This window comes from Gobius niger, assembly GCF_951799975.1.
Source record: "Gobius niger genome assembly, chromosome: 12".
Classification (NCBI taxonomy): Eukaryota; Metazoa; Chordata; class Actinopteri; order Gobiiformes; family Gobiidae; genus Gobius; species Gobius niger.
The window spans coordinates 25677794-26254509 of NC_136863.1; the positions used below are offsets into that span (position 1 = coordinate 25677794).

The window sequence follows — 576716 nt, forward strand, 5'->3', positions numbered from 1 at the left end:
ATAATATTATTTCCAGGGGAAATTGTTATTGTGACATGTTTTTGAGGTTTTTCTTATTTTGTTTTTCCATTGATCAGTTGTGATAGATGAAGGGTTTTTGTTTTTGTATGTTTATTGTACAAGCATTTAATGTGGGAAGCCGTTTATTAATTGGGACTGCTGCTGGTCAGAAGATGAAATGTTACTCGAGTCAAACACACTGCAAAAAGTAATCATGAAATAAGTGAAATTGTCTTGGAATAAGTACATTTGCTTTAGATTTGAGAGTCTAATTTCAAGAAATCCTCCCATGGGTCAAGATGTTTACACTTTAAGATTAATCACCTACAACAGTTTTATTTCACATAAATAAAGATTTTTCATCTAGTTTTGATTGCAGTGATTTCTTTGACCTTAATTTAAGTGTAAATATCATGCCCTATGGGTGAGGAAAGCACTTCTTTGGTCCTCATGGCTGGGAACTGACATCGCTGTAATAACACCTCCTGGTCAAAGACACTTCGTAAACAGCATTCCTATGTAGTTTTGGACCTCCTTTGCACTGCTTAAATAAAAGCCTGGCTCCAAATACTTTTTTTTATTTTTTTATTATTGGTTTGACCCATGTGACACCACTCGACTATGTATCATATGTTTAACCATGCTGGTTTTTGTTCATCAGAAATGAGAAGTTGAAGTCTAAATCTATGGCTCTGGAGCTCTTTGGAGGCTCACAGCCGGTCCTCCCGCCCCTTTTTGCACTTGGTAGTAGGAGATTGAGCAGCCATGTTCATGTCACAAGCCACATAGGATCATTACTATGAATGGGGCTGAATGAATAATCAATCTCTTATATACTATATCTCTGATCTTGCCCCATGGACAGATATCTTGAAATTAGACTCTCAAATGAAGGTCAAATATACTTATTTCAAGAAAATGATTCGTATTACAAGATTACTCTTTGCCGTGGGCCATGTAGGGGTTATACTGTACGGAAAAGGATTTTAAGCAAGAATATAGTACCTTTTTTTACTGAGCTGTTATGTTTTTCTTATACATACACTATGGGCTATTTGGATGTCAACAAATTCACATCAAACTGTTTTGGGGAACCGTTGGGAACCACCAACACTGACTTTTTTCCCCTCCTGCCTATGATTTCTAAAAGCCTAACTTTCTCACATGGCTCGCACAGTACTTGAATATATCACATATTTGCTCATAAAGAATAGGCCAAATCAAGATTTTACCACAATTTCTGACATATTATAGCTCCTTCCCTAGTACTTTGATTTTATTTATTTTGTCCAGGAAAGACTCCAAAGCCAAATCTTCTGTTTTGGTTTACAAACATGCTGTTAAAATCCAGCTTCTGTTTCAATCCACTGCATTTGTTTTCTTGAGATAATCTGTTTATGTAAGGAATTATTTATGAACATAATGGTGTAAAGTCTTATTTACATTAAAACATTTGTTTAAAAAAATGACTCAAAAAAAAAAAGATTTATTTCCAGGTTAGATCAAGGTGTTATAAGGGGGAGTAAATTTCTCAGCATATTATGTAAAGGGTGACATGTTCTGCTCCACGTTTATGAATAGTCCATGAATACCGACAATTGAATAACAACTTTATTATGTTATGAACCAAAAAAAAAACAACGTAAAACTGCGTGACAGCTCCTGAACCACAGATGAGGTGAGTTATGTCTGGCCTCCCAAATTCGGCAGATTCGAACCGGCCCTGTTTCCAGGCGGCATCTTTTGGATCACCACCAGGAGATGATCATTCTCTGCAAAACAAGAGCCCCCAAATATTTAGAAGAAGACAAACTTCCACTTCTGCTAATGAGCAATAAAGTGAAGTGGTGTGTCTGAAATAAAGCCCAAACTTTTCATGTTGTTTTAAGAGCCCACTTAGGCAAGGCATATTTATTTATTTATACCATGCATTTCATACACAAGAACAAGGTAACTCTATTTTAATAGTTTAAATAAGGAAGAGCCTACATTCAAACAGAACAACAGATATTCAGGCGTCTTGCAATTTCCCGACTTTTAACAAAAAGTACAACAAGCTGTTTGTGTGTGGGGCTGAAAACTAATCGATTATTGAAATAGTTGTGAACGTATATTGATAGATTAACCATTTCTCGCTCGGTGAGCCCAAAACTTCATAACAATGTAATGTAATGTAAAAAAAAAATGTAATTCTTAAGGATTCATAGTTTTCATATTTCATAAATAAGCTATACAATCTCAATAGTGCATTTTCCAGTTAGAGCAGAATGAGCCCCTCACTTGCCAAATCCTAAACCCTTTTCAGAAATAAATATATGGACTCTCTCACTTCCACAATTCCAGCACCTGTTCCCAATTAAGTTAGTGCGAGTACAGACTCCAGGTGTTAGAAGTTCTGAGCTTTCAAATAAGTAAGGGCATGTTTACATGCTGTGAAACTTGTGTTTGTTTCTCATTTGCAACTTTGTGCAATTTCAGTCTTAGTGCTTTTTTAACCACTAGGAACAGCCTCCGAACTTTACTTATAGGTACTTATAGGTACTCCATCGAGATATTTATAATTGACTATTGGGTTAGGTGAGTCAAAACTGTTTTTTAGACAAAAGGGAAATCTACCAGTATTTGACAACCTTCCTATTGCTCATGTGAAATCCTCTAAACTTACCAGGTGCCACCATAATCTCATGTATTTTGGTGCAGATCCTGAGGTAGGTGAGGCCATTGGTGGGGTCAATGTCTCTGACTGTGCTCCAGGCCTTCATGGTGAAGTTCCGCAGAAGGCCTGCAATGTGAGCGGTGGTGGAGTTGTCCATAGTTGTTCTGATTGGAAGGCCTATGGGCAAAAGAATCTTCAAATTATTCTATATAAACTTGACACTTGACACTTTTTGGAAGATTTACAAATGAATCTGACCTTCGGGATTCACCACAATTGTTCCTACGACTCCACCATGGGCTTCGATTCTCCTCAGTGTTTCCTCAACCTCAGCCTAGCATTTTCACAACAATAGTACAGAGATTAACCTCTTAACCCCCACCTGAACCGAGCACATTTTCTCCCGTTTGGCTTTACCCAAATCCAAAAAAGTAAAAAGCTTGAGAAAAAAAAAGCATAAAAAAAAAGCATCAAAAGCAACAAAAATGTGACGAAATTGCTGCAGAAACTCAACAAAAAAGTGACAAAAACACAACAAAAACACAATAAAAATGTGACAAAAACGTAGTGAAAACATGACAAACAAGCTACAAGAAAAGCAATAAAAAAGCAACAAAAACATGACAGAAACGCAGCGACAATGTGACAACATTTAAGAAGACTTTTGTAGGTCTTAGCTGTCAGAGAAGTCTTTAGATTTGAGTAAAGTCGAACTGGAGAAAATACGCTAAGTTCAGGCCGGGGGCAAGAGGTCGAGTTCAGGTAAGTGTAAATGTAGGTTCATTATTGGATCATTATCATTTTGTCTTATGACATAAGTTAAAGCCATGACTTAATACTTTATGGCTGCCAAGATGTGAGTGGTCCGCACTGTAGACCTCTAGGTCCAGGTCAAAGGTCAAAGTTATTTCTAAACTTCCCGAAATAGAAAATCAGATGTCATTTGTTTTAGAAATTGACCTTTAACCCCCACCTGAACCAAGAACATTTTCTCCAGTTAGGCTTTACCAAAATCTAAAAGCTTCTCGAAAAAAGTGTCAAAATAGCAACAAAAACATAAACATTTGACAAAAACAGTGATGGAAAAACAACAATAAATGACAAAAATGTGGCGCCATTGCAACAAAAAAGTTTGGATCAGTTTTGTAGGTCTTAGCTTTCAAATAAAGCGTTACACTGGCTGTAAAAATAAGCTTTTAGATCTGGGTAAAAAACCAAAATGCGATCAACAAGAATTCTACAGGCACATTCAGCCTATCAACAGTGATACCTGCTCCAGCCCGCGCTACTTGCCTACAGCTAACAGAACAGCAACAAAACATAAATAATTAATATTAATCATAAATATTATAAGAGTTAACGTTAGCTGGCTCAATAATACTTATTACTATACCATGTTTGCTGTCGTTAATATTTGACTTTTTCCGCTCCAGTAGTGTCTTTTGATGACGATTGAACAACTGTAAATACATCAAATATAGCGTTGATTTGAAAAAAAATACTATAATAATATTATAGCGTTAATTTAAAAACAATATTAAATTTCCAACGTTATGACGTTGTTGCTCCCGGAAGCGGAAGTCTACTGTGAGCGGAAGTGTCGTCTAGCCGTCATTGTGCTGCCGTGTTTCGGTACTGTTTATCTTCGTGAGAAAAATGCCGGATTTAGCTGTGGAAAACGTGGTCGTTCACCCTCTGGTGCTGCTCAGCGTGGTGGACCACTTCAACAGGTCTGGCCGGGGGGTTCGGGGGGATGGAGACGCTTTTTAGCTGAGCTTTTGTTACGGGACAGCCGCAGCTAGCTCTGCTGAGTCAGAGCCCCATTGACAATGAATGAGGACAGTTAGCTGAGGCTAGTTAGCTCTGTGTTCATAAACACTGCTGGGTTTGAGTTGATCTTAGTACTTCTAAATACGAGCAGCACCGTGTATAACTGTAGCGAACTGAGGTAACTTTACTTTGCTGTTGATGTAGCCACTGCTGACTCCTCCAATGTACTGTTTGTCCACACAGGATAGGGAAGGTTGGAAACCAGAAACGAGTGGTTGGTGTGCTCCTGGGATCATGGCATAAAAAGGTTCTGGATGTTTCAAATAGCTTTGCAGGTAAGTGTCCGCCACTGGTGACGGGATCCTGATGAACTGGTGAATGTTAAGATTATCTTGGACATTGTACGAAGCTACTTTTTCTCTCACAGTACCATTTGATGAGGACGACAGGGACGACTCAGTGTGGTTCTTGGACCATGACTACTTGGAGAACATGTATGGCATGTTTAAGAAAGTAAATGGTAAGTCTTGGCCTAGGCTTCTCCAAACAGTATTGTAAAAATAACAATGATTACCATATCATTACTTAGCTTTATCATTGTTTTTACTGTCATTTGTGTTACTCCTTTTTGGGGGATGTATACACTACAGTACATGAGTTTCAGTCATGTAATCTTCGATAATGTAAATACTATCTTGATAATGCTACTATGACCACATTGTGTATTTAATCCTTTTTGTTGTTTCTTTGTAGTTTTGTTTCTTTTGTACTATGTTCATTTTGTACTATTGTGAAATGTAACATTTTATTATATTGAGTTTGGGAGTAGGTGCTCATAAGCTTCGTGCTTCAGCCCTCTCCTATTGAGCAGAATGTACTGTACTGCTCAAATAAAGAAATGAACTAATTATGATGCTTTAATGTTAGTGCTTTTTCAGGTGCTCATTTTTCCACATTATTCGTTCACTGCATACTGTGTGCGTGGGAACCTGAAGTTGCCTGTCCAACTCTCCTGCTTTTTTTTATCTGTTCCAAAGCCGCACCGTCTGGAACTTTGTTAACAGTCAATCAAATAGCATTACTAGATGTGGAAAGTTTGACAGCCACTGATCTAGAGCTGCTTTCTTTTATGTGGATGACTTGACTTAAAAAGCCAATTTTAATCTGTAATCCTTTTTCACATCATGTTAGGCATCACTGTTATTTCATTGATCATTGAGGCTTCTTCTGTTTGTATTTTGACAGCCAGAGAAAGGATAGTTGGATGGTACCACACAGGGCCAAAATTGCACAAAAATGACATTGCCATCAATGAGCTCATCAAGCAGTACTGTACTAATTCGGTAGGTTTTAGACACTTTATAAAACTAGTCTTCATTGTTTTTTTCATCTCATTGTTGTGTTTGCCTCACAGGTATTAGTCATCATAGATGTAAAACCTAAAGATCTAGGCCTGCCTACAGAAGCGTACATCTCTGTGGAGGAAATCCATGACGTGCGTCCACCCCTGCAATATTTTATTCCAATCATTTCCATCATTTATATTTCAGAGATCTTAAAATGTATATTTTTGTTTGTTTGTTTTTTCAGGATGGCACTCCCACATCCAAAACATTTGAACATGTTACAAGTGAGATTGGTGCAGAAGAAGCAGAAGAAGTCGGAGTGGAGCATTTACTACGGTGAGAATCACGAGCCTCGTCACTAATACAAAATGAAAATCACTGTGGGCTGAAGCATTTGTCTATTCTCTACTTGTTTTTTGTTCAAATGAAGCATTCCCCACCACAGAAGTATTAACATTAGGCAGTGTTTTCCAACCAAACCCCTGTACACAAGTATGTACTGAGGTACTTGGAATCTTTTCAAACTGAAACCGAATACTTGGACTTTAAAGTATGTTTGGTACAAGGATTTTGTACACTAGTAATAGTTGCTACTTATCTGTCATCTGCTATGCAAGCAAACATATTTTTCTCCCACTGTTGTTTTTGACAGCCCTCTTAGTTTTAGTGTTGGTTAGGGCTGGGCGATAAACCGAATTAATGCGATTAATTAATGCTTTTAAAAACGGATGATATGTAGAATGGCTCATTTGCAAAATCGCCTCCATTGCTCCATGTCCCTTGCCATGCTGACAATTTAGCAGCGTTTCAGACGCCCCGTAGTGACTGTTTTTCGGAATGAGAAACCAGTGACTTTCTGATGGATCTCCACTGCTGATCCTCTGCTCTCCTCTCACTCTGAGCAAAGACACAGCATCATTTAAACCTGCCCCTTTCCCCTCGATTCTCCATGGAACGCTTTTGAAAACTATTGTATTGTAAATGGGGATGAAGGTTGACATGTAGCACGCTTTTGACAGTTTGCATCACAAAAGGCTGGCTTATTAACAGCGTGGTCTGCACATTCACCATTCACATCGTTCACATGCATCAACATGCTTTCTGCATTTATACCACTATAGTATTTAATTGGAGGGAAAAGACACTGTCCTGAGTCCCAGTGACATCGCTGTCAGACTCTGAGCATGGGGAGTGAGAGGGCACAGCGTGGGAGTCATGTGACTTCAGAAGGAATCATGTCTGCAAAGTAGTTGTAGTTTCTCCCCGATTTGTTATGCATAATAACGGGCAGATCCTTCAGTTCACTCCTGAGTTTTTTCCTGTGTTCTGCAGAGATATTAAAGACACCACAGTGGGCACATTGTCCCAGCGCATCACAAACCAAGTGCACGGCCTGAAGGGACTGAACTCAAAGCTGCTGGACATTCGCGCGTACCTGGAGAGAGTGACTGCAGGAAAACTGCCCATCAACCACCAGATTATCTACCAGCTCCAGGACGTCTTCAACCTACTGCCCGACGTCAATCTACTGGTGAGACACGAGCGTGAAAACACGCACTGATGTGTGGTAATTGGTAATATTTGTGTATATATACATTATAAATGATGAAGCATAGACATTTTACACAGACAAATGTGGCTTACATTTCATTACTGGGTTTTGCATGTATTGATATTAGACTCAATATATGTCATCTTTGTAAAAATACACTACCTGCCAAAAAAAAATAGCAATTTAGCAAATCAAATGGCTATGAGCTTCCAGTAGGCTCTGTGCACAGAATGTTTAGGCAGTGTAGGGTAAAGACTACTTCTTGCCCATATTATCAGGTAAAGTAAGATTTAAATAACGACAAAAGAAAACAATTTGTTTTCTTTTGTTATTATAGATCCAGCATTATAATAGTATTTTATTAAGCGACAAGCCCAGTGTGTTTCACAAAAACTTGTTTCAGATAGTGATGCTGAACATAAGCCTTTAGAGTTATAAGCACTGAAGTCTCCTTGTGAAGTATATACATCCTGTGTAACATTTTTAATATTCGTGATTATCCAGCTGCTGCTTGTGTTAAATATTTATTTATGTATTTCAAAAAGGCACGGCTCCATAGGCCTAAAGCGTATAAAGTCGTTCGAGCACAGGGCCTAATGGATAAACATGTTTAGTGCTTTGTGCTTAAAGAAAGCGGTCAGCGACTGCCTAAACATCAGAAGGACCAGGTTAATCCATCAATAAATGTGTTCTTTCTGATGGCACGGGCATGTTCCTAGAGGACAGGATTCATTACTCTGACCCGCTCCACAGAGCACCTGAGGCAAATCACTTATAACACCAGACTCCCCATATACATGTCTGTGTCCATAGAATCATTTTAATCATTTTGCATTCAAAATAACTTATATTTGAGCAACTTCAGCTTCCTGGTTGCTACACAGCGGCGAAGTGATCTGCTAGAAAATACTCCCTCAAAATGCGGTCATTCATGTGATGCAAGGTCAGTTATATTTCAAAAATGATTCCTCATGATTCTAACTGGGCCTGTTGGTCCCTCATAAGGGCGTCTGACCTGTTTGCCATGGGAGACAACATAGTAGCTCCCTGTATCATGGTAAAATGGGCAAAAACAAATAATACCATGACCTAATGGAGCAGATGAGTACAAAGTAAAGAGGTGGGTCTTGCTGGTCAGGCTAGTTGATTTGTGCTATTTACATGAACTGTAGATGTTTTCATTAAAATATGAACCAAACTTAAACTGCAAATGGTCAGGGGAAAACCTGTAGACTGAAGAATATACTTCTATATTGTTCACTAACACAACTCTTCTGCAATTTGCTTTTTTACTCCGGAATTCAAAATATTCTGGAGTTAAAACTATTACTACCTTCAGTTCTACTGTAAGCAGATGAATAAATGATCAGTGACCAATCCAAAACACAATGAACAATAATATTTTTTCTTTCCAGGAGTTCACCAAAGCCTTTTACCTAAAGACCAACGACCAGATGCTGGTGGTGTACTTGGCGTCATTGATCCGCTCGGTGGTGGCCCTTCATAACCTCATCAACAACAAGATTGCCAACAGAGACGCTGAGAAGAAGGAGGGCCAGGAGAAGGACGAGGCCAAGAAGGACAAGAAGGACGACAAAGACAAGAAAGACGACAAGGACAAGGAGAAGGAGAAAGAGAAGACAGACGCATCTAAGAAAGACGACAAGAAGAAGAAATGAGCGCTCGGTAACACAATAACTACACACTCTTAAAGTGGACATACTGTTTATGCAGAATGTGAGACTTGATATTTCACATGTTAGAATTTCAAATAAATAGAAATTACACTGAAGAACTGCTCTCTAAGCTTCTCGTTTCTCGCTTAGAGTGTGCTCCGCTGATAGAAAGGGAAATGAACCATCGTAAAAACTGAATAAAGCCCATCCTTTATTGCTAACAGAATTCAATAGTTTTATAATTAGCACTGTTCTAGCACATAGCAACTCAGACTAGGTACAGGGATGGTTCATGGCCTTTGAAAATGCTGAATAAAATTCTTGGTTCTATCTATTATGCAACAAATTCAGACAAGCAAAGTAAGTCAAACTGTTTTTGAAGAGGGAACAACCGTGGATCAAGGTTAAAAGGCCAAGAAGTCTATTTTGTATGATGTGTTCCCATTTAAGCATCTGTAAAACATTGGTAAATTCTTGATTCTACATTTACAACATGTTCTGAAAGCTTTTATAGTTTATTAATCATTACGTATTTAGATGTGCACCATCCTAGTGTCTGGGGGAGGTCAGGAAAACCAGCCGGACCATCCAGACCCACTTTCTTTCTTATCGAAAGAAAGTGGGTCTGGGCACGACTGGCACCCAGAGAATTAAAATAAACTACATCACGCTGATAGTAGTGTTTTTTCCCTCTGTTTTGTGGTTAAAAAACATAAAAAACCTAAACCAGTAGCCACTTGTGCGCTGCCATGTTTGATAGTGTCACTCTGCCTTTGTCAGGCCTCTGATCGACTACCAGTCATCATAAGTCATAGGAATATATAGAGGGAAAGTTGTATGGCCAGGCTGCAGTCTGCACTATAAAGATAATCACTATTTTGTGCTTAGCAATGATCTAAAAATGATGAGAAAAGCCTTGTGTTCAAGTATTTATCACTGGTTTTCTCGTGGTTACTCATACTTGTTGGTGTGTAGTTATTACCTAAGTGTTCTTTTTCCTAAGGCTCTCAAAGGACGCCCTCTCCATCTGGATCCTGCTCTACTTCAGTCCATATCCGTAATGTGGGTCTGAGGCTAAAAGTAGGACTCTATAAGGGGAGCCTGGTCATTTGAGATTTGGCCCACCGGTCGTTAACGGCGCTCAAAAAGACTCTATATCGAAGATGAGCTTCTCCTCTTTTCATCGCTGCCACACACCTCTGATCGCTTTTGTAAGATGGAAAATGTTTTTGTTTCTGTGATGAAATTGGGATTATATTAAAGTCTGTTCTTTTCACTGATGTGTTTGGGGTCGTTTTACTTTTTTTAAATGTGCCCGTTTGAGAGTCGAGACTACCGTCAACAGAGATCACTTTGAGTGTCTTTATGCGGCTGAATTTGGAAGTGGGGATTGTTTAAACCAAATATACAAAGTCACAAATGCCTTCTAAAAACTACTTCAATCCACTTCCTGTGCAGGGCCTTTAACCTTTAGTAACAGAGTTGCAAAAACATGTCTTTATTTTAAATGTAGATGCTGAATAAAAGGGAATTTGGCCCAAAGTGTCGCTACATGAGGGATTGTCCCGTCTAGTCTTTTATCAGAGCTGCTTTAGTAGAAGAAAAAGCATTTTCATCCAAATAATTTCCCAAAAGAGTCCTTTACCTGGATGTTGTGATCTGGGGCTGCTGCTGCGGTCAGTCAGGTCAAGGTTCAGCAACACTATGAGCCCAGACAATCAACTGATGACCTGCACATCTTGAATGACCAGTTTATTCCCTGATGACTGCACCAGCATATGTCAAGATGATCATGGGGCTCACATTGTGGAGCGTGAGATGGATCGGCCGCTGCAGAGTCCAGATCTCAACCCTGTTGAGAATCTTTGAGATGTGCCAGAGAAGGTTTGTGCAGATCTGGGTGAAGAATGAATCGTTCACACTGCACAAGCTTCTGAAACAAAACACCAGAGATAATCCAACCGAATATTGACGGACTTATCAAACACATGGATTCACTCACAGTGACCAGAGAAACCAAATGTTTTACCCAAGTATGAGTACTTTTTACTTTAAAATCAGTTCACTCAAGTAGAAGTAAGTGCTGTGTTATAAGGATCATGCACATTTTATGTTTAACGGATTATATGGAGTTGATCCTGCTCTCACCACAGGAGGCAATATTTATTATATTCAGAGACGGGTAATACGCAGTTACATTTACTCGAGTAACTTTTTGAAGAAACTACTCACTAGAGTAGTTCTGTCATTCACTCCTTTTTACTTCTACATGAGTAATATTGTAATAAAGTATCTTTTCTCTAAAAGAAAGTCACTTGTGCCGCCGCGCGTGCATTTCAATGTTACAAAAGCTTCATGTCGACATAAAATATATTGTGTCTCGTGCCCTTTTTTCTTACATTATATATATATATATATATATATATATATATATATATATATATATTCTTGTTTCAAGAAAGAGGCCTATGAGGATTTTCACTTTATTAGGCTACATGTTTTGTTTCTCATAATTTATATATCACAGCTGAAACATAAATCAGACGATTACTTTTTTTTATTTTTTTTATGATGATGATAAAGCGAATACTGTACAGTCACGATGCTGTAACCCTTATTTTTTTTCATTTTTTTTTTCACTGCGTCATGTGCAGATGCAGATCCGTCTTCCTTGGCCCGGCTGCGCTCTGTGAACACCACAGACAGCGCGCACACGCGACCTGGCTACGCGACCAGGCTACTCTCCCAAGTGCTCAAGCGCTCGTGTTTTTAAGGTTTCACGGCAGGTTCAGCAAATCAGATTAAGAGAGAGGTAAAGTGGCTTCTGACGTAACCAGTTTAAGAGGAGGAGGAGGGGGGAGGAGGAGGGGGGAGGGCGAGAGCCCGCACGGACGTGGGTTGGCTACAGCGCGCTGCGAAGGGAGAGCTCTTGAGTAGATAGCGCGAGGAGAACGGCAGAAACCCCCCGCCCCTTCCACTCTCTGTGCCCAGACATGTCTCCTCACATACCCCGCTGCCAGTGAACGCAACAGCCGCTGCCAGCATGACTTCGTATCTGCAGGTGAGGCGTTTGCTTTTTACGCATCCTTTTCTCCCCAACTTGTTCCGGTGGTCAGTGTTTCAGTGGTCAGTGTTTCAGCTCTTGAGCAGGTGGTAATTCCCACCTCGCTCCCTCCGTGTCTCCAGTAAACAGGTGGCTGAGTGCTTGGTTATCTGTCAGTGCCAGTGTTGTTTGTTTGGCGACTAAGTTGATGATGCGTCTTTTCCGTTGCTTTTCAGATTGCGGATGATGAAAAGGGCCACGAGTTGGATCTCTTTTGTGTGCCAAGACACTATGAGAACGATTTGGAAAAGGTTATCATCCCCCATGGCCTCATCATGGACAGGTAAGCCATGCAGCACAGAGATGGGATTTACCATGTGGCTCTTTCAAGGCCCTGTACCTGATTATTACTAACAAAGAAAGAGGCTGCATGTAATTCTAAGTTAGTTCTGGTCGCAGGGTTTGGTTTATAAACATAATTTTCCCATTGCTGACACGATTATGTAAACAACTACTAGCTGCTGGTTCACCATCAGTAAAAGGGTCCACCCACTGAAAATGAAAATGTTTTTTTTTTCTTTCTTTTTTTTAAATCAACAATGCAGTTAAACCAAAACATACGAGTCGCCTATGGTAAGTCTATGGAGGTCAATGTCATGGCTCCCAAAAGATAAAAAGCACCACTGTGTTTCAGCCGGTGGCCTTTGTCAGGATGCAAGCCAGCGACCCCACCCTCCAATCGAGCACCTGTTATTCTTTAACTACATGTTTAAACATATGTTTCTTACCAATTCCAAACAAAGAATGGACCTAAATAATCTGCAAATCTTAAATGAAAAATCACAACAATTAATTAAAATAATCTAGAAAAAAATCTCTGTCCCTCAGTTTTGTGTCATTAGTATCGGCATCACTTTCCAGGATTTGTAAAAGGGTAAAAAAAAAGTTAAGTTAAAAGCCTCTTTCTGGGAAAAAAAAAATCCCTTTTTTTTCAACTTATAGGGGGGGGAAAAAAGTATAGGACCTTTTAATGGGAGCCAAATGTTTGGAAAACGTTCCTTTCAAAAGTCTGTTCCGAAGGCTCCCGTATTCCAGAAGACTCTGATATCTCTGAGTTTGTGGAGGCACATGTTGGGATAAAGCTCACAGTGAGACAAGCCCTTTGACTTCACACTTTTCACATAACTAGACCCCACAGACACACAGGGGCCCCTGGCTCTCCGCAGAGAGAGAACGCCACACCACCCACAGACGGAGGGTGATGAGGAGACTGGCTGCATTATACATAAGTATTTGGTCAGGTTTTACCCGCTTTTTATTAGTTTTCCATTTTATTTGTGATGTTCCTTATTGGACACTAACGCCTCATTTACAGCCAGTACATTATGTCCACGGCCCGTTTTACGCACGTTACATCAAGCATTCTAGTTTACGCAGTGTCCGTACGTCTTTAATCCGTCGTGTAATAATGTAGCCTTTTAACCACATGGAAGTAAGTAATGGCAGCTTATTCTCTGAGTTTAAAATGCAATATAAGAGCTTGTAATTCCTAGATATTCAACTTCATTTTATAGGCTTGGTGTTTATGCGTTTACCTGCGCCACAAGAAACATTACATGGAGATTTAATAATAATAATTCTGTTTGAATATTAACGTAAAACCGCTAATAATACCACTGACTGCCCTTCGCTGATTGGTTCTCTCCACTTCCTGTTTGCTTGCGCATGTTACGCTGTAGAAATCAAGTGGATGCGGAGTCTTGAGCAGGATTCACTACTCTACCTACTGACGGAAAAAATAAAAAAGACATGGCTTAGTAGCTCTTTAAGGAAGCTGTAGATCCAAGATGGCCACTGTCCTAGGAGCATATTTACTGACGAGTACGTAAATAAAGGTTTGTGCTACAAAATAATAGGGTGACAGGGCTCTTTGCGGGTGCTGCTCTGCTGTTGTGCTGTTGTTTGGGTCCGCCGGTTAACTTGCAGGTTGTTTCTTTCACATTTGCACGCACACAACTGTCATGATGTCTCTCACTCTGAGGCCGCCTCGCCCAACCAGCCTCCTAACATTTGCATGACAAATCAATGCAAGCACGTTTCCAGAGCCCAGTGTGTTTACCATGGACACAGCTTTTAAGTTCATTCACATTAAAACTAGTGAAGTGACACATTCACACATTTCTATTTGGTCCAGTGGGAACTCAAGTGATGTCACAGCAATAGCATGGTAACAGAAGCCAAATGAGTATTTGTTTCACGATAAAGAAATGTATTGATTATTGATTATTGAATACCCTTTAATGCCACAGACACTAACTCTTAAGTTTAAAAGTGACTGTGAACCTTTTATATAAATCTTAAAATATCCCACAATGAAACACAACTTGGGGTGAAAAATAGGACTGGCACGAACGATAATGACTATATTGACCTATCAGTCAAGGGAAAGAACTTTTTGAGCAAAAAGGTCTTCAATAATATTTATTTTTATAATATTTTCCTGGCTCGAAAAATGGGTTGGAAATGCAAATAAATGTATGAGTCCAAAATGTGTTATGTCATTTATTGAACGATAAGTCGCTATAGTAATTTATACAAGTGTATTCCTACTGAAATATGGTTTCACCTCTTCGTATGTCACTTGTTGTTCCCAAGAATCGGTAATAAACATCGGAAAGCCTGGTGAATGCTTTCTGATTTGGGAAAAATCCTGTCTAACGTGCTGATGAATTTATTTTTGACTTCACAGGACAGAACGTTTGGCCCGTGACATAATCCAAGACATGGGAGGACACCACATTGTGGCCCTGTGTGTGCTGAAAGGAGGATACAAGTTCTTTGCAGATCTGCTGGACTACATCAAGACGTTAAACCAGAACAGCGATAAATCAGTGCCGCTGACGGTGGATTTCATTAGAGTGAAGAGCTACTGTGTAAGTAAGCCATCTTTCTCATTTGTGCTAATAGCAGTTTGGCAGAGAAGAGCGAAAACAATCTCACTGAGTCACAGTTTGGCCCCAGTCCATGCGGTGCAGAGGAAATGGACACTGGCACAAGCGTTTCAATTAGGAGTTTCTGAAAGAATTTCTAGCAGGCAATTTTCTTGACCAAATTTGTAGTGACATTTGCAATATTTGTTCAAAGCCTTGATTCACAGCACACATTGTAAACGTGTCCAGGAGAAGACTGAACTATTGCAAGAACCACATGCATTTCAGAGCACTTTTGTAGAGGGCTCCGTTCGACTACTAGACTATGACTAAGATGATTAAAAGTCTGTTTGCTGCAAAGGACACTATGTCGCCTGAATCATTGCAGTGTTTTTTACTTACGACCATCCTAGTTGCCTTTTTGATTTGAGCACAGTTAATGTTTTATCCCTAAACCTTCTTTTTCTGCCCTCTAGAATGACCAATCGACAAACAGCGTCAAAGTCATCGGTGGAGATGAGCTGTCCAATCTTGCTGGCAAGGTTAATCTCAGTTGTTTCAATGGGCTGATGTGAAGCTCAACAAACACCCGCACACGTCCAAACCCGCCCTGGTTCTAAAAAAATCACATCTTAGTATCAAGACAAGATACTAGATTCAAACATGGCTCAAAACATAAGTCCGAGTACAGTATGTGGACGAGGGTAAAAAGCTCTAAAAAGTCAATTATGCTTTTTTCCTCAAGTGTATGGAGAAAATGAATGCGTATTTAACTTTTGTTTCCAAAAGCGGGTTTTGAAAGGTGGGCGGGACTGTTGAGCTTTTTTGACGATCTCGATTCAAATTGCTGTATTTCTTTCCTTCACAGAATGTTTTGATTGTGGAGGTGAGCCATTTGTTGCAGAATTATACCACCAACACCACTACAGAATTTCTACTAAACCTCTTCTTTGAATCAGGACATTGTTGAGACTGGCCGGACCATGCAGACGCTTCTCTCCCTGCTGAACAAATGCAACCCCAAAATGGTTAAAGTGGCAAGGTATGTGTGTGTGTCCACAGTGGTGGTGTGAGTACTTGATAGTATCTCGGGGGTTGTTCATGAGTGAGGGACTGATGGAGCGTGAGATCGACAGACAGATCGATGCGGCGTCAGCAGAAGAGGGAGGGAGCCGAGTCGGGGGCAAAGCTCTCGATTTCCACCCTCATCTATAGTCATGAGATCTGGGTAATAATCGAAAGGACAAGACCATGGATACAAGTGACCGAAATGAGTTTACTCTGCAGAGTGGCTGGGTAGGAGCTCGGAGTAGAGCCGCTGCTCCTTCATGCCTAGAGGAGCAGCTGAGGATGGGGAGGTGTTCTGGGCATGTCCCATTGGGAGGATGCCCCGGGGAGGACCCAGGACATGCTGGTGGGTCCTTTACAAAAACAACTGTTACGTATATGAATAAAGGAGGCCAGAAGCTTTTTGTAAACTGGTTTTGGTTGGATGTCTTACTGTTTGAACACTTTGGCCCGAAGGTTCCAAGGTATTCAATTGAAATATTAAATATATTTAGCAGGTCCAGTTGCTCATAGCCCACAATTGCAGACTTACGGTAACAACTAAACTATTTTTTACATCTTTATTTAATTAACACACAAAATTTGGAGGGGAAAGGGAAAAAACAATGTTGCAGTGCATCATGGGTAATTTCATCTCTCCGAGGCAGCGGAGGATCCACAGGTGTCTCCCTCATAAATGAGCCGAACAGAGGAGTTGAGCTGCGAGGGGGCGAGTGGTCCAGGTGTATTGTCACACCACCTGGCGGCTCGTGGTGACGTGGATTGTGCCCGAAGAGGTCGAGACACCGAGGGTCCTTGGGGAAACGGGCAACAACTGTGTTCGTCTAGTGGAAACGCAAGCGTGTACTGTGGAGAGTCGATACGTGACAATGCGAGTACATAGATTGTGGTTGCTTATGTCTCTGAACTGGACCTAGGGACGCCTCTGGATCCTCTCAGAACAGCTGGAGCTAGTGTGTGGGACTCCCTGCTTAGACTGCTGCCTCTAGGACACTGAAAGAATCGAATTAAAATGGACAGACAGCCTTTTTTTAAATGTAGTGGAGTAGAAAGTTTTAAAAATAAAAGTTCTCAAAAAGAGTTGTCCGATTAGGTTCATTAGGTCTTCTGTTAATGATACTAAAATGAGGAAGGCCACAGTTGAAATAACACACAGGCCTGCTCACAGATCATCAAAGACTGCAGCTAAAGCCCCAATGCCTGATTTTTGTTTTGTTTTGTCTCCCAAACAATCAAAGCAAGAATGCACAGATTTTAAATTGTTAATTGTGGTTCCAAACTCATTCTTAACTTAACATCCCAAAGGAATGAGTTCATGAGGATGTTTCACATGAAGCATTAGCTGCTTAGCTACAGTAGTTCACCATTGATAACATCTTTACAACATTCTGGTATACAACACGCACGTTATTCCACTACAAGAAGAGATCAGGTACTTTACTTTGAGTAAATCCCTTGTCCATGGCTGTGCTGACTTGTAGTGAGGGTGAGCGGCGAGCACATGGCGACTCTAATGGGCGCGCTCCTCTGATGTATTCGAGGCGTAGTGTGACAGGAGCTTAAGCCTTAATCTCCTTGTGCCTGAAGTGCACAGGACTGGCCGTTTCGCGCCTGATTGTATCTGCTGTAAACCGGAAGCCCGTACAGCTGCGCGGGTTTCCTCTAATGCTTGTGTCGGCATTAATAAAGTCTATACTGCTGTTTTTGTGTTTTGAAATGGTGCTGGCGTTGTTATGTAACCAGCCCCAGCAGCTCAGGCACTATGTTGATTAGAGTATGAGCTGTGTGATTGGATTGGCCTCTCATTACTCACTAAGATAAATGATGTCCTTGTTTTTATAGTCTCCTGGTGAAGAGGACCCCGAGGAGTTCAGGCTACAGACCTGACTGTGAGTACATGGCACTTACCTAAATCCCACTGTGTGAGTATACAGCAGCACAAATGATCAACATGTATGTCACAAAATCCTCCATTTGAGATTTACACATAACCTAAAATATGATAAAGATCAGTATTAATCATGATTATCCTCATTTACTCACTAATGTAGCCCTGTTTTAGCCCTTGTCTTGAGGTAGTCTTTTATTGACAGAACATTCCATCAATTTGTTTCGTCATCACATTGTGTGTTGAGATGTAAAGTATTGCAATATTCCACATGCGGAGGCTCATTATTCCCACCCCAAAACCCAAAGCAAGGTTTAGGTTATTTGTAGAGCATAATTCAGTGCTTCATATTTTCAAAAGTGCAGATAAAATACTCTGTGTCAGAACAGGCTTCAGTCTGGATTTGAACGTAGTCAGAGTCAGCGACCCCATTTTGCCGGTCCGGCATTGTTGCACTCCCATATTGCGACGCTAGATGCGCCACACGCAAACAGCAGTGAACTTTGTGCCGCAGAAGGAGACCGGCACCGCACCACCCTCACCTCCCAGCACACCCCTCACCCCCACATGCCCCCCCCACCATGCAAACACAAACACAAACACGTGAACAAGAGATTGCAAATGTTGAAGCAGCAGACGCAGCAACAGTTAGCAGCTAACAGTTTAGCATTATGACAAAGGTTTACATAAAGATGGTGACCTGACAAACATGTGAGCGACCTGCTCCAATGCAGCTCAAATCCTCCTGAAATGTCTGTTTAATAATATCTACAGGAGCTGTCAGGTCTTTTTTCTCCTCATGACTACAGCAGCACTGAGAGGCTGAGGCGTTCAAGAGTTGCGGGGGGGAAAAAAGAGTTCTGTGCTGTAAGCTTAGTTCTAAATGGAAGTATTATGTTCTAAATGCCAAAAAAAGAGACTTTCATGAAATATTCCTCTGTCCCTTTGTCTTTTCTGCCAGCGTAGTATTTACTCTCACGGACAATTAATGAGTAAAAAACATAACATGCTATGACACCTGCAGTGGCGCTCTAGGGGCAAGAGTTAGTACTGCTTTAAAATAAGGAATTTTAAGTAAAACGCCAATGATTAGAAGTGCATCAACAGAGGGCGCTGTTTAATGTGAGGAGGAAGAACGACTTCCTCACACTTTGAAAAACTCTCATTCACAATAATATCCCTGGCCAACCATACACACTTGTTTCTCTATATATTTAAAATGCATTCGAAAGTATAGAATAAACGCAGAACAGTATGGCTGACCCATCAAACTGAAATAAAAGACAAAACACACAATGATGTCTTACAGACTGAGCCATTTTCTCCAAATACAGATCAGGAACTCTAGTCATGTCATCTTTTCCAGAGAAATGAAGTAGTGTTTCCTTTGGGATTACAGGGATGTTCAGTTTTCTGCTGGAGTTAAGCCTGGCACTTAGACATGATCACTGGCCTCACAGCCGCTGCTCACACTGTCACTGCTCACACTGTCGCTGCCTGCTGTTATGTAATGCTTTCAGGGTTAACTTGGATAATCTGGCTAAGATCGGCCCGCAAGGACAGCTGCTATAGGCATCGCTTCCACCTCCAGCTACATCGTATTAAAGATACACTGTGCAGTAAAAGTCACTGATGAAAAGTGCTTTAGTTTGATAATGCACTTCCGAAAAGCTGCTCTTGTGACATTGTGGCTTCAAAGTCCATATGACGAAAGGGTCAGGGGGTCGCTCTTGGTCTGCCTCCACCTCTGAGTGCAATGGAGAGGCTCTCCTCCCTCTCCAGTGGAGGGCACTGAGGGGGAAAAAAAATCACAATTTATTTTACTTTTTACTGTTTTTCCTCTTCACACGGGTACCAAGCTAAATATAAGCATAATCCTCACTATTATCATCAGGATCATTCAGCGAAAGAGGCGGAACTGCTTTAATAAGGATTACTTATTCATTTTTCTACAGTGCATGTATGAGTCTCATACATGTAAACATGCCACACCGGATTGTAGCCTTGGGCTAATTTCCATCCGTCGTCCCCCATGTGCACTCTCAAACACACTCATCCTGGCCTATTGTACATGTTTTTAGTGGTAGGGAAAACCAGAGTGCTTGGAGGAAACCTACGCAGACAGGGGGAGAATATGCCAACTCCACACAGAAAGGCGGGAAAGGCAGGTGGGAACCTGAACCTGGTCCAAACTGTTTTAGTTAGCACTGCAAGGTTTATCGATATCGAATCACAATCAAGGTTTCAACGACTGCAGTAACTTAACCTCAAGAGGCTGAGTAGTTCTTTTTCTTGGTCTCTGGCGTTTGAGTGATGTCACTGATCAGAAAAGTGGAGCCTCTGATCTCAGGTTCAGCTGCAACAGAAAAAAGGTCTGTTTCCCCAAATCAGATTCTAAAGTAGGGATGCACCAATACCAGTATCGGGTATCGGGCCGACACCACGTGCTTGCACTCATACTTGTACTCATTAATGAGGTCCCGATACAGAAACCGAAACCACATGACGTGCGGCCGACACTTCTATGGGGTGCGCTGAGGAGAGAAAATAACAAACTGTAGAATTGTTTAGTGTAATATTCCAATATTCCACATAGAGCTGACTTTATTACAGACGACACTCCCTAAATCAGAGTCTGTGTTTTATGCCCAGGGGCTTATTCATCTGAAGCTGCAGCAAAACAATGAAAATGCTGAAGCTACTGGATAAGTTACTATAAACACACGAGAAAATCCACACGGAGCTGAAGTAAAGGAGAAAAGAGACCATTTATTTGCAGTAATAAGTATCTCTCAATACTTTTGTTAAATAAAAATACATAAATGAATAAAGCACAAGCATTGAGGAGCTTTTGGACAGAGGGCCACATTTGGTCCCCGGGCCACACTGTGGGCACCCTTGGTTTAAGGTTGAGGTGCTTTATTTGTGCAACATCTGGACTTGTTTTTTCCTTTTTCTTCAAGCGCAAGCTGAGACAATATCTAAAAAAAAAGATCATTATAATATTGTATTTAATATATTTTACAGTGAAATCAAAACAAAATTCAAATGAATCTAAAAATGAGTGAATATAGTGATGCAGCTGTGATGTGAGTTCTCCACTTGTGCTTTTTAGACATCGGCTTTGAGGTGCCCGATGCCTTTCTTGTCGGATACGCGCTGGACTACAATGAGTACTTCAGAGATTTAAGCGTGAGTATAAAACGGGACGTGTACCGTTTTAAAAGCACATATCATTAATCATGCATGATGCTTTTCACAGCACATCTGCATACTTAATGAACAAGCGCGGGAGAAGTACAGAGTGTGACGATGGAGACGAGTGTGTGGACCCTTTGAAGCACTGTGAGGACCCTGATTATGTTTGCCGTGTGTTATTTATTTTTCTACTCCGTGTCCAGAGCGTGAACTGTGGGATGTACATAGCAATGGTCATCATATCTGCACCTCTGTGATGTTTAAATGTGGATATCATTTAATGTTCTGAATGTATATAAGAGGTTTAAAGCAGAGGTTTTAGTTTGTTCCTATTTATTTTATTTATTAGACCATGGAGAACTCTTTTCAGTTTTTACTTATGCCATACCAAGACTCTGAATGTACTGTATACTTGATTCTACATGTGTTTTCCAAAAAGAATCTGTTCTAAAGCAATAACATTTCTGTTTCAACCAAACCTGCTGCACTTCCTTGTGTCGCCAGAAGAGGGAACAAAAGCCCGGGAAAAGTTTTATTTATTTTATTTTTGTTGAAAAATATACAAAATTCACAGAAACAAGGCTTAACAAGGTTTTCGTTCTCAGTGTAAATAAAAATAAATACAAAAATTGTTTTACAGTGCAAATTAAAATCCGTGTATGATTCGTTCTTTGGTATTTTTCATCTCACAAAAAAATTCGAAAATCCAAATCAGTGGTTTATTTTATAGTTTTTATTTACTTGAAAACAATTTTAGTAAATCGAAAAAACGAATCTATAAAACGGGAATGTTCCTTATTTCTTTTAGGATTTTGGATTTTGTGCACTAACGTCTTGTGGTCACCGGAAACAGGTGCTCTGGACTATAACAGGCTTTCGTGGACAGCCTGGAACAGTTCTTAGGGACTTGGTGAGCAAAGCTACATGTCCAGTGGTGCGTAAAGAGCTGCGCGCTCATGGCGCCCACCCGGTGTGAAAACCTTTGCATACAGCTCAGTTGGCACAAAGTTTGCAAAATGAAGTGTCAAATGGAGCGCCTTTAGGCGCGAGTTCAACGGTTCAGAAATGTGTCAAGTCTGAAGGTGGCCGGCCTCTAATCGCTATGGGCCTGATGTTTCTCAGTGGCACGTCCGTCCGTCCGTCCGTCCGTTTTCTTCCGCTTTATCCGGGGCCGGGTCGCGGGGGCAGCAGACTCAGCAGATATGCCCAGACTTCCCGATCCACGCACACCTCCTCCAGCTGTTTTGGGGGGACCCCGAGGCGACACCAGGCCAGCTCGGAGACATAGTCCCACCAGCGTGTCCTGGGCCTTCCACGAGGAGGCACGTGCAATTCCTTTTAAAATCGAAAATACATTGAACGCAAAAGCACACGGACCATGTATTAATTTTGACAACATATTTTTATTTAGTTTTAGTCTTAGTCTTTTGACAAAAGTTTCATTTAATTTTAGTCGAGATGTAGTCAAGTTTTAGTCGACTAAAATTGCTAGTAAATTTAAACTTTGCATCCTATTTATTCTAAATATTTAATCAAGGTCCTCTACTTCATGGAGCTGCTCCCACTTAAACACATTTAAATGATATGAGGCTCATTCAGACTGTCAATTAGCCTGGCTAACACCAGACTAAAATCACAAGTGATATTTAGTCCCCAGGCTGTTGTGCAGTTCGAAATAATTCGAGCGCACACAGCAGCCTGGCGTTAGCCAGGTTAACTGTCAATAGACGTTTGGAGGATTTTAGTCTCTCCTTTTAATTTTTATTTAGTCTTATTTTAGTCGACTAAAATAGTTGACAATATTTACACTGACCGTTATTACCTAAAAAAATATTTTGTTACCAATAGGATTCGTACCAATAAGATTTTGCATTGGTGCTCCCCTGTTAAAAATCCAAATATCGTGTAAGTGCTGACCCTCTGCTCATGTGGTCATGGTATTGAAGAATCGATTAGTCATCTTTTCTGGGAATGTTCTTACACACGAGTATTTTAGAAAGACATCATTCTGTTTGTGAATAGAAAACTTAGAATAGATTTACAACTCAACCTTAAATGTAATGTTTGGTATTTATCTAAATACCCCCTATATAAGACATTCACTTGATAATAGACACTGTTGTATTTTTTTTTGTTGGCAATTAACCTTTATTGATAACGATGAATCATTTTCTGCGTCAACTCGAATTCCCGGAAGTGAAACAGTCTTGATTAGGAGAATTGCGCAAATTAAACTTTAGTGGATCTGAGTCTCTTGGCTAAAAGATAATTTCCAAACGCCATTGACCAGTGATCAGCATCTGGCTTTCGCTCTGCTCACGTTCACAGACACTTGTGCGCTCTGGCCATGTGACGTGCCGTTTACGCACGGTTATTCTAGGAGCGCATCTTATGTTTGCGCTCCTGTCACATGTGCACAGTGCGTTCTGTGGAGATAGCGCGGCTCGTTTCGGCCACAGTGCGCACTCAGACTCCGTGGTGCGAGGACAATAGTACCAGACTGGCATAAACAGATGCGTAAAGATGCCCACGGTGTAAGTGCCAGCGCCGACCTATAAGCCAGCAGTGCTGGGTGGATGTTTATAAGATACCTGTTCATATAGGTCTGTGAGCTGTCCAGCTGCTGACGCCATATCTGCCTCATAACCCAGTGACATATTGGCTGTTCGCCAGTTTGCTGAACTTACAGTCAGTTGTGCCCACAGTGAGGATGATGTCACAGACTGGACAGCCAAAATGATACTCTCGCCCCCTCTACAGAAAAGAGAATGTAAAGTTTGTAAAACGTGGACATTCATGAGGTGCACATGTTTATGCAGCAGCAGCAGCACTCAGCATATTTGTTTTAGCTCAAGGTAGCATTGGAATCCTTCTGTTATGCACAAACACCCACCAGTCCATGCTTTGACAAGCTTTACGCATCTGTGTCTGCCTGTCTGGAACCAGCAGCGCCACTTTTAAAGCTCTCCTGACACGTTTTCTGCGGGTTAATGAACCTGTCCCGCGTAAACGCATTGCCTTTTTGACGTCCTTTGAAATAGATTTCATTGAATGTGAATTGGAGCGGCCACTCTGAGCTGTGCGTAACGCGCGCCAGGGGCAACGTACGTTCCTCATAATAGAACCAATCCTATTTTTCCACGCGTGCGTTAAGCCTTTGCGCGATACATCGCCCTGTTTGGTCCCTGAGCCACAGCCTGTCAGGACTTTTCTCATGACCAAAAGACGAGGACGTACTAAACTTTTATTTGTCCTTTTTTTCCTCAACGAGCAAGGTTCACTTCCGGGTATTTGAGTTGACGCAGAAAACGATTCAACGTAATCAATAAAAGGTTATTTTTTGTATTTTGATGAGCTCTCTCATCAGGGAGATGATAGTTTTATTGTCCTGAGTGAGTCGTTCGTGTAGAAACCATGGATCTATTATAGAAACACACCAAAAATGATTTCCAGAGGGATCACAGCGGGGAAGTGACGTAGCCTTACGTCAGTGAACGCGGATGTTGACAGGTGTAGACACTATGAACATAAAGGAGAGGACTGTGGCCGCGCTCCGGCTGCTGGATGTTGGAGACAGGTTTGCTCACCTCGCTGTGCCTAAAGCTGCTGTGCTCATCCCTCTGTTCGTGAAGGAGCAGGAGCTGCACACACTCATGACTCTGCGCTCAATGACGGTAAACGACACACTTTCGGCTTCTTGAAACTGTTGAATGTTCATTTACAGCTCAATGTTGTGGCAGCTGAGGACCAACGCTGGAGAGGTGTGTTTCCCTGGTGGGAAGAGGGACCCCAGTGACAGAGATGATGAGGAGACGGCCCTGAGAGAGGCTGAAGAGGAGATCGGCCTACGCTCGGACCAAGTGCAGCTGGTCTGCAAGCTCACTCCGGTTATTAACAAGGTACCATCAGACTAAAGCCTCCAACCTGTCGCTCTCCTGCCCCACCGAAGCCTTTCTGGGATTCTCAACATTATGCCTGCATGACCCTCAGTATAACAACTTTTGTAACTGTAATTTTCAAATTACATCGTGATTTGGCGACCCCCAGGTTGGAGGTACCTGTAGCAAATATTATTGACAGTAACTAAACAATGTGGGTTGATAATAAAGTAGTTGTAGTAGCCGGCCTAGTCTTACAAACGTCAGTCACAAAGCTCAGTGCTTATGATCAGCATGAACACTCATAATGAATGCAAAATGACACATGTGTGATCATCTATTCTACACATACATGACACTGACCTCAAACGAGTCATCCATTTCTGATCTGGATCCTGGACCATGGAGTTGATTCACTGACACAGCATCAAGGTGAAAATGTCTCTCCCAAAGCAAACCAACAAAAGACTTTGGCACAACCAGCTGCCATGAATGTAAACCATAAAGAAAATATCAAAATCACAGTGAATAAAGCACAGCTCTGTTTCATGAGGAGAGTTTTGTAGTGATTGTTGTTTCTGAGACATGTAACGTTAGGCACAGTAAGGACTAATGTGGTTATATTATGATAAGGAGTAACTGGAACTTCTAGCCTCTCAATGTGCATTACAATGTTACATTACCCAAATGGAACTGTTTGTCTGTAGTTTTAGGTTGGGGCAGCAGTGTCTTATACCTTCGGTCCTTGTCAGGTTTGTTCATTTGTGGGTAAAATGCTGTGCACAAATAAGAGCATTTTGGTCCAAAGGGTCAGACAAACTCTGACTGACCTCTCCTTGTACCGTCGCTTGGAAATTTGACAATAATGCTTCTTCTTGACACCCAAAGAAACATTTTCCACTTTTTGATTATTCAGAGATGAAAATTAACTGGTAAAAAAATTAAATATATGTTTCAATGAATTGCACAGCTCTGAATTGCACATTTCTACTAACAAATGTACCCTGCTTCAGATGAAAAAAAAAAAGAAAATCAGATGATTGTAAAAATAAAAAGCCTTTATTAACGCATGGCTTATTGGGATAAAAACGCACCAACGTGTTTCAGCTCATACGAGCCTTGGTCAGGGTACATAGACACAGGTGTGAAGAGGGGGCTAATATAGGGCGGGGCCCATTAGACCCGCCTCTGACAATAGCCTTGCTTATTACAATAATAAAAAAAACAATAAAACGCAACCACAAATAAATGGAAAGTACATACCTGAAAATATATTTTGCAAGTAGGAAAGAGGATGTATGCAAACAATTTCACAATCTAGTGAGCAGATACTACACAACACCCACCTACATTTACATTTTCAACTGAATTATCACCACCAAAACACAGAAAAGGTGAGAAATCAATGTCATCATTTAAACCTGGCCAACATGTTTCCTTCAGTGTATTGATCCAAATGTTTTTCGTTGCAAGAGATGCTTCAGTCGGTCACCACCTCTTGAAAGGTTCAGAATCGTTTCAATGATCATCACCTTGAGGGAACTGACGCTGTGTCCAGCATTGCCATGGGATACTGTGGAGCTTTCTTCCATATTGCGAGCTTGTGTTCAGCAAGTCTGTCTTTAAGCCTGAGCTGAGTGTGACCAGTGTAGAAGCATCCACACTCCAAACGATAGACGACATACGAGGAGTTGTAGTTTGCGGGTTCTTCCTGTATGAATGTCCTTGAACGAAGCGGCTCTATCAACATGTGAACAGTGTGTACATTGTCCACATGGAAAGGTTCCATCGGGGAGTTGGAGCCAGGAGGTTGAGCACATTAAGTAATCGCATGATAATCCTGGACACAATGAAATCCGATAAATCCTAACCCAGGAGGAAAACCGTAAATGACAGGAAAGCAGGTTCAGAGGAACGGTGGCACCTGGTCCTCCTCACGTATGTACTGTGTGCTTGCTTTGCAGAGTGGCTTGATGGTGACCCCAGTGGTGGGCTTCATCGATGAGACCTTCTGTCCGAGTCCAAACCCTGCTGAGGTCAGTGCGGTGTTCACACTTCCCCTGGACGTCTTCACTCGGGAGAACCATCACGCTCAGCTCCAGGGCGTCCCTGGGCTGGTGGGGCCGCTGCACTCTTTTCACTACGAGGACCGGACGTCGGGCCGGCACTATCACATCTGGGGACTGACCGCGGCGCTGGCCGTGTTAGTGGCCGTCTGTGCACTTCACAAAAGGACAGAATTTGAAGTTGGGTTTGATTTCGAGAATCCGCTACAATTTTTTGAGCAGAACTTACTAAAAAGAGCCAGTAAGCTCTAACAGCGTCCATTTGAAATCACAATGTTAGAGATTTTTAACTTTTTAACCAATCAGAAGATATTTCTTGTAGTAATAATTCACCCTCATGGCTGTGAGGATTCTGGGAACCTTCCAATGTGACTCAGGCCTCTGTGCTCAGAGGCTGACCGTTATTCATCTCTAACTGAAGCACTAAACATTCGATTATGTTCTAATGATTTACAAGCATCAAGCTAAAGAGGTTTTTCTGCAAAATATCTTTTATTAATTGTTCCATTGAGGATAGCATGTTAAATGTTTTGACAAATGAAAGGTAGAAAGGTAAAAACATGATTACTTAAGATCTATTTTTAACGGATCGTTTCTGGTTCACCTCGTCCTATGAAAGTCTTTGATTTGCCACCACTTTGGGTGAAAAGATTTCGTAGTTTAAAAAAAAAAAAAGTATCATTTAAGATCAAGTTAAAATATTCAAATGGAGCCTGTGGAATAAAGAATCCCAGGCAGTTTTATGAAGTCATTTATTGTAGCAGCAGGATTACAGATATAAACAGAAGAGTATACAAATGTTCAGACCAAGGCAAAGTACATGTTAATAAGAGTTCAGAGAGTTTATGAGAACACACGGTTGACCTTTTTCCCCTTCGCCGCGGGGTCTTCAGGCTGGATACTAAAGCTCAAGCTGCACGGGACAGATATACAACAGAACTATTGGAGAATGAGAAAGCAAACTAAAGGAAACGTGAGCGGATGGATCACACGCACAAAAACGGCTCACACTATTGGCAAAACAGTTCATCTTTTTTTTTAATCACGGGAGCTCCTTTTTGATCAAGCGTTTCACAGCAACAATAGTAATGTTGACAAGCACATCAACACGAGAAAGCTCTCCTCGTCCGCCTTTGTCCCTTTCACCTCGCACGCACGAATCTCATGAGGCATTACCAAATCTTTGACGGGCAAACCCAGTCATCGATTCAGTGTCAGAGCTGCACTTTTTTTTTTTTTTACAGAAATAAATAGAAAATAAAAAAGGTGTCAAATATACTGGTGCGGTTATGCTTCGATTAGGAAAAAACATCCTGAATGTATTGTACACTTCTGGAAGGCAGTGTTCATTTTGCCGACATGTTTCCATTTAGTTTGAGGTGAAATTATGAAGAATATCCAGGTTTTTTACCTCTGATCTGAAAGGGGTGAAAGGATTTAAACAGTTGGCACTAGGGCGGCGCAACATGTCGCCTGTTCATTTGTTCCTGATGATGTTCCATTTCGCCCAGTTCTGGTCCCGATTTAAGATTTTCCCGAGAAGAAAATAAATCCGTTCAACTTCTGCTTATAATTACTGGAACATACATGTTCATAAGCACACATGGACTAATACATGTAACTGTACCATGGGCCAATTTCCAACCAATGTCCCACTTTTGCACAGTCTTTCCTCCTGGCCTATTGTACATGTTTTAGTGGCTGTGTGTAAAATCATATTGCCTTTTTTTTCCCCTCTTCATGTGGGCTAATAATGATAGTTATCATTTGCTGTTGGCAAATTCCATCTTGTTCAGGGAAAACGGTTGAAAACTAGCTTTAGAGCTAAAAGTGGTGCATTTACAGAAATGTTGATTAATGTGCACGGTCCCTGTTCAAATAAATGTAATTAAATTTAAAAAAAGATTGGGGAAACCTACACTGTAGTGATGTGCGATTCATGAATAAACCTTTCAAAACTCGTGAGTCACTTCACGGTTAAATTAGTTACTCTACCAACAGTGATACTTAACCAAACTTTATGCTAAAAGAGGATGAATATTTCTGTACAAAACAAGTTTATGCACTCCAAAGTCAGTATGAGTGAGTGACTGGGAGAACGAATCACTCTGTGGTTCAGTCAAAGGCACAGATATGAATCGAATGAATGAACTGCTAACTCCCCGCTAAGCTAGCATTGTGCTAAAGTCTAAGTTGTGATCAGTTCAGTCGAGAAAAACAGATATATTTTATCCCAAGATTGTAGATTACTTAAAATGCTACTTCATCCAGTTTTACATTCAAAGATAGCAGATTACAATCATTAACAAAGGTTGGATTTAATTAAGTTATGTGTAATTATTTTCGTACCGTAACATTTTCATTGGTTAAACAGTAGATTACATTAGACAGACTCTCTCACAACAACTGATTGACTTTGGTGAGTGACTCATTTGAACTTCACATCACTACTGCGCCGGCACAAAGGGGAGCCTGGAAACTCCACACGGTCCTGGAATCCAACACCACTGTGTACAACAACATTTCTCCTTCATATCATCTTTTTTATTATTCACAAAAACAAGAATTTGACTGATTAAAAACATGGTCGACAAAATGAACCCTGCTGGCGGGAAATGAAAAGTCGTAACACCAGTAAACACAACAGTAACGCTTCAGTTATCAAGGCACACAAAGTTGGGTCGAAAGCATCACAATTGAAGGTGAAGATCCCCCTGCAGTGCATTTCACAAGTATAGTATGTACACAAGGATTCTCCTTTAGAAACACACCGTGTTGTTCCAAAGGTTGTGTGCAGTATTTGTTACCGCCTTCAAAATGAACCCAGTGGATATTCTGGAAGTCAGGAACGAGTGTCCTGGAAATGGAACTAAAGTCAAGTTAAAGCCACACTGCAGAACACACCCAGGAATAAGAGTTAAGGAGTGATGCAACGGCTGACACTTGTATTGCACTTTACAAGCCTGTGTCACCAAGTTTCTCAAAGCGCCATACTAGTCATTATTCATTTACGCCAGTCTTTCCCAAGGGCGGCTGTGGCTGTTTCCTGAAGCGCAGCATCAGTACATTTTAGATCAGTGGTTCTCAACTGGGGGGCCTTTCCTGGGAAACATTTCTTAAAATATTTATCTGCTAAAAATTCACAAAATCATTCTTAAGTCTGTTAGAATGAGTTATTTTCAGTCATTTTAGCTTCATAGGATCATTTCAAGCCTATTCAAATATCATTTGAAGGAAAGTACAGTATTTTACATTATTTATAAACTCATTTCCACTGCATTACATCATCTTCCAAATGCTTTCTTTTGGAAATCCTCAATAGCATTCACAGTGTTGCTTGGCATCGCTGCCGAGGTTATGTTTGTGAGTTGCTCTTGTGACGTCGCTACTTATAACCTGGAATGTTCCGCAGCGTGGCTTTAAAAACGGAATAAACCTTGCCAATGACAGCACCGCCGCACACCGACCCCATTTCCCCCTCGGCCTCAAAATAGACTTTTCCCCAAATGAAAACTGTAATTGGTCCGGTGTTAGATGTCGTACAAGCGCCAAATCCACGCCATGAGGTAAAAAATACATTCATCAAAAGTCACAGGTTAGCTTTCTGTGTTGGTATATGGCTTCGAGAGGCATATTTCTGCTCGGTCACGACATGGATGTGCTCTTCAAACTCCCCTGCTGACCCAGAGGAATGGAATGCTTGGAAACATCACTACCGCGCTCCAACCTGGTCTACAGTTTATGGATGGTCAAAGTGCTATTCCAGATACAATGAAAACACGAAAACAAACGGCGCACGCACAACTTCAAAAAAGGTCACACATTTTGTAGGATGAATTCATTAACCGCAGTAATAGGTTGCGTTCACAATTTTTCCTCGTCATTTCAGATGGGAGGGCGGGGCAAAGTCTACAGGTGGAAGGGACTGGGATGTTTTTCAATTGTTATCCTGGTCTGGTCCTGATTTAGTATTTTGATTTTTAAGTCTGGTTTGCTCACACATTTTCTTAAAATAAAGACTTTTTCTAGTTTTGTATGCTCACACATTTGATTTAAATGTTCTGTAACACACTGTAGTGGAATGGTTTAGCCAAATATCAGTCATTTTACGATTCCATCCAAAATCGTAGTTAAAAACCGTACCAAAAGCCCTTTCTCTCTGATTTGGAGTGCATTGTAAATCCATTGTTATCATGGATTAGTAAATTAGTTCGCACTTGTTTCAATAGTTGGTTCGTAGTTTCACCTCGACGACGATCGCGCTCATGTGATATAAGTGCGACTCCTCTTTTTAATACTTCACATTTGTGCAGACCAAGAAGAACGTTGTGCCTGGTTTTGTTTCCTGTGGATAGGCCCAGTGTCAGTTAAGAGGCACGTTCGACCCTAGAGCATCTGCGTCATGTGAACACAACCTATTCCACTTCAGTACAAACGTGGATATCACTCACAGCGACAACAATGACACTCTGTGCTATGAGCAAAACCATATAGTACAAAAATAGTCTACATTTCCATACATGGATACAAAAGTCTACAAAAGATAAGTTACTCTAAAATGGATTACTATCAGTCAGTGGGTTGAAACAGGATTATGAAAATGAGATTATGAAAATGTAAACATGAGAGCTATTCTTTATCAAAAAACTGGCTCTTGATATTGCCAGGTTGGCTACTGATGCAGATATGGAAAATACAGCAGTGTTAATGTTGCCAATATAGAAAAGGAAAGGAAAGTCAGTTCAAATGATTGGAAATGTTTTTGAGAGATCACGATCCGTCAAACAAAGTACCGTATCATATTTACAGCGGGCTCAGGAAGTGTTCATATCCCTCCGGCTCTGCCTAATTATTATGTTGAAGTCTGACAAAAAATGTAAAAAAAAAATCAATGAATGACAGCGAAGTTCAATCACTACACCCAGTAATCCAATTTGCTTTGTTCAAACGTGGCGTCGCATGAGCACACACACCGCTCTTCCCAAACTAAGGTGTTTTGGAGTCTTTCTGTCTTGAATGGTGGTGCTTTTGTGTGTCTGGGTATATTTTTCTGTTCTTAAAATCAACTAAAATCTATGGTGATGTCGCCAGCTCCAATTAAAGTGACAGTCTGCAAGTTTATATGTTTTACAAATTGAATAGATTGCTTAAAATACACCGTGTGGGTCGGCAATTTGACATAACGTGTGTAATATTAACTCATTCTATTATTCCTAAAGCCCCTCCCTCTGCCGAGTTCAGTCAGTAATCAGGGCCGTCGCTTTGACCAATGAGACGAGCTTTCCTGTCAGGTCCAATAACGAGGGGTGGGAGCTTTGTCGTTTACTTCTGGAAGTTTGTTAGGAAGGAGTGGCTTTCTGGTCCGATCAGGAGGGGGAGGAGGAGCTTGATAGTCTGTAAGATTGCAAAGTGAGGAGAGAATGTCACTTTAATAACTACAGGCAGTAAGACCAAACTTTGGAGAATAAAGTGCAGAGCTATGAGCCCCTGAAGGCTGTAGACGTCTTTGGAGATCAAGCTAAACCACGCTTTGCTCAGTGGACAACAATGATCTGGACACAACCCTTTGTTTGTGCTTTATGGGAGCTAAAAATGACAAGAAAGCCAACTGAATGTTGATATATCGAGTCATTTTGTATTGAATTTAGAATTGGACGAGAATTGGAAAAGAGTTTTGGCTATTCTGTGAAGCTCTGTATATAATTTTAGTGTCAAACTGCTACATGATAAAAAAGATCAAATGAAGAGAGGTCTGAAAACTTTCTGAAGCACACACAAAAACACACACACACACACACACTGAATGTATAAGCTGCATCATTTCATCAGAAAACAAGTACAAATGAGTAAACAAGGATGAGGGCCTTTGCCACGACAAGCCGGAGACACAGGATTTCCAGTCGGGAGCTTTTTGGTATGCCTGGGCCCACCGCAACAACTAACTCTGCATACGACTCGCAAACATGTCCCGAGATGCTGACCCGCTCCTGAACATAGCACCGGGGGACGACGTCAAAGCGGCAGCCTCTATGTAACAGAACACCGAGGCAAACGTCAACTTCTATCACAACAGACTCGCCGAGATACAAGATTAAATAAGCCTTCATTTACACGGACGAAAGAATCATCTGCGGCGCCTCTGACCACGAGGATAACAGAACGACTCCATTAATAACACAGCTTTTGTGGGAATGGCCAAACTGGAACATGCCGACTACATAAGGACCAGAGAGCGGACATTCTATACAAAGTCTTGAAATCTTGAGTGTCAGGTAACATTGTGTTAAGCTTTTCTTCCAAAGATTACGGCCATGTAGGGCTGCAACTAATCATTGTTTTGGTCATCAATTGATCCGGAGAGGTCATGTTTTTTAACCACATGAAACTAAAGCGACTCTTAGTCACCGAGCATTAACTCGCACTTAATTAGGACCTGATTAGGGACATTCTGCTTTCTGATTGGATAATCGTCTTGAAAACAAAACCAAAAATGTCAGCAAATTCAACGTTTTGTGCTCAAATGATTAAAAACAACAGGCAGTTTGTTCTCAGGTCTGGGGAAAGTGAGAGATGAAATACTCACCAAAAGTCTTTAAATACTAATTAGGATTTTCATAAAAAAAAAAAAAAAAAAACCCACTACATTTCAGTGGAGTTCTTGCTCTGAATAATAAAAGTCAACAGATGATTTTACAAAACACCAACTAAAACAGCTGAGGATTATTTCAATAAGTGATTAGTTGTTTCAGCCCTACTGCCGGAGTTTTTTCTCCAGATTTAAATGCACATTACAGGGTACAAATTCAGTCAGGTCAGTCGACGTCTGTGGATGGATAGAAGGATTAGCTGGTTCCAGAGTTATAAAGTGCTATAGATAAAATGTTTATAAAAACACACAAAAGCTCATCAGGAACTATTCTTTTCCACAACTGACACAACAACAAAAAATTGCCAATGAGTGCTGAACCTGCCGGTAAAGCCTTAAACACTGGGAGATGCCCAAAGTGGCCAAGTCACATTATTCACGGCTGAAACTCACAAATGAGCGACACTTCCCAACTACTCAATCCTCTGTAAATCTTACTTATTTGCCTAGCTTACTTTGAATGTTTCTAAAAACTGCATTTTACCCCTTTGTATTTTTGCTGTATTAAGCGCTAGGCAATGTGGACAACATTCAAATAAAGTCGATTTGACTGTTTTTACTCTCAGAGTACACTTCAATCCAATTGCTGAATTACACTTGCAAACACTTGTACGCTTGAATAGATCAATTTTAGCCTTTGCATAAGTTAAAACTACAGGTCAGACTTGAATTCCTAAAGAGATGTGGCGTCTGCGTGTCATTCACACTTGAGTGTGTGTTTCTGTGAGTATCTTCACGAGCACCCTCTGCACTGCCCAAGTCGAACACCATGACACAACAAAACACTGCATTTATATTCAAAAGTTAAAAGCCATCATTACAGGCCTCTCTCATCCTGCAAGAGGGGTAATAATCAAGGCAAAGTACTCCCAAATATTCCACTTGACCGACAGTTCAAAAGCGTTTACTTTGGGCTTCAAGTGACCTTAAATAGAAAATCTTTGTAGCGTTGGCACAAACAGCTCACGTGTCAGTCGGTGTCAGCATGTGGACCTCCTGCTACTCTCTCCCTCCTCTCACTGCCCTGTGATACAATATGCATCACTGCTTCTGAAGGCTTTCTAACAGGTCTTCGATCTTATCCATGTTGGATGTTGCAGATATGGAAGCCTGCAGAGAGTTCTGCAGGTTAGTCTGGATCTGTAAGTTGGTCTGCATGGGGGTGCTCATGTTTGTGTCGATGGATGGCTGTAGACCCGGCTGCAGGGCAGACGGCTGGTTTGTTTGCATGGCTGTCTGCAGGCTGGACTGCATTTGTGCCTGAAGGGAGTTCTGCAAACCACTGTGAATGGTTGAGGCGTTGGAGGGCTGATCCAGCAGAGTCTGCATGTGAGAGCCTTGGGCCTGAGTCTGAGTTGTGCCCCCAGATGAGCTCAGCAGCTGGGAGTCTAAGAGGACAAGGAAAAACTTAGAAACACATCATTCACCGCAAAGCTTAACAAGCTTCAGGATCTTACCGTTCTGAAGGCCGAACACAAACAGGTTGGGCTGGCCCTGTGAGGCCACGTTGCCAGTTATAGTTGTCTGGAAAAGCTGCTCTGGTGGCCGCTGGCCTGGATTGCCGACGACACCAACACCTCCCTGAACCACAAAGATGGTAGGGCCACTAGCTGTAGCCTGATTAGTTAGCTCCTGTGAGCCAATCGTGCTCTGCAAGTTAGACAGTGATGAGGGGGGCAGGAACAGCTCCACCGGTTGGCTGTTCTGGACAGCACTGGAGTTGGACACCTGCATCGGTTGCTGCTCTTGGAACAGGGTTGGCTGTTGGTTCCCGCCTGACCCAGAATTGTTGCCTGTGCTCCCATCTTGAAAAGACATAGGCTCTGTGGTATCTGACTGGGACAGTCCAACACTAATGCTGCCTATAGGTGCAGGGCCCTGGGATGCTGTGCTGAAGAGAAGTGTCGCTTGTGAGTTCATATCAGCGGTGCAGAGGAGCAGTCCGGTCTGCTGAGGCTGGGCCACGGAGTTAGGCTGCGAGTGGTTTGCAAGACTTTGGAACAAGGAAGTCTGTGAAGTCTGCTGCGAGGTCTGCTGAGAGGACTGCTGCTGCTCCATCGGGGTGGACGGCTGCTGCATTTGGGAGATGGGAGTTTGGGGCTGAGACTGAAACATGGACACGGGCTGGGATTGGTTGGATGAGGTCTCCATAGAGGATATGAATGCAAGCTGCTGTGGCTGCTGCTGTTGTGAAGGGGCAGTGGGAGAGAGGTACAAAGTAGACCCAGCAGGAGGCGGCTCAGAGTTAAGGGTGCCGCTGGCCAGAGCAGAAATGGTGTTCTGCAGCAGCTGCTGGGTGCCCTGTGTTTCAGCCAGAGGCCGAGGAGACTGGAACAACTGCTGTGGGGGAGAGCTGTGTGCAGGGGGCTGAGAAGGGAAGCTGGTCTGGATAGTCAGCAGCTCTCCAGCCTGCTGTAACAGGGACACAGGCTGCTGCACCTGGGGCTGAAGCTGAGACTGAAGCTGAGGCTGGAGGAGCTCAGCCTGCAGCTGCTGATGGAAGCTCTCCAAGACCTGCTGCTGCTGTAGATTACTCAACACCTGGTTTTGCTGCTGCTGCATCTGCAGGGTGTTGAGGATCTGGGTCTGCTGCTGCTGATCCTGGATCTGCAGGTTTCCCAGCACTTGGGACTGGTTTTGTTGCTGAATGTTGTCTAGTATTTGCTGTTGCTGCTGCAGCTGGAGGTTGCTTAGTATCTGACTCTGTTGTTGACTAGGGTGTGGCATGTTGCCCAGCACTTGTGTAGGATTTTGTGGTTGAATGTTCTCCAGCATCTGCTGCTGCTGTAGTTGTAGGTTGCTGAGGATCTGACTCTGCTGTTGCTGATCCTGGAGTTGCATGTTGTTAAGAACTTGAGTCTGGTTCTGTTGGATGTTGATCTGCTCCTGTGGTTGCAGGAGCAGCTGTTGTTGCATCTGCATGTTGCCCAGCACCTGCTGTTGTTGGAAGTGCTGCTGCTGCATGTGCAGGTGCTGCTGAGTGCTGAGGGGGCTGTCATTAGTGCCCAGGCAGAGGCTGTTCATGTTCTCCTGGACGTGTTGCTGGAGGGACTCTGCGGACGGTGTGGGGCTATAGAGCACAGAGTTAAGCTGCTGCTGCTGCTGCTGCTGAGCCACGGCCGCCTCCAGGACCTGCTGCAGAGTGCTGCTGTTCCCAGCCTGGAGCTCTCGCACAGCCTGCTCCAACTGAGCCACTCCATCCTGGACAAACATGGACACTTGCGGCTGAGGCTGAGACGGCAAAGCAACCACCACCACTCCCCCACTGCTGCTGGACGCGTCAGGGGCAGTACTCTCCTGGGGCTCTCGGAGGAACTGCTGAGGGACCTCTGGAGTCACCGGGGGGATGGAGGTATCAGACACTGGGAAGGCCCCTGTGGAGGAGCCAATGTCCTGTTTCTGTATTGTGCTGAGAGAGTCCAAGCTGGGAAACACAGAGGGGGCTGGGGGCAGCTCTACATCCTCGGGCTGAAGAGGTATTGGATTTTGGAAGGTCTCAGAAACAGGATGAGGACTGGAACTGAGCTCTAAGCTCTGCTGAACAGAGCTCAGAGTGTCAGAGGACGGCTAGAACAAGCAGACAGAGTATGAGCTAGTGTCCAGCACAACAGGGACTGCTGTGAAGGATAGTCTCACCTTAAATACATCAGTGGGTGGGTGGCTGGACACTTCCATGGGAGTCACCTCCTGTTTAGACATGGGACCAGAGCCGTCCGTCCGCTCCGGGGACATGGACTTGATCTGCTCATCAAATATGCAGGTCTTCACCAATGAGGCACCTTCTGCTTTTACAGCCTGGGCCAAGTTATCAACTGGAAGTTACAAACCAATCAGTCATTAATTTCTGTCCTTTCACACAATGTGGAGAAAACATATTCTTTGACTAAATGCAGTGCGATATCATCAGTGGTGCATTTGGTTTAATGGTAGTACCTGAATCTGGAGTGTAGGTGAAGGTCTGGGCGTCATGTGATTTCCCCGCATTGGTCATCACAAATATCCCCACAGACACAGGACAAGTGATGGACAGGTCGTGAAAGGGAGGCACTGTGACGATCAGATGATTCTGAAAGAGAGATAGAACAGCGGACATGTTTAGAGAGCATTTGTTTATGGGTCCGAACGTCTCCCAGTGGCATGTACCTGATGAAACAAGTCCATGTCAATTTTTCCTTCAGCTTTCCAAGAATTCTCATCTGTAATAAGACATGAGAGGAAATGTGTAGAGTTTGTATTGAACCATATGATTTTTAATGTACATAAACACCATACCAGTAATATTTTCCTGGAAAATAACTTTTGTTCCTTTAAGGAAATTCTTTCCAATTATAAAAACCTCCTCTCCACCCTTCACGGAGCAGGTGTGAAGGCTCTTCTTCAGGATCTCAGGCACACCTGCAGGCTGGGCTGGAGATAAACAAAGAGGTTATATGTATATGTATATATATATATATATATATATATATATATATATATATATATATATATATATATATATATGCTCTTCATATGTACTACATATGTAATACACAGGACGCCGGCAGAAGCTTACTGCAGAGGATGGCTGAGGAGGGGACCTGTAGTGTGAGCACAGATCCATCGGGCTGTGGGATGCTGACTCTGAAGGCTAGTCTGGCTCGAGTGCTCTTCTTCTTAGATCCTGCCACTCCGATACGAGCTTCCACATCTGCATTACGGAGCTTCAAAATGCCGACGCAGTCCACCCTGAAACAAACAAGTGCACTACTGGAAATCTGCGCCATGGGCCTCTCCGACCAGCACCACACCCACACACACACACATGTTCAAACACACGAGTATAAGAATGTCCCAAAGCACTTACGCCAACGTCATGTCATTACTGGGCTCCAGAGGAATCTCTATAACAGTGGTGCCTTCAATGTCCACCTCTGTGCAGGCCGTGGTGTTTCGTCCGGTCACCTTACAGGCCTGGTAGAAACCATGAGGCTTTACACGACCTGCATCATTGGCCACAAACACCTGCAGAGTGACTGCTTCGTTCACACCTTCCAACTGGAGATTCAAAAGAGGCAGATGAATATTAATGTTACGTCATTGGCATTAAGCTCCATGAAAGCTTCAATAGTGCCCTGCATGACGTTTTCACACCTTGACGGTGGGAAAACCCTGCTGTGTGCGGTCTTTGACAGAGCCCCTGCTGCCTTCGGTCAGGTAGCGAGCGCGGTGCTGGGTTTCAGGTTGCACCAGGATCTTTAGCTCTTTGCCGTCACTTCTCTGAGGAAACTGCCCACACAGCTGACCGCTCTTCACTGCACTCCCGGACTCTGGACCACTGCATGACAAACATAGGCCATAAAACTCCAAACTGAATGCGAACATTTTGAATCAAAGTAGCCAATGAAAATGCACCTGTTCTTGTCGGAGCCCAGCTGCGAGAGGACGAAGTGAGGAGCTTTGGCACTGTCGGCGTCAAACACGTCCATACTGTCCTCTGGAGGAGCAGCTTTGGGCCCAGGCCGCTGGCGAGGTGTGCGTTTACGGGACTTTCGTGGAACCTCATTGTTGTCATTGTAGGACACGGTGCTGATTAAGCTGAAGTTGGACAGAGAATCGTCGGCCCACATGCTGCTGCTGTGCTCGGACTCTGCAGTGGGAGGTCCAGGTACGGAGGGTTCTTCTTGGCAGGACATCTGGCTGTCGTCAAACAGGTCCTCAGGAGGCGGGGATATGCTGAGTGCAGGTCTGCGTTTGGAAGGGGTGTTCTGGGCCTGCTGGACCCCCGAGCCCATGTCTGCAGCTGCTGTTGTGGCACTGCTGCTGGGCCGGCTGGAGGCAGGCGCTGTGCCCTCCATGGCCCCGTCTTCTGAGTGCATGTGCTGGGGGGCAGTGAGAAGCTCGGAGGGGAGGCCGGAGCATGGTGCTCCAACAGCTAGCGAGGAAGAAGTGGAGGGGCTGCAGGTGGAAGAGGTGGCATCTGCAGCAGCATACACAAACAAAGAGGTGAGTTCCAGATAACTACGAGCAGGCTCGCAGTCCCATTCAAGCAGCTCAATCTGTGCATGATTGTGTTCATTTTTTCCCCTCTTCCCAACTCTAACTTCAACTGTGGACTACGTTATACCCTCACTGTGCATGCAAGGGCGCTCAAGCATTGATTTAGTATTTTGAAATTAAAGTTGAGAAGGGTACTTTTGGTCCCACAATGTTCTGATTTTGGCAAAACCATTTTTAAAAATTAATGTGACAAAACCGGCATGCTTTGTTTACAAAAACAAAAGCAAGCTACAAATTGTTACATACACATTGCCAGAAAGAAAAATGTCCAAATCTGGTCAAACTTTCTTGTAAGCCAAATTTGCAAGCTGATAATGTGGCGCCAAATTGATTTTGCCAGAGCTGTCAAGGTTACACTAGTTTGTGCAATGTGCATTCAGTAGTTAAGTAGTTAACGCATGCCAATTGGAGGATTTGGTTGGGACTGAGCGTAGCCATGGAGACAGAATAAACAAGCCTCTGACCTATGGAGCAGTGAACTGCAGACCATTTTATATGCAGACACTCCCTGCATCAGAGGGAACTTCCTGCAATAAAAATGAGACAGCCAATGAGCAACAAGAGAGCTGATCATTCAAGACTCAACTGTCAGTAAGTGGATGAATTTCAAAAAATCACAGTAAAACTTTGGAATTGGATCATTTCCGGAGCCTGAAGCATGTGGACTTGATTCATGAGGACTGGATGTTTTGTAGGGCCTGCTGGGTCACACGTAGGGCTGAAACTACTGATTAATTATTCAAACAGTTGCCGACTCTTTAAGAAATCCAATGATCTTTTCCTGGTGTATAAACACTGAGACAGAAATTAGACTTTTTGTCTTAAAAGGTCGGGTACTTTTTTGGGGAAATAATGATGATCAATCAGTCACAGTGTGCCAAGATTTGAGAAAAAATATTTTCAAATCACATATTAGGAGCTTGTACTGCTCTTCCTGAAGTGAACTGATTCGAAGCAGTGCGACGGTGCTTGGTCATGTGACCAATGTGTTGAAACCTCTCTGTGTCATGATTGAGTCAAAGCGTTATATTGGCTCGATGCAAGTTCGTCAGTAGCTCAAAGTCTTTCAGCGCGACCGGATACATTCTAAAACAACTAATGTATTCTATAAACAGGCAACACATACACAAGGGGTGTGCGGGACACGCTTGATAGGGTTTATCTACTATCTGCCTGTCTACGACCTCTGTGTATGATTTGAGACGAGCTGTTCCAATTTTAGCATGTTGGCGAACACTCTGCCCTCCAGCCACAGGGTCAGCGCCGACACTTGCTGCACTGATGGTCCTTACTGGTCCTGGTTTCCCCCTTTTATGTGGGGCAGGTTCTCAAACTCAGGGAACACCAGCTACAAACGCTTGCATTCCCTGATGTGCTCTGACAACATTGCACACAATCTATGATTGCTACGATCATTCAAATCAATGATCATGGTGGCACAGCGGTTAGTGCTCATGCCTTACAGCAACAAGGCCCCAGGTTCTATTCCTTGGCCGGACGGGGCCTTTCTTTGTTTCCAAGTTTCCTTGCAAAATATGTACAATAGAATCTGAAGCCAGGACTCCCCTGGAAATTAGATTCTTCATCTCAATGGGGCATTCCTGATAAAAAATAAGGTCACATTTAAAAAACAAGGTTCTTAGGTTTCAAATGAGGAAGGGCCTGTTCACATATGGAGCTATAACCTGAGTTTGTGTCCTCATCTGCCTCTTGGAGATTCAGAGGTTCGGTGCACCATTAGCTTCAGAAAGTTAGAAGTTTGTAAAAATACTTTCCAACGCGGTCAATCGTAAAAAGAATCGGCGATTATCAAAATAGTTAGTTGCAACCCTACAATAACACAAGCACTGAGTTTATTATGATTATATGATCACAGAATAACCAATCCACAAGTACTTCACGTCCTGAAGCATGATCCAAGATCAGACGGATTTCTCCTGGGCTCCTGAGTCTGTCGGGCCGAGGTCAGCAGAATGTGATAATGGAACATTTGGATCAATATCATCATCTTTGAATAAATGACATATTTGATTGGGGGCATTTGTGTTTCTGTGTTCATGTATTTTTACTTTAACAATAATCTGCAGCTAATGAACTCTCCTAATAACCACATCTAAGTGAGTGTAATGTTAAAAAGAAAGTATGTGTTCTTGTATTGTGTATTTGCTAGTAGTGAGTGACCCTGAAGTAAACTGATGCATTTCTGCTGCAGTTTGGTTTACTTTTTTAATAGTTTTGTTTACCATTACGCTAAGGGGGCTGTTGCTTGTTGCCCACAAAATGGCAGATTTTGTCCATAATTAGGGATGCACTTATCCGATACTAGTATCAGATATTGGAGCCGATACTGGAAAAAATACGATATCGGGTATCAGCTACAAATATCAGTTTTGGCTCTCACCGTCTTAAAAACACAACTTTCATTAACTAAACCTAGGTGAATATGGACATACTGTACCTCAGAATTCTGAGTTAGTTTTACCCTCCGCAAATGTAATTTTAATCTCCATGCAAAATGCTACAGCTAGCAGAAGCATGCTAATGTTAGCATGAACTACTCAAGGCTGGGACAGAAACTATGATACAAATACCTTAAATAACCACTGTTGTCGTGGCCAAGTGTTTGTATTTTAACTTAAGAAATAACTGATCCAACATTGTTGTACTGATCAGATCACTTAATGTGAGTTTATATTCATGTAACCTAAAGCCTGTCAAGGATGAGTGATCCTTTGTTAAATGTTTATCCATTAGTTTGTCAATAGATATAAATGATCTGTAATATCATGACAATAAAATAATCATTTTTGATCTTAAAATGGAGAAAAGAGTCAATTAAATTTTTTACTCAGTGAAAGCCACTTTAAAGAAAGACTCTTGGTATCAGTAAATATCGGATATCGGCAGATACTCAAGCCCCAATATCGGTATCAGTATCGGAAGCAAAATCTGGATTGGTGCATCTCTAATGTTCAATCTTCATAATATTTCTTTGAATCTTCATGTAAAAATATGAAGATCCAGTTCAGGAGAAAGATGTTAAGGAAATGATGTTAAAAATCTATCTGGATTAAGAATCCTCTTATTTTCATTTTGTAATGTTGAATTTCTTTAAGCTTTGATCCTGACCTCTGTCATGAACATCATATTAACACAATAACATAAAACATTTAATAACCGAGGCCAGGTACACTTTATGCAATGTTTGGAGGTAACTGGATAATGTTCTGAAACAATGTTCCTTAAAGCAGAACTAAGTAACTCTTTCCCCTAGAGGCCATAAGTGCCACTGCAGGTCTCGTAGCATGTTCACTCAAACCTGGCTGTAAATACTGTTAAAGTGGCGCTAGCCCGCAGCTAGCTTTGCCTGTTATCTTCTTCTTTGTGATTCTATTAGTGTATATTGGGCCTCCGCCTTGGGAGCAGGGAAAGTTGGAATTGTGGTTTTCTGGCCAGAGACACCTCACTAACACAGAGGGACTACAAAAAGGATTTATTAAGGTAAACAAGTTACTTAGTTCTTCTTTAAATTGACATTCATTCACATTTAGAAAAGCAAAGACATTGTGCAAAAGCAAAAACCATCTCTGAAAAGAGAAATGACAAAACAGGCTGGGTTATTATTAAATATCACCATGCTTACACACACACAGTCGCACACACACTCACACTCCATTTCACTGAACATCAGTCACAGAATGTGTTATGTGAAAGAGAAAACATGAGAAGCTGCACAGCTTAACACTATAAGGCTGTTGGCTAGCTTTTTCACTCCAGAAAATTAGAAATTAGATCTTTACATATTCTGAAAATATGTTAAACCACTATGTTTATATCAAGTTCCCACGTGCAAAAACCCTGCAGTTTGTGAGAAATAGGTTGCGTTCATGTTCTAGAATTCTATTTCAGTCGGAGCAGGTGCCAATATAACTATGGGAGAGAAACAGCCACATTAGTCTTACGGCTGAAAGTCATTTCTACTGGCCAACATCACACACATGTTTTTGAATATTGTCTCCACATTTTGACGCCTTTCTGAGGAAATAATTAGACCATAGTTAATTGCTGGGTTGCAGGTTCTAGAATATGATGATGTCACCGGACCCAGCGGGGGGCAGGAGCCAGTTTTTCCTATGAACAGCATTACACTTCCACAAGTCGTAGCTAAAAAGAAAATGTATGGATTAGAAAAATGATCATTCATATCAGTCACTGGGTCCATGATCTCTCTGTACAAGACCAAAAATGTCCTCACAGACAAAATTATTTTTCCTCTATATAATAGTATAGGCCTTAAGAATGCTGTGATGTCACCTGCAACCCAGCAATAGGAGCTGGAGCTGTTTTTTGTTTCATGTGGATTGGCCAAGGAATTACAGAGAAACAAACTAAGACTAGAAATCTGCATGTTTTCAAGTTTTTCATTAACTGTTAGCCAAGGCCCTTAGCGTTAATACTCGGTTAACCATTAGTATGCCACTAACTTCTCGTGGACAAATGTCTGGGAGCGCTCTGGCGGTCTCTGGTGGTGCAAAAATGTATTACAAGTATTTTAAATGGCACGCCAAATTAAAGACGCGTTTTTTTTTAGCAGTTAATCGGTTAACCAAGGACTTTCTCTCAGAATAAAGACAGTTACCAATAATGGATTTTCAGACAATTTGGCACCCAGGGCAAGATTTAATTTTTACTTTCTTAGGTCTGACCTGACCTAGTTCTGACCAATCAGTGCATCGCAATGACGTCATAAAGAACGAAAGTTAATTTTTTGGCACTTTCTGAGAGCTAGCCTATGGTTGGATAAAGAACTCAATTTAAGTCATGCAAGGCTTTCTCTTGTTACGTCTACTGTCCGTGAGGAAGTGGACACATCATACAGATGTGTAGCTTATCTGCTTTAGGCGCCTCAGCCTTGATTATTCCCATTTTCAAACTTAACAAATATCTGTGTATAGAGCAGACTGTATCAGCAAGGACTGTGTCGGTCTTTATCTCCTTGTAAAGATGGAGGGAATTATACAGATATCTACAAGCAGACCTTTTTTTTCAATCAGTGATGATCCATGAGCTTTAAAAATGTGGAACAAAGTCCAGGACATTCAAATCAGAGCTTCTGCAGGGAAGAAACGACCAAATAAACAGGGTTACTCAAAGCTGAGTGGAGGAAGTGTTGTGTTTTGGATGAGGGAACATCACAAATAAGGACGGGAAATGATTGATGATTCTATCAACATCAATGCCCTGACCAGACCATTCCTCTTATCGATCCCTTTCTTTAGCACAGCACAGATCGGAGACTCTTGTTGGTGAAAGAAAAAAGGGTAAGTCAATCTGCTGCTGTGAATCTATAGGCCGGAGTCGCTAATATTTATATAAGATGCGGCGGCATGGCTAATGAAAGAGATGCATGATTCTGATGGAAATGAGAACTGGCTACAATTCCATCCCTCATTACTACATGGTTAAGTTAACAGCTCAAACCAGTCAACTCTGCATGGTATGTCCCCTTCATATCAAACTAAACTTTAACTACACTGCAGCAGTGCGCAGCGTGAGCCCCATTTCCCCGCGTTGTGGCTAAAGTGAACAGATCCCAGACCGTGGACCTCAGGATGTAAAGAAAGCAGCTCACCACAGGCTAAGGCGACCGAGGGGAGAGGGCCCGCCTCTCCCCCACTCTTCTGGCTCATGGAGGCTGCTTCTGTCTGGGCGCACAGCGGCTGGAGCTGGAGCTCTTTGGGGAGGAGGTCATATACTGACTCTGCCGTGAGGAGAAAACAGACATCAGGTGGTGAGAAATGCAAAGACAAAGCACAAGTCAGTGATGCTTGGACTAACTCGTCAAGAGGGATTTGTGAATAAATCGTCCCAACAGAGAGTTGTGCTCTATGTCAGCAGAGTTGTACTAGAGTGAACACAAGCCCACTTTGGCCCGATGATTCCCTCTGAGTCAACCCTCCAAATTTAAGTACTAGTACTTTATTTTTAAAAGGGGAATGCACAGCAGTAAAACAAGACAAACATGATTAGGGAAGTGTGGTTTCTTAGAAACAGAGCCCCGGTCATGGATATTTCAGCTTTGTATAGCAACAAGCATGTGTAGCAGTCATCTGACACGGAGCACAATATCCTACCACGACCTCACACAACAGCTGGGCCAAAGTGTCTCCCTCTGCACACATTTGAAATCCAATCGCTAGTTTTCATTGGAACTAGCTCATTGCAAACAGCGTAATTTATGGTATAAGGCATAATATTTATTAGGTTTAAAGCTGTCAACCTTGTAGTTTAGAGCTCGACAAACAGGTCCTGAAATGCATGGGATTCATATTTCAATCTGTCTAATGTTGTTCAAAATAGGCCACACAATGTAGTGTGCACCAACTCTCAATAAATTGCGATAATCTCATTGTAACTGGCCAACTCAGAAAAATCACAATTAGGCTTTTTCCGAAATCAACCGAAATGAACTGGCAGACAGTTCAAACCAGAAAGTGGAAGGTTGATCCATGATCACAATATGCTCAGGATTAATGGATTCCAAAAATATGAACCAGTGGAGACTTTAAAAAGTAAAAGAATGGAGGTTTTCTTCACATAAAAGCGTTTGGTGTGTTGGTGACGAAGCTAATTAGTCGTTCCATGGCTCTTTTCTGTCCCTCTTTATATTTTGGATTGGTTTGCAAGTCCCTAAAATCACAGATATGGTAATGCTAAAGTCATACATTCATTCAAAGCTGTATTGAGCAAACCCTCTTCACCCTTGCTAGTGCGTAGTGCATAGATTAATGCTGATCCTTAGACTTCCTGCTCGGTGCAGTTCAGGCTCATAGTGAAAGCTGTGGCTGTAGCTTTGGGCTTTGTCATTGGTCTGAAGACAGCTCAGTGTGAACGTCCTCCAGTCTGAGGCTGCAGACTCGGAGTAGGGCAGTAACTGAATAGCAATCACAATTAGGTAAAATCATCTCATTAGACTGACTAACCTGGAAAAAAGTCAATCCACAAATGCTAATGCCATCCAACTGCTCAAATCTCAGACTGGTGCTGTACCTGTGACTTTCCGTGGTCATGGAAATGCCTTATTTGATTAGAGATGTGATGTGAATGCACCAGCCACCAGGACAGGGATCAAGTATGCTAACAGGCTCCTGTGTGGAGCAGCTTAGGCCACTCATGAGGGAAGAAAAGCATCAGACCATTGCTCCAGCTGTTTCTCTGCCCAATATGATAGGCATTACAATGTTAAAGCAACAGATATGCTACATCACATCACCACAAATGCTCAGATGATCTGTGTAGTCGAGTGTCTCTACTGGCCAGACCAGGGTTTGCCCATGTCAACCAGGCACAAGTAACAAGTCATATAATAACAAAAACAAACACAAAACAACTGCTGACTGTAAATATATTTATAAAAATATACTGTATATTTTTTGTTCACTAAACAAAAAATGTTTTTTTTCTAAGACTGAGGCTGATAAGCACTGCCAATAATTTTAGCTGCTATTTTTGGCAGATTTTTCCAAATGTCTCTTCTATAATCCTGTGTCTGATGCTCCTAAATTGTAAAATGTGTCAGTGCTGACCTGTGACAGCAGCGGGTGCTGTATTGGGGCATAAGGCTGATATATTTCTGTTTAGTAGGTACTTTAGAGGAAGCTCTTATGGTTCTGAAATTATAAGTAAAAGCAGATATCGGCCGGCCGATTTTGAATTGTTTTTTTTGCCTAGCCCTACATAGAAATGATTAGAAAGCCAGCAGAAAGACTGATTTCAACCTATGCTTTAAACAATTGATGATCTCATCTTAAAACTACGCACTGGCACACTAGTTTTCCCTAAATGTCGAGGCCACACTACCATCCATTTTTACTCCCGCAGCTGGCCTTGGGTTTAGCTGGGGCAATATTCTTCAAAAAAAAAAAAACATGTTGTGGTTGTGGATGAAAAATGCACAAACTGAGTATTTATCTGGGAACAACAATGGCCGCTTTAATTACAGTCTTGAACACGCGACTGTATGTCCAGGCCAGAGGACGGACAATAGAGCTACTCACTGCTCCCAGACCGGAGCGAGCCTTTAGTCGGATTTGGCGCCTCCAAGCACAAATTAACTGAGGGGATTGAAATCTTGTTCAGGCTGGAATGGCAGAAACTGTGAGAAGTGCATTACGACATCTTTGCACATGATACTTGAAGGAATCAAATCAGTGCGTCATGCCTTATTCTTTTGATTGTTTTCAGATTGTTACTAGCAGATTTTTTTAAATAAAAAATGTATTCAATTCCAAGGAATGTTTACAAATGCACCATGCTTCTACACAGGTTTTTGATACAACTACAGAAAATATCTACCATCATAAACCACTTAAGTTGAATTCATCAAGTTATGGAAATGGAGTTTGAATAAGATTGCAGATGGTAAGTTATCTATATTCTTCTCACTAAACTAATGCAAGTTCAGAACATGTCTGTAGAGGTTGAAACAGCAGAGTTTGCTAATTTTCTGCATAATACTACCTTATGGAGAGATTATTATTATTATGGACATTATTACCCAAGTCATTTTGTGATTTATCAAATCCGATCCTTCAAATTGTGATTTCACTTGCAGCTGATCCTGCAGCCCTCGTGTTAAGCTACTCTAACATCTCAATCCGACCAATGCTGGTCATAAATCTTCAACTCTGGCATGAGCGAGTCAAAACGTAACTGAATCCCTCTCATCACTTTCATTACAATGTACAAGGGGTCTCAAATGGGCTCTCCCCTGCCTTGCTCCTCAATTACCCAGATAAAAATAAACAGCCATCATGTGATAGTGTAGTGACCATATGGCCAGATCATCGCCACATACCAGGGTCACTCACGAAGCAGCGGGTATATGCTCACTCCAGAGCCCCCCTAAACATAGCGGGCAGCTGAGAGAGTGTTCGAGGTCAAATAGCAGGAAGTTCAAAAAGCCCATGTTTGTCAACCACTGAGCGCACTGCCAACCTCCACCGGAGTGAGGAGAGGAAACGCTTTACAGTAGCGGCTGTCCAAAGAGTGTCTCAGGTTACCCTCCACTTCAAAATAACACGAGTGCAGCAGCCTCGGGGAGAGTTCTGATAATGAGAAGCATCTGACTTTGGACACCACTTTCAATGACTTGAAACCTGGTAAATACAAACATAAAATAATAATAAATAAGCAGGTAAATCCAATCGACCGTCATAATGAAAGATCAAGTGTTTTGTGTGAACTCAGGGAATCGTCCTGCTGCACAAACGCAATACATGGCTCCCAGTTCTTCACATTATGCATAATATATCCCTAAATAATGATTATCTCAATATTAGGGGGTGCAATATCCATATCCCGTGAAGCCACAATATTGCAAAATCAATCCATCTGACTGAGATTGACACGATGTTTGCGAACACACAACCTAAAACGTAAACACTTCGTAAGTTCAGTTTTGCTCATGATTTGTCTCCTTGCATTGTTAGCCCTGAATTGGCCACTCTTTCTCATAATTGTGCAGCCCTTGTGATAAATCTGACATTAAAAAAAGACTCTCCACCACATGACCCATTTTAAATTAAATTCTCTATTGTCTTCTTGTCCTGGCTATGTTCCTGTCCACTGTAAACCATCTATTAACTTTCCAAGCTGAGGAGCATGTTCAATTTAGTTTATTCTGGACCAAACACTATATGGTGAACTGGCTATAAAGCAAACACCTATGCACTCAAGTTTACCAGAATGCTGAAATTTAAACATTCAGTTCCGACCCTGGACTGGACTGGACTGATTAACCCTGTCCCCCCTTGAGCCCTGGTGAAAATGTCTGGACATGTCCCTGCTATAAATACCAAGTGTCGGCTGACACAGGTTATTAGGTGCCTTATATTTGGCACAAGAGGGCCTTTGATAAAGGGAGAGCACACTTGATACAAACATGAATTGTTGACATAATAACAAAGGCCCTAACTACAAAAGTAGAAATACAAACTACAAAGCAATCACACAGACACCAGAGTGATTCAATCATCGATACAAGCAGCTCTGCAGATTAAGCCAATCCTGATCACACCACGTCAATAAACAACAGTGCCTTTAGTCACACAATGATCACAACATTCACACACTGATGTTACTGATGGACATGGGTGCGTAGTAAGGAGCGCATGGCCAAATAAAAGCCCAGCATATGAGGACAGTGACACTGACATCTAACCAGCCAACCAGGTGGTCGCCAGACTGAAATGTGGCCAACCTACTAAAGCTAGCTAAGCTGGCTAACAGCAGAGCTAACTAAAGCTAGCCAATGGTTTCAAATAGGTTAGCAGTGCACACACAACGCACAACAGCAAAGGGCAGGTGTAATGTAAGAGCGCGCACATTCTCACCTTTGGAATACAAAGACTTGGGAGAATTAAGGTCGATATCCGTGCTGAGCAGAGATATAAAATCAGAGGGCATCGCAGCGCTTCATCGAGGGGAGGGGAAGCGGACAGTCTTCAGGAGAAACCACCAACTCAGCTCCAGGCCCGGATTTGTGCGATCTGTGAGCGGAATGTGAGCGAAGCCGAGATACGCCAGCATTGAAAAAACGTAAAGGCAACAAACAGAGAAGTTGTGAGTATAAACGCCCTCCACTGTCAGGCTCATGCGGAGGAGCCAGGCTCGTGCACAAACACGCACTTGTCTGAGCGGCTCAGCCCACCTCAGCGCCCTGCGCATGCGCAAACGGGCTGCCAAATTCCACACTGGCTTACGGCCATGGCAACATCTTCAGCCAGTGCACTACAAAGAACACATCTTCAGCCAGTGAACTACAAGGAACACATCCTCAGCCAGTGTATTACACAGAACACATCCTCAGCCAGTGAACTACAAAGAGCATATCCAGTGAACTACAATGAACACATCCTCAGCCAGTGAACTACAATGAACACATCCTCAGCCAGTGAACTACAAAGAGCATATCCTCATCCAGTGAACTACAAAGAACACATCCTCAGCCAGTGTACTACAAAGAACACATCCTCAGCCAGTGTACTACAAAGAACACATCCTCAGCCAGTGTACTACAAAGAACACATCCTCAGCCAGTGAACTACAAAGAGCATATCCAGTGAACTACAATGAACACATCCTCAGCCAGTGAACTACAAAGAGCATATCCTCAGCCAGTGAACTACAAAGAACACATCTTCAGCCAGTGAACTACAAGGAACACACCCTCAGCCAGTGAACTACAAAGAGCATATCCTCATCCAGTGAACTACAAGGAACACATCCTCAGCCAGTGAACTACAAAGAACACATCCTCAGCCAGTGTACTACAAAGAACACATCCTCAGCCAGTGAACTACAATGAACACATCCTCAGCCAGTGAACTACAAAGAGCATATCCTCAGCCAGTGTACTACAAAGAACGCATCCTCAGCCAGTGTACTACAAAGAACACATCCTCAGCCAGTGAACTTCAATGAACACATCCTCAGCCAGTGAACTACAAAGAGCATGTCCTCAGCCAGTGAGCTACAAAGAGCACAACCTCAGCCAGTGCACGACAAAGAGCATATCGTCAGCCAGAGCACAACAAATAACACATTCTCAGCCAGTGAACTACAAAGAGCATGTCCTCAGCTAGTGCACTACAAGGAACATGTCCTCAGCCTTGAGGCATTGTCATTTGATCCATCCCTGGATGGCCCTGGATGAAAATAGTTTGGACACCTCTGATCTCGAGGAAACCCATCTAGACAGTAGACACAAGGACAACATCCACACAGTCTGGGTAAAAGACCCCATGCCATACTATGCCATTTCAAACCATAGCCTTTTTATATTTCAGGACTCCTCTTCATTTCAATTAAATCTACTTTTTGTTAATAAAAAGGCAATGTTTTGAGTCCAACTAGAGCTAAAATGCTAAAATAAATTAAAATTACTGGTTAAAAAAAAAGAAGAACATTTAAATCGTTTATCCATTCAAATCCATTTTCATATAGTATTAATTTCCACTTTCTTTTTTAATCTAAATAATTCAACGTGCTTGCAGACGCCCTGGTTCAGTATCTTCAGTTGAGGCCCTAAACTTTAGAGTCATGATAAGGGCAATGAAGTAAAACCTGAATAATGTGCAAAAGAACAGTCTAAGAGTGTGAACAGGCTATTCATGATAAACTGAGAATAAAAAAAATAAAATAAAACACACACACTTCAACTATTATATGTATATTTTTTAAATTCAGAACACACTTCATACTGTTTTATTTTTATTTCGCCGCCTGTCAGTGGGAAGATCATGCGGTGAAAAACTCCATTTCCCATCGTCCCTTTCGGCAGCTGTCACCGTGTTGTTGCGGAAGTACCGGGAGAAGTCATTCGAGCCCAGTGTACTCGCCGCGCGTACTCTCTAGCCTGTGTTTGTTTACTCTCCAGCATCTCTCCGATGGCTGCTCTGAAGTACGCGGGCATGGACGACACGGACAGTGAGGATGAGCTTCCTCCGGGGTGGGAGGAGAGGTCAACTAAAGACGGATGGGTTTACTACGCCAAGTAAGTGCACCTGCTGCAGTCAGGACTTCTCCTCTCTTACCCCGTGGGAAACAGGGTGGACCACTTTGGAATAACTTTGTTTTTAGGTGTTGCCTTTACATATCTAGTAGGAAAAAAATACATACTTCAGATATCTTTGTAGACATTAATGGATTCATCAACTAGGAAACAAAAAAGAATGCTAGACTGCTTTGTTTGTCAAATTTGCTAAAACGGCTCCATTTGCAAAATCTTTTAGTCATTATTTCTATGACTGGGATCTGCAATCTTTCTCCTGAGCAATGTGTATGAAATAGAGGATACCTACAACCACCATTGACAAGCTAAGATGATATTTCAACATCGGCAAGGGAAATGAAGTCTTTCCTTTTGTCTTTATGTTTGCAGATTGTGTTGAAATGTTTTAAATTGAAAACTTCAAATATATTTCTTAGTTCTTCGCACACAATTTTGCCTATTGAACATCGCTGGAGAAAAGCAAACTGAAAGATTGCGATTGGAATCCTATTTGGCGCAAATATGTCCCTTTCATCCAGAAACCCTAATCACTTATATACCAGGAGACCACAGCAAATGCAAATAAAAGACAATGAATCAATATCGTAATTTTTGTCCTGACTGTTGGCACTTTCTCCAAATATTGCTGGAAGAGCCATACGCTGCACTCTGAGGCTTCTTTTGTGAGGTGATATTGCAAAATGAAATCTGACGAATAATCGTTGAATAATATCAGCTGGTCTCACAGCTACATGGTAGTGTGCCGAAGGAAGACCGTGCAGCCTCTGAGTGTAAGGCAATGGCTCCTGTCCTATAGAGATATCATGCAGTGAGAGCAAGCTGCTGCCCGAGTACATGGAGCAAAACCTGAAATATCTCTTGCTGGTCCAGTCTACGAACTACACTGGTAGTAGATATTGGATTTTTCTCACATTTTTTACCTGTATATAATTGTATTGTATTGTATTGTACTATTAGGGGGATTGCCATGTCGTCACGTCCGAGGCACTGGTGGGCAACGAAAATGTATAGAGTTTGTGAAATTCCACAGTTACTATAGAGATCGGCCATCTTTGCAGCTGTTAGCATACATTTCCATTGACTAACATTAGCTAAAAACAGTATAAAAAGTGGAGAAAATAGCTGTGGAACAACTCCGTTAGCTGCTGAGTTACTGCTGGTAAAACATCTAACACACTGTGGTGTCCAAGTGTTTTAATGTGAACAATAACCAGTAATACCTCCAGTATTTTAACTTTTAAAATCTCCATTAGTTTACATTTGCTGCTAATTCCATAATGCTTAGCGATATGACGTCACATCCCCGAACTCAATTATATAGATCAGTGGTCAACCTCCAACCGGGTCGCAAGACAAATTTAGATAAAATATACATATTTATATTGGCATATAATATAATATTTTATCGTAGCATGTGTGTGCTATTTTACCAGAATGTCTTTATTTGTTTGTAATTTGATGATTTTAAAAACATTTTTTTTTAGAATTATGTAGGCTAATAATCCTATTCCTCAAGGCTGAGAACCACTGATATAGATATTATTAGTTTTATGGCGGGTCAAAACATCGTTCGAAAAGAACATTGCTTCTGTAAAAGATGTGATTTAAATAAACAGCTCTTCAAGCTCGGAAATATCAGCTATTTGCCCACCAGTCACCAAAACATCAGATGAAAATCGCGGAAATAAACAATAACAGTGATCCTCCTATAATGTTGCCCATCTCAAGGGTAAAGGGTAGCATAATTGAATCATTTGGGCGCAGAACATAATGCTCGATTGTGACATGTTATGAGTTATTTTGCCATGGGAGTAGTCACATTCGACTGACTTATATAGAAAGGCTTTGGGGAGCTCCTTGGAATGTGGCGAAGAGCAAATTTTGCATTCTTAGCTCTGGAGTTTGGGCTGTTGTATCTGCCCAAAGTTGTCTTTGGTCTAAGCAAAATCCTCTTTACTTATTTTTAATGATCAATAACAATTTCCCTTCGTCTTTTTAAGCCATGATGACATGAAGACCCAGTGGGAGCATCCCAAGACTGGGAAGAAAAAACGTTGTGCTGGAGGTTTGCAATTTATTTATTTATTTTATTATGATAAATTCTGACAAATAGTGTTCGTATAACACATTCATAGTTGAATTCTACACATTTAGTCAGAACATAACTGGCCAATGTAAGGTTGATGCATTACATAAGAGCGGAGCATCTAGAGCTCAATAGTCACACCCTCTCCCAGTCACGTGTCGGGGTCCAACATGAAAAAAATCCCATGTATTATTAGCGTTGACTTTTCGAAAAAGTCAACTGTTAAGAGTTTAACATCACGGCGCTGGCTAATCAGCTATGTGCTATCTCACAGACATGAAACATACTGTCTAAAATGTTTTAAACTGCAAAATTATAAAAGTAATTTCGTTAATTTCATATTTTCAAGTATTGTTTGTTTCTTTTAGCCGGCGTCGTGCCATTAAACTCTTAATAATTGACTTTTTCCAAAAGTCAGTGCTAAAAATACATGGGATTGGGCGTGACTGTGGAGCTCTATTTGCCGCCCAACGGTGAAGGCACCGCCCACCTCCAGTCATTTTGAGGCTCCAGGAAGTAAAAATCTTATTTAGATTTATTAACAGTAAGACTTTATAAACTGAAAAGTCATCAACGCACTTTGCTGTGTTTTCAAATGTTTATTGTTTTGCCCTGTGCTGTCTCCTTGTTCCTGCTGCCCCTGGACTCAATCCTCGAGAGACATGGTTTATCCTTTCACTGATACGCGCATGACTGTCAGATCTTTGTACTGTTTCAGAAAAAAGATGTCTTCTCTTTAAGTTCACTCCAGATGTGTGTAAACAATGTTAAAGCCTAGATGGCCCTCCCTGTACCATTTGCACTTTAATGAGAGGTCATGGTATTTGGACACAAGTCTACTCTTAAATGACCGCGGTCATTGTCCAATCATACCTCAAAGCAACCGTAGCCAGACATTCCCACTCAAAAAGCTGCTGGAATACAGTGCCTCTCGAAAGTAGTCATACACCTTGGACTTTTGCACATTTTGTCATATTTACAACCCTAAACATAAAGATTTTATTTTGATTTTTTTACTGAACGTTCACACACAAGTAACAGACAACTGTGAAGTGAAAGCAAAATGATACATGATTCTGTTATTTTTCAAAAAATAGAAAAGTGGAAAGTGGGGCGTGCATAAGTATTCATACAGCATTTTCTGAGTGCATTAAATTGCTTTTATAACATTCCTAATGACTCCAAAACGTTCACACCTTGGCCTAACCATTAAATAGAGGTCACATGTGTGTAATCTACTCTCAGTTTAATTTCAGCTGTTCTTTTAGGACCTCAGAGCTATGGTCGGAGTGTATTGGTCACTAAACAACATCATGAAGGCCAAGGAGCACCAGAGAGGTCAGGGATAAAGCTGTGGAGAAGTTTAAAGTAGCGTTAATTTATACAAAGATTTCCCAAGATTTAAACATCTCCCGGAGCACTGTTCAATCCATCATTCAGAAATGGAAAGAGTATAGCACCACTGCGAACTTACCAAGGCGTGGTCGTTCACCTAAACTAACAAACCGAACAAGGAGAGCACTGGTCAGAAATACAACCAAGTTCCCCAAGATAACTCTGGAGGAGCTGCGAAGTACTGCTGCTGAGCTGGGGGAATCTGTACATGGGACAACTATAAGTCGTACTCTACACAAATCGAGTGGAAGAAGAAAGCCATTAAGGAAAGGAGGCCATGAGAAATCCCGTTTGAAATTTGCTAGAAGTCATATGGAGGACACAGCTCCATGTGGAAGAAGGAACTTAGGTCAGATGAGACAAAAATTGAACTTATTGGCCCAAATGCAAAACGTTATGTATGGAGCAAACCTAACACTGCTCATTGTCCTGAGTGCACCATCCCCAGTGTTAAATATACGGGGGGAGCATCATGCTGTGGGGCTGCTTTTCCTCAGCGTGGACTGGGGAGATTGTAAGAATAGTTGTGAAGATGGATGGAGCCAAATACAGGGACATTTTGGAGGAAAACCTGCTGGAGTCAGAAAGAGAACTGAGGCTGGGGCGGACATTCACCTTCCAGCCGGACAATTACCCGAAGCACAAAGATAAATCTACAATGGAATGGTTCAATAAAAACATATTAATGTGTTAGAATGGCCCAGTCAAAGTCCTGACCTAAATCCTATTGAAAATCTGTGGAATAATCTGAAAACTGCTGTTCGAGAGGCACAGTAACTACAGTGGTATGCTAAAGTTTGGGCACCCCTGTAAATGTTCATGATTTGCCTTTATAAATCATTGGTTGTCTGGATAAGAAATTTAAATTAAATCTATTATAGAAAACGCTAACTCAATGGCCGCCGCCTGGGCGCCGCCATGTTTGTTTCCCATACCGACTTTGAAGCTAAGCAGGGACGGGCCTGGTTAGGACTGGGATGGGAGACCGTTTGGGAATACCAGAAAGCCGCGGTGCTGCGGTGCTGCTGTCCGAGGACAACCCACCGTCACAAAAACGCGAGTGCACGAGATCTGACTGCCGTGCGTGTGCGCGCATTCACCCAGGGCGCTGTGTGTGTGCGCGCGCGTTTGTGTGTGTGCGCGTGTGAGCGTCCGTGCGTGTATGTGTGCGCGCGTGCATCCAAATAGGCCTGTGTGCGCGTGCGTGCGCGTGTGCGTGTGTGTGTGTGTGTGTGTGTGCGTGCGTGCGCAGGCGTGTATGTGTGTGCGCGCGCGCGCGCATCCAAACAGGCCGCTGTGTGCCATCGTCACTCACCCTAAACTGCAGCTGTAGACGCTCCGCACAGGTACAGGTACATCCTCCAAAACACATCTGCGTGTCTTTGTTTAAGTCTCTCCTGCCCAAAACCTGCTCCAACACGAGCCTCTAATCAAACGCGCTGCTCCGACTGATTTATCCTCCGTGTGAGTGAAAGCGAAAATGAAACTACAACTTAACGAGCGCATGGCCTGCCCTGCGTAGTTTTTTCCTTTTTTTTTCCTTTGCTGCTGTACCATTTGTTTTCTATTTTGCTTTCACGTATTGTGAGCCCAGAGGTACATTTTATTCTAAAGCAGCTTTGAAAGCATTGCCAATTTCATTGTAAAGTTATAAATACTGTCTAACAACGATCATTAGGCTATTTCATTTCTAAACCAACTTATTCTTTGTTTTATTGTACACTACCGTGATGCACCAAACCTCGGGTCCTGCACCGTGACCCAAACCGTTAGAGCTCAACCCCTCATATTTATCCATAATTATTCCACTCTCTCTTGAATTCTATTCCCTGAGTTTAGCATATAACATAGCATATTGTCGTTGTAGTTAATAAGAAAGGAGCACGGGTGCATCAAACTCTCCAATTGCTGTTTGTTTGAAATTATTTTTTGCCTTCATTATTTTAAACATTTGTCGTGGCCATAGTTTTTGGAATGGGTTGGGAACCACTGTTCTACAGCTGAACTGTGTGACGGGTTGGACTTTTCTTTGTAATCACTCATAATCTCAGAATATCAAATGTGGAGACTAGCGAGGCCCGGCCGAAGGCCGGGTCTCAGCTAGTATATCATATAGGAGACAAACCAAGTGATTTTGATAAGTGAAATAAAGTTTATATGAATTATGGAAACTGTGCAAGAATTATTTAAAAAAAATTAGGCATGTGTATAAATTTAAGCACCCATGTCATTTTATTGATTTCAATACCTTTAGCACTAATTATTAGAACTCAAAATTGGTTTGGTGACCTCAGTGACTCTTGACCTCCATACACGGGTGAATCCAGTCTTCAGAAAGGGTATTTAAGGAGGCCAATTGTAAGTGTTTCTCCTCTTTGCATCTTCTCTGAAGAGTGGCAACATGGGAGCCTCAAAACAACTCTCAGATGACCTGAAAACAATGATTGTTCAACATCATGGTTTAGAGGAAGGATACAGAAACTAAGTGTCTCAGAGATTTAAGCTCTCAGCTTCAACTGTGAGGAACTTTGTGAGGAATAAGAGACCAGAGGCACAGTTCTAATTAAGGCCTGGAGTGGCAGACCAAAAAAATGTCAGATAAGCAGAGGCGCAGGATGGTGAGAACAGTCACAGTCACAGACCAGCTCCAAAGACCTACAACATCATCTCACAGTCAACCACAGACCAGCTCCAAAGACCTACAACATCATCTCACAGTCAACCCACAGACCAGCTCCAAAGACCTACAGCATCATCTCACAGTCAACCCACAGACCAGCTCCAAAGACCTACAACATCATCTCACAGTCAACCCACAGACCAGCTCCAAAGACCTACCACATCATCTCACAGTCAACCCACAGACCAGCTCCAAAGACCTACCACGTCATCTCAAAGTCAACCCACAGTCAACCCACAGTCAACCCACAGACCAGCTCCAAAGACCTACCACATCATCTCACAGTCAACCCACAGACCAGCTCCAAAGACCTACAACATCATCTCACAGTCAACCACAGACCAGCTCCAAAGACCTACAACATCATCTCACAGTCAACCCACAGACCAGCTCCAAAGATCTACCACATCATCTCACAGTCAACCCCCAGACCAGCTCCAAAGACCTACAACATAATCTCACAGTCAACCCACAGACCAGCTCCAAAGACCTACAACATCATCTCACAGTCAACCCACAGACCAGCTCCAAAGACCTACAGCATCATCTCACAGTCAACCCACAGACCAGCTCCAAAGACCTACAACATCATCTCACAGTCAACCCACAGACCAGCTCCAAAGACCTACCACATCATCTCACAGTCAACCCACAGACCAGCTCCAAAGACCTACCACGTCATCTCAAAGTCAACCCACAGTCAACCCACAGACCAGCTCCAAAGACCTACCACGTCATCTCAAAGTCAACCCACAGTCAACCCACAGTCAACCCACAGACCAGCTCCAAAGACCTACCACATCATCTCACAGTCAACCCACAGACCAGCTCCAAAGACCTACAACATCATCTCACAGTCAACCACAGACCAGCTCCAAAGACCTACAACATCATCTCACAGTCAACCCACAGACCAGCTCCAAAGATCTACCACATCATCTCACAGTCAACCCCCAGACCAGCTCCAAAGACCTACAACATAATCTCACAGTCAACCCACAGACCAGCTCCAAAGACCTACAACATCATCTCACAGTCAACCCACAGACCAGCTCCAAAGACCTACAGCATCATCTCACAGTCAACCCACAGACCAGCTCCAAAGACCTACAACATCATCTCACAGTCAACCCACAGACCAGCTCCAAAGACCTACCACATCATCTCACAGTCAACCCACAGACCAGCTCCAAAGACCTACCACGTCATCTCAAAGTCAACCCACAGTCAACCCACAGACCAGCTCCAAAGACCTACCACATCATCTCACAGTCAACCCACAGACCAGCTCCAAAGACCTACAACATCATCTCACAGTCAACCACAGACCAGCTCCAAAGACCTACAACATCATCTCACAGTCAACCCACAGACCAGCTCCAAATATCTACCACATCATCTCACAGTCAACCCACAGACCAGCTCCAAAGACCTACAACATAATCTCACAGTCAACCCACAGACCAGCTCCAAAGACCTACAACATCATCTCACAGTCAACCACAGACCAGCTCCAAAGACCTACAACATCATCTCACAGTCAACCCACAGACCAGCTCCAAAGACCTACAACATCATCCCACAGTCAACCCACAGACCAGCTCCAAAGACCTACAACATCATCCCACAGTCAACCCACAGACCAGCTCCAAAGACCTACAACATCATCTCACAGTCAACCACAGACCAGCTCCAAAGACCTACCACATCATCTCACAGTCAACCCACAGACCAGCTCCAAAGACCTACAACATCATCTCACAGTCAACCACAGACCAGCTCCAAAGACCTACAACATCATCCTGCTGCAGATGGTGTCACTGCATCGTTCAACTATTCAGCTTTTCACTTTACACAAGGAGATGCTGTATGGACGAGTAATGCGGAAAAGCCTTTCCTCTGCACACGCCACAAACGGTGTGGCTTGGGGTTTGCTAAAGCACATTTGGACAAGCCAGCTTCATTTTGGAATAAGGTTCTGTGGACTGATGAAACTAAAATAGAGTTATTTGGGCAAAACAAGGGGCGTTCTGCATGGCAGAAAAAGAACAGCATTCCAAGAAAAACGCTTGCTACTATAGTAAAATGTGGTGGTTGTTCTATCATACTGTGGGGCTGTGTTTCCAGTGCAGGGACTGGGAATCTTGTAAAGTTGAGGGTAGCATGGATTCCACTCAATATCAACAGATTCTGAAGAACTATGTCCAGGAATCAGTGACAAAGCTGAAGTTGCGCCGGGGCTGGATCTTTGAACAGTACTTTGAAGTACAACGTTCTGGAACGGCCGTTTCAGTCTCCAGACCTGAATATTCCATTCATCCATTTTCTTCCGCTTTATCCGGGGCCGGGTCGCGGGGGCAGCAGTCTCAGCAGAGATGCCCAAACTTCCTGATCCACGCACACCTCCTCCAGCTATTCTGGGAGGACCCCGAGGCGACACCAGGCCAGCTCGGAGACATAGTCCCACCAGCGTGTCCTGGGCCCTTTCACAAGGTCTTGTCCCACAAGGACATGCCTGGAAACCTCCCGCGGGAGGCGACCAGGAAGCATCCGAAACAGATGCCCTAGCCACCTCAGCTGGCTCCTTTCGACATGAAGGAGCAGCGACTCTACTCCGAGCTCATCCCGGGTAACTGAGCTCCTCACCTGATCTCGAAGGGTGCGCCCAGCCACCCTGCGAAGGAAACTCATTCCGGCCGCTTGTATTTGCGATCTTGTCCTTTCGGTCATTACCAAAATCTCATGACCATAGGTGAGAGTGGGAACGTAGATCGATCGGTAAATCGAGAGCTTTGCCCCCCGACATCATCCTGCTGCAGATGGTGTCACTGCATCGTTTAACTATTTAGCTTTTCACATTACACAAGGAGATGCTGTATGGACGAGTAATGCGGAATGCAATGCGGGGACCTGAATATTATTGAACATTTGTGGTGCATGAACTGGAGATGTTTTGTAAAGAAGAATGGTCCAAAATACCTTCCCCCAGAATCCAGATTTGAATCTGAAACTATAGAAAGTGTTTAGAGGCTGTTATTTCTGCAAAAGGAGGATGCACAAAATATTGAGTTAATTTTTCTTTTGTGGTGCCTGAATTTATGCCCATCCCCATAAATCATATTAACTTTATTTCACTTCTCAATTATCACGGTGTTTGTGTCCTATATGATATATTTAACCGAAATTTCTTATCCAGACAACCAATGATTTATGAAGGAAAATCATGAACATTTACAGGGGTGCCCAAACCTTTGCACACCACTGTAAGTGCTACAGGAAACGTTTAGTTGCTCTGAGCAGAGCCTTCATATTGTTTTTTTCACTGCACTGAAGCACACAGGACATCGCAGGCTAAATATATTTTGTCTGCTAGACAGTAATGATTTTTATGTTCTCTCGCTGAGCCACAGCTTCACGAGGGAGACAAAGCCACTGCAGCCTCTCTCTCCTCTGGTGACAGATCTGAATCCATACTGGATTAACATAAGAACTTACATGGTGGTGCTAAAGAAAGACTAGTCCAGGGGTGGCCAACCAGTCAGAGACCAAGAGCCGAAATTTTCAACCATGATCCTGTGAAGAGCCACAAAGGCACCGACCATTAGCGAGATTCCGGGGCGGTAGTTTATTGTGATTAAATAGAATGTGACCGTTTTATTTAATCACAATAAACTTTATGCCTTTTTCTTTCTTTTTTTAAATAATTGTGTTAGATTGAATGGTTTTACTCCTCAACAAGATTGAAATACATGTATATTAAATGACATTTTGTCCTTTCAGCTCTGACTGAGACAGAATTAGATTATTATTATTTATTTATTTATTTTAATGCTGGGGTGTGTTTGTATGTGGGGCCCTGCCCACTGAGCCCCCTTCTCTGATCCGCCCCTGGCCTGTGCGCTCAGTGCCTGCAGCTTCGTCCTGACTGGACTGTGCAGAGAACGCACTCTACGCTGCACAAAGTTCATGGACTTTAACCAGGAGCCTCTGGAGGATCTGAGAGTCTGTTTTAAGTTGCATCTGTTACAGCTACTGTCACATGTGAAAGAAAAGTCATGACTTTGCGTATTTCCGCGTTACGATGTCGCGCTTCGCATCATTATGCTACATTAGAGCTCCGCTTTTTTCCATTTCCTAATTTTGATCTTTTTCTGTGAATATGTGGCCAAATTACATCAAATAAAGAGTAGCTGATCCGAAATCTGAAAAGCACAGAAGCTGATCCTAGTGCCACGATCTGCCTGCCTGTTGTTTAACCTACATCCCGCTTTGAGTGAGGCTGCACCGTGCAGCCTCACGGTGCAGCCTCACTCAAAGCTGCACCGTGCTGCCCGTGCAGGCTGCACGGGCAGCTGCACGGGCTGCCCGTGCAGCCCGTGCAGCCTGCACGGGCTCCTTTTACACGACGCCTCGAAAAGGAGAGAGATACGGACTCTCATTCATGTAGAGATGGAAACAGGGTCTGTAGGACGATGGTTGGATTTTTGGTCAAAGACTGTTACAGTTTATGGGAAATATTTACCAATTATTTTGCAAAGAGCCGCATTGTATTAAACATATCCAATCATGCAAAGAGCCGCACTCTGATTGGCCAAGAGCCGCATGCGGCTCGAGAGCCGCGGGTTGGCCACCCCTGGACTAGTCCACACAATGCCTGCCTGTTTTTGTTTTGCTTCTCACTCCCATTTTTTCTTGTTGCATAATGAACCTTGTTTTTCTTTTTCTAATATCTCAATCAATCCAATTTTTTGCCTTACAGATCTACCCTATGGCTGGGAGCAAGAAACGGACGAGAATGGGCAGATAGTTTATGTGGAGTAAGTAATAGTTCAGCAGCCAAACGATCTGTCCTGTAGACTGAAACTCTTATATAGTTTGTGTCGTTTGCAGCCACATCAACAAGAGAAGCACCTACTTCGACCCGCGGCAGGCCTTCACGGTGGAGGACGTGGTGGTGAAGCCTAAACGATATGATGGAAACACCGCTGCTCTGGAGATCCTGCAGGGTCGTGACCTCTCGGACAAAGTGGTCCTCATCACCGGAGGCAACTCTGGCATCGGTGAGTGGGTTCAAATGTAAAAACACTCCACTGGATGCGATTTCTATGAGCTTTTAACCATGCCGTACTGTTTTTTCCTTCAAAAAAATGTTCCACGCATGTTTAAAGCCACACTGTGGGCAAAGGGTGTGCATTGCAGAGTATCTTTTTTAGTTGAAACAACTAAGCCCTCATAAGATTTGTATCAAAGGTATTTATTTATCTGATTGTCAGAACAGTGGGAACTTCCTGGAAGACTGATAAATCAAACAAACTAAACTAGAGATGCACATTTCTAACATTTCTTTAACCTTTAGTTGGAGCCTGTAGTGGTCAGTAATAACATACCATTACATGTATACATGCTGTTTAATCCCTGTACAGAAATATAACCCTTTGTTCAAATATACAATCGTTTGAACAGGGCATTTAAAGCCTTGTCTGTGTGTGGCTCATGTGTGCATTAGATCAGGGACATATCATGAAAACATGAGTATTTATATCACCATTGCTATGAAGTACAGTATCTCACATACTTATGTACACCCCTAACATTTCTCCAAATAATTCATTAATGTATTTTCATGGGATGACACTGAAGTAATGACAGTACTACAATATAAAGTAGTCCGTGTGCAGCTTGTATAACAGTGATTTTAATGTCCCATCAGTATCTCAAGATGAAAGGATAATAGACTCTGCACCGCTGTTGAGCTCCCACAGAATTTATTTGGCACCACATGGTAACGTTTCGGGCGTCACTAACCCTTCGTCAGATGGACTAGTGACGTCTGACGTCTGACGAAGGGTTAGAAATGTTTCCGTGTGGTGCCCAATAAATTCTTTGTGAGTCTCTTATTCTTTCATCTAACGTCCTATCAAACTCTTGCACGCTACCAAACTCATCTCGGATGTGCGTGTCTATCCAACATCAGTATCTCAACAATCAATCAATCAATCAAACGTTATTTATAAAGCACTTTTCATACCGAAAGGTATCACAAAGTGCTTTACAGATTACAACATTTAAAACAATAAGCCTGGTGCACCCTCCCATATATATATTTTATATATTAGGACTAAATAAATAGATGGACATCATTTGATGCCTCGCCGTGAGTCTTTTTGTTGACTTTAGGAATAACTAGGAGACCCCTGCCGGAGGAGCGAAGGGGCTGTGAAGGTTCATAAGGTAAAAGCAGTTCTGAAAGATAAGAAGGACCAAGACCATTAAAACATTTAAAAAACATTAAAATAACTTTATAATCGATCCTGAAACACACGGGGAGCCATTGCAGCGATTCTCCTGGTCTTCGTCAGGACACGAGCTGCTGAATTTTGTAAAAGTTATAGATCTGAGATACTCTTTGGGAAGACCAGAAAGCAGGGCATTTACAGTAGTCGGTACGACTGGTGATAAAAGCATGCATTAGCGTCTCCTTGTTGGCCCAAGAGAGAATGGGGTGGACTCTGGCTATGTTCTTTAGATGGTAAAAAACAATCTTTGTGATATTCTTAATGTGTGGAATAAAAGTCAGCTCAAAGTCAAAAATCACACCCAGGTTCTTCACCTGTGAGGAAGGATTTTACATTATATTATGTTATATTAAACTGGTGGCACTAAAAGTGAGTATACCCCTCTGAGAAAATGAACAAATTGAGCTCAGAATGTTAATATTTGCTCTTTCCAGCAGTATTTTCCAGCTCTGTCTTAATCCTCTTGGCCGTGGATTTCACCAGAGCTCCACAGGTCTCCTCTGGACTGTTCTTCCACTCCTCTTTGACCACATCACGGACCCGATGATGTCAGAGACCTCGTGCTCCTCCAGCCTCTGTTTGGGAGGGCCCGCAGATGCTCAGTAGGGTTTAGATGGAGGGACATGTTTGGCCAGTCCATAACCTTTACCTTCTGCTGTGTCGGACTCGGCAGGGGTGGCCCAGTTCCCGAAAGGGGAGCATGTTCTGCTCCAGTACGGTACAAGACATGTTGGTATCATGGTTCTCAACAAGGGAATCAAGGGTCAGAGCATGTCAGTTTTCAGATTGATCTGCACGGCTAACCTCCTCTAAAGATGATCCACATTAAAGCAGATTGCTGAAGACAAGCTGGATTACCGGAGCCATGTCCTGTGGTCTGATGAGTCTAAGGTAAGCTTTTGTGTTCAGATGATGTCACGCAGGTGACATGGTGAGGTGAACAAAGACGATAGCCTCATGCCGACAGTTAAGCACGGGGGTGGGAGTTTCATGGTCTGAGGCTGAATGAGTGCTGCCGGCACTGGGGAGCTACAGTTCATGAAGGGAACCATGTACTGATCTCCTTCCTTCAGAAAATGGGCCACAGGGGCGAGCTCCAATATGAGAACAACCCCAAACACACCTCCAAGACGAGGAGCATCTGTGGGCCGTCCCAAGCATAAGCTGGGGTAGCACAAGGTCTCTGACATCACCGGGTCCATGATGTGGTCACAGAGAAGTGGAAGAACAGTCCAGAGGAGACCTGTGAAGCTCTGGTGAACTCCACGGCCAAGAGGATTAAGACAGAGCTGGAAAATACTGGTGGAAACACTGAAGAGTGACACTTTGAGCTCAATTTGGACTTTTTATTTTTATTTGGAAAGATCAAATGAGTATACATATACATGCATATATCAACAGAAATGTAACATTCTTTCCTTCATGCAAATTTTATGGGCATCTATTACCCCTTGCAATAGCAGTTTTATTACAATACAGAATACTCATTGGCCCGTACAAAAAAACAAAATATCGCTAATAAAACAAAATGGAACAAAAACAATGAAAAAGAGAAACTATGTACAATAATGGGGGAGCGCACGGTAGGAAAAAAAAACAAGAACAACAAGGAAGCTTAGAGAAGCTTTTGGTTGAGGCCTATCAGAGAAGTCACAAGACATCTGCTCTCAATGGGGTAATGTAATTGATCCATTTTGTCCAAATAGAATAAAATTGGACATTCTTACTTTTCATACCAACTTAATTTAAACTCCAGATCCATAACTTTTGTTAAATATTAACTTTACAGGACCTCATTTACATGCACATTTACCATTTCCATAGTTTTAGCCCCCAAATACCAATGCTCTAACCCTGTTTTTTAATATAATAAAAATGTGATTCTTGTTCACCAATGCATTTTCTGTCAGAGAAATCCTCTGTTTTTGAATAGGGATGACTATACAAATATAACATGGTCCCTTCTTATAACATAATTATACTCTGTATATACACTGTTGACATTGAATGTATTGAATCTTTATACAGTACTAGAATGGCTAAGGGGTTAGGTCACTGCGCCCCGGCAGGGCAACATGCCAGAAATACTTACAAATCCACAAACAAATGATTGTTAAACTGGACTGTTTACTTTGAACAAGCCGACTCCCTCATTTATTGTCAAACGCTGTACAGTATTACATCTAATCTAATCTAATCCTTTAGCTGTATTTCTGTATTAATGCCACTAGATGGTGCTGTTATCTTTGCAATAAGTCCGTGCACATCTCTCCCCCACACTCACTTCCTTCCCCTTCCAGATATTCATCAACATTAGCATCCACAATGATACACTTAGACTCTACAAATCACTGCGTAATGCCCAACATGATTGTATTGAGGTTCATTAGCAGGCCTGGATTGGACGTCATTGTTAACCATTATGAATAGTGGTCCATTTGCAGCCAGCTTATGCACGGCTTACTGTATAATGGGCCTGGAAGCAAATGCAGTTTCCCTCTCCTTTAGTTGTGCATATTTATTCTCACAAGGAGCTTTTTCTGAGACGGATAATGGTGGCATTTGAGGAAATCAAATACACATAAAAAAGCTAATTTAAAGTGATCGTCTGCAAGATGGCAAAATGAGGAGAGGGAGAGAGATTTCAAAAGTAAAAAATCAAGCTGAGATTTACACACGGTCATAACCAGGGGCCCCTGTACTTTTGATTAGGGAACTCTCTTGTTAGTAAAAGTAAAAGTAATAGTAATAGTAATAGTAAAAGTCCAGTATTTGAGAGAAAACAGAGAGAAAATGAACAGAATGACACCTATTTAAAAATTGATGTATTTTAGTTTGGGAAAAGTTTGTTCCCAGAGGTTTTGTGTGCACATATGACCTGCAGCCACAGACAAACTGAACGCTTCCCAAACTTTACTTCCTTTCTTTCCCACTGAGCAACAGCTGGAGGCGTTCCTTGTGGGCATTGACAAAACTCTGTAAGAAATGACCAATAGTCAGAAAGCAAGGACCGTACAATCCTTGACCCTTTAGAGGTCAATTAAAATCTCCTTGCTTGTTTTGATATCAGTGCATGAGCAGAAGTCATTTGTTTCAGATCTGCCTCATCTGTCCAGAAGGCTAGTAAAGCAACTCTGGAATATTCCAGGTTATGTTCTGTCCCACTAGAAAGTCAACACTGACACGCGCCTGGACCACAGACAGTGCTAGTGTTAGTTTTGCAGAGTTACAGCCAAATAAAGCCTCAGGTTGTCCATGTCGTCTAGGCCTACAGCGGGAACCATATGTTTACATACTCTTTATAAAAAAATACATTTGCATTTTTTCCTCACTGTCAGACCTAAAAATAATAAGTTAATTCTGGTTTCATGTCAATTAGAATAATAATAAAAAAAAAAATCTATTTGTCAAATTCCAGAAGAATGAGATAGAATTTTCTACAAAAACAAAAGTTTACATACATTTCATTAATATTTGGTAGCATTGCCTTTAAACTGTTTAACTTCAGTCAAGCATTTTGGATTTCCTTCCCCAAGTTTCTCACAATAGTTGGAGGAGTTTTGGTCCATTCGTCCAAACAGAACTGGTGTAACTGAGACACATTTGTGGCCACCTCACGTGTATTTTCAACTGGACTGAGATCAGGACTTTGTGATGACCGCTTCAAAACATTGACTTTGTTTTCCTTAAGCCTCTTTGTAACCAGTTTGACAGTTTGCTTTGGCAATTGTCCATTTGGAAGACCCGTCTGCGCCCAAGCTTTAACTTCCTGGCTGATGTCTTGAGATGTTGCTCCAATATTTCCACAGACATAGAGTTCTTTCTTCATGATGTCATCTATTTTGTGAAGCGCACCAGCCCCTCCCACATGCATGATGATGGTCATTATAGCCGCGTTTCTTTTGGAGTAAGCTCTTCTTCCTGCAGAGTTCCCTCTCAGCCCATGTCGGTACAGGACTTGTTTCACTCTGGATAATGACAAACTCTTACCAGGTTCAGCATCTTCACCAGGTCTTCTGCATTTGTTCTTGGGTTGATCTTCACATTTCAGACACAGCACATTCATCTCTGGGACACAGAACCCGCCTTCTTTCTGATCTGTATGATGACTGGACATTTACATCATTGTTTTAACCAATGAACCTGAACCTTCAAGTGTCTTGAAATTACACCCAAGGATGAGCCAGACTTGTGCTTCCAAGGTCATGACATCGTCATCTGGGCTTTAACAAAGTGTTTAAATTTATAGTAATTTTAGTGTAAAACTTCTGACTTTGTAAAAAGTAATATAAACTTGTGTAGAAAATTCTGTCTCTCATTCTTCTGGAATTTGACAAATAGAAATATTTTTTGAAAATTGTAATTGATCAAAAAAAAGAAAAGAAAACTAAGTTAATTCTGGTTTCATGTCTATGTCAAGTATATGCAAACATATGGTTCCTGCTGTATACGTTTGTGCAGGCGCTCCGTCAACCATTTACACAATTATCCATTGTAGTAGACACTTTCAAATATCTTTGTCTGGACTGGGTTGATCGACGATGTTTCTCAGTTGTCTCCATGGAGACGAGCTGGTGATGTCCCCCTCGCAGCGTAGTTACAAGTCAGGTCTGAGGCGAGGCTCTCACTGTAAAGATCCATGTTTTTTTTTTACTTATTTTTGAGCAATAAAAACTCTAGGGATGCACTGGTCCGATACTGGTATTGGATAGAGAAGCTGATCCTGGAAAATATTTCGTATTGGGTATTGGTTCCATATATCTGAAACTGAACTGATTTCACCAAATCAATCTCCGTCAGTATGTACACAACATTAAGAAGCTCTGAACCTGGAGAATTCAATCACTGAGGTATTTTTACCTCCACAAACATGTTTTTGATCGCCATGCAAAGTAGCAATGCTAGCCAGAGCATGCTAATTCACTTCTTACAAAAGGGGACCTTTCCCTTTTTCTCTCACAGTGAGCTACTTTTAAGGAAGTCTTGTGGTATCGGTTGGTATCAGATATCAGTAGATACTCAAACCCTCAGTATCGGTATCGATGTCGGTATTTGAAGCAAAAAAGCTGGATTGGTGTTTCTCTAAAAAAATACCAGTAAAAAACTTTTTTGTCTAGTGAAATGTTCCATAGTGTGGCTTTAAATACTCATTCTTAGCTGTTATGTTTATCTTACATTGATTCCTATAAATGTACTCGGGACGGACGTGCGAAAATACTAAACTCAGACCCAATGCACTGCACTTGAATGACTATGTGGAGAAACTGATGGACTTCTGTGGCGTGACAGCGGTTAGTGATTTTGTCTCCACCAGAGGGCAGAAGAAGCCTGTGTTAGTGCCTGTCCAAACCCACTAATTGTTTCGATAGCTTCACAAGTGCTGTTTATCCTACTTGAAAACTGTGTATAATGAGTACTGTTATCTCCATATAACATGCTGTCATGATTTAGGATTCGTGTTTGAGAAAGAATCAGCTTTTCTTGAAAATGGACAACACTTTTGGACTGTGGAAACAACTCTGAACAGTTAATAACCCACATTAGTATAACCTTTGTTTCACTGTAGCACATATTAACCATATTAAACACGCGGCCCACATAATTAAGTGCATTGTAATTGTAATTGCTATACTCCTGCCGTGCTCCTTTGACATTCCTCCGGTAAAATGTGGTTATGCCAATTGGTGGGGCCCACTTAGCATTTTAATGGCATCAATAGTGTTTTAATCCACGTGTCGAGGCCATTACCATTTTCTTCAATACTCATTCCGGGCGCCGGAAATGTGACACTTTTATTAGTAATGCCGCAGATATTATTTAATTAGGAAATTTACATCTCGGCCCCGTAATGCGTGGAAGTGTGGAAGCGTCCGTGCGTACATACATGAGTTTATTTATGCGTGAAATGTAACGGTATAAATGTGGAACCCGCTGGGAGGCAGGGAGGTAATGCGCTTTTGTCTACGGCCCGGCCCGGACACATTAGTCTTCCACTCCGCACGTGCTGCTGTGAATTAAAAAGCGGTGCCGGGGCCTGAATGGTGTTTTTAATTGTGATAATGGAAATGAATGGTTGTGCTTCTGTTCTCCCCTCTCCCAGTCACTCTCTCCTTATCTTTGCTTTTCTCGGGGCCCCTGTTCACCCGGACCCCGGCATTGATTCCTAAGCGACTTTGACCCAGCGCGAGCCGCCTATCCATCCCCATTACGCCGCCCTGGCCCGGCTCTAATTCCCCTTCTATCAACGAACAGCACGCTTATTTACTGGCCAGGAGAGCGCGGAACATCGGTCCTTAAAGGGCTATTGTCGCTCGCTGTGAGTCGGCCTCGCTCTTATGGGCTTTCTCTGAAGGAGGCTAAATACTAGGGCTGCACAATGTGGCGGCCAATTACACATGTCACAATATTAGGCAACGGAATATCCATATTGCCACAATCACTGAGAGTTTCATCTGACGGCCTCAAAACATTACCAAGTGACTTTCTTTTTTATGTAGTGGAACTTACTGTGTTGTAATGTTTTAGCGAAATATCACCATGATATTATGACGATCAAATAGAATATGACAGATGTGACAGTCAAAGGGTTAAAGAAACAAATGGAAGTCACATTTCAATTATTTACAGTAAAAGGAATAATAGCTAAATCGATTGCGGTGTTACGTCTAGTCAACTTCTCTTTAAATCCATCTTCTTTACTCACTTTAGACAACACAATGATTCAAGCATATTTAACAAAACAACCTGTAAAACAACTCTACATGTGATGTTGTTGATCCTAATATTCTTCAGGTTTTGTATAAAGCCAACAAAAAAATCTTGCCAATGAACATCCAAGAAAGAAGAAAGAAAAGGCCAGAGAAGTCAGTATAATCTGAAAGGCACAGACGTCTTTTAAAAGCCAGGGTAAATTCCAAACCGTCACAGTGACAGGAGTCAGAAAGAAATCAAAGAGTCAGGAACTCTCAAGAAACACGTTAAACCTACAATGTAAAGGAGGAATATTGGATTAATGAGATATTTGATTTGAACACACATGAAAATGATGCTTCTATATTTGCATATGATATATAATGTTCATAAAATATATCTGTAAATCTGTAAATATTAAGAAAGTTGGACCTGAACAAAGTAATAGACTGATGGAAAGTGATTGTAAAGTAACAAAGGGGCAGATGGATCTTCTCTTTTGTTCCTTTTCATTCAGGCTGGCTCGGATTATAGGAAGTTTTGATGAATAAATAAAATGACAAAAATGAAATGAACATTATCACATTACATTACAAAGGCCAATCACAACACAGTGCACAACTGGGATGAAGGATATTGGAGAAAAATTGTCTAATTTTTGTAGGCAGATATATCACAGTTAGAGTTGCTGTCTAGGTTTTTAACTGAAGTCTTCACAGTGCACATAAGCATGAACATGGAGATGGTGAGATACTGACATTGTGGTTTGTAAGTTGCAAGTTCATATTTCAATTGCAATTCAATAATCTTTGTATCGTGTGTAACAATGTAACAAAGCATTTGTCTAAAGCGTTTGCACCTTATTCTAATGTATGTTTATTTATCATCATTTTTGTTATGGTCAGCGTTATTACAATCACATATATCACATATATTTCAATACTATGCACACCCGAGTCGTCATTTAAGTAATACGTGCGGATGCATTGATGTCATTTGGAGATCCCTTTATTTTTAAAACACTAATGTCTCTCAATCCGTCACAAATGCACACTGTAGCTTTAGGACGTGTGTTTCAGTCTTTTAACTGTACAATGAACTGAAACATAAATTGTAAATCTAAATTGCATGAAGTTATGAAGGGGTGGGGTTATGTGTCCTGTTAGGGGCTCTGGTGGGTCGGTGGCCCGGTACCGGACAGGCAAACCCCTGCTCTAAAACATTCACCACTTTTAAAAGGTGATAATATGTGGATCGTAAATATTTTGTACAAAACCAACTTTGTACATTTACACAAATGTAACTTTGTAAAAAGCCATAAATGACAAGTCATTTTTCTGTTGGATATTCAGTCTGAGCACACATGAGACATGAGGTCACTAATATTTGTGCACGTCATAACTGACAGTTAAAATACTTCCATTCATACTGCTGAGAACTGTGAAACAATACCAATATAGTATCGGAAAAAGGTTTAGGTACTACTGGTATTGGGGAAAAAAGAAATTTGGGGTGTTAAAATGTTTTATTTGGCAATATGTCACAATACTACATTGCACGATTCTCGCTTCGGGGAAATAAACATTGCAGCGTCTCTTTGGTCCTGCATTTCACTCCCGCCTTAAACTCTAATTTGATACACAGATAGATACTTTATTCATCCCTGACTGGGGAAATTCAAGTGCCCAATAGTGTTTGCCACCCATAACCCATATCTAAGTACAATACAGATTAATATAAATAAGGTTAAAAGAGCTCACTGTTCTGACATTTAGATACATAAAATGTATTTCAGACAAATCTAATAAAGCTGTACTTGTTTATGGAGATATTTTGGGATCGTTTTGTGACCTATGAATCGTGATCGTGATAATCGTATCACCAGATACTAGGCAATGCACAGCCCTATCTTTTTTAGATCGGAGTTTTGATGCCTGTTGGTTCCAGGGACAGGAGTTAAGAAAGGAAAAAAAAAAGATGCAAATTTAAAAGAAATTGTTCTGGAAAGAATTTCACATTATTGTTCTGTTTTTTCTGGTTCTAGTTGACAAATATTTTAAACCAAGGTTAAAAAATGTAGTACTGGGTACTATTACATTTATTATATTATTTACTATTCATGCATTTCTATGATGTTATGTGCCAAAGTTTATTCCTTTCCGACCACCTTTGACTATGCATATCTCCACCAAAGCTCCGTCTCTCATTAATTCTCCTGCTGATGCCTTGTTTATTGTTTCATGTTGATATTTGTATGTACTAGATATCCAGCTAAACCCCTCCGCTCCGCTCTATCCAAATACACGCTCTAAATTCCACACTGTATTGTTACTTAATGCCAGAATAAGGAGCGCAGAGGAGTCCCGAGGCCCGCGCGCGGAATAAAACGGATTTGTTATGGAAAACTTCATCGTGTCCTACCAAATCTGCGGTGGCTTTGTTATTCATGAAAGGCTGCCGTTGTCCTGTGCTCGCCTTGATCCTGTCGTTGTGTTGGGAGGATTACCAGACAGGCCGCTGCCCTCCGATCGGCTCCGCGCCGAGGGAAGAAGGGAATCGTCGCGCAGATTAGAACTGGAGCCGGGCTTTGAGGCACATCATTAGATGGAGGCAGATTTGTTAAGCATAACTGCCATTAAATAGACTCCAAAGCCCTATGTTTATGAATAAGCTCCGCACACACGCGGCCATGCAGTGAGCTGCATGTTTTATTCATGTGAGATGGATAAAAAGATGTTTGGCCGTAATGTGCACATGCAGTGGACACGACTTCAGCTGGAGAGTGGGACCTGGGGTGAGCCTTAAGGAGGTTTACATGCGGGAGGCCATGGGATTGGGTTGGGCCCATGTCTGTCAATGTGAGCTGTAATCTACTGTCACGGATCAAAGTGTTACTTGGCACCCATATTGCTCTCAGAAAGTTGGTGCAATCTCACATGTTTTTGGTCTAAATCTGTTTATTTCTTTTATGCGTATAAGCAAAGTGCACATCTCATCTGCACATCTGTGGGTCAATCAGGTTCCTACATTTCGACCCCACAAACCACAGCGCCATTGAAACCTGTGTGCGAGTACTGGTAGTGGACTGTGAACGTTGAAGTATATTGAGCCATAGTCTGTCCAAACCCTGTCCCGCTCATTTACTGCACCAGATGCGAAGATTGCACAGAGCGCCACCCGACTGATCTAGTCTACAGTCTGTGTTTAGAAACCCAACATCTTAAGTGACATTTCTTGCACACATTTATTTTGTCAATATCTTGAAAAATCGAGGGAAGAGACGGGCGGATGGTCTGTAGGCCGTAGCAGACCGTAGAAAGTTAAGGAAGAAAGAGACAGGACATGGGATCAGCACAACAGAAATCAGGTTTCACTTTTTTAAGGTGCATTATGCAACTTTTATGTGAAAAAAGTAGATATTTATGCATATTTGACCTTGTAGTGACCCAGTGGCTGTACCAGTGGTCTGCATGGTGGCTTTCCTTTCCATCACAGTGGTCTCAAGGACGCTCCAGGATCAATTGTTTGGAAGGTTTTCACTGCAGACGGAGCCTCTCACTAGTGATGGGTAGATGATACCTCAGTGTGTGTGTCGCACACTGTATCACGCAGTGTTGGTAGGCTTACAGGCACCATCTGGTGGTGAAAAAGCATGGCAGCAATAAGCCTGATAAAAGCAAACTCGACACTGACTGAGCTCATTGATTCTCATTCACAAATATTGTGTATTGTTTATTTATATGGATCCCATTAGCTGAGAGCAATAAGCAGTCAGCTAGTCTTACTGGGCCCATTCCAAACAGATTTTACATGTTCATACAAAAATATGTATATGCAGTATTTAAAAAACAAATATTATAACATGCATATATATTTGGCTTAAAATGTACATAGATTTAAACATTCATGAAACTTTTAGGAGCAAACAAACTCACAAACATGACGTTTCAGATCATTTTTGAATAGTACCTTATTTCTAAGTTCACAAATTCCAACTTGAATACGGTTCCAGGTAGATATAGCTCTATAGAGAACCGTTTTCTTCATGAAAATAGTTTTAGGATGTTGTGTTATTATATGACCATTGGATGCCATTCTAGTATTATGCTTATGCAGACTTTAATAGGACAATTTGATTGAATATAAAAACAGGCATTTTGACTGATAGGCTGTTTTATATTAAGGTGCCCAATGTGACTTGTATTCTTTGACTTAGATTGAGCCATGACAAATTAGAATACTTGTGCTCTCTGTTAGTTTTAATTGAGCGTCCAAGGACAAGTCTCGCTGCCGTGTTCTGAACCACTTGTAGCTTTACTAGATCTTTCTGAGCAGCAGAGGACCACACTTCAGAACAATATGACAAGTGGCACAAAGTTAAAGACTTGGTAACCGTTTCCAAAGTGTCACGTTTCACATAACATTTTTTTTAAACTGCAATGGCACGTCCCATCTTATTAACAACAGCATTAATATGTTCTGTCCAAGAAAGACCAGACCCAACAGTTTGGCTTTGTCTACTTGTATACATTCCCCGGCAAGCTTTAATTTTAATTTCGGTCCATGTGTAAGTTTTTGCTTTGACCCAATTATCATGCCTTTAGTTTTATTAATATTCAGAACTAACTTGTTGCCTTTAACCCACTTGTACAACAGGTCCAGTTCTGTAGATAGAACATCATTAATTTTGTCACATGATTTAGCAGCGTAGTAAACCGTGGAATCATCTGCATATCTTCTTCATCTTCATCTGCATACAATGTCATGGATGCGCTTTTCATAGTGAAAGTTAAATCATTAATAAAAACAGAGAAGAGAAGAGGTCCCAAACAACTGCCCTGGGGTAATCCACATTCCAGAATTTTACTGTCAGACAGAAATCCATTGTGAAAAACCTTCTGAGTTCTGTGAGAGAGATAGCTTTTTTAATCAAAATATGATGATCTATTACATCGAATGCAGCACTAAAGTCCAGCATGACCATGATCTGTCATCTGTATAAGCGCCGTGCATGTGGAGTGTGTCTTCCTGTATGCATGCTGAAAATTTGTCATCATAAGTTGTTTGCCTTCAAATATATGCACACTTGTGAATGAATACTTTTCTCCATAATTTTGCTAAGTGCAGGGAGAAATATGAAACAAATCGTCTGGATTGAGCTGTTTAACCAGCTGAGAGTGAGAATTTAGAGAGAGGAAAACTGCAAAAGAATGAGAATTAATGAGAAGTATCACTGATACAACCTTCTAAATATGAAGTCACTGACCAAGATTTAATAAAGGATAGTTCCTGTGACAATAATATGACACCAGGAGTATTTGTGCTTTTTGTTTACCAGTGGATGTCAAGTCAAAAGACTAAACGTGACACAGCTCGGCTGAGGCTTTCCTTTCAGTGCATGATACTTGTATCGGTGCTTGGGCTTGTTTAGCCCATTACTACCTCTCACCAGAAAACTTACAAAACAATTGATCCTAGAGCGTTGTAGAGAACACACCGAAAACTAAATTCATCCAGGAATCACAGAGAAAAGTTTCCAAACGGAGTTGTTGTTCGATACAGTGGATAAATTGCAGCGTGTCAAAGTAACTATCGATACAGTGCTTTCTAGAACTTCTGCTCACAAATAAAATTAATTTAGATGTCAAATCTATGTGGGCAGGTGGATCTACATTAAAAGGCGCTTAGACTGGCCACAACTAAAAAAATATTGTTTCCTGGACACCTCCTTACGGACAAAAAAAAGGATTTCAGGACTTTTTCAACAAGTTAAAAATGGTCTTTATTTAAAGATCTGATGTGTTTACGGTCACATCAGAAAATCGGATAATACAAAACTCTGGGTGTAATGTGTCAATTCAAATGTGGATTTTGTTGAACTCATTGCTCAGCTCCAACTCGATCTTCTGTAAAAGGAAAGATGTCTTTAAGCTCTCCTCCTGACGCTCCAGCACAAATATTCTCCCAAACCCCTGAAACGTGTTGAAAATGCACTCTTACGCTTTATTGTTCCTTTTTCCTCGCTGTCCACTGCACGCCCGTCCGCCCCTCCCGGTGTCCGGCGGTCACGCCCGGCCCCCGTGAGCAAATCGAAGGAGAGTTTTATTTTAAAAGTGGCACTCCTGATGAATGTGTTTAGCAGCTGCGTAATGAGAAGCAGTTCTGGTTGGTTAGCCAAATTATTCAACTTTATTAACCTTGGATGAAATTTGCTATGCACGCCCAAACCGGTGCACCGGGCCTGCTCGGGTGGGGGGGGAGTGGGGGTTCGATAATGATTACAAAGCTAAAATAATAGGAGGCGCAGGATACATATGTGCTTAGTCTGTAGGTAAGTAAAACCAAAGGGCACGTGGACTTTAGAGGTAGTTTACCCATGAGGGGGAGGAGATGTTCTGGGGACTGATGACACTCACCTATTTGTGTCTGCTGTTCTTAAAGAGGGGGTATTATGCTTTTTTCAATCACATAGCACCAGTCTATAGCGCACTACAATGATGACGAAACCTTCTGTTGGTCTGTAAATGCAGTAAATTAGAATAACTGCCTTGTATAAAATTGCTCTCTCAAAATGGCTGTAGTGAAAGTCTTGAAATAGGCCTCTGTCTCTTTAAGAACCTCTGACCCTTTCCGACACGCCCCCTCCACACGCTGTCTGTGGCATCAGTGGGGAGGGGGTTCTGCTGTGGAGCAGTGGTTGGTTACTCGGCTGGTGACGAAAGCTCGGAGGCGTCTCCAGGAGGTGGGGGCGTTCCTAGGAGGACTCAGGCAAACCTATCCCTAAAATGGCTGCCATCAGATTACAGATTACTCAAAAATACGTGAATGTGCCAAGGCAACACTTCAGGCATGTTTTTAATGAGGGAATGACATAATAACATGATGTAAAGCTTGAAAAAGTCGATTTTGCATAATACCCCCCCTTTAAGACCTCTATTAGCAAGGACGTACTATATCGAGCATACTATAGAACCCTACGGGGCAAGCACTTAGCAGGGGTACTTGAAATGACTTCAGATTTTAAAAAGTAAAAAATATGAATTGAGTATTATTTTCAAAGGAAAGTATATTTTGCAATAAAGTATGATTCCACAGCCTTTTAGCCTTGTTTTGTACAGAACACACTGTACTAAAATGATCTTTGGTTGATCATTTTCTAAATAATTAGCAGCAGTCTCGACATAGAGGTGTACTTGAAGTATAAAACAAAGGTTCATGGAAACACATGAGACAAAATGTTTGAGGACCACTGGTTCTCAACTGGCTTGGCGTCGGGACCCACAATCCCCCTGGGATGCTAAGCTGCGACCCAAATATGACTTAGACTTGTAAGATATTGTATAATGCTAGATATTGCCTTTTCCTCAAAAGTTGTTGAAATTATGATAAAAACAACCCAATTTTGTGAGGCTCATGTAGTGATTCTAGACTTTTTCTGTACACAAATATTATATTGAAACCCATGACCTTCTTTTAGATCTTGACCCAGCCGTTGAGAACCACTGCTGTAGAGAGTGGCATAGGCCTACTCTGTCAAACTGCACCCAAAATTAAATGGGTGAAAATACAAGCATTTATTTTAAAACATGCATCTTTACTAGGGCTGGATCATAAAAAAAATAAAAATAAATCACGATTGTTTTCCTCATATTGATTGATCTGCATTTTTGATCAGACAGCATGATCCACTTGGTCCACTTGATTCACTTGATCCACACGATCCACACGATCCACACGATCCACACGATCCACACGATCCACACGATCCACACGATCCACATACGGCGCTAGTTTCCCTCTTCAAAGATGAAACTTAATGTCTCCACCATGATCCTCTGCCGGCTCCTCGCGTGTCTCTGTTTTACCCATTAGACAGGTTAGCGCGAGTTTGTATCTGATTTTACTCCTTTTCCCTTCACCAGATCCCGTTCCCAAACAAACAGGACTTCCTGTTTGTTTGAAAGGTGCTGCTGCGTCTGCGCCGTCCAGAGTCTATTCCATCTCTCTGCAGATGTGGAGTGTTTTTTTTTGGCTTTCTTTGTGTTCAGAGGGACGACAGTTCTTGAGATGATTTCGTTGTGCTTCCCAGATCCACTGGCAGTTGTTACAGAGGACTCGCAAAAAGCATTTTCCAAGATTAAAACAATCTCCTAAACTATGGATTGACGACAGAATTATTCCCATTTATTTAATTGAATGTGGGACATCCTGCAGCCCGACATGGACATCCTGAACTTATCCCCACTGATTGCGACGCGCTGTGGGATTGCTCACCCGAACACGTCCGTTTTATGATCCCCAAGCGGAAATTCTAAAGCTACAACTTCACTTCCCACTTAAAACGCGCTGTCACTATTTAGATTGTTAATGAGCAGCAGTAAATAGAGTTAATTGGATAGTAAAACGGCCGTGAAAGGCAGAGTGGCTCTGCGGATGAGCAATGGATCAGGCACCAGACATTCACACACAGCTCCTTTTTTAACACCACACTTTCTGCCAAATGGACTTCTCTGTGCTTTCACAGTGATATAATGCTCATGCCTGCAGTAGGTTTTCATTACATTCTTGCATATTTAAGATATGTATTTGAGGTCGTCTCCCTCTGAACAGACAAGCCTTTGGTTTCAGCCCCACGGCAGTTCAAACCAAGAAGAGCTACTGCGTTTTTAAAGTGCGAAAATGGGACCTGGAGCTGTGTTTTGAGCTGCTAACGCATGTTTGAGTAATCTTTGGATCTTCACCAATGACTGTTTTAGCATCGCGCTGACAGAGGTTAGCCCAACTTAAGAGTAGGCTCAAGACCCACCTTTTTAGCTTAGCTTTCAACTAATATCCTCGGGAGCAGTGGTTGGCTGTGGCTGTGTGGGTGCTGCCCTGTGGGTGCCCAGGTGGAGGTGTGGGGTCTCTGCCACGCCTCCTATGGGGACCCTTTGTGCCGATGCCCTGGCGGCTGCAGCTGGTCTGCTGCTCCCGGGGAGGACGGCGCCTCTGATGGGGTTTCCTCACCTTGTTCATCTGTACCCAGCCTTATGTACTTGATTTTGATTCTGTTGTGTGAGTGTGTGTGTGTGTGTAGAGGGAAGGGCAGGGGGTTGTAGGTGTGTGTGTATATGAGACCATTGTGATACCTGTAAATATTGGGAGCGTTGGACAGGTGAGAATGTTTTTAATGTCTTTTTAAATGTAAAGCACTTTGTGATGCACTTATAAATAAAGTTTTGATTGATTGATTTAGCTGGTGTTAGCATAACATTTGCAAGTTGCATACCTTCATAGTTTGTACTTAGCGGTTTCTGTTTTATTAGCCTTTGCACCTCTGAATGATTCCATAACCCCCACCAGAAGGCAGCATTTGCCCACATTTGTTCGCATCGCGGTTTACAAAACTTTAATGACGATCTGTACAGCATGCTCCTCTGTGGGGGCACCCACAACAACTGCAGTTGTGCCGTTAAGTGGGTAAAGTCGATATGTGCACGACGCACGTAGATCGTGGCGTGCCCAGTAGAGTCGTGCTATGTGGAATAGTGGCTTTCGAGCGCAGAACCTGCTCAGGACGTGTCTGGTGAAGGATTATGGGCTTTAGAAATGTGGAGGGTAGTTCTGTTTTCCTCCTTTGACACTATAAAGGAAATACAGCCTCAGCATGAGGAGAAGAAGTGAGCAGGATTGAATGACGTGAAATGCTTCTCAAGGTCTGTTTTGGACATTCGAGGGGTTGGGACTGCTGCACATACATAGCTCGTCCAGAGGGCTGGTGGGCTCCGACACTTGGCTCAAAGTCTTTCCCCGCTTCACCCTGAGCTGTCCTGTCTAATGAAGCCTACTGGCCAAATTGCCAATACATAATCCTTTAGAAAATACAGCAAAAGTTCACTTTGAACTGACTCGCTCTGATATCTGCACTTTCTCCTGGCCGGAAAGACATGATTTGAATTTATTGAGTATGTTCTGGTCTGTAGACAATCATGTTCAGTACGGGCATCCCCCTTTTGTGCCTTATTTCATTTGTGGCAAAGGGACAGCGTTGGAAAACCCCTCTGTAGTCTTAGAAGCGGCGGATTCTGAATGGACTTGTGTTGCTCCGACTGTAGAGCGATCCGATTGGAGCTAAATGCCTGTTTGGAAGCAGATCAGGAGGTGCGAGGAGAAGGCAAATAAACAGGTTTTAGTGACGAGGGCGGTAATGATCTTATTACACCGAGCCAATACACCTGTGTACGGGGGGAGGGCGGCGGGCCAGCCACGACAAACAAAGCGTGAAATCACTAAATCACACTCATTATTGTGGATATCACAGGGGCCAGGATCCTAATGTACCATGAAGAACATTCACTGCTTAATAGATATTTTCTACACATTTTTTATATGCATTTTTAGACGTTGCAGAGATTACACCCAGACCCATTTTCAACAAGCCATTTAGGGCTTGTTTTGTTGGGAGCTAAAATGAAGTGTGTTGTTAGTGGAGAGTAAACACGTGAACAGCCAAGCTTCCTCCTCCTCTGAGCTGAAGTCATGTGGATGTGTTTGATGTCACAATGTCAACACAAGCAAGATAATCATTCTGTTCTAATCTGTTCTATTGTGTGCTTTAATATCTTTTCTGCTTTGCTAAAGGAGTCCTGATGTGCTGTATAGTCTGCACCTGTAGACGGATCTGTGTTTGTCATGTAGCTGATGGATAAGCTAAATGACCCTCATATGACCCTCACCCCCTGTGCAGTATGTGCGTCTTGCAGGAGGACACTTCGCCCACAGTGGAGTGGAGTGTCTCATTACTTTCAATTAGTGCTGCACAAAACATTGCACAGATATTGATGTCGTGATATTAGCCCGTTGCAATTTCCATATCGCAAAGACGTGCAATATTTGTTTTGTATTATAGCATTATTTAAAGGTCCACTTTGCAACTTTTTAAGTAATTTAAAAGAAAAATATTAATACGTATTTGACCTTTCAGTGACCCAGCGGATGCTTGGGTAGTTAACATAGTGCCTTAATTACCATCACGATGGCCTGTAGGATGCTCAGGGATCAGTGTTTTTTATTCTGTATCCATGGTTACATATAAATTCCATACCGAAAACCTACCAGAAATCCTAAAAAACCTGAAATAAAATGAATCCTGAATCATCAGTGGAGCCACCGGGATGGAAAGCAAAGGCGCCAAGCTAACCACCCATACAGCTGGGTCACTAAAGGGTCAAATACGTATTAATATCAACTTTTTTGTTGTTGCAGAAAATGTTGCATAGTGCACCTTTAAAGAATGAGTAAATGGTATCAGTGGGTTTAGCGATTGTTGACGCCTATTCTCCTACTCATGTTGTTCACACGTGTCAAAAAAAGCCTGTGGTACTTTGATATTTTGCACATGAACAAACAAGGCGTGTGTGCGACTGCTGCTTGGAGAGCAGAGAGGGGGGGATGCTTTTATAGCGTAGTGGCACCATATTTTCATCAACCATCCTTGATATAGAGCGCACCATAATCACCCAGAATAAAGTCACGCAACAGCACGTGGAGGTGGTTATGTCCGTACTCTGCACTCTCCTCTGAGTGGAAAACTGCAGAGGCTTGAGTTCAAAAAAGCAGTTTTTCTGAAGAGAACGTGCATGTTTGTAAAAGGCTTCTGTAAGTTTAGCATTACACTGCTGCAGCACGAACGTCCGTGTACAGAAGAAGGACATGTGCCCTCTTCTGGCCTTTAATGTAACTGCATTTTATAATAATATCAAACATAAGGATAAGTTCTAGACACACACAATTAGTTTTTTTCAACTAAAAGACCCAGACTAAGACGTACAAATTAGTAAAGGCCTTAAAGCATGATAAAGGGCCTTAAATAGCCAAACGGCTCACTCCGCCTTCGTTATCCCGCGCCCACTGCCTCTGGTGGCGTGTAAAACAGCTTGTGGCGCGTGCCGTGGAAACCCTCCTCTGTGTGACCCCCATCATGTTCTTCCGTGGCAGAACAAGTCCCTTTACAGGCTGCCTGCGTTGTACACCTGACCACAAACCCACTGGAGCCGAGCCCCTCTCCACTGGCGGCACGCGGCGGCGAGGGCGGAGAGAGCGCCATTCCACTCTCGTTATTTCACAATTAATGTCAAGCCCTTGTTATTTGTCACGGCAAACACAAGGCTGCGGCGCGCCTGCCAGTGTCGCTGCCATATTCTAATTTGTTCTCCATTATGGAAAACACTGGCGTCCATTAATTTCACTTTCATGGTTTGTACACACAACAAGTGAGGGGGAGAGAGTTGTTTACAGCTCGGCCGACCCTTGTTCCGCGAGGAGACGAGGAGGAAACCGTTTTTGGGCTGTTGGCTTTAAACGAGACGCTACAGGAGAATAGCGAAACTTTTTCAATTTAGAGATATCCATTTGAAACTTCTGCTGTAGATTACCGACATGAATATGAGAAAGAACTTTATTGCAACTAGTTTTCTCTCATTTCACAATTTTAATATAAAAATAAGGCCTTTTATGTCTAAAAAGGTGACAAAATCTGAATAATGGATTGAGCCAGGTTTAAATGTGTTTATTTGTTGAAATACTAGTTGACTCGAAAAATGAAGAAAAGCTCCAGCACATGGTCTCACTCTTTTTTTTTTTACTGTAAAATAAAAGCCAGAAAAAAAACGGAAGGCAGCATTTTGACCATTTTGACCATTTTGACGGTCTGTCAAAGCTGAAAATATTCCATAAATGATGGAGAATTTTTTTTTTTTTGTATTTACAGGTGGAACTCTATATCGTTGAAAAGTGCATTAATTTCTGTAATTCAACTTAAACTGTGAAACTAATATATGACAGACTCATTACATGCAACATGAGATGTGTTTATTCTTTTGATTATTATGGCTCACAGTTTGTAAAAAAAAAAAAAATTAAAAACCTCAGAAAATTAGAATTTTGAAAATGGACTGCATGCCATTATCATCAAAATGATAACAAATGAAGGCTTGACATATGTCACTGTGCATGTAATGAGTCTGTATCATATATTAGTTTCACATTTTAAGTTGAATTACAGAAATAAATGAACTTTTACACAATTCTATTTTTCCGCCACACCAGATAGTTGCCATGGGATAATTTGCATTTGTTGCCCCCCACTCTGTCATTCATCCTGGCCTATTGTACATGTTTTTTTCTGTTAATGTAACCGCTGCTTGTGACTTGAAGTGCTCTGATGTGTATTGTCATAGAAGAAACGCCTAGCAGCCCTTTACATTTGTGAAGCCCGTAATCCCCCACTGCGGCCTGCAGAGGGCACTCCAGGGAAACTCCACATCCTGAGCAGCCTCACCTCTTGCTGTCTTTTGATCACGTAGATAATGATTCAAATGATAACGTATGAAGTATCAGTGCTGAGGAGCCACACACAAGGCTAACATGAAGACAAATGAAGGAAACCATTTCTGCACCTTGTTCACATGTGTTTTGTTTTTAACTGTTTTTAACCAAACACTCATGCGGTGTTGTGTTTTTTTTTTCTTCTTTCAAATGATCTGCTCTCAGTGCCGCCGTCCCCTTCATTAGATCTAATAAGGTGTTGTATCATTTCATTCCACGCTTGACTTGTCGGAAAGACCCCCCTCTTCTCCAATCCGACCGCCATTTGGACTTTTAATAGATATTAGTCGGCGACACTCTCCCCTCACAATTAGCCCTCCCAGTTCTGCATTTTAATGAAAATCAGATTAAGACGTATAATATAATTACGCTCGATATTAATCCGCGCGGTAATGTAGTCCCAGTTCTGTCAAAGCCAGCGCTACATGTGTGGAAGTCTACGTGGAGCCATAGCTAAACGGGCGCTATCTAAAGGACAGGGAAATGTCAGAGGAAATCAAAGTATATGGAAAGGGTCCAAGAGAAAGGGGAATGTTAATCTTGTGAATTAATTCCACAGATGGCTGAAACCTTTGTCATTTTCATTGAGGAATGTTGGAAGAGAACTGCTGGCGCCAAGATCTGATGGAAACATGTTCTCATCAAGTATTGATTCTAATATTGATTTAGTTACAATCCTAAAGACATTTTCCATGACATGAATTAGGTTTCTCTCAAGATGAGTGTCCAATCAGAAAGCAGAATGAGCCCCACACCGAGGGTTGCTAGATCTTATGGTTAGAATCAACTCGGAAATGAACATAAGGAGTCACACGTGATTTCCACGAGCCTTACCAGTCTTCATTTAAAGGATCTGTATCTGCTATTTTAGCCACCCCAAAGTAAAGTATAGGCATTTATATGATATATTATACCTCTTCCGCTATGGAGCACTATTTTTTGTGAGAAATATGAGTATTTTCTGGAGGTATTTTGCAAACCCGGAAGACAAGACGCTTCGATTCAGTTAACTCCGCCCCCTCTCTCCGAGCAGATCTGCCCATGCGTTATTAGCAGTAAAAGAAATATAAATATCACAGCAATAAGTGAAGTTACTTCACGATGCAGTTATAAGGAGCTGACATCTACAACACAGCTTCATAAATGGCCAACACACAAGCTAACACACACGGTAACACACACGCTAACACACACGCTAGCACACACACGCTAACACACACGCTAACACACACACGCTAACACACACGCTAACACACACGCTAGCACACAAGCTAACACACACAAGCTAACATAGGCGTGTCCAGAGTAGTTTAGAAAGAGCTCCTTCACATCCTTCAGTGCAAAAGATAAGATAAGATAAGATAAGATAAGATGATACTTTATTGATCTCACAGATGGAGAAATTGCATTCGATGAGAGAGCATCCGGCAGCAGCACCCATTCAGTGCGCACCACAAACATGACATCTGTTCAGATGCTCAGGGGTGCGTTTGTTTTCAGCCCTGACCTTTTTCTTTTTTCTTTTTTAAGCTGTTTTATAAGTTAAAATCAGGCTGTAAGGCATTACATACAGAAGTTGTGCTCTTCCTGTTTGACACTAGTGTCACAACTCAGTGGTTTTCCAGCAGAGGGCGGAGCAGCTGCTCAGAGAGCAGGATTCAGGAGGATTACTGAGAACTGCATGAATGAAGCCAAAAAACACTCTGAGGGTGTTTTTGATAAGGAAATAGCATAACAACATGGCTAAAAGCTCCAAAAAGTCGATTTTGCGTGATGTAGGACCTTTAACATATTTCAAATGAGGACCGTGTGACGCAGGAAAACCCAAGTTCACTTTAAGTTTTGATGCCTTTGTTTGAATCCACTGAGAGCACATTCTACAAACCTGATCTTTATCATTCAAACAAATCCATCCATGGTCGAAATACTTTAGCTTTTTATTTAGCATTTTTACAAAACCTGCAGCTTACACTTTATGTTGTGCAGTGCTTAATTTGATCCCCCAAATATTTGATCTGATATAATGGTGTTTAATGAGTTGAGTTGAGTGTTCCGGCAAATGTTGTGGCGTGTGCCCTGAATCTATCACTTCACACCAAAAGTGTTCCTGAAAAAAAAGTTCTGAAGTTGTGCAATATGGCACTAAGGGTGCATTCACAACCCTCTCTTGATCCGAATCCTGAATTGGATCGTTTGATTTGTGAATGAACCCTTCCTGGAACCGCCACCTTAACGTGTTGGAGGGGTTTGAGCACCCGAATGATCCCAGGAGCTATGTTGTCGGGAGCTTCGTGCCCCTGGTAGGGTCTCCCAGGGCAAACAGTTCCTAGGTGATGGGTCAGACAAAGAGTGGTTCAGAAGCCCCTTATGAGAGACCAACAGGCCCGGTCAGAACCATGAGGCCGTCCTTCTGTGGACCCACCACCTGCAGGAGGAGCCATAAGGGGCTGGTGCATTGTGATTTGGACAGCTCCAACAGCCGCCCCCACAACCCGGCAACGGACAAGTGGAAGAAAATGGATGGATGGATGGATGGATTTGTGAATGAAATCAACATAAAGAGGGTTGGCATGGCCGATAATTTAAGTCATTTATTTTTGAATCTCTCAGATAGCCTGTAGTTAAACATATGAAATAGGTGAACAAACTTGTGACCGATTTTCACTGCGATGTTTCTCATCTCCTCTGAGGCCGAGGGAGTTGTGAGAGGGCTCATTTTAAAGCTCTGACTGAGCTCTTTTCAGTGCTAAGAGATATCGGCCTTTTCATCGTCCGATATTGGCCGAAAGCCGATATTGTAAAAAACCCAAATATCGGCCCTAGTCTGTATCCCTCGGTCAGTGGGTTTTTTGACGTCTTAGCCTGGAGCACGTGGCCTTGCTCGTAGCCTTCTCATTTGTCTCATGTGAAGTAAAAACATCTCCTCGTCCGCTCCTCGTCTGCTCCTCATGATGAGTGCATTGTTGCACCGTGGTTGTCTGCCAGGGATTCAGAAGAGCAAAAAGAAAACAAAAAAAGAAGTGGAGTTTAATCGACCATTCACATAAGTTTCTTGATCAGAGCGCCCCCACAGGCGTGCAGAGGATTTCTCTACCTAAAATGATACGTGTGAACGTATAATTGTTGGTCCCAATGGAACCGAGCCTCAGGTGTGAATGTGGCCTATATGCCTTAAAGTCGACGTTGTCCATAGTTAATTTCGCCTCTATATTAGCAGTGATTAACAAGCCAAACCAGTGACCTCCTTTTGCCCGGAGTTTCCTTCGTGGGCATCGCTCCATCTCCAACTTTATCTCAAAGTCTCCCAACTAATAATTCAATCGGTTTCATCACTTCTGAGAGAAATGATTAAGTGCGAGACCACTGGGTTACTCAAATCAAAGAAATTATAAGGGAAATTGAGAGGGACTTGCACCACCCCCAGCCCCCTCCACCCATTTAGCCCCGACGCCGGGAAATCAAAGTTATCTAAAGAGGGGAAAGTCATCTTTGAACTGCACGTTTTTAATCATGTGTGTGTCTTTAGGCTTGGAGACGGCCAGGTCCCTGGCGCTGCACGGGGCCCACGTCGTCCTGGCCTGTCGAAATCTGACGCGGGGCAACAAGGCGGCCCGGCTCATCCAGGACGAGTGGGTGAGTAATTACGGAACATCTTCATTTCAGATCATATAGAGCTCCATACATGACCATGAGGCGAGCGTCAGCGCTTTACTGTCATGGACAAATGCTGTTCAGTAGTCAAACATCAATCCAACAGTGATTGAACCAAGATTGCTTTTAGGAACTGACGGTTTATTTTAGTACAGGGCATTCATTTGTGTTTTTTGTATTCAACAAAAGAAAAAAAAAGGAGACGGCAAAAAACAGCTGAATTTTTAAAGTCTCTCACATTAAATCTATGTCCAGCTATATCCATGAAAAGGCTTTTTAGTCTCTGGTGACTATTCTTATATAGAGAGGCTGGAGCACAGGGCCATTTTCATAGACTGGGACCACCCTGTGGTTGGGGAGAGGACCTTTAAGGCGAGGTGCTGCAAGTGAAAACATAAATCTTTCATGCAGTGGTCAATGTGATGATTTTTAGCTAGTTTTCATGTCAGAGTATAAAAAAAGACAAAACTTAATCCCGAACGATGCTTATTTTATGACGTGTTGTTGCTATCGAGGCAGAGCTATCCCGGAAGTAGCTACAACATTCTCGCGCAAGAATAGAATAGAAGAGAAGATAATTTTATTATCTACTGAGGTAGAAATTCATCTTTGCACAAATGTTACAAACTTTACAGTCTTGGACTTAATAATATTTTTTATTTAATATTTTAATAATATTTTGAAGGTTTTTTTCAGAGGGATTTTTTAAATATCTAATTCCTATCCTGATTTATTCAGCTTTGACCACAAAAATGATTGATTGTTACAGATTTTTACACCTACGATTAACTGATTAAAAAAACAAACACATACTGATTTTGGCCATTTTAAGGCGTAATATGTCTTATACGGAAGCATGAAATTACAGAAAACCTGCTGTACATCTTCAGTAATATAAAGCAGAAGTTTCAGACAGTGGGATGAAAGAATAAATACACCGTTTGGAATTTCTCACATTTCTGCCTAAATTGGTCACTAAATGTGGTCTGATCTTCATCAAAATCATAAGAATGAGTTCTCATTCACAGGAAGACAGGAATAAGTAAGTACACCCCCTGAATCTCACTAAACTGCAGCAGTTTTGTAAAGGTCCAAGATTCATCCTGATCGTTGTGAGCGTCTGATCTGCAACTACAGGAAAGCAGTTACTGCTGCAGAAGAAGGATCAGCAGATATTTAATACAGGGTTTCACTTACTTATTCACATGCTGTTGTGAATGTCTCAGGTTTTTCTGCAAAATATCTTGATAAACTTGTGAATTCATTTTTCAATTGATTTTGATTGATTTCCGATCAAAAAATTAAACTCTGGGTCCATCAGTGACTGAGTATTTTTCCAGTAGTGCTGTGGAGCATCCAAGAGCTCTTTCACAAACCAAAGTTGACGTTTAGACGCTCACAGTGATCAGGATGAATCTCTTTACAAAACTGCTGCAGTTCAGTGAGATTCAGGGGGTGTACTTGCTTATTCCTCCCACTGTAACTATATTAATTTATTTCCCTACTAGCTGAGACCCGGCCTTCGGCCGGGCCTCACTAGGCTCCACATTTGATATTCTGAGATTATGAGTGATTACAAAGAAATGTCCAACCCGTCACACAGTTCAGCTGTAGACCAGTGGTTCCCAACCCATTCCAAAAACTATGGCCACTACAAATGTGTAAAATAATGAATGCTAAAAATAATTTAAAACAAACAGCAATTGGAGTGTTTGATGCACCCGTACTCCTTTCTTATAAACTACATGGACAATATGTTCGCTAAACTCAGGGAATAGAATTCAAGATACAGTGGAATAATTATGGATACATATTAGGGGTTCAGCTCTAACGGTTCGGTTCACGGTGCAGGACCGGTGGTTTGGTGCATCACGGTAGTGTACAATCAAAAAAGTAATAAGTTGGTTTTGAAATGAAATAGCCTAATGATCGTTGTTAGACAGTATTTATAACCTTACAATAAAATTGACAATGCTTTCAAAGCTGCTTTAGAATAAAATGTAACTCTGGGCTCACAATACATGAAAGCAAAATAGAAAACAAATGGTCCAGCAGCAACGTAAAAAAAAAGAAAAAAACTACGCAGTGCAGGCCATGCGCTCGTTAATTTTCGCTTTTACTCACACGGAGGATAAATCAGTCGGAGCAGCGCGTTTGATTAGAGGCTTTTGGGCAATGTTTTGCGTGTACTTTTTTCGGAGACAAAGCTTTGGAGACGGAATACGGCCAGGATTGGATCTTATGCATTTGTCTGCGCCGCTGACATTACGCAGCACTGGATCCATAATGAACCACAGCCTCGGTCACTGCAGGAGAGACTTAAACAAAGACACGCAGATGTCATGTGTTTTGGAGGATGTCACTGTACCTGTGCGGAGCGTCTGCAGCTGCAGTTTAGGGTGAGTGACGATGGCACACATCGCCCTGTTTGGATGAGCGCGCACACATACACGCGCACACACGCACGCACACACGCACGCGCACACACACACACCCAAACGCGCGCGCACGCGCGCACACACACACACACACACACACACACACATCGCCCTGTTTGGATTCGCGCACACGCACGGCAGTCAGATCTCGTGCACTCGCGTTGTTGTGACGGCGGATCAGCCCCCGCCAGGCTTCCTTGTGTTCCCAAACGGTCTCCCATCCCAGTCCTAACCAGGCCCGTCCCTGCTTAGCTTCAAAGTCGGTATGGGAAATAAACATGGCGGCGCCCAGGCGGCGGCCATTGAGATAGCGTTTTCTATTATAGATTCACCTGCAGCGTCAGTTTTAAATGGAATGGAAACCATTGTACAGTTTGTCTAATCATCAAACTGATCAAAAGGCCTTTTTCTAGGGATGCAATGATAACACTTTTTCTCAAACGAGTACACGCCATCTTCTTCATACATACTTGTTCATAGCAGATGCTTATTAATTAGGTGCTAAAGCTTTATGTTGTGATTGTTTCTTGGGCCTCACTTTGCTGATTTATTAAAGGCCATATACCTGAATTTTCTTTTTGTAGGGTAATATTAATTTTGCTCCATAAAACTATGTTGTTAAAGTAGTAATTTGTGACAAAAAAATAATAAAAAAAATAAAGATAATGCGTGAAGTTTGCATTGTGTATTGATGGACAACCCAAATAGTCAATATGTGACGAAAGGGGTTTACCATAGTGTAAATTATTCCTAATTCCAGCTATTTTGCTTATCACGATTGTTTTTTGCAGTGTATTAGTACCAACATGTGATATCGAGTACCGGTACATTTTTTCTGTCCACATGGCCCGGCCCTTATTCTAAACCCAGCGTGTGTGGCGTTCATTATATTCCCTCCCTAAACCGTATGCCATTTATTTGTTCGGTCTTTGTTGTGTAAGGGTGCTTGGAAAAATTAGAAGAAAGTAAGTCATGTTATTATGTATTTTTCAGTAGGATTGTGCGCTTGACTCCTATTCTGTGGCCTACTTCCACCAGATCACATACACGTTATAATATCATTCAAAAGATTGTATTTGAGCTCCATTATTATAGTATTAAGTGCTGTCACCAGTTTGCACCAATTCTGTTTAAATACAGACTTTTTAAATGTTGAGGCGGTAGAAGTGGTTCAATCCTGGATCCCAACTGCAGCAACTCCCGGTCTCTGATTAAGTGATTAAATGATTGAGACTTAGAGTGATTATTATTATTATTATTATTATTATTATTCATTTGTAGGTCTATTTTCCATTGTTCAGTTGTTCGCCTTTGAGCTTTAAATGAGAGCAGCCGGTGAGCCTTGGACTGCCCCTGTAGTTGTGTGCTGAAGTGTGCTTGTCTCAGCGCAGATTTGGCGGTGCAGCAGGGCGACAGAGCGGAGGGGGGCGAGCGAGCCGGGGCATCTGATAATTGCGGAGATTATTGCACTAATATCTCCGCACTGGTGACGCGTCTCCAGATTTACGAGTGTGGGAAAATAAACAAGAGAAATGCAGTTGCCGGAGCAGAAAGAATAAGCCATTAGCCCGGGCTTGATTACAGCGAGCAGGACGTGGAGGAGGAGCCATGTGGCGCTCGCTGCTGATACAGAGGCACGGAGGGGGAAGTGAAGGGAGCCAGAGGAGATCCGCAGTGTTAAAACTCACCCAAGTCTCTAATTGAAGTATGCCCTGGGGGTGTCAGCTCTGTGAAATCCACTGTACCAATCTATTATCGCGGCCAGCGCTGTGTCTAAACGAGCGAGGAAGAGCTGTGATCCAGATACACGCGCTCTGCTCGCTTTATTTTTCTGTCGTTCAAACTTTTTCGAGGATTACTGCATGATTAAAGCCGTACTGTGTAACGCTTCACTCTCGTGCTTCATTCGGGGAGTGCTTGTTGTTGAAAAATACCTTAGAAAACAGGCTTCATTCTGATAACCAGCACGAATGGCGACACGCGTGTTGAGCAGATCATGAGAAGTGTGTTTGGTGGTGCTGTCACGATTGTTCAGCAGCTTTTGGTCACAGTTAAGTTGCATGAAATGTTCCACAGTCTGGTTGAACGTGTTCATTTGATGAGATCAGTTCACTCAAATTGGTTACATGTACTGTTATTTATTTCTATCTGTTGATGAATGCGTGATGCTGTTTGTATGTTGTGTTCCGTGATCATCACATGTTCTGCTGTTTTTCCACTACGACTACAGTATTAGCATGTTAACACATTGTGTTCAAATTAAAATCATCACGCTATTTCACATTTCCCTGCTCACTAAGATTAACTAGCGAATTAATTCATCCCAAATAATCACGTTTACAATTTGGTAGATTTGCAATTAAATCAGCGGTGCACAATTTATTTTGTCATCTGTAGCAGATGTTTTTTTCCTCAAAGATCTTTTTGTTTCACATTATATGGCCCTTTAATAATGTATTACATACTTGTTTATTGTCTGAAAATGTAATTATTTCAAAGCCACCCTCAGCTACTCCATTTTGCCGGCCTGGAATGGTTGCATTTCCACATTGCATCACTAACTTTGTCCCTCCTCCTAAACTAAGATAAGAGATATGCTCTGCTTTTAAAATAAGGCATTTTAAAATGGCCAAAATATTTTTTTTGGGAGGAGAATATGGAATTATGGATAGAGCCAGCTTTAGATGTATTTGTTTATTATCATATTATGTCATTATTATATGTGGATGCGATGATTTTCTTTCTTTGATATCAACAAATCCCTTGAAAAAGCCTTTGACTTGCACCATTACAAGACTGGAACGTTTCTGCCATCTGAGGGTGCTGCTTTAAGACTTTCTAATCTACGCTTTTTCAGTCAAGTAATAATAATAATGGTAATAAACTGCTAGTGTAGATTTGACTTTAGATCAGTTCACTTACTTCACTTACTAGAGCCTGAAAATGAAATAAAACAAGTTTTGCTTGCAGTGCCTTGGATTCGATTCCCAAAGGCTGAGTCTGAGGGGAATCTGGCGGTGTTATAAAAGCTAATGAATAAAAGTCACAATATCAGAATAGATCTTCCGGGGCGACATTATTAATAGACTAGGGAGAAGAATAGTGCGGGGGACTCATCTGGAAGATGATGGATGAACCGCGCTCGCCTTCCCGTGCTCGGGCGTTAAGGTCATTTTGATAACGCTGAACATTTTGAGCCCTCGCTGCACTGAGGGGTCATTGTATCTACTTCCAGGTCGCTTCCTGGAGTTCCCCTCTCTGATGCCAAGGGTGGAAGCCCTGTCCCAATGGCATGTGACCTTTGAACTACTGACTACTGTACCTGCCTATGATGAATGCAAACTGCAAACTGCCTTTACTCTTCAGCTGCCTGCGAGAGGAGCGCCAGGCTTTGACAGTAAAACACTGGGTCATATGGATAATAGACAGGTCACTCTCTCCACTCGGCCTGCACTGGAACAAACAACCACTGAAGTACTGCTCTGCCTGCACTGGAACAAACAACCACTGAAGTACTGCTCTGCCTGCACTGGAACAAACTACCACTGAAGTACTGCTCTGCCTGCACTGGAACAAACAACCACTGAAATACTGCTCTGCCTGCACTGGAACAAACTACCACTAAAGTACTGCTCGGCCTGCACTGGAACAAACTACTGAAGTACTGCTCTGCCTGCACTGGAACAAACCACTGAAGTACTGCTCTGCCTGCACTGGAACAAACCACTGAAGTACTGCTCGGCCTGCACTGGAACAAACTACCACTGAAGTACTGCTCTGCCTGCACTGGAACAAACAACCACTGAAGTACTTCTCTGCCTGCACTGGAACAAACAACCACTGAAGTACTGCTCTGCCTGCACTGGAACAAACTACCACTGAAGTAGTGCTCTGCCTGCACTGGAACAAACAACCACTGAAGTACTGCTCTGCCTGCACTGGAACAAACAACCACTGAAGTACTGCTCTGCCTGCACTGGAACAAACAACCACTGAAGTACTGCTCTGCCTGCACTGGAACAAACTACCACTGAAGTAGTGCTCTGCCTGCACTGGAACAAACCACTGAAGTACTGCTCGGCCTGCACTGGAACAAACTACCACTGAAGTACTGCTCGGCCTGCACTGGAACAAACTACTGAAGTACTGCTCTGCCTGCACTGGAACAAACCACTGAAGTACTGCTCTGCCTGCACTGGAACAAACCACTGAAGTACTGCTCGGCCTGCACTGGAACAAACTACCACTGAAGTACTGCTCTGCCTGCACTGGAACAAACAACCACTGAAGTACTGCTCTGCCTGCACTGGAACAAACTACCACTGAAGTAGTGCTCTGCCTGCACTGGAACAAACCACTGAAGTACTGCTCAGCTTGCACTGGAACAAACTACCACTGAAGTACTGCTCTGCCTGCACTGGAACAAACCACTGAAGTACTGCTCTGCCTGCACTGGAACAAACCACTGAAGTACTGCTCAGCCTGCACTGGAACAAACTACCACTGAAGTACTGCTCTGCCTGCACTGGAACAAACTACTGAAGTACTGCTCAGCCTGCACTGGAACAAACTACCACTGAAGTACTGCTCTGCCTGCACTGGAACAAACTACCACTGAAGTACTGCTCTGCCTGCACTGGAACAAACCACTGAAGTACTGTTTGACCTGCACTGGAACAAACTACCACTGAAGTACTGCTCTGCCTGCATTGGAACCCACTGAAGTACTGTTTGACCTGCACTGGAACAAACCACTGAAGTACTGCTCGGCCTGCACTGGAACAAACTACTGAAGTACTGCTCTGCCTGCACTGGAACAAACCACTGAAGTACTGCTCTGCCTGCACTGGAACAAACCACTGAAGTACTGCTCGGCCTGCACTGGAACAAACTACCACTGAAGTACTGCTCTGCCTGCACTGGAACAAACAACCACTGAAGTACTGCTCAGCTTGCACTGGAACAAACAACCACTGAAGTACTGCTCTGCCTGCACTGGAACAAACTACCACTGAAGTAGTGCTCTGCCTGCACTGGAACAAACCACTGAAGTACTGCTCAGCTTGCACTGGAACAAACTACCACTGAAGTACTGCTCTGCCTGCACTGGAACAAACCACTGAAGTACTGCTCAGCCTGCACTGGAACAAACTACCACTGAAGTACTGCTCTGCCTGCACTGGAACAAACTACCACTGAAGTACTGCTCTGCCTGCACTGGAACAAACCACTGAAGTACTGTTTGACCTGCACTGGAACAAACTACCACTGAAGTACTGCTCTGCCTGCATTGGAACCCACTGAAGTACTGTTTGACCTGCACTGGAACATCCACTGAAGTACTGTTCTCTATTTTTAGCTCTCTGAACCTCCCCAGCACAGAGCCTGCTTGGAGCCTGCTTGCCTTCCTGAAAGTTGCACTCGTTTTAATCATGTGTGAGGAGCTCCTTGCTGGTTTTCGCTCCACACTGTGTTGGTGATGGCGCTGGAGCAGACGGCCTAATGGCTGCAGAATGGGCTGTATGAGTGCGCTGAGAGCAGAGCCCTCCAGCAGGCTCATTAGGGGAGTTTAGAGTGGAGAGCCGGGATAAACATTTACACTATGATTGGCTTTTACAATAAGCTGGAGCTGGTTGCTTTTATTGGGTTCAAAGGGGGTGTTTTTACAGGCTGTGATGGAGCTGCTGTAAAACCTGGAGTGGAGCTGAGCGGCTGAATGTGCTCAGACTAAATGAGATTCCACAGTGTTCCACAGTGACCTGCACTTACTTAAAGCTCTCTGTTGGACTTTCTCTGCACTACAGCTACACTCTACAGTCACACCCAGTCCCACAGGCCTGTGGTCCATCTCTATTCCACTCACAGTGCCGCCAGGTTAAGTCGCTGGTTAACAACCAAAGTGTTGCCTTTGTGCCGCAGATTTATTTTTCCTGATTGCCTTTAAAATTCTGCTTATCTTTGAGTCCGAAGGCTCCCTCAGAGAGCTGTAATGAACTCCCCTGAGAGACAGCCCACTGTTTAGTGGGGCAGCCAAGGCCCTTGGCCCTGGACTGGAATACAACACCAACACACTAGCGCCATGCTCTTATTTAGTAAGTTCAGTCTTTTTATCCAAAATGCCTCTTTCACCCACTGCCCTCTGTACTGCTCATGCTAATGAGCCGCTGTGTGAAGGCCTTAATTAGCTGTGGAGGGCTATTAATATGGCTCTGTACCCCCATATTAATATGGCTCTGTACCCCCATGTCAGGTCTGCTCTGGAACCAATTAGGCTAAAGACAACAAGCTGCTGCTCGCCATGTCAAACAGCTGTCACGCGGGACGGACATTTGTATGATTGTATTTATACTGCACTTTGGTCAACTTTGTTGTTTTTAATAGTGCTTTATAAATATACTGGATTGGATTGGACACGGGATGGACATGGGGCCGACATGCAACAGATACCGGACAGAAAATAGTGATGACCTGTGCTCATCAATTTGGAGCCAGGTCCTATGTTTTAAACAAACTTACAAAAAAGAAATGTGGCGTGTGTTTAGACATACACGCGGTGGTCACAATGACAGTTCTGTGTTCAATTACCCGTTCAGAAGCAGAAACATCCGAGACTGAAATGTGAACGGCTAACAACATATGAAGTCAAACTTCAGGGTTAGCATTATGCATTTTAATCGTACATTTTGCTATTTGCTAATTGCAGCCATTCAAATAAGTTTGTTTGGGACTGTGCATGTTAATGAATGAGGTACATGCACTTGTGTAAATGTAAGATTACAGTAGTGAGTGTACTGCCTAAATGAAGGCAGTTCTGTTTCTGTTTGCCAGAAGCCTCCGTGTGGCCTCCACATGTCGTCTGGCAAACAGCAAACAGGATTTCTTATGGTTTTCTTTTAAAAATGCCACTCTTCCATAAAGGCCAGATTTGTGCAGTGTACGACTAATAGTTGTTCTGTGGACAGTTTACCCCACCTGAGCTGTAGCTCTCTGCAGCTCATCCAGGGTCACCATAGGCTTCTTGGTAACAGCTCTGGTCAGTGCTGTCCATGTTCGGTCAGTAAGTTTAGGAGGACGGCCGGGTCTTGGTAGGTTTGCAGTGATGCCAGACTCTTTCCATTCCTGGATGGTGTATTTAACTGTACTTTGAGAGATGTTCAAAGAATCTTTTTATAACCTAACCCAGCTTTATACTTCTCAATAACTTTATCCTGGACCTGTCTGGTGTGTTCTTGGACTTCATGATGCTTCTGCTCCACAATAGTCTCTAACAGACCTCTGAGACAATCACAGAGCAGCTGTATTTGAACTGACATTAGATTAGATTCTATTTAGTCACTAGGTCGACATGTGATCATTCAGAAATCATCAGGAAACTTCTGAAGGCAGTTGTTTGCACTAAAAGGAAAGGGGGGCCTATACTTTTGCTCATCACACTTTTCAGTTTTTATTTATAAAAAGAATTTTCTAAATCATGTATGAATTTCATTTCACTTCATGATTGTGTGTCACTTAGTGTGTGTCTTTCACATAACATTTCAATTAAATATATTTATGTTTATGGTCCATATGGCAAAATGTCCATACTTTTGCATACCACTGTAAATCTTGTCTAGTGGTATTAGAAATGCATATCCATATGCAGCAGTATAATCAAGAATGGCTGGTATGGGCTAGTATGCCTATTGTCAGTTCAAAAAGAACTCTTTTGGCTCCTATTTATTGACTAAATAAACTAAAGCATACAAGTTTTAATCTTGTTTTTTTCTGTTTTGTTATGAATCTGAAAAGTGTGGCCCCCCTTACTTCCAGACTGCGCCATTCCTCAAATTGGTTCGAGTGGCTCTCAGGGGAAGCGCCTCGTATTTTACCCATTTATACTTGTGTCTTTGTTATTTGCCTGCAGTGTGTCTGTATACTGGGAATACGAGGATCCCACCTCCCTAATGACCGCGGCGGCCGCGCTACAGCAGGATGAATGAAATCCAGGCACAATTGTTGTATGTAAATTTGATGAGAAAACTCCCCTTTCCAGTCTATTTATCCCACTTCCTCAACAAGCGACCACACAAAGCTCCGGATTTACGCTTAATATACCTCTGAGAATCCCTATACGTGGCTTTAGCGGCGATGCGGCTTGTGGGAATACTTTGGAGTGACTGTTAAAAGTTGAGCACCGCGTGGATATTCCGGTAGTAAGCATTTTGTGCACACGCTCCTGTGATTGTGCATGTATGTAATCTACTGTGGGTAGAGCCTATACGTATGTGCACTTAGAGTCCGCGCCGCAGCCACACACTCACGCGGCGCTCACGTGGGCTGGGTTTAAATGCTTCATTATGCATTTTGCATAGCTTTGGGACATGCATCACTCTGCCCAGACTGCTAATAAAGTGACCAGGGAGATGGGCCACCCAAATGAAGCCTAAAGTGCTACCACAGCAATCCTCTTCCTCACCTCTGCTTAGTTATTCATCTTCCTCTTCCTCACCTCTGCTTAGTTATTCATCTTCCTCACCTCTGCTTAGTTATTCTTCCTCCTCTTCCTCACCTCTGCTTAGTTATTTGTCTTCCTCCTCGTCTTTCGCTTCTCCTTCTCTTCTTACTCCTCATCTCTCCCTCACCTTTCTCTATTTTTCACTCCCTCTCCCTCACTCTTCTCTTCTCTCTCTCTCTCTCTCTCTCTCTCTCTCTCTCTCTCTCCTTCACTCCTCTCCCTCTCCATCACCCCTTTCTCTTCCCTCACTCCTCTCTCTCTTTCTCTCGCTAACTCATCTCTCTCAATCACCCCTTTCTCTCTCTCTCTCTCCTTCACCCCTTCCTCACTCACTCACTCCTCTCTCCATTTCCCTGACTCCTCTTTCCCTCTGTCTCTCCCTCCCTCTCCACCCTCTCTCTCTCTCCCTTTCTCGCTTCTTGCTCCCTTTCTCTATCTTTCTCTCTCTCTCTGCCTCAGTCCTCTCTCCCTTTCTGTCTTTCTCTCTCTCTCTCCCTCAGTCCTCTACCCCACTCACCCTCTCTCTTCCTCACTTCTCTCTTCCCCTCTCTCTCTCTCTTCCTCTCTCTCTCTCTCTCTCTCTCTCTCCCCCTCTCCTCCCTCCCTTCTCTGCCCCCTCCCCTTTCTGTGTGTCATCTCCGTCCAGGTGCTCTGTCTTCTGCGGAGGTGTGGCCGGATCCTAATTGCCTGGCCCACGTTGAACTATGGCTAACCGCTCCGTGTGAAGGAGCGCCGTCGGAAGGAATAATTTTGAATAAATCACATAGTTAGGGCCTGCTCTCGCCGTTTTCCGCCAGATAAGCACTTTGGCTTCACACGCCGAGGTGCCGTCGCTGCGATGACGGGTCACCGGCCGCGGGTCATGTCGGGGAAGATTGAAATGATTGAAATGATGTCGCTGCCACAGAAGGACGACAGGCACAGGAGGAATGTGTTACGGCACCTCTTTGTTGTTTGAAGCTGACAGGCCGCCATCGCTCAGCGGCACCTCTGAAGCGCGCCGTAGCCCTGGGACAAGCCCCCTTCTGATGATGAGTGGGATCTCCTTCACGCGCCTGTCCCGCTCCAGCCCACTATGCTTTTTATTGAAGTCCTGACAGGTGCTGACCAGTGTTCATTTTAAACACTGTTTCATTCTCTCATTATTTAGTGAAATACTTCTTCTTCTTCTTCTTCTACATAAAGCACATTTGGTATCAGTGGTTTGGTAAAGAAATGGTGGCAGGCTGCGGAGGTTTTTTCTCCTCTCTTTAAAGTGATAGGCTGTAAGTTTGCAAACTGAGGAGAGATAGAGTGAAATTTGAAAGTAAACAATCAATTCCTCCCCTCTTTTGCTGCGTTCTGTACTCCTTTGGAACTGGGGAAAATACTTTCCTCAGTTGGAAAATGCACATGAACGCTCTCTCAACTGGGGAAAACCACTGGGGAACTCCCGAGCTCCCCAACGAGCTTCCCGACTTCCGCACCCCTCTGCTCCTTTCTTGAGTTTAGTGTGAGCTGTCGTCATCCTCGGAGTAATATATTGCCTGAAATGCACGTGATATTATAAAATGAACAAACCAATGATTAGCTTTTGAAATGCCAACACCAAATTTAAATGGTTTGCTAGACTAAATATTAATGAATGATCAAAGACAGTTTTTATTTGATGACATTTTTCTCAGATTTTCTAAATTGTGAACTCAATTGACAGTCAGCATAATTTTCAAGTCTTTGTCTGTTAGAGGTTCATTTGAATGTGATTGAAAAAAACTCTCAATGATAACAGTATTTTTTTCAAAAATAAATATAATAAACAACTTAAAATGTTCCTTGATGTTCGGGAGACTACAGAGGCACCAGCAGCTTCAAATACCTGTCTGCTGCTTTGTAGAAGCTGTTCTCTTAATCTGATGTATTTGTCTGGCAGAAACCGTCCTCATTGTGCCTTTATCTGCACATACCCGTGTGTGCTCTGAATCAGCCACAAATGTTTTTGAATGTTAGTGCTTTCTTACTTTGACAAAAATGAAAGATCTCAGTGGACAAAGCGTCCCTGTCCTTCTCTGCTGAACTCTGCCAGTCTGGAATGTTCTTATTTTATTGAAGCCCTGAGAAATGCTGACCACGGAGAGACAAGGCCAACCTGCGTTACTTAATGTTTTAAATGGGGGGATTGGGCCAAATAAAGCGCGTGGTGCTGTGTGCCAAACAGGCGGCTAATGCTGAATACAGGAACCATCTGGCAGCGCAAACGCATTTATCTGCTATTAGCCAGAGCTCTTTAAGCGTCTTTAGTGTAATGTGAAGTGCGCAGTGTCCGTATGATGCTGTGGTAAAGTTCAGGGCACACACTTTGGCCTAATCAGTTGTAATTCTGTGTCTAGAGACGACAGTGTTTGAGAAAAGACAATAGTTGAAGATGGAATATTTCATTTTATTCTGGCCTTTTCCTCTGCTCTGGACAACTTGGCAAACTTAGAACCTAGAATAGAATGTAATCAGAATAGAGATTTCAGAATCTATTTTTTCAGGGATTTTCTGGCCCCAGAGGACCTCGTTGTACATGTTTTACAGGGGAAATCAGAGTATCTGGTGGAAACCTACAGAAAGGACAAGCACAGAGAAAGTTGCAGGAGTCCAGGCGGGCTGACCACCATGCACCACAGAGCCGCGGACAGAGCCAGGATGTAAACTGAACTGGGTTTAAACCAGGACTAAAAGCAGTGACAACCAGAAACACATCGGCTCTTTACCTTTAGCAAAAGCTCCATGCGCAGAGCCTGAAGTTACTGCTGTTGTTACTAAACTCTAGCTGCACCAAATGGCTGCACCGGAGGAGCAGATCAAAGATTGTTTCTGGAATAAGTGAGCGCTCACTCTGCATTAGCCATTTTTGGAACAGTTTTTGTAAATTATTAATGACCGTGTGAGCTCAGTGTGTTTAGAAAGGTTTATCTGAAATAAAACAGTGCTTGATGTGGATCAGTTACAGGTGACGCTGCTGCGGCCTGTGTTCTTTCTGTTGGGCTGTTTTCGGATTTTCTTCTGAACAATACTAAAATAACATGGGTATCGAAAAAAGTACTGTTAAGGCACTGGTACCGAAAAGCAGGTATCGTTAAAGTAGTGGTATCGGGAAAAAAAAACATGGTACCCAGCCCTACTCTTTACTGTAGTAGTTTTTGAGGATCTGTATTCTTTTTTTTTTTGCTGTATACTTATTATGTTTACTCCACCTCATTTGAGCGACTAATACTTTTGACTCAACACTACATTTCTAAAAATATCCAAAGTTATTGTTTCCTATATACTAATATATTAATATATTAATAAGGATTTGTTTTTGTTACAACATTGACATTTGCCATGTTCATCAAAAACACACCTGGAGCTGTGTTTGGAGCTGTTAGCACATCTTTGAGTAATCTTTGGATCTTCACTGGTGGCTGTTCTTAGCATTGCGGCGACAGCTCCCAAAAACCTTTTTTCCCAGACAGCTCCTCCTGAGGCCCGAAAGCTGCCTTTCCACAGGCAGGCGTGACTCTGCCCAATGCCTGGTCAACCCGGTCTGACCAGGTATACGTTTTGGCACTGACCTCTGGCTGTGGCCAACCCGTGGCTACTGTGACGTGAACAGACTGCTGACCTCTGAGGCAAACGAGGTTTTCAATACTTTTATTTTTTCAATACCAGTAGAACCGAAACCTTTTCTACAATACCATAGTGGTATCGGACAAAAATAAAAATGTAACGTACCCAGCCCTAACGGAGTGTAAGGAAGGGATAAAGAATTTGACAAAATAAAATAAATACCTGCAAAAAAGCATAATACCCCCTCTTTTTTATTTAGAACATTGTTGTTCACTTGACGAATCAAAAGCAGTGTTGACATTTTGGAGCTTTTCTCACTAATGGGAAAAGACACCTCTAATAATAATAAATTAATTAATTAATCCAAAGCCTTTATTTAGAGCTGTGGGACCAATTGGAATCAATTCATAACGTATCTTCAACCTTTGCAAATCCCAAATCCTCGTTGTTTAGTCACTACAGTATCCTTTGCAGAGATCAAAATATGTACGATTATTTAGTTTCAAATCTCTACAAGCAGGGCATGTGGTGTGCACAGTAACTAAATCATCACATCCACAATGCTTTGCAGGAAGCAATTTTCCCAACTCTTGCCTTGTTGGCAGCAGTGCAATATTTAATGTTGGTCTCGATTTAATTTTTGCCTTGTTATTAAGCCTCAATAACCCCAAGTTCCTCGAGCCCTCGTCAACTTTGCGTCCGATGAAAGTAAGTAAATTCCTGTGTTTCAAATTCACCATGACACAGAGCTAACACTGGTTTACAGCTTAATCAGTCTGCATAACTCCGCACATATTTATCAGAGAGTAAATTCATGCTGGAAGAATGGGCCCCAGACCCCATACATCATTATCAAGCCCCGCCGTGCGCCACTCCCAAACAAACGGACACACACGTCCACGTTTGATTAGAGCGCGGCACTCCGGCGGCACTAGATTAAAAACAACGTGTCTTCTCCCAGGTTCATAAATCAAGCGCACCGACAGGGGGGGACTCATTTGGAGAGAGGCGTGCTCAGGCCTCACGTGACGGATGCTCTGATGCATCGCATTTTTATCTGCCTCATTGCAATCGGCGCATATAAGTGCGGACCACCGATTAGGTACACGGGGGTTGTGTTTCGGGAAGTCCCTCTTCTTTGTCAACTTCTCCAGCATCTTTGTAATCTTCTTAGTCCACTTCCTCTTCGCCATCTCCTTTGCCATCTACGTACACATCATCTATATCTTCTTTGTCATCTTCTTAGATTAGATAAACTTAAGACTTCGTTTACCCAAAGGAAATGCAGTTATTCAGCTGCTCATTTTGGCGTCTTGTTAAATTTGATCCTTATAGTTATTGTTATCTTCAGTTTTTTGGGTGGTCTTTTTTTTTTCTTTGTCCAATTGAAACCTTGTTTACATTGCCATTTGTTTGGCTTTGGCTTTAGCTTTGGGCCTTTTGTATTTTTATTATTTATTTGTATTTTTCTTCAATGAAGGTTCTCGAGTCATCTTCTGTACTCTGTAGAAGATGACTCAAGAACCTTCAATGAAGATGGACAACTCCTGTACCACTTTTGATCATTCCACTTGGATAACCAGTTGCTGATTTGTTCTTTATGCAGTTGCAGGTATCACCGCTGACTTTTTTTTTAAGGCTTTATGTTGAGAGCCCATTCTTCCTCCTTTTGTGGCTTTTCAACTACAGAGCAAATGTATTTGTACAACTTCGACACAAAGTTTGCCTTTACAAAATAAATCTGGTTACATGTTGGTAACCATCTTGTTTTTGAGAGCGTTTTGTGTCTTTCGATCATTATCTGCTACAGTTGCTTGTTGTTCACAGCATGTTGTGAGACTTGATACATTGGAGAAACAGCGGCAGAGGCATCCAGCCCATTCCATAATCTCTGGGGCCTTTGTCCATGTTTCCCTTCCTCCTTTTCACACTCCTCCCACTGGACACTCCGTCATCATTTGCCCATACCTGCAGTTCTCACTTCATGTCCTTAGTAGGCCAGTGACATGACAGTGAGAGTCACACGTCCACAAGCCATGGCATATTTTCTCAAAGACGGCTAAGCTGTCTGAACAGCTGAGGAAACTTAAGCTGCTGACCAAGATGCTGGTGCAGTTCTACACGACCATCATCGAGTCCTCCATCCCCGTGTGGTCCATCCCCACTTCCTCCATCACCGTGTGGTCCATCCTCACCTCCTCCATCACCGTGCTGACCCTTCTCACCCTGGACATGGACTATTCACCCCTCTCCCCTCAGGCAGGAGGCTATGGTCCATTCAGACCCATACCTCCCGCCACATGAACCGTTTTTTCCCCTCCGCCATCAGACTCATGAACGATAACAAGACCCAATAACTCTGCATCAAAATCATGAACATAATAATCTGTTCCAGCCATCTGTGTTATGTCCACACACTTATACAATATACAATACACCTCCACATTTGTGAATACACTCACGCTGTTGTTCTGTTTCAAATTGTTGTTGTCTTTACCATAGTTTAAATGTAGTCTTATACTTTTACAAGTTTTCATAGTTTATAATTTATCTAAGTTATATGTTTTATGTTTCATGTTGGACGATCAACCGAAAATATGTCCTTGTTGTGAACCTGTTCATAACCATGGCAAAAAATACTATTCGGATTCTGATTCTAAATGTGTGAGTTTGACCCAACAATGGGACCAAATTATAAATAGTCAAGGCTGAATTGATCCCACAAATATTCCTTATCAATGCTCTAATGCAGTTTTTCCTTGATTGTGATATACTGTAGCTGTTGTTGTAGCTGCTGTTGTTGCTGCTGCTGTGAATACCTTTCACTTAACTCCATCTGATCATTTCAGGACATAATTTCAAGTAACAGTCTTTACAAACAGTGTTTTCTTGTCCTGATGGCATCATCCATTCTAATAGTTTGTCTTTCAAAATCCATCGCTCTCTATGGCCAGCAGAAGGTTTTCCTCTAAGTGTTCTGAGGAAAGAAAATGCAGCAGTTTACAAGTAAAGCCAGAGACACTGTGTACCCTGCCTTTCATGATAAAAACGATGCCTGTATTTTTTTTGCAACACAAAAACCTAAATAATCTCCTTGTCCAGATCATGTGGGTCTGATTAGTGGCCTCCGCAGTAGAAGCAGCATAATGCATCCATAATGTCTCTAACATGGCCGCGTGTTAGCATTGATTTTATGTCCTCCGTCTGAACGAATCACTACGTTACTTATTCCATGTATGCATGTGTTTAGCACGCTTTCACATTCTTTATTATTTGTTTCCAGCAATTCACTTTGGGTTGGGGAAATATAAGCAAGGTGCATGATGGTTAATTTGTTAGCGCTATTTAGGCCGTGCACGCTCTAAACAGGGTTTTAATGGCCTGTAAAATGTGGAGCGCCGCGGAGGTAATGCATGAACACACACAAATGCACGGCCCGCTCCCACTCACACGTCCAGCATTAACGGGATTGTCTTTCTAAGGGCGGCTTTGGTGTACACTTTATATCTCTGTTACTCTTCCAACAGTGGCCACATTAGAGACCAGCGTGAGACCAAGGTGAGAAGGGAAGTAAATTTGGACAATCATTTTTAAGTTGCCAAGACAGCCTAAAACTGCAGTTTTTTATGATAAGTTGTAACTTCTTGTGATATGGATATTATGTCACATTATTCAACCCGGAGAGACGGAGTAATTAGAGAGCTTTATTGCCATGTATGAGTGTAGGTTTTGGTGCTCAGACCCCGGCAGAAGACACTGGTGTTATGACTGTATGAGCAGGTTAGCTGAGCGTTAGAGACATCTTCCCCCAGAGCCTACACTGGTGGTGTAATGTGAGGCTGGAGAAGATGAGCAACAGGGGAATCCATGATGGGGCGGAGGTGGGTCACAGCACAGCCGTGGAGGCGAAGGGCTAAATGTGGAATCCTGGCCTGTGATTGGCTGCAGTGCTGGTGTGGCCGTGAAGCTGATAGGCTTCGGTGGAGTGCGGCTGGCGATGATGAGATGATTAGATGAAGGCAGGTGGCGTGTTAAACAAAGCTCTCTGATTGAATGTTGATTTTGGTTGTAGTTGTTGTTTGGAGTAAGCTCACAAGCTACTTTTAAAGATCTACAGCTTTCTACAGCAGGGTCCTGACTAAATTCACTGTTATAATGCCTCATCCTTAAGGATGACACATTCTTTTGACTGAAGTTTTCCATAACAGCAGCAGCTTTATTGTGACACATTATTAAAGTTTGTTTCTTGCACATTCCCTTTAGAATAATTAATTTTATCTCGAGTTTAAGGAGTATTCTTTGCAAACAAAATAACTTTTCCACATTGCAAATTTTGAAACACCAACACCATTTTTCCTGTCCCTTCTCTGCCCATATGAATGGAGGTCGCTCATGTTCCACCTTGTGTATACAGTATGTGTCTCTGCCCGTCTGCCCGCTCTCCCGCGGCCCGCTCTCCTGGACGTGTCACTTCACAGGTGTAATTTTCCCTGCTCTCCAACCCAACAAGTGGCACCAGGGGAGAGAGGCATATTACAGGTTCAAGCCTTCGCACTTCCCCCTGGACCACTGAGAGCTACAGACCAAGTGACCTGTCCGACCCCGGCGCTGGGAGCCCTCAGCTGTACGGGCCATTTCCTCCACACTCTAAAGTCTTTATTACAGGCTGTGGACCCGTTTGGTGGGCCGCAGGGCAATATCACGCCGCACGCTCGCCAGAGTAAACACGTGTCGGGGGGAGTTGGAGAGATATTGGAGCAGGGAGGTCCAAATCCAGAAAATATCAACTCACTCCAGCATGAAACCAGTGACTACACATAGACTTTTGACCTTGAAAGTTCCAAGGTTCTATGAGACCAGTGGTTTGAAGATATTCCTGTTGATCACGGTTTGGTTGTGCCAGATCTCTCACTATGTTGCAACATGTTTGTGTGAGCTCGCAGTGGAGGCATTTTAAAGGTACATTTGGTCATAGGCCAAATCCATTCTGTTAAGAGTTTATATTGTAGGTTATAGCTGAGTACAGTATAAGCATTTGAATCTAACATCTGATGAGAAGAAGCAGCTTTGGCCCTTGAGGAAGAGAATTGATTCTCGAAACATCGGCAACTATGCATAAAATAGAACGGTCCAGTTGAATATTATTCCATCTGTTTCATTTGACTATGAATATTACCACTGAAAATGAAAAACATTTAACTGGACAGAACACATTAAACCTTTTATTGCAATGATTTTTGAAGAACATGGTAAAACCAAATAATCTAGTGTTGAATGTTCTGCCATGTGAATAATACAGCGCTTATGGAAAAAGAGACACGTAAATGTAGTATATATTTGAAGGCTGTATGTAGGCCAGTATGGACTATTGAGTTATTAATTCAATATCAAAAGTGAGTTTATGTATCGTGACACTAGTTCTATTGCAGCTCCAAATTATTCTCTCCCTTAAAAGACCGGCCAAAGCATCAGTGAGGTAACACGAACACTTATTTATTTAGGTTTAAGTTTGTAGTGTGTACAGAGCCTCCAGAGGTAGCAGAGCATTACTATTAAAGTCAATGTTAGAAGAATAGAATAGAATAGAATAGATCTTATTGTCCACCGACTCCCTGGTAGAAATTCATCTTTAGATCACCGACACATAAATAATAGTAATAATAATAATAATAATGCATCAGTTTTATATAGTGCTTTTCTGGACACTCAAAGACGCTTTACATTGCACTATTCATTCAGTCCATACTCTGTGGTGGTAAGCTACTATTGTAGCCACAGCTGCCCTGGGGTAGACTGACGGAAGCGAGGCAACCAGTCTGCGCCATCGGCCCCTCCGACCATCACCAACCACCCACTCACACACTACATCCACTAGGCTACCTGGTGTTCCCTAACGGTCTCCCATCCAAGTACCGACCAGGCCCTTCCTGCTTAGCTTCCAAGGTCTGACGGGATTGAGCAGAGCAAAGGCGGTATGACCACAAGAGAAACAAGAGACTAGGACAATACAAACAGGCCTAGTAGAAAAATACATAGAATAAAGTAGAAAAAATAAAACAATAGAAATATTGTGAGCTGACATCAGCTATAGGAGCCAAACAGGAAGTCAGGCGCCTCCCAAGGAAGAGAACCTGGTGAATTTCAGAATAAAATCAGCTCCTGAGCTAAAACGGAGAAACATGGCCACAGAGGAGCTGTCAGAGGATAGAGCTGCGCTTTTAGGATTGGCTAATGAGTGTGATTTTATATTATTTCTCTACAGTAGTTATCGTGTGGAACCCTGTGAACTTGTGGCACCGGACTGGACTCAAAACTGCACCCTGCCTGCACCACATGGCCTGTCAAGATAACAAAATCTGAAGTTTGATATATTGAGCCAGGAAAATATGGTGATAAACGATATTATTGAAGTCCTTTTCATTCATCAGAAATGAACTCTTAAGCTTTGAAATGACAGAAAAAGCTTTGTTTTCGAAAAGTACTTCCCCTATCCTACAATAAATGTTAAATACAATGAAACACGATTTACTTTGGGTAGAAAATAAAGTACTACATTAGACAAATGCAAAAAACTGAACAGACAATAAATATCAAGTCCAAACATGTATTGTTTTATGTGTCATTTATTGAACGATAAGTGGATATAGTCATTATAGCAGAACGGCTGCCTGAGCATTGGCTTCAGAACTGATTAAAAGCAAATGTCTGAAAAGTCTGTTGTGCCGAGTTTTCTGATTGTCGCACAGGTACAAGAAAGCTGGTTATCAACTTGGTGTTGTATGTATTGTTACTGTGAATTTGTTTTTGAATCCTTCAAACCTTTTGAAAGACTAAAAAAGGCCTTGAGGATTGAGAGGAATGGGAATAACTTTAGTGAAATCCTCCGAGATCGGACTTGCACTCACACTGGTGAAATGAATTGCCCTTCAAACGCACTGCTGCGCTGAGCCACGCACAGCGCAATGGTTTTCACAGAAGCACAACATTTTTCCTCCTGTGATGATATCTGAGCGCTGTTTAATTACCTAACGCTGTTGTCTCTGCCTGTGTCATCCCAGTCGGCTCCTGTGTGGCACTGATGACTGATCAGTGTTAATTGGCAGCTCTCATCTCTCTCTGAAGGGCACAGCCTCCCATTACCGTACTGTCAGGACTAATTAGACCCAATAAAGCCTCACTCTGCCCGGGAAAGAGTGATGAGCGGGGCCGCCTCTGTCAGCGCCTGTGAGTACACGTGCTCACCGCCAGCGCGCCTCTCTGCTACAGCAATCCTGCCTCATCAATTTTTGGAAACCAAATCTCTGTTAGCTCAGGATGAACGTGCCGATGCCGGGGAACAGGAATGGCTATGTGCGGAGGGAGAAGAGGAGGGGGACCGTCGGGGCGGGGCAAAGGCGCATCCGTGCTCAATCTATTACATCCCACAGCGGCCCAGGGGTCGGCTCCGGCAAGACTGATTTAGAGCCATCAGGTTTGGACTCCATCACCCATAAATCCTGGCAGGAGACACTGATGGATGCGGGCCGCGGAGCTCCCGCACTCATGACGCGTGGAGAGAGCAACACGGAGAACCAGCGCAAGGTGTGAGGGTCACGTCAGCGGCCCAGAGGCGATCTGAGAGTGGGACAGGGAGGAGGGTGAAAGACAAGGCGTTACACAACAATAGGGACAATTTTGTGATGGTCAAATGAATTGTAGGAGAGATATATCGTCACTAGGGCTGGGTACAGTTAAACGTTACCGGTATGGTATAGGAAAAGTACCCAACAGGTGCAGGACAGCACTAAAGGAAGCTCAGATAAATATTTTTTTCCGTTTATGGATTTAGATGACAAATATTTTAGTATGGGTATTGGAAAAAAAGTTCAGGTGACGGTATTGAAAACCAAATATCGTTAAAGCAAGGAAAGAAAGAAGAGCAGTCCTTGTTCTGGGCTGAGACAAAACTTGAAGTCCTCTCCCAGAACAGAGACTATTCTTCTTCATCAATCTGTAAACAAACGGGTGAGTAAGTGAGCTCTATATGTCAAGGGTTTAAATGATTTCACCAGTCTGACATTTTGACTGCACGAGGGAGATGAAATTAGATAGCCCAGTCCAGTCCACAACTTCCTCCAGTTAAAGAGAGATAAAACAGAAACAGAGAGCGAAGCATCACCTCGAGGCTCTCACCAGAATCTAAAATGACAGGACAGTCATATACATTGAAATGTTCGAGTGGCTGACTGATATGGATGAGTCTGATTCTTTACTAACATTTAAAAGCAGACGTTTTTCATTGCTCCGTTTGTCATGAATAGACCAGTGTTTTTTTGATAAGCCAGTCTGTGCTTCGTTCAGCTGTTGATGCGTGCGCCCCGACTCTGAGCGCGTGATTGCTTTATGTAAAAAAAACAAACAAGGTTTTTGCCTCAGATAATACTTGGTTTCGGATCAAATCCAAAATCAATGATGCCCGTCCCCAGATCACAGTAAGTGAGTGTCAGATGCTCATGTTGAGTGGTGAGTCTGTGCAGACAGGTGACTGCTGCTTCAAGGTTTTAGTTTGCTTTGTGCTGTGCTTTTTCTTGACGGTGACTAACAGCTAGTTGTGTTTACAAAGTGTGTCACTCCCTGATGGTTGAAACGTCATCATAAACTTGTCCTTATGAGTTGCGATGTTAGAAATGCGTCAGAAGAGTTTGGAATGACAATTCAAAATGTCATTTTCTAAGTTTTTTTTGCTCGACTACACATTACTTCTGCCACTATACAGTATATGGCCCTCATTTACAATTACTGCTATTGAGCTCTGCAAAGCCTGCCTTGTCATCATTCTACTTAAAATCCAAGTTTAATGCCTCCCAAATTTCCCTGGCACACGTTCTAAATTTCCCACACTGCCCACTCTTTTGCAATAAGCTTAATAGCTCTCTATATATAACCGTGGCGTACTTGTGTGATTAATTTGGTGTCTTTGGCCGCGTCTGTTTTCGCTATCGTCCGAGGTGTTGACGCATGACAAGGATGGATATAGTTCATTAAAACACCTCATGATTACGATACAGCCCCTAATACCAGGAAATGCAGACCAGGCTAGACAGAAGCGGAGACACGCGCTCTTCTGGGCTATAAACCGGCATCCCAACGCACTGAAGGAAAATGCCCTGATTAGGCGCGCGGACGGGAGGGGGGCTGCGGCCTTAATCAAGCCCCCCCCGTAGTCAATTATGATATTGGTATGGGTGGTATGGTGACTAGGCCTGTGGGATCATCTGGCTTAAGTAGATACGGACGCGCGGGCTATTTGTATGGACGGGGGAGCCTCACAGGGGGGCCCAGGGAGTGCGCGCATGTCCGCAACTCATTTGCAAAATTCGGTTTTACTAGGTAGCGGCTAATGGAGATGAGCTCGCGTTAAGTGCCAGGGGAGACGCTCATTTTTACATCCAGTGGAAGCCCAAAAGGTTTCCGTCCGAGTGCCATTAGGGCGCGCTCCGGTCGGCTGGACGAACAACAGGCCGATCAATCTCCCCGCATGGTTCTTCATTAAAACTTTCCATCTGCATATCATTGGAATGACATCACAGCACATCATGTTTGTTGTTTCTTTGGATTTTGCATTTTAACAAGTGCATATTAAAACCACAATTGTTCAATTAGATTCAAAAGGCCATTACCCAAACGGCAGATTTATGCAGCATTTATTTCTAAATGAAAATATTTCCATATGGTCAGTGCTGTCCAAATACTCCCATTGTGTAGTTACAATGGTCTGGACTTTCAAAAACATCCCACATATTCTGGTTCTATACTACAGGGTAAACAGGATTAGTGTATATGACCCATGGAGACAAGATGCAATATTTTATTCATAATATTGAACGTTCTAAATTGGAGGCCCAAACAACACACCGCGTTCCAAGTTATTATTACAAATGGTATTTAAGATACGATTTTCTAAATTATCAACTCAAATGACAGTCAGCATCATTTTCAAGCCTTTGTGATTTGCTAATTGCGATTAAATGTTTAGTTGTTGTTGCCCTAGTTTGAGGTATGAAAATTCCACCCCGAGACACTGTGAAACACCACAACGATCTTTACCAAAGCAGTTTGGTCACAAGAGGTTCGTTTGCCCCAATATTTACCCATGTGAATCTTTAATCTGGGATCCAGAAGTTTGGAACTGATGGCCCGCGGGCCAGATCCGGCCGGCCAAACTCTTTCTGTATAATAATGGGATGGAATAGCCCTGGAGTCAGTAATTACGTAGGCAGGTAGATTCTTTGATTGATTGATTGATTGATTGATTGATTGATTGATACTTACTTTGATAGATACTTTATTAATTATTGACTGGGGAAATTCAAGTGTCCAAAAGTTGTGTACAATAACTAACCCAACCACAATATAGGAGATATTGGAGCTATAAGAGGTATATTGGAAATATCGGGGATATCTCAGCTATCTTGAGATATCAGGGATATCGGAGAGATAAGAGTTTGGATGCTAATTATCCATCGAGGTAACTAATTGTGTTACTGATCTAATGGGTGGATACAGCAAAAGGGAAGCCAATTACTTTCTTTTTCTCATTTTGTAACCAAAATGGAACTTGATAATCTATGGCTGTTCACTCTTTCTTCATGCTCTGACGTTCTTCCCTTATATTCTGACTGTTTCCACAGTAATATGTGCATTCATGTCCTAAAAAAGCCTCCTGTTATGAAAATGTATTGTTGTGCTGGACTACTGCTGTGTCCTCCGCTCTCTGCTTCCTAATTCCTTCACTTCTTCTTGTCCCACTCTCCGTGGCCCCCCCACCATCACCGCGGGGGCTACCTGAGGCCCCGGTGTCCAGCCCATTCATCACCCAGCCTCGGATCCTCTGCTTTGAGAGAAAGAGTGAGGGGAAGATGCATCCTAACAAACTCTATCCGCCGCAGCGTGGTGTGTGAGCGAGGCATGAATGCAGCCAGTGGAATTAATTGCAGCCCGTTACTGTAGATCAGCAAGTTTGCTCCGTTGGCGTGCTGATCTGCCATATGGCTGCCCACTAGGTGAACACTTTGATTAATGTTGCCCACTCCCCACTTTTTTCTGGAATATTTGATTCTGATAACTAAAAGTGAGCTGCTCATTAGAAGTCCATCCATCCTGTGTGGAGTTTGTCTGGATTTTCACTTGAGCTCTGTTGTCTCTACCTGGGTTGCTTACAAAGTCTTTGTGCCGAGTGAGTTTGAGATTAGAGCGTATAGAGACAGCTGGGAGTGCGCTGTGCTGGAGCCAGATTGGGAGCTCTGGGTATGTGTCCTGTGCACTTGATTAGGCCTCTGGTGTGTGCAGTGTTTGTCTATTAGCCTCCTCAGCCTCTGGTCCTCTGCTGTGCACCCTAGAGAGCCCCAGTGCACATAAGTGCACATATGCACACAGGCAGATAGTCCAGTAACAAGAACACAACACATGCTGCAGTCACAATATCAATAGGCCGACTGGAGGTAATAATGCCTTAGCAGGGTTCAGCCCTGAGACAACACTAACTAGAGGGAACTCTCAAGTGGAGCATTCAGTATCTGCAAATCACACCAGGCCTCTCCCATTACAGGTTAGTCACAGCCAGTTTGCGGAGCGCTGTCAGTGCCATCGTCAGGGCAGGTCCAAATAGCTCAGCGCGGGTCACAAGTTGAACTTTGTTTTGTTTGTGTCTGTAATGAGCAGCTGTATGAAAGCTATGCAGACGTGGATGTTTGAGCATCTATTACAATCACTCAGTGCTTTGTTTCCTCTCGCCTTTATGGCCTGTTCCTGCTGCTCCTCTACTGCGCTCTTGTTAAGTGTGGCCATTCTCCTGTGTTTGGATGTGGCCCAGAGGGCCCTTAGTGGGGCCGGGGGCCCGGCCAGGGGGTGCCCGCGCTCGGCTGCAGCTCCCACTAAATCTCCCTGATTACCTGGGGTGGCTGCAGCGTGATGGGGGTGTTACCAAGGTGCTGGGCTCTCCAAAGAGGCTGATTGAGATGCAAATGGAGGCCATAACTCAGAGGTAATGTCGACCTGAGCACCCTGTGCCTCATCCGTTCTGCTCACCTCACACTCTCACTGCCCCCATTTACTGGAGCAGAGACGAGGGCCTGTTATTGTCACTGTGTAAAGTTCCAGATTTATCTTCACAAGTTTGGGGACAGGCTCCGGACATGCTCCAGGCTGAAGAGGAGACCACAGCATTGATACAATCCTAATGAGTATAGTACAGAGTGTACATACAGAGTGTACATACAGAGTTTCAAGTTTCAAGTTTAATGGTTTTGTATAGCCCAATATCACAACAGAAGTCGCCTCACAGGGCTGCACCAAACATTAAGGCAATAAAACAGAGCAATAAATATGACAATTAAAAGTTCAGGTGAATCCAGGCAAATATAATGTCCAATAGGAGGTAGCGACGAGCGGCGCGGGTGTCCCCTGTCCTTAGGCTCTCCAGCACGGCAAGGAGAGAGTGTACATACAGAGTGTACATACAGAGTGTACATACAGAGTGTACATACAGAGTGTACATACAGAGTGTACATACAGAGTGTACATACAGAGTGTATACAGAGTGTACATACAGAGTGTACAATACATACCGAGTGTACATACAGAGTGTATACAGAGTGTACATACAGAGTGTACATACAGAGTGTATACAGAGTGTATGTCTGTGGACTGCAGTGTCTTGGACATGAACAGATGGACACAGTGAAGGGGGGGCTCCAGTGGAAACATGAGGGGGTGGAGTAACGCTCACTCCTTCGCTCAATTGTTCGCTGGATGCAAATTTAAATCCCTCCTATTATTTTAATAATCTGCCTTTTACTGCTTGTGCTCGGATCATTTGTTTGCAAACCAGGTTATTTGGAGAGGGAGGCTCGAGGGTAATTTCATGCTTTGGAGCATTTATATCTATAACTTAATGAAGAGCGGGCCTGTTGTTTCCTGCTAATACACTGCTGGAGAGGGCAAACTTTTTATTCCCCGTTTAGGAACCAGAGGGCAATAACGTGCGTGTTCTGATGAGTGGGTGGGGGGGTTGGACAGAGTGTTAGGGCAAAGGCCACGCTTAATAATCACAGCCTCTCTATTTCATAACTGCGTAACTGTCTCCCGTCAGTGGACACAGTATATCAGTGAGATCTGGCCACGGCTGCGCGTCTGTCGTCAGTCGTTTCGGGCCCCGAGTGGACACTGCGCTCCGAGCCCAATTGGATTGTACAGAGTCTTATTACATTGCGCGGGGGACACAACGGAAGCCTCGCTAATCTTGAGAGCGCGGCCGGCCTTGTTAATGTTGTTACAGCTCTTTTCGTCTGGGCCAAAAGGCCGGGCGACGTACGGTCCCCCTGTCACGTACCTCGCCCTCCGCATTCCCCCGCGGTGAAGGACTCCTGTCTGGGCAAATCCAATCAGTCTGCATGAATTAAACCAATAACTCAATTTGTTTACAAGGCATCATTTATTCCCTGTCAGGCCGCGCGCTCGGTCGACGATCCGCGGCTCGCCGACCCCAAGACCCACGCCGAGGTCACGCCGTGCATTTATTAAGCCGTTCACGACAATCTTTAAGGCTATTATCAAGCGACAAGGGGCTAAAGATGCATGATGTGAATCCTATTATTTCTTTCTGCATAACCTTGCGGGGGTAATGCAGAAATCACACGGCCGTGTCCACTGCCAGCCTTTACCCGTGCCTGTCCGCTCCCTTTTATGAATCATGCCCCATAGATTTATCAATATACATACGCATACCATCATGTTGTGTCCTTTAGGTTCCACCAAATAGATTGACCTACGCATAAACAGAAGAACAATGTTGGGAGACGTCAGTTATTTATTATGGATGCAGAGAAATGTAAGAGGATTTAAGGCGAGACACTGCAGGTGAATTAGATGTAGTGATATCAATTTGAAACTTGAAACTGCTGTAGATTACTGACATAGAGATATCAGTCATTTTATGTTTTCATATAAAAATACATTTTATGCCTAAGAATGGCCAAAATTGCCGTTATTTTTAGCGACAAAATAATAATATAAAGGATAGAGCCAGGTTTTTTTTGGGTTTTTTTTGTTTGCATATTAGTTTCTTACTGCCGTATTTGGTTCTCCCAGAAAGGAGATGACCAAATTTGGATGAAAGCATCATCTTGGGGGGCCTTCAGGACACGTGGATGTAAAATATGTCAATATTTGTGAATGGATGTGTATGAGAAAGTCTGCTTTGTGAGGCGCTGTTGTAGCTACTTTCTGGATTTCGCTAGAGACAAAATGTCATAAAATAAGCATCGTACACGTACAGGGTAAGTCATTCTTATACTCTGACATGAAAACTAACATGTTAAGGGAGAAAAAACTAGCTAAAAATCTCAACATTGTCTACTGTGTGAAAAGTCGATGTTTTCACCTGCAGCTTCTCTGTGGAGTCACTTTGCTGTGTCACATGTGGCATGAATAAAGTGGACTTAAACAGGATACACATGATAAGGACAGTGGAAGACCATCTGTCTAAATGATACAGTTTATAAAACAAACAAACAAATTGATAGGTAATGATTGTGCTGACAGAGGTGATATTACATCCTCTGAGTAGCTCTGCCCGAGTGAGGAAAATACCCAGCTGCAATTATTCTTAAGTGATGCTTATTTGTTTCATTTAAATTCAGTTCACTGTGCACATTCTCCACACATTCAGAGTCACACGCATTTCAGAGCATGTTTGGAGAGGGCTAACCCGGGGTTCTCAACCAGGGGTGTGGGGACCGCGGGGAGGACATGTGCACTTATTGAATCAAAACCACATTTGGAATATTTTCCTTGTGTAAATGAATTGAATCATGAGTGTTTTGGAGTTTGAGCTAAAATAACATTATTAAAATAATATGGTATATTTATATATATTATATGTGTATATTTACACATTTATGTGTGTGCCGGATTTCGAACATTTTTGCAACGCAGATTCAGGAAATTACGTAATTTTTTCTGTATCAGGTCAGGATTAAAAAAAGAAAAGTCCACTAAATCGGACACATTTTTTATATTGGGGCATATTGCAACCCCGGTCTCCCCCAAACTGTGGACAGACAGGCCCAAAGACCAAGACATTAGAAAGACATTACCCTAGTCCCTTGTCTAAATCAGCGCACAAAGCGTGTGTCTCACCGGCCTGGAGACTAGTTGGAGGCTCGGAGATGTGAAACAAACAGGTTTGATTTCAGCTCTGACCACATGGAGACTCCAAAAAGTCTCCACATGGTCTCAAGCAGCTTTGGCAATGTAGCAAACACTATTTGTTGTCCTTAACCTGTGAAACGTTTCTGTGACGTCCCTGTAATGTCTCCGAGACCTTTCAGAGACCATGTGGAGACTCCTCTGAAATGGAACTTGTTAGTTTACTTGTTACTTCTTACTTGTTAGTACCTGGAGACTCGCCTTATTGCCAGAGGAGACATGTCCGTGACCAGTGGCAACTCCAGTCTCCAACTAGTCTCCAGGCCGGATAGGCCCCTTAGACTCCATATTTGACACTGAAATGGTAAACAGATGCATTATTAACCTACAGCTTCAGCAGCTTTTCTAAGCCCTCTGTGGAAACTGTGCGTGTGGAGGTTACGCAGGATATTGCACTGAATAACTGCAGCTTTTGCAAGTTTGTAATTGTAACCGTGTTACATGTTGTGCCGTCCTACTTCGAAGGCCTTTGCATTCCAACACTTAACTGCTAATTCTAGCGCTCTTCATCTCTTTTCCATGCGTTCACGTTGGATCACATTAATACCACCTATTGTGTGTTTGATGATGACAGCCTGTAAGTGTACATCACCTCCGGTTACGTCCGCTCTGCTGCCAGTAACGAGCCGCTGCTCACGCACTGGAACTGGAAACTGCCGTCTTTGACTCAGGTGGACCGTCTCCTCTCCCCGATCATTCGCACGCCATTTCAAATGAGACGCCTCTATGGCGCAACAAAAAAGAAAAGAAAACGCCACCGTCTCTTGTTATTCCCCGCTAAACTATTGTGACACCAGCAAATGGCAAGCAGTTTGAAATATTGCCAAACAAAAGAGCTTTTAATCACAGCTCGGAGCCCGCGGAGTGTAAACGCGCTCCTCATCAAAAGCCCCCATTATACACTTACTCACTTCAAAAGCTCCCGCGCCTCCTAATTGCCCGATTCTTTTCTTTTTCAATTATGTTACGCTTGTGTTTTCATAAGGCCGACGCCAAAAAGAGGGTAACGGAATCAAAGAGCTTAATTCATAATCTCTCCTCGCGACAGTGTACATATGTGTAAAAACGTGCGTTGCTTACAAGCCCCGCGGACGGCGAGATGATACAGCGCCGGGAAGTCTTTAAACACGCAGGTTTAGATAAAGCAATCACATTACGGGCCGTGCTTGAAAAGAACATTCTTTTGCACTTGAAGAGGGTTGCCTCTTAGTGCTGACGCGGACAAATAGAAAGTTGTACAGGAGGGCTCAAGGAGGACTTTTTCTTTTTCCCTCGCTCTCACCGACTTGTTATTGTTATCTTACACCGACATAATCACCATCTAAGTCCGCGCTGCTCAACCAAGCCCCCCCCCCCCACGTCCACACACGGAATTGCAAAATAAGCTCGGTGTAAATATGTAATTGCCGGTGCTTATTCGGAGATCTGAAATATTAGGCAGCCAATATGGATCGCATTAAAATCCCGGCTGTTAGAGTATCGGTTACATTTGAAGACACGCAGGCAAAATGTGCAACGGTCTGCGAAAGTGGCGGCAGGGAGGGAGGGAGGGGGAGAAGCAGATGAAAATCTCCCCCCCGTGTCTCTGAAAGAACATAGACACATTATTGAAATAGAGTTTTGGATGTAAATCTGATCGGAGCGGAGATGAGATGGAGCGCTCGCAGGCGAAAGTCAGATTAGGATGTTATTACGGCGCTGACGACGTTAGCGGGGGTTTGACCTGCGCCGCGGTACGGGTACTAGTACTTACTTCAAATGAGACATGGAATGCAAAATCAATCTCTTTGAGCTTTTAAGCACGGGTTCCTCATCAAAAGCACAGGAGTACTTCCCTCCATCCACACGGTTTAGAGTAATCCACTTCAGCGTGGTTCTCTGCTGTAACCTGGATGAAAGGCCACACCTGAACCAGTGATCTTTGATTTGATTCATTTGCAGAAAGCAGGGATGCACCATAATATCAGCTGCTGATAATTGACTTTGTGACGCCATCACCCCATCATTTTAATTCTAAACTTAAATTGCATTGAATCTGCGGCTCCGCTTCGCTCTGCCCTGTCCCTGCTGCAGCCCGGAGCAGCTGCAGATTCACGACCACAGAGTCACAACAGCAGATATATACGCGACACAACGCTGTGCACATGATCTCCATGAAGGAAGAGCTGTAACTTTTTTACACTGAAGTCATCAAAATGTTCACTGCAACAATATGTGAAAAAGATGAGGAAACCAACGATCTGATTGGTTGTTCTCATGTTAGACACGCCTCTAATTCTCTGTGAACAATCTGTCTATATTTCAACCAGTGCTGCATCTATACATTCATTAGTATAACATCAAAAAACTGTGGAGGAATTATTAATAAAATAAGTCTCTGGTAGAGTTTATACATTTGAGTTTATTTAATTTTTTTAAATTTGAACATGGACAATGTACAATATACATGAACCTCACAAAGGACAGAGGCATTGTACCAGGTTGTAGCACTTGTGCCGTACCAGAGCAGGCTGATTTCATCACACAAAGTGATCGGTATCGGCCCAAAATGTTCATGATCGTACATCCCAGAAAGTGAACGTTTCACTGTTATATCATCGCGTCATCCACTGCAGCCTGAAGAGGGCGCTCCGCTCCAAAGCCTTATTATTACACCGACAACTTAGCACTGATATTTAACTACACTACATGTTCACTTTAAATCCCTTTGCGAAATCAATTCCTTCCATAAAGAACTATGTCTTTTAATCATGTATTTGTGCTCGGACTTCATGACTGGATGAATGCTATAGTTACATTTAGTACTAGGGATTTGTCATAAACACATAGTATTAACATTACCTGTTCACGCCGTCTTCTCCCTGTCAGAATCATCCGGATCACTGTAGCTGCGATCTTTGTCGGTAATTGTTGATATTGACCTAATTGGCGGTGGTGATGGCCGTGCCTGGTGTCCCTGGTGGGATGCTGCAGTATATGGGGCAGTATGGGTTTGTCCGTGTGTTTGTGTGTGCAATCGGATCCGTGCCCCAGGCCCCATGGCACTGGCCTGTCTGCATCCGAAAAGCCAACTCTGCAATTATGACGACCGCCCTGTCCTTTCCACTTCCCATCTCGTCCCTGCTCCGTGTGCCTGCGCCTCGGCTGCTCTGGCTCGCGCCGCACTTTCCCCTCCACAAACGGGGAAGTCTTTTATTATGTGGTGCAAGTGTGGCTTATGGCGGCACAGGTGCTGGGTTAGGTTTTGATCTTCTCCACAGATCGTGTGTTGTGTGATGTGTATTCAGATCAGCATGGCCTGGTGGCTCAGTGGTTAGTGTCGGGTGAGGCCTGTATGTGTGGAGTTTGCAGGATGGCCTCTCTGATAGATAGACAACAAACACAACTTTATCTGAATCTGCTGCTGAAATAACAACAGATAAGAGGCCAAACACTGTTTTACATCTAATTAGAATAGAATAATATGTTATATTCCTTATTTACTGAAAAAAGTGATATTTTTTGTAACTCTTTATTTTTGTAATACGTTACCCCCAACACTGTCTATAGTAGAGGGGAGTGAGGAGCGTGGGTGATGGGGGAGGGGGTGGTGATGGAGCAGAGCAGGGTTCACCTACTGATGAAAACAATTCAAAAAGACATCACTTAGGGCAGCTTTAAAGCTGATGTTTCCTGTTCAAACTGTGATATTTTTAGTCTTGGCCCAAACTTGTTTGTTTAAGAAACTCCAGAGTAAATGTAATATTTCTGTGTGATCAGGTGTTTAAAAAGAGCCTATAGTTTAGCAGGCTAAAATCAGATCAGTCCCATTATAGTGAAAAGGGCTAAAGCTCTGTTGGACCTGGAAGTGGAGCGATGACATCATCACTTAAACGTACTTCCCAATCATACCTCATAGCAAGCTTTGCTACTAGACATTCCCCGGATCTCCTTCCATAAAGACTGTTGTTTCTGCCCTGTCAAAGCCGATAAACCAGCTAAAAAACACCGGCCGCTAACTAGAGCCGCCCCCTTGTCGTTTGTTACTGGATTGGCCCGTGTATGGGTAAACCTTTGAAGCAAGGGCTTCAAAAGGTTGATTTGAATATTGATTTAATGGCTGCTCCCGTTATAGGGACGATAGTGAATGAATATGACAGAAATAGTACATTTATATTTAATCCAAATACACCTGTCCCCTCTCCGCTCGCGTTTACCCCGTCCCGTGTTTGGATACAGTGGATTCTCTCTTTGGAAAACCATCCCACGTCCTTCCTTCACCCTTTTCTTGCTCCCCTGCCTTGATTTGTAACTTGATTTCATGAAAGAGAGAGGAAAAAAACCCTGCAGATTATCCAGCTTTCATTAGGAGGGGAAAAAGCCAGTCTGTGTCAGAGAAAGAAGAAATCAATTTAATACAGACTTAACTGGAGGAAATTGCATATTCTGCCGCTATGTGCTGAAGCGGCACTTTCTCTTCCTCACCAGAGACCTGCCTCCCTATTAATTGCGGCGTGCGTGCGTGGCAGCGAGGACGCGGCGGTGTTTGTTTGTTTGTGTATGTGTGTGTGTATTGGGGGGGGGGATGTATGGGGGAGTGCGGCTGCAGACAGAGGAGTGTAAGAGTCCATGTGTTCAGGAAGGTCACTCTCTTTATTTGTGATCAGTGTATTCATATTCATACATGTGTTTAGCAGCCATGCGGGGACTGCGGTGGGAGTCTAACCTGGGACCTGCATGCTTGTATTTAGGGCTCTTGTTAAGTCATTTTGTAGCCCTGTAGTTTAAAGCTCTACACACATGCTCTGAAATGTCATTTACCCATTTGTCCATGCTCCAACGGCTGCATATCACCAATATTTCACCAATTTGCAATAATAGGTGACACTGTATCCAAGTATGGAGGACTAAGGGTGTCATTTACTCAGTATTTGAACATGTACAAACGCAGTAGAGTGTACTAAAGTGGAGCAAAAAACAAGTGCAGTTGATATTTGTGTTTCTAAAAAAGTCGCAGCGCAAACTTAGCGCATAAGACCTGATGAATATGTAAACAAAGGCAATTCTGCCCCAATGCGCGAACTTAGCGACGAAGAAAATGCTAATTTAGATCAATTTGAACATAAACATGAGAAATAAATGTATTGCATTTCTGTCATTTTCTATTTTCATATATATATATATATATATATATATATATATATATATATATGTATATATATATATATATATATATATATATATGTGGGGAAAAAATCCCCCTGAATAAACCTTCAAAATATAGTTCAGTGAAGTCTGTAGGTGCTATTCAAGTGGAGATGATGTCTCACTAATGTGAGACAAATGCTTTTGGAGAAAATGGACTTGAAATGACACTTTCCCGAATAAATCTATGGAGAAACATTGAATCAGTGCAATAATTAAACATGTTTTTGTGAAAACCTTTAAATGAAAATGAAAAGAAGAGACTAAAATCATCCAAACTTCACTGACAGTTTGAGCCTCATATCATTAAAATAAACCACACTGAGTGTTACGTTTTTTTGTTCTGGCTACATACTATGTGAAATTTACTAATTGCAATCATTCAAATTGTAATTTTAGTTAAATTGTGCTGAGTTTTGGTAAGTCTAATGAAAATGTAAATCTGTGTCCTGTCCCCAAAAGCCACATGAGCCCGAGGCGTGTGCTGGTGTGCGGTCGCAGGCACAGATCCAGGTGCAGACAGCGCAGATTGCTTAGTATTTATGAACAAACGTCATAATTGTGACAGTATGATGTATTGCTAACACGTGCCGCTGTTTCCCCCCCGCCTCCCCGCCCTCTTTCTCTTTTCTCTTTTGGCTAAAAATATATATATGTGGATGATAAAACGGAGTCTTAAAAGCTGATGACCAATTTAGTGTGGCGTGTTGCGGACAAGGTCGCGGGGATCCGACTTGCTCCCAGGCCTGTTCTAATCTACGGAGCAAGAAGCGGGCCTCAAAGTCATTCCTCTAATTGCTTTTATAAGGTGCCCTTTTCACACGGTGTCTTCCCTGCTCATTCACTTTCACCGCCATTACAGCCCCTTACCCCACACCTGCGCTGGTGAAATACCCCCATTACACGCACACCGGGGCCCGGGGTCGTCCGAGCTGGAGAAACATTAGGGTTTTCAAAGGAAATACTGTGCGCTCGCTCGCAGCTTTGTAAGTCGTCTTTGTATCTGGGAGGAAGTACGAGACTATACATCACAGCGCTTACAGGTGAGGCCTGACCGTGTCCAACAGGAGCCACATAGAGACAGTACAACTACGGCTACTCTGAAGGTTTTAAACAATATAACTGAACCTCTTGATAGTAAACAATGCAGGTGAGGCCTGACCGTGTCCAACAGGAGCCACAGTTAGAGTTAGACAGTTCAGCACAAATGAGAAGTTTACCTTCATTTTTAGCCTTACTTGCCAATGCAATGCTGTTAAGTGTCAATTTTATCAACTAAAACATGTTGTCATTTTCAGTAAGTCATATTTTTGTGGATTGTAATTAGACTAAACCGAACTAAAATTTAGTAAAGCTAAAGTAAAGGTAAAGCTGGGACTTATGGCTCCAAAACAGTGACAAAAACAAGGTTGACAACGCAGCAATAAAGTGACACAAAAATGTGCCGGAAATGCGACAATAACAACATTTTAAACAAAAACACGACAAAATGAGGCGTTACACTGGCCTATAGGCTGTAAGCTCGCCAGTCGAGACGCTTTTAGATTAAAACTGAACTGAAGAAAATATGCTTGGTTTAGGTGGGTTAGATTTTGTCACATTTATATGTAGCACTTTTCTACCTTCATTCGGCTCAAAACGCTTTTACATCAAAGAACCATTCGCCCTTCACTCTCTCTTTCATACACCAGTATCAGACACTGCAGTTTAGGCAGATGAAGTGTCTTGCCCAAGGACACAACGGCAGTGTGTCACCTCCAGGACTCGAACTGCCCACCCTCCGGTCACAAGATCACGGTCACCCTGGTTAGGCCCTCGTCATAAACCGGCCTGGAGGTGTTTTGTTTGAGTTAATCTCCCTGTTCCCACGAAGACGAAAGCCCACACTCCGGTGTCTGTCACGCGGAGGCTTCCCCTGTTCCAAAGTCCTGACGCCTTCACCAAACCCTTTCCTGATCCTAGCTTTCTCGCGCTCATTTGCATGTTTGTTGGTCCTTTTCGTAAGCTTCATTTTGCACAGCCCTGATGTACAAAAGGAGGAGGTGTGCCCTCTGCTGGCCGGTTGAATAAATACATTTTCTAATGTCGACAAACAACAGGGTATTTTATTTAGACATTTCTTCAGTGTTACTTTCAGTTCTAACTTCAAATATCCAGACAAATTCTCGAAGCCTGATAAGCTCTGACCGGTCAGGGTCCTGCCATTTGACTTTGCCACATATGAGTTTTACGGTACAAAATGACAGCTGTGGTTGTCAGAATTTACCATTCAGGAAAAGGATGTAGCCAGAATAAATCAATTGCATGAATCAGCGGATGTGACGACACCTGTATTCCAATTCACAACATTTGAACTGAACATAAACTGACGAGAGACTCCACTGTTGGTTGAACTACAACATAGCGGTGCAGCGAGTGACGTAACCTTGTCAATTCTCTGTGACGGTTGTGAGTGGTTCAGCCTCAGCCGCCAGTCAGTCACTTGCTTACCCTGTGTGTCCAGACCCAGCGTCCTTCGCACAGAAAAGAAGGTGGGTGTGATTTACCAGGCTAATTGGGACCCACCTCCAACCGGTCATGACAAGTATTTAAATATAGGCCCGTTTTCGTGTCTTTGACCTTGCAGTATAGTATTTCTTCAGAGTTCTATTGATTCAAGCTTTGATCATGAGGTTGACTCTCAAAAGTATCAACATTGATTTCAGGTAAAGACCCACAACCCCCTGAAAATGGTCCTGGGACCCCTCTCTTTAGGTGTCTGTTTATCCCCCTGTGAGCGGGACAGTTTCTGAAGGATCCATTCAAACTTTCCTCCCCTCCTCCTCCCTCTCTGATCCCGCCCTCTGCCCTCAGGGGCGTGGCTACCTGTAAACGTTTTGATTTCTTAAGTGTTGGCCCCGGCTGCGCTGCGTGTTCCGGCGTGTGCGCGGGCCGCGGGGGTGAAAGTGTGCGCAGGATAACGGCCCGGCTGGATGAGATTGAGCCTAGTGCATTAAGACAGTGTATTATTTGGCCGTTCCACTCGCTCGCGTCCATTAGGGGCGGCTGCCGTGCTATTAAAGGGGTCAGGCGAGTGTGCGTGCACGTCGTGGCCGCGGTCCCTCTCATGTGTGCGTTTGGAGGCTTTATATCGAACAGGACGGGCTCGCTCCCTCTAATACCTCTTCATTTTATTGGATTGGATTGCCCCAGTTCTAATTGTATTAGAGTGCCGTCCCTCCATCTCCCACCCAGACCCTCCATCTCCATTTGTCTCTCGTGAACCGACCACGTCACTGCACCTCTGCACCGCCACAGCCCCCCCACCCCCAAACATCCGGAAGGTTCCCTCCGCTCTCAAAGTCGAGGAGGTCAGACAGCTGTTGACTCGGGCTGTAGGAGAAGACTGTCGAGGGAGAGGAGGCCCAGCCATGACCTTGGTGTGTAAAAGAAACTTCACCAAACAGCATTCAAAGTTATTCAATGAAAAGTGCCAAAATCAATCAACTGTCCTTTACAGGCATTCAGTTACATTCAAACTGGCATTAGATCGGACATCAACATTCTGACATTGCTCAACAATTTGCTCACAAGTTTCCCGTTTTGTCCAAAATCTTCCATCTGATGAAATGTTTTCAAATCTTAAGAAATAAAATATGCTGCAATTTTGTTTTGTGATGAATTTGCCTTGCTTCTGCCTGTATAAACCCAGTTTTAGACGTTTCAGAGCGATGCTCCACCTGGGGCGTTGGGACCCACCTTTACCCTACAATGACAAGCCACGATTCTTTCATATAATGTAAACTACTGAATTTCCCCCATAATGATAATTTACAAAAACTAGTTAGATAATGATAATGAAGATAATAATATAAACAACCGATACCAGTCACTTTAATAGACCCTCGGGCAGACATATTGAACCCACACTGTAGTATCACGTTTGAGGGTTCTCAGAGCGGTCAATGGTAGCCGCTTTCTCTGTTATTCCTGAATATATATCGACACTACTTTGTCCCTGTGTCAGTATCTCTTCAGTGTAAAATGCCTGTGTACTTTAGCATGTTATGAAGCAGTTGTGGAGCAGCTCTTTTCCAAAGACATGCAGTATATCCTTGTTTTCACTGTTGGATCAGTGGGCGTCTCTGATGACTGTATCTGTTGGCCAGTGCTCAGAAACTCTGCACCAGAGAATACAGCGAAGAAGAAACCCTACTGTTTTTGGCCAGTTGCTTCAATGGATTATACAGCACAGGCTAGAAGGGGTGAAGAACGCGGAGAGACATTCAGCAAACTGTCAGTTGTCATATCTTTATTTTTTAAATTAGCACTATAGAGTAGCCGTTAAAGTGAAAAAAAGAACGTAAAAACAATCCATTCGAATGCTTGAATACACAAAAAAACGACGTCAGAATACCAAGTCAAAGATACAATACCCATACTCATATAGTATTTACACTGTAGTCAGTGCAAATACATTCATTTATGTTTGAGTTTGTTTTTGTACATGGATAATGTTGTGGATGAATCCAGAAGACGGATCTGTCCGTTCCATACTTTAACTCCGTATCAGTTGGTAGAGAGAGATATTCTACAATACAGGTGCAGTTTTTTAGCCGGCCTAGTAGAATCCAGGTCAACCTGATAATTATGTGTAAAATTATGTTTTATATAAGAAGGCCAGTCATCTTCATACAGTGTTTTAATTCAAAGAAACAAAGGACTTAGAGCAACTTAGAGCATTAGGTTGGGAAATAGTTTATGTGGACAAAGTTCTTCTGTAGAATTTATATTTTGTTCAGCTAAGTAGTGAAGGTATTTCCCCGTACAATATTGACGTAATTTAAATAAGGATATATAAGCTTGTAGTGAAGTGATAAGAGACATAAAGGATTTACAACGTTTCTTTTATTACATTCATTATGTCTCCTTGTTTACAAAATGTTTCTTAAGGTTCTTTTCGAAAGACACTAGGTATGACAAAAAAGTCTCCTGACGTGCATGATGCGTCTTTTATGGGATGTTCTTCCCTGGGATGTCCCATAAGTGACGCATCATGAACGTCGGGAGACGCCTATGATGAGGACGGAAATCAAATTCCCAGTCTATCGAAGCATGTAAGGTATTTGAACAAAACTTTTTGTTATACCTATTGTCTTTATAAAAGAACCCTAAAAAACGTTTCTATTCTTACTCATGATTCCAATGGACTTGATAATCTTTTGGCAAACTTTTTTGACCTGTTCCTTCCAGCACAGTTTATTGTCAATCAGAACTCCTAAAAACTTGTAATGTTGTAAAGATCTGAACAGTCACATCCCTTGGAGGAAACGGTTTGTTTTTCTAATAACTCCTTAAAGCTCTGCAGCACTAAAGTATTAGGGTAACTTATTGCTAATCATTTTTTATGGACAGAACTTTGAAGTTGCCGATGTCTGTCCCTGCCAGAGTCCAGTTAAAGAGTGTTTTGATGTAGGAGGACAATTCCATTAGGTTAAAGAAACTGATTGTCATCATCCATGAGCAGAGTGAGCTGCTGTTTCTCTCAGCCCTCCTCAGCTTGGCGCGGTCCGTGGTTGTTGCACACTCAGCGCTTACTGCAGAGTTAACCAGAGAAGCTTGAGCGCCTCTCACTTTCCCTTCGCCCTTGAAGAGAGCGCGGACCAGGAGTTGTCAGCTCCTCATAAAAACCTTTGAACGATTGCGGATTCTTCTCTCCCCTCTCCGTCTCCGAGCCCTCTTCCCTTTTCCTTTCCCCAAACCCGACCATCTGTCTAATTGTTCACCTCCATCGCTTTAATGCTTTTTACATGCTTTCGACCCCCCCCCCCCACACTTTCCAGGCAATAAACTTTATTTTCTTCGCAAGACTTGAATCGGCAGGGGGAGGGCGCGGGGCAGGTGTTGGATTAGCTCCATGCCCTCCTCCAGCCCTCGGTCCTCCCTCCGCTCTCCCATTACTCCCCCTCTACCGGCCTGTCTCTGGAGAGCAGGATCCGTGTTTCTCAAGCTGCCGCGTGCGCTCATCTTCTGGGCCGGTCGTACGGCGGAGCAGCGTCCCCCGTGGAGCTGGCCCTCCATAGGTCCACTAATGATCACGCTCTAACCGCTCTGACCTTGGTCTCGGTCCGCTCCCACGGTTTAGCAGAGTCTTAACCAGCGGCACGCCTCTCGTGTGTGGGCATGCAAGTGTTCTGTGTCAGTGCAACAACTCTTTGCTGGATCTTGGCGTCAAGAAGTTCAATTGTTTGGCTGGTTCAGGATTCGTAAAGATATGACATTAAATCTCACCTTTATCACTCAGTGCAAGTACCGACTGCTCCTGTCATGCTTTTCACACGGAATTGTCTTTTCCTTGTACACATACCAGGCACGTTTCCTTTCATCCTAGTTTTTTTGGGTCCTGTCCTAAACTTGCAGTTCCTCATTATGTGTTCCCAGACTTATTTGATTGTTTCAGACTGGGATGTTTTTTTCTTGTATAGTTAACAGCAAAAGTACTGGTTCTCAAGCTGCTCTTCCGTTGGTGCTCATGATCACCTGCTGCGACTTGAGACATGAATCATTTTAGCTAGAGATCATCTCATTTATCCTTTTTTTTTTTTTTTTACCGCGTTTAGGTTTGGTGTTTTTCTGACAGTAAACGTCATGAAATGAGGACTCCATGAAACCGATCCCATCTGCCATCCTGCATTTTCTTTTGTTCTCACGCTCACATTCTTGCCCTCCCATCTTGTTTTTATTTTTCCGGTTTGTACACGGTTCACGCCCACTTTAGACTGAATTTAGTCCAACAATGGTCTGTTTGAAACCCGCTTTGTTCAATTCTTTAAACCCGCACACTCAGGGAACTGACAGATCATTTCTCTCAACCCATTGATGCAATCAGACATGGTTAACAGAGCAATATTAAATACATATACAGTAGGGGGCAGCAGAGGGAGGGAAGTGGAGAGTTCAGCTTCCTCTGCAGTGTTCTCCCTGAGGCAGGACTGACAGCTGTGAGATGGAGCGGTCAGTGCAGCCGCTCCAACGGGCCCTGACCAGATCATTGTTGTTCCACAGTCAGTGAGAAGAGCATTGGTTAGTTTGATCTCCACAGGCCTTTACTGTCGGGACAGGCGCTGGTGTGGGTCTCTGCTGTTTCCTCTGGCTTTGTTTGTTTTTGTCTTGATCCAGAACCGATCACATCCACATAACTTTTCATCAAGGCCTTGTAGAAATTTAGTTTTGCTCTTTAGACCAGTTGTTTTCAGCTCAGGGCACTTCTACACATACTTCCCCTGCACATTGTTTTGTTTTATCTGCACTATATCATGTGTTATGTGATCATGTGTCTCACAGCTGTTTATACTATCAGGAACATTGATAGGATGATGCAGGTTATGTTGGCCACAATTACCTTCTTCTTATTTAATAATCCATGAAAGGCTTAATTCTTGTCAAGTGCCAAATTCTAGGCTCAATGCCTAAATGCCTCCTTTTCAAGTCGCATTTGAGGAAAACATTGTTGACACGTTTTGAAAACACTGTGCTGATCGATCAATATCGCTAATTATGGCGCGAGCGTTTAAACAGCCCTGTTTTCAAATTGAAGACTCAAACAGGATGTCTTTCTCTGGGAACTCGCTCCGCTTTGTCAAAGGCGCTCGACAGTGCGAGAGAGAATTGTCGGCTCTCCACAGATGACCGCTGTGAAGCCACACCCCATGCTTTATTCCAAAGTAAATCGTTGAATTCATTTGGTTGAAAACCTCTGCTTTAAAACACAAAGACAAAACTCCGCAAAAAACAATCAGCAACATTCCAATGCACAAAAACAAGATGAAGCCATGGTAACCAAGTCCGGACTGATCTTGATCCTGGTGAAGGTGTGACAAGTCTGAAAACTGCTGCTCTGTACGAGTTCATGGCATGTGTGCTGCAGCCTAACCCATTTGCCATCCGCTTTGTACATTTTGTTTGTTCTCGCTCTATCCCGTTGGCTGCGCGTCCCGGCGGTTCAGTCGGACAGTTGTCTCCTCTCACCTGTGATTACCGCGTGTGCACATCATACACGCCTGTGCTCTGTAATCATGTCACCGCCATAACCGCCACTTTAATGTTTCGTAATAGCATCCGTGTAATGGTATGGAGTGGCATCAAGAGGATCATTCCGGCTGAGATAATGGAGCCGTGCCTTTACCCTTGAGCACTGGGTTTGTGTACGCGAGTTTGAATTCACTCAGAGCCACTGAAACGCTGGAAGAACGACTCGCCCCAAACCCTGCTCCAAACAGGGCCGTGTGAGCTGACATGTGACGGAGCGCCGTCCCGGGAGAGCAGGGTTTGGTGGGCGGGCGAGCGAGCCGACAGAGTTCCTTTGGGATTAGCCGGCGGGAGGATGAGGAGGACAGAGAGGGACGGGGGTTCCCCGGGCCCAGCTGGAGGTGATCTAGTGGGAGGAGTGGGTCCAGCGGAGCGTTCACCTATCAGTGTCCTCTGTGGTTCCGACTGAGCGTAAAGGAAACATGAAGGTAGAGTCAGTAAAGATGCAGAGTTACCAACAGGACCAGGCGTATGTGACCTTTTTGACCCTTTAACCTGGTTTTAATGTTGTTCCTTCGTCAAAAAAATCTGAAGTAGAATTTCTCTTCACTCAGTTTTGAGTCATCCTGTTTAATTTGGTCTTTTCTTCTTCTACTGCTGCGCTCCCATCTGTACTTTGGGGATTTTTGTTGCATCTAAACGAAACAGAAAGCACATAAATGACTCCATTCAGAGCAGTTCTGTGCTTAAAGTGTGGTTGCTAAGTTGTTACTGTCCTTTGTTTGTCTCCTGTCTTCAGAAGCCTCTGGCTCTTGTGGACTCTGCGCTTTAGGACCTTGTTACTCACTGTGTTTTCTTGGATGCTCCGCAGACTGAGAGCTGCTCTCACTGCAGCACAGCAGCAGTAGATTGTTCAGAGTGTGAGTGTGTGTTAAGCCCTCTGCCCTGCAGCACAAAGCAGCGTTGCACAGTAACACAGACTATGATGAATATTGCGCCTGTCTTCCTCTCTGTGTAAATGCACTTATGCATTCACTTCTTAAGTCATTTATCTTTCCCTGCTCCTGTGCCGTCCTCACCCTGTCTGCTAACATATGGTGGAAGACGCACAAACACGGAGCAAAGAGCTCCTCACATCACACTGTCGGCTTCAGGAATCCTCACTTTTGATCACCTTCTATATGAACGTGAACAAAGAGCTCAGGATTACGGATCACACTTATATATGCAGATATGTGGAGTATATGACGGTATTTTACATTGTTTAGATCAGTGTTTCTTAATGGGTGGGTCAGGACCCAAAAGTGGGTCACGGAACCCTTTGTAGTGGGTCCAGAAAGCATGTCTTTCAACAATATTATAATGACTGTTATTTGTTCATTTTTATCATGATTTCTGAATTTTAGGTTTATGAAGCAATAATTTGTAAGGAAAATAGACTATCTTACATTAGGTATAACACATTCAGTTCTGATCTTATAAAAATATTAGTGGATATGTTTCCTTCCCACTACCCTTTTGTTAACATCTCTACACTTGTTGTAAAAAGTGTGATGAAATGGCCTGGGCTGAAATGCTTTTTATCAGTTCATTGTTTGTTTGTCAGTGTTGTATTAGAATATTTTTGGTATTTCTATATTTTTTTATTCTGTTTTAATTTCTTTTTTAATTTCTTTTTATTATTTGTATGTACATACTGTAAATACACTTATGCCCTTTAAAGATTTTATTCGTTATATATAAGATACCTGTAGTTACTATTACTTCATTGCACATTTGCTGTCTATTTTGCACCTCCTGTTTCTTGAGATCTGATGGAACAAGGCCTATCTTATCTTCAAACAGAGAATTCCATTCATTGGGCAGAGCTCATTGGTCCTTATGCACAGTATGGTTGCATACTGAAAGCTCTAACAACGCCGTTATGTTCTGGTGAAATGGGTCACTTTCACATATCGGACTCGAGTCAGGAGAGTTTTATTCACTTGTGCCCCTGGGGTTTTCAGAGTTGTCCGATATGAAGCTGTCCTTAAGCGTCTGCACTTGTCTCCGCAGCACAAAGCCCGTGTGGAGGCCATGATGTGTGACCTGTCCTCCCTGCGCAGCGTCCGAGACTTCGCTCAGGCGTTCAAGGCCAAGAAACTGTGAGTACTTGATTCTGAACAGCACATTCATGATCTGAGCCTCGATCCTGGCACTGTCAGGGTCCTGGGTTCCATTCCCAGAGGGGGTGAGGCTTTTCTGTGTGGAGTTTGTTTACAGTAGGACCAGGAGAAGAGGATTTCAGGGAGATTTTGCTGGTTGAATAAATAAATGGTTGTTTTCATCGTAGACATGAATGACAATATTTATCCCCATAATGATCTACATTATAAGATTGCCAACTGTGTTTTCTCCTGAGCTACTTTTATGTAATAAAGAACTACTTATGAGTGGATCACTTATGCAACTATGGGCGACTTGGTGGAGTTCACCCTGGAGAGTATGTGATTCAATATATTTAAATGTTGGCAGATGTCTTCAAAATGTTTAAAGGAGCTATATCATGCTATTTTAGCCATTCCAAAGTTAAGTATAGGCATTTATATGATATATTGTACCTCTACCATTATGGAGCACTCATTTTTGTGATAAATATAAGTGTTTTCTGGAGGTATTTTTCAAACCCGGAAGACAGAACGCTTCGATTCAGTTAACTCCGCCCCCTCTCTCCGCGCATACAACTTTACCGTAATATAAATAAACAGCAATAAGTGAAGTCACTTCACGATGCAGTTATACGGAGTTGACATCTGCAACACAGCTTCATAAATGGCTAACACACATGCTAATATGCTAACACACAAGCTAACCCGCGTTTGGACTGACTCACCCTCTGCTCCATCGTTGTTTACATTATGGGATTCGCGTTGGTTATAAAAGTTAATCCACTTTGATTCTGGCGAAGGTTCCCCAAACATCCATCAGAGACAGTCACAGAAAAACAATATTTTGGCTGATAGTCGCTGAATCCCGGAGAAAAAAACAGCTGAGTGGCCTCTTCCTGAAAAGGGTTGAATATAAACTCCTCGTCCTCGTAGCCAAACGCGCTTCTTTTTCTCCGTGACATTATCGTTAGTTAAGAATAAATAACAGCTGTGTCCAGAATAGGTAACGAGCTCCATCTTCACAGCTGCAGCGCAAACATGACTGATCTGTTCAGACGCGATGTGTTTGTTTTGGCCACAGCTGACCTGGAAGCACCTCGGGCACATCCTTTTTTTTTTTTTTTTTCTTTTTTTTTTTTTTTTTTTTTTTACTCTTTGTTTCTCTCTTATGACAGAAATAATGAAAACGCTATTTTACAAATTAAAATCAGGCCGTAAGCATAGAATTAAGACATTACATTACAGACGTCGAGCACTTCCGTTCCGTTGTTACGACACAACTGAACACTCAGTCGTTCACGAGGAGAGGGAGGAGCAGCTGCTCAGAGAGCAGGATTCAGGAGTATTACTGAGAGCTGCGTGAATGAAGCCACAAACCACTCTGGGGGTGTTTTTGATAAGGAAATAGCATAACAACATGGCTAAAAGCTCCAAAAAGTCGATTTTGCATGATATAGGACCTTTAAAACAATGTTTCTCATCAAGCGCTGACTGAAAGGGCTGGAGAGGGAGAAGGAGAGCTACTGCTCTATAATGATAGAAGATAACAATTTTAGAAGAAATGACCCCAACAAACATTGTATATAAGTTTATTTCTTTCAATAATGTCACACTTGGTGCTCCCATTGTATCCTAGCACTAGAAACTTCCCTGGCCTTCAGAGTCTGTGTTCAGTGGGGTATGAATGTGTCAGAGATGTTGTGTGACCCAGCAGAGATAAAATCCTAGACCCGTGTCATCACATTAACTTCTGAAGTCTGCAGGTCCCAGGATTTGGATATTGGAGACATTGCCCCACTGAAATTAACTTCTAACAAGAAACATTTTGTGTCACTGGCAGCAACGGCAAACGGGAGATGTTTCCTAAAGAACGGGAAACAGATACAATGGGCGGGTAACCTTTATCCTTCTGTACAGATAAGGTTTGACATACGGCCAGAGGAAGGAACTTTTGAACTCAACTGGACTTGATGTCTTTGACGACAATATGTAACTATTAAGTGTCAGAAATGCTAAATGAAGGAGACGTATGTGTTGGCTTTGCCTTCACTGGTGACAACAGTCAAACGGAGGGAAGCTAAACCAAGTCTTTTTACGATAAGGACTTTTCTGAGCCTCGGGGCATGTGTGTTTGTGGATTCCACTTGTTGCAGCGTGAGCAGGATAAAGTTTGAAGGGTAAATCACCTGAAAAGACGGGACGCACGAATAACGAGTAATGGCAGCAATAGCTTTGACTTGGGCATTTGCATGAGCAGCCGAGTGAACTTAAGATGAACATGTTTTACTCTTGTTGATCCATGAGACAAAGGGTAAGGGCTGGATTCCAATGTTACGCCAAGAACGTATTTTGTTTGTCTATTTCTCTGAGCTAAAGCGACAGGAATAACTCTGGACTCAAAACAAATGTGTCCCTTCCGGGGTTTGACCGGGGCCAAGTGCCTTATTCATCATATTTACTGAGAGCGAGCGGACGTCCCCTGTGTGGGCGGCGGACGGCATATGGAGCGGCCCCGGGACACGCGGCGGATCTGAGCGAACGCGGTCACTCCTCGGCTCTTTTGTGGTGGTCAGCAGTGTGTCCTGACCGGTCACGCCGCGCCTGTTCGGGGTCGTGCCGTGTGTCATTGGGCTGGGTGTGTGCTGGTTGCAGGGTATCTGGGGGGGGGGGGGGTCCCGCGGGAAGGCCAAGGCAGTCGTTGCCCACAGCTGCCCTGGGGCGGGGTATGGCCGTCCAGGCTCATGGTGTCCCCTAAACTGTCCAGTCTCCTCTGTCTCCTCCCACGCACAGGAGGCGTTCTGCTCCCTCGCTCAGGACAAGTCACACCTCAGTTGTGCTTTACATACGAATGAGAATAAGAGAAATCCTTCTCCATGTGACAGGAATACAGAACAAATGAGTTTCTTCTACGGAGGGACAACATTGATCTAGTCTCCTTAAGTATATTGTAAAGTCAGGCATTGTGGGAAATACACTGTGCATCCAATTATAAAACATTTGTATCAATTTCATGAACTTGCAGCTAGTTTTCTAACATTTCTGTGACAGTCACCCTGAAAAGTCCCCCTGCAGGTTTGGAAATGTGCCGATAAGAAGAACTGAGATGCTGCTAATACATTAGGAATGAGTTTGGACCACAATTAACACATCATTTAGTGGCTTCCTCGGGTATAGGGCCTTTATGTAATACTACATTAAAATGTAGAAATCTAATGCACTATGGAACTTTTCATGTAGGAAAATGTTTTTCTATTTGTGCGTATTTGAGCTCGAGTGACCCAGCAGCTGTATGAGTGGTTTACATGGCACCTTTACTCCAGCTTTGAGAGTTTCTGACCTTCTCACCAGAAAACCTACAAAACTATTGGTCCAGGAGCGTTGAAGAGGCCACCGTGATGAAAAGCACCATGCTGACCACTCATACACCATGCTGACCACTCATACACCATGCTGACCACTCAGTTTGCATAGAAAGTTGCTCAATGCACCTTGAAAACAGTTCTCTTGAAGATGTGTGTCACCCCTAATCCAAATCCCTATGTCAGGAGAGACCAGGTGTTTATTTATTGTTGTGGAGAAACAAAAAAGTCCAGTATAGATTTAAAAAATAAATACAAAATAATGCACATTTTGAAATTTAGAATGAGTGAAGAAAACTATTTAGCCTTAATAAATGATGCATTTGCATTCATTCATCATGAATGAATGCTAATGTTAGTTAAGTGTGACTAACACTTAATAACTTCTTAACTACTACAGTTTATGCCAAGCTCATAATGAACAGTTCTTCACATACTTGATTCATTCATTGTAGTTGTTAACACATTGAGTGTCGAAAACGGAAAAACTTGTGTTCGTCTTTTTTAAATTATTATTACGAAACTAGACACTCTATTACCCCTTATGTGTGATTTTAGTAACTCTGTGATGAACAGAGGTGAAATAAATGACGATCAAAAACTTGTGAAGAGTCACATCTGGACATTTTATATATATTATTGTGTTTCTTTTCTCTTTTTTAGTCTGAGGGGTCGTGGTGTTGTGAACAGCTGTAAACCCGACATTTCTCTCACGCTCTCTGGAGCCCGTTTGACAAAGCATGGAAAGTTGAGATTTTAACGTTTCTCTGAGTTTTAAAAGAAAGGAGAGTGTTGCATAAACCCCCCGTTTTCTCTGAATCTAGAAAAAAATCTGTGATTTTGATAAAACTAGCCTCTGTTCAGCCTAGGATTTTCACTTCCGGAGAGCTTAGATTCTCGTCTTTCAAATGAGCCACAGCATGTGTCCAGAGCTATAACATAGAATATGCTGTGGTGCTACAAATATCATGAAAAACAGTCTGGATTGTTGGCGCTCTACAGCTAAATCCCAAAACAGCGCGGCCTCACTGTGTTAAAGGAACAGGCCACCGTTTTTACACACTGACATAATGTTCTTACCTGAGCTTAGACGAGTTCAGCGTTAGCATTTATCCTCTCCTCTGCGGACGCCGAAGTACTCCTGGTATTATTCCGCCTTACAATATAGTTCCCCTTTTTATCCGCTTAGAAAATCCACATTGTTTAATTTTGTATAACTATACTTGGATCGTGTAACACTTCACGTAACCATATTTAAATGTGGAAAACGTAGAAGAGCTTGGTAGCTTCTATCTTCACCTGGTTTGGAGCTATAGAGGAGAGGGGGAGAGGCTAAATGCTAACGCCTCTGTGCTGTGTTTACGTGACTGAGGGCACGCGTGAAGACCAGACAGGTACAAATGAACTCGTCTAAGCTCAGGTAAGAACATATCTCACCGTAAAAACGGTGGCCTGTTCCTTTAAGTGTAACTAATGAATTGTCCGTGATTAATTAAGTGTTAACTCATCATTTATAAAATATGGTGTAGTTATTATAATGTGTTACCGAACCCTTCTTTGCGTTCAAAGTTTGCTGGCCTAAGGTGTTTATTTTTTATTTTTTGTAACACGAAAGCTGAGCTGTTCCTGATATAGATCCTCTTCTCTGGGACAGTCTTCCGGAGCTCTTCCCTCACTGTCCTCCTGGTCCTGGTTCCACTTGTCCCTCCAGACGGTGTGTTTGTAACACTTCTGCTCCTTTCCTTCTCTCTGTCGTCCCTCCCTCCCTCCTTCTCTTTTTTCCGCCTCCCAGTTTTGGCACGGTTGTATTTCTTCATTAGGCCTGCTGTTTCGGGGGGGCTGCAGGGGGGTTCTCGTGGGACGTCAGAGTACATTAATTCTCATCAGAGGCTGGGAGCTGTGAGCTGTGAATGGCACTTGGTAGCTTGTCTAAGTCTACCTCCGCCGGCGCTCCTATTACGGCACGCATGTCTCCAGGCCCAAATGCATATATGTTCACCAGGACAATTCACAGTTTGTAAACACGGGACTATAACGCTATGCGGCGGCGTGTCATTGACGGGCGCAGTGCAATCCAGACTCCTTTCCCCCCGTTTGAGCCGCTTCCCCGGGTGTCGTTTTTCACTCCCCTGCCTTTAAGTGCTTCACTCGGCGGCGCTTTTTGTTCCATTGACCCCAGTTGGTGCTTTAATTGCCTGTCCTTTGAAATGAAATTACCTGGATATTGATATGGCGGAGTGTGTTTCAGTGGGATGTGACGGATGGGATCGGGTCTAATGCAATTTACACTCAATAATTAACACGTCGTTTGTTTCCTCTTCGCTTTTTACGGCTAATATTCCATTATGGATCAAAAATGAATGATGATTAGTAAATGTGGACTAATCGCGTTGAGCAGTGGTTCCCAACACGGGGCCGGGCATCTCCAGAGGGGACACCTGGGACGGCAGGGTGAACCCAGAGCTTTGTCTGATCAGAGGGTCAGGTTAAAGGAGAGATTATTTTAAATAAATGATATTGTAGACATGTGATTAGGGAGAAAGAAGTTTAGGAACAGAACACACGCAACACACAAGCATTTGTGGTTTGGGCTGATACTCGTGACGGAGTTGTGTTTAGTGGTGATTGCTGCACCTTTTATAAACTACTATCACTGAGTGATTGGATCATTCAGTGATCAGGGCACATTGGGGTGCCCAAATATCTGGATGGGTGCTCGAGCAGCACAGCACCCATGAGATTGGCACCTATGTCTGTGTTTTGCTTTGACTTGACTTGGAAGCTGCACGATGTAATGAAACCCACAGGTCTCACCGGATCAGGACCTGGATTTAAATGGGATTATTTTGATTAATACTTGACTTACGGCTGTGCTATTATCCACAAGTCTATGGAATTATGGAAAGTAGCATCTTGAAGATGGGTCTTTTAGCAAGGCAGAAGGTTTAGAAAAAAAGCGTTAGCTCCTGGCCTGACGTGAGACAACGGCCGTGATGATGTCATCATCCTGCGACTTGCAGGCGTTAGTGCAGGCCTCCAGGGGGCAGATGTGAGGGCACAGAAGATTTTTTTACAAAGAGAACACACTTGATATACTTCATAGCTGTCAAGAGTCGCGTTTTGGCCGGGAAACTATAGTATTTGACCCCACCCTGGAGCGTGGTCGTGGTCCCATCACCACGACCACGCTGGGTATTTCCCTTATTTTCAAATCCAAAACTATGTACTATGTGTAAAACTATGTATGTATGGATCCATACTTTTGGACTCCAAAAGTATGGATATACTGTGCACTTTGCAAATCGTAATATATGTTATTATATATTATTTATTATATATATATATTATATATATATTATATATATATCATATCAATGAATAAGTCAACAAATAATTGTTTAAATAATCGTGATTTCAATTATTACCAACATAATCGTGATGATTATTTTTTGATAATGGAGCAGCCCTAATCTGTGATTAAATGCCATTTTGTTGGAGTTACTTTCAGGTGTAAAATGCCCTGACTTGGACATGCTTATCCAGTTCATTATTTGATTTCTTTCCTTTTTGGTTTGTAATGTGTTTTAGTTTTTACTGTGCTTTCTTTCACCCCTTCATACTGTACAGTACACTGCATCATTGCCCACTTTACTGCTCGGATTTCCCCCATCTCCCTCCCACCAATAAAGCCTCGGCGATAAGGACCGGTCCTATACGCCTGGCCCTCGCCCCGTCTCCTCCACACCGGCCCGTATTATCACCGCAGGTCAAGGGGTCTCCCCCGCGGGGGTTATTCAGAGTAAATATATAAACGAATGCGTCCCCGTTTGGTAGTTAACGGGCTGGTTGAGATTGCACAGTGCTGCCGGGTTTTAAATGCGGATTGGGGGAGTGAGCGGCGCGGCTACAGGCCTATTAAAGACATTCATTAAAGCAGTGCTTATGAGAGAGGGACTAACTGGTGGGCAGTAGAATTAACAGGCCTTTTACATCAGGAGCGGGCTCACTGGAGGACCATCGCCGCGGTCAGGCTGTGGAGGGAAGCTATGGCCGCATACAAGTTGCTTATTGGAAGTTCGGGCCAAATTAGGGACATTTGCTTCAATGAAATGCTCTTTTTGCTCATTAGAATAGTGTCTGCTATACACGCGTTTGGGGCCATTGTGACCAAGAGGTTCTTTTGCACTTCTTCTACACTTGGTGATCTGTTTACGACACAAATATGTGCAGCGAACCTTCCTCCTGTCTGTGTCTTGATGTAGCCACACCTGCCCTGGGCCTGATTGCTGGGAATGTTGCTTCCAGTCTACGACAATGCCTTTATTTACTACATTAACACATATAAGCAGGGGGTTTAAGTGTCTTGCCCAAGGACACAAGAACAAGCAGCAAATCTCCCTTTCTCTTGGTGCGGCTTTTTGCCTTTTTCTGTGAACTGCATTAGTGGTTTCTGTGTTCCACATTGTTTTATTGGATACTTTTGCACGTCTTTGCAGTGTTTTTGTGGAGGTTCAGTGGATGTTTTTTTTTACTGCAGAGAGTCCATAAGAGAGGTCCTGAAGAAAGCAGCTTTAGAAAAGTAACAAACTAAAGACATTTTAGACCATTTGAGCGAATGGACGTTCACTGGAGAATAAATCCGATTAACTGCAAAGCTCTTCCCAGAAAATGGTGAAAGACTGTTTTGGAGCGGAGGGAGCTGCGCAGGAGGAAGAGGAAGGAGGAGGTGGAGCTGACCAGTGCAGGACGCCACGCTCTGAAACAGGGACAAACCCAGTAGGCGCTGCACCGTTTCAGAGGATCACTGAAGGCAGTGCCACAATTTTTACAATTAAGTTAACAACAAAAGATCTTATTGCACTCAAAATTACAATAACAAACTCTTTATTTACTTGAAATAAAACGGATGCTACTTTTATACTTATAGCCAGACCTTAGTGTCATCATGATTTAAGTGTAAATATCTTGCCCCATGCACAGATTTCTTAAAGTTTGTTACTCAAATTAAACTGACCTAATTTAAGAACATTTTACTTATTTGTAGATTTTTTGCTGTCGGAAGCCCGACCAAAGGCTCTAACCACTGAGCCACTACCACCCCACATATCCCGCAGTCTCATAATCCTCATAAAGCAGTGCATCCTGGCCTTTCTCCAGTTATGGGCACCATTTTACACAAAGCAATCTCAGCCAAATTACAAAAAAGGGAAGCACATCCAGGTATACTTACACGTTTTCAAATAACATGTCTCTGTTTCTTCTCTGTGTAGTTAGTGGTTGTGTGAAGCCATTTATGGTCAAAGAACTGAGTTTGCTATTTATAAAATCATAATGAAAGAAGAAAGTACCAAAGTGACCCTGATCAGAAGTTTACATTGCCCAGTTCCTAATACTATGTATTTCTTTAACATCAATGACAGCTTGGAATCTTTTGTGGTCGTTGTGGATGAGGTTCCGTTCTCGGCCCATTCATCTTGGCAAAAAGCCTCCAGTAAATTCATGGTCTGTCTTACATGGACTGCACATTTGAGCTCTCCCCACAGTGGTTCAATGATATTAAGGTCAGGAGACTGACTTTTTCATCACCTTATTGACAACAAAAAAGTGCACCAGACCTACTGTGAAATATGGAGGTGGTTCTCTGATGCCACTGGCCACTGGTGGGGAGAGCTCAAATGTGCAGTTCATGCAAAACAGCCCATGAACTTTGCTTTTTGCCAAGAAGAATGGGCCGCTTTACCATCAGAAAAAATAAAGAAAAGACTCCAAGCTGTCATTGATGTTAAAGGGGGCAACACACAGTATCATCAGTCTTGGAAACATTTTCAAAAAAATCAATCCAATTCTGCCTGAGTATGTCAACTTTTGTATTGTATTTCAAAAACAAGATTTCTGGTATTTGGTTGTAGAAAAAAGAGACAAGGTCAAACTTAAAGAGACTAGATGCAAGTTAGTCATTTTTATACTCACTACTGCCACCTCAGGTCTTATGTGTAATTGCAGCTTCTATATTAAAGGGGGGTATTATGCAAAATTGACTTTTTCAAGCTTTACATCATGTTATTATGTCATTCCCTCATTAAAAACATGCCTGAAGTGTTGCCTTGGCACATTCACGTATTTTTGAGTAATCTGTAAAAACTCTGATGGCAGCCATTTTAGGGATAGGTTTGCCTGAGTCCTCCTAGGAACGCCCCCACCTCCTGGAGACGCCGCCGAACTTTCGTCACCAGCCTAGTAACCAACCACTGCTCCTCAGCAGAGCCCCCTCCCTACTGATGCCACAGACATCGTGTGGAGGGGGCGTGTCGGAAAGGGTCAGAGGTTCTTAAAGAGACAGAGGCCTATTTCAAGCCATTCGCTACAGCCATTTTGAGAGAGCAATTTTATACAAGGCAGTTATTCTAGTTTACTGCATTTACAGACCAACAGAAGGTTTGGTCATCATTGTAGTGTGATATAGACTGGTGCTATATGATTGAAAATGCATAATACCCCCTCTTTAAGCTTAAGCTTAAGTGCATGACAGCACTTCAGACCCGAAATAACAACTTTTTGAGTGACAGTGCAGGATTTTAGAGGCAGTTGTGTGAAAAGGTCTGAGCTCATTCTACACATTAGGACATGGATGGAACATGTAGGGGGAGGAAAATATTTAGTTTTAGCATTTTAGAAATAAATAGCTTTGAAATCGGGGTTGTAAATGACTACAAATGAACATGGAGGCGATTTATAGCCTTGTCTATAATTCACTGTACCATAAATCAAACCTGATGAAAGTTCATGATATAGTTTATCATAAAACAATTCAAATTCTGTTGAAAGCTAAACAGAGAAGTCTCCAAGAAAGTGCAAAAATGCTTCAACAAAAGAGATATAATTTAAGAGATGATTGCAAGTGTGTTCTACCAAAAGCTCGTAAAGGGTGGAAACAAAGATGTTTCTCCAGGTCACAAGATTAGAATTCACACATGTACTAGGGAGGACTGAAGAGCCAGACGCAGATCACCTTACCTTAAGTCAGAGATCGAGAATATGAACTTCTTTCTTTAAGTATCTTTGATCGTTTAAAAAAAACATCAAAGTGAAGGATTTTAAACAAAGGAACACTGACCCTGGCCCATAGCCGCATGTTAAAAAGAACTTTCCAACTTCACCTCTGAATAACAGTTTGAGGGCAGAACTCTTTCCTTTAGCTGTGCCGGATAATATTATTCTGGTATTATTCAAATGCGATGCAGCGACGCCCCGCCTTGTTGTGTTTTGGTGCGGTTGAAAATGTGCTGAGCTGGGCGTTCTTTAAGTTGACTTGTGACTTGGTTTGTGCTCTTTAATGAACCTTGTGTGTTCGTAGGCCTGAAGGTGATCGTACACTACCCTCCTATGTAATAGCATGGGATGGCTCATTATAGCGAGGCATAACAATTCGCACATTAATTTTCCAGCATCCAGTTTTTAATTAATCTGGTAGGCAGCCTTAAACACAGGGTACACAAATTGCCTTCGGCCTCATAATTAATTCTAATGGAAGGAATTAAAAATTGGTGGGGTGTGTTTGGATTGTTCGCCTGTGTTACTGCGCTTTCGAGTTCGCTGGAGCGGCGCTGTCACCTATACAAGGATCTCTGACCAATCTGCCTTGGAGAAGCACACGAGCGCACCGAGCACTGAGCTCACACCAGAGTGGTCACATTCCAGAGACGTCCAGACATTTGTGCAGGCAATAGTGGTTAAAGCGGCTGCACAGGCTGTTTCCTCTGCGTCCTGGGTTCTTTACTGATTGATGTCAAAGCAAAAGGCACTTTCAAAATTAGAAGGAAGATTGGTGGATTGCTCTGATCATTCCAGTGCTTTTCATTTAGACAGTTTTACACAAGGTGTTTTACATGAACTGTAGAGAGCAGAAATGCCTTTGCTTTGTTTTTCATTGGCCCAAGAGGTTTAAACTTTTAAAAAGCATACCTGAGATTGTACTTCCCTGTCTTACACTTACTATTCAAGTTACTATTATTCATTTCTTATTATTATTAATAATGTGGCACCTCCACCACTGAAAAGGTTTGTCCAATGAACCTCTGATCAGATGGTCAGAAGAGGTGAACTGTCAATGACAAACAAATCAAAACCAAAACCAGCATTAGGACAATCCGCATTTTCCTTTAAAACAATCTGAAAATGGAACAAACTTCCAACTGCTCTAAAACTATGCACAGACTTTAAACGAAACAACACTTTCTGGGACCTCAGGCATGTCCGCATTAAAGAGACTAGATGCAAGTTGGCCATTTTATACTCACTACTGCCACCTCAGGTCATACGTGTAACTGCAGTTTCTATATTAAGCTCGTGCATGACGGCACTTCTGACCCGAAGTAACAACTTTTTGATTGACAGTGCAGGATTTTAGAGGCAGTTGTCGTGAACAGGTCTGAGCTCATTCTACACATTAGGAGATTGTTGGAACATGTAGTGGGAGGAAAATGCGTAATTTTAACATTTTTAAACTCCATATAGCCCCTTTAAAGAAATAAAGCAAAAAAAAAAACTTTGCACCTGAGAAGGGCAGGAGATGGGCATAGACTATTGAAGAACATGTTTTCCCGTTGATGAAATGTGCTTTATGTTTTAAATAAAAGGTATAATAGCACTGCCTGTAAATATTATGAACAGTATTGTTTACTTTTTGTACAGTGTTTTGTAATTGTCTCAAGGATGGAAATGAGCTAAAATCTGGTACAAAGCATCTTTTCATACTCTGATGAATGCTCCTGTACATGGTCCCTGTCAAATACATGAAATAAAATGTTGATGTATTTATTGACATAGTGATGCTTTTATCAGTTAGTGCAGGGATCGCCAACCCAAGGCTTTCTACATCTCTACACGCTTGATAACTCAGGTTTTAGATGCATTTTCTGTTTGTTCTGAAAATGCTGAAGACGATCTGCCCACAGTTGGGTTGGTCTGTTCCGCCTCTCATTAGTCAGATCATTAGTTGCCTTCACAGACATTTATATTTAGCGTAATCCACTCGAAGAACAAGAAGTCTATTCTCGCCCCTGAGTGAGGTGCGTTCATACCCTCTATGGTTGGGGTCACAGGAGGAGTGTGTCAGCAGCCATTACCCCTCGGCTCCTGGGCGAGGAGATGGAGGAGAGTGCTTTCCGGACTGTTGCTGCTGTTGGAAGGCTGCCAGCTGTGTTCTGTAGCTACAGCAGAGCGGAGCCGTGGGGAGATGCTCTCCAAACCTCTATCATATCAACACTAACAAAAGGAGACGCCATTCCCAATTGTTCCTGGTTTATTCCCCTCAGCTTTGACAAAGGGGAGCGTTGAAGAGATGGCTGCATTTGAATGACTCGCAAAGCCTTGTGCATAAGTAATAAAGCATTCTCAACAAGATCATGTAAGAGCTGGAAAAGAGTTGAACATTTTGATGATGATGATGATGGTGATCTCTTTCATACAATTCATTGTCATTTGCCGTGTCTTTTTTATTTTTACTACTTTATTGACCCGTAGGTAGGGCTGGGTAGACACAGGGAGAACAAGCAAACTCTACGCTGAGAGGCCTCACAGAAAACCACTCCGCCATTATACTGCCACATGCTTAATGCTCTCGAGGGAGTGTTTTGTTTTTCACTAATACATCACAGACATACATATAGCATAAACATTTGTATGAACTGTTTTGTAGCCGTATCCTTGGAGTCTGAATCTCTTTTGCGTCTCCTCAGGCCCCTGCACATCCTGGTGTGTAACGCGGCCGTGTGCACCCAGCCCTGGAGTCTGACGGAGGACGGCTTGGAGAGCACCTTTCAGATCTGTCACCTGGGCCACTTCCTCCTGGTGCAGTGCCTGGAGGACGTGCTGCGGCGCTCGGCTCCGGCCCGCGTGGTGGTGGTGTCTTCTGAGTCGCACAGGTCAGTGGCATGGTTAACTGCAGGTTGGGGTCGGCATGCGCCAAAGCATCGAATCGTCTGAGCCCACAGTTTGTTTTAATTTGAATCATATTTCCTCACTCACATCATATCCATGAGTCTTGTTTTCTGGTTGAGACAGGATCAGTTTGAAACTTTGTGTGGAGAGGTCTGTTGCCATCTTTTTTAGTCAACCCGGAAGTCCCTGAGCACCTTAAAGTATTATTTTAAGGGTGTTCACTTCAGTTTATTCAGTTACTTAAAACGTAGTATAACACTAACCCTGTTTGGCTGCCTGACTTAGTCCTTGTGATATGAAGACTGGTACTGCTCCATAGAGATTGGATTTTAAGGTGGAACTAAAGGGCCTATCTCGCCGGCCTGCAGACTAGTTGGAGACTAGATGGAGACTCGAGTTACCGCTGGTCATGAAGATGTCTCTGAGACGTCCCCTGGAGATAAGGCGAATCATCAGGTAGTCTCCGTGAAAACGAACAGGTTCGATTTTAGCGGAGACTGCAGTCAACCAGTTGTGTCGCAAATATTATTTGTTGTCCTCAACCTGTGAGACGTTTCTGTGACGCCCCTGCGTGTCTCCGAGACCTGCTGGATAGCAAGGAGATCTCAAAGAGGCGTATGGAATCTCTTTGTCTCACAGGATGAGTACAACAAATGGTATTCACAAAGATTGCCACAGCTGCTTGAGACTGCATAGACGTCTCGGAGACCTCTCGGAGGCTACATGGAGACTCAGGACCTTAACAGAGTAAAGCAATGACAGCAATGTGCATTTACGACAGCACGAGAGGAGACAGTTGTAGATTACTTTTGTAGAGCATGGCAAACAAAATCAAATATGGATGTTTTGGTTAAAAAACCTCAGACCCACAGCCCCCGTAGTGATTGTATGACCTGAATATAGAACATCAGTGTGAATTCCAATCTCTATGGAGCAGTACCAGATAGCATAGTACCATGATCCCACTATAATTACCCAACCAAAATATAATTATTCCTTTTGTATTACATGTTCTCATGTACATATGCCAGCTAAACCTTTGTGGTATACAAGTCACATTTTGAACAGTAACCTCCAACGCTTTTAATAACCGTTTCAACAGAATGACTCTGTGTCTTGCCTTAAATGTGTAATATTCCAAAGTAGCGCAGTGGTACAACTCTGGGGGCTCAGTCATGCAGTACGAGCGGCTGGTTCCGCCTCCAAACGGATTGATCAGACTTAATGTGTATTGTCAAACATGACAGCCTCACTCACTGAAAACTCATTTCCCTCCACACGCTGTCACTGTAAATTAAACGTATCATCAACATGATGGATGGACTTATCAGCTAAAATTTACTTTGATCAAGTACGTGCTCCTTCTGTGTGACCCCCTGACTCAGCCCTCTCCTCCTCTTTCTACGGTTTCCCCACTCTCTCCTTCTCAAAGGCCTGGCTTACATTCTAGGAAAAGCAGCTTCCTTGATTCTGTCGTGATTATTATTTTAAATGACTTCTACAACTGACTAGAGTTCTACTGTACTGTATATTCCTTTTTCATGCACACACCTAATTGGGCGGCAAACCAAACGTCAAGACCTGTTGGATAATTTGGTGCGTTTATACGTAATAACATACTGTAGGTATTTAACAATATTGTGAAAGCATTTGTAAACTGTTGGGGTTTACAAGGATTTCTTTTGTCTACAGTACAAGGACTTTCATCTGTTTGCATCTACCTGACATGAAGAAACTACTTTTGGAAAGTCTTATCACAATATGTGCAGTACCATCCACTTGAGCGTAATCTATCTCCAAGTTACAAGCGTTTGTACTCGCCCTGCACTGTCTATCTTGTACGCAGTAATCTACAGACCACCTAATACAGTGCCTCTCGAAAGTATTCATACACCTTGAACTTTTGCACATTTTGTCATGTTTACAAGCCTAAACATAAAGATTTTATTTAGATTTTTTAACTGAACGTTCACACACAAGTAGCAGACAACTGTGAAGTGAAATCAAAATGATACATGATTCCGTTATTTTTCAAAAAATAGAAAAGTGAAAAGTGGGGCGTGCATAAGTATTCATACAGCATTCTCTAAGTGCATTAAATTGCCTTTATAACATTCATAATGACTCCAGAATGTTCACACCTGGGCTTAACCATTAAATAGAGGCCACCTGTGTGTAATCTACTCTCAGTATAATTTCAGCTGTTATTTTAGGCCCTCAGAGCTGTGGTCGGAGTGTATTGGTCACTAAACAGCATCATGAAGGCCAAGGAGCACCAGAGAGGTCAGGGATAAAGCTGTGGAGAAGTTTAAGCGTTAAGTTACACAAAGATTTCCCAAGATTTAAACATCTCCCGGAGCACTGTTCAATCCATCATTCAGAAATGGAAAGAGTATAGCACCACTGCCAACTTACCAAGACACAGTCGCCCATCTAAAATATTAGATCAAACAAGGAGCGCACTGGTCAAAAATACAACCAAGTGCCCCAAGATAACTCTGGAGGAGCTGTGAAGTCCTGCCGCTGAGCTGGGGGAATCTGTACATGGGACAACTATAAGTCGTACTCTACACAAATCTGGCCTTCATGGACGAGTGGAAGAAGAAAGCCATTTTTGAAAGTAGGCCATAAGAAATCCCGTTTAAAGTTTGCTAGAAGTCATATGGAGGACACAGCTCCATGTGGAAGAAGGAGCTTTGGTCAGATGAGACAAAAATTTAACTTTTTGGCCCAAATGCAAAACGTTATGTATGGAGCAAATCTGACACTGCTCATCGTCCTAAGTGCACCATCCCCAGTGTCAAATATACGGGGGGGAGCATCATGCTGTGGGGCTGCTTTTCCTCAGCGGGGACTGGGGAGATTGTAAGAATAGTTGTGAAGATGGATGGAGCCAAATATGGGGAAATTTTGGAGGAAAACCTGCTGGAGTCAGCAAGAGAACTGAGGCTGGGGCGGAGATTCACCTTCCAGCAGAACAATTGACCCTAAACACAAAGCTAAATCTTCAATGGAATGGTTCAATAAAAACATATTAATGTGTTAGAATGGCCCAGTCAAAGTCCTGACCTAAATCCTATTGAAAATCTGTGGAATAATCTGAAAACTGCTGTTCACAAACGCTCTCCTTCTAATGTGACAGCGCTTGAGTTGTTTTGTAAAGATGAATGGGCTAAAATGTCAGTCTCTACATGTGCAAATCTTGTAGAGTCAGACCCCAAGACTTGCTGCTGTTATTGCAGTAAAAGGGGGTTCCACAAAGTATTCATTCATGCTGTATGAATACTTACGCAAGCCCCTCTTTTCGGTTTTCTATTTTTTGAAAAATAACAGAATCATGTATCATTTCACTTTCACTTCACAGTTGTCTGCTACTTGTGTGTGAACGTTCAGTAAAAAAATCAAAATAAAATCTTGACAAAATGTGCAAAAGTTCAAGGTGTATGAATACTTTCGAGAGGCACTGTATATAAGTTACTCTGTAATTTCACCGAAAACTTTATTAAATAAACAAACAGGATGGAGTGGCACAGTGGCTGAGTGGTTAGCGCTCTAGAGCTAGAAGGTCCCAGGTTCAATTCCCGGCCGGGGCCTTTCTGTGTAAAGTTTGCATGTCCTCCCTGTGTCTGCGTAGGTTTCTTCCAGGTACTCGGGTTTCCCCTACCACTATAAACATGCTGGTCAGGTTGGCCCACAGTGACAACGCGCAGAGTCGCAGCGGCTCAGCGGCTCAGGACTAACCCAACGTCTGATCTACACAGTTTCGTTGTACAATTGTATAATAGCAAAAAGAAGTTATTCTTTTTCTCTTCTTGAAAACAATGCTTCCATTTGCCCTGATATGTCAAATAAAACAAAAAACAGCATTTATTTGGGGAGTAAAAAACTTAGTTTTTGTTGTTCCAATCACCATCATCAAACACCCATGTCATATTTGTGTTGGTGTTGCTATAGCGATGACGAGAACTCCCTATTTACTCTAATGGAATAATTGTAAAATTGCACATTTTTGCCAAATGGGAGGGGCAAATGGAAAGATTGTTTTTCTGGCTGCCCATTTAACAAAGTGTCCACAACTGTTTGGTTTTTGATACTCTCCACAAACAATGAAATCGAGACATAGTAAACCTGACTAAGTTGAGAAATTACTTATGAAATGAGTTTCTGAGTTTTTGAATTCATGCCCAAATAAAATATTGATCTATGGTGACTTTAACATCCACTGATCATTTAGCACAACATTCTTCTGCAGTCCTTTGAGCTCATCCAGTCAATCACATGTCCCACACACCAGCATGGACACTCTAGATCTTGTAGTTTGTCATGGACTGCCAATGTCAACTAATGAAGTTGTGGACATCTCCCTTACTCCACTCTCATCCATTTGGAAGTCAGTCATGTTGGCCTCTTCTACAGCAGGTGAGCAGGTTTGCTGCAGTACTTTAAGACTCCTGTGGAGTCTCTCGGGCGTGAGCACCCATGCTCAGATGACTTCCTCACCCCCTTCCATTGTGTTGCTCTCGGATCCTGGAGGAAGGATAGGCTGCAAGTGTCCTTAGGGATATTCACAGACAGTCTTGCCACCTACCAGAGAACAGTACAGGAAGCAAAAGCTCAATATCTAATATCCAAACTGAGGGAACATGCAGGCTCTTCACTGGCTCCCAATCCACCATCCTGTCTGGGCCCTGCTCTTCAGAACACACGTCTCAGGTGGTGCCACTCTGTAAGAAGTGGGGTGATCGATCACTGAACTGTCCATCTTTAAATTACAGCTAAAGACACATATTCAGACTCAGATTCAGATCTTTGTTCCTGCAGAGTCCATACTATCGCTGAAGGACCCAGGTCTTTAAAAGTGAACAAACAGCTAGCGTATGAGCTACAGAAGTTTGAGACCTACACATTTCTTCTTCTGAAAGACTGAACAGGCACCAAGAACCCCCCACACCTGCAGCACAGTAGAGGCATCACAAGAGGAGCTACAGGAAACAAAGAAAGGTACAAAGGAGAAGATGGTGAAAGGAGGAAGGAGTAGGTGGAGCTGACCAGTGCAGGATACCACGCTTTGAAACGGGGACAAACCCAGGAGGTCGGCCCACAGCGGCTCAGGACTAACCCAGCATCTGAACGCCATTTCAACGTACAATTGTACCATGACAAATAAAGCACTAACTTACTTACTTAATATATTCAACAGTAACTTAAGTCGGGTTCAATAGTAGAAGGACTGGAGAGTCAAATATGAAGTGCTAGACTCAGACCAGAGCCCTGCGTGTTAGAGAATGGTTACACAACGCTCAGGCCTGACATCTCCAAGTGTTCCTGTGCCTAAAAGCGTGACCGTATGTGTATAGCTGAAGTCATCGATCCCGCCCTGAGCAGTCAAACATCCATGCGTGCCGATTGATCGGAGCGCGGCCGGCAGACTGACCTGAGACAAGTCATTCCAGCACATCATATACTGGCGTCATTTCTATCGGGGCTCGCAGTTGTGTTAGCAGACAGACATGCATGAGGGCGCAGTCACCGGGGTCACAGTCCTATTACACGCCGCCGCGGAGGAGCGAGCGGGAGGGAGGGAGCAGCACGGCCAAGTATCGACAGCCTCTGATTGATGCGACGCTGCAACAACTGTGACTTTGGGGAAGTTTGGGGAAATTCAGGAAACCAGGCTGAGATGACTGAGCCTGACTGCGGCGGATAATTCTTTTTGCCCTGAAACTGGACTGTTTGGTTTGCTTAGGTGGAGGCTGTGGTTCTCCACTGCTGTAGCTTCAGGACGTAACTTAAACGGATCACCACAAGTTGTGACCCAAGTAAAGAGATCCATTTCAGGTAGTAATAAAAACGATTGCAGTTCGATTAGGTCACAGTTGGTCAAAGTACACAACTTCCTCACACAGTGTTTACAGCTGACTCAAGTGTTGGAATGTCCAGGTTTATGGGGTAAATGTATCATTAGCACGTGTTGTTTTACCATTGTGCTGAGTTTAGATGTAGCCTATATAGCTCTTCCAAGCACACGCGCGTCAGGCTGGGACAGTTTGATGAAAATGATGCAGCAGCAAAAAGCAAGGCACTATTAAATACCAAGACGAGAGCTTCTCACTAACCTGACGAGCGTCGGGTCAATTAGCTGCTCCTGGGCCACTTTAGTTTCAAACTCCCGTTTAGTTTGACAGACAGAGTTGTGTATGTCAGTAAGCATTTTCACATGTGTCCTCAGGGGCTCAGTAACAAAACAAAACATCAAGGGCCATTTCTCCACAGTAAACCCTAATTCACGTGGTGCACCTCCGTCTGAGTGGGCGCATCTGCAGAGCAGCTCATGAGTTCACTTTGAGTCGAGTTGGCAAATTGAGACCCCGTGTTTTAGGGTCTGGTTTGATTTCATTGGGTCGTTTGATTTTCGTTGGGCCTTGGCAGAAAAAGCACCACTTTGTAATTCCATATAATTACTATAATGATAAAGGTGTTTCTATGGGAACAGGACAATAATCAAAAATTGTCTAGCTACAAGTTTGTTAAACAAGTTTCACCAAGTAAACCTCATGCTGCATGGCAGTTTGAAGCTCAGAACCTGGAGAACGCAATCGTTGGTTTTAACCTCGGGCAAAATGCCGGGACTAGCATCAGTATGCTAAACCTAGCAGTAGCATGCTAATGCTAACGGCAGCTAGTCAAGGCTGGGACAGAAACTATGATACAAACACATTTGTAATGGTCAGATCAGTTTATGTGAGTTGTTAATATTAGTGCAACCTAAAAGCCTGTCATGTAGCCAAGGATATTTAGTGTACAAATGTCCAATCCTTGTTTAATGTTTTTACATTAGTTTATTGATTAAAATAATTGATAAATGATCTCTAACATTTAATTTGCTAGAAAAATGAAAACTGTGTTGATCTCATACTGGAGAAAGGAGGAACATTCACTTTTTCACTCGGACAAATACACTTTTTAGAAAAGGTCTTGTTATTGATTAATATCGAAAGATACTCAAACCCCCATTATTGGTATCGGAAGCAGAAAACCTGGATCGATACATCTCTAGTAACCACTCAACAGGAATGTTTTAAATAAGTCCGTCCTGTGCCCTGCTGTCACGGTTCAATACTGACATAGTTTACAGTTTAGAACATAGGTGTCCACACTTTTTACATTGATGTCCACACTTTTTACATTACAAAACCCCCCAGTAGAAGGCCTCCCCTTCTACAGCCTAAAACACTGTCCTCATCAAACCCTGATTGAGACTTTTCATCTCTGCTATGATAGATATTTCAGTGTAGAACTATTAAATCAACTGTTTATGCTTCAGCTTGTATCAGTCTGCAAAGAAGTAACCTTCAGATGTGTTCATCCCATATATTCCTGTTAAATCCCGTTAATACCCATGGAAAATGTCCCCCTTTGAAAATTCCTGGAAATTTGCAATCCTACTGACTGCACACATCATAAGGAAAAGGCAAAAGAATACTCTAACTACTTTCAGCTTCCATGCCACCACACCAGGATAGTTCTTTACACAGTCGTCTTGTCCTCAGTCACTGGTCAGAGCTGACTGGAGCTGGTCAGGGAGAGTCCGCAACAGAAATGCTCTAATCTCACGTGACATCTTCCATTCTGCGCAGCTCATTTCAGTCCGATATTACCGTCATTGAAGCCAGCCCTTTTTGTTTGTGTTAGCTTTATTCACTTAGCTCACCCTCCAAAGCCAGTGTATGACCTTTGCCCTGGCAGCATATTGTATTCCCTAAGCCCCTTGTTGGCCGCTAAAGCACTGACCTCTGGGGGACAGGCTAATGGCTGGACACTTTATCAGTTCCCAGCACAGGGGCTTACAGTGGGATTGGGCCAATACACTGTTACTGTCACCCAATTCCAGGAGATCCAAGAGGAAGCAGTATCCCCCACAATTTGATCATTTTTGGACTTGGAAAACTACCCATCCTTTGCCAGTCAATACAGCATTTTCATTACACTGAGTGAGGTGCAACACATCACTGACTATGACCCACTCCAGTAACCAAACTGTGGATGTTAGTGAAGGGAAAAGCATCTGACATATACATCTCTCAAATAACCTGAAAGACATATGGAGAAATATGGAGAATGAGATGTATATTTTGTGGTCATCTACATCATAGATGACCACAAACTGATGAAGAACTTTTTTGCAACGCAGAATCTGAAATGATCATTTTTTCGGCATCAGGTCAGGTTTTTGTACAAAGTAAAGTAAACTTGCGTATCAAATAATCAAAGTGCCTGTATTGTGCAGAATTCATAAACTGTGACCAACACACGCTGGTTTGTAAGCACAGCTGCTTTGTACTGAAATATCTGCACAAAGGATGTTCCAACCCAGTCTCCCTCAAACTGCAGGACAGACAGCTCCAGGACAAAGACATTATAAAGACAATACCCTCATTTGGCCAATTGCTAAAAATTGGACCTATATTCAGCACATCAACATGGTCATAAATCATTTCACAAAACTTTATGGCAAATTAGTTTTAAACCAGTGTTATTTGTACATGATATGCATATCCTATATGGATTGAATAAGATAGAACTTTATTGATCTCACAAAGGAGAAATTCACTTGAGCTGCACAAACATTGCACAGATGCACACATTGCATCTCATTTTAGCTTTATACTTTACACCAGGTGTGTCCAACTCATTTCGGTTGTGGGCCGAATCCAGCTTCCTCGGCAGGGCGCGGGCCGCATTTAATGTTAACATAAAAATACTTCTGAGAAAACATGTTTCCAATAAATGAATAATAATGAGCTGTGATTTTAAAATAAAAACCCAACAGGACTGTTAAATAAATAAAGTACAGTATTAAGTAGAGTACACTGTAGTCATTATTCATGGACTCCACACTCACTCATGGGCCACACTGTGGCCACAGCCGTCCTGAGGCAGACTGACCATTTACCACATAGCTATAATGTGTTGTTAGGTGTTCATATCTTGATGTCTTGTTATTTCAGTGCCCTCTGCTGGACAAGTGTTGTATTCTTTCTCTTTTTTAATTTAGGTTGCCCCCTTGTGGCTGCAATGGGCATACTGGTTATTTCCTTTAAAGGGGGGGTATTATGCAAAATCAACTTTTTCAAGCTTTACATCATGTTATTATGTCATTCCCTCATTAAAAACATGCCTGAAGTGTTGCCTTGGCACATTCACGTATTTTTGAGTAATCTGTAAAACTCTGATGGCAGCCATTTTAGGGATAGGTTTGCCTGAGTCCTCCTAGGAATGCCCCCACCTCCTGGAGACGCCTCCGAACTTTCGTCACCAGCCGAGTAACCAACCACTGTTCTTAAAGAGACAGAGGCCTATTTAAAGACATTCACTACAGCCATTTTGAGAGAGCAATTTTATACATGGCAGTTATTCTAATTTACTGCATTTACAGACCAACAGAAGGTTTGGTCATCATTGTAGTGTGCTATAGACTGGTGCTATGTGATTGAAAAAAGCATAATACCCCCTCTTTAAAAATGTATAACTCCGCACAGGAATGCGCAAGAGACTTACTTTTTTTTTTGCCATATTCAGGACATTTTGCTCTACAAGTGGGCCGGATTAAATCATCTCGCTGGCCGGATTTGGCCCGCGGGCCGCCATCTTGACATTTCTGTTTTACACTGTCGTCAAGTTTCTTTTTTTCATCATATTCGTTATCAATCAATCAACTTTTATTTCTAAAGCGCTTTATGACAACCAAAGTTGACCAAAATGCTGTTCATAATAAAAAATACAATTTAAGAGGCAGAATTTCATTAAAAACAGACAATTTTCACTTTCACAACAGTTGCCACAGAACTTTGTGTCAAATGCACGTTTAGATGTTAAGTACAAAGTACCAAAAGCAATGAAAAGAGTTTTGCCCTGGCACTCTCTCTCTTTCTGAATGAAGAATGTTAACTTACATAAAAACATCAATATAATACAAACGAAGCATTCCAACAGTCGGCTAATAAGTTAATTTAATTTAATTTAATTTAGACTTTATTAATCCCGTAGAGAAATTCGTCTCTGCACTTGACCCGTTTTTAATGCTGCTCGGGGTGACCTGTAGGAGCAGTGGGCAGCTAACGTGGGCCAGCGCCCGGGGACACATCTTCAGATGACTAAGCTAATGGTCAGAAACACCTTGGGGAAGGTCGGGGACACCGATTCCCCCCCGGAGGAAATCAACGCAGACACGGAGAGAACATTCAAACTGCACACCGAAAGGCCCCGTCCAGGTGGGAATCGAACCAGGATGTTCTTACTGTGAGGCATGAGTGCTGCACCATCCATGTTCATGTGTCTCACCACCTGAGGATAAAAACGAGGGAATGTGCGGGACGACTCGGGTCCTGCACAATGGTCACAATGCTCATTGTACAGCTCCTGTATCTGAGACTGCATGGAGACATGTTCAAGTCCATATAGTGTCAGCATGGTCTCTGCGAGGCAGGGAAAGGCATGTTTATACTGCACATTTCATACACACGTCCTTCAAAATACTATTGATTCCAACATTGATCAATAGGCAGACTATCTGAATGATCAACAGTGATTTTCGACCCACTGAAAGACTCAGGGCGTTACCGAGTCACTGTCGGACCTGGGATTGAACCCCCCCCCCCCCCCCCCCCCCCCACATCTACACTATAACAGTAACTGATTTAATTTGACTCAACTGTACCCAAAATGTCACACAGCTCCTCTCACAATTACATGTACACCCTTTTACAATAACGGCCCCAAAAGTGCCCGTGCAGATTTATCAGCCTCTCCCTGATGAAGCAGTTATGAAGTCGCGGCACATGAAATGAAAAGCCCGCAGATGTTGTCATTTCGCCGGCCGACAGTAAACACGAGGCAGCCAGCTTGTAAAACCACAACAAGGGAAGCAGGTGACATTTTGATTGGTTGTTTTGTAATGACTGGATGAATATGTAGACTGTGTTCCGCCGGTGCAGAGTCTGAGCACGTGCGGCGGCGACGCATAATAACAACAAGTAGTGTAATGTTTAGGGGCCTTGTCAAACATCTGGAGTTTAACAGCTCTGTCGCAGGCAATTAAAGAACATCATGTCACGCCTTTGATTTGTACGCTAGCAGCGCCGCACATCTGGCAGCGCGCCCCTCTACACAAAGCACCGACTGTAACTGTAACTACTGCGAACTCAGGGGCACAGACGAGCGAGAGGGGAAGCTCACCTGACTGGGCTGATAAGATGAACCACACAAGTTTATTATACACACATACAAGTAGGGCTGGGTACCGTTAAACGATGGTGGTACTACTGGTATTGAAAAAGTTTTGTCAGGAACAGCATTAAAGGAAGTTGTTTCTGATAAATACACTGCGTTCCAAATTATTACGCAAATTACATTTTTCTCTGATTTTCTAAATTGTAAACTCAAATCAGAGTCAGCATAATTTTAAACTGCTAGAGGATCATTTGAATGTGGTTGAAAAAATCTCCCAGTGATAACATTATTTTTTTTTATGCAACTGTTTCAATACATTTTTAAGCTTGTAATTAACTGAAAATGGAAATTTGTTGAATTTGTAGCATTAGGAGGTCATATTTACTGAAATCAAAAGCTATTTCAATCAAAAAATATCTTAACAGGTGAAGTTAGATTTTAACATAGGAGCCCTTCTTTGAGCAGCTTTAAAATTACTAAATCCATTAAATTTGTGAGTTTTTGGAGAGTTAAAATAGCTGCTGTTTGGATGAAAACTGCCTCCCACCCTCATAGATGTTTTGCTTGTTGAGGCTCCAAAGGTTCTCAATAGGGTTGAGGTCAGGGGAGGATGGGGTCCACATCATGAACATTTCAGTTTGCAAATAAAAATAGGATAAAGATTTTTGGAGACATATCCTGTGGCCTGATGGAACAACAACAACATGGACAATGACCCAAAGCAAAATGTCAAACTGGTTGCAAAGTGGCTTAAGGAAAACAAAGTCAATGTTTTGAAGTGGTCATCACAAAGTCCTGATCTCAGCCCAGTTGAAAATGTCTGGGCAGAGCTGAAAAGACATGTGCACCAAGGTGACCACAAATGTGTCTCAGTTACACCAGTTCTGTTTAGAGGAATGGACCAAAACTCCTGCCAACTATTGTGAGAAACTTGTGGAAGGAAATCAAAATGTTTGACCCAAGTTATACAGTTTAAAGGCAATGCTACTAAATATTAGGGAAATGTATGTAAACTTTTGGCTTCGTAAAAAGTAACAAAAACATTTCTAAAAAAATTCCATCTGTCATTTACTGGAGTTTAGCAAATAGATATATATATTTTTTTTAAATTCTACTTTACCTGAAAAAATTAAAGTTAATTCTGGTTTGAATGCAATGAAAAAAATGCGTCAATGTGTCAAGTATATGTAAACATATGGTTCCCGCTGTATGTTGCCAAAAATCAGTAAGCAATGCACTAGGTGTCACATTTTCCCCCCCGACTAAAAAAAGGGAGGATATTATGTCAAATCTACCTTTTAATCCTTTCTACCACTTTGTAGTGTTGCCTCCACATCAAACACATATCTTAGAATTGCATTTTAAATCTTGAATGCATGTTTGAGTAATCTTTTATTCTCTCCACGACTGTTGAGAGTGCCCTGGCGCCTCTCGGTTTCTTAGTACCAGGAAATGCTCCCCTTACCTTCTGCTCCGTAACACAAATGCTTTTCCTTCCCAGATTCACCGATCTGTCAGACACCTGCGGCAAAGTGGACCTGGCCCTGCTCTCCCCGCCGAAGACAAACTACTGGTCCATGCTGGCCTACAACCGCGCCAAACTGTGCAACATCCTGTTCAGCAACGAGCTCAACCGCCGCCTGTCTCCCCACGGGGTCACCTGTAACGCAGTGCACCCTGGGAACATGATGTACACCTCCATCCACAGGAGCTGGTGGCTCATGACCTTCCTCTTCACGCTGGCACGGCCCTTCACCAAGTCCATGGTAAGTCCCAACTCTTTGACTCTTCTGCTGCTGTGGGGGGGGGGGGCGATGGCAGCGGTCCTCTCTCACTGCGCCCAGGCGGGGCGGCGGAGTATCAGAGATCACCTTTAGTCAAACTAGTGGCTGGAATGTTGGAAGGTTGTGGATCACTTGGAACTGTTTGGTTTCACTTGGCTTTTCTTGCAGTTAATTGGAACTGACTTGACTCTGGTCTTTGTTTGGTGTTGTCACATGATCAATTAAATGGAAGGTGAAATCAAGTGACTTTATAATAATGTTACCCTATTTTTGTCCTGTATTTAGGATGAAAATGGAAATGTGGATGAAAGTTGACAGGTTGTATGAAGCTTTTGACAGACAGATTCCACCACAATAGGCAGAAATGTCCTCATTGTGAACATGACTTCTCCCAAAAAGCGGCCGCTCTCTCTCTCATGACTTCGAGATTGTTTTAAACAGCACATCTGCACATTAATTCCTCAACATGCTTTCTGTGTTCATAATGCTATGGGATTACATTGGGGAAAAACAATCTTTCTGAGAAAAGATAAGTCACATTTTTGTATTTGAACATAGCATAGTTGTATGTAGTATAATATTTAATAGTACATAGTTTTCACCTTGATGAATAATAATGACCCACTTCTCTTGGTTGATCTCCAGGCCATTCTGACTGACAGTAGATCCTGAGCCCAAAAAGGTTGAGCAGCCCTGCTTTGAACAATATTTCCATTCATACTGTTGTACTTTGTGGTTGCTTCCTTGCCATCTTTTTCAATTACACTATGTTTATGCTGGAACATTTTTCTTTGTCCATAAAGATTAACGTTTGAAATTCCTCTGCTGCTAATTGTAGCCATTTACATGACACCATCGCTTGATAAATTTTGGTCCCCATTATCCTTTTTTTTTTCTTAATCATAGAGAAGAACTGCGAGGCCAAGCGTTTTTTTGAGGACAGTTTTGTGACTTATCAATGTATTATTAGTCACCAGGAAGAAATCAGGGCTTGCACAGTCATGGAAATCCTGGAAAAGTCATGGAATTTTAAAATCAAATCCAATTCCCTGGCCCTGGAAAAGTTTAGAATTGGTTAAGTCATGGGAGAGTCATGGAAAACCTCAAGAGAAAATCTGTACAAACCCTGCTTTATTTCGGTTTAGCCCTGACGGTGCACTCCTCTCGGCTGCTCCCTGGAGTTTGCAGCTGGAGTAGAGGCAGAGGGCAGCGTTTATGTTTATGTTACAGATGTTCAGCCGTTTGCTTTGCTCTTGCTCCTGTCTTCGTTTATTTAAGTCTGGGAAAGCCGTTTGAAACCTCTCCCCCTGGTCGGCCCTCTCCTCTTCTGTGTGCCGCGACTATTAGGTTACTGTAAATGCCCCACGCTGCTGTAGAGCGGCGCACCCAGGAGGACGGAGTTCTCTTCCCATCAGGACAGGCCGTTACATAAATGGGCCTGGTTTTGGTGGAAAGCTGTCGAGAGCACAGACTAAACACATTCAGACTGTCCTCCCCAATCTCTTTTTCATTCCGCTGTGTTGAGAGCAAATACATGATTTTTCTTTTGGACACCAGTATATGTTTGTTAATATTTTGAATATAATGTTATAAGGCCAAATTGAAAATACACTCTTTTTCAGCACTATTTCCTCATATTTGTCAGGGCTGTCATCATTTCTTGAGGCCCAATAGCTTTTGTTCTGTGCACTTTGTACCTGTCCAGCACTGCGGGGCGCTGATGACTGATTTATAAATGTGCTTTATAAATACATTTGACCGTGACGACATATGGAGATGATGCGGAACATGTTTTTCCACAGGCCAATGTCTTTGAACGTGTGTGAAATAGAAACAATGTCAGTGTTAAGTGACAAATTTAGTTACGAATGGATTTATTATGGATTACTATTTAAGATGATAATGTGCAGAATAACTTTGAGATTTGAAGACGTTCCCGTTGCTTAACTGGCCACAGAACATTGAGGTTTGATGATGAATTGGGCCAAAAATAAGACCGGACAAAAAACATGAAATCAGCTGATGTTCTTTATTATTTTGAATTTAAAATAATAACATCGCTTCATTTATTACATTTTTTTTTTTTTACTACACGTGTGGTCCAAAAAAGACATTTCCCCTCATTCCTCATTCAGTTTAATGGAGTGGATACCAGTCTTTGACATGAGCTTTTGTGGCAATATAAAATATACTTGAACTGGTGAAGACTTGGTGGGAGGGGGGGGGGGGCAGATGTGTGTGATCAGGATGTTTGACAGAGTTTGGAGCGTGCATGTTGGTGTGCATTTGTCTCACTCCTCTGTGCGTCTGGTATAAGAACAGCTCCCCTTTAGGCGCTGCACCTCTGCCTAATATATGCTTTACTTCTCTATTACATCCTTTCCATTAGCCGCTCTTCACACTTTATCACGGGAGTGTTTTGACTGAAGGGAGACTTCTTCTTATCCATCATGTCTGACAGACACGAGGCCGCAGGCTGTCATTTGTCTCTGCTCTGCTGGAGTGAGAGCCCAAAGAAGCGCTCCTCAGCACCTTTCGCAAAATGCCACGCCAAACATTCGCCGCAATCCAACTATATTACTGTCACAGTCTTTCATTCAGAGGGAGATCTTCCTCCATCACTCACTGCCTTGTTTAACTGTTCAGTACTGATGTAGAAACAGACTGGTTTAACCGTGCACTGGGGCTGGAGTTGAGGTACTTTCTGTATGTAGCACATAGTTAACAACTGATGTGGATTAGCCCTGGACGCAGGATTCAGATTGCTGATGAATGTCCTCTTTTAACTCGGACAATTCTTGATACATGTTTTCAGTGAGAACTTTAGCTCAGAAATTTGGGGATTTTTTGCCAGATTAAAAACTGTCAAAGCACTTAAATAAACATATCTTTGGTTGAATTAACAATGAGTGAACTATTTCTCACCTATTAAAGCAGTACTAAGTAACGTGTTTACCTTAATAAATCCGTTTCGTAGTCCCTGTGGGGGTAATACAAGTGTTTATGGGATTGGAGGGTCTTTCATCTCCCCCTGGTGTCTCTGGCCAGAAAACCATGCTTGCAACTTGACTGCCACCGGTGCGGAGAAAGCAATACACACTAATGTAATCACGAAGAAGAAGCTAACATGCTAACGGGCAAAGCTAACTGCGGGCTAACGTCACTTTAAACAGTATTTACAGCCAAGTTTGAGTGAAAAAAAATATTTCCATTGTATAATTGGATGCACAGTAACCCTCTCTCCCTTCGTCTTAGTAGTATTTGCTCTCCAAGACAATTAATAAGTTAAAAAATCGTAACTTGCTACTACACCTGCAGTTGCACTTATGGCCTCTTGGGGGAAGAGTTACTTAGTACTGCTTTAATTCAATTCTATTTTTGAACCATACAATATGTATTTGAATAATGTCTAACACCTGAACCATTCCACAAGTGTGAGGCCCCATAGTCCTGTCAAAACACCACTTTCCAAAACTTAAACTCTGCTTAAAGGGGCTAGATGCAAGTTAGCCATTTTATGCTCACTACTGCCACCTCAGGTCATACATGTAACTGCAGCTTCTGTATTAAGCAGTGCAGGATTTTAGAGACAGTTGTGGTGAACCGTTCTGAGCTCATTCGACACCTCAGGACATTGTTGGAACATGTAGGAGGAGGAAAATAGTTAATTTGAACATTTTTAAACTCTGTACAGTCCCTTTAACACTCTTTGTAAAAAACGGTGGAACAAACGGAAAAGTTTAATAATATGATAGCTCAAATCCTGACAGACACTGACCAATACTGTCCGAGGAGTGGGCGGGGCCTGTGTCCGACTCTGAGCTGCATTAAACAGAACAGACCTAAACTATAGAGCAGTCTCTACAGATGGACACAGGCTCTTAAAGCGGTGCAATGTTGTCATACTACACAGTTGGTGAATGGAGATTCTGCACTTTATGTCTGTCTCTAAATAAGAATGTTTTCAGTTGTGTTAATTCCCTCTTCATTTGCAAACATTCCAATGATTCCCATGAAAAATTCCGACAACAGCTAAGCCACACATGCCTTCTATTGTTCTGGCTAATGGACGATGCTAAGCTCTTCCCAGACGATTGTGAAAGACTGTTGTGGAGCGGAGGGAGCTGCGCAGGAGGAAGAGGAAGGAGGAGGTGGATGTGCTGACCAGTGCAGGACACCACGCTCTGAAACAGGGACAAACCCAGGAGGCTGCACTGTTTCAGAGGATCGGAGGAGACTGAAGGCCGACAGGTTTCCTCTGGGTGCTACGGTTTCCTCTGCCTCCGAAAACATGCGGGTCAGGCTGACCCACCGTGGCGGCACGGCTCAGTCACAGCGGCTCAGGACTAACACCTGAACACTATTTCGTTGCACGCTTGTACAATGACAATTAAAGCGCTTGCCTACTTGCTTACACTGCCCTATAGGCTATGTGAACTTTTCAAACTGGAGAAAATGCACTTGGTAAACCAAACTATACTCACATCCTCAAGTTATCGCTTGCTCTTACACACTTTGCCATAGTTTCTTTGCTTTGCGTATGTCTGAGCCAAATGGGCGTGTGGAATTTCCAATGCAATTAGCGAAAGCATTCCATCTCCACACTCCACTAACTTATCTCAACTCAACTGTTGGTAAATAACGATTGGACAAAGGTAGATTTTGCAATTAAAAACACAACTTGCTGACACCGCGATTAGCCAAAAACTCTGAATCCGATAACGACCTCACGCAGACTAAAGTGAGAGCTTGATAAGCCCCACCCCCTCCCCTCGCTAAGCTGTATCCCTCTTTAAGAAGCCCCCCCCCCCGCATTAAGAGCTTAATAAAACAGTGATATTATTTCCGTTATTGGTTGCGGGGATATGAAGATGCTATCGCTCTAATTGCCCGCGCGCACGCTTCCGGGATCCGCTGAGATTGTTGCGGGTTGCAAGCCTAAGCAGAAAGCGCCTCCAAAAAAACCCCCAGCAACAACACCAAAACAATCAGGCGCCCCCCGTGGAGTGCAGTGTGCAAATAACCCGGTGCTCATTTAAAGCAGCGTTTTGATTTATCTGCGCACAGGTGAGTGATGGGCTGAGAGAGGGAGAGGTCTTATCAGCGCTGTGAGGAAGTCGGGGATTAAAGCATGATCGCGGTGTAGTTGGAGGCCATGTTATTGGCTGGTACCTGAGCGTCTCCAGGGCAGTGTAGAGGTGAATGTATGTGTTTATTACTGTGGCTTATTAAAGGAAATGCCAGGGTTTAAAGGCACACTGTGCAACGTCCTGGATTCTGTTGTCAATACAAACCAGGCTCCTATAATGAGTAGGGTGAGGGAACCGTTGAACGACACCAGTATGGTATGGGTCAAAAAATGTAGGTTCTACCGGTATCGATAAAATGAAAGAAAAAACAAATTGATGCTGTTGGTCCAGGGACAGCTTTAAAGGAAGTGACTTTGTTGTTTCAGCTCAAATAAATGATATTTTTCCCCATTTATTTAACCCCCCCCCCCAATTTACCCCCAAATTTTTTGCCAATATTTTTTTTTTACACAATTTTTCCTTATTTCCTCCACATTTTTTACATTTTGACATTGGAGATGAACCAATATTGTAAATGTGCAGATCTTCCACACTGTTTTCTGGTTCTAGGCATCGGTATTGAAGACCAAGTATTGTTAAAGGGATTGCTTTAGCCATTCGAAAAATGAATGAATGAGAGTGTGTTTGAGAGTGCACATGGGGGACGACAGATGGAAATTAGCCCAAGGCTACAATCCGGCGTGGTGTGTTTGCATGCATGAGACCCATGTATGTTCATTAACATGCACTGTCCCGACCCAATAAAGCAATAAATACAATAAATGAATAAATAAAAATACAAGCTTGTGAAATCCACATGAGCCCTACTAATGAACAGCTTGACACAGTAAAGTTGACTTCTGCAGTGAGTAATCAAAGACTGGATTTGGATGAGGACCTAGCCTGTTTAAAGTGACAGTCTGCAAGTTTAAATATTTGACACATTTACACAATTGAGCACCCCTCCCAATGCTGATTTCAGACACTGATCACAATCACTTTGACCAATGAGACGCAGCTGTTGGGCTCGTGCTTCACAGCTAGAAGGTCCTGGGTTCGATCCCTGGACAGGGCCTTTCTGTGGAGTTTGCATGTTCTCCCCGTGTCTGCGTAGGTTTCCTCCGGTCTCCCCTGCCACTAAAAAGGCTAAGGCTACAATCCGCCATCGCGTGCTTACATGCATGAGTCATGTATGTTCATTAACATGCACTGTCCCGACCAAATAAATAAATAATAAACCTTTGTGAGCTTTCCTGTGAACCGGCCGGTCAGGTCCTATCAGGATGGGAGGAACTTGACAGTTTACTTACTCTCTCCTCACTTTGCAATCTTACAGTCACTTTAAACCTTTAGCTGCCTTTAGTCACATCTCCATGGAGACAGTGTCAGGTCTGAGGAGGGCTAAGCTGCTCACACACCTTTGTTTGGTATTTTTTCAATTATTTCAGTATCTGTGAAAAAAACCTTGTATTTTATTTATTGGGTGAAATGTTTCACGCTGTGGCTTTAAAATCTAAAAATAAGAAAACAATACTGATATTCTTCAAAATAAACCTCCTTTTATGCACCAGTTTCCATGTAATAGTTTCCATTATTATTCCAGTTAAAGGTGAAAGTCTGCAGTTTAAGCACATCTTTGTTGTTTCATTTCAAATCCATTGTGGTGGTTTTTAGAGCCAAAAACATAAGGACACATAAGGATTGAGTCACAATTATTGCACAACCCTAATTCAACTTTGTATTTAGTTATGAAATTCAAACAAATATCCACAAACAAATTCATCTCTCATCATTCTCCACTTTTCAGTCGCCCTCTCTTCAATGTGCCATCTCTCTTCTCTTCTCTAATCTTTTATCTTTTACGCCTGACTCTCCAAACATTTGTCATTTGTGCGTCCTTTGTGTTGTGGCTTTTGACTCCCCGCTCCCGAACTTGCTCCATTAGCAGAGAGCACGGCCCACTCGGCTATTGATGCGCCGCGCCGATTCCGTTTTGCTGAGTTGAGAAAGGCATCTATAAAGAGCCATGACATTTTAATCAGCCAAACTATCTGTGGCCAACATCGCGCTCCCTCCCCACGCCTCCATGTGCTTATCAGGGAGATGGTGCGAGCCGAGTGTGTCCTTACTGCCATCAGCCCGATACGCGCCACAAGGATCGGCCTTATCAAGCCGCCACGCTTTAGATGGAGCTGTTAAATGATTGACACGGATCTAAGAGGACTCATCTCATCGTAAATAATCATAAGCGCTGGAGAACTTCCTATCTCAGGAAAACTCTGTCGACTTTGAGATGAGATGAACACTTGAATCATTTGATCTGGTAAAATAACATGACTGTCTTATCTTCTCTTCACTGGCTGAGTGGCAATCGCTTTCTTTTTTGCTGGTTCCTTTCTTCCATTCAAAGTGTTTTCATGTTTCCTTCATTAGCACACAAACATGCACAATGGGCTTCTCCCACTCCAGACCAAAGTCCAGGCTGATGATCTGCTGATGGACGCCCAGGATCACCCTCTGCTGCTGTGAAGTACATATATAGTTATATGGGTGAACACTTTTTAGTTTGCACTGTATCTTAGGCTGGAGATTGGTTGTTCTGAAACTTTTATTTTAGTTTTTTAAGCAGGAAAAGAATTGAAACAAACCTCATCTGCCAGCTGAATTCTCCCAGTATTTGGAAGTTCACAGACACTTCCAAACACTGGGAGTGTCTGCTCGCACTGATTTGCTAGAATTCAAACCATCAGTGGTTTGAACCAATCAAGCTGCTGCTCCATACTCACAAACACAAAAAACCTAAATCATTTTTGGATTTGCTGTTGTTTTGAGTCTTAGAACAGCCCTTCTTTGCTGTGATTGGCTAAAACGAGACACGCTTAATCCAATCAGCTATGCACCACAGGTTTGTGCTCTTCCCCAATCCCAGATTAAGATCTGTAACATTAATCCGGCTCATGCCGGGTTTCACAGTGATATCCATGTGCCAAATGTCTTAGATCACCAGGGAAAGCTTTGATATTCTCCATTAAGCAAAATGTATATTTATGTAGAACAGTCTTTTCTAAGCAGACAAAACTCCTGGACTCATCCACAGCCGGCACAGAGTGGAGTAAAGCAGTTTTACATACTGAAATATGTTCTTACCTGAGCTTATAACTGTCTGGTCTTTGTGCGAGCACTCTCACGCAAATGTTGTTAGCATTTAACCGCTCCCAGCAAAGGTATAGCTCCAAACTGGGGTGAGTTTGAAGCTACCAAGCTGTTCCACGTTTTCCCTATTTAATTACTTACGTGAGCCTTTACATGATCCAAGCCTAGTTACACTAAATTAAACATTGTGGATTTTCTAAGCAGATAAAAAGGGGAACTATATTGTAAGGCGTAATAATCTTGGAAGGAGTACTTCGACATCCGTGCAGTTATATCTTCACTTTACTGTGCGGAGGTCGAACTACTCCTGGTATTATAACGCCTTACAATATAGTTCCGTGAAGACCAGACAGGTACAAAAGAACTTGTCCAAGTTCAGGTATGAACATGTCAGTATGTAGAAACGGCGGCCTGTTCCTTTAAACACGGTTGTAAACAATGGCTGCTGCCTGTTGGTATGGGATCATCTGTAGTGGAGGCAATTGAGTGCTTAAATGATCTAAATGAATCTGGTGAAACTGTGTGGATGATTATATGAGAAGCCTGATTAGTGAAACAGTGGTATACCATGGTTCGATGACCTCCAGCGTTCTCCGTCCTGACTTCCTTGTTAGTCTCTGTTGAACTTGGTGCAGCCCATGTTTCCCCCCGTCCCCGACATATGCGGGGCCCATACATCCTATTATGTGCTGCGCGGTGCTTATTAGTTGCTGTAACCTTTGTGAAGTCGTGGTCCCGTCGCGCTATATCGTCGACCCGCTGACATTTTGTTGATTGACTGATGACTCCCTCATGATGGCCGTACCCCCAGGCCTGGAGCAGCTGGCCCCAGAGCCTATACCCATCCAACCTATAGCTTCACTGTATGGCCAGACAGAGCCGCGGTGCCATCATAAGGGGGGGCCGCCTCCCTCACCCCCAGGGGCCCGTTTTCAGCCCGCCGCGCTCACTTCCTTAGCGTTTTAGCGTGATTATTTTCCCGCGGATCACGCCTCGGGCAGCAGGCCACCTTTTTACATATGCACAGGCTGAACTTTTGACCAGCGCAGGCGGGATTAGAGCGAAGCGGTGCAGGCGGACTGTGGGGGACACTCCAGGGAGCGCTCCAGACATGCTTTTAGTAACGGGCGCGTCATTAGCATCTGAGCGTCGGACATATTTACACTTTAAAAGTCAATCTGAATGTTTTGATTTTATTTTGAAATGACTGTTTTAGTTGAAAAACGTCCTTGAGTTTTCCAACCAACCTTCTTCTTCCCATGTAAAAGTGTCAGTGATTGAGAGGGAAAAAAAAACATTTCATGACTTAACATTTACACTCATGGCTTGACTTCTGTTGCCCTGCTGTGACATCATCTGCATACCCTCTATGAAGCTCTATGAGTAAAGTTGTGATCCAGAAACAGGACCTCGTTGTCTCTGCATCATTTAAGACCAAGCGAAATGAAAGCGCTTTGGGGGAGGATTAGTGGATTGTTGCCAGTGTTCATGTGATTTAAGTCTGACCATCATCTGACCATCATCTCATCATCAGGAGTTTGTAGTCTATGCCAAAAGTCTCCTCTGTTTCTCCTCTCTGTCCCCTCTTTTTCTCCTCTGTGTCTCCTCTCTTTCTCCTCTCTGTCTCCTCTGTGTCCCTCTCTTTTTTCTCCTCTGTGTCTCCTCTCTGTCTCCTCTCTCTTCCCTCTCTTTCTCCTCTCTGTCTCCTCTTTTTCTCCTTTCTGTCTCCCCTCTGTCCCCTCCCTTCTCCTCTCTGTCTCCTCCTTTTCTCCTCTCTTTCTCCTCTGTGTCCCCTCACCTCTTTCTCCTCTCTGTCTCCTCTTTTTCTCCTTTCTGTCTCCCCTCTGTCCCCTCCCTTCTCCTCTCTGTCTCCTCCTTTTCTCCTCTCTTTCTCCTCTGTGTCTCCTCGGTCCCCTGTCTTCCTCCTCTCTGTCTCCTCTGTGTCCCCTCACCTCTTTCTCCTCTCTGTCTCCTCTCTGTCCCCTCTCTTTCTCCTCTCTATCTCCTCTCTGTCCCCTCTCTTTCTCCTCTCTGTCTCCTCTGTGTCCCCTCACCTCTTTCTCCTCTCTGTCTCCTCTCTGTCCCCTCTCTTTCTCCTCTCTGTCTCCTCTCTGTCCCCTCTCTTTCTCCTCTCTGTCCCCTCTCTTTCTCTTCTCTTTCTCCTCTCTGTCTCCTCTATGTCTCCTCTCTGTCTCCTCTCTGTCTCCTCTGTGTCTCCTCTCTGTCCCATCTCTTTCTCCTCTCTGTCTCTGTCTCCTCTCTGTCCCCTCTCTTTCTCCTCTCCGTCCCCTCTTTCTCCCCTCTCTTTCTCCTCTCTATGTCCTCTCTGTCTCCTCTGTGTCTCCTCACCTCTTTCTCCTCTCTGTCTCCTCTCTGTCTCCTTGGTCCCCTCTATGTCTCCTCTCTGTCTCCTCTCTGTCTCCTCTGTGTCTCCTCTCTGTCCCCTCTCTTTCTCCTCTCCGACCCTTCTTTCTCCCCTCTCTTTCTCCTCTCTGTCTCTGTCTCCTCTCTGTCCCCTCTCTTTCTCCTCTCCGTCCCCTCTTTCTCCCCTCTCTTTCTCCTCTCTATGTCCTCTCTGTCTCCTCTGTGTCTCCTCACCTCTTTCTCCTCTCTGTCTCCTCTTGCGCTCCCTCTCTGTCTCCCTCTCCTCACTCCTCTGTGTCCCTCTCGTGTAAAGTGCTTTGTGACCATGTCTGTGAAAGGCGCTATTCAAATAAAGCTCTATTCTCTTCTCTTTATCCCCTCTTGTGGCCCCCGTCCTCTCACTGTTATGTCTTCTCTGTCTCCTCTTGTGGCCCCCGTCCTCACCCCTGCTGTGTCTCCTCTTGTGTCCCGTTCCCGTGAGGAGCTGCCAGGTCGGGGTAATGGAGTCCTGCTGGTGATCAGGAGCTGCAGCAAAGTGGACACTCCACTCTCACTTTCTGCTCTGGAATTAAAGGAACCATTTTGTGCCGCACTGACCTTTCCTCTCTGCAGCCTGTTATCATGTACCGGGAGCAGGGTATGTTTCAGTGTAGACTCCCTGATGGTCCATGTTTAGATCCATTTGTCATGGCTAATGCCTATTTTGGCCCCTGTGGCTCCACTTTAAGCCTGATTTAGCGCTAGTTCTGTTTTGGTTTAATCCTGTTACTGATTGAGTTTAGATCTGGTGGTTCTCTTATCCTTTATTTGTTTCATAGGGACAGTGCATAGTAATGAGCCTCTACAACGTTTGTGATGTAAAAGTGACAGATTAAAGCAAAGACTATTGCTTATCGTTTTTGGTACCTATTGAAAACCATTTTGTTCTTTGTCAGTTTTCTGTAGTTTCGCCGCATATCATACTGGGTTTTAGTAACACTGCGTATTCTTTTTGGTTTTTTAACCTTTTATACCATAAAGCAGACATCAAAACAAAAATAACCAACAATAAGCATTTATTTCAAACATACAAACTGAAATTGGAGTGTTTTATACACCTGTCGTCCATTTGATCATTTCTAACCTATAGAGCTGCAAAAAATTGCAACATCACTTAAGTCTTCGACTGACTGAGATCCACACATTTGTTGCAAACTCTGCCAAAAAACAAACAATGCATTGAACATAAGAATTTGTGGAAGTTCAGTTTTAGTTTAACATGTCCCTAAAGGGGCTAGATGCAAGTTGGCCTTTTTGTACTCACTACTGCCGCCTCAGGTCATACGTGTAACTGCACCTTAAGCTCGTGCATGACGGAACTTCTGACCCGAAGTAACAACTTTCTGAGTGACAGTGCAGGATTTTAGAGGCAGTTGTGGTGAACGGGTCTGAGCTCATTCTACACATTAGGACATGGCTGGAACATACTGGAAAATACTGAATTTTAACATTTTTAAACTCTGTATAGTCCCGTTAAACATGTCCTAATTGAGTTCATTTTTAGTCTTGTTTTGGTCCTGATGTCGTGATGCCTTGTTTTGACACCATTTTCTGAAAAAAAAAAAAAAAAACGTGTTACTTATGATTTGTGTTTAGTTAGAATGGAACCTGTCGTGTTTAGTGAAATATCGGCATAACATTGTTGTCGATATTATGGCACAGCCGTTACTTTACATTACATATATTTTGGTGTCCTTGGGCAAGACACTCCAGAACCAACTTGGTGCACAGTGACTGAAGACCTTTCTTCTTCCTGTATTAGCTTGGGTTGTTTGCAGGTTCTCTTTCAGTCTATATGGATGTTCGTAGACTACGTTCAGACTGCAGGCTGAAGTGACCCAATTCAGATTTTTTTGCCCCCGCGTCCTGTATCTGATCTTTTGTGATTTCAGATTGAACGGCCAGATTTATCTGACAGACACGTCATAGATGCTCTGCAAATGCCATTCATTCTGCATTAAAGTAGGCGGGGGAGTTTGGAAATCTAAATGTGCACTTGTTATGAATGAAGTTGGCGCACGTCGCCGCTCACCTCCATCTCCAGGCCGGGACTCCACAGCGGCACGATTCTCGTCCAAGACATTGATGGCTGCCTCTCTACCTTCTTAAAATGATTTGGTTCTTGATGTACTGGCTCCGTTAGCTTCTGAAAACATTTACATTGCCATATTCAAAGTTTTCTGTTTACTTCCTCAAGTAGTAGAGAGCCCTCTATTGCACATGTATCTGCCTGTACATGCCTGTATGTGATGTCTGAACGGGATGTTGAGACATCACATACAGGTCACATTTGAGAGTAATATGAACAATCTTGCAAAAAAATCTGATTAAAAAAAAAAATCTGATAAAAAAAATAAATCTGATTTTTTTTTTTAAATCGTAATTGAGCATGAAGACCTGCAGTCTGAACGTAGCTGAATGCTCAGAGTCCAGGCCTCTTCCTTTGGCTTGCTGTTAACTACCTTCACTCATAAGTCATGTGATTGCAGCTCTGTGGATATCACTGAAACAAAGAGGCAAAAGAAAAAGAAGTGGATAAAAACATCCAATCCTATTTGGCTGTATTGACATGTGCGTTCCCGGCCAATCCTGTTAGGGGATTATTGTCCGCGGAGATACCATTTCATTAAAGAAAAGGCACACATGGCTCGGGGCCTGGTTATGCGCTCCGCTGCGCAGGGAAAGTGTGTAAATGCTTTATTGTGGATGAGTTGATGTGATGGAGAGCGTGTCTGGATCAATAAAGAACCAATCAAATGCTGACAGTCGGCTACTGTACGGAGTCAGTCAGTCAGGCCCCGCGTGGCTGCAGCTCGGCGTGACGAGGCGGGGGCCGCGGCCCGGCTCCAAACACCGCGCTTTAGGTGAGAAACGGGAAATAGGTGTTTACGCCACATGAGAAGTCTCTGGCAAGGGGAGGTTTTCGAGGAACGACTCAACCTCGACTCCCAAACCCACTGCTATGTTTTAGAGGACCTACCTCCAGCACAGGGCGATTTATTGCAATTCAATTTGCAATTTTAATATTTTATGTATACCCTGTACATTTTATTTTGCATACCATTGTCATCGAGCTGCATATAAACTTCTAAAACTCCTGTTAAACATCATGGTTCTCAGTTATTTTATTTAAGCTTCATCAGCAACAAGTTACAAATCTAAAAAACATGCTTAGTTTTAATCATTCTGTGATAAACATGGCGCTCTCACACTCTTTCTCCCTATTCAGAGACATGAATAAGTGCATGTTAAGGTGAAGACCTTTTTGGGCAAGACACATGCAGATTGGCAGCATCCCCTCTCTCAGTCTACCCCGGGGCAGCTGTGGCCACAACAGTACTATGAGTCGCTTTTCCCCCTCTCCGCCATCAGACTCATGAACACAAGAAGAACACCCAATCACTCTGTATCCGACTGCCATAATAACCTGTTCCAGCCGTTTGCCCTGCTCTATGTCACTATGTGGTCTGTCCACACTCAGATCTGCTGCCAACACTTCATGTATCTGTAAATCCATTCACGCTGTTGTTCTGTGTTACATTTTTATTTTATATTTTCATGCACACTCTTATGGTTTAGTTTGAAAGTTTTTTTTTATAGTTTACTGTTTATCTCTATCAAAGGTTTTTCATGTTTCATGTTTGCACCAAAGAAAAGGTCCTAGTTTGTGAACCTGTTCCCTGACGATAGCAATAGACATATTCTAGCTCTGATTCTGAACTGAGGCTTGTAAGGTTTAATGCAAATGTAAGCCAGCGCAATTTACTAAAAGCATTTTTAATTATGAAAATTGTGAATGAATTATGATTTTTATGCCATTTTCTTTTTAACAACACTGTGTTTGTGATAAGTTGCTGCACATGTGGTTTGCTATTAGTCCAAATAATGATTTTAAGCTAATATCAGTCATTTCAGCAATCCATCATTCCTCATCTACTCAAAGTGTCGTTACAGTGGTAAGAACTGTCAGTTAAAGTCTCGCCCTGAGCCAAACATTTGACCACTGTTGCTAAATAATATTTCTGAATGAAACATAACACATCTGATATTATAGAAGTAAAAATGACTATAAAAAGACGTTCCTGCAGTGGTGTGAAATTGCCCTGACTGTGTCCTCCCTGGTTGGGAGCTACTGCTGTTATCCCGGGCTCTTCCAGACTGCAGACGCCTCCGGGAGGCCATTAAGAGCACGCCTCCCCAGCTGCGAGTGCACGAGTCTGGGCTGAGCGCGAGAGAGGGTCGGCCTAAATTACCCCAGAGCAGCAGGTCAGAGTTAGCCGGACACCGCTGTCAGGGGAGAGGCGCCTTAATGGAGGAGATCACAGCGGGCCAAAGAGCGGCGGCACACCACACCACACACTCTTTAGGTCTGCTCTCTTTCAAAGCTATTACTGTGATCTGAGACACTCCAGGAAACCTCACCAACAACTGACCTGGATCAGTGTGTCGCTTCATTCACACTGTTTGGAGTAGTATTGTTCACGTCAAGTGTAAAACACTCGAGCCACGAATACCTGTTGCGTTTATTATGGCATACTTGATTTCTTAGCATGCTGCTGGCAAAAAGTGATGGCTTCTGTAGTGTTTTTCATGACATCTCCCACTGCAAACAAGCACTTTCTTTAATCAAAACTATTTGAGGCTGTAAAATGTCAAGGTGCCCAGAAGCAGACCACAATTATGTACACGTAGACCTCGGCCTAGGCCTGATGTCTCTCCTCTGCCCCCCTGGTCTCTCTCCTCTGCCCACAGTCTCTCGCTCCTCCGCCCCCCTGGTCTCTCTCCTCTGGCCCAGGTCTCTCTCCTCTGCCCCTGCTCTCCCTCCTCTTTCCCCCTGGTCTCTCTCTCCTCTGGCCCTGGTCTCTCTCCTCTGGCCATGGTCTCTCTCCTCTGGCCCTGGTCTCTCTCCTCTGGCCCTGGTCTCTCTTACCTCTGCCCCTGCTCTCCCTCCTCTTTCCCCTTGGTCTCTCTCTCCTCTGGCCCTGGTCTCTCTCCTCTGGCCCTGGTCTCTCTCCTCTGGCCCTGGTCTCTCTTACCTCTGCCCCTGCTCTCCCTCCTCTTTCCCCCTGGTCTCTCTCTCCTCTGGCCCTGGTCTCTCTCCTCTGGCCCCGGTCTCTCTTACCTCTGCCCCTGCTCTCCCTCCTCTTTCTCCCTGGTCTCTCTCTCCTCTGCCCCCCTGGTCTCTCTCCTCTGCCCACAGTCTCTCTCTCTCTCCTCTGGCCCTGGTCTCGCTCCTCTGCCCCCCTGGTCTCTCTCCTCAGGCCCAGGTGTCACTCCTCTGGCCCTGGTCTCTCTCCTCTGGCCCAGGTCTCTCTCCTCTGCCCCTGCTCTCCCTCCTCTTTCCCCCTGGTCTCTCTCCTCTCCCCCTGGTCTCTCTTACCTCTTTCCTCTGGCCCTGGCCTCTCTCCTCTGGCCCTGGTCTCTCTTACCTCTGGCCCTGGTCTCTCTCCTCTCCCCCTGGTCTCTCTCCTCTGGCCCTGGCCTCTCTTACCTCTGGCCCTGGTCTCTCTTACCTCTGGCCCTGGGCTCTCTCCTCTGGCCCTGGTCTCTCTTACCTCTGGCCCTGGTCTCTCTCCTCTCCCCCTGGTCTCTCTCCTCTGGCCCTGGTCTCTCTTACCTCTGGCCCTGGTCTCTCTTACCTCTGGCCCTGGGCTCTCTCCTCTGGCCCTGGTCTCTCTTACCTCTGGCCCTGGTCTCTCTCCTCTCCCCCTGGTCTCTCTCCTCTCCCCCTGGTCTCTCTCCTCTGGCCCTGGCCTCTCTTACCTCTGGCCCTGGTCTCTCTTACCTCTGGCCCTGGGCTCTCTCCTCTGGCCCTGGTCTCTCTTACCTCTGGCCCTGGTCTCTCTCCTCTCCCCCTGGTCTCTCTCCTCTGGCCCTGGTCTCTCTTACCTCTGGCCCTGGTCTCTCTTACCTCTGGCCCTGGGCTCTCTCCTCTGGCCCCGGTCTCTTACCTCTGGCCCCGGTCTCTCTTACCTCTGGCCCTGGTCTCTCTCCTCTGGCCCTGGTCTCTCTTACCTCTGCCCCTGGCCTCTCTCCTCTGGCCCCGGTCTCTCTTACCTCTGGCCCCGGTCTCTCTTACCTCTGGCCCTGGTCTCTCTCCTCTGGCCCTGGTCTCTCTCCTCTGGCCCTGGTCTCTCTCCTCTGGCCCTGGTCTCTCTTACCTCTGGCCCTGGCCTCTCTCCTCTGGCCCCGGTCTCTCTTACCTCTGGCCCTGGTCTCTCTCCTCTGGCCCTGGTCTCTCTCCTCTGGCCCTGGTCTCTCTCCTCTGGCCCCAGTCACCTCTCTGGACCCTCCTCCCCCCCACGGCCTGCGCTCTGTCGTGACACGTGGCTGATGGACTATTTTTCAAATTGATTTCAAAAATGTACATAAGCAGGCGATCCCCTCGCCCAGATTACCTATTGATTTTTAATATGAAAAGCTCATTATATAAGCAGGAACGGCAACACAAAAAGCTAGCCAACCTTTGCATAAATCCTTTAATTGAATTTCCAAGAGCCCGTGGTTCTACATTTTTTAATTAAATCCATTTCTTTTTTTTTTAAGGCGCGGCGTGTAATTTGCATGCTGCGAAGTGGGTGCTGTCCCAGATAAAGTGCCATTGATCCTTATTAAGGCTCACCTCTGGGCGCGCTGAAAACCAACCGCACAAATGAAATGTGCTCACGGTGCATACACTTATTGCCCGCATGATAGGATTAGGAGGCAGGAGGAGAACGAGGGCAGGCTGGAGATATAGACGGAGGAGGAGGGGGGGGTCCTGATTATTAATAGTTGTTCATATTAATGTAGTAATTCACCTCTCCTCCTCTCGGATGACACTGTTTATATTTACACTCGTGTCCAGAGTTCTCATCAAGCCCTCCGCGGCTCGCTTCTGCTTCTGCGGGTATTTCCCAGTTGTGAATGTTTTTGAAGGAAGAGTTGACTCCTCGGGGTTCAGCTCGCTATTTGATTTTGATTTTTTTGTGTGTCCCGAGCAGGCATGGTGCAATTACCGTAATGTTTCTAATAAGATAAGACCAAGAGCACGCATTTATTAAACCGCTCTATTTAGCTACACTTAGAGGAGGGACTTATGTTTCAACTCCTCAAAAACAGACCTGGAGTATCACTATTCTGCCTCACTCAGAGTGCACTATCCTGGTTTGCTGTGGTTGCTTCTTCCTCTACTGATCAAGCGCTGCGATCGACACTTTGTGGATTATTTTGCGCCGTAGATGAAAGGATAAAACGGTCGTCTGCGTTTTGAAATCCAACTTTGGTATGGTTCTGGACAGCTGCTGCGGCGAAAGTTTGACTGTTGTTACCACTGCTGCCTGCAGGGGGAGTTCAAAGCCAAATCTACTAACAGGGTTATACAGAGACTTCAATAACAATACATGATTGAAACTGAACAGGATTTATTGGGGAACACTTATGTAGCATAAGCATGATTGGATTAGGCTTCAGAGTGTCCTGATTATGATTTTCAGCTGGGTCAATATTGTAAAGTATAAGGACTAAACTCAAGTGGTTTTCTTTGAAATACCATCTCGTGTCTTTGTAGCATAGGTATCTCCCTGACGTTCTTGTTGTGTGCAAGTATCTCGCCGGGTTAAAAAGGTTGGAGACCCCTGCTGTAGACAAGGAAGACCTGTTTGTAAAGTCTTCTTTCTGTTCTGGGTCACCTGAGCATGTGTCAGTTTGACTTTGTGTTTGCTGTGGAAAGACACGGCTTTACAGCCCTAAACTGCACCGTACCACGTCCATGGAAAGAAAACTCAAGTGTCCTTTAGGTGTAGTACTTAAAGGCCATATATAGCTGATTTTTTTATTACATACAATGAAGGAGGAAGCCGTTTCATTAAAATGTTTGTTGTGTCCAAACTCTAACTTTCCTATTTCTTCACATGGGACGAGTTTATTGGCACGCTCGCTTGAGAGTTCATGAAAATGATGCAAATGCTTTCGTCCCACTACAAAAAACATCAGGCCTTTAACAAACTTTGAAAATGATCCCCTATTTAGACAGCATACTGTTCCCCCTATCAAATACATAAAGGGTGTGTGACGTCAAACAGCGCAAAGCTTTTTATTTATTTTTCCAATGCCGGGTGCCCATAGTTTGTCATTTCCTGTAGCCTTATTGTAATAAAGTTGTGCATGTCTGGGTATCACTCGTCAGACATGCCTCTGGTCATCTCCAATCAAACCAGTCAGGACGATTAAGTCTCATCCTCTGGCCGTTAAAGTGCACTGAGCACATGTGGACTCATATGCAGCCGTCAGAGCCGCCCCCCCCCTCTCCTCTGTGTGGTTATATGCACACGCTGGAGTGGATCAATAGAGATTACCCCCTGACCCCGAGCACATACTTATAGGCCGCTCCGTGGTGCTCACCCATATCTCATCAGTTTCACTTAAACACCACACCTCACTCAATAAGGCAGCACACGCTAATTCATTTCAGACAAACCTGAGAGGGCCTTTGCAGCACGTGTGCAGTTCACACACAGACATATGGACTTCCGAACGTACAGCGTCAAATGTTCCAATGGGAGGGACATGAGTGAGGGACAATAAGCTCTGGTGCTCTTAGGCTTTGGCTCCGGCAGGTGGAGATGTTCATGATCCGGAACAAACATAACTGACTTTCAAGTCCTGAATCAACTTTTCTTTCTCGATTGTTGATAACTGTTTAGAATATTGTGATAACGATGTTACACAACAAGACTTGAAAAATACTAAATCAGGACCAAAACAAGGCTGAAGTAGAACTGAATGAGGACTACAGCTAGGGCTGCTCAATTATAGAAAGAATAATAATCACAATTATTTTAGTAATAATTGAAATCACGATTATTGATACAATTATTTGTTGCCTTAAAAAACTTTATTTTGTTAATCATTTTTATTTTAATTTTTAAAAACAACTATGGACTACATTTTCTTTGGACAATAAACTTTTTTTTTTTTTAATATGCTCACGTTTCTAAACTAATCCTACTGCTCCTGAAGAAGAGTTTTAGACTTTTCTACTAAACAAAACCAGTGCCTGAGCAAAGGATGTCGAGTTAGGAATAAAACATATTAGTACAATATTATTTACTGTTCTGTCACGCTGCGCTGGTGTTTCAGCTGATCAGACGCGTCACACAAACCGCGCAGGACGTACTTTTTGCGCTTTGGATGGACTAGCGGGAGGGCATCCTTAATAGTCGTTTGTTCTCGATTATGCTATTTTTGTGATCGTCTAGTGTAATAATCGAAATCGTAATCAAATTTCGATTAATTGCACAGCCCTAACTACAGCTGAACTACATGGGTGAATCTCAGTCAGATGAAGACCTCAGCTCCTCAGCGATGGCCTCCTTTTGTAAAAGGCTTTGTAATTTTGAATAAATCACAATTGTTATTATAAAAAAAAATATTATCAGCCCTCGCCGACCACTCTACCCAGACCAAAGAGGCGCTATTGCAGAGCCAGTCACCTGTAATAACAGTACTATACCTGTATGTGTAAAATTGAGCTGTTCCGCACAAAGCCATAATGGTTTTCAAAAAAAGTTTGAATAATTATGGAAAGTCTTGGGATGTTTATAAGATAAGATCGGACTTAACTGATCTCACAATGGAGAAATTCACTTGGGGGGTGCAAAATAGACAGGAAAATGTGCAATCAAGTTATAACTAATCTTATAAACAACGAACAAAAGCTTTAAAGGACAAATAATCTCTCTCTCACGTGTCATCACGCTGTCGCATTACTCTGACTCAAACTTAGGTTTTGGACCAGAACCAGGAATGACTGTGCGGATGATGGAGCGACCGTTAGCTTGATTCAAACATTACGCACAGAGTCAATTGTGGAATGAAATGGCTACATCTGCGATCAACAAATTCAAAGTGACATAATATGTCCAGAGCGTTTGTGTGTTGGATGTGGCGGCTCTGCTCCCGTGTGTTGGAGCTCTAGTGCTTTGTGACTCCAGTGTCTGCTCCGCGGCGGCTGCACCGTCAGCACAATGCAGCGGGAGTATTGACCCACGCCTGTCCTCTGCTCTGCCTGCTCCGTCCTCCGCCTGTCATCCCTCCATCTCTCTCACTCTCTCTTCTCTTCTCTTGGCTTTGACCTTTCCAAGACATCAGAAACATTTGACAAATTCCATCATCGTTGGGCGGAACAGTTGAGTTTTTGTCACTGGAGCCTTTTGTGACCGTGAGGACAGTGAGCAGCTGTGGTGATGGACATGAACCAAAACCGTGGCTATTTCATTGGCCGTCACTCACTCTGAGCATGACCAGGAGGGGGCGCCGCATCTGTCTGAGTGATGAGGGTGGACTTTATTGGGTGGCCATGGTGGCACAGAGGTTAGTGTGTTAAACTTGCAGCAAGAAGATTCAGGGTTTTATCCTCAGGGTTTCCGCGCGACATTAAAAGTAATTAAATGTATTGTGACCAAATTAAGGCCTTAAATCTCATTAAAAAACAGATTCAAACATTGATGATAGTCTACAAATGTTTGGTTGTAGTTTTGGCTGAAATTGACCACATTTTTGTGAAAACATTTCCCGTTTTATCCAATTCTCTTTCCACTGATTGATGAAATGTTTGCAAATCTTCAGAAATGAATTCTGTGCTGATTAAAATATAGTATCTGGGCATTAAATACTTTTGACTTACATTGGACTTGTTTCTGCCTGTATAAACCCTGGATCCTGGTCCAAAGTGCAGAGTCTGCATGTTCCTCTCATGTGTAGCTTTCGTCCTGGCACTTTGATGTGTCCACCACTGAAAATATGGATATTATAGTATGTAGCAAATGTAGTATGGTTCCCACTGGGGTCAGGACTTGACCTGAAGTTCTAGTTTTAAGTTCAGGCTGCTCTGTTGTTTTTGATTGTGATTCGCTAAGATGAGGTCTGCTTGGGGCTGAGGACTGTTGTTTTTTCGATACCACTTTAGTGATACCTGCTTTTTGTACCGCTGCCTTAGCGGTACTTTTTCCGATTTCTATGTTATGTTAATTTTATTCAAATAACCTGGGTATAAAACAGTATCGTTCAGGACGTCCTAAAACAGCATAACAGAAAGAACACAGGCCGCGGCAGCGTCACCTGTAACTTCATGTTTTGAGGTTTTGACAGTTTCCCCAAGAGAGAAGGGACATTATTACCTCCTGAGCTGCAGGGACGGACCAGATCCACCTCAGGACACCGTTTCTTTCAGCTAAACTTTTCTAAACATGAGCTGCGCTTGATGTAAAAGCAAAAGCCCTTCACACTTCAAAGATCTTTACACAGTGAGCGCTCACTCTGTCACTAAGGATTTACCAAAACTCTACCAAACATGTCTAATACAGAGTAAACGCTCACTTTTCCACAAACTATCTTTGATTTCCTCCTCCGGTGCAGCTAAACTGAAGTAAACAACAGCACGTAAGCTCAGGCCTCGGGTCTGTCGCTAAAGGTCAAAAAGGCCTGGGGCCCCGTCGTTGAGATGGATGCGCGTTCCACGGAGCAGCAGGTGGCTGTTTTCCTTCAGTCGAAAGGGATCAACTTTGACTGTAGTGACATTGAGGCCTGCCACACACTCCTGAAAAGGAACAAAGCGACTAGCAAGCAGTCATAATACGCTTTGCAAATAGAAAACACAAGATTGCACTACTGAAAGAAGGAAGGAAACTCAAAGGCACGGATGTTTATATTAATAAACATCTGACGAAGAGCGACGCTGATATTGCAGAAAGAGCGCGTTACTTCAATCCTAAACACATGGTCCATGAGCTGTAAGGTCTACATCAAGCTTGATGGCCCACCTGAAGAAGCTAAAGTGGTCGTCGTGAGGAAAATTGAGGAACTGGATCAGTACTGCTAACTATGACCAAGTGTGAAGGTAAAGAGTCATGAATATACACCATTCACATTTAGAAGGACTTGATAATAATCTCACATCCTGCTCCTCTTTGCAAATTGTCCTGCCTGTGTTTCTTGAGAGCTGATGTAACAAGTGAATTTCTCCATAGTGAGATCAGATGGCTGTGCTACAAAGCTGGATTAGTTCCTCTGACCCGGGTTGACGAACCCAGAGCTTTTGGATCAGTGCTACCACAAAGCACCTTATTCAGTTTGTGAGGAGTCAGCGACAAGCGGCCAATCACAGAAGGGAGTTCATCTGATTATCAGAATCTGTCACTAAACTCATGGCAAATCATATTCTACAGTGTGGTAACGCCTTTGGAAGCTGGGACCTTCTTCCTTTGCCGCTGTGCCACCTTGATACGGTGCACTTGACCTTCTCCCCTCTCCTCAGCGCTGCAGCTCCCCTCCTGAAGCCGTGTTCCTCAAACCGTCTCCGAACGGCAGCCTTTGATTTCCCTCATTTCATTTCATAATCCAATCAATCAGGCTAAAACGGCGCACGTGTGTCCTGGGCTAACCACTCGGGCATACATATTTACACAGCCCGCCACCCCGACCGCCTCCTGGGGCTCAGACCACTCGGCGTGTTATTGATCGCGGCGCTGTTGCATGTTGTGCTCAATCATGTGTTCCATGCGTCTGCCGCTGTCCTCTCCCACCTGGCCCATTAGATTAGGCTAATGCATTCCACCCATTGATTAGTCATTACGCATCAGCCAATGGCGCGCCTGCCCCCCGACTCGGCTCGCCCCTTGACCTGGGGGCGGGGTTGTCACGTGGGTTACCTAGAACATGTTTAAGATGGAGAGGAGTTTGTATGTGTGTCACAAATGAGATGCTGGGCATTTTCTGACCATATACATGACGATATTTAAACCATGGGGCACTTACCTCCAGGGCCGTTCCTAACCGCAGCTTCCATGGCCTATTGTTGGATCAGAGGCACAGTGATCCCCTGCCAGAGTGGCCTCAAATTGATCTATGTGTTTTTCTATTTAACTTTTGTCATTTGTCATTTCATTTAATAGTGACATTAAAATATATACTGCTAAGTTTGAAAGATGAGCATCTTGCCACTGTTTGTTTGTTTTAACAATATTTGCAATCACCATCAGGCCATTTCCAGAATTAACAGAGAACATTTACCAATGGGTGAAAGTCAAGCAGAGTTAAATCAAGTTGTTGGTGCTGCCCTCTAACTACTTCAGGTTCCTCATGTGGCCCCTTGTAAGAATGTACAGCCCTCCCTGACCTAGATCTAGATCAAGTCCTGACTAAACCAGGTCTAAAATAGATCTAAAATTGACTAAAACACATTGAAAACCATGCCTTGCATCACTAAAGACTTTCTAATTGAATTGAATAAATTGCTTTTGACTCTGAGTAGCACCTGTGGGACCCGGACCACAGCTTGAGAACCACTGCCATTGATGATCTGTAATATGAGGTTAAACAGCTCTGCATGTTTAACTATTGATTTGGCAGGACTCATCTTCAGATGCCCCTCCTGCTGCCCCAGCCACATGTCCAGTAAAGTGACCCCATCAGCCTGTGACCCTCTGGTTGTTGTGTAAAAGCTCAGATACAAACTTTATCAGCAACGTTACCAACTCCATCCACAATTTTAACTACTGAGAGTGATAATCTGTAACAGAGAAAGACTTTTCAAGTGTAAATGATCAAGGCCCCTCCCCCTTCCTGCTGATTGGACCTGACAGGCCAGTTCATAGGAAAAGCTTGTCTCATTGGCCAAAGCTATGGCACACACGATCTATTACATTTGTAAAACATTTCAACTATCACTGGATTCAGCATGAACCAAGCTGAAGGTCTGGAGTCGGGACTGTGCTCATGTCTGTGACAGGGAAGACATATTATCAAATGTGTTCTGATCTGATGCATTCGTTTTTACTGTTTGTCCTCAATTGATAAGACACTCTTCCTGAAACGTTTTTTGTTCTTGAGGATACAATTCTCAAAACATGTGAACTCCCCTGTGATACCGTCCACTATGGACGAGTCCAGAAGATTCAATAAGAGCATGGCCCTTCTGGTGTTCCTTCAGTAATGTGTATTCCAGCGTGCGTATCTGTGGGAGCAGTCTATTACTAAGTGGAAACCTCGCATGTACTGGGTGTGATACATGTCATGGCAAGTACTTCGACCGAGCTGTGCGGGACACAAGCTCATGGGGACTTCACATGTGTCAAAAACAACTTACAGCCTGGCTCCAAAGACTTTTATTGTTTCTAATACAGTTTCCTCCCGTTACAGGGCTGGAAACTGTTTTAAAAGTAGTAGTTTGGTGAATAGACGAGAGTAAAGCCGTTGTCCGTGGCCTTTTTGTCTGAAAGGGGAGTTGAATCCACACGGTTCTCATGAGCACAGTTACTTACAGTAATTCTGGTTCTCTGAATGTGCACAGTCTAAAACAAATTGGGTTACTCACAGGCTAATTCTCAGTGGTAAGACTGAAATAACCGTCAGGTGCAGGTTTCAGTTATAATCAGCGGTTCCCAAACTGTGGGTCAGGGACCAGAGGTGAGAGAATGGGCCCATTTGCCATTTTAAAAAGTGGGGGAAATAGACTAGTAGTAGTCCTAAATCCCAATGTGACAGTGGCTTAGTGGTTAGTGGTTCTCACACAGAGAATTGAGGTCTGTATGTTCCACTTCGGCCCTGCACTACTGACCAGTGGAACTGTTATTGACCGTAAATGGATTTGCTCTTCGTCGAGTAACCATGGGATGCGTGCTGAAGGGCCCCCGTGTGGATTTATGCTTAGGGCCCCAGAAGGGCCAGCACCGGCTCTGACTGTATCAAACAATTGAGAATACATACAGTATAACATTCAATGTCATCGTAAAACAGTCCGAATCATCCTGAAAATACATTTGAATGTTATTCCCATCACCCCCTCTGTCTCTGTTAGATTCACTTTAAGACTTCGAGGCTTGTGCTGATTTGAACACTTTTAAACCTCTTAACCCCCAACTTAACTTCTCAACCGGAGAACTACGGTATAACGCCTCATTTGAAAGCTAAGTCCTACAAAACTGATCTAAACTTTTTTGTCACGTTTTCGTTGCACTTTTTAAAATTGTTTTATTGTTGCCTTTCCCGTTTTTGTTGTTGTCCCTTTTGTGTTGTGTGTTCTCTATAAGTGAAAGGAGCCAGATGAAGATGTCTGGTTGGATAAAGTAGAGCCTGGTCACCACTCCTCTTCCTCCTCCTCGTCCTCCTGTCTGTCGACTCCCTCTCGTTAGGGCACGCCCTCCCTGAATGATCTTTTATAGATATCCTCCGCTCACCCGTGCACCCCAGCTCACTCCGTATGGGCTCGCAAACTAATGACGCCATAATTTCATCGATGTTTCTGGAATTGAACACAGAAGCAAAGTGCTGTCTTAAAGCGTGAGGTGCAAAAGTGGCCGATAAGAAAGGATCCGTCCACGGCGCCAACATGTACTCTGAAACGCACTTTAATTGTTTTATTCTCGTTCACAAATCTCCATCTCGGCCTGACAGATCTGACTTGTATTGCCGACACCGTCATCATTTGAATTTATCGAACACTGTTTTTTCCCCCAATGCACTGGCGTTTGTCAAAGAGTCGAGCTTTTTCTCTTTCTGTTTCTTGTCATTTCCCCCTCTCCCTCTGTGATGCATTTTTGTGTGTGCTGCGCGATTCGGTTCTTCAAAAACTTTGCAGGAAATGTCGGCCCAGATCAAAGCGGCGAGAGAGAGAGACGGAGCAGTTGTTTCATTAAAATCTGCTGCGTGAAGATGGACGGATGTTCTTTGATGAGACGTACATACTCACGTTCCTCTTCTTCCTCATTTCTCTCTCTTTACTTTCTCTTTCCTCTCTCTGCCTCCCACTCTTTCACTCTCCTCTCTTGGCCTTCTCTCCTCTCTAAGTCGCAGTCGGTTCTGCAGTTCCAGTCGTCCTGGAGGTGTGTTAGGTTTGGAGTTATGATGTGAATAACAAACCGATAAAGTAGCTTTGCCCCTATAGTCACAGTCTTTGACGGAGTAGTTCAGGGGCTGCACTCACCAGTAACACTTACACACAAAAACTGAGTTCAAACATTTCGCTTCACAGAATCTGAATCTCTCATTTTTCTGCGTCAGTTCAAGTTTTTGTGGGAAGTGGATTCTTTGGGAACACTTTAGATTACAGCCCGCGAGTTCTCGGTACATGGAGCAAGAATTAGTAATTACACATGTAAGTACAGGTAATTAAATAATCAATAATTACTTATAGAATCAAGTGCAGGGTTTATTAAAGGTGTAGTTGCAGGTGTTTTGGCCGTCATCATGTGCCAGATTTATATAGTTTTATAAATTAAGGGAAATGACTGCAAAGTTAGACACCTTTGTTACACATACACCTTCATGTTGTACTTCTTTGTTACACATACACTTACATGTTGTACGCCTTTGTTACACATAGACCTACATGTTGTACTACTTTGTTACACATACACCTACATGTTGTACTAATTTGTTACACATACACCTACATGTTGTACTACTTTGTTGCACATACACTTACATGTTGTACGCCTTTGTTACACATACACCTACATGTTGTACTTCTTTGTTACACATACACCTACATGTTGTACTACTTTGTTACACGTACACTTACATGTTGTACTACTTTGTTACACATACATCTACATGATGTACTTCTTTGTTACACATACATCTACATGTTGTACTACTTTGTTACACATACACTTACATGTTGTACTTCTTTGTTACACATACACCTACATGTTGTACTACTTTGTTGCACATACACTTACATGTTGTTCTACTTTGTTACACATACACTTACATGTTGTACTACTTTGTTACACATACACTTACATGTTGTACACCTTTGTTACACATACACTTACATGTTGTACACCTTTCTTGCACATACGCTTACATGTTCTACTTTGTTACACATACACTTACATTTTCTACTTTGTTACACATACACCTACATGTTGTACTACTTTGTTACACATACACCTACATGTTGTTCTACTTTGTTACACATACACCTACATGTTGTACTACTTTGTTACACACACACTTACATGTTGTACTACTTAGTTACCTATACACTTACATGTTGTACTACTTTGTTACACATACACTTACATGTTGTACACCTTTGTTACACATACACTTACATGTTGTACTACTTTGTTACACACACACTTACATGTTGTACTACTTTGTTACACATACACTACATGTTGTACTACTTTGTTACACATACACTTACATGTTGTACACCTTTGTTACACATAAACTTACATGTTGTACTACTTTGTTACACATACACTTACATGTTGTACTACTTTGTTACACATACACCTACATGTTGTACACCTTTGTTACACTTTGTGCATCTTTATTGAATCTTGTACTTGTGTAATTACTTCCCAGTAAATCAGATGCCTTATTTGGTATCAGTTTATTTTACACTACCTTGATACATTTGTACCAAACTAAATGTAGTACAATGTAATGTGCTCTGTAACAATGTGTAATAACTTGTACCTATGGGTTAGATACACAATGGAATAACTTGTATTAGTACTGTGTAGCTACATAAAATAAGAGGACATAATTCTAACCCTAACCTTAAGCCCTAACCCTAAGGGTCTCGTGTCCTATTACATTATGTACTTACAAAGTACTAATACAAGTTATTCCATTGTGTATCTATCCCATAGGTACAAGTTATTACACATTGTTACAGAGCACAGTACATTGTACTACATTTAGTTTGGTACAAATGTATCAAGGTAGTGTAAAATAAAGTGATACCAAATCATGTGATACATTTTTTTATTGGGTGTTGCTTTATTTGAGTAGTTTTCATTTGAAATAATATTTTAACGTACAAATTAATTTTCTTATAAACATATATTGCAATAAATAATCCACATTGACGAGGGGTGACTTTGATTAGGTAAATGTTCAAATTCAGGGCTTGAACTTTGGCTTCCTCTTCCTCCCATCTTTACCGTCCACCTCCTCTGTTTCTCTTTTCCTTCTCTTTTGCTCGTGTTTCTCCCTCAGGGTCAGTGTGTGATTTAACACTGACCATAGAGGAACCAGGTCTGTGTAAAGATGTCCAGTTCCACCTGCAGTCCCTGGACCACCGGGCTGATGTGGTGTCTGTGTGTTGGACTCAGGGTTGCAAAATTCCGTGAATTTTCAACGTGGGAAATTTGCCTTGGGAATTAATAGGATTATATGGGAATTTATTTGACATTTATTTAACCAGGAATGTCCTCCTGAGATTATGGCCCCAGAAGGGAACCTATTGTACATGTTTTAGTTGTAGGGGAAACCAGAGGAAACCTATACACACACAGGGGGAACATGCAAACTCCACAGACAGACAGTGACGGCTGAATTTAACCAAACTAAATCATCTATCAATCCCAGCGCTGATTAAAGAGGATTAAACAGGATGACCTGACGATATGACACTTGTGACATCACTCACATGCATGTTTTATGGTTCTAAAACATCATTAACAGGTAACTCATAGTTTACCATTTGTTTATTCAACAAAAAATTGCAAAAATATCATGTTTTTTTTTAAAGCATTTTTCCTGTTTTTTATTTTTGAAAATTCCCAACATTTCCGTGCTAAAGTGCCTCATTGAAAGTTTCCGGAAATGCATCAGGAATGTCCCGCCCCTTTGTAACCCTAGTTGGACTGGACTTACTCACTGAAACATCATCATGTTCATACATGTGATTTACAGCTGAAACATCCTGGTCCTATTTTTTCTTACTGCTGAAGTTTATCAAAAAATTTGGTCTAAAACACATCCGACAACAGTTCTGGATCAAATTGTTTGGTCAAAAGTTGTGTCAAAATTCTTTGCAAGAAAAGAAAAATAAGTCTATTAAAAATCCAGTAAACAGCCTCAGATGGGCCGTGCTGCTCCCATGGGGACTTCCTCACTGTTTGTTCCTCTGACTCTAAGTCCTGCGCTACATTTGAGACGCTGCTTTCTCCTCTAGATCCTCTTCTTCAGTGTTCTCTCCTCTTCCTCCTCCTCCTCCTCCCTCTCTCCCAGAAAAAGAATTACGGAACGCCTTTTGGGTCAGTGCTCTTTATGGAAGTACATTTATGAAATACTTTACTCCTGTCTGTCTGTCCAATTCCCTCCCTTTTTTTCCTTCCACATCGTCTAATTGCAATAAAGCAGCGCGGGGTCAGTGCCTCTTCAAGGTGAGGGGAACTGTGTATGTCTTTTTTTCTTTTTCTTTTTTCAATCGCACAATTTCTGCCCCGCTCACACAAAAAAAAAAAAAAGAAAAGAAAAAAAATCCTCAACCGTACGACTGCCACAAACGAGCCGCCTTGGCCTCCGTGTCCTTGTGCGAGAGCCAAAGGGTGCTCCATGGGTGAGTGCCAACACCCGCGCGCCCGGTGGGAGAGCCCTGCCGAGGGTGCCCGACGCCAAGGCCTCACATCACGGAGGGAGATGTGGAAAGGAGAGACAGACGCCGGGAAAAGAGAGTCATTAATGCTGAGAAATAACACACAATATTAGTGTGACTTTTTATCAAACCGTTTCATCTACACAGTTTGTAAATGACCTTCACACCGGTGTAGTGTCAAAATAACGACAAAAGAGGATAAAAAAAGAACGTTTTAAGGCTGTTGTTTGTCTCAGATGGAAGACCTCAGTGATTTAAGGAAAACCTTTTACCTTTTTTCACATGTTGAATTTCGCACTGATTCAATGTTTCTCCATCGACCTCCACTTTAGCACCTACAGACTCCACTCTTGCACTTGACCACATATTTAAGTTATTTTTTCAGACAAATTGTTTAATATCTAATTCCTTATATATTCCTTAAAAAAAAACGTTTAAAAAAACGAGGCAGAATTTCAATATTTACAGATTTGTTTCCACTCATAAACTGCTCATTTTCAGACTAAAGTAGAATCTCAAATCCCCTCTGAAAGAGTCTTTGTAACTAAAGCTAAAACAAAATAAAGCCACACATTTAAACCTGACTCTGAACATTCTGCAGGTTTTGTAGCAGAAAACTTACATACATTTATGTCTCATGTTTAGTCATTCATCCACAGCACAAGTCTCAAACAGATATCTCTACATTTCAAAAGTTTCCCTGTTCACCTGCAGCGTCTCGCCTTCATTTAGCTTCTTTCTTATGGATTTTACATCATCTGATATTTCCATGATAATAATGAAGCGACGATATTGGAAAGAATCCAGAGTTTTTAATCACAGAGGAAGAGGAGAGTTTTATAAGCTGATGTGTTGGAGTTCATGTCTCTGTGAACGGGCACAAAGTCGTCTGTCTCAAGATGAAATGACATGTTTGTGAAAAGAGCTGTGCACTTCTGCAGTATTGTGCACTTCCAGTCCATTTTTTTCTTTCTAAACTGAGTGTCAAAACAAGAACAACTCCTTCAGCTTCTGTGTCCATACTGTGACATCATCTGCACATCTCTATCACATAAAACAACCCTGGTGCAATTTTTTTTTTTCTGGCAGAGTCTTAACTTAATGTAAATTGCAACAAAATAAGTGAAGTTAACACCTGAGCCACGAGATGTGTAAACCAAACATTCTTCTTTTGTCACAAACACACACATGTGTGTCACAGGGTTACAGGCTCTTTGTCTGCACGGAGCGCTGACTGTCAGTACCGTTTAGGGCCAGTTGGGGGCGTTGCAGTTCAACTGACAAAGCCCTGTGGTTGTGAAGGAGGCGGCCGGCACCGCGGCCTGTCACGGCTGGGACAGTGTTCAGAGGAACGGACAGTTCCTCTTCAGCAGATCTATTAAGAAAAAGGCATTACCTTTTAACCCCCACATTTTCTCCAGTTTAGCTTTACCCAAATCTAAAAGCTTCTTGATAAACGCGTCAAAATAGCAACAAAAACGAGACGTAAATGAGGATGAAAACACATCAAGAAAAGCGACAAAGACATGACGCAAAGGCAACAAAACAAAAGCGATGAAAAAGTGACTAAAGAGCAGCAAAAATGTGAGGAAAATGAGACAAAAAAGCCACAAAAGGAGTGTCAAAAACATGACAAAAAGACACAAAAATGTGAAGAAAATGCCAAAAAAGTGAATATTAACAAAAGTCCAAAAAGCGACAGCAACAACGTGAGGAAAAACATCTGTTCAGATCAGTTTTGTAGCTGGCCTGTAGTCAAGAAGCTTCTAGATTTGGGTTAAGCTGAACTGCAGAAAATGTGCTCAGTTAAGGTAGGGGTTAAGAGGTTAAGGAACATCAGGACTTTTAGCTTTTCTTCAGATTTTTGTCTGAAGAACATTTTAATCGTGCGAGTTTTTACTTGAGATAAATCAAACCAGGTTTTTTCCTCCAGTTCGTCTTTTATTTGATTGATTTTGTCGCCTTTTTGCTTCATCCCTTTTCTCCACATTACACGCAGACCCACAGAAACACAGTCTCCTCTCAGTCGCTTCTCAAAATAAGCATCAAAACAGCGAGGATGAAAACACAACTATAAGGTGACGACAAAAAGCCACAAAAGAGCAACAAAAACGTGATGAAAAAAAGCACAAAAAGGTCTCAAACACAACAAATAAAAACTTTGAAAACACAACAAAAATGTGACATAGCAAAGAAATGACCCTTCATTTTGTCGGCCTTAGCTTTCGCATGAGACATGACACTGGCCTATAGGCTGTAAGCTCCAGTCTAGAAGCTGTTAGATTTGGGTAAAGCTGAACTGGAGAAACAGCCTCTCCCTGTGACTGCAGCATGACGGTGTTTTCCCTGTCGCGTGCCTCTCCACTCTCCGCTAAAGAGAGCGCCTTTTACCTGCTCCTAATTGATTGGGCTCTTTAGACGCCGGAGCGAACATCCGAGCGCTGCTATTGTTTGGAAAGGCCTTTGTTGATGAAATAATTGTGGCTCATATAGACTGTAAAACGCTGAGCCCGGCTGTCTGCTGCTCTCCTTTTGCATATTCATACACCTCCTCCCGGAGCCGAGGCGCTAACATGTCGCGCTAACTGCTCAAGCCCAAATGACGAAACCAAAAAAAAAAAAAAACAGCATGAATTTTTTTGAAAGCTGGGACGTTAGGCGTGAGGTGAAAGTGTTGTGGCTCGTGCTGCTCCGGCGTGCACTCTGCCTCGGCTAACATTGACCCCGGCTAGATGAATATTAGATGAAGCAGCAGCCAATATGTGAATAGCTGAGTTCAGGACGCCAACGATTTTAATGGCAGCGAGCAGCCATTAACAGTATATCTGAAAATAGACAGAGGATTTTCCATAGATCATTAATGACGGGAAATCCATCTCCCCCCCGCTCCCCTTCCTCCCCCCCTTCCTCCGGCCCCGACATAAATATCGCCTTTCTGCCCACTTTCTTATGCGCTACTTCAGACGTGTCATTTTTTTATATGCCGCTTTATACCCGGCTCTTACAGGTACGTCCTCTTTCTACCGTTACACAGCACCGGTGTGGTCTCACTACTGGTGCTCAAGAAATCAAAGCATCGAAAGCGGGTCATGAAATAAAAACAAATACAGTTTGGATGCTGTTGGTCCAGGCACAGCAGTAAAGGAAGTGACTTGGTTGTTTCAGCTCAAATATTTGTTTTTGCCTCCCAATTTTCTTGTAATTTCTGCCATTATATTTATTTTTATTTTGTTTCCCCCCCCCCCCCCCCCCTTTCCCTCATTTTTTTCCTCATTTTCCCCAAAATTTCTCCCAATCTCTCCCAAAATGATTCCCCATTTCTCGACATTGAACCTGATGTTGTAAATGTGCAGATCTTCCACACAGTATTGTGCTGTTAGGTATCGGAAAAAAGGATCATTCAGGTATCGGTATTGAAAACCCAGTATTGGTAAAGTACTGGTATAGAAAACACTGTGACAGTCCCCAGCCCTGCTTATGGAGCTTTGTTATACAGTGTTTATGTTTACTTTTTATAGTGAGTTTTCAATAAAAAATACTTGTGTTTGGCTTCTACTTTGACTTTCATTTCACAGCTCTCACTTTGCAGAGCTGTATCGGGATACATATCGTATATCGATATTTAACCTAAATATACAGTGGGGAAAAAAAGTATTTGGTCAGTTTCACATAGACATTCTATTGGATTTTGGCCAAATACTTTTTTTCCCCACTGTATATGACTTTTGGTCCATATCCTTAAATCACATCAATTTAAATCACTTTCCTGCGTCACTTTATCAACCACTTGCACTATGATGTAAACACTGCTGACACTGACTCATGTTTTGCTCCAAATGATCATTGATAAACTGTGCTCTGGAGGACGGCAGAGGGTCATGTGACCCAGCCTTTCCATATTACAGCTTACACACTCTGTGTGCTGTTTCAACATGTCTACACTGGTCTACATCATTTTATTTGAGCATAATCATTACATTTGAGTTGTTTGGACTAGTTAAGATGTAGTTCTGAGATGTTTTTGACTCAATAAGTTTTGACTTGATTCATTTCTTTCCCAGTGGAGTGAGAAAATTGCTCTTGTCCCATTGGCAGCTTTACTTTCTTATTTCAAGCAAGATGTATCTTAGAACCTTGGTCTGATTAGGAAAAAGACACTGAAAATGAGATAAATGTTCTCAGTTCAAGTCATTTAAACCCATGCTTGGCATTTACTGAGTGTACATGAGCGTTAACGTCTGGACGTCAAATGAGGTGTTACTCTGGCCGAAGTTTGTAGATTTGAGTAAAGCTGAAGTGAAGCAAATGCACTGGGTTAATCCAGTGGAACAATAAAGTGTGAGTGTTGTGTGTGTCAGCCCTCAGCTCGGCCGATATTAGAATAGAGATTGCTAATGTCTGTTTAGTATATAGTGCACGTCCCTCCTCCCATATTCCTTGTTATTCTACTTTAGTGCTGTAATCAAGCTGGCCTTGCCAATAAAGTTTATTGTACGGAGCTAAGTGTCAATAGCGCGCGTGCAGCCGGGGCAGAGAGGTCTCTTTAATTAGAATAGGGCCGGGCGTGCGCGGCTGCACCCCGACATGACTCTAACCATCTGAGACCTCCGGTGCCACTCTCCATTCCACACAGGCCCGCTCCCTGTGAAGTGTATGAATCGGAAAATCATAAATGCGACATCAAAAGTGTTTTTTTATGAGCAAATCAATTGTAGCTTTACATGACTGCCGAGCCTTGATGTTGGAATCTCGTCCCGGCAAACAATAATCCCCTCTATATGAAATATTGATTAGAGCGGCTCCCTCTCCATGGGATTGTATTAAGGTACAGTTGTAAAGGCTTTATGATGGGGCCCGCTGTTGACAGGGGAGAACTTAAAACATAATGGTGTTTTAGGCACTTATCAGTGAAACATTGGACGGAGATTTGTGGGCTGTTGAGGCTGCTATTGGACGTGTTGTAACTATTTTCTCTTTTGATTTTTGAGGCCTGAGCTGAAAAGCCACGTGAATAAGAAACTATTGTTCGTACATACGGTAAGATGATTCTACTCAAGGACAAATATAAACCTGTTTTTATAATGCATCAGTTTCCTCAGGATAGATTAACAACTGATCACAATATCCAAATAGCAAGAAGCCACACTATCAAAGGTGTGCTGGGTGATCGTGAGAGTCCGGGCGAATCCCGACACAAGAAATACTGATGAATTACAAACGCAATAACCCAGACTGCTTTTTACACATGTTTACAGACAATACACACTATTTTTCATGTAAATCTACCATTTAATGACAAATGACAAACAGAAAAACAACAGACTACTATGGTTGATCTGCAACAGGGAGATACCGTTTGATATTGAGCAGGAGTTGATGTTGGTTGAGTCTTGTGACCATTAAGTGACTCTTTGACTTTTCTTGTATTTCTGTCACATTGTTTGTGTGTTTCTGTATCTGCCTAGGGACTTCGGATGTAAATTAGCCCTGTGACTATAATATTTACGTCTGTTTTTGTTTCAGTGCAGATGTTCATGTGCATTGTCCCTATAAAAAAATAAAACCAGTAGTATAGGCTGCTCTATGAAGAGTGTGTGAGTGAAAAAGACCAGGTGGTTCTAAAAAGTTACGTTCAGAAAAGAAAAGCATAAGCGAACCATGTGTAAAAATGGACAAACAAGATACTTGTATGTCATGGTCAGCTGAAGCCGGAGCCGGAGCTATGTACTTAGCTTACCATAACTATTTAGTGAATAAAGATCCCCTTCCTGTGTGTGACGTGCTTTGAGCGACTTGTGTCGTGTGAAAAGCACTTTACAAATACGACGTGGTGCTCTCAGCTTGTCGTTGTGTCCAGTGCAAATATAGTATAGAGTGTGAGTAAAGGAGTGAATCGTGGTGGTCGGAGAGGCCAAGGGAGATTGGCTGCCTTGATTTCGTCCAACTGCCCTCAGGGCAGGTGTGGCTACAATAGTAGCAGAATATTGATATTAGCTGAATATTAACTGGTCTCATTAAAGTGCTTTAATACGGTCCAAGCACATTAGTCCATCATACTATTACCACACTGAGGTCTTCCATCAGAAAACTGCACATGGTAACTTAACCTGCAGAACTTCAGTTTCTTTATTTAGTTCCAAAATGGTTTAACATTTAGCTAGGTTAACAATGTTCAAGACACTTATCAAACATAGCCATTTTTCTTTCTCCCTTTATGCACCTAATGGTCCATAACACATCTGCATGTACTTGAATGTCTCACAAGTGTGTTTTAAGCCTATGAATTGTAGAGCCAGTGAAGGCATTTCAGTTTCCCCATTAATTCATCCAAAAGTCCTGAAAATTAACAATTGCATTAATTGTTCAGAATCATATTTTCGTTCAAAACGGTAAAACTGATCCGCTCCATGTTCTTATGACAGTAAAAAAAAAAAAATCCCTGTTAATCAGTTATCATTGCCTTCAGGTGCTCGTACATTTCCCCCGCTGCTATCCGCTCCGTTTTATCTTCCCCCTCACAGGCCCGTTCCAAAACTCCCCCACCAATATGCAAAACCGCCTTTTCCCCGATATGAATTCACTGATAAAGGGGCAATTTGGACGAAAGGGGGTACAAAATTGCGCGCCGCCCCTCCCACTCCCGAACAACAAACTGTGGCGGCGAGGGGGCGTGCTCGCCGCTTCAATCAAGCACTTAAAACACAAAAAAAGGCATTTCCCATTACAACGCGGCGGAGATTAAAGACAGATAAAGCGGCGGCGGGGGAAGCGGGGCAGCCTTGACCGAGCGCCCGCCTGATAGTGCGAGCTCGCCTGTGAGTCGGCGGACGACAGGAGGGCAGCCCTGGGATAAACTCCGGGAGAGGCAGAGCAGATGGAGCAGTAATTTGCGTGGGATGTGGTAGATGGGGAAAACATGGGCGCGTGTCAGTGCTGAGCGATGCCTCCCCGTTCTGAAAGGAATCAATTTAGGGCGGGACGGCGTGCATACAATAATTGAATATTACTGCTTACTATCTCCTCCGCTCTGCTCCGCTAGTGCTCTCTCTACGGCATGGGGGGGGGGGGGGGGGGGGGGCACGTATGCAAGAGCGAAATGGAGGTTAGGGCCAAACACCGGAGTGCTTCAAGTGCTGTTCAGATAAAAACCGCAAATCATCTCCCGAGTTGTAAATGTGAATATGGGGGAACGAGCCTATATCTTTCTCGTGAGCGGCGCAAACCCGACGCCGCTGTCAATCGTGTCTTGCACGCTCAATAATCGCAACTGTTAATCAATGGGCCTTTAAATAAACATCGACCAATCTTACCGGGTTAGCTGTGTATTGGTTTGCATTAGGCTTAAGTAACTCAATGAAACGGCTTGTTTGGAAAGACGGATATCGCTGGAAAGTTTTGCGCAACATCCCCTCAACAAACTGTCTTTGAACACCTCATCATGGGGATGCAGGTTTTTAAAACTTCCATTAAGTAACTTCTTAAAGCAGTACGAAGTAGCTTGTTTCCGTTAATAAATCCTTCCCGTAGTCCCTCTGGGGGTCATACAAGTGTTAGTGGGATGATTGGGGGGTCTTTCATCTCCGCCTTGTGTGTCTGGCCAGAAAACAACAATTGCAACTTGGCTGCCACTGGACCGGAGCCACCAATACACACCAATGGAATCATGAAGAAGAAGCTAACAGGCTAACGGGCAAAGCTAACTGCGGACTAGCGCCGCTTAAACAGTATTTACAGCCAAGTTTGAGTGAAAAAAATGATTTTTTCCATTGTCTAATTGGATGAACAATTTATCTCTGTCCCTTTGTCTTTTCTGTCAGCGTAGTATTTACTCTCACGGACAATTAATGAGTAAAAAACTCAACTTGCTACGACACCTGCAGTTGCGCTTATGGCCTCTACGGGCAAGAGTTACTAAGTACTGCTTTAACCCCCGCCTTAAAGGAAAGGCCACCGTTTATTCATACTGAGATATGTTGTTACCTGAGCTTAGATGAGTTGATGCGTACCTGTCTGGTCTTCGTGCGTGTGCTCAGTCACGCAAAACGACCAAAGATGTTGTTAGCATTTGGCCTCCCCCAGCATATTCCTATAGCTCCAAGGAAGCTATCGGAGGGCTCTGAAGGGCTGGAGAACAAGGCTGAAGTGAAGTTAGAAGCTACTTTTACAGGCACAAAGACCAGATAGGTACGTATGAACTCGTCTAAGCTCAGGTAAAAACATATCTCAGTATGGAAAAACGGTGGCCTGTTCCTTTAAGGTGGGGTTTAAGATGTTAATAAACACCTGGACTTGTCCTCCACAGGTGAAGGAGTAAAACACTTGAAAAAGGTGCTGCAAATAACAGCTGAAACAGCTCCAGGTGCAGTATGTTAAGGGAACATCATCGTATTGTTGGGAAAAGCCTGATAGAGGTTTTACACTTTCATATTTCGCTTTTAAAATGTGATGGATTGAGCTTGACTACGGCGTGACAAATGACGATACACCCTTCCCTTTGACACACACTGATCATCTCGCTTTTACTGTGACTCAAAAGTCTGAAAACGAGCCCCCCAGAGAACTGTTTTATCCGAGTGATCGATTGCCATCTTGTTTTGATCAGACCTAATCTTTCAGTCATGAGTTCGGATTCATACTGTATCCAATGTACACAACTAAACAGAGCAGCAGAAGCTCTGGAGGAGAATGTTCAAACTATTATTATTACTTACACAGGTTGTAACTTCAAAGGGTTCATATACCGTTATCGCCGTGCTTATAGTGCTCAGTTTCAGTGTTTGTTTTGGTCATTTTGATCCGACTGCTTCATCTTTTCTCCTTCTTTTGAGCGACAGGGACGTTTTCTATTACGGCGGCTCGTAATTGGTCGTTAATCGATGAAATCAACTCTAATTCGCTGGTTAATTTGCTCATAATTCCTGTGTGCAGATGTTCATTAACTCTTTCAGATGATATCGCCCTTGTCTCCATCAGTTAATCACCTCTGAATGGAATAATCACGCCGCGCGGTCGGGACGCCTTTCATTGGAGCAACCCGCGCCTTAATCTGCGGCCCACTTCTTCTTCTTCTTCTTCTTCTTCTTCCCCACCGTTCATGCTGTTTGGAGAAATGCATGTGCTTCTTTGCATGTGTGTTTTGTTTGCCGGCGCCTCCACTTTGGGCAATATTCATCACTGTCTGATTTAGCGGCGGGCGCTGGAGCTCCTCCGTACGGCCCGGGCTCTGCCGATCCGCCGCATTTGTCTCTATTTCTTAATGGTATTTCAACAGCTCCTACAGCATCAGCCATTTCTCATTTTAATGACTGCAGAAATGAGTGTGTGATCGTGCGCTTGCATGTGTGTGTGTGTGTCTGTGTGTGTGGGTACATGTGCCCGTTCCCCCCCCCCGGGATACAAAGATAGAACGTCCGTTTGTTCAAAAAAATGCCGTCAACAATATTTCTTTGCTGGAGTAGGAGTTCTGATTGATGCGGCTGCGACTTGTGGCCATTGAAGTGACTACTGTTGGGCTGTGATTGAAATTGGAGTCTTTTTTTTTTTTTTTTTCTTCCCCAACACAGATGACCCCCCCCCTCTTCTTCCTCCTCTTCCCCACTTCACACACTCCCGAACGCTTCCTACCAGATCTGACAATTACAAGAGGGGCTTTTAATCAATGTGGAGCGCCGCTCGCAGTGATGGCAGGGAGGAGGAAGGACGACTGATTACGCCTCTCAATCTTTAGCTCGAGATGTATCTTTGCTTATTTATTTTTTTTGCAGCGACTCTTTAAACAGCCCCCTCCTCCTCCACCTCCTCCTCCTTCGCTTTCTCTCTCTCCCTCTCTCTTTTTCTCTCAGCGCTTCATGTTTTGACTATTAGCTGACATGCACACAGGGAGCATTGCTCATCTTCCCAATTTCTGCCCCTCCCTCCCCGCTCCTTCTCCTTCTCCGGGCCCATGTATAACTATTAGGCGACACGCTCTCGGGGAGGGGGGGTGATGAATATTTTAGCAGCCGCAGGGAGGGGCTGTGTGGAGTCCGCCTCCTCGGCTTCTCACAACACGGCTAATGGAGCGGAGTGAGTGTTTTCGCTGGCGGGACTTGGCGCTCCGCTCGGGGGTGAGTGCTCGGGGGTTAGTCAGCGCTACAGGCCTGGCTCTGGTGGCTCTCCACCGGTTCACTTAGGAGAGAACACAAGGGCTCCACCCAAGCTAACTGTTGAAATGTTTAAGTGCTGTGTCAGTGTAGTTCTTTATGTTTGTGGTGTTGGAGTTTAACATAATCCAAGTATCCCACAACCCAAGAAAAAAAAACTCTATGGTACGGTGCCAAATTTAGCCAGAAGTTTCTCTTTCAGACTAGCCTGTTAGCTTTCAAAAGATTGATGTGACAAAAATCTATTGTTCCTGCCAGTGAAATGTTTAATATTTCATGTAAAATACCTATTTTTCCTCATCATTTTAGGATTTTTTATACCAGATTCAATAACTCTGTCACAAAGTATGTGCGTCACAGCCTTTCAAATGAAGCAGATCAGGGAAAAAGGAGGTTTTGGATTTGAATCCTGGGACCAATGGGGCAAGTTCAAACAAATATGATTGGTTATGAGCCAAGGTAAACTTTAAGTAAAGAAGCACTGCCCTATTTAATGTCTGGGTGTCAGTAGAAACCCTCCTGGAGTATGGCGTCTGTATTGAATTAATGTCAAACACAAGTTGGTGTTTATGTCACAAAGTGAAGGATTTGACCCCAGTGTATTTTTAACTTACTGTAAAAAGTATTACATTTACTTTTAACTTTAAAAGTTTCCCCACAGACTCCATCGACAGTGGCGCAGATGGTAGAGCGGGTCGTCTCATGATCGGAAGGTCAGGGGTTCGAATCCCACCTCCTGAAAGTGCACATTGTCGTTGTGTCCTTGGGCAAGACACCTCACCCACATTGCCCCCAGTGTCTGCGTACATTGGTGTATGAATGAGAGTATGAATGGGTGAGTGGATCCTTGCTGTAAAGCGCTTTGAGTGCCTAATGTAGGTGGAAAAGCGCTATATAAGTTGAGACCATTTACCATTTACATCCAACATCTTGAGCCAGGGTCGTTTTTGAATGACCTATTGCTAGAGGAGAAATCTAGTGTGCAGGTTTTATATTGATGACGGAAAGTTGATTATGATAATTTAAAGTGCACTCACCGTCCGGGAATAAAAACACACACTAGCGAGACTCGCCCTCGTCTTTAACTGGTCAGCGTTTATGCTTCAGGTCAGTGCTCTCCAGGACAGTTTCACTGTGCGCTGTCCAAACTGTTTTTCCACCCAGGGCCACACGGTGTGAAGGGCCAGTGGTCAGTGGTCAATACTGTGAACATTTCCGTCTGGGTGCATTTAGCAGATGTTTAACCTAAGCCCCACACCTGTATTAAGGAACATTAATGCTAGATCTTTCTCGCATTACAATATTTTTGAGGCTATAATCTTTCAGTAAAAAGTACCAACTGACAACAATGAGCCAGTGGGCCACCAGAAAGTGCTCCAAGGGCAGGTGTCCAGTCTACTTATGAGCTAGACTCGGCTAATTCAATGTAATGCATACTTTTAGATCGTTCTTAATGAATAGGAAGGAAAGGAAGTTGTATTTAATGAAAATCCGCATCAATTTCAGCGTAATGATCCAAATTTCAGTAGTTTTGATTAGTGAAGATGTAACTGGGCATTTGACCAACATTACTTCCCTTGTTCTGAGATGTTTCTGACTCCTTTCAATACATTTAGTCTTTATTTCAGGTCATTTGAAAGAAAATTGGTCTCATACTATGGCCAGTTGTACTTTGTTATTTCAAGCATGATTAATATCATTACCGTAGTGCGACAATGGAACGAAGCCACTAAGGATATTTCTCCTTTTTGTTTCTATGGTCGGCACGGCAACAGTTTAAATGGTTTGCCTCTATCTATGTCACTTCCTGTCAGTGTCTAATAAGAAAGTGAAACTATACATCACCAAAATCTCCAGTGCAATTATGTTAACTACTTTTCAGCAAAAATTGAGTCTAATTTTTCATATACACTATAAGTCAATTTGTAGCATTCTGACAACACTAGTGAGTGAGTATTTTTCCTAAACAGCTCCTGCGTGGGGCCCCTTTAAAGCCGCAGAACCAGCCCCGGTGCCACCCCTCAGTCCTCGCCTCTCGTTGCCCCCCGCCTGTCCCCCCCCCGCCTGTCACCCGTCTTCCTGGTGTCACTCCCCCCCCCCCCCCCCCCCCCCCCTCTCTAAAAGCCTGTGCTCATTAGTCTAACACTTGTCTCTCCTGCTCCTTCGCTCGTCCCTGCGCCGTACAGTAAGAACCCCCCCCCCCTCGCTGGGTGTGTGTTGGTGTGCACGGGGAATCTTTACGCGGCGGTTTAAATCATGATGCATAGTCCGGGCTGCGCTCTGGCCACTGTCATTAATCAGTACAGAGGATGGGGGGGTTGGGGTGTATCTGCTTTTTATCCATCCCTTAAATCAGTCACCGCAGCTATCGGCAGGCCCTTCCTTTACCCCTCCAACCCAAGACGAACCCTCCCCTCCCCTCCCTCCCGCCCTCCCTCTGTCGGCCGCTCCCCCCCCCCCCCTCTCTACCCCCACGGGCAGCTGATTGAAGTGGCATTGTTTGGGAGACAAGCGGCGCTCAATCAATAGGCAGTCTCGCTAAATTACCGTTTGCATGAAAAATGAACGGGGCTCCAGCGGGCGACCCTGCCGTGAGCGGAGGAGTTCAGACCGGGATGGAGGTGGAGGAACGGGGACTACAGATAGCGGGGACGACGTGTGTATAGACTCAGGGGGAGGGGAGGGGACGAGGGGGACGAGGGGGGGGGGGGGGGGGGGGGGGGGGGGGGGACAAAGTGGGCAGGTAATAGAGGAGAGGCTGTGCAAAGGAGAGACCACCTACAGTTGTAAAGGGAGAATGGGGCGGAGCGTGGTATTGATCAGAGCTTGTTAAGGATTTCATCGCTGTGGGCTGAGTGCGACCCTGATATGATGCCCCCCCGACCCTCAACTCTGACCTTCCACTTTCCACTTTCACCCTCGCCTGTGACGGCTGTCTGCGCAAATTGATTGTTTGGATTTTTCGTATTTTCATCGTGGAAATTCACGTTTTGAAATACTGAAGTTCAAGGTGTAAGATAAACTGAAATCAAGGGAACATATATGCACATGCTTAGGATTATTGGTCATTGTATTTTTTCCCGAGCACTAAACGATTCATCGGACAGAACTAACTTTGGTTATTACACATACAAATGGTGTGTGTTTGTGATCCAGTTGGACCCAGTGTAAAACAGAGGGGGTTCAAGGCAAGACCCAGGTCCTTAAAAAGAGATGGTCAAAGTCCACCTCTGGCTCTCTCCTCCTCGGGTCCACCTCCAGTGTCCGGCGGCTGGCCCCCGTGCTTTGCCCTGACCCCTGGCTATTAATCATGTGTGGATCTGTGTTTACCCTCACTTCAGCTCTCCAGCACACAGGCACCTAGAGGGGCAATTAGAGAGGCACCACCGCCCCCCCCCCACACCACCACCACCACCAGCCGCCGAACCCTGGACCCCAGCGCCTCCCCCTCCTCCGCACACACACACACACACACACGTTTTGACTTCTGCTTCCAGTATTACCACGAAAGGATAACGGCGGTAAAAGTAGAGCTGCAGGATAATCTCAATCAAAGGAAAATTGCATCCCATAAGACGGAAGACATTAAGGACCCTGAGCGGACCCAAGCGATGCTCATACTTGCAAGTTGTTTTCCAATTAACAAGCCAAAACAGCTGCTTCAAAGCCATCAAAACCAAGGATCACAAGCTTAGATCACGGTGCACAGTTTATCACTCGTTATGCCCAAGGATGATGATGATCCATGTGTCCCTCAGACGGAACCACACCACATACTAATCTAAAGCTGTGGTTAAAGAATGTACTTTAAAACCTTTTCTTCCAGTATTTAATTATTTTTGTATAAAAATAAATGTGCTTATTTCAATTTGTAGTAGTTTGGCTTACATTCAAGTCAAAAGGGATTCCAACAGTCCAAAGTAAAAATCTAATGTGAGGAGTTTGTAGGCACAACGGAGGCTCATCAGCTACGGACCAAAGCACAGCAAGAAGGAAAATGCTTGGATCAAAGGTGAAATGCTTTTCTACCTGTTTGGCTTGTAAGATAAATCACGTAGTTCTCACACAGCTGGTCAGCCTCCGTCATGCCTTTAAACTCTTAATATGACTCTTTCTGGTCAAAATCCCAACGGCAATAATAAATGGAAATTTACTCTTCAGAGCTCCATTAAAGGTGCAGATGTGGATAGAATAACTGCATCTTCAGAAGGCCATCTCTCGGTAGGACACAGTCAAACAAGTTGTTTTGCCCAGTTCAGTTTGTCACTGCCCCTTTAAGAGCGCGAGGAAGTTAATGTTCAAGTAACAGGCCACCGTTTTTTCCATTGTGAGATATGTTCATACCTGAGCTTAGACGAGTTGATGCGTACCTGTCTGATCTTCGTGTGTGCACTCAGTCATGCAAGTATACGGAAGACGTTGTTGGCATTTAGCCACTCCCAGCATATTCCTATAACTGCAAACTGGGATGAAGTTAGAGGCGACCATGCTCTTCCAGGTTTCTCTATATAAATACAGTTAGGTGAAAAGGTACACGAGCCAAGTATCGTTACACAAAAGTAAGCATGTTGATTTTCTAAGCGGATAAAAAGGGGCACTACCCCAGTTTGCAGCTATAGGAATATGCTGGGAGTGGCTAAATGCTAACAACGTCTTTCGTCTTTTTGCGCGACTGAGCGCACGTACAAAGATCAGAAGGTTACGCATCAACTTGTCTAAGCTAAGGTATGAACATATCTCAATATGGGAAAACTGTGGCCTGTTCCTTTAAGCAATCTCAGTGCAGTCTAACTGAAAAAAGAGAAAAGATTGCTGCTGTTTCAACTTACAGCTGGTTTGATTTTTTATTAATATTGTCTAAATATAAAGTTTACTTTGTTCTTAGTACTTTTTACTCAAGTTTCATTATTTCACTTAATTAAGACCACAAAATCTAGCACTATATCGTGAGACAGAGCTGGCATTATGGTTCCAAGCCTAAGTAAAGGTTGGGCACGGTTTAAACCTCTCTTAAATGCACTCGGGTGAATGTTTCACTGCACTGACCCTTGGATATGCAGACCTCGATGTTTGGACAGCAGTGTGGAGAGCAGAGAGGTTCTGTGAGGCCAGTATACAAGTTGTTTGATCAAATTCAGATTTTAGCAAATAAAAAAGCAGTATGCCGTCAGTGACCCATGCACTCTCCAGCCCGCTCCCTGACCTATCCCGTCCTGGTGTGAGAGAACAGAGCGTGCTGTATTGTTTGTATTTACTTTGAAAGCGCAGTGCCGGTGGTCGGTACAAGTGGCATCTCACGGCGCGGCTCTCTGCATCTCTACGGGCCCCTTCCGGAGTTCAAGTGTTGTATAATGTTATGTTGTGATGGTGCGTGTTTCCCGCGCCCACAGGGGATAGGCGCACATGCATTAGTGTAAGTCGCACGGCCCGGGTCTCTCCCACTGTACATATTCTAATGGATGGTGTGTGTAGCATGTCAGCCACCTCATCATGTAAAAGCCTTCCGCGTACACGAGGGAGGGTGTCTGGGAGGGCGAGCAGGTAGGCATTAGGCAATATAATGGTCCCTATTTTTACGTGGCGGGATACAGTTGAAGAGGCGACGCTTAGGAGGCTTTCAGAAGAGCAGACGCGCAGGTGGAGGGGGAGGCTGAAGTGGGTAAGCGAGAGAATCAAGCCGATTGGACTCGATTGGACTGTTGCGCTGTCTGGGAGGGTATGGCTGTGTTGTTCTTATGGAAATTTGACACTTTTTTTTAGACAATCTATTTAAAATGTTAAACCGCTAATCAGATCAGATTCCCATTGTCAGTGAAGGTACATTCACAAACCATGGGATTTTTTTATGGTGCAACTGTGCAACATGAAACTTAAACTGTAATACAATAAATATAAGTCCAGAGCATGAGAGGGAAAAATAGTCAAAACATTAAGGGCCCGATTTTGTGTTTCTAAACACAGGCTTTAGACTATAACGTTCTAACTATAATGTCATCTTCAGCTTCATCCGCCCCTGCGCCCTGGCCACGCTGCCACTGGTGACTGTGTGTTTGCACGTAAGCTGTCACCCTGGTCTGCGCTGACACTGCTGTTGCACCAGGCGCTCTGTTCTCTAACTCGCTGTTATATTTTGCATCTGCAACTTCTATAGGTACTTCATGACAGTGATTCCAAAGTGGGGGTCAACTGCTACTGAGGCAGTGTGTCTTATAGGGTGTCACAGTTGTTTACGTTTAGTGTTTGGGGTACCAAGAGAATTATCCAATCAGAAAGCAGAATGAGGCCCAAACGTTTGGCTCCTATGACTAAAACCAGTTTGAAAGTGAACATAAGTCTCTCCAGCTTCTACAATCCCAGCACCTGTTCACAAACAAGTCCTCATCAGAGCTGCTGCAGCCTCGCTAAAGCTCTGACTGAACTCTGTAGGTTCTTAGCTTTCAAATGGTAAAATGCTTGTTCACAAATCTGTGATCATTGGGGGGGAAGGAAGTGGCGCTTCACTGGGGCGTTAAAAAGCATGAAGTCATACAATGAAATGTGCCAAAAAAGAGGCCTTAAATGTCATTAAAAAGCTTGTAAACATTTTCTTTTAACACAAGAAGACTTAGTGAACCTGTTTGGGTCATTGAAAAGCACTAGTCGGATTCACACCAGTGTTAAATGTTTCGTGGAGATGAATGCCATTGTTCAACTATTTTCATTGCATAAGTCCAAAAACACATTCAGCTGCAATTTTGGCTGAAATTATATATAATGTTTTGCTCCAAAGTTGCCTACATTTTTTAAATGTACAGTTGTGCATTACCCTGGCAGAATGTCATCATAGGCCATCATTGTCCTTGTTGACAACAAAAAAATGCTGTCAACAAGAAGTCAACAGAGCATCATCTTCTTACCCCAGTGGCAAATACATTTATCTGAAGTAAAGACAGAATGTATTGAATCAAGTGAAATAATCTAGTCAAATGCCCAGCGAAATCTTAACTACTCAAAGCACCTCAAATGTAAATTATTACACATTTTTGGAGTGTAAATATAGCACATACAGACTTTTCACATCTTAAAACGTAGTGTCATACAGATGGGTCAGTCATATGTGGGTCCTTCATTTCTACTCAAAGTACCCCCATAAACTCTAAAATGCAGCCAAGTGGTTAGAAAATGATCTGCTAAACTCCGATCTATCTGTATTTAGTTGTGTATTGTGAAAAAGAACTCAAACCATTTACTGCACATTATTATTAAAAATAATATCCAAAATTTGCCTTTTAAGATCTGAAATATTTCCATGCCTCCCTGCTCGCGTACCCCCTGGGCTCCTCGTGCCCCTGGTTGGGAAACATTGGTGTAGGGGATCAAAATGTGTCCTCTACAAACAGCCCAGTCATGCTGTCTGTGGTCGGTCTGCCTGTGCTGGTGTGGAGCGCAGGAGCAGCAGCGGCAGCGGCAGTGGCAGTGGCAGTGGCCGGCCCTGGGCCCTGGGAGGTACTTAATCCTGCCCTGTATGACATGTGTGAGCTCAGGGTATTGTACTATATGTTTGCCTCTCACTCAGCTGTACTTAATGTAGCCCATAAAGGCAACACAACAATAAGCTCCGCCTGGCACTCAGGCCACCATTCCGCACTAGACTAGGCCGCTGAGCAGGATAAATGACGTCTATAAAGCTGTCACACACACACACACACATACACAGTGGAGCGTGCACTGACTAGAGAAAGTCCTCTTCGGCGAGCGGGCGGCCGTCCACTGTGTGCATGGAGAAGTTTGTGTGAGGTAATAAGCGGCGCGCCACTCGTAAAAATCTGAACAAGAAATATGGACGGACGGACTTGTTATCCGCGGACACTGGGAGGATATTAATGCCGGCGAGGTGTTGATGTGATGCGCCGTTATGCATCTGCGTGTCACTTCCATCCGACACAATCCTTCTTTACTGTGCTGCCCAGTGTTTAATCAGGGGCCCGAGACAAGTCCCTAATGTCCTGCGCCTCCCTCCAACAAGACGGACGAGCGCGGCAAGTGAAGGGAGGCCATCAGGTACGGAGAGAGCGCTCGCTTTGACGATTAAAAATGGAGTACACAGTCAGAGAGAGCGTTTGTTCACCGCCACGTTGACCGTCATGCAACAACAAAGACCGACACGTGACAACCCCACAGCCACCCAGGAGTCCAGAAAAGCACTATAGAAAACCAATGCACTGTTGTTATTAAATAAAAACTTTGTGCGTATTTGACATTTAATAACCCAGTCGTTAGCATGGCACCTTTATTTTCCATCGCAGAGGCCACTTTGATGCTCCAGGATCGAGTTTCTGGTAGGTTATTCATTGCTGACACCAGAAAACCTACAAAACAATGAATCCTGGAGAGTTCTGGGGACAGATCTTCCGCCTGGCGCAAAGACAGTCTTAGTTGAAGCAAGGTTTTCAGTCTTGTGCATATTACAACTTTGCACGAGTGCTTTTCGCCGGTAGCCTAAGGGCGTCGCTTAGGGAAACAAGTGGGTCGGCAGAGGCGTGTACTACAAGCACCGCACTCGCTGCATTCTCTTCGCTCGATCTCCTTTAAGGGTGCTCTTACACTTTCTTGTCCATCCAAAGCATGTGGCACGGTTGTTCAATGTGCAGACGCATGGATACAAGCAGGTGATATGAGCGGCTGCATTTGTTACGCTATTATAGTGAGAAAGGCCTGTATCAGTGCCATTGTGCTGCGTTTACCTCCTGAAGAGGTATGACTGAAGAGAACGTCCGTGGTGGTCGTCGTAATAAGCCTTGTATTTCCTTGTTGCATTGCTGCTCCTCGTGGGAGGAGCACATTTCCCAAACTTTCATTAATTCAACTCCTCCAAGAATCCTGTAGCGCAACTATTCCAATAAGCTACTATCTCCTCACAACTGGCTAAGAGGCTGGGCGGAGGGACAGCTTTATTAAGCATCACACATATTATTAAAGGGGCTAGATGCAAGTTGGTCATTTTTATACTCACTACTGCCACCTCAGGTCTTCCGCGTAACTGCAGGTTCTATATTAAGCTCGTGCATGACGGCTTTGTGAGTGACAGTGCAGGATTTTAGAGGCAGTTGTGGTGAACAGGTCTGAGCTCATTCTACACATTATGACATGGCTGGAACATGTAGGGGCAGGAAAATACTTAATTTAAAAATGTGTAAACCCCGTATAGTCCCTTTAAGCTTTTGCGGGACAAACTACACTCAATTACCCACCCCCCACAAAAAAACAACCCCGCAACCCACCGCCTTCCAGTGGTCTGGGGAAAGCATAGGGAGGCGGAGCTACAACATTGCCATGTGAGTCTGTCCACACCCCCTGTCAGGTATGGGGGTGCAAGACTGCAAGGAGCGCCACCCGTCTGCGCAAACGTCTGCTCTACAGCTTGCACTAAGAATCACAAGTTCCGGCCATAGAGTTCTCCGTGATGGAAAGTAAAGCTGCCATGTTAACCACCCATGCCAAAGGTCAATAACGTACAAATGTCAAGTTTTGTTTTTCTTGGATGAAAAAGTTGCATGATGCACCTTTAACCCGAAACAAAGGGAATCCCGGTGGTAGGTGGAGACTGGAATCCCCAGAAGAAAAATACAGACATGGGTGGAAGGGGCAGACTCCACACTGAAAGGTTCCGGGAGTCAAACCTGAGCCACGTGACGGAGCGCCCTCCTCGTGGTGTTGATCTGTCAGAGCCGACGTGGCCCTGACAGCATCATCTCGCCTCCGTGTTGCCTTTAATGATTCTCCTCTTAAACATGTCATGTCTCCTGTTATTTTCCTCCTGCAGCGTCGCATATAAAAGGAAATAATGCTGCGTGCAGGTTGGGGCGGGACGCAAAGTTGATTCTGATCAAAATGTAAATGTGATGTAAATCCCAATATTTATTCTTGCTCTTAAAAAAGCTGAAATTGAAAAGGCTAAAGACATTATCTCTGTATTTTTATATATATATTTCTTTTTTACATCGCCCTTATTTGGTGCCAGCCGCGCTCTCTCTCCATAAATAAAGCGGATAGATAATAGGCGTCAACCGGAAAGCCATTTTCATTCTTGATATTTATTCAAACACTTTGCGGCGTGTTTATACAATCCGCGGTATTAAAAGATTGATTCAGTTTGATGTTTGGGAATAAAATGCAAACAAAAAGCAGATGCCGGCGTCTTCCCCCTCCCTTTGCCCTCCTCTGCTGCGAGAAGCTATTGTGGTTCGGAGTTCTATTCTCGGTGCTGGAGGAGCTTCCCGGAATCACTCACCGTAGGTAGACCGCTGCGCCGTGTATAGCGCTAATACTGTGTGGGTGAGAGCGCGCGGCTTAAAGCGGGCGCCTCTGTACATTTGCACCGTATGTCCTCATTTTACTCAGCCTAATGGCTTTGTAGAGCTGCTGCCTACCACTGAACCTGCAGACTCCACTGTGTATGCGGTGCATTATGAAACAGTGAGGGAGCCAGCGCCGCGAGGAGGAGACTTCTGTACGCTGATTTTTTACTGCGTGTACTGCGGCTTTTCATTTGAATTGAAATTGTATTATTTGGAATTCTTGAACTAAAATGGTTTTAAATTCTCTTTCACAAATTATGCACACTGATGAACTAATAAACAGTTAATGAGGATAAAACATTTCACAAACCAAAGTAACCGTGTCAGTCCTGTCGATAATGGCTGTTCTGTCTTTGAACGTTGACACACCTCACCAATCTCAAGCTATATTCATGGTCACAATCTCTGAGGTTTAGCCTATTGTGCATGTTGTGGTTTGAGAGAGGAATCCCTGACGAGCGGAACATGCAAACTGCACAAAGAAAGAGAGAGCGCAGAGGGCTGTGAGATTATTGTTGACTAAAGCGGCTCACAGTGCAGTGATCAAGTCTTTCATGGCAGATGAACTGCACTTCTCCAGTGGTGATTCATGGAGATGTTGGAGCCACTGGAGGCTTCTGATGGGTGTCAGAGCTTTGGGTTTGACTCAGGTCTTGTTCCAGGCTCATTCACTTTATATTCATATCATAAGAAATGGCTGTTATCAAGGTTTTAGCCTTTTCTTTCACTGAGGCTCGGTTAAATTCTCTTTACTAGAATTTAGTTTCTCTCAATCCATTTATGCAGAAAAACAATGTCAAATTCATATGTACACAGCAGGGGCAGCAGAGGGAGGGAAGGGCCTGGTGGAGGAAGTCAGAGATGGACAATCTCCTCCCTGAGGCAGGACTGAAGGCTGCGAGATGGCGAGGTGTCTCTCTGAAATAACTCAGTCCACTCTGCCACAGGACGGTCCAACGGGCCCTGTCCAGATCATTGTTGATCTAAAACACAACAGTCACACTGTCTACAGAGAAGAGCCACTTCAGATGTCCAGTGTTCAATGGCCTACCGTTGGCGTGTGGTTGTGGTAGTTGTTGACATCTGGGTCAGATCACAGCCCTTTACTTTTTATCAAGCACTTTGCTTACATTTAAAATGTGCTTTTGTTGACTCAAGTCTGGCCAAAACTTGCCTTCAGTCCACACAAAGATGCAATGAAACCACAGAAACATCAGAAAAAGGTTTTTGGGTTGATTAGCATGCAAGAACGTTTATGCATACCCAAACACAGAAATCATAAACCCAAAATAGAAAAGATAAAAAATCCCCGGCAGTTGACTTTGATTGGCCGTAACAGCCCCACACCCCAACCCTCTGTCGAAAATACTGTTAAATACTGTTAAATACTGAGTTCATTACTTATAGCGCAACAATAAAAATACCACCTCCACTGAAATAATTGGCCTTATTTGCTAACTACTTTCATTTACCTTATTCTGTCTCCCACTTAACGAAACATATCGCTATATTAAGTCGTTCCACTTATTAGCGCGTCGGACACAGACACTTAGCAATTACCGCGCGCTAATTAAAGGAAGGCATATCTCCTCTGCCCTTAATGGCTGTTTGCTCATTTGTAGGACAGATATGAAGTCTCTCAGTGTGGGGGGAGAGGGGTCTAAGAAGGGGCAAAATTGCAAGGGGGAAGTGGCAGACAAGTAACAGACTGGTACAAGCGTCCTTCGTGTGATTGAAATGAAATTATGCATTCCCTCCATCACCCCCAGTCTATTGTGCTGGTGATGTGAGGGGGGAGGTTATCCTGCGCTGCCCCGGGTACAAGGGTTTATCGCTATAATGTGAAGGGGTAAAGAGCAATTTGAATATTGCCTCTTGAGTGTAATGTTTGTGGTAAATTGTGTCTAAAAATAGTTCAACCATGAAGCCTGGTTTATGACTCAAAGCAACTGGCCTCCCCTGGTTTGAATCCCATCCCACTTTGGTGCGTGGTTTCAACCTCAGCTGTCTTACTTTTCATGATCAAAGTCATTATTCAACTCCAAGAATATAATTAGCAAAAATAAAACAGGGCTTGCTGTTAAAAGGATAACTTACGACCCCCAAAATAACTTCGCCAAGAACTTGGGACCCCCATCTGTAAAATGTACTTTGTTTTTTATTTTATGTTTTATGTGCAAAACATTTATTTATTAGAGAGCGAAAGTTATTAAATTAAATCAATTATGCCAAAACGAAAACCTTAAAAGTCATTAAAAAGCATTCAATCAGATCTGAAACTGGCATAAAATCTAAATTTCTTAGGAAATATAATTTTTCCTTGGATACAGAATCCATGAGACATTGCTGAATTATTTTACTGCAAACATTCGTCAAAACAAAAAACAAAACAAAAAAAAGGTCTTAAACTAATTCAACTGCAGCTCTGACTGAAATTTGACACAACCTTTTCCTAAAAAGTTTTAGTTTTCAAGATGTGCCACAAAATGCCTGTTTGATTGAATGTTTACAAATCTTGCAAATGGAATATGCCAAGATGTTTGCATTTGTGGCATTAAAATACAGCATTTAGGCTTTCAAATACAGCATTAAAAAACATTGAATTTAACTTCCTGCTGCCTGTAGAAACCCGATGACCACACCATAGCTGCAAGGGGTCCCCCAAGAAGTGGTGCTTGGGCTGCTACTATTCACACTCTATCCTCCTCTTGCCAACGAAAGGCAAGATGTGACCTTACTCCAACAGAACACTCTCTCATCCACAGGTGTAAACAGAAGGAGTGTGTGATCCAGGCCTTTCTGAATCTTTGGAATGAGCGAGTGTTTCTATCAGGCCGTCTCCTCCTCTCCTCACCCCGCCCTTCTGCCCATGATGAGACATTATCCCGGAGCTAAGAGAGCGGGGAACTTAATAGCACACCTGAATGGAAGGTGTCATATAATCAATGCATACAGCCTGCATTACGCACTGTCAATGAGCCTCCATCACACTCCAGCCCAGAGAGGGGGACGGGAATATTAACTGAGTGAAAGAAGGCTTGTTATCAGCTGAAATTAAACCACCCGCCCTCCAGAGGTGCCCTTTAACAGTTTCACTGTGATGGTTTTCTTTACAAAAAGGCTCAGAAAAGGCAATTAACGTCTGTTTAAAGCTTGTCACGCAACATGGGTAATAGTATGGTAAATATGTTAAGGTACAACGGTATGATCATCTATTAGAAAGTGCTATTGAATACTTCAATACATTTCATCTGCATAAAACATTATGATTTGTCACAAATAACATGTGTCACTGCAACAAGGGCTTGTTTCCTGGTTTGATGAGACTGTGTAGGGTTTGCATGTTTCCCCCAGCATCGAAATCAACGGTTGTCCACTGGTGGGTCAGGACCCAAAAGTGGGTCGCGAGCCTTTCCCCAAAACATTTCTTTTCATATTTAGGCACAGATACAGTGTAGCATCACTACTTCAGTCTGTTGTTAAGTTTGTTGTTTCAGCTTTCCAACAACAATATTTTACATTATATTTTACAAGTCTAAGTCGTGTTTTGGTTGCAGCTTGTCACCCCAGGAGGATTGTGGGTCCCGATGCCAAACCAGTTGAGAACCACTGATCTAACGAACATGCACAATCTATTCATTTTTATTTATATAGTGTATCTGACCTTTATTAACCAAGTAGGGTGAGAGATTGCTGTGTTGTGTGCTGTTATTCGCCACTGCTTCTGGCAGGTTTCCCCCATGACACAGAAACATGGGTCAAATGCAGAGAATTACACTAACCAAAACAAAAGTCTTCACTACAAAAAGATCACACGCTCTAACATTTGGTTGAGCCGCCTTTAGCTTTGATTCCAGCACATTCACTGTGACGTTGTGTCAATCAGCTTCTGCAATGTCAAGATTTATTTCCCTCCAGTGTGTCACTCATTTTACATCACAAGCTCGTATTGATGATGGGAGAATGTGACCACCACACAAAGCACGTCACAATGATTCCTTATGGGGCTAAGATCTGGGCTCAGTTTGTCCCTCTATCCTTGTTAGTTTTACAGCATGAACATGGCCAGTCTTCTGAGAACTGGGTGAAACCAAACTTGCTCCAAAGTAGTGTTTTTCTGCTGCGCGTGCCGTCGTCAGCACACTCTAATCCCTGTGGCCTGTTGTGTTGTGAGCTTCCCGGTCTAAAATGCCGGACTGCATGCTGATGCGTGCTCCCGAGATGTTTGCGCCGAACGCTCTTTGATACACACAGACTTTAGCTATGCAATTTCCCCCCCTTTCTGTGTGCGTGTGTATTCATGTAGGGTTTATTAGAATATGAAAGTGTTGGTCCGCCGCGCCGGGGTTAGCCTCTCCGAGCGCCCCCTCTCCCTCTCTTGGCCTCATGCATTAGACATGAGGGGCTGGAGAGGAGACCAGTGCCAGGGGAGGCCAGCGGCTTGCACCAGGAAGCTCCCTTTAAAACAGGACTTTCATGTCTGTTTGGGAGCGGGTGGTGGTGGATGCAGAACAGATGACGCTGTGTTTTCAAAGTTTTCATTTGGCTCTTTAAACTTAATTTGTGTTTTTTGCATCAAATGAGGAAAAATCCTCAAGTTTGTAGCTCTTACCTCATGTGGAGTTTGCAACTTAAATGTTTCTTATAAGCTTGTAAAGTTAAATAAATATCATATCAAAATAGCATCACAGTGGCCAAAACAGTCCAAGTTTCCACCTGTTGCAGCGTCCTGGGAAGTACGGAGCACTCCAGCCTCACAGCAAACCCAGGTTTGATTCCGAGACCGTACAGCCAAGGAGGAGTTTGCATTTTAGACTTTTGACTTTATCAACCCCAGGGGCAGATTGTTTTCACATACAGTTTATGTTTGACAATAGGACAGACAGAACAACAGAACATGCAGTAGATGGGGGACACTCATGCAGGGCCTGTTTTTAAGAAACACAATGGCTGCTGATCAGAGCCTTCCCGTGTTTGAGCGTCCTGTACTTCCGTCCTCAGGGCAGAGGCAAAGGTGAACATGAAGGGGGGGTGGAGTCCGGTTCTTATGGAGAATGTTCAGATCTTTGAGGTTTGGTGTGGGGAGTCCTATGATTTTTGCTGCAGTGTTTGTTTGTTTGTTTGTTTGTTTAGAGTTTGGTTTGGTTTTTGACAGCAGATTAAAGAAGACAGTGGAACAGTACAATATGACATTGATATAACCGTAGCAGCAGTGATGGGGCGACATTAAGACCTTTTCTTTTTTGAATTTTTACAATGTGTTCTTAATTCCTTGTTCAACCTAAAACACACACAATAGTCCTCCAGTTTGGTATTGAAGAACTTTTTCCCATTGACAACCACACTTGTCGTTAGCACACCAATCTTGTTCTTTTAAAAAAATTAATTGATGTGCAAGTTTCTTGAATTTCTGAGTGTAAAGGTGCCTGAAAACTGTAAAAAAAAAAAAAGGAACTGTATGTGAGCTGATGCCCACTTGTTATTGTTATCAGTTTTATTGTTTATTGATTGACTGCGGAATTCTTCCGCAGTCAATTATTGGTTTTCATGTTCTTTATTATTATTCCTCTTCCATCTTTTTCCCGATTTTCTAGAGCTTTCAGCACCTTCATGCTTTGTGTAATTTATGCAAGTTATGCATCAAAACGTTCCGCATGTTGAGGAGAAGGGTGCTATTACTTTTGGGACTTCTGCAACTTACGTTTTTTGCGCAATCGGCCAAAATGTCGGAGATTTTTCCCATTGACTTATAATGGGGCTGCCGCAAATCCATACTTTTCTGCACTTTTTTCTGCATTTTATGCAATTTCTGCACTTTGTGCATGTTCAGCTTCTGCAACTTGTGGGTTTTGAGAAAAAATTGGCCTTCTGGAGTTTTCCGTTTTTTTATACGAGAGTTTGAAATTTTTGCATTGGTGTGTATGGGGGAATCCAGCCAATGGGGAGACTCCAGGCCTTTCAGCCGTTTGTGCAGCTTCTGCCAATCAAGCACTGAGGCCATTTCAACAGTTTGACCAGTTTATGGAATTTAAAAGTTTATGCAATATTAACCATTTATGCAAATTAACCACTTTATGCATTTTAAACCGTTTATGCAACTTAAGAGTTTATGCCATTTAGGATTTATGAATTCTAAAGAGTTTATGCAATTTACATAATTTATGCAAATTAACCCATTCATGCATTTTACCACTTTATGCAGTTTATACAGTTTATGCAACATGACATTTTATGCATTTTACCAGTTTATGCAAAATAGATTATGCAAATTAAGCAATTTATGCAATTTGAACAGTTTATGCAATTTCTGCATTCGCTTCCCGCAATTCCGCAGTCAATCGCAATGGCGCAGCATTTCTAGTTTATCTATGTTTTGTGCTGCTTACTTTCCTTTTCAGCAGACATTTGCACTGCCTTTTTGATTAAAAAAAAAAAAAAAAAAAAACCTTGACATTAGCACTAGTCAACTAAGAATATTTGGATCATATTTTGGAAATGGTAAAAAGACTTTAGCTGGTGGACAAAGGTTGATGTCCTTAGAAATAAACAGAGAAGTGGACGTTCATGACCTTTTCATCTGGAGATGGTTTGGTCTGGTGTCCATTGTACTGACTCAGAGGCGGTTTTACGGCCTCTCAGTCCTCCTCACTCGGCGTGTCCAGTGAGCAGTATGAGTGGGCCCTCTGTTTCCTCACACTGAAGCTGTTGTCCTTTGTATCAGACAGACAAATCCCAGACTGACCCCACACTATGGTCCTATCAGCAGCAGCTCAGAGGGACAGGCCGGTGGCTCCGACCTCCTTCTTAAAGGCTGTGTTCAAACTGCAGGCTGAAGCGACCCAAATGTCATGCTTCTGCCCATGTGCCCACGACCTTCATCTGGTCTCTTCGTCATGTGTCCTCAGATCAGATTTGGAGTTTGATGTTCTCCTTGTGCCTGTGAAGGTGTCCTCCAGGTGCTCCACTTTCCTCTTCCACGAAAGCCACGTGCAATAGGCCAGGATGAGTGAGCGTGTGTCTGTGAGTGTGAGTGTGAGTGTGGGGCCACGGATGGCAGTCTGCCCATGGCCACAATCCCATGTTTGTTCTTCTTTCAAACTCTGAAGAAAAAATCAGGACTACAGAGAGCCAACACATATTGTTCAAGCTATGTTCACGTGAACCTTTTTGAGCCATGGGTCGGACTGAGTACTACTATAAGAAAGAAATAACCAAAAAGAAGCAGCCCTATTCGCACCTTTTAATGCAGCGGTTCCTAAAGTAGGGGTCAGGACCCCTTGGGGGGTTGTTAGGCTTTGGAGTTTGATGATTTCAGAATGGAATAAAACGGTAATGAAAAGTAGTTTAAGGGGCAATTCCTTTATACAATGGGGTCCCAGTCATGAAAAAAAAGCTTTGGGAACCCTTGTTTTAATGTGCTGCTGTTCCCTGTTTTAAAGCAGTGCATTTAAAGTATGGGTGGCTGTTCTCAGATCGAAAATTTGGGACATTTTCCGGCACCCCCCCCTCCAAGATGGGGTCAAATATGGTAGTTTCACGGCTAAAACTGGACACTTGACAGCTATGCAACCTCATGGCAACTGCCATAGAGGATGTGGCCTTTGTTTGGGCCGGCCGGGTGTTTTTATTTAGAGCAGCGTCACCTGGCTCCTGGGTCTTAGTTTGCCCAACTTCATTTTACAGCTTTCTACCACAATGTTTTTGCTCATCATGCTCTTGTCGAGTTTTGAATCACTGGCGCGGGTTTGACTAATCTTCCTGCTCGTACATTGCTTTTCTCACAGCTCAACATAAGAAGCACCAAAGGTATTGTGGCACAGCTCTGCTCTTTTTTACAGAGCAGCAACATGCAAAAATACCACCAAAGCTTTGCTATGGCGGCAAAGCAACACACTACTCCTTCTGATGCTAACACCACTCAGGCATCAGAGGTTTGGAGTGGAACAGAGATAAAGGCGATTTGCAACGCTGAATACTTATTTTCTGTCAATTTAGCATTTTCTTTCCAACAGAATGAGAGTGATCAAGATATGTTTGATGATCCAATTTCTGTATAGAAACTTTTATTCTTTTATTTCTTTACATATTCTATCCCATATATTATCCCATTCACTTATACCGTCAGAGTAAATAAAATGTGTATTTAAGGGTAATTTGACTCGTAATGTGGCCCCACTGGTTCTTGGGAGTTGCTTGGTCCTTCATTTGACTTGCGAGCGGTGACAGGCTGCAGTCTCAAATTGAGTTTAGGATAATATGGAGGGCTCGTATGAACATTTATTGCTGATGGCATTATAACAAAATGATATATATTCCTCGGTATGCCTCAACAGGGCCGGGCTAGGGTTACAGAAAATAGAATTTCTCACAAAACAGCATCGTTTATGCATCCAGTTAGTCCAAGTCAGACTGCTGAGGCATCATATTAACTTCAGGTAAACATGCAGCTCGCCTCAGCAGCAGGGACGGATATAGATTTTGTCCTATATTCTCATGGTGCAGGCAGGACGTATAGAGTTTGTAGAGAGGAAAGTCTATGAAATATATGAAATATCTCACTGTTTTGTAATACCTTATGCAAAAAAGTAGTCGAACATTTTGTAATAAAGGGTGACAGTGGGCCATACACCCGCTGTCTTTTAGCCACAAGGTTGGTAGTTCGATCGCAGCTCTGACCGGTGCCGTGCAGTTTTGACTGTCTGGGTGGTGTAAGTTTATACTCAAAGAGAAATGTAGTGATAATGGTATATTTGGCAAATAAATATAATGTAAATCTTAAAAAAAAATATATATATATATCCCCATTTTAAAACAAAATAACTGCTGACTGTGAATATGTGCTAAGGCACAATATGTCTACTACTTATAGTTCTGTGCTAAAGACAATACCTCAGAAGTTTGAGAGCTAACATCTTTTCCCCCTTAAACTAAAGGAGATTGCCTCAAGGGGAGGTATACCATCTAGTCTGGCAACACAGACTGACACAGGTGTGGCCTATGGGTCCTCATCTACAGCTGTGTATATAAGACCAGTGCTCAGTCTCAAAGACCTAACTGATGATGACAGTTGGATGACTGTTGAAACGTTTTAGTTGATACAACAAATCAAAATAAAAAAGGTCCAGTTGAAATATTAAATATTTGAAGCATGTATGTTACCAGGAGGAAAAAAATTAGCTTACATAGACAAATGATTAATACTATAATAACGATTTTGTGAAAATATTAATCGATTTCATTTTGACCAACATGATTTTTAAATCAAATCGATTTTTTGTCCAGCCCTATTTTCCCACCACTGAGTATGGTGTTCATGAATAATGGCCCCAGTGTGGCGCTTTCAGAAACTTGGCAACACAAGCTTGTAAAGCGCAACACAAGTGTAAGCCATTATTATTGTTATTATTATGTTTTAACAAAAAAAGTTGAAATAGATTCTTCAAAATGGGGTCCTCAATGAGCTTCACGATGTCATCACAGAAATGGTTTGGACCAGGGCTGGACTGGCAGAAAAAAACAGGTCTTAGACCAGCCCTCTATGAAATCAGTCATACCATAGATGCTGATGTTTTTTCCAGTGGGTGGGGGTCAGGATTGATCTCACAAACTCGTGGTTATGAGCCCCGTGCTCTACCTATGGAACCGCCATTATCCATTTTAGTGAGTATGTTAGGTGCTACTCTGAAGAGTTTGAGAACCACTGACATAGACAAATGTTTCTAGGCCTCAATAATACGTGATCTATAAACTGCATTTCCACAATAACCACTTCCTTAGCATTCCACGGAGCTACAGTAAAACAGGACTTCACCAGGCGCCTTGCTCCCGCCCCGTGGCTCTCTCTGAAATCACTTTCCCCTCCTAATGGCTGACCTCTTGTAGCCGTTGTAGGGTGGTCCCACACTGCCCCCACCCCACTGGCCAGGGGCTAATGTTCAGCAGGCACCCATCCAGACAGGGGCACTCCGGTCACCCCTGACCCTGGCTCCCCTCGCCTCACCTGGGTCAGCCCGCAGAGGACGGCCCCAGACAAGATTAATGGAAGTCACTGCTGGAGCTGCTGTGTGTGTTTCACCGAGCAGGCGTGCTACACAGAGGGTAGTGCTACATCGATGCTTTTATGGTAAGGTTCAAGTTTACGCTGAGGAACGCTGTTCACTTTGAATCTGTTACTGGCTGTCGTATGGAGCGGGTTTACTGTGTGTAAATGTGCTGCCTATGGCCTGATCATCGTGCTTCTTCATGCTGCTGCATCATTTCCTCACATAGTTCCAGCCTATAAATGAGTGTGTGCTGTGAGGTGAATAAAGCCATACAATCACGAGGCGACATCGAAACGTGGCACATACATCCGCCCGATGAAAATGCACTTGTAAGATGAAGTTATGAAAAAGTGCCTCTTGACCCAACCCACCTGCACCTGATGTTTGATCTCTCAAAGAGATGTCTTCAGGTAATACTTTACTCCATTCGTGCAGTTTCAAGGTAGTGTCATTTTTGACGGCTGTGACGCTCTGATCTGGACTTCCTGGATGTTGTTGAGTCATAGATGAAACATGAAATGGTCCTCCTCCTTTTTACAGCCGCACAATCGAGCTCTGTGCTCAACATGTGCTCATAGCTAGTTTTTCACCATGTTATTTCCACTGCTGCCTGCAGAGGGAGCTCCAGGCTAAGCCAAAATCCCAACCAGCCAAGTTGATTGACTTTTACTGTCTTTGATTGCCTTGGCATCATGTCAAATAGAAAAAGGACTCCCCTTTAAAAGAGATTCTTAATCTCAGTGGGACTTTCCTGGTTAAATAAAGATAAACATATATATATATACTGTATATATCAATGTTGTGAATGGTTTAAATCCTTGTTTTTGCACGCCTGACCGTTCTAGGGAGGAGGAGGAGAGGATTTTGCCTGTCAATTTTATTGTTACAAAGTTGATAGCGTTTCAAGAAAAATAAAGACAGAAAGCGCAGCAGTAGATGGAAGCGAACAGGATCACTCTCCAAATGCTCAAACCAACATTTTTCTTCTTTTCTATCTGGGATACAAATGTATTTATTTTGCATAAAGTTTGTGCCACTAATTACACCTCACTATAAATCTTCCCGGAGTTTTCATCAGGTAAAGCGCGGCAGGGCTTATTTAGCAGCTGATTATGTCGCTCCACATGGTGCCTGCTGTGCCTCCCTTCCTCCCTCCTTCTTCCCCCCTCTGTCTCCCTCTATCTTCCCTCTCTCTCTCTTTCCTCCCTCACTCTCTTTCCTCTCTATCTCTCTCTTTCCTCGTCCCTCTCTTTCTCTCCCTCTCTCTCTCCTCTTGCCTCTCTTTCTGTCTCTCTCTCTCTTTCTCTCTCTTTCTGTCTCTCTCTCTCTCTCTCTCTCCTCCTCCCTCTCTCACCCCCGATGTGCGAGGAGTTGCTAATTCAGCAAGGTCCTGTGTTCATTCTCAAGGTGTCCTCTGCCGCCTCTTTTCTGAAGGCCCTTTTAATGGATTGGCCTGATATACCTTCCAAATGGAGCACTTTGAGCCGCGTTAATTCGCTTTCTGATAAAGATCCCCTCCTTTTTTTTTTTTTTTTTACCTTTGCCTTTCTATCAGTCTTTTCCTCCCGATATGAAGTACACAAGGAAGGGCAGATGAGCACCAAATCCCCCCTCTGTGTTGGGAAAATGCGCCGGTTTGTGCGACGGAATCAGTTGGGATTCTCCATTGAGGTTGGGATGAGGGGAGAGCATTGTGGACTCCCTCCCCTGACCAGGTCGGTGTCTGGGGGGGAAATTGGAGCCAGTCGTTCCCGGGGGTTATCGGTGGGATCTGGTTTAGCTGTCAAAGCTGTCAGGCCCTGTGAACTCGGGGGCAGGCACACACACACATGGTACAGTGCAGTAAATCAGCAACAGTAGCTCGCACATGCATACAGTTATCGTGGGCATTTTTCACTCTGTGCAGTGTGTGTGTGTGTGTGTGAGAGAGAGAGAGAAAGATCAGTGTATAAGTGTATTAAAGCAGCTTTGTTATTTCAAATAGTAAAATGAAACTGTCCCGTTGGCTATTAGATGAGAAAGGTAATGCACTTCTCCATTCAGCCATGTCTGCATTGAAACTTTTCCAGTGAACAATTGCCAATGTGGCACCAAAAAAAGAGTTGCCACCAAAAAATAAAGATCCCACACATTTCGTTGGAGCAGCACATCTCAATGGGGTTAAGGATGTGTCAGGTTCGTGACTGATGAATGGGCTCATGGTTGGATCAGTAATGGGCATAAAGCTGACTTTGGCGCCAGGGATGTGGAGGAGGGGCAGTGGGGTGGGCAAGTATTGTTAAAGATGATTTAGTTTTTTACTATATCAAGTTGGAAGTGGAATTGAAACTTGAGTCCCAAACCTCCTGCCAGCTCTTAGACGAGGCTTCTTCAAGTGGTGGTACAGGAGTCACTCTGATCTCATCAGTCCGTGAAACCTTTGAAAACTCTGGGCCCAATTTTCCGTCTGGCACAACTACACAAAGTTGGAATCTTGTGTAAAAACAACGGTGCGCCAGTGCTTTCGGAGGTCATGGCGTTGTTCAAAGAAACCATGGTCGGCTGAGGTGCGGTGCATTACAATCAATAAAGACAAAGTCTCCCCTTCTTCACATTAACATTGCATGCAGTCTTGTGCATCTTATTAAACGCTCACAGGACAAGCTACAAACTATTTCTCCTACTGTGAGTTAAACACTGTCCAGCTCCGGTAAATATCGTCCCGCTCTAGCATCAACATTAAAGAGTGCAGGGCAAACATGATCAAAACACCAGCACGTGAACACATTAGCGGATAATATTTCATTATTTAAAGGGGCTAGATGCAAGTTAGCTAGTTTTCACTCACTACTGCCACCTCAGGTCACATGTGTAACTGCAGTTTCTATATTAAAGGAGCTCTATCATGCTATTTTAGCCATTCCAAAGTTAAGTATAGGCATTTATATGATATATTGTACCTCTACCACTATGGAGCACTCATTTTTGTGATAAATATAAGTGTTTTCTGGAGGTATTTTTCGAACCCGGAAGACACAACGCTTCGATTCCGTTAACTCCGCCCCCTCTCTCCGCGCATACAACTTTACCGTAATATAAATAAACAGCAATAAGTGAAATTGCTTCACGATACAGCTTCATAAATGGCTAACACACATGCTAATATGCTAACACACAAGCTAACCCGCGTTTGGATTGACTCACCACTCTGGTCCATCACTGTTTACATAGTGGGACTTGCGTTGGTTATAAAAGTTAATCCACTTTGGTTCTGGTGAAGGTTCACCAAACATCCATCAGTGACAGTCACAGAAAAACAATATTTTGGCTGATAGTCGCTGAATCCCGGGGGAAAAAACAGCTTCTGAGAGAGTGGCCTCTTCCTGAAAAAGGTTGAATAAACTCTGTAGCCAAACGCGCTTCTTTTTCTCCGTGACATTATCGTTAGTTAAGAATAAAGAACAGGTGTGTCCAGAGTAGGTAACGAGCTCCATCTTCAGCTGCAGCGCAAACATGACTGATCTGTTCAGACGCTCAGGCGATGTGTTTGTTTTGGCCACAGCTGACCTGGAAGCACCTCGGGCACATCCTTTTTATTTTTTTAAATATTTTTTTTATTTTTTTTTTATTTTTGTTTCTCTCTTACGACAGAAATAATGAAAACGCTGTTTTACAAATTAAAATCAGGCCTTAAGCATAGAATTAAGACATTACATTACAGACGTCGAGCACTTCCGTTCCGCTGTTACGACACAACTGAACACTCAGTCGTTCACCAGGAGAGGGCGGAGCAGCTGCTCAGAGAGCAGGATTCAGGAGGATTACTGAGAGCTGCGTGAATGAAGCCACAAACCACTCTGGGGGTGTTTTTGATAAGGAAATAGCATAACAACATGGCTAAAAGCTCCAAAAAGTCGATTTAGCATGATATAGGACCTTTAAGCTCATGCATGACGGCAATTCGGACCCAAAGTAAAACTTTTTGACTGACAGTGCAGGATTTTAGAGGCAGTTGTGGTGAACAGTTCTGGGCTCATTCTACACATTAGGACATGGAGGAACATGTAGGGGGAGGAACATACTTAGTTTTTAACATTTTTAAACTCTGTATAGTCCCTTTAAGCCTCTGGAGGCCACTTACTGTGGCAGGCATGAAGCTGAAGATATAATAGCGCAACACCAAGGCGAGATCGGGCTCTCTGTCTTTAGATCATTCCTGAGCCAGTCTACACATGTGAGCTTATGTGTCTTGATCAATAGTAGTTGTGTTTACAGTTTTCTCACATTGGTGATGTCTGTCAGTATTGAACACCTTGTACTTCTGGACACTTCAGGTTAGGTTAGAGCTGCTGAAAATGGCAGCGCTGGTAGATCATGGATTCCTGTTGTCTCAACACAGTCTTTGACCGTTATTTTGCACCTTTTACGGTCATCTCACTTCTGACAACCCTGTTGGCAACAAAAGGTTTGATTGTCCCAATATTTGCTGCATCCCTCTGACCAGCTTTTGGTCAGACAATTTTTGACTTTTCAGAGCATTCTCAAGTGTTTTGTTCCCCATCCCATTATTTTCTGTTTCAAAGCTCAAAGTGATATTTCACCTTTAAGAACAATAGCCGACATCTTGAGTTTGTGCGTGGCCCGTATGTTTAACATGATATAAAATGGTCTGCTCTGTTGATTTAAATGTAGAACCAAGGAACCAAGTTGAGCGGCATGAGGACATTTTTTGTGGAAAATCTATCTCTACCAAGTCCACTTTACTGCACACACACACACACACACACACACACACACACACACACACACACACACACACACACACACACACACACACACACACACACACACACACACACACACACACACACACACACACACACACACACACACACACACACAACACACACACACACTAGTTATAATTACAGCAAGGCAATAACTCCGACCTCTTCCACAGCACCTGCACGTGCCGTACCCGTCCAGGGCCTGCCCAAATCCTGCGCCGCGCAAACAAACACCGCACACATGCAGACTCCTTCCAAATTATGGAGGTATGCGCTGTAAGATAAGCAGTACATTTTTGGACAGCCTATTACCGGGCGCGCGGCTCATTCAGCCCGTTAACCCCCGTGACGCCGGGGAGCCGTGCCGCCTTCACAATAGAGCCGCCGTGACCTGCTTGCCCACTCGAGTGTGACAGCATTGTGCCGTATTCGCCGCCGGACTTGAAAACTTCTCTTTTTTTGCCACGGCCCTGAGTACAAATTAAACATCATGTCTCTACACAAGTGCTTACATGGACAGATTTTTATGAATAACTTCTTCTCCCCCATTTCCCCGCGCCGTAGCTGGAGGGAGCGCGCTCAGTGTCTCGCGGCGTTCTGATGCAACGGATGAACCCTCCCCAAAAAAAAACTTCTCTTTTCCTTTTCAAACAGTCTCTCTGTCTCTTCGGGCTGTGCCTTTCTTCTTCCCCGTCCCCCTCTGTCTCTCCCTCCCCCTCTCCCTCTTCGTTCGTTGACTGGCCGACAGTGGGACATGCGGAGGTTCATGTTCTTTGTCCCGTGGTGGACATTGAGAGACAGAGTGAACCTCTTGTCTGTTTGGTGAAGACGCGATTGTCCCGTCAGCGCCTTGTGCCGCTGTGGGGAGTGTTGCCACAGCGCGGTGCTCCTTCCACTTAAAGGAACAGGCCACCGTTTTTCCATACTGAGATATGTTCTTACACGAGCTCAGACGAGTTGATACGTACCTGTCTGGTCTTTGCGCCCGTGGAAGAGCGTGGTCACTTCTCACTTCACCCCCGTTTGGAGCTATAGGAATATGCTGGGAGAGGCCAAATTCAAACAACATCTTTGTTCATTGTGCGTGACTGAGGGCATCAACTCGTCTAAGCTCAGGTAAGAACATATCTCTGTATGGAAAAAAGGTGGCCTGTTCCTTTAAGCTGAATCGGAAAGATCCAATGAAAGACCTGTGGGTGTTTAAGTAAATGTAGTTCTCGTATGTACTTGGGAGGAAGAGGAAGGAGGAGCTGGAGGAGCTGATCAGTGCAGGACACCACGCTTTAAAAACAGGGACAAACCCAGGAGGCGGAGCACTGTGTCAGAGGATTACTAAAGGCAGTACTCTGGTTTCCCCGACCTCCAACAACATGCTGCTCAGGACTAACCCAACACCTGAACGCAATTTCAACATACAATTGTACTATGACAAATAAAGCACTTACTTACTTAGTTCTTATGTTGTTGTTTTTTTTAATGTAAAGTTGTTTTTTCTGCCAAGTGCTCGAGAAATACACTTTGATTGATCGACAGGTAGAAAGTACAAAATGAATTGTTACTTATTTGTGCGAGACGTTAAGAAAAATAATGTGATCCGAGACCGCTGGCCGTCGGAAAGTCCAGTCGGAAGTCAGTCTTCTGCCTGTGTAGCCCGTAAGATATTTTTCCCATATCATTCAGTCGTCTCGTCCATTATTAAACATGTTTGACTTCTCCATCCGAGTATTAGCTTTGTCACGTGACCCCTGGCCTCTCCCCGATTGGCCGCCCCGTCCGCTCCCCCCTCTCGTCCCCCACACTTATCCAACTCCAACACCGTGTTTGATGCATTTTTAAACAGCTTTGGACGCAATTTTTTTTTTTTCATCCCGAGTTTCCAGTCGCCAGTAGATCTAATTTAATCAGCGCGCATACTTAAGCAACATTAACCATCGTCTCCGCTCCCTCTCCGGCCACTTAACCGCCGCGAAGAAGAAAGATTGGGTTTTATTTCCGCACATTTCCCCCCCGTTTAGACTCTTTCATCTGGCACTTTAAAGAGACGGTCATTTGTCATGTAATTACCAGGCTCTTTTTTTTTTACATTCAAGAGCTGTTAGCGGCGCAGCGTGTTAGCGGAAACATGTACGACCATAATGTGGATCTGCACTTCTTTATTCTCAGCTCAAAGATCAAAGGGGGGAATGGTGCTGTTTATCTAGGGGTTAGGTGTGTGTTTGTTGGACTTCCATATTTTCCCCTCTCAGCATTCTTGTGAATCATCTAAAGTTTCAGATTGTCACTGGATAGTTGAAGGAGTCAAAAGAGCGGGATTTGATTTAATCATTCACATTTTTGCAGCTCCAGAGTGTGCTGTCCCCTAATCGCCTCGCACCCTCGCCCCATGGTTGTGTGGTAGTGTAGCTGTGAGAGACTCTGCTCTGGCGCCCCCTCCAGTAACCATGTAGCAGTGTCTGAGTGGTTTGGGTAAAGCGAACAATGTCAGTGTGGTTCGAGCGGAAAACTGTGGTTGTATAGAGCAGTCCACTTCCGGTCACATGTCTGAGTCCAGATATATTTCGAGTAAATATTGAGAGTTTTTGACAGCCATTGTGCAGATATTTTACAAGAAAGAAAAAGCTCAATGCTTGAAAATAAACTTTTCAGTTTATAGACAAAACTTGAATTGAACCATGTTATCTGTCCATGAGTTAGCACAGAGCTGAGCGTCACTGTGCTTTTAAACTCTTAAAGGGACTACAGAGTTTAAAAATGTTAACATTATGTATTTTCCTCCCCCTACATGTTCCAGCCATGTTCTAATGTGTAGAATGAGCTTCGACCTGTTCACCACAAAATCCTGCACTGTCACTCACAGAGGTGTTAATTCGGGTCCGAAGTGCCGTCATGCACGAGCTTAATATAGAAGCTGCAGTTACGCGTAAGACCTGAGGTGGCAGTAGTGAGTATAAAATGACCAACTTACATCTAGTCCCTTTAATATTTGAATGTTTCAAAAAATCAAAAATAAATATGGTATTTTACATTTTTACACAGCTTGGAGTTTGAAAATGTGAGGAAATGTGAAGAAATACTGTTTCTAAACTTATCCATGTGAACATTTGGAAAGTTAGGAGCATGTTTGGACCGCAACAATTCACTTTCCCAGAAAACATTTACTTTAATATTTATGTACAGATCATAATTTCAGCTTTTTTGCATTCTACAACATTACTTGAGGAAAAAACATAAAATTACATTATGTTTTACTCGTGTTTGAGTTGTGGCTTGTTTGATTGTTGAGAACCACTTATAGAACCTTTCTGACCTCGTTTCGTACTGACTGGATCTACTGCTCATATGCATTGTGAAGTACACATTAACTGTTGTTAAGTGTCTGCACTGCACATTCATTATTTACTGCTGTGGACTGTTGTCCCAAGTGCACTGTTAGATCTTTACATACTGTACCTGCCAGCTCTGAGACAACCTGCCTTGACAAACCCAATGCATGTTGCTGTTATTTGTAATAATCCAGAAATCCAGGGTCACAACTCGGTTTTGGGGCTTTCCAATGATGTGTAGCAGATGGAAATCTGTTAATATTTGGAGAAGTTATGGAAATTTGAAGTTGAGGACCCAGAATATTTCAAAGCAGAGAAATTGGCTTCTAAAGTTTGCAGAGTTTTCCCCGCTCTGCTGCGCATGACAATAGGAAAAATGTGCCGTCAAAATAGGTTTGCAAAAAGGTAATAATAAATAAATGTCTCTTGCATAAATCCACTTCCCATCCAGCCTGTGGATGACAACTAGCAACATTATCCCAACACACACACATGTGACCAGACCAAAAACAAAACACAAACAAATCCAACCCACTGAACACACCACGTTAGCTTACAGCACAGCAATGGCCTCATCAAAAAGCAAACAGACATGATGGCGCAGCGGCCACCAGCCAAAATAAACAAACTTTCACTCACCCGTCTGAAGTCACCTTTGCCTGCCTTCAGCTCTGCAAACTCGTTCACTATTGTGGTATCCAGTTTCCTCGCTCAGTTAATTTCAATGTAGAATATGCAAATCCGCGCTACATCCTTCTGTCTTAAAACACCCTCTGAAGGAGCTGACTCGGGAAACGTAATGGTCAGCAGGGGGCGCTGTGCATCCTAACAGCCAGGACATCATCAGTCGCACTGGAAAAGTTAGCCTGGAAAAGTTCACTTGTTTCACTCAGAAAAACAAACCTCTGCAGTAGGATTCGGCTCTTCAGGGCCCCCGACAGCCACATGGAGAAGCGTTGCATGCACTACAATTTCTCTGACAAAACAAGACTTTTCCAACCTGAAAAACTGATCGACAATAGGCGTATGTATAAAAATGCCTTTTTTTCGTGGCCTTTGTTCGCTAAAGCATGTGTCAACAACGCAAACCAAAGCAGCGGTGCCTCCTCCTCCCCAGTGTGCAAATACACACAGACAAATCAAGCCGGTTTGAACCTAAAAGTTCTCAACTGCAACTTCTGCAAAAAAAGCGCAAATCACAAATAAATAGAACGGTGTGCGAGCAACTTTCTTGACCAGACTGACCGCTGGTCACTGACAGTAGACTGTCCTTGCACGTAATAACTCTGACAACGGCAGCAGTACCCTAACCCTAACCATGACATTCGTCTCACCGTGCCCTCCTGCAACGCGTCCGGTTTGACACGAAACCGCTATTGCCGTCTTCGGTGGACAAGTCTTGGACGTGGGACGGTTATTTGGCGGAAAATATCCGATCATAAAGTGCTCCTTCTCCTGCGCACTTTGACTTGAGCTTGTAAAAACAAGCAAAAAGTCAGAACGTCAGAGCCTGTGAGGTCAGAGCAAATTTAGTCACAGATGTTCAGCCTAAAACTCTACTTATTCCTAAATACGGCCACTTTGGCCGGAGGTTTCAGAAAGTTAGTATTTTGTATTAGGGCTGAAGTGGACGTCGAAGTCTTATATCTCTGGTATGTTGGCCTATAGTGGCCGTGAACTGTAACTTTTCCCTCCTCCCTGCCCCTGTTCCCCCATTCTGATGACATCGCCCCCCCTCAGCCAAGCCCTGTCAATATTTAGACAGTACTGGAGTCTTGTAAAATGAACCAATCCAGGACGTGTGCGTGCGGGGAGGCTGCTGACTGGAGTAATGATGCCTGACTGTCTGCTGCTGCCGCTGGGGAAGGAGACCCGCTTCACCCCCTTCCACTGCCCGTCCTGCTGCTGGAGCAGCTCGCCTCTTCCTCCGGTCGATAAGTCTATGTTCAGTTAAAGAGGCATCTGATTCCAATAGAATAACACCGGGCTTTGTTCACTTTGCATGTGTGTCTGTGAACACGACAGAAAGAGCCGTGTAGCTTTAGGCCTGAGGAGGAAGAGGAAATGTCGCTATTGATCCTGCACTGTCTTCCAATCAAATCTTTGTGGATTTGCTTTGTTCAAACTCGTACTACTCCGCCTGGGATCCTGGAGGCCGAGGTGGGCTAATATATATACTCAAGTAAGAGTAACATATCCTTTACTTAAGTAGGAATGAAAAGTAGTGATCCAAATAAGTCAATTATTGAAAAAGTACTCAGTGAAAATACTACTAGAATACTGCATAAAAACAGGATGTAATTGGACCAATAAAACATGAAGCCCCACGAGGAGACTGTTGTTATATTGATTTTTTACAAAAATAAATTAATCGATTGATAATCCATCAAACCATCTCCTTCCACTTTATCCGTCCGGGTCGCGGAGGCATCAGTCTGAGCAGAAATGCCCCGACTTCCTCCAGCTGTTCTGGGGGGACCCCGAGACGACACCCTCCAGCGTGTCCTGGGTCTTCCACGAGGCCTCCTCCCAATAGGACATGCCTAAACACCTCCTGAGGGAGGCGACCCGGAGGCATTCGGAACAGATGCCCGAGCCACCTCAGCTGGCTCCTTTCCACGGGAAGGAGCAGCGACTCTACTCCGAGCTCCTCCCGGGTAACTGAGCTCCTCACCCGATCTCGAAGGGTAGTAGTGTAGAAGATTGAATAGTGTAGAAGATTGAATTAACCAACTGGATGATCGAGAATTTTGGTTAGTTTTGGTAAAAATACAAAAATATAGTACAAAATTAGATACACAAAAATGAGATGAGATACAAGAAAATGAATTAAAGCTTACATTTTCATTTGGTTTACACACTTTGGAAAGAGTTAATTAATCTTTAAGTGAAAAATCTTCATTTTGATGCACAAAAGAGATGTATTTTGTTAATTCCTCATAATGATTTATTTTTATGTTTTTGTGTTTTTGTCTTACAATCACAATTTTCTAATTTTTTCATGTTTTGTGTCACTGAATCAAACTTTTATACTCTAACAGTAACTCACTACTCAAGATTACTTGAGTGAGATGATTTTAAAGTAACGTTCCTCTTAAGTGAATATTTGAGCTACTCTCCGTTCTCTGTGTATTCTACTATGATTCCGCCGTATACCTGAAACCCAGTGAGTCCGCTGATACTGTACCTCAGGAGCACTTTTGTTCCCTCCCCCTAAACTCCAGCTCCTCCCGTTCTACCTCGAGTCTCCCGTCCACACGTCGGCTCAAAGTCACTCTGGTTTTGTATCCCCCACGTTGCCGCGGCGACGCACCGGCGGCCCCTCTGTGACTCTTCCCCCAAATGGGCCTTAGCCACATTAGCATCAGTATAGCGCTACCATCCGCTGTAATGGAATGGGCCGATTAGCGCGGCACAATGAGGAGCGACTGAGCGAGGGCCCCAGAAGGAGAGACGCAAATGTCAACCCCCCTCTGCCGCCGACTGTGGAGGAAGTGAGAACATCACAGTAAAATATGGCCTTCGGGGACGTGTATCGGCACAAATATATGGGGCGGGATCACACAGCGGGGAAAGGTTATGGAGAAGACAATGGAGGGGGAAGCGTGTCCGATTAGAGTTTTGGTGGCTCTCTCAGGCCTTCTGAAGGTGAGCGCAGAAGCAGCAGGAGCAGGATTTCGACTTCACCCTTCTTTCCTCCAGTGTCTGTGTACATTGGTGTCTGAATGAGAGTGTGAATGGTTTATTGATGTAAAGCACTTTGAGTGCCTAATGCAGAAGCCTAGTTTTAAAATGATTGTTTGCCCCATTTTCCCCAATCTTCCCCCCCACATTTTTCCTTATTTTTGTTCTTCTCATTTTTCCATTTGTCTAGCACTAATATTTTTCCTGTTTTCCTCCTAATTTTCCCCCAATGCCTCATCCAGCAGTTCAGAATTTTTGCCCCATGTTTCCCCTCTTTTGTTTTTTTTCCTCCCAATTCTCACCCATATTTTCCCAAATTATTCCCCATTTTTCACACATCTTGGAGATGAACCCAATATTGTACATTTGTAGAACTTCCACATATTAGTTCTGTTTTCTGCTTCTATAGGTGATATTTGTATAGGTATAAAAAAAAGTATTGTCCAGGTTATCGGTATTGTAAAAAAAAATATCGTTGAAGTACTTACGGTACCCAGCCCTACATGGCTCACAAACTGTGATACATTCAGTGGTTCTACAGGTCACAGGTCACTTCATTGTTGCTTTAGTGATGCATTTGAGCTACGTTGTTTTCTGGTTTATACATGATTTTAAACCAGTTTAAATGTTTGCCGTTTACAAAGGGCTTTTCTGTGGCTTTTGCAGACTGACAATCTCCAGCTTATGTTGTATGTTGTCTCAAAAACAGCCCGTAGTACTAAAGCATTTTGCATTTGAACAAACGAGAAGCTTAGTTGACAGAAATATTTAGTTTTAGTCTTATAAACGACTTTTGATTCACGAAATGAACACTGGCCCTGACTTGATGTCCGTGGTATTGGACAGGTCAAATATTTTATGAGCTGGTGAAAAACATGGAGAAGGCCTAAGGAAATATTTGACAGATTCCTCTTTACATTATGCTGGGTTTACACATAGGCTGGATGTGTATCGCAACATCACTTATTGCATCTTAACACGGTTCTTAACAGAATGTTTTGGCTCAAAAAAATATTTCCCAAATGTCACAATTCACCGTCCTTTGGTGGAGTTCGTAACGGAGCGCGTCCTTTGGTGATGATTAGTGGTGATTCGTAATTCACAGAATTTGTAGGAATCACTGTTTTCTCTCACTTTTTCTCGCTGTGCTGATGGACAGGGCAGTGAGCAGCAACAGGCTGAAGGGAGCAGCAAATTCAGTTGAAGTTGTGCCTTTTTAAAACACTAAGAGGACATTTAAACAAGCGTTACCTTTCAGCCTAAAGTCCCCCCCCCCTCACTTGTCCACTTGTTCTGGCTGCCGTTGGACTGCGCTGCTTAGGCCCTATACCAACTCTTCACGCCACCGGCAACTTCAGCGGAGCAGATTAAATGAACACAATGATTTTTTAATCAGATAACCTCCGCTCTGAATAGATTAACCTTCCAAACAGCGGGCCGGCTCCCTCCGTCTTCCTCCGCCCTCTCAGCCGCAGACACCGCCGCCGCTCCAACAAACCTTCATCTTCATTACCTGCTTTGATTTCGGCGCTAAAGGAAGAAAGAAATGCATAATTCAGGTGCTTTGAAGTAGCTGCACTATTACTGACAACATGTTAGCTTTAATCTTACGGGCCCTGCAACATTAAATATTTAGCCATTCGCCGAACAAAGGGTGGACCTCGGCGATGCCTTCTGTACACCTCTTTGACTTTCACTGTCATGTGCACTCAACGTCCCCAGTAAGAAGCAATTAATTTTGGGGGCTAGAAACGGCTCCGACTGCTGAAGTGCGGGGAACTTTGACTTGTTTTCACACTTTTTTTCACTTTGTTATTCCGTCCCGCTGCGAGAGGCTTTAAAGTAAAGTGCTACCGTTTGCAGAAGTGGGTATGGGTGACCGGAAGGCTAACAAGTGCGTCTGTCTGTCTGTATGTATGTCTGTATGTCTGTCTGTCTCTGGGCTTTTTGTAGTTTTGTTTCATCGGCAGTGTTGGGCAAGTTATTTTCTGATTGTAATATATTCTTTATTAGTAGTTACAGGTTTAAAAATGTAATGTGTTTGTACATCTTACTGTTTCAACAATGTAGCTGAGTCACATGGACGTAAACGTGTTTCTCGCTGAGAAAACACAATTCTTTGGATGGTTCTGGTTACTTTTGGCCCAATATAAACTGAAAATAGTAATAAAGTCACAGAGCAAAAGTACAGTCAAAGATTTCCTTCACTTTGTTTTGACGACATTAGCTACAGGCAACAGCAGATCTTATTCACCAGTGTCCCACTTGATTTGGTGCTGCATTTTATTTGGGGGAGTTTGGCATTGTTTCATTTATACAGCAAGACAAGCCATTTAAATGCTCTTGTAACTCCAGTTACTTAAATTGTACTGACTAATAACTGACCGTATTTTGTTTGAGTAATATGTTCGATTCCTCAGTTACTGAAAAACTTATATATATATTTTTTTGTAACTTGATACTTTTGTAACACTGTTCATTGGTTATACACTGGTGCCATTTGATTTTAGAAGAATCAACACAGGGAGAGTTCATCTTCCTGACAGCCTGGTGAAGTCACCCTTTAGTCAGTGGGACATGTCTCGGGGACTCTGAGGTTACCCTGTCCGCTCTGCCATGGAGGAGTCGGTCCATTTACATGCATTAGAGTGCATGTTATTCATCACATGGGCCTGCAATTTGACGAAGTGTACGTAATATTCAATATTTAGACTTTTGTCTAAAGTCCCTCCCTTTGCTGATCTTAGACACCAGTCAGAACCAGAGACGAGCTTTCCTGTGAACCGGCCTTTTCAGGAGGTAAGAGGGAGAGAGCTCGATTGTTTACTTTGAAATACTTTCGCTCGCTCTTTATTTTGCATATTAGGACAGGTCCAAATAGGAGGGGAGGGGGCAGGACTTGATTGTTTAATTTTGCTCCTCTTTCTCTCCTCATCTTATAGATCACTTTAACAGATCAGCGCAGTAAAGTCAGGCTTTTATTATCTCTTATCTCCAAAAAAACCTTTTGATCTTTTAAACATTTTGAACGAGTCATGCACTCACGCCCTTCACAGTAGGTTATTTTATTTAGTAGTAACTATTCCCAGCTTGTCCAGAACATTTTAGAAACTGATTTTAAGATTGTATTGTTTGAAAGCTTTGAGTGGACTGCTATCTTTTATTTGTATTATCATCTTTTATTCTATTTGTATTTATTGTTTTGATTAAATTTTGTTTGCTTTTTGTTTTGTGAACTTTGTAAATGACCTGTTTAAAAAAGAAAAAACTGGTTTAGTCCTTTTTGTTCATTTTCTTTGTTTCTTTGTTGATTATTTGCCAGATACTGTAAGTAAGACCAACAGCCCTTTGTTTCAGTCCACATTTGCCCGCGGTCTGGAATTGTCCTGGGTTTGCCCTTTGAGCTGGGGATTTGTTGATGGTCTTAATCATTTCTGGACTGCATCAGGCCAAGCGCTTTAGCAGTTTGTTTTTCAATTCCTGGTTGGGCTCTCTGAAGGAAAATGAGACAATTACCCAGTCTCATAATGTTGTTCCACCCCCCTCTCCCCTCCACCTCCGCCTTTATGATTAATTACTGTGTGAACATCATGTGCCGGCTGAACACAAACACATCAGAGTGCGTCAGTGTTAAAGAGTGTAGCTACATGGGGGCACACATGCTCACTTCACTTGCACTGTTCTGGCCTGGGGAACAGATCGCTGCGGTAATAGGTGCGCAGTATTAAACCTGTGACTGATGCTTCTGTATGTAACAGCTCGGTGTGCCACTTGGTCAGAAGAATTAATATCCACTCCTGAGTAAGCCGGGTCCTGAGCCACACAGAGGAATTGTAAGGAGTAGCCCCGGGCCAGGATCTGCCTCAGTTCCCTGAGAGCCCTGAGTGCTGCAGCGCTGCGACTAAAGTCATTAAGATATAAGCTGCTCCTCTCATTGTCTGTGCTCTGCCTCACTGCCTTGTTCACTCCTTCAAACATGTGGCGGCCGCAGGGAGGGACTGCTCTATTGATCAGAATAAAGAGCGGGACAGTCCTCGGTAATCAGCTCGGGCCTGGCTTTATTAACAATTGATGTGGTCGGAGTGGAGATCAGGAGCTCTGTGTGTTTACGTGGGTGACCGGCGTGAACAAGATGGAGCAGGGCTCGGTGCCGACAACGCACTCACTCTGTCCGTCTGCAGCCATGGCCGGTGTCTGTGCGCATGCATTATTAAAGACTGCTCATTCCGCCACCTTTGAAATGAATGTGCTCCAATCCTCTCAGGAACTGCTCATGGATGGTCTCTTGTACCTGTATCTGACCATAACATCCACATGACGACCTCTGACTATAGCATCCCCATGACTTTATCTCTGACTGTAGCATCCACATGACGATCTCTGACCAGAACATCCACATGACGATCTCTGACCAGAACATCCACATGACGATCTCTGACCAGAACATCCACATGACGATCTCTGACCAGAATAGCCACATGACGATCTCTGACCATAACATCTACATGACTTTATCTCTGACTGTAACATCCACATGACGATCTCTGACTATAACATCCCCATGACTTTATCTCTGACTGTAGCATCCACATGACGATCTCTGACCAGAACATCCACATGACAATCTCTGACCAGAACATCCACATGACAATCTCTGACCAGAACATCCACATGACGATCTCTGACCAGAACATCCACATGACGATCTCTGACCAGAATAGCCACATGACGATCTCTGACCATAACATCTACATGACTTTATCTCTGACTGTAACATCCACATGACGATCTCTGACCAGAACATCCACATGACTTTATCTCTGACCAGAATAGCCACATGATGATCTCTGACCATAACATCTACATGACTTTATCTCTGACTGTAACATCCACATGACGATCTCTGACCAGAACAGCCACATGACGATCTCTGACCATAACATTTACATGACTTTATCTCTGACTGTAACATCCACATGACGATCTCTGACCAGAACATTCACATGATGATCTCTGACCAGAATAGCCACATGACGATCTCTGACCAGAACATTCACATGACGATCTCTGACCAGAATAGCCAAATGATGATCTCTGATGATAACATCCACATGACTTTATCTCTGACCATAACATCCACATGACTTTATCTCTGACCATTACATCCACATGACTTTATCTCTGACCATAACATCCACATGACTTTATCTCTGACCATAGCATCCACATGACTTTATCTTTGACCATTACATCCACATGACTTTATCTCTGACCATAACAGCCACATGACTTTATCTCTGCCCATTACATCCACATGACTTTATCTCTGACCATAACATCCACCTGACTTTATCTCTGACTGTAACATCCACATGACTTTATCTCTGACCATTGCATCCACATGACTTTATCTCTGACTGTAACATCCACATGACTTTATCTCTGACCGTGACATCCACATGACTTTATCTCTGACCATTACATCCACATGACTTTATCTCTGACCATTACATCCACGTGACTTTATCTCTGACCATTACATCCACATGACTTTATCTCTGACCATAACATCCACATGACTTTATCTCTGACCATAGCATCCACATGACTTTATCTTTGACCATTACATCCACATGACTTTATCTCTGACCATTACATCCACATGACTTTATCTCTGACCATAACATCCACATGACTTTATCTCTGACCATAGCATCCACATGACTTTATCTTTGACCATTACATCCACATGACTTTATCTCTGACCATAACATCCACATGACTTTATCTCTGACCATTACATCCACGTGACTTTATCTCTGACCATAACATCCACCTGACTTTATCTCTGACCATGACATCCACATGACTTTATCTCTGACCATGACATCCACATGACTTTATCTCTGACCATTACATCCACGTGACTTTATCTCTGACCATAACATCCACCTGACTTTATCTCTGACCATGACATCCACATGACTTTATCTCTGACCATGACATCCACATGACTTTATCTCTGACCATTACATCCACGTGACTTTATCTCTGACTGTAACATCCACATGACTTTATCTCTGACCATTGCATCCACATGACTTTATCTCTGACCATAACATCCACATGACTTTATCTCTGACCATGACATCCACATGACTTTATCTCTGACCATTACATCCACATGACTTTATCTCTGACCATTACATCAACATGACTTTATCTCTGACCATAACATCCACATGACTTTATCTCTGACCATGACATCCACATGACTTTATCTCTGACCATAGCATCCACATGACTTTATCTCTGACCATAACATCCACATGACTTTATCTCTGACCATTGCATCCACATGACTTTATCTCTGACCATAGCATCCACATGACTTTATCTCTGACCATGACATCCACATGACTTTATCTCTGACCATTACATCCACATGACTTTATCTCTGACCATTACATCCACATGACTTTATCTCTGACTGTAACATCCACATGACTTTATCTCTGACCAGAACATCCACATGACTTTATCTCTGACCATAGCATCCACATGACTTTATCTCTGACCATAACATCCACATGACTTTATCTCTGACCAGAACTTCCACATGATGATCCTCATGACGATCTCCAACCTTAACATTCTTTGCAAAGGGTCAGTTTGCCCAGGCCTGGCCTAGTGGGTTAGGCTGCAGCACATGTGCTGCACACTGTTCTGGCCTTGGATTGGATGTTTCTCTCTGCTCTTCACTCCCTTTCATCCTTTACTGAATATATAATTAAGCCAACAGGCAAAAATAAGTCTTTAGGAAAGTTTATATATATCTCTTTTACATAATGTATATAATGTATTCAATAATTATCTTAAACATTGCAACAGCTATAATTTGGTGACATATTGTGCAGCCCCAGTTCTAATCCAATAATCTCTTTTTCTTAATACTTTGTGAAACAATGCCATCCAGCCCTGAGATCCCATTGACTGCATGCTTTCATCTCCCACTTGAACTCGGTGTCAGCCCCTTCTCCACGTCCCGCCCCTCTGCTCCCTCTCCCCGCGCCGGAGTCATTGTCGGGTGCGTCCGTGTTTGTGTGCAGCCACCCTTGGGCAGGGCATTTTTCTCCTTTCAATAGCACATTGATTTCCTGTATGACTTCATCAGACTAATACCCGCTTTGCCTCCCCTCTCTCTCAATGCCCAGAATGCCAGTGTTTCCTCCCAGCCATCAGTCAAAAAACAGCTTTCCCTCGCAATCAATGCCTGCTTTGAATCCAACCTGACTTCCGACCAAACCCATGAAAATACCCCATACAACTTAATAACCATCACCACAAGAGATTTTATGAAGGAAAACTTGACATATCTTGCTTTTCCATTTGCGTTGTTTGTCTGCCGGGACATCGCTTTGGTTTAGGCCTAATCTCTTCCTTTTGATATTGCCAAAGCCCCCATAATCTCGGTAGATATTTCAATGCAAAGACCCTAACAAGATGGATTCCCCCCAAAATAACATATGACAACAAGCGTGTTTTAAAGCAGGGCCAAGGAAACTCCCGGGAACGAATGCGCTATGTCTATGGAAGTACAAGAGTTCAGTGTATCCCGCCACTTATTAGCTTTAGATTATTGCACAAAAACATGCCTATGCACACTTGGGCAGACCAGTGAACCATAAATGATAATGCACTCGCCGATCCTTATCAGAGCGGTTCATGAAGTGTCAGAATGTAGCGAGATTGGACGCACAGAAAGAGGGAGAAAAAGCTAGTTATCCTTAACGCTAACATGCAGATTAGAGTCATGCTGGGTGTAATTGAAGCGCGGCGCTTATCGGAACAGTCAGAGGCCAATGGAACTTCCCCCGGTGTTATGAATAGGGCTGTGTTGGAGAAATGAGGATAAATCTATGCAGGAGTCTACGGGGAAATGCTAGGAACGGTAGAGCCGCAAAAATCTGAAATGCCGTGGCAATTAACCAATAGCAAAAAGGCATTGGGTATTATTTAGGTATTTCAACCTTTTAGCGAGACTTCTAAAAACAAGCTCAGAATTGTATGTGACTTTTATAGTATTAGCAGTAGTAACATAGTATGATTATAGTATTAGCATATTTCAATCTTGACTCAGATATCAATGTTCCGGAACTAGTTTAAAGAGTACACTGTGAATTAAATCTTAAAGGGATGCAAGTTGGTCATTCTTTACTCACTACTGCCACCTCAGGTCTTAAGTGTAGCTGCAGCTTCTATATTAAGCTCGTGCATGACAGTTCCACATAGCGTGACCCGACCGCGCACGCCACGATCTACGTGCGCGTATCGACTCTACCCCGCACACACTTCTGTTTCCACCACACACACACCTGCATTTGTTGTGGGCAGCCCCCCACAGAGGAGCACGCTGTACAGTCATTAAAACTTTTTAGAGTCACGATGAGAACAAATGTGGACAAATACTGCCCTCTGGTGGGACTTATGGAATCTTTCAGAGGAGGCAAGCTGTATTAAAACAGAAAAGAAACCGCTAAATACAACTATGAAGATAAGCTACATGCAAATGTTATGCTAACACCAGCTAAAGCTGTGCAAACAGCGGCTAAATGCCAATATGGGAAAAAAAAACCTTGTAGAACAGCCGTATGAACAGCCAGAGGTTGGTCCCAAAACCTATACCTGGTCAGACCTGTTTGGCCCTGGCCTTTGTTATGGAAAAGATCGACAAAGCGGGTGAAACAGCCATACGGCTGACATGCGCCTGTATGTGGAAAGACACCTTTTGAGTGACAGTGCAGGATTTTAGAGGCAGTTGTGGTGAACAGGTCTGGGCTCATTCTACACATTAGGACATGGCTGGAACATGTAGGGGGAGGAAAGTACATAATTTTAACATTTTTAAACTCTGTATAGTCCCTTTAAGACTATAAAGAAACAAGTAAAAAGTAATTGGTCAAAGTTGACTTTAAATTTAATCAATAAAGCAATAAATAAACAAGAAAAGTGTAACTTAACTTTGGATGCACCGACACCAACACTGGTTTTGTTTTGAACAATCAATACTGAATCTCTGAATCTCCAGTTGTATTTTTGTTCAAGGTCAAGTTTACAATATTTTCTAAAGCACATTTAAAACAACATTATTGCCCAAAGTGCTGTACACAAAAATACATGTATATAATAAAGCAATATTAATTTAAAATAGACAAAAATTTAAGATGCGAATACAAGTACAAAACAAATACCAACAACACTGTCCTGCTCAGTTTTGATTAAAAGCCTTTGCAAACAGGTGGGTTTTCAATAAAGACTTAAAAATGACTGAAGACTGGGCTGTCCTGATATTTATGGGCAGACTGTTCCAAAGCGCAGGAGACGTGATGGCCCGGTGTCCGCTGGTTGACAGCCATGACCTCGGGACATCTAATAAAAAATATGGAGATTGAACAGACTGAAGCTCAAAAAAATATAGAGGAGCCGTCTCATTTAGGCATTTAAACACCAACGTCAACATTTTATTATTAATTCTCTGTTTGGAGCAAGTGTAAAGGGGCCAACACAGGGGTTTTGTGCTCAAACGGTTTGGTGAGCAGACGCCGCAGCGTTCAGTAACAATGGCAGGCGACAAATCGAGCTTTGGTCCAGCCCACAATACAAGGAGTTGCCACAATCTAAACGGCACGTTATATTATTATACTATATAGATTTGTGGTAGATAGTCTCAGCATTAGAAAGTTAGCAGCAGTACTAGGATTGCCTTGTGTCCAAAATGAGTGGTATAAATAAAGTTGCCTTGCCTTGCCTGTTGCTAGTTTTGCTAACATGAGCTTTAACTCATCAAGGCTGGTTCAGAAGATATGATTGGATCACACAATCAAATAATATAATTTGTGGCCTTTTTCCTGCATTTTAGTTTTGGAAGGGGCTGTTACAGAGTTAGAGATCGCATATTTGCAGTACATCATTTTAACATTGTTAAATGTGAATTGTATTCTATCTAAGCTAAAGCGACTTAGTGTGGGAAAAGTCCTGTCATCTATGGTGAATGTTATTCCCAATCCGTTTTTCTTACACGGACACATGATCTATTTTAAGCAAAGTCTCCTGGAATCGGTTGGGAATTAGGTGTGGTCATCAGTAGGTAATCAAAAAAGCTGTGTGGATGCTTTGTTCTGATGTTATTGGTGAAATGACATGTAGTCTGAATGCATACTTGTATTGCTAATTGCACAATATAAGCAGCGGCTTTTCCCCCTCCTCTCCTGTTCTTCCTTAGAAACCTCCACTCTTGTGTCCGTGAGTGCAATCTGCAGATATAGGGGCCCTGCTCTTTATGACGCTGCGCCACTTCTCTCACTTTGGATTTGGGCTGTAAAAGTTTATTCCCTTTATGTTCCTTAACTGCCTTTAATATCAGCTCATAAACCAGCAGCAAACAGGCCACGGAGGCTCGTCTAAGGCTCACACAACGATAACTCTGCCAATTAAAAGAGACACATTGTTGGTATAATGTTCGCACTTCAAAGACATTGCCGAAGTCATTGTTTGCATGTTTCATTCACACGTTTAGCGATTCCCTTTTTTTGTCAGATTCCAAACAAACGAAAATCCTAAATATGAACTCTCGACATGGGCAACTGAAATTGAAAAGCGTTCCCTCCATATGTCTCCCCTGTACATAATCCTGAGCTACTCAGAATCTATGTACTTAGTGAACATGTCCCATAATCGCAGTGAAGCTTAAATTGTCAACTGGTCTGGGTATGGCTGAGTTGAGGACGTTTCGCTACTATTCACAGAAGCGTCTTCTTAGCTCTTGAGGTCAGAATGTGACACTGTACCCAAGCTAGAGCAACTACACCCTCACGCAGTGTCACATTCTGACCACATGAGCCAAGAAGTTTCTGTGAACAGAAGTGAAATGTCCTCAGCTCAACCAAACCCAGGCCAAACACTCCGAAATTCGAGCGCGTAGGTTTCTTATGAATCCAAATTTTAGTTTCTCTCAAGCCCTTGGTGTGGGGCGGTTTGGACTTCCTGGAGAACTTTTCACACCATATTGTCTAAACATACAGCACTTTTTTTAATTTTTTTTTATTCAAAAGGAAGGAATCCACCGCTGGCTGATGGAATATCCTATTGCCCCTGGAATAGTAGGAATAATTAGCCTCCCATGACTCATTTGCATAGACGTGGTTAATTAATCCTGCCCCTCCCTTCAGCCCTGTGAGCGGGGGCTGTGTGGAGTGCCGCACTGTAGCTTGGGCACATTTGAAACGGGAGACAGAACTTTCAACCCGACTTCACTCCTGGATGTGTCAGTGAGCCTGGGCTAATGACAAGAGCGCGTGAGGGTTCTGAGGAGACTTCCAAACCATCATCCCTCTTCATGTGCAGATGGCTTGCAAATATTGAAGTTGTGGAAACAGAGATCTCAGTTGCATGGATAGTTTTTTGGGGTTTTGCCAAATGTTTAGTGGAAGATGCAGCGCTGGAGATGATGGCTCCTTACAAAGATTGGACTGCAGAGTTTGTAAATGTTTTGAACATATTTGGTCATTTTGCATCATCCTTTTCAATACCATTTTTCTTACCAATCTGATACTGGTGTTTGGTGACTGTAGTGGCCCATACCAAGCCTATATAAGCCATATGGACCCCCTCAAAAATGAGATGCTTCCTCTCAAGGGGCATTCCAAAAAAGACTAAAGAAAAAGTTTGATACCACAGAGTGACTAAAAACAACAGTGAGAGGACACTAAACTCTTTAAGCTCTTTACGCAATTGTCCCTTGTAAAGTGCTTTGTGACTATGTCTGTGAAAGGCGCTATACAAATAAAGTCCATTCCATAAACAAAGTCTGTGCACTGTGTGCTTCTCGATTCTGCCAAGTTTTGCTTTAATTTTTAAGAATAAAGTTCCAGCTCCAACAGTTTGGACAAACCATAGATTACCAGTTAATAATTAGAGGGTAGCCAGTGTTCCATTCAGCCCCCTTCCTTGTGATGGTCCCGAGTCGTCTGTGAAATTTACATGGCTGCTCAGTCATCTCCTTTTCCTTATAAGGGCAAAAAGCCGGATGGAGCCTCCACAGAGCCAGTCAATGCACTGAGAAGGCTTCCACTTTTTTGTGCTGCTGTACAAAAACCAGCATGGGCAAAAATATGTTAGCGTGGTAAGTCCCATTAGAATCCTGTTTACCAAGTGTCTTTTGGAGTCGCCCCTGGCCAACAAGGGGGTGGTACTACAGCAATGTCAGCTCCCCACCATGACCAAAGAGAAGTGTGTTCCTCATTAAGTTGCAGTTGGTAGCTTGTGATGGAAATGACACTACATAATAGTGTTTTTGACAAACAATGAATACACTGAAACAAAATGTATTGTGGTATATACAGTACAATAAAGATTGTAGTCACATCCACATTGAATGCACTGTTATGGTGGATGGGCGGTCCAATATGAAACCACAATATAAAAGCACATTTGAGAGCCATATTTCATTAATAAAACATTTTTTCAGAGCTCTTCTCAAAGAGGACTCATTTTGGGAAATTAAAAAAATATGAATAGTATTTCAGTTTGTTCTTATTTGTGCCCAGGGCACACATTTCCTCATAGTTGTAGAATTACTCTTCGATATAATCTATGGTATTGGCCTAACATCTGATACCACTACTATCAGAACAATTACTCAGACAAACTAATGCACTGACATGTCTTTACCTTTGAATGCACGAGCAGATAAGGTCTTGTTGTATTTTGTTGACAGTAATTTCATAAACTGTCATTCTATTTACATGAGTCTAAATATCAAAGAAGGTGCCCATGTTTTAAAAGAAATGTGTTCTCTGCATTGGGCCCATCCTTCTGTGTTGATATGGCAAACGGATCATCGCAGCCCAGTGGCCTCCCGGTTCTTGATCCGGCTGTGACCAGGGAGAAACCTACTCAAACACAAGGAGAACAAGAAAAGTCCACACAGTCCAGGCATCATTGGGAACTTGTTGCTGTGAGGCTAACCACTATGTTCCACACCTCCTTCTACTACAGCCCTTGCTCTAATAGAAGGCTGCTGTCGCTCCTACACTCTTTCTTCCCTCCATTAGTGCTCTGCTGCTGGGATGACCTCCTCCTCCTCTCGTGTCAGTCTGTGTAACCCAGGACAGCAGCCTGAGCGAGGGAAGAGCAGAGGAGAACCCGCTGAGCCTGATTGGAACAAGCACCTAAATCTGCGGCAGCGCTCACTGTGATGAGAACCAGCGTTTGCATCAGCCGCCGCGGCTCTGAAGAGATCTAAGAAGGCCCTTACATCATCTGCATATACAGGCCTAGTGCCGCCTTTTCTCAAGGGCAGATCCAAACTCAAACACATTCACGTTTATTAGGGATGCACCGATTCCGAAGCCAGTATCGGGGACCGGCCCAATACCTTGTGCTTGTACTTGTATTCATACTCATTAAACAGTTATGGTTTCACACTGAAAGTGGACATAATACATGATGGTAAGACACTGCATTTTAAGTTTGGAGATATTAAGTTGGAAACAAGCGTGAGGAAAATGTGTTGCAAGTTTTCTTTCATTTCACTTTTTCATATAAAAAACATTTTCCAAATAAAACTGGCCAAAACAGCTTTTTTTCACAATGTAAATAATGGATAGAGGTACATTTCGCAACAAATTATTCGCAAAGATTTTTTTCTTCAAAAAAAAAAAAAAAAAAATCCCCCTCTCCCGCTCTGGGGAGAACCTCTGCCGGCTCAAGACTTCATCAATTCCTCTTGAAACACCAACATTTCCTCCCATTACCGGAGCGCAGCGCTGGGGTCTGCTCTCTCTGCGGCCCACACTGGGGAGGTGGAGGAAAAATTAGATTGGCAACACTTTTTAGCTCAGAGCACATCCCTTTCCCCTCCTACTTTTTTTGTAAGTCGCATTTTATCAAGGAAAAAAATGTAATCAGGCTGAAATGCTTATATTTACTCATAAAGACACATTTCCTCACTGTCAACCAAGCACATAATGCTACCTCGGCCTCTCAACTACACTCTCTACCTCCTTTAACCTGCCATTTCCTCCTCCTCCTCCTCCTCCTCCTTCTCCTCCTCCTCCTCCTCCTCCTCCTCGGTAGAAGCATCATCCTCCCCGGGCTCTTTATCTCTGTCCCGCCACTATACTGTCTGGATTCTGGACCCCAAAAGGAGATATTTTCCCCCGGGCAAATCCCTCTTTAGTCCCTTTTCTAGTGTCCAGGATTCCATCAGTAATTACGTTTTAGTTTTGCAATTGGACTGCCAACTCCACAAGGCCAACTCTGTCACGGTACCCACTAACACCACACTATAGATATGCAAAACATTACCGCAATGGTACATTGACATTTTATTTGCTAATACATCCTAAAGGTACGTACACACCTAATCGGACAAAACGTGCTGCCATTCCTATTTGGACGCTTGAAACACTTGCCGTCAGCCGCTCGTATGTGTTCACTTCAGGAGGAGCCACTGCGGTAAAGAAAACTTGTTTCCTGATTCTTTGCTTGTGCTTTGGTGACAGTGGAATAATTTGACCTTTCTCTGAGACTTGACACAAACCTGGCCTTTTTCCTCCCTCCTGCCTCTCCCGGATATTATTTCAGTATGTTTGGGTTTGGTTTGGTTTGATTGTGTAGTACTTGACTGTCCAACCTCACGTCATGATAAAATCCCTTTGGAAAAATGTTTTTAATCCAGTGGCTTCTTGACAGCGTCCGCTTAGCAGGCGACAGACACCGCGTTTTTCAAACTTGAAGGAGCAGCGACTCTACTCTGAGCTCCTCCCGGGTAACTGAGCTCCTCACCCGATTTCGAAGGGTGCGCCCAGAAACTAACTTCGGCTGCTTGTATTCGCAAATCTTGTCCTTTCGGTCATTACCCAAATCTCATGACCATAGTTGAGGGTGGGAACGTAGATCGATCGGTAAATCGAGAGCTTTGCCCCCGACTCAGCTCCCTCTTCACCACGACAGACCAATACAGCGACCGATCCGTCTGTCGATCTCACGCTACATCCGTCCCTCACTCGTGAACAAGACCCCGAGATACTTGAACTACTCCACTTGAGGTAAGGACTCCCCACCGACCTGAAGAGGGGAAGCGCCTTTTTCCGGTGGAGAACCATGGCCTCAGAGTTGGAGGTGCTGATCCTCATCCCGACCACTACACACTCGGCTGCAAACCACCCCAGAGCAGCTGAAGGTCTGAAGGATTTGTTGAAGCCAACAGGACAACATCGTCCGCAAACAGCAGAGATGAGATCCTGAGGCTCCCAAACCGAACACCCTCCGGCCCCTGGCTGCGCCTAGAAATTCTGTTCATAAAGGTAATGAATAGAACCGGTGACAAAGGACAGCCCTGGCGGAGACCAACACGCACCGGGAACAGGTCTGACTTACTGCCGGCAATGCGAACCAAGCTCCTGCTGCGGTCATACAGGGAACGGACAGCCCTTAGCAGAGGGCCCCGGACCCTATACACCCGGAGCACCCCTCACAGGGCACCACGAGGGACACGGTCGAACGCCTTCTCCAGATCCACAAAACACATGTGGACTGGTTGGTCTCTAACTCCCACGAACCCTCGAGCACCCGATGAAGGGTATAGAGCTGGTCCAGTGTGCCACGACCAGGACGAAAACCGCATTGTTTCTCCTGGATACAAGGTTTGACTATCGGCTGGATCCTCCTCGCCAGCACCCTGGAGTAGACCTTACCGGGGAGACTGAGGAGTGTGATCCTTCTGTAATTGGAACACACCCTCCGATCCCCCTTTTTAAAGAGAGGGACCACCACCCCGGTCTGCCAATCCGGGCGCCGACCACCCCGCGCGATGTTGCAGAGACGTGTCAGCCACGGCAGTCCTACAACATCCAGAGACTTAAGGTACTCAGAGTGAATCTCATCCACCCCCGGAGCCTTGCCACCGAGGAGTTTACTAACCACCACGGTGACTTCAGCTTGGGTGATGGGCGAGCCCCCCTCCTAGTCCCCAGCCTCTGCTTCCTCATCGGAAGACGTGACGAGGGGATTGAGGAGATCCTCGAAGTACTCCTTCCACCGCCCGACAACATCCCCAGTCGAGTTCAGCAGCCCCCCACCCGCACTGTAAACAGTGTTGGTGAAGCACTGCTTCCCCCTCCTGAGCCGCCGGATGGTTTGCCAGAATCTCCTCGAGGCCGACCGATAGTCCTCCTCCATGGCTTTTCCAAACTCCTCCCAGGCCTGAGTTTTTGCCTCTGTGACCGCACGAGTTGCAGCATGCTTGGCCTGCCGGTACCTCTCAGCTGCCTCCGGAGTCCCACAAGCCAACAAGGCCAAGTAGGACTCCTTCTTCAGCTTGACGGCATCTCTTACTTCCAGGCGCCACCACCGGGTTCGGGGATTGCCGCCATGACAGGCACCAGAGAACCTTGCGGCCACAACTACGAGCAGCCGCATCGAATGGAGGAGGAGAACATGGTCCACTCGGACTCCATGTCCCCAGCTTCCCTCGGAATCTAGGTGAAGCTCTTCCAGAGGTGGGAGTTGAAGACCCCACTGACAGAGGGATCAACCAGATGTTCCAACAGACCCTCAAAACACGCTTGGGCCTGTCAGGTCTGACCGGCTTCCCGAGTGTCTGAGACACGCGGCTGGAGATCAGATGACACAACTACAAAGTCGATCATCGACCTCCTGCCTAGGGTGTCCTGGTGCCACGTGCACTTATGGACACCCTTGTGCTCGAACATGGTGTTCATTATGGACAAACCGTGACTAGCACAGAAGTCCAATAACAGAACACCACTCGAGTTCAGATAAGGGAGGCCGTTCTTCTCACTCCCTTCCAGGTCTCACTGTCGTTACCTACATGGGCGTTGAAGTCCCCCAGTAGAACAATGGAGTCCCCAGTTGGAGTAAAGGCTCAGATGTAAAGACGGGTTATTAGCTCGGGTGTAAAGGTGGGTTATTAGCTCGGGTGTAAAGGCGGGTTATTAGCTCAGGTGTAAAGGCGGGTTATTAGCTCGGGTGTAAAGGCGGGTTATTAGCTCAGGCGTAAAGGCGGGTTATTAGCTCGGGTGTAAAGGCGGGTTATTAGCTTGGGTGTAAAGGCGGGTTATTAGCTTGGGTGTAAAGGCGGGTTATTAGCTCGGGTGTAAAGGCGGGTTATTAGCTTGGGTGTAAAGGCGGGTTATTAGCTCAAGTGTAAAGGCGGGTTATTAGCTCGGGTTTAAAGGCGGGTTATTAGCTTGGGTGTAAAGGCTTGTGTGTAAAGTCGGGTTATTAGCTCTGGTTTAAAGGCTCGGGTGTAAAGTCGAGTTATTAGCTCGGGTTTAAAGGCTCGGGTGTAAAGTCGGGTTATTAGCTCAAGTGTAAAGGCGGGTTATTAGCTCGGGTTTAAAGGCGGGTTATTAGCTTGGGTGTAAAGGCTCGGGTGTAAAGTCGGGTTATTAGCTCGGGTTTAAAGGCGGGTTATTAGCTTGGGTGTAAAGGCTCAGATGTAAAGACGGGTTATTAGCTCGGGTGTAAAGGTGGGTTATTAGCTCAGGTGTAAATGCGGGTTATTAGCTCGGGTGTAAAGGCGGGTTATTAGCTCAGGTGTAAAGGCGGGTTATTAGCTCGGGTGTAGAGGCGGGTTATTAGCTCGGGTGTAAAGGCGGGTTATTAGCTCAGGTGTAAAGGCGGGTTATTAGCTCGGGTGTAGAGGCGGGTTATTAGCTTGGGTGTAAAGGCGGGTTATTAGCTCAAGTGTAAAGGCGGGTTATTAGCTCGGGTGTAAAGGCGGGTTATTAGCTCAGGTGTAAAGGCGGGTTATTAGCTCGGGTGTAGAGGCGGGTTATTAGCTCAGGTGTAAAGGCGGGTTATTAGCTCGGGTGTAGAGGCAGGTTATTAGCTCAGATGTAAAGACGGGTTATTAGCTCGGGTGTAAAGGCGGGTTATTAGCTCGGGTGTAGAGGCGGGTTATTAGCTTGGGTGTAAAGGCGGGTTATTAGCTTGGGTGTAAAGGCGGGTTATTAGCTCGGGTGTAAAGGTGGGTTATTAGCTTGGGTGTAAAGGCGGGTTATTAGCTCAAGTGTAAAGGCGGGTTATTAGCTCGGGTTTAAAGGCGGGTTATTAGCTTGGGTGTAAAGGCTCGGGTGTAAAGTCGGGTTATTAGCTCGGGTGTAAAGTTGGGTTATTAGCTCGGGTTTAAAGGCGGGTTATTAGCTTGGGTGTAAAGGCTCAGATGTAAAGACGGGTTGTTAGCTCGGGTGTAAAGGCGGGTTATTAGCTCAGGTGTAAAGGGGGGTTATTAGCTCGGGTGTAAAGGCGGGTTATTAGCTCGGGTGTAAAGGCGGGTTATTAGCTCGGGTGTAAAGGCGGGTTATTAGCTCGGGTGTAAAGGCGGGTTATTAGCTTGGGTGTAAAGGCGGGTTATTAGCTCAAGTGTAAAGGTGGGTTATTAGCTCGGGTTTAAAGGCAGGTTATTAGCTTGGGTGTAAAGGCTCGGGTGTAAAGTCGGGTTATTAGCTCGGGTGTAAAGTCGGGTTATTAGCTCGGGTTTAAAGGCTCGGGTGTAAAGTCGGGTTATTAGCTCAAGTGTAAAGGCGGGTTATTAGCTCGGGTTTAAAGGTGGGTTATTAGCTTGGGTGTAAAGGCTCGGGTGTAAAGTCGGGTTATTAGCTCGGGTTTAAAGGCTCGGGTGTAAAGTCGGTTATTTGCTCGGGTGTAAAGGCGGGTTATTAGCTCGGGTGTAAAGGCTCGGGTGTAAAGTCGGTTATTTGCTCGGGTGTAAAGGCGGGTTATTAGCTCGGGTGTAAAGGCGGGTTAGAAGAAGGACTGACTTCTCGCTGTTTGTTTGATATCTTTATCTTAATCTCTGCCCCGTGGACACAAGAGCCCTTTCATCTGGAAAAGGGGATTATTTCACTCCGATGGCCGGGACACACACAGGGCTACACGCCGCATGGGTACACAGCCTTTTATTCCCACTTAATGTAGATTTGGAGCGTTTTTCCGCACATGACTTTTTAACTGCTAATGAGACTGGAGATGCGTCTGTAGATTGGCTTTTACCAGTCATGCAGCAATTACAGTACGTCCTCATCGAGAAACAGTGGAGTAAATCATGTCATGTCCCGTCTCCTAATCAGAGCGCCGTCTGTGAAGCAGCGCAGAGCAGTTTAGAGGGAGACGTGCCAAAGTGGGGAGTGTGTGCGTGAACTCTCATTTGAAGATAACTTTTTAGTGTATGTAAAACTGCATCTACTACTCCCAGGTACTACATGTATGTATGTGAGAAGGTTTGTGAGCGTTTGACACTTTCCTTGTACTACGTATAATGGGTTAGTGATATAGAATACAAGAAGCTTGGACTTGACTGTATTCAGAAGAAACAGTTCTTCAGAGCTTTATTAGTGTGATCAGAGAAGACAGTATAAAGGGACAAACAAGGAGATGGTGAAAGACTGTTGTGGAGCGGAGGGAGCTGCGCAGGGGTGTGCAGAATCTCAGCCCCCACAGTGGGTCGCGGGCCTAATGTAAAGGACTGTGGCCTCATAAATAACGGCTTACGCTTATTGAGCTTCATCAGCCTGTGTCACATGTTTCTCAAAGTGCTACATGAAGTCATTATTCTGTCACTCCAAGGCAGTAAGTTACTATTGCAGCCACAGCCGCCCTGGGGCAGACTGACCATTTACCACATGGCTCTGATATGCTGATTATATCCTGATCTCTTATTATGTCAGTGCCCTCTGCTGAACACGTGTGGAATTCTTTCCTTTTTTAAATTTAAGCTGCCCCCTAGTGGCTGGAGTGAGCAAACTGTTATTTCTTTAAAAATCCATAACTCTGCACAGGAAAGAGCTAGAGACTTTTTTGACATGCTCAGGAATTCATGCTTTTCAAAGCGGCCCTTGACCTGGACACATGTGCTTTAAGGGGCAAAAGTATAAACAATAAAAAATTCAATTAAAACAGATTATAATTTGCTGATGGTAACATGCTAGGGCTAACGTCCATAGCCGTTTTAGCAGGCTCAGTGCATAGAGAGTTTGTTTTGATTTGTTATGAAATCAAGGTTATGACTGTACTACAGAAAGCTATGGCCTCACAGCATGATCCAGTATGATTTTCCTGTCATGTATTTCTACAGTTCTGGCACATTTACAATGATGTTTGGCTGCGTTTATCCTAACCTGTGGCCATTCTCACTTGTCTGCGCGTGCACACTGGCAGCTTACCCTCCACTGTGACCCAGCACCTATTTTTTGAGTCATATTTCTGAAATAGTCTAAAAGTTTCTGAGTGAAGTTCATTCTAAACCTGCAGGCCTTTACTCGTAGCATTAAAACTACCCTTGAGTTTAGCGTTTTTGCCTTTTCGGGTCCTGTTTTCCCCTGGTGTAGTGGAGCCGACTGAGCGACTGGCATGTCTGTCATTGAGTCTGCGCCCTACATCGTACACTCACTAGTTTCCTTGTTTGGAACACTCGGTTTTAAGCCCCTTCACACCTTCTCAGTCATTCTCCTCCATGGCACTCTGAACTGCACCAACTAATTACAAATCCGCTCTGTGACTGAAGGTACTCTCACTCTCTCTGTACGGATTATCTTTTAAGTCTGAACTGAACTCATTTCCCGTCATTCCTCCTTTTCCACTTTTAATTGTACAACTCTCGATATCACTAAGTGGAGGCTGCGCACTCCAAAGCCTTCTCCCCCGTACCAGTTTTAAGACCACTTTCATGTACGTCCTCCTCATCCTTTGGTTATTAGTTTCCATGTCCGCGCCGACAAAAAAAAGCAAAAAAAAAAAAAAAAAGCAGGCCGACGCGTCTCCCTTAGGATTAGGCTAAGCTTGACATTACCGCCTCTATGTTTGTCCCGATGCGTGTTTAAGCGCTAAATCATTCATACTTCCCTTTGCTTTGCTTTTAATTGGCCCTCTTTCCGTATTTGCCAACATGCCACCCCTGTGCTTTTCATGGAAGTCTTCGCTAACGCCCGCTCCGTCTGCCCCTCGCCACAGTCTCCGCCTTTGCTCTCAAACTTGACCCTAATTGATTGTAATGAGAGCCAGCTCCAAAGGCCGGCCGCGGTATCCCGTGTACGGTTAGCGGCTTTGCTCCTTCATTTGTGGTGTTTTAGCAGGAGAGAGCGTGTCTTTGTGAGGAAGCGTCTAATGTTTGCTTGGTTAAGGCTTGAGAGGCCCTAGGAAATACTGCCCTGTCGCTTTTGAGGAGCCGTGTCCAAGAGAACGTGCCATGTGGACTTTGCGTCAAAGGGTTTTATTGTCAAGAATGATTTTTGAAGGGATTTGCGATGTGTCGTCATGCAGAAGAGGGGAGAAAAAGAGTCAGGAAGTTGGAATGCAGAGTGTGGGTTGGACTCACATTCATTAGTTCAACGAATGTGAAAACAAAAACTGCAAATCTAAAAAAATCACTTCTGAATGAGGCAAAGGAGGACTAAACAACAAGGACTAACAATAAATGTTAGTAAGCAAGAAGTGGAGGCTCCAAACATTAAGTCCATTCTTAGTTCATGATCACTTTGTGTCTGTAAATGTTTTTTTAGGTATGACTTATAAAGCGTTAAAATAGTTTATATTTCAGAAAAATGTCAATTACATGTTTGTACTGTATGTTCAGCTGTAATTCTTGGGTGAGAAGAGTGCATTTTGAACATTTGAATGTAATTGGTGCTCAGAAGGGCCAGTGATGTTGATATCAGCCACACTTTTAATTGCAAAGGTCAGTAATTGACTCATTTTACTGACTTTTGTCCGAAATGATATGGAGATATTGTTTGTGTGTGATGTTTTGCTGTAGCGTCAAATGACGTCGAATGACTTCCGTGTTACGTGTCCAGGATGTTGCTCTTCCATTGAAACCGTATTAGGCTTTCTCTTTTTTCATCCAAACATCCCACTATGCGCAGGGCATCTAGACATAATGAAATTCAAGATTCAACAACAGTTTATAAAACTGTTCAACAGTCTCCTCATCACGCCGCGGGGAAGAACGCATAGATTTTGTGTATTGTAGCTCATTTTGTTCACCCCAAACTGAACACAACGCAGCCATTAACATAGGATAGTTAATGGGTGCCCCCTACCTTGAATACGGCACTTTGAAAATTGTTTATACAACATTGCCAGTTTGTTCTTAACACTTTATCAAACAAAAAATTCTATTACAGTCATATCATATTTTAATAGATGTGGGCGTGGCCAGGCTAAACGGCACCACGATTGCAAGATTATCTTTTATAATTCGCACGTGCCTTGTCAGATTGAGTTAAAAATTGTATCTTTTCTAAACTGGATGAGAATACATCTCTATCAATGACAGTGCAGATCCATGCTACGACCCCAACAGAAAACGTAGCCTCAGACTCGCCACTGTACCGACATGTTGATTCACTCCAGACGAGAATGACCTGAGGACCTTGGTGTTTGCTGAGTCGCCCTGGGTAAAAACCTTCCATATTACTGTCAGTAACTCCCGGGACGTCAGTAAAGTTGACCTTTCACCTGAGTGCCCTCTGTAATTCTAATCCTGTGTGAGTAGGGCTCATGTATGAATGTGTTTAAGTGGTGACGGGATATTTGCTGCCACTGAATGTAAATGCAAAGAGACTTTGAGCAAAAAGAAAATGGCATATATTTATATATATTTGAATAATCATTGTAATTCTTTGGCCTTTTTTCATGCAGATAACTCTGTCACTAAAGAAATATTAACCACAGTCCTGGTCAAAACATCTGCAAATGAACGAATAAAAGGCAAATAGCAAATACAATAGGATCTTCCACCTGGATATTAAACAGTGCGTCATGACTGAAAACTATTCCCAAACTTCATAATATGTTGGAAACTGGAGTGACTTTTCCTTATATGGCCCTTCTCAGAAACCGCTCCATGTGACAGGTTTGTTGGTATGTTATTCACGCTGACCTCCGTCAACATACCTGCTGAACCTCTGCTAATGGACGACCTCTACATGATGTCACCACGCTAATTCATAACAAATGCCATTTTTCTTTGGCTATCGAGCGCCGATATGATTAAACACTGCAGTCAAAGCCAACTATCAATCTGCGCCTTCATAATCAGCGCTAAAGGCATGGGGCAATATGTGGCATAATTAATGGGCATGCACATGCACACGCACACATACACACACATGTACACGCACATGTGGACTTATGAGGCTGTTCTGATGGACTCACTGTAGCGGGCTGTTTACATGCATGACAGGTCGGCGCCTCTGCACATATACAAGATCAATGGTTTTGCGGAGTGGCATGCGTTTAGCTTCCATGTAAATTGCAACATCCACCTCTGAACCTCGCAACTACAGGGTCAACATGCTAATCTGGCAAATGTAAAGGTCCCACATTATGCTACATTGACTTTTGGAGCTTTTAGCCGTGGTAATGCGGTTCCTTCATCGATACAAAGTGTTGTGTGTTGTTTTTTTAGATGTTTCCCCCTTCCAGTGCTGAGAAGACGTCATTAGATAGCAATCCAGGAAATGCTCCTCCATTTTCTTGAAGTCAGTACTCTACCACTCAATACTGTATGGTGGCTGAGTGGTTAGCACTTTTGCCCCACACCAAGTGTTCTGGTTCAGTTTCTGTGATCGTTCTTTGTGGAGTTTGCAAGTCCTCATGGGGGTTTCACTCTGGGCTTTCTCCCATCAACCCAAAATATCCTCAATAGGGTAGATCCTCCTGCAATGTATTCACAAATCACGATCATGAACGCAGCTCAAGAGCTGGTTTCTGTGCTTCTAAGGTTAATGACCACTTTCTTATTTGATGACATTTGGCCTCATACTCACAGAAAAAGATGAGGAAATGAATAAAGATGAGCACTAACAAAGCATATGATGTGAGGTGCAACAACGTAACCCTGAAATATGCAAAGTCATCGCCTTTTCTTTCACAGTCCTTGTAAATGTTGTAGATGCCACATAAAGCTGAAGCTCAGGCGTCTTTCCGCGTCTCCTGATTAAAATTTGTGAACTTTGTGCAGACAAATGCCAGGTTCTTTCGGCCAATCGGACGAGGGGGCTCAGTGGGCAGGGCCCCAGTCATAAACATACTCCAGCATTAACTATAACAATAGAAATAAACAGTAAATGGGTAAATCAAATGCTGTCCCAGTCTGAGCAGAACTGCAGCAAAGGCCTAGTTAGTTCAATTTATTTTAATCTCGGAATAAAACCAGTAAGTCTAATATAGTACTTGTTACTAGAGTACAGTGAACAGCTGGAAAAATACATCCTTCAAAACATTTCTACATCACAGACCTTTATTTTCATTCAATCTCCATTCAGAAATATATCAGGACCTTTTTGATAACAATGATTGTACATTAATGCAATAACTGCCAGGCATAAAGCTGTAGTTTATTATGATTAAATATATTTTGTGGCTTTTTACAGGATCAAGATTGAACAAGGTTGAAGGCTCTTCATTATAGTTTAAACACTGAGATATGGTTAAAGTGAAGGGATTTTATGACGAGTTGTCCAAAAATCACAATTTGGGATCTCTTAAGAACTTGTTGACTCATCTCAGATCTGAACTAAAGCATTTTTGACGGATAACTTTGATGGATGATGGGTTTTAAGTGGCGCGTCGATGCGGCTGAGAGCTTTCAGACCTTGGGCTTGGGACCGCTATCGATCCATTGACTTATGGATTAATGGACGAGCTGAAGATAGTCCTGAGAGGAGGCAGGGGGGACAAGTCGGAGACAGGATGGAGGGAGTGACCTCTGCAGGAGACATGCACCGAGGAGACCAGGGGACGGGGACAGGACATCGACCTGTCTGTCAGGGTCTTAGACAGCTCATCACAGCTCTGGAGGAGTCGATGAGTTCAGTGGGCATTTGGATGGTCTCAAGCATGGGACTTCTTTACCAGTGAAGAAAGGGATCAATGAAACAGTCTGGCACAATGGTTCAGCATAATTGTGGCTTATAAAGTGACTTTTGGGGGCCTTGGCATTGATACTTACATTTATAACTGAAAATAAGGTGTGAGCAGTCAATTTAGTTTCAATCAGATACCAAGTATTACAGGGTTTGCAGGTGATGTCACAGTGTAGGAACAGCATGCCAGAAGAAGCCAAATGATTTTTTCCATGTTGCTATTTGTTTTGAAATGTTTTCACGGACAACACATTCTCCATTCAAATGCATTGATAAATACTATGATAAACACTGAAACACCATTCAAATTTAACTAGCAATAAAATCATTCAAATCAGACCCCTCCCCCGCCCACCACTGACCCCGCCTCTGCCCAAAAGTCACTGTAATAAAAGGCCTAATTTGTTCAGCTGCAATATTCACAGTCAAATGCTAAAACTACACATAAATATAATATAAATAACTATTTACAGACTGGATTTGGCCCATGACCGTCATGTTTACACCGTCTGTTCCAGCCTTAAACAGTCACTGCTGTCACATTTAGGAGCAGAACAATGCATTAATACAAAGCACCAAACTATGTGTCAAATGTACCTTTAAAATGCCTGCAGATATATTCATGAGTCCAGTACAAACAGTAAACATGTGACTTTACAGTTGGCTTTGATTTCAGTTCAGTTTTTGAGAACTTTAAGTAGAAAAACTGCTTAATATCCGATGCTAACTGACACATAAATGAATGGAAGCGGCTAGGCTAAGCTGAATGGGTCGCTAAGCTAACGTTAGATACACTCACAAATTCAACAGTTTCAAAACGCCAGCTCCTTTCACATGCTCCGGCAGCAGAAGTCATGAGTCATTGAGAACTACATTCATGGTTTTTAGTTTAATAGAGAGTTATTTAGCTCAAGTAAACGTTTTGGGCACAGCCGCAGGTTTGACGACTGTGCTGTGGCTGCGGTGCTGAAGGACCTTGCTCTGTTAAACGTACAGCAACACCGTATACCTGGATACCTACTTAAATGAATAGCTTTGATACTACTTTTAGTATGGATTTAGTATCGAAGAATACATTTTTTTTGCCAGCCCTAGTAGGAGTTGAGGTCACACGGTGGTTGCGTTGGCGGTTGCGTTGGCGGTTGCGTTGGCGGTGGGCAGATTGGTGTCATGTCACGGCTCTGCTCCCCTGCCCCGTGCACTGACGCTCTTACCTTTACTTTTATATACATGTTAACCGGGGGCCGTGGCGGGGACAGGGGGCCAGATCAATAAATCTGAGCTCGTTGTGTCCCCCATTACACGACGCCCCGCACACACCAGTGGAGCCGGGACGACCCTTCCCCCTGTCTTACCTGTCTGCAGAAGTAAACACATGCATTTAAATCAGCCGCGCTAACCAAGACAAATGATGTTGTATGTAATATTTTGCTATTAACATAAAGTAATATAAAGTGAAGGGCAGCGGCGTGTGCGGAGGTACAGGCTAATGTCCCATATCAGGTGTGGACAATGTCACGGCTGCATACTGAGCAGTGTGCGTCCTTCTGCCCCGCTGTGCTCTCGCAGACTCCTTTCACTCCAAGTGCTTTATTAACCCCTGCGCCCTCTGCACTGCCACGGCCTCCTCAACGCACCAGGTATGTACAGAAACAAAGAAAAGATCACAAGCAGGAGGGTACTGTCCATCCACACTGGGACCTCTGCCACATTAACAGCTTTTCCCTCTGCCGTCACAGTCAGGAGCACTACATAACCTGTTACCTGTTATTCACATTCATCTGCTGTCTATTATATTTTGTACATTCAGAGTTTTGCTAATTTTCCCAGTTCCTGAATGTGATTCTGATAACGATTCTGATTATTCCATCTAACAAACATTTTACACCCTGGCATTCTCTCACAGTCTCCCAACCTGGTGCTAACCCGACCCTACGAGCCTACTTATACTACCTACTTCTACCAAGGTCTGACATCTGAGGATCTGCATTCACATGGGGCATGGCCAGACTCAGACAATTTGCTGAATACCTCTCCCTCTCTTAACATTTTGTATATCGCCAGAGAGAACTCACTGTTTCACATAGAGGTTGACCGATGTGGGTTTTTCTCAGGCAGTGCCAATGTACATGGCCGATATTGACAAAAATCTGCAGATTCTAAAACAAAAAAAGTCTATCTGTTTTGATAATAGATATTGTCTGTTGAGAGAGATGTGCTGCAGGTGCTGCCTGGATGCACTGCGAGCTTCATCATGGCAACAGTGAGTGGACTTTTCACTTTGGTCCATTTCTGTGTAGATTAATAATGTGCATTCCCTCTATAAACCCTGAAATGTTGGGCAGGAGCCAGATAATTAGACTGCATTTTCTCAAGTGATACAAAAAAAAGGTCCATACATTTCAAAGTAATGATGATGATGATCCCCAAAAATATTCACAGCAACAATCTTATTTGACCTGCCTCCCATCTTTGTTAAATATAGGCCTTAACCTGTTATCTGCCATATTAAGGTTAGGTTTAGAGATATTTTCTCTGATTTCTGCATATCCCAATATTGACAGGAGAGCTAACAGCCTACAGTGTGACACCTCTCTGAGTTCTGTGTGAGTGAAACACGACTTACATCACATTTGCCGTTCCTGACCCTAATAATCTGAACCCCTGATCAGGGTTAATAAGTGAAAATATTTAATCATGATTAATACTTTTTTATCTTAAAGGTGCATTGTGTAACTTTTTGTGCAAACCAAAAAAAGAGTTGATATCAGGGATGTTGATATTATATAGTGACCCAGCTGTATGACGCCTTTTGCATCATCGCGGCCTTAGGAACAATCATGTTGTAGTTTTTCTGTAGGTTTTCTGGTAGGTTTTTACTGCTGATTGAACAGAAAACCTACCAGAAAAACACAAAAAAACATATGACCCTGGAGCGTCTGAGGAGCCACTGCAATGGAAAGTAAAGGCGCACTGCTAACCACGCATACAGCCTCTGGGTCACTGAAACATCAACTATGCACTACTATCAACTCTATTTTTCACATTAAAAAGTTACATAATGCGCCTTTAAGATTGTTTCGGGCTAAGATAAGTACATATACGATAAACTTGGGCCACTTGACCACTGAAATGACCAGTCACTAACCAGCATTCATGAACCATCCTTTCATTTTCCTTCATTAGTGGCATCATACAGTGGAGGACTCAGGTCTGTCCTGTTCCTGAATCCCGTTGCCCCGATTGTGGTCCCGGAGTGTGTGACAGCGACTGGGGCGTGTCCTGTACATATGTGTATATTCCTCCTCTGTCTCTGAGTGAAGCACATGATAGATTCAAGCCGCATCGACGCTGACACCGTGACAGCTAGAGCCCCCCATGGGCCCCCCCCGGTACATCCCTCTGCAGCACGCTCATTTGTTAGCACGCCGCTGTTTGCGTCACACACACACACACACACACACACACACACACACACACACACACACACCCCACTCTCCATTTGTGATGATTACTCCGGCGATCTCACTGGCTCTATAGCTTTCCCGATTGGATCCACCGTAATCTTCCGTATGAGACGGCGAGCGCTATCTCCGTCGCGGCTGGAAACGCCGACTCAGCCGCTATGGCCGCACACATGCACGTATATAGCGCTTTAGCCACGCCGCGCGGCCCTCTCTGGCTCCCGCGCGCCGGGGGATTTGAGGCCGATGGTTTCAGGTCACCAGTATAGTCGCTCGACTCCAGGATGCAGCGTCAGCAGGAAGCGTGCCATCAGAATGAGCTTTAGTGTCCTTAACTCCATCTGCTCCATTCACACCGGCCGCTCAACCAAAACACACATGAGGAGAGAGAGGGCCAGCGGTCAACTAAAGTGGACACATCCTGCGCACCAGCGTCTTCGCAGCATTCTTTTGGGCCCCGCGTCCATTTCAGTTGTTTTACTTATATTTTAGAAACCACGGGTCAGAGCTGTGTCGGCCAAGAGTTTGAATCTGCAGGCAACAGTTGGACTGAGAAACAAAAATGCAGAAAGTACAAGCTTTAATTTTTAGCAAACAGCATGCTAACAGATCAATAGTGCCGTACGGAACACACTTTGAATGCACAACCGCTAAAAACGAGTCTGGTGGTGGATTAAGGAAAAAGGAAAAGGTGGAGAATAGTTCCAGGATCTGTCTAATACACAATAAAATGCAGGTCTAAAACGGCATTGAAGTTTCAGTAAACTAAAGTTAACAATGAAGATAATAATAATAATTTCCTCTTGGGCTGGTGAGTTGTGGCTTCTGGAGGATGACGTGAAATACAACGACAGGTATGTTTTTGATGAGGGAACAGCATCCACACTGGTAGCGAGGATGCCGCTGTTTACGTGCATAGACGTGATGTGAACAGTGGAGCTAATAAACTGACCAACGTTATGGGAAACATCACATATGGCAATGTATTTTACTCCAACTAGACATCTGAAGTCCTTCCCGTGAAGGAACCAGAGTCAAATCAAAGTAGTGGAAGAATTTAAATATTTAGGCCTTGTTTTGGAGCCAACATTCAGCTTTAAATTCAGCTTTCTGACACATACTGTCTGTCTATCTTTAGACTCATTAGAAATACACTGATTCATTATGCTGCAACAATGTATGTGGAGTCACTGATTGTCTTTCATATTAATGACTGTGCTTCATGTTGGTCCCAGGCAAGTGAGACAACAGTAAAAACCTCTCGAATCCCTTTACAATCCAGCTGTTAAAGTGCTAGATACAAAGCCAATGAGATCAATCACTGTCTGATCCTTGGAAAATATAGCATGTTTAACTTTGACAATTTATTTGTGTTGCCCAATATGAGAAAAAAATTGAAAAATCTTGAATAATGCTGCACCTCCAAAATGGAAAAAATGTGTCCAACTTTGTTCTGAGCAGACGACCCGGACTTCCAGGTCCACGAGCCGCGATGACTGCAGAGTATGGCCTAAACGTAGCTCAGCCTTTGCACAGACAGCCTTCTTAATCAAAGGCATTAAAGAGCTGAATAAACTCCCACAGAGTCTGAAACTTTCCTCTGACCTGAAGCCTTTGCAACACAAGGAAAGTGCTATTGCCGAACCCGCGGTGTCAGCGCTGATAACTGTGAACGTAATTATGACCTTTAGGGATGTTTTATATAACATGATTCTGTGTAACAGGTGAATGGTCGAATGAATGAATGTTTGGGTGTACATTACCTGCAGGAGCTTCATCGATGTGAAGGTCCCCCGAACATGCAAACTCCACCAATATAACAACAACTGGGATTAATAATGATCATGAAAGAACAATCTGGGCCTCTGCATCAACAAACCCTCTGTCAAACTCCATCAAATTTGGATTTTTATTGCAAATTCCAGCCACCCTTGCATACATTGTCCTTTAGAGCCGATCGTGTGATGCTTCATCTCAACATCTGTCCGTAATCCGCCTCCTCATGTTTCACATTTTGGAAAGCTAAATTGAAGCTGTCTGCTCCGGAGCGTCCCGTCAGAGCCGCTGTACCCCCAGCAGCCATGTCTGTTTTAGCCCCTCGCTCTCCCTTTTGTCTGGATCAAACATGAATATTCATTTATCAAAGTGCGGCCGTGTTGGCAGCCGCCGCAGTCATGTCTGGGGGGCTCATCCGTTATCGCCCCCTTCTCTCTCTCTCCGCTCTCTATCGCGCTCCTCTGCACATCTCCGATACTTCAAGGACGGCGCCCTTTTTTTTTTTCTTCCATTTCAGATCTATTATAAATGATTCATCCAATATTTATGAATATTTTAAACTTCCGATTAAATTACTTTGTATCTGTTTAGCGTTACATCTTTCTGCGCCAGAGACAAAACTGTTGGAGTGTTCTTTCATCCTCCTAGGATCACTTTGAAGTGCCACAATTAAACCAATGTTATTTCGGCAATCATCCGGCAGCGAGTATGTATGCAGTTTGCACCGGAGTGAGAGTGTGTGTGTTGGTGTTAAGACATAAGAGAGCAGCTAAGGCCTCTTTCTTCCTCTTTCAGGACCATTACCTTTCATTCCAATCACAGGAGGAGAGCCCAGGGGAGCGGACAGGGGGGGAGGGGGGTGCCTGCTATACCGGGCCGTCCTGTGGAATGCATACCATAGCGACGGGAGGGGCGCGGCGCCATGCTTTGGTGATGTAGTGGGCAGCGTACGTGTGAGAGCGGTTTTATGGCCGCATTATCGGGACGTTATGCGCGATCCTTTATTTGTTGCCATTTAGGAGGCAATGGCTTTTAAATGGCGTAAATGTTTACAATGAATCGTGAAGCATTTTAATGTCTCCCGCAGAAGGAAGCGCGGGCGCGAATTAGCCCCGACGCGCCCCCGCTATTAATTGCAATAAGATGCACTTAAGATAGCGGGCCGCGGTGACGGCGCTCGCTAATGTGCTCGCTCTGAACAGTGCAGGAGGGAGATGTGCTCAAATTGAACACACAATAACTTGATCGTCACTCAGTGTAGCTTTATAATCACAGTGGAAAGGGAACTTGTTCATATTTTCCTGTTTCTTTTAAAAGGGCTCTCAGCAGCTTCGAGTGGGACTGATGTTGTTACGTGTGTGAAGGGTCACATGCCACAGCAATCTGGTGTTTGTATCAGTCTTGTTAGTCGGAACCTCTGTATCAGTTTCTCTGTGACCTGTTTACTTTTTTGGAGAAGCAATGCCAACGTTTTTCCGATCGTGCGTAATCATGTTTAAGTTTGTGTCGCGCTTCGAGCTTTTGTCCTTTAAAGGAACAGGCCACCGTTTTTCCATACTGACATATGTTCTTACCTGAGCTTAGACGAGTTGATGCGTACCTGTCTGGTCCTTTTGCGTGCCCTCAGACATGCAAAACGACCAAAGATGTTGTTAGCGTTTGGCCTCTCCCAGTATATTCCTATAAACGGGGTGAAGTTCAAAGCGACCAAGCTCTTCCACGGGCACAAAGACCAGAAAGGCAGGTATCGACTCGTCTAAGCTCAGGTAAGAACATATCTCAGTATGGAAAAACGGTGGCCTGTTCCTTTAACAAATCTATTTCTATCTTTTCCATTTTTTTTCTTAAGTGTCCAAATAGAGAAAATGTTCATGGTTCTAATGTCAGCCAATCACAATCTGTTACAGTCAACCAATCACCTCACAAGTCATTCACATCCATTCCCTTTCAGACTTTGGCAGTTCTAGCGACTGGAGTGAACTGGCAGAGTTGGAAAAAAAGAAAAGAAAAAGGATTTTACATAAATGAAATGATTAGATTCCACTACATGCTCTGCTCCGCTGTAAACCACCAACCAAAAACAGAGACAAACGTTTATGAGTGAAATCTCCCAATGCAGAGTAAAGGGACGAGCTCAAAACAACGAAATCTTCATTCTTGATACTACATACTTTTAATACAACCCAGCGTCAAAAAGTGACAAAAATGGCTGAGTGTGATTTTTATTTCATTTTTTAGTATCAAAAACCTTACGTGTCTGTGATTCTGGCTAGATCAGGGTGTCCAAACATTTTTTTCATCGAGGGCTGATGATGATAAAAATGATAAAATTATGTATTTTCCTCTCCCGACATGTACCAGCAATGCTAATGTGTAGAATGAGCTCAGACCTGTTCACCACAACTGTGTCTAAAATCCTGCACTGTCACTCAAAAAGGTGTTAATGTGGGTCCGAAGTGCCGTCATGCACGAGCTTAATGTAAAAAGGTGCAGTTACACATATGACCTGAGTTGGCAGTAGTGAGTATAAAATGGCCAACTTGCATCTATCCCTTTAATGCAGCTCTGTCACACTTTTTTTTTTTTTTTACTTTTTGACATATAAATCAAGTGGAATTATTAAACTTGCAGTAAAAAGCACCACACTGTGTGCCACATCAATGAGAAGGCTGAGGGCCCTCAAAAACTGGTCTGAGAGCCGCATTGGGCCCGCAGGCCGCACTTTGGGCACCACGAGCTGTACTGTTGGCCAAATCCTCAGCTCCATTTGGCCCGTAACCATAATAACTTCTGTTTTCTCATGTAATTAGCTTCTGTCACTACGCGGTCACCTCTACAAGAACAACTGTAAGTGTGTGAGTCAGTGTTAATTTCGTCGACTAAAATATTTAGTCTTAATTTTAGTATTTTTGACGACTAAAATTGGACTAAAACTAAATTAAAAGTTTTTCGTGAGATTAAAACTATGACTAAAATGTCCAGATATTTTAGTCGACTAAAATAAGACTAAATAAAAATGAAAAGGAGAGACTAAAATCATCCAAACTTCTATTGACCGTCTGAAAGAGCCTCAGATCATGTAAATTCACTGCTAAAGGATCAGCTCTGAGCTTTGTTCATGTGGAGCAGAAACATGAAGCAGAGGAACAAGATTAAATATGATTATAATGAATATTATCAATGCAAAGTCCACTAAATTACTCTTAAATTTAGTCGACTAAGTTGACATGAAATTTTAGTCGACTAAAACTAGACTAAAATTAAAAAGTTTTTTTTTGACTAAATCTCGACTAAAATTAAATTACATTTTAGTCAAAAGACTAAGACTAAAACTAAAATAAAATATGTTGTCAAAATTAACACTGGTGTGAGTGGAGCCACATTGGATGCAGAGCTGCCTGAGATTCCACAAAAAACTGTCACCAAAGTGGAGGAAACTCTTTCTGGAACTCTGGCTGCATAGTTGACCAGGGAGTGAATACGCTGAGTGTGCTCTTCCGTATCTCCGCGGCCGGGGAAGTGTGTCTGACGCGGGGCTGATCAGTGGAGAAAGTCGATCAGGAACTCATAGATCTTGTGTGAGCCGCTCATCGATCCCCCTCTCCTTCTCCCATCATTGTGATCATCCGCACACACTCGCATAGATTACTGATGATGGAGAACCTACAGCAACTTCTCTGCATTCACGCCGCCTCTACATGCGCCTTTCCCCGCGAAGGCATGACGTCAGGTTAGCGGCTTTGCTCGGCTCCCATCCGGACTGCTGGAACACGAAATGCAGCTACTGTTAAAGTGGCTCTGCTCAGTTCAGTTCCATTTATTGTCAATCGTAGCACATTTAGGGAATCAACCTAAAAGAGTGTGGGCAATATGGCAAATGTTTCTACCAGGATTTAGGTCACAATTTGGATTTGATCAGGATCGATGTTGTTCATTGACTTTGATGGGCGACTTCAGCTGGTACATGAACACCCACAGTCTGGCAGAGTGAATTTCTAATGAAGATCTAGTTGCACTCAGCATGAAGGTCGGAGCGCTGAGGGTCCTGCACAGCTGAGAATATTTTGTTGGAAAAGACAGTTTTGGAGTGACTGTGTATTTTTAACTACATTCAAATGTATGTGCTCTATCTATTCCATGTTCTAAAATGTGCTTATTCACAAAAGTAACACAAAACTCAACTTTTCATGTGAATTAAGGCCTCTACAATATTGAGTGTTTCCATCGTTTGTTCCTTAACCTCTTAACCCCCGCCATTACCGAGCATGTTTTCTCCAGTTCAGCTTTACCCAAATCTAAAAGCTTCTTGAGTTTACAGCCTAGAGGCCAGGGTAGCGCCTCATTTGAAAGCTAAGACCGACAAAACTAATCGTAACTTTTTTGTCTCGTCACTGCTTTTATGTCACATTTTTGCAGCATTTGTATCGTGTTTTCGTCTCTTTCTTGGTCGAGTTTTGCTGTTTTGGTTGTTTCTTTTTTTGTCACTTTTTTGTGTTTTCATCGCTATTTTGCTTCTTTTTCTTTAAGAAGCTTTTAGATTTGGGTAATGCCAAAGTGGTGAAAATGTGCTCAGTTCAGGTGGAGGTTAACACATTGAGTGCCAAAAACAAAACAAAAAAACTCTTTTTTTATTTTTATTTTATTATGAAACTAAACACTCGAATACACCTTATGTGTGATTTTGGTAGCTCTGTGATGAACAGAAGTGAAATAAATGATCATCAAAAACTTGTGAAAAGTCAGGATCTAGACATTTCATATTATTGCGTTTCTTTTTTTTTTTAGTCAGAGGGGGCGTGGTGTTGTGAACAGCTGTAAACCCGACACTTCTCTCTCGCTCTGGAGCGCGTTTGACAAAGCAGAGCGGCTTCAGGTCGGAAAACAGTTGAGATTTTAACATTTCTGTGAGTTTTTAAATGGTTAGAATCGGACCATGGACGGCTGAGAAACATCCTGTTAAAGTCTTCAATCCAGAACCAGGCTGTTTAAATGCACACGCCATAAAAAGTGATTGATAAAACGCGGTGTTTCAAAACATGTCAACAATGTTGTCGTTGAAAAGTTAATCAGAAAGGAGAGTGTTTCATAAAACACGCAATATCTCAGTTTCTAGAAAAAAATCTGTGATTCTGATCAAACTAGCCAAGTGAATAGTGAGAAGTGATCAATAAAGTCCTGTCTCCTCACGCATACCACAAGTTACAGGTCAAGGAATTTATACAAGTCAAAGAAAATCCTGAAGCATGGACTTTTCTTCATAATATTAGGCCTGTGCACTGTTTTTCCATACAAGTTCTTTAACGATACTTAGTTTTCAATACCGATGCCTGAACGATACTTTTTCCGATTCCTGCACTACAATATTTGTCATATAGAACCATTAAACAGATTAATAATGTTAATTTATTCCTTTTTTTTACTTTTAGATGAAACAGCTACAAAAAGGCAGAAAAAAACTTTCTAGTTTTATTCTAGAAAGAAAAACTTTATTCAGAAAAAAACTTTCTAGTTTTATTCTACTTTTGTTTTGAACATTTTCCAAGCTTGATCTGTGAAATGACCATAACATTTGGATTACAGCGTCGTGCTACACGTGGATACCAAACATGTCAATATTTGTGAATGAATCAGCGTGGGAAAGACCAGGGAGCGGCACAGACATGTTGGAGTCATTTCCTGGATACGTTTGGGCTGTTTAAGGACGTTCAGGAGGCCTTAAAGCCACACTGCGGAGCGTTAGGTCACATGGGGAGAGCGTTAGGTCACATGGGGAGAGCGTTAGGTCACATGGGGGAGAGCAGGAAGCCGCTGAAGCTGTTTGAGAGTCCGTGGTAACCATAGAAACGCGGTGGAGGTGTCGTACTTGCCGGCGGTGGTCGAGTCGAAAGTGAAGCCCAGTATCTCGGTGTTTCTCATCAGCGTCACAAAGGTGTCTGTGTTGCGCACGATGAAGGTGAAGACGTACAGGCCTTTGAGCGGCGCCATGAACTTTCTTGAAACAAACAGGAACATCTCAGAATCTTTCTCTAGAACGATGATGAAGCCAGAATTTAACGAACATCAGAAAAATGTAAAAATGTGCTGCAAACATCGACAGTTACATCGGTTTGTCACTCAAAAAGAGAATTGTCCTGAACAGACGACAAAATGTAGAAAGAAACAAAAATGTTTTCCCAATTTTCCATTTCTCAATTTTTTCTTTGTAAATTTTGCACTTTTTTCTCAGAATGTTTCCTAATTTTCAGACATTTTCCCAATTTCTAAATATTTTCTCCCCATTTTAAAACATTTTTTCAACATTTTTCCCTAATTATTAATTACAATTTTTCTATTTATTTCTGTATTTGTTTTTTGTTTTTATACCAATTTTCCACATTTCCCCCCACATTTCTTGACATTGGAAATAAACTCTATTTTGTAAATTTCCATCACTTTGTCGCTCCAGCCTAATTCTGCTTAACATTTTGATATTTGGGCCGGCCGCCGGCCCGGGTCTGACTGTCATACCAAAGAAGAAAAACATTTGTTTGTTTTTTATGTACTTCAATGCTCCCACGCGGGGCGGGTCACAACATTATCTACTCTGCTCTTTTAGCTTCATAGGTTGAGCACGCGACTCATAACCACAAGTTGGTGAGATCAATCCTGCGTCAGCGTCTATGGTATGACTATGGTATTATGTTGTTGATTCACAGATTCAAAGTGATCGTTTGCACACGATTCTGACAAAAAACCTAAGTGCAATTTTTCAGATAAATACTGCGATTCAATTTGCGATTTTTATATAATGGTTAAAATTAAGAGTTACTTTTAGACTTTAGTTAAACAACATATACTGGCTCAAAGTAAAACATTAGAACAACATTAGTGATGGGCTAAACGAGCCGAGGCACTGAAAGCAAAGCCTCAGCCGAGCTGTATCATCGAGCATCACTTTGAGAAAAGTCACGTGACCGACACAGTCACTGTGTCATGTTGTATCATGTCGTGTCATACGCAGCGAGCAGCAGGGGGCGCCAGTTGAACGAGAGCATCAACTGGCTCATATTGTCATTTGGGATGTATGTCCCACACGCCGATCCCGGGCTCGAGGGCCCGGCCTGGGCTGCCCAAATCTTTGGGCACGAGGCAGTTCTGCCTGATAACAAAATTATACAATAGATAGTGTGTAAAGCACAAGAGCCGTAGTTTTCTTCTCTTTCATGTCCATATTAAAGTGCAACGCAAACACAAACTGATGGCCTCGTAGCCTACATGAAGCCTTTGATATGCTGTTGGTGTAGCTCTGTGAGCAGAGTGTCCGGTTAGGGGACACAGGTTCGTGAGTTCGAATCAGATAATGGCCTATGGTGGTTTAGTCTTTTGACTTGATCCACTGGTAACAAAAACAGAAATATTTCAGCTGCCATATTGTGACAGGCACCATCCTTTATTAAATCTTGGTCAGTGACTTCATTTTTAGAAGGATGTTTCACTGATGCTTCTCATTAATTCACATTCATTTGTTTCTATTCTCGTTATAAGGAGCAGATAATAATCTACTTCTGGACCACCTTTCCTGCCCAATTTTTGTCCCAAATTTTTCAAAAACTATTTCCCTTTTTTTCCCCAAGTCCTCTTTTCTGAAATACGTGTTGAGTCACTTTGCGGCGTAAGCTTCAAACAAGAGTGAACGGCTGAAGTTTGGGACAGGTGTAAAGGAGCCACAATGGGAGAAATATTTGGTGAATCACCATCTAAAATCATCTCAGTTTAGCATATTGAGTCATAATGTAAAGTCCTACCATCTCTGTAAAGCAGTCATGATTCATAATAAATAAATAGGCTAATCACAACACTTTCACTAATGCTAACATGGCTAATGCTTGCACAGTTAATGCTGGCGTGGCTAATGCTAACACAACTAATGCTAATGCGACTAATGCAAACACGGCTAATTCTAGCGCGGTTAATGCTAATGCAGCTAATGCTTACACATGTGATGCTACTATGACTAATGCGACTAATGCTCACGTGGCTAATGCTTACACACATAATGCCAGCATGGTTAATGCGGCTAATGCTTACACACATAATAATAACACAGGTAATGCTAGCGCAGCTAATGCTAATTCGGCTAATGCCTACATTGCTATTGCAGCGCTCAGTGTGTGCTAGAGCTAAGATTGGGCCCAAAAAATCAAGCCCTCCAGGAGGTGGGGGCGTTCCTAGGAGGACTCAGGCAAACTTATCCCTAAAATGGCTGCCATCAGAGTTTTTTTTACAGATAACTCAAAAATACGTGAATGTGCCAAGGCAACACTTCAGGAATGTTTTTAACGAGGGAATGACATAATAACATGATTTAGAGCTTGAAAAAGTTGATTTTACATAATACATTTAAAAGGTTAAATGTAAAATCTTCAAAATTTGCATGAAATCACTGCATGGAAATGTAGCTTATGATTGTTAAATCTCAGTCAGAGCTCCACAAAAACTGTTCAAGTCTGAAAGAACTCAGCTGACTTAAACACATTACCAAAGCATACATGAAATGATGATGACTGCTTTTTCTATGATTCACACAGTGGCTCTGCAAACCTTGAATCCTTCTACATGTTCTTACATCTTGTGTGTTTTCATCTATAATGACGGATTAAACGTGTTATTACTGACGTGCTTTGTTCTCCACGTGCTGCAGTTTGCTTATGTGTGAAATGACTGGCTTTGTAAAGAAAAGTTCCTGAATGACTGAGAACACGTACCCAGGTGAGTGGGCTAGTTTTGCATAATAACATGAGCGCTCCAGTGAAAGCCCATAGACCCTCAGACGCTCACCTTTTGTATATTGGTCCCCCCTCTTAAGTAAATGTAATGCGTGTGTGTGCGCTGGCCCGGCACTCTGACATGCTGTAGGGTGTCACCGGTGATGTGTGACTGTGGGTCGCCTGGGTGACACCTCTGAAGGCTGATTTACTAAAAGGACAAGCGCATCAGAGCACAACGGAACCACTCATACCTCATCTTGTCAGGGGGAAAAAAGGGCCTCCTCCTTCCAATTCTTTACCCAAGACACCCGGCGCATCCAAATTCACTCCTTAACTTCGCTCGTCTCAAAATGTAAAGCCACTATGGTTTCTATCAATACGCCCTTGTGCCTGTAAGTATCCCGATCGATAGCCATATGATTATCCATGTAGGAGAGGTATAAATGATTTAAAACAGCCAACCAGGGGTGACGGATGTTTGCTTTACGTATTGAAGTTGCCGTCAATAACGAATGCATCTGATTAATCCGTCGACACGTCCGCACGGGCAGGGGCTCGGAGGGAAGGGGCTTCAAAAAAAGAAAGGGGCGCCTCTCTCTGGGGCGACATGACAGTTATATCTGAAGACGGGGGATGAATGGAGGTTTCACGTGTAAGTCGTCCGTCGATAACTGAGCGGATACGCGCGGCGTGCTGCAGTCAATAAAAGATGAGACGCGTCAGATCTGCCCCGCCGCGGACTGGTGGAAATGTAGCAGGAAGAGCGCACTTCCTTGCTCCTCCCTCCCGTCGTCCTGTCAGCCAATCACAGGTCACCTTTGCATCTCAAGCGGTCGCCTCCAAAGCGCTTCATGAGTTTGTTTCAGGAACAACCCCAGCCTTTCCTCTTGAGCGTGACCACAATCTGAAAGTTAAGTTATTTATAGGTTTGCCACTTATGTGTCCAGAATTGTTCCTATATTCAGAGGTTGGGAGTCAATCTAGAACAACTTCAAATCATGTCAGTGTACGGAAAACCACTAATGGCTGCCTACGTTCCACTGGGTCTCCAGTTGTTCCTCTTAGTTGGTCTTTTGAACCAAAATGCCTCAAATTTGAGTTATCACTAGTGGTGGGACTCTATTAAAATGTTTCAATCGAGTTAATTAAAGATCTGTAATTAATTAATCGCAATTAATGGCATTTTATTCGTAACCAAAAACAACTTTTTTGCACCTAAATTATTCAGTAATTATATAGAAACATGAGTTCAACAACAAATGTAAGTATTATTGTTAATCTGTATAGTTATTCAAGTAACAGAGGCAAATGTATTTATAGCTATTTAGCTTTCACGTCTTTTTAGAAACTCTGATCACTCATGTAACTTGTTGAGTTCATTAAATAGTAATAACAATAGGACTGGGACAAAAAATCGGATCGGATTTGGATCGCAATACTTTGTGCTGCAATACCAATTATCTACTTTCAATAGTTTTGTTTGGAGGCATTTTCATCCTACACTTCTACACTGACACAACTGTCAAATGGCATTGGGTTGATAAACTTTTGACACGTGACTGTTTTCTTTTTACAAATTTGAAGGTAAACATATAAAAAATAAATAAAGCAAAAGGGCCATAAAGCAGCACCTTTAAGTGTTCAACAATTGCTGTAAACATGAATCAAAGTGCCATTTCTTATCTGACGAGGGTTAGGGTTATTGTTGCTCAAAGTGAGCTGGCTGGAGCGTTTGTTTGAGGCTAATGCTAACATTAGCATCGAGGACATCTCTGTGTTTGAGGCTAACGCTAACATTAGCATCGAGGACGTCTCTGTGTTTGAGGCTAACGCTAACATTAGCATCGAGCGCGTCTCTGTGTTTGAGGCTAACGCTAACATTATCATGGAGGATGTCTCTGTGTTTGAGGCTAATGCTAACATTAGCATGGAGGACATCTCTGTGTTTGAGGCTAGCGCTAACATTAGCATCGAGGACGTCTCTGTGTTTGTCCAACATGTTTTACATTGAGATGGTATTTTAGTCTTGAGTAACTACGGTGGAAGGAGAACTCTTTTTAACACAACCTGCACACAGCAGTACAGCTGTCTATCGTCCCATCAGGATGTTTTTAAAACTAAACTGAGCCCCCAACGTCTCCGTCCATTGCTGTTGTGGGCGGATGTGTGTCAGATATACTGGCGTACCAGAAACACGCAAATAGAAAGGTTCCGGCTTGGGGGGTAAATCAGGGGAAACAGAATTAATTGCGTTTAAAAAAATGTACGCGTTAAAATCTTTGTAATTAATAAATCAAAATGAAGGCGTTAAAGTCCCACCCCTAGTTATTACTCACATGTATCGTTTTAGTCTTGTTTTACACAAACTCATAAAGGTTTTAGTCAGTTTCATTTTAAAAACAAAGGAATTATGTGATAAGTATTTCAACAAAATAATTTGTAAAAGTGGATGAAGGTTGACAGGTGGTATTAAGCTGTCGACAGACACCACAAAAGGCAGAAGCGTCATCGTGAAAATGACTTTTCCCAAAAGCGGCACTGTCCTCATCCTCTGAGAATCGCTCCCAGATATTTATTAACAGCGTCTGCAGCATCATGCTTTCTGCGTTTCTACTGCAGAAGTTAATATTCCAGTTAGATGGATCACACTCAGACCATGGACCTATTAGGCTCAGACCGGAGTGCGGGGAGAGTGAGGAAGTGTGTTAGTCATGTGACTTCTCTTTGTCTCCTGTAGCGGGTGTGTTCTCCAGTTCCGTGCTTAAGCCCTGGTTTTAAACGGTCTGACGAACCACTTCCCCAGCTAGCTCGTCACCATATTTTTGGTACTGTAATGAGTGTATAACTTACCATTAAAAACAACATGATGATGTTTCTATGATCAGACTGCTGCATAACAAAATAGGAATGATAAAGTCGTGAAAAATCCAGTGTATAGTCATCAGTTCCTAAGCAGCGCTCCTTTAACTCTATCTTGTTGGTGAACTTAGCAAAGTCACAAAGTAAATGTGCAGAAGGCTGTGGTGACCGAGGATGTTCCATACAGTCCTCTCCCACCTGTGTGTGCGGACCACGGCCCGATCTTACCCACATCATTTGCTCAATGACCTCTGCTTTCAGCCCATGATGGATTGTATTGCACTCTTAGACATTAATTTTCCTGAACCAGGCAAAAAAAAAAGCTTTACTCACCGGAAGGGCCCGTGTTGGTACAAGGGTAATTCTGTAGAACAACATCCAAGACATGATTTAAGGGACATATCAAAATATTAAAGCAAAATCTACTTTTTTCTCATCTTTCCCCCCATATTAATCTTGTTGTAATAGTGCTCCTTTGTCCAAAACATATCTGGAGTAGTATTTTACTCCATTCATGCATTGTGTGAAGCAGTTTTGATGACCTGTGACTGTCATGTGAAAAGATCTGTACGGAAACAACCCCTTCCCTAAAGTCAACAGCTTCACTCCATTCTATGCCCGAGCAGCCATACAGTAGTGCTCAAAGGTTTACAGACCCTTTAGACTCTTTTTCAAAGATTATGAAAGATAACACTAACATTTTTTTTGTCCTCTCACAGTTAGTGGTTGTGTGAAGCCATTTGTGGTGAAAAAAACCGTGTTTGCTCTTTTTAAATCAAAATGAAAAAAGAAAATACCAAAAATGACCCTGATCAAAGGTTTATGATCCCGAGGAATGGGCCACTTTAACCTTCTCCATAACTACCACAATAGACAAAAGACAAAGACAATCATTTAAAGACACCCATTTACTGCATGTCTGTTTCGAAAATGAATTACCACGATCTATCCATTTTTTTACATCATTTCTTCAATCAACTTCTTGAACTACCTTTCAAACTTTATGAAAAAGTCTGAAACCCCGTTTTTGCACAGAGATTCATGCAATGAATAAATGGCGGATCATTAGAGCGATGACAGGGACAGCGGTCAGCGCACAATAACAACAGCACAGGTGTCAGATCCGGGAGGACGACAGGTCTGAGCATCACAGGAACACAGACCAGTGCTTAGACCAAGCTGTTTGTGAGTGGTCCTTTTTTGTCCTGATGGAGAGCTTCATTTTGGCTGCCGGTAAATCCAAACCTCCAGCTACACCACCTACACACTGGGCGGATTGATACTATAGTATTGATATATTGATACCAAACGGCTACTTTTTAACACATTGAGCGCCAAAAACAGAAAAACTTGTTTTTCTCAAACTCAAAACTAGACACTCTACTACACCTTATGTGTGATTTTGGTAGCTCTGTGATGAACAGAAGTGAAATAAATGACCACCAAAAACTTGTGAAAAGTCAGGATCTGGACCTTTTATTTATATACATTTTTTATATATCTTATATATTATGTTTCTTTTCTTTTTTTTTTAGTCTGAGGGGGCGTGGTGTTACGAACAGCTGTAAACCCGACACTTCTCTCTCGCTCTCTGGAGCATGTTTGACAAAGCAGAGTGTCTTGAAACAGTTGAGATTTGAACATTTCTCTGAGTTTTTTAATGGTTAAAATTGGTTCATGGACGGCTGAGAAACATCCTGTTAAAGTCTTCAGCTGTTTAAATGCGATCGATCTGCGGCAACACACGTGTTTCAAAACGTGTCAACAATGTTGTAGTTGAAAATTGACTTGAAACGGAGATAATTAGGCATTTGCCTCTTCCCATAACGTTAGTGTCTGAGAGAGGAGGAGAAGAGTTAATCAGAAAGGAGTGTTTCATAAAACACACAATATACAAAAACAGTGATTTTGATCCAAACTAGCCTCTGTTTAGCTTAGATTTCTTAGGAACCGAGGCACGTAGATGACCCCAAAAGTATCAGTATCGTATTGATTCCAAATAATGTGGTATCGCCCATCACTACTACACACTCACATTTTGGAGCTTTTAAACACCTTGGATATATATTAGTGTAATCACTGCCACCCCTCAGAAGGCACCAAAATATGCCTAAGAAGCTGTCCGTCACTTAATAGCGTCCGTGTGAAACATTTGTTCCGCTGCCTTTAAACTTGCGCTGCTAAATGAATTGACCAAAATTGTAGAGAAAGTTACTTTACGTTTACCTTTACACCAATAGTTCGTCGTCATGAGGATGTTGCTGCGACCGAACATGACATTCAAGTGCATTAGGTTTATTTGCATGTGGTACTGTATAGTGACAGTTGTTATAATTGTTGTACTTCCTATTTTTGACACGTGTCTGTACACCCGCCCCCCCCCAGCACATTCCTCCCTTCAGTCGGACTATGGTCTTGTTTCTGACTCTTAGCCGCTGCTCGTACTTACCTCCAGCCTCCAAAGGCACGTTCAGGTAAAGCTGCAGCTGCTGTCCCCTCGGTGCTGTCTTCTCATTAAGGCAGGTAATTGAGCTCAGTCACTTGCACCTCGGCGGGTCGGACCATTAGAGACGCCCCCCAACCCTACCCTCCAGTCCGACAAACTCGCTCTGAGATGGGGTGGGGGTGGGGGCGCCGTCTTAATTATGTCACCCTTCCACTCCTCCTGCCTGGCTGACTGCTCGACCGCCGCACCTTTGGGTTACTCACCGCTTACGCTGCTAAGACAGAAGGGATAATTAGTGTACGGTGATACGGCAAAGGAGTAAAGCAGAGGGTTAAAACCACACAACGGAGAGAGGGGCTGGAGCGGAGCGAGTAGGCAGCCGCGTCTTGTCGAGCAGTTCATCATTGTGTCCCCGGTGACTGTGTCTGTGGCCTGCCCCGCTGTAGCTATAATAAGACATAAATAAGGAACAAGCCCGGCTTATCTTCGCTGAGGACCCTCTCCTGGCTCCCTGCTCGCTGCACACACTGCACACACAGGCGTCTTTAAAGGGTTTTCAGAGCCCTATGTTATGCTAAATCCACTATTTTTTTTAAAGCTCTGGACCATTTTGGAAATGTATATCCCCATCAAAAACATACTTGGGGTAGTTTTTGTTTCTCCAAAAGAGGAGACATCGCTCTCCAAACATTTATCGTTTATGTCGCAGTGCCCGCATTGCTTTTAAAGTGGACACATTCAGCAACATTATCCAGCGGTAATGTTTTTTCCTCATCACAAACATCCCTGGTGTGGTATTTTACGTCATTTTACGAAAAGGCAAAAAGCAAGAAAAATGTGCCATCAAAGAGAAAAAAAAAATAGGTTTGCAAACAGGTATTATATAAATAAATGTCTCTAGCATAAATCCACTTCCCATAGAGCCTACCTCTACAGCAACTAGCAACACCATGACAACTAGCAATTTTATCCCAACACACACACATGTGACCAGAGGGAAAGAAGAACACACACGGTCATTAGTGCCCTGGACAATGACTACGTTATATTATCCGTAACCTGCACACACAGCTTATGACCAAAAACAAAACACAAACAAATCTAACCCACTGAGCACACCACGTTAGCTTACCGCGTTAGCTTACAGCACAACAATGACGTCATCAAAAAGCAAACAGACATAAAAAAAACTTTCACCCATCTCAAGTAACCTTTGTGTGCCTTCTGCACAGCAAACTCTGCTTGATCACCAAATCGAGTTTCCTCGCTCAGTTATTTTCAATGTAGAGTTATGCAAATCCGTGCTATATTTCACGCTTTTAAATATACCAATACTGTTATCTAAAACATGGTGAGGCTTCTTTGTGATCTCAACTAGAAGATTTAGCAAAAAAGCGAAAATCAAATAAAAATCTTCTATCTCGATTTGTGGGAAACTGAGTCAGCTGACTTGTGTCCCTGGTTCTCATGATGGGGCACATTTTTAAAATGTTCAGACACTATACGGTCTCATAGGCAGCAGCCTATGCTGTAAACAAGAAAGCAACAGAAATGTGACAAGAAATGTGACAAAAAAGGCAACAAAATAGCAACAATACAGCAAGGAAAAAGTGACACAAACTTGACATAAAAGAAAAAACGACAGAGAAAGCCACAAAAAAGCCAGGCAAACATGACAAATAAGGAAAGAAACGTGACAAAAACTCTACAGAAAGTAGCTTAAACATGCCAGAAAAGCAACAATAACACAATAAAAAAGCGACAAAAAGGTCATGAAAAAGTTTAGATCAGTTTGTTAGGTCTTAGCTTTCAAACACTGGCCTATAGGCTGTAAGTCTCAGGTCAGAGCTTTTAAATTTGGACAAAAAGCAGTCGGTTAAGGCGGGGGTTAAGAAGTTTTAAACCAGACCTGGAGTTGTTTTCATGTTGGAGGAAGCCTGCTTGTTTCCACCAGAAAGCATGCTGGCAGCTATCACATTTAGCCTGATTTAAACTGCCTCACTCCCCTCTTTATGAGTCCAGATGAGTTTTAGGCTCAAGAAAAAAAGGAGGATTCATCTTTCGTCCTTGCATTATTTAAACGTATATAAAAAAACACCCTGTCCTTGAAACTTACACTTGTAATTGCATTTATTTCTTGGGAAAAAAACTGCAACTTCACCCACCCTTTTTGTGGAAAGCACTTTTATTTTCGCTGTAGAATGACTTAACACTATCGTGTGAGAATATTTGTCCCTTCCATTGCTCCGTTTTGTTAGCACTACAGATGGTTAAACTCCCTGCACAGCTCTCTCCCTTTTGTTGACAAAGACCCTCTCGGAAGCGCCATTATTAATGTGTATGTTTAATCGCACCTTCATTGGGGACTGGAATCTCTATTTTTCCCTGTTGTTTACCCAACCCCCCCCCTCTGCATGCCTGACGTGGGACTGCCCTGCGCACTGCTCTAGTATATGTGCGAAGTTGCGAGGGGAAAGGGGGTACGCCTGCCTCGTGCCCCTGGAGAATGCACTCTTTACACGGGCGCTGCTTGTTCCTGCATCATTACCTGGAGTGCAGACAAAGCCTACTTATGTGCCCCCCCCCCCTCCACCACAATCCGGCAGATTGCACCGTGAGAGAGACCAGCGCTTGGGGGTCCGGGGAGAGCCCGACAACACACAGGAACGGGGCATGGGAAAACGGCGGAGAATAGATTTATGAAATGAAGCATTCCACTCCGCTCTATCCGCCCGCTGCGAGAAACACCTTTATAAATCACCGCGCGGAAAATAGAGCGTTTGGGCGCACTCTCGGCGGTGGCGCGCTGACTGTTTGTGTTGTGGCGATGCCGCATGTGGGAGGAACATAGCGAGAGGTGTAAAACTGTATGGCTTCACTGCGGGGAAACCAGCTGCATTTTTATTGTCATATTGTTTGTGTAGTATAAGCCAGTGAGATGACATAAACATGGGAAAATCAGATGGAACAAATAGTTCAAAGACACAAGTCATCTAGAGTCCAGTCAAAAAGGAAACATGCGTCCTGATGGGACATGAAGTTATTCATTCTAATTGATGCTTTATTGAGGCATTTAACTTTAGGGACATTATTTATATTTTATTTCTATATTTTAGAAACAATCGTTCCCAAAGTGATGCGCATAAGATCGACTGTAGAATAAAAAAAAATGAAATTAAACCATGCAATCGACTAGAAACATTAAATAATCTTAAAATAAAAACAATTAATAAGTTACAGTAAAAAAAAAAAGGTCAAGTATGTTCTGAGGTGGTACTTGTTTGGTTAAGTAATTTATATTCTCAGGTGGTACTTGTTGGGCCAATTATATTCTGAGATGGTATTTGTTGGGTCAAGTATGTTCTCAAGTGGTACTTGTTAGGTCAGGTATTTTTTTAGGTGGTACATGTTAGGTCAAGTATTTTTTAGGTGGTATTTGTTTGGTCAATAATTTTTTAAGGTGGTACTTGTTTGGTCAAGTATGTTCGGAGGTGGTACTTGTTAAAGGGGGGGTATTATGCAAAATCGACTTTTTCAAGCTTTACATCATGTTATTAAGTCATTCCCTCATTAAAAACATGCCTGAAGTGTTGCCTTGGCACGTTCACGTATTTTCGAGTAATCTGTAGAAACTCTGATGGCGGCCATTTTAGGGATAAAACGCCTGATTCCTTCAGGAAACGCCCTCGACCTCCAGGATACGCCTCCGACCTTTCGTCACCAGCCGAGTAACCAACCACTGTTCCTCAGCAGAACCCCCTCCCCGCAGTGTCTAGCCCTAAGATGTAAACAGAGTCATCATGGAGGATTAGCTTCATGTGTTGTGAACCGGAGCCACAGCAGACTTTTACAAAGACACACATCAGTGTTTCTGTTACCGAAACACCCAGGATTAAAACCGGTGACAAGAACACCTATTTCAGTGTCTGGTTCTGCGCTGGGCCTTGATGATGCAGAGCCTCCGGAGAAAGCTAATGCTAAGCTAAACCTCAAGTCATCACGTGAAAACGAGAGATATGCACACATAAAGTAAATAAAACCACCACACACATAAAGAACCGTTTAACAATGATCACACACGGAGCCAGGCTTGTTGATTTGGAAGTTTATTGCTCACATTTCATCTACAATGGGTCATAGCCAAGTGGTTTTCTCCCGGAGCTAACAAGCTAGCCGCGACAAGCTAACGGGAAAATTCACTGAATACAAGCAGCATATTATGCATTGAAAACGTCACTAAAACAGGCAACTGCTTGAAGCAGCCTTTATGATGATGACACACGGAGCCTCGCTTGTTGATTGTGTAGTTTATTGCTCACATTTCATCTATAGTGAGTCGTAGCCGAGTGGTTTTCTCCCGGAGCTAAGGCACTATTAGCCGCGACAAGCTAACAACCTTAACCTTCACAACATTCATTGAAAACAGGCAGCATATTATGCACAAATAACGTCAATAAAGCAGGCAACTACTCGAAGCAGCCATTACGATGATCACACAATGAGCCTGGCTTTACACATTTGTGGTTTATTGCAGACTTTTCATCAACAATGAGCTGTAGTCGATTATAACAAGCTAACGGGTAACCTCGAAAAAACATTGTCCACCTGCACAGATAATGTCCGTCTTTTGAATCGTATGGGCTCCTGCAGATCCTGGTGTCGTCCATGGGGGTATAGTTAGAGATCCATAGGGCATGGCAGATGCAAAGAGATAGCCTCCAAACAGCAGTTATTTTTCAGGCAAGAGCCCCTTCCAAGCGTCCGGTGTGGAAGGTTCATCTCCAAATAATATCCTGTGTGGCCATTGTTCACAAAGTGATAAACAGTAGGTCCTTTCCAACAATAAAAATTAAAATGCACCGATCGTAGTTTCAATACTGTTGAGACAACGAGCGCAGTGTTGTTGTGATGCCACAGACAGCGTGTGGAGGGGGCGTGTCGGAAAGGGTCAGAGGTTCTTAAAGAGACAGGGGCCTATTTCAAGTCATTTGCTACCGCCATTTTGAAAGAGCAATTTTATACAAGGCAGTTCTTCTAATTTACTGCATTGACAGACCAACAGAAGGTTTCGTCATCATTGTAGTGTGCTAGAGACTGGTGCTATGTGGCTGAAAAAAGCATAATACCCCCTCTTTAAGTGAAGTATGTTCTGAGGAGGTTCTTGTTTAGTCAAGTAATTTATGTTCTCAGGCGGTACTTGTTGGGTCAAGTATTTTCTGAGGTGGTACTTGTTTGGTCAATAATTTTTTGAGGTGGTTCTTGTTTGGTCAATATTTTTTTGAGGTCGTACAGTATGCTTGAGGTGGTATTTGGTGTGAAGCATTTGAGAACTATAGAAGGAATAAAACCCGGGATAGAACTGGACATGCTAATGTACTGTACATAAGGATACATAAGGATAATAATGACAGAAAAGGTCAAACTGCAGTGAACTTGAACATATTACAAGTAAAACACTTCAGTATATCCCTTGTAACCTGTCAATAGTACTTTCACATAATGCTTTTTGAAAAAACATATTTATTGAGAATTTATGAGGTGTATCTTACGGAGCCGCTGGAACAGTCTTCATTTCATTTCATTTCCACCTGTAATCTCTGGGCACATGGAGTATAGATTAGTTGAAAGAAGACATGGATAGAGTTTGAGAGCACAAAGCACATTGTTTACTTGTATGAAACAGGTGTGAGACCCGCGGCGGTGCTGCAGAGTGGGTACGGGGGGATGTTTGCTTTATTGTGAGCAGTCGGCCCTGAGTATCTTCACAGTGACAGGATCGGGCCAGATCTGCTCTCACGCACAGAAGAGCTCACCTGAGGAAAAACTCCCCTCTCTGCCTTCGTGCCTTTGAGCCTGCGCGCTCCCCCCTGTCTCCGACCCAGACACACATCCCCCTGAGCTGCTTTACTCACTGTGCTCCTTCTCCACTTCTCCGCTCGCCCATCTGTCTGTTTCTGTACGGCGCAGTGTAAAGAATACCCTGTGGGAGGGCCGTATCTAAAAACAACAGCAGCTCACTGCAGCAGGACATGCCTCTACACATGTGCTGCTCTCCCAGATATGGGACACTACATCGAGGTGTGTTACATTGGGCCTCACACACTTCCTCAAAACCACTTGAGGGCACAAGCATTTTCATATCGACTGTCACTTTTTCTTCTTCACTGAGCACCTTGCTGTTTAGTTACCAGTGTACGTGTTGACTTTAACTGTAATCCAGAACATGAATGGGTGACATGTCATTCTAATGCCATCAATAAAATGCACCTGTGTCCTTTGTCCATATCAGCAACAGTAATATTTATTAAGTTCGATTAGAATCTTGATATGCCACAGCTATGAGGGGGGGTGAAGTGCTCACTATCAGATTTAGACAGATTTGTGAACAATATCTGTCAGAGAATGACTGAGAAACGTGTCCAGGAGGAGCTACAGTGAAAACCATGACATGAAGCCAGAATTTTAAGAATGATTTCTGTTTGTCAAATGCCAGAAGAATGAGAGATAGAATGTTCTAATTTTTTATTACCTTTTACAAAAGGTTTTGTTAAAACTTTTGGGTTTTTGCAAAACTGTGACATATGTCACAGGTTTAAGTTCAACCTGTGACATATGTCACAGGTTGAACTTAACTTTTTCACAAAATGATACAAATACAATTTAATATGCAAGTAAAAATCAGGATAAAACATACATTGAAAGGCTAAAAATAAGGCGTGCGTTAAGGTACTAGTCAGTCTGGTCGGTCTCTATAGGAGGGGGGGTCCGGCCGGCTCCGGGAGGTGCTGTGGGGTGTACCTTGGGGCACAAGAGCCCGTAAAGCCTACCGCTTTTGCTCAATCCCGCCGGGCCTGTACGGGGGAACATCCTGGCCCCCACATGCCGCTCCCTCACCAGCTTCATGCAGTCCCTCCCTGTTGCGCATGGCAGCCACTCCGTCCTCCTTGGCACTCGTCCGGTGCCCACTTCCTGCGCCTCGTCCACACGTGCTCCTTTTGTGCATGGCAGCCAGTCCTTTGCTACTACATGCAGGTATGCATCTTCCATGGTAGCCTTGCGGCCCGTGCATCCTGGCTCTGGGACTCCTGTCTCCTTTTTTCTCTCACTTCCGCCTTTTCACTCTTGGCCGCACGCCACAGGTGCGCTGATGGTGCTATTGGACAACAAAAGCCAGGTGGTGGTTGGCAACCATAGACTGTAGAACTAATCTAAACTAAACTGCTTCTGCTCACCCCTCTCCGTTTACCATAATGACCACGTTCGAAAAGGGAAATCATGGCAGATTTACAGACTCCTCCTACCCAGCTCTGATGGAGCTTGTTCCTCAAAAGTTCAAAAGGGCGGGATCTTCACTGTGGACTTGGCCCTCACAGGGCGTGTAGTTTGATCGTAGCCACGGCTGCGCCATTAGCTCTAATGCTAACTGCCTGACGATCAAACTGCGGCCCTAATTAGTATATTAGATGAATGAAATGTTCCTTACGAAAACCCACCTGGTCCCTTAATTGTAACTAACTCAAGGCAGTGATATTTGTGTATGTAAACTTCTGACTTTGCAGAAAATAACAAACTTTTTTTTCACTCATTCTTCTGGCATTTGACAAATATACATATTTTTTAAAATTCTAATTGACCCAAAAAGGCAAGTTAAGTCTGGTTTCATGTCAGACAGTGATAAAATAAATGCAAAGGTGTCTTTGTATGAAGTGTATGAAAACATCTGGTTCTGTGTGCATTGCAGGTAATACTCTAGTAGATGAACTGCACGACGCTTCTATCAATGAGTTTTAAAAATTAAAGTCTACTTCAATGATATGGTTGAGTTCTACAGCAAAACTGGTTTTCTATAAGTGAGTTGGTATCAAACCATTTAAGTGGAAATAACTTTCGGGTTTAAGAGAGTTGTGGGGGAACACATCAATGTACATTTTTGGTTATATTAGTCTATAACATGAAAATGCCCATTGTATAGCCTCTGTATTTGTGGCTGCCTCTGCTGTTTGACATTAAACTAATACTGGGCCTTCTCAGCTGCAGAGAGCACTGTGCGTGGTGGTCAAAAGCCACAGGATGCTCCGCTATACACTCATGTTCCCTGTGTGCCAATGGGCAGAGCCCCCAGAGCATCCACACCATGAGCCCCTCCCCATGCTCCCAGCCTTTCCCCCCAAACATGAGGTGAAACTAAAGCCACAGAGTCCCAGTGGAGCATGGAGAGAATGTGTCTGTAGTTGTCTCAAGTATTCTGGTCAGCTGACTTCTAAAAATCCTACGCTGAATCATCTCAGGCCACTTGATCATTTTATGAGAGAGAATTAAACCAGATTTCTTGTATACAAGTCCGCGGGATCTCTGAGTCTAAACCCTGTGCCGCTCCCCTGCTGCTTTTATACACCCTCTAATAAAACACAGCTCCGTGTCACTCGCATTATTCAGCCCACCGCCCCTTTAAATGATCCAAAGATGTATGAGGCCATCTGTGGGCCACAATTAAATACCCACCCCTTTAATTCCGCTGCACGCTACATTAGCACCCTCTGCCCAAAGCGCTGCAGAAGCGTCGGGGGAGACTCGCATTCAGACGTCCGACTGGAAATGTCCCGTCGCACTCGTAAAGACAAAAAAGATAAACTTATATTAGCAGGCAAAGTAGGACGGACTTATTCAGTTAATTAGCTTTTAGGCTTTCCAATGCACTTGACAAGAGGCGTACGTTATATAACAAATTGAATTACCGCTTTCCGATTTTGAGACATGCCGCGCTCAAATAAAAAAAAAGAAAAAAAAAAAAAGAAAGAAAGTCTGGGAGCCAGTCGCGCGTGGATCCCGTCTCGACTCTTCAAACCACTTATTCTCTGCTGACCCCTTCACTGACAATCAGTAAAAGTGCTCAATGAAACGCGGCCGCTGTCTAACGCTCGCCGCCGCGCTCGCTTATTTGATATCACTTCCGTCTGATTGCCTTTCACTGTGGCGCTCATAAAAACCCTCTCCCCGGACGCTCCTCTCGCGTCGCCCCCCCCCTCCTTTCGCTCCTCCCTTGGATCTAAAGAGTCCCATTTCCGACGATCTGTCAGTCCTCCCATTCATTTCCCTCTTCCACAATGTATTCCCTGGCTAAATTGTCTCCCGGCGCGGCGTTGCGTTCCCCCGCGCATTGAGCGGGCCGGCCTTGTGTCTCCGGGAGCTAATTGTCTCATTCAGGGGACTTAAGGATGCTAGATGGGAGCGAGATGTGCTAAAGAGAAGGATTGTGAGAGCATAGTGTGACTGGCAAATTACATCCTTGGCCTTTCTATGGTGGGCAAAGACTCTTAATAAGCTCTTGATGCGGCGAACAGCAGGTGAATAGTTCAGCGGGTGTACGGCGAGGGCTGTGAATGGGAGAGGACGTGGGTTTGGGGCAGTGTAGAGAGCTAAGTAATACGATGGCTTAAAGCAGGCTTTGTCATGGAGGACAGGTAAAGGGGTTAGCACTTCTGTGTAAGGGATGGCTGTTTGATTACATAGGCCAGCAGCTAGCTATTGTTTTGATCATTTAATCAATCAGTTCTTTTCTTCAATGAATCATTGAATTGTTAGTTTGCGAAAAGTGTATATGTACTTTTAAATCAAATCCCACTTTAGACACTGTGGTTTAACGTTTTTGCCTTTTTTAGCTAAGACATTGATTTAAAATGTCTTTCTCACGGTTGAGCCCAATTTTCGAGCTGGTTCAGCCCAAGTTTAGACTGTTGTGCTCTGGTTTTTAGGTGGTACTTTGTCTGAAAAGCTTGAGAAGAGTACTGCTCTACACTGCTCTACACTGTGGTGTTCAATATTTCATTTTAGTGCAATCTTTCCTGCAGCGATATATGGCACTGTGAAGTTTCTGATGGTGACAGGTCTAGTTGCTTAGGCCACACAGGTAGATAAGATTTTGAATTTGTGTTTATTAAAGTGGTTATTGAGGTTGTATCCTTGGGCCAGACACAATTACGTGCTGGTGCTTATTTTACCAAAGCTGGCAAGAGCAACAAACAATCGTAAACTTAACTTTATTATTATGATCATCTTGTCTGCTTGTCTGGTCTCGGCTACATGTTATCGAACGGGACTCGCAGCTGATTTATCTGTGTGCTAACGCTCTGAATAGTCCTAGAGTTTATAATAATGAAGCAGAGAGGAGCGTGCATCCAGAGCCCATTGTGGCGCCTATTTCTGAACATTTAGACAACTTTATTGGGAATTACGTCCTGTTGTTATTACCTTGACACAGAAAAACAATGTAATGCCATCCACCGGCTCACAGCAATACTGCCTCATGATTGTCTACAACCACGGGTTCAAACACATCTGCACGAGCGGTACAGGATGGATTCTCTTGTGTTTGTGAACTCACAAATATGCCACAGATTCAACTGTAGGCAAGGTTTTATTACACCGCCAAGAGAACGGCTATTGCAAGAAACTGTGAATCGACGTTGAATGTTTACAATATAGACAAACTGGCGTATAAAGGCCTTACGAGGTCTGTTGGATCACTCTGAAAGGCTGAGTCGCACCTGGAGCTCATATGGCTACTTAATATGCGGAAAACAGCCTATTTATTTATTATTACAGTTATGACTGTACTACAGAGATGGTATGGCCTTATAGCATGAGGCCTAGCACGGTGACGCAGCGGTTAGCCCTCGTGCCTCACAGCTTGAAGGTCCCAGGTTCGAGTCCCACCTGGACAGGGCCTTTCTGTGTTCTCCCCGTGTCTGCGTAGGTTAGTGGAAAAAATAAACATGTGCAATAGGTTAACCCTCCAACCAGGTGTTTCTGACCACCAGCCTGGCTCCACATCATGGAGATGGGTCCCCCAAGCCCCTGGTTCGCTCACTGCTCCTACAGGTCGACCAGTGACATTGAGGATGGGTCAAATGCAGAACAAATTTCTCTAGAGAGATGAATAAAGTATAACTTAACTTATAACTTAACTAACTTATGTGATACATTAAGATGCTTTTAGACTAATTCACCTGTCACACAAATATTTCAACAGTTTTGTCTCATGTACCCTGATGTTTGACTAACATGTATCCTAACCTGTGGCCTGTCTCAGTGTTCGCATGGGCATCTAGCCTCAACAGTGACTGAGCAAATGGAAGTGAGGAATTCACTCATTCCACACTTTGTGGCAATACATACGTATGTATTCTAGCCACAGCTGCCCTGCGGATAGTGCGGCTACAAATCAATGCCAAGAGACCCTTTGACCACCACCCGCTGGACATTCACAAGGTAGTATAGACCGGTACAGGGTGAAAAGGGTTTGAAGTCGGGAATTGAACTCACAACAGAGAGGCTGGCGCAGTAGCCCCATGTCTGCTGTAACGTTAACCCTGCTTAAACATGTGTCTTTTGTGCTTTTCAAATTGAAGATGTCTTAACAGCTTACGTGCCACACTAAACATCCGTCTGTTTCACTTTTACCCGAAGCGAAGCGTGCCACATGACTTTGGAAAATGGGAGGGCAAGTGTCTCTCGGAGCGGCAGGAGAACTCCCCTATCAACCGGAGCCACACTCCGCCGTCCTGCCATGTCGACAGAAAGGGATTAGCCAGCCAGAGACGTATTGAGGAGGCTGGAATGAGTTAATGCAGTTAACCAGCAACCCGCTTATTCTCAACCTGTCTTCCCCGGCTTGGGAGAAGAGATTGGAAAAGCTGTCTCGCCACGGAGCGCAAAATGTAATCGGAACTATGCAGACTGCGGACACTTGAAAGACCATGCTTCCATATATGCCTCTTTTCTCTCTTCCCACTGCATCGTTTCTTGTTCATATCTCCAGAAAGAAGGGAATTTGAGGAAGAAAACACAGAAATGGGGGAAAGAAATGTAGAAATAAGAGATTGAACCGTGATAGCGTTCAGAAATCGAGGGATGTTTACATAAGGGAAATATTCCGAATCGTGTTTGCATTTGTTTTATTGCGTCCTGTGACAGTAGCTTGATCCCCTGAAGATAACGTTAGGGGCGCAAAAAATACCAACATGCAATTCATTTCCCCTTAACCATCTACATAGCGCTCATACGAGTCTCATTTTTTTTTACCAGGCTCCATTTTCATTCACATAATCTGCGTACCCCTCTTCAAACTCGTCCCTGGACACCCGGTTACCACTACACCCTCGAAAATTCCATCTTTTGTCAATTTTGTTACCGTGTTTCAGGCAGATGCGTTCTCGTGGACACCTTTGGCTTTGTTTCTATGCATCATAATGGTATGGAATAGTGCAGAAAAGATATAGATATAGATGGCCAGACAATGTGCTCGGTGGAACAAAAAAAACAACAACAAAATGATTTCCAATGGCAATGTTGCTTTAAAACGTGGCTCAAAGTGTATATTGCCAAGCTCTATTATGTTGATAAGCTTGAACAAGTCAGAATCAGAATTGTTCTTTATTGCCATGGTTATGAACAGGTTCACAACTAGGATTTTTTTTCAGTTGATCGTGCAACAAGAAATATAAAACATAAAACTGCTTCTTGTAAACAGCTTGGTTGAAAATCTTTGAAAAAGCATGTAGTTTGGCAGGTCAGAGAAGCCTTCTGGTAGTATACATTAAAACGAGTCTAGAAATAAAGGATACATAAGGGCTGAAGATGTGGGCTGGTGTTTCATTGTGTTCTCTGTGTGACGCACATCAGAATGTGGGCTGGTGGTTCTCGATTTTCTCTGTGTGATACATATTGGTGTGTGAGCTGGTGGTTCACAATGTTCTCTGTGTGACACATATCAGAGTGTGAGCTGGAGGTCCATGGTGTTCTCTGTGTGATACATATCAGAGTGCGAGCTGGAGGTCCATGGTGTTCTCTGTGTGATACATATCAGAGTGTGAGCTGGAGGTCCATGGTGTTCTCTCTGTGACACATATCAGAGTGTGAGCTGGAGGTCCATGGTGTTCTCTGTGTGATACATATCGGAGTGCGAGCTGGAGGTCCATGGTGTTCTCTGTGTGATACATATCAGAGTGCGAGCTGGAGGTCCATGGTGTTCTCTGTGTGACACATATCAGAGTGTGGGCTGGAGGTCCATGGTGTTTTCTGTGTGACCCATATCAGAGTGCGAGCTGGAGGTCCATGGTGTTCTCTGTGTGATACATATCAGAGTGCGAGCTGGAGGTCCATGGTGTTCTCTGTGTGACACATATCAGAGTGTGAGCTGGAGGTCCATGGTGTTCTCTGTGTGACACATATCAGAGTGTGAGCTGGAGGTCCATGGTGTTCTCTGTGTGATACATATCAGAGTGTGAGCTGGAGGTCCATGGTGTTCTCTGTGTGATACATATCAGAGTGCGAGCTGGAGGTCCATGGTGTTCTCTGTGTGACACATATCGGAGTGTGAGCTGGAGGTCCATGGTGTTCTCTGTGTGATACATATCAGAGTGCGAGCTGGAGGTCCATGGTGTTCTCTGTGTGACACATATCGGAGTGCGAGCTGGAGGTCCATGGTGTTCTCTGTGTGATACATATCAGAGTGTGAGCTGGAGGTCCATGGTGTTCTCTGTGTGATACATATCAGAGTGCGAGCTGGAGGTCCATGGTGTTCTCTGTGTGACACATATCGGAGTGTGAGCTGGAGGTCCATGGTGTTCTCTGTGTGATACATATCAGAGTGCGAGCTGGAGGTCCATGGTGTTCTCTGTGTGACACATATCGGAGTGCGAGCTGGAGGTCCATGGTGTTCTCTGTGTGATACATATCAGAGTGTGAGCTGGAGGTCCATGGTGTTCTCTGTGTGATACATATCGGAGTGCGAGCTGGAGGTCCATGGTGTTCTCTGTGTGACACATATCGGAGTGCGAGCTGGAGGTCCATGGTGTTCTCTGTGTGATACATATCAGAGTGTGAGCTGGAGGTCCATGGTGTTCTCTGTGATACATATCAGAGTGCGAGCTGCTGGGTCATGGTGTTCTCTGTGTGATACATATCAGAGTGCGAGCTGCTGGGTCATGGTGTTCTCTGTGTGTGCTATTGTACTGTCTATATAATTGCAGTCTTTGCAATTCACTATTGCACCGCTCCATTCCAGAAGTTACCTCTGCTCGCCCCACAGGCCAGGAGTGGGGGGATGGTGAGGGTTGTTGTGGATGTAGGGGAGTTACAGGGGGATAGAGGGGGATACAGGGGGATAGAGGGGATCAGCGGCTGCACACGTGTGGAGGAGGTGGGCTTCGCGAAGAGTGATTATAGTGGGCCAGCGCTGCCAGCTCTGATAAATGACTAATCAGGAGAGCAGGGCGCCTCAGGAGCCCCTACCACGGGCTCACCCCCAGACACTACAGTACAACAGACGCACCCGGACACAAAGGAGGAAGGCCACTGGTAGAACTGAGGCTGCTTCTCGTTCATGAACTTCCTCAATCTCTTTCATGCTGGCTCCAGAGGCTATTCTACATGTTTTTAGTGGAGCGTCCAGTGAAAACCTGTGCAGACATGGGGAGAACGTGCAAACTCCAGACTGTATTGTAATGATAAATGGCAGAGAGCAGATTTTTAAACTTATTTCCTGTAACTTGTCTCCATCAGGTGTGTGGAGCCAATGTAAAAGGCTCTGTATGTTTGTATGTGTCTGTTAGGCTTCACTAAACAGTTGCCAGACGCTGCACAGCAGTGGCCCACTGATCATAACAGGGTGCCTCCAGTGGCATTGAAGGATTTGTCAGGTGAATAAGGCTTAAAAAACCCAGGCGAAATTGGTGAAACACTGATTTTGATAATGCAATGAGTTTTATTTCAGTTCAAGCGGTTTGATCTCATAATCCATTGGTGACAAACATTAAGGTGAGACCTCAAAAACATTGAGATTTTTGATGTTTTTAATGTCAAAGCAAATATAGACCAGACTCACACTTTATGGCATTTATTTTATGAGGTTTTGACGACTTGTGCCTTTGGATTTTGATTTGATCATTAAATGTTCGTTGCATTCCGTCGTGCCCGACACCATATCCATTCACAAAACCTATTGTTGCTGAGACCGTTAACTTTCTCATCCAAATATCCTCTTTTCCTTTGTGGAAGACACAAACTGTAAGAGTCCGTACTCCAATAGCACATACTTACACATATACATAAAAATTAAAAAGTAAAAAATTAACGCCAGTTTTCTCAAAATTAGTTTTTCATTACAATTTTGCCAAACCGCCCTAGTCTTGCTCTCACAGACACACAATTTTCCAGTCTCCGACTTAACAATAGTGGGATTTTTCAACATCTTATTCTTGTCAGATTTATTGAGCACCCTAAAAGCAACATATTTGAATGTTAGATACTTACAAAAACTAAGCAATATCTAAAATCCCCAAATCTTTGTGACTTAACACACTGAGTACCGCGCTGTTTTGGGGATTTAGCTGTAGAGTGCCAACAATCCAGACTGTTTTTCATGATATTTGTAGCACCACAGCATATTCTAGGTTATAGCTCTGGACACATGCTATGGCTCGTTTGAAAGACGAGACTCTAAGCTCTCCGTAGGTGAAAAACATTTAATTCTACGTGCCTCAGTTCCTGATAAATCCAAAACTAAAGGCTAGTTTGGATCAAAATAACAGGGGTTTTATGAAACACTCTCCTTTCTGATTAACTCCTCTCTCCAATTCTCTCATCTCTGGACGGACACTAACGTTATGGGAAGAGGCAAATGCCTAAATATCTCCGTTTCAAGTCAATTTTCAATGACAACATTGTTGACACGTTTTGAAACACGCGTGTTAGCCTGGTTCTTGGATTGAAGACTTTAACAGGATGTTTCTCAGCCATTCTTGGACCATTTTGACCATTTAAAAACTCCATCACTCCATCAAATTTCCATCACTTTGCTTTGTCAAACGCACTCCAGAGAGCGAGAGAGAAGTTTCGGCTTTACAGCTGTTCGCTACGCAACACCACGCCCCTCAGACTAAAAAAAAGGAAGAGAAACGCAATAATATATGAAATGTCCAGGTCGTGACTTTTCACTAGTTTTTGATCGTCATTTATTTAACTTCTGTTCATCACAGAGCTACTAAAATCACACATAAGGTGAATTAGAGTGTTTTTGGCACTCAATGTGTTAATATGTCAACAAAATAAAATCATAAATACAAACCTGGCTTTGTCTTCTTTCTTTTTTTAAATATTGGTGCTGAAAATATAGACAATGGTCATTTTCACGGATGTCTTATTTTTATACAAAAACATAAAGTGAAAGAAAACTTCAAATCGATTTCTTCCCTATCCTCCTGCAGAATCTCGCCATAAAAGCCTGTGTTAATCCTTTTAATTTGGTAGATGATGAAGTGGCGCTTGCTGCGTTGAACAAACAGCGTATGCCTGGCTGGTTCAGTCCAGTCTGGCTGCGCTCCATGATAATGACCAGGGGACGGGCGAGTAGGAGGCTGCGCTGACAGAGCTGTTGTATGGATGTCTCTGTGTGCCACGCTCCATTGGCTCCACAGCTTGGCCCCGCCATGAGAAACCACCGCCACGCAGCTAATAGTGCCACGGGCCGGGTCAGGAACAAGTGGGAGGCGAGGAAGACCGTCTAGGACAAGCGCGGTCTCTAAGCGGGACAGGGCGGAGGAGTGTCTGTCGCAGAGGCGGGGGATGGGCTTGGGAGGTCTCCGAGGGACGCGGTCGGTGCAAGTGCAAGGACGGCCAAGTTAGCTCCGGCGTCCCCGTTGTCCCATTGTGCGTCCTGCATCAGCCACGCCGGGACACAAAGTCACTCGCCTGGCCGGATCACCTACACGGCTTCTGTGCTTGGGACAATTCCTCCAGTGGAAGTGTTCAATTTATACAGTCCGTATGGCCAAAGGTGGACATTAACCTACACAGGGTTGGTCCACCTCCCGGCGCGGCAGCGGGCGAACATTAGAGCTTTAAGTTGTTGAATAAGGTTGATTATGGAACTACAGTCAGTGGGAAAATGCTTTAAGATATGGCTTTATTGAGCTCATAAATTCATCATTTCACAAGAAAGCGGCAGATGATGACAGAAAATGAGGTAAATTTGCAAACAAGTTGCAATAATAATAGAAGGTATAACGGTTTCTTATAAGGAGCAGCGACTGGTATATAGGTATTTATTTACTTATTTATTTCATCAGGCAAAACAACAAATTCATTTTCACAATGTTGGCCTGAAAATACTTAAAGGGACAGGGAAGGGGGACACAAAACAAACAATTACAACTTATACGGTAGATAGAAATAGACAGGGAACTAATTTCAGATATCAGTAACACATGAGTTGCTCTGGGAAAACTGAAGGAAACTCCACACAGAAAGTTTCCTCTGGCTTTAGGATCTGAACCTCAGACCTTCTTGCAGCAGTGCAAGAGCACCAACCACTGTGTCAACATGAAATGGTGGCATTTGCAGCTCACCAATTAGGATTATTCAGAAAGTTCTAATCGTTCCCTTTTTGGATGAGAAGGTTACTAGTGAAACATTTGTGTGGTAAATGTAAATTACATTTTGCCAACTGGCACAAAATCTGAAAAAACAAAATTTCAGGTTTCAGAAGACATGTGTTTAGCTCAGGCGAGCGCAACATGCTTGTGGTGGTCATTTTCCGTGGGAAAGTCCAGAGAAAGACTGCGCTGATGTGTTGACGGGACAATGACAGAGATCCTCTCTGCAGCAAGAGGAGGCTCACTCTACAACTAGTGTTCCATAATATCAGACACAGCTTGATGTCGGTCATAGCTCGTCTTTGGTCGTACGGCGGTTCTATTTTAAATCTTTGTCCATGTCTCACTGCACGACCTAAGACCTACGATTTTCAGCTACAACCTAAGTTTTTTCTCATGAGTGATCGTACGTCGTGCAGTGTACACCCGCCATTAAACTTCAGCCAACAGACGGCCCATGGGCCACTTCCGGCCCGCGAGATGATTCAATCCAGCTCACAGCTTGTATAACATTCCTGAGTATGTCCATAAAAAAAGGGTCAGTTTTTAGCCAATTCCTGTGCGGAGTGATGAATTGTTAAAACATAACCACAATGCTCACTCCAGCCACTAGGGGAAGCCAACATAAAAAAAGGAAAGAATTGTACACGTGTCCTTCAGAGAGCACTGACATAAGAGTTCAGGATATAAACAACACATTATAGCCATGTGGTAAATGGTCAGACTGCCCCAGGACGGCTGTGGCTACAATAGTGGCTCAGCACCACCGAGTGTGGAGTGAGTGAATAATGACTACAATGTAGCAGAAACTTGTGACACGGTAGCTCAGCGGTTAGCGCTCGTTGCTCACAGCTCGAAGGTCACGGGTTCAATTCCCACCTGGACGGGGCCTTTCTGTGTAGTTTGCATGTTCTCCCCGTGTTTGCCTAGGTTTCCTCAAGGTACTCCGGTTTCCCGTACCACTAAAAACATGTACAATAGGCCACGATGAATGAGTGTGTTTGAGAGTGCGAATGTGGGACGATGGATGGACATTTTTATGAGGCTACAGTAATTTACTGAAAAAGGTTATGTCAAAAGTATTTTCCCAATTAAAACATATTCTACTGGAGCTTGTGTTTATGGACCCCAGCAACACACTGCCTAAATATTTTTGCCCGAAGGGAAATGTACTTGGAGGCCCCTGCTGTCGACCCTTTAAGTGTATGTTTTGGTCTGTGGTAAATGGAATACATTGCCCCTGATACAGAAAAGTACAGCCTTTTTTAAACAAGGAGAATCCGCAGAAGAGGGATTTGAATTCCTCCTGAACGCGCTGCGCGGAGCCTCATGCAGCAGCAGCGGCGGATAGAGATGACATCCAAGCGTTCTAATTTGTATTTCACGCCCAATCTGTATCCGTGCCATTCCCGCGGCACCGGTCGGAGCGCGGGAAGTGCAGTTTAAAGCCATCCCCTCTGCCCACCTGTCACTTCTGCGTAGCTCCGAGCGCGTTTCTCTCCCGACTCTCTGTCCGGGCCAATCAGCTCGGGCCTCTCCCTGATGCCCCGCGATGCCCGTGTCCGCGGCGATAAGGCCCTCGCCGATCCCGCCATCTGATTGGATTAGCCGGCCCTTTGAACAAGCGGCTGACTGGCTGTTTGCCGGCGGGATGCAAACGAGCTCCTTAAGAGAACCGCCAAGGAGTTGACCCTCATTGGCCCTGACAGAGCGGACAGTGGCGCGCGAGAACGCCAGGAGGGGAGAGAGAAAGGAGAAAGGAGAGTGTATCTGTCTGCGAGTGTCGTTTTGGAGCCAGACTCCCGGAGAACCGTCATGGCGGAGCACTTTACATCAGTGGAGCAGTGGAGAAAAAAAGTAAGAACCACATTCCCCAGCAAGAAACATTCCATTGCATTGAAACAACATATGGATACTCGCTCGGGCTGGGTACTGTTTATTCCATACCAGTGCTTTAACGATACTTTGTTTGCAATACCGATGCCTGAACGATACTTTTTATACCTATGTAGAGTCGCATGATTTTGTTCAAAAAGAGAAATTCTTCTGAAAGGTATTGTGTCAATTTACATTTTAAAACAAATGACTTGAACAGCAGCAGAAGTACTTGAGCTCAGACTCCAATATGAACTGCTTAACTAATACAAGAATCCTATGTATTTTAAACATGAGCTCCAAAATACAGGCTTATTAGCTTTTACACCCAATAAATCCCTGGAGATATTATGTACACCTCCAGCCCATAGGCCTGTATGTCTCCCCATTCAAGCGGCTGCCTCGTGGTTAGCCTACAGACGAACGCAGAGACCAGGCCGTTTATTTGGACGGACCACTGACTCAGCAGAGCTACAGCACCGGCCAAAAGAGCCCAACGCAAACCCAACCCAGGCTCAGCAGCAGCAGCAGCCAATCAGCTAATAGTGTAATGTTTATGATTGTGCACATCTCATCACATTGCGGGTCAGGGGTCTCCTATTATGCAGTATACCTGACTATAGGCACTGCTCGTCTCACTCACTGAACGAATCCAATTATCTGCGCTCATCTGGAGTGTTTACAAAGGAAAAGAAATGGAACAATTCAGTGGCAGGTCCAGCAAAGGCTTTTATAGAGGGAGTCGATTATATTTCATTTGAGTGTTTCACGCACGGTATGGGTGCCAATGGGGCTCGAAGTCAGCGTGATGCCCGTGTCCTTCCAGGCTTTGTGAAGGCCCCTGCACTAGGGCCCTGGTATAACGCATGATTCTCCATATTGCCCGTTTTGGCTCAACGGTGGCCCTACTTTACTTTAGCAGTACCTCATCTAAGGGTTATTGATTGACTGCGGAATTCTTCCGCAGTCAATTATTGGTTTTCATGTTCTTTATTATTATTCCTCTTCCATCTTTTTCCCGATTTTCTAGAGCTTTCAGCACCTTCATGCTTTGTGCAATTTATGCAAGTTATGCATCAAAACGTTCCGCATGTTGAGGAGAAGGGTGCTATTACTTTTGGGACTTCTGCAATTTACGGTTTTTCCGCAATCGGCCGAAATGTCGGAGATTTTTCCCATTGACTTATAATGGGGCTGCCGCAAATCCATGCTTTTCTGCACTTTTTTCTGCATTTTATGCAATTTCTGCACTTTGTGCATGTTCAGCTTCTGTAACTTGTGGGTTTTGAGAAAAAATTGGCCGTTTGCAGTTTTCCAGTTTTTTTATACGAGAGTTTGAAATGTTTGCATTAGTGTGTATGGGGTGAATCCAGCCAATCAGGAGACTCCAGGCCTTTCAGCCATTTGTGCAGCTTCTGCCAATCAAGCACTGAGGCCATTTCAACAGTTTGACCAGTTTATGGAATATAAAAGTTTATGCAATATTGATAATTTATGCAAATTAACCACTTTATGGGATTTAACCAGTTTATGCAACTTAAGAGTTTATGCCATTTAGGATTTATGAATTTTAAAAAGTTTACGCAATTTACACAATTTATGCAAATCAACCCATTCATGCATTTTACCACTTTATGCATTTTATACAGTTTATGCTAATTTGATTATGCAATTTGAAGAGTTTATGCAATTTCTGCATTCGCTTCCCGCATTTCCGCAGTCAATCGCAATGGCGCAGCCATTGCATTTTTATTTATGTTATTACCTGTGCAGCTTTTATCATAAACCATACAAAACTGCCATAAATGCTTTTCTGTGGTCACAGATGTGTGCAGCCTCAAGGGCAGCTGTGGCCATATATGTAACTTTAAGGAGGAATCCCCTTACCGTGTGTGAAGCACTTCCATTCTGGACCCACCTGAGATGAATGCTTTTGTAGGTTCTTGTATAGGTTTAGAATCCTCTTTATGCTAATAAGTTGGTTGATGTTATATTGCAACTAATCTCCAAGTTTCCACAATCCTTTTGACTGAATGAAGAGGTGAAAGTGCAGCAAAACCAAATTTTATTCCTTTTCAACACCATGAAAAAAATGTCTACCTACACTATAAGAGTTGTACCATTTCTGTAATCAAAGTTCCCTGATTTGGAACAGTAAAACCACAACGGACATTTTGTAAATGCTCTTTTCCTCACACACGGGGGCTTCATTTATTGTTTTTTACGGGATTAGATGTTTTTTTTCTTCATTATTTTTATTATGCAATTTAAAAAAATAGCACAATGGCAGGGCAAACAGACAACTGGTCTTCCATCCAAGTAATAGCCAAGAGTAAACAATGTCCCCTGTACAATAGGGGGAGGGGAAAGAAAACCAAAATGTACATTCTCCTTCAATTTACATACAACGCTTTTTCTTTATGACACATAAGACAAGGGACAATGACAAGACAAACAATTTAGACAAATAACACAAAAGACTAAACATACAAACAAGACACACAAAAAAACGGACACAAAAGAAAAAAAAAGGAACCCACCAAATTAATAATACTAATAATAACAGTAATGTCTCATTCATTCACACACTCACACACAAATGCACACGTTACACTGGTGGTGCTTCTTTGAATGAACTGTAAAAGAAAAAAAGGAAAAATGAAAAAGTTTAGCATTACAGAGTTAGAATTACCAACCACTAATAAAAAAAGAAAAAATGAGTTAAGCAGAGCTAGTGTTGGGGCAGTTACAGGGCATCAAATATTGCTTTCCACACAGAGTTGAACTGTTTTTGTTTATTATGGTCTACTGACATAGTTTTCTCAACGTTTAAATAATATTTCATTAAGTTTTACCATTTATCCAACCCTGGGGTATCTGTGTTTTTCCAATTTTGTAACAGCAGCTTCTTATAGACTAACGAGGAAAGTATTAATTGCCATCCCATAGGATATTTCATTTTTGTCACATTTTGGAGTAAGCAGGCTTCTGGTGTGAATACAAATCTCTGCTTTCAGATGTTAGATTTTTTATGGGATTAGATGTTATATATTCCTCGTCTGCTTCGATATATTTTAATGCCTGGCTTACTGCACATGGTTTTAGTGTTAGAGAGATCATGTTATCTCCACAGAAAGGCGATTGAACCCGGGACCTTTAAGCTGCACAATTTGATGTTCAAAAGTATATGAGTTTTTTTTTTTCAAATATTATAATTTTCTACAATTTCCTCAATTACTAGAATGGATACATAAATCTTTACACATTAAATTGTATTGATTGTTCCTATTTTTATTCATTGAATTTGACACTTGCCTGATTTCAAACTTGTGCCATCTCCTTGTGTTGGCTCCATGAAGACAAAGCTCCCGCTGCTCCGTCGGAGCTGAATTCCCTTTAGCTGCATATTGGCCGAGGGCCCATCACATAAAGAGCCGTGTGAGTGATATGGAGCAGCTTGAAGGAATGGCCGCCTGTTTTACTCGCTCATGCGCACTCACACATGCGATATGACCCCATCCTGCCATCAGGAGCAAAGTCAGGCAGGGGCCGTAAGTCATGCTAGATAAATCCTGCTTTTGTTGCACCCAGACAAGGTTGTTTTGGGTCTGTGGAGCGCGGGAACGCTTTTAGAGGTCAAATATTATGCAAAATGGACTTTTATGGCGTGGTAGTTGTTATCTTGTTCCCCGATGAAACACATACCTGTAGTCATGTTACTGTATATGTACAAAGGCTTGGTAATGCTGAGGGGTGTTCTTTAGCAATAGGACACTCATGACCAAAGCAGATGTTTGTATCGACTCTATAACGTGATCCCATTTGTGAAAAGAGACATGTCTTTTTCTTTCGGTTTGATGACTTTAGAAGTTTGTTGACAATGGAAAACTCCTGTACAACCAAGATCTAACATATACATTGTATTTTGGCTCATTCATAATGATTCCCCCTTGAACGGACAGCTCTGAATGAGTCAGGAGTCTGGGGTGTCCTTGTGCAGTGTGCAATGAGCACTTGTTACTAGAAAGAATAGTTTTTTATTGTCTGCCAAGGTAGAAAGTCATCTCTGGCTCACCCTCACATTAAACCACAAGACTATGGACAATACAAACATGCCCAGTAGAAACAATACATAAGTAAAAAAACATAGAAAAATAATACAAAAAAAATATTACAGAACATTTCAGTCCATTTCTGTGGCGATTGTGTTTATGTCGCTGCTTCATTTAGAATTCCCACAGTGCAAAAGACAAAAGATTTCTTAAACACAGCCTTTGTAGCCAGTGGGACTCGCCTCCTAGAGTTCAGAAGCTGAAACTGAGGGTTCAGAGGGTGAGCGGAGTCAGTGTCCTCTACTTGTACAGCTCAGGTCTCCCCAAAATCTTAGAACCCATAGACACCACCCTCTTCAGTCTGTTTTTTGTTCTGCAGGTCATGTGACTGTACCATGCAGTGAGGTGGAGTGTCAGAACTCTCAACAATGGATTTGTACAGATTATAGAATGTGTGGACTGACCCGATACTGCTGAGTTTTCTCAGAAGGTCCAGCCGCTGAAAGCACTTTTTGAACACCTCCTCAGCGTTGATTTGGAAGTTGACCTGGGCATCTAAGATTGTGCCGAGGTACTTGAAAGTCTTCACTATCTCCACACTCTGACTGGTGAGTGACACATAATGTCAATTTGTGTTGTGATTGGAGCAAGATGTTGAAACAAGTTCCTTGGTTTTGGCCACATTCATTTGAAGCTGACTGCTGTTACACCAGTCTTGTAGGGCTGCAGGAGACCAATTAGCGCCATATCATCTGCGTATTTTAACTATTTGAATATAGGGTGTCATTTATTTTAAATTAATTGGTATAAAGATTGGAGAACCGGCAATAACTTGTTGCCTTGTGGACATCCAGTGCTCAATGAGCTCGTCTGATGTGCTGTTCTTGACACAGACCCTCAGCGGGCGGCAGGAGAGGAACTGTCTAATTCATAGAATTAGTCCTGAATTAACGTTGAGGTTGGCAAGTCTCTTGAAAAGGATATGAATCTGCATTGAATTTAAAGCCGAACTAAAATCTAAAAATAAGAACCTAGCATATGCCTTTGCCTGAGTGAGATTTTGTGCAGCAAAAGAGTGTGTCTTGTAGAGTGGCCACTAAAGATGTCACGTGGTTGGCTAAAGGTGCGTGCACACCAAGCGCGGCTCACACGGCAGGCGCGGTTGATTCCTGTGTATTGTCAATGGGAAGTGCGTGCACATGTGCGGTGATGAGTGTGCGTGGCGGTAGGCGTGGAAGAGCGGTGGGAATCACCTCGTGACATCAGCAGGTGGAACAGACTGTACTGGTGTCTTGTAAAGAGAGACTGAATGTGTTTTAGATGAGAGACTGACACATGCATGAATGAGAGAACAATGTTGTAATATGGCCAATACTCTTTAAGTGTATAGGCAGCGCGGCCTTTCCCTCACCCCCTCACCCCCACACCCCCTGCGCTCCTCCCTGGGGGCGGCTTTATCTGCCAATTTCCTCCTCCTTCAGCGGAGCTCTGGGGAGACCGTAATGGCGCCATGTTCCCTGTCAGTCAGATATTTAAATGCAAACCGACCATGAAAGTACGGCTGCACAGGGCCGCGTCTGTGTCCTTGCTACATGCTCCACTCCCCCACCCTCACCCATCACCCACCGCCCTCACCCACCACCCAGTCCAGGCCTGGGGAGAGAAGGGCGCAGACTGGAGCACACTGCACACTCAGGACCACAAAAAGGAATAATGCAATTTGAATTAGTCAAATAAATCAGTTTAGGGATTAGAAGAACTAATTTATACCAGACATATTACACACAAGGCAACTCGACGTGCCTTAAATAAACCCCTCTGAAAATGATGAAAGGGCAGATGTCGCCCTTTACGTGGCACCTCATTTACTTCATTCAGCATTTAGGCGACATCTTTTGAAGCTCTTACAGGACAAACTACAATCGAAACACCAGAGCGTGCCCCCATCCCAGTGTGTGTGAAGCAGATCATTTTACAAAGCGCCCTCCGTCAGTGCCAAAGTCTAATCCACAGTCTGCGTTTAGAAACACAAGATAGGGCCCTCCATTTGTTAGCGTGCAGCTGGCTAAAAATGGTGGCTTGTATGTTGTTTTGGTCACTAACTGCATTTGATGCGGGTTGCACATGCGCTGCACTCCCGCCTGCAGGCTCCTGGTGTCGCCTGGGGAAGGGGGAAGTCGGCCTCCATCTGCAAGTGTAATATCCCCATCAGGTTTTAAAGCTGTTTGCCTTGCAGATTTGATCAAGGATACTCAAGGATGCAAATGGAGGCCCAGACTCCGGGAACCCTCTGTCCACAGGTCCATTGATTCATGCTAAACCGGCCTGAACCTCGCCCCGTAATCACGCACTTGACTAAACTGATACTGTCCCGAACGGAGAGGGACGGAGACACCGGGCGTGTGTCGTTTAAGGGCAAAGCATTCTGGAGAAAAAACATGGTTTATTGAACTTTTTCAATAAACCAAGAACACATTTTGATCTTATGTTCTGTGCTGAAACATCATGGACTAACTGACTCTCATTAGGAGCAGATTTTACATGGACAACGGGAGAATCCAAAATGTTACACAGTGTGGCTTTAAATTGGATCAATAAAACACATAATCATAATAAAGTGAAAATTTATATATATATATAATGCGTGGCATTATAAAGCATTAAAGTGCACATGACAGGTTTTAATGCTTTTGAAAATACAACTTATTTAGATGGATAATTATCATTCTATATCAGTGAAGCAGCAATTTTAATGAAGAATGTTGGGCAGAAAAGTTATTTTTATTTAATTTTTTAAGCTTCTGACAGGAAGTGACAGACCTGTCCCTCAGTTTCTCATTATGTTTAGTCCTGACTCTGGGACAGACCTCTCTCTGAGGTTCTCTCTCTGTTTAGTCCTGACTGGGACAGACCTCTCTCTGGGGTCCTCTCTGTGTTTAGTCCTGACTCTGGGACAGACCTCTCTCTGGGGTCCTCTCTGTGTTTAGTCCTGACTCTGGGACCGACCTCTCTCTGAGGTTCTCTCTGTGTTTAGTCCTGACTCTGGGACCGACCTCTCTCTGAGGTTCTCTCTGTGTTTAGTCCTGACTCTGGGACAGACCTCTCTCTGGGGTCCTCTCTGTGTTTAGTCCTGACTCTGGGACAGACCTCTCCCTGGGGTCCTCTCTGTGTTTAGTCCTGACTCTGGGACAGACCTCTCTCTGGGGTCCTCTCTGTGTTTAGTCCTGACTCTGGGACAGACCTCTCCCTGGGGTCCTCTCTGTGTTTAGTCCTGACTCTGGGACAGACCTCTCCCTGGGGTCCTCTCTGTGTTTAGTCCTGACTCTGGGACAGACCTCTCTCTGGGGTCCTCTCTGTGTTTAGTCCTGACTCTGGGACAGACCTCTCTCTGAGGTCCTCTCTGTGTTTAGTCCTGACTCTGGGACAGACCTCTCTCTGAGGTTCTCTCTGTGTTTAGTCCTGACTCTGGGACAGACCTCTCTCTGGGGTCCTCTCTGTGTTTAGTCCTGACTCTGGGACAGACCTCTCTCTGAGGTTCTCTCTGTGTTTAGTCCTGACTCTGGGACAGACCTCTCTCTGGGGTCCTCTCTGTGTTTAGTCCTGACTCTGGGACAGACCTCTCTCTGAGGTCCTCTCTGTGTTTAGTCCTGACTCTGGGACAGACCTCTCTCTGAGATCCTCTCTGTGTTTAGTCCTGACTCTGGGACAGACCTCTCTCTGAGATCCTCTCTGTGTTTAGTCCTGACTCTGGGACAGACCTCTCTCTGAGATCCTCTCTGTGTTTAGTCCTGACTCTGGGACAGACCTCTCTCTGAGATCCTCTCTGTGTTTAGTCCTGACTCTGGGACCAGCTGCTGACCTGTCCCTGAGGGTCAGAGCTGAGATGCTCCCTTAATGGTTTGGTGTTTGGTCAGAGCTGTTGTAAACTGTGTTCTCTCAGCGATGTAAACTTGCTCCAAATTGAAGTTACAATGCAGTTTTATTACACCATAAAGTGAAAATGTGATTACATTTTGAACTGTTATTAAATCATCCAGTGTTTATTTCAAGATGCAAACCTCCGTCAGTCACTTAGTTTGCGCGGCATATGTTCCCTCAGTGTCTTCCTCTCCCGCTGTAATAATCACTGTGACAATGCCCATCTGCAGAGCGTCCTCCCCAGCCTCCGCACGCCGCCTAATCCACCCGCTAATAAATCTCTGTGCCCAGTTGGCCATTTTAGCTGTTTGGCACGGGGCACAGTAAATTCACCCTCCCTAATTACCCGACTCCCTCCCTCCTCGTTGGTTCTCCACGGTCGTGTCTCCGCTCGCCGATCCCTCTCTCCCTCTTCGGTACATATGCCCGTACACCTGGCTCGCATCGTTACCTGTTTACAAATGACCAGGCTTGGCTTCTGCCGACTTCAGCACCTCTCCCGCCACAGCGTAGTGCATCTCGGAGGCCGCGCTCGCCTCCCCTGTGTCATAATTAGACCTCTGAGCTCATGTTTGCTTAATATCATAATCCGCCACACCTGCATCGCTCACCGCAGAGTGCTTAGGCAGAGCGCTTCCTTCCATCTGCGCTCAAACCACCGACCCACCGGCCTCGCACACTCTGGAAATGGGAATTTGTCAGAAGTGAGTGCAGAGGTAAGAGGTGGGAGGCTCTAATGTAAACAGAAGTCAGTGCCATGCAGCTCCATGTAAATGGGAAAGTGCCCTGGTATTAGCTCAGTCGGACAACTCGCCACTAGCTCAGGTTAGGGCGTTCAATTACCTTTGCATAATGATGTTGTGCCCATGGGCAAAACACAACGCTTTTGTATAAAAAAGAGGCCGTGTGTCCAGAGCCCATATGCAGGTGTCAATGATTAATTGACACCTGCATATGATTTAATGATTTAATATTTGCCAATTTAGTCATCCTGAAGAGGAGCTCACCTCCGGTGCTGGAGGACGTACAGAGGCTTTACTAGATCAGACTAGTCAGGTGGGTCAGGTCTACTCAGGTCTATTTTAGAACTGTATCGACCCGGTTTGGTCCTAATTTGACCTCTATCTAGGACTGGTAGAAGGTAGATAAAGTATTTTATGGGCTGGGTTTTCAAAGTATTTATCAATCTGATCTGTTTCTCTTTATGGATAAGATAAGCTTTTGTTGATCTGGAGAAATTCACTTGTTACATTGAGCTCTCTACATTCAGCATGTAGTTCACCATACGGTAAGCGTGTTGAGGACACTCATGTGGAAATGGGAGAGGGCTGCGTGAGTACAGCATGGTTTGTGCTTGGTACATGAGCCCCTGGGACAGGACCTGGACAGTGTTAGGTTTTGGGCAGGCCATTTGTTTCATTTCCTTATTTGAGCTAATCAGGAGAACTTTCAGTGTGTTTTTACACCAGTCATACCTTCAGTTATTTCATACCAAACTGGTGTTTAACAGTACCCAGTCCTGCTTATTTTGGACCATCAGACTACTACTCTTCTGCCGACATCAAACACCTTTGGCAACGTTGCAAACTGCTGTATTAAGTCATTTGACTTTCATTTTAAAAGTTATTACAGGCTGATGTGAACAACTGGAGCTCATTCCCTCACCAGACCATTTTCAAAACACACACCGCCATCACACAACTCCTACTACAAGTGACTGCTTAACACCTGCTCTCAGACCCTCCCTCCCTCTCACTACGCCATTCCCAACATGCAAATGCATTTTGTTACTCCAAACCATCACCATGTGCCAAGGCCAAAGTCAGATCTAGAGTGGATCCCGGCTCGTCCTCCACACCCCTGACAGCCGTTTGAAATGCCTATTTTAATATCAATAAGAGAGGCAGGCAGGCCGGGCTGCAGAAACCGTTTGGCACGGCTCGGCTCGGGAAGGATCTGCGGCTTCCATCTAGCGCCCGTGACAGGGTGAGGTAATTATGTCTGTGTGGCGAGAGTGGGCTTGCTGTTTGCCGGCTGAATAATGATAATGCGGTGAGTTTTAAAGTGCCATATCTCGCGCATGGCGTAATGAAAAGTACTTTTAATCCGGCCGGGGAGGAGCGCAGGGCGGGGGAAGAGGAGTGGCTGGGAGCAGATGGTGGAGGTATGCTGATAGCGCTCAACTATAGAGACGACATAAGTGTGGAGATGTGGGGAGGAACAGTCAAGTGCTTTGGAGATGTTTTATAAGTGGAGTGAAGGCTGGATAAAGGACTCCAGGTTGGCCCTGTCACGATTGTTTTAGTATGTTCGAAACATTTGGATATAAAAATGTGTCTGTGATCAGTGAATTTCCTCCGAAACTATAACTTCCCTCTGCCCTGGTAAAAACAGAAGAGTGTTGCTATACCGGTCAGGCCCACTGGACTCTGTGAAGTACGATGTTAACATCCACAAGCTCTAAGGCCCTGTCCATACGAAGTCAAGCTGAGGACCAAACGCAGAGATATTTTATCAAACCAGTGTATCGTCCATAAGAGCCCGGCTGTTTGTGGGTCTGTAAACGAACATTTTCCAAACTAGGTCCCAGAGTGGAAAGATCTCAAAACGCTGTTTACGTGCCGCCGTTGTTACAACGTCCCCGCAACTTTTACTAAAGCGATGACATCACAGCTCCAGAGTGGAGTCTGTGATCCATAATCTACTGACCTAATAATGAGTTTTTCTCATGGATCTATGATGGTTTGACTCCGCTCCTCTTTGCTCCACTGCAGTCCACAAGCCACAGGTGACAAGCAGAAAAACACCAGTCAGTCTGTGTTTTTGGACTGACAGTAAAAGTCACTGACAGGTTTTTCTGCTTTAGTCCCGTTACGTCTGAAGAACAAACTCTCCTCCTCGTCTGTTTATGTCACGGGCACGAACGGACTGGTTTTAAGTTTTTAGTGTGTTTTATGGTGCATGTTTTTAAAGTTGATTTTATACTAAAGCAAGCTCGTTGCCCTGTTTGCCTACCAGACACTTGATTGTGCAGGGGATATAAAGCGGAAGCGGGTTGGCACAAAAGGGGGAAGAGACAGAGGACACGGTGCGGAGCAGGAGGCACAGGCCGCGGTGGCGGCATGGCATGGGACGGGACGAAGGATTTTATAGACTGGCACGAGAAGGAGGACGGATTGACGGCAGGAGCAACGGGGGGGCCCGTGAATGAGGCGCGGCGGACAGTCGACCCATGTGGACGCACACATTTACTGAGCTGCTTCATGATTACAAAGAAAGTTTCTGAAAATATAAGCGTTCTGTCTTCGTGTGGATATATCCTAAGTCAGTGTGCTGGATCAAAAACAATGCAGTGAAAAAAGACAGGATAGACCCACAAAGTTTCTGCAGGTGAGAGCAATTAAAAAATTAGGGAGCAAATCAGTTGTGCGGATCAAGTACCAGTCTCACCAGCCTAGAGAATAGGAGATCTCAAAGAGACTCTGTATGTCACAGAAACGTCGAGGACGACAAATAGTGTTTGCGACACTATTTGTTGCAGAAAACTTTGAACAGATGACTTTTAGTGGAAAAAAATCCAGGCAATCCAGGCGGTCTCACCTGTGCTTGAGACTGTGTAGACCTCTCAGAGACCATGCGGAGACTCGGCTGAAATCAAACCTGTTAGTTTTCACCGAGACTACCTGGAGACTCGCCTTATTTCCAGGGGACGTCTCGGAGACATCTCCGTGATCTAACTAGGCTCCAGGCCAGGGAGAGAGGCCCTTTGTATGCGTGCAATCAGTCTGAGTTGTGAGATGTTGCGGAGACGGCTTAACAACTCTCTGGTGAGCTAAGCCCTTACGCTCACATCCATCATGGACAACACTTCTCACCCACTGCATGGGACTGTAGAGGAGCTGCTCCTTCAGTGGAGACTGAGGCACCCTCAATGCAAGAGGGAGCACTGCCGCAGGTCCGTGACTCACACTGCTGTCATTGTGTATAGTAATTCATGTGCAATAACAGCTGAATATGCAAAAACCTACAGTCAGTGTCACTTTATCAATCACATTTCTTACAAATAAATTACAATTAGCAATTATCTCACAATATGTTTCAAAATGTTATTGGGTGCCAGCGTGACGTTCTTGAATGTGTTAATTCATCTCAGTAATAGATTTTTGCTTATTCTGCTGATGCCACTTTGTTCCAATTGGTTTCTTTTTGCAGTAGAACGCCTGGATTTTTTTCCACTAAAAGTTTTGAAAATTATGTGCTTTAGGGCTTCAAACTCATTGATTTATTGGCCATTTTCTATTATTATTGCGTGTTTTTTTTTGGGCAGATTTTTTTCACGCTTGTTTATCCTTTATATACAGGAAGTTGGCTGCAACCCCAAAGCCTTAGCTTCACTTAGACATCAACATCACTCATGTCCAGCGATCATCTAAACTCTGGCTGTGTCCTAATCACTAATAAAGGAAGATTTATTAGTGATCGATGCTCATACTCATAAGTGTTTGGCGCAGGAGGGGGAAGATTCTGTATGTCATAAATAAATAACACACAGTAAGTTATGTAAAGAGATGCACATTGTCTTCGTGGAATCATTTTGGTCATTTAAGGCGAGACACGGCAGGTGACAATATAGATCTTTCACGCAGTGGTCAATGTGGAGATTGTTACCTGGTTTCTCCCTCAACATCTTGGTTTTCATGTCACAGTATAACATTTTTTTTAATGAATACATACCCCGTGATGCTTTTATTTTATGATATTTTGTCATTAGTAAGGCGGGATATCCAACATCGCTTCACAAATATTGACATATTTTATATCCACATGTCCTGAAGGCTCCCAGAGATGACGCTATAATCCAAATATGGTCATTTCCTGACCAGAGGAATATACTCTCGCACACGTTACCAAATTTAATTTTCTCAAAATGAGGTTTTTGCTCCACTCATGCAACAACCTACAGACTCTAAAATGTACAGGCTTGGACTTAACAATATTTTTGAAGGTTTTCTTTTTTCAGATGGACTATTTAGTAACTAATTCCCAGCCTGATTTATTGAGTTTTGAACACAAAGAAATTGGCAAAATTAACAAAAAAAAAGCTTAGTAACTAATGTTGAAGCAAAATAATACAATACATTTAAACCTGGGTGTAGGCATTATTTAGATTTGGTTGCTGAAAATATCGGCTATTTTGACAAATTTTTATATGAAAACATAAAATGACTAATCATACTACATCAGACTAATTATAGTTGCAGTTAAAAGTACAACAAATGAAAGTTACTCGAATGAAAGTTACTTAATGGTTGTCCATATTGTCACCTGCCTCTGCCAGTGCAGTGTGCATGTGTGTGCATGTGTGCTGGTGTGTGTGCGTGTGTGTGCGTGTGTGCTGGTGTGTGTGTATGTGCATGTGTGCTGGTGTGTATGTGTGCGCGGGTGTGCTGGTGTGTATGTGTGTGCATGTGTGCTGGTGTGTGTGTGTGTGTGTGTGTGTGTGTGTGTGTGTGTGTGTGTGTGTGTGTGTGTGTGTGTGTGTGTGTGTGTGTGTGTGTGTGTGTGTGTGTGTGTGTGTGTGTGTGTGTGTGTGTGTGTGTGTGTGTGTGTGTGTGTGTGTGCGCGTGTGTGCTGGTGTGTGTGTATGTGCATGTGTGTGCTGGTGTGTGCATGTGTGTGTGTATGTGTGCTGGTATGTGTGTGCTGGTGTGTGTGTATGTGTGCTGGTGTGTATGTGTGTATGTTTGCATGTGTGCTGGTGTATGTGTGCATGTGTGCTGGTGTGTATGTGTGTATGTTTGCATGTGTGCTGGTGTTTGTGTGCATGTGTGCTGGTGTGTGTGCTGGTGTATGTGTGCATGTGTGCTGGTGTGTATGTGTGTATGTTTGCATGTGTGCTGGTGTTTGTGTGCATGTGTGCTGGTGTGTGTGCTGGTGTATGTGTGCATGTGTGCTGGTGTGTATGTGTGTATGTTTGCATGTGTGCTGGTGTTTGTGTGCATGTGTGCTGGTGTGTGTGCTGGTGTATGTGTGCATGTGTGCTGGTGTGTATGTGTGTATGTTTGCATGTGTGCTGGTGTTTGTGTGCATGTGTGCTGGTGTGTGTGCTGGTGTATGTGTGCATGTGTGCTGGTGTGTATGTGTGTATGTTTGCATGTGTGCTGGTGTGTGTGCTGGTGTATGTGTGCATGTGTGCTGGTGTGTATGTGTGTATGTTTGCATGTGTGCTGGTGTTTGTGTGCTGGTGTGTGTGCTGTTGTGTGTGTGCATGTGTGCTGGTGTGTGTGCTGGTGTGTGTGTGTGTATGTGTGCGTGTGTGCTGGTGTGTATGTGTGCGTGTGTGCGTGTGTGCTGGTGTGTGTATGTGTGTGTGTGTGCCGGTGTGTGTGTGCGTGTGTGCTGGTGTGTGTGTGCGTGTGTGCTGGTGTGTGTGTATGTGCATGTGTGCTGGTGTGTATGTGTGTGCGGGTGTGCTGGTGTGTATGTGTGTGCATGTGTGCTGGTGTGTGTGTGTGTGTGTGCGCGTGTGTGCCAGGGGGAGCCTGTAAGCCTTGGCACACAACATGAGCTCTGCCATTAGAACCATTAGGAGTGACTGACAGCCTCCCTTGGCTTCAGTGCAGTGGCAGAAAACTTTACACACACAGGCCTTTGTTTCTTTGTCAGGATGTGTATGAGGTAACCTGGCCTCAGCCATCTGTAAACTCCGGTCAGTTATCATTTCCTACATGTACGTCTGGGTCTGATCTCAGTGGCTGCGTTACATCGGTTGAATTTCAACCTACCGGGGCTTGTAGGTGACGTCAAGCATTTGCACCGCATTTGCTGGTTGTAGTTTGGCAATGGCGGCGGATACGAAAGCAATGGAAGCTCTTCAATCTGTTCTGGCTCAGCTCCAAATATCCAAATATCCAGAAATTAAAAATGAAACCCTGGAATGTGCAAGGAATGTCCCCAAGAATTATGATAGAGTTATGATAGATAGAGTTCTGTTAGAGTTATGATAGAGTTATGATAGAGTTATGATAGAGTTATGACAGTTATGATAGAGTCATGATAGAGTCATGATAGAGTTATGATAGTTATGATAGAGTTATGATAGAGTTATGATAGAGTTCTGTTAGAGTTATGATAGAGTTATGACAGTTATGATAGAGTCATGATAGAGTCATGATAGAGTTATGATAGTTATGATAGAGTTATGATAGAGTTATGATAGAGTTCTGTTAGAGTTATGATAGAGTTATGACAGTTATGATAGAGTCATGATAGAGTCATGATAGAGTTATGATAGTTATGATAGAGTTATGATAGAGTTATGATAGAGTTATGACAGAGTTATGATAGAGTTATGATAGAGTTCTGTTAGAGTTATGATAGAGTTATGACAGTTATGATAGAGTCATGATAGAGTCATGATAGAGTTATGATAGTTATGATAGAGTTATGATAGAGTCATGATAGAGTTATGATAGTTATGATAGAGTTATGATAGAGTTATGACAGTTATGATAGAGTCATGATAGAGTTATGATAGAGTTATGATAGTTATGATAGAGTTATGATAGAGTTATGATAGTTATGATAGAGTTATGATAGAGTTATGATAGAGTTATGATAGTTATGATAGAGTTATGATAGAGTTATGATAGTTATGATAGAGTTATGATAGAGTTATGATAGAGTTATGACAGTTATGATAGAGTCATGATAGAGTCATGATAGAGTTATGATAGTTATGATAGAGTTATGATAGAGTTATGATAGAGTTATGACAGAGTTATGATAGAGTTATGATAGAGTTCTGTTAGAGTTATGATAGAGTTATGACAGTTATGATAGAGTCATGATAGAGTCATGATAGAGTTATGATAGTTATGATAGAGTTATGATAGAGTTATGATAGAGTTATGATAGAGTTATGACAGTTATGATAGAGTCATGATAGAGTCATGATAGAGTTATGATAGTTATGATAGAGTTATGATAGAGTTATGATAGAGTTATGATAGAGTTATGATAGAGTTATGATAGCTGCTTCACTCACTCGACCAAACGCTAGCAGAAATCACATCCAATTGTTTCAAAGGAGTTCACCCACTTGATAATGGTTGTGAAGGTCCAGACCCTTGTACGAAACGCAATGAGTACGAGGGTCTGGTAAAAGCAGGCTATGTACGAGTGGATTACAACAGAGTATTGTGCTACGATACTGCAGCAGGAGGGTAGTTTGGGGTCGTGGTTAGCCTGGAGGAGCAGTCTAGGGTTTGAGCCTGCTCCTCCTGCTCCTCCAGCTCCTCCTACTCTTCCTGCTCCCCCTGCTCTTCCTGCTCCTCCAGCTCCTCCATCTCTTCCTGCTCTTCTTGCTCTTCCTGCTCCTCTTGCTCTTCTTGCTCTTTCAGCTCCTCCTGCTCTTCCTGCTCCTCTTGCTCTTCTTGCTCTTCCTGTTCTTATTGCTCTTCCTGTTCTTATTGCTCATTCTGCTCCTCTAGCTCCTCCTGCTCTTCCTACTCCTCTAGCTCCTCCTGCTCTTCCTGGTCTTCCTGCTCCTCCTGCTCTTCCTGCTCCTCTTGCTCTTCCTGCTCCTCCTGGTCTTGCTCCTACTGCTCCTTCAGCTCCTCCAGCTCCTTCAGCTCCTCCGGCTCCTCCTGCTCCTCCTGCTCTTCCTCCTCCTTCAGCTCCTCCTGCTCCTCCTGCTCTTCCTCCTCCTTCAGCTCCTTCAGCTCCTCCTGCTCCTCCTGCTCTTCCTCCTCCTTCAGCTCCTGCTCCTCCTGCTCTTCCTCCTCCTTCAACTCCTCCTGCTCCTCCAGCTCCTTCAGCTCCTCCTGCTCCTCCTGCTCTTCCTCCTCCTTCAGCTCCTTCAGCTCCTCCTGCTCTTCCTCCTCCTTCAGCTCCTCCTGCTCCTCCTGCTCTTCGTCCTCCTTCAGCTCCTCCTGCTCCTCCTGCTCCGTGGTGGGCCACGACAGACACTAATGACTTTACAGCCGGTTAGCGCTGTGCTTGATATGTTGCACTTAATTATGTGCTTAGTTCAGTGAAGCGTGTACTTTCTAGTGAGCGTGCATGAGCGTTTGACGTCCCTGAAAAGAGAGAGGGGTAAGAGCACGTTTTGGAAATAAGTGGCATGGCACTATATGAGGACAATGACGATGTTCCATAATGGCCATCAATATCACAAAACAGGATGTAATATTTTAATAAAGCATTTCAACACAGTGTGTTCAATCGAATAAAAAACACATACGTTTCATAAAATTGAGTCAAAACAATTTTAGATAAAAATTTTAAGAAGTACATTTCATGTGATGTGAAAAAGATGACGAAAAGCCACTTTCCCACAAGAGAAAGAAACTTAAGGCGACAAAGTGACTTGTGCGACCTGTCTCTTATCTTTTTATGACAACTAACTTTATTTCTTATTTCAAATGCATCCTCAGCCCATTTAAGTGCTCCTAAATCCGGCACATGTGATCCATACCCTGTAAACGCCCATTGTCAAATGTTACATTGGACATTACCTGAATGTTCACAGATTCAGTTGAAATTGTTCAAAACCAACAAAATGCCTCTAAAATGTGACTTATTACTGGTTGGAGATGCTTGCCCTAAACTGTCCTCCACCGAAAAACCGATAACATTGGATCGGTTCTGGGACGTTATGTTCTCAAAATGTGCATGTCACGCTGCCATGAGAAGGTTAACCACGCTGTACTGTGAAACTGAAAGTTTGTTTCCACAAAGTTGTTCCCTTTTACTGCCGGAGGAGGGCACTGCACGTCAAAGCCGAGGTCTATAAAGAATGGTTTGAAGTCTGTTTTTTAGCCCCATCTGCAGGACATGTCCACTCTAAAGGTAAACCGAGAGCCGCGTCCAGACCATAGACTTAACATTGATAGACCTCATGTGCTCACTCCTCCCCCATTTACATTATTGACTCCAGTCGAGAGAGAATCTATGACAGAGCATGTTCCAAAACAAGGACAAAAAGGTGGGAAACTCTGCTCCAAGGCCTGTCAATCAAAGCCCAAAGCTAAAACTTTGAAAATAGATATGGCACAAAACCAGAGTGGCTGAAAAATTATACTTTCCTCAGTGTTGTCGCTGGAGTCAACTGTAGTTTTAGAAATAAAAAAAGTCTTAGGAGCCAACCTTCTGGAGTCGTCAAGAGGACCAAAGAAAAGAACTTTCCTCGCCTATTGGTCCAGACACAAGAGCAGATACGCATTTAATTAGAAATATGCATTAAAAAATTCCAAACTTAAGACATTAAGACGCTCCTTCTGAGCGCAGACTAAGTACTTGCTCAAAAGTATCCCTTCCCTTGGCTGCCAACTGCATTACTGTAACAATGCTGGCCATAACTCACACGGCGCTCCTATTCCCACAGAGCCGCTTTCACCTGCAATTACCACGGAATAATTTGGGAGACATTTTATTACCTCGCCTGACTTAGAGCCTGGCTAAGTGTAATCGCGTCTGCCCTGGCCTCTGCGCCATCTGTATGCAGAACCCCTCTGAGCAAAAAAAGAAAACCATGCTCTCGCCGCGCGGGCACAATCCTATCAGCTGAAATATGCTTAACCCTCTCTAATAGGGCACTGATGTATGGCCGCTATATTTGTCTCCATAACTTAGTGAATCTCTCGTGTGTGATTCATAGATCAATTATGTAAAGAGTCGCCATTGTCCAAACATTTGTTCCTGTTGAAGTGCGTCTTTGCGCATAAATCCATCACGCCTGATGACGGGGTATGTTTTAATACACGGAGAGCGGACGGCTGACAGGCCCACGCGGCATGGAAATCATCTTAATCTTAATTCTCCTCAAATCTCTTCCATTGTTGACATATATTACATGTCCACGGGCCTCTTGGGAGGTATTGCACAGGTGTATTTATGTATAGTGTGGTAGAATAGGCAAAAAGTATTAATTCATGATACAAACACTGGTGTTCTTGGCTGAAATCGAAACAAGAATGTACCCATTTGTAAATGTCCCTGTCAAAGAAATTAATAAATAAATAAATTGGAAGGACTTGGAGAAACGTGATGAAGCCGTGTTGGTCTTTTGGGATACTTAGAGACGCCATCTTTGGAATTGCCCATAAATGTTCATGTTTGAAGCAGCCAGAGGGAAAACAAAGAAGGGAAAAAGCCATATCTCCACCATTACTTTCTTTACCATCAACGTATTATAGGATGGTGTTTAATGGCTCGACTGAACTTGAGTTAGCCTTTAGCTCAGGGAACACTTTTAGATGTTAATTCATTTCTTAAGTAAAATCTCCGGGTGTGTACATTCAATCATGATTTCTAAGGAGGCTTTGACCTAATGTGGTGGATGGTTGACAACAGCTGAAAACTGTTCATAATTTGCTATGTTTGGTGGCAAATGCTAAAAATACAAAGAGGAGGCTAACTGACTCTGAAAAGTTGCCTGGACTAGCCTGGTTGCTAACTGTGGCTCAAACAGCCCTTAAATACATAAAAAAAAATACATTTAAAAAACGGACAATGCTAACTAGAGAGCTAATGTTAGCTTCATGCTACATATGCTAACGTTAGCAACGATTTGCTTTGGAAAAAAAAAAAAAAGCATACACATGGACCCGAATTTGGCTTGACTTTATTTGTGTGTGAGAAATAAAACAAATATATGATTCCCATGAGAGGTTTTCTTTACTCTCAGCTAGGCCACGCCCCCTTGTATGATCTGTTTACCACCTGAAAATCTTCACCCTCAAATACAATTAAAGACTCACCTTATTCATTGTGAGACACATATTTACATATGCATTTATGTGTTTCTTGTCATGTCTTTGTTTGTGCTTAACAGTTTTTTCCCCTCGGCTGTAATTTTGTATTATGTCTTAAGTTGTACTTGTGAAAGGTGTTAAAACCAGTTCTATTATTCGCTGCATTATCTTCTGCGTTATGTCAGGATATTTTGCACAACATTTTCTCCTCCTGCCACAAAGTATTGATGTATGACCTCAACAGTCCCCTAAAAATAAATTGTTTTGAAATCCTGGGACCAAATGGGCCAAGATCATGAATTTGTCAACTCTAACTCTAACTGGAAATAATAATTAAAAAAGGACACAAATGGAAATGCCCTCCTCGAAAAGGACTTCCATACTGAATATTTTGGGTGTGTCAAATCGTAAATACATATGTGTGGACTATGTTGTGAAATTATTGGTCTAACTTGTCACATGCACTTGATGAGGTTTTACTCATGGGTTAAGTCACTAATAAGTTGGGTATATCTTCAGTGCTGTTTAAAACCAAGTTGTGATCGTATGATTGAGCTGTTTTTAAACCTACCTGTATGTTTAACATGAGCCTGTATATGGATAACATGGGCCTGTATATGGATATTATGAGCCTGTATATGGATAACATGGGCCTGTATATGGATAACACGGGCCTGTATATGGAAAACATGGGCCTGTATATGGATAACATGGGCCAGCATATGGAAAACATGGGCCTGTATATGGATATTATGAGCCTGTATATGGATAACATGGGCCTGTATATGGATATTATGAGCCTGTATATGGATAACATGGGCCTGTATATGGATATTATGAGCCTGTATATAGATAACATGGGCCTGTATATGGATAACACGGGCCTGTATATGGATAACATGGGCCAGTATATGGACATTATGAGACTATATATGGGTGATATGAGCCTGTATGGATGCATTGTTTACTGTGTGTGACTCAGTGCCGCCTCAGTGAAAGGCTGCATGCGTTGTTGCCCTGGCTGATGATGTTTTCACAGGGCCGGGAGTCGCCTTGGCTTTGACGTGTAATCACACGCAGACGAGATCACTCTGACTATAACTGCAGAGCAAAGTGGTTTCAGTTCTATTTAGAAGTGTTGGTTCATGTGTTTCGGCTCCATGGCTGCTGCTTAGGGCATGAGGGGACAAAAGATGAGACGAAATAAGCTTGATTGCTTGACATTGGAGATTGTAAATGTGCAGATCTAACACACTTTATTGTTCTGTTTCCTGGTGCTTGATTGCTTGACATTGGTAATTGTAAATGTGCAGCTCTTACACACTTTATTGTTCTGTTTCCTGGTTCTAGACGACAAATATGTTATTATAGGTATCGAAAACCAAGTATCGTTAAAGTACTGGTATTGAAAAAAAATGAACAGTCCCAGCCCTGACATAGAACCTGTAATGTTCCACAGTGGGGCTTTAATCACATTGTACTGTGATGCCTGAATATCAGAATAGCTTCCTGTGATACTGCGTGAACACGTCTAAAGAGTATGTGCCAACATTACACTACCCCCTGTGTGGAGAGTGACAGACTCTTCCAGGGCTTCCACCCCTCTCTCTCCGTGCTGTTTGTCTTTGGGGTCACATCCCGCCCTTTAACCCCTGACCCCGTTCCGTCAGCCGGCCGACACCTCCGCCGGGCTGACAGCTCCCTAAGCCCGCTGACCTCGCGGCCCAGCCAGGGAGTGAGAGCGAGGCAAAGAGAGCAACGACCGGCGACCTCTTCGCTGAGGGGAATCCGTGTCCGCGCAGCACGAGAGGCAGCTTATCTGTTTGAGAGGACGGGACAGAACGGGCATATTCCACTGATGGGTTATGAGAGAGAGGGGATACGAAGGCCGAAGAGCGCGGGGGAAAGGTGAGCTGGCACACCCTTTCAATACACCAAACTGATTTATTCAAATGAGGCTCTAGAGCTGTTTGCAGCCCTGCCAAGAAGGTCAGCACTGCTCCAGCTTTACCACAACATAAACATAAAACCTTCCACATCACATTGTTTGTTTGTTTATTTCTTTATCAGGACAGTGTACAATTACATTATGCTCGTGAGCAAAGCTGACCGTATCAGACTGTAGCTTCTCAAGCCATACTGTACATGTTGTTGTGAATATCAAAAGACAAGTGCCGTCCGATCCATCCAAATGTCTATGAAGAGAAACTTTTCAGTGTTCATTGGCCTGTTGCATTAGCATTTAGTTTTTGTCATTCATCGCCAGAAATCAGTCATGAATGTTGAGACCTTTGGAGATTTGACTTAAGATATGAATGAGCACAAAAAAGTGTGTCTGGGCCAAATGCTAACTCATATTCAGTTCAGTTTGTGCTTTTTGTTTATTTGTTTATTTGGTCGGACAGTGGGCTAATTTCCATCCGTGGCTGGTACATATCCATTCTCCTCATATTATGCTCATGATAGAAACAAACTAAGAAATGTTAAATATGTCTTGAAACTTACATGCCATATCCCACATACTGGCTTCTCCATTCCTTTGAAAAGGGTTAGAAAGTTCAATTCAGCTCTAACATAATTCCACATTTGTAAGAACAGGCTCAGAGCTAACGTTGTTTCTGTGACTTCTACTGTAAAAACAATATGTCAACACTTTCAAACCAGGATATAGGACCTAAGGTACATGGTGAAGCCAACATTAGTTACAGTCACATCATTGTTAGTTTGTCTGGTCCTCAGGAGCTGTGGGAAAAATGCACATGAACCCTTGAACAACTGGGAAAAGAACTCAGAACCTCAGGTCCAAACAAACACCGATTTGATCATTTATTGTTTAATGTGAGTTTTTTAGTGAAACACTTCTCCTTTCATGACTTTACTGTCATCCCGGGGTTGGCAAGTTTATTTGGTGGAGGGACGATTTTCTTCTCTGTCTTTCTGTCTCTTTAAACATACAAAAATGAAGCTGTATCTTCTGAACTGACTTTGACGATACGCATTCTTCCAGTCAACACTTTGGCCTCTTCACACTCCCGATAGCACAGTAGGACCACTGCCCCGTTGTTTTGAATGTTTAAAGAGGTCGGCGTGTAGAGAAGACAAATAGCCATGATGAGGCGCAGACGCGTGTTGCGAGGGGAATGGTCTCCGAAGGTAGCAGAGCGATTGGACGTTAGGACAAACACGGGGTGAACCTGCTCGGTGGAGGTCACTCTCTGCCTGAGGAGACAGCGGCTTCAAGATTAGCCCCTGCACTAATGGCCTGTACTTGCACACACGCACACGCACACACACACATACACACACACACACACACACACACACACACACACACACACACACACACGCTTGCTTGCATACAACTCCTTCTGGGACCTGGTACTTGTGCGAACACTGCCATGACTCCCATATCCTATTTATACATCCTTTGCTGTACATTACAATCCTATTTAGCTCGCCCTGCCTCCTACACAATCCTATTTATGGACTCCCGCCCCGTCCCGCAACCCTATACAGTACACCTACCCCCCCACCTGCTCTCCCTCTCTCTCTCTCTCCCCACAATCCTATTTGTGTGCCCCCCTTCTCCCGTATGCAGGTGCCATCCATCCAAAAGACTGCCTACTGGGTCTATAAGCTCTGAGCGTGTTGTGTTTGCTAGCGTTGGCCGTGCTAATGTAATGTGGAGGCTTGTAGAAAATCACTTCTTTGATGTATCAATCAGCACATTTGCACCAGGGGGAACAATATCACATCGGTTTTACAACAGCAGTATTTAAAGCAGGAGTATTGTGTGATCATTTCAACCACATCTTGGTAGATCCTAAAACTACTCTACTATAGCCCTTTAAGGCAGATGGAAACAGATTTTTCACGCAGTGGTCAATGCTGAGATTTCTAGCAAGTTTTCATCTTAGTTTTCATGTCAGAGTATAAAAAAGATTAAACTTATCCTTTTCAGTGCTTATTTTATGACGTTTTCTCTCCAGCAAGCTGTAGATTTCTGGGAAGAATTGCGCCACAGGAGCTGTTTTCCCTCTCTTATTCATTCACTAATATTGACATATTTTGAGTGAGTGAGTGGTGTGTGAGGGAGGGGGGGAGCCGCCGATTGCACAGACTGGTTGCCCCGCTTCCGTCAGTCTACCCCAGGGCAGCTGTGGCTACAGAATGAATAATGACTACAGTGTAGCTTTTTGAGAAACTTGATACTACATTCTTGTAAAGCGTCTGTATACGGGGGAACATGATGATAAGAAAAAGTGTCTGCACAACCAAGTAGCTCCCAAAGAGTGTTTATTACTTACACCGCATGTAACGTTTCAGGCATTGGCCCTTCCTCAGACAAGACATTCCTCATGTCTTTTTCTCAACTTCATAGTCTACTTTTGTCCTGCACACTATTTAGATTGGATGATGAGCCATCATCATTATTTCTCCCTGTGTCTGCGTAAGTTCCCCCTACCACTAAAACATGTACAATAGGGCAGAATGAATGTAAGTGTGTTTGAGAGTGCAAGTGGGGAACAACAAATGGAAATTAGCCCAAGGCTACAATCCGGTGTGCAGTGTTTACCATGCACTGTCCTGACCAAATAAATAAATAAAAAAACATATTTATATCAGTAAAGTTCAGCAAACGACACCAAATTGTCAAAATACTATTTTTAACCAACTTCCCCCGTTTGCTCACTTTCCAAAGGTCAAAGCGCTCCTCCTGATTGCCCTGAGGTTCATCCCACCTCTGATGTAATCCTCAGTTCTTTTGTGTCTGGCCATTTTCTTTTCTCGCTTCTTCTGTTTTTAGTCGTGTTCCATTCTCACCTGTCTCGGTGACGGGCCTCTTATGCTCCATTAGTGTATGTTTAACCAGGACAAAATGCCTGTCCACATCACAGCGCTGTCTCCGCACCTGCCACTCACGCCACGTTATGAAAGCCGCCTCATTCCGTTTGAAGCTGCCAGATGAAAGGTTAGCGGAAGCCGGGAGCTGTCAGCCAAAATTGTGGGTATGGCCCTCCTTGCTGGAAGCTCCGGGGGTTGGGGAGCGAGAAAGAAGATGTAGTCACGCCTTCATGGAGAGACGTTGATGGGATGGGACGGCCGACTGCTGGTGCCTATCTGAGCAAATACAATGGAAGGCCCGGATCTCCAGTGGCCTCTGCGGGGAAAGTGCATGATTGAAGGACTTGAAATGTCGAGATGATGAGCCTGCAACTTAACTTCAGCAGCCGAATGACGCAACATTACAGAGCATGGGTGGAATTATAACGGCTTCATCTGTCGGAATAATGGAAGTTGCATCAAAGAAGTTTTAAGGGTTCGCACAATGCAAGGTCACAGTCCACATTGTTTTTCCCTTTAAGCAGGGGCGTACTTCTTGTTTGCATTTTTGTAAAGTGCCTCATCGGAGAAAAGGATCAGAGACCAGTCAGAATGTTATTCTCAGCATTTGACTAATTCTCGCTCCGACTAGGCAATCGACCAGGAACAGTGCGCAGGATCTTGTTCTAGAGGTGGGCCTTCATAGGGGCACAGCCAGTCACTAAGAGCTTGTTTAAACAGAATTAAGAGTAGAATTGAACAAACTCACTACAGCCACGGCAACAACTTTATCGTTTTGAAATTGGTACCTTGTTCATCGTTCCTTGTTGGCTTTAATGTGACGTACTGCATGAAGCGTGAAACAGGACAATAAAGCAAGTTTCCATTTGGTCTGGACTGCTCGGGAGCTGCAGGTGAGGCCAGGGTGCATTTATCTGTAAGTATGTGCTGGTTTACACTGGTCAATAGAGTGCCCATCAGGGATGCAATTCTCAATATAATATCGAACCATTCCTAGAGGAGTTCTGATGGGCTCTACGCGATAGTTTGATCCATAGGCTCCACCTATGTATGGCCGTCGCTGGCTCCTCCAGAGCTGTGTTCTAAGGAAAGGGTTAAGCCTGCTGTCTATTGCAGAAGCAGAAAACATCACTACAGAGGTGTTGCTTCTAAAATGTAGACTGTCTCCAAGGCTTTTGGAGGCACTGGTGACAATGTTTTACCGTGTCATTCGATGTCTTGTGGAACATATGTGATTCATCGTGTAAATGCCGTGGCCGTAGGGACCAAGAATCTGAACACAATATTTAGAATGGTTTGTGGTATTGGGAAAACCTTAAGACTTAGCAGTCAAAAGAAGTGACCAGTATAGGGCCTTTTCACCTCTACAGTAAAAAAAAACATCCCCAACTGTGCAGTGGATCGTCGGCTGTAGTGAGCACGACACAGGATACTGAAGACAAGTTGCTGACGCCATCGTGGTTGAAGAGTGCGGTCGCTACTACGGCGTGTCCCAGCACGTGTTGGTGGTTGATCACCAGTCTGAAGAACCTCCACGAGGCGCCATGGTGAGGGGTGATGCCAGACGCAGCACACTCAAGGAGTGGTCCCAGGAGGTAGGAGACCTGCACATGGGATACTGCATGAACCGGACGCAACAAGACACCAATGGAAGCCGTGACCTGTTCCATATCGCAGCTGCAAATAGGACTTGTATTTTTTATTTCAAGTCATAAGGGTTTTACATAGTTGAGCCATTTGGTAGAGCTGTGCAGGTGTATCCGAGTGAGTAACTGAGGGGAGAGGTTACTGCTGCTGCTGTGGACAAGGAGCAGCTCGGACATCAGAGAGGGACAGAAGGAATACCCACTACATACAGTATGTTTTATAGGTAAAACACAATACGGCAATTTTAGTCTCTATGCTGCTCGTGAAGCGTAAGAGATCTAGAACATTCTTAAACCGAATAAACCAAAATGTCTGAATCACATAAAGTAATCCAATATATTCAAATATATTTTCTCAACAGGAAGGCACAAATCGTATCAAATCGAGTCAACATTCAATTTGGATTGTGAGAGAATTGAATGGTATCATCCTGCCCGTTAGAGCCATAGGTGGACCGAGTGCTGTTGCTGTTTAGAGAAGAGAACTCACCGTTTATTTGTATGTTTCCTTATTTAAAGTAAAGGTACTGCCTATTTCAGCCCCCTCTGCCTTTGTCCACGCTTCCCCAGCCCCGACCAGTTCCCCCTCATGCTAGATGCGAGGCGGGGAATTTGAGAGCGGTGATATATGATGTATTCCGTTTGGCAGACATTTTTATCCAAAGCCCGGAGAGTGAAATAGTGTGACTGAGCTGAATTTATTAATCATTCAATTAGCTAAATGTTCCGTCTTGGTGTGGTTCAGATGAATGGACTGTCACTGTTTAATGCAATCTAATTCTCAAGAGAGATGCTGTGGACTTAACTGCTCGGCAACTCTTTCATTTCTCCCTGTATTACTCATTCCCTGCGATGTTTTGTCATGCGAGCTTGATTATTTTTCCCCGTCCCGGGCCAGTGGGGAAATGTAGAGCCTATTGCAACAGTTCAAGTGGCCTATGTATCTTGGCCCATCCTTCTGCGGGGTAGAGTCCTCCTCCTGTGTGTCTTTGGTGAAGACAGCGGGAGCAGTCGATCGTATCGCACTATCAGGCCAGTTCAACTATAAATTACCTGCAGCTAACAAAGCGTGCTGCCGTAACTATTACACGGGCAGTCAAAGTCACCCCGGCCACACGGCACACACACTTAAAGATGGGCGACCGGAGGGAGAGGTCTAGGGGGAGGTTTGTTGTTTAAAGCAGTGGTTCTTTGCTCAGTATACCTTTGAAACCCTTCAACTTATTATGACCCAAATAAAAGTGCTCAACCCTGTTCTAGTATATTTTTGTCCAAATTCAGTGTGTGTTCATGAAATTCAGTTTATTTTGAATAGATATTTTTCACAATTAAGACAATTTATCAATGGTGTAGAGGACACGATTTTTTTAACCAATTTTTCACACATTTACCCCATTTTGACCCTATTGTCAATTTTTTCACTTACTTACTTTGTCTCCGTTTTTTCCACTTTATTTCATAATGTTTTCACATTTTTTCTTCCCACTTTTTTCTCCATTTTCCCTCGAAGCCCCCCCACCCATGGGGAGGGGGGGCAATATTTTTATATCAGTAGTACCTAAACTCTACGCTACCCAGCCCTACCCGTCTCCACTGTGCGATGGTTCATAGAGTGAATCGTAGCGTCGATCACAGTTTGTTGTCGCGAGTTTGCTTAGCTGAGGTGAGATGACTTTCATTTCCACGGAAAAGTAAAGGCTCTGTTGACTTTGACTCTGGCGCCACAGGTGCTAGCCTGGCTGACACCAGTCTGCTGTGTGCTCGAATCATTTGGAACTGCACAGCAGCCTGGGGACCATGGCCGACCATGGACGGCAAGATGATGACACGCTATTCGATATACGGAAGCTTGTAGTTTCTTTAGGGATAATAATAATTTTTTAAAACGTTTATTTACGGATCCAACATGACAGCAGACGCCATCTTTCGATCAAGCTTTAGACCGTGTTCTAAATAGCTAAACTCTAAACTTTACAGCGGTCGGATATGTCATACGTTGTCCGATGCTATGATACGATTGGCTATGACTACTGCAGGCACATATGAGAGACATTCCAGTAAACCCAATAAACGGCTATGGACGATCGCAAACCACACCTCTCCTACGAGAAAATGAATTACTGTCTATCTGCACGACCTATAACCGGCGTTTTTGAGCTACAACCTAAGATATTCCTCACAACAAGTAATTGATCTCAGAAGGCCCAAATCAAAAACGTACACCTGGCTTAAGGCCTCGCTGACCACAGTCCCACAACACTCTTTGGAATCCTGACCCACCAGTTGAGAACCACTGGTTTAAAAGCATTGATGCAATAGAGATCGATACAGTCTTCAAACTGCATGGAATTCCCAGTTAGTATAAAGTAAACCTGGTTGACTATAGAACATTGCTCAAATATGAATGAAGCAAACAAAGTAGAATGTCATGTGTTTCTGATGACCATGGTTAATGGTCATAAAACCCACTTGCATACAGTAGTAGCTTATCCTAAGCTCTTCCATCAGAGCACTGACAGGCAAAATCGTTCGCCGACACTCACTTTCTAATCAACAAAGTATAAGATAGAGATGTTTTTAAATGATTACCAAATATCAGCAAAAAGAATAATACTCCTGTGTTAAACTATACCAACGGGATTATCCCATCAAACTAAGCAATTAGCGAAACATGAAAACCTGTCATACGCACTTTAAGATATTACTTAGCAGGTAAACTCCGGCTGTGCAGGCAGCCCCGCCTCTCGCTCCATGGCCATGGCTAATTGCGGCATGTTGTGTGCCCCTGAGGTGAGTGTTAGCAGCAGGACAAATGAGAATACAGGACGCCATCTGCCCACGGAGACACTGCCTCGCCCTCTCCTTGGCCCTTACCCCATGGCCTCTTCCTTTAGTCTTAAAGTTGAATCTGTAATCTTTACCACTACTTTTACCCTCCCTTTTGTCCTTCTACATGCTATATCTGGTCATTGTGTCCTAACATGTGTGGCTTCTCTCTGTTCTCTCTTCAAGTCTGGCAGCTTCAGTAGTTCTGCTGCAACGGGTGGCATGTGGTAAAGTGCAGGTTTTCAGTCTGATTTGGGCCCATGTGGGGATTTTCTGGGTGGAGTCCCCCCTGAAGCTAATCCATGCACAATAGGCTAATCCTCCAGCTAGCAGATCCAGACCATGAGGAAGGGTCCCAGGGGCTCACTTCTCCTTAAAGGTGGTCCCAGTTGTGAATGTTGGGGTCAAAGACAAGTCCAGACCTAGTTACCATCGGAGCCCAGTGATGGGCTCCTCAGCCTCAGTGGTGGACCCCTGCTCAGAGCTCCTCACAGCAGACTCGCAGACTCTTCCTGGTGAGATCCATAGGCGCTGACACAGAAGGTGACCCTCAGGCGGTAACCTTGGAGACCAACTGTATTAAAATGAATTTGAGTGGAGGGGTTGTCCTGACAGCAGCATAATTACACGGCGGAGCATCAGTGCTAATTTATGCAGGTTGCATTGAAGCGGTCAGGGGTGTGAGATGGGGTCAGCTGGGCCCACAAACACACATGTGCGTGTGCACAGGGACAGATACACACACCCATGGATCAGCATACCAATGCACAGAGTAAATACAGCAGGTGAGGCAGCACAAAGGCGCTCCTACAGCAGGTCACTGCACTGACCAATGCAGGACAGGGAGCTAACTCTCTTCCATCTTCAACCACTTGTTCAAGGTCAAGTCGGCCTGTCTGAGGAGGAGCAGCAGCTCTACACCGAGCTCCACAGAGCTTCAAAGCTTCATTGTTGATCATTTGATTTGAGTTCAGTATGGCCTAATGTTTTCTCTTCACTGTGTGGTCAAACCACATTTCATAATAATGTGAAATTTTCTGCGTGCCTTTAATTCTGCCCTCAGCTATATCTTTTTGATTTTTTTTTCAGTAGGTGTCAGTAGTGCTGCTCTGTGCCCTGCTCTGTGTTAGCCGCCAATGCTAAACTCTGACTGTGTTAGCCACTAGCTGTTGCAGCTTCTGCTGCTTCAAACATTTGTAAAGCACAGGGGGGAGAAAAGGCAAAAAGCAAGAAAAATGTGCCATCAAGGAAAAAAAAAAGGTTTGCAAACAGGTAATATGTAAATAAACATCTATTGCATAAATCACCTTCCCATAGAGCCTACCTCTACAGCAACTAGCAACACAATGACAACTAGCAACATTATCCCAACACACACACATTTGACCAGAGGGAAAGAAGAACACACACACGGTCATTAGTGCCCTGGACAATGACTACATTATATTATCCGTAACCTGCACACACAGCTTACGACCAAAAACAAAACACAAACAAATCCAAATCACTGAACACACCACGTTAGCTTACCAGCACAACAATGGCCTCATCAAAAAGCAAACAGACACTGGCACAGCGGTGTTGTGACAAGTTTATTCAGCTAAGCTGGTCGCCACACTGGCGTCCTGTCGCCGGGTCGCCTGCTGGGCCTCTGACTAAACCAGGTAGAAAGACCGGTTTCTTCCTGGACTCCAGACGAGGCCCTTGCACCTTTAGACAATAGGCCCCAAATGGCCCATCTTCTCAACATCACAAAGATCTCTTTCTGCCTCCAAACGCCACCCTGATGCATTACCATGCAAAGCGCCTTTTGTTTGCCTGCATTGACATCTCCAACTGTATTACCATTTCTATGTGTTTGTGTGCTTCCCTTTGTTGTGTGACCTACTGTATGACCCCTGACATGCTGCTCTGTCTTTGGTGTGCTCACCTTTATAAGGTGATGCCAAAGCTGACTCGGGCAGACCTTACCATGAACTCGCGTTATGTGTAACACTCTCCGCATTGCGTAAAATACTTCACATCTTGACTAGACAAATATCTCTTAAGCTAAACTTTCACTCACCCGTCTGAAGTACCCATTCTGCTCTGCAAACTCGTTCACTATTGTGTATCGGGAAACGTAATGGTCAGCAGGGGGCGCTGTGCATGCTTACAGCCAGGACATCATCAGTTGCACTGGAAAAGTTTGTTTGTTTGTGTACTTTATTGTCCCCGTAGGGAAATTTGTCCTCTGCATTTAACCCATCCTTCGATGCCACTGGTCGACGGCAGTGCCGCGCCCGGGGACCCATCTCCATGATGTGGAGCCAGGCTGATGGTCAGAATCACCTGGCTGGAGGATTCACCTATTGCACATGTTTTTAGTGGTAGGGGAAACCTGAGTACCCGGAGGAAACCTACGCAGACACGGGGAGAACATGCAAACTCCACACAGAAAGGCCCCGTCCTGGTGGGAATCGAACCCGGGACCTTCTAGCTGTGAAGCGGAGGCGCTAACCGCTGCGCTACCGTGCCGCCTGGAAAAGTTCACTGGTTTCACTCAGAAAAACGAACCTCTGCAGTAGTATTCCAGCGTTAGCAGCAGGGCCTCTGTCTGGCACATGGGGAAGCGTTGCATAATAATGAAGCCACACAAACACCATGACACGATAAAACAAGACTTTTTCAACCAGAGAATTTAAGCTTTTAAATATACCAATACTGTTATCTAAAACATGGTGAGGCTTTTCAAAAAATACCCTTGTTTTTCCATTTTGAACATGAGTTGAGTTTATGGCAAAATGCAGTTTTGATTGTCGAAGTCTTATCTCGAAATAAAGAACTACAAATGGAAACTTCCAGCTTAACCATCGAGGATGTGTTTTCTACATTGTTTGAAAGATTCAAACCAAACCACAGTCTAACATGCCCCTTTCTCTCAGTCTCACTATAGATTACTATAGTCCCTCTGTGCTAATTAGGAACACATTAACAATAATCCATACACAGAAGAATGCTAAAATGACTCCTGGGTTACAAGCGTACAGCAGTTAGTCAGAGCTCTCTGAAGTGTGGGTCAGGAGTGTGGGGAAGGAGGCGAGGAAAAGGGGAAGACATTGATGTAAGCACCGCTCTCTCCACTGTAGCCATTGTGACCAAGGGCACACTAATCTATGCCATTAGCAGATCCCGGCCACTCTCATAATGTTACCGCTAGCTGCTCTCGTGTGACGTGTTCTCGGCGTGTGAGTGTGCAGGTAATGGCACTCGGGCTTCTAGTTGCTCTCCTGTGAAAATGACACGCTTCTGCCAAATTAATATCATTACGATCAGAGTTTAATGGGCCAGCGTCGCCTTCTTATTTAAAACGGGACATCCCGGAGTCGACCTCCAACGTGGAGTGAGGAGGGAGGGAAGGAGAATGGCTTTGGATGGAGTGGATGAATGAGGAGAAGGGACTACTTTTTTACGCTTTTACCTTGCTGCTGCTTGGGTCAGCGCGAGGTTACGAGTGCTCTTTGGAGGAAAAGGGAAGTTTGCAGGCAAGTGTGCCATCGGGTCGCTGCGGTGGGGAGCAGTGTAGCAGTTATAAACAAACTCTTCATGAAAACAAACAGGAGCATAGTTTACCAAAACCAGCCAAAGGTGGCTTTAGTTTGTATTTTCACCTCACAGCGAGAGGGTTCAGTCTCCAGCTTGTGTGTGGCAGTTCGGAGTTCTTCCAGGTGCTTTAGTTCTAGTTTGCAGAGAGCACCTCCAGAGTGTTCTCAAGAGCTGTCGAGATCAATACAGTTCTGTCTTATCTTAACTCTTTGCCTGCCAGCCCTTTCCTCTGAAGCCACCCCAGCCTGCCAAGATCTTCCCTGTCCAACAACTCTTATAACCACATGCTATGTACTGAAATAAAGATCCAAGTCTACCTTCATTCAAAGAAAGGATTTTATTGTAAGTTTAGCGGTTACTTTTTAATTGAAGTGTAATTGTAGTTTTCATCAAAAACAGTCAATTTTAATCAAAAAGTGGAGAAATGTTTTGAAGTATTTTATACACCCCTTAACCCTAAAGTGAATTGCAGCTTGACACTTCATAAATGTAACTGTGAAATATGTTTAACAACTGTAAAAACATCTGAAATGTTTAAAGGCACCATTTACCTTGCATTGGGTTTACAGGCATTTCTCTGCCCGAGTTCACAGACTTTTTGTTGGTGTGATGCATGTGTGTAATGGGACACACATTTCTGACATAGCATGTCTCTTTAGGCGGCCCTTTTAACAATCTCACCCAGTGTCTCCTGGATTGTCGTCCAGATCGTCTGCGTTCTCAAACTGATCTGACTCTGATCCTGTCTCATCGAGTCTTGGTCTTGGGTCTGATCTGGGCTAGCTGGGCCCTGTACAAGGCCGTGGGAACCCAGGGTGCTGAGGGCGCTACAGCACCCCCTGGTGGATCGTCTATGCATTACAGGCAATAATAAATAAGTAGGAAATAAGCAAAGAAATAGCGTTTTGGGGGGCAATCTTGTCTCTCAGCACCCCCAGCCAAAATATCTTTCCACGGCCCTGGCCCTGTACATTTGGCATTTCCATGATGGAAATGTCTGTTACTGGCACTCAAAGAGTTCATAGAATTCCAATAGCATAGTGCTTACACATGTAATATATTAATTACATGGAAACACCAGTAGAGATTTCACATATATTGTTTTGCTGCTTCTCGCTCTTGTTGCAAGTCTGGAAAACACAGGAGGTCTATTTAAACTGACCAGTGGCCAAGATTTACATTTTGACAATCACAGGAGAACATGCAAACTCTGCACAGAAAAGCGTCACACGGCTCAGAAACGGAAGCTTCTTGTGTACGGCGAGAGTACCTCATCACAATGCCACCCAGGGTTTTCAGGTGTCCACCCACAAGCTTCCCCAAAAAGTGTCCCAAACACATCCATTCACCGGGGTCTCGGTCACAGAATCTTTCCCACAGAGCGAGCAGCTCCGACAGCCTTACATTTGTGATTTCGTCTTTGGAAATTGGGTAGAAGTTATATTAAATATTTTCCATAGAAAACAGCGACTTCCAAAACCAAAAAGCTTTTTTCATCCGTGGAAATGTTTCACAAGTCACTCCAAGCCGCTGGAATATTTCAGAACTGGCAACCCTGATGCCACCCAATGGGTCAATTAAGTTATTTTGTGTAACCCAATATAACAGGGCAGCATTAAACATCAAAACTGTGAAACAATACGCAATATGTTCCCCGCCCTTAGTGCCCCTGTCCTACGCGGCAAGGAAAAACTCAAAAATCCAGTGGGAGAAAAGATAAACCTCGGGTAGAACCACAGAAGGAGAGATCCGCTCCCATGGACGGACAGGCTGTAGATAGACCCAGGGCTGATGGGAGTCCCTCAGCAGAACGTCCAGTTTTTGTAGGAGCTGCAGTTCTCGTTGTCCAGTCGGATTTGGCTGAAGACCAACATGTTGATACCACGCTATATCAGTTGTGTGTGTTGATAAGATAATATTGGCAACGTGCTATTTTTTTTTTTTGACCGATTGGGGATTTACTTCATGGATAACTTTTGTGATTTTTTTTTTTCTATTTAATCTTTTCTCATCTTTTTTACTCTATCTTGTAATCTCTGTGACATTAGTTTGGCCTTATTTCCAGTTTCTTAGTTTATGCAAAAGTGTGAAAGAAATGAGAAAGAAATCAGATTACATCTTTTATCAGATGATGCTGTTTACGTGTCTCTTCAATAATCTGAAAACCTTTTGGCCTCCATGGAGTCGTAGCCAGTGTTAGTACCATCCTCAATTGTGATGGAATGTTAGTTTCTCAAACTGGTGGTGTTCGTGCTGTTCAGGACACAACCATCACTTTACATTCTCTTAACCACACATCTTTAACAGAACCATTTTTTCACCTAACTTTCACAGCTTCCCTGTTTCTATTTCTTGTTGCTGTCCCATCCCTCATCCACCAGACGCTGCTTGAACGTTGCATTTCGGCGTTCCTTAACAATACCGTTGCTCGTGTGTTATACAGAGTAGGCCTTCGCTGCTCCCTTCCTCTTTTTTTTCGGGGACTCTTTTTACAGTATTTTACCGTAGGTGCAGTGCCGTGCTGCGCGGGTGTCATTCGTCACCAGGAGTCAGCGGTGTGATAATGAGTTAATTTGGGAGAAGTGCTTGCCGTGCGCGCCGGTGGAGTCCGCGCACGGTGGCTGGAACACCTTCACTCCCGGGTGCTCGCGCGCGCGCTCCTCGGGTTTGCGTGCGAATGTGTCAGGTTGCCGCGGGAGACCAATTAGCTGGAGCATCACTGAGGAGGTGGCCCTGTTACACCAGCTCATCACACGGACAGCACGGCGCAGCTCATAATAGAAACACACTGACACTTATAGCGCGTTGACCATATGGAATAATGACTGGAGTGTGTCAAACTGTCAGCCGCTAGTCACCGCGCCCGACCAGGTGTTACCAACTTAACCAACTTTTGTGAATTAGGGCCCTATCTTACCGCGCCTGAATGGTTGTCGTTAGCGATGTGTAACTTTGCACTTGAGTCTTGCTATCCTTAAAGTGGGAATATTGAAGTTGGATTGTATCTATATATGAAGTGCAAGAAGTGGAGTGGATTGCGGCAGGCTTTTTGTGGACTAAACATGAGGAATGAGAAATGTATTGTTACTATGAAGTAAGAGGAAACATGGCGTCGATTACACTGGTTTACAACAAATATGGTGTTTTGTGAGTTGATATAGGACAATGTTGATGTGCTGAATCCAAAAATCACATTGGTTTTACCTACGGGCATGGTAGTACAGTGGCAGTTACGGCTCGAAGGTCCTGGGTTCGATTCCCACCTGGACGAGGCCTTTCTGTGTGGAGTTTGCATGCTCTCCCCGTGTTTGCGTATAGGTTTCCTCCGGGTACCCCAGTTTCTTCTACCACTAAAAACATGTACAATAGGCCACAATGAATGAGAGTGTGAGGGGTGACGGTGGCGCAGTTGGTGCAGCGGGTCGTCTCGTGATCGGACGTCGTGGGTTCGAATCCCAGCTCCCGCAAATGGGCGAGACACTTCACCCTCCTTGCCTCCAGTGTCTGCGGACATTGGTGTTTGAATGGGTGACTGGTTCCTTACTGTAAAGCGCTTTGTAAGTTGAGTCCATTTACCAGTGTGTTTGAGAGTGCAAGTGTGGGACAATGGATGCAAATTTAGGCCAAAGCTATAATCCAATGTGGCGTGTTTACATGTATGAGACCCATGTATGGTAAATGGTCTCAACTTATATAGCGCTTTTTCACCTACATTAGGCACTCAAAGCGCTTTACAGCAAGGATCCACTCACCCATTCATACTCCAATGTACGCAGACACTGGGGGCAATGTGGTGAAGTGTCTTGCCCAAGGACACAACGACTGTGTGCACTTTCAGGAGGTGGGATTCGAACCCCCAACCTTCCAATCACGAGACGACCCGCTCTACCATCTGCGCCACTGTCGCTGTATGTTCATGAACATGCACTGTCCTGACCAAATGAACAAATATATATATATATATATATATATATAATTATTTTTTTACCCCTCAGGCAAAACATGAAAGAGACAGAGCGCAGGCATCATGATCACTGCTGGACACTGCTGCTGATCATTCCAGAAGCTCCAACAAGTGAAAGTTCAAGCATTTGAACATTTATTGTATGAAATATGTTTAATAGAAAATTTATTTGTATGTAAATCTTATTTCAAAGGAAAAAAAAGAAAAAAAATAACAACCCCAGATCCCATGACACAGAAAAAGTGATAATTTTCTGATTCTGCATTGCAAAAATGTTCTTAAACAGTCATACATCTTACAAAAAGGTTTATTTATTTATTTTCAACCCAGTGTTATCATTATCACATTTTAGGTCACACAACATCATCACTATTAAAATACCTGAGGTCTTCTGTCTGACCTAAGACACAACAATTTTTGTGAAGATTTAATAGAACATACAGTGTTAAGCGGGTTCAGTAGTACATCTTCAGAACAGTTATCGGTAACACTTTATTTACACGACCCGTGATTCTCTGTAGCTGCCTAATGTAGCACAATGTAATGTGCTATGTAACAGTCTGTAATAACCTCTACACTTGTGCAGTCCTACTTTCCACTACAGCATTTACTGAGTGAGTGACTGAGTGAGTTTGGAGCAGGGTTGGCAGCGTTTGGCATTTATATTCTGCAGCATTTTCATTTTCATTCATTTTGAGAAATAATTGCACAAAAACAAAAACATATTTTTCTATTACTCTAAAAACACAGGACATATTGTGTAAATTCCTCTTGATAATGTCGTTTCATGATGCAAAGTGCTATATCTCGTAAGCTGTGCCCTCCTCAACCTTGCGCCGCCTCTCACTCCAGACCTCCATCCTCCGAAATTTAAGCTTCCGTCCAGTGATCAGGTAAAATGGGAAAAATGCAGATGACGCCCAATAAAGCAGGCCACCTCTTCATGTATAATTCACGTCTTTTACGGCGGGGCTATGCTAAAGGAGACCCATTTCCAGGGACAGAAAAGCCCCTTTTTAAAAGCTAATCCCGGTGCCAGTGTCCTGCGCCTTTTTACGGCTCCCCTTTTAATGAATAGGTGTCCAATAAGGCCTTTTATTGTCTTAGCATATGTTGCTTTTATTAGCTGAAAATAATTAGGTTGTGCGGATCACTTCGGAAGTCCTCTCGCAAGATGGGGAATGAGATAGTTTCACAGTGGCTGGGCAAGTCCTTCTCAGTCCTCTTCTGTCGTTTTCCCCTTGGATGCCTTGTGTCCTGCCTCTTCATCTCCCTCCCCTCGCTACCTTTCCCTCGCCGCCACCCTCTCTCCTGCTACTTCCCCTCCTCCCCCATCCCTCCGTCCTCTGCCGTCGTTTCTTACACTCTATTGTCTGCGGTGGGGTATGGCGGAGTGCGCATTAACACCTGGAACAATGGGCGCCGCGGCTATAGGCTGTTGATGACTGACACGTTCGTGATCTTATCGGCACAATGGGGGGAAAATTAAAAAAAAAGGGAAAAGCGCATGTTTCTAGAGTGGGGATTTGTACACGCCTTTGTGCTGTCGTCTTGTCACTCCTACATACTTTTGTTTTCTTTGTACGTGGGGAAATGCGGACTGCGGGAGAACATGCAGGATGGGACAGCTATATGGACAGTGTGCTGACAGTAAGCCTCGCGGTGTTGATATATTGTTGCATTCTTCAGGCTTTTCTGAATACGTTTGGTCACCTTGGAATCAGTGCTAAGTGGGTTAGAACTTAAAAAATAATGAGTTTGGGGAAAGCGGTTAAAAGTAAATGTCATTGCTATTTTCTGAACATTCAGAGTCAACTGAACCTGGCACATGGGGGAGTGGTGCAGTTTAAAAAAAAAGTTAAAAAGAAAAAACCTGAAAGAAATGCTTTGTAGTGGAAGCTAATTGAGGGCTGGAAAGATTAAAAGAGAACATGTTATACCACAATTAAAAGAGAGAAAAGTTTGGCATTATAGGCAAAACTATGAATTAATACAGACATTTACTTTACTTTTGACCTCAATTCACAAATATGTGCTGCTTTCAGGTAGGAATGATATGAAATTATTGAAAGTATGGACAGAACTGCGGGATTGTTTGGGTAGGGCCACGTACCGTTAAACGATACCGGTGCGGTAGCGGGAAAAAAAGTTTTGGTTCTATTCAGGTTGTGGAGATTTTCTCACTACTGTGTGTGACAGAGTGTGCTTCTGTTAGAATGCAAAGGAGTAGGCTGGAAAATAATAGTATACACTGCGTTCCAAATGATTGTGCAAATTGTATTTCTGTGCCATAAAGGTAAAAAAAAAAAAATCGTTTTTCAATGAAAATCATGGATGGTGTTGTGTCTCAGGGCTCTTTGAATCACTGACATTAATCTCAGAGACCTGGGATGATTAGTTTTCAGGTACACCCAGTTAAGGGAAAAACATCTGACAAAGGATGTTCCTCATTATTAAGCAGACCAACATTTTCAAGCAACATGGGAAAGAAAAAGGATCTCTCTGCTGATGAAAAGCGTGAAATAGTTGAATGCCTTGGTCTAGGTATGAAAACCTTTGATATTTCGTAAAAGATGAAGCTTGATCATCATACTGATAAGAGATTTGTGGATGATTCAGACACACACATGTTTGCACAATGAGGACAGTTTCTGCCAGACAAATACATCAAGATTAATTGAACAGCTGCTATAAAGCAGCAAACACATATGTGAAGCTGCTGGTGCCTCTGGAGTCTCCCGAATGCTGCAAATTATGAGTTGCATAATAATTTGGAACAATTTTTTGCTATGTTTATTTAAAAAAAAATGCTGTTATCACTGGGAGGTTTTTTCAACCACACTCATATTATCCCTTAACAGTTAAAGGCTTGAAAATTATGTTAACTGTAATTTGAGCTGACAATTTAGAAAATCTGAGAAAAATGTCATTTGGAACACGGTGTAAATATAACATGGGAAAAGGTGAGCTTAATCAAAAAATAATATGGGTAAAATCACGATACGTATTCAACATAATAATGCAGTCACCTGCCCTCACGTAGGCCCCAAAGCCTCAACTACTACATGGGACTACTGCTACTACACATTAATGGACGCATCTCTCACTGTCAACAGAACTGGAATATAGGTGACTGCTCTACTTGTAGAATAGAAGGCCAACCATCAACCAAGTAAACGTAAAATAGAATCAGCATAACGTGATTGGAGATGATGGATCTTCCAAACATTGTTTTTCTCTTTTCTGGTTCTAGACAGCAAATATTTAGTACAGGTATCTAAGTGCTGATATTGAAAAAAAAAAAAGTGTAGTGGTTAGCCCTTTTAGATTATCTATCTATCTACCGATCGATCGATCAAAGTTTATATATATACTGTAACACTTTATAACAACACAAGGAAGACCAAAGTGCTTATTATTGTAATATAACCATCAAGATGTGTTTGAGATGACCAAATACTTGCAGCAGTGTAGTAGCCCCTCTTTAGAACTGTGGGATCATGATGGAGACTGTACTCAATGAAGTGAATGGGTATGTGTTGAATCCCACCCAAGGCCCATAGTAACTGTGACTGGGTGTGCTTTGGAAGGTGCTTTGACTCTCTTTGTAGGAATAATTGTATTTTTGATAAACATTATTTAAAAAAGAGTAAAAAGTGATATGTATACATCTTTTGCGAGGAAAGCATGGGATAGTATCCAGATACTGCTGAATTTGCAAAATGTTACGCGGCTTTTACAAAAATAAATGCAGTTAACGCTATATAACAGGCGAAATTCATTTACCTTCAAGACTCTTTATTATGACTATTTCCCATGAGGCCTCAGCGCGTCTGGGCTTGATCCTGTCTGTTGAGTAATGGCCCTGAAGGGAGTAGGGGCCCATCCCAGGACAACGATGGCGGATGACAACTGTAAACAAAAGGCTGCTGTAGATTTAAAAGGACATGGATGACGTAAAGGAGAGAAATGGCTGTGGAAGAGTGTGTCCATGGTGTTAACGCTCCTCCAGAGACACCGCTGCCTCTCGGTCAGTGTGAGCCCTCATCTCCTGTGCAACGTGGGTTCTGATGCTGCTCCGTGACATGATGGTCGTGGAAGAAGGGCCAACAGTGAGCCTCGGGACGTCGAACATGCAACATACTGTGGTGTGTATTAGGAGTACTGTGGTGTGTATTAGGAGTACTGTGGTGTGTATTAGGAGTACTGTGGTGTGTATTAGGAGTACTGTGGTGTGTATTAGCAGTACTGTGGTGTGTATTAGCAGTACTGTGGTGTGTATTAGGAGTACTGTGGTGTGTATTAGCAGTACTGTGGTGTGTATTAGCAGTACTGTGGTGTGTATTAGGAGTACTGGTGTGTATTAGCAGTACTGTGGTGTGTATTAGGAGTACTGTGGTGTGTATTAGTAGTACTGTGGTGTGTATTAGCAGTACTGTGGTGTGACCGAAGGCTGGCTGGCTCAGGGTGACGGAGGTGACAGAGGGGTGACAGAGGGGTGACAGAGGGGTGACCGTGGGGTGACTGAGGGGTGACTGAGGTGACTGGGACCATGGCGTGGGTGTCACTGGCCTGTGCGCCCAGTGTTTGAGGAGCTAATCTCCGCTGCTGCTGCTCCACTGCTCAGGCTGAATAGAGGCGCAGCTTGTTTATCTGTGAGAGCAGCGCGTTACCCTGGATCGTCTGTGCAGCTGAGCCGTCAGCTCCAGAGGCCCCTGCACCGAGGGCCACGCGCTGTCACTGAAGGGAACCCCACATATGATTATTCTCACAAGCAGATACCTCCATTTTGAATTTTTGTTACTGTTCTCTACAGATGGAAAACACTTTTATGTAAAGAGATATTTGCAAGCATACGTTTTATTCAATGCCTCTCATCTGTTTTTGAAAATGAACTCTTCATTTCTATCTTTGTGGTGTTTTCTTCTGGAACATCAGTCGGGTCACTTGTTCACTCTCTCAGGAGCGTCGGTATTTAACAGGAGACTGACTGTGTGTGAGAATGTGTTTATAGAGGTCTGATGCTCAGGGTAAGCAGAGGCGGGTCGTACTCAGTGATATTCACTCAAATACTTGAAGTAATTGTACTTTTACAAGTAGTTTTTTAAACAGTACTTCTACTTGAATTAAGTATTAAAATGAAGTATCTGTAGTAAAAACAAATTGTAACTCCTGCTTCTGTGAGCAATCTTCATTTCTTCATAACAATCTCTTTTTATATGCTTTGGTGGTATTATCTTTGAAAATATTGCTATTTCCGCATGATTTCATGTTTTGTTTCTCATCATTTATGTCTGCTGAAACAGTGAGTACATTTTTTGGTATTTGTATAGACTGTACCTTTCTGTATTAAAGAGCAAAGAACTTCCTCCTTTCCTTTTTGGAAACCTGGCTGTGTGAGCCATGGCCTGGGATTGGAGGACTCGTTTCAGGCTCGGTCCTGGTTGGCTGCTCACCCCTGGTCCCTGATTGGGGCGGTGTCTGTACACCTGCCCCAATCACCCACCTGCTGCAGCCACGCCTCTATAAGGCCCCGCCTCTTAAAAGCCACGCCTCTTAAAGGCCACACCTTGCAACACTCGGGGCGCTGATCTTTGTGACCAGTACGGCATTCTGTGATGGGCCCCTTCAGGTCGTTTTGGACTTTGTGTGTCCAGGGAGCACTCGTGTGAGTTTAGTTTGTGCCACTTCTTGAAACGCTCACTTTAATGTGACACTTGCTGTGCTTAGTCATGACTTTTTGGATTTGTTAGCACACGTTTGTTGTCTTAGTTTAAGTTACATTCTTGTTAACCTTTTGTAAATAGCCTTCATTTGGTTATTTTTTCTTACTCTCTTGTTCACCTTACCTTTTACATCACCCTTTATTAAACTTTTTACATCTTGGTATTTGTTGCAACTTAATCCTATATGAGCTGAGTTGTTAAGTCAAGACCCACAACGAGGGAATGAAATGTGTTGCTAGTTGCGATAGCCATAAATAAAAAATAAAAAAACCAAAACAAATAATAGTAGCATTTTTAATCAATTTGTTGTTTCATTTCTACACTGAAATTGTAAAGTTAATCGCGTTCTGCTCAATCTGTTGCCTAGTCATGAGTTCACAAACACGAGAATCCATCTTCAGTGGCCAGTCAGGTGAGAAGGGGTATTTTACATTTCCCCACAGGATGGTGCTGGGAGATCTGCTGCTAAGATCTGATTTTCTCAAAACTAAATACTTCATGGATTTTGTGGCAGTTTGTTTTGAGACTTGGCTGTGATTGGCTAAAACCGGGTGCTCTCCATCCAATCAGCAGCTCATGTCCTGCTAACACTTTGTTCTCTCCTCGAACCATTTAATCCAGCCATTCCAGATTGATATGACAGGATTAGGGTATGTGTAATATAAATAAGGCTCTTGTTGGTCAGCTACAGCATTGGGGAAGGAATAGCGCCTCTTGTGGCAGAAACTTCTCATTGTTGGGAATTTAGATTGAGCAGTTGAAGGCATTCATTAGCTGCTTAAGCTGTTGGTAGTGATGTGACGTTCATGACCGAGCGGCCCTTTTGAACGGCTCTTTAATATGAACGGTTCGAACCGGATCTCACTTATGAAAAGAGCCAGATCCTTTTTCATCCTGTCAAATTGACCCAGAACTCCTCCGGATTTAAATGTTCAGTATAAATTAAAAAGAGCCAGTCTTTTGAACGGCTCTTTGAAATGAACGGATCCCAAAGACTCGGCTCCCAGAAAAGAGCCGTGAATCCCATCACTGCCAGCTTGTTTCTTGAGATATCATTTGAACAGTCTCATGCATATCATATTCATTTGTTAAAAAGAAAAGAAACAGAATAAAGAATCATAACTTTGTCCAAGATAAGAGGCAGAGACGGGCGGCGTGTGTTTCACTGCTTATTTATTAAATGTAAAATATCTTCATCACAGATTAAAAATCAGACACCTCCATCGATTTGAAACATCACAGGTGGAAATAAAAACATTCCTGAAACAGAAGTACAGACCCTGTGGAGTCCCCGCTGTGAGGATCCACCACTGACAGAGGGCTGAGGCAGGACCTGACCTCCTGCTTTGACTCCCGGCTTCACCGCACACACCGTTTACACATGTTTATCCATACAATTCAACAACAACACCGTGTGTGATATATGATCTGACTGGGCAGTGACAAAAACGTCTTAGTCCAATTGGGTTATGTCCTCTGGCCGTTTACATCGCTGTGCAAAAGCCTCTGAAACAAAAATGGACGACAGTGTTTTTGTGATTGTGAATAAATCAACGTTACATCTGCTGTCACTAGACTCGCATTTCCAGACAGTAAGACACATTTTTCAGCAATGCCACCTAGAATGTCATAAATGTTTGTCATTTCTCTCTCTGTATTTGGGGAAATGTTGCGCAGTATGGCTTCAATTTGAACACGCTGACGACCACAAACACATGACTTTTGAAACAAGCTTTTGCACAGTTGTATGGCCAGATCGCTCATTGATTGATTGATTGGCTGATTGATTGATTGATATTTTTTTTTTACCCATCATGCCTCAACCCTCACTCGGCTGCACTGACACTGGGCACACTGACACTGATGGGACAGGCAAACGAGAACCACCCATAGGAAGGAACAACAGGACGACTATTACACTGTCCGAGAGAGGATATTGCCTGACAATAAGACCAAGTTATTTTTATGCAACGTTTTTCCCTTTTTTTCTCCTTTTTATATCATTATTGTTTTCTTTTTTTTCTTTGTTTTTTTAAGTGCATGCCATTATGAGAATTTGGAGGTTATAAAAGTACCTGAAAGGATTGCTATTTTCTTTTGTTGCATGCATAGGTGAGTTTTGCGTTCGTTATGTACAATGCTTATGTACAGGACTGGGTCAAAGAAACGGGCGCTCTACAGAAATGAGGTTTATTTACATCTGGGTCAAAGGTGGACATGCACAAAGGTAAAGAAACCCATTCGGAGCTTTCGGGGACATCATCTGGAGGGCTGCAGCCTCAGTGGTGTGGTACATGGCAACATGGCAGTTCTGTTTAGTTGAAGTAATGTAGAAAGTCGTGTGTAGTTCTCCTCTTGAAGAGGCCAGTTTGGATCAAAATTACAGATTTTTTTCTAGATTCTGAGATAATGTGTGTTTTATGAAACACTCTTCTTTCTGATTAACTCCTCTCTCCAACTCCCTCCTCTCTGGACGGACACTAATGTTATTGGTAGAGGAGAATACCTTGATATATTTGTTTCAAGTCAGTTTTCAACGACAACATTGTTGACACGTTTTGAAACACACGTGTTATCTACCGCTTTCGCTAATCATCACATGTGCATTTAAACAGCCTGGTTCAGGATTGAAGACTTTAACAGGATGTTTCTCAGCCGTCCTTGGACGTTTTTAACCATTTAAAAACTTTAAAACGTTAAAATCTCAACTATTTGGATCTTTCCATGAGAAGCCGCTCTGCTTTGTCAAACGCGCTCCAGAGAGAGAGAGAGAGAGAAGTGTCGGGTTTAGAGCTATTCCCTACACAAAACCACGCCCCCTCTGACTAAAAAAAGAAAAGAAACACAATAATATATATGAAATGTCCAGATGTGACTTTTCACAAGTTCATTGTGTTCATCACAGAGCTACTAAAATCACACATAAGGTGCATTATAGTGTCTAGTTTCGTAATAAACCCCCCCTCGTAAAAACGAGTTTTCCCGTTTTTGGCACTCAATGTGTTAATGCCAAATCCGTGTTCGATAAAACATCTGACTTGTAATTATCCCAAAAATATTGAGTTGCCTCTTGTATATATATATATTTTTTTTTACGTATTTTTCTTTGTTGTATTTAAAGCAACACTAAATTTAGCACAAGGAAAAGAACATTCTTAAAGCTAGCCATGACATCCTAACAGCATAACATGGTGCGTCAGTATAAAATTAGATTGGTTTAAAAAACAAAGAGTTCTGTGACTGATACAGATGATCTTTTTACCTACGTAGCTCTAACATCATCGTCATGTCAGTGTACTCACAATTTTCAGGCTATCACAAGCTAGCATGGCATAGCTAGCATGACAAGCTAACATTGCAATTGCCCCAAGCTGTGTCTAATTTTTTCTGTTTCTGTCATGTCTGGAACTTACAAAATGAACTTTGAATTGTTGGTTACATAGTGTTGCTTTAAAGAAATCATAATGAGTGAAAAGTGCAGCTCCGATGATGTCACGGGAAAACCCACGAACAGGAAATGAAGACACCAAACAAATTACAGCCAAAGAATAACAACACGGCGTCACATCTTTAACCCTTTTTGCTTTTGATACGCTTTTCAACAACGGATTATTGCGAGATTCTGTACAAGGAGATCGTAGCGAGAGTCCGTGAGGTCACTGGTGTGTGAGGAAGACTGGACAGGGGTCATTGCTTATCGAGGGAACATAGACGTGGTGTGCACTCCTTTGGTCGGCCATATTGCTGTCGTACACGGCAAAAAAGGAATATGCAGATCCTTTTGTTGTAAAAGAAATGTAAATCACTGGACATGTTTAGATGTTTCTTTCATTTTTGTATTTGTTTTTTTGTTTTTTTTACTTTTTTTCCCTCACCTCCAAAAGCCAGGGTCTGTTCCCAAGCACATGGGCTGCAGCTTTAACGCCAAGGCTAGCTGCGTGTGTAGTAGTTTTTACCTGGGTGTCACGCAATTACCAATATATCCAATATGAATATTGTAGAAACGACTCAATAAAGGTTTCTATTCACAAAGACCACAGTATCACATGGTGTTACTTGATGATGTGAAGCGTGCACCCACATGTTCAAACTACTATTATTTAGAAAGACAATTTGACTGATATTCCTTTTTTGCAGTTTTGCAGAACCCAAGTGGAAATCTTTGTATTGCCATAGCTTTGAACAGACACCACCAACACCACAGATGTGTTTAGCGTAGGTACACCAATGCACTGGGTCACACTTTGCAGAAGATGCAACAAAAAGATCATTTTGTACAGACTCCATGTACATGTGAGCGTCGCTCGTGTGTGCACATGCTCATGCTCGTATGGCTCGTGGAGCTTCCTGCACGTACTGTATTAAACCTCTTTTATGCTCCTTCAAGGGAGACTGCTGAGAGAATTCCACGCAAAAATGTCATCTCTGACGTGTGTCCCTTTCATATTAAGCTGCATGTAATCCTTTTAGGAACATTTTTAAGTGGCATAGTTTTATGCAACATACAGGAGGAGCTCTGGTGCGATGGGTGAGAGTTGAAGTGCATAGTGCCATATCTGTTGAGGTGTGCACAGTTCAGAGACAAACACTTATTAGTTTATTCTTATGTGTCTTTTATTTAGCCAGGGAAGTCCCATGGAGATGTCTTGGCTCCTGGGGGACCCTATTGTACATATTTTAGTGGTAATTGGAGCACACGGAGGGAGCGTTCGAGTTCAAGGGGCAAAGACTCTGGGCCCAGGAGTGGAACCTGGGACCGTGTGAGCACTAACACTGACTTTGCAGTTAACTGGAGGAAATTGTGAAAGTTTTGCTTTTTAGTTGAGGAAGAGTACTCTTAAGTTACTCCTCCCAAAGTAATGTTACTCTTACTTTAATAAATACTTTGTGTCCTCTACCAACCTCTGTTAAGATTTATTGCAACTCATACAGTGTCACAAAGTGAAGTCCTTAATGCACCTAAGATCCACGTCAGCCGCTAAATTCATATTAATGTGGAAGACAGAAAGTGTTCTCCGCCTCGCGCGACTGGATTACGGACTGAAAGTATTTTACGACTTATTTGAACTGCGCCGGACGCTCACAAACTGCTCTGAAAGTCAGCCGAGTTCAAGGGGGCGCCGCGGAGTCACAAATCTTCAGTGGCGCGTTCAAAAGGCTGGCGTTTGAGCCGCGGCTAAATCAAGATGGCCTCTGCCAGCGCGCGAGGGGGATGACTGGAATCACTGGCCTTATGAAGCCGGGGCGGCGGGCTTGGCATTTGCGCGTCTTTGATAGCGCTTTGACACGTGCCGCGGCGGTTATCGGCTCGGAGGCAGGGGGAGAGGACACAGTCATTTCATGTGCTGTTTACTCGCCTCTCTCATCACCGCGCAGACTTCAAACACGCTCAATCTGCGGCGGCCACGCGCGCATCAGGCGGCAGGACGCCCGCCCTGGCACAACTTTACTCGCAAACAGAGCCACAAATCTGCGTGTTTGCAGTTCTCCTGTGTGTGTGAAATGATTAAGACATCTGCACCCGGTGTGCGCTCGTTTACATCTGCCATAGGAAGCGCTTCAGTCGTTTCTACACGTGCGCTCATTAGGTATGCGTGTATGTCGGCGGCGACTGTGCGCGTGCCAGAGCTGACACCTCCGCATTTCGTCTCCTGATTGGAGAAGAAAAGTTTTGGAATCGGACAGAACGATTGATCAAAAGTGTAATGGTTGCAATTATTCGCCTGGTTATATTTTGGTAGAACATCGTTTTAATCCTTTTCTGCTGAAAACAAAAGCACAAAGTCCGGACATTTTGGGCCAAATTTGATCCGATCTGCCAGATAAAAAAAAAAAAAAAATCTAAATTGTGGTGAGTGTCACTTTATTTTACAGGACCTTGATACATTGTACATAACTAAATGTAGGACAATGTAATGTGCTCTGAAACAATCTGTAATACTTGTACTACTTGTACCTAGGGGTTAGATACACAATGGAATAACTTGTATTAGTACTTTGTACGTACATAATGTAATAGGACACGAAACCCTTTGGATTAGGGCTTAGGGTTGGGGTTAAAGTTAGAGTTAGGTCTTATTACATTATGTACCTACAAACTACAAATACATATTATTCCATTGTGTATCCAACCCATAGGTACACGTTATTACAGATTCTTACAGAGCACAGTACATTGTACTACATTTAGCTAAGTACAATGTATCAAGGTACTGTAAAATGAGTGTTTTGTCAGAAGTAAAGAAATTCCATTAACCTCTTAAGCCCCGCCTTAACCAAGCACATTTTCACTAGTTCGGCTTTACCCAAATTTCAAAGCTTCTTGACCTGAGAGTTTACAGCCTATAGGCAAGGGTTTGTCTCATTTGAAAGACCTGAGCTCTTTCCTGTTTGCGTTTTTTCACATTTTTGTGGCTTTATTACAGTTACATTACAGTAAAGAACCAAATGCGTCCAAATCGCCACAAAAAAGTAGTGAGAACGTGACAAAATGTGGCAAAAACCCTGTAAAAAGCAACAAAAGCGATTCAAACAAAACAAGGACAAAGCTTAGATGAGTTTTGTCGGTCTTAGCTTTCAAATGAGGCATTACTCAGGCCTACAAGCTGTAAACCTCCCAGATCAAGATTTTTTTTTCAATTTGGGCAAAGCCAAACTGGAGAAAATGTTCTTGGTTATGGTGGGGGGGGGGGGGGGGGGGGGAGAGAGTTAAAATGTAACAGCAAATTCAACACTGACGTTGTAAATCCAGCGTTCGCCCCCCCCTGCAATACGCCTTCTCCAAACGCCATTCAGCCCCAGTCCGCGCAGACGAGTGTAAAAGGGAAGCTTTGGCAGGAGCGTTGAGCCCCATCCTCCACTTGAAAGCTCCGCGTCTGAGTGAGCTAGTTATGTGTGTAATTCTCCATGACATGTTTATTTTGCACCTCTTTAAACTTTCTCCTCCAAAACGCCCAGTCCCCCCCTTTCGCCGAGAAACACCCCGCGCTAATTACCGCTCGAGCGGGTTGTGTCCAAAAAAAGACGACGCGAGACACTGAATGGAAGAGGAATTGAAACGGGGGGGAGAGCGTGACTGTGTTATGACGCTCACGTGGAGAAGGGACGGATTTGGAGAGTGCGTGTGTGTCCTGACGTGGATGAGTGCGCTTGTGTTATTCTGATGATCACTGTTGGGAAGAGTGACTTTAGCGGCATCATTGCACCTAAACCTATTAACCATGTCGCGGAGAAATCAAAGCTAATAAGCATAATAACAACAAAAGGAAATGTCCCAAACACTGTCGTTACACAATATGAGTCAGTTACCCAATATGAGTCAATGTCCGTTAGCCGTTAGCATTTCTATTGTAGCCTCAGTTCGCGATCTGTTTAAGGTCAGTCGAGACAGCACTTTCAAATCATTGTGCCTCCTGCAATGTCCAAACAAACGAAATGCTACTCTGAAATCACTTCGCCTCCTGTTTCCTCTTTCTCTGGTCCGTTTGCTTAGGACTGGTCGAGTTTCAAAATATGCTTATGGCAAACGATATGAAGATCTTTTCCTCGAGCTGTGACGACTCTGAACAATGCACCCTGATCATGTTTTAACGGTGAACTTTGAGCTACCTGCGCCTCGCGGTTTTATATTGGCAAATAAACTGAATCGGAGCAGTTGTATTCGATCAGTCATTTCGTTTTTTTGCGGAGAGACTTTTGGGAACTTCGCTCGTGAGTAAGTTTTCCTGTACACTTTAGCTGCACGTTTGGCAGCTTCTCATAAGCTCTGACGTGAAATGACATTGGCGTTTTAATTAGGCATGTTGAAATGATATCACATGAACTACCTCCTTCATTTAAAAAAAACAAAAACAAACGTATATCATGAACTTCTCCTCTCCATTTCACATTGGGACAACCCCGTAAACGAACGCAAAAGATGTTACATAATGACACGTTGGAAAGTTGTCGTTTTTCCTGGATATTCCCTTCTCCTCGCGGCTCAGACGTGGTCCCATACAAGTCCAGTAGACAAATAAATAAATATAGTGTTTGTATATAAATATATGTACACTTTTTGGAGCTGCCGTTTCCCCCATGGAGACAGCTCTTTGTCACCCTGTCCCTGAGGTGACGTTCGACCTCAGCGGACAGAGCCCCTGGTCCACTTGTTGATGTGTCAGTCCTTCCTTTGCTTGCTCACTTGGTGTGTCCTTGCCTCCTCGGTGGCCGCCTCAGTGTGTCCTCGGTGTGCCTGTAGTCCCGTTCCTCCTGGTTCTCCCGCCACCTTGGTTTGATCACTTGTCGCGTTTAGAAGTTGGTCCATGTGCCAGTTTCGGGTTTCCTCGGTCGCTCCGTTGTCCCCTCGCTGCCTTGGTCACTCGTTCCCAGTGTGGTCAGGAAGTCAGTCTGTGGTTTATCTCCTCGATCACTCACTCTGTTTCAGCATCTGTATCATCTTAGATTTGAGCTAAATGTACTTAATTAAAAGAATGTCGATGGAATCTAGTAGGTTTGGTCTAATATCGTGTTGATAAAAAAAATGCTGTGGAACTTGGTCGTCTTTGAGGGTTAACAATTGTTTTTCCATTTTCTCAAAAACGTACAAGTTGACAGTTATCTCTAAGGCTAATGACTCGGGCTGGGTAACGTTAAACAATACCAGACTGGTATCATAAAAGAGAAAGTTAAAGGACTACCAATATCGAAAAAGTCATTTCCTGATGATTTTGTAAATTTGCTGATCATCCACGCATTATGTTATGTTTTCTGGTTCTAGACGACACATATTTGATTAATAGGTATCGGAAACCAAGTCTCGGTATGGAACAAGTGTAACGGTACCCAGCCCCATAGCCATGGCTGACATCTTTTATGGGCTTTCTCTCCCGGCGTTGGCCTCCTTCACTGACTCCTCTGTCTCTCTCTGCTCTTCTGTCCACAGCAGCAGGGAGCGGCCACCACAGTGTACTGCGGCGTGGCCCCGGAGCTGGAGGGGCTGGGGGGCATGTACTTCAACAACTGCTTCCGTTGCCTGCCCTCGCTGCAGGCCCAGGACGAGGGCAGCGCGGCCAGCCTGTGGGAGCTGAGCGAGAGGCTGGTGTCGGAGCGGGCCGGCGGGGTGCAGGCCCTCTGAACCCAAAGAAGAAAAACCTCCAGTCTGGATACGGACAACGCTATTTACAGACTTAAGAAATGAGGGGTGGGGGGGGGGGGCTTCGGGACTGTGCGGTGGTAGTTTACAGCGGAGGCCGTGGACGCGGGGGGATTTTTGTGGGACTTCTTTTCATTCGTTGTATTTAAAGCAACACTAAGTAGATAGCACAAGGAAAAGGGTGTCTCTAAAAGCTAGCCGTGACCTTCTTAAATCATAACTTGGTGTCGGTATAAAATCAGACTTGTTCAAAAATATTTGCGAGAAGCTTTGGGAAACAGTTCCGTGACTTGATACTAATTCGCTTTATCCCTACGTAGGTCTAGCATATCTTAAAAACTACACGTAAAATGCCCTGTTGTTAGCGCGCTATCACAAGCTAGCGTGACATAGCTAGCTAACATTACAACAGCCCTGAGCTGTCTCTAATTTTTTGCATACGCTTCTGTCCTGTCTGGAGCTTAGAAAATGAAGGACATTTTACTTGTTGGTTACATAGTGTTGCTTTAAAAGAAATCCTTTCACTAATTAGCATCTGTTTTAAGTGCGCTGTAGCTAACGTTTTCCCCGCAGCTCTACTTTGCTAATGTGGACGTAACAGATGCGTGGGCCGTAATCTGTGAGCGTGTAGGTTAAATGAGGACTAAGAATGGAGGATACATAATAAACACTTAAGGATTCTTAATGTCTATGTACAGAATTCAATAAGTTTCAACTCTCTGCAAGGTCCCGACGCCTTTCCTGTACAGTATTTACATAGAAAACGGATGTTGGGGGGTGGTGGGGGGGGGCGTGTGCTAATGTGTCTGCGGTGTTTCTCGAATGTCGTTTATAAAGAAGAGGTAAGAGTGTCCGTCCGTCTGGAGAGGTGCGGGAGATCTCTTTGTCAGTCCGTCGTTAGCGAAGGAGATGGAAGGAGTTGAACGGCCCTGAAACGTGCGTTGTGGGGGGTTTTGTGCTTTGTGGCAGTCCGGATGCCGCAGGTGGTGGTGGTGGTGGTGGAGGAAGAGGTGGTGGTTGGTGGGATCTCTGTAAGACAAAAATGGGGGGAAATTCAATTAATAAAAGTGGTTTTGTACATGGTTGTGCGTGTCTTTGTTAAAGGAGGAAAAAGTTAGAAAAGCCATTAGGATTTGGCCGAGATGCTGCAACTGTAAAACAGAGAATATACTTGTACTGCAGTAGGCACTCTGGAGAAGATCAACTTTTTCTAAGAAGTTTTTTTTTTTTTTTTTGCAGTCAAGATTTTTGAAGAAGTGTAAGAAGAAGTGAGCGATACACATCCCAAAAAAGGAAACTGACAAAACGATAGGCTTAGACCAGCCATTCCCAAAGTCCAAATCATCAAGATCCCCTTATTTATCCAAAATGATCTTGGGGCCTCCCTAAATAACAATTTATTTTATTCAACGGAAATTGTTTCATTTTACAGCTAAAATAAAATTTCAAAAAGCAACATCTCTCAATGACTGTTGGCTCAATATTGGTTTAAAGAAGTACATGTATTTTTCCTTTCAAAATACAGTACAGGCAAAAAGTTTGGAAACACTTTTTTCATGTATTCGTTTTTCCTTTCATTTCAAAATTGTGGCACTATGGTAGATTCTCACCGAAGCCGTTCATTTATGAGTGAACACATATGAAGTTGACATAAATTCTTCCAAATGGCCGCCTGTGGCTTTGATCACTGCTTTACACTTTTAACATCTGCTCAGTGAGCTTCACGATGTCGTCACAGAAATGGTTTGGACTTCTCAAACATGTTGAAAACTCTCCACCTTATGAAGCTCATGGAGAAAATGCCAAGAATTAAGGGCGGCAATTTTGAAGAATTTAGAATATAAAACATGTTTGGAGTTTTTTCACCTGTTTTTGTTTCCGTCATAATCCCATGTGTTCATTCATAGTTTAACGTCTTCAATGAGAATCTTAGTGTGTTCACAATGTTGAAAACAATGAAAAGCCAAGACATAAAAAGTGTGTCCAAACTTTTGGCCTGTACTGTATATATTTTCCCCCCCGTAGTGCCTCTGAGGCCCCCACTTTGAGAACCACTGACTTAGACAGTTTTATTTTCGGCACATTTTCTGTAACACGTTCATTTGTCGAGGCAAGTGACAATGCTTTACAGAACAATGAAGTGTGAAAGTGGCCCAAATGAAATAAAAAAAAAAAGCGAGGAGTACCAATAATCATTCGTACATCTGAGCCAGAGTCACACATGGAGCTGCAGAAAACTGTGTTTAGTCCTGGCTCTATATATTTGTCCTTTTGAACAAAATATAGACAGAAAGATTACTGCAAAGTTGTTTTTGATAGTTAGTCACATGATCATTGCTCGCATCTTTTGCATGTCTAGGAGAAGTTTAGAGAACACAGAACAAGTGTACGTTTTTATTATTGATTAGGCTGCAGTTCTGCCATGCTTTTGATTAAGTTTGAGTTTAAGTTTAATGGTTTTGTATAGCCCAATATCACAACAGAAGTCGCCTCACAGGGCTGGATAATAATTAAATATGTATATGAACACCAATAAAAACATATTTTACTGGAGCTGATATATTTTGGCCCCCAGGGAAATTTACTTAGAGACCCCTGACATAGAGGGTTAGCTGATTAACTGCTTCTCATCTCCACATTTCTCACATCAAAGTGTCTCCTTCATCCACAAAGCGCCTTTCCCCTCACACGAGCCATGTCCGCCGTGTGCAGTCAGGCCCTCAGTGAAATGAGTGGGAAAAGTGCCATGCCTCGTTCACTTGTTCTCCGGCTCTGTCTGTCCAAACTGATACGGGGCCTCATAATCTCTTTGTCCCCAGGTGCCTATCACTGTCCCTTCTCACCACGCGCAGCACATGGACCTGGGACTGAGGCGGCCGGTGTACAGCAGAGCGCATGTACCGGCTGCACACGCGCAGAAAGCCAGAGCTGCTGAATGGAAGGGCTGTGAACTACACTGAATGAAGAGGATCAAGGAAATCAAGGACATCTGACCCCTGTCCATGGTGCTGAACAGCTTCATTTGTACTTCCTTAAAGTGTGCCTGTCTGCTATTCCAAAGGGGCCGCTCACACCACTTCAGATTTCAAATTATACATTGCTTCAGTTTGTTATTGTTTGACCTTTTTTAACCAGGAATGGGCCACTGAGATTAATAATGTCCGTGATGTTTTTGATTATAAATCCACTTTGCTCCTGGATTAGGGCCCACAAAGTCTCAGTCAGATCTCAGTTTATAGTAGTCATGTAAATGGTAAAAATTAAGGCCATCATTGACCACATTTAGCAAGCACATGCCATAATGTGCATGGTTCTCTCTGTCAGAAACTTTGATTGTTTTTGGTGAGAGTGGAATAGTTTTACTACCTACACTTTATTTAACCTCCTGCCTCTCCCGGAGACTGGGAAATGCCACATATCTACCCTCCTCGCGCAGTGCAGCTTCCACGTGGTGCCTCCAAACCCCCCCCGGCCTGAGCAGCAGCAGACACGCGGCCCCTGCAGCACACGGGTTTGTAGCCCCTGCCCGACTGTGAGGAGATTTCCCGGTTTACGCATCAGTAAAAGCAGCCCACAAACCCGACTCATATAAACAGCTTTGTGTGTGTTGGAGTGTGTCTGTCCAGCCTCATGTCATGATGAAATCCTGTTTCAAACATGTTTGTAATCCAGCTCTTTATTGGTCGATGTGTCGTTTTCACGAGTTTATTGAAGCGTATAATTCCTCTGATGGGAATGACAGGGAGTCATTTCATACAAACACAGCCCTGACACACAGACGCCTCGGTCAGACTGCACCTTCAGTCTGGGAACAACAGGAGGTTAAAGTCTGGGACATAACCACATTCAGTGTGAATAAAATCATTTCAGCTGCTTCTTAAAGCAATAACTCTTCTTTAATATATTGTGGTAAATGATTCCATTCCTGCATGGCTCCAAAGCAATAATACTTTAGTTAGTTATTGTAAACAATCATCTATTTTCCACCCAGTACCAGGTGAGTTGAGTACCAGTACATGCATTTTCTACACAAACAACTGAACAATAATCCAACTGAGACAGAACTAGACTAAATGACATATGGGATTAAATGTTAAATATTAGGTCAATGTTTAGAACATGTTTTAATAACCGCAGAACCCCTAAACGCTTCACCTTCTCTGACTGGTTGATAGTAAAAAAAAATGTACCAGGTGGTGTTGAGTAGCCCACTATGCCAAAGTTACATCATTACAAGCCCCCTGTGACTTTGTCTCTTAAAGTGCGTTACAAATAAACTCAAAGTGAAGAGGCTGCAGCGTAACAAAGAATCACCACCTGACACTAAGCATAAGACACCACCGCAAATCATCTGTTGTGAGTTCATAACCTGCAGACCACGCCTCCTTGAAGTCCGGGTTTGGAAAACCAAGACAACCCAGTGCATCTCCGCACAGAAAGGCTCCACACGACAGCCCAAGACATTTTTTCCCATTTTGTTTCTGTCATGTAGCACTTTCCAAACCGGCCGTCCCGCAGACCAGGCCCACAGCAGTAAACCCTACACGCTGCTCCTCCAGCTGACGCCGTCACGTCTGAGAGTGGCTTCTTCCGACCCACTATAGAGCGGCCCCCCATCCCCCTGTCCTGCTGCAGTGGGTGTGTCCTGTGCACTTGGGGAGGGTTCTGTCTGGCTCGCAAACAAAGCCCCATTGATCAGCCTTATCGGAATCATCTGATAGCTAATCAATGCACTACACTTCCTCGGAGCCCCGGCGGGACCTTGATCTCCCGACCCCGGCCTGGAAACCCACCCACCGCTCTGTCTGTCCCTCTAAGGCCAACTCACCACACATTTACCCCCATACTTATACTCGAGTAACCGTCTGAAGATGTTATTGAGCCACTGGGGCCGGGCTGTTCCCCTCATGAACTGATAAAATGCTGAATGTGTAAGGGGTAAAAGTAAACAATTACTTTTTATGTTGAAGTATCAATGCTCTGGAATTAAAACAATTTAGGTTAGATTTTCAGCTGTGAGTGTCAAAAGCTTCATGTTGACAGTTCCAAAATAAAGCTTGTACACAACTGAGGAGGCTAAAAGCATTATCATTACTGTCACAGTGCTTCCATTACAGGAATAGGCCACCGTTTTTATATACTGAGATATGCTCTTACCTCACTTTAGCCAAGTTAATATATCCCCGTCTGGTCTTTGTCCGTGCGCTCTGCCAGGCAAACGGAGCACATACGCAGCCTCTCCCACATGTCACATAGCTCCAAAAAAGCACACGATAGAAGCTACCAAGCTCTTCCACGTGTTCCCTATTTAAATAAAGTTACGTGAAGTGTTTTCATGCGAAGTATATTTACACAGAAATGTAACGTGTCGATTTTATAAGCAAATAAAAAGGGGGACTATATTGTGAGGCGTAATGATACGAGGAGCAAAACGTCCGCGCAGTAACTCCTAAAGACTTCCCCCGCTCACTTCCGTCAATAACCTTTAGGAGTTACTGCGCGGACGTTTTACTCCTCGTATCATTACGCCTCACAATATAGTCCCCCTTTTTATCTGCTTATAAAATCGACATGCTACATTTCTGTGTAAATATACTTCGCATGAAAACACTTCACGTAACTTTATTTAAATAGGGAACACGTGGAAGAGCTTGGTAGCTTCTATCGTGAGCTTTTTTGGAGCTATGTGACATGTGGGAGAGGCTGCGTATGTGCTCCGTTTGCCTGGCAGAGCGCACGGACAAAGACCAGACGGGGATATATTAACTTGGCTAAAGTGAGGTAAGAGCATATCTCAGTATATAAAAACGGTGGCCTATTCCTTTAAGAATCAGAAATGTAATAGAATGGAGTCCAACAGCTATGACAGGAGTGCTCAATGTAATCCTCATGGTTACGCATATTAAGTAGTCATGTGCTCCATGTGTGTGATTAGAGTCAAGGCTTCACAATAATACAATAGATCTGGAAAGGCCTTTCAATACCAACAGTTCTGAAATAATTAACGGATCATTTATTTAACCCCCAAAAATATGAATGCGTTTGGTGGTGGTGGCTGGTGGGGGGAGCTCGCCATATGACCGCCCAGTGGTCAATGAATGAAAAAATGTGATTGAATTGCCCTGTCCTATACCACATTCATCATTTTATTTAGGCATTTAAGCAATTACTTGGTACTTGGATGGCTACTTTTTATTCTCATAAACATATTTTTTCTATTTTTTCACTGACTCAACCTTGCTCCACAGTGTTTAGTGTAATTTGTTGCTTCAAAGGCTATTTAAGGAAAACTTCTTCCCACCAATACATAGCTGGCATCTGCAGCTGGCGTTCAGTCTGTACTATACAACATTTACACATTTTTACTCAAGGATGTGTTGATACCTACTTACAGGCCTGATTTATGGAGCTTTAAAAACTAAAACATGGGGTTTGAGTGTAGGCTATCAGTCCTTACCCACTGTTGTCACCTGTACTGGATGTTTAGAGTAGTGTGTAAGTCGTCACCTGTACTGGATGTTTAGAGTAGTGTGTAAGTCGTCACCTGTACTGGATGTTTAGAGCAGTGTGTAAGTCGTCACCTGTACTGGATGTTTAGAGTAGTGTGTAAGTCGTCACCTGTACTGGATGTTTAGAGTAGAGTGTAAGTCGTCACCTGTACTGGATGTTTAGAGTAGTATGTACTGGATGTTTAGAGTAGTGTGTAAGTCGTCACCTGTACTGGATTTTTAGAGTAGTGTGTAATTCGTCACCTGTACTGGATGTTTAGAGTAGTGTGTAAGTCGTCACCTGTACTGGATGTTTAGAGTAGTATGTACTGGATGTTTAGAGTGGTGTGTAAGTCGTCAGCTGTACTGGATGTTTAGAGTAGTGTGTAAGTCGTCATCTGTACTGGATGTTTAGAGCTGTGTTTAAGTCGTCATCTGTACTGGATGTTTAGAGTAGTGTGTAAGTTGTCATCTGTACTGGATGTTTAGAGTAGTGTGTAGGTCGTCATCTGTACTGGATGTTTAGAGTAGTGTGTAAGTTGTCATCTGTACTGGATGTTTAGAGTAATGTGTAAGTCGTCATCTGTACTGGATGTTTAGAGTAGTGTGTAAGTTGTCATCTGTACTGGATGTTTAGAGTAGTGTGTAAGTCGTCATCTGTACTGGATGTTTAGAGTAGTGTGTAAGTCGTCATCTGTACTGGATGTTTAGAGTAGTGTGTAAGTCGTCATCTGTACTGGATGTTTAGAGTAGTGTGTAAGTCGTCACCTGTACTGGATGTTTAGAGTAGTGTGTAAGTCGTCATCTGTACTGGATGTTTAGAGTAGTGTGTAAGTCGTCATCTGTACTGGATGTTTAGAGTAGTGTGTAAGTCGTCATCTGTACTGGATGTTTAGAGTAGTGTGTAAGTTGTCATCTGTACTGGATGTTTAGAGTAGTGTGTAAGTCGTCATCTGTACTGGATGTTTAGAGTAGTGTGTAAGTCGTCATCTGTACTGGATGTTTAGAGTAGTGTGTAAGTCGTCACCTGTACTGGATGTTTAGAGTAGTGTGTAAGTCGTCATCTGTACTGGATGTTTAGAGTAGTGTGTAAGTCGTCATCTGTACTGGATGTTTAGAGTAGTGTGTAAGTTGTCATCTGTACTGGATGTTTAGAGTAGTGTGTAAGTTGTCATCTGTACTGGATGTTTAGAGTAGTGTGTAAGTCGTCACCTGTACTGGAGGTTTAGTGTAGTGTGTAAGTCGTCACCTGTACTGGATGTTTAGAGTAGTATGTAAGTTGTCATCTGTACTGGATGTTTAGAGTAGTGTGTAAGTCGTCACCTGTACTGGATGTTTAGAGTAGTATGTAAGTTGTCATCTGTACTGGATGTTTAGAGTAGTGTGTTAGTCGTCATCTGTACTGGATGTTTAGAGTAGTATGTACTGGATGTTTAGAGTAGTGTGTAAGTCGTCACCTGTACTGGATGTTTAGAGTAGTGTGTAAGTCATCATCTGTACTGGATATTTAGAGTAGTGTGTAAGTCGTCATCTGTACTGGATGTTTAGAGTAGTGTGTAAGTCGTCATCTGTACTGGATGTTTAGAGTAGTGTGTAAGCTGTCATCTGTACTGGATGTTTAGAGTAGTGTGTAAGTTGTCATCTGTACTGGATGTTTAGAGTAGTGTGTAAGTTGTCATCTGTACTGGATGTTTAGAGTAGTGTGTAAGTCGTCATCTGTACTGGATGTTTAGAGTAGTGTGTAAGTCGTCATCTGTACTGGATGTTTAGAGTAGTGTGTAAGTCGTCATCTGTACTGGATGTTTAGAGTAGTGTGTAAGTTGTCATCTGTACTGGATGTTTAGAGTAGTGTGTAAGTCGTCATCTGTACTGGATGTTTAGAGTAGTGTGTAAGTCGTCATCTGTACTGGATGTTTAGAGTAGTGTGTAAGTCGTCACCTGTACTGGATGTTTAGAGTAGTGTGTAAGTCGTCATCTGTACTGGATGTTTAGAGTAGTGTGTAAGTTGTCATCTGTACTGGATGTTTAAAGTAGTGTGTAAGTCATCATCTGTACTTGCAGAGAAGAAATGTGCAATGAACATCATAACAGTTGCACAGGGAAGTGTAGCAACATCAGGAATATAACAGCAGCACTCCACAGTCGATGGGACATTTCCATCTTAAAGTCACAACACACTACTTTGATGACCGTGTTAGCCAGAGAGATGTTTGAAAGTTCACACTATTCTAAACAAATGATCCAGCCAAAAAACAAGACTACATAAGATTCAAAGTCCACTTGGTTCTATTTTTTTACTCACACATGTCAACAAAACAAACCCATTCATTTCAAATCTCTTTCCATTAAGGGCAAAACACACTGGCGACATATCGCACAATGCTTAACGCACGCGTGGAAAACAAAATAGGATTGGTTCTATTTTGAGGAATGCGACTTGTTTATCAAAACGCATCAAAAAGACAATGCCAGGTTTCCTCCGGATGCAACGGTTCCCTCTACATCCAAAAACATGCTGGTCAGGTCGGGCCCACAGTGGCTCAGTCGCAGCGGCTCAGGACAAACACCTGAACACAATTTAATTTTACAATTGTACGATGACAAATAAAGCGCTTACTGACTGACTGACTGACTGACTGACTGACTGACTGACTGACTGACTGACTGACTGACTGACTGACTGACTGACTGACTGACTGACTGACTGACTGACTGACTGACTGACTGACTTACTTACTTACTTACTTACTTACTTACTTACTGATTTAATGTGTTTACGCAGAGAAGGGTCATAATCACACAGGACACGTGGCCAGTGTGTCCTGGGTCTAAATGAGATTTTCTCCTATTGTTATTTTTTTGCCATTGCTGCACCTAAAATGTTGTTTCAAAAGCCGGAACAGAGAAAGCTTATGATGCATTTTTGTCCTACATTTACTGTATGTTATTGATCTACAGCCAAAGCTTCAGAGGGACATCTCTGCATTCACGTTCTCCTCCTCATCTGCAGCGTCTCACTTCAAATCGAGTTAAACGTTTGAGTAAATATTTGGCCTTCTCCGCAGAAAGGCTCAAAGCAAACAACCGATATTTTAATTAGCCCGATTTACGCGCCATTTTTCCCTCCACTGACTCCCCTTAATTGTTTACGACTGACCGTTTCGCTCTCCATTATAGTTTTTATTTGACGAATCCCGCCACTCGAAGAATAATTATGAGGGGATTGATTCCACCGTGGCTTTGTTCGTCTCCGGCGTTCGGGCGCCATTGACGAGAGGAGTGCCATGTTGCCATTTCGCCCGGATATATTTAACGATCTCAATCAATGTTACAGCTCTCTCTGGGCGCGGCTAACTCGATAAATATCTGCACCGAGGAAATTTAGCATCTTAACTACCTCGCCCGGCAGGACCACCCCCCTCGCCCCCGCCGCGCCCCGCGCCCATTCCTCTCCGCGGAGGATGACATCGTGATTAAAAACTGCTGATCAATTTTCATAAAGTACCTGCAGCGGAGTCAATGGAAATATTATTTTCTTCCAATATCAGTGCGAGTGCTTGGCTTGCACCCGCTCCACTCGGCTCGGCTCGCTGTTGTGCGCGGAGCATTAAGTTAATATCGCAGACACAAGTGAACAAAGAGCCATTTCCAAATGACTTTCCCCCCGACTCCATCACACGCAATTACGCTCCTTTTAATATAGGAATAGATGCCGCGTCTCAATTAAAGGGTGTACTGTGGATAGATTTCAACGATTTTAAATGTCATTTGCCCTCCTACCGGGACGCAAGAGCTTTCAATTTGCATGGCATGTTTCATTTACGAAGGTGCGGAGATTGATTTTTTTTATTTTACTGTATGCTGTAATAATCAATATAATATATAACTCTCCAGTAAGTGTCGCTTCATAGGGCACAAGTAAATATTGTGGAGAAATAAATAATCAGCATCATTCCTGTCCAGCTACAAGACGAGCTGTGCATGTTGGGAAACATTTGCTCGGAAAATAGTAGTAGTAGTTTATGTCAATGACAACCTTGTTTGTCTAGCAAATTTAACAAACAAAGTGCAATAGAAATACAAACATGAAACAATAAACCCAGACATTTCCATTATTCCATGTACACTATGACTGGAAGGGTTTATGCTGAAGTTAAAACTTATTATGCCTAAACCGAAGTATTTATCCAGTATTATCATAGAAAGGCCTGGGTGTCGAACCCAACACCTTCTGCTGTGAGGAAATAGTGCTAAACCGCTGTGCAACAGGGCTGCCAGGTTAACTACAGACGACAATGACGCCTCAGTGAGTGGCTGATGTTCACCTCACACTGATCGGAATCAGATTTCATTGTCAGTGAACAACGTAGGAATTGTCTGCAGTGCAAATGTCCAATATGAAACATAAACCTGTAATAGAGATAGTAAACGATGACAATGTTAAAACTATAAAAGGGCATGCATGAGAATAAATGAAGATAAAAGAGTATACACAGAGTGAATGAATGTACAGCATTAAGAAATGATGTTTGTAAAGGCATCAGTGTAAACTCCCTTGTCCTGGGTCACTGGCTATGTTTATGGGTTTTGGATCATCACATTTCCAGGTGCTCCAGGTATGGGAAGAGAAAACAAACAGAAGCAAGAATGACCAAATCAAAGCATCACAAATGTCCCACTGTCATAATCCAACTGGGCTCCTAGAAAAGGTTTAGAAATGTGTTCAGTTTTACATGAATCCCTTGAAAACACTCAGCATTTACTCAGCAGTAAGTCAGGACGGGACACAGACAGGAACAAACAAAGCATAAGCCCTGGAGTTAATAATGTCATCATAACTGAAGTCCATGTTATTGCATATTTACATCACTTACAAATGAATGAAAAACAACCCTAAACCAACTATCTACTTTCCTGGATATGAAGTAAGCTGTAAGAACTCTCCTACGAAGTGTTCCAGTCAGCCGGTGTCGTTAGACGCCTACATGGATGAGATTTAGCTTCCAATCCCCTCCCTGATTGAGTGAGCATGTTCTCTACCAAACTATTATATCCCCCTGCAGATTTTGGCTACGCGCAATCCATAACTTTATGTTTTTATTGAATCCCGGGTACGACACCTCGGAGGAAATCCTCTGCCTCCACCGCGTCCTCGCTGTGAGACAGCCTGACCTTGTAAACCGCCGAGTTATTTTAACCCTCCATTGTGTACGTATAGAGGAGAGAGAGAGAGGGGGGGTGGGGGGAGCGCCTGCCTGTCACAGCGTTCAAACACAAAGAAAAATGAGCACTTGGACTGAAGTACAATTATTAGCCCCTGTCTGCAGATTCATCACTCGGTACAGGGGGGAGAGGGGGGGAGAGGCGCGAGGGACGGGACTGAACTGCTGCACTGTATGGGACACGAGGGAGGGGCACTGGGAGGTTCTTAAAGGGACTGTGTGTAGTAGATATAAATGTGGAGTATCTTCATTGCAAATGTCAAAACATGTCGTCTTTCCAACAATGTTACAAAATGTTCAACAGCGACTTAAAGACCCGGATTATGGAAAACACACACTCTGGTGCAGTGATGTCATCGCTTTAGTAAAAGGTCCACTCAGGGACCTACTTTGGAAAACGATCCTTTACAAATCGCTGGTTTCGTCTGGATTGAAACAATATTTTTTTTGCATTTAGTCCTGAGCTTGACTTTGGCTTCAGAAAGTCAGGTTTAGCTTCTGCCTCCGGTTTCCCCAATAATTCCATACCTCCCCTATCATCTATTCTATCAAGTCCCTTAGTCAAGAGCTAATAATACTAACATATTCCTTATTCCACTTCAGATCTCAGGCCCTAAACCTTCATCATGTGGGCGTCATCGTGTTGCCTGTAGTTGTGCAGGTTTTCTGTTTACCACTCCCCCTCACTGCGCGCTGACACGTGTCAACACTCTGTATTTCGGCAGGAAAATAAAAGGCCAAGGAGACTGGAGTGAGAGAAAGGGAAGGGGAAATGAAATAAGAGGATTTGTCAGGGCTGAGGTTGGTGGTAGTAATAAAGAGCGCTAATCTGCAGGAGAACGCTTGGCTGCACACGGACGGCTCCCTCCATCGGGCCAGCGCAAGGTCAGGTCACCCACGACACGCACAACACGCAGCCACCGCCCGCCAACCCATATTTACCCTTCTCCTACAAGTACAAGTGTTCTCCCCCCTCCATTTACTCCTATACTCAAGGCTTTTAGGTTCATATGAAGATTTCACCTTTCTGTATCGGCCCCTGGAACACACTTACTTTCTGTTCCAAAGCAGCGCTCACAACAAACCATTCAAATCCTAGAAGAAGCAAATTAGCACCATGTTTCTCAAATCCTGTATCGTTCAGAAGGAGAGAGATGAGATGAGATGTTTGTGACCAAATTGGATTTTGTTTTTTGTGCAATTTTGCCAAGATGTAACTGAACAAATACTAGAAAACAGCAGTGGAAAAATGTCAAGTGAAAGGTATTTTTCATAATTGTAGTTTTATTTTATTTATGGTACACATACCTAAGGAATCCATTTCTGCTGTAAATATTAATACTTTAAATCAAAAGGTGTGCCTCTAAGCAATGAGGTCTCAGATAATCAGAGTGTTCTTCTTAAAGATGTACAGTAATAAGCCAGTGAGTTAGATTGAACAGATCTCATTACAGAGCCATATATCCCATCACTTTAGAACTTCTCTGTAATCAACAATGTTCAGAGCTTTCGCCTGTTGATTTGGCCGATTATTGAAGGAAACCAGAAATGGAGTTCCAGTTTTTGACAAAAGAGTCATGTCTTTGAGAAATGACTTCAGTGGTTTGCTTGGTGCAGTCGAGCAAATGACTGAGTAGTGAAGCTCTGAGGGGTGTTAAAAAATGCCAAATGGTGTCTCCATATTGTAGAGACAAATGGTTTGTGTAACTTAATGTCTAAATCAGCAGCCCAGTGAATGGCCATAGGCTGAGAACAGCACAACTGTAACAGTCCATTATGAATGATGCTTTCCTGCCCCCCCATCACCCAACACGCCACTGGATCCACTAAATATATCACCAAATATCTCCATATTAAAGGTGCATATGCAAGGGGTAGAAATGGGAGATGGGTATGGGAGAAAAAAGTTGATATTAGTGTATATTTGTCACTTGAGTGGTCAGCATGGCACCTGTGCTTTCCATCACAGTGGTCTCTACAACACTCCAGGATCAATTGGGTTTCTGGTGAGAGGGTCAGCAGTGAAAACCTTCCAAACATCTGATCCTGGAGCGTCCTCGAGACGACTGTGATGTAGTAAGTAAAGTCACCATGCTGACCACTCACTGGGTATTATCAACTGTTTCTTCCACATAAAAAGTTACATAATGCACCTTTAAAAGAAGCTGTAATATACTAATGCAAAACTGTCTTCCATCTGACTGAGAATTGGCACAGCTGTAATACAACCTTCACTTTCAGCCTTCACTGTAACAACATGAGGATAAATAGCAGAGCATGAAAACTTCCTGAACCCAGTGTAGAAAAGGCAGAATTTGATCAACACATCCACTTAAACTGCAGCCTTTCATTTTTCATTGTGTGATTTCTGACCTCTTGGTTTTACCCATTTCACGGTTGTCTGTCTCTCAGGGGCGTCATCTCCAGCGTCAGCCGCGTCTGCGCTGAAATCTCATTTTTCTCTGCTTCTTTAAGTGCCCTGGCCGCGTGAATCAATAGCTCTCAAAAGCGTTACATAAATACATCTGTCATATAGACTCTCTGGTTAAGGCCGACGCCGGCGAAAGAGGATCTTCTGTCAGCCATCGGCGAGGACAGCCATATGCAGTCATGCGGTGTCATGCGGTGTCATGCGGTGTCATACGGTGTCATACAGTGTCATACGGTGTCATGCGGTGTCATGCGGTGTCATGCGGTGTGACCAGGTGTGTCGGGCAGGAGAACGCTTGTTATTGAGCCGGGCTAAATGACGCGTTACCTGCTGCAGAGCTTACTTAGCCCCGAGCCTTCTCTGTCACTGCTCTGTCACCGAGCTTATGGATGTGAGCGCTGAGAGGGCTGAGGGTAGTGCTGAGGGTAGTGCTGAGGGTAGTGCTGGTATGAAAACACATTTGTCCAGGAATGATTTGGTCAAATGGTCAAAAAGCACAATCCTGACCTCAACAGTAGTCGGGGGCTGCGTCTACATTTAACCAGTCTGACATTTGGACTAAGAGATTGAGAAGAAGCTTCTGAAGGCTGAAGTGGAACGTCCAAATCACTCAACTCAGTCCAGATGACAATATTTAAAAATCTTTGACAAAACCACATTGGCTTGCACTTGTATTGCGCTTAACAAGCCATGTTTCTCAAAGCACCACATTAGTCTTTCACTCCATACTAAGTGATGGTGACAGGCCTGTGTGAGGCTCAGACAGAGGTATGACCCGTGTGAGACTCAAACACAGGTCTGACCTGTGTGAGGCTCAGACACAGATCTGACCCGTGTGAGACTCAGACAGAGGTCTGACCTGTGTGGGGCTCATACACAGGTCTGACCCGTGTGGGGTGCAGACACAAGTCGGACCCGTGTGGGGTGCAGACACTCTTGATAGGGGCCTGGTGATCGAGTCCCTTTATGTTCATTTCCAAATGGTTTTAGCTCATTGGGGCTCATTCTGCTTCCTGATTGCCTAATATCTGATCAGAACATGTTTAACTGAGCTCGGGGGACACAGGGAGGTCATGTTTATGAATTATCTACACAAATCTTCCTTTTTCCTTTCAGACACTGAGGCTCACTTAAGGACTCCACTCAGAGGCCGCTGCAGAAAGCTTTGAGCCGATAAGGGACGACTGGGACGGACAGACAGTGATAGAGTTAGATAGAGAGGACAGAGGAGGGACCAGTGTCCTCTTCTGACCCTGTCCACTCTGATGGAGCTCTATCTCTGTCCAGCTACAGCCTGGCTCACACAGTGCGATCAGTGGAGATAATCGTCCTGTAGGCAACGAGCAAATGCAAGTGTCTGAGGTTAGACACACAATTGAGACAGAATATAGATGATTACAACTTTGCTTTCAGTATCACACGATCAAAGTGCACATCTCAAACACATCCAGGAGCTTTAAACTTTGAGAGAAACCTGAAATATGAACCTCCAAACTAAGACATGCATTTCAGAACATTTGTAGAGCTCTTACTGTAACTACAGGTTTAGCCGCTTTGAGACAGGTTGACCTTAGACGATGTCAACAAATCATCCCATTTTTTTCCACAAATTACTTTTATAATACACCCTGCTACCCAAAGCCAAGCCTAAACATAGCATCATCGTCCAAAAACACAGGAACACAGGAGCGCATATGGATATGAAGCACAAAACACAGAGAACACGGACAAAGACAAGGGAAACACAGGGTCTAAATACACAAGGAAAAGGGAACAGGTGAAACACAGTAGGGCGGGGCAGGTAGTCAACACAGGGGAAGCAAAGCAAAACCACAAGGACAGGACAGACAGTGACACATCTGCTCAGACCCTATTCTCTATACACAATTGTTTATGGTTACAGCAAAGGCTTTTGTTCTTGTTCAAAAAGTCCAAAACTATTTCTACACTCCATAATCAAAGACAGACCGTCACTCCAGGCCCAGACCCAGACCCTCATGTCGCGGAGTCGTTCATTCAGCGCACCAAATGACTCTTCCTACTTTACCTGTGCGTAGAGCTGGGAACCGTTAAACAACAACAGTTTGGTACTGGAAAAGTGTTAAAAGCAGGAACCAAAAAAATAAAACAGCAACATAGTGTATTATCTTTAGATCCAATTTTTGATGCCGCTGGTCCAGGGACAGCATTAAAGGGAGGTTAAAGTGTTAAAATTCAGTGTTTTCCTCCCCCTACATGTTCCAGCAATGTCCTAAGGTGTAGATTGAGCTCAGACCTGCTCACCACGCCTTTCAGTCACTCAAAAAGTTGGTACTTCGGGTCCAAATTGCCGTCACGCACGAGCTTGATGTAGAAGGTGCAATTACATGTATGACCTGAGGTGGCAGTAATGAGTATAAGATGGAAGAACTTGCATCTAGTGACTTTAAAGAAGGTGACGTGGTTCAAATACATTTTCTTAAATACAATTTGAGAAAAATGCATTTTTTTTTCTATTTGAATTTTTTTGCCCCATTTTTTTTAACTCCTTTTCCCCCTAATTTTTGCTCATTTTGTATTTAAAAAAATATCCCAATTTCCCCCATTTCCCCTAATTTTTACCCAGTTATTTCCCAAATTTTCCCTGCCCCTTTTTCCCCCCTTCCCCTTTTTTAGTAAAGGTATGAAAAAAGAAGTCTCATTCAGGCATCGGTATCGTAAACCAAGTGTTTGGACCTGCCTGCTGCACAGCCTCAGGACGGACACTCCTCCATAAGCGCACATCTAAACACTATCACTATCATTACCATTGGACTGTGTTTGATGGTGGCGCTGTAGTGAAGCTCTTAATGGTCCCCCTGGCAGCTCACCAAAGCTCCGGCTGGAAACCTTTGATGCTCATAAATTACAGCTCAAAAGAATGCAAAGAGTGAAATGGTAACAATATCCCGGAGGTGGCATGTTGACACGCTGGGATTATTTACGCTCGCCTCATCAGTCAACTCCGGCAGACGTTTCATTTTTCCGATTTCGTTCATTTCCAAATTGCTCCAAATGCAGCGAGTTCGAGTGAGGCGAGACTTATGGGCTCGGGGTCCGAGAGGCTGTGATTAATAAGCATGATTTATCAGTTCTTTTGGAGGCAAAGAGGAAAAGGAAGGAAAAAAAAAAGTTATGATGTTTTGGAGCGCTGCCATGATGTGGCCTTCACAGTCTTTCTCAATAATTGAACGGAAATAAAGTGCGTCCTAAACATACATCATAAATCACAAAGAGATGAATTAGGTGGAATTGGCCGTATTAACAAACTTTGCCTGGTGGGGGAGTCCATTGGAGTGGACTTTGTTTCTCGGTTTCTTTCCTTTTACACTCAACAAAAATTTAAAAGCATTTTTAATGGGGTGAACTCAAAGACATACAACTTTTACTGTAAACACAACAGACCCATTTCTCTCAAATATTGTTCATGGATTTTCCTCTGTCAAACACTTCCAATCATTCACTTCTATTTCTATCAAACATAACATTTGTTTCCTACTTTAAAACAGTGTTTCTGTACTCTTTAACACCACATGACCATTTTTTATTGAGCATGGGACAGAGATACAGTGAAGTCTAACCACTGACCCCTGGTAATGAATGAAGAAAACAAAGATAATACGGTTAAACAACACGATGTTTCAAAGAAATGAGCTCATTCTGCGATACGAGACTCAGGCCCTGTCCACACGAAGTTAAGCTGAGGACCAAACGCAAAGATATTTTGTCAAACCCGTGTATCGTCCATACGAGCCCGGCGTTTTGGGGTCTGTAAATGAACATTTTCCAAACTAGGTCCCAGAGTGGAAAGATCTCAAAATGCCGTTAACGTGGCGCCGTTGTTAAGGCGATGACATCACAGCACCAGAGTGGTGTCTGTGATCCATAATCTACTGACCTTATAATGAGTTTGACTCATGGATCTATGATGGGTTGACTCCGCTCCTCTTTGCTCCACTGCCGTCCACAAGCCACAGGTGACAAGAGTCAAAACACGAGTCAGTCTGTGTTTTTGGACTGACAGTAAAAGTCACTACATCTGAAGAATAAACTCTCCTACTCATCTCTTCTGTAGATCCTAAATCCTTCAATCAGTTTCATTTTCACTGTTTACATTCCATGTAAGTTTACTGCGTATGTGCCTGTACTTCTGGTTCTATTATCTGTGTTCACACAGGCCTGGAGGATGAATTGGGCCGTTTTCACAGACCTGAGTCGACGACGCACACATTTACTGAGCTGCTTCATGATTACAAAGAAAGTTTCTGAAAACATTAGCGTTGTGTCTTCCTGTGGATATAGCCTTAGAAGAGATAAACCAATCACAAACAGTGATGTGATGAACAGTGTCCCACATTCTACAGTTCGATCAATGAAAATGTTGCTCCTGGTTTTGCATTGGTTGATGTAGAGCTGTGCTTCTCAATTATTATCTGTTACGCCCCCCTTAGGAAGAAGAAAACATTTTGCTGTTTTGGCTAGTTTAGTTTTCATGCCAGAATTTCAAGAAACTAAACCTGTTCGATGCTTATTTTATGACGTTTTGTTGCGTTTTGTTGCGAGCCAGAGATATCCAGGAAGTAACTCCAGCATCGCGCCACAAAAGCCAGTTCCCTACCCTTATTCATTCAGTAATATCGACATGTTTGGTATCCACGTGTTCTATGGAAGGTGCCCGAGATGATGCTGGAATTCACATATGTTCATTCTATTGTAAATATGCGAATATTGCTAAATTTTGGAACTGTTTTCAATCCACTCTTTAACAACATCTCCAGGTTTTTGTCACAGGGATTTTTTAACATCTAATTCCTGCCTGATTTACACGTACAAAAAACATCTTTGGATCTAATATATCAACAAACAAAAAAAACACAACTTTAGATCTGGTTCTATCCATTTTTTTTGATTTTGTTGCTGAAAGTATCTGCAATTTGGTCCATTTCTATGCATGCAATGTCTTAGACGAAAACATAAAATGACACCAAACATTTTTTCTTCTATTTATATCACTAGCATGTTCAGCAAAAGTTTCTAATGGATTTGACTAGTTCCCCATCTTAAAAATGTAAAAAATGTAAAATGAATAAATGAATCCCTTTAAGCGTGGCTGCTTTCCCCCCTTGAGCCTGACTGTGAGCGAGCGCTGTGTGTGCTCACCTCTCTAAACCCAGCAGATTAATTACCAGTCTGTGAATCAGCGGACAATTAATGAAGTCGTCCGCGGTAACGAGAGCGTGAGGAGAGCGAGAGCGAGCCCGACAGACGGCCCTCCATCAGCCCTTCGCCCCGCGCTCAGGTAATTGCTCCCCTCTCCATTATAATGCACTCAGCCAGGGGGGGAGCACACCGGGGTGAGGGGCTCCGGGAGGCAGCTCAAATAAGAAACATCTACTCCAAACTTTTCCTGTCCATTACTGACATTTTCATCTACAGTAATTAGTGGGTTTATTCAGCTGATATTCAGTTGCTGGAAATTGGATTAAACGGAAAACCCGTTTTAAGCGTTGGGCATTTTTAATCACTGCTTAAACATCACTTCAGTTGCAAACTAATACAGGTGAGTACAAAACTGGACTGTGCTCTTTGTTTTTGCAAAGGCAGTGACTTGAAGCTTCGACTAGAGGGGAGTGGGCTGTACTGACAGTTTCAGTGTTTCAGAAGAAGACATTTGTAGTTCATAAGCTGCTGTTTGTTTACTTTTATAAAGCTGCTTTCTTCAGGACCTCTCTTATGGACGCTCTGCAGTGAAAAAACCCACCGAACCCCACAAAAACACAGCAAAGTATCCAGTAAAACAATGTGGAACACGAGAAACCACAAAAGCAGTTCGCAGTTCGCAGAAAAAGGCAAATAACGCAGCTGTGCCAACCGAGCGGGAGGTTGCTGCTTGTTTACACGTCACCATGTCATTACAAAATTTACATCAAACATGTTTACCCTTTTTTCGTTTCCTCCCTAACCCCATGTGTTCATTCATAGTCTAACGTCTTCAATGAGAATCACACAATGGGAATGGGATCGTTCAGTGATGATGTCATCGCTCCAGGTCCAACGGAGCTTTCGTCCTGTTCGCTCTAATGGGATTGATCTGATTTTAACCCCTTGATGCCTGAATTTATTTCCAATTATATAAAACATATATTACCAGTGTTTTTAGGTTTACATTGACGGAGCAGGAGCAAAATGTTCAACCTGAAATGTGTCAATTATAATGTAAAAATAGAAGAATAAAAAAAACATCTATAAAACAAATTTATAAAACAACGTTAAAGCTCGTGGGATAAAAGATATTTCATGTTTTTTGTGTGGTGTGGTTGTGTTGTGCATCTGGTCTTGGGTTATGGTTAGGTTTGTGCCTGGGTTAGGGTTAGGTTTGGGGTTAGGGTTAGGTTTAGGTTTGGGGTTAGGGTTAGGTTTAGGTTTAGGTTTGGGGTTAGGGTTAGGGTTATGTTTGTGCCTGGGTTAGGGTTAGGTTTGGGGTTAGGGTTAGGGTTAGGTTTGGGGTTAGGGTTAGGGTTATGTTTGTGCCTGGGTTAGGGTTAGATTTGGGGTTAGGGTTAGGTTTAGGTTTGGGGTTAGGGTTATGTTTTTGCCTGGGTTAGGGTTAGGTTTGGGGTTAGGGTTAGGTTTTGGGGTTAGGGTTAGGGTTATGTTTGTGCCTGGGTTAGGGTTAGGTTTGGGGTTAGGGTTATGTTTGTGCCTGGGTTAGGGTTAGGTTTGGGGTTAGGGTTAGGTTTTGGGGTTAGGGTTAGGGTTATGTTTGTGCCTGGGTTAGGGTTAGGTTTGGGGTTCGGGTTAGGGTTAGGGTTAGGTTTGGGGTTAGGGTTATGTTTGTGCCTGGGTTAGGGTTAGGTTTGGGGTTAGGGTTAGGGGCTTGTGCCTGAGCTGGTCTCCAATGAAGGAGGTCTGAGTCATGAAGGTGCAGAGGAGAGAAACTCTCCTTCAGGATATTCTGGAGGGTCTGCAGTGTGGCCATGTCCCGCCTCTCAGGCAGAGATTGGATGAGTTTTTGCTTTCAAGCTGGTATGTCGTGAATTAGTGAAACACGGTGTTAAGGGGTAAACCTGCCTTTAAACATCTGATCACACAGAAATAACATATTTGTTTTCTTTAGTGATGCTGTTCTGACATTAAAGGGACTATACAGAGTTAAAAAATATAAAAAATTAAGTATTTTCCTCCCCTTAAATGTCCTAACGAGTAAAATGAGCTCAGACCTGTTCACCACAACTGCCTCCAAAATCCTGCACTGTCACTCAAAAAGGTGTTACTTCCTCATGCATGAGCTTGATATAGAACCTGCAGTTACACATATGACCTGAGGTGGCAGTAGTGAGCATAAAATGGCCAACTTGATTTTTTTTTTTCATTCATTCTTGGAGCTGTATTATTAAAACAGTTTCTGCCCTTTTATCTGTTGTTATTTCAGCAGGAGATTCAGATAAAGTTGTGTTTTTGCTGTTTACCTATGGAACCGTCAACAGTTTGGACCCGGCAGGAGCTTATTATTGTTTTGATGTCACACTTCAGCCCTATAGCGTTGTAAACAAAGGAAAGCCGATATATATATATAAAGTATCTCCTAACCTTTAAATACCTTAAAATTTAAGAAAGAGTGGAGTAAAGAGCTTGAACACATCTGTTAACTGCTAAGCTAGTATGTTCCATTCTGGTTGATTGTTGTGGAACTCTTCTCTGTCCCCGAGCTCCACATGTGCTGCTCTCCACACAGACACCGACACAGAGGTCCATGCCCTGCCTGACATTTCAAATCTACTTCAGATCTGCAAACACTCCCTCCACAGGCTCTGCCGCTCAGCTCTGCCGCTCTCTCCCCTCACATGTGATTGGTGCATAAATCACGCTGACATCAGCAGGTGCCCTCTCTCCCTCCCTCACTCTTCCACAGGGGGAGTTTAGGGGATAACACATCTCTCTTTTATCATTCCACCGACTTTCCCTGACATTTAAAAAGCCATTAGGACACTGAGCATTCACACTGATGTACATTTCATACAGGGCCTGACCCGCCCCTCGTGCTCCATATGTAGTAACAATGCCATTCACTACTGGGAAGGCTCTCAGTCATCCAGGCGATTCCCCGTGTTGATTAAGCCACTATACCTTGAATGACAGTCAGGTCAGAATTCAAGATTAAGAGCCGAGAAGGTTTGAGAGAGGAGCCAAGCAAAAGGCAAAAAGCTTTTCACACCAAGTTGATGTGACGTTCGGGACTTTTGAGTGGCTCTTTGATGTCAAAGACTTGGGCCGGCTCTTATTTTTTAGTTCAATGTTTTTCTGTCTGTTTTTATGCAGTTTTGCACAAATGTAAATGAACAAACACAAGAAAAAGCATAGAAAACGCACATGAGCGGAGCAGGAACCATGAGTAAAAGGCTATTTGACTCTGTGAGGCACTCGTGGCCTCTTTGCCTGAATTGTGGCTTTTATCTACATGACACACATTTCAAAGGTTGTCCCCGAGAACAACAGAAGATACTCAAGAACCATGTAACTAAACCGTCTACATCTCCATGGGCCTCTCCTGCAGCTCACCTTCCTCAGACATCTGGTATCAGGCACAGGGGTAGAGGTCGATCCAGTGAAGAGGTCGGCCATAACCAACAACCCTCTTTCTATAACAGACCTGAAAAGCCTCCAGAGGTTTCTCAGGATGTTCAGCTGGCCGACATCCCCGCTCCCCTACACCATCTGGAAAGGAAAGACGTACCCTGAGCTGCTAAGCCTGGTTTCCAGGGTCACTGTGATGCTCGTGAAGTGGGCCTGGGAGCTGAACTCATGCAAACATGATTCCCCTCCAGTAGAGCTCTCCATGGTGCTGAAATCTGTTACTCCGGTGTATGCTGTGAGAGTAGAAACATTTCCTACTTTTCCTTCTTTACTGACCACAGCGCTCTGGCCTTGTCATTCAACCATCCCAAAACATCATCTCAACACTCGTTCAAGGGCACTACAAGAGAGGTTACTGTAATTCTTTGCTCCTGAAGGGAGGTATGTCTTGCTGTTCCCAAAATCCACTGGCCTAATTGCCAAGCTGGCTCTAATAAATTGCCATCGCACAAAAGTTTGATCCAAGATCAAGACCTCAGAACCTCCACTGACCAACCCAGTGCTAATCAAAGTGCACAACCTCTGTGCAAAGCCGTTAAAGGACTGATAAATGAGAACTGCTCTTTTAAATGAAAGGATCCCAAATATTTGGCTCCCACTAAAGAGCCATAAATCCCATCACCAAGCACCACCTCATGATATATTGGACTGTTAAAATACCATCAGGCCTGTAATGATCAACTCAGGATTAAACTGGGGCTAAATTTGAATAAATTATCCCCAAACTGAGTGGAAACTGTATAAACCAGAAAAACATCCAATTTAAATGCTTGTTAAACCATCAATATCACAAATGTTACCGGACATCACTGGAATTTCACCATAATAAATATTTCAGAAATAGCAGGTGTCCAGTGGAGTTCTCCTGTAGTAATCCGTCTGCAGCTCTTTTCCGTGCCTGATAAAGAGAACGCTCGTGTACAGCTAAGGTGCTGAGCTTGTGGAGTGTATCGGCCGCTTGGGGCCCGCCTTCAGATCGATGAAGTTTTGGTGTGTTCCCTCCTGTCTCCAGCCGTGACCAACACACACTAAGTGGCTTCTGCTGCTCTGCGAATGACAATTTTCATTTACATTTCATATACTGTCAACTGTAAAGTATAATTTGGAATTTAGAGCAGTATTTAGTTAGGCCGCCTTTGTACAGGGCACTTCAAAATCAATGGGGAAGTCATTTATGCAGGTTTGGGTAACGCTATAATCTGGGCATTTAGAGACATCAATTTGAAAGTTGACTTAAATATGACAAATAAAATGTATGGCAAGTTTTCTGCCATTGTGTCTTTCATATGAAATAATACCTAAAAATGCTAAAAAAAAATAAATAAAACTGACCCGGAGATATTGTCCCACTAGTGTAAGGAAAATGCATTTTGAGAAAATGGCCCTTGAAATTATAATTACCCGAATATATCTATGGAGCAACATTGATCTTAATAATCAAGTACGTTATTGTGGACATGAAGTCGTTTTTGTTTCTGAAAAAAAAAAAAAAACACTGTAGTGTCTCCCCTTAAAATAGTAAATTAATGATTGTGAATGGCAAAAGGATTTCCTCGACAGGTTAAGAGTGATGAAGATTTGTGTAGTGATGGGCATTTGAGCACTGAGGTGGGCGAGAGTTCCTTTATGTTCGTGTCCAAACTGGTTTTCACCATCGGGAGTGTGGGGCTCATTCTGTTCTCCAGAACCAAAACAAAGTAAGCTCAAACATTATATAGAGATGTTTACAAACACGTCACATACCCTACTTTTAACGCTGACGTGTCGTGACTAAATCCCTCTGTCCTGACAGTCCGTTTCCCCCGCAGATAAACGGGCTTTGGAGCTGAAAGCTGTAATAATTGATACACTGTTAATGTATGGACCACAAAGCCACGGCCCGTCATTGTAATCACAGTCCTCCCGCAGAATGGAAACACGGCTAATGTATGTAACACGGCTAATGCAGGCTGACGTATGGCCGCGCTGTTTGCTGTTCACACTTATTAGCGGCTATCGGAGCACCGGGCCTGGTTAATTATGGGCCATTAAAGTTATACGCGGTTCTCAACCCGAGGTGCACGGACTACCAGGCTTACATGACTACGACATACAGAGACTATGACCAAGTACGACATCTCTGTGATGCCTGGGACTGCTGGGACTTTACCATACCATGCTATTAGAAACACAATCATCGATTAGATCTGTTTATTCGGGCTGGGACGAGATATTGCTTTGAAGCAGGGGTCTCAGACATGTGGCCCCGGGGCCAAATGCAAGGTCGTTATTGTTGGCCCACAAGATGATTTATCATATATTATATAAGCGATCTGCCAATAAACTGTGTTACAATAGGGTGACCAGTTTACCTGGGACAGTCCCAGTTTTGAGTCCTTCGTCCCATGTCACAGCTGATTTCTATAAAACCTTTGATTTGTCCCAGTTTTGCACAGTCTCTCACGGTTCGGCTTCCTGTTGCCCTGTTTTGGTTTGTGTTTGTATTTGTGCATGTCCTTGGTGTTTTATTTTGACGTGACTTTTTGGTCTTTGTGATTTTCTGTTTGACGTCCCTCGTTACCTGCCTGCCCCGCCCGGATGTGTTTCACCTGTGCCCCGTTTCCTCGTGTATTTATTTTCCCTCGTCCTTCGTCGTGTCATTGTCTACGTCAGCCCGGTTTGTTTGAGTTCTGTCGTCTCTGGATTTTGTTATTTTGTTTTGTGTCATCTATTGAACATCACCAGTTTTGTTGCAGTCCTGCATTTTGGCTTTTATTTTCGTTCCCCCACCCCACCATGACATCTCTGTCCCAGTTGTCCTGGTTTATCGCCAATAAAGTCCTCAAAAAAAGACACTTCACTTAAAAATTAAATTTTGGGCCAATGTTAATATCAACAACCAAGGCTAAATCAATCAAAAATCTCAATTCTAACATGTCCTCAGTGTAGGTCTGTGCATGTCAGTTTTACCATTCAGTATTGGAAAGGACTGTCAGGAGTTTTTTGGAACCCCTGCGCCATATTCCAGAACTGTGTCCCAGTTTTTAAAGTGGAAAATCTGGTCACCTACGTTAGAACTAGAGTAAACAGACAGAGTGAAGGGAGATGCGACACTTCTGCAGACGACTTATAAACTTATCTCAACAAAGAAACGGCAAAAGGGCCAGCGACTGCAAGAGCAGGAGAGACTTTCTTTGTTCAGCTGATCATGTATGTGAAGTTACACACGCATAGCACTCTGTACATCCCACAGATATAACCAACAGAGCAGCCCCACAAAGTCTGAGCCAGGGGTGCCCAAACTTTTCGTCTCCGAGGGCCAAAATGAAAAAAATGCCTGTGGATCGTGGAACACATAGAACGCGTGAAACACATATAACTAAAAACTAATAGTTAGCATTTGATTCTTTCTAATCTATGCATGCTACAATAAAACAAATGTTAACTAAGGCAAAAGCCTAGTTTTAGTTGAACTTTGATTTAGTTGACTTTACCTCATTCATTTGTAAACTCAAATAAAATGCCACATTAGATCATTTTGAAAGTGTCAGTTTAGCATCAATTCTTTTATAAGTCAATTGTTAACATAAACCTTTGTTGATGTCAACAACCTTTGCAATAAAAGTTGGAAAACACCACAATAGTGTTTCCTTAACTATTTGAAAGGAGTGAAAACCATATATACCATTGAGAATGAACAGTGTTGGGAACGTTACTTTTAAAAAGTAATTAGTTATAGTTACTCACTACTTGTTCCAAAAAGTAACTGAGTTAGTAACTGAATTACTCTATAATAAAAGTAACTCGTTACCAGGGAAAGTAACTATTTGTGTTGCTATATGTCAAAGAATTTTGTTTTTTTGTTGTTGCTGTTTTCACAAGTCAATTGAAATGGTTAGAACAGACAGGTGTTCAAAGATGTTCAAAGATGTTCATAGTAACTGAATGAACTGAATGGGGGGTGAGTGGGGGAGGCCCCTGTGACTGAGTGGTATTGTATTTGCGCCGCTGTTTTATTAATGTAGGAATATGGCCGTATTCAAAGAGAATGGGGAGGAACAAGAGTAACATGTGCCAACGATCAGGGCAGACTTTACGCACAAGCATGATGTCTCTCCGTGAAACAATCGACAGCAAATATAAGTTTACATGCCCCAGAAGGTTAGTGGCCTTGCACTGTTCTATGGAGCGGAGAGCGGGGAGAGAGGAAGAAGAAAGGCGCTGAGAGAGAGAGGGAGAAAGACGTGTCTCCACCGCGTCCACTGCGTCTTTGGGTTAAAAATAAGTTCCAACACTACTGATCAATGATCACCAACTTGATTCTCCCCTGCGGCTGCACCGCGCTGTGGGGATGACAAGCCGCGGGTCGGGGACACAAGTAGTTTATGGAGCAGAGAGCGCGATGCAGTACTCTGCACGGACAGTCAGATGTGCGTGTTCTGCTCCGTCAGACTCCGCCCACCCTCTCCACTGCTCTCCCCATGCTGACACCGCGGCGCTTCATTCAGCCCAATTGTAACGTGCCACTTTGTTTACCCAGTAACGATAACGGCGTTGTAACGACGAGGAGAGTAATGAATTCGATTACTCCGTTACTGAAAAAATAACGCCGTTACCTAACGCCGTTCTTTTAAACGGCGTTATTCCAAACACTGAGAATGAATGGGAGAGAGTTAGTAGATGCGGCACAAAAGTAGGTCACTCTCTGTCGGCCCCACTTTGGGCACCCCTGGTCTGAGCAAACTTCACTCACTACATCTGCAAATGGTGGCTCTGATGAAAAAAAGTACAGACACTCTTTAAAATCAAACACAATTACTTATTATAGCAAATAATAAAAGTGAAGGTTTTGGACGCATTACTTTTTGTCCTTCATATGCACTTCAAGTCTACCCGAAAGCTGAATTTTTCACAAGTGCATTTGTGGTACAGAACACCACGCGCTTCACATAAACATGTTCTTTCCCAGGTTTGTTGATTTAGAAAACAGAATCGCTCCAGGAAACGTGATTACCCCGAGAAAGCCGCAGTAACTGACCGGGCGCAAGAGTTCTGCCCCGCGTTTAAGGAAGATGCGGGCACAGTTTGAACGCTCCACAACACCCCCCACACACGCATAACTTTGGGACTTTTTAAATATTGAGATGAACTCTAGGCATCGGAGGGTGAACCGTCTGATGCCGGCCTGAGCGCTCCTGGAGCCACGTCGGTATTTTTAATATTGCACAGCGTTGCCTACATGTTTTGGCCCCGTGACTTCTATAGCACTCCCGGCGTGCGTGCTCCACTCCAGCAAGCGCGAATACTCTGAACAAAGGCAGTCCCTTTCTCTCTCCTCCTCTCTCATCCCCTTTGGAGGTCTGCACAGTCTGATATGTCAAGAGTCTACTGTTTAAGCTCTGGGCGAATCGCACGCAACTCCGATACCCATCTGTTTTCATCATGCATAAGAAAGTTGGCTGCTAAGACTCGGTAGTTTCCACAGCGCAGATACGCCGCCTTTTGTTAATCTCAACATAATAGGCACCCCGTATCCCCCCCCCTCACCCAACACCACCCCGAGAGTGATCCGCTGTTTATCAAAACACTTGACTTACGAACTGAGAGACAACACCGGGCCGTTTCTAGCGCCGCGAGGTTCATTGTTGAGCGCCATATTGCTAAACTGAGATATTCCTGTAGATAAATGGGTTGTGGGGCCATTTTTACTGGGTCCTTGTCAGAAAAATGGCTTTTGTTTTAATCGTTTTGATGGTCAGGCTCAATGTTTGAATCAACAGAACTCTTTGAGGAATCACTGAATTACAACGATAAACATTGACCAAACTACAACTTTTCATTGTGTTTCTGTTTGGGCTTGTCATGATGCATTGTGGGTTCTGAAGCGACAACAACTGACAACCACTAGATCAGGGGTATAGGGCACATCCGGCCTGGGGTCGGATCTGACCCGTCAGCACGTATCCTTCGGCCCTCAGAAAGGTTTGATAAGTATGACTTTCTTATGATACTTTCAAAAAACACACACATGCACACACACACATGTTTGTAATGCTATCTTAGTGAGGACACTCATAAACCTAATGTATTACTCTGAACCTAACCTTAATCCTAACCCTAAAACCACATATTGACTCAAATAGTCCTTTAAATAAGTGAGGACCACCCAAAATGTCCTCACTTTACAAAAATGTCCTCACTCTGTTTAAAAACTCAAACTGGTCCTCACAATGTCGTAAGTACAAGAACACACACACACACATACACACACACAGAAGAAAATACCAATTTCAGTAAAATGTTTACAAGGGAAAGATTCCAAAACCAGCCTATATAATAAACATGTCAAATCAACATAACCATTTATACAAAACACTGAGTTTGGTCAACATGGTGAATGGTCTCAATTTATAAAACCTCCAGTCATGAGACGACCCGCTCTGCCATCACTGTCGCCACATGGGGCAGCTCGGCGTCTGTGTGGCCCAGGATTCAGTGAATTTGCCTAACCCTGCACACCATTGTCCATGTCACAACAGCAAACAGCACATGAATTATACATGGTAAATAAATGTCACATGTATGTAGCGCCTTTCTACCTGCTTTAGGCACTCAAAGCACTTTACACAAAGGAACCTGTCACCCACTCACACTCTCATTCAAACACCAGTGTACACAGACACTGGAGGCAAGGGGGGGGGAGGTGTCTTGCCTAAAGACACAACGAGAGTGTGCACCTGCAGGATTTGAACCGCCGACCCTCCAGTCACAGAAGACCTGCTCTACTCCGTGCTCCACTGCCGCCCTGAATTCTTCAACATCCCAGCCCTTCGCAGAGCTTTACTGCTTCTAGTCCTGTGTTAAAGACTATTACCTCGGCGGTTTGGGAGTAAACAACTGATTCTATAAAGGAGGAATGCGGCTCCATCTTATCTGGCAACGCAGGTGCTTTCCCAAACCAGCGCCACCTTCCTCTTCATATGCACTAACACTCGAGCTGCTCGTTCCTGCAAAGGAAGGCTCTGTCCACAACAGTCCAAATAGTGAAGTACAGTACATTACAACCTGCTCCACAGAGAGTCAGCATCCATGCAGACTCACAGCCCGGGTTTTTCAGTCCAACTTGTGATTCTTGCGACGTTAGTGGACAGTACTATCGTGGTCACTGGGCGTCAGTGCTGTGGGATGAAGGCCACACCTCCAAGTACTGGACTGAAGGAGCTTGTGAAGGTGCCTACACTGAGGAAACAGTGGAAGTGGGTGGAAAACAGACTGACTGAGGCTCGTCACCCGCAGCTGTATATAGAACAACACCAAGCTGACGGATAAATTCACATCTAAAGCCTATCCAGTTGATTTAATGTGTTGTTATTGAACACATGCTCACAAAGTCTTTCAATAACACCCGTGTAACACAACGTGACAAGATTTCACTCCACAGTCGTCATATCAGTCGTCAAAGGTTTGGCTTTCAAATGAGAAACCTCATGTTCTCGTCATGGTCAAAGCTCCTCAGACAGAACTTTGGCGCTGTCCCTTTAAAAGTGTCCCGCCGCAGTCCGCGTTTAGTATTTCCCTCACAGGCGTGGGCCGTCAGTGTGGTCGTGCTTATACGTGGAGCGAGGAGCAGTTGACCCCGCTCCTCATCAACATGCAGCGCCTCTCTCCTCCACACAGACCAGTCACGACCTGTATTAGCTAATTAACAAACCAAAATAAAGCTGACAGCGTGGACATTCTCCGTCTCCACAGCGCGGCACGGGACTAATTAGGAACAAAAGTGCGCAAGGTGTCTATTTATGAGAGCCCGAGAATCCCGTCAAATGGAGGAAAGTGACTGCAGAAAACTGATCTCATGACCTCGTTTTCTGTCTCACAAAAAAATCCTTCGAGCAAGTTCAGACCAATGGCGTGGCAGCGTGAATTTCACATGTTCAACAACAGCGGTCATTTATAACTTGAGTACTTTGAAGGATAAATATAATGCTTTCTACTCCACTGCAAGTGCTCTAAAGAAAAAATAGAACCTGGCTGTGCATTTTTCCTTATGGTGAACACTCCAGAGCAGCAGGGGCGGACTGGGACTGAAAAACAGCCCTGGACTCTGACCAGCCTGGCCCAAATTAGCGTAACTGTGAACTTCCACAAATACATATTTTAGCCTTTTACCACCCACCTTAACATTAATGAGTGCATTTTCCCCAGTTCGGCTTTTTATTATTATTTTTTTGACTGGTATCATCAGCAAAAATAACGGGAAAGGTGGTCGTAGAAACAGAAGCAAAATCATTAATATAAATAATAAATAATAATGGCCCCAAAATTGAACCTTGTGGCACACCATACTCCACGGAATTCCTTTTAGATTCATATTTTTTTAAACTGGGCTTTACCCAAATCTAAAAGTTGCTCGACTGGAGAGCAACAATGTAACGCCTCATTTGAAAGCTAAGACCTACAAAAGTGATGGAAACTTTTCGTCACGTTGCCACATTTTTGTCATGTTTTTGTTGACTTTTCATCCTCTTTTTCTCGCTATTTGGATGTTTTTCTTTTTAGCTTTTAGATTTGGGTAAAGCTCGGTTGAGGCGGGACCAGTGGCCCCTGAGCCAGTGGCCCTTCTGTGCTCTTCCAGAATGGACATATGGCCAGTCCGCCCCTGCAGAGCAGTAGGGGGCCGTGTTCAAACACACTCTCAATCCCACTGGCTCATGTCACGTGGAGCTCCACTTTTTTCCTGTAGCATTTATTTAAATGACTCTCAATAGTAAACTCCACTGGCCTCAAGGTTAGTTTGGATTAGTTTAAGAGTTTAAGTTTTTTTTTTAAATTTTCTATAGCATATCCTTTCACTTAAGCAGCGTTGTTTTTGGCTGCCCTCTTGGTTTTAGTCTTTTACAAAAATGCGTTTTAGGCGCAGCCACATTTTAGTCATTTGTAAATGTGATTTAGTTTAGTCCGGATTTAGTAGAAGAAAAACTTTGCTTGCATTGGAGATGAGGGGAAATCCCAGTGTTCATGAATGATAAAGAATTATTTCAGCACACTGCCAACCTCGCAAATAGTTCAACAGGATCAAATCAACGCTTCGGTCCTGAGACCTTCATTGGGCAAATGATTTATTTTTTTATTTCTCAATCTAGTTTTAGTAAAATAAAAGAACATCGCATCAGTATTTCTTTTCCCGAAAGCGGCCTCTCTCCTCATTGCCTCCAGGATGTTTATCATCATCAACATGATTTCTATGTTCTTAAGTTATCATCATGGGAAAAAAAGGGCTGTTTTTATTTTAATTATTATGTCATCGTTAGGGAGGGATATGACACTCGATATACAGCTCATGATAACGATAACCTCACAATCTGCTGACACTGCGATAATCCATACTTTGCACAAAATAACCTGCGATACGTCACTATTTTTTAAGAAATATTTATATGATCTTTGACCTTTTTTGACATGCTCCATATTCTTCTCTTTTACATTTGGTTTTATCTGCCTTTCTGCCCATTTGTAATATGCATGACGTCATCAAAAGTATCAATATCAGAATAAAAGGTTCAGGTATGCTGCTGCAGTGACCCAGCGGCTGTATGGGTGCTTCACACTTTGATCACGGCGACTCCATAATGCACCTTTAAAGCGCGAATCTGATTGAGCAACATCTACTATCTACTCGTATCGTAGTATTTTACTCAAGTAAAGAAATCAAGTACCCCACTGTGCAGCGCTTTGTTGATTCACTTAATTTTGAAACCGTCAGCTGCAGTTTTTGGTTTGTTTTGAAAATGCATTTGATTTAGGTGTTTAGATTTAGTCCGTTTTCGTCCCGATTCGACTTGATCCAGGCCCAGTGAGTTGTGGACACTCAAACAGGTCCAAACAACGGCACATTCTCCACAGAAAGTTCATTCTCTTCTAAAAACCTATTTGATGTGAGCTTTTCCACAGTGATATCATGTCATCCACGCGGTGATATCAATCGGACTCATGCCTCGGCGCCTCGGATAAGAACCTCATTTGTTTCCACCCCATAAAAATATCGGTTTGCCATCCGCAGCCAAAGCACATTTACCGTAAAATCCCCCACGACGGGCAGCGCGATTGTTACCACACGCGCTTTTCTCTTAATCCGTACATTTGCTGGGAGACATTATGGTATTATGGAAGTGCTTGTTCCTAATCACACGCTGAGCCCTCTGTAAGTCTGTGAGTGTGTGTCGTCTGGGCCTTGTTCTCTCCTCCTCCTCTGAGCGAACACTAAACACGGCCCCGCAGCTGTGGAGCAGACCAGGAGTGTGTGTGAGAGTGTGTGAGAGTGTGTGAGTGTGTGTGTGTGTGTGTGTGTGTGTGTCAGAGTGTGTGTGAGCCGAACAACAGCTACATTAAGAGCAAAAGTGAAAAGAAGGCATTAGATCACAACATAAAGTAGTGTTAACATGAATAAAGGGAAAAGTGACTATGCCAAAAAAGTGATAAAAACTATATTAAATATGTGTGTTTTACAGATTTTGTATATTTATGTTCTAATCATGAATCTATCCTTATGAGCGGCATTGCTGTTAATTCCTAAGTAAGATTACTATTATTGATCAGTTCTGCCAAGTCGGGGAGATTTTTTCTAGAGTTGACTGCTTATCAACAGAAAACCCCTCAAGAGGCAGAGCTGCATCGAATGAAAGCTTGAACCTTGACTTGAAGGAGACGTCGTTTCCTTTTTTCTATCATATAGAGAAAAATAGTTATAAACCATCAAACACAAAAGAACAGTGGCCGTGACACCGTGCTCCATGTGCAGAGCGTGGGGTTGGTTGTCACTATTGTTTTTAATGGATTTTTTTTACCCGCCCCTCTCCTTGTCCCTCTCTCCCCTCTCCAGGTCCCTTTCTTGCCTCTCCTGGTCCCCCTCTCCCCTCTCCTGGTCCCTCTCTCCCCTTCCAGGTCCCTTTCTTACCTCTCCTGGTCCCTCTCTCCTCTCTCCAGGTCCCTCTCTCCTCTCTCCAGGTCCCTCTCTCCCCTCTCCAGGTCCCTCTCTCCTCTCTCCAGGTCCCTCTCTCCTCTCTCCAGGTCCCTCTCTCCCCTCTCCAGGTCCCTCTCTCCTCTCTCCAGGTCCCTCTCTCCCCTCTCCAGGTCCCTCTCTCCTCTCTCCAGGTCCCTCTCTCCTCTCTCCAGGTCCCTTTCTTACCTCTCCAGGTCCCTCTCTCCCCTCTCCAGGTCCATCTCTCCACTCTCCAGGTCCCTCTCTCCCCTCTCCAGGTCCCTCTCTCCCCTCTCCTGGTCCCTCTCTCCTCTCTCCAGGTCCCTTTCTTACCTCTCCTGGTCCCTCTCTCCCCTCTCCAGGTCCCTTTCTTACCTCTCCTGGTCCCTCTCTCCCCTCTCCAGGTCCCTTTCTTACCTCTCCTGGTCCCTCTCTCCCCTCTCCAAGGTCCCTTTCTTACCTCTCCTGGTCCCTCTCTCCCCTTCCAGGTCCCTCTCTCCCCCCTCCTGGCCTCTCTCTTCCCTCTCCAGGTCCCTTTCTTACCTCTCCAGGTCCCTCTCTCCCGTCTCCTGGTCCCTCTCTCCCCTCTCTCCCTTCTCCAGGTCCCTTTCTTACCTCTCCAGGTCCCTCTCTCCCCTCTCCAGGTCCCTCTCTCCCCTCTCCTGGTCCCTCTCTCCTCTCTCCAGGTCCCTTTCTTACCTCTCCAGGTCCCTCTCTCCCCTCTCCTGGTCCCTCTCTCTTCCCCTGGTCTCTCTCTCCTCTCTCCAGGTCCCTTTCTTACCTCTCCTGGTCCCTCTCTCCTCTCTCCTGGTCCCTTTCTTACCTCTCCAGGTCCCTCTCTCCCCTCTCCTGGTCCCTCTCTCCTCTCTCCAGGTCCCTTTCTTACCTCTCCAGGTCCCTCTCTCCCCTCTCCAGGTCCATCTCCCCCCTCTCCTGGTCCCTTTCTCCCCTCTCCAGGTCCCTCTCTCCCCTCTCCAGGTCCCTCTCTCCCCTCTCCTGGTCCCTCTCTCCTCTCTCCAGGTCCCTTTCTTACCTCTCCTGGTCCCTCTCTCCTCTCTCCAGGTCCCTTTCTTACCTCTCCTGGTCCCTCTCTCCTCTCTCCAGGTCCCTTTCTTACCTCTCCTGGTCCCTCTCTCCTCTCTCCAGGTCCATCTCCCCCTCTCCTGGTCCCTCTCTCCCCTTTCCAGGTCCCTCTCTCCCCTCTCCAGCTCCCTCTCTCCCCTCTCCAGGTCCCTTTCTTACCTCCCCTGGTCCCTCTCTCCCCTCTCCAGGTCCCTCTCTCCCCTCTCCAGGTCCCTCTCTCCCCTCTAACCCCGAGTGTCCACTTCATGAACAATGTAAACTACCAAACAAACAGACTCAAATCAAACATCACTGTGTCTTTTGTTTATGGCACTACAAAACTAACCCAGACATGACAGTTTGGGAAAAGGCCTAAAAAACAATTCAAATGTGTCCTCTCCTCGTTCTAATAAAAGAGAGCGAGTAACATTTTGCAGACACTGTTGGTGAATGTTTTTTGGCCATAAACGTAAGAAACACTGTGCTGTGACTTTCCAATTATTTAAATGCAGATAAGTATTTATCTGTGGTTCAGGAGCAGGACCACACCTCCCGTACGCCCCTTCTGGCCTATTTAAGCCCCTGTTTACTGACCTCGTCCTCTTGTTTGGGGTTTACGGCGTCACACTCCCTCCCTTTATTTATTCTCTTCTGCTTCTCCTACAGGTATGGGGACGCGAGCCTGGGAGCTTCCCTCATCGAATCCTCAGAACGGCTTATCTACTTTTGTAAAAATCCTTAATAAACGTATTCTTTGTGCACACTATCTGAGGTTGTGGTCCTTGTGAGTGAATGTCAAATCAATGAAAATCAGGCATTTCATTTGAAAGCTAAGGAACTTTCAGTTTCAGCCACAGAGCCTTTAATCCTGGTTTTATCCTGATTGGATAAGTGGCTCAAGACTTGTAGTTTTTGCAGTTGTAATGGAACCGACCCGTGAAAAGCATGCCCACAGTAATGTTTAGTTTCCTTCACTTGAGTAATCGTGCACATTCAGTCCATCTGCTGCTGGAGAAATGTCCAAAAGCGTAAAGTAAAAGCCCGAAGTAAAGCGTGAGGCAGAGCGTTTATGAGCGGAGGAGAAGTAGCTGAAGGAGGTGTAATCGAGGACACCTCATCTGTAATCTGGAGTGTGGACAAATGATCAACTCCACACCGAGGTTCTGCGCTCACACAGGTGCATGCTGGGACACTGGCTCCACACACTGAGAGCGTGTTTCTGCTCAGGTACGACATGGTTAAAAGTTTAAAAAAGTCCTCTAATCATCTGTCCACTTTAAAGCTTGTATGATGATCCCTCTACTTTGAGACGAGAGGTACGAAGTTAAGAGTTTGGAGAAACATTTAAGTGACTCATTAAATCGGGGGTGTCTGAAGTATATTTGTTTGGCCAACATGGTAAAACAAGTCATTTGTGTAAAGAACCCGAGAGCCTTCAAACCAACACAGCACTATACACTTCCACTTTATCTCTGGGAGAGTGTGGGTGTTTGGGGGCAAACTCCCCTCTGCAGTAAGTCTCCATGTCACAGACAGAAGAACACTTGGATTTGGAGAGTTGTTCCCTGACAGAGCTATGACCTCCCTGTGTTGTGCTGTCAGTCAATCTGACGTTTCCCACACTTTAGAGGGCCCCGAACGCAGCGCAGACACACACACGGGGACAGGGGCTGCAGCGGTGACGGACAGGAGCCCACGGCAACAGCATGTGCCGTGTGTGTGTGTGTGTGTGTGTGTGTGTGTGTGTGTGTGTGTGTGAGAAGAGGCTAGGAGCGGGAAGAATGGAATATTAAAAATAAAATCGCATCGACCAGAATGTCGTGTGTGACTCAGTCCCTCTCTCCCCTCTCCAGGTCCCTCTCTCCCCTCTCCAGGTCCCTCTCTCCTCTCCTGGTCCCTCTCTCCCTTCTCCTGGTCCCTCTCTCCCTTCTCCTGGTTCCTCTCTCCCCTCTCCAAGTCCCTCTCTCCCCACTCCTGGTCCCTCTATCCCCACTCCAGGTCCCTCTCTCCCTTCTCCTGGTCCCTCTCTCCCTCTCCAGGTCCCTCTCTCCTCTCCCGGTCCCTCTCTCCCCTCTCCAAGTCCCTCTCTCCCCTCTCCAGGTCCCTCTTTCCACTCTCCAGGTCCCTCTCTCCCTTCTCCTGGTCCCTCTCTCCCTCTCCAGGTCCCTCTCTCCTCTCCCGGTCCCTCTCTCCCCTCTCCAAGTCCCTCTCTCCCCTCTCCAAGTCCCTCTCTCCCCTCTCCAGGTCCCTCTTTCCACTCTCCAGGTCCCTCTCTCCCTTTTCCTGGTCCCTCTCTCCCCTCTCCAGGTCCTTCTCTCCCCTCTCCAAGTCCCTCTCTCCCCTCTCCAGGTCCCTCTTTCCACTCTCCAGGTCCCTCTTTCCCTTTTCCTGGTCCCTCTCTCCCCTCTCCAGGTCCCTCTGTCCCCTCTCCAGGTCCCTCTCTCCCTTTTCCTGGTCCCTCTCTCTTCTCCTTGTCCCTCGCTCCCCTCTCCTGTGTAATTTTGATCCTCCCTGCCTCTCAGTAAACCGTCTTTGAGAGCGCCGCATTGACTCCGAGCCCGGGGGCCAGTGCCATCCATCAGCTGCAAACAGCAGCCCGCCTCGCACCGCGTTTGTGAGCCCAGTAAAACAGCTTTCACACGCCGCGGCGGCTCAGAGTGGCACATCCGCTATTTACGATCTTTGTTTTGGGGCCGTCTTCGCCTTCAATCACAGCGCTGTCAGACAAGGCCAGATTAGGAGCCGGGTTTTGGGAGTGTACGGGAAGTTTAGAACAGTACAGTACAGTACAGTACAGTACTCTAATGTGCTAAGTAGTACATTACCCCCAAAACAGTGTATGTCAGACATGCAAGTCAACAAAACATCACGAAAAAAAACATTAATATATATGATACTGCACATATATGAGAATCTCCAAGTACAGTTGATGAGAGCAGAACCTTTGTCTACAATCATACACAAACAGTAACCCCCCATTCCATCCAGCCGTTGATCATCAAAGGAAGGTTTATTTGAAACCTTTATTGAGTACTTTACAAATCATTTATTACAAACCCAATCACTTGTTCTCTTCTACAATTACCTCAAATATTTGACTGATTTATCTGTTTGTGTTAATCTGTACTTCATGTCCAAATGTTGTACTCTTTACACTTTTCTTGCTAAGTATGACATTATGTTGTTAAATCCACTCCAGCCACGGCTCATTCTCCGCCTCCGCCTCAATGAGCCAAAAGTCAATGAATTTGTAAGAAGCCTAAGTCCGCGCGGGGCTGCTGTTTTCCTCGTAGCGTCAGCTATAGGAGCGCGGATAATGCCGTATTAATATTTGATGTTTCCTGGGCCCGGTATAGCAGCCGACTGCAGCGCTGGGCGTCAAGTGGAATTCTGAGACACAGGGCGAGTTAAAGGAGCGCCGGGGAAGGCGTTTTATCATAGCAGCGGAGCGGGGCCGCACGGTCAAGCATCGGTGCGCGACACTGTTTGGTAAATACTCTGCAGGGGCAGTGCTTCTGTTTGGAGCGTCTGCAGGAGCTCATGGAGACCACGGCTCTGTGGCCTGATGCTGCACAAGTTTGACTTCAGGAGAACATACCATACTACATCACATATTTGAAAGCTAAGTACCTGTAGAGTTCAGTCACTGAGCTTCAGTGGAGGCTGCACTGGCACTAATGAGGCCTGACCGTGTGATCGTGGAAGATGGAGCGAGCCCAGTCTGGGGTCACTTTTGTGGCGGGGTGGGGGGGTGGGGGGGGGGGGGGGGTGGGGGGGGGGGGGGGGGGTGGGGGGGGGGGGGTGGGGGGTTTGCTTGTTGGACCGCTGTTGGTGGATCTCTTGTTTGGAAAGCTCGAACAATAGATAGACAAATCCAACACTAATTAAATCCATTACAAGATGACGAGCTCCACACTGCCACCCTTTGGTCACTGCCATACTGGTCTAGACCGCTTTAGTATAAAAACAATGAAACTCGCGACACAAAGTCAGCTTTTATGTTGTTTTCAAACTAGTTTCTGCCCCTGTCAATCTCCCGAAAGGGATACATACAATTATTTGAATTAAATTGATCTGGCATTCCGAAATTTGAACCACATTCTGCTTTCTGATTGGATAATCATCTTAACACATTGAGTGCCAAAAACAGAAAAACAATTAATACTTTTTTATTACTTTTTTATTTATTTATTGCGAAACTAGACACTCTAATACACCTTATGTGTGATTTTGGTAGCTCTGTGATGAACAGAAGTGAAATAAATGACGATCAAAAACTTCTGGACATTTTATATATATTATTGTGTTTGTTTTCTTTTTTTAGTCTGGGGGGCGTGGTGTTGCGTAGCGAACAGCTCTAAACCCGACACTTCTCTCTCTCTCTGGAGCGCGTTTGACAAAGCAGAGCGGCTTCCCATGGAGTGATCCAAATAGTTGAGATTTTAACGTTTTAAAGTTTTTAAATGGTCAAAATCGACTGAGAAACATCCTGTTAAAGTCTTCAATCTGAGAACCAGGTTGTTTAAATGAACACGTGATGATTAGCGAAAGCCATCGATAACACGCGAAAATTGACTTGAAACAAATATATTTAAGCATTTGCCTCTTCACACAACATTGTTATGTGTCTGTCCAGAGAGGAGGGAGTTGGAGAGAGCAGTTCATCAGAAAGGAGTGTTTCATAAAAGACTAATTATCTAAAAAAATCAGGGATTTTGATCCAAACTAGCCTCTGTTTAGCTTTGATTTCTCAGGAACCGAGGTCTGGATTGTTGGCACTCTCAGCTAAATCCCCAAAACAGCACGGTACTCAGTGTGTTAATAACCAATATGAAATCTTTCAGTCAAATGATTTTGTAATAGTGAAAATATAATAAAAATCCACATTGTTCTCCTTTTTGATTTGAACCCGTCGACCTCAGAGCTGGGACACATGTTCAGGAACAAACACAACAATACCATTTTCATCTTTCTCTGATAATGCCTTGTTTTTAAAGCTTCAAACCTGCAAAGTTGCAATTTTATGAAGAAAACCTGCCAAAACAAATCAAAGACACGAGTTGAAGAAGGAAAGACGTGACTGACTCGCTCATGGCTTTTCCCAAGCTCAGAGACCAGTGACCAAGCTCAGTGTCCAGCTGAAGTTTGACTATTTGGCTAATGTGCGTTTGTTTTTTTCGTGGTAGTGTTGCGGAAGTGCCTGGTCGTCGGAGTGCGTGTGCGTTTGAGTGTGCATGTGCGTTTGAGTGTGCGTGTGTGTGTGTGTGTGTGTGTGTGTGTGTGTGTATATATGCAGTGCATTGAGTTACAGTGCGTGGTGTGCTTGCCTTACAGATGTTGATCAGGTCTCGCTGAGCTGGCAGAGTGGGGGGGGTTTGGTAACGTCTGTGCTCGCACTCCGACTCCTCACTGCATCACGGCCAGAGTTCTCTTTCCCCCAAACCACAGAAAATATATAAATGACGTTTGTTTCTTCCCCCTGAGCAGGAGCGCTTTAGACCACGTCATGAGAGAGTCTCATACAGGGTTAGCACGAGGTAAGTTTATCTCGTGAAATGACAGTAAAAATGAAGGTGATCTTTATGGGCGAGGTTTGCCTGAGTCTGTCACATCGAAAGAGCAACTTCATCACATTTCAAACCATTACACAATACACTTTTTTTTTTAAATAAAATGATGAAAACTTAATTATTAAGTAAAGTTGAAGTGTTTCAACCAATCATTTTTTCCCTGCCTGTAGACCTAAAACATGCACAACAAGCTCATCCCTCAACTCCTTTTGGCAAAGAGGATGAAATACAGTAGTTTGAACTTTTGAAAAACGGCACATTTCAAGAAAAACATTAATTTGCATTTTTAATACCAATTTCCTACCTGTGGGAGAGCTGTAGAAGTTTTGATTTTGTTGCATTTAATTGTGCAGCTCTAATCATCTGATATTCCAGACTTTATCCATTTTACTCCCAGATCATGTTATTCCTGGTTTAGACCTCGCTAACACTCATTTCTTCAGAGCCTTTTTGGACTCCATTGTTTCAGGTTGAATCTGTTTGGTGCTGATCGGATCTACAGCCGGAGGGACTTGGAAAGACAACAACACTGTATTTGTGTAAAAGGTTTGAAAACGGAAGTAAAACTGGAACCTGAGCAATGTTTCATAATAGTCTTAATCCATTTCAACAATAAAGTGTTTTTGTTTTAGATTTGATTTTGTTGAAATTGATTTTTATACAGGTTTCCACAAGGCATTAACATTCATTCAATGAATTGTCATTAAAAAGCTTTACATTACATCAGACTGGCATCAAATCTAAATTCTTTGGTAAATTATGAATAGAAAATACCAAAATCATGGTCTAATTCTAAAAGGTTTCCCGTTTTGTCCATTTCTCTTTCCTCTGTTTGTAAATACAGTATTACTAGAGTATAATATCAACACTCCTACTACACGTTTCTCCTCAAACTAGTTAATCCTGGTCCTCCTTTTCCAGCTCCTTCTTGCCTCTAAAAGAAGAGTCTGATGATGACCGTGCCGCCTAGTTGACCTCCGCTCGGCGAAAGTGCTGAGCTCACACCTGGCTCCGGCACCGGCCTTAAAGAGACAGGATTTTGTGCATTTTGTATGAAGCCAGTGTGAAATGTCAGTCTGAGTATAGCCTTACCGACACACAGGCCACTGAGCGGACATTGTTCTCCCGGTGTCGGACGCTGATGTATGGCTTTAACCTTTACAGTGCCGACTCCTGTCAGCCGCGCTAAACACAAGCATTCGGCCCGGGTACGACCAGAACATACACATTTCTGAAAACAGGCTTCAGCTGATTTCTATCTTTCTTTTTTACAGTACATCCGGGAAGTACTCACACCCTACGCTTTTGCCACACTGTGTTTTGTTACAGCCTCAGTCCAAATGGATTAAATCAACCCCCCATAATGACCTTTTTTTTTAGAATGTTTTGCCAAATGTATTATTAGCATGGACATAAGTATTCACAGTGTTTCCCCACAGATCGTCCTGGAGATGTTTCTACAGCTCTCCCAGAGCCTCCTGTGCTAAAGGAAATGGATTGGAGTTGATTTGGAAAGACACACATCTCTCTGTAAGGCCCTACAGCTGACAGACCATGTCAGAGCACAAACCGAGCCCTGAAGTCAAAGGAACTGTCTCCACGTTTTCCTTAAATATGGTTACTTGAAGTGTTACACGGTCCAAGTATAGTTACACAAAATTACACAATGTGGATTTTCTTAGCGGATAAAAAGGGGAACTATATTGTAAGGCGTAATAATACCAGGAGTAGTTCGACATCAGCGCAGTAAGATCTTCACTTAACTTGAAGACCAGACAGGTACAAATGAACTCATCTAAGGTAAGATGCAATAAAATATCTCAGTATCTAAAAACTGTGACCTAATCCTTTAAGACCTGATTAGTGCAGTACTGCACTTTTATTTGTAGTAAAATTTGCAAATTGCAAATATAAAAAACTTCCTTTTACTTTGTCATTGTGGGACAATGTGTTTAGACTGATGAGAAAAAAGACCAAATTCAATCCATTTTGGAATGAGGCTGTAATATAACAAAATGTGGGAAAAGTCTTCACTTGTAAATGAATAACACTGAATCATTTAAAAACAAAGTCCAGAGTAATCATGGGCGAGATGTGCTGGAAAGTACAAAAGTCCTATGCCTGCCTCGGTCGCCTATGCCCAGCTGCCCGAATGCACCTTTTGCAGAGTCTTGCTGTATATTGAATATGTTTTTGAAGCGATGACCAGACTTTTATGAGATTGGAAGTTTGACTCAAAAGGACATTAAAAAAAAAAAAACAGCTGAGAGGATGAGAGCAGATCATTAAACAATCATCACAAAGTGGCGTCATGGCGTGCGGAGGAAGTTATCAAGCACATGCATGGCTGAAATCCAGAGGTCCATCACTAAATCGTTCACATAAGAAGAAAAAAAAAAAACACTACCACAGCCATGCAAGCAATCTACAGTGAACAGCACTGTTCCCTATCTCGGCCAAGACACACTTTAGGCGGACCATATCTGGAGACAGAGGAGAGAGGGAGACAGGAGAGGGGGGAGAGAGGAGAAAGAAAGGAGAGGCTGGAGAGAGCGAGGGAGGGAGGGAGGGAGGGAGGGAGGGGGGGGAAGAAGAAGGAAAAAGGAGAGAGAAAGAGAGAAAGGATAGGGCAGGAGAGAAACAAAATGAGAGAAAAAGGAGAAAGAGAGAAGATCCAGATAGTAGAGGGAGAGAGACAGAGGGAGAGCTGGTGGTTATTGTCCCAGAGTGCAGTGTGGGGGAGTGCGCTGGCTGCCGCGTGTTGATTGTTGCTGGTTTACATGAGGGTATTAAAGCCCAGCTCTGTGTCTGAGGAAGGCAGATATATTTGTGCTCCTTGTTCCTTTATGCATTTGTTATTTCCAAAGAGGATTGGGAGGCGCCGGCGGAGGGAGGATAGATAGCCGGCTGATATTAGCTTCACTCCTCGTGAACTTTCTTTCGCTTTCCTTATAAACAAGAGAAAAAAAAGAGTGTCTAAGTGAGAGCATGTGCCGAAAACAAAAGGCGTCATTAATTAAAGGGAAGTGCACTTTGGGCGCCATTGTCCTGTTCAACAACTCTAATAGCGTTCGGCCCGCGCAGCATTTAGTGATATTACTCATAATAATGGGCCGTGGCAATCTCACTATAGGCTGGAAGGGGCGGGCCATCGGTTTAATAATGAGCTTTGTGTGTGTGGGTAAATATTTGTTCTTCAACATTTTTAATAAGAGATTAGCTAAAGTGTCGGGACAATGGGTTGGCACAATTCTGGAATAAGTGAAAGTTTGGGCATAATTAAACGCTAATAATGTTTACTTTCTTTGGTTAAAGTCATTAAAAAGCGTTCTTCTGGCTCCGACGTCGCCAAATTTAGCTCATTTACATGGATTTAGCCGGTTAGTGTCGCATGAGTCGCCATTAAAGCTGACAGCGGGGACAAGTACGCAAACGAAAGAGTTACATTTGTGATAAAAAGCATCACATTTGCAGGAATGTTCTCGAGGTTGTATCATAAAAAGCCACTGGAGTGTCCTAGAGGCGCCATGCTAACCAACCATGGTCGCTGGGTCACTGAAAGGTCAAATACGCACTAATATCAACTTTTTTTTACTGCTTATCTACAGGAAAACATTCAATGATACCTCCCATCTGCAGTGTCAACGAGAGATGCACCGATACTGACAGTATCGGGTATCGGCTCGATACCACACGCATGTACTCATGCTCGTACTCATATGGTCCCGATACCACATAGAGACAACTTTATCACAGACTACAATCCCTAAATCTGTGCTGGATTTAAAGGAGCAGGCCACCGTTTTTACACACTGACATATGTTCTTACCTGAGCTTAGACGAGTTCATTTGTACCTGTCTGGTCTTCACGCGTGCCCTCAGTCACGTAAACACAGCACAGACGGTGTTAGCATTTAGCCTCTCCTCCTCTCCTCTATAGCTCCAAACGATATAGTTCCCCTTTTTATCCGCTTAGAAAATCCACATTGTTTAATTTTGTGTAATTATACTTTATCGTGTACTTCATGTAACCATATTTCAATAGGGAAAACGTGGAAGAGCTTGGTAGCTTCTATCTTCACCTCGCTTGGAGCTATAGAGGAGAGGAAGAAAGGCTAAATGCTAATGCTGTCTGTGTTGTGTTTACGTGACTGAGGGCACGCGTGAAGACCAGACAGGTACGGATGAACTCGTCTAAGCTCAGGTAGGAACATATGTCAGTGAAGACAATCAGGCTACTGTTGCTAACTAGCCGCTAACAAGCTGCTAACGAGTCTGGTGTTTCTGAGCCTCTTTATGCTCGTAGACTTATTGCATCTGTAAAACCAACGACTAAAAAGTATGCAAAATAAAGAGATACAGCATGTCCATATATAGAGTAGTTAAAATGCTATTTGCTAAGTTGCTATATGCAAGCACACGGAAAAACCACATGCAGTTTTAGTGAGGCTAAATCTATTAAGTAAACATCTCAGTACTATTATTACATAAAAATAAAAAAAATGAATACAGCACAGGCACTGAGTAACTTTTGGACATGGGCTGTTCTGTCTCAGTGTGAACCATCTCCTATCATCTTCATCTTTATAAATCAACAAGACCCAAGAAACAATGAATCCTGGGAAAATAATAAATAAATAAAATAAAATAGAATATGTTGAATTTTGATACAATTTATCTTTAAAATGAAGTCAACTTTACTCAAGGAGATGTACATGAGTAAAGCAAATACCAGTCAATGTGCTGTGGAGAAAGTCAGTTCATAAACACTCTATAGACTCAGATGAAAGTACTGGTTTTAGAAAGAGTGGTATTGGTGCATCCGTGGTGTAAACCTTAGTGAGCCTAGTTTTTCCCGATACTGTCTGATTGGCCTTGTTTTTAGGGGTTCTACAGTCGCCCTCATGTCTTTAAGTGAAGCTCCTTTGAAGGAAAAGTCTCTCCCAATGGAGGAACATTGATTCGGTGAAATGATAACAGAGTGTGTTGTGCAAATGAGTTGATTTCTTAGTTTTTGTGTGAAATCTTGCGTGTGATGAGTGCAATCTGACCCCGAACCTGCAAATGGAAGGAAAAGTTTTTTGCCCGCAGTGTTCTCGAAGCCGTGCATGCTGGGAGAAAGACGTCCTCCGCTCTTTGTGAATGATAATGAGCCAAATTCTCTGAGCTTCCTCTAGCCGCTGAGTGTGTGAGTCCAGTCATGGCCAAGGCGCTGCCCAATCAATACCATCATCCCTAATCTTTATTGTGGGATGAAACGGCGTATAAATCAGGCCTTCTCTCTGAGCGCCGGAGCACACTTTCACACAGCCTGAGCTGACTGTGGATGGTGGAGAACACGGGCTGGAGAGCCAAGCGGAGCTGTGAGGATACTCCAGCAACTAGGAAGTAGATGTTAGTCATTTGTCAAAGAGAAAATGCATCTAAATTTGACCTGATAGAGTCTGATGTATCCCTGTCACTTATGTACACAATCTATGAGTGTGTTCACGTGCGCTCGAGCATCCAGGTTATTATCGGGACTGTTAATATTCTGGTTAAGTCTTTGGTCATAGAACGAACAGTAACTGGGATATAATAGCAGGTATATGATATTTCCCGGTTACAAACAACTTCATGGTCTTTTTCTCTCTGCAGCAGAGCACCGGGACAAGGGGCCGCTTGGCTGTTGCACGCCTAAGATACTGTCCAGAAGAAATCAGGAAGCAGAGGGCAATGCATCTGTAGGGATTTACTGTAAACCACCAAGAGCCCATCCCACAGACGTCAACCCGAAATCAATGTTTGTCATCACCATAGAAACCGCCCTCTCCAGACCCCGGACTATCTCTTTGGTCCGTTCAATCCGTGCGGCTGTATCCGCTCCTGGGCCCGTGCTCTTTGAGCGTGAGTAATGAGGTCTGCAAAATAAAGCTTTAGCCAAATCTTCTCATCCGTCTTCACGCCTTCGATACCCAATCAGTGGGCTAATTCAATACCCAATCACTGCACTAATAGTGTAGCGCGGAGGACTGGGGGGAATCACTGCCGGGACACAAAGTTCAGACAAAGGAAAGGGGACTATGTAAAGATGAACAACAATGGCGACAGCAGGTGCAGGCAGGAGCACGTCGCCTATAGATGTTCATTATCATTTATCTCTGTTCATGTTTGCTGTGAAAGCGCAGACGGGAGGTTGGACGAAGCCAAGCATATTCTATAAAAAACTGTTTCCGCACACATGACTCTGGGTTTAGACTGGGATAATGTAGTGACGCGGTTAGTTTGTAATCATTTCAAACACATCCTGAGCACGATCGTACACGTTACAGACTGGAAAACTCTTGATCTAAAACGTTCACATCAAGCTCTGTGTATATTCATATATTTCCCCAAGCAAATGAATAGGGAAGCTCCAGTGGATGCTTTTACTTCTCGCTACTCTATGGAGAAGAGCCCAGCAGTGCTATGAGGTGGGAGCTGAGCGGGAAGTGAGGAGAGTTCACTGATAAACACAAACACAACACTTGTTCCAAAGGCTTTACTAATGCTCTTGTGGCAAATGTCTGAATCCATATTAGTGTGTAGTTTTGAATGAGTAAACCCGTCTGGGATGGAATCTTATAACTTTACTGTTACCGCCGTGCTTGTGGGTACTAGCACACACACTAACACACTAGCCACAGACTAACGTTAGAAAACAGGAGAAAAAGTGGTGACTACTGGTCAATCCACCTCACCCACAGCAATCATTTTATTTATGAACACACTGAACTCTAATTTACCTTCAAACATAGTTCACAATCGCTGAGTAGAACAAACAGGAAAATCCCTTAATCATATACAATGGTTTAATAGTAATTATCGTGGTGATGATACTCATTAATTATAATTGTCAACCTCTTAACCCCCACCTGAACCGAGCAGATTTTCTTTGACATTACCCAAAAGAATGCTTCTTTAAAAAAAGCTTCAAAATGGCGAGATGAAAACAAAGATGAAAACACAACAAACAAACAAACTAGGGTATGTAAGCTCATCAACAAAAAAAGCGACAATACGTGATGAAAAAGCGACAAAAATGTGACGAAAACGCAGCAAAACAGCCACAAAAAAGTGACCACAACACAGCAACAACGCAAGGAACATGATCCATTTAGAACAGGAGAAAATGCTTGGTTAAGGTGGAGGTTAAGAGGTTTTGATTTTGAAATTCAATGCTCAACACCAAACTACTGACATTTTGATCTCACGTCTGAATATTGACTGAATTTATTTTTACTATAATTAACTGAAAATGATGGTTTGAATTTTGCTCATTTAGTACATAGGAACTGCTTTTCTTCATCAGGCGAAACATTAGGAACAAATTCTCATTCAATATGTTGACCTGAAAGTGCTTAGTGTCTTTACAAAACAATCAAAACACTGGCTAATGAAATGAACAGGTAGGTTTTACTCTGCTTACTTGGTGAAATGTTACGCGGCGTGGCTTTTACTTTGACAAACAACTTGCACATTCCATTGAGCGCCCTTCCCTCCCGCCCGGCTCTCCTCTCAGCTGTGACTGCCTGTTCTGTACTCACTCCTCTCCCCTCTGCGCCCCCCCCATTGTAGTGTCACAAATCCGCTGCTCCTGACACGCACTGAATAAACTGTCAGGCCCGTTATATAGTGTCTCCATAAAGAGTACCATCAAACAGTTACTACCTACAGCGCCGCGGTCCACTGCGCCCGCCACGCAAACAAATCACCCCGCCTGCACCCGCAAGCCTGCAGCCCAGGCCGGCGGCGCTCTGGGTATGAGCGGATATGAGCAGCCTATGATCGCACTGCGCCTCCAGTCAGGTCAGCTCATCGGGACTGACCTCTGATTTAAAAGCCACGCTGGGTCATACGATTAAGCAAACCCTTCATTCATCCTTTGGAAGCATTTCCACAGAGTTAAGAAGCATTGTTACCCATTGAAACACGGCACACCAGCCCTGTGTCTGGTTAAGGTTAGGGAAAGCGTTAGCCCAAGGCCTGTTCACATGTATGAGTCCCATGTAAGTTCACTAACATGCACTGTCCCGACAAAAAACAAATCCTGCACTAACTTGGCCTTCTGCAACGACAGGTCATTAGCCATGGGGAAATCTAAAAATGTAAAATAATGATGGATGGTTTTACTGCTGTCAGGTAGAAACTTAAAGGTGCACTATGCGACTTTTTATGTAAAAAATAAAGTGATATTAATACGTGTTTGTCCTTTCAGTGACCCAGTGGATGCATGGGTGGTCAGCATTTAAAATACCATCCTGATGGTCTATAGGACGCTCCAAGATCAATTGTTTTTTTTAGGTTTTCACTGCTGATTGACCTGTATCCATGGTTACACATGCCATCCATTCCCATTCACCTACCAGAAACCTGAAATAACAATGATCCTGAAGCATCATAGGAGCCACTGGGATGGACGGTGCCAAAGCTAACCACCCATACTGCCGCTGGGTCACTGAAAGGTCAAATACACACTAACATTCACTTTTTTCTCCATAATGCACCTTTAATGAGGAAAAGTTATTTTCATTTCAATCTCTATGTTATAGATCACTGATTCCCAACCAGGGGGATGGAGACGCAGGAGGAAGATGAAACTGAACAGTATTTCAATTTCAGTGATAATTTGAAGAACAAGTTTGAAGTGTTTTTGCTTTAATTTTAACACAATACACGACTAAATAGCAATAAATCTGAGTTTAACGGATAGTTTTCCAAATAATTGGCTGAGTTAATGGGCACTTTGAGTAGAAATGAAAGCCTCAAGGGCTACACAAAACAAAAAAAGCTTGGGAATAAGTTAGAGATGACATAGAGAGAAGTTCCGTAGAATTCTGACTCACTCATTTCTCATTGATGTAACATGGTTGACACGGCAACAGTAAAAATGTTTAGCTGTACGTATGTAGAGCTATGACTCTGTGAACATCGCACAGAGGTGCTGACTGACGGTGTCTTTGCATTTAAAAATGTTAGGGAACGAAACACGCCAGGGTCTAAGAAAAATCTTAACAAAATGATTTTTTTTTTTATTATTACACATTGAAGTGAAATTTTCATAACACTTTGATCTGTCCTTGCACAATACACTGTAAATGCAAAATGCGCCTCTACAACCCACCTGCTACAGGAGCGAGTGGTGGGGGATGGAGAGTCTTTGTAAACATTCCTCAGTGCAATGTAGCGTCTATAATAGCCCTCTCTCATGTATTCCAGGGAGTTGTTCACCAAAATAAGTCTGCTCGCTAAGCCATATGTCACACTGTACGCTGGGCCACACACATCTGCAGATGGAAAGGCTCTCTTCTTTCTAGAACAGACTGCTCCTAATTTGAAAGCTAAGAACATCCTGGGTCTATTTCTACCAAACTGGCAACTCACTCTGCTTTCTCATTGCATAACGAAACAGAAATAACTTCTAAACGTTATCAGTGTTTGAACGGTTACAAAAAACACACCGGTTTTTACTGACTCACCAGGCCCGAATCAGGTCTATAATGGGACGAGCTTGGTCAAAAATGAGGAAATGCTTTGATTGAACCGAAAGGAAAGCCAAGAGGTTTGATAAGTTTGAGAGCCACGAATAGACATGAACTGGACTAACTTGTGTCTAAACTGGGTGTTTGTCATAGGCCAGGAAAAACATCTGGCTTGGGTCCATTACTGTAGCGTAGATGAAGAAAAAATGAGTCAAGTTTAGGGCTGGTAAAAAAACAGTTTGATACCAGTACTTCTGATACCTGAACGATTATTTTTCCGATACTTACACCATGTTTGTCACATAGGACACTAAAACAGAACAATAATAACAATTCCTTTTAAATGACATTGCAATGAATTTAATTGAGTACGAAATGCGCAGTATAAAAAAACATGCCCTGCTTTAAATTTGCATCATTTAATTGAACTGAAACAACCAAGTCACTTCCTTTAAAGGGACTATACGGAGTTTAAAAATGTAAAAAAAAAAAAAAAGTATTTTCCTCCCCCTACATGTTCCAGCCATGTCCTAATGTGTAGAATGAGCTCAGACCTGTTCACCACAACTGCCTCTAAAATCCTGCACTGTCACTCAGAAAGTTGTTACTCATGCAGCTAAATATAGAAACTGCAGTTACGCGTAAGACCTGAGGAGGCAGAAGTGAGTATAAAATGACCAACTTGCATCTAGTCCCTTGGTCTATTGACGGCATGGTGATGCCGTGCTTCACAGCTCGACCTTCGTGCTTCACAGCTCGAAGGTCCTGGGTTCGATTCCCACCTGGTTGGGGCCTTTCTGTGTGGAGTTTACATGTGTAGGTTTCCTCCGGGTACTCCGGTTTCCCCTACCACTAGAAACATGTCCAATAGGCCAGGATGAATGAGTGTGTTTGAGAGGCTGCAAGGCTACAATCCAGCGTGGCGTGTTTTACATGCATGAGTCCCATGTATGTTCATTAACAAAGCACTGCCCCGTCCAAATGAACAAATATAAATATAACACACCATAATCAAAGGATGGCAAGCCTAATAAGAATGTCACTTTTCATAATATATCACGTCAAGTGCTGTATTTTACCCCTCAACATAATGTTGCATAAACATTAAAATACACCTTTAAAGCTGAAAATATGACCTAAACAAGTGTTCTTTTTACAGATTGAGATGGGTCCATACTTTTATAGAAGAGAATATTGAAAGAACTGAAATAGGTTCACGCCCCTCTGAAAATGGTTTTCGGTCCCACCCACCAGTTGAGAACCATTGTCTAAAGATTTTTTTTAAAAATTTGGTACCTACTTCAACACGTTTATTTTTTCCATACCAACAGTGCCTAAACTTGAAATGGAACCCATGAAGTGTGCGAAGGAGCCGCATTGCAGCTTGAGGACAACTACTAATACACTGCGTTAAACCCGGAGCAAGAAGAAGAAGACAGAGTCAGTCTCCACAGTCTTGTGCAGAGAAGAGACAAATCACAGATAAACAACATGGTTTAGCTGAGCATAATTTTGGTTTGACATTCTTTATGAGCGAGAAGGATCCTCTGAGAACATCTAAACCCAATCAACTCCAGGGACTGCTTTCTGGAGCATGTCGGGCAAATTTTGTCGGAGGGTGGAGCCTGTTCAGACGACGTGCGTGAGCTTTCGGTCAGGACACACCTGATGCTGATTGTTTTGTGGGAGAATATTTTTGATCAAAACCAACGTTTTCAAGGGCTGTAAGGTAAGTCCACTCCAGGCATGGGCAGGAACCTTACAATAAGCCCACAGCGGCCATCACTAAAGGCACTGTCCATCGCCTAGCATTAGTAATCTACCTCTTTAATCTGTTTTCACCGCCACATCATCTTTTATTGGCCGACAAAGTGAATCCCAGCCCTGTAGAAATGACAATTGATTTGCCGGTTATATCCTGCTTCCTTTGAGCTAATTGAAATAAAGTGGGACGCTACATTCAGCATCTATCAATACTGTTCACTCGGTGCGGGAGGAGGGGGACAGATAAGGAAATGTGCAGGCCAAGACGGGAGAAATTGAGTGGTGAGAATGGGTACACTTGACTAACTTGTCTTTAAAGGTTGGTCCGGACGCTAGAAGAAAATCTACAACCAAGTAATGCAATCAGAATGTTTCTATCTAAAGAAAGCAGTCTGAAAATTAGGCAAAATAAACAATTATCAAGATAAGATACAAGAAAATTCATTTGAGCGTAAGTTAAATTACATTGATTTTCCTATAGCAACATTTACCCACCGAAGACTAACTAATATTTGTAAGTCCTGTTTCTTCATAATAGAAAAATAAACACTCCATATATACACTAGTTACTTAAAGGTGCATTATGTAACATTTTAGTCCGAAAAAAATAAATATATGAGAGTGTATTTGACCTTTCAGTGACCCAATGGCTTTCTGAGTGGTCAGGGTTGTTAGGGTCGCACATAATGTAGCCTGGGAATATCCAGACTGCTGTGTGCACTCCAATCATTTCCAACTGCACATCTGCCTGGGGACCATGGCTGAAATCTTCACATGGATTTGGGAACCAATCACAGAACGAGGAGGGACGTGTCCAACATGACAGCAGCGACTCCATATTTTGATCGAGCTTTAGTCCGTGTTCTAAATAGTTTAGCTCGAAAGTTTACAGCGGGTACGTCATATGTCATCAGATACAATGATACGATTGGCTTTGGCTACTGCAGACACATGAGAGACATTCAGCACAATAAACGGCCGTAAACCATACTTCTCTACCACAACATGAACTGGTTGTCCCCAGACTAAATATCACTTGTGATTATAGTCTGGCAATAGCCAGGCTAAACATAATGCACCTTTAAACACATATACTGAAGTAAATAACTATATTAGAGCTGAGATGATGCATGTTGGTCACGATACTATCACCTAAGTATCACAACACAAGAATAGAACAGAACTATAAATTACTTATTTACTTCTACTTCAATAGGACAGAAGTTTGTCTTTCAACACGGCTCAATAAAACTCAGACAGTACAACCACACACAATAACATCATTCAAGAACACACCAACATACTATACAACATACTATAACCTAAGTGTCACGATATAATCCTATCACAATACTTATGATGTGAATTGCGATTCAGTAAAAACATCACGTGTCCAAAAGTTCTAAAACAAATTCTATCAGACATTCAAGAAAGCATGAAAAGTGACTGAAAAGTGCATTAACACAATCACATGTCAGATTGTCATAAAGTGCTGTGTAAACTATAAAAAAGAGTTTAAGAAATGAAAGGAAGTTTATCTGTATGACACAAGACCCAAAGGGCTTCCCACGTCTGTACTGGGGTCACAGTTTCCCTGAGGCAGACTGACAGAAGCGTGACTGCAGATATATCATTCACATCCTTTATCCTGACCTACTGTACCTGCCGACGCAGACACGGGGACAACATGCAAACTCCACCCCCTGGGGATCCGACCCAGGACTTTCTTACTGTGAAGCACGAGTGCTAACTGCTGTGCCACCGTGCTGCCACTCGCGGCTGCCACTTGGCGGCTGCCACAGGCCCATTGTCTAGAGCTTGTATTGAAAGTATTTATTGCAATACATGGCAACACATTATATGTCTCAGCCCTAATAAATATAGGTTGATACACACGTCTGTTTACGTATAAATGTAGCAACAAATAAAAGCAGCTTGAAACTTTCTCTGACTTCAGCATCACAACAAAACTGCCACATAAAGAATAATAAAAGTAAAGACTTTTAGTTGGAATCAACATAAACAAGATCTTATAAACGTTTGACAATCAAAAAGAACAATATTCACCCCATGCTCCTGATCAAGTGCTAAATGACTGATCGTATTGTTAATCTTATAAATAGTGAATTAACGTCTTGATGAACAGAGTGAGTATAAATGAGTTATCCACATTGTATTAAGTGCTTAATCATGCATATTATCATTTCAATGATGTCAGAGTAGTGTATGGGAGCAGCACATCTGTCCAGGCGCCTGTACTGTAGCGCCGCAGAGGAATAACATGTTTAATTCACTTCCTCTGGCCCAGCAGCTGTGAGCGCAGCTGATCTGCACAGATGGGCCCGGGACGACGGAGACAGGCTCACAATGCACCCACACAAGGGCTGCACCACTTCGGGAAAACATGCACTTGGACTTTTGGCCATTGTGGTCACATTTGTGCAGGTGGAATATACAATGACGTGTGTGTGTTAGGGAGGGGGTGGTGGTGGTTATTTGAAGCTACACAAAAAAAAAAATCAAGGTAAATGTGCCCTGAAGTAGTAAAAAAGCCAGAGTGAAGGATAATATAGGATTGCTAGGGGCAAATCGGTGACTGGACTCGCCTGATCGACAGCCCAACAAAGCAGCAGCACAGGCATGGTCAGAAAAAACAGATAGTCATTAAATAATCAATATTCAGATCTGATGTTTATATTCACTTCAAAAATCTGATCATCCAAATCGTCCGGGTTCTGCGTGAGCCAAAGGAGTCAAAGTGCTCCAGTAGCATCAGCTCCATGTGTTTGCTCGACGAGTGGATCCAGAACAGCTTTAGTAGCTCAGATACTCCGTTTACTATGTGTTATGTTCAGGGAAAAAGAGAAACTCAAAGTTAGCGTTATTGTTATTTTGCCACACGAAAGTCCAGTGTAAGCAAAACAAATCTAATGTCAGTGCTCAGCTAGTGGCCTGCCTAGCATCAGAGCCTCACTCAAGCTAACACACTTTACTTCAATGCCCAAACCTCACATACAGCCGCAGCCTCGTTAAAATAAAACAAAATAGGTCGCCAAATATAATTAAAAACGTCTAAACCTCGGCTCAGTCTCAAATCAAATGAGGCTTTAACCACTCAACTGTCGACAGCGCAATGTACCTTCTTTATAAACAAATGTGGGATTTGTTTCATGGATAACTCTTTTTGATTTTTTATTATTATAAATATTATAATTATTATAATTATTATAATTATTATTATTAAAATGATTTCATTTTTTAATTCCTTTTCTTTTTATTTCACATACAGTTGCATTGCCAGTATACTAAAAATGTGATCTCCCTCTAGTCCCTCCCTCTCCCCTTTGACAGAAATTAAAAATTATACACACAAAAAAAAGAAGCAAAAAAGCAAAAACAAACCATGCACATAATATATAATAAAGGGCGTGCATGCATATTCCAGAGTCCAATCACAAAAAGCAACTAACAATGAGGCCAACCACAACTGTGGACGTGCCAGAGTCATTTCACTGCACCACACACACCACCTCTATTCACCTTATTCCACCCAGCCCACTTTTGGCTCTTTTTGCTTTGTCTCGGCATTCTGTTGTACAGACACTTCCGGTCGAGCGCAAAGTCCGTTCATTTAAGCAGAGAACGAGGGAAAATGTTCTCCACTAAAATCTGATCACCAGTCGTATCGACTACTGTAATGCCCTGCTTTCTGGTCTTCACAAAAAGAGGATCTCAGATCTACAACTTTTACAAAATTCAGCAGCTCGTGTCCTGATGAAGACCAGGAGGCGGGACCACATTACACCGGTTTTAGAATCGCTGCAATGGTGTGTTTCAGGATTGATTTTAAAGTTCTTTTAATGGTTTTTAAATGTCTTAATGGTCTTGGTCCTTCTTATCTTTCAGAACTGCTTTTACCTTATGAACCTTCACAGCCCCTTCGCTCCTCCGGCAGGGGTCTCCTAGTTATTCCTGAAGTCAATAAAAAGACTCATGGTGAGGTGTCTTTCCAATATTACGGCCCTCGCCTCTGGAACCACCTGAGAAGGAGCTCAGGGCTGCAGAGAACGAAAATGTTTTTAAGAGCACCTTTTTAGTTTAGCTTTTAACTGACTAATCTATTTATTTAGTCCTAATATACTGTATAATATATATGGGAGGGTGTACCAGGCGTATTGTTTTAAATGTAATCTGTAAAGCACTTTGTGATACCTTTCGGTATGAAAAGCGCTTTATAAATAAAGTTTGATTGATTGATGTATGTTTAGTCGATTTATTTGTGTAAAATATCTAATGTTCATTTGCACCAACATGTCAACACTGCACTGTTTCTCTGCACGGCCTAAAAACAGCTTTGCTTTCGTGTAGTAACTGATTTTATCTGGACTTCTCCAGCCCCATGTTAACAGACAGGAGACAAGGGGCGGGCACAATTCATGACGGCGCCCACGCGAACTTCCGGAATAATGTGAATACATGGTACAAAACAAAAAAGCTTTAGTTCATGTAGTTATATAATGATTAGCTACTTTGTTTTTCTCTCTCTATATGCCAACTTTACCATTATGAATAATAATAATCCACATTTGTTTTAATCTCCCCTATAGACTTCTATCATAACATCCCCAAACATAAGAAACCAAGCAGCAACCATCCATTTTAAAATGTCTTTTCAGAATATCTTTTGAGCTCTGTCTCACTTTGGCTTGGCCTTTTTGCTGCATTTTCCTGGTTAGTTTGGAAACGAGATCAGAAAGAAATCAGATTATATCAATATCAGAACATGTGTATCAGATTATGCTTGTTTATGTGCCACTAATGTGCTCAGACCATGCAGATCGTTGGTCTGCCAGTTTGTCAGTGGAAACCCTGGGCTTCCATCAGGGTGGTCGGGATCTGCTCACCTCGGTGTGCTGGTTCTAATGGGAGCGCAGTGTTAGTGTTTCCACCATGAAAGACTCCTCCTCGGTTTCAGGGCTGCGCGACATAAGCGCTCCAATCGTCTAATCAAACCCTCGTTAGAGCCGCACATCCACTGAATCATCATTACACAGATCTGCATATTACCTGCACTGCTACAATTAGCTATGAATCTCATTTGAATCTCATTGCGTGAGCTCCGGCTCCAGAATCCCAATTAAAAGCTCGCAATGAGGAAGAAAAAAAAAACCAGAACACTGTCTCTCGAACTGCACCTGCTGTTCGCACTTTCACACTTTTAATTAATTTGTTTTGATACTCAAACAAATCCTTTACAAATCCTCATGTGGTAATTAACAATTATCATACATTTAATAAGCACACGGAGATAATGTAACAATTAAGGGAGAAGCAAGGGCCGCTTAAAGACTGGAGCGCGGCTTTGAACTACGCGATACGCGCTAATACGCTCTTAATTGTCTTCCGCTAGCTTGTGTGTGCTAGCAGATCCCAATAACAAACGGCGCTTACAAATCAAAACAGTCTTCAAAGCGGAATTACAAACCAACAAATGATTACTGCTGGAGAAAAAAAGAAGAAAAAAAATAACACGCGCATTTTCCGAGCCGGCAATGCCTCCGCTCTACGGCGTTATCACAGGGGCCAATTAGCGGGGCCCCGGCGTTCTGAGCAGGCATGTGTCAGGGGACCTATAGGCAGCCCGCGAGGCAGCCGAGGGCCCGGGGGCGGCAGGAGAATTATCACTCTTTTCATCTCGCCGTCTCGCGCGCATCCTGGAATGCACACGCGCGGCGGCGGCGGCGATGTGCTGCTCCGCCGTGGCGAGCTGAGGCTGCCGGGTTCTGCACGGAGCGCTCCCAAACCACAGGCATGAGGCGAGAACAGAGGGTCACATACACGTCTGTGTGCGGAGACATCAGGCAGGACAGTGTGACTGACTGAAGCCCCTCAACTTGTTTGGATCATTTTCATTGGAAGCAACTTTTTTCAAACGTATTTACAGAAGCTCCGGTGCAGCAGAAGACGTCGGCCTGCACAGTCACATTAGACACAAGTTTTGATAAAACAACGAAAAACGAAAACGAAAAAAACAACAGCAATACATATATATATATATTAAACATTTATGTTTTCTTCAATTTGACCATTGTTTGTGATGTTTATAAATTCACTTCCTTATTGACTTCCTTCCTGACAGGAAGTGAGAAATATAGGGGCAAACCATTTTTAACTGTATCTGTGCTGACCATGTTATGTCAATGGGTGATTAGTGTCAAACTGCTCTGGAATAGGACCTCCTTCCATGTCACTAGCTTAAAAAAAATCTTAAAATAAAAATAAATAATATCAATAAAATCAATAAAAATAACTTTTCCGCCCAATAATTTGCTGCTTCACTGAAATATAATGATAATTATTACTTACACAGATGTTATTGATTTAAAGCCACACCGCGTATGATTGTAAACATTAAATAGAATTGAAATACAAGAATTGAAATACAGTCTTGTATTTCAATTCAATAAATAGAATTGAAATATAAGACTGATGCTTTCATCATTGAAAAATACACATGTTTGTACAAACAAACATGTGCTTTTGCTTTGAGTGGCTCAGCTCTCCTAAGACATGACTGTGACTTCACCGACTGTGACTTCCAAGTATGAGATTTAAATAGGTTAGGTCCATTTGATAACCCACTGCAGTAACTGAGCTGGTTATTAGGAGCATGTTTTTACTCATGTATAGTCCAAAATGTTAGCATGCCTTTAAATAAGTCCTATTTTAAAAAGTATTCAAACCTGTCATATGCAGGATGAATTACATGTCTTCCTTTTAGCAGCATTTTAATTTGAAGTTTTGAAAAGGTTGGAACATCTCTGGAGTTCAGAGGGACAAATCTTGTTTGTGGAAGTTCTGGAAGCCAACGAGGGGTCGGGAGGCCCTGAGCAAGGGGTCCCCAAAAAAATGAAAAACATAATAAAAAACAAAGCAGTTAGTGCTGTATAACTGATAAACAATAAATGCATACAGTCCCAGTGGTGAATTAAGGTCACATGACAAAATAAACAAAGTCGGTTTTAATATTTTGCTGCATGAACACTTTAATGTGGGGTTCGAATGGTGATTTTGAAGATTGTGACATAAAGATTTTGGGCGGATAACTGAAGAAGACACACTTAAGTCCACAATGCACTTTTGAAGAGTATGATGATTTCAAATGTATCTATAAAACAAACCTGCTCCATAGGAGTGCAAGAAGACAATTGTAAATGCACAATGTCTCCCTTTTTTCTTGTTAAGGTGTATTAAAAAACATTTTCCGCTGTGGCCCTAACCCCTGTAAAGATTGCAGTTCTGCTTAATTCCTTTCTGTCCCAGAAGAGCTGCCGACACATCCCCAGTGTCCTCATGCTTCCTCCCACGCCTCTCCTCTCATCACTCTGCAGACCCCGCTGAGAGCCTGTAGGGGGCCAAACATAACGCACACTGGCTGCACCATCCAGCGAGACAAATCCCCCATTGGAGAAGATAACGGACAAGAAGCCGAGACCAGAGTCAAGAGACGAAAACACCATACTTGAAATGTCGAGTCAATCAGCCCACAGGTTTATTCTACTTTAGTCTCACATGGAGAATATTGAGACTGGAGGAAAGAAAGGATGTGCATTTGGCTTTATTATATTTACAAAACATCACCAAACCACTCCTGCATCGTCCGCCTATGTGGCTATATAGTACACTGTTAGACCAAACAAGTAGAAACCATAAGCCCATCCAATCCCCACTTAATCATCACATTTACACAGGCAATGTGAGTGTCTGGCCCAAGGACCCAACAGCAGTATGCACCAGTGTATATTCCAAATATCCAAACAGATCTGTGCTGATGCATCGATCAGCTTTATTTACAACACTCAAAGTATAAGCCAATATGTTCATTGCAATAGGAAATCAATAAACCAAATGGTAACACTTTATAATAAGGAATAGTAATTCATGATGGATTCATGTGTTAATTAAGCCTGACTTCATGCATGAATACATCATGAAGTACCGTGAGTTCATGAGACTTCATGAAGGAATACTCACGAATTAACAGTTCATTCAGGCAATGAACTCATTCAGTTCAGTTTATTCAGTCAAAATTATGCACAAAAGATATACATTCAGCAAGTATACTTCTTCATAACATACAAAACTCATTAATGATCATGAGTAATTAATCATGATCATGATGAATGTGTGCAGAAGATACAAGGTTTGTGTGAACTTACAGCAAGAAATAGTGCATCGTGTCCCTCATGACTTCATTATGAAGGTGCCACTTAAACTAAAGCGTTGATTACTTAAAAAATATGAGAGCAACTCAACTCAAGCAACAAGTTTAAAACTTAGCACAAACGGTGTGACAACAAAAGGGCAAAAAACAGAATGACAAATGAAATAAAAACAAAGCTTTAAAGGTGAGTTACTAACTATGCAGCATAATAAGCAGAACATATTCTGCATTATGGGGCATTTCTAAACTTCTTTGAACACTTAAGCCGTATATACAAATTACGTACACAGATATCAAGGAAGCTTCTTGGATTTGAGTGTAAACAAAACGCCAGCAAAGGAATAACTTGGATGTTGTTCTTAGGTTAATGTTGTTATGTTGAAACATAACTTCATCTTTTTTAAGTCATAAAAGGTCAAACGCTTAGGTTTAAAGGGCACATTCATAATGAACTCACTTATGACACGTTTGATTTTACAGGATTATCCGTAGGTTGGTCCGTTTTCATCTGCATCGAATTCATCATGATCATGATTAATTACTCATGATCATTAATGAGTTCTTTGCCTTAATTAACAATATTAATTCATGAACTCATGTTAAAACATGATGAAGTATTGCATGAATAAATTAAACATTGACGCATGAATTCAGACCCTCTTATTATAAAGCTTTACCAACCTAATAAACAAATAATTCAAACAAATCTTCCATCTAATATCAAATATATATAAATCTATCTTCAAAATCAATAAAAAAACAAGTCAAATCAACTAAATAAATCTATAAATCTAAGCTGCCAGTTCCAGCTGCTGTAAACAAGATAAAAATTAAGAAGTCATTTTAATCAAGTAGCTATCTTTTGTTGCAGCGTACAACATCCCAAAGCGGCGCGCTGAAGCCTCTCTGAAAAGCCCTCTTCATAAATGACAAAAGTGTATGTTTGTTTTCACATCCCGGGTGTATTTTGCGCGCGACGCTGGAGCGCAGCTCGGGAGACAGCGGAGTGCAGGCACTAGATAAGATAAGTGCTCTTTATTTCTGACAGACTCATTTAGCTGTGGATGAGGAGAGGAGAGCGGGGCAGAGTTATAGTTATGGAGCTGTCGGGGACCTCTGCCGCGCTGAATGAAACCCAGAGAGGGGAGCGAGGCGCGGGGGAAAAACAAAGGTGGAGAGGCAGGCTGTGGGGGAGGAGGGGGATGATGGGGTGGGGGCTCGTGTTAACTCTAAATCATGGCGGAGTTGTTTTCGCGGTAAGTCAGTTAACATGTCAGCCAGCATGCAGGCCACTCTCTCCCTTTACTGGAGGGAAAAACTGAGAGAGTACCGAGTCTGCTTCTGTGCTTCGAAAAAATTTAAACTGCTCAGAAAAATGTCCAAATGTGTGTTTATTTGTGAATATTAAAGTTTTTGGCATTGCTTTGAATCGGCTATTGTTCCTATTAGTAATAAGGCAGTGGTGCTGTCAGGCCACCCAAATTGAGAAATGTAAAATGTTAAAAAAAAAAGTACACATAAAAATCAATCAGTCAGAAATAAAGTAAACGTAAGTCAGTTAGAAATAAAAACAAGGCTTGTGAATTCTTTGGCATTGCACCGTAGTGGTGAGGTAAATTAAAACAGAGACAGGCATAATAACAACTGTGCAAAATATAGGTAAGCAATTTGTCAAAAATGCTGTTTGAAAGACATGCAAATGTCAAACCAATGACAAAAGACAGCGAAAAAGCTACGAAAAAATAATATACTTCAAAAACACACTTTTGTAGTTTAGTCTAATTAACTTCCTGAGCAACAAATCAACCATTATTACATGCACACATTTCATTTTTGCTTATTTACAAAATTACCTTTGATTATTTTTATCAAGGAAGTCCAACAAAAATGTGAGTGCTCACATCTGTCAATGAACCCTAAATGTATTTATTCAAAGGAGTGGGCATGAACTCTTCAAAGCACAGGAGCAAACTGAGACAATGCATTCAGACTTTGACTCACACATCGACATATAGTTAGATTTTTAAACCTTTCCCCTTGTTTTTCCTGAAAGATGCTCCACTAAATCTGAAGCGGCACCGCAAATGTCAAATTCAAATAGCAGCAGATTATGCATGGCTTTGGAGATGATCGATATGAATGTGTAAAAACAGTTTACGCTCATGTTAAATATTGCCCTCTGCCTCACTGCACACCATGTCTCTATCATGCATGATTTTGTGCACAGCTACACAAAGCTGCACTTTCAATAAACTTTCCCCATGCTAATTGCTCTGTGTTGCGCTCCTTTTTCGGCGAGCTAGCCAGGATGAGTGTGCTCGTCACCCTGGCTTTACCGCCGGCACTGCTCCTGTCAAGGTTTCAGACTGTCACAGCCACAGCCCCTGCTCCTGCTATATAAAGAGTAATACAGATGATCTTTATGTTTTACAATTTACACTCTTTTGTGCATCTGCAACCCCTTCATTCAATCATGGAGCACATTTTACTTTACATTACTTGCACATTGCTCTTCGTGCACGGCGTGCTTCACATTTGATTTTGTACACAGCTCCACAAAGCCGCTCTCTCGCACACTTTCCCCGCGCTAATAGCTCCATATTTCACTTTGCGTTGGTTTTCCCGGCGAGCTAGCCAGGAGGAGTGTGCTCGCCGCTCCGGCTTTTGTCACCGGCACTGCTCCTCTCTGCTCCTGTCGAGGCATCAAACTGTCACCGCGCTCCTGTCACTCGCCATTTCTGCGGCGCTCTCCTGTTCCTGCTATATGAAGAAAAGTATTTATTTCCATTTATCAAAGGCTTTTACCCCCGAGAGAGGTGGAGGAAGGAAAGCGCTGCGTCGGCATCTCAGGCCTGTGTGTTTCTTTGGCGCTTGTGTGTGCGCGCCCGCCTGCCTGTGTGTGTGTGTGTGTGTGTGTGTGTGTGTCTATGTGTGTGTGTGTGTGTGTGTGTGTGTGTGTGTGTGCAGGGTAGAGAGGATGCAGAGAGCAATGCTGGAGGTTATTATGAAGAGACTGGAAATGCGACAAGAGACCGCTCTGATTGGAAATAAAACAGCTTGGTATCTATTTAAATAAAGCTCGGATGCTACACATGTGCGCGCGTAGACACACATGTGAAAGTGCGCCGTAAAATATAGAATTGAGGGGAAAAAATGAAAGAGACATTCAGGGGAGCCTGCGAAAAGTGCCGAAGCGGGCAAATCTGTGCATAAAACGCTACAGCATATTTACAAAGGGATTTGTAGTAATTAAATAGCAATGATCGGCCTATTTTCATGTCCACTTTGAAAACAAAAAAGCGCCAAGCAAACGAAAAAAGGCCAAATACAACATAAAACAGAAATATACAAAGGAGTACAGACAAATAAAAGTGTTCCGCATGTGCAATGATGGATAGTAAATTACCTCTAAGGTAATACCTGATATATTTAAGTGCATTTTTTCCAAGTAACTTTTTGAAGCTATTATGCTAAAAAATAATAATAATGCCAGCTATTTTCTGAATACAATACAATAAATAAATCAACAGACATGTCATGAGGATAAGTACTGTATAACAACTATACAATAGTAAACTAGAAACAAGTGCCACATTTATGTGTGTGTATGAAAGTGTGGTTTGGGTGAGGAAGGAACAGAAGGGAATAGATTAGACAAGAAGGAGCAAAAAATAAATAAATAACATCAAATAAAAATGCGGTACTATTAAAAAAGAACAAAGAGCAAAAACAACGACAAGATTGGTGCGTAATTAAGTGGGACAAACATTATACATAGCTTATAGGCGGTTGATTTATTGTTATTTAATGTATACAATAAAAATTGTTTTATCACACCGTGCTTCTTTCTTGAAGAGCAGAGTAGAATAGTTTTAAAGAAATTGTACTCACTTAAGAAATGTTTGGTTTATTCTATTATTGTGACTTCTGTGTTTATGTGTAAGTGGCCTTTTCCTCTCAGACAGAGGGGTTTCCTTTGTAAGTAACATAAGCTTTGCCTTTAAGGTGACTTTTCTACTTCTCTATTGAGTCTCTACTTTTCTACTTGAGTAAAATCATTGCAAAGTTTTTATTCCCTCCGCCTCTGCACATGAGAAGGAGAATTTGACCTCCTACTGATCGGAGCCATGGACGTCTTTAAGAAGGAGCATGAGTAAACAGAGGTGGATAAAGACTGGGAGGGATCAGGGAGAAAGGCGAGGTGGTGACGGGTGGGGGGTGCTGCAGATGGGCCCTCCAGGTGCTCTAATAACAGCCAACACTTTACAGGCTCACAAATTCCCTCGCAGAACATGCCATGATGGGGACGATTAACAAGTCAACAATAAGCAGCGGTGGTCAAAGTACTTGGTTTCATCACTGAAGTAAAAGTACAGACACTCCAAAGCCATCCACAAATGTGTGCTTCAAGACGGCTACCAGAGCTACCTACATACCTCGATTACTCAGCCTTTTCCCACGCCCCTTTAGTGCAGAGTGAAGGAGAATAGTCGTCTACCAAATCCACAGATAAGCCGTGTGCAGTTTGTAAGAGGCTCAATAAGCATAAGTAATTATTTTTTCTTAAATTAAAGAACCCAGATGCTGTAGAAAACACCTCAGTACATTGTAAACATCTGCTGTGAATAACAAACTTTGCACCTGAATTCATCGCCGGTATGGCAACACGACAGGGACAAACCTTCCATTGGGCTAATATACTGCCAATGTCTTATATCCAACACCTTCTGTAAATGCAACAGCAAATACTTCCGCTGTCGGGAGCCAGTGGCATTGACAGTACATCCGCACACTGCCTCTCACTGCGCTGGTGTGACTCATGAGGCAAACGGGACACACTATCACCGGTGTAGAAAGTATTCTGTTTACCTCTCAAACGCAGTGGAGTCAAAGTAAGAAGTTCTAAACACTACTCAAGTAAAGTATTGTAATGTAGTGTGGCAAGACTAATGCACCGATAGAAACCCCGTGGTTAAGCTAACGTCTACAGTTCAAAGGAGTTCAGATAGTATGTTTCATATTGGCTCCTGGGGCAGCCTAGCAAACGCACAAAGGCTGAGTGTAATCATTTCCAATGGAAAATAAATAGCAATTTGAATCAATCAGTGCATCACAAAGACCGCACATTTTGAAGCAGTTAAAAATCTTCTGTCTCACTAAAAGAACTGTCTTCAATAGTTTAAACTAAGAGCACAGTGTGAACCGTTTTCAAAGAGTTAAATATCTTTTATGTTGAACACATTTCCAGTCTGCATGAAGTGCATTTTTGATTCACTGTTTTGATGTTTGGTGCAGCCCTGAGGCCACTCCGGATGTGATACTGGGCTATATTAAACAGCTTGATTTGATTTTGTACTAACACCACATTATGCAACAACAGTTCATAATATATGATAAAAAGCACATTTGTAATACATTTGGAGTTAGTGTAGCAGCTGGTATTTTCCATCCTCTACTACATCCTGGTCTTAAAACGACTCACAAATATAACAGCGCAGTTAGAAATCGTCTCCTAAATTGTTCCTCAACCCCTGCATATATCGTACTGCTTCCTGCCCGCATCTGTTTGTATATTCTGTCAAGTTGTTACAAGCAGCCAGTTTATATTTTTCTCTCTCTTACACTTGTCAACAGGAGTAAAGTGTGCATTCCGCCGTTTGTTTACCAGTTTTTGTGACAGACCGTGCAGAGAGGCTGCAGAGGCAGACAGTCGCTGGTAGTTAAGCTTTCGCGTACGCGGCTCCGGGTTTAAACGCTGTGCGATGTTCAGACGGGAGGGGGATCCGTCAGCTCCTCCGCTGCGCCACAAGTGTCGATGCTTCGCCTCTCATTAGGGACGCATTGTGCCATAATAACACTACTATTATTATGGCAAAATGTGCAATATTTACACAGAAGAAACAATCATGGCAGAAACTAAAAGAGCAATTATGATAAAGAGGAAACCTACGCAGACACGGAGAACATGCAAACTCCACACAGGGGGTCGAACCCGAGACATTCTAGCTTTGAAGCACGAGCGCTAACCGAAGGAATGAGGGTCTATCTGAAGGCATTTGTCCCTATGTATACAGAAAGAAACAAGAATGGCAGAAACTAAAAGAGCAATTATGACAATAATAAAGGTCAACCATGGAGTAGTTCAGGGAGAAGCAACCTTTTGGTTTCAAAGAACCAAAGCTCCTCCAGGCAGAGCAATAATTCAATTACTAAAATAAATACATAGAGAGATAGCTGGATGGACGGACGGACAGATAGATAGTCAGTTAGATAGGTAAGTAGTTAGATAGATAGATAGATAGATAGATAGATAGATAGATAGATAGATAGATAGATAGATAGATAGATAGATAGATAGATAGATAAGTAGGTAGGTAGTTAGATAGATAGATAGGTAAGTAGGTAGTTAGATAGATAGATAGATAGATAGATAGATAGATAGATAGATAGATAGATAGGTAAGTAGGTAGGTAGTTAGATAGATAGATAGGTAAGTAGGTAGTTAGATAGATAGATAGATAGATAGATAGATAGATAGATAGATAGATAGATAGATAGATAGATAGATAGATAGATAGATAGATAGATAGATAGATAGATAGATAGATAGATGGGTGGGTAGTCAGTTATATAGGTAAGTAGGTAGGTACGTAGTTAGATAGGTAGGTAAGTAGGAAGGTAGTCAGTTAGATAGGCAAGATGGTAGGTAGTTAAATGGGTAAATAGGTAGGTAGTTAGACAGACAGACAGACAGACAGACAGATAGATAGATAGATAGATAGATAGATAGATAGATAGATAGATAGATAGATAGATAGATAGATAGATAGATAGATAGATAGATAGATAGATAGATAGATAGTAAACGTTGTCAGGTGGCGATCACGAAGCCCTACCAAGTGTGTTTTTGTCTCGACCTCGTCTCATCAAGCCTGTCCTGACGTCCGCCGGCACAATAACACCCACCTCCCCCACAACGGATAAAGTACTGCTCTGCGGAGCTATAGGGGACCATTCCAAACCCATCCGTATACGCCGCCTTATCAGAGCTGCTCTTGTCCCTCCTCTTTCCTCCTGCAAATGAGTGATTTATCAGCCCTTTAATTGTTGGCCCTGGTTCAGGCCTCCATGTGACTGTGACATGACAGCCAGTGATAAATACGCTGGGAAAAATTAAAGCTAAAGCCGCATTCGGGACAAAAGTAAAAAGTATCTAATCAAAGGGGAAAGCTCATAGTGAAAATAAGGCGCGGGCTCATGACTAAAAGCAAAAATGTGGTGGTAATAAAAGACATTTATCAAGCGGCGGCAAAGGGCAAAACGTGCAATCAATAGTGACAGGGGAGTAAATCTAGTGTTAGGAGGTGTCCACGTATGAATTACTCACACGCAGTCGCTTACACTGCGGGGCTCATGCTTACTGTGGTCAACTAAGGCCAATCCTGGTGCACTTCCTGATACTTCCATGTTTTTTCTGATCAACAAAGACTCCACTCATGCACAAATGTTTGCACCTCTGAACTACAGCTTTTAAACGAAATAAGCAGCACAATATGTAGCTCTCGGCAGCGAACATGATCGACATCATTCCAAGCGTTGATCACGGGCCCCGTCGTCATCCCAGGCAGAAGGCAGTACGTGCTAAAAGCGCGGTGAGGAAGAACATGGCGCCCTGAGAAGTGATGTGCGCGTTCTCACGTGTGGTTTATTTATAGCCGCGCATACATCACCTTTATGATTGTGCATTTGCTGCCGTCGCCGCATGTAATATAAGTTTAAATTATGCCTTTTTACGTTGCAAAAAAAAAACACACACCAAATGAGGGATGAAAATGCACAGGGTCGAGCTGAGGATGCTGGTAAAGCTTTAGTATTCGCCCCAAAGCAAACGAGAAGCTAAAGTCAATGAGGCGCTTATTACCGGCCGTTTCAAAGTAATAATAATAATAATGGCTTACACTTGTATTGCGCTTTACAAGCCTGTATCACCAAGCTTCTCAAAGCGCTACACTGTCGTCATCATCCATTCTCTGTATGCTCAGTGCCCTGGGGTAGACTGACAGATGTGAGGCCACCAGTCTGTGCCATCGACCCCTCCGACCAGCACTCACACAACACATTCATTCAGGCCTATTGTACATGTTTTTAGTGTTAGTCAGTGGAGAACCCGTCAAGCAAATGAATGAATGGAAGTAGAACATGGGGAATTAAAAAAAAAACAATCTCAATGTGCTACACTGTCATCAGTATTCATTCACTCCATACTTGTAGCCACAGCTGCCCTGGGGTAGACTTATGGAAGGTATGCTGCTAATCTGTGCCATCAGTCCCTCCGACCACCAAAAGTAATTCATAATGTCTTGGACGCTAGAGGTCGATTGATATAGCAACCAGCCGATATATCGGGCCGATATAATCATGCTGCTAAATATTTCACATTTTCTCCATGTTTTATCATTTTACACCTTGCACAGGGACAACAGCTGGAAACGAGCTCTGCAGCTGATACTGACACATTTACAAAAATGTTTATCAATCAACACTGTCAAATAAACTAATCAATCAATCAATCAATAAAGGCCAATATCTCCGGAACCGAACGTGATATAGAATTCCCGTTTATTTGGGCTTTTTTTTGCAATCTGCTGATTTTTGTCTTTCAGATGAGCTTCCTCTGAAGTACAGGAGTGTCCTGGTTAAATCAGCCCTATGATCCTAATAAAGCGCCCCCTGCTGGCACAGTATCATGCGATACAGTAAGTAATTATAAGTAATGTATTTACTTTAAAGGTGAAAAAAGAAAATAGTCATGAATGCAAAGTTTATAAACCAAATGCCATTTGACATTTATTGAAGTGTTCCGTTTGAAAAGTGTATCAACACAAAATGTAACAAAGTGCTGTGTAACTGTATCTGCAAAACAAAGGTGTGCCTCAAAATACACATATTGAAAGTATTGTGATACTTGATAAAATATCAATACTTGGTATTGCATCATAAAGTATTAACATGCGATATTTTGTCCCAGCCCTACAAACCACCAAGCTTCCAGGAGCCTGACTCAAAATGGAAACAACTATTGTGAACGATCAGTGATGTTGGTACTCACAGCTGTGACCTGACAAACACAGATTTTCGCTCACTATTGATTGTAAGACCTCTTGCTTTCGTCTTCAAATTGCCAAAATGGACAATGGGGCACATCCAGGCCTGTAATAATGGGACGCTTCGGACACTTTTGGACGCTTCGGACACCTTGCCGTCTCTCCTGAGTATAATTGAATCACATCTCATGCAATGTTTATTTCTGCAACTTTGCATATTTTCGTACCTGTGCCAAGAAGAGGAGGAAGGGAAGGAGGGGGAGCCCACCTTCTACCAACGCCTTATTTATTTGTCTGTATTAGTTAGCTCCTTTTCAGCACTTAAAATTAATGTCATCGTGCAGAAAATAGCGGCGCAAAGCTAAAATTCAGCACTTTCCGAGCGGCGCGGTTATTTATCAAGCTAACAAGCAGGAGATGCATCCGGAGGCCCAGGAAATATGTCCCATTAAAAACGCCCGGGCGCCGGGGTAGGAGCAGCCGCGGCCAAAGCGAGCGCGTCAGGAAACAGGCGGAATGGACTGCCTCGCCGCTAATATGGATGTAGAGGAGGCGGCCGACACATTTGTACTCGGGACGGTCCTGGAGAGGGATGGAGGAAACAACAGGACGACGACCACGGGGTTTGTCTTTGAGAGAGGAGCGTGTCTGGACAGCCTTACTTTTCAAAAATGTGGATTTGATCATATTTACATTGTTACACATTCTCACCCCCAAAACATGCACAATAGGTAAATCCGCACAGCTGCCCTCTGCTCCTGATGCAGATACTGTATAGTGACAAAAAAAAGCTCCTTAACCCTAACATTTGGATGTTTACAATCACAGTCATCTCTGTGTTAGTACGGTGTTTTTATTAAAGCAATCCTGTGATGTGACCCAGTGTGGACTGTTGGTGTTAAATGTCATTAAAAAGCATTTAATTGGGTTCAAACTGGCATTAAATCTACATTTATTGGAAATATATGACAAAACACCAAAATTGTGATCTAAATCAGGGGTTCCCTTTGGGGGGTCATGAGACGTTTTCTATATTCAACAAGGAATGTGATGTATTTTTGATTGAAAGTCTCTTTGTTTGTTATCAAAGCAAACATTAATAAAGCACATTTTAAATATTGTGTTCCTGAATTGATCTGCAAAACTAATTACATTTTACTGTGTGGGCCCGAGCTGTTGGTCTGGTGATTTTGGGGCTTTTGGCCTGAAAGGTTTGGGAACCTCAGATCTTAAACATATTGATCTGCAGTTTTGGCTGAAATTGATCACATTTTTGTTGCTCAAAAGTTTCCCGTTTTGTCCAATTCTCCTTCCTCTGTTTGATGAAGTGTTTGCAAATCAGAAATGAAATATGCAGCATTTTTCCTCTGTGTGTTTGTGGCAGTGTAATAGGCCTGTAGTATTTAGGCATTAAAAAGTATGAAGTTCGACTTGCTTTGGCCTGTATAGACCCTGGCTTGGTTTGGATTCTGAACGAGCACTTTCTTTTGGATTTGCACATCACTATTTGTCCAAACCATAATGTGATGCCACAGCAAAGAGCACAGAAATATGAATAAATCCATTCATCGGTTAATAAGCTCAAATACACAACGCTGTGAGCACTCGTCCTCTCCCAACATTAAGTCCATCAACCCAAAACAAGCACTAACGTACGCTAGCATGCAGCACGCTAATCTTTCAGCTGGTGCTCTCGACCGTGACGAGTGTGGGTCAAAAACTGAGTGAATAAAAGCAGTCACAAACACGATTGGACCTTAATATCTCAACTTGGTTCCCCTATTAAGAGTTTGACTAGTAATTTCTTGGGACTTTGAATTAATTATGAAATGCAAGTTTCTTTTTTTTGTGCTTCCCGGGGAGTGTTAGCAAAGCGGCATGTTAATATCTCTACGGCTAACAATTATCCCCGACTAAAGCGGCATTAGCTGGAGGACAGAGGAGTGAAAATCATGTTTGTGTGCGCAAGAGAGGGAGCTAGTTAACGGCAAAGCTAGCTCAGGGCAGAGCAAGCTAACGGCAGAGCTAGCTAACGGCGCAGAGAGGAAGCACCTGGAGCTATGTCCTTGTCCTGAATACATTAAACCGAGCCAAGTTCCCCTCACATGGCATAAAACAACACAAATTATGCTTAAACAACTGAAATCAGGCGCTAAACCGTATATTAGCATAAGTTAAAAAGAGCAGCAGCTTCGTGCTGAGGGAGAAGGCTCCGGGCGGCCCGGGTGACAGAGTCTGGATTTTTAAAACAAACTTTCATTTGCAGACATTTTCAGCAGAAAGTAGGAAAGTATTTTCCACAAGATTCATAATACAGTCTCCTGTTTTTCCCCATCTTGCATCAGAAAAGTCCACCACGAACTTTCTAATGCCGTACTCCAGAAACTGGGGAGTAAAAAAGAGTAGGCCTGTAACCAGATTTTTTTCTGCTAATACAGCGTCATGCTGCGGGAATGGCCCAACCCAAAGATCTTTCATAAAACTCTAGAATGGGGTGACCAGATGTCCCAGTTTACCCGGGACAGTCCCAGTTTTGAGTCCTTTGTCCCATGTCCCAGCTGACTTTTCCAAAACCACTTATTTGTCCCAGTTTTGCTCAATCTCTGTCCCAGTTGTCCCGGTTTATCGCCAACATAGCCCTCAACATAAAACACCACTTGTTATGTTTTGTTTCACACAATTCATGGCGTCATTGAAAATAAATCTCAAAGTACTCAAGTAACATTTTGTCCAAGTACTTTTTTCCACTACTTTTTACTCCTACCCACCTCTGTAATGATAATATCTGTGAAAAACAAACTATTTCTCCTGCTGCCTCTAATGCCTGGCAAATCTTTAGTCTTTTTATGTGTTTACTATGTCAAAAGAAATAAACAGATGCCCTGAAAGCCAACCTTTTCCACTGAGTTAGCAAACCTTTCACTTAATAATTTATTCATACACAAATCCAACAACATTTTTCCATTTCTGATGCTTCTATCGGGAATACAGGGCTATAACTCCGCCCTCTATCGGCCTGATATAATGACTTGTCTGTCACTCAGCGGTTTGGGGACGGAGTGACGGCGCCTCTGTTTTAACGAGACTCGCGGCGCTGGGCAGCAGACAGTCGACGGAGCTCATACGCAGTTAAATATAGTGGGGCCGGTGAAGGGTGTCAGCCTCGGAGATAGACTAGTTTTCCAGGACGTAGGCCGTACCAAAGCCCCGCACATGTCGTTCATAAGTGTCACGGCGCGGGACAAAGTGAAACCATCCACGCTGCGTCTCAATAGGCTTCCATCACGTCCACTTACGCTGACACGCATGTGCAGGGCGGGACGCGGTGGTACGGGATGATTATAAATGTGCCCAAAACCACCTGGAAACTTCTCTGTACTGAACATTTGGGGCCCGTTCTTTAAAAGGCTCGATGCTATGTTCAGACCTTTTTAATAGGTTGTCCAAATTGAGAGTACTTTTAAAATCTGTTTCTCTCCCATTGAGTTATATTAGCCCCGCTCTCTTAGCCTCGCTATTCCTCCCAGAATCCCTGTATCTGCTGAAGCAATGGTGGGATCACAGCTGACCCTTCTCATCCTGGACACGGACTATTCACCCTCGTACCTCCTGCCCTCCGCCATCAGGTAACTCTGTATCCGACTCATGAACACATCTGCTGCTAACACTTCATGCATCTGCAAATCCATTCCATTAAAGTTTTTATAGTTCATTATTCTCTCTACCAAGTTTTTTATGTTCCATGTTGCGCGATTGCACCGAAGTTTGGTTCTGCAGCATTCAAACAGCCGAGTACAGACGACGGCTAAAGAGCCTATTCATGTAAGTGCTCAGTGGTGGCTGTGGAGAGCAGAGTGCGGGTCATGACATCAGCGCAGATACATGCAGTTTCCCATCATCACGGATCTAATATTCTCATGTTCAGCAGAATATCTTATATGTATATTCCGTATGAGGATGATATCACTGACACAGATCAGTCTCTGCACAAACAGCTGACAGCAGAGTCCGGACTGACTTTACATGCTCCATAAAAGACATGAACACAACCTTCAAGACTTCAGCAAAGGCCCCCTCGTTTCCAACCCTGGTCTTTAAGGACTCAGATCGTATCAAAACATGTGTACTTTCAACATTTGTACTTTCAACACTCACATACACACCCAAATGAGGGTCAACTCCCCACTTCCAATTCCTTAAGATAAACGGGTCAACAAAACCACAGCACTGGACGGATGGTTCGCTTTATAAAGGGCTGCCATTAAAGTGATAGTCTGTAATATTGCAAAAATGAAGTCCGCTCCTGATAGGACCACAACGACACTCCGAATTTGCGAAATGAAGAGAGCGAGAACAAACTTTCAAAAGTAAACGACAGAGCTCCCCTCCTGATTGACTCTGACATCACGCTTTACAGGAAAGCTCGTCTCATTGGTCGAAGTGATAGCCCGGGGATTCTGGTTGGTTGCTGAAGTGAGCCTCTTACTACCCGCTTTAACTGAGTGCTTTTTTTCTTCAATTCAGCTTTAATCTAAAAATTTCTTGTCTGGAGTTTAGAGTGTAACACCTCATTTGAAAGCTAAGACCTCCCAAACGTGTTCATGTCACTTTTTTCACACCCTTTTTCTTCTCATTTTTGCCACTTTTTTTTTGAGTCTGTTGGCTTTTTTATTGAGTTACTGCCATTACTTTCTTGTCACCTTTTGGTCACATTTTGCCAAATTGGAGAAAATGTGCTCGGTTCAGGTGGGGGTTAACAGTTTAATATTATTTGAAATAGCAGGCCCTCGCGGTGCATTATACACTGTCTATGACATTTGTTAAACTTACAGACTGTGACTTTAAAGGAAAAGCTCTGTAACTTAAGTCTGTGCCGAGCGAAGATGCATCACAGATAAGTTCACATGGGTGTCAGCGTGTCCTTCACCATGACCCCCGCATGGACAGACGCCCTGCGGTGAGGATGCTTGCGCCCCCCCCTCCTCGGCCTGACGACAGGGGGGGGCTGGGCTCGGTGGGTAACCTGCCCCTCGTCCTCCCCGTCCTCCTGTCCTGCCTGTGACCTCACAAACGCTGATGGGAGAAAGTGCTGAAGGCTGCAGGTGTCCTCAGCCGTGAGCACCCAGCACAGGTGTCCTGCCTCAGCCCCCCCTTCCCACCCCGGTGTTTCAGCGCACCGGCATTCGGGGATAGTCTTTTGTAACGACTGGGTGCAAAGTTTGGTATTATTGGTATCAGAATGAAAAAAAAGGATGGAAAGCAGGTACCGGAAAAAATTAAATAATAGAGACCAAGTTTTGGATGCTGTTGGTCCAGCATTAACCTCTGAAGTGAGCTGACAGCCTCTAGGCCAGTGTGACGGCTCATTTGAAAGCTAAGGCCTACAAAACTCACCTATTCTTCCACGTTTGTTGCTTTTTGGAACGCAATGTTACGAAAACAAACAAAACGTGACAAAAACGTGACAGAAAAACAACAAAAATGCAACAACCGAAACAAGGCAAAAACATGGTGAAAATGTAGCGAAAATGACCAACACGTGACAACAAAAATGAGGAAAGAGCCTTAGCTTTCAAATGAGGTGTCACACTTTCCTAGAGGCTGTACGCTCTCAGGTCAAGAAGATTTGAAGGCTCAAATCAATGATACAAATGAAAAATAAATGATCTATTCTAATAATATTGTTCTGTTTCTGGTTCTGGACGACTAATATCTTAGTATTAGTATATAGGTATTGAAAAAAGTATTGTTCAAGTAGCAGTACTGCACTATAGTAAAGACACAAACCAATCAAAGGGTCATTGTGGAACGTTTCATGTGAAACAGCTAAAATGATATGAGTGTGTACTTGACCTTTCAGTGACCCTGAGGCTGTATGGGCGGTGAGCACAGTCTTTCTTGCCTGCTTCATCTTCCTGTTGCCGTTTATTGGAAGTATTTTTGTCCCGTTCCAAATCTGCATTGACTCAATCCACATCAGCATTTGTGTTGAATTCTCCTACATTTAAAATCTGAACTAAGCTGCTAATGACGCCTTGCTCTTTAACATCTTAACCCCATGTTATATTCAGCTGGGCATTACCCAAATCTAAAAGCTTCTTGGAAAAAGTGTCAAAATAGCAACAAAAAAACAAGAAGAAAACAAGGATGAAAACGCAATAATAAAGTGACCAAAAAAGCAAAAATGGAGCAAAAAAGTGACAAAAACTCACAAGAAAAGTGGCAAAAGTGTGACAAAAACACAATCAAAAAGCCACACAAAAAAAGTGCAAAAGACGTAACAAGAGCAACAAAAAGGAGACAAAAAAGAAAGTGAAAAAAAGTGACGGTAACAACACAAGCAAAAAGATCAGTTTTGTAGGTCTTAGCTTTCAAATGAGGCATTACACTGGCCTATAGGCGGTGAGCTCTCCCTCTCTTTTAGATTTGGGTTAGGCCGAGTTGGGTCAAAGTGCATATGACGCATTAGACACAGTTTTTGCTTAAACATAGCTAACACAATTATATTTTAGATTTTATTTTTTCTTTAATTTGACCATTTTTTTTATGTTTATAGTTTCACTTCCTTTTTGGACACTGACAGGAAGTGACACAGATAGAGGCAAACCATTTTCCAACGGTTGCCGTGCCGACCGTGTTAGGTCAATGGGAAAGTCAAACTGTGGAACTTTACCATTATATGTCACTTCCTGCCATTAGCTTAAAAAATCAAATCAAAATAACTGAAATAAAAGGATAATTATTACTTACAACAGATTCATCAAAATAAGTCCTATTTTCACAAGCATTAAAACCTGTCATATGCACTTTAAGTCCGTTCTCATAAGTCTTTGCACTAACGTCCTTCTTGACATAATACGTCACATTTCCAGCTTTTCTCTGATTGGCTGATACGTCTGTCAATCACGCTCATGGGGAGCTCAAACACACCAGCCCTGATCCAGCTGGAGGAAAAGCGAGCGTTTACCATCTCCATGATTGTGCATATGCTCCCTCCGTGCAGATGTGCCGTCCAAGCACTTCTGGGAGATTGTGATGTTGATATTGTGATGCAAAGATAATCTCTGATGCATTGTTCAGCTCTATATGCTGCGTATAATTAGTCAACGTTAGGGAAAAGGGGACAGTGATGGAGAGCACGTATTAAAGGGAAAAAAACAAGCATGTGCCCGCAATGCTGAGCACGAGGGGAAAGCGAGCATTCTGCCCAGTGCACAGTAAAATTAGCTGATGCTGATGCAGGGCTTTGGAGTGTCCAGCCCAGAGTGTGTGCAAGTGAGAGGCCGAGGTGTCCACACGCTGAAATAAATACTCGCGTCTCACGTGGACGTTAGAGGCCGTACACTTGGGGGAACTTTTCAGTGGATTTATCTATCGCTGTTCGATAGGGCTTGGTACCGTTAAATGAGACCTGTCTGGGATCGGATATCTTTAGATCCAAGTTTCGCTGCAGTTGGTCTTGCCCACCCTCCATTTTTTGTCCCTATTTAAAAAAATCATTATTTTTGCCCCAATTTCTTCTCATTTTCTCTCCCCCATTTATACCCCATTTAAACAAAAACATTTCTTCCTTACTTTTGCCTCCATTTTTTCACATATTTCTTGACATTGGAAATGGACCCGATATTGTGAATCTTCCACACATTGTTTTGTTTGTCTGCTTCTAGACGACAGATAGTTTATTGTAGGTGTTGTAAAAAGTATTTTTCAGGTGTCGGAATCGAAAACCAACTGTGGTTAAAGCAGTACTAAGTAACTCTTGTCCCTAGAGGCCATAAGCGCCACTGCAGGTGTCGTAGCAAGTTGCGTTTTTTTTTATATTATAAATTGTCCGTGAGAGTAAATTCTGCGCTGACAGAAAAGACAAAGGCACAGAGGGATATTGTTCATCCAATTACACAATGGAGATCATTTTTTTACTCAAACTTGGCTGTAAGTACTGTTTAAGTGGCGCTAGCCCCTAGTTAGCTTTGCCCGTTAGCCTGCTAGCTTCTTCTTCGTAATTCTATTAGTGTGTATTGGTGGCTCTGGTCCGGTGGCAGTAAAGTTGCAAGTGTGGTTTTCTGGCCAGAGACACCAGGGGAGATGAAGGACCCCCCAATCATCCCATTAACACTTGTATTACCTCCAGAGGGACTACGGGAAGGATTTATTAAGGTAAACACGATACTTAGTACTGCTTTAAAGAAAAAACCTGAGACTGTCCCCAGCCTTACTGTTATTATTAGTCCAGAGCTCCTGCAAATATGGGCCAACCTGACCAGCGATTTTGGGCGTAAGGGAAACCGGAGCACCAGGAAACTCCGCAGACACGGGGCCACACTTCCATCATTCAGATCAAATCCAGACACAAGCGTTAAGAAGCGCTCCTCCCCGTCAGCCCCAATAACCCGAGCGTCCGCATCAGCAGCTGCAGGGGTGGGGGAGAGGGGAGGGTTGTATTACACTGCCACGGGTCGCCTGGCTCAAAGGCTGATACCTCAGCAGCACCAGCATTGACCAGGCCTTTAAATAAAGGCTTCGATCTCCTCACAGAAGGTCACTGGCTGCCTCTGGTTACCCGGCTGTCTGCTGCTGCCCGGACACGGCCTCTGCCCACAGACACATCATCACCACAACCACGGAGTACTTCCACGGGAAAAAAGCCTTTTATATGATGTAAAACACCACTGAGAAGCTGAGAGGTTTGGTGAACTCCTGATGCGATACTGAGCAATCCAAAAACAACCACTAAGAAGTGTCTCCAAACATTTTCAGGAGAAATATCGACACGAATGTTCCCGGGGAAAGGCTGGTGTCCCACAGGAAGTGTATCTGCGACCCACATGTTGAGAACCTCTGGCCCAGAGAGTGAAGCTGGGTTTGAGTCCCGGCTCCGACAATTTGAGTGTCTCTTCAGCTCCTTTTGCCCTGAACTGTCTGTCTAAATGACTTGTTATATGATCTTGTTTTGAGCGGTTTTCACTTATTCAGACATTTTCCTGATCAGACCTAAAATACTTTGTTAGTTTGAGGGCATTTCAGACGAGCAAAGTAAAACTGCCAATGGAGAATGACCAATTCATTCTTACCCCATTGCCAGATAAATAAACCTGGAATAAAGACAAAATGTATCGAATTGAGTGAAAAACATCTCAGAACAAGTGAAATAATCTGGGTCAAATGCCCGACTACACCGACGAGACAACACGACTCGAATGTAAGTTTAAACTAATGTAGCTATTGATTTTTGGAGTGAAATATTAAGGAAAAGATATTTATCTATATTTATCTTGAAAATGGTCTTTCTTCATCATTGACGTGATTGAGCGTATGTATACAATATATGTATATATATATATATATATATATATATATATATATATATACACATGCTCCCTGGTGTCCCGTCGGTTTTCTGGCCGAGGTGTTTTTTTCCTTTCTGACACGCCGCTCCATCAAAGTGCCAGCTCCTCTCACATCAGCCGGGCCTAACGTGAGCGTACAGTGTGCCGACTCAGCAGGGGCCGCGGGGTTGACCCAGGGGTCAGAGGTCAGGGCCACTCTGCTGTCCGTCACCGAGCTGTCACACTCTCCCAAACGCTCCCTGAACGCTCCGGCACTTCCGTCAGTGCAGAGGCTGACGGACTGACGGACGCAGAGCTCTGGGCTGAACCTGCTGGTTTAGAGGCTCCTTAGAACTTACAGTCGGAACTTCAGATCAGGAATGTTGGGAGTTTGCAAAGATTCAAAACGATCAAAACGCTTAAACAGAACAGACCTGAACTGTAAAAAAAAAAAACATTGGTACAATTTACGGTAAAACACTGACAACCTCAGCTTCCAGTCTTTTACTGTGACATTTACGGATGTTATTTTTTTTCTTAAATCAATTTATTTTAAAATAGATTTTTAAGATTTTAATGATCAATTCTGCATAGATTGATCGTCAAATTGACAGTAACAAACTGTGAGAAGAACAGCTAATGCTGAGCTGTAATTGGAATTGCAAGGATCCTGTACTTTTTACGGTGCCAGTGTTCTTTAAAATACATTTATTTTTTATTTTTTTATTTTCAAGGTTGTAAATGATATTTAGCGTGTAGACTTTTCAAACTATAGAACATTGTAAAACTGCACAGCTGTTATTACAATGATAGATATAAGAAACAAACATGGACTGAGACTGTTCCGTTTCCTCAAGCCATAAACTAAAAACACACACACACTGTCCTCTTCATCTCTGCTGTGACAGATATTCACAGATATTCACAGATATTCAGAGATATTCCAGTGTAACAAATGTTTATACTTAAGCTTGTGTCGGTCTGTAAAGAAACAGCCTTCTGTTGTTAACCTCCTGTTTATTTCCATTAATTCCCATATATTTCCGTTAATTGTCATGTAAATGTTCCCATCCTTGCATCCTTATGCCAATGTCAGATTCAGAAAACTGTGTTGATCCCAAAGAGCAGTTCATTTAGGAAACCTCAGTTTGTTTTAAGTGAGAGCATCAAGGCTTTAACCTTCTTTAGTTTATAATCTGTGTCCACAAAGTCTGAAGCATCACTTGTTCCAAAGATAACGTCCTGTTGTAGGCCTACAAAGACATAGAACAAATGCTGCTTTAGGGCAGAAAATATACTTTTGAGTAGTTTGAGAGTGCCCTGGACCCCACTTTGGTAATCACTGGTCCGTCCTATAGTTTTTCCTGTATTGGAGCATGTACTGTACTCACCTTATTGTGGCCTGTTACTGTAGTTTATTTTTAATGCATAAATGAACCCATTGACTGCCATAAGCACTTAAACCACGTCTTCTCTTATTGCACTGGGGAATGTTCTAAGTCTCACTTTGACCTGAAATCGGCAGCAGATTAGAACTACTCAAATGGCGGTCAGACATTCTTATTACAGACATCACAACATCAGACAACTTTTCAGTATCTGTTTTGAGTTCTATTTCATCTATTTCCAGGGCGGAGCTGCACAAATGCTGAGGAGTGAAAACTTTCTGACACCACTGTGTGCACGAGAATGACCTCATCAACCTGCACCAACCGCTTTACCAGCCGCACACGTACACACTCACTCACACACTCTCACACTCTCACACTCTCACACTCAAACACTCTCTCAAACTCACACACTCTCACACTCTCACACTCTCACACTCAAACACTCTCTCAAACTCACACACTCTCACACTCACACACACTCTCACACTCTCTCACACTCACACACTCTCACACTCACACACTCTCACACTCACACACGCACTCACACACACTCACTCACACACACACTCTCACACTCACACCCTCACACACTCTCACACTCACACACTCTCTCACACACACACACACTCACACACTCTCACACTCTCACACTCAAACACTCTCTCAAACTCACACACTCTCACACTCACACACTCTCTCACACTTTCTCACACACTCACACACTCTCACACTCACTCACTCTCTCACTCACACACACTCTCACACTCACACACTCACTCACACACACACTCTCACACACTCACTCACTCACTCACTCACTCACTCACTCACTCACTCACTCACACACACGCTCACACATTCACACACTCTCACACTCACACACTCACTCACACACTCTCACACTCACACACACACTCTCACACTCACACACACTCACACTCTCACACACACTCACACACTCTCACACTCACACACTCACACACACACACTCACACACTCACACACTCTCACACTCACACACTCTCACACTCACACTCTCACACTCTCACACTCACACACTCTCACACTCACACCCTCACACACACACTCACACACTCATACACTCACTCTCATACACTCACACTCTCACACTCACACACTCTCACACTCACACACACTCACACTCTCACACTCACACACTCTCACACTCATACACTCTCACACACACTCTCACAATCACACACTCACACACCTTCACACTCTCACACTCACACACTCTCACACTTTCACACTCACACACTCACACACTCACACACTTTCACACTCTCACACTCACACACACACTCACACACTCACTCACTCACTCACTCACACACTCATACACTCTCACACACACTCTCACAATCACACACTCACACACTCTCACACTTTCACACTCTCACACTTTCACACTCTCACACTCACTCACACACTCTCACACTCACACATTCTCACACTTTCACACTCACACACTCTCACACTTTCACACTTTCACACTCACACACTCTCACACTCACACACTCACACACTCACACACTCTCACACTCACACACTCTCACACTCTCACACTCACACACTCACTCACACACTCACACACTCACTCACTCACTCACTCACACACTCATACACTCTCACACACACTCACACACTCACACACTCACACACTTTCACACTCTCACACTTTCACACTCACACACGCTCACACACTCTCACACACTCTCACACTCACACACCAGGAGAGGAGGAAGTGCCTGAAACCGAAGTGAAGTAAAGGGCCGTTACCTCAGACTCAGGGACGCCGCAGCTCACCACTCGCTGTATCACAGATGAAGGAATTTTCTCGACGTCCTGACAACACACACACAAAGTTTGATTGGTCACAGGTCTAAGAAAGGTTCTACTTCTCCTGAGCGTTTGGACAAACTACAGCTCAGCTTCAACATTTCTCCATCCATTTATGACAAATTGTAACATCAAGGGCCAGTTTCTCCAAAGACACTTTTCTTACATTGGGGACTATTTTATTAACAACAAAAGACATGGCAACATTTGAGTTTTCACAGCCCGTAAATAATAACTAATTCATGCAAAGGTTAAATAAGATGTCTTTGGATCTAATATGTCACAAAATAAACTCATCAATTTAAAGCTGGCTCTATCCATCCTCCAGGTTTCACAATGAATGGGCAGCAATGTAAAATGAATTCATATAATATTCAAACCTTTTCATGTGATTTTTCTATCGCTCTGTTATTTCTGCTTCATGGAGCTTCTTTCAAACTCTGGGAGCTCACATCTTTTAACACCTGGACATTTCAGTCACAGCCTTAGTCTCATGAAGGACTTTTTATTTCGTTTCTTGTCCAATTTAAATCAGCAAGAATGTTACTTTGACATAAATGATGATGAGACCCTGTAGTTGATGAAGTGAAGCTAAAGTGGTGTGAAAAGAAGCTGAGATCTTTCCCTGTCGTAAACACTGAAAGGCCTCAGCTCAAACTCACTGACACCAAGAATACAAACTGTTTGTGATGATTAATCAGGTGCAAAAAGCTGTAAAACAACATGTGCTCATTTCAGTAACACTGGCTGCGTAAATGTGAGTGACTGTAAAAGCTTCCTGAGGTAAGTTTAGTCCATTTGAACTTCACTCCCTTTTCATGTATCACATGTAAAGATTGATTTTCTCATTTTTACAGTGCATTCTCTGGAAATATCCCAATGCTCACATGTGTGTTTGGTCTGTCCTGTTCCATCAGAGCTACAACAAACCAGAGTGTTGTCTCTGTCCTCACCTGTGCACCAGCGGGACAGTCATTTGGTGAACAGTGTGAATAAGAATGTTGGATTATTGTGTCAGTCCAGAATGAAAACACCACACGTTCATCTAAATATGAGCTGCAAACAAAGCTCGGGCGAGAAGTTCCCCACTGGCTTGTGCAGGCTCTCACAAAATACAAGTAACGGCAGAAGCTTAAATGATGCAATTAGTTCATTTCTAAAACCATGTTGGCCCGGGATTAGAATGACCTCTGGACCTCAGGTAAAGAGTAAATATTACTGACATCCTCCAAGTTTGTATTCCCGCCTAAATCTGGCATGTCGGTCATTTGGAAGGTTAAAATTCCCCCTGTTTTTTTTTAACTTTTAGGTCAGAGGTGTCAAACTTATTTTGGGTCATGGGCCACATACAACGTAAACAACATTCTATCGAGGAAATATTTTCCAATAAATGAATAATAATGATGTGTTGATTTGGTCAAAACCGACAGGACTGTAGCCAAATAAATAATAATAAAGATTTACACTTTACACTTTACAAGCCTGTGTCACAGACCATTCACCATGTGGCTACAATGTGTTGTTTATATCTTGATCTCTTATTATGTCAGTGCCCTCTGCTGGACACGTGTGGAATTCTTTCCTTTTTTTACATTTTGGACGCCCCCTAGTGGTTGAACATTCTGGTTATTTCTTTAAAAAGAAATTGTAACTCCGTACAGGAGACTAACTTCTTTATTGACATAGGAATTGATGCTCTACAAGATGTGGGCCGGATTAAATCATCTGGTGGGCCGGATTTGGCCCACAGCCCTTGTGTTTGACACATGTGGGTGATTCTAGTCCTGCGCGAATCCACATGTCGGAGTTTGGAAAGTTTTAAACCAGCGTAATGAAGTCTAAATAAGGGCAATATCGATTGAAAACAGTATATTTATAATGCTTTTTTTTTATCTATTCAAAAATTATACATTTTTGGGGGGGGGAAATGGTGGGAAAAAACTAGGACGTTACAGACTAAAGCAAAGCTCACATAAACAGATACACAAATGGTATCGTTATTATTTATCCGTCATCCAGAACAAAGAGTGAATTGCTGACATTGCTTTAACCCGTGCGATCGCCCATCAAACTGACCAACATCATGGGGTCATTTCAGTTTCACTGACGGAAAGACGCCGGAATACGAGGTGGTTTTGTAGGCAGGTAAAGCCGCGGGGACACATCACCCCCCTTCACCCCCCTTCACCCCCCTTCACCTCTGGACCCACCGGGGCTCACACCTTTTGTCTGACACTGTTCCAACATGGATGCTTCCTGTTGTGATATGGGGCTATTAGAAAAACAATTGATTGCATTAGTTTAGCTTTGATTCCACAGTAACCTGAAGCTGGATCTAAAACACAAAGTACAAATCTGATTTTACATGTGTTTTTCAGTATTATTGCGGTGTTAGGTGTTCAACAATCGAGCGTTGCGAATTAACCCTTTTCTTTTTTTAAAGCTAAAAGGAAACGACGGCTGAAAAGTGTCGGACTCTTTGGTGAGGGAACTATTGTTAGTGTGCTCTCTGAACATACAGACCTTTACCTGGAAACAAAACAATCACAATAACATGTTTGATCATTCACTGATTGGATGTTTCTCCATAGATCAGTGTCATAAGGGCCGTTTTCTCAAAATGCATTTTCTCATATCGGTGCAACAACCATCTCCTTTGTAGAAGCTCCCACACACTTCAAACTGTCCAGCCTCGGACTCAGCGATATTTTGAGGGACTTTTAAATATCGAATTCCTAACCTGATTGATCCAGTTTTGAATTTCAAACAAAATTTAGATTTAAACAGATTTTTCCACAAATAATCAGCATATTTTCGACTAAACAAGACACACGTTTAAAGCTGTGCCATTATTCAGGTTTTGTCGCTGAAACTATTGAACATGTTTTGGCATTTTTAAGCATGAAGCACCTTATTTATGTGAAACCATAACATGCCATACATGTCTTCCTCATGTTTTTGTCAGTATTCTGCAGCAGAAGTTCCTGATCGGCTCCACTGAGGTGACATGTGAGAATCTCCCCGCCCCGAAGCCCCGCGCACAGCCCCCAAATCAGTCAGGGGGAGAGGGGAGGGGGGGCTCCGGACAAGTTCAATGATTAGCTTTTGCAAACATATGCCCCATAATTCAACACGGGGTGCAGAGGGAGGGGGGGGGGGGAGGGTTCAGAACAAGGACATGCAGGAGCAGTGAGGGAGGGGTGAGGGAGGGGGGAGTGGAGAGTGACTGACGCGTCTCGGGAAGAAACACAGACGCACTTGATTTCAATCGCTTTAAATGTAAATGTTTACGGTTGCCGCAGCGATGCAAATGCGCGGGGTGTGTGTGTGTGTGTGTGGGGGGGGGGGGGGTCGGTGTGTTCTCGTTTGAATATGGCGTTTGGGGGAGAGGGGGAGGGAGGGGGTCATTTGGGAGGCGGGGGAAAAGCAGCTGAGAACGGTGATTTCAAAGACGCCGCGTGAGGAAATGCATCGGCTTTTAAAGAATTTGGGGATTTGGGAGAACAAGGCTTTCAGAGTTCTGCAAACTTTATTTCTTGAGCCTAATAGCATCCCAAAATGTCCTTACACTCATGTGGGACTTTTACAAATGTGCAGCACTCACTCATTTGTCACGTCTTGTTAAGGTTCTTAAGGCGTCGTAATAAAATGATGATAATGCAGAAGTGCTTTAACTCTTACAGCTTTGTGCAGGTTAAAAGAAAAGATTAAACCGTGGTTTTATTACATGAAATGTAAATGTAGTGTTTGTATTACTATGTGTGTAACAGGTGGAAATGAAGTCAAATACAATTGAATAATGGACAAAACCAGCCGTTCTGTTGTAAAATCAAACAAACTGGGCAAAGTCTGGGTTCACTGTCAGGTAATAACATTTGTAATGAGGATTATTTTTCATTGTCACTTCTGCAGTAGTTTAGCCTCACACTGACAGAGGGTTGGATGTGGTCCTGACCAGAGAGTGGACCAAATATTTACTGAGTAGTGAGAGTAAAAAAGCAACTGTGAGCGACTGGTTCATGTGATCCATGTTTCAGCAGTGACATACATGATGAGACACAACATGGAACAATGTGAAGATTCTAATATCCTTTATAGAATATAGAATATCACTTTATTTGATACATTGTACCTAACTAAATACTGTACAATGTACTGTGCTCTGTAATAACACAACTTGTATTAGTACTTTGTAAGTACATTATGTTATAGGACAGAGACCCTTAGGTCAGGGTTAGTTACGTATGTCTTATTTCATTATGTACCTACAAACTACTTATACACATTATTCCATTGTATATCTAAGTACAAGTTATTACACATTGTTACAGATCACAGTACATTGTACCACATGTAGTTAGGTACAATGTATCAAGGGCAGTGTAAAATAAAGTGTTACGGAATATACACTGAAAACATATATAAATAAATCATTATGAAGACTTAACTAAACACAGAATGCATCTATCACCGGTGATGATATTTTTTTTTTAAAGTAAGTAAGTGCTTTATTGTACAAATGCACAACGACAGAGTGTTTTCTGCTCTCAGAGATGCTCCATTTGAATGTGACTCAGGTGGAAGTAAAAACACTCTTGTTTTCCCACGTCTCAACACACTTCCCATTCCAATCTGAGGGTGGGTTTGAAAAACAGGTGTTTTAGGACTAGAGCCTCCCCCCCGTAAAAGGACCAGGTTAGAATGTTCCAGAGGAGACTAGGGTTAGGGTCAGCAGCATTTGCACATGAAGGTCCACCTCCATGTTTCCATCTCGACTCTCCAGAATAAAAAAAAAAACATCCGACCTTTCAGCCTGCGTCTGTTAATAATCCTCATGTGAAGAGACAAAAGTGCAGATGCCAGCTGGCCGCGGGGCCCCTAATGCACTGCGCCGCGTTATTAATCACATCCCAGTAATTCCATCCACATCGACTGGGCCGGGGCGATCATTGCCCCGCGCCGCCGTGATTAGGTTATTAAAGATAACGCAGTTGTCCGCTGTCACGGTATCGGACCCTTCCGCGTTTCCGGGTCAACTATGGGAAATCACTTTGAAATGTATCGGCATTGGCAGATGAATCAACGCGCTGCGGAATGAGCGGGACGGACAAAAGGCGCGTCCCGTCCCCGTCCCCGGCCCCGTCCCGCTCGATAAGGAGCCGGGCCATTGTCTCTCCCCTCGCCCTGACCTTGTGCGGGGGAGAGTTTCTGCGGAGGTAAACGCTGGAGGATTAGCTCGGGTTCTTTCGCCGCAGGAAAATGTGGATTAGTTTTAACGACTCAATCTGAGCGGGAATCGTTCTGGGCGAGTTATTTGTTTTTTATTATTTATTATTTCAGGGTTTCTGATTCGATGAGTTTATCTGACAGTGAGGGGGAAGAAGACGGTCACCGGGATCCCAGTGTGACATTAGGGAAAAAAATTTGATCAATATTTCCAATGTGAGCCATGTTTGATATTCAAATGGTTCTAGATAGAAACTTCACATCTTCACCCAAACCAGAACCCAGCACATTTACTCCAGTTTGGCTTTACCCAAATCTAAAAGCGTCTTGGTATAAAAATAAAATAAAAATCAATGGAACAAAAACCGAGAAAGTGACAAAAATGTGTGACGAAGACGCGACAAAAAAAGCCTCCACAGAGCAACAGAAAGGTGAGGGAAACACAAGGAAAAAGCTCCATTTAGATGAGTTTTGTAGGTCTTAGCTTTCAAATCAGAATCAGATTCAGGTTCACAAACTAGGATTTTTTCTCTGTGAAGACGTGCAACATTAAACATATAACACAGAGTTCAGATAAAAATAAGCTTTTAACTTTAAACTTTGAGACTTTCGGGGCATAAGAATATTGAATAAATAGATAAACAAAAATGAAGTCAATATGGTAAGATGACAACTATTGACATAGAACAACAACAATGAGGCGCTACATTGTCCTATAGGCTGTGACCTTTTAGATTTGGATAAAGCTGACCTGGAGAAAACACTCTCGGTTTAAGGCGGGGCTAAAGAGGTTAAAGTGACACATTCGGCACAATTAAAAACCTACATTGATCTGCTGCTTCAACAGTGTGGGAGCATATCTACCTCAAGTTCCTCAAATGTGAGAATATTTGACCTGAATTGGAGCCAGTGTGATTTTTGCAAAGTTAAGAAATCTGCCAGAGGAAGAGCTGTGGAATTAGTTTCTGCACTTGTTCAAGTCTATAACATCACACTCCGGTCCATGAGCAGATTTATTTATTTTTCTTTCCAAATACACACGTTTCAAGAACGTTAGACTCACAATGTTTGCACGAACTTACTATGTACATTGTAGATATATAAGAATGTATCTCTAGGTGAGGTCTGCAACTGACATTTTATTTGTGACCTGTGATTGAAATTAAGACTGAGTTCACACACACACACGCACGCACGCACGCACACACACACACACACACACACACACACACACGCACACACACACACACACACACACACACGCACACACAGAGGTCTGAGCTCTCGGGTGAGTCGCTGCTTCACACGTGTTGGAGTCTGGACATGACATATAAGTTTCTTCCTCACGTGTTTAAATACATATTTTGCTCCTGGTCAGTGTTCATCTCTTTCTTTGTGATGATGTTCATGACCAAACGGCTCTTTAAGATGAACGGTTAGACCCGGATTGTAAAAGAGCAGAATTGTTGTTGTTTTTTTCAGTCAGTTTTCCCCAGAACTTCCCAGAACAAACACAAGAATCAGCCCAGCGCTGGAGCAGGTGCTAAAGTGGAGCTTTGTGCTCTAAAGTCAAAGCTAAAGGCTCTGATATGATTTAACAGACTTTTTTTTAATTAGATTTGATTCACAAACACGTTTATCAAAGACTAAATATCTGTCCCATTGTCATTTAGATGATTTACATTTCAAAACTGCCTTTTATGGATATTGTGACTTATCTGGCGGGCGTTATTAAAATGTTATATTAAAAAGAGCCAGTCTTTGAAATGAACAGATCCCAAAGACCAAAGCTCCCAGTAAAGAGCCGTAAATCTACTTTCCCCAGCATATTCCCATCGATGTGCACGTAAGATCAATGAATGAATATTAATAACATGGACGGAGCTTCAGAATACTCTGGGGACGTTTCTCAAAATGAGAAACTCAAATCTCTGGACTTCCATGAGGCGAAACCACAATAAATCTAACACTCTTTGTGTTTCGTAACATGGACAGAGTATTGAGAAGCACATTCTGGAAATCCTGATGAAGAATTAGACGGTGTCACCGTTCTCCTTAAAGCAGCAAAGTGGGATTGAAGTTTATATGATTCTTCTAAAGTAAATGAGCGCGGTATTAAAGAGCTCCATATGTCGTTTTTGTCTCTTTCTTCGGGCTAATGAAAAGGTGCCTTTTGTATTTGCACATTTTCCCCCATGTTTATTTAAGAACCCTCAGTCTGAAGTGCCTGAGTGCGGCAGCTCTGACTCTGCGTTGTAAAAGCAGGCGACATGTTACGAAGCTGGATTTTTTTTGACTTCCACGTGAACAATAACATGCAACACGCAATAAGGCGGACAACACGCAGACAGGAGCGGTTTACAAAAGGGACTGTTCGATTTATCTTTCGACATTACACACAGTCTCATGCAAAATCAAGATCACGAGCTATATTTAATAATGCTTTAATGAGAATGAACAGTGTACTTTCCTGAACCATTTATGTTCCGTTTTGAGCAGAATTGGGAAAAGCAATGTTTTTTCAAGGCTCGTTTTATTCCTCTCTCTTTTGTTTTAGCCAGCGTGAGCTCAGTGTTTTTGAAAAGTGCAAATAATAATAATGATAATATTATTTTCCTCTCGTCGGGAAACTTGAGGCCCCTGCCGCGCGGAGCGGCGCAGAACCACCTGTGCGCCACGGCCAGGACAAAGCGCGCGCACCTCTCTCTCCGTCCTCGGTTAAGGGGCGCAAATGGGCTGAAACAGCGCGCGGTATTGACCTAATCAGATCGCGGGGGCCCATAAATGAGCGGACACATGCCTCACTAAAAGGCCCCTCTGCTCCGGGCTCGGACGCACAAACGCTGATCGTTTATCATCGGGGGGCTGTCTCTCTCTCTCTCCGTGTCTCTCACCCCCCTTTCTCTCTCTCTCTCGATCTCTCTCTCCGTCCCATCGCCGCCGTATCTCCCGCTATCTTTCGGGCTTCTAATCGGAGGTGAAATCGCAGGGGCACGGGGACAAGCAGCGCGTGTCCTGCGGTTCTGAAGGAGGTGTTTAAAAGAAAGAAAAAAAAAAAGGGAGAAAAAAAATTGGACACCGTGGAAAAGGCGCACAAACAAATAGAAAAGGGGGGAAAGTAGGATTTGGAATTTTCTGAGCGGGCTTTGGATGTGGCATGGTTCAGGGGTAAGCGAAACAAAGACGCAGGGAGTGTGGGGATTTAAAAAACAAACAAAAAGGCCGGATAGATTTTACGCATAAATATATTGATAGAAATAATAGTAACTGCGCTGCTGTGGTCAAAGGTTTCACTCCAGGGTTTTTTGTCCCCCAAAATTCCACAGAACAGTGTGTCACTTCCGAAATAAAAGCGCAAGGCAAACGGAAACAGAAACTAATAGTAATAATGATAATAATTATAAAGGCACGTTTATGAAAATGGTTTAAACAAATTGAAACGTGAAATAAAAGTCTTAAAGCCGAGGTCAGAGGAGTGTGAAGGTTGTAAAACGTGCACTCGCCCTGGCTGCGCTCAACAAGTGGCCTTCTGCAGCGAGGGAAAGGCGCGTGTTTGCACAAAAAAATCAATCATTTACCCCGCGCTTCGGGACACCTGCTGCTGTTGCATGACGGCTGTTAAAGTCTCAACAAAAAATATTAGAATAAGTTTGGTGCGGAATGTGACGCCGTGAGGGTCGTGCGTAACGAGAAGAGCCAAGCAAAGGGAAGCCTCCTGTGTGTGATCATTCTCAAGAAAAACACACCTGGTAAAGAAGTGTAAAATTCTGCGTTATTTCAAAATAAAAAGAGGTAAATTCTGCTCGTGATATGTGCTGTTTTTGCCTTCATTCTTCTTTATTTTTTTTGTTATTTTGTAGAACGTTTCTCGCTCGCCTTTTCGCCGTTGCGTTTCACACAGTGTCACTTTTTTTTCCTGCCCAATAATTCGGCTCATAAAGTGCAACTGTCGGTGCAGTTCTCAGAGACAGGGGGATGAACACATGCAAAAAAAAAGAATAAGAGAGGACAAAATGGGACACGCTGGTTTGAACAGAAGCCTCTGTTTCACACACGTTTATTCTTGAATGACACGAGCGTAAAGAGCGTCCGTGGGTGATGCGTTTTGGCGCCGCGTGGAGCCAACAGCGTGACAGAGGGGGACGTTTTAATCACTGTCACACACAGCAGAGGAGCGGGTCACCGAGTCCCAAACCGCGGACAGGTGCACAACAAACGGGAAGAGGTGAAACGGTCAGATTAGAATTTGCGTAAAAGCGAGAGGACACTTGTTGAATGAAGCTGTTCCTCTGAATCTGTGGGTAAATGGAAGAGTTCGCTGCGTCTCAGTTCGTTTAAAGTCGAGTAAAAAGTCCGTGAGAGCGTGACATGAACACACAGTCTGTAAATAAATAAATGGAGAGTAAATAAGTGTGAATGCGCCGTCCCCGTGGCGTGACAGTCGTTACGCACGGTGACCGGGGGATGGAGCGGACTGGCCGCACATGACCCGCATGCTATGGCTCCACAGCAGCCCGCAGTCTGCCCCACACAGATGAATGACATGGAATGAGATTCATCTTTCAGCTCCAAAAGAACTCTCAGCACAAACACAAAAAGACACGTTAAATAACGGCTTCTCGTTTACAGCAGACGTCCCGCGTGACAAAAGCCCCGGCTCAAATGTGAGGGTCAGGGGTAAATACAGAGTTACAAATGGTTTGGGTAACTTTTCTAGCACTTGTGAGTGTCCGCTCCTACTGCGCTAATGCGTGTGTGGAGAGCAGCCCTGAGGAGTGAGTGCGGACTCGGGGGGACTCACATGAAAAACTCCGGGGAGGACGGCTGGTCGCTGGCCGAGCCGTTCTCTCGGAAGCCGGTGCTGATGAGCTTCTCGTACTTCTCCTTGTAGGCGTCCCGCTCCCTGGCCAGCCGGGAGATCTCCTGCTTGAGGTGGTCCACCTGCTGCAGCAGCTGCGTCTTCTCTCCCTCCAGCACATGCCGCTGCTGTACGCGCTTGAAGCGGCAGGACTGCGCGTAGCCCCTGTTCTTTAGTGTCCTCCTCTTCTGCTTCAGGCGGATCACCTCCTCTTTGCTGACCCCGCGCAGCTGCCGGTTCAGCTCCCGCACGGACATGGTCACGAGCTGCTCGTCCGAGAAGCGATCATCCAGACGGAGGTGCGCATGGTTCCCCGCGGGTCCGCCGGGCTGTGTGCCTGAGCCTGGGTGATGCGCGCTGGGGTGGTGGTGGTGATGGTGGTGGTGATGGTGAGGAGTCCCGTTCTGAGCCGCTGCGGCGGCTATAACCGCAGACACCACCGCTGCCGCCGAGCCCATCTCCTCCCCGGCCATGGCGCCCCCTGGGCCGGCCGCCGCTGCGAACTGCTGCCCCCTGTAGCCATCGAAGGACTGGAGCTGGTGACTGCTGCTGATCAGCGCCTCTACGGCGTCCTCCGGGCTAAAGCCCAGAGCCTCGGGGTTCAGCTGCTGTTGGTAGCCGCTCATCCAGTAGAAGTCCTCCAGGTGCGACTTCTGCTCGCTCCCTGAGCCCGGGCTGGGCGCGGAGAAACTTGGAGAGGGGGGAACCGAGCTGCAAGGCGTGCTCATCGGGGTGGAAGACAGGGATCCCCCGGCGACCAGGCGGCTGCACTGGCTGATGCTGCGCTCGGGCTCCACCGGCTCCTTTTTCACTTCAAACTTCATCAGATCGAAGTCATTAACATATTCCATGGCCAGGGGACTGGTGGGCAGGTCGGAGTTGCTCATTGCCAGCTCTGATGCCATCCTCTTGCTGTTGACAGTCCTCCAAAGGGGGTGAGGAGCACCTGTCAAAGTAGGCTGCTGAGACACGCACTGAGCCAGCTTGATTTCTTTATTTATTTCTTCAAACCCAGAAAAAAGTGTGTTTTCTCACACTAATTGCAGCGCGGGTTGCTTTTCGAGTCGATAAGTTTTTTTCTCTTCAGTCTGTGTTGCACAGACGCATTGGAGCGCCTCTTTCCTCCCTCTCTCCGTGCAGCGTGCAGGTGTCTGAGCGCCGCGCTCTGTGTTTCCACCATTTAACACTTCATGGCTCCTTTTAGGATTAGGCTCCAAATTGAGCAGCTCGTACGTGTCCTGGCCAAACACTTGCCTTGTGCAGAATGGAAAAACTCCACCCAAGGATTGATAGCTTTTTTTTTTCTAAGAGATCAGTCAGCGGACGAGTTAAAAAGCATTGCTTAGTTTTATAGGCAGCCTGACGTCAGGACTGAAATATGAAATTGAGTGGTGCGCAGCCAATGAGCGCGAGATCCCGGGAGCTCATTAGCATAGCGGGATACAAAGCAAAGTTTGTCAAGTGTCCAAAGAAATCAAGCGCTCTCCTCCCGTGGTTTAGCGCGCACAAAGGAAAGTGTGTGGAGGAGCATGTCCCGGAGTAAACACGTCTGCGCACATCTCCGCACAACGTTTTACATTTACACTGTGAGATACATGTTTTAGACTTTACAGTGAATGTTGTGCATCATGAACCGAACACGAGAAAAGGATCAGCTCAGACAAATGACCTCATTATTATCCATTTGTTAATTAAGAGAAAATTACAATGATTTATTTACAAGAAGCCAAAACGTCCCAGGACAAAACCTGACACCGTTCCAACGGACAGATGCGTAAAGACGCGCGTAAATGTCGGTGAAAAGTCGATTTTTTTTGGTCAAGAATAAAAAGAGAGCGCAGTCCGAAGGCGCACGAGGGGACGGGACATAGAGCCAAGCGCGAGCCGGGGTCCGCGTGCGCCTGTTCAGAAACGAAACGTCGCCACCTTTCGGCCAAACGCGCAACGGCAAGTCAGTGGCACGCGGCGGTTCGGCACCATTTCCCCAGAAAGGCAAGATTTTGGAGGATTATTACTTTAGATTTTTAAATGTACTTCCTGTAAGCTGTGGACTAAACCTGAATAAGAGGAGACTTTGAGCAGAGTGAGAGACAGAGAGAGGGAAAGGCACGGTTTATTTGATGAATCTCAGATGACAAGTCAACATTACTGTCTCAAAATGTAGATAAACTCCTGCTGCATATATATATATATATATATATATATATATATATATATATATATAGTATATATATATATATATATATATATATATATATATATATATATATATATATATATATATATTAATATTTATTAAGCTGCATTTCGTAATAACTGTTCGAAATGTAACAAAATGTTAACTGTGTAATAAAACCACATTTTGTAACAAACTCATTTTGTCATAAAACTGCTGACAACACACAACACATTCCTTTATCGTTCAATAGACACCGTTTACTGACCATTGTGATGTGTATAAGCCTCTAAACAGATCAGTGACACTAACGGGTTAGTTTTGTTTTTTAGAGTCGCTGGAAATACTTACTCAAGTGAGAGTAACGTTACTTTCAAATCATTTTACCCAATTACAAGTAAAAAGTAACGCCCAAAGGAGAAACTGTTAGAGCTTAAAAGTCTGATTCATGATTCAGCATAAATTATGCAGAAACAAAACATGGAAAAATGTGAAATTGTCATATTTTCAAATAAAATACACTAAAAACATGTCAAAACAATCATTATGAAGGATTAATGAACAAATACATCTATTTTACGCGTCAAAATAAAGATTTCTTACGTAGATTTACTCACAGGCTCGCGTTACTCTTCTCTTTGCTCACGTAAGAAACAGATACTTCATTTTAAAATGACTCAAGTAGAAGTAAAAAGTACTGTATGAATAAACGACTCAAGTACTGAGTAAACGTGACTGAGTATACCCGCCTCAGCATAACCAGTGTTAACATGAGGGCAGGGACGATGAGCACCATCTGATGCTCTGGTTAAAGTCAGAGGGAAAGTTTAGGAAAACGGTTTGGAAATATTCTAAACTTATTCAACAGTAACAGTAAAAAACATGTAACTGCTTATGAATGTGTAAGAAATGGATGGAAAGATTTGTAAATGTTTTAGAAATGATGTTTTTTATCCGATCATATGAAATGATTATGAAATACAGTTTTATTACACAAAGAAGTGAAAATTATAACTGTTATGATGACAAGCATTTCAGTTTAAATCATTCAGGCTAAAACGACAAATCATAATCATTCTTTTGCAAATACATGAATAACTCTTTGTTTATGGTATAGTTTAATAACACTGTAGACCCTTGGTGCAAGTATATGGCTCTTCTTTAAATGGTATTAAAAAAAAAGAAGAATTAATGTCACATTTGTTTGTTCTTTTGTAGAGATCAAAACGTTGGTCATGCTTGGAAAAAGAAAAGTGTGTAAAGAATATTGTGGAGTATTTCATGGGCTCAGCGTCTGGTCTGTCTTCTACTGTTTATGACCTCCAGCATGTTTGTAGGTTCTCAAGTGTGTCCCTCTTATGCTCAAAAGTTTCCTATTGTGTCCAATTTAGCTTGGAATATCCGTGTTTGCTTGATCATTTACAATTGAAATATGACAAGATTTAGTTTTGTCGTATTTGTGACATGAAAATATGGTATGAAGGCTTTAAAATGGCATTAAAGACGTGCTGTACGTATTTGCTCGCTCCCCTAGTCAGCATAGAGGTGCGGTGTCTCATGGAAACACGTCTGTGATTATGTCATATGTGAAGTGATTTTATAAATGTTTTCCTTTTGTGCAGGCTCAACTCACTTCAGATCAAATGCCAAAGCAGCCTCTTAAGTAAAGTCAAGTATTTGAATGAAGACGTGTGTGAACAGGGTCTCTCTGACCATACTGATATTTACTGTTTCTGATCAGCTTTAGGTTCCCCTGTGGTCGCTCTCTGATGAGTACGATATAATGATAAATGCCTTCTGACCAACTCTAAATACTTTTACCCACTTCAATATGCAGTGCAGTATGACATTGTAGTTTTAACATGTGGAAGTGGTAAGTACTGTACTTTTTCTCTTGTACCTGGGAGTGGTTACATGGTACATAGTGACCACATATACATAGTGGTACATAGCTTTATTATTAATAATAATAATGCATTAGTCTTAATCTTAAAGTCTTAGTCTTGCACTTTTCAAGACACTCAAAGTCTCTTTACTATTTCTTATTATTCATTCACTCCAGACTCGGTGGTGTTAAGCTGTTGGGGTAGACTGACGGAAGCGAGGCAGCCAGTCTGTGCCATCGGCCCCCCCCCACCACTCACTCACTCACTCACTCACTCACTCACTCACTCACTCACTCACTCACTCACTCACTCACTCACTCAGTAGATCCATCCAGGCTTCCTGCTGCTCCCAAACGCTCTCCATCCTGGTTCCGAGGCCCGTCTGCTGAGGGGCGGGGCAGTCTCTACCTACAGCTGTTAGACGGATCTGGATTGGACGGCTCTTAGAAATGAAGCGCTCTCAGAGGAGTACAGGGGCCTGGATGGGGAGTGTGTGGGCGTGAGGTGGTGGTCGGAGCGTCCTATGCCACAGATTGGCAGCCTCTCCTCTATCACTTGACCCCAGGGCATCGGTGGCTGTGGCGTGATTAAATAACTGTCCTTTGTGAAGATGCTGTCAAAGGGACAGAGAGGCACAGATTTAAAAGTGACGCATGTCCTCTGTGTACCTCGGAGTATTATGATTACAGTTTAACGAGTCACTGGTTAGTGCTTGTGCTTCACATCTGTTCATTTCAAAGAGCCGTTCAAAAGACTGGCTCTTTTTAATATAACATGTACATAACTCCAGCCAGATAACTCACAATATCAAAGACATGATCCAAAAAAGGCACTTTTTCATTCAAATCATCGAAAATCCCAATGGGACTGATTTTACGCTTCGTTCTGGGTCAAATTGACTGAAAAAAAAAAAAAAAAAGATCTGTCTCTTTTCAGAAAGGAGATTTAGTTCGAACCGTTGACCTTAAAGAGCCGTTCAAAAGAGCCGCTCGGTCCTGAACGTCACATCACGACTTCACAGCTAGATAAGGTCCCGGGTTCCATTCCTTCCTGGACGGAGCCTGGAGTTTGCATGTTCTCTCCATGTCTGAGTAGTTTTCCTCCGGTTTCCCCTACCACTAAAAACATGTACAATGGGTGAATGGTGTGTGGGTGGGGCTGATGGCACAGGGTTAGTCACATGAGTTATTCTTCTGATTTAATGTGATGGAGTTTGGTACAAAATAGTTTTTACAGAGTAAGATCCTAAACCTAAACCTCCTCCCAAACTGCAGCAGCTCATACATATATACACTGGGAAGAAAAAGTAAAGTACACCGTGTGGAACTTCTCACATTTCTGCCTAAATTAGTCACTAAATGTGGTCTGATCTTCATCAAAATCATAAGATTGATTAATCAGTGTCTGCTTTAACTAATACCACCCGAACATTTACATTTGATCATATTTTTAGTGGCCATAACATGAAAACATTCACAGGAGAGGGAGGAATAAGTAAGTACACCCCATGAATCTCACTGAACTGCAGCAGTTTTGTAAAGAGGAATGATCCAAGATTCATCTTGATCCTGACTACAGAAAAGCAGTTACTGCTGCAAAAGAAGAATCAGCAGATATTTAATACAAGGGTTCACTTACTTATTCACATGCTGTTGTGAATGTCTCAGGTTTTTCTGCGAAATATTGTCATAAACTTGTGAATTCATTTTTCCATTGATGATCTCACGTTGTCCAGGCCCTGAGGAAACAAAACAGCCCCATACCATGATGCTCCTGCTCCAGACTTCACTGTGAGGAGAGGGTTTGATGTTGGTGCTGTTCAGTTGGTCCTCCTCACATGACGTTGTGTGTTCCTCCCAAACTATTCTACTGTACTCTGGGTCCATCAGTCCACTGAATATTTTTCCAGTAGTGCTGTTGAGTAGCCAAGAGCTCTTTCGCAAACCAAAGTTGAACAATTTGGGAGGAACACACAAAATCACGGATGAAGGAAAAACTGAATGAATGTATACACATTATGGCCAATAAAAATATGATCAAATGTAAATGTTCGGGTGGTGTTTGTTAAAGCAGACACTGTTTAATCATTCTTAGGATTTTTATAAAGATCAGACCACATTTAGAGACTAATTTAGGTGTACTTACTTTTTCTCACCAAGTAAAACTAATGTATTATTATTATTATTATTATTATTATTATTATTATTATTATTATTATTATTATTATTATTATTATTATTATTATTAAAGCAGCTGACTCTACACTAAACTATTCTTAAACTGTAAGAGTTCCTGTGGCCGTTGTTCGGCGTGTGAAACCCTCCGTTTGCCTTACGTTTGTGCTGACTAGACACTTGCTAATTCCGCTCTCCGTGGCCTAATCCCTCGCTCCTCTCGCGGTCTCGGCGGTGGCACATCAGAACAAACAGCAGAGCGCGGCGGCGATCCTCAGCGGACGGACGCAGAGTAAATAAAAGTGTGTCTCGGCGGAGCGTGTCACTGGGGGGGACACTACAAAGCCTACAGCGCCGAGAGACGCTCCCCCGCGCCCCATTCTCACCGCCAGTGTGTTTCAGAGACTAAACCCACACACCCACACACTGTTTTATACACACGAGCAGCTGCATCACACACGCTGCAGCTGCTTTTCTAACAGCACAACATTTATTTCTGCCCGTTGTTAAATACAATTTTTACCAAGATCTAGTTTTGCTGATGGGAGAGTCGGACCACTGTGCAAAGCCTTCTCCTGCACACATTCTCCCTGAGAGATCCTGACCAAACACCAGGCGGCTGGAGCACCATGAGAACGTCTAGAACAACTGTCATCAGGTCCTTTTTTTAATCATGTCAGCTTTTTTGGCTGATTTAAAGCTTGTTGAACAAAGATGTGTGGGTAAATACTAGTCTGGGGACCATGGCTGAAATCTTGACATGGATTTGGGATCACAGAACGAGGAGGGACGGCCAGACGATGACGAGCTATTCCACAAACGGAAGCTTGTGGTTTGTTTACTGATAAAATAAAACGTTCATTTACAGATCCAACATGACAGCAGCAGACACCATCCTTCGATCAAGCTTTAGACCGTGTTCTAAATAGTTTAGCTCGAAAGTTTACAGCGGGTATGTCATACGTCATCTATGATACGATTGGCTATGGCTACATATAGACACACATGAGAAACATTCAGAGCACCCAATAAACTATGGACGATCGTAAACCACACCTCTCCTACCAGACTAAATATCACTTGTGCTTTTAGTCTTTGGTTAGTCAGGCTGGGTAAATACAGTATTCCCATCATATAACAGTTCTCTTTAAGCCAAACAAACGTCTTCACGTCAGGATGAAGGGTGCACCACATACTGACCAGTCGGCCTCCAAAAGTCCCAAGGTCTGGTTCACCGTCACAATAACACATGGGAAAGGTTCGGAGACAGAGCTGAGCGTCTGAGGACATTTCTCATGTGTCGCAGCCCGTGCTGCTCTGAGCGATGACCAGAACAGTGAAGAACCACTGTGAAAGCAGCATTAAGCTGTTATCTGCCACTTTAGGGTTAGAGTTAGGGTTATTCAAATCTTAAAGAGAGCTTACAGCTTATACCGGTGTGATACCTCATGCCAATGTCAAGATCTTCTAGATCGGTGTGAGTGAAACACAGATATATGACATTTTCTGTTGCTAACTCTAACTTTAACTCTAACCCCTGACCCTAAACCTAACTCCCTGATCAGGGGGGTGAAGAGCCATTCCTGTAAACTCCAAGTCTCTGGTACCCCTGGTTAGGACTGGTTACCATTAAACCATACCAAAGTGTGGCCCGAGGCCCCTCCACATCTGTACCCTTCAATATGCCCTCAGGTATGTTTTACCTGAGCTCTTACCAAGTCCATACGTACCTGTCTGGTCTTTGTGCCCGTGGAAGAGCGTGGTAGCTTCCAACTTCACCCCCGTTTGGAGCTATAGGAATACATTGGGAGAGGCCAAATGCTAACAACGACTTTGGTCGTTTTGCGTGACTGAGGACACGCACAAAGACCAGGCAGGTACGTATCAACTCGTCTAAGCTCAGGTAAGAACATATCTCAGTATGGAAAAATGGTGGCCTGTTCCTTTAGGCTTCTTGTTAACTCTGCACAACTCATTTTTACTCAAATTCATCATGATTAAAACTTCAAACACTAACATTTACTGTGACACAGAGCTGCCTTAAGGTTGAAAGCCTAAATAAAGGTGTGCGGAATCCCTCTCTTAAATGCACCCAGTTGAATGTTCGACTGCACTGGCCACTGATCTGTGGAACTACATGTCATACACACTTCAGTATGACCCTGAAGTAAAGCTACCTTAACCTACTGGTATTTAGAAAATAAACGTATACAAAGTAAAATAATATCTCTAGAGACCAGCATTAAAGGAAGTAACTTGCTTGTTTCAGCTCAAATACAGTAAATGATACAAAGGCTAGTTTATCCAAAACGCATTGTTCAGATATTGGTGTCATAAAGCAAGTATCATTAAGGAACTGATTTAAATAAATGAAACAGTGCCCAGCTCTGCCCCTGGTGAAGAAACACGGAACTCGTAAGTTGAGTCGAGCTAACCGACCCACACCATCTGCCCCGGCGTCAGTATCTCTTTATGCCACTGTTTATAATCCACAGTCCACAATAAACACCTCACATCTATACGTTTTATAGTTCATAAAAGTGCAATATTAAAACCTAGAAATAAAAGTTGATTACCTGTAAAGGAGCTGCGTCCGGGCCGTTTGGGTTTACGGCGCGGTATACGGCCACGCGAGGGTTAAGCGCAGCATATAGAGTTCTCCAGCTGCTTTTTCCCACTATAGCATCCGTCCCCCTTTTGTGCATTTACTTAATCACACATGACAAGCCCCAACGTAAGGACCGCGGCGTCAGAAAATAGACCAGTGTGTGCATGAGGAGGCAGCTTCCCTCCCGCTGCTCACCTGCAGGTCACATGCGGCCGAGAGTCAATGCTTTTCATGCCTTTGAGTACATTAAGACAATATTCTTCATGCCACAAATGAAACAAATCTAACAAATCTGTGCCTCACTGCTTCAAAGATGTGCGAAAACATGTGAAATGTTGTGCAATCGCTGTGTGACAGGGGAGAACTGGGACTGGGACGCTTCTGGAGGAACTTCTCCGCTCTTGTCCTATAGGGGTGAGAGCTCTTATTTTTAAATGATTTTTTGTTTAAACAAAGCAGAATGACAGGGCAAGTACAGAACACAAAGACATACACATACACATAACATAACATAGAGTACATACTTTCTGCAGGTTCTGTAGCCAGACGCACATGATAGACAAGTACATTTGGCAGTTACTGTACCTTTAACTTCTTAAACCTGAACTGAGTGCATTTTCTCCCATTTGGCTTTGTCCAAATCTAAAACCTAAAAAAATCAAGCATCAAAACCCGCTTTAATCTTGGATGTGGAGCTCCTCTAGGCGTTCCCCTGAAGGGTCTGCGGGACATTTACTCTGCTCCTCTGTTTGGAGACTTTGAGCTGCTCCCCTCAGGTGCACGGCCTTAGTTAACGGTCACCCTGGATAATGTTGGTGTATTCTGGAGCTCTATGGTATTAGTCAGAGCAGGACTGGTCCACATAATAGTGCCGGTTGCATTTAAAGGGACACTGCGTAACATTTTGGAGTATACTGTTGCCATCAGTAAATAACATGCTCCTAATGACCAGTTCGGGACATTACTGCAGTGGGTAATCACAGAATGGATTTGAATGAGAACTTAACCTATTTGAATCTCAAATTCTGCTGACTTTAGTCACATCTCCATGGAGACGAGCTGGAGACGGACCCACTTCCGGTACAGTTAGTGTCATGTCTTAGGAGAGGTGAGCTGCTCACAGAAAAAGCACATGTTTGTTTCTGCATTTATGAGGTATTTTTCAATGATGAAAATACCTGTCATAAAAGAAATGCTTGTATTTCAATTTTATTTTTTGGATAAAATTCAACCCGGTGTAGCTTTAAGGCAGCTTGAGCTTTGTTTTTTTAGTTTTTTCAATTTCAGGAGAGACAGGTGCTTTAGCCTGGATAGATGTAGTGTCCCCTTCGGTGCATATTTGAAATAATATTCCTCCTCTGCACATGGTAACACATTCAGCCTCGACTTTAAAGCCACACTGCGTAACATTGCACCCAATAAACAGAATGAAATACAAGCATTTTATGTTATAGCACATATTGTTATTGTTGAGAAATACCTCAAAGTAAATGGACAACACTGTGGTGTTGTAGGTAGAGCGGATCGTCTCATGATCAGTGTGTTATGTCTTTGGGCAAGACACTTCACCCAGTGTCTGTGTACAGGTGCATGAACATTATTGAGTCTAATGTACGTTAGGTAGAAATGCACCATATATTAAGTCAAGTCCATTTGCCATTTACCAATAAACATGTTTCTTTGCTGCGAGCGGCTCAGCTCTCCTACGACCTGTTACCTTACTGGGACAGGGGACGGCTAAAGCTCGTCTCCATGAGAAGTTGACAAAATAACAGATTTAAATATTTCTAGTCCTCATCCAAAAGAATTCTTCGATTATCCACTTCCTACATGAAGCCTTTTCTGTGTCTAGCTGGTCATGAGCATGTTTTGTATCATCCAAAATGTTATGTAGTGTGCCTTTAAGTTTAAGGTATACAGGGGAGACCCGTAAGGAGCAGTGCCGCGGCCGGGAACCCATCTCCAGATGTGGAATCAGGCTGATGGTCAGACGCACCCGGCTGGAGGATTCACCTATTGTACATGTTTTTAGTGGTAGGGGAAACTAAAAGAAGACACAAAAAACATGTACAATAGGCCAGGATGAATGATGATGATGTGTGTGTTTGTGTGTGTGTGTGTGTGTAATAGTCTGATGTAAAGCGCTTTGTGACTTTGTCTGTGAAAAGCACTATAAATAAAGTTCTCCTTCTTCCCCCCCAAAACCTTCCCCGTGCGTGGCCCTGGCCCGAGTCAAAGCTTAGGGCCCCCTCTCCTAATGAGCCCGTCTGACCTTTGCCGCTTCACCCCTGGAGAACAGTGGTGCATCATGGGTAAAGAATCACCGCTGCTCCAGACCTTGCCATGATTTAGCGCCGCCCTACCTTTGCTAATTGTTACATCTATTAAAAAGGCGCAGGTTACAGGATGACTTATGTGGGACGGAGCGGCGCGAAGAGCGGCCTCACCTTTCGTTTGCCTCTGGGGCCCCGCGGAGCTGCACCCACAGTACGCACACGGAAACACCAGATTTGTCATGTGCAAATCGGGCTTATTGTTGTTGTTTTTTCAGCTATGTGTGTCTTCATGTGAGATCTGCAAAATATACAACACAAGACTTACTACGCAAACAGGGACGGAAAAGGGCGGAGATTTCTGTTCCAGTTTGGAACTCTGTCTTCAGCATTTTTAAAGCATCATATTTAAGATGAAAAGAAACTGGATTTTTGCGTCTTCAGTGGCAGACACAAATGTTGGAAGCTTCCACAGTCTCAAAACCAAATTATGACCCAGCCGTTCATCATGATAATCCAGTTTGTTTGATTTATTGGAGTCATAATTGATGTTTTAGCGCTCTATTGTTTGAAAGGAAAGTGACAGTGTGGTATATTGCATTAGGGATGTCTAAATGAACCGGTTTTAGGGGGCAGAAGGACGGGGTCTGTCATTGGAAAGTTGCAGCAAAAGGCGCCACTACTTTGAAAATGAAACAACCACTCGAGTATAGTGGGAAGAAAAAGTAAATATGTAAACGTAAATGTGGTCTGATCATCAAAATCATAAGAATGATTAAACAGTGTCTGCTTTAACTAATACCATCCGAACATTTACATTTGATCATATTTATATTGGCCATAACATGCAAACATTCACAGGTGAGAGAGGAATAAGTAAGTACACCCCGTGAATCTCACTGAACTGCAGCAGTTTTGTAAAGAGGAATGGTCCAAGATTCATCCTGATCGTTGTAAACGTCTGTTATGACAAATTTAGTTAGTTAAGTTGGTGACCACACTAGCGTCCTGTTGCTGGGTCCCCTGCTGAGCCTTTGACTAAACCAGGTAGAGAGACCGGCCTCTTCCTGGACTCCAGACGAGGCCCTCGCACCTTTAGACAAAGGTCCCAAACGCCACCATGATTTCATTCCCATGCAAAGTGTCTTTTGGTGGCTGCATTAACATCTCCAACTGTATTACCTTTTCTATGTGTTTCTGGGCGTCCCTTTGTTGTGTATGACCCCTGTCCTGCTGCTCTATCTGTGGTGCTCAACTTATAAAAGAGGATGCCAAAGCTGAGCAGGCCAGAGCTTAAACATGACCCCGCGTTATGGGTAACTTCTCCGCGATGCATTGTGTAATAAACTTCACATCTTGACTAGACAAACTTCTCTTAAGCTTTATTAAGCAAGAAAATCCACAACACGTCTGATCTGCAACTACAGGAAAGCAGTTACTGCTGCAATAGAAGGATCAGCAGATATTTAATACAGGGGTTCACTTACTTATTCACATGCTGTTGTGAATGTCTCAGGTTTTTCTGCAAAATATTGTCATAAACTTGTGAATTCATTTTTCCAATGATGATCTCACGTTGTCCAGGCCCTGAGGAAACAAACCAGCCCCACACCATGATGCTCCTGCTCCAGACTTCACTGTGAGGAGAGGGTTTGATGTTGGTGCTGTTCAGTTTGTCCTCCTCACATGACGTTGTGTGTTTCTCCCATTTTTTCCCCCTTTGTCAGAGTGATGACACTTTTATCTTTTGTGCGACGTGCTGCCATTCCGACACACGAGATCATTATTAAAAATATGTGGGCCTACTAGAACTAACCCTAACCTATACTTAGCCCTAACCTTAAAGAAACTAGATGGAAGTTGGTCATTTTATGCTCACTACTACCACCTCAGGTCGTACGCGTAACTGCAGCTTCTAGTAACACCTTTTTGAGTGGCAGTATAGGGGGATGAAAATACTTCGTTTTAACATTTTTAAACTCTGTATAGTCCCTTTAAGGATAGTGGAGTTTACAAACTAACCCCAACCTTACCTTAGCCCTAACCTTAAGGATAGTGGAGTTTACAAACTGAACAGGCTACACTCAAAACTATTGTCAGAATAGAGGTATCAAAAAGTGGTTGGAGGGTTTTCGGAATGACGGGTCGACCCCAGCTGAGCTTAAAATTTTCGCTGACGAAGTCTTTTGGAGGATGAGGCGAAACGTTCTACACTTCAACTGTAATCTGCTTTCTGCAATCTGCAATCTGTAATAACCTGTACCTAGTATATACACAATGACATCATATGTGTTAGTACTTTGGAGGATCAGAATGTAGCAAGACATAAGACCCTTAGGGATAGAGTTAGAGTTAGGGTCTTATGCCGTATTACATTATGTTCCTCCAAAGTACTAATACACATTATTGCATCATGAATCAAACACATAGGTATAAGTTATTACAGTTTGTTACAGCACATTACATTGCATTACATTTGACAAAGTATCAAGGGAAGTGTCAAATAAAGTGTTATTGGGACACATGCACAAAGCTAAGGTGTCTCACTCCCCACAGCATGGAAAACCTCTTCTACTAAACCATTGCCCAAAGCTCAAAGTTCAAAAGTACACAAGGATTTCAGACCCGTTGCTCTAACCTCAGTCATCATGAAGGCCTTGGAGAGAATCTTGCTAAAACATTTACAAAGTTCAATCAGTGCCAAACTGGATCCATTTCAGTTTGCGTATAAAATCCACACTATCACTAAACATCTCCACAAACCCAAGAACTACACAAGAGTTGACAGGGCTGTGTCACTTCAGCTCTGCTGTTCACCACATACTGTACACTAATGCAAATATTCTGGTGATACGGTCCTGGTGACCTTCCTGTCAAACCCGGGCAGTCCGGGCTACAGCAGGGTGTCAACAAGGCTGTGATGTGGAGCCAAAACAACGCTCTGGAAATCCACACCAACAAAACTGAGGAAGAGGTATTTAGTTTAAAGCTGTTAACTGGAGCTCCCATTATCATCAGTTACAAATCAATGAAACAGGTGGAGTCCTTCAAATATTATCTGGTACTACACTCAGGTACTACAGTACTGCAGGGGCTTGTTGGTCAGCCCCTGGATGGACAATACGAGGCCGCGCACAGTGGCTCAGAACATCACCTCAGACCCAGCCATGTTCTGAATAACTGGTTACATCAGGGTACCATGTACCACGCTTTAATACGCTCAGATTAGGAACTCCTTTGTCCATTGAAATGATGCCCCAGTGTACACACACACACACTGGAGGCACGTCAGAAGTGTCTTGCTCAAAGACACAACTACAGTATTTTGGACTGGTGCCCCCCTCCCACTGAGCCACACACAAACCAACACAATATCCACCACATACTGCAATATTTTCACTATAACCAATAAGTGCAAGCGCAGCGGTTTCCCTGTACACTGGCGTTCTCTAAGAACATCTCTGACAGACAGTGAGTGAGGGAACTGAGGGGGTTCTGCTTTACTAAGATTATTTCTCCTAATCATCCATTACGTTCCCAATGGGAGCAGGCTTCACATCTATCCTGCCGGGTGCTGCTAATGCCATATATTACAGCGTGTGGCACTTGAAATGGCGGCCCTCCTCACGAGTGGCTCAGCGGGCTCATCTCGCACGCTTTTAATTAGCTCAAGTGAGAGGGAAACGTTAACTAACGCCGCTATCTTTGTAATGGAAAAGGAGCTGTTGCCGTGTCCCTGGTCTGTGGAAACACACAGATCGTTCACTTAACATCAAAACTTTCAACCAGAAGCAAATCATTGATGATAATGCATAAAGCACTTTTAAAGACGCTTTGCTTAGGGACACAAATAAAGAAAAACAAATAAAGTAGTGATGGTGATTATGACTGATATGCTTTGTGGATAATTGTTTAAATATTTCACTGATTCCACATTTCTCTATAGATTTATAAAGGAAATAGTCATTAATTTTTTATTAATGGACACGTTTTTCTCACACTGTGGCGACAACATCTGCATCTGCTGTGGCAGGTGCGGCACCGTAGCACAGGTTAGCACTCGTGCTTCACAGCTAGAGGGTCCGGGATTCCCACCAGGGACGGGGCCTTTCTGTGTGGAGTTTGCATGTTCTCCCTGTGTCTGCGTTGGTTTCCTCCAGGTACTCCGGTTTCCGCTACCACTAAAAACATGTACAACAGGCCAGGATGAAGTAGATTGTGTTTGAGAGTGTGAGCGTGGGACAATGGATGGAAATTAGCCCAAGGCCTATGTATGTTCATTTACATGCACTGTTCCGACCAAGTAAAACAAAAACTATTTATTTATTTTTTTTCTGCATAAAAAGTTAGATAAAAAACCTTTTAAGGCGACACGTAATGCAAAATGGCCTTTCGTGAGCTTTAAAGATGGTCACGGTGTTTTCCTGCAGTTAGGAGTCGTTTTATGCGTAATCTAACGTCCTCATCCTCGGCCAGTTTACCCAGGAAGAGCACAGTGTCTCACTGCGAGGAAAACAATATGTCAGAGGGGCACAGCTGTTGTGCAAACGTTTAACAGCTCATTTTCATTTCTGTGTGTGGGCCATCCTTTGGACCAAAACGCTCTTATTTGTGCACAACACTTTAACGGTGAATGCCTGGTAAACAATGGTTCCATTTGGGTAATGTAAAGTGCATTAAGAGGCTCAAAGCAGCAGTATCTACTTCTCACAATATAAGGACCTGATTTACTCTGTGTTTGCACACGTGCAAACATGAGAGTGTCTGTAGAGCAGAGGAAAAAGACAGAGCAGCTGATATTTGTCTAACAAACGCCACAAGGGGCGGGGCCTGATGAATATGCTAAACAGGGCCATAGTACCACAATGCACTAAAGTAATAATGCAGTTTACGCACCAAAAAGCTGGATGTGCAGACGGCATGGGAGGAGGTCTAAACGTGCACTATCAACACAGTGCAAACACGTGTCCTTGGGCAAGACACTTCACCCTCCTCACCCTCAGTGTCTGACACGGGTGTGTGAATGAGAGAGTGAATGGGTGAGCGGTTCTTTAATGTAAAGTGCTTTAAAGCGCTGTATAAATGCAGCAGGGCAGTGCCTCATTCATATGTTTTCTTCATGATTCACAGCAAATGCAGCTTTTCTTTAAAATTAAAGCGAGGGATGTCTAACTTACAAAAAGTTTTAGTCATTCTAAGAGAGAGCAGGTCTGAGCCAGGTCGAAACCGGCTAAACCAAGACTGACTCAGGACTGAATGTGAAACTTATTTGAGGAATGATAAGTAAGGTATTGACCAGAAGAAAGACAATATATTTACCTTATGCACACGTAGCGGGGCAGACATGTGTGAGGGGGTTTAAACATGTGTGAGGGATATTTGCACCAAACATAAATGCTCAGTGACAGAGTGAGCGCACACACTGTGTAAAGATCTCTGACGTGTGACGTACTGTCGGTTTAGACAAGTGTGGCTCTGGTCTGTCCCTGCAGCTCCGGAGGTGATCATTGTATCGGTGACGCCGCTGAGGCCGGTGTTGCTTTCTGTTATGCTCTCGAACCAGGCTTTTTCACACCATGTTTACATAGGTATTGAAAAAAGTACCGTTTAGCTACTGATATCGAAAGGCAGTTACCGTTAAAGCAGCAGTATCACTGGACATGGACGTGAGCAGTGAAATAAATAAAGAAAAAGGGGACACCAGAAATATAAATGTGCTGTAACCAAAATACTTTTACTTTTAATCCAATTCAGAAATGTCCTGTAGAAAGCACCAATGCATAGGGAAAAGTACAGACATACGAGGTGTATTGTTAAATGTGTACATGATACAGAATGTGGTCTGTGTAATGCTGCTGCAGTTGATGAATGCAGCTCGGGAGGTTGAGCCTTGTATTGATGCGGCGCATATATTTTCCCTCTATATTCTCCCCGCAAAAAGGCCGATATTAATGTCCAGCCGCTGCAGTTATTTATGTGAGCCATATACATAAAGTAGTGGACTCGCCCCCGCATTTACATTCTGTCTAATGTCCGCGCCCTGCCTGACCTCAGCCGGAGTGATCCAAATGACTCAAATGAGTAAATGCACGGCTTTGTCGCGCTGCATTTTCAAAGTGTTATGTTTTTGTCGGATTATGAGAGTCGATATCTCTGTCGGACTCGGACAGATGGCTTTTGTTATAAATCGCTTTCGAAATTCACGTAGCGACGGCGATTTGAACAGCGGCAGAACAAACTCTTTTCAAAGGTCCATTAAAATGGTGTTAGTGCATCGACTCAGGAGCTCAATGCAGCCGGATCTCGAGGCCAGTTCAATTGTCCGGGCAACATTCGCACACAAAGCAATTCGGTTCAAACGGCTTCTGTGGATTCTGCACATGTCGCGGAGCATCATGGGTTCGAGTCCCAGCTCTGAGGATTCCCTGACTTCCTCTCCCCGCTCTTTAAAAGGAGAGAACAAAGCAACAAACGCAGCAGCTCTTCACTTTAGAAAGAGATTCAGTAGAAAAAGCTATTCATTTAATTTAGTCCTAATTATTTATTTCTGACTTTATACTTTCCTGTTTCCTTCATTTGTAGAATCTCAGCCTCTGCCTCTGGAGCGCTGGTTGGCTGAGGCTGTTAGTGATGTTCATGACCGAGCGGCTCTTGTGAACGGCTCTTTAAGTTGATCCGTCTCGGGGCCAATTTTGTTTTTGTTGTACATCAGCCCTCTTGGAAAAATCATCAGCTGCTTTAAAAATGTGTCTTATCATCTCTATGCGGCTGATAATCAACTGTACTTTTGGTTTAAGGAGTCAGAGATGCACAGACTGTCAGAGTTAATGGATTGCCTTTCAAGTGTAAAGTCGTGCCTACAGTTGAATTCTAAAAAGACTGAGACTTTGATAATTGCTCCAGAGCAGAAAATCTGGATCCTGGATTGTGAATCACCCTGGTTCTCTGGGCTCCTCGGTTCAGTCGAGCATCAGAAATGTTGGCGTTTGGTTTGACCAGTCTCCACTCAAGGCATCTGGTCAGAAACAGTTTTTTTCCATTTGACAAACATCGCCAAGTTGAGGCCAATTTTATCCAACTCTGATCTTGTCTCGTTTAGATTATTGTAACTCCTTTTTATTTGTTTTAACAAATCTGCAAATCTAAAATCTGCATGTTCAGGCTCCCAAATATGTGTCTGACCTGCTGTGCCGCTACTCCTCCGGTCGCACCCTTAGGTCCTCGGGTCAGAACCTCCTCACTGTCCCAGTGACCCGCTTTAAAACCAGAGGAGACTTGTCTTTTGAAGCCGTTGCTCCTAAATTGAGGAATGACCTCCTCTCTCACTACGTTTGGCCAACTCTGCTGATTCCTTCAAAAAGCAGCTGAAGACGCTGTGATCGTTTCTATGTACATGTTTTATGTAATGTATTGTTTTTGTGATCCTCTATGAAGCACTTTGTGATTATCTGTGAGAGGTGCTATATAAATACAGATTCTTCTTCTTCTTCCTCTTCTTCTTCATCATCTTCTTCTCCCGGATGCGATTCAGAGTTGGCCACATGATGTTTCCTAAAGTGAGCAGTGGAAAAGGTCATTCAAGATTCCAGATTTTTTATTTGTCAAACCATGTGCATGGTTTGAAATTATGTTTCTCTCATCCTTGATTGTGGAGCGGGGGGAGGGGGAAGAGGGGTGGGAGGGAGTTCAGCTTGCCGAAGGCCCTGTGTGCAAAACTGTCCCTCAATCGACTGGAACTGATTCCGCAGTCTCCTCCCTGAAGGCATAACCTTGAAGAGACTGTGTGATGGTGCGAAGGGTCCCTGGTGATTTTGACGGCTTTGCAGGTGAGAGGGGTGGAGTACATGTCCTTAATAGAGGGAAGAGGGGCTCCACAGATCTTCTCCACTGCTCTCATGATGCGCTGGAGGCTCCTTCGGCAGGAGGCAGCACTGGCGCACTGATGATGGAGCTGACGTAGCTGGTCAGGATGCTCTCTATCGTCCCTCTGTAGAAGAGCCACACAGTGATGGAGCTGGTCAGGATGCTCTCTATAGTCCCTCTGTAGAAGAACCACACAGTGATGGAGCTGGTCAGGATGCTCTCTATAGTCCCTCTGTAGAAGAACCACACAGCGATGGAGCTGGTCAGGATGCTCTCTATAGTCCCTCTGTAGAAGAACCACACAGCGATGGAGCTGGTCAGGATGCTCTCTATAGTCCCTCTGTAGAAGAACCACACAGTGATGGAGCTGGTCAGGATGCTCTCTATAGTCCCTCTGTAGAAGAACCACACAGTGATGGAGCCGGTCAGGATGCTCTCTATAGTCCCTCTGTAGAAGAACCACACAGCGATGGAGCTGGTCAGGATGCTCTCTATAGTCCCTCTGTAGAAGAACCACACAGTGATGGAGCTGGTCAGGATGCTCTCTATCGTCCCTCTGTAGAAGAACCACACAGTGATGGAGCTGGTCAGGATGCTCTCTCTAGTCCCTCTGTAGAAGTTGCACATAACTGAGGCTGGGACTCTGGCTCTTCTCAACTTGCGGAGAAAGTAGAGAGGCTGATGACTTTTCTTGACCAGTGATGTAGTGTGCATGGTCCAGTAGAGCTTCTCTGTGATGTGCACACCCAGGAACTTAGTGCTGGTCACCCTCTCCATTATGTAGACAACCAAACTGGTCTGGTTTAAAGGAAATGATTTTGAAGTCTGGTCCAGAGCCCTCCCTTTGTCTATGTGACCGGACTCCGTCGGGTTCTCCCCTCACACGACAAATGTCCGTCTGAACATGGGCCAACGTGATAAGACGTAAATACTGATTTGAGCCGTGAGCCATGATGATCCGATGTGTTCCCGCGGAGGGGAGGAATCATCCGGCGATCTCTCTGTACCATCTCACTAAAGCCCAATCTTTCTGGCTCATTCCGCACTCCGTCAAAGAGCGAGATGCAGAGACAATACGCCTCATCCAACTCTCCTTTACACCGGCGCCGGGCGAACGCGGGAGACGGGTGCGCTTCATGCGGGGCAGGGGGCGGCGGGTGATGAACAGGCCTCTTGTAACAGCAGTGCTTTTGATTATGGCAATATTGAGTGTGGAAATGAGATGTTTATCAGATTTGGTTTGGAGGGACGGAGAGGAGGAGGAGCAGAACGAGGTCCAGGATGAGTGTTAATCTGGCTGCTAAATGGAGGGTTTGACATGTTGTGTCTGTGAGAGGGAGCCCGAGGGGGACGCGGCGGCTTTGATCGCGTAAACAGGCGCGCGGTGCGGAGGGGAAGCACCGGGAGTCAGTGCCACGCTGTTTCAAATGTCTTCACGTACTCAGAGGTTAAAGAAATGTCTCCAAACAATGACTCCAAGCCTGGATATTTCTGGTATATTTCTCCTTTCTGCAATGAAGGACAGTTCAAATACTATAGACACATTTGCCAAAACATTAGTGTACCTAACCGCCAGACTCAATATTCTTCGTGTTCAGAGAAGGGTCCAAATGTTTTTCCAGATCCTTATTTGACGGTGATTCACAAACCTGCCACGTTATTCTTATGGCTGACGGTCCTGTCTACTGGCATCTCGCTCATGGTTTTGAATATCGTCTCCACTTCTGGACACCTGTTTTATGGAGGACTTTGAACTTTGTGACCGTTTTTGTTTCATGTGGATTGGCCCAGGAATTACAGAGAAAGAACTAAGACTAGAAATCCGCATAAAGACAGTTACTATTAGTCCAGCAGCCCTTCACCTCAATTTGAAACGGCTCTTTAGAACGTTAACATCTTCAACACAACCTATTGTTCAGAAACTTTCTGCATCGTCCTCTCCGCTCCGAGGGCCTCCAACGCCGGCCCACCTCTTCTCCACAAAAATAATCCACAGTTTAAGGAACAGGCCACTGTTTTTCCATACTGAGATGTGTTCTTACCTGAGCTTAGACGAGTTGATTCGTACCTGTCTGGTCTTTGTGTCCGTGGAAGAGTGTGGTAGCTTCCAACTTCACCCCCGTTTGGAGCTATAGAGGGAGAGGTCAAATGCTAACAACATCTTTGGTCGTTTTGCGTGACTGAGCGCACGTACAAAGACCAGACAGGTACGCATCAACTCGTCTAAACTCAGGTAAGAACATATCTCAGTATGGAAAAATAGTGGCCTGTTCCTTTAAGATCGCACTAGGCAGGAAAGAGGACGGCAACAGCATCTGGGTTTTCAAAGTAAACACCCTCCGCACGGACTATTTGAATGGAAATGTCACAGTTTTACACAATATAACCTAAGCATTTCCCTCTTGTGGAGTTTGTTATCATGACAACAATCACACAACTCGGTTAAGCTTCTGTTGCTTTCATTCACTTGTTTCTGCCTCTCCCTCCCTTGCACAAGAGGGGGAGGATAAAAAACAAAGCTATGATAGTAAAAGAGAGGTGGAATGGCTTCAAAGTGATCTCCTCTGTGACCGGAGTTTACAGCTCGCCTGCCCCTAAAAAAGGGCGTGTCTGAATGACGTCTGGTCACTGGTCGCACACATCTATCACCACATTTCCACAGAATTCTTCTCCAAGGTAACTTTTTAAAGGTTTCTCTCATGTATGACCGTTTTTACATACTGAGATATGTTCTTACCTTAGCTTTGACGAGTTCTTTAGGACCTGTCTGGTCTTCACCCGTGCCTTCAATCACGTAAACACAGCGCAGACGGCGTTAGCATTTAGCCTCTCCCCCTCTCCTCTATAGCTCTAAAACAGGTCAAGATAGAAGCTACCAAGCTCTTCCACGTTTTCCCTATTTAAATATGGTTACGTGAAGTGTAACACTACAAAGTATAATTTCACAAAATTAAACAATGTGGATTTTCTAAGCGGATAAAAGGGGGAACTATATTGTAAGGCGTAATAATACCAGGAGTAGTTCGAAATCCGTGCAGTAATCTTCACTTTACTGTGCGGATGCCAAATTACTCCTGGTATTATTACGCCTTACATTATAGTTCCCCCTTTTATCTGCTTAGAAAATCCACATTGTTTAATTTTGTGTAATCATACTTTGTAGTGTAACACTTCACGTAACCATATTTAAATAGGGAAAACGTGGAAGAGCTTGGTAGCTTCTATCTTGACCTGTTTTGGAGCTATAGAGGAGAGGGGGAGAGGCTAAATGCTAACGCCGTCTGCGCTGTGTTTACGTGATTGAAGGCATGGGTGAAGACCAGACAGGTCCTAAAGAACTCGTCAAAGCTAAGGTAAGAACATATCTCAGTATGTAAAAACGATGGCCTATTCCTTTAACATCGGCCGCAGCAGAGTGAAATGACTATCAACACAACATTTCTAACTAAACGCTCATCATAACAACAAAGAGCGACATCTCATACTGCAGCCGAACCAACATCCATAATCATGAACCTGAACTGGCACATTTTTAACCAAGAACCACGCTTCAGAAAAGAAAATGAATCAGTAGCGGTTCACAGTAGTTTGGTTTCCGTTTACATGAACTTTGAGGACATTTGTGTGGATAATTCAGAGATTTTCCCCTTTCATACAGGGCTGGTGTGACTCAGAAAAAGGCGTCACTTGGACATCATTCATTATGTTGTTTGGGCCTATAAGCTATGTGGGATTTTGTTTTCAGTGGAGCGGCACTGATGATATGCCGGTTGATTGTAGAAGAATAGAAATCAATGGAGTCGGACTGAGTTTGTCTGAATATAATGAGATATGCACACATGCGCGGTCAGTCGAGCACAATGGGGAAACCAGACACAGCCCTATAGTTGTGGCTGGTTGCTTTGTGGGCGCTGCTGTTTGTTGAATTGTTGCAGCTGGATGTGGCATTTTGCAATCAACCAAATATCTTCTGACTAACCTGAAACATCTCTACCTGCCGGAGTCGACGCATCCAAGCCTGTCCATTCAATAGTTTGTTTTTCAGCTGCTGAAGATCGTCCCGTTTTGTTCGACTCTGTCTCCTGCAGCACGGAGATGCACGCCTGTTTTTAAGCTCAAAACACTCAAACACACAAACTCAGAGTTAGTCATGCTTCTTTGGGCTCTCACAGTAGATTTGGATGCTTAGGAGCACAGACACTCTTCCTGTTGCTTATCCGCTTTCTTGAGCCGCAATTTGTATTGAAATCCCTCGCAGGCAATTATCCATATGCCAATGGTGTCCCCACTCTGAGCTTATATAAGTTTCTGTCTCGGTAAGCCTCACCATTTCATTTGAAAAGTCTTATTACGATTTCAGACTTTATCCAGATTGAAAAAAGGAAAAAAAAAAAAAAAGAAACATGGCGGCTCATGGTTAGCACAGAGCATGAAATCCCGTCGGACCTTTAGGAGCTGTGTAATTTGAAGCACTGGAGGGTGTGGTTTGACTGGTGAAGGAGGAAATCCCTTTGAAGAAGTGAAGGCGGCTGGTTTGGATAGACCTTCATCACAGAGGAAGGAAGGAAGGAAGGAAGGAAGGAAGGAAGGAAGGAAGGAAGGAAGGAAGGAAGGAAGGAAGGAAGGAAGGAAGGAAGGAAGGAAGGAAGGAAGGAAGGAAGGAAGGAAGGAAGACACTTGACGCTGCGGTCATCAGCATCACAAAATTGAGAATTTATTAAAAGATTGAGAGTGGTAGATGGTATTCCAGCTCCTGCAAGTGCACGCTGTCATGGTGTCTTTGGGCAAGTCACTTCACCCACTTCGCCTCCAGTGTCTGTACTTTTGTGAATGCCTATATGTTAAGCACTTTGGGTAAAAGCGCTATATACTGTTGATACTACTATAGGTTACAAGTGCAGATGTCAATGTTATTTGGGCTTAAAGCATAGGTCACAAGAACTTAATCCACAATACTAATGAGCCAGACCAACAAGGCCTCGATAGGTAGACAAAGGTAGGAAATTTCACTAATATCCATCCTTTGTCCATCCTTCAGTCAATGGCGTGTGCAGGAGGGGGTCATAACACAAACACCTGCAAAAGAGGCCGCCCTAGGAGCCTCCCCAGAGGGGCTGGGGCAATGGAAGGGTTAAAATAAATTTCAATTCCATCAAGAGTATAACAAATCTGACAAGAGATCACCACAAATAAGCAAGCATAAGTTGTGCATGTTGGTTTACTTGAATGTTAAAATGCACAAAACAAGAACACTTGATGCCTCATATAGCATAGAACCACATGGGGTATATAAATAAATCTGGACACGACCCTTCTGCTGTTTGACTGAAGCATCTTCAGATCGTCGATGGAGAGTTTATAGACTCGAGGATTCACACAGTCACAGTTTATGTCCACATAGACGGGCTGGGTATGTTTGTGTGAGCTCTCAGTCATACAGAAGATGACAATTGTGACAAAGTAGAGTTCAGTTTGTGAGTTTCGCTGAGATGAGAGGCGAGTGTCCAACACTTCTGCTTCGGAGTAATTTTACATTTGATGAACCTTTGTCTACGATAGACCAGAGGAATCAAACAGGGAGCAACAGAGGTGCGGCTGTACACATCTGCGCCAATGGACCCTCCTCCAACCACCAACAACCACTCACTCACAACGCTCTACCGGCTCTACACTGCTGAGTTTAGAGACATTCACAAGGTGGTATGGCTAACCACTATGTCACTGCATCATTCAGTGTTCCCTACTTCCTGCATCATCACAGAGGCCAAATCGTGCTAACCAAGATCCACCACCCTTAATGGTCTTCCTAATCCACACCCCTAGTCCAAGCCCACTTCCCCAATCCGGAACATCCCTTTAAGGTTAAACCAGTGCAGGCTGAACTCCGAGCTGTGATTGGTTCTTTGGAGGAGGACATTTTGTTGGCAGACAGGGTGGTTCCCCCTCCCCCTGCCCGCCTCTCCGCCTGTCAGCAGTGTCATATATCTGGGGATATCTGAGGGCCGGGGAGATCGCAGCCCAATTACGCTCTGATAACTAATCAATAGGCCGCTTATTCCTACAGCAGGAAGTAAAAGAATGGGCCCCTGGGACGCGTGGTTCAGATTACTCTCCCCTCCACACGAGACAGCCACTAATGATGAAACCGAAAAAGAGGAGAGGAGCAGCCAGGCGAAGGGAAGAGGAGAAAGAAAAAAGCAGTTAAAGCACTCACCTTCAGGGCCGTGCCCTGGTCTGGTGGGGCCCCGTGCAAAAGATTGTCGTTGAATCCATTATTTCACAATTTTATGTATTTTTTATAGAAATGTACGCTTCAAATCAAAAACAAATATATAAAACAGTCTCCTGGTGGGTTTATTCAGACTCTCCAACTGAAAACTACTTAAAAGCCTTATTATAAAGCATTTGTATACATTTCATAAAAGCTCAGGCTGGTTTTCGAACATTTCTGTCACAGTGAGCCCGGAAAAGTGCATGTTATGAAATATACCGATAATTTTGTAAAAAAAAAAGAAGTGTAAGGGCCTATAAAGGTGAATGTAACTTTTTATGCAGGGAAAAAACAACGTATTTATTATATACTTCTGAGTAACTGACCTGTTTGTGACCCAATAGCAGTATGAGTGGTTTGCATGGTGCCTTTGCTTTTGATCAAGGTGGCCTCTGCAACGCTCCAGGATCAATTGTTTAATTGCTTAAAACCTACTAGAAACTTAAAAAATAAATAAGTATAAGTAGAAATATGTATAAGGTCAGATATGCAATAATAAAAACGTGCTTGTTTTTTTTTTTACATAAAAAGTTCCATAATGCACCTTTAAGTCCGCACCATGTCCAAACAAGCTTGAAGACCACCACTGATGCACCACGATTAATCAAAAGAGGCTGCAACTTATTTTTAGTTCATTTAGCTTTGACTTGGAGCATAAAACTCTCACTTGTGTCGCCTGCTCCGCTGTTGGGCTGATTCTTGTGCTCGTTCGAGGGAGTTCTGGGTAAAACGGACTGAAAAAAGATTTGGCTCTTTTCACAATTGAGAACCGGTTCGAACCATTCACCTTCAAGAGCCGCTTTGTCATGAACGCCACATCACTGATTGCAAACAGTACACACATTTCACCATTTCATGAGCGGGGAAAACATTTTCAGGTCAGAACATGTGCATTTTCAAAGTTCAAATGAAAACAGCCTTCGACTTCTGACCTCCCTAATCTTATCTTACTTGTTCTTAGGACAATCTTCCGGCTATTGTCGGGCTCTTATAAGTCTGCCACATTAGGCGCTCCTCGTGTCGGCCCTTAGCATGTTCGCCGCACTCTCTGTGATGCGACGCCGCTCCAGACAAACAGTCTTTGTGCGCGGAGTCTTCTTTCTGTGGAACACGGGAACTATTCATTCTCATTGGCAGTGACAGGCCATTCGTTTTGCGGCTGCTCTGTCATCGCGGGCTCATGAAGAAATATGGCCGCCGCGCGCTTCAGGATGTTCCCAGCTCACAACCTCTAGCCTTAACCACGATGACCTCTGCGCCTCTTCACACGCCGCGCTTCCACAGGTGAGCACTGGAAGCTTAGGGTTTGAAATTCACAAACTTCCTCATCTCCATTTCGGTTGTTTGCCAATAGCCTATAAAGCACTCTTATGGAAGTGAACCAGCGGCTAGTTGTTGTTAGCACCATACGTCACAGTGAGGTAACCCTCCTCCCCCTGGAAGTGGTGAAATGTGCTTATACTACAGACTCATCCCTGTGACGAATCGGGATTTTAGAAACGCATTAGGAAAGTTAGGAATGAGCAGCAGCTGCTCGACAGGGGTTTGGGACTGAGGCCTTGTCACCTTTTGTAACGGCCATTTCAGATCAGGTAAACGACCATCCTTCAGTAATGCAAATGGTACATCATCATCACACTTCTCTGTCTCAGCAGCAGAGCAGAACAAAGACTTGCTAATTGTCCTGTAAACAACTTGAGTGAGTGGGTGGTTCCTGACTCTTATTTAAAGAGCATTAGCTCGGGTATAGTGACATACTCTGACCACAAGGGCTTAGAAGAAGTGGTTAGGGTTAGCAATTATGTTTTTCTAAAACTATGTGTCACTGTGAATGAGCACAGTTAAAGTGTGTACAGCAGGTTCATGTGGAGCAGCCGCTGACAAACGTTCCTTCTTTGATGTGCAGTTTGGATTAACTTAAGCCAAGGAGCGGAGGCGAGGGTGCTGTGCTGAGAGTGAAACACAACGAGACGAACTGAAGCTCCAACAAGGACTGGACCTTCTTCTGCGGTCTTCCCACCAGCCCTGGGTCTATCTATAGCCTGTCCGTCCATGGGAGTGGAGCTCTCCTTCACAAGGTTTCTTTTATTCTCCCACTGGGTTTTGGAGTTTTTCCTAGCCGTGTCGGAGTGTCTAAGGACACCATTTTAACCCTAATCATAACCCTAATTCCTGGCCATAAAACCTATTCTGATTCGGATTGACTTCTGAAGTGTCTCTGGTCCAGGGTTTATACAAGTCTCAGGAAGGCAAATTTAACACTGTAATTAGCTACATTTGACTATTTTAAACGTCAAAATCATTCAAACGGTAATGATCAACAACTGTATTTCTAGTGTCATGAACACATCTGTGAATATGTCATTTCTTAAGATTACATCAAATAAAGGATTGAGAGGAAAAGTCGATATTCCAAAGAGAATTTAAGTAAACCTGTGTTATAGCCAAACCATATGAACAGTCCTGTTAACACGGGGCGAGGAAGCTTTGTCAGCACACTTCGGGTCCGAGGGGAGCTCCATCAGGCTGAGGGATTGAGCTTTGAGAATCTCCCACTCACTCATTCAGCCACAGACTTTAATCAGGCCAATGGTACTTTTGGCTGTCATCTGGAGGCCTCGCTAAAAGCCCAAAGCCTAAACCATCACCATTAATACTGATCAGGTTTCTCCCAATCTTCTTGTTTATCCTCCTCTCCCCAAAGATCAGTACAAAGCTACTTTACAGCCTCTTAAAGCTGCCATGTTTCTGTAAGACAATAGAGACGCAACACAAACACTCCTCAATGACTTTAGTGATTACAGCCGAGCAGGAGTGTGGGATCGGGACGAGACGGCAGCCTCTTCATCTCCAAATCAAGTGCATTTGGCAGCGGCGTGCTGGCCACATCCAAAGTTCTCCTGCACTCACAAGAACAATGCCACACTGGCTCCAAATCGATTGGTAATACGTCTCATCCCATTGATGCCATCTCTAATCCATTCTGGGCAGCGAGAGCGCAGGGGAACAGGGAGGCTGGGGATGGCACGGTGCGTGGAGAGAGAGGAGTGCTGCCGCGATGACTGTGTGGTTAAGCTCTTTAGTCCGCGTGGCTAATGAAATAGGGTTGGCAGGATTACACAGGGCTAAAGCGCTGTGCCTGGTGAGCCTCGCAGAAACCACTGTAGCTCCGCCAAGTGAACGAGACACAAGAAAGAAGAAGGAGGAGGGGATTTGTGCAGAGGGCAACTCCAGGCTGCCAGAGAGGGGAGGGGACGCTAGGTTAATTGTAGAAAGAAAACTCCTCTGATACAAGAGCATTATCACAAATGGCAGCTCTCATTCGGAACAGTTTCTGTTGCAGAAGAAGTTGACCTTTGTCACCGCTGTGCGCTCCCCAGAGTGTGCTCATTTGAAGAGAGCCAAAGCAATGCAGCAGAGAGGAAATAGAGTGAAGTGCAGATAGCTTACACACTCTGTGGCTAATAGCCATAAAAGTAGCAGAAGGTTTTTAACTAGTCGTAAAACCAGTGGCAGGAACAGGAGGGCATTCATTACATTAGTGCATTCATGGTCCTGTGATCACCTTTTCTGCTTCCATGATCATTTGGGAGAGATGGAATTAGACCAATTCATCATGTGATAAACTGAAATGATGTGGACACTGTGCCCTACAGCGGCACAAACTTAGGTGAAGTTCTGCTGTTCAAGTCCGTTTGTCTGTGGTCATTGTACTGTGGTCTGAATACAAGAATATACCTGTTACTAAACTTAATGAAACCCCCAGGGAGGTGGGGCCTTGTTTAGTAATCCGCCCTGTGATTGGCCGCCGCACGGCGTGTGGTATATGATGATAAATCTGGCCCAGGTGTCACCTCCTCCGCGGCAGGTAGGATTGATGGCATACGGGAGGATGATCCATCATCCTGGGCAGGAGGCATGCTATCGGAATTTGGGAAATCTGTTCCCAATCAGAATCCCGCCGAGCTCGGCCGCTCTGCGGCGCTGTTTGGGAGGCGTTACTGGAAATCAATGGTGAGCACTCAAGGTCAATGTAGTGTTAGAAAGGTCCTTAAGCTCTGACGGATAGATGGCTGCACTCTCTCACACTCTTCATCGGTGAGTGAAGGAGACATGACACCTCCTCCATGGTGCCCCGTTCCTCTTTAAACCTAAGGTGCTTTTCAGGTGCTGTCATAGCAGCTGTCTGGAGTCATTTGCCGCGCAGCCTTCTCCGGCAGAGCTGCCGACTGCCAAGCACCCGCACAGGTCTGGGCTGGAGCAGGGGCCGCGAGTATCGGAGATCTAATAAAAGCTCAGGGCGCCTGCCTGGCTCCTTATTCTTATAGATTACCTGTAAGTCACCTTGTCCTGTACTGTAAGGGCAGACTTAAGCTGCGTACAGCAGCCTCTCACCTCCGCTCCTTGGCTTAAAGTCAATCCAAACTGCACATCAAAGAAGGAAAGTTTGTCAGAGGCTGCTACACATGAACCTGCTGTACACACTTTAACTGTGCTTGTCCCATCAATAGCAGCATGTGTTCTCATATACACTGGCACAGGCAGTGACAGAGGCCAGAGTGCAGGAGTGACTCTGGTAAAGGCCTAACATTAACAAGTCAGTGCATCTTCCTTTGTGCATTAGAAGTAACAGACTACATAAACACTTCCTGCTGCTCCACTGAAGAGCCTTCACTTCAGACTGGGAATTATTTGTTATTTAGAAATGTCTGGGGCGACAGTGGCACAGTTAATAGAGCTGGTCGTCTCATGATCAGAAGGTCGGGGGTTCAAATCCTGCCTCCTGAAGGTGCAACACTGTCATTGTGTCCTTGGGCAAGACACTTCACCCGCCTTGCCTCCAGTGTCTGCGTACATGGGTGTATGAATGATAGTGAATGGGTAACTGGTTCCTTACTGTAAAGCACTTTGAGTGCTGTATAAGCTGAGACCATTTACCTCCATATTTAGAGGAAATCAGTCAAGAAGGTGAGAGCACTCGCCGAGGTCCTTCTGCCTAAAGACCTGACCGTCACTGTCCATTCCTGCTCTGCAGAGGCCTGAATCCAGCAGCTAGTGTATCTCCGCTCCCCTTTGCTCATTGTGCGTGCTATTATCCACGCGCAGCAGCCAGGAACATTTCATATGTCTAAGTCAATCTCACCTGGACCCTTTTGCTCTGGCCGTCTCACTGCCCCGTATCCCAAGGTGACCCAGGCTCCCAATCCCTCTATCGGTCATGCTCCGGGACGATTAATCCAGCTGCCCCGGCCCCAGCTTCGCGTCTGACTTTGGGAGAAATTTATGACAGTGCCTTTAATGCTAATAGGGTTTAATCTTTGGAGAGGTGCGCTCTATTCTAAAGACTTCTATCACTCTTTGTGCCACGGTCGTACAATGAGCCCAAGTACCGGGGTAGTCCGAAGAGAAAGAGAGTTTTCAAATCTATAACCGTCCTGGAATTCATGTCCTCATTGTAGAATAGTGAGGAAAATAGCATTTAGCCTGAAAAGAGTGCAGGAGGGAGATTAATTTGGACTCCATGGGTGTCCCTCTGTGTGTCTATATAGTGGACGATTAGCATGAGGAGCCGGGCGGAATGTTTAGCCCACTCAAGGATAAAGCCGCTCCAAAAATAAATGCCACTTTGAAAATGCGTGTTTATACGGCGGAGGATGAAACTGGACAATTTTCTGCCTCACTAGTTTATTCAATGCAGGGATAAAATAATGCACATTTTAAATGAATGTAATTACTAGTTATCACTGGCAGATACAGCAGGAGCCGAGGGGAGTGAAGAGCGAGAGGTTTCTCCCCCATACAGCGCCGACAGATATCCAACTGTAGGTTCAAATTTAGGGCCTTTGGAAACCACGGGGGTGTGATCAAAATCACTTAAGGGGAATTAGGAATTATGTATTCATTCATTATATACCTTTTCCTTTTGTTTATTGCACTAACATTCAATATAAACATGATGATAAACCCATTTCTTAATATATGGTACAATTAAAAGTCTGAACAACTTCAAGTGCACAATCAAATCTACATGTTTGTAAAAAAATAAAATAATAAAAAGTAGTTTAGATGTACATAGGTTGTGTCTAAAGAGCCTATAGTTAAAAATTGAGCTGCTGAATTCCTTGGTGGTAACTATGGTAACTGTCCTTATGCATATTTCTAGTCTTAGTTTGTTGCTAATTTCTCTGTAATTCCTGGGCCAATCCACATGAAACAAAAACTGTCACAAAATTCAAAGTCCTCCTCCAGCTCATATGAACTATGGTCTGATTATTTCCTCATAAAGGCGTTTAAAAGTGGAGACAATGTTCAAAAACATGTGCGTGATTAGAAAGGACTTTCACTGTGAGGTTTGTGAATCCAGTCACTGTCAAATCATGATCCGGGAAATCTCAAAGACTGTTTCTGTCCCATCAAGTTGTATTGTTCAGTGTACTGATAAACTATATTTATCAGTATATTTAATATATCAGTATAATAAATATAGTTTTGAATGACTCCTGAAAAAAATGATTTAGTCCAGCGAAACAGTGGCCAAAAACAAAGAACCGGAGCAGGTTTCCCAAAGCCGACTGGAGCATCTTCGGTCAGATGGTTCACTCAGTGATATAAGCAAATAAGTGTTAGTGTAATATAAGTGTTTGGAGGCAATGGGATACATGTATTAGAATACTCATTTGGAGAATACAGTACTTTGATTGACAAAGTAATGGAATATGTTACAAAATACATTTTATCATTCAGTAACTATTTCAGTGTATTCTGCCTGCACTGTATAAACACTCAATCTGGTGCAAATGTTGCACTGGACTTTGTATTTCAGAAAAACCCAATAGCCACCACAAGAATTCAATATACATTCTGACCATATTCAGACACTTTTTCCTAACGCTTCATATTCTGTAAATCAGATCGCTGTCACAGGCCAATGATATTTCTGCTTCCTTTTTATATATTTGTAGCACAGCACATCGCAAATTCATTCAAAGTCAAACTTTCAATGCTGAAGCTTTAACTCACGATGAATCGAAAACATAATGAGTGCGTTGATCGTGAATGAATCCCATCAGCATGTTTTGACCACACATACTCTGTATCTGAGACACATTACACTTGCACAAACTACATCTTTAAATGATGATTTATGTAACAAAAGCAACAGAGAGCTACTAATGCATCAAAGAGGCTTGTCTAATGATGCTATTTTAACAAAAATGACTTCATGTTCTCCTTATACTCTACCCTATGAATCAAAACGTTTGCAGATTCTGTTCAAAATGTTCTGCACCAAAGAAAAAAATCTAAAATCATCATCTAAAATGTAATGAAGCGTGAGCAGAAATGTCAAATCCTTGGGCGAGCGAGATCCCCGTTATAAACTGTTGGGCTTTTCGCGTAGAATTATGAAATTGTGAATATTTGGTTAAAGGGACTAGATGCAAGCTGGCCATTTTATGCTCACTACTGCCACCTCAGGTCTTATGCATAACTGCAGCTTCTATATTCAAGGGATATTTCCCGGATTTTTGACACAGGGCCTCATTTCCTAGTTATCCAGAGTGTTGCTGATTTCTGGAGATATTTATTTGTAATTCATGCAGTTCTTATATTTGAAGAGCTACGTGGCGCAAGGCTAGTATAATAATTTCAACCATTTTGCATTTAAAATAACTTATATTTGAGCAGCATCAGCTTCGTGGTTGTGTCAGCTACGCAGCGGTGGAGTGATCTGCTAGAAAATAGTCCCCCAAAAAATATTCTATGGACACAGACATGTATATGGTTAGTCTGGTGTTATAGGAGATTTGCCTCAGGTGCTCTGTGGAGCGGGTCAGACTGTTTTTAAGGCAGGCTAGCTGATACCATAGACATGCGCTAGCCTTGCACTAGCCTAGCGCCACGAAACTTTTCAAATATAAATCAACAACACTCTGTGAAAATGAGGCCCTATGTCAAAAATCCTGAACTATCCCTTTAAGCTCGTGCATGATGGCACCTTTCTGAGTGACAGTGCAGGATTTTAGAGGCAGTTGTGGTGAACAGGTCTGGGTTTCATTCTACACATTAGGACACGGCTGGAACATATAGGCGGAGGAAAATACTGAATTTTGACATTTTTAAACTCCGTATAGTCCCTTTAATGAAATGTGAGCAAATACTTTATATCTGATAAAACAATGTCGTTTCTCAGTCATTAAAGAAGTGTAATTAGACTAAAAAAAAGATAAGTAAGTCCAGTTGTTCTGATTCATCTTTTTTTTGAGTCGCTTCATATCTGAGTGTTTTATATAGGCCAAGTATTAATCATGAATATACATATTTGAGAACCATTAATCGCGATAAATCAAATTTCACAAATGTGATTAATCAAAAAAACTGGTAACATTTTATAATCCCTACACCACATTCAGCCTTAATACATAATTAGTTAACACTTGATTCATCATTCATTAGTGAAGTATGTGAAGAACTATTTATTATGAGTTAGACATAAACTGTAGTACTTATTAAGTGATGAATTAAGTGTTAATTAATTGGCAATTACGTAAGCACCAAAACAGATGCAATTTCTTTGTGAAGGCTCTTATTCATCCAGGGATTATCCATCGTAGAAAATGTGAAATCATCAACTGGTCTGGGTTTTGGTAAGTTGAGAAAGTTGAGTTTAGAACATATTGATCTGTTCCGCGAGAAGACAACGTCATCTCGAATAAACGATACTCCAAGTATGACTTTTAGATCACATTACATCACTGAAAGTTCCAGAAGAATTGCATTAGCCCATGGATGTTATAGAGTGTAAGTCACAGAGACACTGGCTCTATCTGTTGATGTGAGCCAGGATATAATGATATGCCGTAAAAAAAAAAGAGGAAAAAAAGTCTGTGCTATTGTCCCACATCGTCCCACATTGATTGAAACGCCAAAACATTGGCAGGCCCTGCGTATAATTACATCTGCATTATCAATTGGCGGCGGGGTATTAGAGAGCGCTGGGGCGTGCACGGGGAGAGCGCGCACGTCGGGGGCGGGCAGCGCATGTGTTAATTCTCCGCTGGTCACTGGAGTATGCCACGCTAGAGGAGGCAAAGCTCTGACTGAAGGGCTTAGCACCGTGCAGCCCCGCGGAGCCCGATCAGCTATTAAGATAAACCTGGCACCCTTAGCTTAAGTCCCGCCGAATTACTCTCTGCATTTGCATTCATGGAAATTTCATTAAAAGACTCATTTTGGGACTGATTTGGCGGCTGTCCTCTTATTCCCCAAGATTTGCTTTATGCATTATGTATGACTGAAGCAACACCTTTTTTTCCCCAGTGAGTGGGTGTAGGACTCAGGGTTATATGCTCATAAGTGTATCCTGTAGCCACAACCAGAGACATCACAGCAGTGGTCTTACCTAAACGCGGACACTTATTCTCCCAGAGTTGTCTTCGAATGTTTTATCTGGAATCTTACCAACAAGAGTGACATGTTGATTCCATCCATCCATCCATCCATCCATCCATCCATCCATCCATCCATCCATCCATCCATCCATCCATCCATCCATCCATCCATCCATCCATCCAGTCTGTTTCCGGGTCATGGAATCACATTGCACCAGCCCCTATGGCTCCTCCAGCAGGTGGTGGGTCCACAGAAGGACGGCCTCACAATTCAAACCGGGCCTGTTGGTCTCTCACAAGGGACTTCTGAACCGCTCTTTGTCTGACCCATCACCTAGGACCTGTTTTGCCATGGGAGACCCTACCAGGGGCATGAAGGCCCAGACAACAGAGCTCCAGGATCATTCAGGTGCTCAAACCCCTCCACCACGTTAAGGTGGTGGTTCCAGGAGGGGATTTCAGAACATTTATATCATTTATTTGGTTAAAGAGCCTGCCTATATTTTATACTCATAGTAGACTGGCACTGGGCTGGAACCATACATTAAATATTTAGATATACATTATTGCCATTCCACCCCATTCATGGTATCATTTTTGAGAAAATAAGATGGCGCAACTTCCTCCTACTTGTTCCTTAAAAGGTTAATTCCACATAACAAAGCGGGGTTAATAATATGACATGATATGATACCCAGTCCAGCGTTGTCACATGGGTCACATGGGTCACATGGATCTTCACTTAAAAGAAAACTCTTTGGAGCCGGGCTTTAAGAGAACAGGCCACCGTTTTCCATACTGAGCTATGTTCTTACCTGAGCTTAGACGAGTTGATGCGTACCTGTCTGGTCTTTGTGCATGTTCTCAGTCACGCAAAACGACCAAACATGTTATTCCTCTCATTTGTATTCCTATAGCTCCAAACGGGGGTGAAGTTGGAAGCTACCACGCTCTTCCACGGGCACAAAGACCAGACAGGTACGGATCATCGTCTAAGCTCAGGTATGAACATATCTCAGTATGGAAAAACGGTGGCCTGTTCCTTTAAAACAGTGTTTGGGAGGTGTAAAGTCTCCATTGAAATCCGTTTTAATAATTTTTTTTAGGGTCATTCCTGGCCACCAGTGTGTGTTATTGCAGCAATGTCAGCGCCCGCCTTGAGTACCAAAGAGAAGAGCTTCATGTACAGTATACCCTGTGAACCTGCTAAATTCCGCCATGTTTTTCCAAAAGTGTCTTGCTAACTGTTCGCCTTTGCCTTTACACACTAATGCCTATGGTCGTGACCTTTCAGAAAATGCCTACATGTGGAGGTGCAATTGCAGGTTCATTTATCCCAATAGGAATTGGAGCAGGGTGTGACAGATCCGGTGGGCCCAGCGGAGCGGTGAGCTTAACAACGTGTCAGGTAATCAGAAGGTAATAAAAGTGGTCATCGCACACTTAAAACACGCGCTGACAGTGAAGTATTGTTTCCCCGGGATTGTGGCTACCCATAAGGCACTTCTGGTCTCATAATCACCCACGTATAATGGATGATGCGGGTCAGCGTGGAGGTGGGGTATTTTTCATGCTCATTTTTAGCCGACCGGCCTATTCTTTTATAGCAGCACAGCTCGGCGAGGCGTACGGGGGCCGCGGGAACATCGCTGAGTCTCCACGCTGCGTTTCCCGCGCTTTTAACCTTGGCTCTACTTGTTTACCTGGAAACGTCAGGGGGAGGTCACGCTCCGAGCTCCGGCGGACAAACAAAAGCAAAGGGAGCGCGGCACAATAGACTTACCAGGCTGAGAGAGTGCACAGGGAGATCAGATCAGATGCTTTTTTCAACTGTGTCCTCAAACAGCACCGTTTAAATTGCACAGATATATCCACCGAACTGTTTGACCCAGCTAATGTCTCCTGCTGGAAGTGCTACATAAGAAAGAAGTTTGGAAAACAGTGTATAGCAGTAAGTGAGCTCCGGGACACACCTTCAACTGATCAGGACAAGCTCCGAGACAAATATATTCAAGTAATAAATGCTGTCTCATACTGTTCAACGTATGGACAAACAGTACTTCCTTACAGAGTTCTTTCAACATTCAAATCAAATCAAACTTTATTTATAAAACGCTCTTCATAGCGAAAGGTATATCACAAAGTACTTCACAGATTACAGTATTTTACTGTCAATACTATTTCAACAATGCAACGTCCTCAGCGTTGAAAAAACTTAGGTCCAACCGCATATATTCTCTTTTGACTCCTTTACTACTAATCAGTACCATACGTCTTCTTGCAAGACTGTGGCTAAAATAACACATGTTTTCCCTTGATGCCTGTTTGCACATCCATGCAGTACCTAGGAACGTTTTGCAAGCACTAGTTTCTCGTAGGACCGGTCAGAGACGAAACCACAACCGGGTCATGGTAGCTATAGCATTTCTGCAAATCGAGACAGCAACTTTGATGAAATCTTCTAATTTAAATTGAGTTGTGCGAAAATAAAATGATGTAGCAGCTCATCGTTTCCATCTTTAGATTATTGATTAGAATGAAGTTCATGTGATGGATTTTTTTTGTTATTTGAAGATTTCAGTACATCATGAATTAGCAACATCAGGCCATAAAGGAAAACTGCAGTAGCTCCGTCTGGTGGCCACAGTGACCGCATTTTAGAAGTATTTAGATTTATTACAGCGCTAAAACGTTTTTTAGAACATGCCATTCTAGTGAATTTCTATAATCATTGCAACAATAACATACAAGGATATAAAAAAACCCCAAAATGAAAGCGTTGGTGTTGTATGCAAAGCGACCACAAGGTTTATCTACTGGACTACAAACAAGAGTTCCACGTCCGAAAATATGTGCAATCTATAATATAATCTATAATATAAAACTCAATTGCGAGTAGGGCGGGGCTAAGCTCCATAAGGGCGTCGACATGTTTATTTCCCAGAAATCCGCGGGCGGCCCCCACGTGACGGTCCCTCCACTCGCGGGCATTGGCCAGGGGCCACCACGTAACCGTCCCTGCGGCCGCGGGCATTGGCTACGGGTCCATATGGACTGCGGTGCTGCTGTCCGAAGACAACCCGGCGTAACAACAACGTGAGTGCACGAGATCTGACTGCCGTGCGTGTGCGCGCGCATCCAAAAAGGGCGATGTGTGTCATCGTCACTCACCGCTAAACTGCAGCTGTAGACGCTCCGCACAGGTACAGATACATCCTCCAACACACATCACATCTTCGTGTCTTTGTTTCTCCTGCAGGTGACCGAGGCTGTGGTTCATTATGGATCCAGTGCTGCGTAATGTCAGAGGCGCAGACATATGCGCAAGATCCAATCCTGGCCATATTCCGTCTCCGAAAAAAAGTACAGGCAGAAAGTTGCCAAACAACTGCTCAAACACGAGCTTCAAATCAAATGCGCTGCTCCGAGTGCTTCAGCCTCCGTGTGCGGAAAGCGAAAATGAAACTGCTTAACGAGCGCATGGCCTGCACTGCACGTTGCTTTTTTTTTTTTCTTTACTTTGCTGCTGTACCATTTGTTTTCTATTTTGCTTTCACGTATTGTACTGATTAAAGCAGCTTTGAAAGCATTGCCAATTGTATTCTACGGTTATAAATACTGCCTAACAACAATCATTAGGCTATTTCATTTCAAAACCTACTTATTACTTTTTAGATTGCACTTGCACCGTGATGCACCAAACCACAGGTCCTGCACCGTGAACCGAACCGTGAGAGCTGAACCCCTAATATTTATCCATAGGCCTACTTATTCCACTGTCTCTTGAATTCTATTTCCTGAGTTTAGTGAACATATTGTCGTTGTAGTATATAAGAAAGGAGTATGGGTGCATCAAACACTCCAATTTCAGTTTGTTTAAAATTATTATTTTAAACATTTGTAGTGGCCATAGTTTTTGGAATGGGTTGGGAACCACTGGTCTACTTACTGCGGGTCTACAGCTATACTGAGTGACGGGTTATAGGGACTATAATGGACATTTCTTTGTAATAACTCATAATCTCAGAATATCAAATGTGGAGACTAGCGAGGCCCGGCCGAAGGCCGGGTCTCAGCTAGTTATGATATAATTTGCAAATAAGTAAAGGTAAATAGAGATATCTGATCTGAGCAAAAACACTGACAATACAGTATATATTTTTGTATAATTGGAAATACATTCAGTCATTAAGTGGTTAAATTTGTAAATGTGATTTTTTTTTTTTGTATGGTCATTTTCTATTTGGCATGGTCTGCACTGCAGCCCACTGTCCTGGCACCCAGTTTGGATGCGGCCACTGAGTGGTGCTGCATAGTGCTCCCTGAAGATTTCATCAGGAGCACTACGGCGTTGTTCACATAAGAGCGTTCTTTTTGGTGGGGCCACATTGTGGTTTTAGAGGAACTTGGACAAGGCATGCAAAAGCATCCAAAGAAACAGTGTACAGGATCCGATAAACTAAGACAAAAAGCACAGCTTTTACGCAGCATACGAGCTGTGCTCTTTGGTTTTAGAGCAGTGTCTTTCCTTGAAGCCCCCCCATGTGCATGCTCACGTCATAACATAAAAGTAATTTCCAATCAGCATTTATCAACCAAATAAAGTAAAAGTAGGAGTCTATTCTGCATCTGTACTCCCAACTCCCAGGTTTGGAACCACTGTTTTAGAGGCACTTGGCCCACACCACTGTGGGAGTGGCCGGTGTGAGAGAACACCATCTGAGAACACCATCCCGACTTCGAAATATGGGAGGCAGCATCATGCCGTGGGGCTGTTTTGCTGTGGGAGGGACTGGTACGCTTCACAAAATAGATGACATCATGAAGAAAGAACTCTATGTGGAAATATTGGAGCAACATCTCAAGACATCAGCCAGGAAGTTAAAGCTTGGGTGCAGACAGGTTTTCCAAACGGACAATGACCCAAAGCAGTCCAGTTGAAAATGTTTAGGCAGAGCTAAAAGGCATGTGCACCAAGGTGTTAAAAAGGAAAAACACACCACATGTAACGTTTCGGCCTAGGCAATGCTACCAAATATTAATGAAATGTATTCAAGCTTTTGGCTTTGTAAAAAGTAATACAAAAATTGTGTAAAAAAATTCTATCACTCATTCTTCTAGAATTTGACAAATATATATATTTTTTTAAATTCTAATTGACCCAAACAAAATAAAAGTGAATTCTGGTTTCAAATTGCACAAAAATGCAAATGTCATCTCTGTGTGAAGCTTCTGCTTTACGGTTTAAGGTTTTAAGGCTTTAAGGTTGGAGTGGGTTGGAGCGCTTGGGTATAGGTTGGAGTGGGCTGGACCGGGTTGGACCTTGCTGTGGAAGCCCATTGCTTCACTGTAGGCAGTGCCTCGTCCTGCTCCTGTTGTCTCTTGGCGTGGGAATGCCCTGGGATCTCCCTGCAGGAAGTGTCTGGGTAAGAGAAGTCTGGGAGTCTTTGCTTTGACTGCGGCCTCATCAACCCAGCCCCGGATAAGCAGAAGAAAATGAATGTTCTTTCCTCATAAATCATTTGTGAGGAATTGTTTTCATTCTCACATGTTTGATTAATGCATATTCTCCACCTGTTCCTCAACACTACCTCCTTGCTCTCCTCCCGCTGATCTCATGGGGTTGTTTTTACAGTTTTGCTTCTCTCAACATGTTACAATCATTTAAAAACTCAAAATGCTTCAGTGCTAATGATTTGTGGCCAATAGCTGACTGTTTCAGAGGATATATCGTACTGTGAAAGACCGGAGCCCAGATCAATCAGAGCTTTTATAACAGGAAAACTGGAAGTGACTTACGCCAAACATTTTTAAAACCTGAATATCTAATTGCTTTAGTGATTTGTAGTTTGGCTGTTTTTGATACATAACTGTGATGGGCTAGTATGACATTTACTGGATCCATTCCACAAACATCTCCCAAAAGTCCGTCCTCTTCCTTTAAACTGGAGCCTTTACAGATCAACATTACTGTGATAATGAAATATCAATCTGACTTTTGCCATGTTACCACTTCGGGAAGCACTGATCTGGGGCATTAGACTTTCTTGGAGCGCTCTGCAGTGACTTTAATGTTGCAGCACGAAGGCCCTGTAACCACATCACATGCACAGAAAGTCCAGGTGGGTTTGTGAGGAGGGGAAAGTGGGGTATGATGATAAACAAGCGTGTCTACAGTCTAAGTTTACACAAAGTCAGACAGCTCCTTACTCGCATGAATAAAACATGGGATTTAATCCTCAGGCACATCAGAACCAGAGAATACTAGATTTAGGGTGTTTTTGTGGAAGTAGGAGCCCTCATTCTTTTTTCTTTTATTCCTAGTGCAGTAGTGACACATCACCAATTCTCTTTGGACATACCCTCTTCTACAGTGGAGCTTTTTCAGTTCATCAAGCAAATAAAATAAATAAAGTAAATATAAAAAACCCTAGGTTTCTCTTTAGCACGGCAGCAAAACAGTCACAACGCAGTAGAACCTTCCATCCCTGATACTCTGAGCTGCAATGACTTCCTTCAATTCTTTAATGATAACATTACAACCATTAGAGATACAATAAATGAACTTCCCTCATCTTGTCCTGAGTTAAATCCAGCTGTGGAATCATTGTCTCCATCTGAAGTTTTAGACAAGTTTATGCCTGTAGATGAGGCCGACATCATCAGTAATTATGTCCTCAAAAACATCAACTTATCTTCTAGATCCAATTTCAATTAAACTCCTTAAATTACTCCTGAAATCTCAGATACCATATTGGAAAAATAATAACTCGTCTTTAGAAAATGGGTATCTGCCAAAGTCCTTTAAATATGCTGTTACCAAACCACTTGTGAACAAACCCAATCTTGATCCTGATATTTTAGCCAACTATAGGCCTTATACACCGCGTTACAGATTACTATTATGCAAAGTATATTTTTCTAAGATTTTCTAAATTATCAACTCAAATGAGAGTCAGCATAATTTTCAAGCCTTTAATTGTTAAAGGATAATTAGAATGTGATTGAAAAAAAACTCCCAAAAATAAATGTATTTTATTCCAAAAAAAAACAACATAATAAACAATTCAACCCAAATTATTATTCAGGTTATTCATAAAGCTTGTAATTAACTGAAAATGGTAATTTGTTGAATTTGTAGCATTAGGAGACCATATTTACTGAAATCAAAAGCTATTTCAATCAAAAACATCTTAACAAGGTCAAGTTATATTATACCATAGGACCTTCTTTGAGAAGCTTCAAAATTCTTAAATCCATTAAACTTGTGAGTTTTTGTAGAGTTTCTGCTTGGATTTCTTTACAGGATGTTAGAAGAGCCTCCCAGAGCTGCTGTTTGGATGAAAACTGCCTCCCACCCTCATAGATGTTTTTCTTGTTGAGGCTCCAAAGGTTCTCAACAGGGTTGAGGTCAGGGGAGGAGGGGGTCCACATCATGAGTTTCTCTCCTTTTATGCCCATAGCAGCCAGTGATGCAGAGGTATTCTTTACAGCAGGACATGCTGCGTTGTCATGATGAAGATGATCTTGATGATCTCGGGAAAGCACGGCTCTTCTTTTTGTAGCATAGAAAAAAGTGGTCAGTCAGAAAGAGGTCATTTTCACACCTTCAGGGAGCCTAAAGGGGCCGACCAGCTCTCTCCCCATGATTCTGGCCAAAAACATGACTCCGCCCCCTCCTTACTGACATCACAGCCTTGTTGGGACATGGTGGTCATTTACCAACCATCAACAAGACCGTTTGAAAATGAGTCCTCATGTATTTCTGAGCCACTGCAACCGTTTCTGTTCATGAGCTTCAATGAACAGTTTAGGGGAGGCCGGATGTTCTCTTAATCATATGTATTTGTCTGGCAGAAACTGTCCTCATTGTGCCTTTATCTGCACAAACCCGTGTGTGGCAGGTAAGGTTTTCATACCTAGACCAAGGCATTCAACTATTTCACACTTTTCATCAGCAGAGAGATCCTTTTTCTTTCCCATTTTGCTTTGTTTTATGGAATAAACTCCCAGCTCACGCTAAAGAAGCAGACACAGTCCCTAGATTTAAGACTAGGCTCAAAACGTACCTCTTGAAATGAGCTTATGATCAGGTCAGTTAGGTAAAGCTCTAACCCATAGCCTGAGGTTTCTCTTTGCTCCTACTGGGATTTTATCGAGGTTGTCTTTTCTTCTGCGGGACAAAGTTCACTTGCTGTTTCGAAGGTGGTGCAATGCAATGTGGCAATACAACCATCCCGAGTTGAAGTTTGGTAAGTACATTTCATGACTTTTAACCTCTTAACCCCCACCTGAACCGAACACATTTTCTCCAGTTTGGCTTTACACAAATCAAAACGCGTCTTGAAAAAAAAGATGAAATTAGATGAAAAAGCAATGAATAGGCTGCAAAAAACATGGCAAAAATTAAACAAAAATGCGACAAAAACATGACCAAAATGAGACGAAAAGCGATGACAAAAAAAAGGCCGGAAAAGCAACAATATAAAAGCAACAAAAACACAGCCACAACTCGACAAAAAAAATGACAATCAGTTTTGTAGGTCTTTGCTTTCAAATGAGTTGTTGCACTGGCCTATAGGCTGTGACCGCCAGTCGAGAAGCGTTTAGATTGGGGCAATGCTCGGTTAAGGTGGGTGTAAAGAGGTTAATGCTTTTTATTGCCTGCGGAGACCATGCATTAATACTCGGTATCGGCCCTGAATATAACAAACCGGTCTATCTCTAAAAAGACAGTTATTGTTTATTTCTCCTACTCCACCTTTAAAACAACTGTAAGCAGTCCTGTGTTATTGTTATTGATGGAGGCCAGCCCACTGCTCATAACTGTTAAAAAACACATTTACATAAAAACATAAAAACCTTTGCTTTGATACAACATACGAGTCTTCCTTCCTCATATGTATTGAACGCTACATATACAATAAAGCATATGGCCCTTTTATTTGTTTGCCTGTATGGTTTACAATGCGAAATAAAAAGCAAACATATAGGAGCTTTATGGCGATGGAGATTAAAGTCGACTTTCACGGCGGATAGTAACGTTTGACGGTCTCTCTCTCTCTCCGTGCAGATCCATTCACTTCTATTAAACGCACTTGTTTGTCGTCCCAACACTCCGCTCCCTTAACCCACATTGTGAGCATCGTCCAAGTGTGTTTACTGGATCGCGCAACCCCCCTCCCGCCCCCCCGCCCCCCAGCTCCATCTCCACCATCTTAAATTTTAATAGTGGACCGTTAAATATTAATAACCGATATCAATGCGGGCTGCTTTACGGTGTTGGCAGCCGTACAAGGCTCCAGCCCGGGCTCCGCATCTGCCGCACTGCTTCTTACTGCAGGCCAGTGTCCAAGTGCACTCACCGAAATACTACAGACGGAGCGGCAGAGGGCTCGCCACGTGTGCGGCAAAAGGAATCGTGGTCGGCTTTGTTTCTCCCCTGACTGCTGCAACAAACGAGGGTTACAGAAGGTTTCTGCACATTTGATACACTTACCAATATAACACGTCTCTTCTCTAAATCGAGACAGAATGTTTTTATTGAGCTTAATGTAGGAAAGTCCCAGTGAGAAAATGTTCTAAAATGTTCTCTTCATCGTGTAATAAAACTGATTTTGCCAAATTGTGCCACATTTGGTATTTGTAATTCATTAGTAATGATTTCCTTACACAGCTTTACTAACCAATGTTAACTATTTCTAAGCTACTTTTACTAGTAGCCAGGTATATCTGTACTTTCATTTTCTTAACTTTTTACTTTTACCGCCCAACTTTTCAAACACAAGTATCTGTATTTTATCAAATTAAACCAAAATCGAATCACCAAACATTAAAACAGTGAAACAATAACCAATATAATGTCCAAGCATAACTAAGCATCAGCAGCAGATGGAAACGTGCTGTCCTTAGACTCTCCTACGGCAAAGAAAAACTCCTAACCCAGTGGGAGAAACCACAGAAGGAGAGATCCACTCCCATGGACGGACAGGCAGTCGGCTCCAGTCACGTCCTTCATTTGGGTCGAGGATTGTCCAGCCAGTTGGATCCTGCGGCTCAGAGCTGGTGACAGTTCTTTGGGTCCTCCACTTTGCTTTTTTGTTCCATAACCCTCAGGATCTTTGAAGTAATTCAAAATGACTGTCTTTGCCATCCGGACAAAGTCATGACAGTGTTAATACCTGACAGAAAATGACAAATGAAAGATTTGTCCTTTTAAAGGTATGTTGTCCAAACCTTTTGATCGGCTGCAAAACAAACAATTTCAGTGTCATCGTCAGCTAAAGTACAAGCGCAGCATGATACAACTGTTGTATTTGTCGTGGATAATTTCAATATTTTTTATACATAACTCATCAGATAAGTGCTCAGCGTTAGCTGAAAGGAGAGCAGAAGTTTAGAAGCCTCTATATCCTTTGTCCAGGCGCTGGTTGTGTGTAACGGAGTCAAAACTCTTCTACAGAGCTCACAGCAAACTCGTATTATCTCATGCCACTGGGATGATTGTTTTTGTTTACTTTGTGTTTCATGTGCTACTGATAAATGGGTAACACTTTATTTTACACTACCATTTATACATTGTAACTAACTAAATTTAGTAAAATGTAATGGGCTTTGTAACAATCTGTAATAACTCGTACCTATGGGTTAGATACAAAATGGAATAAAATGTATATGTATTTGTAGGTACATAATGTAATAAGACATAATTCTAACTCTAAACCTAACCTTGTGTCCTATTTCATTATGTACTTACAAAGTACTAATAATACAAGTCATTCCATTGTGTACGTATTACATTGATACAAGTTATTACAGATTGTTACAGAGCACATTACATTGTACTGTGTTGGATGGATAATGCATCAAGGTACTGTAAAATAAAGTGATACCGACAAATGCTTTGGTCCGACATAAACAAACTGTGTTGTGTGATGATGTCACCAGGTTTGCTTGGGCAGGTGTGAAGGCTGGCCAGCAGGGGGCAGGTGTGAAATAGAGCTCTCAATAGAGGATTCGTTTAGAAACGTGAGCAATGAGCATATTTTCTATAAACTGGACTTTTTTAATTGTCCAAAGAAAATATTTTGCATAGTGTTTTGATTAAATAAATATATACAGTAGGCAAGGCAAGGCAAGTTTATTTGTAGAGCACAATTCATACACAAGGCAATTCAAAGTGCTTCACAGTTGAAAACAAATAGAATCAATAAAAACATCAACATAAAATTAATCAATTACAGTAAAAGGCGAGAGTGCAGATAAATACTTTCAGTCATATGCATTGGTAAAAAGAACTGTTTTCAGCCTGGATTTGAACATTGTCAGAGTTGAGGCCTGTCTCACATCCTCGTGAAGACTGTTCCAGATTTTAGCTGCATGAAACTGAAACGCAGCCTCACCGTGTTTATTATTGACTCTGGGAACCACCAGGAGGCCCCTCCCTGAGGTTCTCAGGGCCCGAGATGGTTCATACGGCTCTAACATGTCAGAGATGTACTTTGGAGCTAAACCATGAAATGACTTGTACACGAGCAGAGCTGTTTTAAAGTCTATTCTCTGAGTGACAGGAAGCCAGTGCAGAGACCGGAGCACTGGACTAATATGGTTATATTTCCTGGTTCTTGTCAGGACTCGAGCAGCAGCGTTCTGGATGTACTGTAGCTGTCTGATAGCTCGTTTAGAGAGGCCAGTGAGTAGGCCGTTACAGTAGTCTAACCTGCTGGAGACAAATGCATGGATAAGTCTCTCTAAGTCTGGTTTTGACACTATTCCTCTGATCTTAGCAATGTTTTTCAGATGGTAAAAAGCTGCTGATGTTATTGCTTTGATGTGGCTGTTTAAGTTCAGGTCTGAGTCCATGATCACTCCTAGATTTCTAACCTGATTTTTTGGTTTTAGAGAGAGAGACTCAAGGTGACTGACAACACTTTGTCTTTGTGCCTGTGGGCCAAAAACAATGATCTCAGTTTTGTCTGAGTTTAGTTGGAGAAAGTTGTTTTGCATCCACAAACTGATCTGTTGGATGCAGTGACAGAGAGTATCTACAGGCCCATGTTCACCAGCCGTCAGTGACACGTAGATTTGAGTGTCATCTGCATAGTTGTGGTACGACACGTTGTTGCTGTTTATTAGCTGACCCAATGGAAGCATGTACAAGTTGAATAAGAGGGGTCCCAAGATTGACCCCTGGGGGGGGACTCCACAGGGGTCTACAGTATTATATAACATAATCGTTGTATAATCGTGATTTCAACTTAGACTAAAATAAACGTGCAGCCCTAGTAAGAAGGAACCAATGGTCTCCAACATATTTCTTCCCATGGACCAGTGTTTGCATGTGAATATGCCAGATTATAAGGATCTAGTTCCCAGAGCAGTGGACAGAAATCCAGAAGTCCATCTTTTATCAGGTATTTATTTTCCCACTGCGGCCTGAAAGGACCTAAACATATTCATATTCATGAGCTATAAAGCCATCTCTATTTAGGTGTTCATAGATGATTAACAAATGATTAGGAAAGCATAGTAAATGTTACCACATGATGTAAATCTACCACTATTGCATGTGTGTCTGTTCTAAACCTTTAAGTGCATGTCCAACAATCAGATCCTAGCGCGCTGGTATGAACTGAATCCTATTGGCAAACGCTGTGGAATCTTTCCTCAAAGCTCCTGCGTTTAAGTCCATAATTAGAGGTCGTTGTCGGGCCGCTGTAATTGCCTTGACGAGGAACGGACCCCAGGAGTAAACAAATATGTTCATCAAGCAAATAAAGGATTACCGCCACGCCGCTCCGTCTGATCTACGCGGGGAATGCAGCGCGCTAAAAAGAAAAACCTATAAGCGCGCGGGCTGAAAGTGCTGACCGGGCTGTTCCGCGCCGACGTCCGTCTGAGATAAAAACATAAAAAGCCAAACACACATTGGGAATTTATGTTTAATCTTCGGAAATGTTTATTTATCTGTTGTTTACTTCATATTGGAATATCGTAGCATCGAAACAAACTCCAAACTTTCTTTTTGCTGAGGGGTCCAGGTCGTTCCGTTTTGATGTAAACGGCGGCCGACTCTGTGCGCGGCCATCTTGTTTTCGCTGAATCTAGTTTCGCTCCTAATTACGCTAACAGTGATGGAGGGGGCCGGCCTGTTCTCAGCGTGGCCGCGGGGCACATTAGGTGGGGTTTGAGCGGTGCCGGAGACAGACGGGGGGGAGGAGGGGGAGAGTGGAGGTGCGTCCCCGACCTGAGGGCCTCGGGGTGCAGGGAGACAGGGTGACGGGCGCTGCTGCTGACCCATGGGTGCTGCCGGGTTGAGGGAATGACAAACATCGGGACGTCACAAAGTTTTTTTTTGCGGATGAGGAGAAAAGGTAAATGGACAGCGAGGGGAGACAAGGGTCTGTGATGTTGCCGTGGATTTGCAAGAGTTCATTTGGCATTATGTAAATATATAAAATTGAACGATCAAAAGATTGGCATTGGTTTCCTTCTATTTCACGACTATTTCCATTGTAGATTCCCATTGAAGGCATTTATGAATGAACTCATATAGAAGTATGTATTAAAAAATATTTGTCATTGTACAATTGTGTTCAGGTGTTCAGGGTTAGTCCTGAGTTTGTGGAGGTCGGAGAAACCGGATCCTCTGAAACAGAGCGGCGTCTCCTGGGTTTGTCCCTGTTTCAGAGCGGGGTGTCCTGCACTGGTCAGCTCCTCCCCCGCCTCCCGCGCAGCTCCCTCTGCTCCACAACAGTCTTCCACCATCTTCGGATGAGTGTAGCGTGGGCGAATATAATCTTTTATATTCTCCAGTGAACGAACATTAGCCAGAACAATAGGAAATTGCTGAAGATTTGTGTGGCTTAGCTGTGAGTCTTGCCCGGATACCTCCTTGTTTGTAAATGTTTTGTTTCCTATAGGGTCTCTTGTGACGCCTCCACTGTGCTGTTGCTGTAGGGGGCTATTGGTGCTTCTTCAGTGTTTCCGAAGAAGAAATTTGTGGGTCTCAAATAACACGTTCTCATTGACATCTTTTTTATGTGTAAAAATGGCCAAAATTGAATATCTAAGTAATGTACATACAGAGCCAGGATTAGATTGATGGTTATTATTTGGTGACATAAAAGTTACATAAATCTATTTAGAGGCTATTTGGGATTGTTTAGTTTTTGAATAAACGTCCCGCCTTGCCTTCTACTGCTCCTACATAGAAAGTCTTCTCACTTTTTCTTTCATCTGTTGGTTTGGTTGTCTATCTGGGAGAGACAAAAACAACTTGAACCGAATTGTTAATGTAGTTCCAAAATCATCGGCCTCCGACAGAGACGTCGGGACTCTTCCAGACCCGACATCTGGAAGAGACTTAGATCAGAGGCACATTCTATCGTCATGTTTTAGGTTAAAGACCTCAGGCCGGCGTTTTTACTTGCCTGTGAGTCGAACAAGTCATTATTCAAACTCATTTATCTCTTCTGCGATAAGCTTCTTAAATTCAAACTTAGACTTTGTGTTTTTGTTTGGTCTTGCTGAACCGTGTGAACAGTTGTGGCACATACTGTAAATGCTGTATGTATGGCCAGGTCGCTGCTGCAAATAATTGCCCTTCAAGGGATTAATAAAGTTTTCCCATTCTCATTCCAGCCTCACATTCCACCACCAGCGTCCAGGCTCTGGGGGAAATCGTCTCTAATGCTCATCTAAAGCCTGGTTCACACGGGAAGATTTTAAAATTGTTGGCAGATTTTCCAAACCTGAGAGACCCCAGTCATGGTGGTAAGAAATCACTGGTATAACAGTTTTGGTTGTACAGTGTGTGTGAGGTGCAGCCACACAGCAAAATCAACACATCACACACAAACCCATTTCACTCACGAACATTCCCAGGCCAGCCGGGAAAACTCGCAAAACCTCTCGGGATCAGACTTTGGAGTAAACAGACATGGCGGACGAAGCAGAGGTGAAAGTTTGTAGTTGGTCCTCCATGACGGCTGTTTTGATTTTGGATTCCCCTCCATACTTCCTGCTACTTCCTCGCCGTCTCGTCACCTCGCTTTCTGATTGGCTCCACATATATCGGGCCAAAACAATCCAACATGTTGATTATCCCCGATTTGAGAGCAGATGAGAGCATTCTGAACACACCACACAGCAGGAATATCTGATCAGATTACCTTTAGCACTATTACGATAATCGGAGCATCTTTAAGATTGGAGAAGGGGAGAATGGAGGATAAAATCTGCCAAGTGATCCGACCGTGTGAACCAGGCTTGACCTGCTCATCTGCATATTAACACCAAAACTTATTCTCATGCCTGCCAAGAACGTTTCCTCATGACTGCTTTTGTTTCTGTCTGAGCCTCTCCGGGTCGACTTCAGTTTCAATCATTCCAACATAAAAAACAAAATCTCCGTAGATCTTGGTGAACGGCCTGGTGCAGACGGTAAATTGATATATCCATTACTGTGTACATGGTTGCCAATTTTGAAGCGATGGTGAGGTGTGTAAGCCTTGCCACAGAGGTCATTACAGAGGAGAGCCAGACGGGCCGGGCGCACACTGACCACGGCCGAGCCTGGAGCGCCAGGCCGGGGCTAATCGGAGGGGCGGAGGGATTAGGGCCGCGCTGTTATTGTCTGTTTGATGAGGGATTAAATTTGGCTAATCCACACCGTCACACAGGAGTGCTCATTTAAAGATAGCGGGGGCAGTAGCTCCAGCCGCACAGCTTAACCGCGCCACGTCCACCTTCCCTGCACGGAGATGTCTTCCTCAAACCAGACTGTTTATTTATTCTGGTCCAGGCCGGCGCCCCCATGTGGCCACCCCTTTATCTATTTAGTCCAGATGTTTATCAGAGCGGGTGGACTTAAACAATAACGTGTAGGATTTAAGACATCCCCCTTTGTATGATTGCGAGGTCCAATAAACAGCTGGATCTTCATGTCAAAAACGGTCTGTGCATCGAAGCTGTATCCACAGATGTCACATGACAAGATGTGTCAAGCCAGTAATCAGTGATTCCAGATTGAATCAGAAACAGGAATCTTTAAACAGTCAGGTGGATGAAAACTAGAACTAAAACAAGCCCTGACATATTTCTCTAGGCCTCAGTAGAACTGAGTAACATCGCAGTTAAATCAGTTGAACCCGAATTCCAAATGTGTCCAGAGTTTGTTCTTTTTCTCTCATCTCAAAAAGTTTTATATCGATCCAATCACAGAGCATGTTGCCATGTCCGGGACTGAATGAAATGTATTTACCAAGAATGTCTCTTCTTGTTGCCGTCTATTGAAAGTATTTCTGTCCCGTTTCAAAGGTGCATTGATTCAAACAGCCGTTGTGAATACTTGTTGAATTCTCCTACATTTAAAATCTGAAATCAGTTGCTAATGACTCCTTGTATCTTACGGTTTTGTAGTAAAAACAAGATAGATCGTTCACATTTGCCTCTGGTCTTCACCCGATGCTTTGTAAAACCACTAACTTCCTTGTTTACACAACACACCGATATCCGTCCTTACTTTGATTGGTTGATACACTTGTCAATCACAGCCTTCAGGAACTTGGACAAATCACTCCAGATCCCAGATACAAGTTTTTGTAAAGACGAGGAAAGCCGTCTCCGCAACTCGGACTAATTGCGTGCATACTTAGGGCCGGTCTCACTTGCCTAGCCTAGTTGGAGAGTACACCGCCTTCCAAATTATTATGCAAATGACATTTTTCTCTGATTTTCTAAACTGTCAACTCAAATGAGAGTCGGCATAATTTTCAAGTCTTTAACTGGTAGAGGATCATTTAAATGTGGTTGAATTTTTTTTTTCAAAAATAAATATAGTAAAAAACTCAAAATCTGCTGCTCCAACCTTAACAGGTCAAGTTATATTTTACCATAGGAGCCCTTGTGTGATAGCAGCTTCAGAATTCTTAAATCCATTAAACTTGTGAGTTTTTGGAGAGTTTCTGCTTGGATTTCTTTGCACGATGTCAGAATAGCCTCCCAGAGCTCCTGTTTGGATGAAAACTGCCTCCCACCCTCATAGATGTTTTTTTTGTTGAGGTTCTCAATAGAGTTGAGGTCAGGGGAAGAGGGGGTCCACATCATGAGTTTCTCTCCTTTTATGCCCATAGCAGCCAGTGATGCAGAGGTATTCTTTACAGCAGGACATGGTGCGTTGTCAAGCATGAAGATGATTTTGTTCGGAAAGCACGGCTCTTCTGTTTGTAGCATAGAAGAAAGTGGTCAGTCAGAAACACATATTTTTCTGAAATCATTTTCACACCTTCAGGGATCCTAATGGAGCCGACCAGCTCTCTCCCCATGATTCTGGCCCAAAACATGACTCCGCTCCCTCCTTACTGACGTCACAGCCTTGTTGGGACATTGTGGTCATTCACCAACTATCCACGACTCCATCCATCTGACCATCCAGGGTTACACGGCACTCATCAGTGAACAAGACTGTTTGAAAATGAGTCCTCATATATTTCTGAGCCACTGCAGCCGTTTCTGTTCATCAGCTTCAATGAACAGTTTAGGGGAGGCCGGATAGAAGGTTTTTGCACAACTGCAGCCTCTGGAGGGTCCTACACCTGTATGCTGCTTTGTAGCTGCTGTTCTATTCATCTGACGTATTTGTCTGGCAGAAACCGTCCTCATTGTGCCTTTATCTGCATAAACCCGTGTGTGCGCTGAATCATCCACAAATCTCTTATCAGTATGATGATTAAGGTTCATCTTCCACGAAATATCGAAGGTTTTCATACCTAGACCAAGGCATTCAACTATTTCATGCTTTGCGACAGTGGCGCAGATGGTAGAGAGGGTCGTCTCATGATCGGAAGGTCGGGGGTTCGAATCCCACCTCCTGAAAGTGCACATTGTCGTTGTGTCCTTGGGCAAGACACTTCACCCACATTGCCCCCAGTGGCTGCGTACATTGGTGTATGAATGGGTGAGTGGATCCTTGCTGTAAAGCGCTTTGAGTGCCTAATGTAGGTGGAAAAGCGCTATATAAGTTGAGACCATTTACCATTTACCATTCTTTCCCATATTGCATGAAAATGTTGGTCTGCTAAATAATGTGGAACGCCCTTTTTCAGTAGTTTTTCCCTTAACTGGGCTTAACCCGACAACTAATCATCCTAGGTTTCTGAGATTGATGTCAGTGATTCAAAGAGCCCTGAGACACAATGCCATCCATGAGTTTCATTGAAAACCTTTTTTTTTTTTTTACCTTTTTGACACTGAAATGCGATTTGCATAATAATCTGGAACGGGGAAAAATAACAGGTTCGATTTCAGCTGAGTATCCACATGGTCACTGAGCAGTCTCCGCGGTCTCAAGCACCTGTGGTTGGATCTGTCCTCAAACTGTGAAACGAGACCTGTCGTATACCAAGGAGTCTGGAGTCCCTTCGAAATCTCCTTGGTAACAGGTCTCTGAGAAATTGCAGGGACGTCCCAGAAACGTCTCGCAGGTTGAGGAAAGCAAATAGTGTTCGCGACACAACAGCTTGAGACCACACAGAGACTCAGCTGAAATCAAACCTGTTTGTTCTCACCGAGACTACCTGGCGACTCGCCTTGTTTCCAGGGGACCTCTCGGAGACATCTCTGTTACTAGGGTCATCTCGGGGCTCCAACTAGTCTCCAGGCTGGCGAGCTAGGCCTTGTATCTCAGTTTTTTTCACTTTGTTTGAGCCTGTGGCTGCGGTTGAGCGCTGGTCAGATGCAGACCGGATTGTTCTCCATCACGTGTGCTTCCCGGAGCATTACCAGGAGGCGCACAAGAGAATTAACCTATGAAATCATGTCTTCTTCTGCTTCTTCAACTGTCTCCAAGGACCTAGTTACAAAAGGGGTTGGAGATGTTGGTTTACTGGTGGGTGAATGGCCTGTGGCAAGTTTTGGAGCTACATTTTCAACACTGGTCTGGTCTGGTTTGTTTAGATCCATTAGTTTTGCCTCTGAGTCTGTGGTCATTTCTTTGTTCCCTTCTTGCCTCTCGTTTCAGTCTTGAGTGTGCTTCACAGGTGCCATGGCTGGGTTCCGACGACCATAGTATGGCATTGACATCGTTGGCATTGGTGTAATTAGGAAAGGTTGGGTTAAATGTATTATGTTTATGTACGTATATTGTAACTAGTACATTGTTGTATCATTGATTGGTGCAGTTTGCTCTCGGGGGTCCAGTTAAGTTAATTGGTGGGTGATTTTGTAGTTGCTTGGGGTGTTGTGGATTTACCCTGTCTGTCCAGCCTGTTCCTTTAGTCCATTCCTCTTCATCATTAATGTGGAGACAGGGTTGATTTAGGGAACTGTGCCAAAAATAAAAAGCATGAGCTAATAACAATTTCAAAAGGAAAGCAAAGAAAAGTAGAAAGAATCCTGCTGCAACTCAATAAGCAGATCATAGTAAATACAGCTTGTGTCCCTTCATGTGAAAGACATCTCTAGTATTTTACATTTCCAAAGCTCTAGCACTTTTATTATCTACTTACTTATGTTAGACCTTGTTATGCAAAACATGATGTACAGTATTTGAGCTTGCTTTGACATTGCTTAGGCGTAAAACATGCTGCACCCTGGATCCTGGCGTTCTACTTATGCAATGCAATGTACAATGCCATGAACCATTATCTTCGTTTTTAAATCCGTCCCTTCGACAGTGTATTGATCTTTTCTTGAATTGGAATGGAAGTTTATTTGAATATAGCGCTTCACACATGTCACCCACAGCTCTTCACACAGCGTAGGGGATTTGATTCATGTGATTGATTCAAATGTGTCGTGATGGATGGATTGCTCTGAGCACACCCTATACTTTGACCCTCGTTCACAGCGCGGAAAAAATCAAAACCCCGGGTGGGAGAAAAAAGAAGCCAGGAGGAGAACCACACTGAAGGAGAGAGAATGAATGTTCGTCGGGGGTGAAATGATTTGAAAACATGATGTCATGTTGAAATAATGTAATCCTTTTCTTGTTGCTTCTAAGACCCAGGACACACTGGAGGGACTACAGTATGTCTCTGAGCTGGCCTTGTAACACCTCGGGTTCCCCTGGTACAGCAGTAGGACGCAGGGGCGGACTGGCCATATGTCCATTCTGGAAGAGCACAGAAGGGCCACTGGCTCTAGGGCCACCAGTCCCGCCTCAACCGAGCTTTACCCAAATCTAAAAGCTAAAGACAAAAAAACACAACAAAAAATGATAAAAAAAATAATTAAAAAAACAACAAAAATATGACAAAAATGTGGTGACGTGACGAAAGGTTTCCATCACTTTTGTAGGTCTTAGCTTTCAAATGAGGCGTTACATTGTTGATCTCCAGTCGAGCAGCTTTTAGATTTGGGTAAAGCCCAGAATAAAAAAACATGAATCTAAATGGGATTCCGTGGAGTATGGTGTACCACAAGGTTCAATTTTGGGACCATTATTATTTATATTAATGATTTTGCTTCTGTTTCTACGACCACCTTTCCCGTTCTTTTTGCTGATGATACCAGTCAAAAAAATAATAATAAAAAGCCGAACTGGGGAAAATGCACTCGTTAGTGTTAAGGTGGTTTAACCTCTTAACTCCCACCTGAACGGATCCCATTTTCTCCAGCTTGGCTTTACCCTAATCAAAAAGATTCTTGGGAAAAAAGCACCAAAAATGTGACAAAAATTCAACAAAAATGTGACAAAAACTCAACAAAAATGTAACAAAAACTCAACAAAAATGTGACAAAAATGGAAAAAAAAAAGAAAAGAAAAAAAAACATACAAAAGGTGACAAAACCCAGCAACAACGTGAGGAAAAAGGTCAGTTTTGTGGGTCTTAGCTTTCAAATGAGCCAAAAGAGGACAGAATGCATTTGGTTAAGGCAGGTGGTAAGAGGTTAAAATATGTATTTGTGGAAGTGCACAATTACGCTAATTTGGGCCAGGCTGATCAGAGTCCAGGGCTGTTTTTCAGTCCCAGTCCGCCCCTGGTAGGATGTGTGCGTGGGAAGTAGAGCTGGATCCACGCACTGTCGCTGTTTGGAAGGGCAGGGCAAATATATTCATATTCTCGACTGCCCAGAGCAACATCTGCCCTGAAACGACCTAAACCCGAGACTGAGCACGACACCGCGGGATTATGGCTCTTTGTGAAATGTTTATAGCGTGATTATTTCTGCTATTGTGAATACCTCGTTTGAATCGTACTCCCAGAGAGTCCTGTCACATTTTTATTTCTGTTTAAGTCAAAGAAGTTTGTACATGTATGGTAAATGGTCTCAACTTATACAGCGCTTTTCTACCTCCATTAGGTCCAAAGCGCTTTACAGTAAGAACCCGGTCACCCATTCACTCTCTCATTCACACACCAGTGTACTGTACACAGACACTGGAGGCAAGGAGGGTGAGGTGTCTTGCCCGAGGACACAACAACAGTGGACTCCAGCAGGATTCAAACCCCCGACCTTCTGATCGTGAGCGCTCCCATCATGTCGACCTCACCTTATCTGGCTAGTTGCTAAAACAAAGCTGTCCTCACAATATCCAGCGGATTTGTGAATCACCCGGTGCTGTCCACGCTGAACACACACACCTCAACGTCAGCCAAAACCTGCCCGACCACTACAGGCTGGAGATCCTCACCGTGGTGTGAAAGGGCCTCAAGAGAAAGAAAATGTCTGGAGTGATGGTTTCCGTAATTACAAACACGCTGTATAAACGTATGCATTTCAGTTTGAAGTGTGGATCAGATTGTGTCCATCAGTGTAGATCCTATTGAATTAACAGCATTGATCTCTCATCCTTCAGCCCCGCAGCCCATTTATTCATTCATCAAGTTGATGTTTATTCACACAAGGCCAATGTCCGACATTTTCAACCTGACCCTAAATTCACCGACACTTTTCTATTTGTCCACAGATTAAGAAAACGACACCCTACCGCGCTGTCCGTCTCTGCGCTCACGCCGCCACATCCCAAAGTCGCGCACTCAGCCTCCCAAAAAAAAAAAGAAAACCTGCATCAGCCTCTGCATAATTCCCCCATGACGGAGTATCGACACCGGTCCTGCTTGATGCACGTGAATAAATAATTTGTAAACTTTGAAATATGCATTGCTCAAATCGGATTTCCCGGGCGTCTCGGCTCTCCGGAGAGAAGCACGTAAAAGGCCAACGACAATATCCTAAGTGCCATTTTGCTGCCTCATCACCCCCCCCCCCCCTCCTCTGCTGATGTATTCACTTTTATTATACTTCTCATTCTGTCGATACCAAAAGAAAGTGTTTTTTTTTACTCGCCGGGACAAAAGCGCGGCCGTTAAAAGTATATATGATGTAATTGATTTGCGCGGCGGCTAAATAAATCCCACTGGTTTATGCGTCGGAGAAGGGCCGCGGCGCACGGGGAAACAGATGTACCTATATTTCATAATCTCCCCAAATATGCTTACTAGTGACAGGGAAATAAAGGCACATATGTAGGGTTTAAACAGTTAATAAAACAGTGGGAGTGGAGGAGGAGGAAGAGGCAGTCCGTATATCACGCCTTTATTTCCGCGTGGCAGCTTGTAAAAACTGGAGGTTTGTCTCGGGTCGGCCTTCTCCTTTCACCGCGCCGCCGTTTAGAAACAGTTGGCGTCATTAACGGGGGGGATTGCCTCGAAATTGGCGACGGTGAAAAGACAAATTATGAGCGGCAGAGGAGGGAGAGGGAGAAAGGGCCGGATGGGAGGAGGAAGAATCGGGTTGTTTGGATAATGCTGTGGAATGAAAGCAGAGAGCGTCTCCCTGTGACACTATACCAAAGCACATATACAAACTGATTACATTTTTATTAATTGCAGTCTAGACATATTCGCTCTCAAATGAGCACAGATGTCACCATGCATGTGATGATATTTTCACATTTTAAATATCAATCAAATTGGATTTTAGCAACAGCTAAAAGGTGCACAAGATCTTTTCCAGTAAAATACACAAGTCATAGAATAAAACATCATAAAAAACAGCAGAAGTCACTGGCTATGTGTTGAAATCCTGCTTAAATAAATGTGTTCATAGCTCTGTAACAGATTTCAGGTGTGTTGGCTGTTGCAGTTCCACAACCTGGGGCCTAAAGAGGCAAAAGAACGGTCACCAAACGTCTTGTAATTAGTCCAGTGCTCCGGTCTCTGCACTGGCTTCCTGTCACTCAGAGAATAGACTTTAAAACAGCTCTGCTTGTGTACAAGTCTTTTCATGGTTTAGCTCCAAAGTACATCTCTGACATGTTAGGGCCGTATGAACCATCTCGGGCCCTGAGAACTTCAGGGAGGGGTCTCCTGGTGGTTCCCAGAGTCAATAATAAACACGGTGAAGCAGCGTTTCAGTTTCATGCAGCTAAAATCTGGAACAGTCTTCACGAGGATGTGAGACAGGCCTAAACTCTGACAATGTTCAAATCCAGGCTGAAAACAGTTCTTTTTACCAATGCATATGACTGAAAGTATTTTATCTGCACTCTCGCCTTTTACTGTAATTGATTAATTCTATGTTGATGTTTTTATTGATTCTATTTGTTTTCAACTGTGAAGCACTTTGAATTGCCTTGTGTATGAATTGTGCTCTACAAATAAACTTGCCTTGCCTTGCCTTGCCTTGCCTTGTAATTGGACCTGGGAATGACCAAAGAGATGTGGTTGGAGGAACACAGAGACTGGATGAAGAGCCGCTCCAAAGCCTGTACAAACTTTTACAATATTAGGTCAAAACCCTGTCTCGTACCACTGTTGTAACATTCTGAAGAAATATGAATGAGTCATGTTTGAAAATGTCATTCTCTTTTCAAATTCTTCACGATTTGGCTCCACAGCCCTGAGAATGTTTGTTCAAGCCTGTGAAACAACAGGAGAGACTGCTGTGAACTTGAGGTCCTGCACTGTTGGACAGAAGCTTCTCTGTCAGAGCTGCGTGGAACTCTGTCACTAAGAGAGAGAGAGCACTTTGCTACAGGTTAAATTGGAACATGGTCAGATTCGTGATCACTGCAGCACTAATCTGGCAATGATGGTATTTTTCAAAAACAGCAAATAGTATGTAAATAATAAATGACCTTACTGTATTGTTCTTGGCCTGTTGTTGGATGTTTGATCTGTGTTTTATATTGTGTATGGACTTTAGTACAACGCTCATTGTGCGCTGTATAAACCGGCTGCCTCTGTCTCTGCTCACACACAGTGATTACGCAGTGACCCTGCCAAATAAAGAAATAAAATACATTTTGTGTTTAGGGCTGCAAAATATGTCAGCAAAAAGATCTTGATGACAACATTCTGTGACACATGATCAGTGTTGCAGGAAGCCACATGTGTCACAACATCCTTCCACACCTTCCTTATCCACATCCTAAAACTGTGCACAGGTTCAGCTATTTAGCTCAATTTTAGCTATGATTTGGTCAAAATTTGTTTTTTTTAAAAGTATTGTTTTGACTCAGTTTGATGAAAAACTTTGTCTGCAATTTCTCATTAAATTGAATGGAACGTATCAACAAAACACGAGCGAAGGTGAGTGCATCAACAGGTCCACTGTATGTGTTAAAATGACTTAAAATGACACCGGTGCTCTACAAGATGAGGCCAAAAAGATTCTTCCAACCAGAAAGAAATGACTTTTGAAATATACAATATAAATATAATAATATGTTTCAAAATCGTCCCCATTTTCCATCCCCTTATCCCCAAAACACGTACACATATAATATTATTCAGAATGTATTCAGAACCCCTTACAGACGTTAAACACAATACAGTGAAAATATTATTTTTCTGTTTATCGTGTGATTTTACAGATCTCCACAGAGCACACAGACATAACAGGAGACGTGGCCACACAAGTAAATGCTCACATTTATACAGTGTCTTTCTACCTGCTTTAGGCTCAAAGAGCTTTACATCAAGGAACCATTCACACTCTCATTCATACACCAGTGTATACAGACACTGGAGGCAAGAAGGCTGAAGTCTCTTGCCCAAGGACACAACAACAGTGTGCACATGAGGGATTTGAACCACCGACCCTCCGATCACAAGGCGACCCACCACCGTCGCCCCCAAATGAAAGCTTTTAGCATTAAGATTAGTAGCACAGCAGTTGAGTCTTCATATACATCTAATAAGAAGAGTGGCTTTACTCATAAACAAACCTACAGATTCCACTGGAATTCAACAGAAATATACTTTTGGGACATATTTATTTATTAATTGACTGCACAATAAATGTGAACAGAATGACAGTTGTCTTTAAATGGTCCTAAAGCTGACAAATCGAACTTTTCCTCACTGATAATGCCTCGCAGTTGTATCTCAGAGTCGTCTGTACTTCTTGCAAATCCCATCACTTGTGTGACTAAAAGCGTGTTTCCATCCTCTCTTTGCTGTGTTTGATTCTCCCAAATATTTTCTCACGTACCAATCAGTCTGCGGGTGAAAGCGGGCGTCCCTGACTCGCGCCCGCCATGCTCGTCCTTTTGTCAGAAACAGAGAACACTTTGACATGTCAGCAGCACCGTGGAAAGGATTGTTTTGTACAGATTTTTTTTCTATTTAGGCTTACATCCTGCACCGGCTTCTGTAACTGTAGTGCAACTTTCCTAAAATAATAATAAGGGGGAGGAAACCCACCCCACCTCCCCGCACAAAAAGTAAAAAAAAAAAGTGGTGCAATCCGTAGTGCATTTGTAGCGACCAGTCAAACCCTTTTGAGCAGTGAGAGTGTGTGCGCGGCCCGGTGACAGCTCGGTCCCTCAGCTGTCCCCCTTAGCGCTACCTAGGGACCCCCTCCCCGTGTCCCTCTGTAGGGGGAGAGGGAGACACCCCAGACGCCTCCCCGCACTCCACTGCGCCGTGCACTTTGAACACTTTCCACCACTTCAATGGCAACTTGTCTCTCCCCAAAAAAAGCCCCAGCTCCAGTCACTTATAAGAAAGAATTCTCTCTAGCGCTCTCCTGGCTAGCTCGCCACTTTCTCCTCTGCAGCCACTTGTAATTATCTTATGCCTGGGAGACAGGTTTTAAGCCGGGGTGTCAGGCCAGGTGCTCCGTGACAGCTCGCGATGATTAGGAGAATTGTGGAGTTCTGTCACCGGTCTCCGCGGTGCTCCCCACGGCGGCCGCCATGCCTTGTTGTCACAGCAACAATAGCAGCTCTTAATTTGTTGACGGGGGAAAATTCATCAAGGCCTTGGGAGGCAGTAAACCCTAAACAACAGCCCCTCTGGGGGGTAAGCGTGCCCACCGAGGGAGCCAGTCAAAGACAAAACTTCTGCTGCCACTCCACACTCGCTTCACTTTTCTTTCTGCCACTTCCAGTTTTTTTTTTTTTTAGGTGACTTGTTTCCGAGTGTTTCCTTGTGCTGGCGCCTGGACACATGTATAATTATATAAATGATGCTTTGGGGTTTATTATCAGAAGCGTTTGTTCTGACGTGATGTCGGGTTGTGCCCTCGGGCTTGATGTCTGTTAAAAGGAATAATGTCTTCACTTGAATGACTTTTGGATGAATTAATAAAGGTAGATTACGCCGAAACAGAGGCTCTGGATGTCTCATTATGGTCACATTTTTTTACGCTTTACTAACTCCAGCGCATGAGAGCATTGTTAAATATCTTAAACATATTTTCAGAAACTACAAGGTTTCGAATGAGGCTGTTTACAAAATTGTTCGAAAAAAATCATCAAAGACACCACAAAAAAGCGCAGAGAACACGTCAAAAAAGCGACATAAAAGAAACAAAAAGACATGAAATAGTGACAAAAATGCAGCTAAAAAAAACGTGCCGGAAAAGCAACAATTCACAAGCAAATTAAAGACAAAAGCAACTAAAAAGTGTAAAAAATGCAACAACAACATAAACACGGTGAACAAGTGACAAAAGAGTTTGGATCAGTTTTGTGAGTCTTGGCGTTCTGTTGCTGAGTGACACTGAGAGCTGCTGACGAGTCGTAGATTTCCAGGAAGTAACTACAACATCACGCTGCAATAACCAGCTTCTCACGCTTATTAATTCCCAAATACTGAGGTGCTTGGTATCCACGTGTAGCACGGAAGGCTGTGACCGAGATGACGCTGTAATCCAAATATGGTCATTTCCTTTGAGGGAGACAGCAGCAGCTAAAGACACATATACAGATGTTACTAGACTCAAGGCCCTTTTCTCCAAATGAGGTTTTCATTCCACTCTTTAACAACATCTCCACTTCAGACTCCACACTTTACAGGCTCCACCCAACAACATTTTCAAGTATTTTTTGTCACAGGGATATTTTTAATACCTAATTCCTGCCTTGTAACTTTCCATAATATATTTGTAGAATCCAAATTCTTTTCAAATTCATAGGCACATTTCACAGCTTGCAGGATCACTTTCACAAAAATGCTAGGAAAAGAGCCTAAAAGTTCATAAATTTCATACAAATGTTTTATAATTTGTTTTCCCCACAAACGTTTGAGTTTACAGTTTACTAAAGGAGGACAAAAATATGAATTCCGTTTAATTCCAAAATTAGTAAAATCAGGTACAGCTCCTTTAAAGCAGAACATTTCCATCTGACTGAATAAAACTTTAAACTAAAATCACTGCAGATATTCACTCTCAATGCAGGGTAGCAGAATGGTCCACCATTTCACTAATTTGCTCGTCCTGTAGTAACAGAACTGAAGGAGGAGACACTCCAAATACAATGAATGCAGTTTGGTTTAGGGGAGAGACTTCTAAAAACAATCAGGGAAGATTTTTAAGGATTTAAATGATGCATAATATTTTCAACTGGTCCTTTAAAATGGTCATATTTTCTTTGTTTTGGTGCTGTAGAGCTCACAAACGAGTAAAATTACAAATACAATGGGTTCAGGAAGTGTATTGTTCCTAGTTTTACTATATTAGAAACTGCAAATGGAAATGTTCTGACAGTTATTTTGATTCTTTAATAATCTACTCTCAGGCTTATAGACATTGTATTATTCTGTATCATGGACAAAGAAGGTCATTTACCACAGAACAAACATGTATTAAAATGTTCAAAAACAGTAGCTTCTGGCTAAACCACAGACAGACACATTACTACTGTACTGCTAGAACGTCTCATGTGACCTGTATCGATGCTCCGATTGTGTGACGGGGAACTTTAACCCTCGCTTTAGACCCAAAAATCACGGGCAAATTTGAATAACTTAAACAATCATTTTGTGGCTCCTACATGCAGACATTGTTTGGCACGTTCAGCCTCATCCTACACGTTCTGGATCCCGTCAGAAGTCCCCTCCGCTGCCTGACTGCTGTGACAGCGAGGAGACGGCGGCCTGTCCCATTAGGTCTGGGCGATCAGCGAGTCCCTCCTCTGCACCAGCGTGATGAACCCAGCACGTCCCCCTCTGGCAGCCGAGGGTGGCCCAGCGAGCGCCTCTAATTGTGGGGAGATAATGAGTGAGCGCGGGCCTCCCCTGCTGGCGCCTCCACATCACCTCGTCACGTCTCCGGCCCTCCCGCCCTCCCCACGAGACTCTCTGAGCGCGTCCGCCGTTGATTTGTAATCATGCCAGGCCTGGAATGAATATTGATTCAAAAACAGGATTCATTTCATGTGCTTCTCTTAAAGGCGGCTAATTGAAGCCACGTTTGACAGATTTGACATTTTATTTCAACATCATTCAAATGTATTCAATATTTTGCACACATAAAATAACTAGTTTTAGATGTTCATAATCACACATTATACAGGACTCATGCTGTACATAAGGGCCATACCCGATCCTGTCACATCTTAGGAGCTAAGCAGGAAGGGCCTGGTCGGTGCTTGGATGTAGAAGCCTGGGTGAATGTAGTGAGTGAGTGGTTGGTGGTGGGCGGGCCAATGGCGCAGACCGGTTGCCTCGCTTCCGTTGGGCAACTGTGGCTGTAGCTTGCCACCACCAAGTATGGAGTGAATAATGCAATGTGAGGCGTTTTTGAGTGTCCAGAAAAGCACTATATAAAACTGATGCATTAAAGCAGGGGTCCTCAAACTTTTTTCTCTGGGGGCCACATTATCGTTCCTGACTGTGATGGGGGGGCCAGGCCGGGTTGGCTATAACATAGAATTTTATGACCCAGACCAAAATGCAGAGGGCCTCATTGTGAAGTAGAGATTGCTCGCCTGCACAGTCACTACTATATCCACAAGATCAACACTTGATTCCAGCCACATATTTGTTTAGCTGTAGTGGTTTGCAATAATTTGAATAACTGCTTACACTTATATTGTGCTTTACAAGCCTGTGTCACAAGTTTCTTTCATCTACCATGTGGCTATAATGTGTTGTTTATATCCTGATCTCTTATGTCAGTGGCCCTGCTGGACTTATTTCTTTAAGTTGCCCCCTAGTGGCTGAAATGAGTATCCTGGTTATTTAGTTAAAAAAAAATCATAACTCCGGACAGGAATGAGCTGGAACTGACTTTTTTGACACACTCAGGGATTTGTGCTCTACAAGTCAGGGGCCGGATAAAATCATCTCGCGGGCCGGATTTGGCCCACGGGCCGTAGTTTGAGGACCCCTGCATTAAAGGGTATGGCTCCAATCGAGGGCCGTCACAGTGAAGGAAATTCCCAGTTAATATTGCCGTGCCTCAATACCGTGGTTTGAGGTATTGAGGTGTAGGTTATTAGTTCATAATAATGAATACAAATTGGGGGATTACTTATAAAAATAGCAGCAAGAGGGACGTACTTTTTACTTTAAGGCATGTTAATAAATGTATTAGTGGATCAAGTGTCAAACTTTGCAGAACCAATCCTGCTGGAGAAGATGTCAGAGATTGTTTTACGTCTTCAGGGTCAGTTTGGTTTTAAAGCCAAGCACAGACATGTGGATATACTCTTAACTAAATATAAGAAAAACTAAAAACTCCTCTGTTTTTATGTGCTTTTTAAGGCCTTTGACAAAGTAAATCCTACGAAATTATCAATCAAACTAATTCAGGAGGGTGTTTCCAAAATAATGTGCAGATCTTGACTTACTGGTATGCTCAGCAGAAGATGCAGGTTAAACGGAGGAACAAGGTGTCTCTGCTCCATTGAAGGTCAGCAATGGGGTCAGACAGACACACTAACCCCGATTCTCTTTCACTTGTATCTCGATGAACTGTCCACAAGACTTCAGGCTTGTAATACTGGATGTACAGCAGGCAGACATTTGCTGTATGCAGACCATCTAACGGTCTCCAGTCCGAGCTCTGCTGGGCTGCAGCAGTTACTGAACATCTGTTCACGCTCCGACCCAGTATGACGTCAAAGACAATGCACTGAAAAGTTTGGTCTTTTTTGTTGGGTCATCGCCGTGTTTTTGTCACATATTTGAAGCGTTTTTGTTGTGTTTTTATTGTGTTGTTTTTGTCTCTATTTTGACCTTTTAGATTTAACTGGAGGAAATGTGCTCGGTGTCAGTAGGAGTTCAGAGATTAATAGACAATGTCGAACGCTGTGTGCCCAGGCGAACGCTTGCATTCTGTTCTGACAAGGTGAAAATAATGTTGTTCAAATCATACTGTACACATTTTGGTCGAACACAACCCATTTTTCGGGCTGTATTGTTGTTGGTTTTATTGTGTCTCTCTGTGTCTTTGGACCCCGAGTCCACAATAAAGTTGAATTTAATTGAATAATATATTTATCTTTCAAATGCATTGGAAAAAAATTTGGTCACTTTTCTTTTATTCATAGACCAAACTGTATATTGACTAAATTCTCTAGAGTTTGATTGATTTTTTGTTTTAAGTCTGGGACTTGCATATGAAAGGTAAAGACAGAGGCTTTCGGGGAAAGCTCTGTCGTCCCTGCTGCTGCGCTGAAGAGAGAGGAAAGGGGACACTTTGAGAAGTAAAGAATAAAGAATAACAAGTTAAGAGGAAAAGTTGAGTAAAACGCTGATGTGAGCAAAAGGGGGGCTTGGTTGTGAGCATTGTTCATGTGCTTTCTTGCAAATACAGAAAGAGGAATACTAGAGGGGGATACGGCTAATTAAAACCCCAGATCAAAGCGTCCCTCTAAGTGCTGTTCCTCGACACATCCGGGAGAGCTCCACACAGCGCGCCTCCTTTTCTGCCACCTCAGATATTTCATTTTGGGGATAAAAAAGACAAATACAGTGAACTTTGGGTTGAGTACATATTGTTAACTAATTATCTTACTGCTAACACAAGCTGCGCGCACTGGCAGGCCCTGTTCGCACCGTGTTCCTGAGGCACGCTACAGACTTCAGATAAAAGAAAGACAATATTACTCTTGATTTCTATCATTTTGATAATATGATATAATCTAGAAAGAAAACAGTTTTAAGGTATACATTTTTTTTTTCAAGCCACGCTCCTCTTTGTCTTTCTACCTCTGCAGGATTATGTATTAAATAGTTTTAAGAATGAAAATGGTGTGTAAATGAATACATTTAGCCACATTAGCCACACTGCATGCAAGTGCTCTTTTCATTGTTTTGCTTTTGTGTAAAAACATGTCTTTACTGTGAGAGACTCGCCTGTCCTCAGACATGACTCATAACGCGTCTCCATGACTGTGGATTTGTCTTCACATAGTACCTTCTGCTCTCCTCAGACACTGGTGACCTCGCTCAACACACTCATCCTCCTGGACCTCACCATCATCCATCCTCCTCTCCTGCCTTCAATCCTCCTTCAGCATCACTCATACAGCTCTCTCATGGTTCACAGCAGACCTCACTGGCAGCAGTTCATCCGTATCTACCAGAGCAAACCTCCACTCACACCAGGTGTTCCCCAAGGTACTGTTCTTGGCCCAGTCCTCTTCCTCTTCAAATCTTCATTATCTCTGCATCATCCGGCGATCGCTGACAGTAGACTGTCCTTGTACGTAATAACTCTGACAACGGCAGCAGTGAGGGCCGTGAAATTGGTCTCACCATTTCTCCAGGTGGACGACTTCATCTCAAAGTTCTCCAGCTGCAGTGTTCAGATCGACCACACGGGCCAGCGGAAGTGACACACATCGTGCTGTGTTCCAGTACGGATCACAAGTTTATACAGATTTGTTGAGCTCTGCTGTTGAACCCTACACATATCATTGATGATTGTTTTAAACGGGGAAACATTAAATTCAAAGAAGATTTGGCTGGAAAATACGTTTTCAAACAGACTGACTAATGTTGGGGAATTAATAAAAGTCTTACCCTCAAAGATTGTTATTTTGTAATCTGATTGCTGCCTTGCCACGCTAGCTCCACTGGAAATGAATTGAAGAGGGGCAACATTGGGCTTGACACTTTACGTGTTGAGCCCATAAAGTAGAACCTAAAACTCGGCCTAAAACTGTTATTTATGTCCACACTCAAAGGAAAATATCTCTGTTTTGGGAGATACCCTGCTACGTGTGGACAAGGTCGGAGATTATTAAGTTCTGAATCTTCCACATGACCCCTGTCCTCCGTCTGAGATGATCACATCAAGAAACCTTCAAATGTGAATACACACATACGGGTGTCGCTGTATCAATCATTGATAGGTGTCACATGGCATCAATATGGCGACCTCCTGTGTCAGCCGCTAGTCACGTGTCAACATAAGACTGATAAATATTACTCCGTAGTTTACAGAGTTCTCTGTCTGTTCTCTTCTTCATAATAATAACAATGCATTAGTATATAGCGCTTTTCCAGACACTCAAAGTTGCTTTAGAATTTTGCTCCATATTCGATGATGGTAAGCAAGACAACCAGTCTGTTCCATCAGCGACCACCACTAACCACTCACTCATACACTACATTTGCCATCCAAGCACCAGCCAGGCCCTTCCCTGCTCGGGCATAGCAAAGGCGGTACGGCCACAGTTCTTGTGGTAGACCTGACAATAGAGCGACTGCAATGAACTGTGGAACTCTGTCTCTGTCGTGTAAAATCTAAAGCTCGGGCTTGGTGTGGAGCTGTCAGAAACCCAAACCCAAAGCGACTGTGGTCTGTAAAGGGCACCTTGACGACTGGGCCTAAAAGAGCGCTGTCAATGAAAGTGCTGAAGCGACACTCTGTGAGGAGAGCGGGCCCTGGACAGGCGTATGACAAGTGTGTGTGTGATGTGGGCTTTGGTGAGGGGAACGGGACAGCTGTACCTCCGCTGGCTTCAACACCCGTCCTGTCCAAATCAAAGCACATTATTTAGGACAGGGTCAATGGGTGATCAGTGTACACCAGGGCTTTGCGTAGACTGACAGCAGAGGCGGGTAGAGGAGCAGTTCTTCCAGTAAGAGAAATACTTTACAATCATATGAGTCAAAATGATACAAATGTTTGAGAATGTTCCAAATGCAGATAAAATAATAAATGATGGCCGTTTAGCATTTTAGTGACACATAACTAAAAACATAGGCCTCACTTAGTCTTATGTGATTATTTTGTACCTTTTTATTTGCTCTAATAACTTTAATGCCCTAACCTACTGACTAGGCAAAGGTCCCCAGAGCCGTAACAAGTTTTGAGACACCAGTTTATTACTAACTGGTTACCCACAGTGTAGAGTGCTTTCTTCAGGATGTATCCACACAGAGACAAAACAGGGAAATGTTCTCACGAAACACGAAGCCAGCTCCGTAAATGTGTGCGTCCACATGAAGCCGGTCATGTGTGTAAAACCGCTGTGATTCATCTGCCAGGCCTGTGTGAGGCGCTGTGACGCTATAACGGATAATAGAACAAGACTGTAGATTGTGCATGTGCAGTAAACTGTTAACAATCTAGAGAAGAAACGAGAAGGCGAAAACATGCTTCAGACGTCACGCACTAAGGCAGAAAAACTGTGAGTGACCGGACTTTCACTGTCAGTCCAAAAACTCAGCCTGTCCAAATGTCCTCACTATTCCCTATGGTGCACTATCATGGTCACACCATGGTGTAGGGGTGTCCGAATGTCCCGAGAGAAAAAAGCAGTGCACTCAACATTTCCCACAATGCATTCTGAAAAGTGGTGAGCAGCGATGGTCACTAGATGGATAAATATAGACCACAGTGCACAGCGAGAGTCGGAGAAGAACAGCCAACAGCGACAGGTCTTTGAACTAAACACACGACTGAATGAAAACGCATGTTGCGTATTTTTTATGAGTAAACTACTTGAATATAAGTAGTAATGGTGAAAAGTGGCTAACGCTAGCTGATCACCATTTGCTTCATTGAATGCTTCCTTGAGAGCGGAGAGAACCTTTTTTAGTGATTATGTGAGAGCACGTGATAAGCGCAGCAACACAGACGCCGGGTTTTGGTACCCATCCCCTTTCTGCAGCTGCATGCTATGACACGTGGAGGAGAAAGTACACTGTAAAAAAAAAAATGTCATTTTTACGGAAAAATACCGGCAGCTGTGGTTGCCAAAACACTACCGTTAAATTACGGTACAACATTACCTTCACTTAACAGTGATACAGTTGATTTCTCAGTTAAATTATGTATTTGTCACGGTATTTTACCGTTAAAAATAGTGTCACGGTATTTTTAAAAAACAATGTTCAACCTGAAAATTTACATGGAAATCTGTAATTTGTACTGGTTTAATACCATCATTTTTAAATGTAACAACTTTGTTTCTTACGGTAAATTACTGAATTAGTCGAGGTACTACCGTCAAAAAAAATGTAGTTAACTGTTACCGTGAAAAGTATCAACATTTAAAAAAAAAACATTTTACATGAAAAAATATCAAATATAGACTTTTTATATTTTTGATATTTTATTGACAATTTGTGGTGTTGTAAATATCAACTCGAATTACACAAAATATCAAACAATGAGAAATGTAAATGTTCACTTTCAGTGTCCCAACTTCAAAACCAATTTTAATAAACCTTACTTAAGATACCGGCAACAACCAGGTCTACTTCAACTTGAACAACAATAGATGTAAATTCTACCAACATGTTCCGCCTCAACTTGAACAACAAGTGTAGCAAAATTATCTGATACAGTGTGTGCATGTTCATCTTATCTTCTAAACTGTACAAAAAAGTTTGGGAACCACTGGTTTAGAAGATAAGTTGCCTGGTACAGTTTGTACACGTTCCATCTTTACTTATAATATCCAGTGTACCTTTTTTTTTTTTAATATCCCTCAACATCACTGGAAGGTCCACTCATGGTCAGCAAGGTCAGCGATCAAAGTGAAGACTCTGGGATTGACTGCATACACCTTTTTCTTCTTCTTCCACTCGACTTTGGTGCCTCTCTCGGGGCTTATCGAAAAGAAACACCTTTATAAAAGAGAGAGAGAGATTTACCTCATGCCTTGCATTATGTGATATTTCAAATAGAAAGACCTTTTACCTTTGGAGGAACTCCAGTGTAGATCGTAGTTCCACTGGGTAGTGTATGTTGAAGCAGTAGTAACTGGCGAACATCAGGCAAATAGCAGAGGTAAAGGAAGTGATGTGGTCGTTAACAATCTCTTGGTCAATGCTCAACATAAACGTCTCAGCAGCAAAGCAGGATGGTCCTAACATGGAATTCAAAATAGACAAATATTGAATGAGTCATACAACAATCAGGTACATTGTTAGTCAGTGTCTCAAAGTGGGCTGCAAGCTACAAATGAGTGCTAGTATAGCGATGAAGAAAGCTTGCAGGTGAACTTACCACACACAATGAGGCAGGGTGTTGGTGGCACATTCTCCATCTGAACATCCTCAGCAAGGCTGGTCTTCTCGATGTACTGTAAGAGATGCTCTACTTTCTCATCAAAATAAGCCAGCAAGAGCAACACCATTTCAATGACCTCGTCCGAGGTACCAGTGGACTGACCCCTTTCGTTTTGAATCTTCAGAAGAGCATCCAGAACACTTTTGCGTTTCTGTGCACCAAGACGTTTGAAATAGTTCAGGAGACGTGCACCCTTTTTTTCCACATTTGCCAGGAAGGATTCCGTCAAACTCACAGCCGTCAATTCTTTGAAGTGTACGGACATGCCGTCTTCCTGGAACAAACAAGGCCAATCCTGCCTTAACTTCGGGATGCTTGCACCTTTATTGATTTCTTGACGTTGTGTGAAATAGGTGGATTTCGTTAATTCCTTCACTGCATCTGCACTCAAGTCTTTAGACATCTTCAGTTTTTCCTTTTTTTCTCGCTGGCTCTCTTCATCCTCGGGTAGTGGCAGATATTTCGGCATCCAATTGACACAACCGTAAGTGTCTTGACCACTAGCTCGTTGTTCTGCTGTTATTTCGTCCGTGTCATCGTCTGATCCTACTTTTCTTCTTTTTATTTTTGGTGTGTCGGGTCTTTTCACATTTTCAACTCTTGATTGGAGTTGCTTTGCTAGGGAATGGTGTCCAAGTCCAATAACATCCCCATCAATCACGTCTTGAAGAGATTTTGGATATCTCGCCACCATCCGTTTTGCTATCTCGTTTGTGTTGTGTTTGGTCGGATTCTTACAAATCCTCATCATTTCGGAGACCACGATCCTTATCATTTGTCGTCGTACTCGCGCATTTGGCCTTTTCTGTCTTTCCAAACTCTGCACCAACTCTTCAGGAAGCTTCTGCCATGGTATTTGGAAGTTTTGTTCCCAGTTTGAGGCAGGTGGATAACATCTTCCTGATGTTGATGGTGATGCTGTGGATGTTGATGGTGAGGTAGTGACTGAGGAGGGAGAGGAAATGAGAGACACTGGAGAAGAACGCACAGGGGACGGAGTTGGTGTGATTAAGTCTGCAAAAACACAATAAAAAGACAAAAAACATTATGAATTATTAAGACATATTTTTTAACTATAACAGAATGTAGCATGTTGATACATTTGTGAACAGCAAACTATTATCAAAAATGATTGTATATGTACAAGTCAAGAGTAAAGGAGAATTCCAGTGTAAAATCATTTTTTGACATGTTTCGTATCACCATGGGTACAAGTCAAGGTCAAGGATCTTCCCCGTCAACAATGTAAGCATTAGATGATGCGCTACTTTTAACATGTCTGAAAATGCTTTGAACACATTGCTGTGAGGCATGTTTGAACACTTATGCTCCACAATACATAGGTGGTATAAACAGCTTCTTACCATGTAAAATGATCCACTGTCAATGTTGTATGCAGGCAGAATGTGAATTTAGAAGTTTAAAACTTAATCTCCCTCACCAGCCATCTTCGAGGGACATGACGTTACTCAGAACCATACTGACTTACTGTTACCCAGAACCAACTGACCTACTGTTTTTGACGGAAGGCAGTGTGTAGCCTACACATTTCAACTAGACCACAACTTTCTCAACAGAAAAAGACAAAGATTTATTTCAACTTAACAACGATTTTACACAGAATTCTCCTTTAAAGTACTTCTAATAAGAAAAGTGTGCAGTGTTGTATTGGCAATGCTTTACACTCACGTCTTGGGGCCCAAGCAGCAACCAATCTTCTGGCTTGTATGGGTTTTAAGACTGGCAACAAGTCTCCTTCTGTAATGTACTGCAAATCATCTGTCTTTACGGCACCAAGTGCCTTCAAAGTATCTTCAACCGACTTGACAACTTGATCAGGAAGATCAGGAAACACTGCTAGAACAGCATCAGTTATCCTCTGTGATTCAGCCATATCTGTTAAGACACATAAAAGAGAAAGTGTACCATAAGGATTTTTGATTTAGTGTGACAACAGACTGTGCTTCAATGGGATAACTTGGGATCCATTGTGTAAGTAATAGTGTAAAGGCCACATGTCAATCAGTTCACTAACATGTTTGCACTCTAATCTCCCACTGCTGTTTTTTACAGAGTACATGTGTAAGTGTGACAGAAATTCTCCATCATGCACTCTCATCAGAAAATGAAGAGCAAAATCATCTTTAATGAGAATGAGGAAGATTTCACCAAACTCCACTGAGTCATCATTTTTTGTGACAACAAACTGTCCTTTCTTGTAAATTATCCCTTTATACTGCACATTGACAGAATTTTTTGTATTTGTTTCATTGAAGCCAAATTGGAGGATTGCGTCCTTAACTTGCTCACTGTAAAGCTCTGAGCAAAATGGTGAGCCATCTTTTATTTGCAGGGCTGGAGGACTCACTGATCCAGCAGAAAGAAAGGCCTGAAACATCTGATGTCTCTCCGAAAGAGTCAAACAAAGATTTTTGAAATTCTTCAGATGCCTTGTACATCTTTTAAAATAACTATGTTTACTCTCAAAACGCATTGTCCATAGTCTCATGAGTGGGCCAAATTTCAGGATCAGTCCAGGATAGTGGCGCATAAAATGGTGCTTAGGTCTTAATTTGATGTCTGGAAATAGTGCCTTCCTTGTTTCCAAATACTCTTGGATGAGAACATCCAGGTAAGCGACCTGAGCCTTGGAAATTTGCTGAGCACAAATCAGGTCAACAATGTCCTTAAGCTGCAAAACTAACTGCCACACATCATCTTGGGGGTCCTGCACTTTGTCACCAATTATCAGTGGCAGCAGTTTCAGGAGGTTCCAATTTTGGACAGCATGTCCACTCAGTTTGAGTATTTGAGGGCTTACCTCACAAGGTTTGGAAGAAGCATCTGTTGCTTTGTATTTGAACTGCTTGATTCGCCTGTTCAAAATTGTGTATGTGAACCATTTCTTCTTTTTGATAAAGTACTTGAGGTACAAAGCAACATCATACGAGAGGACACCCTCAAAGATGTCATGTCCGAGACAGGGGGGCATGCCAGGTGAACAAACATCAAAGTTTTGCAGAGTATTAAATACCGACTTAAACTTAATACCTTGTACTTGTGGCGCGTCCCCCGTCTCCAGCTGTTCAATGGCAGATTGGTAGATTTCTGGAGTCCGCTCCAGTCCACAGAGGTTAGGATCAGCACCCTGAAATTCAGTTCGAGTAATCAGACAATATCTGCAGAAGTACTCAGATGAACTAAAATTTTCTGTAAAACCACCAATGGTGTGAGAACCCAAGTTGTCTCCAGCAATGCAGTAGAGAGATCCCTTTACAACAAGTTCATCTCCCACAGTTATCCCATTTTCCTCCAGTTCTTTTAGATCAGAGAGCAGTTCAGAAAAAACCTGTGCATGGCCAAAGTCCTTGAAATCCTTCTCTCTACACAATAAAACCAGCTGCATTTGATCAACATTTGATCGTACATGAGGGGGCATGTTAAGTAGAGAGAAGTACACAGCCAAAACCTTATGCTTCTTTTTAGCAGAGCCTAACGGGTTCACAACTTCAAACCCATCCTGGTATAAAACCAGCTTCAGACAGCTTGGGTTTTCCTGAAAAAATCTGTTTGACATCAGCACCTTGCCATCACAACAATCAGAGAGAACATCTGATTTGGAAACATGATCCACTGACATAAGGCCCTGCCAAAAACCGGACTCCTGAATACTCTTTAATGTTTTTAACACAGGAATGTAATAGGCACACCTCTCCACCCTGTTCTCATCTCTGCCCAAGATGATTTTTTTGGGATCCACATATTTGAACATGTCTTTGAAGCACTGAGTTCGTGAGTAAGCCGTTCTCATAGGCCCTGTGTGGCAAGCTGTAAACAGATCAGATTGTTTAATTGTATCACTGATTTTTACAATATCGTCAACTGAAACGGACATATCTTTCAGAAGCAAGTTTAGTCGATTCAAAGTATAGGACTGTCCTAAGTCATGTATATTTTGCATTTCTTCAACAATGCTTTGAATGGTAGACACTGGAAGGAGATGCTGTCCTTGTAGTTTCATGTAAAACATACATACATTTCTCAGATACAGGTCACTAAAATTTGACCCATCCCCTACAGTGTCTTCTGCATCGGACACACAAGCCGGTTCCTGCATTGTAGCATTGGAACTGGCACAGTGTGTATCGATTGAAGCACATGTCACATTTTCTGACCATTGTCGGTGCTTTCTGGACATGTGAGAGGTAAAAGACGATTTTCCAGTGAACACATGTTTGCATCCGCTTACTGGGCACTCTACTTGACGCCCTTCTGCAATGTGCTCCTTTAAGTGAGCAATCAGGGATTTGGTTCCCTCACACTGGCGGTCACAAAGTGAGACAGTGCATTTTAATGGTGTCACGGTCACATCTTGAATAACGTTAACGGTCTGTGTACTGTTGTGGTGGCGATAAAAGTGCGACTTTAAAGCTGTATAGCCTGAAAACACCTGCTTACAACTTGTACCAACACATTTAAACATAATTCGGGGTTCATTGCGGTGCAATCTGCAATGCATGACATACGCTTTAACAGACTGAACATTTGCTCCACATATGGTACAAGAATACATCTTCTGTAAAATAGGCTCCGCCGAACCATGTGCTCTTAACCCACACGAACTGCGTGATTAGCTAGCCAGGGACATCGTTTAGCTACATGGCCCTGCTTTAGTCCGCTACTACCAAAAACAGTCAAACAAGTTAAAAAGGTTGCTCATAACACACGGTTCAAGTAAGCGCATATCAACATGTATTACCGTATTTTCCGGAGTAGAGACGCACCAGCCCAAAATATGTGTAATGAAGAAGACTAACACATATATAAGTCGCTCCAGAGTATAAGACGCACTAGCTATAAAATGCCAAATGAGGAAGAAAAAAAACAGGCTGAATAGGCGTACGGTTTGCTAACGTAACACATTAAGTGTTTGGTTTGTTAATGTCACATAAACAGTTCAGATAACTAAAGGATAAAGAACATACCACTGCACTGTTGACAAATCTCTCCCACCAGTATGTTTTCAAGCTCTCATTTGCGAAGTCATGGCTCCAGCTTTTAGCCCGCGATTAGCTTTGTTTTTTTTTTCTTCTAAAAGTAACCTCCGCTTCGCGCTCACTTCAAACTTTATTTCTGCTGCTCGATTAGCCTGCAGTGCCCTCTAGTGGCATGTGAAAGCATGTACAGTATTTTAATCACAAAAAAGAAAGGACAATCCCGAAGTATGAGACGCACCCCCGCCAAACTATGACAACAATGCTCTTTACAGTCCGGAAAATATGGTAAACTTTCCAGATTTGTACCAACAGTAAAACTCTAGTGAAGTTAGCCATAAAGCTATGACAGTATTAGCTAGGGTGCTAGTGGTCTTCAGTGCAACCCTCGTGACAAACCTAGAAATCAATTTATTTCCATTTACTTACCGATCTCACAAAGAAGATTCAGCTTCTGGCTGATGAGGCCAATCCATAAAATCCAGCCGATAAAGCACCTTGGTGAACAACGACGACGAATAAAACAAGCCAGTGCCATAGCAGTTTGAAGTAGTTCGGTTTGGCGCGGTAAGTAGCAGGAGTCAGATACAGCACGCTGATTGGCCTGTTTGAAATTCAGGGCGTTGTAAAAAAAAAAAGAAAAAAAAGGCGCGCGTAAACAACCACACAGGATTTAAATGTGTTTATTTTTTACAGGTTGTACAAGCAGAGCACACATTATAAACGTCAGTCATGTTTCTATAAAATAACGTGTTCGAAAATTTCGAAACAGAGGAATCATAAATTACAAGATGCTTTGAAAATCTTGAGTTTGGATGCCATTAGAAGCAGTCATGAGTTTTGTTTGTTTTTTAAACACTTCAGGTGTTTTTTTGTTCTTATGAGTAGACCCTACAGCAAGCTTTGCAATATAGACCACATGTTCATTTCATAATTTAGCCTGTTTGTAGAAAATAAACAAAGCAAATATTATATTATTTATTCAAAAATTAAAGGAACTCTACTGCAACTTCAGGATGGAACAATGGCCATACCTTCATTTCGGCATGTTTTGAACAGGAATAGCTTATGTGAATTAGCCTAATTGTTTGTCCCTTAGGCCTACATAATATATATTATAATAATACATCATAATAACATTCTGTTTAATATTTTGCACTGTAAATTCCAAAGTAGTTATTTTACGCAATATAATGCTGTTAATTTTGAGGTAATTACCATTTATTGACTTAGCGGTGTTTACCAATTATTTCAGCGCTTTCTTTTATTTTCACAGAAAAAAACTGCGTTTTCTACATGTTAGCACTGTAAAAATCAAAGTTATATAATGTTTCTTGATTTACAGTAATTTACTGTATTTACCATGGCAATATACTTTTTTTCATTTTACGGCCTTCGACTGTTGCAATTTGACAGTGTTTTACCGTAAATTCTACAGATTTTTTTTACAGTGTAGTGGGCAACAAGTCCGAATCACCAACAGAACCAGTGCGTTATATAGTCTACTATAGTGCGGGCCGATGTAGTGAATGAGGGGTTAGGGACTAGGGTGGACATTCTGACACAGACTTGAATAGAGACGGTGTTTTTAACAGTTGCATTGGAGCCACATAAATGACGTTTTGAGAACTTTCCACTCAGGCGCGTAGTTTGGAAAATGTTTTTTTTACAGACCTCCAAAACGCTGGGTTTGTATATAGTCCTGAGCTTGACTTCCCATGGATAGGGCCTCAATCATCTCAGAAACAAAATATTAACAACGTTCACCTGCTATATACCTTTCTTTGAAGTATTTGCAAAATATTCTTAGTAAAGTTGCCCACCCATGCTTTTAATGCTAGGTATGCATTGTTTTATTGATCTATTTACAACATTTAGAGTCTTTGTATTTTGAAAATGGGACTCCAGATTGGTGGGGCAGTGCATGTTACTGAGACATGTTACGAGACTACCTGTAAAATGTGTAGTCATAAGTGAATCATCCATTGTCCCCAAAAGGCTGTGGTCAAATGTAGAAGACAGCAGAGTACCCCTCTCCTCTTCCCTGTAGAATTGTGGTTCCACTTGTAGCTGACAGAGGTGACTTTGCTCCCGTGGCTCTGGCAGACATGATTCCCCACTCCTCTCCGGGTTCTAAGCGATTGAGCCGTTGTGTAAAGTGACACTGTATTGAGTTAGGCCCAGACAGGTCGCGCCATGCCTTCGCTCCTCATCAGGGTCATCGGGCCTTAAAAACAGCGCGCTCACTCCAATCAATGACCTTCATAAGCATACATCTGCATACTAACCTAATGCAAGAGCCCAGAGCAGAGCGACACGCGGGACACCAGAGGCATCACTGAAACACCGGCTCATGGAAAATACGAGACAACGTGGTTACAGAGTCAGGTTCCACATCAGTAAACATTCTGTGGACACAGTTTGTTCATACCAAACACCATGTTTGAACAAAAGGGTGTCCATAAGTGCACGAGCCACCAGGACACGCCCAGCCGGAGGTCAGAAATAAACTTTGTAGTCGGATGAGCTTCTCCCAGATTCCGAGGGAGGTTGGAGACATGAAGTCCGTAGCTATGGCTGTAAGGCCTCTGGTGCCTGTCGCAGCTGAAGAAGGAGTCCTCCCTGGCCTTGTTGGCTTGTGAGACTCCGGAGGCAGCTGAGAGGTACCGACTGTGCTGCTGCTCGTGCGGTCGCAGAGGAGTTCAGAGAGACGGCCATGGTGATCAGTCGGCCTCAGGCGGTGGAAGCAGTGCTTCCCTAACACTGTCTACAGTGCGATGGAGAGGTGACCTCAACAGGGGTTGTTGTTGGACGGTGGGAGGAGTACTTAGAGGATCTCCTCAATCCCGTTGCGTCTTCTGATGAGGAGGCAGAGACTCGTCCTTCACTCAGGCTGAAGTCACCGAGGTGGTTAGAGGCCAATTAATCAATCTATCAAAACTTTATTTATAGAGCGCTTTTCATACAAAATTGTAACGCAAAGTGCTTTACAGATTAAAAAACTGTTCCTGCCCATCCTTGCAAACAGAAACAGACAAAACTCATGCTCACACCACCCCCCTCGCCATAGCCACCCATGCGCGGATACTGGGTGTGATTTTTTACTCTGAGCTGACGTTTATTCCACACATTAAGAATATCACAAAGATAGATTTTACCATCTAAAGAACATAGCCAGAGTCTGCCCCATTCTCTCTCGGGCCAACACAGAGACGCTAATGCATGCTTTTATCACCAGTCGTATCGACTACTGTAATGCCCTGCTTTCTGGTCTTCCCAAAAAGAGGATCTCAGGTTTACAACTTTTACAAAATTCAGTAGCTCGTGCAGCTCAGAGTAAAAAATCACGCCCAGGTTCTTCACCTGTGAGGAAGGATTAAAAGACAGTGACTGAAGTTTGGGTAAAAGGTTTCTCTCTTTGGGCTTCAGGACCGATGACTAAAACTTCAGCTTTGTCCTGGTTAAACTGGGGAAAGTTTTCTGCCATCCAGGATTTCCTGTGAATATTGCGAGTGGTGGTTTTACCTCTGCTCTCTGCTGATCAAAACTGGGATGTTCATTGTGATGGCTGTGAACACTATAATTTCACTACATTTCATCAACTCTGAGGCACACCAGTGCAGTGTAAATAAAAAAAAGCTAATTACATTGTAAACTAAATACATTGCTTTTACAAACATGTTCTGCTCTATTGTAGTTTACTTAGCAGTCAAACTGCACTGATCAATCATGTGATTAATGTTTATTAATTCAGCAGTGAAATCTGCTATCAAAAATCAAAAATAGAAACAGAGCATTTATCAGGAATAAAACTGGATTGGTAAACGAGCATTACAATTTGGCGATGTTTGAGAACTGGGGCACTGATATTTGGGGACTGTGCAGGATTATCCATGTTGTTAAAATGAGCAAATCCATGAAATATTTAGCTTTGAAACATGTTAAGTGTTTGTCAAGTGTGTAGCAGCATACCTCTGTTTGTTTAAGCAGTACTAGATGCCCATAATCCTCCGGGAAATGGTTTTATCCAGAGTACAGTGATCCATCGGACTGTGGTCAGCTGACTGCTGCTAGCCATCGGCTCAAGACAGGGTTAACCATGTATGTGGCACTCCATTTACTTATCAGGGTCAAATCCAATAAAACAGCTCATGTATGAACAAGAGGAGATAGGATCGCTGTCGGAGCATGATCTATCACTGAGGAGTTAGGCTGTCTCTGTCAGTGAGATGCTAGTCGACTGCACAACTGGACCACCAGTCAGAAACACCTCACTACAAACATAAAATGAGAGAAGCAGATTATACAGTATGTGGATGTGTGTCCTCCTCCGGTCGCCCGAATGTGAAGAACCTTGGCGTGATGGTTGATCCTTTGTTTAAATTTTGACAAACATCAATGAAAAACTCTGTCATCAAGTCCAGCTTCTTTCAGCTGAGGGCTCCGGCCAAAATGGAACCCTATGTGGCAGCACCCCCTGTTTGTCAGGTCTCAGTCTGTTGGACAGTGCAAGTCCAAACTGAAAACACACCTCCTGGCCTTCAGCACGAGCGAGCTGAGTGTATCTTGGTCTGTTATCTTTGTCATGAATTGTTTGTGACAAATTGTTTTTAAATGTGCTATACAAATAAACTTGAATTGAAGACAGCGTTTCGTCCGTAAGAGAGGAGAGGAAACTCTGTCTACAGTAAACCTATCTGCTCTGCTAATGCTCAAAGGAAAGCCACTCATATGGGTCCTGTCCAGATCATTGTTTTGTCATTGTTTTGTCCTTCTTTAGTTTATTTTAACCTCAGACATTTGTGGGACACTGTGTCACCCTGAAAAGTGACCCTGCAAATTGTGAAATGAGTGTATAAACTCATCCTGTGAAGAACTGGGATGCAGAAATACATTAGAAAAATTAGGAGTGAGTTTGGACCTCAACAAACATTTCATTTTTTCATTGTTTGAAATGAAGAAAATCAGGTATAGGGCCTTTAAGCATTACAGGCTCTCACAGGTCAAACTGAAAACTTTATTCACCCCATCATGAGCTAAACAACATCTGTCTCTCGAAAGAGAAAGCTCAAAAGCACATGTTCACATGTGAACTGTTTGGAGGATGAAGGCTGTTGTACATAACATCGGCAGTGGCCATGGGTGTTGTTTCTTCACTCACCTACTTCCCACTTAAATGTCCAGCAGCTGCAAGATCTGAAAGTGCACTCCTACTAAGCGCAACATGTGACACAATAGTCTGTGTTCAGAAACACAAGATCGGGCCCTTAGTTTTGAATAATTATCCTAATGAAACCAGCCAAAGCGGAGCAGCATTGGCCCGCACTAACACTCCTCACTGGGCAGACATGAGACACTCTCCTGGGACTGCGCCGACCTGTCACCCAGCTGATGGCCCATTTATGGAGTGAGTGGCACCCATCACCTCGCCTCTCCCTCAGAGCACACTGCCAGGTGTCAGCGGCGGCAGGCTGACAGCGCTGCCCGTTTGTTTGCCTGTCCGCTCTCGTCTCTGCACCTGTCTGTCCCCGATCGGCCCGGGAACACTGGCTCATCCGCGGGCCGCCTCATTGTGGAGACGGACAGACGCGCGGACAGGGTGACACGTGGACGAGCCGCGCCGAGGTCCCCAGGGTGCCACTGCAGTCGGGATGATTAGGCAGGGACCCTGGTATAACACACACGGGTTACCCCCAAATTGACCTGGCATTATTTCACAAACAAGCATGTCACTGCGACGGGACAGCGCCATCTGTGCAACCAGGAGATGCAGACATTTATCTGTACTCTTCATTGGCAAACCTTTTCTTATTTCCGTATCAATTTAATTTGATCAAACTAAAGAGCGTTACAATATTTTTGACTACAATTTCAATTAATTAACATATGAACTGTACTGAAATACTTAAAGGGACACCCTCCAAAGTCAACTATAGGCACATACAGATGTTTACATACACTTCCAAACACTTGGAACACTTGGAAACATACACTTGCATTTTTTTCTCACTGTCTGACATGAAACCAGATTAACTTTAACTATTTTTCTTAGGTCAATAATAATAATAATAATAATAATAATAATAATAATAATTTAAAAAATCTATTGTCAAATTCCAGAAGAATGAGAAATAGAATTTTCTACCATTTTTTTTAATTACTTTTTTACAAATAACTTTTACTATAACTTTAAACACTTTGTTAAAGCCCAGATGACGATTTCATGACGTTAGAAGCACAAGTCTGGTTCATCCTTTGGTGTAATTTCAAGACACTTGAAGGTTCAGGTTCATTGGTTCAAACAATGATGTAAATGTCCAGTCATCATACAGATCAGAAAGAAGAAAAACGGGGGTGGAAGCATCATGCTGTGGGGCTGTTTTGCTGTGGGAGGGACTGGTGCACTTCACAAAATAGATGACATCATGAACAAAGAACACTCTGTGGAAATATTGGAGCAACATCTCAAGACATCAGCCAGGAAGTTAAAGCTTGGGCGCAGACGGGTTTTCCAAACGGACAATGACCCAAAGCATATGGACAATACTGGTTACAAAGTGGCTTAAGGAAAACAAAGTCGATGTTCTGAAGTGGTCATCACAAAGTCCTGATCTCAGTCCAGTTGAAAATGTCTGGGCAGAGCTGAAAAGGCCTGTGCACTCAAGGTGGCCACAAATGTGTCTCAATTGCACCAGGTCTGTTTGGACGGATGGACCAAAACTATTGTTTGTATGTGTTTGTAAACGAAATGTTCTGTTCCTGCTGCGTTTGGCCGAAGCACCACATCTGTCGGTTGAGCACATGTAAGTTCAGAAGCAGCAGTTAGAGCGATCCGACTGTTCTTCAGTCAATAACAGTTCCAGAGAGTCGGTGACGTATGGCACGTGTGGCCAAGGAATTCCTTATGTCTGTAGAATGCTTATTGATTGACACTTAACACAGGTTGAGGTCACTTCCTGATCCAATAAGTCTCCTCACAGGGCGGAGGTGGTGACAGCAAGTGCATCCACACACACACATATACACGCACACACACGTACACACACACACATACATACACACACACAGACATGTGCGCAGGAATGTCTAAATGAATAATGTCATGTATATGAAGTGGCGTTGGAGCTTTTGGAGGCAGTTATAGCTTGTGGACCTTTGTGTGTGTGGAGTTTGTGCCTCCCAGTGCTTCCTCATCAACCCTAAACATGCACAATAGGCTATCATCATGACAGACATCAGAAGGTTGGAGCAGTGCATGTTGGTTTGCCTGATGTAAGCCATTTAAGAAGAAGACCCCCAGATGTTCGCTGACAGCAGGTGAACATGGGCCACTCTGAGGCCAACAGATCAGTGTGTGGAAGCAAATCCACTTTCTCCTGAACAGACAAAATCACTGTCTTTGGCCACACAAAGAAAGAGAACGTGTTATCAGTCACCTTGAGTCTGTCTCTCTAGGACCTAAAAGAAATCTAGAGGTCCTGTTGGCGGACTTAAATAGCCACGTCAAAGCATTTTACCATCTAAAAACACTGTTGAGATGTGTGTCTGCATGGGCTTCCTGTTGATCAAAATAGACTTTACAACATCTCAGACATTTCAGAGCCACATGAACCTTTTCAGCTCTAAGGGCCTCTGGGGGCGGTCTCCTGTTGGTCCCAGAGACAGGACTAAACAGGGGGAGGCTGTGTTTCAGAGTATCGCTTTTTGTTAAGTAATAATAAGGTATTAATAATAAGCATTAGTAATCTTCTCAGGATTATGGCTGAATAACCATATTACTCATGGCCTATCAGTTACTAATGCTTATTAATAACTTATTTAAAGGGGCTATATTATGCAAAACCGACTTTTTGGAGCTTTTAGCCATGTTGTTTTGCTATTTCCTTATCAAAAACACCCCCAGAGTGTTTTTTGGCGTCCTACACGCAGTTCTCAGCAATCCTCCTGAATCCTGCTCTCTGAACAGCTGCTCCGCCCTCTGCTGGAAAACCACTGAGCTGCTCAGTTGGGTCGTCACAGCGGAACGGAAGTGCTCGGCGTCTGTAATGTACTGCCTTACGGTCTGATTTTAATTTGTAAAACAGCTTTTTCATTATTTCTGTCATAAGAGAGAAACAGAAAAAAAGGGGGGAAAAAAGGATGTGCCCGAAGTGCTTCCAGGTCAGCTGGGGCCAAAACAAACACATCCCCTGAGCGTCTGAACAGATTTCATGAAGATGGAGCTCTTTCTAACTTACCCTGGACACACCTGTTCTTTTTTCTTACCTAACGAAAATGTCACGGAGAAAAGCGTGTTGAGTGTCTCTGATGGATGTTTGGTGAACCTTCACCAGAATCACAGTGGATTAACTTTTATAATCAACGCGAATCCCATCACGTAAACAGTGATGGACCAGAGCGGTGAGTTTATCAAAACACGCGTTAGCTTGTGTGTTAGCTTGTGTGTTAGCCATTTATGAAGCTGTGTTGCAGATGTCAACTCCTTATAACTGCATTGTGAAGTATCTTCACTTATTGCTGTTTATTTGTATTACGGTAAAGTTGTATGTGCGGAGAAAGGGGGCGGAGTTAACTGCATCGAAGCGTTGTGTCTTCCGGGTTTGAAAAATACCTCCAGAAAACACTTATATTTATCACAAAAATGAGTGCCCCATAGTGGTAGAGGTACAATAGTATCATATAAATGCCTATACTTAACTTTGGAATGGCTAAAATAGCAGGATACAGATCCTTTAATACTTAGTGGGCACCCCTTATTATAAAGTGCATACAATCTGGAACAGTCCCTTAATCTTCAGACCATGTTTCCAGGCTAAAAACATCTATTCAGCGGTTTATATCACACTGACAGAGTTTATCTTTATTAGATTTTTTTTTCAATAGGTTGTTGTCGTCACCTTGAATAACTTTGTATACGACTTTGTCCTACACACAAACTTACCGCGCCTAAGCCATAAGCGAGAGGGTCACAGCCTGAATCCTCTCCAGTTAGATCAACATTAGGACACGGATAAAAGTCTCAGAATTAATTCAGAGTAAAATGTTTTTACTCAGACATTACACGAGGTGCGCACCGCCCCGCCGACAGTAGCTCTGGGAACAGTTGTGTGGTCTCTGCAGATGTTCCCGTGGCGGTCCGCCTCTCTCCCCCCGAGGCGCCGCTAACACGCTGCAAATCCTCTGCGCGCCCCCATGATCAAAGTGGCCCATTTGTTTGAACACACTGAGACAGAGTCATTAGAGATGCATATTACACGACAGCTATTGCATATTAACACAGTCGGGCAGCCAATTAATCTTTAGCTCATCAATATCTCGTTTGCATGAAATTATTCTCTTTTAAGAGTGTGTGTCTGGGGTGACGGGGGTGAGCTCATCGATAATGCTAATGCCCCTCAAGGCCTGGGAGAGGGAGGCGGGGGGTGGAGCACGGGAGAAACACGCAGATTCTACTATTTAACAAGCTCTGTAACCAAACTATGAGGCCCATGTCAATCCTGATATAGGATTTTTATGAGCTGAGCATATGCACCGGACATAGAGTGGCTATAGAGCGTGTATGTAGACAGGCTAACGCTGAGGGGAAGGCCAACGCTAAGGGCAGCCTGAAGGACACGGCGATGCTCAAGGCGGGTATGGATCGCGGCTGTTTGAACACGGAAAAGGCCTGGACTGATCCTGTCACCTTAACCGGAGCAAGGTGAGACGTGCCACGCTTTCACCCCCGAAGGAACGCGAGGGAGAGGGGCGTGTGAAACCACAGCACTATGGAGAAGGACTAAAGACTGTCTTCATCAAGCATGTCTGTTATTATGGTGTATTCTCATCAAGTATATCCCTGGCGTGTTTCGTTTCATTTGTGTTTGTTTAAGTCTCAAAACGACCTAACCCCTGAGGTGTTTTGGAGACTCATGCTACTCTAAATTTAACAACATGAAACATCTCAGCTCCCCTCCTGGAACCGCCACCTTAACGTGGTGGAGGGGTTTGAGCACCTGAATGATCCTGGAGCTCTGTTGTCGGGGGTTTCGTGCCCCTGGTAGGGTCTCCCATGGCAAACAGGTCCTCGGTGATGGGTCAGACAAAGAGTGGTTTAGAAGCCCCTTATGAGAGACCAAAAGGCCTGGTCAGAACCATGAGGCCGTCCGTCTGTGGACCCACCACCTGAGGAGAAGGCCACAGAAAAGTGGAAGAAGATGGATGGATGGAAATATCAAAGCTGAGGTAACCAAAGTAGATAAAAAAGACTTACACTGTCAGAGATGTTTCATGTCCAGTACAGTGAACTCCTGAGCTCCAAAGTAAAGTCATTCCAGGTCAACCAAACTAACCTCACCTGCTTTAATTGTTGCGTTCAACAACACAAGAGAATCCATCATGGGTCAATCGCGCTGATTCATTTGAATCTGCTCCACCGGTAGTTCTAGCCAATCACGTGGCAGTATTACCCTGAGTGGGCAGGTGTGTCTGTGTGTATTTACACACTGGGTAAACACCGGGTCGTGTTGGGTGGACATAGATTGTATCAGACGAGCTGAACCGTGGACGTTACAACGAACATGTTTGGAAATGGATTTATTAATCACGGATTATGTGGCGCCGCTTCCTCATGAAGAGCCTCGAGAGCAAAGCAGCGACAGCGGGACAGAGATGCCTCTTTGCTCCCAGACAGGACCACACTTTCCCTCGGCAGCTGCAGCGTTAAAAGAAGCTTCAGCAAAAGCACCAAACAGTAAGTTGAGAATCTTTTTATTCCAGTGGATTTTGCATCTTTTGTTGATCTCTGACGTCTCGCTCTGTTTCCACGTTAGAATACGCTTGTTTCCTGTTTCCTTTTGTTGTTTGGGGAGGAGGCACCACTGCTTTGGTTTGTGTTGTTGACACATCCTTTAGTGAACAAATGCCACGCAAAAAAGTCCGTTTTATACAAACGCCTGTGGATCACTTTATGTGTGTTTGAGTGAGTGAACTCTGACCCCACACACATGACACCACAGGGGGCGCTTTACAGCGGTATGGCTTTTCTAAATGAGATGTAAATGAGCCCTATTGTCACTCCCAGAGAGGTGAGAACAGCCCAAAAATTTAGAGGCCATTTCCTCTCTTTGATATATTTCCAGTTCCTAAATGTAATTATCAGATTTCCATGTGTTACACATTTCACTAGACTTCACTGTAATAAGCTATGTCCCGCTCGAAATGCCCCAAAACTGAGTTGTGTCCTCCGTTCTCGTGATGGGTCACATATGCCAACACAAACATGATTATTGATACTAATGAACAACATGGAAACAAAGGACAAACACTGCTACAGTCTATGATACATTATTCAGAACAGAGTTTTAATGTGTTTGAGTTTGCAGGCTCTGATTGGCTAAAACAAGGTCCAGCAAACACTGTGCCATAAGTTCATCTATTCCCCAAATGATTTGAATCCCAGATTGTTATTAACCATGTGTGATCTCTGAAGCTCAACAGTCTGGGCCGGTGAGGACCAGGATGGAAGACCATGTGGGAATAACGGGACTGTTTGAATCCATCTCAAGAGGACCCTCCCAAGGGGCTCATGAACCTCATCTTTTAATGCACCACGCAGCATAGGAACATCATCTACAAAATCAGCTCACCCCCACCCCAGCTGGGTGGGGGTTTGTTGATGAGGAGCTACTGCCCTCTTCAACTGGCCCGCTCTACAACTGGCTTTTTAATACACTAGACTGTAGGGCTTACATAATACATGTACTAAAAAATATATATATATATTTTTATATCAGTCAATTATCAATTATACTGAGGATGGTAATAACAACTGGGAAGTAGCGAGATCACGGAGTGAAATATGTATATTAATGTGACTTTGTAAAACTAGTGACTCTTGGTAATGCTAACAATGTTGGCATGGTAACCATCTGAAAGAAATTTTGGGGGGGCGCTTATAAGCTCTCACTTCGGCCCACTCCTTTTGAGCATATGGTTTGCTGCTCAAATAAATAAATCTAAATCTAAATTATCTCCAACTGGAAGACACTCTCCTTTAGTGAGTGGTTGGTGGAGGTCGAAGGGCTGATGGTGCAGAGTGGCTTCTATCAGTTTACCCCAGGGCAGCTGTGGCTACATACAGTATAGAGTATCCCGAGTATAGAGTGAATGAATGATGCACAAACCTGTAAAGCAGATTGTGCAGGATTCACACACAAAGGCTGGGACATTTACTGTCATTTACAACTTATGTAAGACGTGATTTGAGGCGACACTTTTGCGTGAGTAAAATGTGACTCAGTTCAGAGCTGAGCGACCTCTGAGCCCCCCCTGAGCCCCCCCACCCGGCCTTTAACGTGCACGTGGTCATCCGGCCACTCACCACTGATTAACAAACATGGCCCAGGGCGTCTGAAGTTCAGGACTCCTCATTGATCTATCTGTGCCTCTCCTTCTTCCACACCGCCTCCCCCCAAGGTCCCTCCCCCCGAGGCCCCTCCCCCTCCGCTCACCATCACTCGCTGGCGTGCGCGTGTCACCCACATTAACAGCCCCACTTTGCTCCGTCTTAACTCCTGTGCTCTCGTCCTGTCGAGTGTTTTTTGAGGACACACTCGAGGCCTAATTACGCGCCCTTATATCCGCGCGGGGAGGCGGGCCTAATGGCACGTCGTGAAAAAATGGGCAAAATTCCTTCCCTCCAATACACGCAAAAAAAATGGATTAACGAACAGCACTTTGCGGTGGGGTATAAAAGATGATGTATTAATCCTTGGCCGTTACAGATGGTTCATCCCTCCCGACAACCGCTATTCTGTGGAGACTGTGTTAGCGCGCATAATTATGCTAATTAAGACCTAATTAACGGCTAATTCTTCAGAGAGCCGCTTTCTTTTGGTATGTAATTTAACACGACTCAGCGTTTAACACTTCTTAAAAGAATCCGCCCCCTGCTCCCTCCGCATCATGGCGTTCATTTGTCTTTGCGTCTGCAGACACGTGTAAGGCCCGCGCGCCGGTCAAACAATCATGTAAAAAAAAAAAACGACGGCGTGGAGAAAGAGCAGGACCCCGAGGCGTGCAAGCTGGAGGAAAAGGGGATTTGCGCTGGCGTTGGCAGGACGGATAATAAGGAATGAAACGCGATTACAAGCCGGGGCCGTGACACATTTTGACACGGCTAATTAAGGCGCGGAGCGTTGCGTCAGAAAATTTGGAGCGCTTTTTGACAGCGGGTCGGCATTTTTACAGATTGGCCGTTTCAGCCTCCGATGATAATCTGAATGCGCAGCGCTTCTGCTTCTCTTTCGTTCCAGTTTGGGTCATTTCTCCGGCTGTTACGCGCCGCTGAGTGACAGACAGGTCAGATGTGGTTACGGCCAGTTGCGTCAGAGGGCAGTGATGGCGGCCCGGGCCGGTATGTGAGGGGCAACAGGCACATAACAAGCACACAATCCAGATTTACTAATGGGCTAATGGGGATCCCAATCAAGAATGATATACAAAACTCCAGCAGTCGTTATTTAAAGGAATAGTTCACAGTTTTTCCATACTGAGATATGTTCTTACCTGAGCTTAGACGAGTTGATGCGTACCTGTCTGGTCTTTGTGCGTGCCCTCAGTCACGCAAAAAGACGAAAAATGTTGTGAGCATTTGGCTTCTCCCAATGTATTCCTATAGCTCCAAATGGGGTGAAGTCGGAAGCTAACACACTCTTCCACGGGCACACACAAAGACCAAAGAGGTACGCATCAACTCGTCTAAGCTCAGGTAAGAACATATCTCAGTGTGTAAAAACGGTGAACTATTCCTTTAAGGATATACTGTAGAAGCCTTCAAGCTGACTTAGGGAGCGACTTAAAGGACATACATCAAAATCCCAAATCCCGCCTCCTGAAGGTGCCCACTATCGTTGTGTCCCTAGGCAAGTCACTTCACCCTCCAGTGTCTGCATACATTGGTGTATGAATGAGAGTGTGAATGGGTGACAGGCTCCTTTCTTTAAAGTGCCTAATGTAGGTGGAAAAGCACTATATAAGTTGAGACCATTTACCATATATCTTTTTGTGCTTGTTCTCTCAGCTATAAACATGTATCAAGTCTATGTTCTGATCCGGCAGACTCCAGCCAGATCCAAATTTCACCAAACAGGAAAGTGTTAGAGAAATAACAATGTTTTTGGAGAGGATAGATGAAGAATAGGGAGAAGTCTGGATGTCTTATACAGGAGAAGTTTATTTACCATCGGTATGGGACCCGGAGACAGATAGTACGACTGTACAGCTTGACCCAGTATAATAAATAGCAATTTAATGTTACCCGCTAACAGAAAGGGAACACCAACAACATCTGGACTTATTACCATTATTTGACTCATTATAACCTTGATATGTCCACTGCAGGTGTTGCACTCCTTCAGTAACTCACAGTGTGCCTTTAAACAGCTGTTATTATTATAATTGTTTTTTAGCATGGTTGTAATTCTGGGGTTGCGATTGCAAAAAAACAGTTGATAGTACACAGCAGACACCACACACTAATCTCTCTTAAAACATGCTAATCGCCGTGAGGAGGACTGTTTGACCATGGAAAGATTTCATATAAACTTCACCTGGAAATAAATCTTCACATCCAGGTTTTTAATTACTGCAGTGAGTCACTGTTTCCCCATAGATTTATTTGGGAAATTATCACATTTTTCTCACATTGTTGCGACTACATCTCCACTTTAGCAGCTCCTACAGCTCCAAATGTTCCAGTCTTGTGTGTCAGGGGTTCCCAAACCTTTCAGGCCGTGACCCCCAAAATCACTCAACATGACATTTATAATAATTTAAGCTGCAAATCATTTAAAATCTGGCTTAATGATGTTGCTTTGGAGACTGTATTTTCAGATTTCTCCAAAAGTTTTCAGTCAAAAATAAATCAAATTCAAATGTCAAAAATATTGCCACTTCAGTGTACCGTGACCCCCTCGTAATCAGAGATCGAGAAATACTGTCGAGTTCTTTAAAATGTCCAGGCAGAACACCCATTCAGGCCACAACAATGGCATTTGTAGAAAGTGATGCTTTATTTTAGCCAGGTTTGTCTTTGGACAATGAAGAAAATCAGTCCTCCACCAAGCTTGCCTACCCCTGAAGTAGGTAGAGCCAGTGCACTCCGGCCTTTCAAGGCTGTTTGAGACCCCTCTTACCTGTGATGTCAAACTACATGGTGCACGTCCTACTGTGTTGGCCTGGGACGGAGCGTTGTGTGGACTGGGTCTATATGCGGCACGACGCGGCTCTGGTTCTGTCTGCTGGGCCTGGTTCCAGAATGATGATAATGGCCCATCAAGGAGTGAGTTCTTACTCTCAAACCCAGTCTCCACATAAAAACGTACCCCAGGAACAAGAGTGCCGTGGGGCCCCATCAAAGGTTCATAATTATGATATTGTAATGAGGCTCCGAGATCCAGTAGCTACATTAAAGACTAGAAAGTATTAGCACTATTTATATCATCATAAATCTGTGCTTTAGTATCAATACTGTGTCATTCCACAAACAGCTCAGTATCAATGATTCAGACACGTTGTGAAGCCATTTTTCAAAATGAGAGAGAAAAATCTTTAAGTCATTTGCATTGTAATCGGAGTCCATTAGAAGAACAGTCCCGATCAACAGTTTAAAACCAAAAAAATCAAATTTTTCATGGGTGGATTTTACCAAGGTTCAAAGTAGAACTTCAATATGTAGGGAGACCAAAAAAATAGTTTTAGAGTAAATCATTTTGTGAAAACAACAAATCAACTGAATTCTGTTTTTGCAGCTGATCCAAAGTTTAGGACCACAAATCTCGTTTAGATTGTGGTTGTCGAGCTGCATAAGCCCGGCGTCTCGCAGTGCACCATCACTGCTGAGATGGGACGCAGTAACAGTCATCTTGAATGTCTGAAATGATCCTGAGGGATATGGAAAACTCAAAAGAATATCACCAGCACTGAGCCAGAGGGTCTGATAGGCTGGAGGATCCCCTGGTGTTAAACTTTTGATTGGGACTGTATAAGGCAAGATCAAGTGTGTCTGCTGACACTTTGGGGACCCTTGATTGTTTGGGGACCCTTGATGGTTTGGGGACCCTTGATAGTTGGGAGCCTCAAGCAGCTGCCTGCCTTGTTTAATGGCAAGCTACGCCTCTGCCCAGGAATGCTTTTACAATCTCGCATTACTTTACAGTACTACATCCATCGTCCGTCCATCCATCCGTCCATCCATCCATCCATCCATCCATCCATCCATCCATCCATCTTCTTTCACTTGTCCATTGCCGGGTTGTGGGGGCAGCCGTCCGAGCCGTCCCAAATCACATTGCACCAGCCCCTTACAGCAGTGGTTCTCAACCTGGGGATCGGGACCCCCAAGAGGGTCGCAAAACAAATTTGGGGGTCGCCAAATCATTTAGATAAAATATACATATTTTCAGCATATAATGTAATGTTTTATTATAGCATGTATTTGCTATTTTTCCATTATTTGTTCGTAGTTTGATGAATTTAATTTCAGCCATTTGTTTTTTTCTTTGTTTTTTAAGAATTATGTAGGCTAATGTTCCTATTTCTCAAGGGGTGACCCGGGCGGGGGGTCACAAACCTCTTTAGCAGTTATAATGGGGGTCGCAGCTCCAAAAGGTTGAGAACCACTGCCTTACAGTACTACGTATTCTTGCAAAATGACGTTGAAAATATACGTTTACACTTTCATAGAAAGGGCGTTTGGGCTAAAGCGCGCTCACAGTCCAGTGCAGTTGTCATTTCCATCACTATAACAGGTGGAAGAGGAGCAATTCTGAATCTGACATCCTATAATCAGACAGTGTCCCAGAAGAGACTAGATCAGCAATGCCACAAAAACACCACAGTCACTGTCAATGCATGCAAAATGACATATGTCAAGCCGTTGTTTGTTATAATTTTGATGATTATGGCTTACAGTACTATAACTATAATCATGCATAAGTACTCGGTTTACTTGAATGACTGCCTTAATGCGGTTGCGTGGCATGGATGCTCAGCCTGTGGCACTGATGAGGTGTTATGGAAGACCAGAATGCTTCAATAGCTCCTTCTGATCTTCTGCGTTGTTTGGTCTCTCATCTATTTTTTGGCAATGCCCCATAGATTCACTATGGGGTTCAGGTCAGGTGAGTTTGCTGGCCAATCAAGCTCAGTAATCCGATTGTCATACAACCAGGTTTTGGTACTTTAAGCAGTGTGGACAGCTGCCAAGTCCTGCTGGATAATGAAGTCAGCATCTCCATAAAGCTTGTCTGCTGAAGGAAGCATGAAGTGCTCTAAAATGTCCTGGTAGACGGTGACGCTGACTCTGGACTTAATAAAGCATCATCCCAAACTGTGGAAACTTCACACTGGACTTCGAGCATCTTGGATTGTGAGCTTCTCCATTCTTCCTCCAGACTCGGGGACCTTGGTCCAAATGAGATGAAACATGCTCTCATCAGAAAAGAGAACTGTGGCCCACTGAACAACAGACCAGGTCTTCCGTTCTTTAGCCCACGTAAGACGCTTCTGACGTTGTTGTAGTTCAGGAGCGGCTTAACAAGAGGAATATGACATCTGAAGGCCATGTCCAGGATCCGTCTGTGTGTGGAGGCTCTTGATACACTGACTCCAGCCTCAGTCCACTCCTTCAGTTCAGTTCAGTTAAGCTTTATTATCCTCCATGGGGCAATTTAGTTTGCAGCCAGCCGTCATACAACGTACCATCAAAAAATCTAAAAAAAACATTATAAAATTAAATATCCATCCATCCATCCATCCATCCATCCATCCATCCATCCATCTTCTTCCTCTTGTCCGTTTCCGGGTCGTGGGAGCAGCTGTTGGAGCTTCCCAAATCACATTGCACCAGCCCCTTATGGCTCCTCCACGGGAGGATGGCCTCACAATTCTAACTGGGCCTGCTGGTCTCTCATAAGGGGCTTCTGAAAAATGAAATATTACACATGAAATATACTGTACTATGAAATATACTTGTTGATTGAAAAGACCAATCGCTCTGGAAATCATGGACTTTTTGAACCTGTTATACCAAGGAACATTATAACGGCGCCCGATGGAAGCAGCTCCTTGTGAAGGTCCACCACACTTTTGAATGGCCTTTTCCTGTCAGTCCTCTCCAGACTGTGCTCATCCCTGCAGCTTGTGCACCTTTTTCTTCCACACTTTCCCCTTCCACTTGACTTTCTATTAATGTGCTTTGATACAGCACTTTGAAAACTTCTTTTGCTTTTACTTTTTGAGGCTTTTGTCAGTGATGGTTTTCTGCACATCTGCCAGGTCAGCAGTCTTCCCCATGATGAATCCTACTGAACCACTGAGCCCATTTACAGTCTCAAGGACCCATTGCATGTGTTTTGGATGAATTAGCCACTTTGAGCTACAATATAGTCTTTTCACAATATTCTAGTCTTCTGGGATTTTGAATTTGGGGTTTTTACAAGCTGTAAGCCATAATCATCAACATTTAAACAAAGAAAGGCTTGACATATCTCACTTTGCATGCAGTCGAAATCATATAATAGTTTCACATTTTAAGTTGAATTACACAAATAAATTAACTTGTTCACGACATTCTAATTTTCCGAGTTTCACCTGAAAACCAAACTAGCCTGTGTGAAAACAAAAGAACCTGAGAGCACAGCGCTGAACAAGCCAGCGAACATTTGTGGGTCTGCTGGACGACATGCACGCAAACGCACACTGACTCAGCCGCGTCATGGAGCGCCGCGCTCACCCGGCTGACGGGACATCGGCCGTGGCAGGCATCAGCGCGGGGCCGGCCTGCTGACCCCTCTCTGTCATGGTGCATGTAGCCATCAGAGGAGCGCCCGCCAAGTGATGAGAGCTACAGAGGCCGGCAGCAAACGGACTCGTGTGAGGGAGGCAGACGCACTTTACAGGTTCTGTCCTCGCCACGACATGCGCCACGTCTGACTGAAGCTCTCCCAAGAGGAGCCATGGACCCATTCCTGGATCCATGTGAGGCCTTTTCTGGAGTTTGAGTGAATTGGCAGAGTGTGCACTAGGGCTGTAATGGCAGCTGTTGAGAGAGATTAATGCTATTGTATTGAGGTAGGCTATTTTTACATAAATGAGAAGAAACATACTTCCATATATTCCTTCATAAAACAGTGCTTTAGTGCAATTAATACTGTGTAACACAAAATGGCTAATTTGGTGTAGAGGGTGTTACAGAAGTGTAGAGTGAATTAGGGAGGTGTAGAGGGAGTTAGGGAGGTGTAGAGGGAGTTATTTTTATGTTATCTTTATTCATACAGGGAAGGTCCAAGACTCTCTTTTTCATAAGCGCCCTGTTTCATTGCAAAGAACAACAATACAATATTTACAATATTTAGAAAATGTTATAAATATCAATTAAAGCAGGTACATTTTTCTTTATACAAGTAGGAGGTAGGGAGGTGTAGAGGGAGTAAGGGGAGCGTGGAGGAGTTAGGGAGGTGTAGAGGGAGTAAGGGGGTGTAGAGTGAGTTAGAGAGGTGTAGAGAGAGTAAGGGGAGCGTGGAGGAGGTAGGGAGGTGTAGAGAAAGTAAGGGGAGTGTGGAGTGAGTTAGGGAGGTGTAGAGGGAGTAAGGCGGTGTAGAGTGAGTTAGAGAGGTGTAGAGAGAGTAAGGGGAGCGTGGAGGAGGTAGGGAGGTGTAGAGAAAGTAAGGGGAGTGTGGAGTGAGTTAGGGAGGTGTAGAGGGAGTAAGGGGGTGTAGAGTGAGTTAGAGAGGTGTAGAGAGAGTAAGGGGAGCGTGGAGGAGGTAGGGAGGTGTAGAGAAAGTAAGGGGGTGTAAAGTGAGTTAGAGAGGTGTAGAGAGAGTAAGGGGAGCGTGGAGGAGGTAGGGAGGTGTAGAGAAAGTAAGGGGAGTGTGGAGTGAGTTAGGGAAGTGTAGAAAACAAAGGGGGTGTAGAGTGAGTTAGAGAGGTGTAGAGGGAGTAAGGGGGGTGTAGAGTGAGCTAGAGAGGTATAGAGGGAGTAAGGGGAGTGTAGAGTGAGTTAGGGAGGTGTAGAGGGACTAAGGGGGGTGTAGAGGGAGTTAGAGAGTTGTTGAGGGAGTAATGGGTAAATCCTTTCAATGGAAACCAGAAACTTTTTCAAAACTTCCAAAAAGCACTGACGGCGAAGGGCAGGACGACGAGTGACAACTCCAAACATGCACATCTTTCATCCATTTGTCTAAAATGTATAAAAATGTATTTTTTAAAAAAATGTAAAAATAGATGAGGTTCTCTGGGTCCTGAAGGGTGTTAAGTCTTTTCACTTATATTGTCAAATTTGATGTGAGGGGCATGAGTAATGTTATATTTGAGAGGTCCATTGCTCATAATAAGAGCACCAACAGAGGGGTATCAAAGGCACCAGGCCTAGTGGAAGAGTTGTGTAATTACATTAAAAATTTGATCTGCATGTCAATGGACATTTACACATCTGGTTCGACCAGCTCAAAAGTATGTCGGCCCACAGTGCTGTTGATAGTGAGTATGTGAGATTAGCAAGGGCGCCTTGTTTAAACGCTCCATCCATGGAGATGGTTCCATCAGTAGAGAAACCCTACTAGAAACCCTAAAAAACAATAGATCCTGGATTACAATGTGGGAAACAAAGGCACCATACAGCCAGGTCAATGAAAGGTCAAATAGTGTTTTCAGTGTCCCGCCCGTCGGCCCTGCAGCACAGAGCGGCGCTCAGAGAGAGGGAGTGGAAGCAGAGGCACCTCCTGCACAGAGCAACGATCTCCAAATCTTATGATTCCATTAGGCAAGGAAGGAAGGAATGCTGGGGCCTTCCACCCATTCAAAGGCCCCACTTGAAGACATGCATTGAATAGTTTTGCTCTGGAAACTCATTTCACGCAGATACCCAATGATGATAGTAATGCAGTTACAGCATATCACCACTGACGCTCTGTGGCGCTGTTTATCCCCCTCCTATTGCAGTCTTTAGTGAGTCATGGGTCCCTCACGTTAATTTATAATGAGCAGTGGACAGACTTTTACACATGACTCCACCACTGTACCTCAGCCTTCTGTTCTGAGACAGTGGAATAGTTCTACTACCTTCACCCAGCTCTAACCTCCTGCCTCTCCGGGACTCTCCCCCCGCAGCCCCGTGCCCCTCCACGGCCTGAGCAGCAGAAATACTCTGTGAGGAGATTTCCCGGTTGACGCCTCAGTAAATGCAGCCCACAGACCCGACTCACATACAGTAAACAGTTTGTCATTAGCTCTGGTCAGTAACACAAGTGTATGTGAGTGTGCACCTGTCATGTCATGATCAAACACGTCCTTTACTTGTCCGTGAGTCATTTTTGAGTTTATTGAAGTGTATGATTCCTCTGATGGGAATGACAGGGATCTGCCAGGCAGGCAGACAGGCTGCACCCTGACACCTAACTTATCTTTCCTTCTCTTTTCAGACGGTGTTTCCATTTGTCCTGTGTCTTTATGATGTAGTTGAGGTTGTGTTGCTCCAAGTTCACATAGATGATCTGATCTTCTGCGTCCTCCTGTCATTTGTAACGCCGCGTTCACCCACTCGTGTTGATATGACATGAATCCATCGTGAAGCGGCTCACGCATTAATCATTCACACATGTGCGCGCCTTCATATAAACAATACCAGGGTTTCCGTGGGGCATTAAAAAGCATTAAAAGTCATTAAATTAACCTTGCCAAAATCAAGCCCTTAAATGTCATGAAATATAATCAAATTAGATTCAAACTGGCATTAAATCTAAATTTATAGGAACATTATGTCATCCCTCAACAATTTTCATCGTATCATTGAAAATATTGAAATAATGGTAAAACATGTTCAGCTGCAGTTTTGGTTGAAGTTGACATATTTTTTTTTTTGCTCAAAGGTTTTGTCCAATTCTTTTTCCTCTGTTTGATCAAATATTTGAGATGTTGTTCTTCGTTTGTGGCTTTGAAATACAGTCATTTGACTTGCATGTGTAAACCCATACACAGAAATCACCTGCACCTTTAGTCAAGTTTGGTCTGAATGTTGCATTAGAGCAGGGGTCATGAAAAGGTCACCAGTATAGGCCTCATCCTGTATCTTTCATTACAGGTGTATTTTATTCTCCTAAATAGCTCACTGTATAACTATATAAACGCTGTATAAAACACACACTGTTTCCTGCAGGTGGTGTTGATTCAAGCATCGATATTAAAGCAGACTATCATAAACTATCTTAGCATAGTCAGCACATATGGCTAACCCACTGACAGCGGGACACCCACTCGGCCCACCCGTTGAAAAGCGCCCCCTCAGAGCTCCAAGCGTCCCCCCTGTGTGCCCGCGCTGCTGGAGGATGAATGGGGAGCGCGGGCAGATGCGGCGCGTATATCCAGCGCTTTACCTTTAAATCAGCTGAGGGAGCGCGGCTGGAGCGGGAGTGCGGCGGATAATGAAGTGTGCCACTAAGTAAGTGTGCAGCCCCTGCCAAAGCGTAATTACACATTCATCCTGTGGAATACATCACTGTTAGTGGAGTCAGCGGGGGGCCATGCATCAGATCATGGCAGAAAGAGGTTTATGGCTCAAACTGTGCGCCGTGTGCGAGTCCGCCGCCATTTATTACAATACGGCCACATAAATCTATTTTCACAGTCACTGGAGGGAACGGGATGGCTCCGGCGTAAATCATATTCATTTACATGGTTCGAAGGTTACTGCGGGAGTTTAAGTATGGTGCAGGGATGTTATGTAACGGCCAGGCCTCGTTTGTAACATCACCAACTTCCTGTTTCAACAACTTACACTTCATCCCAGAGATAGAGGCGGGGCAGGGAGGACTTTAGGATCATTGGCTTGTTTTTGGGGGTTCAAAGCTATTATATATATATGTATATATATATATATATATATATATATATATATATATATATATATATATATATATATAATCCCAAGAGGATTTTGAGAGAACATTTATTCAGAAATTAGAGACCAAATACGTGATAAAGTACTCTAAGAAGTGGAAAATACTGTCAATAATATGTTCACATTTCCTGGCAAAACACCCCATAAGGTCATATATGATTTGCAAAACTTACATTGCGAGGTGAGAGACATGTCCCTCCAGCGTGTCCTTGGTTTTCCCCGGAGCCTTCCCCAGTATGATGCTCCGAGCTCCTCACCCTGAGGAAACTCTTTGACCACTAGTGTCGAGGATCTCAGCGCCATCTGTCAGTCTCACGCTCACATGGAACAGTTTCAATATACCATTGAAATATGTTTTGGTAAATAAAGGTTTGGGCAACATGTCTCCATTAACCATAAAGATTACACTCTCCTGCTCTGCTGTGATAAACCAGACCCATTCAAGATGAGTTGTTGAAAACCTTCAACTGAGTTATTTCCCGTGCACTGTTGAAAATGCCATATTGTCTCAGACAAATGGCTTGAATAAAGATAATTAATACTGATTTGGAAAAGGTTTGGACTGTCTTGAAATAGGAGCCAATGGATCATGCGTTAATTTGAGAAATGTGTGCACCTTTATTTAACCAGGAAAGTCCCGCTGAGATTAAGAATCCTTAAGAAGTCCGGGCCTCAGGGGAGAACCTATTGTACATGTTTTTTTTGTGGTGGGGGAAACCGGAGTACCGGAGGAAACCACACAGACACGGGGAGAACATGCAAACCCCACAGAAAGGCACTGTCCAGGAGGGAATCGAACCCGGACCTTTTAACCACTGGGCTACCGTGCCACACTTGAAATAAGTATATCGTCCAAACCAACTCCAAACCAGCTCAAATTCCGGTAATTCAAGCCCTTTTAAGTCATGTTTGTCCAAGATCAGATTGCATTTTATCCAGCTGGCCTGTTGGCTGGTCACTTCACTTCAGACGGTGACATACATCTCCCTCCACTTGTTTCTTTAATCCGGCTAATTGAAAAGCCACATCATTCTGCAGAGATTATTGTCTGATGGAGAGCGCGGCTGAGGGTCAGAGGTTTCGGCGGCAAATGGCCTGTTAGTCAAATACGACAGGTTCCTCTGCTAATTCGCCCTGATTGAAATTGATCCCTCCTCAAATGTGCCGTCCAGATGGTGGATAACATTTTATTCCTGAAGTCGAACTAATATTGTGGAACGGGAGCGCGGATAACTCGGGATTAGCTCCAGATCCTGAAGGAGAGAGCTGGTTATCTGAGCAAAGCTGCTGATCCTTGTAAACCTATACGCCTCAGGTAAGCTGCCACTCCAGTGATTACACCAACACCACCCGGCCCAAAGAGTGGACGTCAGTGTGAATCACTGCTCCCATGTACAAGCCATCATTATACTAGGTAGGCTACCTGATCTCAACAGGAAGCAGGTTAAACATTCTTTGTTAAGGAGGGCTTCTTACAAACATTTTTTTGGCATTCACAGAAGTCCAACCCAGCTAGGAAAAGAGAGGAAAGAGAAACCTTGGGGGGAAGCACAGGAGAGATCCACTTCCATGGACGGACAGGCTGTAGATAGATCCTGGACCGATGGGAGTCCCTCTGCAGTTCTTGTTCTCCAGTTCTTCTATTATGCACATTAATGTAATGCTTGGCTGCATGAGAGAGGCCCTGTACCCAGAAACGTATATAAAAGTAGTCATCAGTGAATAAGCCTGTTATGACATGTTGATGTTGTGTAAAGTCAAGCCAAATAGTGTGACAAAAAGAGGTTTACTTTCATTTGAGACTTACCGAGGCTATACAAGGTTAGGCTACTACAACCATCTACGAAATGGTAAAAAAAAAAGAAGTAAATTTAAGTTTTAGTTTTTGCCAAGAGAGCTCAAATCGAATTGACTTAAAGCAATACTAAGTAACTTGTTTACCTTAATAAATCCTTTCCGTAGTCCCTCTGAGGGTTAATGGGATGATTGGGGGGTGTTTTATCTCCCCCTGGTGTCTCTGGCCAGAAAACCACAATTGCAACTTGACTGCCACTGGACCGGAGCAACCAATACACACCAATGGAATCACGAAGAAGAAGCTAACAGGCTAACGGGCAAAGCTAACTGCGGGCTAGCACCACTTAAACAGTATTTACAGCCAAGTTTGAGTGAAACAAAATATCTCCATTGTGTAATTGGATAACCAATATCCCTCTGTCCCTTTGTCTTTGCTGTCAGTGTAGTATTTACTCTCACGGACAATTAATGAGTAAACAAAACGTAACATGCTACAACACCTGCAGTGGCGCTCATGGCCCCTAGGGGCAGGAGTTACTTAACACTGCTTTAAGTGAGTTAATGTGATATTTTCTTCATATAATTAATGTTTTTCTACCACAAAGTACTAATCTCCAAGGAACAACCAAAAACATGCACAATAGGTGATCCTGACCATTAGCCTGGCTCCACATCTGGAGATGGGTCCTCAGGCGCCACCCTCTGCATTTGCCCTCTCCTCCTCTTGTGACTAGTGATGTTACGATATTAAAAGGGCAGGTATCCGTCAAAAAACAACAACAATAAGACGGCACATTGTAAACTGTAGGGGTGTAACAATGCACCGTGCCATATGAAAGTATGCGTGTGTGTGCGCATCCAAACATCACGCATGTCATGTGTGTCATCACTTACTGCTGACGCTCCAGACCAGACCTCCAAAGTTACATCCTCCAAAAACATGTGTAATCTTTGTGATGGTTTCTCCGAGTCCTGCTGCGGACCAGGCAGGTGAATTATAGATCCAGTGCGACAAATGCGTAAGACAAATTACTAAAATCATTCTTGATCATAATCCGCTTTAAAATCTTCCAAAAAAGTCCAAGCAGAATCAAATGTGATGCAGATGGCCCACACTGCGCCGCTTCTTTTGTCTTTTGTTTAACTCCATTGCAATGTAGATCTTTTGATTTTTCTGAAGAAAAACTTTAACAAAGGATAGGCCAGTGTTTTTCTGTAGACCTTTTGCCTGACTATTTTATTTAAGTTATGTTCCTAGATACTTCATTGTTTCAATAGGCTGTTTTTATTTGCCTACAACTTTGAAGATTGATTTGACACATTTTACTCTGTGATCAGCGTTTATGTTGTCATGATCCATAGATACAACAATAAATGGCCGGGTTACTGGTAAAAGCAGATTAAATTTTGTTATTATCATCATAAACACCTCTCCACAATATCGCAATAAATATCGTACCGTGAGATCAATATCGTAAAATCGTACCGCATCGTGAGCTTTTGAAACATCCCTTATGGTGACCGGAGAGTCAGAGGTTCGACACTGTCGTTGTGTCCATGGGCAAGACTCTTCTTACCTCCGGTGCAGTGTCTGACTCTGTATGAATGAGAGTGTAAATGGGTGATTTCATGTCATTCATTCATTTAATAACGGATCGAAGGATGGGTCAAATCCAGAGGATACATTTTATTGTACAGTTGTTGTTTAATGACAAACAAAGCACCTTAAGCTAAGAGAAGCAGCAAAAATAAAGTCTGTGCTTTTACTGCTTTGAAAAACAACTAAAGTTTGGTACTCCGCAGGAAGATTAGACTACGCTAGCGGGGCCATTCCATATGTCATCTGGCAAACAGAAAACAGGACTTCTTATATTGTTTTAAAAATGCCACTCTGCCATAGAGGCCAGATTTGTGCAGTGTACGACCAATAGTTGTTCTGTGGACAGTTTCCCCCACCTGAGCTGTAGCTCTCTGCAGCTCATCCAGGGTCATCATGGGCTTCTTGGTAACAGCTCTGGTCAGTGCTGTCCATGTTCGGTCAGTAAGTTTAGGAGGACGGCCGGGTCTTGGTAGGTTTGCAGTGATGCCAGACTCTGTCCATTCCTGGATGGTGTATTTAGCTGTACTTTGAGAGATGTTCAAAGCTTTGGAAATCTTATTATAACCTAACCCAGCTTCTCAATAACTTTATCCTGGACCTGTCTGGTGTGTTCTTGGACTTCATGATGCTTCTGCTCCACAATTGTCTCTTCACAGACATGTGATCATTCAGAAATCATCAGGCAACTTCTGAAGGCAATTAGTTTCACTAAAAGGAAAGGGGGGGCCGGTACTAATGCACATCACACTTTTCATTTTTTTATTTATAAAAAAATCTAAATCATGTATAAATTTCACCCCTCCTGGAATCGCCACCTTAAAGTGGTGGAGGGTTTAAGCACCTGAATGATCCTGGGAGCTCTGTTGTTGGATTCATGTTCCTGGTAGGGTCTCCCGGGGCAAACAGGTCCTATAGAGGCCAGAAAAAGAGCAGTTCAGAAGCCTCTTATGAGAGACTAACAAGCCCGGTAAGAATCGTGAGGCTGACCTTTCCGTGGACCCCCCACCTGCAGGAGGAGCCGTGGGGGGCTGGTGCAGCGTGATTTCGGCGACTCGAACGGTTGCCCCCACGACCCGGCAACGGACAAGTGGAAGAAGATGGATGGATGGTATAAATTTAATTTAATTTCATGATTGTGTAATTGTGTAAATTTCAATTAAATATATTTATGTTTATGGTCCATAGCGTGGCAAAATGTCGAAAAGTTAAAGGGGGGCCCAAACTTTTGCATACCACTGTATATGATTTGAACAGTTGAGCTGATCTGGGATCAATCATGCTCATAAAATATTTATTAAAAACTCTATAAGCCCAAGCTTTCTGCACAATATAGGCTCAAAAGTTCAGAGACAAACCTCATCAAAGTGGATGATAGTGGTTTCTATCATGAAACCACTTACAAAGTCACAACCAAAACACTTGTCCAGCTCAGGGCTCCTCAGTGACCACACAGGGCTGAAACAGTTGTTCTGTGCGTGTAATGAACAGCGACAGAGATGGAGTGAACACAGGCCGCGGTGCCATTGCGAAGCAGCCATTTTTTGGGTGATTGACCTGTCATTTCGGACAATATCACATCCCCCCCCCCCCGTCCTCCGTACCCCACCTCTGAAGTGCTGAGGCGAAGCTCTCCTGACAACCCCCCCCCCCCCCCCCCTTCCGACACAACGAGGAGATTGAGAACGCTCCCAAAGTCATCCCAAGTTTACCCAAAGCGGCTTGTTTCTCCCCTAGAACAAAACAGAAACATGGAAAGTCACCGTCTCTGCTGCTCGACGTGATCCGCAGCTCAGCGCTTTTAGACACTTTTTCTGCCCGTCTTGCAAAAAACAAACAGTTCTCCCGCCGCACCGACTTCGTTTTAACCCCCGCCCCCTGAAGTACCAGTGGAGCTTGTGCCCGTGCCGCGCACCGTCTCCCGGCCCTGTCACCGCCGCTCATTCGCAGGTTGACGGCTTGGGGAATGGGGGGGGGGGGGGGGGGGGGGGTGGTCATCAGAAGGGAAGCAGGACGTGGAACATCGGACACACGCGTCACATGGGAGGAGAGAGACAATCCCCCGGAGGCAACGAGCGAGAACATATAGGCCGTGCACTGCAAAACAGATACACCGACTAACAAGCTGACATTAAGCAGGCGACATTTAGGAACTGCTCTTTCGTAATCATTCGGCCCCGTACTTTCACAGCCTAGCTTGTCAGGAACAGTGGTGACCCCGTCTCCGGATTGGCTCCATGGATTGTTTTTAATCAGGGATCAGCTACAGTTTTCTAGAAATGTAAAAACGTTCTGTCAATTCCTTTAAAGTGTCTCAGCAGAACATCCATTCGCCACTGTACACTGGTATTTGTAGAAAGTGGTGCTTTACTTCGGCCTTGAACTGGAGGGTCTGGCCCTTGGTCTGAAGAAAATCAGCCTCAACCAAGCAAATTTACCTACGCCTGCCTTTTAACCTCTGAAACCAAGCATATTTTGTCCAGTTCAGCTTTACCCAAATCTAAAGGCTTCTCGACTGGAGCCAGTGTAGCGCCTCATTTGAAAGAGCCAGTGTAACGCCTCATTTGAAAGAGCCAGTGTAACGCCTCATTTGAAAGAGCCAGTGTTGCGCCTCATTGGAAAGATAAGACCTAGGAAACTGATTGTGACTTTTTTGTTGCGCTGTCACCGCGTTTTATGATGCAGTATTTCCTTTATCTGCAGTCTGTTCATCACAGTTCACATGGTGTGTCCCTGTCCCACTCTCCTCTGTGCTCATGTGCAGCTTATTCGACCATTGCAGTTGTGTATGTGAAAACTAAGGGACAAGTGAACTCACTTTGTCCCAAACCCTATCCAACTGGTCGTTCTTCCTGAGGGACTCTCATCAGCCCTGGGTCTCTATAGCCTGTCCGCCCATGGGAGTGGATCTCTCCTTCTGTGGTTCTCCAGGAACTCTTCTCTTTTCTCACCCTGGTTTTTAGAATTTTCCTTACCATGTAGCAGGGTTTAAGGACGGGGGATGCTTCAGTCAGCTGCTGACATTATTTAGACATCTCTGTTTGGACATTATATTGGTTATTGTTTCACTGTTGTAATGTTTGGTGCTGCTCTGTCAGGTAACTCGTGTTGCGATATTGAGCTACACAAAACAACTTCACTGATTGATTGATTGATTGATTGATTGATTGATTGATTGATTGATTGATTGATTGATTGATTGATTGATTGATTGTTCCTCCAGCTTGGTACTCCTGACCAACATCCTGGTTTAAGGCCTGGTTAAGGGTGCTCAATGAGTAAGTAAGTGCTTTATTAGTCATTGTGTTGGGTTAGTCCTGAGCCGCTGTGGGCTGACCTGAGCAGTGTGTCGCCTTCACGATCTTCCTGGGTTTGTTTCAGGGTTAGTGCTAGATCGTATGCTCCGGAGGGACAGTCTGCTGTGAAAACGTGAGATATCATGACACTAACCTTGTTTCAGAGCGTGGTGTCCTGCACTGTGTCTTCCTCCTTCTGGGAAGAGTGGTCTTCAATGGGATGACACTGTTGAGGTTTTTTGCATAAGTTCGTTTTAGTCCTGAGGAGATGACTAGTATTCAAACGAACAAAGTACAAGAACAAATTAAGCATTCATAAATATCAGGTTTCTCAAGACTCGAGTTCACTGGCTCATTTCCAGGGTATTGTATTGTATGACACTGTTAGTCTCTGGAAGCTGGGCTTTGTATAATTCACCCAGTGTACACAGGTGAACATTCAGCTCGAAGCAGAGATCATTTCACCTGTACACAGCAGGAGAATTTCCTTGACAGAACATTTGCTTGTGCATACAACATCCATCATCTGTCCAACAATCTGTTTTGATGTGACCGAGGTACTTGGCAAAGATGTTTACAGAGAGCTTGCAGTCAGGAAACGTCAATGATCGTCAACAGATCATAATTAGACAGCAGTTTTCAAAAATGTCTCTCGATTTCAAATTTTCTGTAAAAGTTCAGACCCAACGCTGCAACACAGTCAAAATGATCCAGATGACGAAACAAAATCCAAGAAAATGTGTGTGACAGTACACCGGATTAGGGGTTAAAAGGAAAATGTTGCGCCCCGTTCATTTTCAGGTGCAGTGTCTTGGAGGATGGGACAATACGATGCTGTAAATCATGCTATGAGCAAATCAATATTTCAGTCCATAGGCATTCCTTTTTACAGTGTGGGGGCATTAAGATCACAGGGTCATGGCTGGCTTTCCCTTCCTGTCCTGTCACTCGCACTTGCTCTTTTGTCTGCCTGACCCCCCTCCCGCGCCTGGTGTCTCCCACAGATCTCCGTCCGGGCTGATCGCTGGTGACAGGGGCGGGCTGCGTGTGGACCCCGGTAGCTGACTGCTCTTTTTGACTTTGAGGACTTTGGTTGAGTGTGTGCCGCGGTGATTTTTGTGGCAGGCCCTGTCAGATCTCCGTTGCCTCGCTGTCGGATCAGTGGCGGCTGTGCGCGAGCGCCGGCAGCCTGATGAGGGGAGTCACCAGCCGTCGGACCCACCGCGGTGAATCTGTTCCTGCCGGTGGGACAAGCTGGTGCAGAGGGACCGGGGATGTGCGTACGTTTATGCGATGGGACAGAGGGAGTTCTGGCATTGACTTTCCCTCATCAAAAGCCCCCGATGTGCTCTGTTTGGTCTGCACACAGACCAGAAAAATCATACAACTGTTGCTACAAATGTGGACACTCGGGTTAACGCGATGAGAACTTCAGGGAGATGCTGGTCTCAGAGTCAGATCCTTATTTCAGACATTTTAACATCTTACCTGTCAGTGTCTTATGCTACAGTTTTTCAGTAAAAATATAAAAGTTCATCATCATATTGTTTTGCATCCTTAAAGGGACTATACAGAGTTTAAAAATGCTAAAATTAAGTATTTTCATCCCCCTACATGTTCCAACGATGTCCTAATGTGTAGAAAGAGCCCAGACCTTAACTAACACCATAACAGCCTCTAAAATCCTGCACTGTCACTCATAAAGGTGTTACTTCGGGTCCTGGGTGTCGTCATGCACAAGCTTAAGAGGCTGCAGTTATGTATATGACCAGAGGTGGCAGTAGTGAGTATAAAATGGACAACTTGCATCTAGCCCCTCTAACATCCTGTTTTCTTCTATCATTTTCTCGAACATTGGAACACATTTATAGGTTTTCTCAGAAGCAGACGTTCCCAAAGTCCAAGATCCTTATCAATCCGGAAATCTCTTGGGGCCCCCAATTATAATAATTTACTTCATTCAAAGGAATTAGTTATTATTTTAGAGCCGTAATCACATTTAAAAAGCAACATTTAGCAATTACAGTATAGGCTAAATACTGGTTTAAAGTGTTTTTTTGCAAATAAAATGTATTTTATATATTTTCATTTTTTTCATTGTACTTGTTGCCTTTGACGTCCACCTGGGGCCCCAGACCCCACTTTGGGAACCCCTGCTCAGAAGGATTTTTCAATATCTAATTCATCAATCCATCCATTTTCTTCCACTTTTCCGTTGCCGGGGATGCCCAAATCACATTGCACCCGCCCCTTATGGCTCCTCCTGCAGGTGGTGGGTCCACAGAAGGACGGCCTCATGGTTCTTTCTGGGCCTATTGGTCTCTCATAAGGGACTTCTGAACCGCACTTTGTCTAACCCGTCACTTAGGACCTGTTTGCCATGGGAGACCCTTCCAGGGGCACGAAGCCCCGACAGCAGAGCTCCAGGATCTTTCGGGCACTCAAACCCCTCCAGGGAACATCTAATTCTTATAATTGAATGTATTTTGAAATGTGGTCAGTAATAACTTGTTTCATCATCTTCCTGAAAACATATTTTAAACTGATATTCAACTAAAGTAAATCTGTCATTTAAACCTGGCTCTTTGAACTATTTTTGATTTTTCTACCCCCAAGCAACAACGAAAGGCCACATTTCCACATGTTAACATTAAACGAAAGAGACCTGGCTCATTTTTATCTACTCCATATATTTATGTCAGTAATCTGTTTGCATGAAGCGGCGTTTCATTTGGAGTGCATGCACCAGCTCCTGACTGCCGTACATTTTCCACCGCAGAGAGCAGAACCTTCCGTCGCTTCCCATCCTCGCTCTCCTCCATCACATCTCCTCATTCCCCACGACAGTCCCCGCAGAAGTCCTAATGAAGCACCGTTAGCTAAAGGTCCACAAATTATTGATGTAAAATAAGCAATCATTCTTTTGTGGCGCGGTAATTTATGGCCATTAACAAGTAACTGGCAATCCAATAAATGTCTGCACGGCTTTCAGTTAATTAAAGGGAGGGATATTATACAGTAATGCAGGGCGGCGTTTATATCTCGATTTCTGCGGACTGCAATTTAGCGCGCGGGCTTTATTTGAAGGAAGCCACAAATAAGGGCTATTAAGACGTCAGCGGATGGACAGGGGATCACATTAATGGAATTAGATAGGGGGGAATGGTGATGTACGCACTGCGCGGCCACATAGACTCCCAATAGAAATCATGAAGGGAATGCTCCAGACTTGTGCTTTGCAATGACTCACTGCCTCAGATGTAGAGGGTTTTGTTTTTAATCTGCGGCACTCATCACCTCTCTGACCCACGCAACACAAGTGAGGTGTTGTACAATACAAGACTGACTAGAGGCCAATAGTGCACATTAATCATTTGGGAAGGTCATGGTTTTGAGCAGAAATACTGCACGATGGAGGGTTTGTAGACCTGGAGGAACTCTAATGTTTACAGGTGTTTGGTCCAGGCCCCCCCTCTCAGTAGAAAACAATGAAACATGTTTTGGTTTCTCTTGTAGTTCTGTCCAAAAGTAAAAATGCAAAGTTTAGGTACTTTTACTTTACTTATGTAAAGGTTTTGAGGAATACTGTTACCTTGCATTTTGTTTCTCCCAAGGTTTATTGTTTCTTCCACTGTTTTTTTTTTTTCCCACCTCACTACATTTACTTAGACATTACATTTGTCTGGACATTACATTTACTTATAGACATTACATTTGTCTGGACACTACATTTACTTATAGACATTACATTTGTCTGGACATTACATTTACTTATAGACATTACATTTGTCTGGACATTACATTTACTTATAGACATTACATTTGTCTGGACATTACATTTACTTATAGACATTACATTTGTCTGGACATTACATTTACTTTGCTCTACATTGCTACAATTGTTGATTTTGTTCGACTAAAACTCGGCTTTTGCCATAGTCAATATTTGTATTAGTGTAGCATGTTATTTGCATAGATAGAATCAAATGCAAATGTGTATCAAAAAAATTAAATAAAGTACTGATTTAAAGAACATTGGACTTACTTTTATACGGTTCATGTATCTGTACTTTTATTTCAGTAAACCATTTGAGTCTGGGCACTACAGGCTCCTCACTCTGGAGGTTAAGTTCATGCTGTGGTGGTTCTTTTCTTCTCTGCTCTCCCCAGTCCAGCACTCCACTCTCCCACTCTCCCACACGCTGCTCACACTCACTCCGTCCCTCCCTTTACTCTCTGTCAGCTCGTCACCTAAAACTTCCACTATATGTCCCCGCGTTCTGGAGATGGGTCTGTGTGTATATGTGTGTGTGTCAGTCTGACTGACTCCCCTTCAAATCTTCACCCCCTTCCAGTCTGTCAACAGCACCCATGGCCCCTGAGGCTACCACTGTCACCCAACACACAGCCCCAGCGGAGCAGGGGGTAGGACAGAGGAGAGGGGGGGGGTCGGTGAGTGAGGGGGGGCATTAGTGTTTTAGATAGAACACCAGTCTGTATTTCTGCCCTGACAGAGAGGGAAGCGTTATTAGCGCTGACACTTTAGGGAGCGGGGCGTTGGTGTGACGCCGGTCCGGAGTGAGAGTCATAATTGTCACGCAGGGAGTTCTAGGGATAATCGCGTCAGCGCCATTAGAGGAGCAAGTGAGAGGCTCTATAGTTACTTTGTCTAAGTTTGCAATACTTTCTGCTTCCGTCACAGCGGAAAGATTTGCAGCAAAAAGATTCCTCAGTTCTGCGACTCTTGTTATTGTCTGTTTGACCCTCAACCGTCACTTGGTAGTTCATTGTGTTTTTTGATCTACTGCTCACACTGAGGGGCTAGCGCTCTTGCTTCACCTATTCTATCGAAAAAGGTTCAATCAGTGCATTCTTCAAACACCTTGTTTTAATACTAATTAATATTAGTCTATTCATTTGTCTGTGGCTCAAATGTAGTATTTCATTCACACAGTTGTGCATAATTCTTCCTGTTCAATTTGGTTGTTTCTTCTTCTACTGATGAAGTGATCCAAGTTGTATTTCTTGGGTTTCGTGTCACAGATGAAACAAGAACCTGTATTTGTAAAGCCCATCCTCCATCCCTGGACCTGGTCGTCCTGCGCTCATCACGACCACGCCGTGGATTCACTCAACTGCATTAACAGGACAAATAACCCAATAATCAGATCTGATGTGTTTATATTCACTTCAGAAATCTGATTATCCAAAACGTAACATATGCCAGAGCGTAAGTGTTTTTTTTTAGAGCAACTGAACTCTCTCCCCTCCCTTCCATCAGCTCCACCTGCAGCACCAGGTGAAGCCGAGCCCAGTGGATACAGTACGGGTTTGGAAACTCAGGATTCAGTGTTGTCTTTAGTATTTGTAGTGATCTATAGAGGTAAAATACAAATACCACAAACTGTATATGTGCAGCAGCCTTAACCAGTCAGCCACCAGCTGCACTCTGGGTTTTCTCTTCAACACACTCTGTTTATTTTATTTACTATGCATTTTTACAATATATTGAAATACTTGTCTTTGTGACATGAGTTTGGCCTGTGTTTTTTGAATTTCAGTTTAGTGATAAATAAAATCTTCATGGTTTGGCCCCACAGCCCTGAGAATATTTGTGAAATTATGTGAAGAAGCAGGATTTAGAACAACAAGCCTCCTCCAGGAGAGCGTGCTGAGAACCTGAGGTCCTGAACTTTTGGACAGAAGCTTCTCTGTCAAAGTTAGGACGTGGAACTCTTTGTTACTAAGTGAGTCCAGCACTTTGCTACAGTTTAAACTGAACTTGATATTGTAAATAATGAGCCTTGTTACTGTATTGTATTTGGCCTGTTGTTGAGGTTCTGCTTGTCGATGCCTGTGAAGTGTTTATCTGTATTTTATATTGTGTGTGGACTTTAGTAGAACGCTCCTTGTGCGCTGTGGAAATGAGCTTCACTCTGGTCTGTGAAACACACTTCTTATGTTCCTGTCAACTAAATAAATGAAATAAACATCAATCCTGAGATGCCAAAAGAATGTTTTTAGCCTCCATTATTATACTCTTCAATTCAGTATGAATGAATAAAAAGAGCGTATAGCACTGAATGGTGTTTGGAAGAGGTTTGTCATAGAAACGAACGGCTTGAAAGTGTGTCTGACTGAGACACTGCAGGGGAATTTGGAGATATGACATTAATGTAGGAGTAAATGTAGCTATAACTGAAAACTGTGAAGTCTAGTTTGAATGTCTTTGAAAGTTTATTTTGTGCCGTACGGTGATGTGTTTCCCATGTTTATCTGTGGAGAAACATTGAATCCGTGCAATATTTAAACAGCTTATTGTGAAGGTTTTAAAAGTGTATGTGTTAATAGAGAAAACTGTCTGAAAAGCTGTAAACAGAAGAAGTATCTCCCCGTAATGAACAGCACAGTGATAGCAGTGCATAGACTGGAAATAGCCTTTACAATTACAAAGAGATGAATCCACTTTGCATCTTTATCGTGTTTGCATTACCATGAAGAGCACTCTGTGATGACTGTCTGTAGAGCTGGACAAGTTGACTTACAATATTTCAAAACAAATAAGACAAAGAGCACACGCACCACAGGCCGGCTTGGCTTGTTAAACCTGTGGAACACTGTCGTGAGCTCATTTATATCAGTGGGTGAATACTTTTACACCTGGGATTACTGTTCTCCCTCAGTGAGCACAGGGCTGTGGACATACACAGGCTGCTCAAAAGATTACAAATCATTCAGTTAATCATGCCAAAATGAAGGCCTTAAACGTGGGGAGACACTACAGGCAAAATGTTTCACCTGGAAAAAGTTAAATTATCCAATGTTTCTCCATAGATATATTTCAAGGCCATTTTCTCAAATTGCATTTTTCTCACATTGCTGTGACACATAGCTCCACTTCAGTAGATCCTACTGGACTGAACAATATTGTGAGTTGTTGTTTTTTTTTTAAATATATTTTTAATATCCAATTCCTAACCTGATTTATTGAGTTTTGAATTTCAAAAAGCAAGGTGAAATTTCAATTGTTACATATTTTTTCACTAAAATAAAAACAACAGCTTATTAAACAAGATATCTAAAAATCCCCTTTGAAAAAGTCCTTGTAACTCATACCCAAAACAAAAGCATACATTTAAACCTGGCTTGATCGATTTCGTTGCTGAAAATATAGGAAATGTTGAGCATTTTTCCTGATATTCATATCAGTAAAAAGCAAAAGTTTCCCTGCAGTGTGTCGCCATGAATTGGACTCAAATCAAAATTTATTTGAAAATATATTATTTACCGTTGAGTCAGAATCTCGGCTATTTTAACGACACACAAACACAAAGACAGTGGTCTCAAACTAATTCAGCTGCAGTTCTGACAGAAACGATCTCTTTCTCAAAGGATCCCGTTGTGTCCAGTTTGGATTCGGAAATCAAACTGTCCTTCAATCCCCTGTTTGAATGTTTCCCAATCTTCCAGATGTTTTGCACATGTGGCATTAGAAATGTGGTATTCAGAGACGATAATGGCGTTAAACAGCGGCGTGTAGAGACCCTGCAGTGTGTTTACTTTGGCAGCACACAGGCCTGTGAGGGGAGCAGGTGCCAATACCTCAGTCATGTGACACTGACTTCCTGTCTGTGTGTCAGGGCGCTGAAGCGTCGTCAATAACCCCGGGCGTCTGTGTGTGCACCCCCACCGTGGGGGCAGTACAGGGGGCACTTCATGTGGAGATGTACATGGATTTATTTAGAGCCATGGAGCCCTGACAGTTACTGCATTAAACAATCAGATATGACTCAAATACATTTCCCTTTTGTCTTGCCTCATTAATACATGAACAATAATGTAAAATGTAACCGCTGGGTGGCTAAGTGTAGCTTTTAGGATTATTGAGCGGTTTATGTGCAAGGTTTCCCCAGGCCATTGAAAAGCATTAAAGGTCATTAAATTAATTCTGCCAAAATCAAGGCCTTAGCTGTCATTAAAAAGCATAAATTAGATTCAAACTGGCATTAAATCTAAATCTGTTGGAAAATGATGACATTGCTCAACGTTTTTTACTGTATAAGTTCAGCAAAATTACCAAAATCTGTGTCTAAAACATGTTCAGTTGCAGTTTTGGCTGAAATTCACCACATTTTTCTGTTTCCCGTTTTGTCCAATTCTCTTTCCTCTGTTTTATGAAAGCAATGAAAGCAATGAAGCAATGAAATATGCGTTTGAACAGCATCAAATATGACCATATATAAACCATGGATAGATCAGTCTGTCTTCATAAATAGATCGTATTTTCCAAAATGACCTGTTTGCTTGTGGCTCATGTTGGAGAGCATTTGGAAAACAAACACCTATAATTGCAGAGATGTGGCTTTTTTAAATAAGTGCTGTTTTTGAAGAATGAGTAGAGTTTTAGCGCTGGTGCTTCCTCTGCGACGGTCACTGAAGGAGGGAGAGCGCGAGTCCGTTTGAAAGCCAACACTGTCACCGTGTGGCGAATATATGTTCACTGTCTGCTCACTGAGGAAATGTGAAAACGTGTTGAAAAAGAAGAAGAAAAGGGGGAAAAAAGCTAAAATAAAAAAACTAATAAAGATGTAGCCTATATTTGAACAATGAAAGCTTTAGTTTTGATCATTTAAACAGCATTCTCTCTTGTACTTTAAGTCTCACTTTAAGGAGCAAACATTAAAAATAAATAAAACATTGGTATATATCCAAGAACATCAGGAAGTGTGCTGTGAAATGCGCATGCTCTCTGCTCTGCGCCTAACACCCATGTCTTGATCCAGGATGTTCCTACTGAGCATGTTTTAGGTTGATGGAGCAGAGAGCATGCACACTCCAGAAAGGCAGCTGACCTGCCTGGGAATCAAACTGTGGATCTTCCTGCTGTGAGCCAATAGTGCTAGCCACTCGGCTGTCATTTCACAGCACACTTCCTGATGTCCTGTGAGATATTCCAACATTTTATTTATTTTAAATGTTTGCTCCTTAAAGTGAGACTTTAAGTACAAGAGAGAATGCTGTTTAAATGATCAAAACTAAAGCTTTCATTGTTCAAATATAGGCTGCATCTTTCTGTCTGCCGTTGAACTCCTTCGATTTAGCTTTTTCCCCCTTTCTTCTTATTTTTCAACATGTTTTCACATTTTCCTCAATTACCGACAAACCCCCAGCCATCTGTCTGGAGGAATGACTGACTCACTGCCTCCCAGTATTGCCTGATCTTTTCCAGGGCCGGGGAACTGGGCCCACCAGCCCTATAGATGGAGATCAAATCTGGGCCAAAACAGCTCCACATGAACCTAAACCAGGAGAAATCATGCTCTCTGATTGGATGTGCACACACACGACACTTGCACCGTCACTTTAGTAAATGGTATATGGTCTCTGGACTTATATAGCGCTTTTCCACCAAAATTAGGCACTCAAAGCTCTTTACAGCAAGGATTACTCACCCATTCATACACAGACACTGGTGGGTGAAGTGTATTGCCCAAGGACACAACGACAGTGTGCACTTTCAGGAGGTGGGATTCGAACCCGACATTCCGATCATGAGACGACCCGCTACAATGCATATGAAGCAGAGAGCAACTTTATATTTCCTATTCACACTGCAGCAGCAGACAACAACAAACACGCAAACAGCCCCAACATCTGCGTCTCACTTTTTTATAATAATTAAAAAAAAAACTGATGGATGTGTAAATCAGTGTTGATGTTTTTCCTTTCAAGTCACTCTATTCATCAAGGACTAAACACATTGAAGATGTTACTGGAACTCATAGTATGGTGAGGTATAGGACAGGGGGACACAATTCTCCCTGGCATTTACCTGGTCAAAAAAAACCCTCAATAGTTCAAGCTAAATATAAAATAAAGCTACATGATCTGAAAATAAGCTAAATTGGAACCACTTTTATCTTGAACTAAAACAATACAGTGATATGGAAATAAAACAATAATAAAAAAAAATCAAATCATCATACGTCTCCAGAACTATTTATTCATCTATTATTTAGGCTACGTATAAGAGTATGTATAGCTGTATATTGATGTCTGTGTGATATACCATATTAAAACGCACTGGTCTCGTCAATGATTCCGTGACTCTCCGTTTTGCCTGTAGAGGGCAGCACTGTGCATTCCTGCGCACAGCCTGAACACCGGAAACGACTAGAAGGAGGACAACATTAGCATTAGCCGTTAGCTGCATTTTAGCTGGCGTCGTTGGCTTGCGCTCCTCCTTTTCACTTTTGTGGAAAAGTGACGGACTTTCGGACGCTGACAATGGACATACTTAAAGCGGAGATCGCGAGGAAGAGGAAACTTCTGGAAGAAAAGAACCTGGTCGATGTAAGTCCTTCAAAAGATTATTGTTTATGTCCGTGGTCAGATTGCACAAGGCCAGTATCTTCGTCTACAATGCGAAAAACAAAACAATCTACTTGGTTTACCATTTTAAAGACCTTCTGTGCATTTTCTTGTAACAGTACATGCAGTTTCATTGCTCAAACTGCAGTGTGTGTTTCTATAATTTATTCAGTCTGTGGCATCGTCAAATTATGCATCTTTTTATGTGACCTACCGAAACCACACGGCATATTATTGTTTTCCTCTTAAAATGTTTCCAATAATTCAAGAAGGGATAGGTTTTCAATGCACTGAAGCGTTAAATGCATGATTGAAAAAATAATTACATAAAATAAACAAACCAAAAAGAAGATTTTCTAAATGATTCTTGGTAGAGAGTCGGGGCTTGGTGTGTTTTTATGCTCATGTGTGTCAAAGTTAAAGCAACACCGTGTAGAATTTTACCCCATAAATAAAATTGACAAACAAGCATTTATTTTATGACAGACATTTTCATAATTGGAAAAAATACTTCATAAATGTACAAATAAACATGTGCTTTTGCTGTGAGCGGCTCACCTCTACTAAGACATGATACGTCTCCAGCTCGTCTCCATGGAGATGTGACTAAAGTCAGCAGAATTTGATATTTAAATAAATTTGGTCCTCATCTAAATCCATTCTTTGCGGGGAAAATACAATTTTCTGCGTCGAGCTGGTTATTCGGAGCATGTTTTGTATTGATGGCAACAGTATAGTCCCAAATGTTACGCACTGTACCTTTAAGAACCAATATTGTGTTTATTGCTAAAGCATTATTGCACATATTTGTGATCCTTTTCTTCATGGACAAAATCAGTCTGACCAAGCGTTTTATCATTTTCAGAATGTTATCCACTGAAAAGCCATTTCACAGACAGAAATCTGAGAGGGAAAAAAAGTGCTTAATGGAGAGTGGACATATATATAAATATGATGTTTAAAAACAGACTTTACATTGAGCCTCCTGAACACACTTTCAGCCGATGTAAAGTTGGATTAGGGGCTTTAAAAACTGTAGAACGAGAAAGGGCTAAATTAAACAGGATTACCTGAGGATTACTCAAAACTGCACAAATGTAGTGAAATAAATACTACTCCAGGTCTGTCTTTGATGAGGGAAGAACGCTATAACATGTCCAAAAACCTTTTGGGCTGTATTGTTCTGAAAAGATGACTCTAATGTTGTTTTGTTAATGTATTTGTATTACAAAAGATATTCGTACGTCACTTTAATATTTTGTCACGTTATAATATTGACACTTGTGTGCAGGACACCAAAAAGTACTTCAAGCGGTCGGAACTGGCAAAGAAAGAGCAGGAGGACTACTTCATACGCTCTGGATATAAGGTGCGGTGGGCTTTGACTTGTTTATATTTCAGCTCTGACCACATTATCATGAGTGTGTGATGAAGATGGAACAACAAACGATTTAATCGTACTGAACAATGTGTTGTGCTGGTTTCACTGTGCTGTTTGTCCTCATCTGCCTCCGCTGCCTACACCTTTAGGTTCAGGGGGAGACTCCTGACGGACAGGTAGGGCTTCCACTGTGACCATGCATGAGCAAAGACCAAGATCAGTGTGCTAAAATAAACTCCCACGTCCTCCCCCGTCACCCGTGAGAGGCAGACAAATACTTGTTGCATTTTGCAGAGGAAAATCGGGATTGTGTGTCATTCTGCAACTAATTCACATACATCAATCAATCCAAAAGTCAGTATAATAGTTCCAGCAGAAATTTAAGATGGCTGTAAATGATTTCCCCCTTTTCACACCAATTTTATTTAAAGTAGAGTGAAATCAAACCATTTTAAATTGCTCATCTACCTAATGATTTATTGCTGATTTTTTAACCCACTGCAAAAATGAAATTGTTTGTGTTTATCCGAGCTAAGCATGTTGGGAATTGCTGTCACGTTTTATGTTTTGCGTTTAACTACTGTTCAGTTGAGATAAAGACTGGATTGTTCTTCCTAAATGGCTTTAGAAGTGAATTAAGCGAAACTTATACAGACTAAAACAACCTGAAGTCGAGCAGCAGTTGTCATGAGTAAGAAAGGTGTTTGAGAGAAACTGCAGTACATTATATTTTGACATACAGTAGTAGAAATGCCTTTTTTTTTTTTCAGTTTAAATGCTTCTTTCAAGTGGTGTTGGGCAGTCCATATTTGGAGTTTGACTTTCCAACTGGGAAGTGGCTCATGAGTCATGACTAATGATCAAACCCTCTGAGTTTGTAAATGGGTTTTGGAGGGACGAGTTGAGATGGAAGAGACGATTCATTGGTGGAAATTCATTGCATATGATGAGTCACTGCAAGCAACTTCTGGGAAATGTTTTCCCCAAAATTGAATTTCAAATGAGAAAAAATAATAAGAATTGACCGTGGCATCAATGCTAATATCGGCTCCTTCCACAATGGCGACGTGTTAGCTTTTTTTGACCAATAGTTAAGTGTCCCCTTCAGAGCATATTATAAATTTACCGTATTGTCCGGACTATAAGTCGCTCCGGAGTATAAGACGGAGCGACTTATACTGAATAGGCGTACGGTATGCTAACATAACACATCGATGGTTAGCTACATGATGCATAAACAACAAACTAAATAGTTGTCTGGTATGTTAACGTCACAAGCCGTTCAGATAACTATAGCGTAAAGAACATACCACTGCACCGTAGACAAACCTCGTTTTTCAAGATCTCATTTGTGAAGTCATTCCTCTAGGTGTAGCCATCTGTCTTTTAGCTTGTGATTAGCTTCTTTTGTTTACTTCTTGTTTGCTACCAATTTATGCCATTATTAGCAATAATGCATGTAGGAATTGCCCTATGCGAAGGTCCGCTCTTGCTAGTGTTTAGGCGTCTCGGACGCGTGTCTTCCACAACAAATAATAGGAACTATACTGTGTTCCAATGGTTTATTAGCGTACCTCATAGCCATCCACAATACACAGGTTTCAGACTCCATAGACACGGTCAAAAGATGTTTGCCTCCACACTGCAACACCCGAGTGCCCCGTCCTCCCCCTTTAGGGCAGGTAATTGCATCAACACACCCACAGAGCGCCACGCAGTGGCAGGAGGATCAAACATAAACCGAGTGCTAAACAATGCATATCCAAATCTTAGTACATTGACTGGGGAGCTTCTAGTTTCTTAAAATGTGTGATCTGTGTGAGTGAAACACAACTTGCATCACATTTACCGTTCCTAAACCTAATCAATCCCTGATCCTAGCCCGAGCCCCTGATCAGGGGGTACGACGAGTACCAGGTTAACATAAAAAGTAAATCTCAGTTAGATGGAGGACATCAAAAGTTAAATCCTAAACATGCAGCATGTTCTCAGCCTCTGACCAATCCACACGAGGTGTCACGAGGAAACCCTCGAGGAAAACGTGTACACGGACTGCTCAACATCCACGTGAAAGCAGCACCCTCCGTTTGTCTTGTTATAGTATCTTTTTAAGGCTGTAATAATCTTATGTGAATGCATTAAGAGTTGTTTTTGAACTATTCCTTTGTTTGTGGATTTCTTCCTACTAAGACCAGCCTTTGCTCAGATCATTTGTTTTTCTGTTCTAAAATACTGTGTTTTTTGACTGCATTGTGCATGTGACCTTGAAGCATGAGTCAGTGCTGTGCGTTAGTTTTGACGGGTAGAAAGCATACGTACACTATCAGTGACCTTTTTCTTACTCCTTCACTCAACACAAATCTGACCTGGAAGCTCACATCAAACTGTTGCATGTTTTTTTTTTTTTTTGCAAGAACCCCAAATTGCTTCATGCCTTTTCTATTTCAGATTGTAGTGATTTGAGTTTTTTTTTTTTCTTCAATGAAAAGCACGTTCATAAAAATGATTGAATCTAGTTCCACATGTTTGTTTTTAGGTGGATAATGGAGAGGAAGAAGAGGCATCGACTTCAAACAACAATCCAGTTTTAGAGTTGGAATTGACCGAGGAGAAGTTGCCCATGACACTGTCCCGACAGGAGGTGAGTCGACTCGCTACCAACACGCTAACGGCAGAGAGAACATTGTAACATGTAAATCATTGTTTCTCTCTGTAGGTGATCAGGCGGCTCAGAGAACGGGGAGAACCCGTTCGGCTGTTTGGGGAGTCGGACTATGACGCCTTTCAAAGGCTCCGAAAGATCGAGATTCTCACGCCTGAAGTGAACAAGGTACTGTTGAGTAATAAAAACAAAACGTTACAGAAGGTACCGAAAAAAAGGATAGTCTTAAAGCTGTTGGTCCAGAGACGGCATTAAAGACAGCTTATTTTTTTGCCATCATTTCTCCTAATGTTCCCCTATTTTTCCCCAAATTATTTCTCATTCTTCACAAAGGTACTGAAAATAAAAAGGGATAGTCCGATATGAAATTTTGTATACACATATCCGATATCTGCATTGCTGCTGTGGCCAATATTCAATATTTGCTGATATTGATATAAAAATGTAGGTCCTGTAAAATCAATAGCAAGGCCCTCTCAAATGTGGTAAATTTCCTAAAGTTAACCATTATGTATCCCTGACAAAAAAAAAAACGTTATTCCCACTGCTGCCAACAGGAGGTGCCCCAGGCCAAAATAATATGATTAAGTTAGTCTCGTAAGCCCCATATGCAGGATATGTCCATTTTAGGAATAATTACAATGTTTTTGCGGTGTCCAGGGTTTGAGGAATGACCTGAAGGCCGCTATGGACAAGATCGACCAACAGTATCTGAATGAGATCGGCGGCGGAGAGACAGAAGCTCAACATGACCTGAAAGTGCACGAGGAAAACACCACCATAGAAGAACTAGTGGTAAATGAACACATTTCTCTATAAGTATGAAAGATAGTTTAGAGAGAGTCCACATTTAAGCAATAGGTCGATTCTTTAGTCGGATTTCTCTGTAAGCCGAATGGTGTTTCTTTAGGCGACTCTATTTCAAATTAAGAATAGATGTCTCACCCCTACAAAACAACTGCAGAGCTGTTAATAAGCTGAACTGAGGCTAGTTTTGACATTTACCATGAAAACATTTATGAAATATTCACTTTGTTTATTCTTGAATGCTTTGCTGATGGGATGTTTTGTTAAAGGCTCTTGGGAAGACGTTGGGACGAGGAGATGATCATGGAGACCAGGATGTCATCGACAAATTTCTGAGAGTAAGAAAGTCAAATCTAAGTTTTACTGACGTGACCATCGGATGAATTATTTCGTCAGATCTAAGGTCAGAATTTCATTGTAGGCAATAATTAGGGCTTGTGTATCGGGAAAAAAGGTTAGGTAAGTTAGGTAAGTTAAGTACCAGTATCAAAAGCAGGTACCAGAAAAAAAAATCTTGAATCTTAAGTTTTGATGCTGCTGGTCCAGGGACAGCGTTAAAGCAAACGACTCTGTTTGCCCCATTTTTCCATTTTGTTTATTACAAATTATTTTCTTCTATTGCCCTAATTTATTCCTAAATTTCCCAATTTTTTATTACTCATATATTTTTATCACCCCTTTTACACAATTTGTCCTTATTTCTGCCCCATTTTTTCTGCAAATGATTCCTAATTTTTCACACAATTCTTGACATTTGCTATAAACCCGATATTGTATATTTGCAAATCTTCCACACATTGTTCTGTTTTTTTAGATGACACACATTTTAGTATCGGTATCGGTAAAAGTATCGGTATCGTAAACCAAGTATCGTTAAAGTACTGGTACTAATTATTGTAAACTAGAGCACTATGGAGCACAGCAGTCGTTCAAAAGCAAATTCCTCTCTGATTTTTCTTGTAGACCAGACTCAAATCCATGTATCACAACATTTTTGCATTTCAAACACATCCAAAGAGCTTGGGGAGTTTTTGTCAAATGATTTGGTGTGGTTTAGTTGTGAAGGCGCTTTGGTTGTTTTGGGGGCAAATACTTGTTAAAGAAAAGAAAACACCAAAGCACTCCTATCAAAATCCTCCTCATTTCGAATTCTATAAAGGTCTTTAGTTCAGGGGACGATTAGTTTTACAAGTCTTTTAAGAAACATTTTCTGCAAACAAACTCTCCCTGTTAAGGATAGATCCTGTGGTGCTTTTACTGGTCTATGAAGCTCTTAATGGTCTTAGTCCTATTTATTTATTTATTGATCTGATCTGGGACGCTCAGGTAGTCATCTTTTACTGAATGGACACCACGTTATTGAAACACCTCTAAGCTCCCCGTTATGAATCGACCCAGAATAGGCTATATTGACAAGCTCCATTGTTTCCTTATGTTCTAGTTCCTTCTGGGCGTTTGGGCTAAAGACTTGAACAGCAGAGAGGAGCACGTGAAGCGCAGTGTACAAGGCAAACTGGCCAGTGCCACCCACTCCCAGACCGAGTCCTATCTCAAACCACTGTTCAGGAAACTGCGCAAGAAGGTAAGCACGGAAAAGCTCCTTATTCCTTCATAATCACGATCACAAGCAGGACACGGCAGGTGAACATACTGGTCTTTCACGCAGTGGTCAGTGTTTAGATTTTGGGCTAGTTTTCTCCCATAACATCTTCGTTTTCATGCCGACCAAACTCGTACAATGCTTATTGTAGGACGTTTTGTCTCTCGTGAGGCGGAGATATCCCGGCTTTCCCTCACACATTTACTCACTAATGCGTACTCTGAAAACTTGCAATAAATTTTTTCTCATATTTGTATCAGTAATGTTCAGCTTAAGTTTCAAATTGATACCTCCTCAATTATTTTTTTTCCCTATTCACCTGCAGTGTCTCACCTTAAGTTGGAGAGGTAGTTTTATATAAAAAGAAAAGTAGATATTTTGAATGTTCTCAATTGTTTGCTATAGTCCGGTTTGGTTTGTCTCTAAACATAGCAGTTGTTTGAAGCCTGTTTTGTTTAATTGCAGCCCAACATTAGAATAATCCCAATGTGCAATGATCTTTTCCAGAATTTACCAGCCGACATCAAAGAGTCCATCACAGATATCATTAAATTCATGTTGGAAAGAGAATATGTCAAAGTAAGTTGCACTTGTTCTTAAAGCATTTCCCTTTTGTAAATAAACAAATGTTGAGAGGTGAACCGAGTGTCTCTCTCCAGGCAAACGACGCGTATCTTCAGATGGCCATCGGAAACGCTCCCTGGCCCATCGGGGTGACCATGGTGGGTATCCACGCTCGTACCGGCCGAGAGAAGATCTTCTCCAAACACGTGGCTCACGTTCTGAACGACGAAACACAGAGGAAATACATTCAGGTCAGTCACAAGTGTCTTTTCCTGCATTTAAAAAAGGGGGGGTATTATTCCATTGTTAAAGGGGGCTAAATCATTCCAAGTTTCCCTTAGCTCTCCTCAGACCTGACCTGTTGTTATGAGCAGGACATCACTGTTAGAGGATAACATTAAATCGCTATTTATAATACTGGGTCAAGCTGTACAGTCGTACTATCTCTGTCATAGCCTTGACTGTGGTGCTCAGACTCTCAGCCACTGAATGTTTTCTTGCGTATCAGTATGACGCTCTGAGAGGGTATTTATCCCTTTTCTGTGGAAGCACAAACAGACTTGAATGGTACGACTGGCGCAATGTCTCGAGTTCATGTCTCCGGATCCCGTACCGATGGTGAATAAACATCTCCTGTATAAGACATCCAGGGATTATTCCGGCGGTTTGCCACCAAACGTTAGGGCATTACCGCCACCTACTGTTCCAAAGGATGGGTCAGACAGTAAGCTCTCACTCTAATATCAGGCTGTGGTCCCAACAAGGGCAGGGGAAGAAAAAAAAAAGCCTAGTTTTCATCTATCCTCTTGAACACCATTGTTAATTCTCTTATAACCGCCGCTCAGTACAGTAGAAATGTTGCTGCTTTGCTTTGACTACATTTAAATATATATAAATATTGTCAGCAAGACTAAATGTGAGAAAGTGGTTTGTCAGACGGTCACAACCTGCACCCTACCTCAGTCACCCTACTCTCAGCTGATCACTCGTTACCTCTCATGTCTCAGCCTCATTAGCATTAGCATTAGCATTAGCGTCCTCCAGGGGAGAAATATTGAATCTCAGACCTCCATTTCTGTACATGGACAGAATTTGTTAAACTTGGTAGGGCTGCACGTTTTCAAGTTATTAATTAATCGTTAACCGAGGCCCTTGGTGGTTAATACTCGGTTAACCATAAGTGTTAACCGACCTCACTGTCATCGAAGGACTATATATACTATAGTATAGTGGCTTAGTGGCTTTCTCTGCAGCGCTGGTAGAGCCACTTCTGTATCTGTTGTTTTGTTTCTCCAATGTAATGTGTTTTATTTTTCTTTATATGGATCGATCTCGATTTTGATTTTTCTTTTTTATAAAAACAATAAGTGCGGCCTGACACTATTATGTTGTGCGCTTGTACAGTGACAATAAAGCACTTACTTACTTACTTACTTACTTATGGTTAACCCTGTCGTGCAGCAACAAAGACAAGCTCCACATTTCCAGCCTTTTAATTACTGATAAACGTTAAACAGTACTCTCTATTTGGTTTAGGGAGCACTGGGGTTGATGCTGGGAGCTGCAGCCTGTTCTTTTTGCCAATTTCAAATGAACGACTACAATGTAATTCTAGTATCTGTGAATGTGACGATTCAACCGAAAATAAGTCAGGTCCAGAATTGTAATTTTTTTTTGTAATTTATCAACTCGCTGCATATGTAACAGTCTGTTCTCGGATCACTAAAGATTTGTTTAATTCTTTTTTTTTTTTTCTCTCTTTAGGGACTGAAGAGACTTATGACCAACTGCCAGAAGCACTTCCCAACAGATCCATCCAAATGTGTGGAATACAATGCTTTGTAACATGTATTTTCCTTTTTGTAACTTAATTAATTTTATCACACAAAAACGACTTGAGCATGTCTGGATAGAATTGTTATGCATCCATTTGTGATAAGTGTTGACATATTCAGACTTCCACTTAATATTGAATAACAATGACAGATATGAATACTTTGTACTGCTCTAATCTGCACGTGTAAGTTTTATTACACTCAAAATGACATGCTTCAGTCCACCTTTGTAAGCAAATAAAATGTGTTGTAGTGGAGCCCGTTGTCTGTTTTGGGAGTGGTCACTAGATGGAGCTGTAACTTTCAGTGTGGAAATGCTTATTATTTACAGATGACACTCAAATGGGGGCCGGAGCCAGTTATCTGTCCGTTAACTATATATGTATAACAATCCCAAATGAGCACCTTCTTTCCAGTAAAAAGAAAAGCTTCTTGAAAAAAAGTGACAAAATGGAGATGTAACTGAGGATGAAAATGCAGCAAAAAAAAAAAAATGCTCGGTTCTGGTGGGGGTTTAGATCTGGAGCTCCATGGTGTCCGATCCCTTTCCGGGTCCCTGATCCACTCTTTCACAACGTGAGCCCCCAATCCTCGCATTGTCATCTTGGAATACGCCTGTGCCATCAGGGAAGACGAAATCCACTAATGGAATAACCTGGTCATTCAGGATGTTAAAGTGGCCCCAGATCAGAACAGTTTCACATTCTGGACACTTTTTGGGGGGTTCAGTACAGGCGGTGTAGATCATAACCAGGATATGACTTAAGATTCAACAACATTTTTTTCTGTGCTATGATGGTGTACTTGATTTTTTTTTTTTTTATGTTGAGTAATATACAATATACATTTGCTTCCCATGCACATTGTGTCTGTGCTAGTGATATGAAATGTGCTTTATTAAAAAAATAAATGGAATGTAAGACGAAACCCAGTGAGCTGCTGAGGTGGAGTTCAACTTGCGTTTACGGTCTGGGTCTGACCTTATTCCGTAGCGTTTCCGTGGTAACTGGGGCTGCCCTGCACAGTCGGTGCATTCTGTGACGTGGACAGTTGTCCTGCTGTCACACGCCCTAATGAGTTCAGGAGAGGATTTATTCCATCAAAGCAAAGATTCATTGCTGTTCAAAGTGCTGTACACAAACTACATGTAGGCCTGCAATATTTAAAGTAGGCAAAAGTAGAACGTGTTAACATTTTATATGTATAAAACAAACAAATCCAGATTTTTATGTATTTTAAAAGTTTTTTACCATAAATTGCACAAGAAATGGGTGTTAAATTGACAGTAATAAACCGTGAAAAAACAGCTGGAATTATTTTCAACTGTAATTTTAATGACGATTGTTCTGTATTTTTTACGGTGAAAAACTGTCAGCTGTGGTCGCCAGTTTTTTACTGTAAAATGTCCAGATTTATTTTTTCTACAATACAGATTTTTATGTATTTTAAAAGTTTTTACCGTAAATTGCACAAGAATTGACAGCAGTAAACTGTAATAAAATCAAATGAGACAGTGCTTAACTGTAAATTGAATAACAAGGATCCTGTATTTTTTACCGTATAAAAATTGGCAACCACAGCTGCCAGATTTTTACCGTAAAATTTACAGATTTTTTTTTTTTTACAGTGAACAATGTCTTACTCAGTTTTTGATCAAAAGCCTTTGCAAACAGCTGGGTTTACAATAAAGATTTTATAATGTCTAAAGACTACCTGTCCCAAAGCGTTCCAAAAGCCCGGTCTCCGCTGGTTGACAGCTGTGACCTCGGGACATCTAACAAAAATGTGGAGATTGTTCTGACTGAAGCTCTGAAAGATACGGTTTCATTCAGCCATTTCAACACCAAAATGTAAATGAAAGTGTTAAGAGTTCAACACAGGGGTTTTGTGCTTAAACCTTTTGGTTGCAGGGAGCAGACACACTGCAGCGTTCAGTTCATGGACTAAAAAATCCATGTTTAGGTCAATGACTATGTTCGACAGGGAATCCATGCTGTTTTACAGACTCCTACCCTGTTCCGATCGAGCATGTTCCTAAAAAGGGCATAAGGGCGGGATCTTCACTGCAGACTCGTGTAGTTCAGTTCTGATGCTAACGGCCTGTCAATCCCTCATTAATATACAAGAATTCAAAAATGTCCCTTAAGAAAACCTGTCTGGTTTCTTTACTGTATCTAACCCAGCGATATCACTGGAGCAATATCGAGCTGTGGAAAGTTTAACATAATGAGAAACGTGTGTAAGAGCGTGTGTAGATGTTTCTGCAGCCACAGGATGGAGGTACTGCAGAAATGGCGACGCCCTGCATCGTGGTCACGAAACTGTGCTACCCACCCTTCTGCAGGCGACCATTCGAGCTTTGGTCCCGTATGCCCACGATGTCACACGAACCCTGAGTGGATACCTCTGCAATGTTATTCATGTATTTATTTTTTCTCTGCAGCATTATTCTTGTGTTATTCTTTGAATTGTCCCTCGATTTGTTCATTCATTTGAGATTCCATTTCTATTTAGATTGAAATAGAAAAAATATATTTTTTGTATTATTCAACATTTACAAACTGTTCATAGCATGTCACGGCACATCCGCTTGAGTCGAAGCAAATTCATAGAACAGTGTAAAAATAAAGCTAATAATAATAATACAAATAACTTACTTTAGGTTTAAGGGTCAGTTAATTTATAAAGTTGTATAGAAGTTTTACTACTTTTGTTAATTTCATAACTTTTAAAGATTAGAAATATCTACATGCAATGTTAGTTTAACCGATACATTCTTTCTCTCCAACCACTGATCTGAGACCAAAATACTTGAATGTGTGTGACATGTGGTTTCCTTTCTGTTTTACAAAAGGAACATTCATTAATATCTTAGTCTTAAAAGTTTGCATGATGGATAAATGTCGTATTTATTATAGATTGAAAAAAGAAGTTTAAAATGAATTTCCTTGGATTTTGGAAGAACAGGTCTGAGCTCATTCTACACATTAGGACATGGCTGGAACATTTTAACATTTTTAAACCTTTAAAAGTGCTCATATTCTTTGAGATCTTGAACTCTGCTGTATTGTTTCGAATAAAGCTTACTAGTAGGTACTTTTATGATAAACACGTTGTTGAATTTTTGGTCAAAAAACTGAATATCACCTATAAAAAATTGGGTAGTCTAGAGATATTGAGTTGGAATGAATTACCACCTTTCTAGCTAACAGCAAGAATGCTTTTGGAATTGCATTAATAAGACGGGTGAAGTCATGAAGTAAAATGGCTGCTTCAGCTGATTTTGAGGCACCATGGCTGCAATACATTTTTCATCAGCAGATGTTGAGTGTGGTCCTTGGAGAAAGTGAATCTGAGCTTTCTGCAGACAAACAGAACAACATTGTATGTTGGTTGCATTGGTGCCATAGAAAACTGAGGCACAGTGAATTCTGCAAACAGGATTTATTATTTCATATCTTTTGCTTGCTCACAGTGATGAGTCTATAGCATTTATTAGTTTCACATTTTAAGTTGAATTACAGAAATAAATTAACTTGCACAATATTCTAATTTTCCAAGTGTCACCTGTATTAATGTTATTTACTTTTGTTTATTTGAGCGGGACAGAGCATGTTAATGAACATGCAGTACATGGGACTCATTCATGTAAACATGCCACACCGGATTATAGCATTAGGCTAATTTGCATCTGCTATGGTAAAGATAAGGGCGAAGGTTCAGGTTTGGGGTAAGAAGTTTTTATTTTTTATTTTTATTTAGCCTTTATTTAACCAGGTTAGCCCCATTGAGATCTTAGATCTCTTTTACAAGAGAGACCTGGCCAAGATGGGCAGCAACACTTGGTTTCCATACATTTAAAAACATACGCAACATTAGTTAAAACATTCACACACTGATGATCTGGACTGGACTGACATCACAAGAGACTTGAAACTATTAAAAGAAATAAGGTCCGTGATTTCGAAGTCCTTCTGCAGGAGGTTCCATTTAAATTGAGCCGAATATGGTTAATGGTTAGGGTAAACCCCGTCCTTCTTTGTTTAGGAGAAGGCAGAGGTTAAAGGTTAGGGTAAACCTCGTCCTTCCTTGTTTAGAAGAAGGCAGAGGTTAATGGTTAGGGTAAAAGATGTTGACCTACAAACATCTTCTTCTGAGACACTGAACAGTGAAGAGGCACCAAGAGCCCCCACACCTGCAGCACGGAGGAGGCGTCACAAGAGGAGCTACAGGAAACAACAAAAGGGACCAACGAGGAGATGGTGATAGACTGTGGAGGGAGCTGTGCAGGAGGAAGAGGAAGGACGAGGTGGAGCTGACCAGTGCAGGACACCACGCTCTGAGACGGGGACAAGCCCAGGAGGCGGTGCACCGTTTTCAGATGATCAGAGGAGACAGAGGGCAGCTACAGTTTCTCCATCCTCCAAGGTCATGCGGGTGGAGTGGCTGAAGGACAACGAGATCATCGACCCGGCCGAGGACAGGAACTTCTACATCACCGTGGACACAACCTGATCATCAAGCAGGCGCGTCTGTCCCACACGGCCAACTACACCTGTGTGGCCAAGAACATCGTGGCCAAGCGCAAGAGCTCCACCGCCGTGGTCATCGTCTACGGATTTCCCATCAACCAGTGCTCCTCCTGTGACCAAAACAGTGAAGATGGCGGCCGCGACACAACGATCTTTCACCAAAGAAAAAAAAGAGTGGAAAAAGAGTGGTGCGCACTGAATGGCTGCTGCTGCCGGATGCTCTCTCATCGAATGCAATTTCTCCATCTGTGAGATCAATAAAGTACCATCTTATCTTATTTTATCTTAAACCCCGTCCTTATTTGTTTAGGAGAAGGCAGAGGTTAAAGGCTAGGATAAACCTCGTCCTTCTTTGTTTAGGGGAAGGCAGAGGTTAAAGGCTAGGATAAACCTCGTCCTTCTTTGTTTAGGAGAAGGCAGAGGTTAAAGGTTAGGGTAAACCTCGTCTTTCTTTGTTTAAGAGAAGGCAGAGGTTAAAGGTTAGGATAAACCTCGTCCTTCTTTGTTTAGGAGAAGGCAGAGGTTGAAGGTTAGGGTAAACCTCGTCCTTCTTTGTTTAGGACATGGCAGAGGTTAAAGGTTAGGATAAACCTTGTCCGTCTTTGTTTAGGAGACGGCAGAGGTTAAAGGTTAGGATAAACCTCGTCCTTCCTTGTTTAGGAGAAGGCAGAGGGTAACGGTTAGGGTAAACCTCGTCCTTCCTTGTTTAGGAGAAGGCAGAGGTTAAAGGTTAGGTTAAACCTCGTCCTTCTTTGTTTAGGAGAAGGCAGAGGTTAAAGGTTAGGGTAAACCTCGTCCTTCTTTGTTTAGGAGAAGGCAGAGGTTAAAGGTTAGGTTAAACCTCGTCCTTCTTTGTTTAGGAGAAGGCAGAGGGTTAAGGTTAGGATAAACCTCGTCCGTCTTTGTTTAGGAGAAGGCAGAGGTTAAAGGTTAGGTTAAACCTCGTCCGTCTTTGTTTAGGAGAAGGCAGAGGGTTAAGGTTAGGGTAAACCTCGTCCTTCTTTGTTTAGGAGAAGGCAGAGGTTAAAGGTTAGGGTAAACCTCGTCCTTCTTTGTTTAAGAGAAGGCAGAGGTTAAAGGTTAGGATAAACCTCGTCCTTCTTTGTTTAGGAGAAGGCAGAGGTTAAAGGTTAGGGTAAACCATGTCCTTCTTTGTTTAAGAGAAGGCAGAGGTTAAAGGTTAGGATAAACCTCGTCCTTCTTTGTTTAGGAGACGGCAGAGGTTAAAGGTTAGGGTAAACCTCGTCCTTCTTTGTTTAGGACATGGCAGAGGTTAAAGGTTAGGATAAACCTTGTCCGTCTTTGTTTAGGAGACGGCAGAGGTTAAAGGTTAGGATAAACCTCGTCCTTCCTTGTTTAGGAGAAGGCAGAGGGTAAAGGTTAGGGTAAACCTCGTCCTTCCTTGTTTAGGAGAAGGCAGAGGTTAAAGGTTAGGTTAAACCTCGTCCTTCTTTGTTTAGGAGAAGGCAGAGGTTAAAGGTTAGGGTAAACCTCGTCCTTCTTTGTTTAGGAGAAGGCAGAGGGTTAAGGTTAGGTTAAACCTCGTCCGTCTTTGTTTAGGAAAAGGCAGAGGTTAAAGGTTAGGTTAAACCTCGTCCTTTGTTTAGGAGAAGGCAGAGGGTTAAGGTTAGGATAAACCTCGTCCGTCTTTGTTTAGGAGAAGGCAGAGGTTAAAGGTTAGGTTAAACCTCGTCCGTCTTTGTTTAGGAGAAGGCAGAGGGTTAAGGTTAGGGTAAACCTCGTCCTTTTTTGTTTAGGAGAAGGCAGAGGTTCAAGGTTAGGTTAAACCTCGTCCGTCTTTGTTTAGGAGAAGGCAGAGGTTAAAGGTTAGGGTAAACCTTGTCCTTCTTTGTTTAGGAGAAGGCAGAGGGTTAAGGTTAGGTTAAACCTCGTCCTTCTTTGTTTAGGAGAAGGCAGAGGTTAAAGGTTAGGGTAAACCTCGTCCTTCTTTGTTTAGGAGAAGGCAGAGGTTAAAGGTTAGGGTAAACCATGTCCTTCTTTGTTTAAGAGAAGGCAGAGGTTAAAGGTTAGGATAAACCTCGTCCTTCTTTGTTTAGGAGACGGCAGAGGTTAAAGGTTAGGGTAAACCTCGTCCTTCTTTGTTTAGGACATGGCAGAGGTTAAAGGTTAGGATAAACCTTGTCCGTCTTTGTTTAGGAGACGGCAGAGGTTAAAGGTTAGGATAAACCTCGTCCTTCCTTGTTTAGGAGAAGGCAGAGGGTAAAGGTTAGGGTAAACCTCGTCCTTCCTTGTTTAGGAGAAGGCAGAGGTTAAAGGTTAGGTTAAACCTCGTCCTTCTTTGTTTAGGAGAAGGCAGAGGTTAAAGGTTAGGGTAAACCTCGTCCTTCTTTGTTTAGGAGAAGGCAGAGGGTTAAGGTTAGGTTAAACCTCGTCCGTCTTTGTTTAGGAAAAGGCAGAGGTTAAAGGTTAGGTTAAACCTCGTCCTTTGTTTAGGAGAAGGCAGAGGGTTAAGGTTAGGATAAACCTCGTCCGTCTTTGTTTAGGAGAAGGCAGAGGTTAAAGGTTAGGTTAAACCTCGTCCGTCTTTGTTTAGGAGAAGGCAGAGGGTTAAGGTTAGGGTAAACCTCGTCCTTTTTTGTTTAGGAGAAGGCAGAGGTTAAAGGTTAGGTTAAACCTCGTCCGTCTTTGTTTAGGAGAAGGCAGAGGTTAAAGGTTAGGGTAAACCTCGTCCTTCTTTGTTTAGGAGAAGGCAGAGGGTTAAGGTTAGGTTAAACCTCGTCCTTCTTTGTTTAGGAGAAGGCAGAGGTTAAAGGTTAGGTTAAACCTCGTCCTTCTTTGTTTAGAAGAAGGCAGAGGTTAAAGGTTAGGTTAAACCTCGTCCTTCTTTGTTTAGGAGAAGGCAGAGGGTTAAGGTTAGGTTAAACCTCGTCCGTCTTTGTTTAGGAAAAGGCAGAGGTTAAAGGTTAGGTTAAACCTCGTCCTTCTTTGTTTAGGAGAAGGCAGAGGGTTAAGGTTAGGGTAAACCTCGTCCTTTTTTGTTTAGGAGACGGCAGAGGTTAAAGGTTAAGGTTAAACCTCGTCCTTCTTTGTTTAGGAGAAGGCAGAGGTTAAAGGTTAGGTTAAACCTCGTCCGTCTTTGTTTAGGAGAAGGCAGAGGTTAAAGGTTAGGTTAAACCTCGTCCGTCTTTGTTTAGGAGAAGGCAGAGGGTTAAGGTTAGGGTAAACCTCGTCCTTCTTTGTTTAGGAGAAGGCAGAGGTTAAAGGTTAGGATAAACCTCGTCCGTCTTTGTTTAGGAGAAGGCAGAGGGTTAAGGTTAGGGTAAACCTCGTCCTTCTTTGTTTAGGAGACGGCAGAGGGTTAAGGTTAGGGTAAATCTCGTCCTTCTTTGTTTAGAGTTAGGGTTAGGAGGAGAGTGGTCAGATTGTTAAGGTTGGGATAAGCCTCACCAGTCACAGGGTACTTCAGAAGCAGCAGGAGAGAGGTACGCAGAAGAAGCTAAAGGTGCGGGATTTGAGTGATGGCTTCCTGTACAGTTCCAAATCAATGTGAATTTTGAGATGTTTCATAACTGTGGCCTCAAATGCATCACTGTCCGTTAATAACGCTGCTGAGACTTTCTTGGATTGGCCATACTCCTTGTTGAGACCCTTCATTACACCTTTGACAATCTTATGCATGTTCTTCTCTACTTTTCTGATCTGCCAGTCCTGAAGGTCAATTTCCTCCTGGGCTTTTTGAGTCAGGTGATCTACAAACGGTTGATACAGATCCTTTTCTCTCTGACTATTAGGAACTTTCTTGAAGATTTTTCGTGTCAACTCCAACAGGACAGTTCTAGTCAGAAACTGTCCTGGAGACAGTTCTAACGTTTGTGCAGATTTAGAGGAATCAGTATTTGAAGCTGACTTTGTTTCCTCCTTTTTGGGAGTATGTAGGACAATGGCCGGTAGGTCTGCTGAAGTATTTGAGGGTACACATGCTTTGGGATGTACCATTGACTTCTCGAATATGTTGTACCTTTGGCTGTTGAAGGAAGTCTCAGACACACGTGAGAGCACTGACTGTGGTGAACTGTTGGCGTCTTGGGAAGACAATGACACTGTTGGCTTGTCCATGCAGATTTCAAATATGTCAACGTTGTTAAGATAATCTAATGGATCCTGCCTCATGAAGTGGAAGAGTTTTTTGATAAAGTTTGCCACTTCCTGCTCTACAAAAAGGGTGAGGACCTGAAAAGTTGTACTTGTCGCTTGTCCCTGATTAAATAAGAGCGACGTTTCTGAGTGAGCTCTTCTTGAGTCTGTGTTCAGCTTTTTGTGCCCCTCAAACAAACAAAAGTGGTCGTACATCATCTTAAGAAGCTTGTCCAAAAGCCGCGACGCTTCATCGCTTTGGAGATATTCATTGAGCCTTTGCTGACTGGCACTTGACTCATGATGCGGCGCCATATTCATCGCTTGGAAAAGTTCGTCAACATCTCGCTGGATTTCCTCATAGTCTTTCTCTGGCGTTCTGGGTCGGCTAGCCAGTCCAGGAGACGCTGGACTAGCCGTACCAGAGGAGGATCCTGTGGCACTTGCTGAACTGGCAGATGAAACTTCCATCAGGATTTTGTTGTCAATGTTTTCCTGCATCTTTTTGAAGTTTTTCCTGGCAAACAAAGATAAACAGCAGTGACACGGGCCTCTTTTGTGCTCATCGATTGAGCCCTCTGATTCACTGGACTGTCCGCTCACAGGACTGTTGGCAGCACTGCCTGATGCAGCGCAGGAGCATTTGAGGGCGCTGAGGCACATTTGGAGACAGCGTTTAGCCCGATCTAATATGTTCCTGCGGGTTTCCACTTTCTGCAGTTTGGAAGCAACTCTACACAATAACTCCAGTGTGTGATGTGTCCCCGTGGAAAGAATGCTGTTGACATTGTCGGACACTTCGGTCTCGATGAGCTCGGTAAGCTCTTGTGATGCGTTGCTGAGGTCGACCACTTGGGTGGAGGGAACGTTTAAAGCCTGTCCAAATACTAAACCGATGGACTGTTGAAGCACAGTGGTGATGGTTTGAAACGCCCTGTTGGACTGGTCGTCGTCCAAGCACCTCACTCTGACCTCCTCCCGGGGAATCACAACCCTTAAAACGTTTGTTGACAAAGTTTGGATCAACTGCACAAACATTGACAGGAGGATATTGGTAGTTTCAATGTCAGACGTCCCGTCTGAAAGCATTGTCCACTGAGCAGGGCTGATTCGGTTGAAATGAGCCCTCACGATTTGCAGGAGACCTTCTGAGGTGATGGAAACCTCACCGTGGGCTTGCAGTCTCATCATCTCCATTGCTATGCTGTTTTGATGAAGGTAAACCACAAGAATACCAAACAAAATTGAAATATATATAACACAAAATAAAACAGAATAGTTTCGTTTCGTTTAGTTGGCAACCTTTTAGCTGCAGCTGGCTATCACAAACGTCTGGCATCGAATGATTTTCTGCTCAGAGAATCACACACTTACATAACCACTGCATTCCGCATAAACAGAAGGCCAAAGATATGACATCATCACTTCAAAACATTCTGCATATCATTATAGAGTTCCAGAGCAGGTGATAAATGCCCATATATGGTCACGTTCAAGGCAGCCAGAAGGGAAACAACTTTCTCTTATTATGCTGCGTTCCAGGCAACTTGTAAATTTCCCACCTCGGAAAAATGCTTTGGAATGCCGCTCGAACTGGTAATTATAACTTGTAAACTCGGAAACCTCAAGACTGCTATGAGTTCGTATGCGAGACGAAGACAGTATTGGCGCAAACATCTATATAAACATCTATAAACATCTATATGGCACTTATCTAAGCTTCTTCTTTGTTTATGTCACGTTTTAGTCATTTTTCAAATCAGATTTTCATTTGCCTTTTTGTCACTTCTTCTGTCACATTTTTGTAACGTGTTTGTCATGTTTTTTGTCGGATTTTACATTGAACTGCTCGAGACTGTAATAAAACCAGATGAACTCCAGTACAAAAATGTCTATGACGACATTCTATCAGGAGTCTCAGAATCCGAACTGGTTCAGAGGGACAGGCCAAGGATAAATTGGACAAAATGTGTTTGTTTATAAATTATTTACTATTTCTCTGCGTCACGACCCGGTGGGACCAGTGCTTCTGGATAAAGACTGAATTCCTGGATGGGTCAGTAACGGGAAGTGGACAGTGACTGTGATCAGACAGGAGAGAGTGGAGAAAGTTGTTGAGATGAAATATTAGAAAACAAGATTTAGCAGAGCAAGGCGAGGCGTGATGAAACTGGTTAATGTTTTGGGTTGTACTGGAATGTCCTTGAATGTGGTTTTAACCTCTTACCCCCCACCTGCACCGAGTGCATTGTCTTCAGTTCGGCTTTATTCAACCATCCATCCATCTTCTTCCACTTGTCCGTTGCCGGGTCAAGGGGGCAACCGAGTTGCCCAAATCACATTGCACCAGCCCCCTATGGCTCCTCCTGCAGGTGCTAGGTCCACAGCAGGCCTCATGGTTCTAATAGGGCCTGTTGGTCTCTCATAAGGAGCTTCTGAGCCGCTCTTTGTCTGACCCGTCACCTAGGACCTGTTTTCCCTGGGAGACCCTACCAGGGGCATGAAGCCCCCGACAACAGAGCTCCAGGATCATTCAGGCGCTCAAACCCCTCCACCACGTTAAGGTAGTGGTTCCAGGGGGGGCAGTTCCGCTTTACCCAAATCTAAAAGCTTCTCAACTGGATAGCAACAGTGTGATGCCTCATTTGAAAGCTAAGATCTACAAAAGTGATCCTAACTTTTTTGTCATGTCGTCACCACATTTGTGTCACATTGAAGCATTTCTATCGTATATTTGTCTAGTTTAGAGTTAGAGGAGCATGCTCAACCCGCGCGCTCTTCGGAAGTCCACAACAATCTCTTTTGTCTTTTTTATTATTTATTTTTTTACTTTCTCTGCAAATTGAGAAGAGCCAGAGTCCCAGCCTTCATTATGTGCAACGTCTACAGAGGGACTATAGAGAGCATCCTGACCATCACTGTGTGGTTCTTCTACAGAGGGACTATAGAGAGCATCCTGACCATCACTGTGTGGTTCTTCTACAGAGGGACTATAGAGAGCATCCTGACCATCACTGTGTGGTTCTTCTACAGAGGGACTATAGAGAGCATCCTGACCAGCTCCATCACTGTGTGGTACGGCGGCAGCACTGCCTCCTGCTGAAGGAGCCTCCAGCACATCGTAAGAGCAGCGGAGAAGATCTGCGGAGCTCCTCTCCCCTCTATTAAATTTCTTTAAGGTCATGCCTTCAGGGAGGAGACCAGGTCCAGTCAAGTGAAGAACACTTTAATCCACCAGGCCATCAGGAAGCTGAACTAGCTCCCTTCCCTGCCCTCCTTGTACTTCCACCCCTTACTCCCCACCCCCTGCTCCACAACAAGGACGAGAGAATGACATATTTTGATTCATTGGGAAATTAATTGACAAAATAAAATCTTTGAATCTTTTGAATCTTTGAATAGGAAGACTCAAATCGCTGTATTTGCAGAGAGTTTATTCATTTCAACTTGCCTCTGTTGGTGTGTATAGACTGTAAAATGAAGAATGGACTTATTGTGGCCAACTTCTTCCTGTGACCATAAGGAAATGGCAGTTCCTACTTGTTTTGGCCTCTCTTTAAGTCATTATTGAACACTTATCATTCTGACCTCCACATGTTTGTCTGAACATGTGCAACAGCGTTCTGTAGTATTTTTCCTTTTGTTATTTTAACTTTTTTTCCTGCCCTATTCTATATAGTGAAGCTGGCTCCAAAACTCCTTCAAATTGCTAACACGGCTGAGCTTTGTTAGCCTGCAATGAACGCTATGGGGCACCCTCTGTCCATCGCTATTTAACAGTCTACAGGAGGAAGCTGTCTTCTTGTCTGAGCTCCAGCTCAGACAAGAGGGGTCTGAGATGATCAAAGTGGTCGGAGTTTAGATAGGAGATGAAGACTGCAATGGCGGCCTCTAGTGTACAGGTGATGATGAAACTTTACTGAAAGCATCAGTGATGTGAGCAATGGCCGCTGGTTGCACTGCTTCTTGACCACGACACTAGGGGCCGACATCGCTGCAGTAGCTCCATATAGGGGCGGCAGAACAAGCTAGTTATCCATAAGCTACCACTGCACTTTAAACACTTTTAAAGCCTGGTGCCTAATTTTCCTAAACTTTCTACAGCGACATATTCCTCCTGTGACAACGCTGGGCTAGGCACAATTACAGGGACCAGGCTGGTTTTCGTAAGAAACATTTTACAAATCTTGTATACTAATGAGGGTCAGACTTTGATAGACAGGCCGTTAGCATTAACAGGCCGTTAGCATTGACAGGCCGTTAGCATTGACCGGCCGTTAGCATTAGAGATTTTGGCGCAGGCGCGGCTACGACCGAACTACACGTCACGCGAGGGCCGAGTCTACAGTGAAGATCCCACTCTTATGTCCCGATTAGGAACATGCTACGTCAGAGCAGGGAGGAGGAGTCTGTAAATCCGCCATGATTTCCCCCTCGAACGTGGTTATTATGGCAAATGGGGAGAAGTGGGGAGACGTAGGCTATATAGTGTCTATGGATGTCAGCCTTTGCTTTTGGTCACACTTTGTCTAAATCTCCTGCTGAAATAACAGATAGAGGGCCAAAAACTGTTTTACACCCAATTAGAATAATATATGTATCTCACCAACATATTTTTATTTTTAAAATGGAGTGAAAAAATATTTGATAATTAATGTCAGAAAAGCATTACTCAAGAAAATCTAGAGTAACTGTGATATTTCTGCGTTTAAAAGCGGCGTATTCGGCTCTACAACAGGTTAAAATCAGCTAAATCCCATTATAATGAAGAGGGCTAAAGTTCTGTTGGACCCAGAAGTGGAACGATGACATCATCACTTAACAACCATTGGAGTTGTAGTAATCCAAACGGCACGTTATAAAAACATGGATCAACAGCTCTTCCCATCAGCCCCCCTTCCATTGGGCCCTCTCTGACCCCACTGTGACCCTTTCATGAAAGGTAGTTCCCACGCCCCGCCCTGTGTTTGAGTAATTAAAGAAACAATGAGGTGTTTGTTTGTCGATGCCTGAGTTACTTTTAAAGCCGTAGCAGTAAATCAGTGACAGTGCATCAGTGCATCACTAT

The 576716-nt window shown here is 43.2% G+C and overlaps 8 protein-coding genes across 9 annotated transcripts; 5 read left to right on the forward strand and 3 right to left on the reverse strand.

Annotated features, from left to right (window-relative positions):
• Positions 1 to 1683: 1683 nt before the first annotated feature.
• Positions 1684 to 4077, reverse strand: LOC306971336 (dynein light chain roadblock-type 2-like; the record flags this gene model as incomplete). Its single annotated transcript, XM_079567576.1, has 4 exons — positions 4050 to 4077; positions 2915 to 2990; positions 2666 to 2833; positions 1684 to 1772 (listed from the first exon to the last, which is right to left on the reverse strand). Exons 1-4 carry the CDS (start codon positions 4050 to 4052, stop codon positions 1684 to 1686), a joined length of 336 nt encoding a protein of 111 aa, XP_079423702.1. The 5' UTR covers positions 4053 to 4077.
• Positions 4078 to 4248: 171 nt separating this feature from the next.
• Positions 4249 to 10270, forward strand: psmd7 (proteasome 26S subunit, non-ATPase 7). Its single transcript, XM_079568095.1, has 9 exons — positions 4249 to 4386; positions 4670 to 4761; positions 4854 to 4946; positions 5672 to 5769; positions 5841 to 5921; positions 6017 to 6108; positions 7105 to 7303; positions 8740 to 9010; positions 10004 to 10270. The coding sequence occupies exons 1-8, from the start codon at positions 4313 to 4315 to the stop codon at positions 9001 to 9003; spliced, it is 993 nt and encodes a 330-aa protein (XP_079424221.1). The 5' UTR covers positions 4249 to 4312; the 3' UTR covers positions 9004 to 9010; positions 10004 to 10270.
• A 1643-nt stretch (positions 10271 to 11913) lies between these two features.
• hprt1l (hypoxanthine phosphoribosyltransferase 1, like) lies at positions 11914 to 21239 on the forward strand (the record flags this gene model as incomplete). Its single annotated transcript, XM_079567836.1, has 9 exons — positions 11914 to 12061; positions 12280 to 12386; positions 14793 to 14976; positions 15450 to 15515; positions 15842 to 15859; positions 15933 to 16015; positions 17884 to 17930; positions 21045 to 21121; positions 21192 to 21239. The coding sequence occupies exons 1-9, from the start codon at positions 12044 to 12046 to the stop codon at positions 21237 to 21239; spliced, it is 648 nt and encodes a 215-aa protein (XP_079423962.1). The 5' UTR covers positions 11914 to 12043.
• A 3398-nt stretch (positions 21240 to 24637) lies between these two features.
• On the forward strand, positions 24638 to 27400 carry nudt7 (nudix (nucleoside diphosphate linked moiety X)-type motif 7). Its single transcript, XM_079568170.1, has 3 exons — positions 24638 to 24801; positions 24868 to 25026; positions 26970 to 27400. The coding sequence occupies exons 1-3, from the start codon at positions 24649 to 24651 to the stop codon at positions 27321 to 27323; spliced, it is 666 nt and encodes a 221-aa protein (XP_079424296.1). The 5' UTR covers positions 24638 to 24648; the 3' UTR covers positions 27324 to 27400.
• A 6315-nt stretch (positions 27401 to 33715) lies between these two features.
• On the reverse strand, positions 33716 to 50458 carry nfat5a (nuclear factor of activated T cells 5a). Its single transcript, XM_079567790.1, has 12 exons — positions 50148 to 50458; positions 45386 to 45514; positions 39109 to 39673; positions 38848 to 39031; positions 38561 to 38751; positions 38270 to 38442; positions 37990 to 38124; positions 37861 to 37913; positions 37651 to 37783; positions 37354 to 37529; positions 35175 to 37284; positions 33716 to 35105 (listed from the first exon to the last, which is right to left on the reverse strand). Exons 1-12 carry the CDS (start codon positions 50218 to 50220, stop codon positions 34759 to 34761), a joined length of 4269 nt encoding a protein of 1422 aa, XP_079423916.1. The 5' UTR covers positions 50221 to 50458; the 3' UTR covers positions 33716 to 34758.
• A 1733-nt stretch (positions 50459 to 52191) lies between these two features.
• On the forward strand, positions 52192 to 347189 carry wwox (WW domain containing oxidoreductase). The gene is made up of 9 exons (XM_079567827.1): positions 52192 to 52309; positions 54328 to 54392; positions 63248 to 63305; positions 63379 to 63548; positions 88366 to 88472; positions 133488 to 133576; positions 146676 to 146861; positions 159608 to 159872; positions 346982 to 347189. The coding sequence occupies exons 1-9, from the start codon at positions 52203 to 52205 to the stop codon at positions 347171 to 347173; spliced, it is 1239 nt and encodes a 412-aa protein (XP_079423953.1). The 5' UTR covers positions 52192 to 52202; the 3' UTR covers positions 347174 to 347189.
• A 482-nt stretch (positions 347190 to 347671) lies between these two features.
• Positions 347672 to 440130, reverse strand: LOC306971519 (transcription factor Maf-like). The gene is made up of 3 exons (XM_079567829.1): positions 438770 to 440130; positions 428683 to 428748; positions 347672 to 348220 (listed from the first exon to the last, which is right to left on the reverse strand). The coding sequence occupies exons 1-2, from the start codon at positions 439729 to 439731 to the stop codon at positions 428721 to 428723; spliced, it is 990 nt and encodes a 329-aa protein (XP_079423955.1). The 5' UTR covers positions 439732 to 440130; the 3' UTR covers positions 347672 to 348220; positions 428683 to 428720.
• A 113866-nt stretch (positions 440131 to 553996) lies between these two features.
• prpf18 (PRP18 pre-mRNA processing factor 18 homolog (yeast)) lies at positions 553997 to 563083 on the forward strand. 2 transcript variants are annotated; one of them, XM_079567769.1, is made up of 11 exons: positions 553997 to 554154; positions 555464 to 555541; positions 555703 to 555729; positions 558090 to 558194; positions 558270 to 558383; positions 558876 to 559010; positions 559292 to 559360; positions 560464 to 560604; positions 561130 to 561201; positions 561282 to 561437; positions 562951 to 563083. In XM_079567769.1, exons 1-11 carry the CDS (start codon positions 554089 to 554091, stop codon positions 563029 to 563031), a joined length of 1044 nt encoding a protein of 347 aa, XP_079423895.1. In that variant the 5' UTR covers positions 553997 to 554088; the 3' UTR covers positions 563032 to 563083. The 2 variants fall into 2 exon arrangements, with proteins under 2 accessions (XP_079423895.1, XP_079423896.1); XM_079567770.1 differs by lacking the exon at positions 555703 to 555729.
• Positions 563084 to 576716: the final 13633 nt, after the last annotated feature.

Coding starts and splice junctions, on each gene's coding strand:
- psmd7 (XM_079568095.1), top strand. CDS start 4,313: ATGCCGGATTTAGCTGTGGAAAACGTGGTCGTTCACCCTCTGGTGCTG. Junction 4,947..5,671: donor CATGTTTAAGAAAGTAAATG/GTAAGTCTTGGC, acceptor GTATTTTGACAG/CCAGAGAAAGGATAGTTGGA. Junction 5,770..5,840: donor AGCAGTACTGTACTAATTCG/GTAGGTTTTAGA, acceptor TTTGCCTCACAG/GTATTAGTCATCATAGATGT.
- nudt7 (XM_079568170.1), top strand. CDS start 24,649: ATGAACATAAAGGAGAGGACTGTGGCCGCGCTCCGGCTGCTGGATGTT. Junction 24,802..24,867: donor TGACTCTGCGCTCAATGACG/GTAAACGACACA, acceptor ATGTTGTGGCAG/CTGAGGACCAACGCTGGAGA. Junction 25,027..26,969: donor TCACTCCGGTTATTAACAAG/GTACCATCAGAC, acceptor CTTGCTTTGCAG/AGTGGCTTGATGGTGACCCC.
- prpf18 (XM_079567769.1), top strand. CDS start 554,089: ATGGACATACTTAAAGCGGAGATCGCGAGGAAGAGGAAACTTCTGGAA. Junction 558,384..558,875: donor TCACGCCTGAAGTGAACAAG/GTACTGTTGAGT, acceptor TGCGGTGTCCAG/GGTTTGAGGAATGACCTGAA. Junction 559,361..560,463: donor TCATCGACAAATTTCTGAGA/GTAAGAAAGTCA, acceptor CTTATGTTCTAG/TTCCTTCTGGGCGTTTGGGC.
- nfat5a (XM_079567790.1), bottom strand. CDS start 50,220: ATGCCCTCTGATTTTATATCTCTGCTCAGCACGGATATCGACCTTAAT. Junction 39,674..45,385: donor CTCGGTCGCCTTAGCCTGTG/GTGAGCTGCTTT, acceptor ATGCTGCTGCAG/ATGCCACCTCTTCCACCTGC. Junction 38,443..38,560: donor AGTAATGACATGACGTTGGC/GTAAGTGCTTTG, acceptor TGTTTGTTTCAG/GGTGGACTGCGTCGGCATTT.
- LOC306971519 (XM_079567829.1), bottom strand. CDS start 439,731: ATGGCATCAGAGCTGGCAATGAGCAACTCCGACCTGCCCACCAGTCCC. Junction 428,749..438,769: donor TCCTCCCCGGAGTTTTTCAT/GTGAGTCCCCCC, acceptor GTGTGTTGTCAG/GACGTCGAGAAAATTCCTTC.
- wwox (XM_079567827.1), top strand. CDS start 52,203: ATGGCTGCTCTGAAGTACGCGGGCATGGACGACACGGACAGTGAGGAT. Junction 63,549..88,365: donor CGGAGGCAACTCTGGCATCG/GTGAGTGGGTTC, acceptor GTGTGTCTTTAG/GCTTGGAGACGGCCAGGTCC. Junction 159,873..346,981: donor GGCCCTTCACCAAGTCCATG/GTAAGTCCCAAC, acceptor TTCTGTCCACAG/CAGCAGGGAGCGGCCACCAC.